The sequence below is a fragment of the Sordaria macrospora genome, chromosome 1, assembly GCF_033870435.1.
Source record: "Sordaria macrospora chromosome 1, complete sequence".
Classification (NCBI taxonomy): domain Eukaryota; kingdom Fungi; phylum Ascomycota; class Sordariomycetes; order Sordariales; family Sordariaceae; genus Sordaria; species Sordaria macrospora.
This window is the reverse complement of record NC_089371.1, coordinates 6,116,685-6,528,890: the sequence shown is the minus strand read 5'-3', so window position 1 is coordinate 6,528,890 and position 412,206 is coordinate 6,116,685. Positions and strand designations below refer to the sequence as shown.

General features: G+C 52.0%; 102 protein-coding genes and 1 non-coding gene across 103 annotated transcripts; 49 read left to right on the top strand and 54 right to left on the bottom strand.

Annotated features, from left to right (window-relative positions):
• Nucleotides 1-4,803: 4,803 nt before the first annotated feature.
• Nucleotides 4,804-8,382, bottom strand: SMAC4_01298 (uncharacterized protein). The gene is made up of 3 exons (XM_024655224.2): nt 7,559-8,382; nt 6,089-7,462; nt 4,804-6,034 (listed from the first exon to the last, which is right to left on the bottom strand). Exons 1-3 carry the CDS (start codon nt 7,816-7,818, stop codon nt 5,311-5,313), a joined length of 2,358 nt encoding a protein of 785 aa, XP_024511133.1. The 5' UTR covers nt 7,819-8,382; the 3' UTR covers nt 4,804-5,310.
• A 2,990-nt stretch (nt 8,383-11,372) lies between these two features.
• SMAC4_13108 lies at nt 11,373-11,459 on the bottom strand. Its single transcript is given in 2 exon segments — nt 11,373-11,407; nt 11,415-11,459. It is a non-coding gene; the product is annotated as a tRNA-Glu (tRNA).
• Nucleotides 11,460-18,979: 7,520 nt separating this feature from the next.
• On the bottom strand, nt 18,980-22,117 carry SMAC4_01299 (uncharacterized protein; the record flags this gene model as incomplete). Its single annotated transcript, XM_003352417.2, has 2 exons — nt 18,980-19,180; nt 19,241-22,117. 2 exons carry the CDS (start codon nt 22,115-22,117, stop codon nt 19,136-19,138), a joined length of 2,922 nt encoding a protein of 973 aa, XP_003352465.2. The 3' UTR covers nt 18,980-19,135.
• Nucleotides 22,118-25,622: 3,505 nt separating this feature from the next.
• On the bottom strand, nt 25,623-26,765 carry SMAC4_01300 (uncharacterized protein; the record flags this gene model as incomplete). The annotated part of the gene is made up of 1 exon (XM_003352418.2): nt 25,623-26,765. The coding sequence occupies one exon, from the start codon at nt 26,763-26,765 to the stop codon at nt 25,623-25,625; it is 1,143 nt and encodes a 380-aa protein (XP_003352466.2).
• Nucleotides 26,766-27,946: 1,181 nt separating this feature from the next.
• SMAC4_01301 (uncharacterized protein) lies at nt 27,947-29,115 on the bottom strand. The gene is made up of 2 exons (XM_003352419.2): nt 28,909-29,115; nt 27,947-28,854 (listed from the first exon to the last, which is right to left on the bottom strand). The coding sequence occupies exons 1-2, from the start codon at nt 28,971-28,973 to the stop codon at nt 28,149-28,151; spliced, it is 771 nt and encodes a 256-aa protein (XP_003352467.1). The 5' UTR covers nt 28,974-29,115; the 3' UTR covers nt 27,947-28,148.
• A 444-nt stretch (nt 29,116-29,559) lies between these two features.
• On the top strand, nt 29,560-30,890 carry SMAC4_01302 (40S ribosomal protein eS27). The gene is made up of 3 exons (XM_003352420.2): nt 29,560-29,678; nt 29,929-29,991; nt 30,072-30,890. The coding sequence occupies exons 1-3, from the start codon at nt 29,676-29,678 to the stop codon at nt 30,252-30,254; spliced, it is 249 nt and encodes an 82-aa protein (XP_003352468.1). The 5' UTR covers nt 29,560-29,675; the 3' UTR covers nt 30,255-30,890.
• Nucleotides 30,891-31,931: 1,041 nt separating this feature from the next.
• On the top strand, nt 31,932-33,437 carry SMAC4_01303 (uncharacterized protein). Its single transcript, XM_003352421.2, has one exon. The coding sequence runs from the start codon at nt 32,079-32,081 to the stop codon at nt 33,027-33,029; it is 951 nt and encodes a 316-aa protein (XP_003352469.1). The 5' UTR covers nt 31,932-32,078; the 3' UTR covers nt 33,030-33,437.
• Nucleotides 33,438-33,565: 128 nt separating this feature from the next.
• Nucleotides 33,566-35,533, bottom strand: SMAC4_01304 (uncharacterized protein; the record flags this gene model as incomplete). The annotated part of the gene is made up of 2 exons (XM_003352422.2): nt 35,008-35,533; nt 33,566-34,880 (listed from the first exon to the last, which is right to left on the bottom strand). Exons 1-2 carry the CDS (start codon nt 35,250-35,252, stop codon nt 33,566-33,568), a joined length of 1,560 nt encoding a protein of 519 aa, XP_003352470.1. The 5' UTR covers nt 35,253-35,533.
• Nucleotides 35,534-35,825: 292 nt separating this feature from the next.
• SMAC4_01305 (uncharacterized protein) lies at nt 35,826-42,047 on the bottom strand. Its single transcript, XM_003352423.2, has 3 exons — nt 40,485-42,047; nt 36,813-40,432; nt 35,826-36,740 (listed from the first exon to the last, which is right to left on the bottom strand). The coding sequence occupies exons 1-3, from the start codon at nt 41,073-41,075 to the stop codon at nt 36,527-36,529; spliced, it is 4,425 nt and encodes a 1,474-aa protein (XP_003352471.1). The 5' UTR covers nt 41,076-42,047; the 3' UTR covers nt 35,826-36,526.
• Nucleotides 42,048-44,594: 2,547 nt separating this feature from the next.
• Nucleotides 44,595-50,619, top strand: SMAC4_01306 (uncharacterized protein). Its single transcript, XM_066089565.1, has 4 exons — nt 44,595-45,617; nt 45,721-46,111; nt 46,171-46,453; nt 46,508-50,619. Exons 1-4 carry the CDS (start codon nt 45,294-45,296, stop codon nt 50,034-50,036), a joined length of 4,527 nt encoding a protein of 1,508 aa, XP_065945809.1. The 5' UTR covers nt 44,595-45,293; the 3' UTR covers nt 50,037-50,619.
• Nucleotides 50,620-50,727: 108 nt separating this feature from the next.
• On the bottom strand, nt 50,728-52,577 carry SMAC4_01307 (uncharacterized protein). Its single transcript, XM_003352425.2, has 3 exons — nt 52,250-52,577; nt 52,048-52,127; nt 50,728-51,889 (listed from the first exon to the last, which is right to left on the bottom strand). Exons 1-3 carry the CDS (start codon nt 52,391-52,393, stop codon nt 51,355-51,357), a joined length of 759 nt encoding a protein of 252 aa, XP_003352473.1. The 5' UTR covers nt 52,394-52,577; the 3' UTR covers nt 50,728-51,354.
• Nucleotides 52,578-52,952: 375 nt separating this feature from the next.
• Nucleotides 52,953-54,843, bottom strand: SMAC4_01308 (uncharacterized protein). Its single transcript, XM_003352426.2, has 3 exons — nt 54,151-54,843; nt 53,560-54,087; nt 52,953-53,500 (listed from the first exon to the last, which is right to left on the bottom strand). Exons 1-3 carry the CDS (start codon nt 54,628-54,630, stop codon nt 53,330-53,332), a joined length of 1,179 nt encoding a protein of 392 aa, XP_003352474.1. The 5' UTR covers nt 54,631-54,843; the 3' UTR covers nt 52,953-53,329.
• Nucleotides 54,844-54,942: 99 nt separating this feature from the next.
• On the top strand, nt 54,943-57,415 carry SMAC4_01309 (uncharacterized protein). The gene is made up of 4 exons (XM_003352427.2): nt 54,943-55,314; nt 55,387-56,353; nt 56,415-56,941; nt 57,023-57,415. Exons 1-4 carry the CDS (start codon nt 55,081-55,083, stop codon nt 57,266-57,268), a joined length of 1,974 nt encoding a protein of 657 aa, XP_003352475.2. The 5' UTR covers nt 54,943-55,080; the 3' UTR covers nt 57,269-57,415.
• Nucleotides 57,416-66,099: 8,684 nt separating this feature from the next.
• On the top strand, nt 66,100-68,765 carry SMAC4_01311 (uncharacterized protein). The gene is made up of 6 exons (XM_066089566.1): nt 66,100-66,515; nt 66,847-66,985; nt 67,103-67,207; nt 67,275-67,350; nt 67,428-67,547; nt 67,619-68,765. The coding sequence occupies exons 1-6, from the start codon at nt 66,500-66,502 to the stop codon at nt 68,324-68,326; spliced, it is 1,164 nt and encodes a 387-aa protein (XP_065945808.1). The 5' UTR covers nt 66,100-66,499; the 3' UTR covers nt 68,327-68,765.
• A 3,461-nt stretch (nt 68,766-72,226) lies between these two features.
• On the top strand, nt 72,227-76,219 carry SMAC4_01312 (uncharacterized protein). The gene is made up of 3 exons (XM_003352430.2): nt 72,227-74,606; nt 74,672-75,489; nt 75,549-76,219. The coding sequence occupies exons 1-3, from the start codon at nt 73,949-73,951 to the stop codon at nt 75,789-75,791; spliced, it is 1,719 nt and encodes a 572-aa protein (XP_003352478.1). The 5' UTR covers nt 72,227-73,948; the 3' UTR covers nt 75,792-76,219.
• Nucleotides 76,220-76,658: 439 nt separating this feature from the next.
• SMAC4_01313 (uncharacterized protein) lies at nt 76,659-79,153 on the bottom strand (the record flags this gene model as incomplete). The annotated part of the gene is made up of 1 exon (XM_003352431.2): nt 76,659-79,153. One exon carries the CDS (start codon nt 79,151-79,153, stop codon nt 77,171-77,173), a length of 1,983 nt encoding a protein of 660 aa, XP_003352479.1. The 3' UTR covers nt 76,659-77,170.
• Nucleotides 79,154-80,295: 1,142 nt separating this feature from the next.
• SMAC4_01314 (uncharacterized protein) lies at nt 80,296-84,425 on the top strand. The gene is made up of 3 exons (XM_003352432.3): nt 80,296-82,290; nt 82,364-82,831; nt 82,892-84,425. The coding sequence occupies exons 1-3, from the start codon at nt 81,400-81,402 to the stop codon at nt 84,065-84,067; spliced, it is 2,535 nt and encodes an 844-aa protein (XP_003352480.2). The 5' UTR covers nt 80,296-81,399; the 3' UTR covers nt 84,068-84,425.
• Nucleotides 84,426-84,598: 173 nt separating this feature from the next.
• Nucleotides 84,599-87,574, bottom strand: SMAC4_01315 (uncharacterized protein). Its single transcript, XM_066089567.1, has 3 exons — nt 86,246-87,574; nt 85,785-86,191; nt 84,599-85,700 (listed from the first exon to the last, which is right to left on the bottom strand). Exons 1-3 carry the CDS (start codon nt 86,539-86,541, stop codon nt 84,661-84,663), a joined length of 1,743 nt encoding a protein of 580 aa, XP_065945807.1. The 5' UTR covers nt 86,542-87,574; the 3' UTR covers nt 84,599-84,660.
• Nucleotides 87,575-88,806: 1,232 nt separating this feature from the next.
• On the bottom strand, nt 88,807-93,333 carry SMAC4_01316 (uncharacterized protein; the record flags this gene model as incomplete). Its single annotated transcript, XM_066089568.1, has 2 exons — nt 88,807-92,232; nt 92,312-93,333. 2 exons carry the CDS (start codon nt 93,331-93,333, stop codon nt 89,430-89,432), a joined length of 3,825 nt encoding a protein of 1,274 aa, XP_065945806.1. The 3' UTR covers nt 88,807-89,429.
• Nucleotides 93,334-96,251: 2,918 nt separating this feature from the next.
• On the bottom strand, nt 96,252-99,513 carry SMAC4_01317 (uncharacterized protein). Its single transcript, XM_003352435.2, has 2 exons — nt 97,289-99,513; nt 96,252-97,215 (listed from the first exon to the last, which is right to left on the bottom strand). Exons 1-2 carry the CDS (start codon nt 99,126-99,128, stop codon nt 96,668-96,670), a joined length of 2,388 nt encoding a protein of 795 aa, XP_003352483.1. The 5' UTR covers nt 99,129-99,513; the 3' UTR covers nt 96,252-96,667.
• A 150-nt stretch (nt 99,514-99,663) lies between these two features.
• Nucleotides 99,664-101,057, bottom strand: SMAC4_01318 (uncharacterized protein; the record flags this gene model as incomplete). The annotated part of the gene is made up of 1 exon (XM_003352436.2): nt 99,664-101,057. One exon carries the CDS (start codon nt 101,055-101,057, stop codon nt 99,942-99,944), a length of 1,116 nt encoding a protein of 371 aa, XP_003352484.2. The 3' UTR covers nt 99,664-99,941.
• Nucleotides 101,058-102,695: 1,638 nt separating this feature from the next.
• SMAC4_01319 (60S ribosomal protein eL14) lies at nt 102,696-103,505 on the top strand. The gene is made up of 2 exons (XM_003352437.2): nt 102,696-102,819; nt 102,908-103,505. Exons 1-2 carry the CDS (start codon nt 102,706-102,708, stop codon nt 103,220-103,222), a joined length of 429 nt encoding a protein of 142 aa, XP_003352485.2. The 5' UTR covers nt 102,696-102,705; the 3' UTR covers nt 103,223-103,505.
• A 917-nt stretch (nt 103,506-104,422) lies between these two features.
• On the top strand, nt 104,423-105,786 carry SMAC4_01320 (uncharacterized protein). The gene is made up of 4 exons (XM_003352438.2): nt 104,423-104,503; nt 104,684-104,931; nt 105,076-105,134; nt 105,210-105,786. Exons 2-4 carry the CDS (start codon nt 104,692-104,694, stop codon nt 105,511-105,513), a joined length of 603 nt encoding a protein of 200 aa, XP_003352486.1. The 5' UTR covers nt 104,423-104,503; nt 104,684-104,691; the 3' UTR covers nt 105,514-105,786.
• A 296-nt stretch (nt 105,787-106,082) lies between these two features.
• On the top strand, nt 106,083-107,238 carry SMAC4_01321 (uncharacterized protein). Its single transcript, XM_003352439.2, has 4 exons — nt 106,083-106,244; nt 106,413-106,808; nt 106,907-106,993; nt 107,062-107,238. The coding sequence occupies exons 1-4, from the start codon at nt 106,236-106,238 to the stop codon at nt 107,089-107,091; spliced, it is 522 nt and encodes a 173-aa protein (XP_003352487.1). The 5' UTR covers nt 106,083-106,235; the 3' UTR covers nt 107,092-107,238.
• A 90-nt stretch (nt 107,239-107,328) lies between these two features.
• SMAC4_01322 (uncharacterized protein) lies at nt 107,329-108,443 on the bottom strand (the record flags this gene model as incomplete). The annotated part of the gene is made up of 2 exons (XM_003352440.1): nt 107,329-107,943; nt 108,087-108,443. The coding sequence occupies 2 exons, from the start codon at nt 108,441-108,443 to the stop codon at nt 107,329-107,331; spliced, it is 972 nt and encodes a 323-aa protein (XP_003352488.1).
• A 2,248-nt stretch (nt 108,444-110,691) lies between these two features.
• SMAC4_01323 (uncharacterized protein) lies at nt 110,692-112,497 on the top strand. Its single transcript, XM_003352441.2, has 2 exons — nt 110,692-111,111; nt 111,195-112,497. Exons 1-2 carry the CDS (start codon nt 110,848-110,850, stop codon nt 111,273-111,275), a joined length of 345 nt encoding a protein of 114 aa, XP_003352489.1. The 5' UTR covers nt 110,692-110,847; the 3' UTR covers nt 111,276-112,497.
• A 3,639-nt stretch (nt 112,498-116,136) lies between these two features.
• On the top strand, nt 116,137-117,814 carry SMAC4_01324 (uncharacterized protein). The gene has a single exon (XM_003352442.3). The coding sequence runs from the start codon at nt 116,221-116,223 to the stop codon at nt 116,995-116,997; it is 777 nt and encodes a 258-aa protein (XP_003352490.2). The 5' UTR covers nt 116,137-116,220; the 3' UTR covers nt 116,998-117,814.
• A 783-nt stretch (nt 117,815-118,597) lies between these two features.
• Nucleotides 118,598-123,087, bottom strand: SMAC4_01325 (uncharacterized protein). Its single transcript, XM_066089569.1, has 7 exons — nt 122,014-123,087; nt 121,861-121,957; nt 121,544-121,797; nt 121,354-121,487; nt 121,168-121,296; nt 120,435-121,116; nt 118,598-120,377 (listed from the first exon to the last, which is right to left on the bottom strand). The coding sequence occupies exons 1-7, from the start codon at nt 122,387-122,389 to the stop codon at nt 119,050-119,052; spliced, it is 3,000 nt and encodes a 999-aa protein (XP_065945805.1). The 5' UTR covers nt 122,390-123,087; the 3' UTR covers nt 118,598-119,049.
• Nucleotides 123,088-124,235: 1,148 nt separating this feature from the next.
• Nucleotides 124,236-125,726, top strand: SMAC4_01326 (uncharacterized protein). Its single transcript, XM_003352444.2, has 2 exons — nt 124,236-124,608; nt 124,698-125,726. The coding sequence occupies exons 1-2, from the start codon at nt 124,448-124,450 to the stop codon at nt 125,626-125,628; spliced, it is 1,092 nt and encodes a 363-aa protein (XP_003352492.1). The 5' UTR covers nt 124,236-124,447; the 3' UTR covers nt 125,629-125,726.
• A 193-nt stretch (nt 125,727-125,919) lies between these two features.
• Nucleotides 125,920-127,650, top strand: SMAC4_01327 (uncharacterized protein; the record flags this gene model as incomplete). The annotated part of the gene is made up of 3 exons (XM_003352445.2): nt 125,920-126,625; nt 126,723-126,807; nt 126,889-127,650. The coding sequence occupies 3 exons, from the start codon at nt 125,920-125,922 to the stop codon at nt 127,121-127,123; spliced, it is 1,026 nt and encodes a 341-aa protein (XP_003352493.2). The 3' UTR covers nt 127,124-127,650.
• Nucleotides 127,651-131,931: 4,281 nt separating this feature from the next.
• SMAC4_12778 (uncharacterized protein) lies at nt 131,932-135,697 on the bottom strand. Its single transcript, XM_024655226.2, has 8 exons — nt 135,058-135,697; nt 134,121-134,319; nt 133,961-134,048; nt 133,738-133,886; nt 133,622-133,681; nt 133,415-133,558; nt 132,932-133,357; nt 131,932-132,855 (listed from the first exon to the last, which is right to left on the bottom strand). Exons 2-8 carry the CDS (start codon nt 134,201-134,203, stop codon nt 132,825-132,827), a joined length of 981 nt encoding a protein of 326 aa, XP_024511134.1. The 5' UTR covers nt 134,204-134,319; nt 135,058-135,697; the 3' UTR covers nt 131,932-132,824.
• A 9,046-nt stretch (nt 135,698-144,743) lies between these two features.
• SMAC4_01329 (uncharacterized protein) lies at nt 144,744-147,603 on the bottom strand. The gene is made up of 4 exons (XM_003352446.2): nt 147,235-147,603; nt 145,849-146,373; nt 145,481-145,795; nt 144,744-145,386 (listed from the first exon to the last, which is right to left on the bottom strand). Exons 1-4 carry the CDS (start codon nt 147,266-147,268, stop codon nt 144,860-144,862), a joined length of 1,401 nt encoding a protein of 466 aa, XP_003352494.1. The 5' UTR covers nt 147,269-147,603; the 3' UTR covers nt 144,744-144,859.
• A 677-nt stretch (nt 147,604-148,280) lies between these two features.
• SMAC4_01330 (uncharacterized protein) lies at nt 148,281-151,052 on the bottom strand. The gene is made up of 2 exons (XM_003352447.2): nt 148,850-151,052; nt 148,281-148,790 (listed from the first exon to the last, which is right to left on the bottom strand). The coding sequence occupies exons 1-2, from the start codon at nt 150,142-150,144 to the stop codon at nt 148,652-148,654; spliced, it is 1,434 nt and encodes a 477-aa protein (XP_003352495.2). The 5' UTR covers nt 150,145-151,052; the 3' UTR covers nt 148,281-148,651.
• A 54-nt stretch (nt 151,053-151,106) lies between these two features.
• On the top strand, nt 151,107-154,119 carry SMAC4_01331 (uncharacterized protein). Its single transcript, XM_003352448.2, has 2 exons — nt 151,107-152,303; nt 152,365-154,119. Exons 1-2 carry the CDS (start codon nt 151,286-151,288, stop codon nt 153,981-153,983), a joined length of 2,637 nt encoding a protein of 878 aa, XP_003352496.1. The 5' UTR covers nt 151,107-151,285; the 3' UTR covers nt 153,984-154,119.
• Nucleotides 154,120-156,325: 2,206 nt separating this feature from the next.
• Nucleotides 156,326-159,041, top strand: SMAC4_01332 (uncharacterized protein). The gene is made up of 2 exons (XM_003352449.2): nt 156,326-157,322; nt 157,406-159,041. Exons 1-2 carry the CDS (start codon nt 156,919-156,921, stop codon nt 158,235-158,237), a joined length of 1,236 nt encoding a protein of 411 aa, XP_003352497.1. The 5' UTR covers nt 156,326-156,918; the 3' UTR covers nt 158,238-159,041.
• A 396-nt stretch (nt 159,042-159,437) lies between these two features.
• SMAC4_01333 (uncharacterized protein) lies at nt 159,438-163,977 on the bottom strand. The gene is made up of 3 exons (XM_003352450.2): nt 163,403-163,977; nt 160,183-163,338; nt 159,438-160,079 (listed from the first exon to the last, which is right to left on the bottom strand). The coding sequence occupies exons 1-3, from the start codon at nt 163,473-163,475 to the stop codon at nt 159,766-159,768; spliced, it is 3,543 nt and encodes a 1,180-aa protein (XP_003352498.1). The 5' UTR covers nt 163,476-163,977; the 3' UTR covers nt 159,438-159,765.
• Nucleotides 163,978-164,228: 251 nt separating this feature from the next.
• On the top strand, nt 164,229-166,180 carry SMAC4_01334 (uncharacterized protein; the record flags this gene model as incomplete). Its single annotated transcript, XM_003352451.2, has 3 exons — nt 164,229-164,284; nt 164,370-164,738; nt 164,811-166,180. 3 exons carry the CDS (start codon nt 164,229-164,231, stop codon nt 166,135-166,137), a joined length of 1,752 nt encoding a protein of 583 aa, XP_003352499.1. The 3' UTR covers nt 166,138-166,180.
• A 1,272-nt stretch (nt 166,181-167,452) lies between these two features.
• Nucleotides 167,453-168,262, top strand: SMAC4_01335 (uncharacterized protein; the record flags this gene model as incomplete). The annotated part of the gene is made up of 1 exon (XM_003352452.1): nt 167,453-168,262. The coding sequence occupies one exon, from the start codon at nt 167,453-167,455 to the stop codon at nt 168,260-168,262; it is 810 nt and encodes a 269-aa protein (XP_003352500.1).
• A 1,714-nt stretch (nt 168,263-169,976) lies between these two features.
• On the top strand, nt 169,977-171,805 carry SMAC4_01336 (uncharacterized protein). Its single transcript, XM_003352453.2, has 2 exons — nt 169,977-170,243; nt 170,372-171,805. The coding sequence occupies exon 2, from the start codon at nt 170,458-170,460 to the stop codon at nt 171,766-171,768; it is 1,311 nt and encodes a 436-aa protein (XP_003352501.1). The 5' UTR covers nt 169,977-170,243; nt 170,372-170,457; the 3' UTR covers nt 171,769-171,805.
• Nucleotides 171,806-171,831: 26 nt separating this feature from the next.
• SMAC4_01337 (uncharacterized protein) lies at nt 171,832-174,862 on the bottom strand. The gene is made up of 2 exons (XM_003352454.2): nt 174,569-174,862; nt 171,832-174,504 (listed from the first exon to the last, which is right to left on the bottom strand). Exons 1-2 carry the CDS (start codon nt 174,721-174,723, stop codon nt 171,915-171,917), a joined length of 2,745 nt encoding a protein of 914 aa, XP_003352502.1. The 5' UTR covers nt 174,724-174,862; the 3' UTR covers nt 171,832-171,914.
• A 243-nt stretch (nt 174,863-175,105) lies between these two features.
• SMAC4_01338 (uncharacterized protein) lies at nt 175,106-177,263 on the top strand. Its single transcript, XM_003352455.2, has 2 exons — nt 175,106-176,592; nt 176,650-177,263. The coding sequence occupies exons 1-2, from the start codon at nt 175,506-175,508 to the stop codon at nt 176,841-176,843; spliced, it is 1,281 nt and encodes a 426-aa protein (XP_003352503.1). The 5' UTR covers nt 175,106-175,505; the 3' UTR covers nt 176,844-177,263.
• A 408-nt stretch (nt 177,264-177,671) lies between these two features.
• Nucleotides 177,672-190,159, top strand: SMAC4_01339 (uncharacterized protein; the record flags this gene model as incomplete). The annotated part of the gene is made up of 2 exons (XM_003352456.2): nt 177,672-187,167; nt 187,222-190,159. 2 exons carry the CDS (start codon nt 177,672-177,674, stop codon nt 189,972-189,974), a joined length of 12,249 nt encoding a protein of 4,082 aa, XP_003352504.2. The 3' UTR covers nt 189,975-190,159.
• Nucleotides 190,160-190,712: 553 nt separating this feature from the next.
• SMAC4_01340 (uncharacterized protein) lies at nt 190,713-192,360 on the top strand. Its single transcript, XM_003352457.2, has 3 exons — nt 190,713-190,816; nt 191,045-191,402; nt 191,491-192,360. Exons 1-3 carry the CDS (start codon nt 190,739-190,741, stop codon nt 192,186-192,188), a joined length of 1,134 nt encoding a protein of 377 aa, XP_003352505.1. The 5' UTR covers nt 190,713-190,738; the 3' UTR covers nt 192,189-192,360.
• Nucleotides 192,361-192,476: 116 nt separating this feature from the next.
• On the bottom strand, nt 192,477-194,160 carry SMAC4_01341 (uncharacterized protein; the record flags this gene model as incomplete). Its single annotated transcript, XM_024655228.1, has 2 exons — nt 192,477-193,981; nt 194,052-194,160. 2 exons carry the CDS (start codon nt 194,158-194,160, stop codon nt 192,477-192,479), a joined length of 1,614 nt encoding a protein of 537 aa, XP_024511135.1.
• A 2,391-nt stretch (nt 194,161-196,551) lies between these two features.
• SMAC4_12109 (uncharacterized protein) lies at nt 196,552-197,445 on the bottom strand (the record flags this gene model as incomplete). The annotated part of the gene is made up of 2 exons (XM_066091060.1): nt 196,552-196,717; nt 196,748-197,445. The coding sequence occupies 2 exons, from the start codon at nt 197,443-197,445 to the stop codon at nt 196,552-196,554; spliced, it is 864 nt and encodes a 287-aa protein (XP_065945804.1).
• Nucleotides 197,446-197,831: 386 nt separating this feature from the next.
• On the top strand, nt 197,832-199,194 carry SMAC4_01342 (uncharacterized protein). The gene is made up of 2 exons (XM_003352460.2): nt 197,832-198,167; nt 198,235-199,194. Exons 1-2 carry the CDS (start codon nt 198,119-198,121, stop codon nt 198,882-198,884), a joined length of 699 nt encoding a protein of 232 aa, XP_003352508.1. The 5' UTR covers nt 197,832-198,118; the 3' UTR covers nt 198,885-199,194.
• A 10-nt stretch (nt 199,195-199,204) lies between these two features.
• SMAC4_12907 (uncharacterized protein) lies at nt 199,205-200,164 on the bottom strand. The gene is made up of 3 exons (XM_066091149.1): nt 199,827-200,164; nt 199,708-199,767; nt 199,205-199,628 (listed from the first exon to the last, which is right to left on the bottom strand). The coding sequence occupies exons 1-3, from the start codon at nt 199,854-199,856 to the stop codon at nt 199,461-199,463; spliced, it is 258 nt and encodes an 85-aa protein (XP_065945803.1). The 5' UTR covers nt 199,857-200,164; the 3' UTR covers nt 199,205-199,460.
• Nucleotides 200,165-205,777: 5,613 nt separating this feature from the next.
• Nucleotides 205,778-206,488, top strand: SMAC4_01343 (uncharacterized protein; the record flags this gene model as incomplete). Its single annotated transcript, XM_003352461.2, has 1 exon — nt 205,778-206,488. One exon carries the CDS (start codon nt 205,778-205,780, stop codon nt 206,486-206,488), a length of 711 nt encoding a protein of 236 aa, XP_003352509.2.
• Nucleotides 206,489-206,660: 172 nt separating this feature from the next.
• SMAC4_01344 (uncharacterized protein) lies at nt 206,661-208,854 on the bottom strand. Its single transcript, XM_003352462.2, has one exon. It carries the CDS (start codon nt 208,809-208,811, stop codon nt 206,913-206,915), a length of 1,899 nt encoding a protein of 632 aa, XP_003352510.1. The 5' UTR covers nt 208,812-208,854; the 3' UTR covers nt 206,661-206,912.
• Nucleotides 208,855-209,008: 154 nt separating this feature from the next.
• Nucleotides 209,009-213,748, top strand: SMAC4_01345 (uncharacterized protein). Its single transcript, XM_066089570.1, has 3 exons — nt 209,009-211,635; nt 211,703-212,755; nt 212,855-213,748. Exons 1-3 carry the CDS (start codon nt 211,494-211,496, stop codon nt 212,962-212,964), a joined length of 1,305 nt encoding a protein of 434 aa, XP_065945802.1. The 5' UTR covers nt 209,009-211,493; the 3' UTR covers nt 212,965-213,748.
• A 274-nt stretch (nt 213,749-214,022) lies between these two features.
• Nucleotides 214,023-215,674, bottom strand: SMAC4_01346 (uncharacterized protein). The gene is made up of 6 exons (XM_003352464.2): nt 215,491-215,674; nt 215,319-215,349; nt 215,162-215,244; nt 214,980-215,095; nt 214,709-214,879; nt 214,023-214,623 (listed from the first exon to the last, which is right to left on the bottom strand). The coding sequence occupies exons 1-6, from the start codon at nt 215,548-215,550 to the stop codon at nt 214,581-214,583; spliced, it is 504 nt and encodes a 167-aa protein (XP_003352512.1). The 5' UTR covers nt 215,551-215,674; the 3' UTR covers nt 214,023-214,580.
• Nucleotides 215,675-217,240: 1,566 nt separating this feature from the next.
• On the top strand, nt 217,241-222,390 carry SMAC4_01347 (uncharacterized protein). Its single transcript, XM_003352465.2, has 3 exons — nt 217,241-220,689; nt 220,749-221,596; nt 221,668-222,390. Exons 1-3 carry the CDS (start codon nt 217,860-217,862, stop codon nt 221,755-221,757), a joined length of 3,768 nt encoding a protein of 1,255 aa, XP_003352513.2. The 5' UTR covers nt 217,241-217,859; the 3' UTR covers nt 221,758-222,390.
• A 1,790-nt stretch (nt 222,391-224,180) lies between these two features.
• Nucleotides 224,181-226,119, bottom strand: SMAC4_01348 (uncharacterized protein). Its single transcript, XM_003352466.2, has 3 exons — nt 225,790-226,119; nt 224,889-225,709; nt 224,181-224,812 (listed from the first exon to the last, which is right to left on the bottom strand). The coding sequence occupies exons 1-3, from the start codon at nt 225,929-225,931 to the stop codon at nt 224,378-224,380; spliced, it is 1,398 nt and encodes a 465-aa protein (XP_003352514.1). The 5' UTR covers nt 225,932-226,119; the 3' UTR covers nt 224,181-224,377.
• Nucleotides 226,120-226,361: 242 nt separating this feature from the next.
• Nucleotides 226,362-227,356, top strand: SMAC4_01349 (uncharacterized protein). The gene is made up of 3 exons (XM_003352467.2): nt 226,362-226,524; nt 226,706-226,933; nt 227,021-227,356. Exons 2-3 carry the CDS (start codon nt 226,744-226,746, stop codon nt 227,077-227,079), a joined length of 249 nt encoding a protein of 82 aa, XP_003352515.2. The 5' UTR covers nt 226,362-226,524; nt 226,706-226,743; the 3' UTR covers nt 227,080-227,356.
• Nucleotides 227,357-227,463: 107 nt separating this feature from the next.
• On the bottom strand, nt 227,464-236,436 carry SMAC4_01350 (uncharacterized protein). Its single transcript, XM_066089571.1, has 5 exons — nt 233,289-236,436; nt 232,819-233,225; nt 232,287-232,767; nt 227,894-232,233; nt 227,464-227,816 (listed from the first exon to the last, which is right to left on the bottom strand). The coding sequence occupies exons 1-5, from the start codon at nt 235,900-235,902 to the stop codon at nt 227,784-227,786; spliced, it is 7,875 nt and encodes a 2,624-aa protein (XP_065945801.1). The 5' UTR covers nt 235,903-236,436; the 3' UTR covers nt 227,464-227,783.
• A 3,109-nt stretch (nt 236,437-239,545) lies between these two features.
• Nucleotides 239,546-241,817, top strand: SMAC4_01351 (uncharacterized protein; the record flags this gene model as incomplete). Its single annotated transcript, XM_066089572.1, has 2 exons — nt 239,546-240,507; nt 240,579-241,817. The coding sequence occupies exons 1-2, from the start codon at nt 240,148-240,150 to the stop codon at nt 241,815-241,817; spliced, it is 1,599 nt and encodes a 532-aa protein (XP_065945800.1). The 5' UTR covers nt 239,546-240,147.
• Nucleotides 241,818-242,813: 996 nt separating this feature from the next.
• SMAC4_01352 (uncharacterized protein) lies at nt 242,814-245,996 on the top strand (the record flags this gene model as incomplete). Its single annotated transcript, XM_003352470.1, has 1 exon — nt 242,814-245,996. The coding sequence occupies one exon, from the start codon at nt 242,814-242,816 to the stop codon at nt 245,994-245,996; it is 3,183 nt and encodes a 1,060-aa protein (XP_003352518.1).
• Nucleotides 245,997-247,694: 1,698 nt separating this feature from the next.
• SMAC4_01353 (uncharacterized protein) lies at nt 247,695-252,615 on the top strand. Its single transcript, XM_066089573.1, has 2 exons — nt 247,695-248,531; nt 248,674-252,615. Exons 1-2 carry the CDS (start codon nt 248,317-248,319, stop codon nt 251,858-251,860), a joined length of 3,402 nt encoding a protein of 1,133 aa, XP_065945799.1. The 5' UTR covers nt 247,695-248,316; the 3' UTR covers nt 251,861-252,615.
• A 137-nt stretch (nt 252,616-252,752) lies between these two features.
• SMAC4_01354 (uncharacterized protein) lies at nt 252,753-254,485 on the bottom strand. The gene has a single exon (XM_066089574.1). The coding sequence runs from the start codon at nt 254,199-254,201 to the stop codon at nt 252,939-252,941; it is 1,263 nt and encodes a 420-aa protein (XP_065945798.1). The 5' UTR covers nt 254,202-254,485; the 3' UTR covers nt 252,753-252,938.
• A 1,223-nt stretch (nt 254,486-255,708) lies between these two features.
• SMAC4_01355 (uncharacterized protein) lies at nt 255,709-256,356 on the bottom strand (the record flags this gene model as incomplete). Its single annotated transcript, XM_003352473.1, has 1 exon — nt 255,709-256,356. One exon carries the CDS (start codon nt 256,354-256,356, stop codon nt 255,709-255,711), a length of 648 nt encoding a protein of 215 aa, XP_003352521.1.
• A 1,709-nt stretch (nt 256,357-258,065) lies between these two features.
• SMAC4_01356 (uncharacterized protein) lies at nt 258,066-260,165 on the top strand. The gene is made up of 3 exons (XM_003352474.2): nt 258,066-258,167; nt 258,251-259,608; nt 259,668-260,165. Exons 1-3 carry the CDS (start codon nt 258,125-258,127, stop codon nt 259,998-260,000), a joined length of 1,734 nt encoding a protein of 577 aa, XP_003352522.1. The 5' UTR covers nt 258,066-258,124; the 3' UTR covers nt 260,001-260,165.
• Nucleotides 260,166-260,484: 319 nt separating this feature from the next.
• Nucleotides 260,485-262,805, top strand: SMAC4_01357 (uncharacterized protein). The gene is made up of 2 exons (XM_003352475.2): nt 260,485-260,685; nt 260,747-262,805. The coding sequence occupies exons 1-2, from the start codon at nt 260,668-260,670 to the stop codon at nt 262,586-262,588; spliced, it is 1,860 nt and encodes a 619-aa protein (XP_003352523.1). The 5' UTR covers nt 260,485-260,667; the 3' UTR covers nt 262,589-262,805.
• A 528-nt stretch (nt 262,806-263,333) lies between these two features.
• SMAC4_01358 (uncharacterized protein) lies at nt 263,334-266,716 on the top strand (the record flags this gene model as incomplete). The annotated part of the gene is made up of 5 exons (XM_066089575.1): nt 263,334-263,420; nt 263,496-264,178; nt 264,330-264,717; nt 264,790-264,996; nt 265,057-266,716. The coding sequence occupies 5 exons, from the start codon at nt 263,334-263,336 to the stop codon at nt 265,414-265,416; spliced, it is 1,725 nt and encodes a 574-aa protein (XP_065945797.1). The 3' UTR covers nt 265,417-266,716.
• Nucleotides 266,717-267,030: 314 nt separating this feature from the next.
• Nucleotides 267,031-269,037, top strand: SMAC4_01359 (uncharacterized protein). Its single transcript, XM_003352477.2, has 2 exons — nt 267,031-267,403; nt 267,553-269,037. The coding sequence occupies exons 1-2, from the start codon at nt 267,098-267,100 to the stop codon at nt 268,945-268,947; spliced, it is 1,701 nt and encodes a 566-aa protein (XP_003352525.1). The 5' UTR covers nt 267,031-267,097; the 3' UTR covers nt 268,948-269,037.
• Nucleotides 269,038-269,088: 51 nt separating this feature from the next.
• On the bottom strand, nt 269,089-273,767 carry SMAC4_01360 (uncharacterized protein). Its single transcript, XM_066089576.1, has 2 exons — nt 272,794-273,767; nt 269,089-272,715 (listed from the first exon to the last, which is right to left on the bottom strand). The coding sequence occupies exons 1-2, from the start codon at nt 273,214-273,216 to the stop codon at nt 269,542-269,544; spliced, it is 3,597 nt and encodes a 1,198-aa protein (XP_065945796.1). The 5' UTR covers nt 273,217-273,767; the 3' UTR covers nt 269,089-269,541.
• A 357-nt stretch (nt 273,768-274,124) lies between these two features.
• Nucleotides 274,125-277,148, bottom strand: SMAC4_01361 (uncharacterized protein). Its single transcript, XM_066089577.1, has 3 exons — nt 275,786-277,148; nt 275,616-275,711; nt 274,125-275,557 (listed from the first exon to the last, which is right to left on the bottom strand). Exons 1-3 carry the CDS (start codon nt 276,069-276,071, stop codon nt 275,013-275,015), a joined length of 927 nt encoding a protein of 308 aa, XP_065945795.1. The 5' UTR covers nt 276,072-277,148; the 3' UTR covers nt 274,125-275,012.
• A 1,871-nt stretch (nt 277,149-279,019) lies between these two features.
• SMAC4_01362 (uncharacterized protein) lies at nt 279,020-281,738 on the bottom strand. The gene is made up of 2 exons (XM_003352480.2): nt 280,932-281,738; nt 279,020-280,869 (listed from the first exon to the last, which is right to left on the bottom strand). The coding sequence occupies exons 1-2, from the start codon at nt 281,093-281,095 to the stop codon at nt 279,372-279,374; spliced, it is 1,662 nt and encodes a 553-aa protein (XP_003352528.1). The 5' UTR covers nt 281,096-281,738; the 3' UTR covers nt 279,020-279,371.
• A 1,802-nt stretch (nt 281,739-283,540) lies between these two features.
• On the bottom strand, nt 283,541-286,504 carry SMAC4_01363 (uncharacterized protein). The gene is made up of 4 exons (XM_066089578.1): nt 285,678-286,504; nt 285,351-285,531; nt 284,703-284,760; nt 283,541-284,638 (listed from the first exon to the last, which is right to left on the bottom strand). Exons 3-4 carry the CDS (start codon nt 284,712-284,714, stop codon nt 283,565-283,567), a joined length of 1,086 nt encoding a protein of 361 aa, XP_065945794.1. The 5' UTR covers nt 284,715-284,760; nt 285,351-285,531; nt 285,678-286,504; the 3' UTR covers nt 283,541-283,564.
• Nucleotides 286,505-294,099: 7,595 nt separating this feature from the next.
• Nucleotides 294,100-298,365, top strand: SMAC4_01364 (uncharacterized protein). The gene is made up of 4 exons (XM_003352482.2): nt 294,100-295,578; nt 296,053-296,303; nt 296,418-296,850; nt 296,907-298,365. Exons 1-4 carry the CDS (start codon nt 295,551-295,553, stop codon nt 297,716-297,718), a joined length of 1,524 nt encoding a protein of 507 aa, XP_003352530.2. The 5' UTR covers nt 294,100-295,550; the 3' UTR covers nt 297,719-298,365.
• Nucleotides 298,366-298,764: 399 nt separating this feature from the next.
• Nucleotides 298,765-300,267, top strand: SMAC4_01365 (uncharacterized protein; the record flags this gene model as incomplete). The annotated part of the gene is made up of 1 exon (XM_066089579.1): nt 298,765-300,267. The coding sequence occupies one exon, from the start codon at nt 298,765-298,767 to the stop codon at nt 300,265-300,267; it is 1,503 nt and encodes a 500-aa protein (XP_065945793.1).
• Nucleotides 300,268-300,477: 210 nt separating this feature from the next.
• Nucleotides 300,478-302,334, bottom strand: SMAC4_01367 (uncharacterized protein). The gene has a single exon (XM_003352485.2). It carries the CDS (start codon nt 302,272-302,274, stop codon nt 300,580-300,582), a length of 1,695 nt encoding a protein of 564 aa, XP_003352533.1. The 5' UTR covers nt 302,275-302,334; the 3' UTR covers nt 300,478-300,579.
• Nucleotides 302,335-303,485: 1,151 nt separating this feature from the next.
• Nucleotides 303,486-307,775, top strand: SMAC4_01368 (uncharacterized protein). Its single transcript, XM_003352486.2, has 2 exons — nt 303,486-306,941; nt 307,009-307,775. Exons 1-2 carry the CDS (start codon nt 305,050-305,052, stop codon nt 307,286-307,288), a joined length of 2,172 nt encoding a protein of 723 aa, XP_003352534.1. The 5' UTR covers nt 303,486-305,049; the 3' UTR covers nt 307,289-307,775.
• A 348-nt stretch (nt 307,776-308,123) lies between these two features.
• SMAC4_01369 (uncharacterized protein) lies at nt 308,124-309,032 on the bottom strand (the record flags this gene model as incomplete). The annotated part of the gene is made up of 2 exons (XM_003352487.2): nt 308,752-309,032; nt 308,124-308,663 (listed from the first exon to the last, which is right to left on the bottom strand). The coding sequence occupies exons 1-2, from the start codon at nt 308,950-308,952 to the stop codon at nt 308,124-308,126; spliced, it is 741 nt and encodes a 246-aa protein (XP_003352535.1). The 5' UTR covers nt 308,953-309,032.
• Nucleotides 309,033-309,475: 443 nt separating this feature from the next.
• Nucleotides 309,476-311,685, top strand: SMAC4_01370 (uncharacterized protein). The gene is made up of 2 exons (XM_003352488.2): nt 309,476-309,770; nt 309,845-311,685. Exons 1-2 carry the CDS (start codon nt 309,641-309,643, stop codon nt 311,428-311,430), a joined length of 1,716 nt encoding a protein of 571 aa, XP_003352536.1. The 5' UTR covers nt 309,476-309,640; the 3' UTR covers nt 311,431-311,685.
• Nucleotides 311,686-312,587: 902 nt separating this feature from the next.
• On the bottom strand, nt 312,588-315,119 carry SMAC4_01371 (uncharacterized protein; the record flags this gene model as incomplete). The annotated part of the gene is made up of 2 exons (XM_003352489.1): nt 312,588-314,427; nt 314,509-315,119. The coding sequence occupies 2 exons, from the start codon at nt 315,117-315,119 to the stop codon at nt 312,588-312,590; spliced, it is 2,451 nt and encodes an 816-aa protein (XP_003352537.1).
• A 4,204-nt stretch (nt 315,120-319,323) lies between these two features.
• On the bottom strand, nt 319,324-322,422 carry SMAC4_01372 (uncharacterized protein; the record flags this gene model as incomplete). Its single annotated transcript, XM_003352490.2, has 1 exon — nt 319,324-322,422. The coding sequence occupies exon 1, from the start codon at nt 322,399-322,401 to the stop codon at nt 319,324-319,326; it is 3,078 nt and encodes a 1,025-aa protein (XP_003352538.1). The 5' UTR covers nt 322,402-322,422.
• Nucleotides 322,423-323,609: 1,187 nt separating this feature from the next.
• On the top strand, nt 323,610-326,044 carry SMAC4_01373 (uncharacterized protein; the record flags this gene model as incomplete). Its single annotated transcript, XM_066089580.1, has 3 exons — nt 323,610-323,645; nt 323,709-323,732; nt 323,801-326,044. The coding sequence occupies 3 exons, from the start codon at nt 323,610-323,612 to the stop codon at nt 326,042-326,044; spliced, it is 2,304 nt and encodes a 767-aa protein (XP_065945792.1).
• Nucleotides 326,045-326,418: 374 nt separating this feature from the next.
• SMAC4_01374 (uncharacterized protein) lies at nt 326,419-327,552 on the bottom strand (the record flags this gene model as incomplete). Its single annotated transcript, XM_066089581.1, has 2 exons — nt 326,419-327,360; nt 327,490-327,552. The coding sequence occupies 2 exons, from the start codon at nt 327,550-327,552 to the stop codon at nt 326,419-326,421; spliced, it is 1,005 nt and encodes a 334-aa protein (XP_065945791.1).
• A 903-nt stretch (nt 327,553-328,455) lies between these two features.
• On the bottom strand, nt 328,456-329,864 carry SMAC4_01375 (uncharacterized protein; the record flags this gene model as incomplete). Its single annotated transcript, XM_066089582.1, has 1 exon — nt 328,456-329,864. Exon 1 carries the CDS (start codon nt 329,821-329,823, stop codon nt 328,456-328,458), a length of 1,368 nt encoding a protein of 455 aa, XP_065945790.1. The 5' UTR covers nt 329,824-329,864.
• Nucleotides 329,865-330,404: 540 nt separating this feature from the next.
• Nucleotides 330,405-331,659, bottom strand: SMAC4_01376 (uncharacterized protein). The gene is made up of 3 exons (XM_003352494.3): nt 331,509-331,659; nt 331,040-331,387; nt 330,405-330,905 (listed from the first exon to the last, which is right to left on the bottom strand). Exons 1-3 carry the CDS (start codon nt 331,557-331,559, stop codon nt 330,705-330,707), a joined length of 600 nt encoding a protein of 199 aa, XP_003352542.2. The 5' UTR covers nt 331,560-331,659; the 3' UTR covers nt 330,405-330,704.
• A 645-nt stretch (nt 331,660-332,304) lies between these two features.
• SMAC4_01377 (uncharacterized protein) lies at nt 332,305-332,966 on the bottom strand (the record flags this gene model as incomplete). The annotated part of the gene is made up of 2 exons (XM_003352495.1): nt 332,305-332,322; nt 332,556-332,966. The coding sequence occupies 2 exons, from the start codon at nt 332,964-332,966 to the stop codon at nt 332,305-332,307; spliced, it is 429 nt and encodes a 142-aa protein (XP_003352543.1).
• Nucleotides 332,967-334,118: 1,152 nt separating this feature from the next.
• On the bottom strand, nt 334,119-335,953 carry SMAC4_01378 (uncharacterized protein; the record flags this gene model as incomplete). Its single annotated transcript, XM_024655231.2, has 1 exon — nt 334,119-335,953. One exon carries the CDS (start codon nt 335,951-335,953, stop codon nt 334,550-334,552), a length of 1,404 nt encoding a protein of 467 aa, XP_024511138.1. The 3' UTR covers nt 334,119-334,549.
• An 810-nt stretch (nt 335,954-336,763) lies between these two features.
• SMAC4_01379 (uncharacterized protein) lies at nt 336,764-339,145 on the bottom strand. Its single transcript, XM_024655232.2, has 5 exons — nt 338,857-339,145; nt 338,679-338,784; nt 337,679-338,594; nt 337,516-337,605; nt 336,764-337,380 (listed from the first exon to the last, which is right to left on the bottom strand). Exons 1-5 carry the CDS (start codon nt 338,891-338,893, stop codon nt 337,087-337,089), a joined length of 1,443 nt encoding a protein of 480 aa, XP_024511139.1. The 5' UTR covers nt 338,894-339,145; the 3' UTR covers nt 336,764-337,086.
• Nucleotides 339,146-344,294: 5,149 nt separating this feature from the next.
• Nucleotides 344,295-346,158, top strand: SMAC4_01380 (uncharacterized protein). Its single transcript, XM_003352498.2, has 4 exons — nt 344,295-344,633; nt 344,687-344,760; nt 344,820-345,197; nt 345,274-346,158. The coding sequence occupies exons 1-4, from the start codon at nt 344,417-344,419 to the stop codon at nt 345,907-345,909; spliced, it is 1,305 nt and encodes a 434-aa protein (XP_003352546.1). The 5' UTR covers nt 344,295-344,416; the 3' UTR covers nt 345,910-346,158.
• Nucleotides 346,159-347,241: 1,083 nt separating this feature from the next.
• On the bottom strand, nt 347,242-348,358 carry SMAC4_01381 (uncharacterized protein). Its single transcript, XM_003352499.2, has 2 exons — nt 348,159-348,358; nt 347,242-348,048 (listed from the first exon to the last, which is right to left on the bottom strand). The coding sequence occupies exons 1-2, from the start codon at nt 348,303-348,305 to the stop codon at nt 347,509-347,511; spliced, it is 687 nt and encodes a 228-aa protein (XP_003352547.1). The 5' UTR covers nt 348,306-348,358; the 3' UTR covers nt 347,242-347,508.
• Nucleotides 348,359-351,333: 2,975 nt separating this feature from the next.
• Nucleotides 351,334-352,892, top strand: SMAC4_01382 (uncharacterized protein). The gene is made up of 4 exons (XM_003352500.2): nt 351,334-351,679; nt 351,746-352,233; nt 352,290-352,351; nt 352,416-352,892. Exons 1-4 carry the CDS (start codon nt 351,416-351,418, stop codon nt 352,805-352,807), a joined length of 1,206 nt encoding a protein of 401 aa, XP_003352548.1. The 5' UTR covers nt 351,334-351,415; the 3' UTR covers nt 352,808-352,892.
• A 756-nt stretch (nt 352,893-353,648) lies between these two features.
• Nucleotides 353,649-354,845, bottom strand: SMAC4_01383 (uncharacterized protein; the record flags this gene model as incomplete). Its single annotated transcript, XM_003352501.1, has 1 exon — nt 353,649-354,845. The coding sequence occupies one exon, from the start codon at nt 354,843-354,845 to the stop codon at nt 353,649-353,651; it is 1,197 nt and encodes a 398-aa protein (XP_003352549.1).
• Nucleotides 354,846-355,583: 738 nt separating this feature from the next.
• Nucleotides 355,584-356,362, bottom strand: SMAC4_01384 (uncharacterized protein; the record flags this gene model as incomplete). The annotated part of the gene is made up of 3 exons (XM_003352502.2): nt 355,584-355,707; nt 355,864-356,044; nt 356,116-356,362. The coding sequence occupies 3 exons, from the start codon at nt 356,360-356,362 to the stop codon at nt 355,584-355,586; spliced, it is 552 nt and encodes a 183-aa protein (XP_003352550.2).
• A 751-nt stretch (nt 356,363-357,113) lies between these two features.
• Nucleotides 357,114-358,256, bottom strand: SMAC4_13107 (uncharacterized protein; the record flags this gene model as incomplete). The annotated part of the gene is made up of 1 exon (XM_066091265.1): nt 357,114-358,256. One exon carries the CDS (start codon nt 358,254-358,256, stop codon nt 357,114-357,116), a length of 1,143 nt encoding a protein of 380 aa, XP_065945789.1.
• Nucleotides 358,257-359,441: 1,185 nt separating this feature from the next.
• On the top strand, nt 359,442-359,831 carry SMAC4_01386 (60S ribosomal protein eL42; the record flags this gene model as incomplete). The annotated part of the gene is made up of 2 exons (XM_003352504.2): nt 359,442-359,696; nt 359,763-359,831. The coding sequence occupies exons 1-2, from the start codon at nt 359,481-359,483 to the stop codon at nt 359,829-359,831; spliced, it is 285 nt and encodes a 94-aa protein (XP_003352552.2). The 5' UTR covers nt 359,442-359,480.
• A 1,589-nt stretch (nt 359,832-361,420) lies between these two features.
• On the top strand, nt 361,421-364,030 carry SMAC4_01387 (uncharacterized protein; the record flags this gene model as incomplete). Its single annotated transcript, XM_003352505.2, has 2 exons — nt 361,421-363,584; nt 363,658-364,030. The coding sequence occupies exons 1-2, from the start codon at nt 363,010-363,012 to the stop codon at nt 364,028-364,030; spliced, it is 948 nt and encodes a 315-aa protein (XP_003352553.1). The 5' UTR covers nt 361,421-363,009.
• A 711-nt stretch (nt 364,031-364,741) lies between these two features.
• SMAC4_01388 (uncharacterized protein) lies at nt 364,742-365,577 on the top strand (the record flags this gene model as incomplete). Its single annotated transcript, XM_066089583.1, has 2 exons — nt 364,742-365,156; nt 365,345-365,577. The coding sequence occupies 2 exons, from the start codon at nt 364,742-364,744 to the stop codon at nt 365,575-365,577; spliced, it is 648 nt and encodes a 215-aa protein (XP_065945788.1).
• Nucleotides 365,578-366,201: 624 nt separating this feature from the next.
• On the top strand, nt 366,202-368,881 carry SMAC4_01389 (uncharacterized protein; the record flags this gene model as incomplete). The annotated part of the gene is made up of 3 exons (XM_003352507.1): nt 366,202-366,395; nt 366,473-367,516; nt 367,618-368,881. 3 exons carry the CDS (start codon nt 366,202-366,204, stop codon nt 368,879-368,881), a joined length of 2,502 nt encoding a protein of 833 aa, XP_003352555.1.
• A 267-nt stretch (nt 368,882-369,148) lies between these two features.
• SMAC4_01390 (uncharacterized protein) lies at nt 369,149-370,485 on the bottom strand (the record flags this gene model as incomplete). The annotated part of the gene is made up of 4 exons (XM_003352508.2): nt 370,149-370,485; nt 369,816-370,095; nt 369,456-369,735; nt 369,149-369,365 (listed from the first exon to the last, which is right to left on the bottom strand). The coding sequence occupies exons 1-4, from the start codon at nt 370,410-370,412 to the stop codon at nt 369,149-369,151; spliced, it is 1,041 nt and encodes a 346-aa protein (XP_003352556.1). The 5' UTR covers nt 370,413-370,485.
• Nucleotides 370,486-377,340: 6,855 nt separating this feature from the next.
• Nucleotides 377,341-380,090, bottom strand: SMAC4_01391 (uncharacterized protein). Its single transcript, XM_003352509.2, has 3 exons — nt 379,100-380,090; nt 378,336-379,044; nt 377,341-378,277 (listed from the first exon to the last, which is right to left on the bottom strand). The coding sequence occupies exons 1-3, from the start codon at nt 379,731-379,733 to the stop codon at nt 377,749-377,751; spliced, it is 1,872 nt and encodes a 623-aa protein (XP_003352557.1). The 5' UTR covers nt 379,734-380,090; the 3' UTR covers nt 377,341-377,748.
• Nucleotides 380,091-382,084: 1,994 nt separating this feature from the next.
• SMAC4_01392 (uncharacterized protein) lies at nt 382,085-386,945 on the bottom strand. Its single transcript, XM_066089584.1, has 2 exons — nt 383,021-386,945; nt 382,085-382,964 (listed from the first exon to the last, which is right to left on the bottom strand). The coding sequence occupies exons 1-2, from the start codon at nt 386,176-386,178 to the stop codon at nt 382,601-382,603; spliced, it is 3,522 nt and encodes a 1,173-aa protein (XP_065945787.1). The 5' UTR covers nt 386,179-386,945; the 3' UTR covers nt 382,085-382,600.
• A 2,100-nt stretch (nt 386,946-389,045) lies between these two features.
• Nucleotides 389,046-390,492, top strand: SMAC4_01393 (uncharacterized protein). Its single transcript, XM_003352511.2, has 2 exons — nt 389,046-389,262; nt 389,689-390,492. Exons 1-2 carry the CDS (start codon nt 389,116-389,118, stop codon nt 390,454-390,456), a joined length of 915 nt encoding a protein of 304 aa, XP_003352559.1. The 5' UTR covers nt 389,046-389,115; the 3' UTR covers nt 390,457-390,492.
• Nucleotides 390,493-390,944: 452 nt separating this feature from the next.
• SMAC4_01394 (uncharacterized protein) lies at nt 390,945-393,204 on the bottom strand. Its single transcript, XM_003352512.2, has 3 exons — nt 392,963-393,204; nt 391,382-392,888; nt 390,945-391,319 (listed from the first exon to the last, which is right to left on the bottom strand). Exons 1-3 carry the CDS (start codon nt 393,031-393,033, stop codon nt 391,167-391,169), a joined length of 1,731 nt encoding a protein of 576 aa, XP_003352560.1. The 5' UTR covers nt 393,034-393,204; the 3' UTR covers nt 390,945-391,166.
• A 1,439-nt stretch (nt 393,205-394,643) lies between these two features.
• On the top strand, nt 394,644-395,430 carry SMAC4_12779 (uncharacterized protein; the record flags this gene model as incomplete). Its single annotated transcript, XM_024655233.1, has 2 exons — nt 394,644-395,239; nt 395,325-395,430. 2 exons carry the CDS (start codon nt 394,644-394,646, stop codon nt 395,428-395,430), a joined length of 702 nt encoding a protein of 233 aa, XP_024511140.1.
• A 511-nt stretch (nt 395,431-395,941) lies between these two features.
• On the top strand, nt 395,942-398,045 carry SMAC4_01396 (uncharacterized protein). Its single transcript, XM_003352513.2, has 3 exons — nt 395,942-396,159; nt 396,225-396,266; nt 396,331-398,045. Exons 1-3 carry the CDS (start codon nt 396,101-396,103, stop codon nt 397,784-397,786), a joined length of 1,557 nt encoding a protein of 518 aa, XP_003352561.2. The 5' UTR covers nt 395,942-396,100; the 3' UTR covers nt 397,787-398,045.
• Nucleotides 398,046-398,293: 248 nt separating this feature from the next.
• SMAC4_01397 (uncharacterized protein) lies at nt 398,294-399,333 on the bottom strand. The gene is made up of 3 exons (XM_003352515.2): nt 399,076-399,333; nt 398,786-398,977; nt 398,294-398,670 (listed from the first exon to the last, which is right to left on the bottom strand). The coding sequence occupies exons 1-3, from the start codon at nt 399,239-399,241 to the stop codon at nt 398,561-398,563; spliced, it is 468 nt and encodes a 155-aa protein (XP_003352563.1). The 5' UTR covers nt 399,242-399,333; the 3' UTR covers nt 398,294-398,560.
• A 2,733-nt stretch (nt 399,334-402,066) lies between these two features.
• SMAC4_01398 (uncharacterized protein) lies at nt 402,067-402,964 on the top strand (the record flags this gene model as incomplete). The annotated part of the gene is made up of 2 exons (XM_003352516.2): nt 402,067-402,234; nt 402,409-402,964. Exon 2 carries the CDS (start codon nt 402,563-402,565, stop codon nt 402,962-402,964), a length of 402 nt encoding a protein of 133 aa, XP_003352564.1. The 5' UTR covers nt 402,067-402,234; nt 402,409-402,562.
• Nucleotides 402,965-403,188: 224 nt separating this feature from the next.
• SMAC4_01399 (uncharacterized protein) lies at nt 403,189-405,589 on the bottom strand. The gene is made up of 6 exons (XM_066089585.1): nt 405,375-405,589; nt 404,450-405,250; nt 404,158-404,204; nt 403,826-404,093; nt 403,573-403,748; nt 403,189-403,497 (listed from the first exon to the last, which is right to left on the bottom strand). Exons 1-6 carry the CDS (start codon nt 405,450-405,452, stop codon nt 403,332-403,334), a joined length of 1,536 nt encoding a protein of 511 aa, XP_065945786.1. The 5' UTR covers nt 405,453-405,589; the 3' UTR covers nt 403,189-403,331.
• Between the last annotated feature and the right edge of the window lie 6,617 nt (nt 405,590-412,206).

The window sequence follows — 412,206 nt, the reverse complement described above, 5'->3', positions numbered from 1 at the left end:
CCGAATCAATGTGGCACAGATCTCCAAGAATTACCTATGGCAAGAACTGGCCCCTTATTTTCTCTTTTTATTTCTCCAGTCCGTAAGACAGTCATAGATGTATGCCGCGAGGTGCTGTGGATGATCACTAATTGTGAATCAAATGCAGCTTGTATATTCGATTCTATATCACCCAAGCAAAAGAGGGGAGAGCATGTTCCTGAGCAGCAGGCTGTGAGATTCAAGTGGAAAGGCATGAACACCTTCCTTGGTAGAAGCTCGGGTAACAAATGGTTCTACCGCTCTGCAAGCCCTTGGAATTAAAGTCCTCGCCTCTTGAGTGAGGACAATGAGCGCAAGATGCATCGACGTTCGGTAGCAAGCGCACTATGCCCATGTGTCCGGGCGGCATGTGATATCGAGACATTAATCTTACCTAGGACTAGCCTGGTCGCCTTACAGTACCCCCCCAGTATCTGAGCGCTTCCGGACATTCATTCCCTCTGGGGTTTCAACAATGTCCGACGGAACTTCGGGTTTCTTGGCGTCCAGAGTAATGTAACGCTAGCTCAGCTAGTGATTCTGGAAACCAACGATACAAGTCTGTATCTTATCGTCACCCTGAACATACTTTTTTCTTCCTCATTAGTGACCGGATCATACTGCCTTAGTAGTCATTTGAGTCGAAAGTTATTGAACGTGATCGATGATTAGATAAGATAGCGAGGTGGTGACCTTATTCCAGCGCAGGCTCATCCAACGTCATCATGCTAGCGTTTGGAGTTCAGGGACTTTGGTTTGTATTCGTTACGAGGCGTTCCATTTCCAACCAAGAACCAACAATCCACTCATACTGCCACCACATCTTCACCAAACACCCGAAGCCGGTCGGCCGATCGGTTTCATCATTGATATTCGGTGCCTCAAGTAGGTGTCTTCGGTGTGGTGAAACAAGAAACCGGAATGTCTTATCGAACTTCACACTATTTTCCGGAAATAGTTGTCGCACCTTTGCCGCTCAGCAGCAGCCTCCAACCGGTTAACCTACTTGCACTCCCACCTTCCTTCTGCACAATGAAGAAGATCCCGAAAGTCCTGCGGGGAAGGATCATCTGTATGTACGTGTAATCAATCAGGATCAGATAACTGCAGCCACCACGAGGCATGCAGGCACGGGACAAGGCAACCGCTCGAGCCACTTACACAGTTCATGATCATACCGATATACCTAATCAGGCTGATGGCGCTTCAATATCCGCCGATCCTTCAGCCAGAACACCAAGAAATTAGACGAGAAACGACCATGAACTCCGGCTTACCCCGCTTGTCCAGAACTCGCTCAGCCGACGCTGAATGTTGCAGCAATAGGCAAAAGCTACAGCTAAGCTAAGATACATTGCACTTTCGGTCAGGATAACCATTTGAGCTTCAAGGAGGGGCCAGGGCTTTAGAGGAGGGGTAAAGGTGGTAAGGCTGTCTTTCTATGGGTATTTCAAGCTGTGTCGTCGTTTTCCTGCACTTCTGCCCTGAACAGAATGCGAATGACATGCAGTGCGTGCATTATTTGAGGTGGCAATGCATGCCGGAAGCTCATCTTGCAGTCCCGGAGTGGGGTTTGATGCTTCCGGAGCCGTAGCAACGGAGATGGGGTCCGGCCGGTCGGGTTTCCGTATTTGAGGACACCGGTAAACCGGAACGGGGTGGACTGGGGTCTAGAATACTGCTTCAGAGACAGATTGAGTGATCTTTTCTGGTCCCAAATGCAATAGTGAGGGGAAACGCACTGTTCGCAGGGTTGCAATAAGGCAACCAACGTTGCACTCGGTAAGGTAGCGGTTGGACCTGCGTGTTGCCTGGGGAGCCTGTGAGAATTTGGAAGAGCCAAGGCCTTTTGAGAAGACGACATTTATTCTCGAAATTCTCGAAGCGCAATATCCTGACTCGGATGAATCTACACAGTAATGCGTAGCCCGTGACATAAGCGACCTGCTGGTAAGCCACACTTTTTTCTTCATTGGATGCCTCCTGGCCTACAGAAACATCTCCGTTATGAGCCTCCAGGCAGCGACATTATCTGACACAGTTCAGACGACACCTCGTCCTGTACTACCTCATCAAGCGAAAGGTCTTGAAACTTAAAAAGTCTCAACCTCGACAAGGCAATGCGACATATTCGCAGCCTGAAGGTTTCAAAGTCATATGCCAGCCTTGTGAGCAGGCTTATGTGAGGCCTTCAAGGCAAACAAGAGGCCATCCTCACTACTCCCTGAGTTCCCATTATATCAGCGGCATAGAATATAGTTTTAGCATCTGACATATACATAGGCATCCTCAGCTTGAGGTAGCTTTGACACTTTTCTAACATGAATGCTACACACCGTTGGTATATACACTCCCGATTCGCCAAAATCTGCTCACCGAAAACCTGCTTGATGATAGGAGATCCAACCGCAAGATCGTCACACTGTGCCATGGTAATCCATAAAGGCGGAAAGGCGCGGCACACATATCTGTGCCTGTGATGCCTGCGACGCTGTAACTGTCGATCCGGCTGTTGATGCAACGGAACAGGAAGCACAGGCGGGGTGATGGGCAAACATATTATGACATTCCACCATTCCACCGTGACCTACCGTGGCACGACATATTGCCGGCAATGGCGAACAAGCGAAGCGCCGTGAGAACACAGATCCGGTGGACACTCTTGAGAGTTTTTGGGAACCACTCATAGAACCGAAAAGCGTAGGATGACCGAAAATAGTACCTTGCTCCAGATGCTGACTTGTTGAGCCGCAAAAAAAGACGCATGTTACACCGAGTAATACAGGCGATTGTATACATATGTACTTATTATGACAACGTCCTTCTGCATGGTCCCTTACAGAGAGCACATATCACATATGACACCGACAGTCGGCGGCCGCGGAGGACCGATGAATCGTATCGTCCCCAAAAGGCTTCATTCGAGAAGATTAATGCTCACATGATATTGAGCGGCCGCGGAAGACACCGAGACTGTCATCAGAGCGGACATAAGGACAGTCAGATATCATCTGTCGTGCAGTCAGCCTCAACGCCGACGGAAAGTTCCGTGTAAGTCAAATGAGTGGGAGACTTTACGACCTTTCGATAGTTTTGCTATAAAAGGATATATGTTTCCACCTCCTTACCTCCGAACTTTCGGTGTGGATATTCTTGTATTTGTCGGTGTCTGGTCTTTTCGACCCAGTGTCCACTCGCTCACTCACTCAGACACTCACTGACTATAACGTCACTGCGAAGTGCGAGCGGCGTGCAATCCACAAGCGAATATCGGCGACGGCTCTTCACACTCTCAACAGCCATCCGTTCAACGTCTATCGTCTGTGTTCCCACATTAGTGTCACACCAAGGTCAGAGCTTCGGGGGTGTACCACACCGTCTCATCATCACCGGACCGAACTGGAGCATCTTGCAAGAAATTATTTCAGTCAATGAATCGGAAGCGTCCCTCCTCACCCGCCGCTAGTGTCCTATGATTCCCAGTCTAACGTTGGATTCTCGCCAAATTGTTGCTCCAAAATTCCCCAAACGTTGAAATAAAGTTGGTCGTTGGCGATTCACAAGCGTCAGCAGCCCTGGCCTAGCAGGCTTCAGCCCCCTCCTTGGACACCTCTTGGAACTCCTTAGCGTGGTTGCCTTCTTTTCCCCTCGCGTATTGGACATTATGTAGCATCGGTCTTGGACAGTAAAATCGCGTGTTACTCGATGATGACATCTGAGAACAGGAATGATCAACTCGTATCACTTGGGGCCTAGATGGTGATCTTACATTCGTCGTGTCAGATTTGGAGGTTGTTGGCGAACATCGTTGTGGCTCAGGAGGTGAGTGTCGAGGGTGAGTCGTAAGCTTCTTTGAAACGTTTGTGCGATTTCTTGAAGATACTGAGCGTAAGGGTCCGACGAGGCGCAAAGCCGTGATGGCGAACGACCTGAGTTCCACGCCTTTCCCCCACTTTCATTGCCGGTCGATCGGTCTGTTCAGATTCCGAGTTTTTTCGGTATCGGAGTTGAGGCCTCATTGCTCTTTCCGTTGTATCGGTGCCGCATTGTTGAATGCTGTTGCCTAGAGTGGAGGTGACGTAGCAGGCACTACCCAACGACCGAAGGAAGGAGCGCGGCTGCGGCGCAGCTTCCCAAACTCAATAGTTGATACCGAACTCCTGGGATATCCACATGAGGTTTCTGATTTCTGGGTCGTCATTTCCACCCTGCCCTGGTGGTTGCCTTACCAATGGAAGTGGATGTTACCGAATGCAACGGCACAGCACAGACCAGGCGTTCATGATACTGTCCGTGGTGTTTACCTCCTGCATTTCTTTGATATTTTGAACGTCATGGTGGCTGCACCGGAAGCATCGGATTATATCCCTAGTTATCAATTTCCCGCGTAGCGAGGGATGGTGTCGTAAGGCAACCGACTAGGGTGCCTAGATTCGGAGATTGGCACCAAGTTCGCAACAAAGGAAATTGAACCTTTTTGAGCACTTCCTTGGCTTCTAGGGGTCCATTTCCAGGGGTCTGGATCGCACGTGGGGTGCAAATGAGAACAACGTCCGCTGTCACTCTGTGGCGCTTGGATACCAGATCCGGAGCAAAGTAAATGAACCCCTGAGCTGAGTTAGCTGTGTGCTGGCGTAATGAGTGAGCTGAAGCTCTTGATGTTAGTGTACTCTTGTGTGAATCCGCGGAGAATTTACACCAATGGAAATCAAACGTGTCTTTCTTCGCCATCTCGAGGTTTAGTTGTTCTGCCGTTGTCGCCTTGTCCAATGACATGAGCTGCCTCTCACATAGCCTTGATTATCAAACATCTACGCTTGTTCTGATGTTCACATTCTCTTGTCCCGATAACGCTTGTTACTTGCACGTTCGCCTATACATCGTCTTACTCAAGATTCTGATGGGATTCTTGACTAGTATTACTGAATGTTTAAGAATTACACTGATACACAGTTACACTCAAGGGCCAAAATAGCACCATGGACACACTTGTTTCGCTGGGTTTCACGTGGTAAAACCCAGGACCTAGACCGTACACACTTGAATACCTCGATCGCTGATGTACATGTGTGAGAAGGTTATCAAAATCCCGAAAGTCTATCTATTCGCTGAAAGAAATGTGAATGAAGCAGGTTGACAAAAGAAAGGAACCCCTGGCGGCTCACCTGACACCTGTCCCAGACTTCCTAACCTTCGCAACTTGAATGTGAACGTTGGCTTGACATGTACCGTATATATGAATGATTTGGGTGCACTTGTTGCCAGTTGTGCACCCACGCTCGCGGCTGATCAAGGGTTGGCGACAGCGTCAGGCAGTTCTCCGTAATCTCTGCCTCCTCTGTGAGACTCCAGCTCATACTGTGGGTGTACCCCGAACCGATGAGTCTTCATATCATATCGAAGCCATTTGCCCTGTCCCTTCATGGCAATTCTGTAGCCCAAGTACAGAACGCGTGTGATTCTTTCTTCGAAGAGAGAAGCCGATTCGAAATACTTTTCATCATCGATGATCTTGTCTTCTGAGAACCAGTCGCTGGGGAAGTAGCTCTCGGCCCACAGAAGGCCGCGCATGGCAAAGTCCTCGGGTAGAGGACGGGGGACCTCTTCGTTTTCCGGTCTGGGGAACTGGTCACTTTCAAACCGGCCAAATGCCGAATAATCCCGAAGCAAGGAGTTCAGCTGGTAGGACACCAGTTGCCAGGGGAACTCTGGCGCCAAATGGACCATGGCCTCTGGGAGAGAGATTAGATGGTAGACAAAGGCAAGAGTCGCATGAAGATATGGAACGATGTTAAGGTCGTCCTGTTGTCTAAAGACAACATCATGAGTCCGGTTGGCCAACCTCAGAGCTGTTACGAGCTGTAGGTCTACTTCCGATCCATCGGTTCCAGTCATAGTTTGGTCACGGGACTCATCACTGACGGTTGCCTTTGCTTTGATGGCTCGGAAAACTGGGTTTTTCTCATTACCCCAACCAATAATGGCACAGCAGTTTGCAATTGCAATGTGGTATCTGTTAGATGTTAGAAATGGAAACTGGGGAGAAAGAATCACCGACTTCACATACCCAGGCTCACGCCACTGATATCCTGAAACTTGAATGTGGTCATCCAGGGGCTTCAAGAAATTCCCCATATATTGCTCCAGCTTCTCCTGAGATTTACCACTAAACATCACACCGTGGGTCTGGACGAATGCCAGATCAATATGATGCAATCTTGAATGACGACTTGAATCAGGCCCCAAAACAGGATCGAAGAGCGTCATGATGCTGTCACGAGCTGAGCCAAAGGGGATTGCAACGCAAAGGGATTTGGCGTAGTAGTAGAGTTGCTGCACTGCGTTGGGTCGCGAAAGAATGGCGAGATGGTGATAGAGACGTCCGGTGGTGGGGGACTTGTCGGAAGCCTTCGAATACCAATCCCGACTAACCCCAGTCCAGATCTCCCGGTCACGAAGATTGCCCTCCTCGATGGCCATCCGGTAACGGCTGAGATCCCCGAGACACTCAATCCACGTCTCTTCAAATGCAGGCACAGTTTCGTATAGCAATGCCATCATAGAGTATGCCAGATAAATAAACGTAAGCATGTGCTCAAGACTCCCCGGAAGACGATGTCTCAACAGTTCAAGGAAGCTGTGAATCCCGTGTCTCCACATTCTGGCTGGCATGGCGTATTTGGCGGCCAATCGTCTCAGTGCTGGACTCGCAGACGGATGTTGTGAAGCAAGGAAAAAGTCGTGATGCTCGTGCAGCAAGGTCCGATGCAGGGCTATCAAAGCCTGCCATTGCTCATGATTGATGGGCTTGTTGGCCGGATCTGTTTCGGCATTCTGGGCGTTGTCGACCTCGATGCATTTGCTCTCGACCATAACAAGGCCCGCATAAATCCCTTTGACTTCGGTGACAAGTTGCTCCTGGGAAATAGCGCGTGTCTCGGGCTGTTTGAGGAAACCAAGCGACATATCTTCGGACTGAGCAGGGGTTCGACCAGAAGAGGGCGTGTTCTGGGACTGTTGGCTCTGACGGCGGGGCTTGGCCTGCGAAGCAGCTAAAGGTAACTTGTGGCTTGTGGCAACGTTCGACTTGTCGTATGGCTTGTCGTATGGCTGAGTGCGAGTTCGGGTTGTATCATTTTGGGGATCCCACAGCATTCCTTTTTGAGTTGGTCCTCGGTCAAACTCCGCACGGGCATCTTCCGTCATCCCACTTGCTCCTCCCTGACGGCCAGAAGTTTTGGAGCGCTTGGGGGGAGACTGGCTACGGGAGCTCTCTCTTTTGTTGCTGGGGGAAGGACTCTTTGTTCGGAAAGCACGGTCTGGCTGCGCCTGCGCCACATTGCCCGAATCTTGGCCGGCATTGCTTCCCCAATTTGACGGCTGGTTGGTATCTCCAGGGGCAGCCTTTCGGGATTTAGAACCAACGTCGATACCTGGGTTTCTGATGTGATGCACAAATAGATGTGAGTACAGGCCACTATGTTAGGGGAAGGTGAGGGCAGGTGAGGGCGAGGTGAGAGGAAAGTGACCAACCAACCTTTCACTTATACTTGTAGGCTGGGATGCCTTCCACTGGGCATTCAGCCAGTCCTCTTTTTCCTTATCTGATGTTTTGCTGTTGTAAAGTTGGCCATGAACAGTCTTGATGTGAGCCTCGAACTGAACGTGATCGGTGACTGATGGCAGATCTAGATTGCAAACACTACAGACGGTAGGCTTCTGTCTAGATCGTGCTTGTTTTCTTAGGTAGTTGACAAAGCCTTGCCCGATGTCGACTTGGGGCTTCTGAGAGGCCATGACGGGCAGGCTGATTGCGGGGGTGTGTTCGTGTGCGAGTGTGGGGTTGCGTGCCTCGTCAGACTGAGTGCGACCCGGTGAATGAGGCAAACCAGTGTCAGAGATGTGACCTTCGGGTGATGTTTGATACACCAGAAGTTCTCAAGATTCGTGCGTGTGCGCAACAAGGGTCTGAGATTAATGCGGAGTGATGTATCTCCCAACGATACTTCCTAAGGGGGTTCGAAGACTGCTAGGTGTGGTTGTGCGCGACTTTCGATGGGAAGTCGATCGCAGGCAGCTTGCCGGGAGTGTTGTCGTCCAAAAGAGTGGGGTGGCAATAAGTTGAGGGAGGTGTGTGTAAAAAGATATAGTCCCATAAAAAGATGATGTCGCGAGGTGAAGAATGTCTTTGGGTTCGTCGACAAACCTAGGCCGGGGCCAGCAACGTATTCACAGCCAAGTTTACCAGCGTGGCGTGGTACCAGCAGACATAGCAAGCGAGCGACCCGGGTGCAGCAAGTTGAGGCATAAATGTAAAGTAAACGAAGACGACCCAGGCGAGAGTAAAACAATTGTTCTTTATCGCAAAGTCGACAAGATTGATGCCGATGGGCTTTTCCTTATACACAGGCCACCCAGAGACACGGTCCGGTAGGTCGCGGGCTGCTGAGCAGGAGCCTGCCCTGGTACCCCAGCCCGGTACATACCGCTGCCAAGAACATGTGGCTTGAGCTTTGATGGTCGCCTTATCGGCGAACCACCTCGCCGGCGAACCACCTCGCGAACCAAGATGCGGCTCTGCGATCCGTGTTTCCCAGCCTAGGAAGATTTCCTTCCTCCCCAGCTGTGAACTACTTGCTCACCGAGATATTGCACTTTCATAAATATCGCATGAATGAGCCCGAGAGAATCATGCTCAATTGGGACGTCCTTACTATGTTCAAAAGAGGTGCGGTTTCCACTCCATTTTGTAGTTGCTGCCGTTTGCCCTCAGAGCCTCCTGTGGCCTGTGGCATGGCTGGCGGAACCTTCTGTCTCAATATTTGAGCCTTTGGAAACATGGATACTCAAGCTTCCATTTAAGTACCTATCTATTGTGTACCTAGGTAACTCAGGTTGCAAATGTGTTCTGGGCGTCATTCAGTTGGCTATGGTACCGATTTGGGTAAGGTTTGTTAGCTCATATCTTCCTTTCGGTTCCGCGATACTGCCGAGGAAGAACTGTAGACGATGTTTGGTAGCTACTTACCTGTCGCCCTATCACGAGAAGCAAGAGGTAGAATAGAGGTTGGGTTTTAGCTTGTCGTGGTAAGGCTTATCAGATATGCAACTCTGCACTCAGACAATGAAGAAACTGTTAGTGCACTAACACAAATTAGCGTACTATTTTCTTCAGGCTGGGCTTGATACTTGCCGCCTGAAACCTTCAGTTCAAATTACTATACCTTGAAGGCGCCGTCTCCAACAAACACTTGATCAAATCCACGCCAGCCTGACCTTATTTAATCTCCGTTGTCGATGCTTACAAATTAGGTTTAGTAATGATTTTATCTTCTGCTACTTAAAGCTTCCAATACGCTTCTTGGTAGAACTAGTGTTTGGGGAGGCCCTACGGGCCTTAGCTCTTCCGTAGAGGATGCAAGGTTAGTTTCTGGGTTGTACCGTTTCTAAAAAGGACTTAGAGAAGACCCTTCAATTTTTTATGAAGCGTGGAGGTGCAATTGGAGATGTAATTGGAAGTGTAAATGAAAGTACAAATGAAAGCGTAAATAAGATGTAAATAGTGTTCGGGGCGGCCGCTGTCCTTCCGTGAAAGGTAATTTTTTTTATTTTTTTTTGCACAATTGCTAACAGAATGAAAGTTAAGATGTTAGTACTAATAATTATCTACGTGGGCTTCGTAAGTAAAAACGTCCATATGATAAATGATTAGTTGGTAAGCGCGAGGCTTTATAAGTGTCACAAGTTGGCATTGGCTATACAGTATGCATTCTGAGTTCTGCTTTGCAAGCAGAGTATCGTCCTATCTTTTGTAAGTTTGGCCGTTTGGGCATATGCACCCTAGCCTGTCATAATAAGTGCCTTACTTGTGAAAGGCACTAACGTACTAACTACATACAACCTGCATATCTTGAGCTATAGATATATATATATATTATTTCATCATGCCAAATTACTTATATAGTCTACCTAATTGGTAAGCGGTGATGCTTCTTTTCTTAATCTAAAGAAAAAATTATATTGTTGAATGCTAGATGAAAACCGTCAGCTTCTCCACTTCTAACTATAACCCTAAATCTTGTAATGGCAGCCATGCAGTTGTGCCTCTCGACTGCTATCACAATTATATAAAACCACTTGAGCGACCGAATTGCCAGCTTCGGTTACTTATATCTTTTTGGAACATAGCTTAGTAATATAATGGTCCGCTAGCGCCATGACAAATCCGAACTTTCATCTCGTCTCACTATGAGAGCCTAAGAAGCTATGGTTATTTCAATATTTGACGTCCGTTCTTATTGTTATCTCCTTTTTTATTCTAGTGAACTTTATTACTTCTAATTGGCTAATATACTAAGACCTCACCTCCCCCTCTTCCCATTTTATGCTTCAGTTATCTTGAGTATGCGCTAGATAATTCTTCTTTTATCCTGTCTTCAAGATTTTGAGATAGAGGAGAAAGGATCTTACTATGATAAGGGCAGAGTTTTGGGCTTAGAACAGTAGTTCAATTCAGCTAATAAACTACTCTGGTCTCGAAAGTCTTATTGGATCCTTTGAAGCCTTTCTATCTAGGCTAGGCTTCAAAGCCTTCTTATACCATAGAGGTTCAGTGCGTACTAAGGTAAGTATCAAGCATTGTTGCTTGAGACCTTAGTGTATCTATATGGCGATCTTCATATATGCGGATCTTTCTGAGTGTCTTTAATTATTCTACTTCCTTCTTCTGGCGCCGATCCTCGTTCGGTCGCTTTGATTTTTACTTGGTAGCTGTGATCACTTCTGTGACGACTGGAGATTGCTTCGTCTTGCTTACTAGCATTATTGGCAGTTTAATAGTTGGCTCGCTAGCCTAAAAGCGTCAAGAGGGGCTTGGGTAAGCAATGCTGGTAGCTGAGAGTCTAGCTAAAGTGAGATTGAGCCTCGCGGCCTGCGGCCGCCGAGCCTTTATGAGGCTCATTCCAAGTGTTTGAGGCTCTGCTGAGCCTTGCGATCCTAACCCCTAGACTGGGAGCAATGTCCGTGTGACACTTACTAATAGTACTAAATTTCTTTGCTAATTGGCTGATCAGCTGCCTGTAAGGTGTTATAAGGCCAGAATTTTTAGTAAGAGAGATAGCAATTGGTTAATTAGATCTATTAAAGTTTTAATTTTAAGAACTCTTATTCGTTGGCTTAATAATACTATAACTAATATTATTAAGCTCAAGAAAGATATTTTCTACATGTGCCTAGTCACGTGTACCCATAGGTAAGCTAAGGACTAGAGTAAGCCCGACATCATCTTTAACGTCTCTTTTGACTAGGAAGGCAGGAGAGATTCCATCCGGTTTTTAAAAACCGGATGGAAGTAAGGGGAGCAGGATTCGAACCCACGACCTTTCAGATGACACCGAAGGTAAACCAAGCTCAGATCTTCCCAGCTGAGCTATCTCCCCTGTAGATATATAGAGAAGCAGGTGGGTAGAGCCACACACTGTGCGATCCAAGCTGTTGGGCGAGCCCGGGGCTATCGAATGAAGTGGAAAGATGATATCAAACCCCCTCGCTAACCAAGGCTTGGGCTGAACAGGTCATAGGTAGTGCAGTTCGACATGGTTCATCCAAGGGCGAGAACAGAAAACCTTATGTATCATCTTCGTCGATGTCTACTCAAGGGCCAAAACAAGCCATGATGATCGGCCTGGTCACTCTACGTAGTGCAGCCAGATACTGTACCCCATGCTGGCTAGAACCTGAGGTAACCTTAAGATGTTGGCGGTGAACCTTCCCTTTCAGCAAACAATTCAGTCGAGCTTCTACAACGGAACGTTTGGCAAAGCAAACATTCGGGCTGTAACATACACAAGCTCGAGACAAGGCAGTTGAAATTCGGGCATCCATGGGCACCGTTACGACTGCCCCACGATATTTTCACCCAACTGTCAAACACATCATAACCCAACACTACCTTAATGCCACGGCAGAGATTGCAGCGTACCTACCGTCTATCAGCGTTGTCTTTCAGCATTGTCTCCGTCACCGCCCTACAGACCGCCAATTTTCGGTCAAGTCAAGCATGCAGTCTTCGCTTTGCATCTTGACGGGCTCTTCGGGATGGGAACAACCCGTGGGCCCGGATCAGGGACGAAGCCGGCGTCATGTGAGGCCCGGGAGGAAGAAGGCAGATTGCGCCTTGTATTCTCGTCCTTTTGTGGTTGGCTTGGGCTTGTCACGCGCAGCCGCGTCCTGTTCAACGAATCCTGAAGCAGCTCTTGTCTCACGGAATGTTGACAAAGCCATCTTCTAGCCTCCTTAGAGGTCTTGCGACTTGCGAGGTCGGCTTGTTGGGTCACAAACGTCACAATAACCCTTCCGCAAGTCACCAAGGTCGCCATTGTCACAATCGTTCTAGGCTGCTGATTGCATATATACCCTTCTTTTTGTCAGGGTGACAAGGCTCACCGAAGCCTTACGCCGCTCTCTTGAAACGAAGAAAGGAGTGCCGTGCTGTGGCTCTTTTTTGTGCTTAGCTTCCCCTGTTTTCGAAGGCACCAGCCGCGGTGAACGCTCGTTCCGATTCAGCCGTACGCTTCATAATCGTGATTGGCAGCCTTTGTTTATTCAGGGGAATTTGAGCACCTGGAACAAGCGCCTCACGCCTGAATATCCCTTCCCAATCCTATCATTATTATTGAGACTCCGGTACATGTGACAGGATCTCAATCAGGAAATAAGTCCTAATGGCGTCTATCATTCCTGTTAATCACAAACACAAGGCAACGAAGCTGAGATGATCGGCTTGCTTATCGCAATCACTATCACAATCACGGACCCGAGGTGGTGGCCTCAAAGAACAAGACTTTGGGGGCTGTCTAAAAGAGGAATTTGGGAAGATCATTTTCCCATTCCGTCCGTTTGAGCAGCTCTTGCAGCAGCAAAACTGAGACATACCTTAACGGGTGTGCGACGTCGGGGGGGCTCGGGCTTTCCCGGATTTTGCAAGGGGTTTAACAGCAAAACGACCAAAAGGGTCATAACGGAAGAAAGCCGATTCGCGTCTTCAACACATGCGCAATTGGACGCTTTGAGAAAGCGATTATCCACTACGGTTGAATCTCACGATACCGTGGATACGTCATGTTACTCACCATATGGTGTATGTCTTGGCATTCTCAAAAGGGAAGTGTCATTCATGAGAGCCGCTGTGTTGGAGGCCGGACCCAGGACCCCTATGTCGAAGATGTATAAAATCATTGGGGGCGGGACTACGAATGAGGTGATGTCTCTAGTCGAATTTGGTACCAAACATCGTTCTTACTGGCATTGATATTTTTCCCAAATCGACCGACGCATCACGACTAACATGAGATTTTCACATATAATGTCACCACCCATGGTCTGACTGCGGCAAACTTCCCTAGAACTTGGAACCTATGATGCACTACAAGATAGAAAGCGGAGTTCATGAATGCAAAAAAATTGGTCTATGTGAGTCCGTGGAGTCATCCCCTGAACACGTTATCCTGATAGGAGGCTAACAAACGTCAACTTCAGACTGCTTCCAAGTGGCCGAAGGGCTATCTATCAGCAACTCAAAAGCCGCTGAAGATCCCGATGAGAATGCCGCTTCCAATGGATACATATTGCCTCAAGGCTGCGGTGGAGTCCTGCGACGTTCAAGAGCTCCTTTGTTGGGGTAGTAGGCTGGGTTTTCAGTGTCCTTGACTGCCCGACGGGGATTATCGTCCGGTGACCTCTTCTGGCAGCTTTGATGCTAATCGGTACCAGTCGTCTTGAGGCAAAACCGGTAGCCTGTATCTCACCGTTGTGAAGGCCCAAACGCATGAGGCTTTTCTCACCGAAGATTTGAACAGATAGGGCTTTACATACGTGGGTCGTAGACACACGGGTCTCCCTTGCTCACCAACCACCTTCACAACCCATGACACGCGACTCAAATGCCGAACCAGCATTCCAGTAATCGAAACGCCTCGTCGTCGACGTCCTTGAGCAAGTTTAGAGATAGTTGCCTTACATTAACTGTCTTGGTATGCCTGTCTCGGTTCGCAAGGCATCTAAGTACTAGCGCATCACCCACATTTGCTAATCCTGACTCAGTCCAGCTTCCTTCTTCGTCGCGTTGTTCAAATGTTACCATTCGTCCGCGGAATCTCTGACTCAATTCTCGTGCGCTAGATCGGGCAGGTAGCAAGCAGGAAGGGAGGTGTACCCATGATGGCGCCTGCCTACCTCTATTCACCGCCGTTTGCCCAATGGTGACAACCACGGTGGCGGAAAAAGAACTAAATGGAACCCACAAACTTGAAACCACGACGAAAAACTGAAGCCGGAAAACAAACTTGCAGAAACCATAACCATCCATGTAAGTCCTTTATCCGACAGGCGGCTCTTTACCAAACACGTTGTTCAAAGCCCAAGGCACAGGCAGATGCATCACCTGACCAATCACCAGATATCACGTTGTCAAGTACACTCAACCTTCTGCGCCACGTCTACTTTACCAGGATGTTTTCGAATCAGGTTGACAAAACAGAAGGTGGATGTTGTACTTGCTCGTTCGGTGCTTCCACAATTCTACAAGGCTGGTCGTTGACTTCCGAGTTGGCGACAATTGTTGGCATTGCATCGCGAGCTAAGGATGCCCATAATACTCCCAACAACAGTCCCTATAGGATTAGGTCTCTGTCAGCAACTCGGCCGTCGGGATGATACAGAGTTTGGCATCAAGGATCGACGAGACCTTAACGTGGCCAAGTTCCGGAGATGTCCATCAGCCCAATAAACTGAGAACCCCAGTGACCACTCGGTGAGGACACTCGGCTGTCAACAACTGACGATCATCGGACTGCCTCAATCACCGGCAGATCTGGGGCAAAGTGGTGTATCGAAGCTTTGGCAAGCTATAGGCGCGGGCGGGCTTCCGTCGAGGCGTCTTTGCCTCATGAGTGATAAGACTGACACCAACAAGGCGCGCTTCATTGGCTGTGGAGACAGGAAGCCGGTTACCAGAGCTGCCTTGGTTGTCCGAGGAGGTTCCCTGAGGACGAGTCATCAATGAGAGGGCGCTGTAGGCATCCAATACGCAGTGCTTGTGGTGCCCTCGATTTGTTACTCGAAGCCCTCTCGACTTTTCTTTGAGTGAAGCCAACATCACGAAATGCATGTTGCCTTTTGTTCTCCAACATCTTCGAATACCGTTGGACGGCAGGTCTCATTAGGACAGCCACAAGCCCGCACTATGGGAGCGGAACATCCGGACGTCCTGGTTTCCTTTTTCTCTACTCCCAATACCGAATCGTGGCAAGACATATGTGTTCCACAGTAGATAGCAGCTTGGGCAGGCAACATGGTGTCAGTGGAACACTGGCGGTGATATCAATAGGGGAGGCAATCTAGTTGAGGCGTCCATGTCTCGGCTCAAAGTGCCTGTCGAGCTGGGGAGGGACTTGATGACCAAGTCCTGTGCTTCGTTTTGGCCGCCTTCGAGGACTGAGAAGATTCAGCTGGCAACGTTAATGCCTTACGCCTGGCAGCTAGCACCTCGAATCCGGGGCATCTGAGCATCGCAAGCTGAGATATGAGCGCAATCAGCTAGGATTTGATGCTTCAGGTAGCCTAATAGATGACCTCAGCTCGCGTGTGTTAAGGTTGCATAAACCAGGTAGCGAATGCCTCGATAGCAGGCCAAAAGCATAACATTCGGATAGTAGGTATGTAAGCCAATCGGACTTGCCGAAAAGATTTTTCTTTATTGATGTATGAATGCAGGAACCAAAGCTTCGGGAGCCGGGGAATATCACAGTTCGTGAATAGAGCTTCAGACTGCACTGGCGCAGCTATGGAGGCGAAATGGGAATAGTGGCGTTGTCCCTCCCAGAGGTCTCCGGGTATAACCGCGTACAAAAGATGGTTCTGCACAGCCTCCAATGTCGCTAAATCTTGGTACTCGGCACTCGGTCCGGGTTCTTTTTTGTGTAACCATATACAGGAGAGTTAGTACCTAAACGAATCAACACCAAACCTCCTGAGCATTTTCGCCGCTCCCTTTGCAACGAACGATTTGAAGAAATAACTGTCCACCATACTTCCTCTTGAAGCATCGATCATGACTGACAATCCGATGAGCAGTGCATCTGACATGGACAATACGAACCGCCCATGATCTTAGCAGCTTCTGAAATGTGGCAGTGCCATGCTCTTGTCATCCTCTTTCAACCTGTCGGCTTCTATCCGCTCACAACCAAGATCACCTACCGCACACGCGGATGACGCGTTACGCAATGTTCACGCCGATGCTCGGCCAGATGGGAAAGTCCTAGGTGTTGAGTACTTGTGGCAACGCCGCAATCGCCACTACGAACTTGATGGTCCCGACGATGCCGAAAGCTTTTCCCCCATGGAGTGAACGTCGAAAAAAGATCGTATGAACGCGTACTGCGATACCCTCGCCTCATCTCCGTCACCACAAGTGTGGCCGCCTTGCCGGCGGTATGTCTAGAAGAGGGAGATTCAACCGACCAGTTGCTCGGTGAAGAAGGATGTGGTGGTTACCCAAGAGCCTGGAGCAATGGCTGAGGGCCTCGGTAGTAACGATGGAAGACAATATCCATGATGATTAGGGGCAGGGACTGACATGAACGACTGGTGGCTGTGGAACCTCGAAAGCCCAATCTGGACGGAGGGACCGGGTGGTGCCTCCATCACGGCATATTCAGCTCTGCCAGGATTTTCGGTTTCACCTGGCTCCTTGTACAGAGTCTGTCCGTTCCAGCATTGGACAATAGGAAGGCAGCCTAATGGGGCAGGAAGACCTTGATGCCTAGCCAGTTGATGAGGGCGTTGAAGGCTGTCGGAGATGACAAGGCTCGTCTTCCACTGATAGAGGCCGTAGAGGTGAGCAAGGCGACTCGGATGAGCAAGGAAGAGGCCAGCTACTCAAGAGAATGACTGGAAATCAGAGGCTGTGTGGGTATCGGGCTCGGTTGCTGTGGATGACCGGAGGAGGTGGGAGAGCGGTGTGCTATACTCACCAGACACTCCTATCACTCGGCATAGGTCATCTCGTGACACAGGGGCAGATGTGGAAAGGCGCCACCAAGAAAAAGGAGTCACATCTGCCTCCGCCCCTTTGAGACTGCCTGGCGCGTGTGTCGACCCTCATATGCTTGGTAGATCTGGATAGAGAGGTTGCAGAAGATTATCAGGCTTGGTCCGTCTTGAATGGGACAACAGAGGTGAGCAAGGCGGTCGGGCGGGTGAGCAGACGGACAGAATCGTTCATGAGGCCCTGAATTACAGGCGGCTAAGCCGCGTCGAGTTATTGGGGAGAAGTTATCATGGTGCGATGCGTGTGACAGAGAGCCGGGTGCTGTCTAATCACAAGCGCTGATGCCGCGCTCCGCGCTCTAGGCGGCCAGTAAGTTGACAAGGTTATTTGGATTGAAAGAGTGGCTGCCTTCGACAAAGTTCCTGCCTGAGGAATACACTTATCATTCTCTGTATTTGACGTGACAAATTCTGACAAGTGCGAAGGAGATAAGAGATAAAATGATAGCGCCTCGAATATGGTAACAGAGAAAACTTCATGTAGGAAAGAGTGGTCGAGCTTGATGGAGGTGACAAGATAGGAGCGAGCGGACTGCCATGAGCAGGTTTTGATGGCTGGGGTGATAAAAGCACAAGCTCATGAACGAGGAAAGAGCTGAGCGTAGAAGGTGATGAACTTGAAAGCGTACGATGTGATAGAACAAAGAAACCGTACCACAGCTTACCAAGGGAAGGGGTACCTTATATACACTATGGAAAAGCACATCCAGGATGGTTCCTTCCCAAGCAAATCATGACATAACGCAATCTAATCCAACTGAAGGAATCCATGGATCTCTTTTTGCGCACAGAATATGATTACATTTCAGTCACTGGAGCAGCCTGCCTGACCTGAGGATCTTTCCAATTTCTCCAGACCCTCGTTACGCACCATAGTCAATTCCTCAGAGATATATCGAAGAGATTGAAGATATCGAAGATTCCCGTCGGTTTTCTAAAAGATCCTGTCAACGCTGAGCGGCATATCATGATATCAATCAGCATGCTACCTGCCGCACCGCCCTTTTTGTCCTCTAAAACCATCGACACATCAGTCAGTGGAGAGGTTTACACAAAAAAATAAATAACCATCTCCAAAAGGAAAGAAAAAAAAAGGAAAAAAAAAGAAAAGAAAAAAAGAAGATGCCAACATATCCGAACAACCAATTATTTGTTCAACTTCAGGGTGCAGGTCAATAACCCGCTCGGCAGTCATACACACACCTGGATCCCGCCGTATTGTTGTCCCTACCTGTTTTTTGGCTACAACCCCGGCCGGGAACCGAACTTTCACCCATCCGGCACGGGGCCCAACTAACGAGCGGGAGATGCAGAAGCTGGCAAGCGGTGCAAGTACTGACTACGCCACCAGACCAGGATCGAACTGGTCGTGTTGGCCGTTTATTGAAAGGAACCTATGGGACGGGACCTTATATACCCCGCTAGCAGGAGTCACTCACTGTTTGGGGCGTGGGCAGCGGGAGGAATGAGTTGAGATGGAAGGTGCGTTTGCCGGTTGTTTGCCGGTTGGGAGGGTAAAGTGTGTAGGCTACGGGACGGGCCGTCCGTTCTTCTGAAGGATCTCGCTGTTTGTCGTCAACCACCCAACCCTCAACCTTCCAGGCCTGTCCCATGGCAGGGGCAGCTCGCAGCCCACAGGCCACAAGCCGGATTTGCAGGTCGATTCTCAATACAAACATTCAGAAGTCCAGACTGGCTGATGGGATCAGTTTCTACTAAAGGATATCGTCATCAACATACTGTGTCGGAGCACGTCGCAGAGGTCAACCGTAGTGACTGACAAGTCCGAGGGTATCTTTGGCCTGGGAGTCACTTTGCAGAGGAAGTAATATGCAAGCAAGTGTCTTGAACGTGATAGCATCCAAAAAGAAGTATGTGTTGATTTATTTTACGGTCATTAATACGTCCCTGTTCCATCACCATAAGGAATTCTTCTATACAGTCCAATGTACCACCCATTCTGATGGGAACCATCCACCAACCCGCATCTTCATAAATTTACAGTTCACATTGGAGCACCCCAGAGAGAGTTGATTTGCTTTCTCCGAACCTGCAAACACACACCTGTTAGTCCATGTTCACTTCAAGTCATCACATTTTGGTTACTCACCATCGGGCTCAACACCATCACACCAGCTGTAATCGCCAACACAGTTCCAATAAGGGTGACCTTATTGAAGCCCTTGCCGAGAATATCGAACAAGAAGCTCGGCGCCACTCTCGACCCAAACACATCGATGCCATAAGCAAGCACTAAGCTGGTGCTCTCCACGATCGCGGGCGCCGCAATGATCTTCTGCACGCCAATCACGTCCCTCTGATGGGTGTGGACGCTCTTGGGGTCAATCTCGATAGCGGGGTGATACTTGACCAAGCCCTCCTCCATCTCGGCGGGGGTAGGGTCACGGCCGACAGGGCGGCGGGGCTCGAGAACCATGCGTGGGATGCCGACGATGCCGTGGGTCTCGGGAAGGTAGGCCAGCACCTGGCGAGAGGTGATACCCTGCCTGGTTTGCGTGACCTCCAACGCGGAGATGGGGGCACTGAGAATGAAGGTCTGCGAGACGACCGAGGGCAGAGGGACGTCACCCGGGGCATCAATGGGCCCCAGAGAGGAGAAGTTCTCGGCATCACCGAGAACACCTCTATCATTGGGCTTATCGGTCTCATACAGGTCGGAGACGACGATCTGGTATCCCTTGAGAGATTGGGCGCCGTCTCTGACGCGGTACTGGCCAAAATAGGTGCAAGTGAACCAGTTCTCTGCCATGGCGCACTCGATGTGCTTCTTGGGGTCAACACCCTCATACTTGGATGACGACAGGATCTGTCCGGAGACAGTATCGAGGAGATAGATAACGAGAGAAGGAACCTTGGTGCTCTCATCGACCGCGGCAACGACAAGAGTGTTAGGGTTCAGGTACTTGTACTTGACAGTGCGATCGCCGAGGACGCGACCAATGGAGGCTACGGCGTCGTGAGCAGGTCTGGTAGCAATGCCGACAATTCTCTGCGACTTGGGCAACAAGAAAGTCCAAGAGACGGTTTGCTTTCCGTCGGCGATTGCGACGCCCTTCAGCTCTCCATCGGAGCCGCGGACAACAGCGATCTGGTTGGGAAGAATATCAGAGGTCAACCCCTGAAGCTCGCCGTCCAAGCCAACGGGAAAGAGACGCGGTCCAGTAGCGGTGTTGAGAAGAGCAGCGCTCTGGGTCGCAGGAGTTCCCTCCGGTCCCTTGCTAAACACCTCCATAGTGAACACCGAAGTACTCGGGAGAAGCTTGACGACCGTTTCATCATTGTTATTTCCAAGAATAGTGACAATGCCAGTCGAGTCATCCGCCTTGATTCCAGCAACATCCCACTTCTGGCCCTTGGGCAGGTCAAAGGCCCTCTTGGTAGCCAGCACCTTGCCATGGTTTCCGGCGTAAAGGACGTAGATCATACCGCGCCTCGTAGCCAAAACAGCGAGCTTGTGGAAGCCAAAGCTGTCACGGGCGAGCTTGCCATCGTGGGTAGAGACCTCGGTGCCGAGTACACTACTCATCAGGCGGGCAGGGATGTTGTTGAGGTAAGCAGGCAGATACTGGAGGTCTTCAATATGACGCTTGATGCGATGGATATAAGCCTCGAGAGGGTTGCTGTGAGCCTCCTGTTCCAGAGTCTTGGCGAGATTTTCGCTCTCGGGAATCTCAGCAAAAGTGGCCGCAACAGCTCCGGTCAAGCCTTCAGGACGGGACCAGGCGACGTCTCCGTTGCGGATAAGAATCCACTCGTCAGTATCAGTGACAGCGGCCGACCTAACGGCATAGCTGTCGGAGCCGAGCTTCTTAACAACCTCAGAGACTCCGTGAAGGGCAACCAGCCTGGTTTCGGGGGTCTTCAGAGGCCAGCGTCCAAGGACGGTGTCCGAGGCAGACGAGAAGATGATTAACTCCTCGTCAGTTATACGAGTGAAGTAGACATTCGCACCGTTAGAGCTGGTGGAGAAAGCGCCGGGTCCAGGAGTAAAAGGGAGCTGATAAGCCTTGGTGATGACACTCGTCCTAAGATCGACGTGGTACACTTCGGCGGTATGACCGGTCGGGGTCTTGCTGTGCACCAAGAAATGCGGCAGAGACTGGACAAGATGGGGAGCATGAATCTCGACGGAGACAGTGTCGGCCGGCAGGGGGAATTCCTGGCGCGTCTTCTGCCCAAGAACACTGACACGTAGCTTTCCGCGGACATCATCCGTCCACGCGATGATAGGGGCAGCCGAGTTGGCACCGACGAGAATGACATCGTCCTTGTCGTGAACATCGGCCTTGGTTCCAATTACCATCTCGTCCTCGCGCTTCCCGCTGAGGGCATCGAGAACAGTGACCTTGATGTTATAGGCGCCGGCAGATCCCCGAAGGCTGATGACGAAGACCTTCTCCACGTTGGTGCTGATCTGGAGGGGCACGTCACCGGAGCTCTCCTTGAACTCCCACACGACCCTCCCGTCGTTGCCGCTCAGCCTCCTGAGCACAGTCGACTCGCTCTCGTCGAACAAAGCCAAGATATCCTTCCTGTTGTTTTCCGCCATCTCCATGATCTCCAGGTCCTTGACCTCCCCCGCAAAGTCCATCCAGAACTTGTTCCTCCCATTCACGGCGTCCCAAGCGTGTACCGACTGGCCGTAGGCGCTAGCCAACCAGTTCTGGCCTTCGCCCGCGCGCAAGAAGCCGCCGCCATCCGTGACGGTGCCATTGAGCAGCTGTCGCCAAAGGACGGCACCGCTGCTGGGGTTGACGGCGCCGAGCACGCCAACGTCGCTTAGGGTGTAGAGCAGGCTCGCCTTGTCGTCTCGCCTCGGCTTGTGGAAGAAGGTAGTTTCGCGCTGGGGGAGGCCCAGAAGCTCGTGGTGGTAGTCGATGTGGCCGACCTCGTCCTGGAAGACAGCGCGTACCACTGATGGCAGCGCGACCAGGAGGAGCGCCGATAGCTGCGTCGGGAGGTGCATATCGGTGTGGGATGGGTAGGCACTGCTATGGCCCGCGGCCAAGAGTGTTGGGAATTGATAACTTTAGAGATGCAGTTACTGGAATGCGATCGACATTAGCAGTCGAGTAGCTTTGGAGTGTCGTGTCGAAAGCAATTGTTGGTAAAAAGTGGTTGGTAGAACTAGAAGCTCGGGTTGGGCAGCAGAAAACACCCAGTAAGAAGAGATGATGCGAGAGAAACAGTTGGATGGAGCTGGATCCTCTCAATGTTGGGAATGAATGAATGATGAATTTTTCGACTGCGTTGGGAAGATGTGACGTTGAAACAACTTTAGCTCTCCCCTGTAGGAGTTGTACACTACACCTGGAAGCGTCAAGCGGGGGTCCCCGAATCAACCCCCTGCCCGCTGTCCAGAGCTCCCCGCTGTTTACCTACCGGTGGAGTTGTCCGGATTCTTAGCAAGCATCTCCATATCAAACATTCACTTCCAGAAGGGGAAGTGTCGGATAATTGAAGGTGACACTACGATACCTTCGAATTTAGTAGAAGTATATATCTATAGTTGCCTATTAACGCTTTGCACTGGAAATGCCGCCCTGAAAGTATCATATGAACAGTCTGAGATCATCACAAGTTATGGCAGCAAACCAAAAAACAACTTGGTTATTAGCCACTGGCTAGAATGAGTTACTCCGTTGATGTTCGCCATATGCCCAACACCGTACAATAGGTCAGGAAACAAAACGCCGTAAATCATCGACCGCTCCTTCAGGTCTCCAAATGAATACATCAGAAACTCCCGTGTACGACGGGGGTTTTATCTAAAGGATCCAGAACGTGGGGTGTACATGCCCAGGAACATCCCCTTCGAACAAAAGGCACCCATGCCTCGTCTTCGCGCCCGCTGATATTCCTGGAGCTTATGGTCGCCCGTTTATTACCTTCCCCAGTCACTGTCCGTTCAACGCTCGTGTTCTGAATCTCGCGAAACTCGATCCACTCGGTTACAGGACAGAGGGTCTCCCGCTTGCAAACCGTGCAATGCTGACCACCCAGCTTACTGACCACGATGGCACGCTCCAGCGGATCAGCAAGATGCGAGGGGCACCCATCAGCCCTTATCATGTCTGGCAGTGACTCTGTGTCCTTGGAGCGTGCGGCAACTCGCATTGCTGTTGCGAGAAGCGAGGACGGGCCTTTGGGTCGGAAAGTCCGCTTTGACTCCCCCAGCAATTCAAGATGTTGCTTAACGATTGGTGGTATAGCCATCGATCCAAAGTCCTCTGTTTCAAGCTGCTTCGAGCTTTCCGTGAGACGCTGAGACATATCGGGGAAAATGAACTTGCTGAGAACGTGGCCGGCGCTGTTGGAGAACTGGACCGGTGTGCGGGCGCGTAGTGCCGTAGTGAAGAGTGTGAAGTATTCGCCCCGATCGCAGCCTTCTCGTAACAATCCGTAAATACCGGGATCCCTCCCCGTTGTGCGACATTCGTACTTGTGTTGTAGGTAGTCATCGTCCAAGAAGTGTTGCCGATGCTTTGGTTGGAAAAAGGGATTAGGGTGAATGTTCAAGGTGTGAAGTCCACTGGCACACCCCATTAGATTTATCAGCTCTCCTGGTAAGTGACGCAACCGATTGTTGGCGATGTTGAGGGTTGTGAGATTCTTCAACTTTGAGATGGCGGGCGGCAGTTCGGTCAGCCTGTTGTTTCGAAGGCTGAGCACGGTCAAGTGCTGAAAGTCGAGGAGAGCGCTGGGAAACCTCGCCAGCTGATTATTTCCCAAGAAAAGCTTAAGAACCGGGTCTCTGGGTACGAACGGAACATCCTTTTCCACGACTGGGATCGGAGTCAGGCCCGCAAGTGGTTCGAGAACGGAGTCCGAGATCGAGGCCAAGCCCATTTGGCTACCAGAAGTTAGCATGTCCTCCTCCATGATGGCTGTCCTCGAAAGGGTGGCGCGTTCAACCCGCTGGCTCACCTCAAGTCGACGTCTTCCCGGCCATCGTCCACACATGCCAATACAACGTTTTGTGCGCGTTGCTCTTCCGAACTAAGTGTCGGTATACGCTTGATGGCTGGGTATGAGAGAGCGAGTCGCGCAGCCAGTGGCGGTAGGTCGATATCGCCATCGGTGTCGGTTGCACCGTCTTGGCCAACCCAAACGCCGCTATCTGGTTGTCGCTTCAAGTGCCGCTTGTGTCGGGAATTTGACGATGGGCCGGGGTTTGCATCGTCGCCCATGCCAGAGTCGGAGGATGCCGGTACTTGGTCGAACCACGAGCCCACATATCGCCTCTTTCGCCGTCCTTGCAGGTAGTTATCCAGAGCTGGATCATCGTCGCTCGAGAAGTATGCAGGGTCACTAGAACTGCTCATACCAGGCGAGGGAGGAGGAGGGGCATAGCAGCCACGAGACCGTTTGCGTTCCCCTGGGATATATGTGGTAAAGGCGGGCAGTTCGTCCGGGACTGGCAAAGGCGGCAAGGTGGGTTCGGGTTCGTCCACCTCCATGACTGAATCCCTGCCGGTGGTATTATCGTGTGGTGGTGATAATATCAATAAAATGGATTGGCCGAAGAATGCGGATTGGATCGTCCAACAGAGACCGGTAGGTGGTGTAAGCACAAGGCGGGGGAGGGGGCAGCCCGAATCAAATGCCTGTTACCTTACCCAAGTCGGTATATGGTGAGACAAGGGAGAGGACGGAAGAGGAATGAGATTGGACAAGATGTGGTTGACAAGTGTCAGACAATTGAAAACGGAATTGAGAATGATTCTGCAACCCAAAAAGAAGGAAGACGGGAAATTGTAAGAGACTGTCTCAACTGTGATTCCGAGATTCCGGGTTGCTTCGCTGATTTGGAGAAAAAGCAGCTGCAGATAGAGGTCAATGAAGAAAGAAAAAGGGAAGAAAAGAAACGGTGGGTGATTGCTCCATGGTCTCCGAGCTGTACGTAATTACCTGTAAATAATACCCAAAAGTCCATGCGTGAGGTGCATGAGGTGCGTGAGCCCCGATCGAGGAAAGACTGATCCGGGAACCCTGGGCAGCTTTCTTGCAGAATAAGACGCGTCTGCTGCGCATTTAATTGCATTTGATACCCTCCACGCGCCTCGAACGATAAACATCAAGACGCGTTTGCAGACATCTGACGCGGAGCTTAAAGTCCTGCCCCACATAAACCCCACAAAGTTTGTAAGTGGAGCCCCACTGATGGCGTCACAAAATGATAAATACCGAAATGGGTCCTGCTTTTCGGATTTCGAGTCCTCGATACGGCTGGGTGGTGACGAATGATTTGTTTCCGTCACCCCGACCGTGTGTTCGGTTTGTGCTCCGATGTGTCGGGCTCCCTTCCAGCGCCACGGGTGCCTGTCCTGTCGGCTGCTCCCGCCCGCTAAACGTCTCTCGCCCTTTCACCCGAGAACCCTGCAAAGACGATGAACAGCTGTGAAATCGAGATGTTTCCGTGTATCGTACCTGTACTCCCAGTTCATCTTTCCCCGATCATCCCTCCCGTCTCAATCTTGGATATAGATAGGGCTGAGGGGAGGTTCTTTCTTGACACGCCGTTGCGGCATTGGTTTTCGTGCAGAATGGTAGATGTAGTCGGTCATGTGGGCAAGCTCTTCATCATCGGAGGAGTCGAATTCGTCCAGATATGCGTCCTCTTTGCTGCAAGCCGGCTGCTTTCGAGGCTCTGTGAGAGTTTCCGCCTGTTTGGACGACCCTTCTCCTGGTCCCGCCGTGTCAGACGCTTGCGACGAGATATCCGAGACCAGATCGATGACGGTTTGGGAAGAAAGAATGTCTGCGGCCGTTTCGACGAGCTTGGACTTTCCTTTCCATGTGCCAGGGGCAGGACCATTGAGATTTGGGGCGGTAGCGGCGCCGACGTTGTGAGCGGCAGGTGTAGGTGATGGTGATCTTTCGGGCGTTGTTTCTGGCGTAAATTGCCCATCTTCGGTCAGGTCTGCAGCCCCTCCTGGAGCTCGAGATGGTCCTGCGTCAAGTTCGGGACCCCGCGTTGCTGGATCTGCTGTGTTCGCAGGGCCTGGCTGTTCAGTCGCTTTCCCTTTCCCTTTGTCCAGCTTATTCCCATCTGGACGGTGGTCAGAGAAAAGTCCCCTGGGCTGTGTTCCAGGCATCGCCCCCGTATTCTCAAGCTGTTTGCCATTCAAGCCTTGTCGGTAGTCGCATGGCCGTTCCAATGCGTTTTTTCTGTCGCATTCCATCCATTGTTCCTTGAAGTTGAAGGGATTCTGGATCACCTTGAGGAGTTGGCCCATGGTACACTGAGGGCAGATGGGCTTCTTGGAGTGCGTTGGCGGAACTGTAAGCTTTGGGTCTGTCTTCAGGATCTTGTAATACGTGCATCCTTTGCTCTCTCTGTGGCTGCAGCTGAGTCGATACTTTCCGGCTATGTCCTTGTTGGGATGCTCCGGGTTGATCTGATTCCTCACGAGATGGCCGAAGCGGCATCCTGGACAGAAGCCATATTTGTACTTAGGAGTCTTTCCAGATCTCCCGGTAAGACTGTTGCCGGTACTGCTACTCTGTGACGCTTTTGGCTTTCCTGGAGTTTGCGGCACTGACTTGGTCACCCGGCCGCTAATAACCCCGGACTGCGATGAGCTTCCTGTCAGAAAATCAGCTTTTGTCATGATTTTGCCAGAAAATGTGGTGAGCATGCTGACCAGGGGGCATGGTTACAGATCTTCACGGAAGTCGACTGAAGTCCAAATGAATGGGCGTCTTGGTGTTGAGATTGATCTGAGGAAGTTTCAAGTCTGCGGGGGGGGGGGTAAGATAGCGAGTTGAAAGTTTATAACGAACAACCTTTCTGCCTCGTCTTCCCTGTGTGCCCGATGGCGCACCTTGATTCCAGCCTCAACTACCGACAGACCAATCCAAAGCTGCAAAAACTGATCGCATAGCGAATAACTTGATCACACGCATGAAGGCGCTTAAACGAACCAAAATTGGTGTTGAGTGTCACACGGATGATGTCTGGAGGAGCAGAATGAGTGTCAGCCCAAGGAGGAGCTGTTCTCCAAAACTCGATTACCGGTTGCTGGGTGAACGGGTTCGCAATTCACAAGGAGTGCAAGCACTGGGGAGCGAGGGGTCAACACTGACTCTGTGTCTTGGCATCAAAATCAGGGTCCCATCGATAGTCTCACCACCCACAAGGCAGCTGGTAGACAGACTTCCGGGGTAGAGGAAGGTAAGTAGTTCCTATTAAGGCTTACTCGGCTGTTTTATTTCGATCGACGCATGATTGCAAACTTCATGGCAGAAGGGCACGACGGCGTGGGTCTTGGGGATGGATGAGATCAGGAACGGGCATCTACGTGCCTCTCTTCAAGGCTTCCCTACACAGTATAGGTGCGGGACAGGGTTAGGGTGGCAGACCTTAGCGAAGAGGGAACTCTAGAGAGCTGGAAATTCGAAGCGTCCATCACCTTTGGACCGCACACTTGTCAAAGAGGAGTTGAGCCATGACCCTCGAAGTTCAGAAGGGGGAGGGAGCGCATATCTCCTATTTTGTCAACTTTCCCCAATCCCAAAGTGTACCCTTACACCATAGACACAATCTGATATCATTCCACATATGCTCGCTCGGTACCTTTGATGAACCTCCCTCTGGAGGTATGAAAAGGGGCAATGTAAAATCAGTCAAAATCAACTGTTAAGTCTCCTCAGGTCAGTGTCTGGAGTCATGTCTGATGAACTCCTGCTACAGAGTTGAAACCGGAGTATAAGGCCCGGCAACGCCTATTTTGAATAGTCATTAACAGCTTTGGGGACTTTGATATTGGAGCATCTGCTCCGATTAAAAAGTCTAGTGATTATTATGTCCGGTGAATCGTAAATGGTACGCAGCGCCGTGCGGCACAGGCGCACATCTGAAGTCCCTTAGTTCTTTTTCGTCGCCTTTCTCCGGGATCGAGCACACTGAGTTCGACCTCGGAATGGTATCATGACTCCTCGCTCGGGCTTCCGGGATGGCACGATCAGTCGTGGCGTATTATGACGTGCCCGGCTTAGTCCCAGTCGTCGTCGTCCTCTTCCTTGCGGTCAGAGGTGCTTCTGATGTTCTTGCTAAAGAGCTTCTCCTCCTCCGCCTCCTCGACTTCTCTCCTCCTCTTGGCAACCCGCATGTCATTGTCAGGGATCGCCCCAATATCGACGAGCATGTTATCGATGTCCAACATGTTGGTCTTGACGCCATGCATTGTCATGAGCGTCACGACCTGTTTGACGACATCCCCCTTGTTGTAGACCAAGATCGTAGGACAGTTGCGCTCGGGGTAGTTCTCGATGGCTTGCGACGCTCTCATTTCGCAGAACTTGATGTCACCATATTCCCGTGCCGCCTGACGCCACAGCTCTGACAGAACTCTTGACTCAACATTGGTGCCCAACGAGGATGTGAGGAGGACAAATACCGGTCCGTTCTGTGACGCATCGGTGACTTCGCGGGTATACTCGGGCTTCGACAAGGGGTAGACACTGCCGTGTACCGACTTCTTTTGGAGTGCACTGAGCTCCTTCATCCGTTGTTGGCGGTAGATCTCCAGGAACTCTTCGTCCTCCTCGTCTTCAAGCTCGTCGAGCTCGTCCAGGTCCTTGCCTTCAAGTCTGTTCTCGTGTGCGAGTCGGCGCGCCTCCTCGATCGCTTCCTGGATCATAGGCGTCGGGCTAGGGGGCTTTTCGGGAATAACGCCATGCTTGCGAAGGATGTCGTTCCTACAGAACTGTAAGCGCGCCTTGACCGCGAGGATTTGCCTCTCTGTCTCTCACCATTCTGTGTCGGCATTGGGGTCGTCGATAGGAACAGCGATGCGCTGGTCTCCCGGGGCGGCCATCTCGAACGTGCGTGGCGGTCAAGGGGTAGTGTCGGCTTGAAAGAGGGGGCGAATTTGCGGAGTGTTTGGAAGAAAGTCGATGATACTCCCGGAGCTTATGGAACGGGATGGGCCTGGGATCTAAGGGGTAGCCGTTAGGCAACTGTCGAATTATCGTCGCGAGTTCGGTAGTGTATTTGTAAGAAGACCAGTTGCCTGGAACGAAGTAGAAGTTGTTTTGCGATTGCGAAGTTACCCCCCGCCTCCGGAGCTGCCTGGCCTCGCTGGCATGTCCACCCCGCGGGCGGTCTGTTCCTCTGTGTTGACATCCCCATCTCATCACTGCCCCACCTTGTCCGCCAACCTGTCCCCGTCCAGTGGCTGCTCCCGGGGAATGTAGCGTCACAAGCGAGAGCCTTGTACACCCCACCGGGTGAGCCTTTGAATCACCCGGCGACGGTGGCAATCGCAAGTCCCACTTTTACAGCCAAGGTCTGTGCAAAAAGGCTTCTCATTGGCCGGCAAAGCGAGCCCTAACGCCTGCCAGCCTAGCCACGAATGGGTGGTCCTCACAGACCGAAAATTTGCCTGAACTTTTGTGTTTTGCTAGGTTCGACCTCCCCTCTTTTACAACCACCAACGAGCACAAATCTGCCGCCAATCCCACCAGATTTCATCATTCAACCGAAAGCTCGTTGTCTCGACATCGAATAATCAGTCAAGATGGTAAGACCCTGCCATTTTTGATTTTGCAGTTTTGGCGATGGAATCGGATTTTGGGCCTTTTCGACGACGGGGAAATGTGCATCGACGCTTGGACAGAGGAACGGGTGGAACAGCGGAGGAAATCGAAAAACACCGATCACGACGGACATCTGGGCGAAAAATGACGACGAGAAAAGGCTGGATTTGATGGAAATGGTGTTGTTTTGATGTTTCAACATGGGCTGTGATGCTGACAGTTTGATTTCTCAAGGTTCTCGCCGTTGATCTCCTCAACCCCAGCCCGGCTGCTGAGGCCCGCAAGCACAAGCTCAAGGTATGCCGAATCGAACCCCGACGATAACAAAACACCACGACCTACTACCCACGACATGAGATACTGACAACGCGTTGCAGACCCTTGTGCCTGCTCCCCGCTCCTTCTTCATGGATGTCAAGTGCCCCGGCTGCTTCACCATCACCACTGTCTTCTCCCACGCCCAGACTGTCGTCATCTGCCAGGGCTGCACCACTGTCCTCTGCCAGCCCACTGGTGGTAAGGCTCGCCTTACCGAGGGCTGCTCTTTCCGCCGCAAGTAGACGGATCGAGGGTCGGTTCTTTTCTTCAGCATAACGGCATGGTAATGGGGACATCTTGGTATCTGCAAGGCTTCTGCCAGTCGGGCGCATAGAAATATCATACTCGATCGTCAATCAATCTCGTTGCGGACAGAAAGATGGATTCACTCGAAGATTTACCTCGCGCGCAACAACAAAACTGGGAAGGCGTTTTGGGTTCCGGATATCTTGCATCATCTACGTCTTTCTCGATATTTGCGCGCGTTTCCTGCTATTGTCTTGATGTTCAGGCAGGTTAGCCTGCGTGGGTGGATAGCGGGAAGAGGCACATATTTCACGACTGCCCCGACTGACGTGCCATGGGCGGATGGCATTCGACAAGCCGCGATGCGGATTGCTTGGTTGTTTCCATACGTAGCGCGAAGGATGGGCTATAGGACTGCTCCGGTACGAATCTACGAGAATCCACGACAAGCGTCCTACATACCTTCTTCCGTTGGCGTGATGTATTGTGATATCCTGTTTGGGCTGGTATATTTCGTGCTATGTTCCCATGCTCTCTTTTGATGAAATATTGCGTCGTTGTATAGGGTCAAATAGCGGTCTGGAAAGTAGGTTCGGGATGCGTTTAAAGGCATCCTCACCAGATTGCTAGGCTAGTCAAATACGACAATACTCACAGCTTTGCTATGCATTCGAAATTGACGGTGAATCTTGCTTCTGTCACATGAGCCAGCCCGTCACAAATCGTCCATCCTGGCTCCCATACAAGACTTTTCTGGCTCGTCATTACATTGCTCTCGGCAACATGGCTTAGGACAAAGGTCTCAGCGGCTCAATGTAAGACCCGAGGCGTAAAGGCCAACTGTGTCCCATCTCACAATTTTCTAACAATGAGAGGAGGTCACCAATACAACATACTCTGTGGGGCATAGCATGATCACTCGCAAGAATGAACTGAACACATGTAGTATACACCATGCCCAATCATGCCCCGGACCTTTGAGGCGAGATAAAGTTTTGTCGTAACCAGCTGAGATAAATCCAAAGCAGACCAGAGAATCACCCAACAGTGACGCTTGGAATGCCGCTTCAGAGAGCTCAGAGTTCGGGATGCTAACGCATGCAGACAGTTGTCCGGCCCTTGCTCGTTGTGCCAGTTTGGGAATGGTATGTGGGTGAAGGCAACACAAGCTTGTTACTTATCGATCACACCTGTCTGGGAACACGCGACGGCGGTTCCAAAGATTTCAAATTGCCCCAGAAAAACTTCAAATACTAAAGAAAAGGAACATGAGCCTCCTACCATTCTCATTGTCATCATCACTTATTTGTGCACTTGCTGTTGGTGTTGAAGTCTGCCAAGTCAAAGTTGCCGAGTCTGGCCAATGGGGGTTGGAGCTTATTTATCTACGGCGGTTCATGAGTACAGTCCGGCAATGAGTGCTCGTCAAGGTCCTCAACTTGAACGTCAAACGCAAGAGGCCCGGGACCCACACCCCCTCATGCGACTGGATCGCTTCCGGCAACCTGACTTGTGAACAACTGAACCCGGAGCCCCAGCAACCCAATGATCAGTGAACTGGCTTGAGTGCTTGCATCTTCAGGGCTTTCCCCACATCCTTGTCACACCCCCTTCGAAACACTTCCCACGTCATCTCTTCTTGATCTTCCCACCCACGAGAAAGGAAACTCCCCCGACAACACAAACAATCATCTCTTCAATCCCATACACAACTCTGCAATCTGATTGCGAATTCAGTTTCGAATCACTCCCCAAGATCTAAACCTTGATATTCATTTAACGGCGTCAGGTCCACCATCCGACAAACCCAACCAATTCCAATGTCGAACTCCCGAACCAAGCGCCAGTTCGCCGGCGCAGCGAGCGACCCGGCGCAACGCTCCATCACCTCCTTTTTCAAGACCACGCCGACCAGCGATGACTCGCATTATGACTCTACCAGCAGCGGCGCCTCGGCTTTCTCCAAGACCGCTCCGCTAAACGGCCCAGTCCTCCCGTCCACCATCAAGTCAAGTCTTCTGAACGTCGGCATGCGCGTGCGCAAGTCCGTTCCGGAGGGCTACAAGACCGGCAAGATTGCCTCGGGCTTCCCGTCCTGGATGGACGAAAGCAGCAACAGCAACAACACATCTTCGGCCGGCGCAAGTGCATCATTTGCAGGAAACAACAATGGACATAACCGTCCGGTATCGGCCTTGCCTCCTTCTGCTCCCGTCACCGCCACCAGCGCCAGCGCCAGCGCCAACCGGGAACTCACCCCCTTTTGCGGTATCCACAAAACCGGCGGGTACGCCGTCCAAGAGGACAACAAAAGTGCTCTAAGCAGCCAGGATTCCAATACCAGCACCAGCACCATCAGCAACGCTACATCAATCCGCTTTGCGACGCAGGACAACCGCAAGCGCATCCACGAAGACGGAAGCAGCGAAGAAGGTGGTGCAGGACTTTTCGGCGAGGATATGGACTGGCGTCGTCGCGAGGAGTTCTCTCACGATGAACACAACCAAGAAGATGAAGAAAGCGTTGTAAGGGCCCCGCGCAGCTTGGAGCCTATGGCTTGGTGTGGAGGTGGAAGCAAAACGAATACTTTTGCGAACAATAGGGTGATGGCGGTGCCGAAGAGACGGGGGACTCAGACTACGATTAACTTTGGGGGGTATGTGCCCCAGTCATCTGGCGTTGCGCCGGTAGATGATTTCGAGGAGGCGCCGTTTTTGGATTATGGGTTGAGTCATCGTGGGGGAAGAAGTGGGGATATGGATATGGATTAGAGGAGCTTCCTTGTTGTGTTTGATTTCATGTTGGTGGGGTTGTTTCTCTTGCACCGCTTGGTTGTCCTCTATCTTCGGCCTGACTTTTACGCATCGGTGCATTGTTCGCATATTGTATGGCGTTTGGAGTTTTGTTACGGGGCACGAGGGCGGCAAGCATTCGTTTAGATGGGAGCAGGAGGATACGCATCGGTGGCTTTCTCTTACCTGTCGTTCATTGAGCATGCGTTGCGTCTTATCAATCATTGCGAGCATGAAGAGATCCGTTGTATACTTTATTTTGTATTCCTACAGATATCTGCTGAACCTTCGGAGGGTTAAGGAACGGTTGAGAACTATTGCATACCTATCATCCAGTGCTTGCTCATTGGGAAGCTGAAACAAAAGATGTTCGATCCGAGCTTATAACATGCGACTCGATAACCACTTTTGAGCCCATCGCCATGCATTCATGATCATCTGAGAAGCTGAAGATAGACCAAAAGCCGTCCATCGGACTGTGGGACTGTGGATGAGCCCGCAAAGATCTCCTACCTCTAAAGAGCGGGGAATGGATCCCTAAACTCGAGTAGATCTCTCTGACCGTAGAACTCACCGGCGACAGTCAGAATCATGTTCAGCGTCGCTCTCATGTTCAGTCGTTGTCTCGTCAACTCATCTTCCCGTCGCTGATCTTCAGCCGCATCATCGATCTGGGCAAGCAATCGTGCCTTTGCAACAGCCATGGCAGCCTCAGCGTCCTCTTTCGAGGGAGTAGAAGGGTTGGGGCCTCCCTCCTCATCATTGAGCACTTCTCCGTCATCAATGTCCATGTCAATCTCCCCCTCCTCCGCCTCTTCTTGCTCCTGGGGTTGTTGCTCAACCTTGGTTAAGCCACTGTCATCCTTAGTAATTGGGTTTGCAGCGTTCGACGAGTCCTCGGTAGTAGTCGGTTCAGACTTAGCCTTCTCAGCCGCTTGATCCCCCGTCTCGATACCGACCTCCTCATCCACTCGACCAACACCCTCATTATCCACATCCGGCTCCAGCTCAGCCAAGACCTCCTCTTCAACTTCATCCTCGGCCAGCTCCGCACCCTCCAAATCTCCCTCCACCTCCTCTTTCAACGCCGCCATCTGCACAATGCTCACCATCATCAACACCGCCCGCTTACCCAGCTCTCTCACCCACCCAATATCCGTATGGTCCATCTCCCCCCTGTCCGGCAATCTAGCCAACAGCGCCCAGATCCATCTACTAGTCCTCTCGCGCAGCTCGCACCCGCGCCGGATAAACTTCCCGCCCAGAATCACGCGCAAAAGCTTAAGCGCGCCGAAGCGGTCCATAGCCGCCACCTGGTGCGGGAGAGGGTCCGTGTAGCGGATCCGTTTAGTCCAGACCCTGAAAGTCCATGATTTGGGGCCGAAGGAGCCGACTTGGTAGCCATGGTCTTTGTCGAGCTGGGAGAGGAGAGAGGAGGGCGGGGTTTGGTGGAGCATGTTGCGCAGGGAAGAGAATTGGGACATGAGAGAGGCGAAGTAGGCTTCACGCGCGAGGTGACGGTTGCGGTCTGCGAGCGCAAGATTCCGTTCTGTGCTTGTTGAGTAGTCACTGTCGCTGTCGCTACTGTCGTCGTATCCATAGCCATAGGGAGCATCGTCGTCTTCGCGGACGGACCGCTCGAGGAGGTTGTCGGGTGCGGCTGTGTAGGCGCCGTCTTGGTAGTAGCCGCGGGAATCGCCGAGGCCGTCGTGGTAGATGCTTCGGTCTACATTGTTGTCGTTCGATGATTCGTTCGAGAGGTATGAGGGCGGGAGCTGCGGCCCGGCTTTGGGAGCTACCAGGAGGTGAGGGATACCGTTCGCTTCTTGTCTGTGTTACTTACCATCGTCAGTCTTCATGGTCTACAAAGTGGGAGAGATGAAAGATTGTTTAGCCAAATGGGTGTCTCTTTGCGGATGGGAGAGGAGGTAGGGCATGCAACAAGGGGAAAGCTTACCGAACAGAACGTAGATAGGCGAGGGCATCACCTTGATCCTCAAATTCCAGGTCCTCGTCGCTGAGCGCAGCAGGCTCGTCGAGGCCAGGGAAGGCGGTGCGTTGGCCATATGTGGCGTCGGTCTGTGGCTCCGTCGTTTTGGATTTGGCAGACGAGCGCTCTTTGCGCCGCTTGACTACTGGTTGCGACGCTGGCTCCTCGTTGTCGGAGTATGTGAGGGCATCGTGGTCTCGCTTGGGGCCCATGGTTGGTTGTCGGGCTGGTTGGATTGCGTGCAAGGTTCGGCTATGACTGTTGTAGGAGTTGGAATGGTTTCTTCGCCAATGGTGATTAGTACGCAAGCTCGGCCAAGGTGATCAAGCAGCTCTGTTGTGCTTGTTGTGCCAATTGAAGCCTGAGACAGAAATTCGTTACTCCAGGTTGCAAGTGGAAGTTTTGGTATTTTACGCGTCTGGCATAACGAACAGTGACGAGGGGAGCTCAGGTCTTATCCGTAACGAGTTAGGCTGCAGTTGAGCTCGCAAAGTATCCACTTTGCACCGCCCGTGTATGATGATTGATTACAGTGGCTTATGTAGCAACTTGGTGATGCCTGATGGATGTACCTAGCTTCTCTACTTCCCAAAAGCAGCGGTAAAATAATGTGTTATATACAGATGTAAAAGCAACACAATTGGGAAAGCATTAGAATGCATGAAGGGAATATGGAGAGTTCAGAGATTACATATGTTCAAGAGGTGGGCTTGTACTGTATGCCTGATCTTTCGAATCTACAATTTCTGAACAGGACTATCACTGATCAGAGCATCAGATAGCATTAGATTTCGAAAAGTTCTATCTCTACCATCCAATACCACAAAGTCACAATAGCAATGCCGAAAGTGCCGTAGCCGTTCGCTCCGTTGATGAAGAAGAAGAAGAAGAAGAAGAAGAAGAAGAAGAAAAACAACCCACTGATTAAATTTGGACCATATCAAAACCTTCATCACCCTCCATGCACTCCCGTCTCTACGACGATTTCGCGAAGTTGATCGTGGTGTACCAGCTACTCAGCGCCTTTTCACTCAATATAAGTATCTGCTGTTTCGCTTCCTGACTCGCATCACCGTTAGATCATTAAATATCGTCTATGCAACCTCATTAGAAACACTCCTTTACGCATTATCCTTGAACATAGCCCATAAACATAAACATGAAAATAACAGAACCAGATTCCATGCAGTTAAAGAGAAAAGCAACGACAAGAGGAGGACGAATCACTATGGGAACCGGTGCAAGCTTGAAAAGGTAAGTTCCTCTAACAGTGAATTGGGATGCTCAAAATAAACCAAGACGTGACGAAGTCGGGAAGAGCGTCATAAGTGATGATGATGATGGATGTACACAATCACAGACCATGGCATAAGAAAGTCAACGGGCAGATAGTAGCTTGCCAAAGGCCATAGGCGGTTCCATGGACCTGAGGATGTCATTCCTCTCATTCCTTTCGTAACTTGGAGGTTGCCATCCCTTTGGTCATTTAGAAGGGGCCAACCTTCTCGTTCCCACAAGCGAACAGGTTGACGTGATAGTCCCCGCGAGCAGCGCAACCCAAAACCATCCGATGAGGATGGAATGCAGTAGCAGAGATGGGTGTACCCTTATGCCCCTGGAGGAAGCTGGAGTAAGGCTCGATCCGAGTCAACTCATGGCCATCAAAGTCAAAGACCTTGACAAGGTGTGCCGAAGTTCCACTGTCAGGGGTTATTTGAGTTAGTTACTGCAACTGGTTCCGAGTATGATGACCACAAAAGGGTGAAACTTACACAGCAAAGACAGGCAAGTGTTCGTGCGTGCTTGCCGTCCTAAGTACGTCCTTGGTGGTCTGGAACGATTTGAGCGCCTGGTCCATGCGGATATCCCACAACCGGACCTTGCCATTCCGGCTGGCCGACAACAGCTCTCTCTGCCCACCGCGTTGCATGTGCACCGATCGCACCCATTGTCTCTTCTCATCCTTCCATTTCCGAACCATGGTCTCCTGTGGCTTCATACGAGTGTCAAAGACTCTGATCGCTCCGTCGCCAAATCCAGCAACAAAGATGTTGCCTGTCATCTGATCTGAAGTGAGGGAAGTCACACAAGAGCCGGATCGTGCCGGAATCTCATGAGTACACATTTCATGACCGGCATTCCAGATACGAATGACCCTCTCATCCCCGGCCACCAGCACCTGGCCCTTGACCTGTTGCCAGTCGAACACCATGCCCGAGTTGACGTTGGACGGAACCATATGCGTCAGAGCGCGCCAAGCCGATGCCAGCTCGATGTTCTCATTGGTATCGTAATTCCGGTAAATACGGATTACACCGTCTGATGATGCCGTCATCAACAGCGCTTGATCATCTTCGTTGATGAACTTCATATCTGAGATCTTGGATCCCTCTGGGTTGCCGTTGGAGAAGCGGCTCTTCCGAGTACCCTGCTTCCAGTCCCACACATTCACTGTGTTTCCGTCATCTGCAACGGCAACGTAGTTCTCAAACTGATGGAAGCTGAGCTTAGCCGGTTGCGAGCCATTGTTGATGACGCCAATTTGGTTATTCCACTTGTGGGTTCGCGCATGTGTCTTCTGAGGCTGGGTCTCCCTCAGAACAGCCTCGTTGCGTGAGCGGCGCCACAGGCGTTCATTGTACTCGTGACTCCCAGGCTCCTCAGCCTCCGATGCTTTCATCTGCGGCTCGCGGAAGTACTCTATTGACCAGTCCAAGAACGTGCTCACCAATGGCAAGTTGGGCAGATCTTTCATGCTGCGCTCCTTATAGCCAGTACACGACGGTTCGTTAGCAACGTGGTAGTTTGCTGGTGATGTAGCCTGATCATTTTGCTCAGGCGGCGCAGAATCCAGGCCTGGACCTTTTCGGCTGCTTCGAGATCCGCTTCTTTGTAACCCAGGGGACACCGGGGGCATCGAGGTTGAAGAAGGGTCCAAGGTCCCCATGAGGGGGCCAAACAAGTAACTTGCAGTCCTCTTGAGAAGGCCTGGCGAAGGTAATGGCTGTGCGATCGCAGCGTGGGTTCCGGCAGCGGCGCTTCTCTGGCTCATATCACCCCTCGACACCTTTCTAGAGCGCCGGAGGATCTCGTCCATGAGATTTTGCGTTTGCGTCGTAAGCGGTGACTGGAGCAATGCATTGTGAACATAGTCTACAATGACAGTGGCATCTCTCTGGGTCTCGGGATGTGGATCCACGCTCAAAATGTTGATGTGTTTCCAGCATGCAGCAAAGATTGAATCGTGCGCTACACCAAATGCTGTTGGCTTGATGCTGCCATCCCTCTCCCGATTTTCCCGACGAGCATAGTGCAACCCCATCCTGTGATCCTGGCCATCCTCTGGTGGCGGGGATGCAAGATAATCCTTCTCCTCGGATAGTTGCTCAAAGGCGGCAACCAGAAACTTGCTCTCGTAGCGCAGAACAAAATGTGAGAAGAAGACTAGAAGCTCTTTTCGGACAATCGGGCTGCCGTCTGTGGCCAATTCAAGCATCGTCCAGGCAACGCTCTCCTCGATCCTCGCAACTTCGTCCGTCAGGTCCGGGATGCCTAGGAACGTGGTCATAGCATGCGCCATAGCTGCCCGTACTTCAGGATTGGGGTCCCTACTAAGGTGGGAGAGCTTCGCCGTGGCGTTCTCCCGAATGCCCCTCCATTTGCCTTCAGGAAGGTCCTTCCAGAGCTGGCTGATGCAGAGGCATGACCATTGCTTCAGGAGTGGTCCTTCTGGACGTGCAATATGGTACAAGCAATAGGACATGATGTCGGTCGAGTTACACACAAGTTGTCCAGGCTTGTAGTCTTTGCACAGCATGGCCAAGATGAAAGCACACATGGCCTTGTGCTCATCCAAGAAGCCGACGCTGACCATAGATAAGGTATCTTGCGGCTTCATGATGGCCGCGAAGTAATTGTACCCACTATCCTTGATGAGGTCTTGCTGGCATGAGATGTCGACCGCAAGAACGCGGGTCCAGATGAACACCATGACCGGTTTAAGATCTTGCGCCGCCGACTGGAGGAGCTTCAAGACATACGGGAAGATGCCAATGCTCAGCGCCAGTTGCACTGCCCACGGACCCAAGTCCAAGAATCTGGCCAGAAGAACCAGTGCTCGTACTCGATGCTGCTGGCTTAGCAACACCTGCAGAACCACTGGAAGCTGGTCAGGTGGTTTCTGGGATAAGGCATCCCCTCGAGTCAGATAGATCTCAAATGCCGTAAGCTGCTCCGCAAAGAATGACGAGTTGATGTAGTCGTACTCTATCCCTTCACTCTCCTTTCTTTCCAGGTCCGGTAACTGGGCAAGAGCCAGATCGACGGCCAAGTCCCAACTCTCCCAAAGGGGATGTTGACGTGTATCTGGCAGCTCGGGGTACGACTGAGGGTGGCAATTGTACACAGGCATGATGCGCTGTGCGAGGAGGAAGTTTCGGAAAAGAGCAGCAACCATCAAATCTTGCCTAAAGAATTTGCGGAAGAGATGGCGTGGTAGCGTGGTCCATGCGATGGTGTCTGTGATGGCAGTAAAGATCCAGTTGAGCTCTCCGAGGGGCGTCCGGCGCTCTTGAAGCCGTCCTGGCAGCTTCTTGGCTCGCTCGGGAGATATTTTGGTTTTAAGAGGGTTCTGCAGACAGAAGAACCAGAGTGCCATCTCTATAGGGGTGGTCAAGCAACTAGTAAAGAGATCGGCAGGCAAGTCAGGGTTGGTTGGCAGATTCTCCTTGACACTGCAGGCTGCCAGGTGAATATAAGGACGGAAGCTGATCTTTTCGTGATTCGGGTCCCGTTGTACCGCCTCCTCTTCCTCTTGTTCGTGTTTTTCAACGAAGCGGTGGAAATTGCTGAGGATGTTGCCTGCCTCGGAGCAGTCCCACACAAATATCGTAGGTGCCTGCAACCATTGCTGAAGGTCATAGAGAGAGACGGGGATATACTGCGTATAGTTCTTGTTGAAAACCCAAATTTCCCCCGAAGCTGTTGGTTTGGGTACTCCATGTCCATTGTAATGGAAGAGAACACGCTCGTCCTTGGCACTTCTTCGGAGGGAGATACTGAACCGCTTGGTTTCTTCGATGGACGGGTCCAAATACTGCTTGTAGCGTGTCCGGATAGCGAGAGTCTCGTACTGAGATTGCAAAGCTTTGCCGATATTCTCGAGTGCCTTGGAAACAGGAGGCACCGTTGGATCTTGCCAAGCTTCAAGCCTGGCGCCCGGGGTGGTGCGAAGTTGATCTGGCGGTTCCACTCCTATATTCAGGCACACTGCTATCGCAGCAGAGACTGTTTTTAGGCGATCGCGCATACGCCAGTCTTGGATCTCGAAAGCGGGTGTCTTTGGCTTCCCCGTTGTCTCATGTCGCTTATCGGTATAGTACATGTACCAGCTCTGTGCACGGTTAGCGACATCCCAGCCAAGCCAGAGACACGGTTCAACGTACATTTGCAAGCTGAGAGATTACTTCCTCGGACTGGTAATGGTCCTCGAACCCATGCCTGGCACCCCAGTCATGGTATTCTTCATCCACCTGTTCGACGGGGCTTTCCCTCTCCAACCGCAGTCCGTGTTCGCTCTTGGATCGCAGTAATGGTGGCTTGGCCGGTCGGGCGACAGGTACATGATCGTCATCATCCGATTGCCCACCATGCAAGGTGGTTCCAGGAGATGTTTGGTTATTGTCGTCGGGGGCGCTTGAGGGGCGTCGAAACATGGGCGCTGGTGAAGAATCGGACATGCGTCTCTGTATGTTGAATCGAAGTGGCAGCTGGTTATGGGCAGCAGGATGAGAGGTCCCGTCTGTCACGACGCGCTGGTTGCCATCTTCTGGTCTCTGAGGATGGACTTGTGACATTGTTACTGAACTTTGGCGGGCCGGATTGTTCATTGTGTGGCGGGATGGAGATGAAGCAGTTGATGCTGACGAAGGGCCGGGCCTCGCGTAACGGCCAGAATCGGGAGTGGGAGCTGAGGGCTGTCTCTGGCCAAATTCTGCGGAACCGGGGTGGGAGGCGTGAAGAGAAACGGCAGTCATGGTACGCGGCTAGAAGAAAGCGTGGATCATGGTCCCCGGGGGGTAGAGTCGGGTTTTCGAGGCCGCGACGAGGCCGGGTACGGGTGTGTAGTAGAGGATGAGTCGAGAACAGAGCAGCGGTGTAACAGTCTGTAAAACAGCGAGCGCTTGGTGATTCGAAGGTGGTGTCGGCGGCCCAGGTTGATGGGCTTTAATAGGCGACACAACCAAAGCTGTATGTCCTGCAGAGGTGATGACGATCTGAAGGTAGGGACGGAAACGCAAAGGTCGGATGGCGCGTGGGGTAAGATGGAGTGTAGTTGACTTTTTGTCTGTAACGAGAATGCGTATCTGACTAAGGTAGCCAGTCGGTGGTGGTAGCCGGTGGTGGTAGTGGTGCTGTCGTGACCGTCGTTGGATGATGCCGGTCTCTATGCTGTAGGTTTGAGAGATGGGATTGGGTCAGTCTAGACTTCTCTCAGAGGCAGCTCCGCGCAGGTCATGGATTTGGTAGGTGAAATACGCTTCCACTTGTGTAACTTGGGCCTACCAATTGTCACTGCCAGCGAATTGCCTGTGTCTCCTCTGGTACCCAGGTGTTGCATATAGCAGTTGGTCAGACCCGGGAGGATACGAAACAAACACCTAACCGCCGTGTTGAACTGACAATGGACGTGATGATATCAGCAGAGGGAAACCGCTCCCGTCGTGTGTTGTCGTTGTGGTGGCCCTGGTGGGTGGTGGTGGGTTGATGCGGGCCGTGGAGACTTGGATGTGGAGGCGCTGTGGATGTACACTCGTCTTTTGGGACTGAAGCGCTTGGGTACGAGTCGGTTCTGCGGCCTGCCCCTCGAGAGGTGAAAACAGTGGAGGGTAGGCAGGCTGAATGGTGTCGGGCGTTTCTTTCCGCCCGACCCGTCACGGTGTCACCACAGAGAGGACGGGAAGGAAGCATTGAACGCACATGATGATGCGGTGCACATGGTGGTCTATGCTTTCAGCCTCACTTCCGTGGGTGGTAGCTGCACCGCAAAGTTACCATTCTTCGTGTGTGTCAGTTGGGACTTCCCGTTCACCATCAGATAATAAATGATATTGCCCCGGCCGAGTTGACGGTTCGGAACTCGTACTTGAGGATTGCTTCAAAACTTATCACAAAACCATGCGCCGCCTCCGTCTAGATACCATTGCTGTGGTTAGCTAACTAAATCTTTATATGCCGACTGCGCAGGACTGATTATCACCATTTGGTAGCTTTTGCGAACATATTCTCATATCTGTTGGCATATTTTCAACGCACGAACCACAAGTATGACATGAGATAACCTTTCAACAGTCCTCTCAACCCGAAATCGGTAAAGCTCACTCAACGGCAACCCACGCTGCCACGGTATTTGCTAGGATACCAGCAATCCCGAATGGGTCGGGTCGCCGGCAGACGCCAAAGCCATAGCGATGGTTCCTGTCTTCCTGCTCACCTGCCTTTTGTCTTTGGCGTAAACAACTCCGTCCGTATAGACCAACTTATGTTTTGCCCAAAGATGGTTGACCAGACGGGAGGGGCCGCAGTGGCATTTACATCTGAATATTACCTAGGTATTCAACGGAATCAACATTGATCTTATTGGCTGTAGGAAACCGTCCAAGTTGCATTGATCGTAACTTCATGCTTCCTTTCCACTTTCCATAAACGCCAATTTCAAGAAATATCGGGTGGAACCCCGGGCCATCGGGGATCACTGGAGAAGGGGTCTGTGCGCTCCGGCCCTTTGCCGCGGAGCTTCACGTGAAAATGTCCGGAACGGGAGCCGACCACCTTGAGGGCACCCGCTCCGACAAAGATGAAGCGAATTTCTGCCTTCTACATCTACCAGACTACCGCTAAAAAGCTCGCCTATCAATACGGTAATCTCCTTGGAGACACCTCACTGCACCCGTATATACCAGGTCCGGGTGCATGTCGATTTGTTCTCCGCATCGGCATCAACTCTTCCGGCCCCTGAAGCTTGGATTGGAGATGCTTACAGGAAGCGAGTGCGGGATGGTCTGTGCGCGGTAATAAGAAACATGAAACAACCAACGTTGGTCCCACGCTACCCTGCCTACCTGCTAGGTCTGAGATGTGACCCCAGAGGCTGAGGTCCAAGCATGGCTGCAAAGGACTCGAATGCTTCCATGTACGTTTGGTGTTGCTTCGAACACCATACATATCCGAGCTGGTGGCGGTGTCGAAGCGGGTTGCCGCGTTTGTGTTTCCGCTGCTTGGTAAACTTCCTTGTAGGCACTCAAGACCGGGCAAGAGAATATACAAGTTTTTGGCCGCATGGCTGTCGGAATTCGATCTCATCATCGGCTAGGAATACGATATGGTTCTGCATTGTTCCAACCGCCTAACACCATCTTCAAGTAGGGCGTGTGGTGATGCTAGAAAGCTCGTGAAAGATACAACGCCATTGGGCTTTGAAACATCGTAGTGCTTTTCGACGGCGGATGTCTGGACTTTTATTGGGTGTCCTTCCATTCCAAAAGCCCGGCTGAGGTGTGGTGAGAAAGTGTTCAACATGCTAAACTGACCAAGCTGGGGACGGGATTTGGAGGTTGCAACGTAACCCCGCAGATCTTTTCCCCGTGAGAGAGAGGAAAAGTATGACAGAATGTGGTAATGAAAGCGCCCATGTTGCCCTCATCTGACTATGCATGTTCAGCATAAGAGTTAGTATACTTTACCATGTCAAACTATTAGTGATGGAAGAATGTTGGAGATGAACAGAAGAATGAAAGTTGCAGATAGATACCTCTACATGCCTACCTCTTAGATATGTAATTACGCGTTTGCTACTTTAGGAGAAGGCCGAAATTGTTAAGGGTAGCAAAGTGGAAGTGAAAGTTGCTTGCATCAGTGGGACTCCAACAACAGTGTCCGGGAACCCCCCCTGAACCCCTTTGTTCTCTTTCTTCCATGAGATCTCCGCTTCTTCGCTGGAGGCTGCAGTTCCCATACTTTCCATTGGAAGCCTTTTGATGGACGCTTTGTGAAAGGGTGCTAGGGTACGGCATAGGGTCAGGTCAGATTCCCCATCTCAGAATCGATGTTCTGGCGGGATGGACGGCCGTTCACACGGGCTGCAGCATGCATCTTCCACTTGCTGCCGGGCTGCGCTAACATCTTGTCCTTCAGGTACGGATCATGTACATGCAGGTGTAATAGTGCTGTAAGTCGATGCAGCTCCGTCGCCTGGGTTGCTGTTTCCAAACATCACATCATGTTGGGTTAGTTTGTGCATCACTCTTGCAAGTGGAAGACATTGCCTCGCGTTCTTCTCGTTCTAAACTAAGTGGAAAAGTGTTCCTCTTGTTGGTTATCCATCCACATCTTGTTGGTGCTTGGCATTTTCTCCATTATCACGGTATTTCTTTTCATCATCTCAATCAATAACAGACGCCCTTCTCTCTTTTCGGGCGGCGCGTGCGTGCCCGCCGAATGCTGACAGGGACCCCCTCCCCCGGCCCCTAAAAGGGGAACCTGGAAGAGACTGGGACCCGACAAAGAAGCAAGGCTCTACTTTTGCTGCGTTTTACAGTACGTCGTAGTGCCATCTTTTTACAACTTTGCTAGCATTTGTTAATTGCCAACAACCTAGCAGGGCAATCCAGCAGTATTCAGGGCCCCCCATCATCCCCGTCATTCAATTCAGCAGAAATTCGATCGCTTGCTTCCCCCCGGCTCCACCTCCATTTACAGACGACAGGCCGACCGACCGATGCTTGCCCCCAGCCATCTCCAAACTCGACGAGCCTTCAACTCCCTCCCCGTCCGCGTCAGTGAGCTTTGTCACGGTTTACGGTTCACGGTTACGCTGGTCCGGTGTCTTTGGTGTTCCTGGTGTGCTTTCCTTCAGGTTCTCCCAGCACGAGCCTCCTAGTTAATCGGAAGCGTCTGCTACTACGCGCGCGCTCGACCTCCCGCTGCTCGCTGTCACGGTACGGTCACGGTCACGGTCACGGTCACGGTCACGGCCACAGGTACCACCTCCCTTCCGGACCCGAGAGTCGCCCACTTGCCCCGTGCGACCGCTGTGGGACGCCCAAAGCTCCCAAGTCACTACCAGACGAGTGTGTAAAGACGAACACCAATCTCGACGACTTCCCCCTTCGACCCATCTTTTCCGACGACCTGAAGCCCTCGGCGAAAGCAACTTGTCGCCGCTGCCCCCCAAGGGCAGCCCCAGAGACCAGAACATGGCGTTTCTTTTCAAGTCCAAAAAGAATCACGATAGAGGGCTAGGCAGCCGAGATGGTCCAGCATCGGGATCGGTATCGTCAACTCAGAGCGCGACAGCCCGCGTCAGGGACGAGAAGGGTTCCCGATCAACACCTACCGGCAGCTTGAACTCCCTCGACAATGACGGCAGCGTAGGCAGCCCAGAGCAACAGAACTATGGCCGCCCACGAGGCCAGACCCTGGAAGGGCAGCATCAACATCAACAACAGCAACAGCAACAACAAGCGCCCTCGCAGATGCAGTCCCGGGACCCGCAGCAACAGCCGCCTAGTGATCTTCCTGTAAGCCATGTTTACCAGTTCTACAGATCAAATTGTAGTCATATTGTTTTGCGCCAGGCTTGGTCTACATGCGATGAATCATCCTAACACTTTCAATCCATAGTTTCGCAATGGCGCAAACCCGAACCCGATGCCAATGGCAAACCCCAACGCTTCGCTTTACCCATGGTCGCAAAGGAGGTTAACGTATACGACGTCGCAACCGAGCCCCTTTCCCCGATATGGCGCCGCTGTCAATTCGGTATCGTCTAAAGAGGGCGATATCTATGTGATGGGCGGCTTGATCAACAGCTCGATGGTCAGAGGTGACCTATGGATGATTGAAGCTGGTGGGAGCATGGCCTGCTACCCCCTTGCGACGACGGCAGAGGGCCCAGGTCCAAGGGTTGGACACGCAAGTTTGCTAGTCGGAAACGCGTTCATTGTGTTCGGCGGAGACACCAAAATCGATGAGTCCGACGTCCTCGATGAGACGCTATACCTCCTAAATACCTGTAGGATCCCTATCGCTGGATATTTCCTCATCAAGAAAGTTTTCGCTAACCAGTTTTAGCCACGCGACAATGGTCAAGAGCTCTGCCGGCCGGTCCACGACCTGCGGGTAGATATGGACATACTCTTAATATTCTAGGATCCAAGATCTACGTCTTCGGTGGCCAGGTAGAAGGATACTTCATGAATGACTTGGCTGCTTTCGATTTGAACCAGTTACAGATGCCCAACAACCGCTGGGATATGCTGATAGCCACCACAGAGCCTGGAACTCCTCCACAGGGGAAGGCTCCTCCTGCTAGGACAAATCATTCCATGATCACTTTCAACGATAAGATGTACTTGTAAGTCTAACCCATCTGCCGGGTTACTGTTGGCAGATACTAACCAAATTCCAGGTTCGGAGGTACGAACGGTTTCCAATGGTTCAACGACGTTTGGTGCTACGACCCGACAACTAATGTCTGGACTATGCTCGACTGTATCGGATATATCCCCGTACCGCGCGAGGGTCATGCCGCTGCCATTGTTGACGATGTCATGTATATCTTTGGAGGCCGTACCGAGGAAGGAGCGGATCTCGGTGACTTGGCAGCTTTTCGGATCACCTCTCGCCGCTGGTATACGTTCCAGAACATGGGCCCTTCGCCCTCCCCTCGATCCGGTCATAGCATGACGGCAGTTGGCAAGACCATTGTGGTTGTGGGTGGAGAGCCAAGCTCTGCTACGGCAGCTGTTAATGACCTCGCCTTGGTTTACTGTCTAGACACGACAAAGATCCGATACCCAACTGATTCCGCAGGCAATCCTGGTGCTCCAAGGAACGCGGCAAGGCGGCCAAGTAACGCAACTCCTCCATCTTTGAACCAGAACTTCCCACCTCGAGACGGTTCTTCGGGTCCCCCTAATCAGAGACGATTAGTCGGACCACCTGGGGAGGCTGGCACCACTAACCCGCAGAACGGATTCAGAGGCCCCCCAAATCCGATGGACCAGGCGGGACCACGAGGTCCCACTCATGGGCCTCCTAATGGGTCTCCTCATGGGCCTCCTAATAAACCTATGAGATCCGGTCCTCCGATGGGTCCAGCCGGCCCTCCCCCTCAAGGCCAACCCCCAAGGCCAGGTGTGAACCCAGCAGTCGCCCGAGCAAGGAACGCCTCCGCAGACAGCAGGGCGGACTCCCATCAGGGCTCTCCTGCACAATCCCCGATTATTCAACAAGCCCCGGTTGTCACCCAAAGCGAGAGTTCAGGTTCTGTAGGAAGACAAACACCAACTCAAAACACACCACGCTCGGCATCATCTGCGTCAAGGCAGGCGGAGCCCCCTGCTGCTGAAACGCCCAAGTCCAAGCCTCTGAAGCAAGCCCGCACACAAGGATCGGTCGATAGCTCAACGGATGCAACCCTGAAGCAAGTGGCAACATCGGCTACTCGTCCGGCTTCTCCACCGGCTCCTACTACCAGGCTGAACAGCAATTCTGTCAACCGAAGGTCATCGCAGCGGAACTCGCAAACAGTGGTACTTTTGAAGGAGCTAGACGCAGCAAGGAATCGTAATGCCTGGTATGCTTCGGAGTTGGAGTTGGCACGTAAAGCCGGTTATGTGCCCACCGCCTCGATGAGCCCAGCACTAGATCAACGAGCGGCGGAGACATTTGACGACGAGGACAGGCCTTTGATTGAAGCTTTGCTTGCCATGCGCACTGAACTTGCCAACGTACAGAGCTCAGTAGACAAGCAGGCGGTTCTTGCTGCTAAGCAAATTGCCGAGGCCGAGCGGCAACGAGATGTTGCCATCCAGGAAGCGATTTATGCCAAGGCAAAACTTGCAGCGCAGGGAGGAAGCGCCAGGAGCACACCCCAGCTCGATACCGATAAGGATGGGAGCGACCGTGTGGGTGAGATGAGCAGGAAGCTTGCCCACGCCTTGAATGTCCAGAAAGAGCTACAGGACCAAGTAGATCGCCTAAAAATCGACCTTGATGCCGAGAAGAAGGCCAGAAAACTGGCCGATGATACGGCCAGTGCTGCTCAGAAGAGGATGGCGGACCTGGAGCACTATAAGCAGAGGAATTCCGGCGAGGTAGAGCAACTCAAGGCTGAATTGCATATGCTACAACGGCAGGCAAGAGAGGCTGAAGTCGCCGCCTCGGAATTTGAATCTACAGCGCAAATGCTCCGTCTTGAGAAGGATGAACTGGAAAACAAGTATAACGAGGCTGTCGGTAACTCTAAGCAAAGCGTCGAGACATTCCAGTCCCTGCGGGAAGCGGTAGCTGCAACAACTGAAATGAGAGAGACGCTGGAAAGGAAGCTTGATGAAGAGCGTGCACTCCGGGAGGACATTGAGGCAACATTGAACAAGCTCAAGGCTGAGCGTGAGGTCCAGGCTGCTGAATTAGCTAATGTTACTCAGCGCCTGAGAGACGCCGAAGAACGAGCCGAACGCCATGCCAATGAGGCGCGTGTCCACCGTCAAGCTGTACTCGCCGGCTTGGACAAGGTGTCGACAATGGAGAACCATAACCTCGCCAAGGGCGACATCGACCGCACATCTGCCCTTCAAGGCCAGCTAAGCGCCGCTAATGCCCTGGTGAGGAAGTACCAGCAGGAGGCTGATTCTGCCTCGGATAAACTTCGGGGTGCAGAGGAACGCATTGCTGGACTTGAGGCCTACCAAGAACAAGCCAGTCGTGAGGGCGTCTCGATCCGCAGGCAACTGCAGAGTTGCCTAAGAGAAACTCAATCTCTTCAGGCCGCCAACTCGGATCTCAAGCAGCAACTAGCCAAGCAACAACTGGAAACCAATGCCGTCCTGGTGCAACACAACACGCTCAAGGATATCCTCACTGAACGTGGTATTTCACCCACCAGCGTAAACCGCCATAGCCGACTCGGCAGCTCACGTGATGGTACCCCGGAGCACAAGGACATGCGTTTGCGCGAACTGGAACAACAGCTTTCCGCCGCACAAGCAACGCACGAGGAAACAAAGGCGGCAGCGGCTAAGCAAGCGCAGGAAGCGGAGACGACGTATCGTGACAAGCTTGCCCAGCTCGATAATGACTACCAGTCAGCCGTGCACTATGTCAAGGGTACCGAGAAGATGTTGAAGCAGCTTAAGGAGCAGTTGACACGCTATAAGACGGAGAACTCTCGGCTTAAGGAACAGGTTGTTGAGCTGGAAGACAAGGTCGGAGGCGAAAATGGTGACAGCGGCACGCCTGCTGATTGGGAGGCTGAGCGTGCATCGTTGCAAGGGCAAGTCAGCGAGCTTCAAGCTGAGCTACAGAGGACGGCATCTCAACTCGATCAACAGCTGAAGTCCCTTCGTGAAGAGCTTCAAGATGTCCGCCGGGAACGCGATTCAGCGGCTCACTCCAGCGAGGACGCCAGCCGTCGTCTTGAAGCGACCAAGAAGGACCTCGAGGAGTTACAGCACGAGAACGCCCTTTTGGAGCGCCGCGCCCGCGATGCGGAGCAGAAAGTCAGCACACTGCTTGATCAAGTAGAGATGAGCGTCGACAACTACCGCAGACGCAGCCGGCAAGTTCCGAACGAAACGATCGGGGCCGCGATGACGCCCATCGGTCCTCCGAATGGAATAGGACATGCCCGGCACGAGTCCAGCGAAGCCGAAAGTATATACGGGCCCGGTCCCGACGCCAGAGATAGCGTCGCGCTCGATCACCTGACCAGCGAACTCGAGACGTTACGGAGCCGTTGGGAAGCTAACAGCAAGAACTACCGACACAGCAACGCGTTCGACTTTGAAGGACTCGGCACTCCTACCTCAGCTCCTCCTAGGAAAGGCGACGGTACTCCCGGTCTAGGCGAAAGCATGGCGGATTGGAGGAAGAAAAACTTCGACGACAGTCACCTTGATGATGATGAGCATCCACCGGCCGGATCTGCCCGATGAGTGAGAAAAAGAAGAAAGACGAGAAAAGAAGCTTAGCAATATAGGAAAGGCTAAGCGTGTAATTTGAGTGCGAGTGCGGCGGCGATTGCACCACACCACACCACACCAGCAAGCAAGCAAGCAGGCAGGCAGGCAGGCAGGCAGGCAGGCAGTATATCAGCGAAATCTTTTTTTGAGGAACAACATATGCCATGAACGAAGACGTCCTTAATGTTTGATGGCTATTTTTTGTTAGAGGGAGATCAGATGTGTCTTAATTTTCGTACAATATTTCTTATTTCTTCGATAATTTGATGGAATATTTGATAGGGAATTTGATGGGGAATTGATGGAAGGAAATATCATTTGCTTGAAACGCCCGAACGGTCTCTAGGTACTGGTGCTTCTCGTTGTGCTTTGCTGACTAGCATCTGTGCGACTGAAACGCTTTTCTTCTTGACTACCCCTTGCCTTTCACTTTCTTGTGGGAATCACACCTTTTATGCTTGTAGTTTCGTTGGAAACCTTGATTTCGTCGATCTTTCGAGGAGTTGAAATGGCAAAATATCCAAGATTATTCTGATAATGCTTGTGCTTTACCTTGATAGTGTGGAGTAAAAGATCGTAGGAAAAGAAATTCGTAAGGACATATGTTCCTGTTAGGTACGCAGACTTAAGACTCACCCTCGGGCATTCCATTTCCATGGAACATAAAAATGTCCCTGCTCGCCATCCGGACACGAGAACCTAGAAAACAAATGGCAGTCCGACATCGTAGATAGAGCTGTATTCAATATTATAGCTGATTGTAGACCATGAAAACTGGTCGAAACACTGCGAAGGAGCATCATGACCTGGATCAAACCTCCATTTTCGAACCGTTTCACTGTAATAAGAAAGCATGGCCAGGCACAAACATACATTGACCCGCCGTAGATGCTTCCTACTTGTAACAGTGTCTGACCAATATCATGCCCATTGTGCTTCCCGACCATTCTTTCTTCAAGCTACCCATTCCGCAGAACATAATAGTGACAATCAAAGGACACTTCGTGGTACTACCCGATATACCGTATCAGATGAGAATCACGGTACAGCAAGTCTCCAGATGCCTTGCTTCGGCAAGAGCAGTTAACCTGATAATTCTGTTTTCATTACTGTGAACAGCCCCCTATTCCAAGCACCCATCCTTAACCTCGAAAGGCCGTCTTCCTTCCTCTTCTCCTTACCACCCCTCATTATGCCAATGCCATCATAACATAACCTCATGAACGATCATAACCTTCCACCTCCCCGCGTAATCCCCTTCTCCCCCCCTCCATCCTCTTCCTCTGAGTCCTTACTGCGCAGAAGCAAACAAACTCATATAAACCCCCCACGCAATGCCCGCAAGATTTCCCGCCAAACTCCTTGCCGCCACCGTTTTCAGAACCGCAAAATTAACAATACTCACAAACGGCCAAAACTTCCAGCTGGCCAGCACCAGGTCCACAAACTCCCTCTTGGACTCCTCCCACACCCAGTTCCAGTTAACCGAGTGGTACTGGATCGCGTTGCCCTTCGTGATTCCGTCGATCAAGAACCACAGACTCTGAGAGGGGTCAGTGCCGAAGGAGGAAGCGGCCCGGTGCTCCATGGCGGACTGCGTGCCGTGCATGAACATGCTGAAGAGCAGGGTGTTGACGGCGGCCCCCAGGGTCTGGTCGAGGAACCATTTCATGAAGGTGTTGAGTTTGTTGAGACGCGGTTCGACGAGCGTGCCGAGGGTGGCCGAGTCGTCGAGCGACTTTTCGTCGGAGCGGGAGGCCGAGTCGATGGCGGTGGGCGTGGGGGCGAGGTGGTGCGAGGGGAAAGTGCTTTCGAGGAGGCCTTGCCTGGGGGGAGTGTTAGGTTTCTGGTTGTGATGAACTAGAATAGTTGATACCTGATGAATGATGAGATATGGAGAGGTTTGTTGGAGGTTTGATCTCCGAAGGTAGTTGACCATTCTGACTCCCCCGGGCCGTCCACCATCAACGAACTCGGAACTTACCACAAGAAATTGGGAGGCGTGGAAATCACACCAAACAGGAAGAACTGGAACACAGGAACCCAGTCAATCACCAAAGGCGTCTGGTAAGACGGGAGTCAAAAGTTCATTGTCAGCATCGATATCTCCATATATGTAGCATTACGTCATTGCTTCCATGATGAATGCGAGTGTGAGCCGTGGAACAGGAGTTTTTCAAACATACACCATCTTTGTAGGCACTGATGGCCTGGGCGAGAACGTTTGATATTCCCGCAATGACTGACGCTTGTAGCGTGGCTTTGACGATAGGCGATAGCTCGTTATCATCTTTCTTTGCGGGAGCTGCTGCTGCTGCTTGCTTGGGCATTTTGAGATGATGGGGGAGGTTCCTGCTGTTGGAAGGGTTTAGTAGGTGAACCAACTTTGCAGAACAATTTGAGTCGAGGTATGGCGGAATGAAATATGAGTAAATTGTGAGGAGGTTGGAGGACTAGTTGTAAAATATATGTATGTGGCTTTTTTGGAGGAGATCGGAAACTAATAAAGTGTAGCCAAGGTGACGGTAAGTACTAGACGGGACGACTAGCATAGCATAGCGCCAGATGCCCCACCGGTTGGGCAACACAGCACAAAACCAGATTAGATAAAACGACAACGAACGAACTTACCCAACCGATGACGAGAAAGAATGCAGCTCGGCCAATGACTTCAAACATGAGGAAGATGAGATCGAGGAGCAGACCAAGATATTTGATCATTTTGCAAGAAATAACTGGAAAACAGCTTAAAGTATGTACATGTGTCCACAACTGCCTTAAAGAGTTCACCCATCACGTCGACTAGATGTTGGGGGATTGCTCGCCTATTAGTATGCGAACCAACAGCTGATGAACTCGGAGACGTCCTATCAAGCGAGATGTTGTGTTCAACTATAGCCATGCCCATTTAGGTAGGTAGGCCCAAGTGTTTGGTCCAATGTCACCCGCGTTTGATATTCGGGGTCGTCTTATCAACCTCCCCCTTTCCATTACATGAATGTGGTGACACCCCGGTTATATCCGGCATGGTACCTAACCTCGTTGGTATATAACCGGGACTTCTTTTGGACTATTCTACCGACCCTCATTAGACATCTTACTACGCGGACGCCGTCTCTCATCATCATACTAGCTGTGAATGGCTGAAGCTGCAGTGACCATGTTTACCATGCATCACTCGCTATACCGAGGCTTCTTCTCGTTCTCCAGCAATTATCTTTTGCAATATTTTGTCTATACACCCGTGAGTTCGCCGAGCGTCAACTTCATGGCCGGCTCAGAATCCACATGAAAAAGAGCTGCACGATGTAGGCGTAGAAGAAGAGGAACTGGAGCCTCTGCGATCTCTTTGCCCGACCCTCGGTGGGCATGGTTTGCATAGGACCCTGGGCGTTGTTGTTGTTCTCGGGCAGAAGGACGTATTTCAAGGAGCGCATCTAAGCAAGGCGGGTTAGTAAACGATCCCAGCCCAAAACCAAAGGGCAGGGCGACATACCAAGAAAAGCGCATTCGCGAAGAAAGTGTAAGCAAAGACGGTCCAGCCGATCATACCACCGGTTCCCTTGCCGCCATTGGCAATCTCGGCAATAGAGATGGTGACAATAACGCCAACAAACTTGTACCCAGAGTACGCGACGAGGTCCAAAAGCTGCGATTCGTTGGAGATGCTCAGGAGGTAACATCCCAGCTTCAAGCCCAGAATTTCAACAACAACCACCACTAGCGCAGTTGTCGCAACGTATCCGAACAGTTCCGGCTTGAACGCACCACCAAGACCGGCGATGAGGGTCTGGAGAAAGATGTAGGTGACCAGAGACATGACCGGGATATACATGTCGGGGCTGTTGATGTCGTCCCTGGGAGGCAGGTACCACCCTTCCTGGCCGCCGGGGCTGACTGTCTGCTTGCGGGACCAGGGCTTATGCCTCCAGGGAAACAGGACAAGGAATAGCTTGTTTATTACGTAGGAGTTGGTGACGTTGAAGTAGTGTTTAAGCGCCGAGACACTGACAAAGCGGTTGACCTGTAGCGCCTCGCGTTAGCATACGTCTCCCTCCCTGACAGCCAAAACCCGCGGTATCCTCACATTCTGCTCGAGGTATTCCTGTCCCTGCTTGAAAGCCGTCTGTCCGAACTGCGAGGCCAACTGCGCGGCCGGGTCGTTTATGAAGTTTCCGTACTGGCCGAACATGTTTCCTGACGGCGCCCGCCCTTGCTGTTGGTAAGGGCTTCCATCATAGCCCGATTGAGGTTGCGACGTGGGCGGCGGCGGTGATCGTAGTTGGGGCACGGTTGAGACGTGTTGCGGGACAGGGTGGTGTAAAGGGGGCGATTGCCCGTAGCCGGATCGCTGCATTCTGTCGGTTGATGTTGTGTATGAAGTGGAAGGGAAATGTTGCGTATTAGTCGCGGTCTTAGGACTCTTTCCGCGGGTTGATTGGTATGAAGTCCGTGATGCTAGGAGGTCGGTATGGCGCTGCTCGTCGGGTGTTGGCGTGGCTTTGCGAGGCAGCTCTATCGGGGAGATGCGATGTGGCTCGTTGAATCTGGAGATGCTGTCATCCATTACCAGACAGCAACACCCTCAGGCAGCTTAGAACCCCGTAGACCCCACTTGACTTCCCAAGCCGACGACAGCGCGACCCCTGGCCGGCCTTGGCACTCGACCGCCTGCCTTGCCAATGGCCTGATGACATCTTATCGGCGCCCTATCCACCAACAAGTCCAACAGCCCCACCTTGCTCCAGCGTGTTCCAGAAGCGCGGCGCCCTGTCCCACGCCGATGCAGTGGCGGGCCATTATGACAGTTTGGCTTCCACCTGCATAGGTTCGTTGAGTCTTGGTCTTGGACTGGACTCAAAGTGCTTCCGCCCCTTTCCAACTTTTTACTCTTTCCTCGGACTCTTCCTCTTTGACACAATTCGCACTCCTTCGAACGCCAATTGACACCAAGGAGTGCTACTTATACCCGTTATACCACCTTAGCAGTTCGAAACGGGGAATTTTTAGACGAACCATGTTGGACACCTTCGAGATCCTGACGACGTCAGGGGTGGTGCTATGGTCGAGGACATACGCCGCCGTCAGTCCTGCTGTGGTCAACAACTTCATTTCCGACGTGTTCATTGAGGAGAAGAGCGCCGTTGCCGGTACCAAGGATGGCGCTTCTGCGTCGGCCAACCCGCCCTACAAATATGACCAACACACACTGCGCTGGTCATTCGAGAAGGAACTGGGTATTATCTTTGTTGTATGCGCAACTCATTCACTTATGTGTTCTTTTCAACCCTTCATGGCCACTTGCTGACATCATGATGCGAAGGCGGTTTACAGATCACTCCTACACCTATCATGGATCGATAAGCTCGTTGACAACATCCGGACCATCTTCGTGAACCTCTACGGCGACCAGCTCAAGAAGCCGAACGTTACGCTTATCCAATGCGCCAAGTTCGATAACTACTTCGATCAACAACTGCAAGAACTCGAGAAGACGGGCAGTAAAACAGACTCGAAAGACCTTCTCGCATTCCACGATGAAACTTTGTCAGATGAAGGCGACATGCCCCCGCCGCTACCTGGCCTTGTGCGAGGCGGCCGTGTTCCGAGCAACATCAACACAAGCAAGCAGGGCGATTCGGACTTCGATACATCGCCGAACGCATCGCGGCCCACCACTCCTGCTGTAGCAAGCCATCTCTTGGTGGCAAAGCCAGGACCAGGGGCCAAGATGTCGAGAAGAGCGAGAAAGCTACAGAACACCAACTCTGCGCCTGCTTCTTCGGGGGATGAAGCGTCTGTCAAAAGGGCCAAGGCCAAGGCCGCCAAGAAGGGGAGAAAGTGGGATGCGGACGGTCTTGCTGACGAGGGGGATGATGTTCAACTTGATTTCTCTGCCTCCAAAGCCACAAGCGATAGTGAAGGTGAAGCAGGAAGGCGACCGGCCGTTGAGGAGGTGGATGCCTCAACATGGGGTTCAACCACGAGGGGCAAGTTTGTTCTCAGAGACCTGGGCGACGAGGTTCACTCAATTCTCGCGTCTGCGGAAGCCAAGAACTCCGCCTCCAAGAATGCTCCAGCTGGTCTGGTGGGAACCGGCCTCAGTGCGATTGGAGGTCTTTTCAGGAACGTGGTGGGCGGCAAGGTCCTGACAAAGGAGGACTTGGATAAGACCATGAAGGGCATGGAAGAGCATTTGTTGAAGAAGAATGTTGCGCGCGAGGCTGCTGTGCGCCTTTGCGAAGGAGTTGAGAAGGAGCTTATCGGTGTCAAGACAGGAAGCTTCGAGAGTAAGTTCGGTTTTTCATGCGCTCCAATTTGCGATTGCAGAGAGCTGACAACGTTTGCCAGGCATTAACACCAGGATACAAAAGGCTATGGAGGTCTCGCTGACCAAAATGCTTACGCCTACATCCTCGTTGGACCTTCTCCGCGAGATTGACTCCATCACATCACCACCAGCCACGTCCCTGCGCAAGGCGCGACCCTATGTCATGTCCATTGTTGGTGTCAACGGTGTCGGCAAATCGACCAACCTGTCGAAGATCTGCTTCTTCCTCTTGCAAAACAAGTACAAGGTGCTGATCGCGGCAGGCGACACATTCCGCTCGGGTGCCGTTGAGCAGTTGGCGGTGCATGTTCGCAACCTCAAGGAACTCACTCAAAGAGAAGGCGGCAAGGTTGAATTGTACCAAAAGGGATACGGCAAGGATGCCGCCGCAGTGGCCAAGGATGCCGTCACATTTGCTGCCCAGGAGGGCTTCGACGTGGTGTTGATTGACACAGCCGGTCGTAGGCATAACGACCAACGGCTAATGTCTTCGCTTGAGAAGTTTGCCAAGTTTGCGCAACCTGACAAGATTCTGATGGTTGGCGAGGTAAGAAGCATTCCCATGCTGCCCTATGGACTACTCTTCAACTTATCGTTTTTTGATGCTGACCCTATGGCTTCGCAACAGGCACTCGTCGGTACCGACTCCGTGGCTCAGGCTAAGAATTTCAATGCCTCGTTCGGAGCTGGCCGGTCTTTGGACGGTTTTATCATCTCCAAGTGCGACACAGTAGGAGACATGGTGGGCACAATTGTCAGCATCGTCCACGCCACGAACGTCCCTGTTCTGTTCGTTGGTGTTGGCCAGCATTATTCTGATCTCAGGAACTTTTCTGTCCAGTGGGCAGTAGAGAAGCTGCTGAGCAGCGCATAAACTACCTACGTACCTACGTAGCCGGCCGTTCGGGAGGACTGCATCAATTTGTATAGCAGATAATTCTTTGTCCATGATTCTTGGGATATCATAACGAATAAGCGCCTAATTATTAGACCACTAATCGAAGCAGTTGATCAAAAATATCATCACAATGTCGAGTTTCGACCTGCTGTCTTGAGAGATACGGTATACTGTGGAGAACTGTCAAGTGCTGCCCGTTGAACACCCCTGAACGAACCCCTTTTCATAATGGGCTTGGCATGTGCCTTTCTTAAAGGTCACTTGCACGTGATTGCCCGTTTAGCCCCGCCTCGCGTTTGTCCGAGAAGTCGCGTTTCTAGGCTTCGTCCACGTTACATGCGGCTGCACCTAACATCCCACCTTATCACATATCTCCGTTGCAGAACCCTAACTTCTGTTCTCTGACCATTCCATACGACCCACAGGGTCTTTCTTTTTCCCCATTGTACCTTGGTCCTGGTCCTAGGTTGTCGCCGCCCATCAATTTCCACCAAAGATGTCGATTGAACATGGCGTCCGGAGTCCATGGCAAAACAGTCAAGGGAGGCGCTCTTGAGGAGAGCGTCACTGAGGACGTCCAAACCCAGCCCGGCTCGGCACCGCCGCCGCCCACTCTAGCCGCGGAGCTTGTCGGAGGCCTCCCAAAGGAATCTCAACGTACGAAACCTGACGAGATCACCGAGATCAAGCGGTTGTGCACCATTATCGAGAAGGAAAAAGACAAGGCTGGTTCGGATCTGGAAAAGACACATGAAGAACGGCTTGCCTACAATCACATCCTCTTCTATGTCTGCGCTGGACCTGTCCTTGATGTTGTCAAAACCGACGACCCATTCGCGAATTTCGCCCGCTTGCAGCTCAAGGCTCAGAACACCATTAGTCTTCTCAAGCTTGCCGTCCAAGAGACCCCGGATGTGCTGAACCGGACTACCGATGGAAATGAGTTCTTGCTACGCGGCCAGGAACCGCTGTGGCTATGGTTCCTACCCAGGTTGCTTGCGCTTCTGGGTCGTGCTAAGGTACTTGGTATTACCTCTGCCGTTGAGGACTTCTTCCACTTTACTTTGCAAACCATTGCTGAACATGTGCCCCTCTGGGATCTTGGGCCACTCTTGCTTCAGTATTTTCAAGCAAGCTTGCGCGGTAAGCATTAGCGACGAGACCCATCTGATCAGGTAGACTAATCGCTAATGTCAATGTGTTGCGCCAGCCATACTTGAGCATTTCCAATCGAGCCAGGTTACCGACATATCCCCTACCCTCGACATTCAACTTCCGCCGGAGACGTTTCTTCGAGCCTTGGACCTCGCCGATGCAGATATTCCGTCCAAGTTCTCCTACACCATTCGGGATTCCGAACATGCTATCCGCCACGCCATCAGCCTTTTCCACATCCTCAAGACATCAATTCTGCCCGCGGGGGGTGCCGAGCCCCCACTGCTGTACCGCGAAAACATTGCTTGGATGATGGACGTGTTTCAGCCGCTCTTCTCTGTTTTGGTAGACTGGTCGACACAACTGAAGATAAGTCTAGCACCCTATGTTCAGACTGCTATAGACCTAGCCGAAGCCGCGGACGACACTCTACGCCCAAAAGCGATATCCGCCCTTGCGTTGCTATGCGGCGAGGTACTAGATAGATCGGAGCAATATCTTGGCGAAGACGAGTTTGGGCTGGCTATGAGGCAGACACTCTCTTTGGCTTTGCTCCATCTCGTCAAGGAAGCAGATAACCACAGGTCTTTGATTCAGTTGATCGAATCCCGAGTAGTCATCCCTGCCGTTAATTTCACTACAGCTAGCCTTCCTAACTCAGACCTATGGGTTGGTACCCCAGAAATATCCCCTTTTGGTTTGATTGGTGCTAACATTCATTCAGAGGTCAGCCATGTTCCTTCAGCAGGCAGTGTCTGCGGAGACTTCTTCTTCCCAGGTTCCTAAAGAACTCAATTCCAGTAAATTCGCTGACGACACCCTTCGTCACCAAGTCGAACAGTTGGGCTTCGATTCTGTTGTCGAGGACGCTGAACCAGCACCTAAACGAAGGAAAATTGTGGAGCACCAATCATTATCAGCCGACATCGTCGAAGAAATATGCCGTGTAGCTAACCTGCCAACCTCCGAAGACATTTCGTCTCTAGAAGATAGCCTAATGTGAGTTGGCCGAGTAGAAGGCAGGCCTTGCTTCTTTTCATACTAACAAGTATAGTGGTGCCTTCCCCAAGCTGACAACACTTCAACAATGTCGAGTTATTGAGCTCATTTCCTTTGTCCCGTGCGCTACCGATAATACGCTGGGACTCGAAGATTATGGTCCGGACTCATCGGGCTCCTCGTTGGCCTCTTTAAAATGTTCCCATTGCTCCATATTCGGATATTCAGCCTTTACGCAAGCATGTGACGATGCCGTTACAAAGAGAACTGCCTACAAGATCCTGGAGAAGCTTGTCAAGAGTCCCAGCTTCCGTGGTTCTAGGCGCCCTCGTGTGTACACGATGGTGCGTTTACAACGCATGTTGCGGCATACCGTCCTTCCTGAGTTCCGCGATCTAGAACTGTCGGTACTTGGACAGTGGTGTGTCCAATCACTACGCAGTTCTATACGAGAACTCCGTATCGCTGCTGGTCGAACACTTGCCGTTCTGTTAAATGAGGCGGATGGTACGGAATCTGACCGTGCTGTCGTCACATGCAACCAAGGCAATATCCTTGACATCCTTAAGTTAATAACCAACGAGGACGCTCTTCACTTGCACGAAACTTGCATTCTGGCTTGGGGCCAAGCGGGAAGAGTTGTATCTTCCGACCACCTTAACCTGATTCTGATCAAGCTCGTTGAGTATTTGGGATACAACAACTCGGTTGTCTCTGCTATGGCTGTTAACGAAATCCTCAACATCGCAACGTATCGTGGAATAACGCCCCTGCAGCTGTTTGCGCCATACTGGGAGAACATGGCGGTCCTGGTGGTCAAGGACTCGGTTTCGGCACCGCAGACCACGAGGTTGGTTGCAGAAATTTTGCAGCTCAGAGTCCGAGAACTTCTTTGCCTGTTACAAAAACACGCTCTCCCATGGCTGGTATTGGCAAGGAACATAGGTGTAATCACGAAAATCGCCAAAGCCCGGGGCGATGAATCAATATGGCAGCCTTGCATTGACAGTGCCAACTATCACCCGATCGTTGCTCTTCTCTTGATCCAGGATGTTCCGAACGTCGAAGAACATGCAATGGCACTGCTCAGCGCGATATCCCCCAAATTCGACAAGCCCGATCCTGATGAGGACCCCGATGAGAAACGGCCGGCGTCTGTACGCCGGCGATTCGCCGACATCTTGAGACCTGAACCAGCGAAAACATTGTTCGAGCTTTTTAAAGCTAGTGGCGGGGCTGATGAAAACAAGAAGGCACTGGTAAGTTTTGTGCACTGATATGTAAAAATCGACGGCTAACAAATAGGCAGATACGCAGAGGTTTAAGTATCTTGGCAGCTTTGAATTTACCTACAGAAGAGCAGGGATCCGAGCCATCACATATCCTTAAGCGCTTCTTAGAAAAGCATACACTCGGGCTGGTAGGGTCGATAAGTGAGCGCATAACAGATATCGATGCTCCTGTCCCAGAGAGACGACGATGCATCAAAGCAATGGAAGAAATGATCAGGGCTTGTCGATCATCTGTATCAACCGCTCGGTCACAGGTATGCTGCTCTGGATCAGTGAGCCCGGCCCTGCAACATGTATACTGACCGCGCTCTGCTCACAGATATCGGCATGTTTGCTTTCTGCACTTGGCTGCGACGAGCTTCGCTCTGATGCCTTTGCGTGCTGGTCGGTCATGCTTTTGCACATGGACGAGACGGATGTGCCAAACTTGCTTGACATCACGCTCTGGGTGATCACACATCACTGGACATGCTTCGACGAGAGTACCAAGCAACAGGCTCAGGTAGTCCTCAACGCCCTTTATCAGACAAATAGGGATGATCTCGTGGAGGCAACGGCCTCGATGACGACTTTCAATCACCTCCCTGACTTGGCTGAACACCGCAAGCGTCTGGATCTACTGCCAGGGTCAAAATTTACTCGTCAAGAGCTTTTCAGCACGTTTCGCAGACGACTGAGACACGAGCATCCAGGCGTTATTGAACAGGCTTTGACCGAGCTCCTCGAGTTATTGCGGCAACATCAAGCCTATATTCAAGCGTCCGCTCTCACTGAACAACCCAAATCGTTCATTCCGCAACTTACACGATCCGTTCTCGATTGTGCGGCCAAATACAATGGTTGGCAGCCTGGAATCATGCGCCTTTGCGCCGAGTGCATGGGTATCATTGGGTGCCTTGATTCGAACCGCATAGACAACAATCGAAAACAGAAGCGATTTGTCGTCAGTCACAACTTCTTAGATGTCAGAGAAACATCGGACTTTGTGTGTTTCATGCTGGAGAACGTTCTCGTCAAGGCTTTCCTTTCCACTACAGACACCAAGTTTCTGAGCTTCCTTTCTTATGCGATGCAGGAGCTCCTGGCCAGGACGGGCATGAATGTGGCCTACAAGACTGAGGGACAGGGCCAACAAAAGATATTATACGACAGATGGCGGAATTTCAAGGACATAACCAAGGAGATTTTGACGCCATTTTTGACATCCGAGTTTGTCGTTTCGTCTGGAATGAATATGCAGGAAACCAAATACCCGGTTTTCGACCCCCAGAAATCATATGAGAGCTGGCTGAAAACGTTTGTTCTCGATCTTCTTCGCAACCCACAGAATGCCAACAGTCGGATCCTCTTTCCGCCTCTCTGTCGACTTATTAAGGTCCAGGATCCTTCTGTCAGCGAGTTCCTGTTGCCTTATGTGGTGCTACACGCCGTGATAGAGGAAGAACACACTGCCAAGGAATTAGAAGAGAGCCAGATGCTCGAGGGGCAGAGTGGGTTGGGCGCCGCCGAGGCCCGCAACAACAAGTCAAAAGGCCCAGAATGGAGGGAAAAAGTAACGGCTGAGCTGAAGACCATTTTGGAGTATCAACCGCCGGAAACCGCCACATACTCCGAGAAAGAGGAAGTCAAACTTTGCTATGAGGTACGTACACGCTCTCCTGCCTGTTATTTACCGGTTACTGACCAAATTAGGCCGTGTTCCGGATCCTTGACTACTTCAAAAACTGGCTGCACATCAAAAAGTCTCAGTCAGTACCCCGGGACATAGATGCGAGGTGGTGTCCCTTGGTCGAGGGCGTGCTTTCTTCCCTTGATCCAGAACTTGTTGCTCGGCGAGCGATCGACTGTGGGCAATATGCTCGCGCTCTTTTGTTCCTGGAGCCACACATTGAAAGCCGCAGACACCAGGCCATAGGTGACGAAGCAACTCGTCTTATGCGATCGGTGCACGACATCTATACCCAGATCGATGATCCTGACGGACTGGATGGTATCTCTGCATGCATGAAAGACCTCGGGTTTAAGGAGCAGGCTCTCAGTCATCGCAAAGCGGGCCGATGGACTGCTGCACAGACCTGGTATGAGATACAGTTGGCTGAATCGCCAGATGATGTCAATCTTCAGCTCGACCTCTTGACCTGCCTGGAGGAATCAGGCCAGTATGGTGAGTGACCTCGGCTATCTTTTGAGCGGATGATACGGAGCTAACATTGCGTCCAGATAACCTTCTGAGTTTTGCTGAAGGAATCGAGAAGACACCGAGTAGCCTGGGCAAGGTAATGCCTTTCGTTCTCGAAGCGTCGTGGGCGACTGGCAGATGGCAGATCATGGAGAAGTATCTACGGTCGTACACTGAGGGCGACGTAACCGATATCTTCAACATCGGCATCGCTGATGCTTTGCTCTGTCTCAAGGAAGGAGAAGGAGAAAGATTCGAAGACCTTCTGCAAGCAATGCGGGACAAGGTGGCTGGCTCCATGACCTTTTCAGCGACATCGTCTTTCAAGACCTGCCATGGTGCGATGCTGAAGTGTCACGTCCTGGCAGATCTTGAGATGATTGCCAACGCGGAACCAGTCGAGGGTGAAGGTCATGACCCGCTTATGAAGGCACTGGAACGCCGCTTGGAGGTACTCGGCGCCTATGTTAGCGACAAGCAGTATGTGCTTGGGGTAAGGAGAGCAGCAATGGAGTTAATGAGGTATGTGTCCTTTCTTATTCCCGAACCTATCGAGCTCATTTCTAACCATTCATTAGGCCTAAATTCGGAGATAAAGAGATATCGTCGTCATGGCTTGCCACTGCTCGCTTGGCTAGAAAATCTGGTTCGACTCATCAGTCTTTCAACGCCGTGCTGCGTGCGCAGCAGCTTGGAGATAGCTCTGCAGTCTTGGAGTACGCAAAGCTCTTCTACAAGGACGGCCAGCATCGCAAGGCGATCCAGCTATTGCAGCGCGCCATCGACGATGATGTCTTTAACAACGATAGTGCAATGGTGATAGATACTCCGACATCTAGTAAGAGCCAAGAGTCCCATCGCAATCTACTGAAAGCCAAAGCCCATTTGCTTCTTGCCAAGTGGCTCGATTCCACCGGCCAAACTCATGCTGGTGCTTTACGCTCAAAGTTTCAAGAGGCGGCCAAAACCCACCCCCAATGGGAGAAGGGACACTACTATCTTGGGCGCCACTACAAGAAAGTTTTGGAGTCCGAAAAGGCGCTCAGCCCGGATGACCAAAGCGACGCATACTTGACCGGCGAAACCGCCAAGTTGGTCATAGAGAATTATCTGCGCTCACTCAACTTTGGGACGAAGTATGTTCACCAGACCTTGCCACGAATTCTGACCCTTTGGCTCGAACTCGGGACGCAAGTCGACGAATCGTCACTGGGCAGGGTGACGTTGTCCGCGGAGCTGCAAAACCGTCGGAGGGCCATCCTTCACGACCTTTTCAAGCATTTCAACAAGCATCTACCCAAGATGCCAGCTTACATATTCTATACGGCTTTGCCGCAAATCGTGGCTAGAATAGCCCATCCGAACAACGACGTGTTCAAGATTCTGGAGCAAATGATCATCAAGGTGGTGGAAGCACACCCTCGACAGGCTATCTGGAGTCTCTTCTCTTTTATGACGGGTCGTATGAACAGTGCTAGGCGACACAGAGGGCACAAAGTTCTGGACGACTTGAGAGCCATCGGGAGAGAAGTTGATAAGACAGGCTATGATCTGAAGCAGTTGCTCAAGATGAGTGAGAAACTTGCTGAGCAGCTCCTTTTAGCATGCAACAAGGGCGATTTCCAAAGCAACAGGACGGTGAAAGCAAGCATCACGAAGGATTTGAACTTCAACCACAAATGCACGCCGTGTCCGCTGGTGGTGCCGATAGAGGCGTGCCTCACCGCGACATTGCCGACCTTGACGGACAACATCAGGAAATACAAGGCATTTTCCGGGGACGTCATCACCATTGACGGGTTCCTTGATGATGTGCTGGTGCTGGGATCCCTAGCGAAGCCGCGCAAACTGACAGCTCGCGGATCCAACGGGCAACTCTATGGACTCTTGATCAAACCGAAGGATGATCTACGCACTGACCAGCGTCTTATGGAGTTCAATGGATTGATCAACCGGTCGTTGAAGCGCGATACCGAATCCAGCAAACGACAGCTCTACATCAGGACGTACGCCGTCACACCTTTGAACGAGGAGTGCGGTATCATCGAATGGGTGGACGGTCTGAAAACGCTCCGCGATATCCTCCTAGGCATCTACAAGACGCGGAACATCACACCCAACTACCAGCGCATCGCGGAGCTAATGAAGCAGGCGTGCACGTCCGAAGAAAACCTCCATCTCTGGTCCGAAGACGTGCTCGGCATGTTCCCCGACGTGCTACCGGAATGGTTCATCTCGCAATTCCCCGACCCATCAGCTTGGTTCGCCTCCCGGTTGCGGTACACGCGCTCCTGCGCCGTCATGTCCATGGTCGGTACGATCCTCGGTCTCGGCGACCGACACGGCGAGAACGTGTTGCTAGAGGAAGGAAACGGCGGCGTCTTCCACGTCGACTTTAACTGCCTGTTCGACAAGGGCCTGACATTCGCCCAGCCGGAAAAGGTGCCCTTCCGGCTGACGCACAACATGATTGCTGCCATGGGCATCTACCGCTACGAGGGCCCCTTCCGGAACTGCAGCGAGCTGACGCTGAAGGTGTTGAGGCAACAGGAGGAGACGCTAATGACGATCCTTGAGGCGTTCATCCATGACCCGACGCTGGATCTGCAGAAGCCCAAGAAGAGGACACATTATGTCGTCAAGCTAAATCCGACCAGCGTGGTGGAGAGTATCAAGCGCAAGGTTAGGGGATTGTTGCCGCATGAGAAGATACCCTTGGGTGTGGAGGGTCAGGTGGAGGAGCTCATTAAGCAGGCGACAGATCCGAAGAATCTGGCGGCTATGTACATTGGATGGTGTCCATTCTTGTAGTTTGATACTGTACGAGCGGATAGAGAATAGCAAATAGACAGCGTAGAGGTAGTTAAATTGTTTCCATTGTCAAGGAACGGAAAAGAGAGCACGGGAGTTCCATGTTGATATCTGAAGCTCTTTGGCTGATAGCGCTGTAAGGCGAGATGTAGTACTACGGCCCAGTGCTACAGTGCTGAATAGGCAAGCACGTTCGGCGAGTAGTACAACCTGAAATGGCAAGTGCCAACTCGCTCCTTCCTTTGTGTTTCTGGTTGCCCATCACTTGTGCCCTAATCTCAACTGGTTGTCAAAAATAACTGACAATAAAAATTTCAAAGCTTGACAGTTCCTCACCGCGAAATATTTTCAAGGGTTTCAACGAGCATCTTTTCCAGGTCGTCGTCGTTGGGGACGGTGTCATTTCTATCCTCTCTAGCAAACCAGCAGGGAGACAGTTAGCAACACCACCCCCTGTACGCGATAAACCCCATTCACCTCCCTTCCGCTCCGCGCCAGAACATCCACCCACCACCCATATCTGGGCCGTCTTGACAAGTCTTTTCTCGCGTCCATTCCAAAGCAAACGCGCCTTGATCCTTCGGAAAACGCCGTCAAATACGCCAATCCACCCTCACCATCTTCGAGTATCGTTCGCCCTGAAATTCTGTCTAGTCGCATTCCGAATTTGTGCGGAAAACTCGGCCATCTGACCTTCGTCTGTGCGCCCGTCTGTCATCTTGCCCTTTCGTCATCCAACTTTCCGAGCAGAGGACAACATACCTCTTCAAGATGCCTTACCGTATTGGTGAGTTCTTACTACCGGACATGATCACTGATGATCGTGTTCCTTCCAAGCTCTGCATCATGCCTTAACGGCTTTTTCACCTTGAAACTTTCCCAGTGAGGTTTTGGTTTTGCATGTCTAGATCGTTATCGGTATGACATCAACACCACTCCATCAAAAAGCCAAACACAAGCTCACAACTACGGCGAAACGGACAAGGCATCAAGGCACCCTCTCCCCCGACATAGTCCCTTTCTATAACCTTCCCCTCTTTCTTCACAAGCAGCCTCACTGCCTATCTCATTCTGCCGTCATACCTGGTCATATCACGAACGCTAACCCTCCCTCCCAGAGGTCTCCAAGACCAACCGGGCCGTTTGCAAGGACTCGGTCTGCAAAAAGGAGAAGGTCAAGATTACCAAGGGCGAGCTCCGTCTCGGAGTATGGGTTGAGCTCAATCCGGACCATGCCGGCTGGCAGTGGCGTCATTGGTAAGATGAGAACTGAACTGAACTGAACTGAACTGAACTGAACTGAACTGAACTGAACTGGGCCTCGATTCACCAGTGGGCTTGTGATGGCTGATGTGTGCTGCTTTAATTTCTTAGGGGCTGTGTTTCGGGCAGCCAGATCCAGAATATGCGCGAGATGCTCGATAAGGACAGCACTGGCAACTATGACTGGGATATGATTGACGGGTGGGAGGAGCTTGAGTAAGTCCTCATTTTTGCTTTACGCGGTTTGCTTTGATATCGATGAGCTGACAGTTTGCGCGTCAAGGGACTTCCCTGTGCTGAGGGAGAAAATCCAAAGAGTTATCACCCAGGGACACATTGACCCTGAGGACTTCAACGGCGTGAGTATATGCAGACACCAATTCCCACCACTTGATGGGGCGTGATTCGTTGGCTAACTGTACCTTTCTTCTTAAAGGACCCCGAGATGAACAAGCTCGGCCAGAGAGGCATCCACTCCAGAAAGCCGAAGGCTAAGGCGTCCGAGGAAGACAAGGAGGAGGACAAGGAGGAGGACAAGGAGGAGGACAAGGAGGAGGTATGTTCATCCACCGTTGCTATTGATTTTGTTATCTCCTGCTGACATGTGCGCACTTGCTTCCGCAACAGGACACCAAACCTGCTGCCAAGAAGCCCGCCGCTAAGCGGGGCCGCAAGAAGGCCGATTCCGATGAGGAGGATGAGGAGAAGCCCCCTGCGAAGAAGGCCAAGAAGGCCGGTGGCAAGGCCGCCGCTGTCAAGAAGGAGGAAAGTGATGCCGAGGAGCAGGAGGAGGAGGAGGAGAAGCCTGCTGTCAAGGCCAAGGCCAGAGGCAAGAAGGCCGCCGTAGTGAAGAAGGAGGAGAGCGACACCGAAGACATCGCGGCTGTTGCTGAGGAAGCCCCCGTAAAGGAGGAAAACGATGAAGAGGAGGAGACCAAGCCTGAGCCAGTCGCCAAGAAGAGGGCCACTAGAGCTAGACCTCCGCGCGCAGCTCGCAAGGCCGCTATCAAGGAGGAGACAAGCAGCGAGAAGGACGAAGACGAGGAAGAAGAGGAGAATGAGGAGGAAGCCCCCAAGAAGAAGGGTAAGGTTGCTGCCAAGGGCAAAGGCAAAAAGGCGAAGAAGGCTCCTTCGCCTGAGCCTGAGTCTGAGCCGGAGTATGCTCAGCAGACCGAGGAGGACAATGATGATGGCGAGGATGTCAAGGGGGAGTCTGATGCCGATGATGTGGCGGAGGAAAAGCAGGAAGAGGAGAAGCCTGCGCCTAAGAAGAGGGGGGGCCGCAAGGCTGCTGCTGAGAAGCCAGCTGCTAAGAAGCGTGGTAAGAAGGCGTGAGAGTGTTGAAGAGGGAGAAGCATTTAGTTGGTGCTTTGTCGTCGTTGGTGGAGAGCAGCAGCAAGCAGTCTAGTAACATTTAATGCTGTGGTTGGCGTAATGTGATGCGATGCGATGCTATGTGGTGCAGACAGAGCGGTACGGCGCGGTGCAAAGTGTCAGTGGTGGATTGCGTGAGGTTTCATATCAACGTCTTTCAAACATATAAGGAAGGGGTCATTGTCTAATCAGGTATATCAAAGTTTAGCGCAGTGAAAGGAGCAACTCTACTTGAAAAGCAGTTATATCCGTTCTTTTTAGAAATGTGTCGAGCATTCTCTCGAAAAAGCATTCTTCATGTATCAAGGAAAATCGATAGGGGGTTTGAACACAGGACGGTAGACTTATGTACCAGCTAGCCATCAGTTTCAGCTTTAACTAGATAGTTTAATAGATGTTTAGATAAATGAGTTACTTCAAAAGCTTTCCACGAAGCAAGCGCAGTGTTTCCCTCTACGCATCTTTGATACTAGTAATCAGATCCCTTTTGTCATCAAGACACCAAAACATCAAAACTTGACCAAAAAGGACTAACGAAAAACATAAGTTGCATGGCTGCGGCAAAGCACTTGACCTGACTTCATTGAAACCTGAAACAGCAGTTGGAGTTGGAGGGTGTCGTCGGTGTTGATAATGGTGGTGTGGTGTGGTGTGGTGTAGTGTAGACTAATTAGTAGCGTTTGTTTTGTTTGCGCTAGAACTAAACTGTTGACTGAATGAGATTGTTACATATGTTCAATTCAGACTTCGGAGCTGCCCCTTGCGTGATCCAACTTTGACAGAAGGCGATGTGCGCAATTGCGCGGTTCGTCTTCGAATACCTATTCTAGACAGTCTGACTGTTGACCGGTTGGGAATTGGTGGTTTTGGTTGTCTTGTGGTGATACTGTGCACTTACTTACATTATCTTGTGATGAAAAACAAGGTGGAAAAGTACGATAATGCTGTTCGATAGATTTTAATATATGGTGATTTTACCACGCGATCATGTCAAGATAGAGTCATTCTCCTACCTTCAGTTTTCATACTATGCACTTTCTATGTTGTTTTTTTGCCTTGAGGAAGACTGTTTAGCTTCAGATGCTGACTATGGCAGACATGCTTTTTCGGATGTGACAAAACCACCACCCATCCTGTGCAGGCTGGAAAGAGAAGGATAGTTGAAGGTAATATATCGTATAGTTCTTGTTGTTGGTAAGAAGTGAGAAGATATTCGTTCAGTCACTACACTACGCGGCGCGCATGTGAAGAACATGTTATGTGTGTATGTAGCGAACCGTATAGAACATGGAGGGAGGAGGGATATAGTCGGCTACCACTTCCATAGCAGTTCCGTTGTCCTTAGCTCGCTTGGCCGGCGCTCAGGGGGTTTTCTACAACATGCGTGGAAGAAATAGAAGAAAAAGAAGCGAAGCTTGTATATATGAGGAGGTTGGTATGTTATTTGCCTCCCTGATCAGATCGGAAAGGATCCGTTCTCGATACACTAGAAACTTGATATCTTGATATCTCGGGAGTCCCTTTCGGTCGAGATATCCCAATCTGGCTGTTACCAAGAGTAATATATGTGGGATTATGTACCGTGAATTCATCCGCGCGCAGAAGGAATGGGTGTAACGAGTGCAGGAACAATATCGAGATGCACAATTGGGTCAATGGCCCACGAACTTGCACCACCCGCATGTCTCCCGGTACTGGTCAACTGGTTAACGTTTTTGCCACTCTCAGGGGCTGTCATCTAAATATGGCAAGACGAGCAACAAGGACAGGAGGAATGGCATGGCATGGCTGGCACGCGTCGGTTATGCTCATCATGCTTGTCAATAATATGCCGGCACGCTTCATAGAAATCGTAGATCTTGTCGAGTTTGAATCGAGTTCCTGACCATCTTTGCTACCGGCCTGTTTGTGAAGTGTCTTCCACCCCTGATCTTCAACTATGAAGTAATGGGGCATATGGAGAATGACTTGTGTGGAAATCTTACCGTACTTTACACACAATACACAATTTTTTATTGATGCCCAACTCAGCCAAAGCGATGATCCGGCGGCTCTAGGAACGCAGGATGGCCGTTATGGTGCTTCGAAGCTCGAAACTATCGAGACACTGACAAGCCAGGCGGACAGATGCAAGCGGTTACCCTTATCGATAGTAGGAGGCTCTGAAAGCTATGCATCGGATTCTGCCTTGTGCTACAACGTTGATTACCTGACTGAACCTTTTTTGTATGAGGCTCTTGAAAGATGTCGTTAACGGCTTGTGTTTTGTGTTTGCGTAGTAGCCGGTAGGCAGTCAGGCTCAATCGGTGGGCTTGTGGTTCCAAAGCACCGCTTTTCATATGAAGTGATGTTTATGACTGGGAGATATTTTACGGCCAAGTGTAGTGTAACTGGCCCCGTGTTCCCAGGGAATCATCCTCGCACCACGCTGGCGGTCAAGTAAGACGTTGATTCTTTGTAAGGGAGAACACCTGTGATGGTGATATCTGGAGGTGTGAATGTGATACCTGAGAACCATCGGCTTTGGTTCGGATGACTGCATAGTTCTGGCTCTGGTTCTGGCCAGCCCTACAACACAGTACCGTATGCCCACTTGAACAACTCCATGCGTAATGCACATATTCCGCCCTTGGCCGAATGCCAGTCGGTCGATGGAATAGATGATGCTAAAGTTCTTGTCCCGAAAAGCAGGTCTTGGGATTTCTTGTGGTTTCTCGATGTCTCACTGGTCAGACTATTTTATCATTCAAAGCTTCAAGCTGCATGATTGCGTCACAGGGTCACCCACAAACCCCGCTGGCACCGCTGGGTGCTGGCGACGCTGCCGCCGGCTGTTGAGATTTTCCGCTTTCTTCAAACGCTGTCTGGACGTCAACCCGGATGTGCACAAGACGATACGGGTGACACCGACGGCACCGTTCTTCTTTGCTTCCGCATCCCGGGGATTTGGTTCGGCGAAGACGGGATGAAAGCACAAGCAAGGGGATGGGACGACCTCATCCGAGCGGGTTCATTCTGAGGTTTTGGTCCGATGTTGTGAGAATCCCGATGAAGTGGAGGAGCATCGGATGATTGGTAGATCATGGTTCGTGTGACTGGAAAAGTCAAGGGAGGCCCGTATAGAAATGTCGACGAATTACGAGGTGGTGAGCGGATGCGATGACGAAGATCACAAGCAAAAGAAGGTTTGACCTGTTTGATTTTCACGACTGTGAGTGGAAAACGATGGGGATGGTGGGGCAGGCTAAAACACACGGAGAGGGGACGGGAACGAACAAGGGAGGGGCAGTGGAGGGAGCATGCCGTCGTAGGGACAAGCGGAGGGGGCGAGAAGGAGGGGCAGCACCGGAAAGCCGTCGTCTCATGAGCTTCAGCCCGGCCAGTAGGAGACATTCATAGCCTGAAAAGAAGCCCAGGGCGACTATTTGCTGACTGGGTTTCTGAAATCCCGCGCTCTGCTCCGTTGACGGATTCTAGGGCATTCGGGGAAGAGACTCGAGACGCTGAGGTGGAATTCTGTTTTCCGACATGGCTGCTGTCCTTGTGACCTGATATTGGTTGTGTTCAGCATTTCCAACAGACAAATTGAAGCAGCCTCATGAGGAACCTCAACAGTCAACATAGAGAAGCTATCAACATATCGTGGAGTCGGTTGTCGACGGCCGCGGCCTGTCCGCGTGGGTTCAAACTTTCAGAGCCTGTCGCGCGGCACAGCCCTCCTGCAAGACGACGTAAAGACGGAACTTGTGGTGTTGGGCGTTGCGGCTGGGCATGCAGTTAAGCACTAAGAAGCAGCTAGTAAAGTGGCTGGTTATGATAGTTTACCCGCTGGCAGTGGAAACAATCGTCAACTTTTCACTTCTCGACCCTTGACACAGCCAAAGCCATTGTACAGTAAAGCGACGGCATGAGTCGCCAACTCCGGAACTCTAGCCTTGCATGCTTCCTTTTCATTTCTAATCTCAACAACATGAGTTCTCGGTAAGTGATGGTGGTGACTGCCGGGTGGCTTTGCTGGTGTTTGGGAAGATTCTAGACTTTGAGGTTGACGGGAGGGACCCAACGGCGTAAACTCATCGGCTATCGTGAGTTTCTGAGTAACGTAACCCGAGTGTAATCAAGTGCAATGTAATGTACCCCAAACCCGTCAGCTCAATCAACAGACTTCCATCTCACACTGGTAATTCATTTTGTCTACGCTTCGCTAACAAGAAGCCTAGACAAACATACGGAGCAGCATCACTTATTTCGTTGACCTACGTGGTTGAATTAAAGCTTGTTGCGATGAAACCTGATATTGACCCTGCTGTTGTTTCTAGGGGACCAGCCTCCTCAGATCTCATACCGCCTGGTACGTACCGTAATGACACCCCATTACACCATCTCGGGCCAGGGGTTGGTAAGTTTGGATGGAAGTTGGGATGGCGCCCACGGCAAGCGCTGACCAGACGACACTAGGGCGCAAGGATGCAGCCTGTATGGGATCGATGGAGACCGCACTTGCGCTTGAGCAGGCTCCAAGAAAAGGCACTAGAGGAAAAAGGAGCGTGCCCAGTACCTTCCCAGTTATGGTGGGATGATGACGTTGGTTTCGAGCCCAATTACACTCCCGGGCAATTGGCTGGAAGTCCAATGTCACTGGCAGATGCGAGCAAATGTCACCGAAAAATGTCATGGGCGGTTCCCAACCTCAACATGCTCAACCAGGGCATTCAGGATGGGAAAAAAGAGGCATCGACATGGCCAGAAACCGGCCACAAACCGGACCGGACCCTGAAACTTCGTCAGACCCAACATTGCTTTGGTAATGTACTATCACGTATCATGCTACGCCCGATGTTTGTTCCACTGGGGGAAGGAACGAGGGGAGTTGGAGCGTGTGCCAGTCACTCCTACCCGGTGTTGCTGCTGCGCAGTCCCAGAAGTGGGTTTCGGGAGCCTTCTTCTCCATGCCCCTCCCGTCACTGCCTCCTTCCTTAAATGTGTTTGTCTGCTTCTCGTCTCTCCCGTATTTCTGGTGTCTCCAGTTTTCCTCCTTCCAGTCGCAAGTTCACAATCACCAAGAGGGCCTCCTTCTGTAATTATCTCAGCAGGTCATCGGAGTCTTCTCGTAGGTTCCCATCAAACAACAACCGCCGAACTGTGGACATATCGGTCCTAACCGCAGCCCAACCACACGGATTCCAGGCCGACAGGGCAGTTATCCATCACATCATCAGCAGGCCCCCGGATAAGAGCTGAAGAAGGAACTTGGTAGCTTGCCAAGATCACGGTCACACGCCCAGTCTCTTCCACTCACCCACCCTGTCTGTCCACTTCCTAGTCTCAGACCAACCCCGCCCTCACTCCCACCCTCTCTGTCCACGAGTTCCTTCTCCCGGCTTCCCCTCTTAAACATCAGGCTCTGCCACACTCCGCAGCCTAGAAGAAGGCTGGCTTGAGAAATTTTCATAACACCCAGTCACCACCCCGCTGGCCTGAGATTCCAGACTTCACCTGGTCATCCATCCTCTCTCGGTCCTTCACCGGCTATTCATACCACCACTCAAGAACAACAACAACCAACATCATACACTAGCGACCATGGCCAGCAGAAGCCGGGTCGAGTTCGACGACTACTACAGGGAGTCACCCCGCCGCGCTTCTAGCCGCGCTCCTAGCCGTGCTCCCAGCCGTGGCCCTCCCGTCCGCTACGCTGATGAGGATATCGATATTCACATCCATGATGACCGCACTCCCGCCTTCCTGCGTGATGACAGGCGTTCCGAGGCAGGCCAGATGGTGCTGAGACAGAGGGAGGTTGAGACTGTTGAGCGTCCCAGGCGAAGGTCACCCAGCCCTGTGCACATGCACGAGCGCATCGTCCACAGAGCTAGGAGTATCAGCCCTGAGCCCCGGAGGCGCACTGAGCAGTCGGACATTCATATCCATACCCTCGACCGTGTCCGCGAGTCTAGCCGCCCTCCTGCTGACAGGATTCGCGCAAGCACCCGCATTGTCGAACGTCAGAGGAGCCCGTCTCCTCCCCGCATGGAGAGGCTTGAGATTCGGGAAACCCAGCGGGAACGCCAGCGCCCTCGCTCCCCTTCGCCTGACCGGAACATTCGTGAGCACATCCGCATTGTTGAGAGGGAGAAGGAGCGTGAGCCCAGCCCGCCGCCTCAGCCTCAGCAGCCTCAGGTCATCAAGGGACCTGTCATTGAGAGAGAAGTCATCACTCACTACCGCGATATCGACCATGGTATGTTACTTTCCTTCCAATCCATATTGCAGAATTCAAGCTTGCAGAGCACTAACACATACAAGGCATGATCTCCGTGCGCCCACCATCTCGCCCTGCCTCCCCAGTTCGCCGCAAGCAGCCCCAGCTTTCCGAAACCGAGATCGACATCTACACCTCTCGCAAGGACACCGAAATTGACATCCACAGGCACGCCTCCAAGAGCCGTGGCCGCTCTCAGGAGCGCCGCTCGCCCAGACATGCTTATGATGACGATCTCTTGATCCACGCCGATACCGGTCGCCTCCATGTTGACGTCGAGCGTCGCCGCAGCGTTTCTCGCAGCGGCCGTCGTGCTCATTCGGAGGCTCCTCCCCACATTGACTTTGACGATGAGGCTAGGTACATCACGTCCAAGATCGACTCGAGGGGCCAGATGGGCGAGGCGTACAACGGTATCACCAAGGACTGGACCATCATTGATGTTCCTCCCGGAACCGAGCGTGTGCGGTTGGATGGTGCCGGTGGTGCCTCTGCCGAGGTCACATGGCAGAAGTACAGCGGAGTTAGGCGCTCCCAGTTCATCCCCGAGCGTGATGAGAGGAGTGTCGTTTCCTCCGGTTCTGACCGTGACCATGACCGTGACCGTGAGCGCGACCGTGACGCCCGCGATAGCAGACTCAGTATTCAGATCTACAACGAGCGGGGCGGTGACGACCGTGAGAGGGTGACCGAGAAGGTCACCGATAGGCGCATCAGCATCCACGGCTCGCAGAACCCCCGTCGTAGCGAGATGTGGACTGAGATCACCAAGGATCTCGTCACTCGTGAAGCCATTGAGGAGCTTGGTTATGACTATGAGGAAACCGAATACTTCTTCTACATCATGCAGTACCTGCGCTATGTAAGTTGTCCTCCGGTCGAACTTTTATTTTGTGGGCCAGTCACTAACCCATCAAACAGGAGGATGTTCTTCGCTGCGTTCAGCTTTCCGACAAGATTCGCCAGGCTCGCAAGGATCGCATTCGCGAGATTCAGTGGGAGCGCGAGTACTCTCGCGATGACTACGATTTCCGTGATCACCACCACAACAACCACAGCCACAGCCGCCATCGCTCACGCGATGATCGCTGGGACGACGAGCGCGAGCGTATCGTCGAGCACGAGGTCATCTATGACAGCCGAGCCGGTGGCAGGTATCGCTAAATGCTCACCTCTCATGCGGATTACGACTCGACTATAGACCTGGCACGTTATGTACGGGAAGGTAATACCAAGCGCGTTGGATTAAATGGATCTTCTTCTGCCTATACACTTTCTTTTCCCTTGGTTTGGTTCTGGATGGTTGTTTTTGGTTAATCATGTTACCCCTCACGTCATGTCACGATGTATGTCATGTTTGGTTGTTATTTTGGATGGTTGATCTTATGACTTATGACGAAAAAGAAAACATTACGTACGAAAGATGATGAACAAGTCATGTATGCGATGAATGTCAATGAGTACCGCATTCAGAATGTTGGTTATATGTACGTTTCATAGGGGAAGGAGCTGGAGGAGGGTGTAGTGGTTGTGTCCTTAGACCAGCATAGCATATTTACGACGTTTATGACTAATCTGCGCCCATGTCTTTGTGGACTGTCGACAGCTTCCAACTTCTTTTTCAAATCTCATGTTATTTCTGATCGAACTAGCTCAGGCTTGTACGAGCTGTGGTTTAAGGCCTCGTACGTAGAGGATTATTTGTGACCTTGTCGATGTTCGTGATACAGTATGACAGGCTGTACTCCGAGAGTCCCTCAAGTAAACAAAGGGAATAAGGGGGTGACGAATTATCATCAAAATGTAGCCGTATCACCCTTGAGGTGTCAGTTGGCCGGAGGACAGCTTGCTAGGACCTGTAATAACATCTGGCATACCCAAAAAGTCTAATAATAAGATATGATAGAAAAGTCTAAGGATCACCAGGTAGAGATATGGGTAGATGGGAAGTGGTTCTTATAAACGATGACAGACGGGATGGCAGACGGGATGGAGGACTGAAGATCAGATGGAGATGCGTATTGTTCGCTTAGGAGACCAGCTCTTGATTTTGTTAAAGTAGCTCGCACTACACGTATGATATGTACGTCTGTACCGTAATGGTATCATCCGTACGACTTTCTACCTAATCTGATTCCACCCAGTCGAATGATGGGACCTTTATGTATCTATAACGGTCGGGTACGTTGTGAACCGATCCAGCTGTCCGACAGGTTCGGTCTCGCTTTCGTAGAACTAGCCCTCTTGTTCTTTCTCTAGTCTCAGTCTCAGTCTCGGTCTCTACCAAAGACACTTTCGAGAAACAAATACGCTCCCTCCTCGTCAAGGATTCGCTTCTACTCCCACTCCCACTCCCACTCCCACACCCGCTTCTGCTTTCACCTTTGCTCCTCGCTTGAATTCTCGCCCAACCACTTTTTCCACCACTTTTTCCACCACTCGCTGTACCACTTACGTAGCCAAGTCACATTGAAATTCAAAGTCCCACCGGGGGAGGAAGAGAAAGGTGGTAATGGTGATGTCTCATCTTGAGCTTGAGCTTTCTAAGCAGATAACACCGCCGCCGCCGCCGCCGCCGCCGACAACGACGATGGTCCATTTGCCAAGATGTGCTTGACTATTTCGTCTAAGCTGCCGTTGCTGTCGCCGTCCACATTACCGGCAGTCCACTTCCACTCTTTATGAATCCGCTTGCCATCTTTATCCATAAAGTCTCCCGTGACGCGCAGCTCTGGCTCTGTTGCTGCGTCATCACCGGGATTGTCATTGTGGGTGTGGCTTGAGACAAAAGCAAACCGGATGCCGAAGGTCTCGGTGTCGTCGTCGACGAGACCGAGGTCATCTTGGTGGATTATCCAGCTTGTTGTAGTTGCAGCAGTGGGAGGAGCGGCTGCTTCGCCGTTGTTGTTCTTGGGGTTGCGCATCTCCTGGGCAAGCGGGTAATAATACAAAGTCAAAGCGCGAGGCACCGCATTGCTAAGGTAGCGGACCAGCTCCTTGATGTTCTCATAGACCGAATCAGTCTGGTTAGGCGGGAACGAGCTGACGAGGTGGTTAGACTGCGGGTGAAGGAGGTAGATGGAGAATCTAGTGCCGAAGATGGGGGAGGGCTTGGCGAGGATGCGCAAGCGCGCGGCGGGCGTGATGGTTAGGTCGAATTGGACTTCGGACGGGTGGAGGAGGGTTTTCATGAGCGCCTCGGAGGGCGGAGCACCGGGGGAGGAGCCCTTGTTAATGTTTTCGGTCATGCTGAATGAGGATGGGATCCCTGCGGAGCGGAGGGCGGCGCAGAAGGCGGCTAGGAAGGTAGTACAGTCTTCCAGTGTCTTTTCGTGTCTGTAGTAGGTGATAATGGGGAGGAGAAGGTTATAGGGCGGTGGTGGGCCTCTGGCTGCGTTGGGCGCAGTCCGCTCGGAACGCTTGAGCTGGTTCTGTCTGTGAGCGTTGCCCAGGAGGAGGTGTAGGGTGATTGAGGCGGTCTCAGCGTCGATATCGCCAGGTAAAGGTGCCCTGGAGGGATCTTGGTCTTCCAAGCCCACCAGCTCGAACGAAATGGTCCGGTTAGGATCGAGGGCGCAAGTTACAGCCGACTGTTCTAGACGGACATGGTGACCGTGGAGTGTGCGACCTTCTCGGTTGATCTCGTGCCAGAGTTCTTGCGCAAAGATGGTATTCCGTGCCTCTTTAACACGATCGTCCAACGGAGCATCCTCGGGCAGAGGGCGAGGAAGAGCTGATCTTCCGATGACCTCCCCATTGTGCAAAAGTGTGACCTGGAGACGTTCGGATCTGGAACCCATTCTCCCGTATTCTAGACGGACAGAACCATCCTCGGCCCTTTTCAATGGCGCAACGCTATTGTTCTTGAACATGGGCGCAGCATTGGAAAAGCCGAACTTGACACCCATATCGTGCGGCTCTTGGGGTAGGCGGGCGGTTGACCAGCCTTTTTGGCTAACGGTCAAGACTTCCTGCCAGTATTTGGTCTCGGAGTTGATCTCTTGGCGAAGCCTGTTGGCAGCGGCAAGAGCAGTATCGGCTGCTTCGTTGAGCGCGACCAGTCGCTTGCCAATGGTGATCAGCTTGTTGTCGGCCACTCTGCTCTGGGTCAGAGGAGTAGGCGTGTCGAGCTGGGTGGCGCCGATGGATCCGATCGGTACTTGGCTTCGTAGCCATGGCGAAATCGAGACGGCGGCTTGCGTGGGGATTTCTTTTGAGAGAAGGAGCGAGATGAAGTCGAGAAAGTTGGAGGAGATCTGGATCGCCTGGCCGAGGTTCATGACGATGTTGTGGCGAGCAGCAATAATATCGGGTTTCTTGGTGTCATCGTCGGCCTCCTGCTCGGTAACCATTTCGACATCTTCGTGAGTCCCATTGCGCTCGGCAATGACGTTCCTGCGCACTTCCTCTTCGTTGAGAGCTCGAAAACCGCCGGGCTCTGCGTTGACGCGTCGAATAAAGTCTGCGATTGTCTGGGGCCCTCTACTGTTTGGCGGCCTTGGCCGTAGGTTGAGAGGGGAATCCATTGTCCAAAATAATGACTGCAAATATGCGGAATATGGGTGGCTTGTAGCAAAGTATCGTTGTTGTCGTCTTTGTTTGCGATTTCAAGAAGTCATGCAGCTTGGTCAAGGCGACAGAGCTTCGCGGTTGCTCAGTGCCAGTGGAAGCTGCCTGCCGAATGCACGGGCGGCGACGCACAGACCATAGTATCCGTGCCGTTCCCGTCGAATGCGGGCCGCCGGGTGACAGTCCAGTCGCGCCGGACGAAGAGATGAAAACGGAACCTTGTCCACCGCGTGGGTCTCTTCCGTCTTTCACGGTCCGGCTAAATCTACTGTATGGTTTGGTTAATCTACTGTATGCTCCAAGCCCAATGTTCGCCAACGTCTTTCAACGACTAAGCAAGAAAGAGTGTAGAAATTTGGCCTCTGCAGATTCGCAAAAGTCCTTCAGAAGGCCCAGAAGCTTAGGAGCGGAATCATAGGGTTTTTGGGTTTAGTTTTTGGCGAAAGACACTTGGACATAGCTGCTCCGATACCCTACGGTGGCCGCCGTCTTCAACTGCAGACTGAGGTCACTTGCTTCACTTCCTCTGAGGCGCATTCATTGCCCTATCCGGGATTGGGAAATTAACCTGGAGATGCTCGTTGGAAACGACCTATGCATTTTTTGAGGTGTGGTAACGGTGGTTGATGCCTTGAGATTTGGTGATGACTGATGTCGGTGGCACAAAGTCTCATGGCCCGTGTCACTTGGTGGTTTTGCTGGGACTTTCATGTGGGTACAGTGGATTTAATCAAAGCATACAGTAGATTTAGCCAGAGCGGTCTTTCTCGGACAGGTACCGGCCGGACGGGAAGGTGCGCCGAAATGATAGGGGATTAAAGAAAATTCAGTGACCCCCACAGCGAGCTTTTGGTTCCAGGTCCAGGCTCGCTCCATGCGCCATTTCAAACAGGGACCGGCACTTGTCATTACGTCCGGTAGTGCTGGGAGACACTGCACTGTGTTACCTCAATGTTTATCGATAGGCCCTTCTTTTTGTAAGGTTGGCCGAGCGGCACAAGTTCAGTCAACACTGAGGTTATTCCCATCATTTCACCACACGGGAGGCAAATCACATGTCGTTCACCAAGACGGTTACACCGCTCTCCAGAGAAGATGGGCAGTTTGACAGGAAGAATAACTTGTTTTTGTGAAAGATGGTGGACAGATTTTATACAGGTCGGCCCTATCAGATCGTATCAGAACCCTTGGCAGTCCATTCGATGCGGCTGGGAAGTGGTAATAAGGTTTGCCCTGACGAGCCCTGGCAACGGATCGTCTCTGCCCGTGGGCCGCGGCGGGCACGGCGGACTCCATCTTGACGTTGTCAATGGCCATGTCACCCCGCCAGTTATGTCATCCAATGACCCAATCGCTCTTGCTGGGGGCTGCAAAAACCCCTCACCTCCAAGACTTTCCCCAATCCGCCGAGCATTTCAGAAACCTGCACCACCACCGCCGAGCTTCACGTTCTGATACGATCCACATGTCAGAATCCTTCTGAGAAAACTTGGAGGTTTCTGTGAGCGAAGTGTGTCTGTTGTTTATGTGTTGTTACGACTCGGACGATTCGCCGGACCATGGAGCAGACTGAAGAGGACGGGAAGATGAGGTTTGCTACCACCTACAGTGAGGCCGCTGACAGAGGGATGAAAGTGTTGACAACCCCGCCATTGCCCGCCGCGCGCAGTGGGCGGTCCGATAAGATAAGAGCTCTTCCGTTTTCTTAGCACCCTGTTAGCGCAGATGCCCACCCCGTCATCCATGTCACTGCAGGCGCTATGCGTCAGTAGCCGATCAGCACACTTCCACTCGAGCTTCCACTTGGCGGCGTAACAACCCAGCAGCTGTATACCTGAGAGACCCTCGCTCTCTCCGGACTCGCAGTGCCGTACTTGTAGGTACACAGTAGGTACTTAGACAAGGAGTCGTACTTGGGTTTGCGCCGCTGTTAATGGCCAAGACTGAAAAGAATTCGTCTCCGATTTTCAAGTGGAAAGCTGACGTTGCCCTCTTTCGTGTCTCTTTCATCTCTTCCGTCTTCCTCTTGACGTTTTCCTGAACCTCCTACCTATCCATACCGCGAATCTTGAGCTTGTCGCGATCCAGACAGGCATCATTCGTTCTATCAACATCACCAGGACAGGGACTACCATATACTTTTAGTCTTTTTCTGTACAAGTCCCCTTGACTATCTCGGTGCTTCCAGGTTGGAGCCTGGAGCATGCCCATTTTTGATCGAACCTTCTTCTCTCGACCATTATCTATCCTCTATAACCCATTTCCGGCGCTCTTTGCCCTCTTCCTCCTCTCGGCCTCCTCGCTAGGCATCCGACTCCTACTGAGCTCGACCACTCCTCGAAAAGTACTACCAACGAAAATGTCGCCAGAATCCACCAAGATGGCGCCCAGAAAGAAGATCGCCATCATGACTTCGGGCGGCGACTCCCCCGGCATGAACGCCGTCGTACGCGCCTGTGTCCGCATGGCCATCCACATGGGCTGCGACGCCTACTGCGTCTACGAAGGCTACGAGGGTTTGGTTCGGGGCGGTGATCTCATAAAGAAGATGGACTGGTACGACGTGCGCGGTTGGCTCTCAGAAGGTGGTACCTTGATCGGTACCGCTCGCTGCATGGCTTTCTACGAGCGCGCTGGTCGTCTTACTGCCGCCAAGAACATGATCCTCAATGGCATCGATGCCCTCATCATCTGCGGAGGAGACGGCTCCCTTACCGGTGCCGACAGGTTCCGTGCTGAGTGGCCTTCGTTGCTGGACGAGCTGGTCTCTACTGGCGAGCTGACGGCCGAGCAAATTCACGCTTACAAGCACCTCAACATCGTTGGTATCGTCGGTTCCATCGACAACGATCTGTCTGGTACAGATGCCACCGTTGGCTGCTACTCGGCTTTGGCGAGAGTTTGCATGTGTGTCGATCTGATCGAGGCTACCGCTTCTTCCCATTCCCGTGCCTTCGTCGTTGAGGTCATGGGCAGACACTGCGGTTGGCTAGCTTTGATGGCAGGTGTCGCGACAGGCGCAGATTTTATTTTTATTCCTGAGAAACCTAGGGAGGACAACTGGAGAGAGGAGATGTGCAACGTTGTTCAGGAAGTACGTATTCGCATGTTTTGGTCCGGATTACTCTACCACTAAATGGCTATGGCTAACGAGTGGAAACGAACAGCATCGTAAGCTTGGAAAGCGCAAGACGATTGTCATTATCGCCGAGGGTGCCCTCGACAAGTTCGGAAACAAGATTTCATCCGAGCAAGTAAGAGACCTCCTCGCCGACAAGGATGGCCTCGCCCTCGATACCCGTATCACTACTCTCGGCCACGTTCAGCGCGGTGGTACCGCCGTCGCATATGACAGGATGCTTGCGACCCTCCAGGGTGTCGAGGCCGTCAAGGCTGTCCTGGAAGCCACCCCCGAGACCAAGACTTGCTTCATCGCCATTACCGAAAACAAGATTGTCAGGAAGCCCCTGATGGAAGCGGTGCTGGATACCAAGGAGGTCGCCAAGGCGATTGAAAGCCAGGATTTTGACGGAGCCATGGCTCTTCGTGATGCCGAGTTCTCGGAGCAGTACAAGTCGTTCATGATGACAACTGCAGGCCAGATTGATCACGAGACGATGCTGCCAGAAAAGGAGGTGAGTGATCATGATACTACTTGCGCATCATCTGGTTGACTTTGGCTAACCTCCATCCAGCGCATGAAAATTGGCTTTATCAACGTCGGGGCCCCCGCTGGTGGTATGAATGCCGCCGTCCGAGCTGGTGTGGCGTACTGCTTGTCTCGTGGCCACGAGCCCATTGCGATCCACAACGGCTTTGCAGGCTTTGCGCGCCATCATGGCGATTCCCCAGGCGCAGTGCGGCCCTTCGACTGGCTCGAGGTAGATGGCTGGGCCAGCAAGGGCGGTTCTGAGATCGGTACCAACCGTGAACTCCCGAGTGAGTCTGGTATGGAAACTATCGCCAACCTCATCGAGCAGTACCAGTTCGATGCCCTGTTCCTAATCGGCGGCTTCGAGGCTTTCCACGCCGTCGAGGAACTGCGCAAGGCCAGAGAGCAGTACCCATCTCTGTGCATTCCCATGACGCTGCTCCCAGCGACCATCTCCAACAATGTTCCCGGCACTGAGTATTCCCTCGGTTCCGACACCTGCCTTAACGAGCTTGTCGACTATTGCGACAAGATCAAGCAGTCTGCGTCTGCCACCCGCAGACGTGTCTTCGTCATTGAGACACAGGGTGGCCGTTCCGGTTATGTCGCGACCCTTGCCGGTCTCGGCGTTGGTGCCTCGGCTGTTTACCTTCCCGAGGAGGGGCTCAGCTTGGATATGCTCAGCGAAGATGTCCGTCATTTGAAGGAGGTGTTCGCTCAAGACAAGGGACAGAGCAGAGCCGGTCGCGTTATCTTGATCAACGAGAAGGCCTCCAAGGTCTACAACGCCAAGCTCATTGCCGATATTCTCCGCGACGAGGCCCATGGCCGTTTCGAAAGTCGTGAGGGTATCCCCGGTCACATGCAGCAGGGTGGTGTTCCCTCGCCCATGGACCGTTGCCGTGCTGTCCGCCTGGCCATCAAGTGCATTCAGCAGCTTGAGAAGTATGGACGCAACGTGCACAACCGCGTCAAGACCGATCCTATGAGCGCTAGCGTCATCGGTATCAAGGGAGCGAGTGTCGTCTTCACACCGATCCAGAAGTTGGCGGAGGAGGAGACCGACTGGCCCAACAGACGCCCCAAGGCTGCCTTCTGGCTTAGTATGAAGGAGATTGTTGACATCCTTGGAGGCCGTCCGCGACACACCTTGCCTGAGCCCGATCTTACGGGAGTCAAGGCTAAGGATGTGAAGCGTGGGCTTGAGCCGGCTCAGTAAATCTTTCCTCTATAACGGTTTTATGCCATACTTGCGATTAGATTGTTTATGCTCTGGGAGTTTTAGCAGTGCTGAATGTGATTTTGCACCAAACCGGACTGGCATGGATAAGGAGTCTTGTACCTAGATGGGGGGGACAATGCAAAAAGAGGTTATCGTTATGATGGTATGGGTAGATTATGAGAAGAACTGATATGACTTTGATACATGCTTTGGGCATAACAAAGGCAACACATTTTTGCTTGCCTATGTGAAGTCCGGTGATGCATGTACTACTATATATACTGAACAACTATAGTGGCATTAATAACAAAGTATAAACAGTTCTTTGAAGCCATGCCAATATTGGACTTTGATTTCAAAGGGGTATCCTCAAACGCCTTTTCCTTCTTCCTCATCGCTATAAAATAACCACGTGAAAAGGTCAAATAAGCTCGTCCGCATATTCATCGGTGTCAACTCAACAGCGTCATCCACAAGAGTAATTCAGACATGTCCACAACTCCGAGCTTAATAAGTAGCCATAAAATTGCACCCTCTTCAATTCGTTACTACATTGCTCCATTCATTCCCCATTAGATACCAATAACTAATTATACACTCTTCTCCTGCCCCTGATACGCCTGCTCGTGACCGAGATCCCCCAGTGCCTCCACCCTCGTCGTCGTGTGGTTGTTATCTGCCATCAACTCATGACTACAACTCTGATCCGGCAACTCGTACACCGCCCTCGGCGCATCCAACTCCATCGGCCGTTCCGTCGTGTCCAGCTGTTGCACATTCGTGTATCCTCCTCCGCCCTGGCCCCCAGGCCCCATCTTCTGATCCCATTCTTCTTGGACCCCGTAACCGCCAGCAGCAAGCGTGCCATAGGGTGAAAGCGGCGAGGTAGTAGCGGTGGGCGCCTCCGACCCCACGACTGTCGTTTGGCCATCTTCTTCGGCAAGGGCCGAATTCTTGTTCTTGTTTCTCCTAAAGAGGAAAATAGCGGCGATGATGGCACCCAAAGCAACGACGCCTAGACCGACGCCCACGCCAACGCCGATCTTGGCGCCGGAGGAGAGGCCGCCGGAGGAGGCAGAGTCCGCGGCAGCGCCGGGGTCAGGGCTCGTGGTCGTGCTGCCGGAACCGGAGCCAGAGGTGGCGGACGGGTTAGATGGAGAGCCGGTCGTGGTGCTGCCAGTACTCGGCTGCTTCGCGCTGTTCGGGTCCCATTCGGGAACAGTCCGCCACTGCTTCCAGTCGTTATCGTTGCCGTCCAGCGCCACCTCAGCCAGCTTGCCACCGACCATGTAATAGATGCGCACTTTGGCCGTGTGCGTGTCCTGGATGATGGCGCTGACGACGGTGAGTTCGGCATTGCTTTCGTCGGCTTGCGGCCAGTAGGTCGTTGACTGGTTTTCCCAGAGGCGCCAGACGTAGTTTTGCGAGGTGAGCCGGTAGAGAGACTTGTCGCTGCCGATGTAGTAGACGTAGCGCATCCAGGCGGTGTCGAGGCTGATGCCGATGGATTTGGGCTGGCCGGTCCAGAAGGGGAGGGTGTAGTTGAAGGGGGCGGAGTAGTCGATTTCGAAGGAGGACTCGGAGGCCGAGTTGGTGCTGAAGTTGCCTTTGAGGGGGTGTGGGGTGGTTGCTAGATGGGGGGTGAGGGAGGTTAGTATGATGGTGTTGCTCCCGGTTGGTACCTAGTAGGTGGACTCTTCTAGGAGACACTCACAGATATACCAACTCTTGTCCAGGCCCCATCTCGTAAGTTGAATGTTCTTGTCGTCCCGTGGTGTGACGACGGTGAAGTTGCCGCTATCTTTGCCGGCGGTTGCGGCGATCGCGTTGTTCGACGGAACGTCATGGTTGATGGTTCCCTCCCAAGACCATGTGAAAGTATTTGGATCATAGCGAAGCTCGTTGAGATGCATATCCTCATCGTGATAATAGAGTCGATAACCAAGTTTGTCGCCGCGATTAAACACAGTCATGCCAGAATTGGTGTGCGGCGTCGGCGCTCCATCGGCCACAACGGGCCAGAATTGTGTCTCCGCGTCCATGTAAAGACCGGTCGATGCATTACACTTGAAGATGGCGTTTCTGATACTGTTGGACTCATCCAGGTAGAATAATGATGACCTGAGCAGAAGTTAGCGACGTCAGTTGGAATCAGGTAGACAAGTAGGAACTCACCAGACATTTGTTTGGTCATACCAGCCAGTCCCGGTCAAAGGACTGCCAGTTTTGGGCGGGTTCTCGGTGAAATTGAGGTAGTTGCCGCCCGTGGCTGAATAGTAGATAGTATCCATTCCCATGCTGTTGCACCTGGTATATCTGTATTGGCCTGTAGTCTCGTTGAGGACGACAACCTGACTAGCGACCGTATTCCACCATGAAGCCATAGTAGCTCCAGAGGGTATGACTGAAGCCGCAACCAACAGGAGCGTCAACAGCGGCTTAGGTATCGACATGGCGCCGAAGAGAGCCATTGCGACTGAGGGGAGAGCCCAAGCAACGGTAGTCTTTGAGGGACTGAAGATGTATGCTCAGGAAAGTAACAGGGCCAGAGTTGAGAGCTTGAAAGGGGGAAAGGGGAACGGCGAAGCGGCTTTGGATAGACGGCAGCGCTCCGGGCAGCAGCCACAATGTCTAGCAACAAGAGCGGCGTCGTACAGGAGAATCCTTCCGCTCGATAAGAGAGAGGTTAAAAGAGGGTTAGGGGAAGGAAAAGGAAAAAGAAAAGAAAAGTGAGGGTGGGAGCGAGAGGAAGAAGTGTAATTTCAGCCCTAAAGATCTGGAACTTCAATTGGAGGTTGCCTGGGTCTCTTGAGTCTCATATGAGCGAGAGACTCGTCCTCCACTCCCGTTTCCAGTCCTAGTTTCAATCCAGAGAGAGCAGTCCAGCTCCTTAGTCAACTCTTTGCTCACCCACACCCTTTCTTCCTGATCCCCCATCTCTTGCGGCTTTTCATCATCCATCATCCCATGCCATCAATCTCCAGACTCCTCCTTTCGAGAGGAAACATCAACGGCGCTTGGCCTTCCTAGGGTTAACGCTGCGGACCAGCCTTATCACCCCCCTGCTTGTTCATATAGTTCTGACCCTCTCTCCCGCGCCTCCAGATTTGATGACCCCCTTGTTTGAAAGTCCCATTCCAGGAACACCAACGAGGGCAAATTCAGCATTTCGGGGAAGAGGAGACCGCGGTTGAGAACTCAAAGCGGCATGGACATGACACTTGTGTGACATTGCGCACCCATTCATTGCGCCAGTGAACGGCAGCGAGCAAGCGAGTGGCCACTGGGAGAGTCTGGCTGCTGCTGCTGTGGTGCAATGATGGGGGTCTGGGTCGCCCGTCAGATGCCAAGACATGGAAATGGGAACGCTGAGGAAAGGGCGAGAAGGGGGCCGACGACCGCATATGGGGACTCCTTTTTGATGATGGTTGCTCACTGCTGACAGGGGCGATTTCGTACTGCTGACCAGTCGTTACTCACCATTTGACAGATGTTTCACTCATCATATGTACTATTTTTCAAATTTCAAAATTTCAACTTCTTCTATCTGCAATGGTTGTTTTGCATCGAAGACCGATCCGACATTTGGACATCTGGATTCTGGGCATCTGCTGTGGCCTGTGGGCATCTTCCCCCTCCCTACCCCAGATCTCGTCCAGCCAACCATCTGCCCTTGCGAAAGGACTTCTTCCACTCCTGTTTATGTACATATCTGACAACTTACACACGGATCATTGTACGGCACGGGCGGCTGAACCTCAGCTTTACAGGGAAACGTTTCTAAACGAAAGAAGAAACGACAAATGTCGACGACCTCTGGATTGTGCATCGCTGGCTGAAAGAAAAGAGCTGAGTGAAGGCCTCCCGGAGCCAGCCCCGTCAACTGCAGGTAGCATCCTCAAAACTCTAAAAACCCAGGGCAGCAATCGTGTGGGTCGGACTTTTTGCTGAATGGCATAGCATACCGGGACCGGACCCCACCGCAAGCTTACTGACATCCATGTCTCTATGCGGTCGACTTGTCGTCGATGAAATTGCATCCTTTTTGGCCTCCCGCTCGTCTCAGCCCGTCTTCGGCCATCTTTTACCTATTTATTTGCGCCTCATGCAATCAACATGGCACTGTGAATTCGTGAGAGAGCTGACGAGACGGTTGACCTCGTCATCTCATGATTGCCAAGTTAGGGTTATTACCACTGCATAACTCATGTTAGTCACGATTATGCCAGGTGCCATATAAACTGTTGAACCTATGAACCTGCCGTGGAGTCGTCAGGTTGTGGGCGCTGAGTGAGCGACTTGCAGGAGATGCGCGACGATCAGTCATCCTGGACGCCTCTCACGCTTTTGCAAGATGAATGACGTCCAATCGACTGGCTGTGGGCGACCAAGAAGCGACGACTTTTCATGACTTGATCTTATTGTCAGTCCTCGATGAGTTGATCTAATATGCTGTGTTTCCGCTTTCATGCATTTTGCCCGCTTCTCCATCCCCAGCCGTTTGTTGCATGTGATTTTAGCCACGATAGTTTGGCGAGAAGGAGCTTAGGTAGAACTGGGTTCCGGGTGCTTGCGACTAGCGCGGTACCAAAAGTGTGTGCCTGCTTGGCATTTCACTGTCCCACTGAACTCCACGATCTGAAGGGGCTGAGATGTCCCTGGTGTCCGCGATAGCATCACATAGGCAACAGGAGAACCGAGGCGGATAATATCATGGTGCACACTCATCACTCTTGGGCCAGCATTTCACTACGTAAAACCGTCCTAATAAGATAACTATATTGCGTACAATGCATAGGCTCTTTCTAATATCGTTGGCAACGTTTCTGATGTAGGAAACAAAGAATCCTGTGGAAGTGAGAAGTCTCTCCTGGTACTCTGTTTCCTTCCTGACATAGTGGCAGGCATCATTGTGCCAGAAAAGGCTTCGATCAATTACATACAACATTCCGTTGCCGATTCCTTCCCATCTGTCAACGCCGTATCTCTACAACTCAAAGGCAATGCCCTCTGTCCAGTAACAAGATGTTTATGTTGCTTTATCAAAGTCAGAAAGGGGTATCCATCCGGCGGCTTGTTCCTTGATTCGAGCATGCTGAAAAGACGAAATGGTTGTTGTGAACTCCTCTGAATGCTCAAATACTTCCCGCGCAAAGACGCACTGATAGTAAACCTCATACAAAAGACCGATAACAAATCTGGCAATTTGTTGATCAAATGGTCTTCAACCCATGCAGTAACATGGCATCTTTCGGGCCGGGAATATTCTCCCGCGTCAAAGAACGGTATGTTCTCCCTTAACATTCGCCGATGGCGAAGATAACGGAGAGAATGGCGGTGGTGCTCCTCCTCCTTAACCTTACTGACCACGCAAGCCTCCACGGCGACCAGTGAAAAGGTAGTTGAGGTCTTCAATGGAAAGCCTTCCGAGCTGCTTGCTCTGGGTCTCGTCTAGCGCCGTCTCAACAATGTCTCTCTTCACGTTCTGCAACTCTGTGATGCGATCCTCAATGGTTTCTTCAACCAGAATCTTGTAGATGTGAACCTCGCTCTTTTGGCCGATGCGATGAGCTCTGTCGACGGCCTGGTCCTCAATGAATGGGTTCCAAAAGGGATCACAAACAATGACGCGCGAAGCAACAGTCAAGTTGAGACCTGCATTTCCAGCTTTGAGAGAGACGAGCAAAACCTTGACGTCAGGGTTTTCGACAAACTCCTGGATGGCGTTATCGCGTTGACTTCTGGGCATGTTACCTGTATAGCGATGGTACTTGATGTTGAGCTTGAACTTGAGGGAGCACTCGATAAGATCGAGATGAGACGTCCATTGGGAAAAGATGATGGTCTTCTCGTCGGTCTGCTGAAACTGTTCGACCAGTTCAGTCACTCGAGTTACCTTGGCCGAGTCTTGCCAATGATCCCAAATGTATTGGAGTAGGCGATCTCGCGCGTCCTTGTTTCTACTGGCGTTTGCTTCTTTGCGCAGTTGGTCAAAAACCGTCGGCTTCCAGTCCTCCTTCTCTTCCGGCTTAACCTCTGCAGGACGTTTCCCTTCGCGCTTTGCTTTGCGCTTCTTCTCCTCGCTGAGGCTGCCCAGTGACGCATCCGATGTATCTGATTCATTGCCGGAGCCACTGCCCTCATCGCTGGTCTCCGTCTTCTCCAGGGCCTCGGGCATATGAGCCGCCTGGAAAGAGGCGTAGTTGGTAACCTTGGTGTGGTCAGCGGGGCCACGGCACACCGGACATTTGGCGACAGAAGCTCCGTCCTGGCCGTTTCTGATTCCGCGGATAGCGGATTGGTCGGTCAAAGAGGAGAAGCAGTCCGTGCAAATATCATGACCGCAAGGAAGCAGGATGGTAGGATCTGGGACCGCATCGTAACATATCGGGCACTCGAACGCCTTGATTTGCTTGATCCTGTCAATGACGGCAGGCTCCAGGGTCCTCGCAAGCTCAATCATTGTAGCTTCAGCCAGATGATTCTCGGACTTAGCCTCGAAGTCGGTGAGATGCGGGTGACAACAGGCTTGCCTGAGTCGCAAGAGAAGGACAAGAATGTTGGAGTAATTCTTGCCGACCGTATTGTTTCTGACATATCTTCCGTAGATGACCTGAGACTTGTCTTGCAAGTTGGTGTAGAATTCTTTCTCTCCTTCGGAGAATTCGACGTGCTCAATGTGCTCGACCTTTGGAGGAAGGTTCAGAATAGGCTTTCCGTCTATCACTGTAGTCTTCATGCGCCTCAGCATTATGGCTTTTAACAAAGCCTGTAATTGCTTCATGGCCTTGCTCTTCTCAAAGTCGCGCCCTTTATGCCTGTGGTCCAAAGATCCGAAGGCTTCTTTGAATTTCCTTTCCTCACAAAAAGGCTTGATCTGGAGGAAACGCAACAGAGCGGAAAGTTCTGAAACACTGTTCATCATAGGCGTTCCAGTCAAACACCATCGATGATTAGCTTGAACCTGGCGGACAGCCTTCGATGACATTGTTTTGGCGTTCTTGACACATTGGGCTTCGTCCAGAATAACGCGGAAAAACTTGGTGTCAGGATGAAGCATTGGGCAATCCAGCCGGTATCGCTGCTCAGCTTGCTCGCCCAGCCCGTGCGGGTTCTCGGCTATCTTCTCGAGATAAGATTCGTGTTTCTTGAACTGAGCAGTCACGGTGCCGTACGTAGTCAGCACAACGTCGTACTTCTTGAGTTCCGTCCAAGGCTTCTTTTTGGAGCCGCCGTGATAAAGATAAACATTCATGCGGCGGTCAGCCTTCATCTTGTTTTGAATCTCTAGCTCCCATTGCTTGATCAAAGCCACAGGGCCAATGATCAGGTTGGTTGCCACTTCACCCTCTGGAGCTCTGCGGCTAGCCATGAGTGCCAACGTTGAAATCGTTTTCCCCAGACCCATATCATCGGCAAGAATTCCACCTCGGTTGTGACCTTTTTCCATATCAGTCATCCACTTGAGTGCCAACTGCTGATGTGGATAGAGAGGGTACTCTAGATCTGGTGGTGTCTCTCCGCGTTCCCCCGGTGGTATGTCCTCATCTGGCCGGATGTTGGATAGTAGCTTTTTGATGTCGTCCTCTTTCTTGAAGGGATCATCATCCAGAGCGAGCGCCCCAAGCAAGCCCACGTCTAATGGATTGTCGGTCATGACATTGGAATCGTAGGTAGCAGTCCGACTGATGACGTCGGTCAGTGTTCCGCTAGAGCCCGGGTTGTTTGGCGCATAGTAGCCTCCGTTGACCAATATGCCTGGCCGCGAGCTATCGACAGGCGCCAGGCCACCGGGTAAGCTAGGAAAGACCAGAGAACCGGTATCCGTAAAGGGTATATTGTTGGAAAAGCTTGGGAGTTGAGGTCGTGCTAGCCGAGGCGGGTGTGACGTGCTCGATGTGCTGGCGACACCAGAGTTGTAGAAAGGGCTATTCCACATATCACTCATGCCAGGCGTCAAGCCAGGCGTGTTGTAAACCTGAGGTGCAGGAGTAGGACCTCGAGGGCCTGGCAAGCTCGTGCGATGTGGTATGCCCGCTTGAGGGTTGCGGTACGATGTCTGATTACTCTGAAAGGGAGGAAACAGTGAGGTTGAATTCAAGGTTGCTGAGGATGTTGAAGATGGTTGCGCAAATCCTTGCCCAGGCACGGTATCATCATCACTATAGATAGCGGAAGTTAGTACTCTCTCGGTATAAGTTTACATACGCGCCAAAGACAACAATGAAGATCTGCACGTACCATGTGAGGTCTATGAACGGGCTGGAGTCGAAGCCATCGCCGACAAAATCGTCGAAACTGAAGTCGTCGTTGCCGAAGTAGTTGTCCTCGTTGCCTGCAAAAGGGCTCGCATTGAAGGGCTCTGAAAAGGTCGTAGCATGGTAAGTACCGCTTCCAGAAGCCGTACGCTTCGAACTACTTCCGGAATCCCTGAAAGCTTCATGGCCTAAGCTGGTACCGATTGAACGCTTCCGCTCCCGAGGAACAAACCCGCTGTATGAGTTTTGGAAGTCTGCGGAATTGTCGAGCCGGGATTCATGTGGCTGGGGTTGTTGTTGTTGTTGTTGTTGTTGTTGTTGTTGTTGTTGTTGTTGTTGTTGTTGTTGTTGTTGTTGTTGTTGTTGTTGTTGTTGGAAGGATAGCTGTCCATGCTCGTGTGAGCCTTGTTGGGTTTGTTGTTGCCCCTGTTGCTGGCGTTGTTGCAGTTGCCGCACCTGCTGGAGTTGTTGCTGTAGTTGCTGTTGCTGGCGTTGATGCTGCTGTTGCTGAGCGTACTGTTGCTGAGCGTACTGTTGCTGTTGCTGTTGCTGTTGTTGTTGAGTGTATTGTGGCTGTTGCTGTTGTTGAGGGTGTTGCCCCCTTTGTGCCTGTTGTCGATGTTGTTGACGAACTTGATTGCCCTGTTGACGTGCTCGTTGTTGAGCAGTGACAGTGCCGGCGGAGGATTGCAAGCCGTCCAACGAGCCCCAAAAGTCCGCGTCCATCGAGAGACCGAGAGAGGCTCTAACTCTGTCCATGTCCTTAACAATGTCGCAGATTTGGTCGTTGATCTCGATGAGATCGGCCTTCCTCTGGTCAGTCTCTGGCTCTTCTTCGAGCTGAGCCCGCAGTTCCAGCCGGACACTCAACTCGGTTTCCAAGTCCTCGAGGTCACTGACTTTAGCAGTGGCTTGAGGCTTGGGGTCCGATGAAGATGATCCAGTTCGCGTCTGCCACGAGGTGGATTGCGTCGAAGACGCTGTTGCTCGGCTGGGAGGTGTCATGGTTTAAGTAGTATGGCTCAAATGGCCACATGACGACGCTGTAGCGAAAGATGCTTAGAGGCTCGGTGAGTACGAGAGAGGGCGCGACGGCAGAAATTGGGCTGCAGGTAAAACAGGCAGGAATCAGCCACGATGACCAAGTTGTGTTGAATGCAAGGCAAGCGCAGCAGGGGGGGGGGAGTCGGTTACCGTTGGTTATTGCAATCAAGAGGAAGTAGCAGCCGAAGTATTTGTAGATTTGCGGAAGGTGCTAGAAAACAAATGTAATCATAGAGGTATTGCGTTCGACTCTGGGGACAGGTTGGAGCCTGTAGGTATTGGGACCTACGTATGCTCTTCAACTTGACCTGCACCGGAGTATCCTCCAAAGCCCGACAAAAGGAAACTGCACAATTCCTCCAAGACCGCAGTCAACACGCAATATCTCAAGAGACAGTGAATTTCCCTCAAATCCTCGAACCTGGAACGGTTTCGTTCTTCACGCGTCTCTGTGAGACGCTGAAGGCTCCGGTTTGCTCCAGTGGTTGACAATGTAGAGGTAGATCGCGGCCTGGTGGGCACTTGCAATGAGATGACGGCCGGCGAGCTGGCGTGAAGAAATGATACGTGGGGTGATAACGCAAGGACTTGGGGTAGGTGAATTGAAGAGCTGGCTGAAGAGCCTCAAGTGGGTTTATCTGGGTGACGGTGGCTGCCTGGCGCAATCAGGATGTCTAGACCGTGTGGCCATCCAGATGCCGTCGACCCAAATAAGGCTGCAGGCGCACCACGAGGTTTCTCGGGAGCTGGCCTCCAACTGACTTGAACCACGTAACAAGAGGAAGGTCCCTTTAGACCGTTGCGGTATCCCACGCTTCGTTTGAGCACGCCTTGTTTGCCTGTCAGAACGGCCGGATGATTCGGGATTGGACCACGCCAGCTTCAAGCAAAACTGAGCGAGGGCTGAATCCCGCTCGATTCTTAAAGTGTAGCTTCAAGCTGACAATATTGAAAGCTCAAGACGCGACAAAGCCGCGTGCGGAAAAAGTGAGATGGGAAACGAATGGCAAGAACCCCCTGAAGAAAACTTGTGTAATGCTCGTGTACGACGCTGACTCGAAATGTTGCGCCGATTGTGAGGAGTCAAGTTTTCAGACCCAAATGGAAGGAGGAGGAGGAGGCCGTGTTGTTCGGAGGAGGAAAAGCGTTTGGTTTGAATGGTTGGTGGTTACCTACCAGTCTGAAGCCACCAACAGAAGCGGAAAACGTTGATGGCCGCCAGCCAGATTGTTTCTTTCTTGATACCCCTTGAGAGAGAAAAAAAAAAAAAGCAATCACAAACGCCAACGAAAGTGCCGATTCCTTCGCTGCCGCAATCGATTTCAGTCCCGAGAGTCCCCCAAAACCCGGGCGCTGCGTCTTTCCGATTGTTGACTTCTAACATGCGCCACTTTTACGTAGTGTATTTGGTAACGCGTTCTGGTGTTTCCCTGTCAACCGCTGTTCATCCGAATTCAAGCGCTGTTCATGCCTCCACATTGCATCCCTTCAGCTTTCCCCACACTGACCCGATAGGTACTCTGTAAAGAGAAAACGATCAAGGATATTGTTGTTGTTGTTGTTATTTTTAACGTCTACTTCCGCCTCCCGTAGGGCATGAGACGTGCCGCACCGGTGAGTCTAGCATACAAAATTAAGAGCAGTGCCCTAATTGTCCACCAAAACCATTAATCCGAGGGCAAACCGAGGCCTATTGCCAATGTAAATCATGTGTTGCCCATAGCGTAAACGCGGCCCAACACTTGTAATCGAATCGCCCAGAACGATCAAGGATGTGTACAGTATGAAACCTGACAGCGATAGATTCTGAGTGCAAGAGCGGTGCGGGGGCGCCATACGTGTCCATGGATGGGTGAGGCTTGTCTGTTATGGAAGGATCTTTGAGGATTTTGTTCGGTATGCCTGTTCACCGAAACGAGGAGATCCCACTTGTACACATCGGGGCCATCCCGTACCCAGCACGTAGGCTTACTCCTCCCAATACTTGACCCGAGAGGCAAGTTGTGTGTGCTGAATAGGCGTTAGACTTTCGAGCTTAGAGACATTCATTTCTGCCGATGTTATCGCCGTTAACAGCTCGGTCACCGATTTGGGAATGTTCGCATTTTTACGGGTACTAATGCCATAACCTTGAGGTTACAGTCAAATCCCCAATTTTGGATGTAATTCGGACATATGGGGGACAGCCGAGGATTATGCACTAACTAGCATATATGCAGAACAAGGAGCCATACTTTAGGCGAGACAGGGATTTGAGACCACACCTTGGTATGCAATTAGAAGACATACTTTGGTGAATATGCAGTTCTAGAGGCTGTACTTTCAGGTGGTTCGACTGTATTGCTCCCACCATTATTATGTGTTACAGTGCAAGTGAGACTCCGCACAGTCACTTCATTGGACTCCGACTTCAGTTGTTTACTCAGCTCAAGCTCGCTGTTCTCATACCTCTCCTTGATAAAATTCTCGTCAGCTCTCGAAGCATCTGATTCCCTCCTGTTGCGGTGCCGTATGATAAAATAAGCGAGTTATAAAACACTGCTGTCAATGGGCCAAGGTGAGCATTTCACTGCAACGAGTGCTGCTTTTCTGCACGCATGGATACCCTTTTACCTTGAGAGCTTCGTACACTATCTATTGTCACAAGTTTCTGATTACGTGACCTTGCGTTAAACCGTGAACATCGGCAAATAACATGATAGGGAAGGAACACGGAAGCGAGAAAAGGATAATGAACAGTCCGGCACAGAAAAGCCCATGCTAGTGGTGCAGATGCATATGCGGACCTTGATTGTCTGGCACCGGCGCGCCATCGGCTCCCCACCGGCTCCCCCGTCGGCCTGGATGGTGACCACATCTGCCAGATAAGTGCTTCACATATTCATGATTTTTTTTTTTTCATTCCTAAATCTGTCGCTGGTCACCTCCAACGCCGAAACTAAGACACCTGCACACTCCCCCAGGATAATTGCGCTGTCAGGTCGTACAATCATTGCTTGAAATGGAGAGAATGTGACAATGTATTTATGATACGCCAATCGAGAGCTCCGTCCAGAGATGATTACATTAAATATTGCTGCTGCATGAGGGGCAAGTAAGAAAAAGAGCAACCACGTAGTGAGGGCAACTCTTAGGAGTCCAATATGACAGGTAGCCAAGCCAAGAGAAACCGACAATGGGAATAAAAAAGCAAAGGCCACCAAAACAGACGCGTGGTATTCAAGCATTCCGTGTGTTCCCAACAACGCCGTAAATGCATGTCGCAAACATTCTTAGGAGAATGCCATTGATCGAATCAAGGCGCCGACGAGCTGTTGTCGTCCGCCTTTTCGTCCGACTTGTCATTCTTGCCTGAGTTTGCTACCTTCCCCCACCACTTGCTCACTTTGCCGGTAAACCAGTCCCAAAAGTTTTGTTCTTTCGAGTCGGAGTTGCCATCAGATGGCTTGTTACCGTCCGTCCCATTGTCGCCTTCGGGCGGTTGGTCGGTAGGTTGCGGGTTCGGGTGGTTGGTGCTAGGCGTATTCAGGGAGGATGTGGATAAGAGGCTTTGGGCCGGAGTGACGGCCGAGGTAACGGCAGAGGTGACAGGATCGGTGGAAGCCGATTGTGCTGAAGCAGTGGTAGATACCGTGATAGTAATGGTCATAGCTGAGGTAGTAGTAGGGGTAGCGGATGAGGTTAATGTGTAGGATGTCACAGGGTCTACCGGACTCTCGATCCCGGCTCCAGGTTCATCACTATGGAGTCCTACCGGTCTCAGCGGAAGACGAAGTGTTCCGTTATTGGGCGCCGGGGAGATGCCGACGGAATCGCAGAGGATGTTGTAAACCTCGATATTTTCTGGAGCACCCGACAGTTAGTGGGTTTTGTTACACAAGCACATTCCACAACAGACCACAGAAAGTGCACTTACGGAAAACTTCCAGCCGGCTATTCGCCTTATGAGGGAACGCCGGACCGCGGGCAATAAATATCGCCCTCATCAAGGGATGCTCGTGATCATAACCGTGAAGACCACGCGGGTGGTACACGGCTCCCTGCGCCTGTGCCTCCTTCAGATTCATCTCCTTCATGTTGACCAAAGCCCAACCAGCTTTGGGTACGATCCAGAGCGGCGCGATTCGCTCATTGTTCGAGAAATGATACCTCTCCGGCATGTTGACATCGCGCAAATAAACTTCGAGGTTTGGATTAGTTCTGGTCCTTTCAACCAGGTCGGTGTAAATACCCTGAAGGTCATCGGGGTTCTTGGGTCTCAGTCCCACCAGCGGCCAGCCGTCTGTGTGCTCGATCTTGCTGAGGTCGACCAGGTCCTCAAGTTGGACAAGCCGGGATATATCAGTAGTTGCCATGCCGTGATCCGAGACCACAATAACGTTGACAATGTTGGTCAAATGCCGCTCCTCGAGCCCCTTAAAGATCTTGTCCATCATCCGATCCACCTTTCCAATTGTAGATCGAATCTCGGTGCTGTTCGGGCCATATTTGTGGCCGTCAAAGTCAACATTTGGCACATAGGCCGCGATGACTTGTGGCCGTTGATCATCTGGCATGTCCAAAAAGCCCAGGATTCGGTCGACTTTGTTTCCGAGCTTCTCCTTTCCATTATACCTGTCCATATACGTAGGCTCGATATCCAAAACATGGGCTTCGCTCCCTGGCCACATGTGGATGGCCGTCTTGAGTCCCTGTTTCTGAGCTGAGACCCAAAAGGGCTCTCCGCGCCACCACTTCGGATCCAAACTGCGCGCTGGATCCGTGTAGTAGAACTCTTCTTTGAGTGTAGGATCCCAGAAGGTGTTGCCGACAACTCCATGAGCTTCGGGATACAGGCCTGTTGCAAGCGTGTAATGGTTGGGAAAGGTGACGCTAGGGAAAGAGGGCAGCATGTACAGTGGCGACACGCCCTCTTTGATGAAAGAACTGAGTCTTGGTGTTAGTCCTTGATTGAGAAAATCAGCTCTGAATCCATCCAAACTGAAGATGATGGTAGTAGGCGCAAACATGGCAGTGCCATTGCTCACTAGGGGCCGACTTGAGATGGCATTTCCCCGCTTCGTTTTCAGTGACAGTTTCCAGGCTGTCAAAAACAGGATGGCAAAGGCGACGATTATCATGGCGTATATGAGTATCCATCGGCACCAATCACGCTTGCGTCTGGCCTTGGCATCCGCAAAATACAGCAGGCCTCTTCGGTCGACATCGTCGCTGTCTTCGCGATCGCTGCTGTCGCCCGTGGAACTTCCGTCTTTCATGCCCCCTTCCTCCATCTCGTACATCAATTCGCCATCCTCCCCGTGCTGTGCCTCGGCCAGCAACCTGTCCCTCTTGGCTTGTCTCCGTTGTCGCCGTTTATTTCGCTTCTCGGCCACCAGATCATCCGTTGACGCTCCCGGCGCGCTAGAGGAGCTTCTCGATCGTGACGGCGAAACATCGCTCATGCGACGCGCAAGCATTCGTAGGGGACCAGGGATTGGCAGGTTAGAGACAGTGCGCTCCAACTCTTGTTTCCGCCGCGTTTCGGTTACCATCTGTTCCAGCTCTTCCTCCTCCATTAATACGAGGCGGTCATGGGCTAGAAGCTCGCGGCTGTTGCGCGCACGGAGCTGGCGTTCGTCATCTTCACTGTCGGTGTCCTGTTCGCTCCGGATGGAGATAGCATCGGCATCGTAATCGGAAGGAGAGAGCAGCGATTGCGAGCGGTCTCGGCTAGCCGCAGCGGCTGCCGTCGTGTTCAGCGATCGAAGGGACATGTTCGCATTTCGACGCGGGTGCGCTGGTTCGCTTCAGGGACAATGGAGGTGTTGGGATTGAATCTCTTATCAGAGATGGAGTTCGGGTAGCATGGTCTAGCTGGCCGTTAGACTGTGGATGAAATGATGCGTCGAGGTTGTGCTGACATGCTGCTGGTTTTTTCTCGTTGAAGGAGATGCAGCAGGTTCCAGGATGGGGGAGAGGGGGGTTTTCCAAAAGGGAACTGGTCCCTTGTCCGCGAAAGCCTAGCGCAAAACGGAAAATGATGGTCCTCGGATAAACACACTCCATGGGGTGACTTGTCGTGGTCTCGTTTTGACCGCTCGGATCCCTGCCGCTCGTTCAGCCCCATGTAACGCAGCCCCACATCGTGCGGTACCTCAACGGCCAGATGGAATCTCGAAGATGCCCAGATCGCGGGCAGTTTCAACATCAATTCAATTTCACGTTAGGGTTTTAAACTTAGGTTCATTTGCACTCTTGAACCTTTTTTTTTTTCAATTTTGGTCATCGCAAGGGGAAGCGTCTCTTCAAATAGCCGAATCGTCGTTTCGATTAAGCTACAACAGGCTTGAACCAAGCTTGAAAATCTCACCTGAATGGACCCAATGTCTTGTCACCAGTTCACCGTATGTGTTCTATATTCAATCAGAGCGGGATCGTCCAAACGTTTCACTCGTCTAACATCTAGGTTATGCCAGGGCCTGTATCATCCGATCTCTGTCATCTCTAAACCATAGCTGATTGAAACCGAAGAAAAGTTGCGAAAGAACATAAGAGGGCCGAGCCACGGCGAAGCAGGCCAACTGACTTCAGCACCAGCAATAATAATAGTTGTCTTCCCACACCGTCTCCTTGCGTTTCCCGCCAGCCCACCGTAAAGATGGGATACTGTCATCAATCCTTTCGTCGAACACGACATCAATATCGTGGGGATGCACATCTCCCACGGCCTTGCAGCCCAGCGTCGTCTCCTCATCTGGGTTCCACAACAACACGGTCCCCAGACCCCACGTAGTCGCCTCGACCAGTGCGGCTTCCACAAGGACCCTGATGTCATTGATGCGCTGTTGCGGTGACGACTCCATCACTGTGACAACCTTTAGAACCTTCAGCTTCTTTGACTTCCAGTCGTGGTCCCAGTAGATCCAAGCCCGGCCGCTGCTAGTAATGGCTCCACGGTTCTCTGGCGACTTTCCGTTCAACAGCTTTCCAGCGACGAACTCAGCCCGCGCTATCTGCCACGACATCTGAGCGAAGCTGGGCATGAATGCGACATGACTTGCTCCGTCGGCCGGAATTTGACTGAAGCGAGCGCAGAGGTGACGCTTATCCACGTCACAAAGATTGCGCAGTTCCTCGATGCGCAAGTACCGTATGCTCTCGGGCTGCGTGTGTTGGAGGGCAGGTGTCTCGTTGCTACTAGTCGAGGTAGGCGGAATGTAGGTAAGAGTGACTTCCTCGCTGGGGAATACATGCCAGCCCAGGTTCGAATAGTACTGCCGGCCAATGTCGCTGTACAAGACGCTGAGATCGCTGTCACGATCCATAGCCTCTTGCACGTGGCGGAGCAGGGTTGCAGCCATGCCCTGGCGGCGGTAGTCTGGGTTGGTGTACACACTGGCAATGCCGTAGCCGTAGCCACCCCGCGAAACGCCGTTTTCTGAGATCAAGACCTCTTTCCTGGTGGTTTCGCAACTTGCGATGATCTGCCGTGGATATCCCTTCAGGTACAGCACCCAGTACTTGCAATTCCCATCCTTGGTAAGCTCCTGTTCCGAAAGGTGGATTTCCCGGGCAACGTAGGTTTCAATGGACACGGGTCGGGCCCAAGCAACGCCGTTGAGCTTCCATGCCAGCTCTCGCTGTTCTGGTGTCGCCTCGCAAAATTCGGTGTCGGCTGCTGTAATGGCCAGCGGCTGTGCCATGATGGTTGAACTGTCTGTGCAGCAATCTGCGCAAGTGGTGAATGTGGGTGGCGGAGAAAAAGCGTCAACGTAGGCTTAGCTTAAGCCTGTTTCGTACGTTGGAGTGGCTCAGATGAGGAGAGCAATGTCAGTTGAGAGATGAACGAAGTAGAGTCCGAGGTCTGGACGGTCAAGCTGTATAAAAGCAAGGTTGTTCGGGCCGACAGCTGCTTGAAACAAACATCTCGTACGTTCCCCACGTTGAGTTATCAAGGGTGGGGGTGATGATGCTTCCGCAGATCCCCAGAGCCGCGCTGTCAAAGTGACAGAACAGGCTTGTGTCCATGCTGCTTCACCAATCACCTTTCCCTCGTTTGTTTTGGAGAGCGTTCTGGCGGCTGGTCCGGTATTTTATCATTCGATACGTGAACAGCGAATTGGGAATGGGGGACTCATTCGCAGAAACGATGGCTGTGATGCCACCATGACTTCGTTGCGTGTTGCACATGGTTTTGAGAATTCATCGGCCGCGGAAACGGATCGTTGCGGCTGTTAGTGCAGTGGATCCATCAAAAGCTTATTGTCGACCTAACCAGCCACAATCCGACCTTCGGTCATCATCCGTGCCATTCACATGCGCAATTGTCATGTCATGGTGTTCAACTTCACTTGCTTCTTTAAGCATCTGCCAATGAAGGCATCATGTCCCCTAGCCATACACCTTTGATTTGGGAAGGAAATCAAGGCAAAGCACGGAAAGGTGGACTGGCAGCTTGGAATTTTGGCCAACGTTGGGCATGAAAGGTAGGCTTCTTGTGGATGAGCGTGGTCCAGAAGGGAACGAACTGAACAGCCGCTTCACCAAAAGGCCCGAAAGATATCTGAAAACGTATTGTGCGGTGGTGAGACTTACGATGTGACCACTTCATAACTGGAAGAATTCTAACTTGATATCAGGTTCCATGCTGGCTTTGGGCTTCCGTGATGTCAGCAGAGTCCACACCTGAACGGGACTCACGCCTGATGATGGACCGTTCTGTACTGCCTTAGTTCCAAGTCAAGAAGTGAATCTGGAACGAAAAGATGAAAGTGCTTGGTAAACACAAAGGAAGTAACCCTGATCGCCAGGGCATGTGTGTGCAGACGGGTCTATGAGAAATGTTGCCGATGGTGTCGCTGTGCACCTTGCTTTGCTTGTTGAACATCAAGGTTGCGTCGAGACCTTCGATTTAACGATGTTGATGACGGAAGGTGAGTGGTCGAGGCCGCGATAATTTCCACTGCAGTGGCTGACCGTTATCGATAAGGCCCACTTTGAAGCATTAGCCGGGATAACCCCGCGCTAGTCGTGGCTGACACCCATGCGCCAGGCACCTTGCGAGCTAAGCCACGGAGGCGGAATAATTTGTGGCCGCAACTTTTCGCCTAGCCCTGCCAATTACCGGAGCGCACACAAAAATTGGTCTGGATATCGATGCAAGGTGGATGACTTGGACTCTTTGACGGCCTCGTAACCAGCATCAAAGGTACGCATATCGAACCCCCTAAGCCTCTAGCATATCCCACGGCGTTTTTGGCTTCTCTCCTGAAATTTGCGACAATCCGCACTTTTCCCCCGATTCCCGATTTGTCGCTGACCCAGCAAACCCAACTCAGACCGACAAGAAAAATGGCGGATATCCAGATCGGTTCCAGCGCCTGGCGCCTCGTTGAGGTTGGCCGTGTCCTCAAGCTCGAGACCGGCAGCCTCGCGACCATCGTCGAGATCGTCGACCACAAGCGCGTATGTTTGAACCGAGCGTGGAAACCACCGATTTGAAATTCAAGACGCGAGGACAGGAAACTAAACGATCATTTTTCGCGATACACAGGTCCTTGTCGATGGCCCCTCGTCCGACCCCAAGCTCGCCGCCCCCCGTGGCGTCGTTTCCCTCGCCAGAACCCTTCTCACCCCCCTCGTCGTCGAGAAGCTTCCCCGTGGTGCCCGCACCGGTGCCGTCAAGAAGGCTTGGGAGGCCGCTGGCATCGATGCCAAGTGGAAGGAGAGCAACTGGGCCAAGAAGCAGCTCCAGCAGGAGCGCCGCAAGGCCCTCACCGACTTCGACCGCTTCAAGGTTATGCGCCTCAAGAAGCAGCGCCGCTTCGAGGAGCGCAAGGCTCTCGCCAAGATCAAGGCCTCTGCTTAAATGATTTGGGACGATTAGAGATGGGAGCGTTTGGTCGGCATGGTTCTTGGGTGGAGGGTTTTTCGAAACGGTCTGCATGAACAACATCAGCATCAGGGTTGCTGGGATACCTCTCTGCGTCGCTCTCGGAAGACCTCTTTTGTCACATCATCAGGGTGGCTCGCGGCGTCATAGGGAAAATGCGAATTAAGCCAAAAATGACCCCAAGGTCTATCCCCCAACAACCACCATTTCTCGGGTTTATCTGAGGTGCTGGAATCAATCAAAGCAAGCTGTGATGAACAAATCCGTGCTCCAGACAGGGAAGACCAGATCGTGACATTTGCTCCGGTGACTAGGGATCTGGTGTGAAGTAATGGCATTGGCTTGACTACGCGTCAACGCGGTTGGACGGCGACTCGTGGCAGCAGAAGCGGATGGCATGGATAGACAAGGGATATGGCAACTTCCATGGCCACGGTTTGGTTCCTCTTCGGCTGGGCTCTGGGGTGTGGCACGCTGTCCGCGTGTGAAGCGGTATGTTGACGTTCCGAGATCCTCATGAACATAGGCTGGAGAATACGATGAGAGTCAAGTATCATTGACGCCTGGTATCCCATGTCCGTTGCTACTTAAGGAGGAATCGTGGCATGAAACTGCCCACAACAGTTGGGCTGTACAAGAACATGCCGAACTGGCGTCCTTCGGCAATCCCGGTGAGAGTCGTGAAAGTGACTCGGCAGTTTGAGCAATCCAACTTGCACCACACTCTACCCTGTGAGTAGATCTTGAAGATGACCTCACTGGTGATAGCCCCTGCCAAGACAATATAGAGAAGGCAAGTTACGCTCGGTAGGTTCAGACAGGAATGCCCAAATTGGTGATTGTTCAACATGGCTCAACTTTGAAAGCAAAGCAATGCAGGACCAAGATCTCATAATTTGCCTATTTGACAGAACATGTAAGATCTCCATGTAAACAACTTGGACGCACAATGTCGTTCAAGATGTATGTGGACCGTTTTCATCAAGGCCCCTCACTATGCGCATATGTGGCTCCACAATCTTGTCGAGTCCAAATTGGCCTAACAAGACGGTTAGGGCTACCGAGGGGTATTGGCCAAAGGAGGCTTTTGGGTAAGCTGGGCAGTGGCTGCCGTGCCCGGTTGAGTGATCACACACCGGGGCCGGGGCGTGCACGCACTTTTGGTGAATTTTGGATCCCGAACTTTTTCTTTCCCACCACGCCTGCGACCCCTTCACAACCCCGCATATCAGACTTTAGCGGTATTTTCCCAACAATGTGAGTACGACGAGGAGATGCGCACTCGTGGTACCCGCCCTTTGCTCGGGGCCGTCGCCCAGGCACGATATTGCCATTTTTGCAGCTCCGAACGAGCGCAAAAGGGGACGCATTTGAGCGATGTTGTGTGTGCGCGGTTGTGTGCGGGGCTAAAGAGCTGACCAGTCAATCCGCCACTAGCTATCAAAATGGCCGATCCCAGAGTTGAGGAGCTCCCCGAGGAGGAGGTTAAGAAGACCCAGGTCGAGGATCTCGACAACTCCAGCGATGACGAGTCCGATATCGAGGCTGGCGACTCCAGCCTTCCCGCTGGCTCCCAGGCCGTGATCCACTCCCGCAACGAGAAGAAGGCTCGCCAGGCTATCGCGAAGCTGCACCTCCAGCCCGTCCCCGGCATCACCCGCGTCACTCTCCGCCGCCCCAAGAACGTGAGTTGGGAACATTGGAAGAGCGACTGCTGTCGGACCACTGCTGCCGTCGTGGGCAGCCCCGCGATTGGACAGCTTTGTTTCGAGGCGGAAGCTTGGAGCTCCCTTTTTGGTGGGGAACTACCGTAGCTAACAGACGACCAGATCCTCTTCGTCATCAACAACCCCGAGGTCTACAAGTCCCCCAACAGCAACACCTACATGTGAGCTTGCCCGTCAGCTACCGTCGCGGAGCTTCCTTGGTTACCTCGCCGTTCAGATACTAACACTCAGGACAGCGTCTTCGGTGAGGCCAAGATTGAGGACCTTAACGCCTCCGCCCAGGCCGCCGCTGCCCAGCAGCTCGCCAGCCAGTCCGCTGAGCACGACCACGCCGGCCACAGCCACGAGCACGAGGAGGAGGGCAAGGCCAAGGAGGAGGAGGAGGAGGATGATGGTGAGGAAGTCGATGCCGAGGGTATCGAGGACAAGGACATCGAGCTTGTCATGACCCAGGCCAACGTCTCCCGCAAGAAGGCCATCAAGGCTCTCAAAGAGAACGACAACGATATTGTCAACTCCATCATGGCGTTGAGCATCTAAGTTGTCGTTAGGAGCCGTTGAATGACCTCAAAATATACCGCTTGACCCACCAACCCGCCACCAATAGGTTCTCATTACATCTCTTGCCATTGACTCTTGCGCGTCTCGTTCTGGCCAGCCTAGCGAACCATTCGTTGAGTTTGCTATGTGTCCACAAGTTTAGGACAGCTTCTACACCTCTTTGACAACGGTGGATGTGAAAGGTGTTCTGGTCCATCATGCCGTGATATGAAGTTCTGCGGAAAGTTGAAACAGCTTCGTTTCGTGTTGTAGACCTCATGATCAAATGTGAAATTTGGTCCATGGGGTGGCCGAGAAATTGTCCGTGAGGAACGTCGTGAAGGGTTCCAGATGTGCTGTGCTTTGACTTGAGGCCTTCCGGTACCTCCCGTGTAGATCGACAAACCTTATAGAAGGCTGGGAAACAAGGGCTCCCAAGCGGAACTGCCATTTCTCTCATAAATATTGAAATTAACCACCGGCTGAACAGCCCTGGCTTCCATTTTCTCAAAAAAATGGTCAATATGATTGCATTGGCTCAGAACCTAAAATCGTAAAGAACATCTCGCCGTGACCCGATTGTCCCGCTGGTGGGGTCACGTGACAGGTTTGCGATCGCCCGGCGGGCGGCTCACAGGCCTGCTTCAACTTTGCCGAGTGCAAGCAACGACACTGGCAGCGATTGACCTCCACTCCCTGACCACCTCAGAACCACCGCAAAAATGGCCGCAGTAAGTGCAATCCGTTAGTGGGGAGACTCTGGCCGTGCGACCGTTTGCCATTCATGGGTGGCTCAATTTCGTCGCCGTCAATTGCGCCGTCCAAGCTCTGTCGGCTTGGGTCGTCATGATGCTGCGAAGTTGAACTCTGAGCTAATTTTGTCTGTCCTCTAAAAACAGCGGAACGCAGCTCTCAAGGTCGACTGGGCCAAGATCACCACCTCCCTCGGCCTCCGTGGCCAGACCGCGGCCAGCCTCCAGGCTTTCAAGAAGCGCAACGACGACGCCCGCCGCAAGCTCCAGCAGCTTTCCGAGCTCCCCACCACCATCGACTTCGCCGCCTACCGCAGCATCCTCAAGAACCAGGCCGTCGTCAACGAGATCGAGAAGCGCTTCACCTCTTTCAAGCCCGCCACCTATGACGTGAACCGCCAGCTCAAGGCCATCGAGGCCTTCGAGGTTGAGGCCATCAAGAACGCCGAGGCCACCAAGACCAAGGTCGACCTTGAGCTCCAGGATCTCGAGAAGACTCTCAAGAACATCGAGACTGCCCGTCCCTTCGACGAGCTTACTGTGGTATGTTCTGGGCGTCTAGATGGTGGACGAGGACTACAAGGGCGCATGGAGTGCTGGGACTGGGCCATGATGCTGATCATCGAATTTGCGAACTACAGGACGAGGTTGCCGCTGCCGAGCCTTCCATCGATGAGAAGACCTCCAAGCTCGTCTCCAAGGGCCGCTGGTCCGTTCCTGGCTACAAGGTATGTTTATGTCCCGAAACTGCGGCTTGGGTGGTAGTGGATGATGCACATACTGACCACAACAACAGGAGCGTTTCGGCGATCTCTCCGTGCTATAAATGGCGACTACGGCTCAGTCAACGCTTCCTTTCGTTTATGTACTCTAGCATTGTAGATAGCAGGAATGCGCCAAGGAATCACGGATTTAATCGCATCCTCTCGCTATCTCTCACACTACTGATCTGTGACAGCTGTTACAATACCTGACGAACTTTTCTAGCTCACTCACACTCACTTACATCCCGGGACCCAAGGACTAATCCCATCACCCCCTCCCCTTGTTCCCCTCTAGTCCATCAGCCAAGCAGCCACCCAAGCCCCCTAACCATCTCCTCCTCCACCTCCAACGCCCTCTCCAACTCCGGCGCCTTCAACCAAAACGTATGCGGCCACCCCCTCACCACATCGACCTTCACCTCGACCCCGGCCTCCTCCAACATTTTCGCATAGCAGAGCCCATCCGAGTACAGACTGTCGTTCGTGCACAGTTGGATCCACGTCCTCGGCAGTTCCTTCAACGTCTCCTCGTCCGCCTCGAGCGGCATCCTCTCCAGCCCGTCCCATGGCACCGCCCGCTTCATCTGGCCTAGCAGCGAGTTCCAGAAGGAAGGATCCCAGGCGCTGGTGTGCAGGTGTCGAAAACGCAATGGGACGTAAGGGTCTAGGCCGTTGAAGGCGTCGCTGGTTACGGGACAGCGGAGGAGGACGCCGTGGATTGTGCCGAGGGTGGTGGGGTTTTGTGAGAGGAGGGCGGCGAGTTGGCCGCCAGAGGAACTCCCTGCTAGGATGAGTTTGTTCTTTGTGCTGTTCGACCTGTGTTGGTTGAGGATGTAGTTGAGAACGGACAGACAGTGATAAGCTGTCTTGGGCAGAATGAGTGGGCATGAGACGGTAGGTGAGTGAGAAGACTTCTTTGATCAGGGGAGGATGAGCTTTGGTGTCATTGACTTCTTCTTTAATACCGGATGTGGCCTTTAAAATCCGAAGACTGGAGAGTTCCTCGTTGTCTGCTTCGCCTACATACAGTCCGCCACCGTGAATGTAAAGGACTGACATCCGGTTGCTTCTCCTCGGCTTGGGAACCCGCTGCGGCGCTTTCGCCCGCCGAGGAAGCAGTGGCATGCTGATAACGTATCACTGGAATTTGGTAACGGTTTGCTTCATCGCCGGATGGCGAGGCGAGTGTCGATGGGACGGTGAGCTCGGTCTTGGTGACGTTTAGGGAGAGATGGTGATCCCGAGCCCCGGGGGCCAACATCTTGGCGTTCAGTGAGCGGCATGCTGCTGCGTAGGCAGTTTGGTGCTCGGCTATGGGGAGCTCCTGGCGTGGGTTGTTGAGGCCGGACTGTTCTTCGAAGGCGAGCCATGCTGGGCCTAAGGGGGGAGCGGTGCGGAGGAAGAGGGATTCCATCTTGAGAGTCTGCGGTGTTAAAGGTTTGTGATTGAGTGTTGTTGACTACTGGTATGAAGGGTGTGTTAGTGTCTTTGAGCTTATAAGAGCGAGGAAAGGGACAAGTGAAGCTGGTTGTCCAGCTGGTCAGGTAGACACTACCTATTCTGATGTGCTCACATGGTAGGTTAGGTATCAAGGGATTGTGTTCCAACTGGATGCCATTTTATCCGATTTAACCGGAGGCTAGTCCTATTCGAAATAGGCATATTGCTGCGACTGCAAGTTCTCTTCTAGATCTGTAGGGTGTGAGTGTCTTCCGTTGACTACAAGTGTCCAAGGAGTATACCATGCGAAGCTGGCTTTGCCATATCACTCAAGAACTCCTGGTTGCTTGGATATAGCGCGTATATTCAGATACTTATCTCATTTCTGTCCCCACTATACCTCTAAAGCATTGACATACCATGGTCGGTGTTCCATTTTTCATAACTGGTCTATAGCTGGTTTTTCACACAATGTTATGTCTTCACAACACTTGCAGCCCGTAACGACGGAACGCCTTGATGGGTGATATCTTTACAAAATTTTGCGCGCCTGAACATCATGCTAATACATCTATGCTTGCATCAAGACGCCAATACTCGTGCTGTATTGATATTTCTTTTCTTCCGTCTAAAGTTTCCCTGACACCATTTGTTTTGTTGAGCAACCTCGTCACCACCATCATCTTGTGGAGTCCAACGTAGTTCGTCCCGCAGCATCAAAATGTGTGACATTTCCATAAGAGGACTCGCTTGTTTTGATTCTCTAGTGGTCTCACGCAAGCATCACTAATGTAAAAACGTGCTAGCGAAACGACATTGTTTCCGATATGGGTTTATAGTGATAGTGGAACTTCGTCGTCAAGCTTCACACTCTAAACTCTCATTCTACCACGTTTGATTGTGCAGCAGAACTGAACTGAACTTGACTGACAGACCACCGCCGTTCCTGCCATCGCCTCTGCCATCATTCTGGCCACCGTACCTTCCGCCACTACCCGCCCGGCACGCACCTTCCCAATGACAGAACATCGAATGATATGACCCCCTCCTTCCCGCCCCGCGCACCTTCCCAGAGTGGCCCAAGCAGCAGGCACCAGTGGCAGGCACCATATAAGGGTCGTTAGCTGACCCCTCTACCACAACGGGGCATCCTGTACCTATCTAGTAAGATCTATATAGTCTTCAGGCGCAGTGGTTATCGTTGATGAAAACTGCGCGACAGTTTTCGTAAAGTTTCGCAGCTGGCGGATTGTTTTTAGTTCGACAAGCATTCCACGGGCGACTTAGCTTTTTTTGCTTTTTTATTTGATAGAGAAGGTATCAAGCATACTGGAAATGATCGTTCTTTATTTTTCTTTGCTGTTTTGGAGTTTTAAAACGGGGTTGGTTGTTGCGATACGGGGGTGGGAGACGGGACATGGAAGGAGTGAAGGGGTGATGTGCACGATGTTTGCAGCGCCGACCGACTCAGACTACGATCTCGCTTTCTATCACACCTATTCCCATGGTACTTCCAGACCTTGAGATGGTTCAAGAAATTGTAATGTACCCTGCCACCGCCGACAAGATTAAACCTCCCACTCGCTGCATTTGGACACGCATGCACTATCCCAAATTTTTCGAAGCCGTGACTGACAGCGCTATCAAGCCTATGCACCTAACACTGTTTCTTTCCTTCTTCCTACCACTGATGTTTTTCCTGCCACTGGTGACACTCTTTAAAGGTTCTCGCTGCGCTCGATATTCCGCATCGTGGGAAACCTGTTGTGATATGACGGCTATCCATTTGCTTCCATCGCTCCATTGGCCCGTCCATAATACACCAAAGCATCCAACGCTTCTCATTGCCTATAGTAATTTATCTAAAGGACCGCCAGACTTTGTAACTTGAGTGTTTCTGATATATCTTTTGCTATTCTCTCCGAAAGCATGTAAGTTCGATTTCCTTTCTGACCTCAATGCATCTTGTTACCTTGGGAAACCGTGAAGTCTGAAATTTCAAGCCCAACGAGCCCGTGCAGGTGGTTCTACCTGTCAATTTCTGTCAAAAGCTTTGGAGATGAAGTCCTATCTACGCTCTCTTGCGACTGTCGTCGTCGATATCAGGGGACATAAGAGAAACCCTAACCCTCCAAGATGATCGCATCCGCACCCACGTTGCTTGGCATGTGGGCCCCACCTGAGCTTTTGCATGCTCCGGTTGTCGCATCCATCAATCCGTCAATGCTGCTTCGACTCCTGACATCGAATGCTTGTTGAATCGTGACGTTCCCCGGCAACCTTGTATCTCGACCTAGTCACCATCCACTGCGCGATCATATCATATACCGAATAGCTTCTTACCCGACCACGGATTTCCGCAAGGCATCTTCGACAAGATGACTTTCCAGAGCAACAAGTTCCCGTCGAAGGCGAACACCAACACCTTCGCCGCCAAGTACCGCGCAATGATGAAAAAACACCCCTTCCTTCTCTTCGGTCTTCCCTTCATGTCGGTCGTTGTTGCCGGATCCTTCATCCTTACCCCTGCCGCCGCTATCCGCTACGAGAAGTACGACCGGAAGGTCCGACAGGTGTCGCAACAAGAGCAATTGGGTTTGGGTCAGAACAGGCGCAAGGTGGACATTCGCGAGGAATATTACGTGAGTTGACAAAGAACATCTGATGGCCCAGGAAACGGGCAATGGCATATCTAATCATAGCTCTGCTGACACACGAGCTACAGAGACTGGCGGCGAAGGACCTCGACAACTGGGAACAGAAGCGTGTCGAACGCCTGAAGGGAGAGTCCGATGGTCTGCTTTGAAGACATTGTGCGCACAACTTGACAGGCAAAACTACAACAACTCCGGTCACCTCGAATGTCATGTCGGTATCAGGCAATAAAATGGGCATTTTGCGAACAACAGGGAGAAAAACGAACGTCTTTGAACTTCCGCACTCGGCAACGGTCGAGAAACATTCATCCATTGGCCGTAGCCCTTCCAAGGGCCTGGCGGTTGCGATTGGCTCAAACTGCGATCAGGTGTCGAGGCTGAGCCGTATATCGTTCGAGTCTATGGAAAGGGAGAAATATGACTGAGAGGCACGACATTTCCTATACGGGCTGACGGGTTCGGGTCCTAACCACCGAAGAGTCTCTGAATAGGACACGGCGGCGAACTGTTTCTGTTCCAGGAATTCCCAGTAAGGCCGAGGTAGCACACCTCAGCCTAGTGTCTCCGCCAATGGAGGAAGCAGGTACGCTATGGCATTTACGGCAGCACGGTTCAAGGGAGGCTTGAGGGAGGTCACCAGGTTGGCTACCGATAGCACGGATTTGTGGGAACGGGGAATTTGACTGGTTGGTTGCCGTGACGGGTACCTGAACTAGTAGCGGAACTTGCGGCGTTCTTGTCAGCCGCGTGACATGATGCCGGTGCACACACACATTACCTTACCCCGGTTGAGCCACCGACGGGTGACTCAGAAACAGAAAGGCTGCGACTAAGACACCGGCAGCAGATATCTGTGCGATTGGGCGTGGGTATATGTCCAAAAGGGGCGCAAAGGGAGGGAGGATATCCTTCAGCTGAAGGGATAGGACCAAATACTGACATTTTTTTGTTTGATGTTTGCTAAACTGCCGCATGGCGAATGGGACAGACCTTGCACTCCAAAAAAGGCACCTTGTGCGGCACGGTCGTTGCTCCTTTGAGAAAAGAATGTCGAAAATTGCTTTTCCCTGCAGATGGTAATCCTGCAAAAGCATGCCGACTACACTACGAAATGCACAACATCACATTTCCAGTTCTCGCATTCGGTCTCGTTTCAGAAGATGATCATACCGAAAAGAGGTTCAAGAATAAAGCAGGACCTGACACATGTCTGACGTGCGCAGGCCATACACACACTACAGTACTTCATCTCCTATGCATGGCCGTACTCGCCATATCGTCATGGGCGTCATTGATCATCAACACCTGAAGCTGGGACCTCGGGCGGTCTTATAAAACTTGGACAATTTGCCCGTATTCAAAGATCGAAAAGGAAGGATGGGGGATTCGCAACGCCCATTGGTTGCCGATCAGGTGGCTGAGGTTCACCTTTGACGTACATCAACGCCTTTTGACATTTTATCCCGTCTATCAAGTCGCCTCGGCGCGTACAGAGACGGATTTTGACAACCTAACAAGCCGGAAACATCTCGATCTGGAACATTACGGGAAATAAATGGAAAGAAGCTGAGACGCAGAGTGTCTGACGACAAGAAATGCCCAAATAGGCAAGTTCCGTCCGTTACCATCAACGATGTTTGATGCCCCCGCCGCCCCCGGCGTCCCGGCGTCCTGGAAGCCGTCATCCCTGTGGTAAGCCGACACAACGGAACCTTGTGAAAAACTCTTTGCGTCGCGCCCCGGGATTCGCGGCTGTGGACGGACTCTTCATTGAGGTAAAGTGGCAAGGGTCTGCCGATAACCGGTTACACCTTCTTTTGTGTCTCACCATCATAGAGAATTTTCGATACACGCTATACTGAACGCTTACGTAGAGGTGTACAAATGTATGTGCGGCGTGTGCCATCATCCCTTCAAGATAGTGGCTGCACTAACACCATTTATAGCAGTCCCGAAGCCCCCGCGCAGTGAGACGCCTTTTGTGCTAGATCTGTGCAGTGGTGTCACAGGTTTGACTCGCAGGAGCTCACTCACAGACTCTCCTCGGGAGGGCTTAGACATGCATTGACCATTTCCCCATCGGGCACTTCGGACGATGCATTGAAGGTTGTGGTGTTGTTGCGAGTGAGAAACAAGAGCACCCAGACCCTGAACGGAGTGATAAGGTTTACGCAGAGTAGGTACAAGCCTCTGGACCCCACCAATTACAAACAAGTGGAGATGCTCTCCCCACAGCTATGATAACATAGGGGATTTTCTGTATTGGGATGTGGGAGTTCGAGACTCCAAACACAACATGCAACAACCAACAGCTTTCGGAGATCAGCACTTGACAACATTTTGTAAAAGTGAGGAAAAAGACTCCGTCCGGGTCCCGGCTCAGGTCCATTCAGCTTGACTGGTTACCAAAGCGTCAAATAAACTCCGGATGGGATTGAGGACGGGGGGCGAGCGAGACTGCAGTGAGCATCGCATCATACATCGCCAAACGTCGCATTTAGGGAAAGGTCAAATCCCACGAAATCACGACACAGCTCGATGTTCGCAGGGAATCACGATAAGCTTTCCTCCGACTTGAAATAGATCGATTGAGTTGACCGATCATGATTTTGCCAGCTTTTACGCAGTAACAGGGCGATTGCGATTTTCGGGGACGCGCACTCTACAGCACGCACTCTTGTGTGAGATTGCGGGCTCCGTAGAGATCTGTAGATGGGGCTAAACCGAGGTTTAAAATGAGGGTTTTGATGGGGAGAGGCAGGGGTTTTGAAGCTGCTGGAGCTGGTACCTGAGCAAGCTGAAGCTGTGAATTGAGATCGATACTGCATGTCTCCGCGATTCTTGAACTTGCGGGTCTTTGAACGAGATCGTGCTAACCCGATCAGATAATTGTCTAGCGAGACTTTCTGTCCGTCCGGTCTCCTATCCTGCAAGACACATGATAGGAAGAAAACCTCCGGCCGATAAAGGATCTTGGGATTTTGGAACAACCCATGTTGGACCATGCTTTCGGGATCGGGAAGCTTGGGGGATGTTTGTTTGGTTGGTTTGCATCTCTGGGGGGACTGTTTTCTGCGATCGCGAAACGACCGTTTGACTGTGCGACACGCACATACAATCCTCCGGACCTCTGCACATCCGGCACGGCATCTTGAGGGTTTGCCGTCTTATAGTCCCCGAGATAGCAAATGGTAAGGACGCCCATACCATAGCCGGTCAATAATTCTCACCTGGATCGAGCTTCAGTGAGGCGTTCGCTAAACATTTACTCATACGCTAGGCTATATGTCCAAAAAGGTTAGTGCACATTTCTCTCAGTCATCAGGTCATACAATTCTCATCACACACGCACCAGTGACCACAACCCACCGGTGTGGATGATGGCGTGCAACAACACCCACCCCGAAGCTGCTCGGAATCACAGGAATCACAGGAATCACAGCCTTGCAAGTTTGTGGTGTACCTGTGTACCTGTGTGTCTCGCCTGTGTGTCCTTGGAATAAGGCTTGGCTTGAATCTTGTCCAATTTGCCTATCCGACCAATCAGAAGCTGCAGAGCAGATTTGAGTTTTTGTTTTCCCCATGTTCCCATGCTTTCCACGCTTTTTGCAATGCCGTGCAGGCCGAGCTTGGACGTTCCCGGTACAGTTTGTTGCCGTAAATGCCTGCTGCTTTCCTGCTACTCGGGTCCCGGATCATCGCCCAGCGGCGAACGGACTAAGCAACTTGGAATTTCGTGCAGATGGCGATGCGTTCGAGCTTGGAGATTGGCTGCCTGGCTTCCAACGATCGAAAATGAGGGTGTTGTTATGGAGCTTTTGTCCTGAGGTTGCCACCCCCTGCCCGTGTAAGCCGGAGAGATATGTTCTTTTGGACGTCTTGGGCCGTGGCTTGGTGGATATGAACTGGTGGGACATTTGTCATGATGGGCTTATGAAGAGAGAAAGGCTTGGAAGGGAGCCAAAAAGAGGGAACAGCTGATGGAAATGGAGAAAGAAAATTCTTTTAATGTCACCAACCTTGGTTGTAAGTCGCGAGGCTCAGGCCATGCCGAGTGCGCGAGATCCGATCTCGCCGATATACGGGAGAGTGTGTAAGTTGAAATGACATGGTATACCCGATACCGAGCGACGATGCCCTGCCAAGTGGAATTCTTCCCTTGTGAAGTTGCATCGTTCACTATCGACGGGCACAAGCATGCACCGTGCACAACAGCCTCTGATGCATCAGATGTTTACACTATTGCGATTCTCGAATATCACAGACACTGATAGTCGTTTCCAGGTAGCCGAATCTCTCCAGACCAACGTTCTTCCCAGTAGTCCTGTCATCCACTGAGCGGCCCGCAAGCGTAGCAGTTGATCTTTTGCGTCAGAAAGGTGAATATTTGAAACGAGCAGGGGGGCTCAATTGCACTGATCAGGGGACGCTATGACTGCATCAATGATGGCATTCGTGCAATGCCCGATCATGACGTATCCTGTCAACACATGCCTTTATTTTTCTTTTCCAGATCCGGCATTTGAAGGCCGCCAGCAAGGTATCAACTGGGTATCGTATCGCGGGGTGCACTGCTCGATTGGGACTTTTTTGATAAGAAGAAAAATTGATGCATGTTAGCACGGTACCCTACACCACTTTAACTTTGAAATACAGGCTCAGCTGAATGGAACATGCGGAAATGCAAGGTACAGACAGCACTTTGCCATGTCATGGGGCCCGCGATCTGCAAAGGCACGGTGGCACCCCTCACTCCCAAGGGAAAATCCCAAAAGCCCTGTTCCTGGTCGACCTGGTTGTGGCAAGGCAATCTTTCTACCTGGAGGTACACGACACTACACTAGCAAAGCAATCTGGAGTTTTGTTGCGTCCACGTCTCTGGATTATGCCCACTTTAAATCTCGGTGGATTCCCCCGCTTGCTGGCTTACACCACACTGCCACCTAAATAAAGCTCCCTCGCTCCCCCTCCCCTCGGTGTTCCCAACCGACTCGTCTAGTAGCTGGGGTCTAGCTCAGTCGCTTCACCACTACCGACATTGCAAATAACGACGAATTCGTCTCTCGCCATTTTGTCCTGAGTCCGCATCAGGCTATGCTCTGCATCCCTATAACCACCAGCCATCATAACAATCGCACACAAAACCGAAAGATGCTCCGAAGTTTCCGGAGCCATAAAGGCCTAAGGTCCGGCCACTCATCCAGCAAGGTTCAACACGCCAGACAACCAAGCGACGCTTCATCCATGGATTCCCGCTCCTCCACCACCAGCAGCAACGGGAGGAATCTCGATTTCGACCCCCTGAGGTGCCATCCTCCCGACCTCACCTTCACCCATCGGCCATCTCTGGGGAATATCAGCGAGGACGAGTTTGAAAGCCATCGACCAGTCCGGCCCTCACGCAGTCTGCCCGGGCCACCTCATCACAGTGAGCGTGCTCACTACACGACGACGCCACGTGTACATCACCAACCACCAACCACGCCAACAACCATCATCTACGACGGCTTCGACTTTGGCTTCGACCATAATAAGCCAACACCACCATCAGCTCCAGCACATCACCTTTCAGCAGGCGTGGCAACGCCATCCTCTCCCACGCCGAGCACCGACAGCTTCAGCAGCAGCTTCAGCAGCGCCAGCAGCGACTCGGTAGACTCGCATTACTGTGCCGGCCTAGCAGCGGCACCACAGCCTCGTCATCAGCGTCCTCGCCCCGAGGAGGTCTCAGCAGCAATGGCACGCCCACGAGGTCTGGTTGCCGCTGATGATTTCATCAAGAGAGGCGGTTGGAAGAGGAGGGGCGTCATCTTTGAGCTGGACGTGCCGATGGCTGATGAGGAAGAGTGCTTTGATCTTGATATGGATTGAAGATGGATAATCTCACTCTCACTCTCACTCGTCCTCACTATCCGACCAAATTCACCTCCTCTTTCTTGTAGACCAAGCTTGGGTGGTTTTTCACTTCATACTTCACTTCTCATCCATCCATCCCCCTTGCAACATGCTTGGGGATAGACTGCCATGTCTTAAAATTACAAACACTTTCGTCACTTGCGATTCAACCTGTACTTTTTTCAACAACCACAACATCAACCACAACAACACTCCTCTATCGTTAACAAAAACTCACTCTTTCCTTTGTCTCACACGCATTTAAACCTGGTCGCAGGTTCGGGCCCGGGGTTCGGTCGGTCGGTCGGTCACTGCATATTTGGGAACGGCGCTTTTAGGGGTCTCATTTGCATTTCATCTTTTTACCTTTTTTTTCTCCTTGATACCACTTTTTACAACTGTCTTAACACCGAATTTGCATCGCATCAAGGAGTAGCAAGCAAGCAAAGCATTTCTGTCACATTACACACACATTCCCCAAATTGGTGGTGACATTGGCGTTGGGGTTAGGGATTCGTCTTTTGATTATTATTATTTCTTTTTACCTTCTTTTCTTCCCTCCATTCGATTCTCTCCGGTCCCGCCGGTCAAGAATTTTTTTTCCCTTTTCGGAAGAGAAGGTCCGGATTTAGGGGAATTTGGAACTGGGAAATACCCACCCACACTGGGAAGGAAGGAAAGGAAGGAAAGGAAGGAACGAACGGGTGGGATCTCATCCAGTAGTCCATCGAAGGACATCATCATACATTCATCGTATGATCTGACATAAGTGATAAGGAAATTGAACCACCATTGTGTCAACAACACTCAAATTTGTGCCTTGTTGCTCGTCTATCCTGATATCATTGAATTGTTGTTTTGAATGTCTTGCATGTCAATCTCGTTAACACGAGGCTAGTCAAGGCTAATGAAGGCAGCGGGATCCCTGTCTGTAAGTTCGTCAGCACCAGGTATGGTAAGTTCCGGACAAAACTTCCCTTTCATGATTGCATCTGGTTCCTCATCCATCTGACGTGTGAATGGCCAAGGCAGTCAGTCGGAGTTTATGTGAACATTAACAAGCCGTACTATCATAGCAGAAAAAAGGCCAATAAACTAACCATAATATTGAAGTACGTTATAGCATTATGGCCAAGTTTCAACCAGCATGAAGCTACCTGCCTGCCTTACCTGCACTATATCAAGACTTCTTGTCATAGTCCGTTACGACATATAACAGCTATAGAAAGCTTTCTATATCATGTGTAGCACCAACCTTCACTCAAGTTGGGGGAAATTACAGTCCACCAAAACTCCTGTTCGTTCTATACAAACACCCCCCCCCCCCCCCCCCCCCCCCCCCCCCCCAAAAAAAAAACAAAAAAAAAAAACACCACGCTCGCTCAAAGGGGAGAAAACAAAATATCAAAAGCGTCGTCGGTTCCTGACCGACCGAAAAGCAAGATTAAGGTAAAGTTTTCATCGTCGTTCCAAGTCGCAGTGCATCCCGTAGCATCCAGATGAAGTCTTGTGTGGGTGGTGGCGTTGAATGGCAAGGTTACATTGAGCCGGGAATGAACAGGAATAGGCACGTTTTCTCGGCAGATAATTAAATTGTACCGTCGTATCTACCTGGTTACGTACGTAGGTATATCAAGATCGTTATATGCCTCAAAACGGCGCGGAAATCGACCTGGAAACGTCGCTCGCATTGCTACCTACTTGGTCGATGTCGAACCTTTATTTTTACTTAATGGCCAGTGTTTGCACTGATATGGCATGACAAGGTTTACCCAACGGTCGCTGTTCAAGGTATAGGAACCCACCCACGTCTGCAATACAGCATGAATACAAAACTTAACGAAGGAGATTGGACATGATAACAAACCAGATCGTTCAAATGATTTGTTGACATACCAGTCAACCAAACGATGGGAGCCTACTGAAGCTAACGAGAACAATAACCACCGCACCATTCACCCACTCACAGCATAGACTCTGTTTACTCAACACCACCACCACCACTTCTTCCACGTATCACTCACCATCTCAATAAGCGCCGGTCCTTCTTTCCCAACCACCCCCATCCACAACCTCCACCTCTTTCCTCCCCGTCCTAACCGGCGTCCCGGCCTCCAACTTCAACCCCGGCACCTTCGCCCCCTTCTTCCCCGTAGCCCAAACCACCACTCCCACCCAATTCTCACCATTATAATTCAATATCCCCTCAGGCACAGGGAAACTGGTCTGCGGACCAATATGACTTACGTACCGGCCGTATTGGAAACCGTTGACGTACAGCCAGGCTCTGTATTCTGTTCCTGACTCGAATGAGGTAGGGTTGTCGAGGACGAAGCTCAGTGGGATGTCATACTCAGAGGAGGGGAGGGAAAGGGGGAATGAGGTGGTGTAGAAGGCTACGCCTGGTTGGGAGATGCCTGTGAATGGGATAGAGCTGGACGAAGAAGCGGAGGCGGGAGGTGAAGGCAGGTGGTAACCTTGTCTCTCGACGTAGAGACCGCCTTCGTTTAGAGGACCGCGGGCTTTATCGCGGTATTGTTCGCCGCCTAGGTTGCCGGTGAGTTTCCAGGTGATGTCGGATTTGGGGACTGAAATGTTGGTGGAGGTGAAGAGGGAGTAGTCCAGGATGCCCCGCGGACGCTTCATGGTGTCGTCGCCGACTGTCCAATCCTCGTCCAGACCCATGTTGTCGACCAGCATGGTGAAAACGTAATTCTCGCCTGCAACGAGTGGAGACGGGAGGTTGTAAGTGTCGTTGTGCACCGAGGCCGCGCCGCTTCCGCGCCAGCTGCCTACGAAGGAGTTGTTGAGCCAGACCGAGGAGCCGAAGGCGCTGCCGCCGATAGTGGAGATGTAAAGCTTTGTTTCGGCACCGGTGGCGGTGAAGTGACCACGGAAGAGCAAGGCACCTGTGTGGAAGCCGTAGTCGGAGGCGTAGAGGGAGGCCGGGGTCTTGAGGGGCCCGACGTAGGTGTTATTGGTGGATTTCAAGTTGGCAGAGGGCCAGGCTGAGTCATCGTAGTCGGGTTGGATCTCGGGTAGGGAGTCGATGTAGGACCATTTGGCCTTGGAAAGGTCGGGGAGGAAAAGGGTTGGGACCTTGTAGCTGATCTTGACGATGTAGTTGCCTTCGGAGTCTATTCGATATTTGGTAGTCTCGCCGTTGATTTGTAGCTTGGAAACACCACGAGGCACACCAATGAGTTCGAGTGTGGTTGTGGTGTTGAAATCGGCTTGAAGTGACAGAGAAGCGCCATTGATGGAAGCGGATCTGATGAGATATCCACCATTAACAATCAAGGAGGATGATGTATCTGCGATTTGGGGTGCCCAGTAGTTGTAGGCAGAGTTACGATCTGGTTATCTGTCAGCAATGAGACACTTCGAAAGATCGGGGTTTAGGTGGAACCAACCAAGAAGGTAGATGTGCAGATTTCCTGCCTTGAAGATCCTCCTCTCTGAGTTCGTCTTCCACTGCACGGCGGTGAACGATTTCCTCGCATCCTTCTTGACCGTCTTCACCTGTACTGGTGGACCTGTCGACTTCCACTTGAATACGTCGGCAATTGCCAGCTCATGGGTTTCGCCTTCACCACCATACACGACCAATACCGTTCTATCGCTGAACTTCTGCCAAGTGAAGATCTCAGCTGTCGAGTAGATCAACTTGTGGTCGCCGACGGGATAATCCGTTACGTGAACTTTGCTGTCTCGCCTGCCTAGTGTGAGGGAACTACCAAGGATGGGAATGCTCAGGTTCCCAGCTGAGGTCGGCAGCGAGAGTGTGTATGGGGTTGAAGCAAGTGTCTGGTAATCAGTGTGTCGAACAACGTAGAACGAGCCTCCCTTGGGTGTATAGTTGACGAGGGAAGTCACAGTAATGTCTATGTTAGGGCTATACACGCCCGTCTTGTTGCTGATGTCGGGTGTAGCTGTGAGATATCCAGGTGAAACCTTGAGGAAGCTGGCTTCCAATTTCAACTCCGAATACTTCTCGCGAGAAACGGTACGGTCCTCGGCTATGGCAGCAGCATAGTCGTATGAGGTGTAGCCGCCCGGATGTCCCAAGTTACCCCAGTTGGTGCCTCCGAAGATCTGTAGGGGTTAGCCTTGGAACTTTGAGACGGTTCTTGGGGAGTGGCATACCATATAAAGGTTAAAGATGGTGACGCCAGAAGCAAACATGTTCTTGTAAAAGACACGGACTTGCTCATGATTAATGAGTTGCCCGCACTGGTCAAAGCCATATCCGCCCCATGGATCAAAACTGCCTCCCTGTTTAACGATTAGTCTTGTTTGTGTTGTCCTCTGAGACCATGTTGAAAAGCGTACCTGAAACTCCGGTACAGTGTACGGAGTAGAAGCACTAAAATTCAGGTGCTGGGTACGGTACTGCGTTATCAAACCACCCAGAGGCCATGTTGTGGGATTCTTGCAGTCGAAACCCAATGGATACCCATCGTGCCCTAAGCACATTGTAAGCTAAGCGTATGTCTTGAAATCTTGTCAAGATCCTACATACCGTAAATATCAACCTCTCCTTTTCCTGAGCAAGGAAGGTTGTGACCACCCTTCCATGAAGCATCGTTACTCATCATAGGGAGCACGATACCAGCATCTCGTGCCTGGTCAATCACATATTGCATGTAATCAGGGTCAGGGAATTTGATTCCTGCAGCTGCACCGGTATACTCGTTCTCGGGCTGGTAGAGGATAATGGGGCCACCGTTGGTAATCTGGTACTTGGCTATGAGCTTGTCGATGTTGGCGATATAGCTTTGATTTTGTCAGTTCAGGCCATGTAGGGAACGGGTTTGATTCTTGAAGCTCCCCACTCACTTATCGGTAGCACTCAGGAATTCTGGGTCTGCGGTCCTTAGGTGTCCCTTGATTCTCTGGAGCCAACCTGGGAAGCCGCCGCCGGACGCCTCGGCATCTGCAGCCTTGTTAACAGGCTGCGTTTGGGGTGTTTCCATGTGGGAAAGAACTTACTGATGTAGGGTCCAGGTCTTGCGATTAGGTAGATGTCCGCCTCTTTGGCCGCCTCAAAAAAGGTTGAATAGTCAAAGATGCCTTCACCGCGCAAGACTCCCGGTTCTCCTTCGAGTAATGCCCAGTCGAGATAGAAAGAGACAGTATTGAGACCGAGAGCCTTGACCTTCTGGAAGATGTCCAGCCATAGCGATGGAACAGGCAAACGGAAGGGATGGACCTCGCCGCTAAAGATCATGAGCCGCTCGCCATTGATGAAGAGTGACGAGTTATCGAAGGTGACGATATCCTGAAGAAGTGTCTGAGGCTTCAAGGTCTCGGCGTATCCTAGGCCTGCCGTTACGGACACGGCTGACAGGACGGAGAGCAACCTCATGGTGCAATCCTTTGTTGTAAGTTCACAAGGTAAGATTGACAAGTTGTAGGATGCAGCCACATGGAATGGGGACGCAGGAACCAGGCATTAGGAATTACCTTATATTTTTTATATGTTCAAACTCGGTCCATGGTGTCATACGTACCTCAGATATTCTCCCACGGACGACAGACGGGTACCTGCTAAGAGCAACTCGGTTATACCAGTTGGTGCAGCTGCTCCTTGTTGGCCGCCATCATCCAGCCCCTTCTGCGTTTTCCCGCGTCTGCTTTTGAGGGCATACCGCATACACTGTCCCGAGGTCACCACTGTCCAAGATGATCACCGGTCTCGCCATCGAGGATCCTGCCGCATTTGTGTCCTGGTCTTCTAGTCCCTTGGTTACGCCGTAGCCGAACGGCACCCATCCGTGGTGTTGTTGAGCAATTGCGACCCCGCGCCATGTTGTGCATATCGGATGCCGGCTCAATGCTGGATTTTATGGTTAAGCAGAGGCGGGAGATGCACGGTAGGCGCAGGAACGAGATAAGATCAGCGGCATTTCAGGTTCGCATGTTGGAGTTTCCAGGTTGGAGCGAACCAGATGGGACGGCAGCCGGTGCATGATTCGTGGGGCATTTGGCCGTATATCGGTGCATCTCTAATCGGCTGCAGATGAATTCATATGAGAAGACGTTGACCGGGAAGAAAAAGGCGGCCAATGCTACTGGAAGAAGTGTGGACGGAAGTCGGAGAAGGCTATATCGACCCACTTTATTATTCTGCAAGTCGGCGGGAACTTGACTGGTGAGGGGAAGACGGAACAAGCCGATGGCGGTTATGGTAGGAGCATAGGAGGTTCTTTCTTCTTTGATCCTCTGTTTCATGAAGATATCTCTGAGCAGCCACCTACATTCCTTCCATCTTCCATCAGCTACCATAGGGCAGGAACGACGCAGCAAGATTGGGGCATCATCTAAGGGGGTTAAAGGTGCTGTGGCTGCATATCTTTTTAGTGAACGCCGTATCACAAGAAAGAAGGGAGACTTGGCCACGTATTTCAGGTTCTCTCGTTTGGAATTTCAGTCTAAATAATTTATCGAAAATGGTGCTTTCTCACCAGGAGCCCTCACCATCAATTGAGAGAGTTTTGGTGCGGAGGAGAAGGTGACGGATGATATCGAATTGAAGAAATGTGGTGGAGACTACCCCACGGGGTTAAAACTTCAACCCGAAGAATGGACTCTTTCCCATTGGTGCGCATCGATGCATGTGGGGTTCTGCTCGGTCTGCTCTTTCCCGGTTCCCAGCTTCAATGTCAAAGGCGGGAAAAGTACCCCACATCCCGCCCATGACATCGCAAGCTTTACATGGAACGTTGCTCACGTCCATTGTCTCCAACACTTTTTCGGAGCAGCGGATGTTGGTTTAGATTTGGAGACATGGCCATCTGAGAAGATTGGTGAGCCCCCGCCTGTTTGGATCAGAGAAAGCTCTCTAATTCCTAGAGGTGAAATGTTGCGGCAGTCTTGAAGGCGAGGTGAACAAGTCCCGAAGTGCCTGTTTTCAAAGTGGAGACCTCGCAGCGGACACAGTCAGAACCCGACCTAAACTCGATACGGGGTCCAAGTGGATGTCTGTCGACTCCATCGCGACATTGAACAGCGACATCATTTGGGCGTTTATAACCATCACCAACCGCCACGGCTGGTTCAAAGCCTGGGCTGGGCTGGAACGACTTTGGTTCCTGGCGCTCAAATTTTATCTTCATCCACATGACCCTCGCCAGATCTACCAGATAAACGAAGCCTCGAATCGGAGCTCAGGATAACCCACCCTTCCACAGCACTTTTGTTTACGCGGGATGGAGGCAGGCCGGGAGAGCGGAGAGCGGGTAGGAGGCGGCCAGTACCTAGCTCCCTGTGCCTGATGTGCGTGCGTATAAAGAGGGAGTTGCGCCTCTCACCCCGCGCTACCCCACACTCTCTACTCTTCTCTCGAGCTTCACTTCAGTTGTGACACTTCTCGACACTCTTTGACAGCTTCAGACACATTCCCCTCGGGCTTATTCCAATCACAATGGCTTCCACCGCTTCCAAGGCCAACATTGGCGTTTTCACCAACCCTCAGCATGATCTGTGGATCAGCGAGGCCTCTCCTTCCCTCGAGAGTGTCCAGAAGGGCGAGGAGCTGAAGGAGGGCGAAGTCACTATCTACGTCAGGAGCACAGGAATTTGCGGGTAAGTACCTAACCAACCCCTACCAGTTGGTTATGTTGTTGAGAAATGAGGACGGCAGCTGACAAATTTGTGTCTCTTCATCATCACAGGTCCGACGTCCACTTCTGGAAGCATGGTTGCATCGGCCCCATGATCGTCGAATGCGACCACGTCCTGGGCCACGAGTCCGCGGGCGAGGTCATTGCTGTCCACCCCAGCGTCAAGAACATCAAGGTCGGCGACAGGGTTGCCATTGAGCCCCAAGTCATCTGCAACGCCTGCGAACCTTGCCTGACTGGCCGTTACAACGGATGCGAGCGCGTCGACTTCCTCTCTACACCCCCCGTGCCCGGCCTTCTCCGCCGCTACGTTAACCACCCTGCCGTGTGGTGCCACAAGATCGGTAACATGTCCTACGAGAACGGTGCCATGCTTGAGCCCCTTTCCGTGGCGCTGGCCGGTCTTCATAGAGCCAGTGTTCGTCTAGGCGACCCCGTTCTCATCTGCGGTGCCGGTCCCATCGGTCTGATCACCATGCTCTGCGCCAAGGCCGCCGGTGCCTGCCCTCTTGTCATCACCGACATTGACGAGGGTCGCTTGAAGTTCGCCAAGGAGATCTGCCCCGAGGTCATCACCCACAAGGTCGAGCGCCTTTCGGCTGAGGAGTCGGCCAAGAAGATCGTGGAGAGCTTTGGCGGGATCGAGCCTGCGGTGGCTCTAGAGTGCACTGGTGTCGAGAGCAGTATCGCGGCTGCTATCTGGGCCGTCAAGTTCGGCGGTAAGGTGTTCGTCATCGGCGTGGGCAAGAACGAGATCCAGATTCCCTTCATGCGCGCCAGTGTGCGCGAGGTCGACCTGCAGTTTCAGTACCGTTACTGCAACACTTGGCCCAGAGCCATCCGTCTGGTCGAGAATGGCCTCGTTGACCTCACCAGGCTGGTGACGCACCGTTTCCCGCTGGAGGATGCGCTCAAGGCGTTCGAGACGGCCTCGGATCCCAAGACGGGCGCCATCAAGGTGCAGATCCAGAGTCTAGAGTAAATGGGTTGCGGTGGTGTATCATGTGTAATAGAAGAAAAGTGTTCATGGGTTAGGCGTTTAGCGTTATTTGTCGAATTGATTTTTTTTCTGGATCGCAATTGAGTTTATATCTTGCATCGCGTCATGGTGATTTCGAATTGGAGATGTCAAAGTGAACGTTTTGATCCCCTTCTTCAATGCATGTCCTTTCTTGACAACAAGTTAAGATGGCATATGCGGATACTGCATTTTGCGTTATCGATAAGAGAAAGACGGGATGAATGGAAATCCACGGCGTTCTTCAATGAAGTCATGGCGCCTGGAACTAGGGCTCCCCTGTTTGCACACCATCTGCCCCTGGCAGACTCCCCGTGGCATAACCCTTACCCTAACCCGACAAACTGGGCGCCGTCTTGGCCTCAATGGCTTACCGAAACTTGCCTTGGCAGGTCTTCCGAGCTTCATCCAATTTTTCCCGACCCGCAATTCCCGCTCGCCCTTGGCTGTGTGCAGGTTTGCGCAATATCCCTCTACAACGAGCACGGAACCAAGCCGGACACCACCCGACCACACTCGGTGCGCCTCACTCTCTCCACTCCCCTGCACAGGCAAAGGCTTCACTTTCTCCTCCGACATCACCACATCCTTTCTCCGGCCCCTTCCTCCCCCGCATATCCGCCAGCGACCCCGACCGCCCGGCCCCCTCTTGCACCGACCAATTCGCCAGTCGTCTTCTTCATCCGATCCGCAAATATGTCATTCGCCCTTGTTTCCCGGCGCTCGGCCCTCACCTTTGGCCGCCGCGCGGTCCGCTTTGAGTCTACCACCTCCCAGAAGGCTACCGAGGCTGCTAAGCAGGCTGGTGCTAAGGCCTCCGAGATCTCGACCAAGGCTTCCGAGGGTCTCTCCCGCGTCAGCTCCGCCGCCGGCCCTGCTCTCGCCAAATACGCCAAGGGCCTCTCCAGCACCCTCGGCCGCGTCGGTGGCCGTACCGGCAAGCTCATTGCCTTCGTTGAGCGTACGGCCCCCTCCCGCATCCCCTTCCGCGTCACCCCGTCCGGGTGACACCGTCCAATGGCACTTCAATGGCTGACCTCCCTATCCCCCATCAACAGGCCAGACCCCCTTCGTCATCTACTACAGCAAGGTCGCTGCTGAGCTTGGCCGCATCGTCTTCAGGGGCCAGAGCATGACTCCTCCGTATGTTCCTTCCCGATGCTTCCTGTCTACCTATGCTTGGAAACCTTTAGGTTATTGACATGCCTCTTCTTCATCATATAGCTCCGTCTCCACCTTCCAGACCTACTTCCAGAACTTCGTGAAGTCCGTCCAGTCCGGCTCTTTCTTCTCCAAGGCCGGTGCTCCCCTCCAGAACGTCCGCAACATCTCTAGGACACAGGTCGCCGCTGCTGGTGTCCTCCTCGCTGAGTGCCTCGGTTTCTTCACCGTTGGCGAGATGATCGGCCGCCTCAAGCTCATCGGCTACCACGGCCACACCCACGCCGCCGCCCACTAAACGGACTCTCACCTTCCTCGATCATTAACTACCACCGCTTAATGAACGTCAACCCGAGAGACTAGAGTGTTGGGTCGAACCTCAGTCACCAATGGCCCACGCGCGCGAGAAATGGGAAAGAGGCCTTACTTGATATCCGACAGCAAAGGGTTGTGTGTGCAGGTGTGTGCGCGTGTGCGAAACGTGTGCGTGTGTACATGTGCGTGTGTGTCAGAAAGAGTGGTGAAAAAAGGGAATCCAGTTTTGGGGGGAACGGACGGGACAGAATACCGCGCGAAGAGAGAGAGAGACAAGAACGGGAAATGATTTCATGGAATAGAATCATAAGGCGTAACGGGGATCACTTGTTTTTTTCTTGCTCGTTTAGATTTTTGGCCCGACTTCTTTCTCTGCCGTTCTATCCCTCTCGCCGCCTCCTCCCCTTTTCTTCCTTGGTTCGGCTCTCTCTGGCTCTCACCGAACTCACCAAATACGTTTCAAAACTCACACAAGTGACTGCGCAGCAGCAAACGTTGGGTGTGTGAGCTGTGGACAACCGGGAACCGCCGTTGGAAACTGACCCCGGCAATGCAACAGATCTCCTACTCGAGTAGCGCAGAAGTTGCACCCTTTAGCTGACGGAGGTCGAGTTGCTAGAGCTCGTTCGCAAAGAAAAAGAGTGAGGCAGGGGAGCGACGGTCATCCCAAAATTGCAGGAAGATGCGAAGGTATCGCAACCCTCTCTTCCGGTCCGGTTTCGCTTATCTCGTCTCTTTGTCAGCCCATTTCTCCCCAGCTGGAATCCCTTTTATCACTTACCAATTCTATTTTCCCCTATTGTATATTTGTCCCAGGAGATTGGCTTGGTCCCCAGCCGGTTTGTTAAACTTCCTTTTTCCTTTTCACTTTCTGTCGATTGTATAACATATGCTTGCTTCCTAGACATTTTAGCTGCTATTACGCGAAAGAGAGAGTAGAGCCAAGACGGAGAGGCCACACAAAAGGAGGTTGAAATTGAGAAAGATGTTGAGATGAAACCATTTTTCTTAGACCTTACAGCCTACTTACTACACATGTGGCCAGCCTGTCTCATTCTCGTGATCTACCCAAAATGGGATGCTGTTTCTTTGCATTCGTCCATCCATTTAATCTCTTCGTTCACAAAGTTCGCTCGGTTCGGGACCCTCGTTTGGCCGACCCGGCCGGGTCTCTCGATGTGGCCGGCATTGGGGTTTTCCCCATGTTCGCGTATTCCCACGGTGATCTTGGTGACCATGGTCTCCGACCGACCCTACACCCCTGACCGCCTCTTTCAACTTTTGACTCTGTTGGCCTTAATTGTCGACCTCATCACATCACCCATCGCGACTCTGCCATGCAAGTGCTTTTCATCACGCCCGCTGCCTAACGCCACGACAACACTTCTTCCCAATTCTACCATGTCCCTCCATACTCCATGACTCCTTCACCCATTTCAAACCCGAAACTGTCGACGTGGCCAGGTGGCTTTTAGGTGTCTCACACGCACCCCTCCCTTCCTGGTGATTGTATGGTTGATGATGGCTGATGATGTTGGAAGGCTGGTCAGTCGGTCAGTCGGTCGATCCTTGTGCGGCCCGCGGTCACTGAGTGACGACTTTCGTCATGTTTCATCCCAGCCCGGAGAGCGTTTTACCAGCCCTCTAATGAACCTGATGACTTTCTCCAAAACCTTGTCCGTCGACGTGGCTGGCTCGTTTCCACCTCAAACCGAACCAGGCCGGGCTGCCTCCAGCCGCTCAGCCGACTGTCCGATCTGACTGTGGTTAATGTGTTGCTCGGGTGCCTGTCAGTTCCCACTGCTATTCGTTGTGTTCCAGGTTCTGTTTCCAGAGACTGGACGTGTTTTATGTCGACGTGGCTGGCTTATTTCCCACCCTTTCATCTCCATATATCCCTTCCTAATGGGCTTGGGCTTGGGCGGGTTTACTTACTTCCTTACACGAAACCGAAACTGGACCGGACTGGGCTAGGCTGGGCTGGGCTGGGCCGGGCTGGGCCGGGCTGGCTCCGGGGTCCTTCAGCCGACCGACCGCCCGGCTGTGATGGATTGATGTGTTGTCCGGTCGGTCCTTGTTTTCTGTCCCAGTTCTTTCTGGTTCCAGCCTAACCTCCCTCCACCCTTCATTTCATTCCCTGTTCTTTTCGACTGACCCGGTTCGCGTTCGGTTCGGTATGGTTCGGTATGGTTCGGTTCGGTTCGACCCGGTTTCGGCTCCGTTGTCCCCTCGATACTTCATGATTATCACTCCATTTTCCATATCCCCCTCCCCTCCCAGCTTGTTTGTTGTAAACGTGTCACGCTTCCTTTGGCCAGCAAAATTGTTTCAACTAGAAAGGGGCCGAAAAGGGCGAAGCGAAGAGGTGAAGAGAGGTAAGGTGCTTGCATTTGTATGCGCGCGGGCGAGGAAATCACATCGACGTGGACGGGAAATCTAAGGTACTGAGCGAAAGATGATGATGATGATGATGATGAGCTATCTGACTGAGGTCGGGCAGCAGGCAAAGGTGATGATGGTGATCTATGACGAGATGGAATGAGAGTTTTGTCTGTCATTCATTGATGATCATGGTTCTGAGTTACTTACCTTACCTTGGAGTTCTGTTAACTTGGCTCACATAAGACTGGTTAGAGAGATAGATGTACAGAGGCGTCGAAAGGGGCTTCTGTGAGGCCATCATGTTTATCTGCTGTTGGTTATGGCTGGAGAGGGTAGTGTCGTCAACAAGAGGACATTGGGTGAGTTGGAGATTTTTTTCAACTGAATGTAACGAGGCTTGCCTGTACTGCGAGCAACCTCTGTTGGGTTGTCAATGGATGCTGACTTTCAGCCAAGGCTGGATAGATGCGGCCCCCCGCGGCCGTGACAAATTCCACGGACCGACCGATACTCGGCCGGAGACCGGGGAACACTTGGAAGTGTTCGGCGATGTCTGAGCCTCTCTTGCCCGCCACGACACTATTACTTGCTTTGGTTACATTCCGAACTAAATTGGGGTGGCTGCCCATTACGGTCGTTCTTTTCCATCTCAGCCAGGCCAAGACCTAAGCAGAAAACCGAAACTGCATCTGGACTCCCTGCAGTAGTCTAAGTAGGTAGGGTGGATGGATAGGTGGTGACGACGGATGTGACGGACACTCAGCTAGTACCTACTTACAAGTAAACAAGGCCAGCCAAGGCGGTCAATGTCAAGCGGTCACCATGCCATACTCAGTGCATACACGTACTGTTATTACTGCTCCGTTTCATAACGAACACTCGTAAGTTTCTCTATCGGTTCTAGACTTCTTCTAGACAACCAATGTAGGCAGGTAGCATCAAGACAGTTTATTACACTTCAAACATCAACTGTATCAACAGCAAGCCAGCAAAGAAAAAGAGTAACTAACATCTGTAAGCATCCGCATTGACGTGTTGGAAGCGGCGGCAGTTAAGCCGTCACGGTGTGCTTGATCGCTCGGCCAAGTGCCTCTTGAGGTATGTCTGTCGGCGAACACATTTTTTTTTTTTTTCGCAAGGCCGCAAGCCGCAAGAGCCGCCAGAAGATTAGAACCTCGACAACACGACACACGTGTTCGTACTTCTTCGACGCCGTCGGTCTTGGCCAGGTTTATTTTCCCCCATGTTTATGTGTCCATGTTTGGCAATGCCGAAATCTGTGTAGAGAAGGATGGACAATAAAGAAGGGTAGCCACGCTTCTGACAAGGTTTCCGCTCCTAGTTCGTGGTGTTCTGCCTTGCTGACGGTTTTGTCAGTTGTTGTCCAGGGTTTCACATGCTAGTGTAAATGCGAACTATTGGCTTGGGACAGGCACAGCAGGGCTCCTTCTTGTGGCTTCCATTTGATCGTCCACCTCGCAGGCTTGTGGGAGTGGCTCCTGGTTCTAGAAGAGTGAAACTCACTTAACTAGTGCCCGCCTGGGGGTAGGGTAGGGGTTCGGGTCTGGTATGGAGCCCGGCTCGAGCCTGGATACCTTGCTAGCCCGGGGAGTTGTAGTGGAAGGAAGAACGAATCACCAATGAAATGACTTACAAGTCCATAGTCCGAGACTGATATCTCATATAGTCCCCCCTGGTTCCCATGATTCTAGGCAGAAGAAGTCCGAGGCTGTAAGGAGAGCTAGGTAGCCTTTGCCTATAATACTGGCTGCTGTTATGGTGAGGTCCGTTCGTCGGTTGCCCCAAAGAATGTTAGCCTTGCCGTCCGGAAACAGGAGAAGCCATATTCCGTCCGAATCCTGCAGATCTCTCTCTGGCCTGAAGGAGGAGGCTGCATGTTGATGGAAGCTTGTCTTGTTTAGGGAGTGATAGCGAGTGAGTGACGGATATAGATGGATGGTTCTGGGTGGAGTGACATAACAACGTAGAAGTACCGGTACAAGCAGGGTAATGCTCGAGTCCACAGTACATACCTACCGACATACATACTCGCCAAGTCCCATGATCGTTAAACTCAAGCGCGCAAAACAGACGCGGAAGAAGTTGAACTGGGCATGGTTGTTGCTTTATTGTAGTTGTAGTATAGTGTAGAACCCTGGTCATTCGGCAGCGCCGGTTAAGGGTCCCGGGTCCCGGAAATGGTTGTATTGCGTCGTCGTATTCTGCCCAGGCCGGCTGCGGGTTGGATGATGCCGGGTGGCCGGGTGGCCGGGTGGCCGGATTGGAGGTCGGGCTACTCACCGGGTAAGTATGTATGAATGAACGCAGTCAGTGCTCGGTTCCGGAAAGTGATTTCATGCCGGCCTCATTGGGGTTATCACAGTAGAAGATGAATCCGAAATTTATTGAGCTGGTTGGAATTTTGGTCAACCTTGTTCAGTTGTAACTTCACGTCGAGATCGCAGCCCCATGACCAGTCCCAGTCTCACCCTCTACTTAATGTTCTTTCCCTTTTGTACCCCTTTCATCTTGCGCACGGAATGGAAGTAGTGAGTGGAAGATGGAATGTATTGGCGGGGTCCAATCTCCGATGCGCCTTCCCAAGACACTCTCTCAAATGATACCCACTTGTAAAAATCCAACATCTAATAACAGAAGGTGCTACTCGGAATTCGACCCTTCCTTCCTCCAGGTAACTGAACTCTCAAAGTGCAACGCAAACACCCAAAGACAATTCAAGAAAGAGCAAACTGTCTTGCAAGGGAAAAAACAAACCCCGGCTCACAGCCCGTTGTGATGTCGTGAAACCCCACACAAGTTACTCCTGCGCATCGTTCGGGTATTGCAAGCGTTGCTCGAGTGATCCTTTAATCAGTCTGTTGGGTCATATGAAATTTATCCCTTAGTAAAGGCGAACAAGCTGGAACCAAGAGTCGATGGAGAATGAGGGTTATTGAACTTTTTGAGTGACCATTACAACCAATAAGTGGGGGTCACTGACAGGAGGGTCGTGGGGGTCAGTTAAAAATTGAGAAAGGGAATGAAACACTGGTGTATGATGAGAAAATAAGAACCCATATATACATTTTCGACTTCAGTTTGGATAATGTTAGAGGGATATCTGACACGTGCATGGGGTGAGAAAGGCCTAATGGCCAGGACCACAAAAGGAGAAACCCAACGATGACTTCCCTTAACGCCGTCGACACGAACTCCGCTGCTGTTGAAACCATTGTATGTACCGTTGCATGAAACGCAAAAACTCGATTATAGCCTGTCGGACGAAACCCGCCAAAGTGGCTTTATGCCGGTCTCCTCGCCGTGAAAGTGTGCCTATTCGAGTTAGCTAGTCTGAGCAACGCAATTGTGCCTCTGCCGAGCGGCAGCGTGCATTTGCGTCGGTACTCACAGTGTGCAATACGCATGTATTTTCCGCGACCGAATCTCCTCCTTCACCCGGCCGATCAGATCCTTTGCGTCGTCTGCGCTATACCCGAGCACCCGGGTGAAGGGACCCAAGGTGAGAGCCTCTAGCCCTTGGGTGAGACCAAGGTTGAACCATCGCCCAATCTCGCGGTCATGAGCATCCTCTGGCCATCCATTGATAGGAACCTTGATAACCTGCTCTTGAGGATCCTCCAGTCCAGCCTGTCTCATTCGCTGCTTGATGAGAAGGCTGTTCAATCTCATAGGACGCCCAACTGTATCCATCGCCCGCATGAGTTCTTGGGCCCATCGTAGGAAATAAGAATTCTGGGGTAGACTCATATCGTCACTGCGTGGGATCCAGTCGAATTCTACTTGCTCAACAAAGCCGTAATGGGGCTTCAGGTGCCTGTGAGCCGGTCAGAGAGTGGATACAGCTGTAAAAAAAAGTACTTGTAGGACTGACTTGTAAATCTGGTCATATACAAATGGCCAGTCGGAGATGCTACCATTGAGTGTGCGTAGGTGAATTAGGTCAAAGGTACCTCCGATCTTGGTTAACCATGGCTCTTCAATGTCCATTTTATCGAACTGGAGATGCTCCGGGATACTGAATAAGCGGAAAGTTAGCGCAGGTTTCACTAAGAAAATAAAATCCGGCGTTGTCACTTACTATTCTGGCTGGATAAGAGCAAGATCCACACCAACAACTCTACCATAGACTGGATATCGGCTACAAGACACTACAGGTTAGTGACCAGTGTATCATCATAGTAGCCATTTACTTACTCTTGCATATCAATTGCCCATATTCCAGTTCCACATCCCAAGTCGAGGATCCGCGGGCTTTCCTGATTTGGAAGGGGTGCGGAGAATAGTTGCCCATTGCGAGTGAGCAAAAATAAGTGATGAAACATGTCGAGTCTGTCTTTCTCCAACTGCATGTAATGTCAGCATTTTGTCAAGATCACGCGAATTGTCGACCCAGATGCTAAATACGGGGAAAACAAACCTCATCGATAGGGAACATGTATTGCCCTTTCTTGTAATCCCCATACAACCTTCCATTCTCCAAATACCCAGGGACTAAGCTGGACCCCCTACATGCGAAGCAGCGCGATTAGCTTTTCTGGAGATCAGGTATAAAGACGTTCGGAAAAGGAAGGTCTCACCCGGACACATGTTGGCCTTCCATTGCTCTGCTAGACGGGTAGTTGTCCTGGTTTGGAGATCCGAAGGTATGAGAGGCAGGCATGAATGGCAAGCGGAGCTACACGTTCTCTTATACGTAGCAGGGCAGGACGATCCGTCAGGAAGTGTTGTTCCTTTGAAGGAAAGAGGTCGTGAAGAGGTGTGGTGTTTGACTATCGGCTGCTGAGTGGTCAGACGACGAATACAAGTAGTTCGAGCTTAAGAGGGAACACGGACAGACAGGACAAGACAGGGTAGAGTAGATTAAGAAAGGAGCCTCGCAACTAAAACAAGGCTTTGTTCGCGACTTATAAGAAGTAATCCGGAAAGTGCTGAGGGTAGCACAACTAGAGGAGCGAGCGGGTCTGATGACAGGGCTGAGAGGGGACCGGGCCTATGTGGAGTTGACCTGTCTGATGGGATCATGAATGGCTGGGCAACAGACCGAAGTCCAAAGCTGAGCAGTTAAGTACTGCAATTGCCTTGTACCCTACCGGCCAATGGGCGGTATGTGACCGTAGGGTCGACAAGGTATGTCCCGAGTGAATGAGGGCAGGCTGGTCGCCGAGAACCACGGTCCAAACATACGGATCCTTGGGAACCCTTCAACCATGGGTAGGTAACATAGTCGCAGAAGAGCCACTTGGTCCATCTGAGGCTAGCGCTGCTGTGTGATGTATGGCAGGGCAAGGCAGGGAAAGGTAGGGTCGGGGATCCCAGGTCCCAGACCCGGGTAGGTGGACAGAGGGGGGGAAGGGCCTGCAGTGGTCTCGGATAAAGACGAGCAAAAATGGGTCAGGGGTTACAAAAACAAAACAATGGAGAGATTGGAAGGGCATGAGGAGACGGACACGTGCGAGGGAGAAGGAGACAACGGAAAGTGACTGGATCGGAAACGATAGAGTGAGAAACACTCACTTACTTGGCCTGGGGTGCTTATTAGTGAGATGAGAAGAGAGATGAAGCCGCCTGGAGTGTTGAGAGGGAGAGAGACTGAAAAATGAAGAGAAAGGAACGTGCTGGACAGCGGTTGGCGGCAGAGCAAAGATGACGACCGAGGTATGATGAGGTAGTTAAATGATGCAGGATAAGTCAATGGACAGGCTGAGTTTGGATGGCAATTTGAGATTTCCAGGTTGGATCGAAGCGGTACTGTTGTAGAGGAGAGGTGGTTTGGTTGAGGTGCTTTTGTCGCTTGATGCGCTGCCCTGCGTTCTGCGTTAGGGTACAGAATGGATGGTTGAGGTGTAATGCAATGTATATGTAGAGGTACGTGCGGGCCAAATTACACAGTACATGCGCGGTACCGTGGCAGGCCATACGTGACCGTACAGTAACTGTAACGGATGTACGCGCTCAATACATCAAGCACGCCGTTAGGGCCCAGGGCGTCTCTTGGATCTACCTCTATGGGGTTCGCCGGGCGTGCCAGGTAAAGTTCGTACCTGTAGGGAGCCAACGGCTCTTGGACCCAGGAAAAGAAATGAGCAAAACGCGGACAGGGGAAAAGAGGCGCCTTTGGGACCATTGTTGGCCGCGTCGTCGACTTCGATGTCGCAACGATCCTATGCAGATCTGAGACAGGGGGCTCTCGTTTTCTACCTTTCTAGCGCAAGCCAGCAGCGGCAGCGTAGCGTTGACGGGCGTCAGAATTTGTACTATCGTGTCGTGGTACGTAGCCACGAACGGTAGTCAGAATTCCAAAACCGAGCGGAGCTCCCGCGGAGGCGTGGACCTTTCTGCTTTTTTTTTTAAAAAAAGGGTGGGCCTAGAGGTATGGTTCGCAGCATTGCCGGGACCCTATGATGATCACCTCTTCCCCCTTGAACATGAACTTCGAAACTCAAGCTTCACAAAGGCAACCACGCCATGCCAAGGCCTCTTAGGCCGGCGTATGATGTAGCCAGCAGCGATGCTCGCCCTTGGTCGAAACAACGGACAGCAAAACGAAACAGCCAACAGCGCAATGTTTCCCGGATAGCTCTGCCGGTCGCCTACCTCCTGGCCCGGTGCGCCGCGGAGCAAACCGAGAAGAAAAGAGTCTTCGCTGCTCAGATGCCTTCCAAAGCACTCATTCACCTTGTTGGGCGATGACGAGTGTACATTCGGCACTGGCGTACAGTAGCTGAAGTGATGGTCGGTTGGGGCCGATGCGCTGGCACGCTTTCGGAGCTCTCTCCTGTCGGCAATACGGACGTCTCATAGGCCAGCGGGGCGGGGGATTGAAGGGACCAAGGTCGTTGGGAGACAGCATGGAGCATGATCGAGGATCTTGGTCGCCAACCCCAGATGCCTTGTAACGACGACGACGTCGACGACGGTACCGTGACGACCGCGCGAGCGAAAGGGAAAGCCTTGCGACGAGAAGTGCGGTTAGCTCTTGGAGGATGCCGGCTAGCCTCGCAGGCTATCACTTTGGTCGAGTGGTTGGGAATTGGGGGACGGGGGTTGTCTGTTGGTTGGTCGGTGGCCGCCCTGGTCGTGGCCTGGCGCCGGCGGGCTAGGACAATGGCCCGGCGAGAGTGTGTGTCCGTATTTTCGGGGGGTCAAGTGAGCGATGTGGGCGATGTGGGCGATGTGGGACGAGAGATGCCACCGTGATGCAGACGCTTGGGACAACGCTTGGGACGCTGCGAGACACCGGCTTGATCCTTTCCAGGAAGGGGAAGAAACCATGGATGGTGTGGGGTTGTGGATTATCTTCGTTAAATATGTTAAAAATCCTCGTCCTAGCACGTACCCGGCCGCACCCTTACCCTTTCTTCCACGACAGGCAGAATAGGGACGCACGATACAACGGTAATTGGATGTCATGATATCTTTGTTCCTATTAAAGTCCATGCTAATGCGATTCAGCACGCTGCAGGAGTGTGCAGTAGAGACAGACACTGGTGTACATCAGAGTGCATCAGAGTGCAGAAAACACTGGTCATCCCAGTGCAAACCTGCCTTAGAAACACGATACATATTTTCCATTGATTCGGCAGTAACACTTCTCATGGGACGACAACCACACATTAGGCTCAGGGGGCACGTGCGTGTGAGGTGGCATCCATTGGAGTGTTGGACAGTGCGTTAGGAAATTAGAAATGAGAAAGATGTAACTGAACTTGATGTCAGAAGGCACGCGTGCGCACCCACTGTTCAAGGTCGTCTTTGCTCCTCCCTTCTACGGTAGCCAGGTCGTTTCCACCTGCTCACCGAAGAAGGATCATGACAGAAACTGATACCGGCACCTTACATTATTTGAATACCTGGCGAGGTGGTCCCGGCACTCTGGGCTGGACGCCCTCATTTCCCGTCTGTCATGGAGCTTATTACCTAGGTAGCTGTCGTGGTATGATGCTCACTGATATATACCTTGCATGGGATGTCGTGTACGAGTGGTGCACTGGTAATGACGGGGTTTAAAGGATCCTGTGCCGGCAGGACTCGGGTAAGGTAATGTAGCGTATCAACGGTACATGTTTTGTTACCCACCCTATTCGTTAGCTCCCGCTCTACTCCTTGCCCCTGCTCCCGTCCACCCTCTCCTCAGGCCGGTTCAGGGGGAGCGGGGGTGCCTGCCCAGTGAGATTCAATGCCACAAGTGCCATTGCCCAAATGCATTGTCGTTCCGACTCCGAAGGCAGGAGCGCTCAAGCCAAAACAAATTCAAGCAGCAAGTGTGTTTCCTGATCCCTCCAATGTCGCGTCAGAGGCAGTTGCCCAGGGAAGGAGCCATGGGGTTTTCAGTACGGGCAGCCAGGCAATGACCGACGGGGGTCGAGTTTCATCAATCCCGCGGCCGTCGGTTGAGGTGAAGAATTGGTACTTGCCTCGCTTCTTCAATTTTTCCACTTTCCACCTCCCGTCACCCCATCTTCTTTTGAACCACGGTGCCGCTAGAGGTGCTGGCTACCTGTACGGTACTATCAATCATTTCGTTTTCCTCGGCCCTGGAAATTACACGACGCAGCAGAAGAAATCACGCTTTCATTTGGACCAACCAACATCGTCCAATTCCAGCAAATATAGCGTCCTGCACGACCAACAAAATCTCGCGCCCACAACAACTCCGCGAGCGACTCCAAACCTTACTGGCCTCTTATCCGCGTGTCGCGTGTCGCTGGAGATTATCGGGATCGCCAAGTATCATTAACGCCGTCCTATCCTATCGCGTCTCGCCGCAATTCAACAAGTAACCGTTCAGCTGGGTACCGGTAGCCTCCGGTGTCCGCATTTTCCCCTTTACAGCTCTGTAGCATAGAGGCTGTCTGAATTCCGACTCATCGCATCACTGGCATGGATCCATCCACCGCCTTGCTGACTGTGCCGGATCTCACAATCCTTCGAGTTCTACGAGCATTTCGAGCCCTTCAAGCCCCTCAAACCGCCGACCTCCAAAGGCCTCTGCTTAGTACACAGTTTTGGCGCTCCCGGTGGCTGGGGAAGTCCGACATCAGTGATCCATCTGCATCCCAATCACCATGGCCAGCAAGCTCCATCTTCAAAGACAACACAACATGCTTTGTCTTCCAAATCAGCAACCCCCAATCACATTTCACCCACCCGGTTTGGCAAGCCAACCGACATTGACCAACGCTAATGACTCGCAAAAAGAAATACGTCCGAAACGTCCTTGCGCCCCTAATAACCGCATGGAACTACACCACGGTGCAGCGAACCTTTGAGCAATATTACCCTGGGTGATGGGTGGTCGTGCCGCTTGCGGTGGTGTAAACCTTACAGATTCAGTACATGGGCCCTTGCAAGAAGCCAACTCAGGCAAGCCTGTTCCAAACTGTCGGGTCCGAGTATCACCCCCCGTGCGCACACACACGCCCCTCAGATTGAGCTGAACCTTTTCAGATAAGCATGGACAAGACGCCATACCCTGAAGAGCATACACATATCAGCCCCAGCCATTATGAGAACCAGTAAGCGGGTTTCTTGTCCAAAGAGGAAGGGGAATGCCGCCAACGTGCAGCGTTGCATCCTTCTTGCCTCGTTTTCCTGCCGTTCACAAAGGACTCTGAGCCAGCTCACACACCTGACCCTGTCCCGGGGACTCTGCAACTCGTGGTTCCATATTCGATCCCTACAAAGCGATTCCTACCAGGCAGGCTGGTGAAGAGCGGTCGCCTGGGCATTGTGTCACTGTCAAGTCCCATGATCAGCTAGTGACCCATCCCCTTGCACAACAGCGAAGCGACAGTCTTGGTATTGTTTCCTTGTCTTCTGCCTATTGGGGTTACGATTAGATGGGAAACATGTCCCTCGCGCGTAGGGGAGTTTCATCACTTTCGCTTCAGTCCGTTTGCCCACGGTTACTCCAAGCATGCTGAGACCTCCAGAGACATTCACACGGCGGACGACCATACTCCTGGGATTTGACATGTGAACTATCCGAATTCAAGCAAACACAAGGGCAAGACAACGGACTTTGACTAAGGGTACGTCCGGATGCTGGCTGATTCCAGCTCATGATGTTTGACGTGATGGGATTTGGTAAGACGGCTTGGGGTTCCTGGATCCCCGCATGCGAGGTCTCTCCCAGCAGCACACCTCTCTCTCCATGTCGGACTCTCATCTCATGTAGGCCATGGTCCATGGAAGGTACGGGTACAGATGGGCAGGGGACATGGAAGCGAGACAGAAGAAAGACAAGTACCGGCTACTTTGCTGCCTGTTCTTTGTTAGTGCTCGCTCACGGGCTCAACATGATACGATTGGCTAAACAGGTCCATCCGGATCCACATCGACCACACCAAGCGCAGCACCCCTGAGACTCCGACAGGTCTCAACTTGTGATTCGCTTCCAGCCTGTCGGGTCGCTGGGGTATTCCAAAGTGGAAGTTGGCAGTCGACTGGAGCGCTGGGGCGCACAATGGGCCCCGACAGGGCCAACAAAGATTCAAGACATCCTTGGTGGTTTCAGAAACAGGCATCGCGATGCTTGGGGTGCCCTTGTTCCAACGAGCTCAAGCCTGGGGAGGCCGTTGTCGTGTCCTTCTGTGCGGAGACCTATGATGATGACCATGAAAGAAGTAAGTACTGTGGTACTTGGGTATTGTCCAGGTACAAGGTTGAAAGGGCTCTGGACATGTTCCATCTGCCGGTGAGTTGCAATTTCTCCGCAAATTGTTCGTTTCGCCGACCTGTCTCGGCGAAGTGGAAGTTTGGACACCGATCTCGTCGGTCACAGATACCACCAGCCTTGCTAATACTTCCTCTCAAGTCTCCTTAGTATCATGGTGCAGGATCTTGGGAACCGACTAACCCGCAAGCGTACGGATACGGGCACAGCCCGCTTAACCATCGCGTCACCAGATTCAGCCTCGCTCACAGAAACGACTCCACCCTCAGACACCAGTGTTGGAGATAGGATCATACAGCAGCTAGATCGGCCTACTTGCTGTTGGGTTTGACCGCCTTTTCCCCAGTCCATAGTTACGACTTACGAGCTCCGGATGCGGGCGACTTGGTTCCAATGGCACCTTTTCGCAAATCCCACCAACCGCTGACTCGCAAAAACACTTTCGAATGTTCCTGGTGTGTACCTTATTCAGCGCCTCGACATGAGATTAGTGTTCCAGAAACAATGGGCTCTTTGCCCTTGCGGGCGTCGGCAGGACCTTTCCGAGAATTGATGGATCACTTGACTGTTTTGGTCAATGCCAAGGCGACGCCGACTAGACAGCTCTGGGTGTGTCAGAGTCCCTCGCAGCAGCCGAGGTCGTATCCACTTACCCTCTCTTAACTTTATGATCAACAGTCGTTGGGGACCAAATTACAATAATTTAACCCAGCTTGGTTCTTGCAGAGATGCCCGATTTGGACGGCTCGCGCTGTCTGGTTGGTCCAAGCTAGCCAGTACACCATCTCACAGGCTGGCAGCGGGTGGCTAAGTATCAGGACCAATGCTAGCTTCACGCGGCTGTACTCGCATGGAGAGACTGTTGATTTCCAAGTTTCTTTAGCCCGATCAACACCTTTCACAGCAATCAGTCACGACATATCTACCTCATACCATGGAGAAACAGGGAGTGTACAACCGGTAGCGCTGCGTGCATATGGAAACCGGGCAACGCCCTGGCGAACAACTCAGCGTTGTTGCATTGGTCCAGACCATAGCGGTATACACTACGGCATCAGGAAATTCCAGACTGATGAGCTGTGTTAAACGCTCAGACGTGGCTCTGTTAAGTTTCTTCTTTACTTCATCATCATGACTGACGCATGAATGACGGTATGTGGTTGATACTGGTGCATAGTTACCCTTCGTGGGACAACTGCAGGCTTAGAGCATGTTGTTGTTCAGTCCATGGCGAGTGCCGTTCTGTCGGGACATTGAGCCTTTCCGGAATGGAGCATCGGGTGCAACAGCCTACCGGCCGAGTCTACCTCCCAAGTGTTTTGTTGGAGACAAGTACCATCATGCGCAGTTCAGCGAGTGGCAAGCGAGACACAGGGGCAAAGGGGATAGGCTACCAGACTGCCGGGAACGTGGGCTGCGACAACGAGTAGGTAGAGGTACTTCTAGCTACCTCGGCCCTGCGTGACACAGATGAGTTGTCTGTAAATTTCAAGACGCCACTTTGGTCTTGGGCTTTCCTCCCGCTTGTTTCAGATACTCCACCGCCTACGAACCCCTTTACACTATTAAGCAAGGCTTAGTTACTACACAAAGAATGCTCGTCTTCACGATGGGTGTATTCGTCAAATACCTATATAATCAACTTCTGACCTCCCAGGCCACAAAGCGGGAATAGCTTTTTCATGGTTAGTGCAAGGTCATAACCGGTGTGAACTAGCCACGCTCATCACTCGTCACTTTTCCTTCTTCCTCGCCGTACAGAGTCCGAGATGGTTTGCATGCATGCTTTAGTATATATTGATAACACGTGTCGGACGAACTTGCTCTTCCAAAAAAAAATACCACGCCATCCAGTTGGAGATACCTGTTGCATGGTTTCTTTGCTGTTCTGTTGTTCAAAGCGCCGTCCAGAATCTGACTTGTCACTTAGATTTCCTTACTTTACCTCGGATTTCCGTGCCGTACGCAAGTTTACCTGTACCGAAAGAGACGAAAATGTTCTATGCTTACGAAGCGCGTTTCAGAATCGATATTCGGGCATCCAAGCGCGCAGCACACCAACGACGCATAACTTAACCACAAATAAAGAAAACAGGTTTGCGTCCCGAACTTGCGGATGGAGCAGTCATTGGGGTGTCCCAAATCAGCGAGTTGTCACCAATGGTTTGCTGCATGCATGAGAACAAAAGGGGACTTTTTATACCTGACATTGTTGACGACCCGTCGGAACAAGCCACACGGAAGAATGAACGGACCTCAGGGGTCCTATTATTCAAACTAGAAGGGTTTGAACTGTCCAATTGGATCTTCACCGGCCTCCTGGTCAATCCGGATAACTAACTCAACCGTTAAACACAGCCATCCGTCCACTTTCCGATTTCGAACACTGTCTCGCTTAATATGCAAGACACGTTTGCTTTGCTTTCAAATCTCGAGGCCTAAACTAGATCTCCATCTACCCTACAGTGCCTTCCCTGAACGTCAAAATTTTGAAAGTCTCCGTTTCGAACTTCCCTGCTTTCCTTCATTCTTTCTTTGGTTCTTTCTTTCATTGTTTCCTTTTTTCCCCGTCCCCCGTTCCCCATTTCCCGAATCCGACACTTAAGCGAGGCTGCCCAACCAACACAAAGTCAGGGAGTGCCGCGCCAACGCAATACAAAAGAGGCCACGGCGGTAATGGTAGCTCCAACCTCCACTTTGTTTTGATCACGATCTCAATCTCAATGGAACACTACTACAGATCCCTTCTGGGCTTACTTGATATCGCTTAGATGAATGGGACGCCAGGCAACCGTGACATTGTCCGAAAGAAATAAGCGGAAGTGACCATCACAATGAGATCTGTACCCGCCCCCCAAGTCCCGTCCACGTCACAAAAAAAAGGAACTGAAGGCACTTATGCTGGGTGCCGTTGGTGCCTTCTTTCTTTCTTTCCTTCCTTCCTCCCTCCCTTCCTTTCTTCCTTTCCTCTTTGAGCTTCCACTTAAAGAGACTATCCCCAAAAACGGACTGGCGGCGCAAGATACGCTCGATATGTTGTGTAACACGAGAATTGATTGGACCCTATTTGGAGGTCCGTGCTTGCCAGTTAAAGTGTAGATTTGCAGCTGAGTGGTCCCGGTCTCGCAGCGAAGGGAAGGACAGGGGCAGTACCCAGTCTAGCAGTCTAGAATCCAGACCCCGGCCGAGAACTGTATTACCACCGGGACGAGCAAGCTCGGTTCCGGACTGTCGGTGTCAGGGTTGGGGTCGAGCTGGGGTCGATCTAACGTGATAGCGATCGCCGGACCTTGGAGGTTTTGTCAGCAAGATTGATACTTTAGGTAACTACCGTAGGTAGGTAGGTAGGTAGGTAGGTAGGTAGGTAGGTAGGTAGGTAAGTAAGGTAGGTAAGGTACCCTAGCTGAGGTAGACACGAAGTTAAAGGAGGCTGATAGTTTTCGGTGATGACAATGGTCGTGATGCCCTCGGTTCGCTTGAATGTGACGGATTAACCGTACCCTACTATTCGAGGTAGGGTGGAAGTGTACCTACCTTAGTTGGTCCCAAAAACCCAACTACACGTACAACAACGGTCGACGGCAAGTGCCATACCTGCTACCGCCAGTCCCAGAAGTGTATGTAAACGAGGTGCATTGTAGTAGGTAGGGTACCCGACTCGTTTGCGTCGGACAACATCCACCGGGGCATCTACATACTTCCACATTCCACGGATCATCCGGGCTGGTTACATAGGCCATTCGGCAGGTCAACAAATAAGGACCTACCATCCGGTACGATGCATAGGTAGACTACCAGGCCTACAGGTTACATATATCATAGTATCTATCTAGGTCACAACAAAGGTTGTGGTAGAGGACAGTCAGTCACACAGGACAGTCACTCCTCGTTACCGATAGACGGGTTCTCCGTCTTACCTCCGATCTCAAAGGTTCAAAGGGTAACTGCGTAGTCTGTTTTGAGCTATGCGAGATTCGAGATTGGGCGCATACAATCTAATAATGGGTTGTTTGTTTGTTTGTTAGCTCGGTACTCTAGTATACTCAACAAGAGCTGTCCCAAATTGTCCTAACCCCACAAGGACAAAACGTAAGGGCTAAGGACGATTGGAAAGGTATTAGTGGAGTTCAAAATGGCATATGCAAGGTGAAAACGCGCGTTTCTTATAGGAAGAAAAGGATCAATATAGTGCTTTGGAAGGTTGACCAGAGGTCTCGAGCTAACGAACAACCTAGTATTGGACTGTAGAGGTGCCGACGTATGCGGCTAGGCGTAGGACAGGAAACTGTTTGCTAGATCTAAGCAGGGAGCCTATTCGGAGCACCAGGTTTGGTCAAGGTGTTGCGGCTTGGCGAGATGTTGTGAAGATGAGCAAAATTAATTAGGCAATGACACAACGGAACTGAGATACTTCGGGCCCGACTGTTATTGTGATTGGAACGAAGAGAATTGGAAGGGTATTTGACATAACCCCCTTCTGATTCATGTCTGTCCAGACGTGATATGTCTGACGCAATGTTGCACGGGGGATGATTCTTGAAATACAACTTCCATCCAACAAAGAACCCTTCAATTTAACGAAGCACAGCTCCTAAATCTAGGACTAACGCCAACAGACAGCCTCAATCGCCGTTCTCAACTCTACGGGAGCCTTCTACCATCACTCTCCTTCTTCTCCTTCTCCTCAAATTCTTCTACACCCCCCTCGCCACCCCTAACAGACACCTCAACCCCCTCACTCACCTCTACCTTCCCTCTGCCACTCGGGACACTATCATGGATATAAAGCCCCATAACCTTCAGCCCAGGATAGTTCCTCCTAGCATGCACCACCCACCACACCGCCGTGAGCGCCATCACCCCCACCAGAATCACACTATTGTAATTCATTGTTACTGTCGTAGTTGGGTAGACAAACGGGAAACAAAAGAGAATGTTGAAGAGGACGATGAAGAGTACTGCGATGATGTTGATTGGCATGCCAAATTTGCCCAAACTGAATGAGCCGGGGACGGAGGGGAGATACTGGCGTCGGGTGAGAACATTGGCGGCAAATGGGATTGCGTACGAAACTGTGGTTAGGATGATGAAGGAGCCGGTTAGGTTGAGGAAGGCAGTGGGGGAGCCGAGGGGGATGGCGCCTAGGGGGATGGCGCCTAGGGCTGTTGCTATTGTTTTTTTTTTTTTTTTGTGAGGGATTCGTTAGGTTCTGGCTCTGTTTTCGGTTGGAAGAAAGAGGAAAAAAAGAAGTAGAAGACTTACCGACAAACAGAGTACCAGGGACAGGACAACTGAGTTTCTCATTTACCCTGGAGAAAAGAGGGGATAAAGGGACCGCGTTATCTCGCGCCAAAGCCCAGTAAATGCGTGAGTTGGTCAGTACCGTGCTGACACAGCAGAGGAGTGACGAGCAGAAGATGATAAACAAGGAATCGAAGGTGGCGCCGTGGTTCGGAGTCCCGTCGGCGTGGGCGGTCGCTTGAGCGTAGATTTTGGCGAGCGGGTAGGTGTTGAAGCCTTGAAGGGCGTCGAGATCGGTGATGGCGTAGCAGAGGGCGATGGCGAAGCAGAATGCGCCTGAGGACAGAGTTAGCTGAGAGTAGATCATGACAAAGTGCGTCGGTTCTCACATAGAAATCCTAGACCAATCTGCAGGCCAATCGCCTTTGGAAGATCCTTTCTCGGATGCGGTAGCTCCTCAGCCATATGCGTGACAGCATCTGGCGTGCCCACGGTAAACGCCCCGTTCAGGACTCCCAGCAAAAACGCCAAACCGCCAGGCCAACCCGTGAGGTTATTCTCGGTGAAGGACCCCCAGACAAAATGATTGCTGGCATGTCGTCTAGGCATGGCTGAGATGACAATTATGGTGATGATACCGCCGACGATGACGAAGAACATGCCAATGTTCTGGGTGTGTGGAATTACTCGGTTGGCAAAGATTACAGCTGCCGTGCAAAGCCAGAGGACAAGCAGGTAGGCGATGTAGACCTGCCATGGCTCGTAGGTGTAGGTGGTCTGGTGGTAGACGGAGTACATGCTGATGCAGATGTTGGCCATGATCTGGATCAAGGCAGCTAGGTCAAACATCCATCCGTAGAAGTTGCTCCAGCCGGTAAAGAAGCCGAGGATCCGGCCATATTTGGGACCGCCAGCTGGTAGTTACATTAGTCTCCGACTTTGTAGCCTTTAAGCAGAGATGTCAAGATGCAGACGGGAGGAAGCTTACCGATAGTAGCCCAGTGGTAAACACCACCAGCAGTTGGCACAGCCGATGCAAGCTACATCATGAGAAACAAAAAGTCAGATACTCGTTCTAACACCCCTATTCACGCAGTCCACCAGTCAATGCTTTCTTGTACACGTACCTCAGCCAGTCCCGCCCCAATGAAGCTGTAGTAGAAAACAGCAAGGATAAGACCAAAGATAAGACCAGGCGGGCCACCATTGACTACCACACATCATCTAATTAGTTACCAGCCACTGGTGTCAATGGAACAGCTCTAGCAGGAGAGTGGCCGCTCAAATCTGGTACGTAGGAATGGACACCGAAATAGACGACCCGAGAGCTATTTAGGCGTTGTCGACAGTAATTGCAATGCCAGCCAAGCCCAAGAGACTGTATTGTCGTTCGAGCTGGTCTCGGTACCCGGAGGCATTGACGACAACTCCATTCTCGACTGCGGCGACGACATCGTCTCTGTCTTCAGGGCTTTTTCCTCCGGTCCGCGTACTGCATTTTTCGTCGACTGATGGTTGATGTGAACTATCCAGTTCTATTGGGGAAGATGTGCTCAGGCCAATGTGAAGGGTGGAAATAAAAACAGCTACCAGTGGAGTTTCTGAAATTCCGGTCTTGCTGTTTGAAACCTCGAGTCAAGGGAATGCACAAAGATATACGGTAAATGGCAGTTGCGAACTCATGTGACAAGTGAATTCATCATCGCTCCTTCCCCCCAAACGGGCAAAACAGTCCCTTCACTCTGCATCGGCCCTTCCAAAATCCGAGCACTTACTGTGGCTAATTGACACTTCACTTGCTATAATCATGATTGCGGTATCTATGCATAATACGATCTTGATATCAATCACATAATCGCTTCAACGACGCTCGGAGTTGCTCATCAGTCAGTAGATGTTATCTTTATCTTTTCCAGACGAGTGCAAAAGACGTAACGCCAATTCAAGCACTGACAATATCTGATAATGAACGGAATCTGATGCCCTGGACAACACGGTTACTTTCTGGGGGTTGTTATCTCGAGGCTGTTTGTTATTCATGGGCTGAAGATCTATCTGCTGCAGCGTCAGTGATAGAAACCATGTTGACTCGACGAATAAGGTCGGCCGAAGCATTGTCGTTGCGCGCTTTGTCCCGTTCAATACCCGTGTATCTGTCTGTAGTATCCGGGGAGAAACATGGCTGAAAAAATCAAGAGCAAGGGGTTGTTAGGACGAGGAACCTGAAGAGACCGTCTGATAACGATAAGTGTTTCGTTGGACGCCTCAGGTTGCCGATTTTGGTACTTTGCTGCTGAAGGAGTGGTAGGATACAACCCGAGCGTGGTGATAGCCGGGTTTGATAACGTGGGGGGTGGTCGACGATGAAACCTGGAGAGAGGTTGAGAAGTTGGGGCTCCGATTCTCGGCGAGGTGCTGCCGACTGACTGCGTGTAAGATGGACTCGGCATTTTCAGCCTTACGGGAGGAGCTACCTCTTCCGCTGCCCGGTCCTTGTATTTTGACGGTATATCAAGTCTTTCTCAGCATGTTGACATAATTCTTTGTCCTTCGTATGGTGTGTGGTTGCAGCAAGTCGCGGAAGCCATTGAAGTCCTCAGTGTGGAATTGCATGAATGAAAGACAGCACGGGATGAGGAGAATGCGGGGACTGCAGCATGCTGCACCTGAGAGGCGTCTGGTGTAGCATTGTGGCAATGGCTGATATCTCCAAGTGCTGATATGATGAGAGACAAGGGTTGCAATTGATTGGTATTCGGCGTACAGATAAGGTGTGCGGATGCGGCAGCCTCCCATACGGGTAATGCATAGCACGGTGACGTGCGTCTGACGAGTGCTCTGCGTCTGGCTTTAAAGGGGGAATATGAATCCGGATATTATGCCAGTGAGTTTTACACGAGGTTTCTGATACCCATTGTCATCCTCGGATTTGACATGATAAGACTTTGGGACTATGGTTTCCCGTAAGACGCCTCTTATGTCCATGAGAACGGGAAACAGATCGAGGGTTTCTCGACAACCTAGCCTTTGTTCAAACCTCGGGCTTTGAACCCATACCCAAGGGTGGTCGTACTCAAATGTGTTGCGTAGCCCGGTAAGAAAAAATCCATTTTCCCGCCATTAGGAGAAGAAACAGAGAAACAGTCGCATGCATGGTATAACCTTCCAAACTCAAAGACCAAAACTGAAGACTCATGCCTTAGCAGCATCCCCCTCGCGACCCCATCTCGCCGACTCATCGCCCTCGCTCCAGTCCTTTTCGACGTATCCAAGTTCTCGCTTAACCTTCTCGACTGTCGCCTTGTCTCCGGTGTTCTTGCCCGCGTTGTCACTAGAAAAAAAAAAAGTTAGTCGTATATCAAAAGCGACGGCTTGAAGAATGGTTCTTACCTGATCTTAACTGCTGGATTTCCCGCAGCCGAGCTTAGCTTGATGACAATATTCAGGGGCGTGGACTTCTTGCCGGTAGACTTGTGGACAAAGTCATTGGTAAAAAATGTACCAACACCAAAGGTAGGCTGGAAGCCGGCCTCTTCGGCGACCTGCTTGTACTCTAGGCACCTATCGATGTCGAGCGAGTCGGAAAAGACAATGACCTTCTTGTCCTTGATGCCTTCTTCATCATAGAACTTGCGCATGACTTTGACGAACTCCTTTGGATCACCCGAATCCTGGCGGACACCAGTAAAGACTTCGGCATAGGTCTTGTCGGTGTGGAGGTCCTTGATAATCTCCTTCGCTGCGGAGATAAAAGTATCGGCCATGCTCATCTTGCGATGCCTTGGCTGGGGAACTGGCTCGCCAGAGGACGACATGGGCTTGCTGAAGGCCCTAAGGAATTCAGGAGTTCCAAAGGTATCTGTGAGCGCGATACCGAGGACACCAGGGCCGTAGCATCCAACCCAGCGGGAAAGAGCTTCCTCTGTAGCGGACTTGTAGTCGCCAACGATGGCGGCGTTGCCCATAAACCACTCATGCGCAACGGTGCCAACGGGTGGGATATTGAAGCGCATAGCGAGGTGAACATTGCTAGTACCGGAGAGCTTGCCGGCCAGGCCCTTCTTCTCGGCTTCCCTGGCCGCCTTGGTGAGACCCCTAAACACCAAAGCCTGCGTGTGGTAGTCGCGGCGCCGGCGCGTTCCGAATTCCGAAAATACGCAACCGGCCTCGAGAAGGCGCATGCCCTTTTCGAACGCCTTCTCTTCCTGGCCCTCATACTCCCAGTCCTTGTCCATGAACTTGAAGTAGGCTTCGGAAGTGAGCGCTAGGAGCGGAATTTCGTAAAGAATAGTCTCGGCCCATGTGCCCTTGATATCATAGTGAATATCTCCGAGATCTAAGTCATCGACAGGGCGGAACTGAACGGTAACCTGCTCTCGCGGCCGAAGGCGGAACTCGGAGAGGTATTCGAGGTACTCTTCGGTTAGATATGGGCAGTGAGTCTTGAGGTACTGGAGCTCTTCGGGGGAAAGGCTAATATTTCCGAGCTTCATAACCTGTTCCTCGAGCCAGACGAAAGCTTCGCGCGACAATTTCTTCTCGGGCGTGCGGTTTGTGAACGAGTAGGTGACAGGAACGTCCCTGAAGTACTTAAGGACGGCGCATTGCATCGTCAACTTATACAAATCGGTGTCGAGGAACGAGATGACCCCCGCCGGGTGAGGCAAAGAGCTGTTGAAGTTCATGGCTGTGGTGGTTGATGTTGTAGAGCTCTGGGGGAGATGAGCGTGTGGGATCGGAAGCTTCCTGGATGAGCCGTAACCTGTAATTTGTCGGCGATGTATACGATATCCTTACTTCAACCAGGATGATGATGAGAGAAATCAAGAAGGAAAAGAAAAAGTTTAAGACACAAGAGGCTTGAGATGCTTCGGTAGTGAGTTGCTCTCAGAAGGCTGACGAATCGAAGTCCAGTAACGCCGTCAATAGTGGGCAGGAGTGGAGACGTCGGCCGTATCTTCTGTTAGTTCTGGGTCCCTTTTCCAATTCAACCTTCACACCTTTTGCGTGTAATTCTTAGCAATCTCACGTGGCCCGCCGTTGGTTCACCCTTCCATCACATGTAAGGGATGCCAGAGCTGTTGGTTGAGAAATCATTGCTAAAGGGCAGTCCTCTTTGTCAAACGGTAAGCAGCGAGTCTCCAGCTGGTTGTGTCCTTGTCGAGGGACGTGCGGGGCGAACGTCTCTGAAGATATTGGAGATCAGATGCGTCCGAAGTCTCCATACGCGGATAAGGCTCCTGAAATGGAAAATTACTTTAAGACGTCACCACATTGAAACCTTGGAGTAAACACCGGGAATTCTTCAGCTGGGGACAGAAGCATGCTAATAACCAACAATGAATGGCATCCGCATCGAAGGCAACTCCGACAGAGACGTCGTTCCTGCCTTCGATGATGACACAATCAAAGGAGAATGGTGGGGCAGTCTCGGCGGGGTGATTGGTGATTTCGGGCAGGCACATTCACTGCACGCTCTCGCTGACAGCAAGCAGCAATGATCCCCCGGGGCCAGGGGAGCCACCACGCGCACAGACCACACCTTAATGGTTCACCGACTTGCTTGGCGCAAAAGTTACAAACCGGCAGAAAAAAAAGTTCACTTCCAATTCAGATTACAGAAGATCCGAATCGCAGAGCGTGCAGGACCCCGCCAACAACTACCAAGAGGAAAGAAGAAGCCCAAACATCCAGCAGAGACCGGCTTCCTTTCGACGATACTTCGATTGGCCGCTCTGAGGCTCGACGCCCACCCACACACCCGCACCCGAACCCGGGCTCCTCCTTCACCTTCACCTAATAAAATACCCGACAACATCAGCAAACATGGATATTCACAGGTGTCGCTTCGTTCCCTATCCCGCTTCCGCCATCAACGCCGTCGCCTTCTCCCACGCCGCCCTTCCACCCGTCCCAGCCGGCAAGAAGAACCTTCAGAAGAACATCCAGGTGCGCCTTGCTGTTGGCCGCGCCAATGGCGACATCGAAATTTGGAACCCTCTCAACGGTTCCTGGCACCAGGAGCTGTTGATCCCCGGCGGCAATGACCGGAGCATCGACGGCCTGGTCTGGGTTACCGACCCCGACGAGGAAATGGCCGACGGCAAGATCATCCACGGAAAGTCACGTCTGTTCAGTGTCGGCTACACCAACACCATCACCGAATGGGACCTCGAAAAGGCCCGCGCGAAGAAGCACGCGAGCGGCCAGCACGGCGAGATCTGGTGCCTCGGTGTCCAGCCCCCTTCCTCCGACCTCCACGCCCCTAGAAAGCTCGTCGCCGGCACCGTTGACGGCAACCTCGTCATGTACTCGATCGAAGATGGCGACCTCAAGTTTCAGAAGAGCTTGATCAGGGCCCCCTCCAAGAAGGTCAAGATGGTCAGCATCTGCTTCCAGTCCAGAAATGTTGTCATTGTCGGCTGCTCCAACAGCACCATTTGCGCCTACGACATCCGAAACGGCTCGCTTCTCCAACAAATGACCCTCGGCTCCGACCACTCCTCCGCCTCCAAGAACATCATCGTCTGGTCCGTCAAGTGCCTACCGAACGGTGACATTGTCTCCGGCGACTCAACTGGTCAGGTGTGCATTTGGGACGGCAAGACTTATACTCAAGCCCAGAGGATACAAAGCCATACTCAGGACGTCTTGTGCCTGGCTGTCAGTGCTGATGGCAGGAAGATTGTATCTGGCGGTATGGATAGGCGGACGGCCCTGTACGAGCCGGTTGCTGGACAACCCGGTCGCTGGTCCAAGGCTTTCCACAGGAGGTATCACGGCCATGACGTCAAGACCATGGCCTCTTTCGAGGGCAAGGGCATGAGCGTTGTGGTTTCTGGAGGTTAGTCACATTGCTCACATTCTTCTCCTTTCTCGTTTTATGCTAACCTCTTGAATTACAGGTCCTGATGCCAGTCCCGTTGTTATGCCCCTTCGTGCGGCAGGCAAGGAGTTCCACCGCACTCTCCCCCATCTTCCTCAGACCGTCAATGTCAAGAGTGCATCAAAGGCCCGGTTCGTTGTCAGCTGGTGGGACAACGAGGTTCGCATCTGGCACCTCTCCAGCCCGTCGCGCGATCTCTTGAACGGTGCCGTCGCCACCACTGACCTGCGCAAGACACGGAAACTCATCGCCCAGATCTACGTCAAGGGCGACCACAACATTACTTCGGCCGCCATCAGCGAGGATGGTACCTTCCTTGTCGCGTCTACTGCCACTGACATCAAGGCCTTCCAGCTCGATATCACGGATTCGCAACAGCTCAAGATCAAAAAGGTCGAGGTTGCGAACGCTGGTCACGGAGCTATGAAGGTGGAAATTTCTCCCGACAGGCGTTGGTTGTCCTGGGTTGAGAGTGGCAGCAATGTCATGGCGGCGGCAATCACCGTGAACGAGGATGGATACACTGTTTCTGCTCCCTCCAAGCTGCGCCGCCTCCACCGGCAAATCCCGAAGAACATCCTTCTTGGTGGTCTTGGTACATACGACCGAAACGTCACACAAATGGCTTTCTCCCCTGATAGCAAGATGTTCAGCGTCGCTGATATTGCCGGATGGATCGATACCTGGGTATTACGCGTCCCAGGAGAGGAGACGAATGGCACGAATGAGGAGGCTGACGACGCTTCGTCGAGCGACTCATCAGATGATGAGGAAGAAGATCAGAAGGGTGCTACTAGTGAGCGCTGGGTACGCAATCCCAACGCAGCCCTCATCCCCAAGCTGGACTCGGCTCCCGTTGTCCTCTCCTTTTCCAAGACTCCCCGCCAGGAGGGTGAAGATTATACGCTCTTGGCCATCACAACACTAAAACAGGTTCTTGTATTCAACCCCCTTCGCGGTGCCCTCGCAGACTGGTCTCGCCGCAACACATATGCCAAGCTTCCAGAACAACTCCGTGTCACCAGAGATTTGGTCAAGGGTGTCGTATGGCAAGGCCCACGTGTCTGGATCTACGGCATTTCCTTCCTCTTCATGTTAGACCTGTCTCAGGATCTGGATAGCCAGGACGCCTCTGCTCTCTCCAAGCAAAAGGCTGGCCTGAAGCGCAAGAGAGATGGCAAAGAGAACGGCGCAGGCGGCAAGATGGACAGCCTGAACGCTATTGCCCCCCACAAGATCAGGGCGGCCGTTGCCGGACAGGACGGCGCGACAGAGTGGGTTGATGTCGAGATGGCGGAAGCCGATGACCAGAAGGGTGCTGCCAGCAGCGGTGTCGAGGATGAGGAGGATGATGACGACGAGGATATGGATGGCGGCGAGCTCCAGCGTCTGCGCGACGGCGAAAGCAGAGAAGAGCAAAAGAAGGATACACTGAAGCAGAAGGCCAAGTGGTGGCATACGTACCAGTACCGACCCATTCTAGGCATCGTGCCTCTCGACAGCGAAACCGTGGAGGAATACAACGGGGTGTCGGAGGGCCTTCCGATCCCGCCGCTTGAGGCCGCTCTTGTCGAGAGGCCGAGCTGGGACTGTGAAGTACCCCCAAGGTACTTCTCCAATGGTGAGCGGGAGAGGTAAAGGTTGTTAGCATGTGTATGGCATGAGGAGTCGCATATAATGGGGTCTTTTCGGCGAATAGGGCCGTAGAGGTTAGGATATACCGCAAATCGGAGTTACGCGTATGCAAAAGCAATTGAAGAGGTTATTTGTCAAGATGAGGCGTTCTACTTTTAAGATACCACGATGCTGGTGCTTATAAATGAGCCCTTTTGTGTTTGCCTACACCGAGTACTTGGACCGATGATAAAGCACCGCGCGTTATTTGGTGCCGACACTCGGAAGTTTATCATGGTCTGGGGTCGCACGGTCATTATCAATTTCACAGCAAACAAGAACAGTGGCCTTCACATGGCAAAGACTGCTTTGAAATCTTCGAATTGAGACAACGACAACAGGTTCCAGCCAAACACAGTATCCTGTTCCACGCCATGCACTAAAACCGGACTTGCTACTTGTCAATCGCTGCGAGATGAATGTGCGGTGAAAGCTGCGGGTGATCTCTGTTGGAGACTAATATTGCTGACCTCGCAATACCTATCCTTTGACAGTCTAAAAACACGGCTCTGATTACGAACCATTCGCTGCGTACGCTACCTGTTACCTCTACCATGGCAAATACTGCCCTCTGTGTACGGCCATCTCGAACCCAACAATCGCACCGTCGTTAAAAGTGGAGTAAGTGGTGAAGAACAAGTCAAGACACTGCAGCGGAGAAGGCCCGGGAACCGGAGCGCCGCGTAAGCACCATGGGGACGCGCCGTGCCCGTGCCTCCCCTAGGTGCGCAAGCTGCAGTGTACCAAGACCAGCAACTTCCTTTGCTCGAAAGAGCACTTGAAAAAGGGGAAGATAGTTCGGACGTATCATCCGAACAACGAAAAACCGCTGGTTCGGCGGTCGTGACATCTAGAACATCAATTCGCAAATGCCGCTTGACTCCGAGAAACGGTCACCAGCTGCGGCGAGCGAAAGGTATGGAAGGTAACGTTGTGGACGGAAAAGGGACTGGACGGACAGAGGCGATAAATGTGTGGCAGTGGGGATGCCCCCCCTGGGGCGGGCGCGAGTCGCAACTGGGCGATGAACTGTGGGTGGGTGAGGCTGAGCGTGAGCAAAAAAAGGACCAGCGTGACTGCCTGGATTGGATTGTAGCATCACGATCACCGTGGGCCCTCTTCGACGGTCTGTCTCTTTTTGCCTAATGTCTGAGACTGATTGACTATCTTTGGGGTCATCGATTGTGTGTTTGCAGTGCAGTAAAACCGCGACAACAACTAGCCAAGATACTATTGGAAAGATAACGTACGTATTCATATGTACACGTTCTCGACAGAGACAGATATCGTCGGCCGTCGGGTCGTGATCACCAAACTTTTGACGTTTAGCGGTGTTGAAGCTTCGTCATCCATCCATGAATGGCTAGCGCGACTCTAGGCTGTTCCAGAGACAATTCGTCGCCCAAGACTCACTTGTTAGAGCGGTACCTCGACACAGCTAAGATTAGCCACTGTGAACCACGGGTAACGCCAGCATGATACTATCTAATAGTACCTGCGGCCTGCCCTACGAGAGCATGCTCAAGTTTGTCGCCTGTTGGGCGGTCGCGGTCTCGCGGATGGTTTTCTAGAGGGGCCCCACTTACGGGAGGGCACCGACTAGAAAAGGCACGGTTCTGATTGGTCAATACGTCAGTATACGCGCGTTCTGACCTGGCTGCCCCCCGAACCTCTCATTCTTTCTCGACTTGAGTTGTGGTTGCCGTTTCATTGAACGGGCGACGAGTTTGTAGTAAGAAGGGCAGAGACACGTAAGACAGCTGAGGAGAGAATCTGTGAAAGTGCAACACAATGGAGAAGTAGCGACGACACCAGGGACCTTTTTTCCTACCATCCCATACTCCTTATATCCTCTTTTTATTTGCAGTGCTTCAGTCACTTCCATTCCATCGCGACAAGATATCATCCGGGCGGCATGCACTACTGCTGCTGAGAAGTACCTGGGAGAGGTATAGCCACAAGAGGCCCCGAATTGGTGTGTATGTGTGTGTGTGAAGAAGTGACGAACCTTTCCATTCTTTCGCCTCGGTAGCAAGCTGTACAGTCAGTCAGTAAGTCGTTCCGTAGAGGTGAGTAGGCTGAAACCCCCAGACCACTCCTGCACTCTGGTCCGGTTCATACCCGACGCATTCACTCCTTCTATCTGCGACTTCTTTCATCTGGCATTCATTTGGCGATCGCTGCATTTCCTCTGCGCCTTCCAAGCTGATAGTTGCAGCAGCATTAGACGACCGGCAGAAACCCGCAGGACTTACGAGGTGGATGCGCTAAGGTAGACGTCCGAAGCTTGTGAGTCTCAACTATATCTTCTCAAAGACTCCCTAGCCGAAGGATAACGCCCAATCCTTCTCGACACGACCGATTCTTCTCCCCTTTCACCTACCGATCAACACCACATCGCTTCGCCCTCGCTGGTCAAGATGGCGCTAATACGACCCCCCCTTCTCCTAGATAACGTTCTCGCCGTCGCCCGCTTACAACGCCAACCCTCGAATCTTCAAACGCATACCGACGAAGCGCGATACCACTTCAAGTCCTCAACGTGCGAAGCCCTTCATTGGGACCTTCAAACAGCATCACCTCTACTCGTTTGATCGCCGACATCGCATCAGCGGGTTTCACCAGGGGATTAACCGTAGAGCAACTATCCCCGCTGGTCCACCGACGACTGTATGTCAATTCGCCCCATAGTCAGCCTGGACGCCAAGATACGACGAAGCGAATGCTGACTATTGCGACAAACGCTTACTTCCTAGAGTATCGAATCGATCTCGATTGCCATTTATCGCGACGATTCACGAAGAGCAGCGAGACAGACGACCGGCGACACTACACGAACACAACGAATCACACAGACGACAAGGCTGGCCGAAGTAGCGACTGGGTATAATCAACGACCATGGCAGGAAACAATCCTGGAGGGGGGAGTTACCCATTAGACGACCATGTGAAGAGCGTGGCGCGCGATCTACAGCTCAGGTTTGCGCAGATGTCAAACCGGGATCAGAAATTTGACCTACAAGTCATACCCGATCTTCTATCACAACCAGTAGCCCCCGAGCCGCCCGCCAAAGACGACAAGGAGGCCCAGAACTTCGAAAAATACCTAATAGCAATGTCTCATATACCATTAAACTACGAGAATCCCGGCCTACTCGACGAAGCCTTGCAGCAGATCCCACTCGACAGGCTATCACAAGAAGCAGAAGAGGAGGTGGAACTTTTCCAAGCGAAAGCCGCAAGCCTGGGGAAAACAAGACCGGAATGGAGTCATCAGGAGTGTATGGTCAGGGCTCTGCTTAGGTGCGTTGCCGTCTTCTGTCTGGCTTTAATATCATGATGGATGTTTGTCTGTTTGGTGCACCAGCTAACTCGCGACTACACAGGTGGTTTCGCCGATCATTCTTCACCTTTGTGAATAATCCTCCATGTTCCGAATGTCTGTCACCTACGAATAAAATTCGCAATGTTGCGCCTACACCAGAAGAGAGAGCTCATAGTGCGACATGGGTCGAGTTATACCAATGCGTAACCTGCGGGGCATTTGAACGATTTCCGCGATATACGGAGGCGTGGCAACTACTACGAGTAAAGCGTGGAAGGGCTGGTGACTTCGCCAACGTCTTCACCATGCTTTGCCGAGCTCTTGACATCCGAGCTCGCTGGGTATGGTGCCAGGAAGACTACCTGTGGACGGAAATCTACTCGGAGCATCAACAACGATGGGTCCACGTCGACAGTTGCGAAGAGGCATGGGATATGCCCCACATGTACTACAAGAACTGGGGGAAGAAGATGTCCTACGTTATCGCCTTCTCTCGCGAGGGCGCGGTTGACGTTACCAGGCGGTATGTAGGGTCACCAGATGCCCTGCTCCCACGGAAACGCTGCTCAGAAGGCGTCCTCAAGTTCATCATGGAGGAGATCACAAATCTTCACCGACCAAGGTACGCCCCGGACGGAGAGACCCGCCTGCGGCTCTACCGTGAGGATGTAGCAGAGGACGTGCAGCTCCGATCCTTGTGGGCGGCTACCCTTGAACAGAGCCGGAGGTTGAAGGCTGCGGCGGCGGCGGCTGCTAGGGGCGGCCGCAGCAGCCCCGACAAGAACGGCGCCAACAGGATGGGCTCGCCAGCGACAGGTGACATTAAACGGCCCATTCCTGAGGATGCACCTGTTCCTGATGTCCCTTCACTCTGGCCGACGTATGGACCTTGACGACATAGCATTTAATGGGCCAACCATATCCTGAATAGATAGCTGTCATCATTATTTTTCACGTCGTTGAACACCCCCTCTACCCCCCGGGCTCTCACCAGAGGAAAGCAAGCATGCATGCAATGTCATCATCCTTTTTATTTTTGTCATATATTATATATATACCCTGTGTCACGTCATGTTTCACGAAAGATTTGAGACGCTTTTTTTTTTTTTTTTCCGTTGGAGAGAGAGAGGTATAAAGACTCCTTCACTTACTACCATACTGGGTGTTTTGGAAAAGTTGATGAGTCCCCTTTGCCTTGGGTGGGCTGGATGGAGTCGGGAGTTTCTGAGGACTTACCTGTGAGGTTTTGGAGGCTCATATGATGGATGAGTGCCTAATTGAATCCATTGACTACTTACCTACCTACTAGCCTCGGTGTGTCGTACTGTACCGGTATGGATGAGTTCCTTGTTGTCCTGCAGTGGCAATGTCCAGGTGCTTCTTATCGTTTCCTGCATTACATATGTATGTCTGACTTCATTCTGCTATCTCTACCCATCGACTGTGCATGCAGGCTTCGCTGCGCTGCAAGTCGGTAGACATACCTAGGCACGTTCGCCATTATTCCACTTGTACTTGCCGGATCCGGGGTCGCATAAGACAAGCAGGCTGGTAGTCAGGGAGGCGAAAAGATCTTATGAGAACATATCATGATATGAGCAAAAAGGTCCGGGTCTCATGTACCAAGAGAAACAAAGATACAATTACGAAGATGAATTACATTGATTTGTTGGATCTTGCAAGACAAAAGAAGGCAGCACCGTACGGCAAGACAAAGGTGATCTCGGAAGCCGAACGACCGACAAAGGGACCGGACGTTGTAACGGAAATGGGAACATAAGAGTGGGAATTGAAAGGACAAAGGATAAATGCCGTGTGGTTGGTGATCGGTACTTTTGGTGACGTTTGGAAGAGGAAGTGAAAGGGAGGGAATACAAGGAGAATCTTAAGTTTGTTAGCGAAGGGGTGGCTGGCCGCCTACTCGAAGCAACTGAGGGTGGGGTGGATTGTACTTGGGAAGCAGATAGAGGTACCTATCACGGAGCTTTCGGGGATCTAATCTTTCTTTTTCCATCCCCCAGTTGGATGTGGCATCTGTTTGTCAGCATTTTCGATTCATAATTTGAGTGTACGTTGTTCATGTCGATCTGTTATGGTGGTGATTTTGGGGAGTGTCGAAGGAGTGTTTGCATGGTTAAAAGGGCGCCTCGAGGCTCAGGTGTCACGATTCACACGTTTAACTCTCAAAAATTGTTGGACGCAGAGATAACTCGTGGATATCTGAGGCATGGAGGAAAAAAAAACTGCAGGATATATCGATGTAGGTACACATAAACCACCCAGGAAAAAAAACCCAGAGGACGAGAAACATTACTAAAAGCCAAGCCAAGCCTACCATAAGCCTATAAACGCCCCCCTCCATCTGCCTAACACCCAGATCAAAATATCCTAGTAACAAACCAAGGAACCTAACCTAAGTATCTAAGCACCCATCTCCATCTCCATCTCCTCCCTCCTACTCTTCTCCGCCACTTTTAAAATCTCCTTCACATCGTCCGCATCCAAAATGTATCCATCCTCCTGCGCAACTTGTCTGACCCGATCCGGGTTCCAACTAGGCACCACCACGCCCTTGGCGAGGTCATCCAACTTTGGCCTGACTCTCCTTTCGTCTTCCGGCATGCCGGCGACATCATCCGAGGAGCTTGAGAAGGGGTTGAGCAGCGTGCCGATGGCTTGGGACCAGGTGCGTTTTTTGCGTCTGGATGAGTCGGAGGGTGGGGGTAGGCCGAGGGCTGTTGGTTGGTTGGGTTTTGTTAGCATTGCGCGTAAAAGGGAAGAAAAGGGGAGAAGGAGAAGAAGAAAAGGGGATGAGAGGGAGACAAAAAAAAAACATACCCCTATAAGCACTCTCCGTCATACTCTCCTCCACCCTCCACGCCTGCCTAACCGTGTCTCCCACGGGATACACGGCCGGCCCGCGCTTATACTTGACCTTTTCATCTTCGCCAAACCTGCGCAGCTTCGGCCTCATGTACATTTCGGAAATCGGATCATCCGCCACCGGATCCCACACCATCCTGGGATCCACATATCCTTCCTTCCCTTCCTTAATCTTCTTCTCGGTCTCCTCAGATGTGTATCCCACGCCCAAAGGCCAGCGATCTAGTCGCCAGTACTGGAACGGTTTCTTTTGTGACGAAGAAGAAGAAGAAAGGCGAGGTGAAGCAAACTCCCACGACACGTCCCGTTTGCGAACAGTGCGTTGCATCACCTCCCCCGTTTCCGAGTCGCGTCCATAATACACCACCTCCCGTCCGGGCACAAGCATGGTCAGGTTGCAGATGCTCTCCTCTAGCATCTTCCGCCTGACCACAGCAAAGGCTTCAGCCTCCGTCATTCCCTTTCCTGTATAGTCGCGGGGGGACAACCGCTGAACAAGCTGCGGCAACGAAATCAGGCCCGTGTCCTTGCCAAACGCGTGCTGAATCTCCGTCTTCACTTCCGCTTCGAAAGTCGTCAGACTCTCCGTCAGGTACTCGGCGGGCACAGGCTGCGGTTTGAGGCTGCCTTGCTCGGCCCGTTCCTGGTTGAGCATGTAAATGGTGTATCCCAATCTGAACGCCAAGGCCATGAAGAAGTTCCAGACGGGCGACTGCGGGTCGAGCAGTTCCTGCGAGCGGTCGACACCGGGACACAAGATCTGCTGCCAGGTGGCGATATAGCCCAGCTTAAACCCCGGTTTCTCGCGGTGCGCGGTCGGACCGGGCCAGATGACTCGGTTCTCGGGGAAGTATTTGTTCAAAGGACGCATCACGACGCCGTAGCAAGATGGGTCGAGCTGGAACCGGACGTGCCCCGTGTCGGCCAGTCGGTCGAGCCAGGCCATGGCGTCGTAGGGGTGGAAGACGACTTTATCGACGGGCGCGCCTTCGCGGCCCGCGTTGATTTTGGAAAGGAGCTGCTCGACAGTGACTTGGGCGTCGGCGTCGACGAAGAGACTGTCCGGGTCCTGGTCATCCAGTAACTTTTGCACGCGTCGGGCAAAAATATGGAAGAGCATGTATTTCTCGGCAGGCTCGTTGGGGTAAAAGCTGTTGGGCTCGAAGTTGCCGTCATTGACGGCCTCCGAGGCAAGGAACTTGAGCCAGGGAATGTCTTCTTCCAGGTCAACGTAGCGCGGGGCCTTGCGCGGGTGCGTGGTGCTGATGATCTCGAGCTCGTCGCCGTGCAGACGCACTTCAGGGGGAACGTCGTGGTTGTGGAACTCGCCGGAGATGCCGCGCGCGATCATGGCTGTGACTTCGCCCAGCAGGAGACGGGGTGCGCGCTGTGAAGCGGCGGAGAGGAGTTGGTAGGTGATGTTGCACTGGCCGAGGATGTCCTGCTTTAGCTGAACGTCGGGGTCGACCATGCGCCAGACGAAGGGACCGCCTGTGACGACGTTCTGGGGGAGTGTCACCCAGCGACGATCTTGTCGGCGGAGAGCTTCAACGCGCTTCAAGGCCCTCTCGCGGATGTGCTTGAGGGACTCGAGATACTTGGGAAACTGGACGGTGAAAGGCATGGTATCGGCCTGCGCTTGGATCTTCTCATCTGGGATGCGGATTGGTACAAATTGCACGCCATCGGTGTGCTGGGTGATCTTGTGCAGAGCCGCAGCGTCGATAGGAAGCTGAAGCGTGCGTAGGGGGCTGGTCGTGTAATCCGGCACGCTAGTTTGGTAAGCGCGCAACATTTGTTGCAGACCGGCACGACGGGCTCCTCGCTCTCTGGCGAAGCTCCTCGGGTCGTTGGGGATGATGATGGTATTGTCAGCCAGGACCTTGGTGTTCGTGGTTGGATCGTGTCGAACCCAGCCGGCGTACTTGGAACCAGAGAACTTGAGGAATGCCTCACTTTCTACCACGGCAAGGTTGTCATCACCTTCTTCGTCCTGCCACAGCTCTCGCTGGTCATACTTGAATTCCTCAAACAGTTCATAGGTCTCTGGCTCGTCGATGAGCACAGTGTTCACAGGCTCGACAGATCGCGGGTGTATCGGTATAGGCATCAAGTCCCTTTTGTCAGGAACCGGATTTGTCGTGGGGATAGGCCAATTGTGGACATCACCGAGCCAGTTGAGGCGCGTTGACTTGAGACTCCCCTTGGGCGGAGGGTCGATGATCAACGGTGTCGGTTGAGAATTGTAATGGTCAAAGACCTCATGCACCCTGACCTTTTGCATAGCATCGGTCCACATCTGCTGGGTTGCTGGGCTGGCATTCGCGAGCTGACTCTGGGGGTCCTCCTCAGCAAGCCACCTAAGGTATCGGACCGTCTCACCAAACTTCTCGGCCCAGTTGAGATCACGATACATATCTTCCTCGCAAAGCAGGTTGTTGACGTGCTCAAGCCGGAGAGCCAGCGGAGGCTGTCGAAACCCTTCGTACTCGGAGTCAAGAGTCCAGTCTGGGCCAGTGCGGTCCACGACGGGCTCGGCCAGCTGTCCTCCTTCTATCGTTGCGGTAGTGCTGGGACCAAAAGTATTGGTAAACTGAAGCTTCTCCATCGCTTTCATCTGGTCGAGCATATCTCCAAACAAATTGTCCTGTCCGTCATCGGGACCTAGAACACCGGGCAGTGAGCGAAACGGTCCGGGCGGTACAATACTCATCGTTGTTCCTTCCTTTTGGTCGTCCAGTTTAAGCTTGTTGACTCCTCCCGATGGGACTTGCCCCGGATCGTCGATGATGTACGCAGCCTTCACTGTCTTCTCAGTCTCCTTGGGCCATGGGTAATAATTGTCAGGGATGGGATGAAAAGGGAGGACAACCGACTCTTCGGAACCCTGGAACCAGTAATCCCAAATTGTGTATTGAGAGGCCTCCTCCATAAACTCGACTCCGAGACCGAAGTCCAGGATTTGGGGATTGCAAAGATAAAGTTGCAACTGGTCGATCTTGTCGGCCTCCTTGCAGGCGGGGAAGACATGGCGCTCCAGGTACTTTTTGAAGGCAGGCGGACATTCAGCATAGTAGGTTGCATACTCGCGCAAGAAGCGAAGAAACTTTTCTAGTGATGAGAGTGATTCGTCAGCCTGGATCAATCTTGTGTGAAGTTGTATACGGAATCATACCATCCATGTCCTTTTTCACTTTCCCGGCACCTCTGAGTTTGGGGCGACCCCCACCCGCGCTGGGTCCTGACATCTTGGCGAGCGTAAATCGTGTTTCTCTATCTCTTATCCAGCTCTAACAATCCACATCTGCTTAAACGTCACGCGAAGTACAGTGGTATCCTTGCCTTGCGACTCGCGCAAGGTGTTGACAAATGTGAATTAGTATGCGGTGAACAGAGAAGGAAGGTAAGAAAATAGCGGTTGAAGTTGTGATGAAAGCTGACAAAAGTTGCGTGCAAGAGGAAGAAAGGTGATTGTCCGGGTGGGAGTGATGTTTTGAGTCTATTAGGCGGGACGGGAATGTGTTCGAGGGAAGCACTTGTGCTTCAAGGGACCAGTTGGCAGCAATTAGGCTCACTTGCCGTTTGCATACAAAGCGTCCGGATCGGGGAGTGGCAATAAAGAACAAAGCCGACTGCTTCTGTTGTTCAGCATGAATCGAGCAAAGCTGGTCCTCCCCGAGGGGTTTGTGCGCCTTTGTTCTCATCGCGAGACAAAGGACAATCCTATGAGCAGCAATTGGGTACAACAGCGGAAATGAGAGGTATCGTGTAGAACCTCAATGGACAGATGATCGGTCTTCAAAGGAAGAAAAGAAAGGGGTCAATAACGTTGTTGCCCAAGCTCAAGCTTGAGTAATGGTAAGTTCCCCAACAGTAAATCATTATTCTTGCGAGCTTGTTGTTATTGTCGCGGTGGTTGACTACCACTTTATCTTGAAGTTGACCGACATTAGACAAAATGGAATCCGCAGAAGAGAAACGGCGACAAGCCTTCAGAGAAGATGAACAACGCCTGCTTGAAGGACAACCGGTTTACCGGCTTCGGCCAAACGGGACTGTGAGGGAGCTTCGTCATAGGTATGGGAAACAGTGTCTCGACTCCTTTAATCATACTTCCAGGCTAACTTTCTTCGGCCTGGAAGACGCATACACGGACTTCAGCCAACTCCTCCTTCAACACCGGGGATCCAGACCCGGAGCATGAGCAGGTTGCAAAACCAAGGGGATACGAGCTTTCAAAATAATGCTGCTTCGGCCCATCCAACCGTTCCGGCAGCATCGGCTTCTCCGTATGGTGAATGGAGGCCGGATATCGCTTACGGAAGTGAGCTTTGGGTTGAAGGTGAGGGCTTGAGTCGCATTGAGCTTGCGGATAGACGGGTTGCGCGTGCTCGCTTGAGGGTTGAGCATTATGGAAACGCTCCAAACCCCATTTTCCAACAACAGCTGGATGAGGAGATCAGGAAGCGGGAGAAACTCGATGAGAAGGACGAGGAAAACACCAAGCCGATGTGAGTGATGGCAGTGATTCGCCGTGAAGGTATGGTTTCAAGGGACCAGCACTGACAGAACTGATTTCCTAGCTCCACCCTTGCTTCAACCCATATAGAAGCCATCAACAAGCGTCTGGAGCTTCTGCGCGAGGTGCTGGCAAAAAGTGAATCCGAAGCGCAGCGGGTGAATATACAAGCTGCCATTGCGGGTTATGAATCCGGGGCAATTGCGTATTCAAGGTCGTATACCCTCATCTGGGCTGGCCGCATCGTCGACACTTGTCCCGACTACGGCTCGTTCACGACGGACCGTGATGATCGGCTGGATAGGTATGTCGACGAGCATGGACAGGGATGGCTTTGGCACGAGCCACCTCTTGCAACACAAGGGAAATTGCGTGCCAAAAAAGGCACCAGTCTTGAGAACCCGCTCCTGGGACGACTGGACACATATGGTCAAGGCCATTATAACATCAAGATGTATTTCCGCGCGCGCAAGGAGAGGGTCATGCGTGGAGGTAACAAGCGCGCGAAGAAGGCGAAGGCTAAGTTGCGAAAGTTCAGCAACGCCCAACCTGACGAAGATGCCCAAGTGGTCGAGTTGTCTTTGCTCCTCGACTCGGGCGCCACGCTACCCTGTATCAAACCCCAAGACCTTGCCCTCCTTGGCATTGACCCGAAGACATACGCAGCACAAACAGCATCGGAACTTCACCTCGGTGAGGGTACGGTAAGGAGGGCCATATATGAGCTGGATGTTGGGTTCAGGTTCGGCGAGGAAGACTGGGCGTTCCATACGATGCCAGTAATCGTCTTGGAGGGCGAAAGTCGACTAAGCGGCATGCTCCCCTTCAATGTGTGCTACATGTCGAGCGCACCAGGCACATATCGAATGTGGCTTGGCCAGAAACGGCGTGACATCTTGGGAGCAGGCCGGCTACCGGGCCGCATGAAGGCCGGAGGAGTGCACGACGGCGAGGGCCGCAATCCGTTTTACGGAGCTCTTGGAACGCCAGCAAACCGCTTTTGGGCCACGGGAGGTATCGGCCTGAGAGACCGCGATATGTCATCTCGATTTCTCAAGGACCGCAGGGATGAGTATGATGCGGTGATCGAGGAGCCGCCCAAGTCGTTTAGGTTCGAGCATGACCTTGGGTATGGTGAGACTTGGATAGATATTGGATCCTCGTCTGGCGAAGAAGAGGAGGTGGCTGCCAAGGCGACGCCTGTGAGGAAGGGGAAAAAGGCAACGGGAGCAAAGTCTCAGGCGCGTCCAAATTGGCCCACAGATTCCGACCTCCAGGCAAGCATTGAGCGTATTCGACGGCTGAGGAAGGAAATTCAGGGTGCAACTGGTCAGCCTGTGCCAGCGGCGGGTAAGAGGAGGAAGAGGAACTCTGTAATGTTAAGCCTGTGAGATGAAAGCATGAGTCGATGAAATGTGTGGAATGTGACTTGGGGTAATAAATATAGGATATATGAGATGACGTGCGTCGTGATCCAACGCTTTGGTGTTTCGGTGTTTGGACTTTGAAAGTCAAGAGTTCTTTTATCCAATTGGTGAATTGGCTGGGCTCCACTCAGGTCATTGAGGTGCTCCCCCACTTTCCCCGTTCAGGTCCCACGCCGGCGGCGTCAGGGTCGTCTCCACTCTCAGGTCACTTGTTCTCCACTGTGGTAGGTCACTTTGGCGTGCTTCTCCAACTCTCTTTCTTGCCAATAACTTTCAAAGTCAGGTTGACGGAAATTGCCATTGGAGCCTTGGGCCCTCTTTTCCCAATCTGCCCAGCGGGAGATCCCAAGTTCCCTTGAGGTTATCTTGTAAAAGGTTATCTGGGTCATCTGGGTCATCTGGGCAATCTGAGGTTGTCCTGACCTCAGTCGCTGAAAACAAGGCTTTGAGACAACTCTCTTGAAGCAAAGAGACACCAAAGACAGCCCGAGGCATGCAAAGAGACTCTTTTGTCCACTTTGACGCAGGTAACGCAGATCTTGTGTTTCCCACGCTTCCACTTTCCTTTTGCCTTTCCCAGTGTCACCCTCCCAGCAACCCATTGGGCCAACCAAGGCCCGGAACCGTTGCCCATGAGCCCATGTGCCCCAGGATCACCAGGCTAACTGAACCCACTGGACCACCCAGGACCTGGCACTACCGACTTTGCAGCTGTGCAGCACGCTACAGGGGGTCTCGTTTGGACCCGTTTCTCTGGCTCCAGGTGTGTTGCAATCCGGACATCTCCATCTCTTCCTCTCTCTCTCATCTTTGTGTTGAAACTTCTCCCTCCATTTGTTTGTCTTGATTCCTCCTTACCATCCACTCGCTCATTACGACGACAAACATTTGCTCTACGCTATCGCCGGGTCGACAAACCTGCGTCCAGTCAAGCCTGCCCACCCCATACGAACTCTTGTCTTGTAAAGTGGAAGAAGAAGGGACATTGAGAAGCTTGGACCGCGTCGCTCTCTCTCTCTTTCCCCATCTCCTCTCCTCTTTAGAGCCAGATAGTACTCCAATTGGACGTCATTTCCCATTCCTTCGGGGGCAGCTAGCTACTCTTACTTACGCTCCTCTCCCCCGTCCTCTCTGTCGACATTGCTGCATCACTTGTTGTGTTTCTCTCCAAACACCCTTTCCTCTCTTGAATTCTGCTTTGCATCGCATTGTCCGTTACCACGCCGATACATCAAGCATCTGTCCGACACCGTCATCAAACCGTCTGACCATCCGCACCATGTCGTCCAAACCAGATCCGAGCGGAACAAACCAAGCTGCCTCCTCTAAAGGCTTCCAGCTACCCGCCCTTGACTTCAGCTTTGCATCTTTGACCGATGGCACCGATATCCCACCTCCCGAGCCGTCGCCAAAGATAAGGGACGAGGCGCCCAGAACACCAAACGGGGAGGATCTCAAGGCAAAAAGTACAAATGGATGTGGAAATGGGTCGCTGGCCCCGCCCAATGGAAAACCCAGTAGACCACACATATCCTTACCGACTTCGCCTACTTCGTCCACGTCCGGGACCACCAAGCTGTCAGGTGAAGGAGACCACCTCACATCACCCACGACGTCATCGAGTCGCAATGGAAGCATCCGCCGTATGCTCAGTCGACACAAGCTGAGAAGCCCCTACGTCAATGGCGAGGAGACAATTTCCGAAAATGGAGGAGCAGTGTCGTCGGCCCATCAGTTGCAACAGCAGCAGCAGCAGACGACAACAAGTCCTCGACCGCCGTCTAGCAACCGACCGCCGAGCAGCAACAACAATTTTGAAGTCAAGAAGTCGAGGCGGGTCAGTGGGTGGTTTGGCAAGTTGCTAGGAGGAGGCGACAAGAGCTCGACTACCAGGAATAGGCGTGCCAGTATGATGGCCCCCCTCACATCGCCATCTACCCCTGAACCGGTGCCGGTACGACCGCTTACGGAAAATAAGCCCAAGGGCCCGCCGCCTCCAAAGATTCCTGAGCTTAGCGAGCTGAAGTCCATGGATCATAAAGACGGCAGCGGTCTTCTTGGGGACGATTTGTTCAAAGACATAAAATGAGCGGCTCACAACTACGAAGGGGTTGAAGCGCAACAATGCAATGAACGGGGAAGATACGTTCGTGGGCGGAAGCAAATACCTGACTAGACTTTCTACGGAGGAAAAAACGGGCGGGAGGCCAGATAGACGTGGTGGTATCAACATGAGGGAGAGTGATGGCCAAAGGCGGATTGAGACGGGAGGATGTGGCAGAGGATCCAGAGATACCCAAACCCTTTGTCTTCTCTTTTTTTTTCCTTTTTTTTTTTTTTTTTTTTTCACTTCTTTCAACCGGGTCATTGTTCGGGGTTTCCAATCTTCACACATGCATGACGAAACATTTTCTTTCTCTTTGTTTTCAAATCAAAATCTGTTTCTTGAGTAGAGGGCAGGGGGGAGGCTGTCCCGATTTATGCAAGTCATAGCTCCCAAGAGTCAGTAGAGATGTCTTTCTTTCGCATCTGCATGCAGTTGTTTTACCGTGCTTTGAAGAGCATTTCGAGACGTCTCTGGGGTGCATTGAAGATTGTCGATAGATACGGGGGAAGTTGTTGTTTCCGTTCACAAAACATGATGGTAGTGTAGAAGTCTTCCTGGTGGCCACAGGGAGAGGACAATAGGAGAAGTCGCATATAGCAAGTGGTAGATACTCAAATGGTATTACAGAGTGTGATCGAACCGTTAATTCTTTGCATATCACCGTTACCTTTGCCGAATGTGCCTTGCCGGAATGTGCTAAACTACGGTTTTTTCCCCATCACTCAATGAAATCAAGAACAACGCGAGGTCATAGTCTCTTTCGGCCGACTCGGAGCACAGCTGTGCGAGGTAGTAGGTATTACCATAGTATCGCTACGCTCTGACCCCAGCACGACATTACATATTCCACTGTGAAGGAGATAAGTCGTTCCAGGCCTTGAACTCGGCCTATTCGGATCACTTGCTCTTTGAGATGGGTATACTAGGTCGATCTCAGCCTCCCCAATGCCAAGTCATTCTCAGCTTGAGCCAGTTACTCAAGCAGTACTCAGGTTCAGTTTCAGGTTCCGGGTACACGATCAGTCTAAGAAGCTGAAGTAAACCCACCACCAGTTCACTCCGGGGGGTCTCTCAGACTCTTTCAACGCCATTGTACCTACTCAAATCTACAATCCGTATCCCATTCGGGAAGGTGTCCCATCCAATAACAATGTAAGTTACCGCCCGAATCACACCCGTCTCCTTGCAGCTAAAGAGGCGTTCGTAGTACTTCGGGGCTCGATCCCTCTATCGCAATCGCAGATTGGGGGCAGTTGTACATAGGGTTAGGGATACCCTTGCGAACTTTCAAGATTCAGATTCGCCTGGTCAAAGCATGTGGGGAATGATTGAGATGGGTGGTGCAGTGGTCAAAGCTCCTTTACACTACCGAAAGGTAATGCCAAGACTAGACGTCATCGCCAATCCAATTCCACAAGAGGTCCCGTCGGCTCCATCAGACCGAGTGGAACTTTGTAATCGATAAGAGCTCACCAGTTGACGGCCGCGGGAGCTCCGCGATACGGGCGAGCTCGGGAGTTGATACGGGTTGATTGCGACTGCCGAAGCGACAGGATGGAAGCATACTCAGATGGACCGGATGGAATTGGCATGAAGGTTGATGCAGTGTGAACTGAGAGATTGTGAAGCTGGTGACCAATCATTGGTATGAACATAAGCTGAGCTGGATTTCAGCGAGATAGAGAGATATCTGTGACGCAATTATTCATTTCATCTCGAAGCTTACTCAGTGTCTCCAGTTGAAGCTGCTGCTTGCTCGCTGTGAACAGGCAGTCTCCATTTTCTCCATCATTGCGGCCGTCGATCATCTCCTCACTTCAGTTCCGTGGACACCACCGTCCCCGCACCTTTTTCTCAATTTCTACGTTGCCTCGACTCTTTCGCTTTCGGCTCTTCAATCTAGCCTCTGACAACAACCCAAAGACTCTTGATTGAAACTCAGCGTGTCGTGTCAACTTTGAAGGTAGGTAGGTTAAGCGATTGCTATTCCCAATTCCCAATTCCAATCCCAATTCCCCGAAATCCCAAACCGCCACAAAACAAAGCCCAAAGCCAAAGCCAAACAACTAATCTCGGCAAATTTCGAAACAGACGCGAGACCACGCAGACTACCAACTCGAACCTAGCTCCAACGAACAACAACAAAAACCCGAAAAAGCAAGACAATAAAAAGCGAAATGAAGACCACCCTCACCCCTGTCGCCAGGGCCTCCGCCGCCGCCGCCGGCCGAGGACTCTCCGGCTTCAGCGCCCGGAGCCTTCCCTCGACCCTCCTCCTCCGCACCTCCGCCCCGACCGCCTCAAGCCTCGTCTTCCGCCGGCACAAATCCGGTCCCTACGGGTACACCCAGGCCAAAGCGCTAGTCTTTTCGCGCTTCGGCGAGCCCGCCGACGTTTTGTCGGTACACCAACACTCCATCTCGCCCTCTTTGCCCGACGGCTCCGTCCTCGTCCGCGCCGTGGCGGTGCCCGTGAACCCCGCAGACGTGAACACCATCCAGGGCACCTACGGCGTCAAGCCCAAGTTTTCGCCCCTCCTGGGCACGGCCGAGCCGAGCGTGATTCCTGGCAACGAAGGCTGTTTCGAGGTTCTCAGTGTTGGCGGCAACGTGCAGGGACTGAAGAAGGGCGATTGGGTTATCCCTGCTACTACCGGGTTTGGCACGCTGAGGACGCATGCGCTGGTGGAAGATGCTGAGAAGAAGTTGTTTAAAGTGGGCGGGGAGAAGGGGAAGGAGGGGCTGACGCCGTTGCAGGTCGCTACTGTTAGTGTCAATCCCTGCTCCGGGTACAGGATGTTGAGGGATTATGTGGACTTGATCAAGTTGAGCGTGGATGGGTTTGCCAAGGGTACCGCGTCGGGCGGGGCGTGGTTTTTGCAGAACGGAGCGAACAGTGGTGTGGGCCGGGCGGCGATTCAGCTTGGTAAGCTCTGGGGACTGAGGAGTATTAATGTTGTTAGGGAGAGGGAGACGCCTGAGAAGACGGAGGAGTTGAAGAAGGAGCTGCAAGAGCTGGGCGCTACGGTGGTGGTCACCGAGACGGAGTTCTTGGACAGGAGCTTCACGCAGAGGCTGAAGGACGAGTGGACGAATGGTGGCAAGGACCCCTTAATGTTGGGACTGAATTGCGTCGGAGGCAAGAACGCGGCGCAGATTGTCAGGAGTTTGAGCCCCAAGGGTGTGATGGTCACGTATGGTGGCATGAGCAGGCAGAGCTTTCCCTTCCCGACCGGGCCGCAGATCTTCAAGCGGTTGAGGTTTGAAGGGTTCTGGTTGAGCGAGTGGGGCAAGGAGAACCCGGAGGAGAAGAAGAGGATGATTAACGAGATTTTGGAGATGATGCGCGAGGGCAAGTTCAAGGCGGCGCCGGCGCAGGAGGTTACGTGGAACTGGGATACCGAGGAGAAGGTGTTGAAGGATGCTGTGCAGGGCACCCTTGAGGGCTTCAGGAGTGGTAAGGGTGTCTTTGTCTTTGGTGAGACATAAGGAAGTGATGGGTGGTTGATGTGTGTATGATCACAGTATATAGTGATGAGTTTAGAGTTGATTGAACATACGAACGCTTCATGTTACTCCTTTATGCTTACCAAGTCTATGACTATGCAAAAACAAAACACACCTTTATACGTCCACTACGTCCGGAAAGCCTGCATCACCCCATGCAACCGATCAATCATGACCGGCACCAGCGCATTCAAGCTATCCTCCATGATCTTCTCCAAGTTCCTGATCGCCTCCTCCTCGCTCAGCTCCAAGTGGAACCGATCCCTAACCTTGAACACCGCCTTATCCGGCTCCAGCTTGATATCCGGGATATTCGCATCCACCATCAGACTAAACAAATTCAGGATCAAGTTGCTGTTCTTTCTAAGAGCACTGTAAGCCAAGAAGCAGTACTGCTTAAACTGGCGATAGTGCTCCGAGTTGACCCCGCCCATGCAGTCCACCATTTCTTTTGAAAGCTTCATCACGGGCGCAAACGGCTTCGGGTCGCGGCCGAGGATATACCCGAAATCGGCATGGAAGAAGTACCCGTCGGGCGACAAAAGCAGGTTGTCCAAATGTCTGTCGCCGACGCCCAGGATATATGTGATGACGCAGTAGCCCGCGCACGACTTGACAAAGGTGTCGAGCGTCTCCTTGCGCAAGCCCATGGGCCCGTTGCTGTCGGGGTTGTTCTGCTTGAGGTAGGCGAGCGCCGCGTTGTTGCCGTATTTGTTGAGAATGCCCTGGAATGACATGGAGGGCACGAACTGCGAGAGGCCGGCGCTGGTGCTGGTGGCGAGAATCTTGTAGGGCGAGAGCTTGAGGTCCAGATTTTCCTTCTGGAGGAGGTTGTCCATGAGCATGATGATTTGGATGACCAGCTGATCTTGCCGGAGATCGTCGCCGGTTTTGAAGATCAGGGGATATTTGGTCCCCGTGGTGGTTTTGAAGGCCACTTTGATGGGGTGGAGGGAGGATTTGAAGACGATGGTATCTTCCGGGATCACGCCGGTGATCATGACTGATGGGTCCAGTGGGAGCGGGAGCGGCGGGTCAATGGTTACCAGCTCGTTCTTGGAATCGGCCAAAAAGTGCTTGACGCGGTCGGTTCTCCTGGCAATGGACTCGTTCGCCTCCTTGACTTCTCCTGATACTTGTGAAAGGATGCGGATCCACTCGGCTTGTCGTTTGTATGTCTTTCTCTTCTCCTGGCCACCAGGCTGCTTATCGAGCTCGGACATGAAGTCGTAGGCAACCTTGGTGTAGATTTCCCTTGTGTCTTGTCCTTGCTCCGAGCTCCTGTCATCGATTTCTACCATGACATACCAATAGAAATAGTTGCCGAGCGTCAGACTTGACACGGCCCTCGTTATCAAGAACCTGGCCAGGGAACTATCTTGGGATACGTCTTGACGGGACTGTGGCGATATGTGCTCGTACTTTAGTGCCTGAACCAGCTGTAACAAATACAGAAGTAGCTCGTTGTCGTCTGCTTTGCGTAAGCGCTTTACTGCAAAGGCCCTCACTGCTGAGTTGCTAAAAGTTGGGCCGAGTAATTCCAGTGCGTCGTCCACATCAATATCGATCCACTTCTCGAGGACAACTACAGCCGACCTTGCCTCTGACAAGTCAAGCCAGTTGACTGACTTGACAAACTTGGTGAGCGCCTTTTTGTTTCTGGTCAAGTGGTATCGGAACTTCCAGATAAGGTCCTTCTCCTCGGGCGACAGACTGTGGGTCGGCGAATAGGACATGATCTGGTTGAGTTCATCTCTTACTTTGGCGTTTGGTTTCAAGTCCTTATCCAGAATGCCGTTCCTGTGCTGGCTGCGGACAAGTCTTCGGTGCTTACTTTCGGCCGGGTTGTCTCTGGCGCCAACTTCCGGATCGTAAACTCGGATCAAGCGGCCCGTGGAGGTTTCATCGTCGACGTCTATGCGGCTTATGCCCGGTCCAAGCTGAATGTCTGGTGTGGGCTTCATGATGAGACCAGACTGTGAGGACGACAGATGCTGGAGCGATGAGATGGGTGGAGGTGGATATTCATGATCTGCAAAGACAACGGGGAAATCAAATCTGGGCAGCTCAACAGTCAAGAGAAAGTCGGACGGCACTGGGATCGACTTGGACGTATCGGTATTGGTACTGGCGAGAGCTTCCTGTTGTCGCTGGATAGCCTTGAGCCTGAGGGACGATTTGGCCGAACCATATCCGCGCTTTTCGATACCTCTGAAGGCCAGTTGGTCCAGCCAGTCGACACGCGGAATCTCTCCCATCTCATGTTTCTTGAGAAGGTCCATCAAGCGGTCGTACTCTTCGGCATCGTTATCCACTACAGAAGAGGGAGTCCCCTTCTTGCTGGCGCCTATACCGGATCTCCTGGCTATGAAGGCAGGAGTTTCCGTGTCATCGTTGCCGTCTGCTTGTTTATTTCGGTACACAAAACACTGTTGGCGGCCCTTGTATAGCTGGTTGTCCTTGTCGAACAAGGGCAGGGTGGTGCCGCCAAAGGGAACGGCATGGCCGTGAGCACCTTCACCTCCGGTTGGGGAGAGGTCCCAGAGGGTGATGGCCAGACGGGCATTCTCGGGGAGAGTGGAATAGTCGATAGGCAGAGTAAGCCACTCGGTCCATTTGCGTTCATTCCGAAACCACTTGTAAGGTGTTTGGACCGGGACAGTCAGTGGCTTGGATCCGGCCCAGACCTGGACGGTGACATAGAGGTCCGAATGTGGACTATGCGAGTTTTCATTCAGCAGCCATCATTTCGCGTAACAAGGAACAGTTCAGTTGGGTGTACCTTTTGTTAGAGCCAACATGTCGCAAATCAGACCTTTCGAGTAGAGTGCTGAATGGGATAGGCGTCTCCTCCCCCTCCAGACTCATGATGCGAATCGAGACGGGATAGTCAAGCTGGTCGGAGCTCGCAAACGAAAAGGGCTCCATGATGGGCATGGTGTCAGGTATTTTGGGGAGGGACCGTCCCCGAAACTGAAAATGAAGCAATTATGGTATGTCTGAGGTGGTGTAGGAATGGAAGCCAGGCTCAAGTCCCTTGACGGCCTGGGAGATGATGAAACAGGAATTGATAAATGAGATGTTCCGCCGTTGTTCGAATGGATTACGTCCAAGAGTTGGAGGCAACTTCCGCCCACTGTGACCCCGCCGCCTATAGGGCTGGCATGTGCTTCCCGTCAGTGTAACCACCCCACTATGCAACCGCAGTTACAGCGGCCAACAAGGTTCCCCAGGGGCAGCAGCTCCCCACCCCGCGAGTTGGAGAAGATGGAGGTGATCCACCTTATTCTTCAGGAAACAGCGGGGTCCACTTCTGCTCTCCTCCCACTGTAATCGCGTCTTCTCTTTTGCAGACGCGTCTCTTTTTCTCCCGTCTCTCCAACCTTCACTCCCACTTCCACTCTCCAGTATTCGATTCGGTCTTCTTCATCCACCGCTTGCGTTTCCGTTTTTTGCTGGGAAAAGTCGCATTCGTGTACCGTCTATTTACAACAATAGTCGAGATACAGCCAGCACATCTCGTCCAATCCAATACATAGCGACTGACTGGGATCGCTAGCACGCATTACATTACCCTCTCACCCGACGACAAGCATTCCTCAAACGACCGAGACCAATTGGTCCTCAGCTGGATATCGGATAGCTCCCGGGATCTGTCAAGCTAATCGGTGCCTCCACGGCTTATCTCTACGTTCTGTACCTATCACGCAAACCACACCATGTCCGACGAGGATATCTACGATGCCTCTCCTCCAAGAGCCAGAAATCTGGAGGTGAGAAACAAGGGCAAACGGACGTCAGATAGCCATGAAGGCCCCTCGGCAACAAGGCGGCGTGTTAGGGACCCATCGCCGCCCAACCCCGACGCAAATGGCGATCTCGACGAGTATGATCCTGCCCAGTCAATGCAGGAACGGCGGGAGATCCAGAGGAAGCTGCGAGATATGCAGAGGGAAATGAGAGAGAACCCCGATCAGTTCAAAGGCGAAAAAGCAATCAGTTACTTCGAGCAGTCAGACAATCTTATGCGCCATGTCAAGCAGACCAACGAGGCCGCCATTGAAGCTCGCGGTCTAGTCATGGCCGCCGACTTGGTTGCGCGGAGGGCCCAGCGGGAAACAGCAGGCAACATCGGCGGCCTTGATGTCGATGAATTCGTTTCGAAGTGCATCACCTACATGCGTCATGGCCGCGGCTTTGAGGACGATAACGCCCCGGAACTTACCAGCACACAACGCCACAGGAGACGGCCTGCACGTGCCGCTGCCGACTCCGACGACGAAGATGACACAGGCGACGAAGGCGACATGCTAAACTGGACACACCTGGGCCGATATGCTGCCGTTCCTAGCGTACGCAGACCAGCTCTGCCTGGCTTCCTCTCAGGCCCTCTGTCCATCGAGAAGAAAACCCGAAGAATGACACAACGCAGCGCTACCTTCAAGATCAACAGCCTTGTTGAGGTGAGACCGCAGGAGTTGAGGGCCGAGGATCTGAAAAAATCCGACAAGAACGATCTTCCGTCTATTTGCAGGAACATTCTGGGACAACTCGAAAAGAAGCAGATTGAGGCGCAAGATGCCGTGGAGTCTCTCCTCAATAGCCATGAGGTTGACGATCCCGAGCAAGAGTTCCTCATTATGGAAAAGTACGCGCTGCATGAAACAGGAGGCATTGATCTTCTACGCTTTGTAATCAACCCCCGCTCCTTTGGCCAGACGGTCGAAAACATGTTCTACGTGAGCTTCCTGCTACGAGAAGGAGGCATCAAGCTGGAATTCGACTCATATGGTCGTCCATCTCTGTGTACGTTCATCTTGGACTGTTTCATCCCCAACCTTCACTAACACACCTTGACAATAGCCACCCAGTTCAATGCAGACGTGCAAGAAAAGGCCCAAGGAAGACACGGCACCACACGACATCAGGCCATCATGTCGATCGATATGCCCATCTGGCGAGACATCATCAATGCTTACAACATCAAAGAACCCATGATCGAGCACCGAGAGGAGGAAAGCCAGCAAGGTCCAGGGGCACAAGGATGGTATAGCTAAAAGAGGTTATCAGCTACGTCGGGCCTGTGGAGGTAGGAAAGGGTGTGCCAAGCCCTCCTGCGGTATGTTGCCCGCCCACGCCATTGTCCCTAAGCCGTGTCTTTGTCTACCTGTACCCAATAATAGTGATTAGTCGAGATGTTAAGGAGGACTGTAAGTAAGCGAGCACGGCGAGGAAGTGTGCCATACCATGTCAGCCGTTTGTGGCAACCTTATCAGTACAAGGCACAGCCAGAAGCAGCGGCGATTTGCACAGTATGTCTGGTATTTAGGCGAAGAAGCTTCAAATCTATGGAAAAACGAAGGCGTTGGATCAAGACAGTCACGGCAAGCTTCGAGGATCTAGCATTATGTGAGGGCCTCGAGGCTTGAATGGATTCATCAAGGCTTTGACAACCAATATAATGGAGCCCCAAATGGCTGCCTAACTCGACGAGGTGCGTGCCGTTTCTTTGTCGGTGCTTTCGCCCATGTTCGATTCTACGCAGCCGACAAAGCGGCAACTGACCCGTCGAGTCTTTGTCAATGCCGGATTTTTCGAATGTGGTTGAAATGCTTAACTCGCCCGCTTCCGACCAGCTTGAATGGCTTCCTTTGAGCATGCGTACGCCACCACAGCCGACTGCTGGGGGTGGGTGGCAGCGAGTCCTCTCTTTATGCCAGTAAACCTCTTGAGCCGAGGAAAACTCCCAGTTGATGTCTCTGATGTTATTGCTCATCTCTACATTTGCAACATCAAACATCAAGCAAAATTGCACCACCATCAAATTACACAAGGTTTGTTGCTGCACGACGTCCGCTAACAGTCAGGAGTGAGTTTGCGACAAGATGTCCTACCCATCAGGTGGGAATGGCGCCGGAGGTGGGCGATACAACACCCCGGGCCAGTTTGGCAACGATCCGGCCCGTTCTTCAACGCCGGGGGGGCTCAAGAGGAGAAAGGGACAAGATTCCCTACGTGTCGATATGAGCGAACCGGAAAGCCCCATAGCATCTCCAGTGTCAGGCCCGGCTACGACCCGATTTCCAGCCCTGGCTCCGGCTCCGGCTCCGGCTCTTGCTCCTCATCCAGCTGCTAAACGGTATTCATCTACCGGTCGTTATCGGAACATCCCTCCACCTCCGACCTCAAGTGCCATTTCACCTGCGATTTCAGTTGATAAGGAGAAAGTGTTGTTAGTGGAAGAGAGGAAGCGTGCTTGGCGCAAATCGATGGCGGACAGGAGAGCCTCCGACGACGCAGCCCAGGGCCAACCTAAGAATAACCCTCCTCCTCAAAGAAGTTACTGGGAGTCGGGCTCTGGTTGGGATAATGTCGTGGAAGAGGAGAACATTGGGGGTGATCCGGGTATGAGAGTGAAAGCCGGAGGCAATGGAGATTTCAAGGAGGACGAGACGCCGCTGGATGATGACTACGAGAGTGATTGGGAAATCGAGCAAGCCAACAACAACCCGGAACCCCGGAAGCCCCAGTTGATGTTCGAACGGTATGTCGGTGACGGTACCGGCGCCACGAGGGTCGTCAGAGAGATCAAAAAGGCGTACGAGTCAGACGAAGAAAAAGATGAAATCGAAAACACTGAGGACCTCGATGATGATGGCAAGCCTGTGCCTGTGCAAGGCAGAAACGAACTAGGACGCTACCGAGATTTGAACAATCCTTTCACGTTCAACCCCTTCACCAGCCAGGAAGGACATAGGGCGGAGAATCAAGCTTATCTTGAGGAGTATGACCGGTACCGAGACGAAAATAATGGGAAAGTGTACGACATGAAACTCACATACATGCCGTACGATGAGGGATTGATACGCGATATGCGGAACATAATCGCCCAGTTATTCATACACAAGGACCACGCCATAGCACTGTTGGATCAGAGGGTTGATAAGCTCGGTCTGTTGAGGGAGTACATCAAAGCATCAAAAGACGATACAATCATCAAGGCTTTCAGCACCCTGCTGGAATATTTCGACCAGGCAAGCAAAACAAAGATGCAGCTAATGATGGAGTTCCGATCCCTGATGATCAGGGTGGACGATGACAAGCACGAGAAGGAATCCTTGGAGAATCAACTTACTCAGACGGAACAAAAGTTGGAGGATCAAAAGAACTCAGAGGAAGACACGTACAATCAGCTTATGGACGAGAAGAAAGCGAGGGCAGAGGAAGCATATGAGCTTGGGCAACTCCGAAGCTTCAAGGAAGCTGCGGATAAACAACGACATGCAGCGGTGGCCCTGGTCCAAAACATAAGCGATACCAAGATCAAAGCACTGGAAGAAAGAGTCAGCAAGCTTGTACATCTGGAGGAGAAAACGGCCTCCGACAATGAGAACCTCCACAGAATGCAAGCAGCGCTCCAAGAGGCGGAGCAAGTTACAGTTAGCTTGGAGCGAGAAGCTACTCGAAACCAGGACAAAATCAAGCAGGCCGATACCATCACCAAATTCTACGCATCCTTACAGGCAAAGGTGAAGGAGGTCACGGACATCTGTCAAGCGTTGGGCATCGGCTTCAAACGCGGCGGCGACTTGGGCGAAACGATTTCTGCAGCTTTCACCGCAATGATGGATGCGTACGAAGGCGCTGTAGAAGAATCGAATGATGCTGTCAAGGCACAGAAAAAGGCTGAGAGAACGGTGGAAAGATACAAGAAGAAGCGTGGTGAATTGCCTGAGGATCCTTCAGCGTCGACCCTCGCCCTCGACCAGAAGTCCTTGAAAGATCAGCAAGACCGCTGGGAGGCTGAGAAGGTCGCCCTGAACCAGAAAATTGCGGATCTCACCAAGTCTCTCGAAGACATGAACAAGCTGGTCAAGGACGCGAAGTTTCTGGAGGTGGAGAGGGATTCTTTGGTCGATGAACGACAACAGCTGCAAGGGAAGAACAGGACCTTGAACGGAAAGGTCCTGGACCTCCAGGCAAAGTTGGCGAAGAAGATCAAGGAGCTCGAACCCTTGCGGCTGGAAAAGAGGTCTCTGGAAGACGAGTTGGCACGTGTGCGAGCCGACAAGGATGCACTACAGAAGGAGCTTGTTACGACGAAGGAACTGTTAAGAAAGACGGAAGCGGAACTCAACGACAGGGCTTCTCACCGCTCTGAGCCGACTCTCTCGCACCATGACCAGGAAGCTCTGCAAGCTGAAATCGACACCCTGAAGACTAAGTTGGTAAAAGTGGAGAGCGACCTGGCAAGGTCCCAGGAGGAGGAAACTCGTCTGCGCATGTCGAGGGATACTCTGAGGACCGTGAGGGAAACCCTTATGGACAAAGTGGAGAACCTTCAAAAGGATATATCCACGCTGACCCAACAGCTTGCCGATGCCAAAGCAGCGCCAAGTGTCGACGCGAAGATTCATGAGCTGCAAATGGATCTTGAGAGAGCCAAGCGAGAAAAGCGGCAGGTCGAGAGGGATCTGAGTGCTGCCAAACGTAAATCAACTTTATCAGGACTAGAAAAGACCGGAGAATACCTGACCCAAACGCTTGCGATCGAGAATGAGAAGAATGAGTGGTGGAAGGCGAAGAGAGACATGGAGGCAGAGATCAGCAGGCTCAAGAAGGAGCTTGACTTAGCCAAGAGGAATTCCGCTGCACCAACAATCGTCCAGAGCAAACCGGAACCCAACATCACCGAGAGCATCACCCGCGCCGAACAGCTCGTGAAGGAGCAAAAACCTCAAGTTCCGCTGACTGCACGCGATTTCGTCCAAGGATTGGTTGCCAAGTTGAAAGAGGCGCAGGGCCACAAGGACCTGGCTACCTTTGACGGTGTCGTTCGTGAATGCATCGGCCTTCTCAATGGTGTCCTGAAGAAGCCTGTCTATAATGAGAAGGACAAGGAGATGCTTCGGAACCTGCAGAACGACTTGAATGAAGCTCTGAGAAAGGGCAATGAGGACCGCGCACAAAACGTGCGGTTGCAGAGCATCATCGACAAGTACGAAGGCAAAAAGGCAAGCCTTGAGAAGGATGTGAAGGTCCAGAAAGAGGAAATCAAGAGGCTGGAGCAAGATATCAAGGAGAAGAAGACCTCGTTGACGAACAAGCAGCAAGAGAGAGACATGCTCAAGGAAAACTACGAAGAGCAAATCAACAACCTCAATGCTTATCACAAGAAAGCCGCTGATGAGCTGAAGATCAAACACCAAAATGAGCTGACGCAGCTCCTAAATGACAGCGACTTGAAGGAGACCAACCTCGAGCAGAAGCTAGACACGCTCAGACAACAGAATCAGAAAGAGAGGACCAAGCTTGAAGCCGAATATACCACCGCGAAGGTGAAGCTGCAAACGGAGGTTGAGATTCAGCAAACGTTGGTGGCGAAGAAGCGGAAGGAGCTTGCGGAGCTCAAGGACAAGCAAGAGCAGGAGATCAAACAGCTGACAACGAAAAAAGACATTGAGATCGCTACCGTCAGGCAAATCAAGGACGCCGAGATCAATCAGCTCAAGAACCACCATGTGCAAGAAACTCAGAATCTTGACAAGCAGCACAAATCGCGTGTCGAAGAGCTGGAAGAAGAGATATCCAAGATCAAAGAGCAATACAAGAATGACCTGGATTCACTCTCCCGCAACAGTACCAACAAGGACGCTGTCAAGGTGAAGCAGCACGAAAACGATCTCGCCAATCTCAAATCGAAGTACGAAAAGGAAAAGAAGCAGCTCGAGGCCCAACACAAAACCGAGCTCGACAACCTTACGAAGCGGTTCAACGAAAAGAATAAGATTGCTGACCAGTACCAGCAATGTGTCCAAGAGCTGTCGGCTGAGCTCGCAGACAAGAAGATGGCGCTAGCAGAGTCCAAAGAGCAACTTTCGGCAAGTCAAGCTCAACTTACAAAGCTCACAGCGGATCACGGGGTCAAGAGTGACGATTTGCAAGGGAAGCTGAAGTCAGAAATCGCCAGGGTCACAGCTGACTATGAAGGCAAGATCTCGGAGCTCAAGACCAAGCATCAAGGGGAATTTACCAGCCTCAAGGATAGTCACCAAAAGGAAATCAAGAAGATGACAGAGGAACACAAGAAGAAGATCGAGAACCTTGAGCACCGTATCAACGACATCAAGACTGAGCTGAAGCAAGATAGAGCGGAGTTCGATAAGAAGAAAGCTCAGCTCGAGGGCGAGGTTGCAACTCTCCAGGGGAAGGTCGATGACAAGTCTGCCAAACTCAGCGCGAAAGAGGCCGAATTCGACGAACTCAAGAAGCTGAACGAAGCCGAGCTCGCCAAATTGAAGAAGGATGTCGCCGACAATTCTGATTCGTTGCAGAACAAGATCGAAAAACTCAGCGATCTCAAAGGACAGCACAAAACCAAAGTGGCGGACTTCAACAGCCAGATCAGCGAAAAGATGGACCAGTTGCAGAAAGCACAGCATGAACTCAAGCAGTCAAAGGACAGCCTCACCAAGTCTACTGCAGATTACGACGCCAAGATTGCCCTGCTAGAGAAGAGCCTTAAGGAAAAGAAGGATGAGCTGAAGACGAAAGAGGGCACCGCAGCTAGCTCTACGGACCAGAACTCACGCCAGCTCAACAAGCTCAACGACAATGTTAGGGATAAGCAGAAGAAGCTGGATGAGCAACAGGCTGAACTCGACACTCTGAAGAAAAAGCATCAGGCCGAAACCACGGATCTCAACCAGACGATCAAAGACACAAAGGCCAAGCTGAAGCAGAAGGAAGTCGGCCTTGCCGACCTCAAGAAGAAGCACAAGGAACAGCTTGATGCGCTGGAGAAGACTATCGATGAGAAGAAGAAGACTTTGGCTCAAAAGGAAACCGAACTGGAAGACGTGAAGGTCCAGAACCGCCAGAACTTGCAGAATATCAACAGGGAAATCAGCGACAAGGCCACCGAGCTTCTGAAGAAAGATGGCGAGCTTAGGGGCCTCAGGCAGAAGTACGACGAAGCCCAAAAGACGGCCGGTGGAAGTAAGGAGAAGGACCTTGCCATCGCCCAGTACAAGCAAACCATTGCGACCAAGACGAGTGAACTGGACAAGGCAACGAAGGAGATCACGGCTCTTACCAAGGACGTCAATGATCGGAAAGCCCGAATCAAGGACCTTGAGACCAGCGTTTCTAACAAGCGAGCCGACCTGCAGAAGAAGGAGACGGAAACTTCCGATCTCAAACGCCGGCACGAAGACGAGATCAAGAGGCTCAACACTGACCTCAGCAATCAAAAGGCCAAGTTGGCAGCCAAGGAAGCCGAGGTCGCTGCTCTGAAGTCCGGAAACGCATCCAGGCTCAGCAGGGAGATACAAGAGAAGGTGAGCGAGCTGTCGCGGAAGAACCAATTGGTTGGGAACCTACAAGTGCAGCTTGATGATCTCCAGAAGAAGCAAAACGATCTGGTCAGAAAAGGAACCGATGCCACCAAGCTTCAAGCCGACGTCGACGCCCTCAACAAGAAGATCAACGAGAAGAGACAGAAGGTCACGGACCTCGAGGGCAGGGTCAACAAGCTTGAGAGCGACCTCGCGGAAGAGAAGGCGAGAGTGGCCAGGCGCGACAATCAGATAGACAGTCTCCAGGGCAAAGTTGATGCCGAGCAGGGCTCGAAAGAGATGCTGGAGAAAGACATCAAGGATCTCAAGGAGAAGCAGGAGAAGGATGTCGCAAATCTGACCAGCCAGATCGTCGCCAAGAACAAGGAGGTTATGAAATACGAGCGCGATCTCGATTCCCTCAAGGCGGACTACCAGAAGGAAACTGCCAATCTCAAGGATGACATCAAGAAGAAGGAGAAGGAGCTGGCGGAGATCCAGACGACCAACAAGCAACTCAATGCCGATATCAAGGAAAAGGAGGCCACACTGAAGACTTCCCAAAGCAGAGCCAATGATCTCAACTGGGAGGTCCAACAGAAGAAAGATCAGATCAAGGACCTTGAGATTCAGAACGCCAAGCTCCAGACTGACATCGACAACAAGAAAGCCGAGATTGAAAAAATCAAAGAGGAGAGGAAGAATCTCAACATCGAGGCGGACAAGAGCTTTGCCAGGGTTCAAGGTCTGGATGCCAAGCTCAAAGAGCTCAGCGGCAACTCGGAAGAGAAGGAGACCCAGATGAAGCAATACCAAGCCGACCTCGCGAAGAAGGCGGAGACCGAAGCCCGCCTCAAACAGCTCGAGCGTGACCTCGCCGCTAAATCGGAGTCACTGGCGGATTACGAGAAGAAGTACAAGCGGGCCAACATGGATGCCAACAACTACCGCGCCTCGTTGGCGCACACGCAAGAAGAAGTTGCGAAGCTGGAAAAGGATCTCAAATTGGCCAAGAGCGATGTGCAGTACTGGGAAGACCAGAAGTTCCAGAACCAAGAGGAGGCTGAGAAGGTGCAAGAACAGGTCGACAAGTTGAAGAAGGAGGTCGAGGACAAGAACAAGATCGTTGCCGACCACGAGAAGGAAATCCAGACACTCAAGGACACCGCCAAGCGGCTCTCTAGCGATCTCGTAGCTAAGAAGGCCGAGCTGGAGGACGCCAAGGACCAAGTCACTCAACTCACGCAGGACAACAAGGACCAATGGGTCGTGGTCGACAAGAAAGATGGTGAGATCAAGAAGTTGCAGGGCCAGGTTTCGGATCTGAATGCCCAGATGATGGGCAAGGGAGAGGAGCTGGTGAAGAAGGGCGAAGACATCAAGAAGCTCCGGGATGAGATCAAGAAATACCAGACGGAGATCGGTGAACATGAAAGTACTCTGGAAGGCACGATGGCCGAAATCGAAAGGCTGTCGGACGACAACAAGAAGCTTACTGACGAAACCAGCAGCTGCAAGGACAAGCTGAAGCAATCCCAATCCGAAGTTGATAGCCTCAACAAGGACATCAAAGACATGAACGGCACTAAGGACACGCTTGACAATGATGCCAAAGCTAAGGAGAGCATGTTAGCGAACAAGAACAAGGACATCCAATCCCTCAAGGAAAACATCAACAGGTTGAACCAGGAGATCAGCACCAAGGATGCCACCTTGGGCGACAAGGGAGAGGTAATCGATCAGCTCAAGGACGACATCAAGAAGCTTAACGGTGACATCAAGACGGCCAACAGCACCATCGACACGCTCAAGAAGGAGGTCAAGAACAAAGATGCCAGCCTGGCTCAAAAGACGAAGGACGTCGGCGCCAAAGACGCCGAGCTTGCCAAATTGAAGGCAGAAATTGCTTCCAAAGACGCTGCCCTGGCTAAAACGACGGATGAAGACAAGACCTTCGAAAAGAACGTCCAGACGCTTACCGACCAGGCCATGGGTTTGAATCAGGACGTCGCCGCCAAAAAAGCCCAGCTCGAAAAGGACAAGGCCACGATTTCGAAACTCAACAACGACATCTTTGCGCTCAGATCCGACTACACAAAGCTGAAGCAGGACCTCAATGCCAGGGACGAAAGTCTGAAATATAAGAAAACTCAAAACGAGGCCAAAGACGCTAGGCTCGCCAAACTGGAGGGCGAGCTCCAAGCCAAGGAGGCTGACCTGGCCAAGAAGACCGAGGAAGCCAACGCTCTGGAAAAGGACGTCAAGAAGCTGACTGACGAGGCCACGGAGTTGAAGAAAGATGTCACTACCAAGGATGCCCAACTCGCGCAGGACAAGACCAACGTCGACAAGCTTGAGAAGGACATCGCGAGTCTCAATGCCGATGTGACAAAGTTGAGGCAGGAGCTCACTGCCAAGGATACCAGTCTGAAGCAAAAGACGGGTGAAATTGGCAATAAAGACGTCGACCTTGCCGAATTGCGGGACAAGCTCCGTATTAAAGAGGCTGACCTGGCGAAGAAGACTGATGAAGTCAAGGGGTTGAAGCAAGATGTCACCAGCAGAGATACCCAACTCGCCCAAGACAAGGACGCGATCTCCAAGCTTGAGAAGGACCTTGCGAAGTTGAAGCAAGATCTCAGCACCAAGGAGGCTGGTCTGGCGCAGAAGACGGGCGAGATTGGTTCGAAGGACGCTGAGCTTGCTAAGCTGCGGGAGCAGATTCGTGCTAAAGAGGCTGACCTGGCAAAGAAGACTGAGGAGGTGAAGGGGTTAAATCAAGATGTTGCCACTAAAGATGGCCAGCTTGCGCAAGACAGAGCGAACATCGAGAAGTTGGAGAAGGATGTAAAGGGTCTCGCGGCCGACATCGCGAAGTTGAAGGAAGATGCGGCTGCCAAGGACAAGAGCTTGGTTCAAAAGACCGAGGCAGTCGAGCACCTCAAAGCAGATATCAGCGATCTCAACAGCGAGGTCGCAAAGCTGAAGAAGGAAGGTGTCGACAAGGATGCCGAAATCCAAGGCAAGGAGAAGGAACTCGCCACTCTTCGCAAGGAGATCCGCGAGCTTAACAACCAGGCCAAGCAGTCTGCCCAAGATTCCAAGAAGTCCGCCAAAGATCTCGCTAACAGAGATGCTCTTCTGAAAGAGAAGAACCAAATCTTTGGGCTCCAGCAAGAAATCCAGAAGCTCAAGGATACCGCCGAGGAGCTGGACCAGACTAGCAAGACTCGGGACAGTACGTTTTCCAAGAAGAACGAGGAAGTGGGTAAGCTCAGGGAGCAAATCAAACAGCTCGAAAATGAAGCCAGCGGCCTGCAGAAGGAGAAGGAGACGCTTGGTCAGACGATCAGTTCCAAAGACGGTTCTTTGAAGAAGAAGGAGGAGGAGATTTCTGGCCTTGAGAAAGAAATCAAGCAACTCCGGACTCAAGCTGACATTCTCACGAAGGAGAAGGACTTGGGACAAACCATTGGCGAGCGAGATGCTTCCTTAAAGCAAGCGAACAGGGATATCGACGAGCTCAATGGTAACATCAAGACACTTGAAGAGAAGGCAGCCGAACTCACGAAGCTGAACGCTGGAAAGGACCAAACTATCGGCGAAAGGGAGGCTTCCCTCAAGAAAGCAAACCAGGATATCGATAACCTCAAGGGAGGCGCCAAGAAGCTGGAGGGTCAGGCCGCTGCACTTGAAGAAGAAAATGCCAAGTTAGGCCAGACCATCGGCGCCCACGAGACTTCTCTGCTCGCCAAGGACCAGGAAATCAAAACTCTGACGGCAACTATCCAGCAACTTACGTCCGAAGCCAAGGAGCTCAACGCCAGTATCGAAAAGCTCACCAACGACATCAGCAGCCAGAACAAGACCCTTGCGCAAAGGGAGGCGAACATCCAGGCCCTTGAGAAGAACATCCAGGAACTGACTGCTGAAAAGACGCGACTCGAGAACAACGCCAAGGAGATGAGCCAAAATACCAGCGCCAAAGACGCCAACTTGATCGCAAAAAACAACGAGATCAAGAAGCTGAACGAGGAAATTAAGCGTCTCACGGCCGAATCCGCCAAGTTCAAGAACGAAGCCGCCGGTCTGAACCAAGACATCTCGTCTAAGGACGCTGATCTGGCCAAGAAGATGGAAGAGATCAACGATTTTCGAGCTGAAATGGCGAAGCTCAACGAGGCTCTCGACACCGGGGACATTTCGCTGAAGCAAAATGCCGACGAGATCAAAAAGCTCAAATCTGACGTCCAGCGGCTCACCGACGAAACTGTCAAGCTCAACAAGGACACCGTGAAGTTGAAGGAGGACAATAAGAGCTGGCAGGAGATGGTGGATCAACACCAGACGGAGATTAACAAGCTGAATGATAGTATCAGGAAAACAGAGGAGGAAATCAAGCGCAAGGAAAAGCTGTTGGCGACAAGACAGGGGGAGATTAATAGACTCAAGGCCGAGGTGGCGGGTCTGAAGAAGGATGTTGCCGAGAAGGACAAGCAGCTGAAGGATCGCGATGGCGAACTTAGCAATCTCAAGAAAAGTATCGCCGCCAAGGAAACTTCTCTGGAAAAGCTCGAGAAGGAGAAGACTGCTCTCGAGAAGAAAGTGGAGGATCTTGAAGGAGAAGTTCTTTGCCGGAGGAGATCATTGGACCTCCGCGAGGCTAAGATCCTAGATCTTACCAACTCCGAAAACGCAGCCAGAATCGAGCTGGAAAAGCAGAAATCCAGAAACAAGAGCCTCGAAGATATCAACATCGGCCTGCGAAACCGTGCCCTTAACGAGGGCGACTCGCTCGACCGGCTAGGCGTCAAGGTCACGGATCTGAATGCTCAGTTGTTCCAGAACGAGAACGAGCTGGCCAGCTTGCGCGAAGAGCGGGACGGTCTTCAGGCCGATATCCAAAACCTGACCAAGGCGCTCAGGGACGAAGGCGCCAACGTTGCACAGCGCAACGAGGATATCGAGCAGCTGAAGCAGGAACTCACCGCCAAACAATCCGCTCTCGACGCGAAACAGGCAGCCATCCAAGACCTCCAGTCCGCCATCGAAACCCTCGAGTCGGAACTCGATTCCTACAAATCCCAACTCGCAGAGCGCCAAAATGCCTACGACTCACTCACCCAGTCCAGCACCACCTCGCAAGAAGAACTCGCCCGCCGCGCCGCGGAAACACAGGCCCGCCTCATAGCCTGCGAAGCCGAGATCGCCTCGCTTCAGTCCGTCATCACCGACCTGAACGCGGACATCACCACGAAGAAGTCGCAAATCGCAGAAAACGAAGAGCGCATCGAAAACCTCCTCCGCGAAGCGGGGACTAACGAGGCGCAACTGGCGCGCATGAAGAACACCATTGCCGAGCTGCAAGAGGAGCAGGAGAACCACCAAAGGTTGTTGGAGGATTACAAGACCCGTCTGGCGGCAGCTGCAGCCGCGTCTTCTTCAGGTTCGGATATAGCATCAGATACGTCATACGATGATTGCGGCGAGCCGCTTGTCACCAAGCTGTCGGCGGATGGGAGCGAGAGGTTGGTGAGGGTGATTGATGATTTCATGGAGATGATTCCGATGCCTGTGGGGAGCAGCGTGAGCGCGTTGAGTCAGGAGCAGCTGGATCGGTTGTTGGGAGAAGCGAGGAGAGCGTTGCAGGAGGGAGAGACGAATGGAGGAGCAGACGATAAGGAGAGGGTGGTGGTTAGGCAGACGATGAAGAGGGAGTTGGCGGAGCAGAGGAGGAAGCAAGATAAGTTGGAACGGATGATTGATGGGTTGGAGAAGGAGTTTAATGGACGGGCTGCTTCCTCTTCCGGTAAAGGGTCGGCTGAGGATGCAGTTGCTGCGCAGAGGACTCATATGGAGTTGATGGATCGATTCAGGGAGTGGTTGGCTTGGAGCCGTGGAAGGACGAGGTTGCTTGAGAGGGATCTGGATCTGGATGAGACGCGCCAGAGACGGGTGGTGGAGAAGCAAGTGACCAAGACGCTGGTAAACTTGGAGGTTGCAAGGTTGCCGGAACGAAGAGGAGAGAAGTTGTGCTTCTGCGCTTTGATGAAGTTCTTTGCGCCGAGTGTTGTGAGGAAGATTACGAACCAAGGGCCGACGTGTCTGGATTGCCAGAGACCAAAGAAGGCGCAACAACTTGCCTCTTCTACAAAGACGTCTCAGCATCAGCCCGTCGTACTATCGTCGATGTACCACGGCCACAACCACCAACACTTCCCTGAAGTCCAGACAGCGCTCTGCTATATCATGACGGCGATGCTCTGGTTCGCCATGTTGGTCTGTATCCAACCCTACCACTTTGTTACCGTGGGCGTCTCCGGCATGCTCACTATCCTGCGGCTGCCGCAGTTTCTGTTCAGCTGGGCCAAGTATTATAGCCAAGTTGCCGTCAGACGGTATCGTCACCAGGATGAGTCCAGAACCAAGAGTAAGAAGATGCCAACGCCAACAACGGATATCTACGCCGGCTTACAAAGACCGGCGTTCGGCATCCCGTCCTGGCTCACGGCCTCATCGCTCGTCGGCTTCACCGTCACCCTCCTTTTTGTGGGCATGACGCTGACATACTACGCCATCTTGCAAGAGAGGCGAGTGTGGATAAATGCCAATGACTGGAGGGGACCGTACTTGCGCAGCTTGATCGGGAGAGAACCGTATCCGGGTTGGTCGCCTATGAAGGTTGATCATCGGTTCTGGTTTGAGCCACCGCTGGAGTTCCTGTTGGGATTGATGAATGATTATGTGGTACATCCTCTTTTGTTTGGGAGTGACTATGGGGGAAGCGCATGGAGGAATGGGACGGGGGTGTATGATGCCGATGGGACACCGTTGATGATTAGGAGAACATGAGGAGGATTTGGATGAATTCGGGATATACAGGTTAAGGTTTGCGGGATAGAAGATGTTTTGTTTCTCTGGCGCTAAAGGGGTATCTTTTACCGTATTTTCTGTTGTTTCTCTAGTGTACTTGTCTTTCTTTTTTTGTTATGTTTTGGATATCTTACCTAGGGGTTAATGGAGTTGATTAATGCTTTGGAAATCTGAATGGCTGTTACCGGCCTCACTGGTGTGCTCTCACATGAACTCCTGAAGATCGATAAAGGAGTCGTCGTAGAACTGAGACACTTCCACATGGAACAGTCCCTTGAAATGTAACCTCGCGGAGCGGAGATTGAGAACTAAGATTTCAGCCGATGAGGTTGTAGAAGTTATTCGGATGTCTCAGATGTTGTGGAAGATGCCGTGTAAAAACCTCAAGGACCGGAACACCGACCCGCGGAGGAAATTCCGCCCGCTGTAAGTTGCTCAGCTGCTTACTAATTCAGGGGCTCGTGAGGCCTGGAACAGCCAAAAGTCCCCGAACCGGTTATGGCTCCATCGTCAACGGCCCCGCATACCCAAACCAGCGCTAGAAAGTGGACTGCAGGTCCCCATGCGACCCCTCCGAAACGGGACCCCGGAGTGTTGCTTGGTCCCGTAGCCATGATGTCACCAATCAATCACCTCATCTCCTTTGGAGACGGACACTACGACAACCTCAGTGTACCTCCCTCACCACGGATCCCTTCTTGTTGTTTAGGACTCTATATACAGATTCCGTATAAGTAATCACGATGCCGAGGCTGCCGGGACGCGTCTGCGATCCGTCGTTGTTTTCCAAACACTTGTACACAGCCTCCTTGAGAACCGGTGTAAGTGATCTCAGATTGCCCGTTTTGGGTTTGTATGCCGACCAAGTTGAGAAATCCTGTCATATGATAAGAAACCAACCCTCCATCTTTGTGGTTGTAATAAATCATTCCAAATTCTCATGTGTCACTGACACAAGCTTTCCATCACGTTCACATCTTGTCATCTTCAGTCTGACTGTTGACAAACTATATAAACACAACATCACCAACTAATATAACATCAACCAGCAACCCTCCACCACCAGCATTATCTTCTTCAGCACCACCAACCCTTTTCGATATCCCTTCTCTCCGCGCGGCACCTTCAAAAGCCCACCATCTTCCAATACCAACAAAACGGCTTCGACAAAGCCCATCATCGCAACCGTCCTCTTCTCATTAGCCGCCGCCTCCGTAGGAGCCGTAGTCTACTTCCGCCCCGGGATAGGACGAGACATAGGACCAAACAACAACATGTCGCACAAACTGGTCCCCTCGAATCCGGACGAGGTGATGGTGATTCGGGATGTCACTCCCAACGTGGTCACTTTTTCTGTTCCGTTTCTTAGGTTCGGGAAGATCCCTATTGGAGGGAGGGGAACTTTGGGTAAGACATTCTTCTGTGTCCAAAACCGGAACCTGCAGATGGCTTATCAGAACATCTTCACTAATACAACCTCTCCCACCTCAAACAGTCAAACTCTCCAACGGCACCCTAGCAGTCTTCTCCCCCGTCTCCCTCACCCCCTCCGCCCTATCCAAGATCTCCACCCTCGGCACAGGTCAAGTATCCTACATCATCGCCACCGACATCGAGCACCACATCTTCGTGTCCGAATGGGCGCGCGCCTTTCCCAACGCCAAAATCATCGGCCCCGAAGGTCTTCCCGAAAAGCGGAGCAAAGTGACCAACGACGAGCGCATCGGTAACGAACCCTTTTCCGTGGTCTTCACCAAGGAGAACAAATCCTCCATCAGAATCGACGACGCCTTTGATCAGGATTTCGAGTACGAATACGTCGATGCCCATCCCAACAAGGAACTGGTGTTTTACTACAAGCCCGACAGGGTCCTGATCGAGGCTGATCTCATGTTCAACTTGCCGGCTGTGGAGCAGTACAGCAAGGTTCCGGAGGAACAGAAACCGCAGGGGGGTTTCCTGACGAGGTTTTTCATGGGCATGAATTCGACCGAGGGAGAGGCGAAGGGGATCAAGCGGTTTTTGTGGTATGCGATTAGTCGAGGCGACAGGACGGGTTTTAATGCGAGCGTGAGGAGGATTCGGGAGTGGGGGTTTGAGACGATTGTGCCCTGCCATGGGGAGACGATTGTGGGGAACGGGAAGGAGGTGTACGACAAGGTCTTTGAGTGGCATTTGGTAGGGCATAAATGAATGAGTGGAAGACAAAGAGGTTGGAAGGATACCCAAGTAGCCAGGTAGGTGATGGAGTTAATTGGATATTTCTTTTTATGTTTTTCATATCAGTTATCTGGGCGGTACTGTATGATAGGAGGTCGGGATTTATCTCTGTGCCTTATGGGAGGTTAATGATATGGATGTAATGCTGGATATGCAGGGGTATCAATCACTATGTAAACAAACCCAAATATACCTCAACACCATGCATACTGTGTATATGTGTGATCTTTGGCATACAAGCGTCATCGAGTTATATGTTCCCTAGAGCTCCTCGCCAACAACACCAGCCACAGCCTCCGCAACAGCCAACAGTCTCGCATCATCCCAATACTGCCCAATAAGCTGCAACCCAGCCATACCCGTCCCCTCCTTTTCTTCTTGAACCCTCATCGGCACACTAATAGCCGGCAACCCCGCCAAGCTCGCCGGCACAGTAAAAACATCATTCATATAAGCGTTGACGGGATCCTTCTCCTCCTCACTCAGCACTTCCTCCAGCTTCGGTGCTGTCATCGGCGCCGTTGGACACAGCAGGAAGTCCACCTCCGTAGGCCCCCACTTATCCTCCAGCCCGACCGTCTCCGGCAGCTCGCTGAGCTCAAAGCTCTCCGGTTTGTCCAGCAGAGGGTTAGGCAGCGCAAAAACGCGGTTAAAGTCCCGCCTCACCAGCCGCCGCACCTTTTGCGCTTTGAGGAAGTAATTGTCCATAGCGGCCGAGGAGAGCGTGTACGCGCCTAGAAGAATGCGGCGCTTGACTTCATCACCGAAACCGGCGGCGCGGGCGCGGGCGTAGAGGTTTCCTTGTGCTTCTTCCTGTCCTTCTGAAACAGCAGCATCACTTTCCGTAGGAGACGTAAACCGCGTACCGTACCGGATGCCGTCGTACTTGGCCAGGTTGGACGAAGCCTCGGCGGGCGCGATGACGTAGTAAGCTGACAGGGCGTGGCGGGTCGAGGGCAGGGAGACGGGAACGAGGCGGGCGCCGAGGGATTGCAGCTTGGCGGCGGCGGCGGACCAGGCGGCGCGGATCGAGGGCGAGAGTTCGGTGATGTTGTACTCTAGTGGCAAGCCGAACTTGAGATTCTTGAGCGGGTATGGGTGCTTGGAGAGAGGACCGCTATGGTAGCAGTCCCGTTGGCTGGCGCATCGTCTGCGCGCTCCCGGGGAAAGGCTCGTGGGGTCGAGTGGGTCGTGTTCGGCCCAGAGACCCTCGGCCTCTCCCGATCCGAGAATAAGCTCAGTGATGGGCCGCACTTCCTTGGCCAGTAATCCTACCGTGTCGAGCGAGTTGGCGTACGGAACCACGCCGTAGCGTGAGATCATTCCGTACGAGGGCTTAAATCCCACCACGCCCGTGTACGCGGCCGGTAACCGGACTGAGCCGCCCGTGTCGGTGCCAAGAGCAATGTCCGCTTCGCCGGTGACTACCGCTACGGCACTTCCACCTGAGCTGCCGCCTGCGGAGTGCTTGTTGACTGCTTGCTGTTCCCCCTCCTGCGCGACTGCTCCAAAGGCCGTATGTACCGAGTGGCTGCCCATGCCGAACTCATCGAGGTTGGTCTTGCCGACCAAGAGAGCGCCGCGCGATCGCAATTGGGTGACGATGGTGGCCTCGAAGGGGCTGCGGTAGTTGGCGAGGAAGTTGGAGCCGCATGTCGTCGTCAGAGGCGTTTCCTCTTCGGGGTTGGGAGAGACCGTGGCAATGTTGTCTTTTACGGCAAGACGGAATTGCCGCTGTTCGAGCACAGGTAGGTCATCTTGTTGCACTACAAACCAGAGCAGGTCCTTGTCAGCGGGTATATAAACATGCAAATACCATAGATGCTCGTTCGGTACCTCTGGAAATAAACTGATTCAGGAAGCGTCGCTGGATGGGCGACGTTTGCCTTGTCGAGCTCACATGGCGCAGACACAGGCCCCGCAGCCGCCCAATTCTAGCTGACATGTGGTTTCTTGGTCACGACCCAGCTCGATTTGGCGCTCAATTGGGTCGGTTGCGGTGTCGGATCACCATGTTTCTGCACTTTCACTGTGGTCGGGAATCGGGAGAGCTTCGGACGAGAGCTTCAAGAGCTCGAGAGGGGATTCCCGGGCATTATGTTGCTGTGATAAGGCTGATAAGGGTTAGGGTTACAGTGCGTCTGACGTCCACGAACTGCGTGTTAGTCGTCTCGGATTTCCCCATGGACTTGAGGATAACTATTCCTAGGCATGGCTACGTACTTTGTGAATCTCACAGAACATGAATATAATTTTCTTACGAGTCAGGAGCCTCAGTCATCCTCATTGGTAGATATTTTTAAATGGTCTGTTTTCACACAGACTTCGACATCCTGAGTTTGTCGGGAACCTTGAAGCGTGCCAGGAGAACTCTTTGTAGAAGCACGAAGTCTGAGTTTGTCATTATAACTATATAGGCTTTGGATACTCTCTAGAAAAGAGTATGATAGTCAGAGCACGTTGAAGTTGATGTTGAACCCACCCAGCAAGTGTTGTCCTTTGAAGTTGACTCCAGACCAAGCGCAGATTTTAAAGTAATGATAGGAAACAGAAGGAAGGAAACACCACTAAGTATCCGATCGAAGAACGAAAGCGCTGCAGGCAACCCCAGAGAGTAGTTTTTGCAATTCCTCCCAAGATGGCAAACATAAGACGGCTTCCATGCTTCTTGACCATGCTTTGGCCACCACCACAACCAGGCGAGACTTTCCTATCCTGATTTGTTAAGCCATTTGGAAACAGTGTTGCAGACCCATAGAGATTCGTGGGAAGTATAAACGGGACATGTTGCAAAGGAATGTTGGGTGACCTGGGGTCCAGCTCTCTGTGTCACATTCTCGCGACAGCTATCCTCCGTCAATTGTTGCTGATCCAAAGAGAGATCGTCGTTATCGCGTTGCATTTGCGGCACGGGAGAAGGAGTGTGGGAGGTGGGAAGTGCGGGTGTTTTGTATCGATGGCGTCAGTGTCTTCGGGTTGTGGGAGTATATGTCGTGGCTTTTCTTTCTTAAGACGCCGGGCGCTAAGGACCAGTAATGTGGCGAAGACGGCGGCAGCCAAACTTTTGCCAAAGCTGGTGCATTTCTAATGAAGAAATGTTATCAACAAACAGGACAATCTCGATGAATCACTCATACATAATGGAAGACCTACCTGGTACTACAGACGAGCGGCTGCCCACGATTTCCTGAGTCGTTGGGATTTCTAATGGAAGCAGATAGTCATCAGCAAATGTACAAAGTTAACAAGGTAAGGAGTCCCTCGTAGTCGGAGACCTACCGTGTAAAGTGTCGATAATCTCAGCATATAGTGTACAAAACTCCTCGTGAAAAGTTAGCAAATGGATTTCATTCGTAGAGGTACAAGAGAGAGAGATAACGCACGGCGAGGTTCGGTCTATGTTGTCGAGTTGTTCGGGCATTACCCCGAAATCGTTGCACATGGAGTGGGATTTCGTCATCGTGTCTTAGAGAAAGACCTACTCTGAGGATGGTGCAACAGAGGAAGAGAAGAGGGAAAATGGGAAAAGCGAGATAGATGGGATTAATCCCCAGGCAAAGATATTTCGTGAAACTCATGATTCTATCGGGTTGGCAGATGGAAACTGCCAGGAGTGATGATGAACACTAAAGTTTGCTGTTACGAGAACCGCAACAAGAGGGAGGGAACAAAAGATGGTCCTCGGTGATGATGGCGAGTTTGGTGAAGAGATGGAAAGAGAAATCCTTGTGAGGAAATGGCAAATGGCTTGTTTTTTACTCGTAGACAGCAAACGTCAAGTTGGGTATCCTGAATTGCCTTCCAAGTTTGGTGGTGCAGGATGCAGTACTATTAAATATATTTAGCATCGGACCTGAACCCAACATGCATATTTAAATATGCCCTTTGCCTCCGCCGCGTATCACGCAGTGGTTTTGGTGGCGATCGAGAGTTGAAGGAGCATATGTGCTGGTCCGCGGGTTCGAAACAGCCATGCTGATGCACCTAGGTGCAACGGCGGAAGATCGCCTTGAGCCTTGATCAATGACTCCGCCATGCAGCGATATTCCAAATCTGGATCTGAATATGGAAAATCGACAGGTGTTCCTCGAGGCACAAATAATAATGTCGAAGCCTGGAATGGCAGGTTATAGCCACAACTGTTTGTACCGCTCACATCTGACCTTGGACGTGATAGGGTCTAGAAATCCTCCTAGGAAGCCCTGCTTGGAAAGGGGTTTGCACCTTCTTCCCAAGTCTTGCATATGAAGCCCTCTCTGGGGCACAGGCCTGTACAAGTGGCAGACATTACGTCCCTACCTCCACATCAAGAGCTTTGCTGGCGAGTCTGCTGGCGTTACTCTGGTCCGACATCCATTCTCTCCTTGTCATTTCCGTCCTCCGGTGTTCTCGACCTCGATCTCGTCCTTGATCTTCTCCTCCTTACTGGTGATCGGGACCGGGAATAAGATCTCGACCTGGACCGTGACCTAGGTGTGCGCGATCTTGATCGTGTTCTTGACCTCGACCTGGATCTCGAACGTGTCCTTGACCTGATCTCTCCCTCGCTTTCGCTGTCGTTATTATTCTGCTCCTCCTCTGCCTTGCGCATTTCCTCGTCCTCCTCTTCCAATAGATCTTCAATGTTCCCCAACGGACTGACGCGCGGTTCAAGCATGTCTAGATCTTCCAGGATGTCCCTCTTCCGCATCTTCCACAGACTCGTAGCGCAAACGCGATCTTTCGTCAACAGGTCGTCAACAAAGACATCCATATACGTCAAACTGGTCCCGTTTCTGCCCTTCCTCCTCAGCTTCCGCCTGTCCTCCAGAAACGGCTCCAGCGTCTTGTACACGTCATGGTCCTTCCTCGTCAAGCGGATATAAAACAGTGCCAGTGCGCGCAGGTACTTGAACTTTTCGCCGCCAAATTGTAGATACTCGTTTAGGATGTCGTCGGAGGGCGCGAGCTGCAGCAGCTTGAAGGCGAGACAGAGGAATGGCGTGGGTTTTTGGACGGTGCCAGCGACGCCGCCGATGTAGTCGACGTGCTCGACGACGCGGTCCACAATGTCGGCTTCGTTGACACCGAAACACTGTTCCTTGTAAAAGTAGCTGTCGATGATGCGTTCGCGGACCGCCTTTTCCATTATAGTCGCGGGGTTGAGGCCGTTGGGCGCGAGCGGGCCCGAGGAGCCACGCTCGTCGAGGAAGCGGCGCTCATCGGCGCGATGGAATTCGGATTTGCTCATGTCCTTGTCGTGTAGAAATATGTAGTGGCCGCAGGGTGTGAAGGATTCGGTGGTTGTGGCTTTGTGGTGTTGGCGTTGTTTCTTGGGGACAGGAAGGGAACCAAAAGTTGTTGACAGTGGAATTCGAGGTCGAGGTCGAGGTTCGAATGATTGACAGCGCCAAGTCTCACAAGCAGACACGGCGGGCATTTGCGGCAGGCAATCTAACGCACCAAGCCGGCAATCATCGCACCCAACACTGCACTGCCGGCTATCGATAAGTAGGCGATAGGCGCCCAGGGTGCCCCTCCAAGTCTCCAACGACTGGCGGTGTTCAGCTGTTGTGACTGACACAGCGAGCTCAGATCTTCCAATGAAGCGACAAGCGACAGCCTCAAGCGCGGTGTGCGGCGTGTGAAAGGAGGGGCTGGGAGAGGTGACGGGGGAGGGACACGAAGATGGAGACTCAAACGGGAATGTGAAAATACAGTTCTTCAAAGGTAACCTGCATATGTACTTCTCTCTCATTCGGTGTTTTGTTGGTGATAAAATCCCACCGTTTGTTTACATGCGGACTTTGGCTTCAAACTGCATCTCAAGTCCTCACTCCAGCCTTCAGCAAACTGCAGCCCCCGTGCACTGTGGGCACGATAGACGCAGCAGCCACCTACCTAACAATACATAAATATCAACCATGCTGCTGACTTCGGCGCAAGTATCTCTCGCCTTCTCATCGGGCATCGGTATGCATCTCCCACCACCCGGCCTCCTTGTCCATATGAAATCCTCCGACTGATGTAGTAAAAATAGTATTTATCTTCACAGCAGCCCTCTTCCTAAGCGGATATGTAATCCAGCAACGGACATTGCGGGACCTTCGCCAGGCCATCAAACCAGCTCCCAGGCCATCCCCGAAAACATATTTACCCGATCAGTTCAAAAAGGTGAACAACAAGTTCCCTGATGATACTGTTGTCCCGGTACGAGACGATGGGATTGTCATTGAGATCAAACCCACTACGCCAGAGGAGGTCCACGAGACGTCGGAAACAGAGGAGGAGAACCAACAGAAGAAGCCAATACCGACACTGAAGGAACCAGCACCAGAGTCGATACCACAGAAGGCGAAAAATAAAAAGACATCATCAGAAAGAGCGCGGAAGTACAGAGAACAGCAGCAATTAAGGAAGCAGCAACAGAAAGAGCAGGAGAGATTGGTGGTTCAGCAGGGGCAGCAACAACAGGATTACAGCACGACACCAGATGAGGCGGAACAACAAGGGACAAACGAAGGCATCCCGATTGAAATCCCAGAAGGAATGCTCGAACACCCCGATCCGGATATGCGGGCCAAGAAAGCAGTCAGTCCGGCCGAGAGGCGAAGGCTGATCAAAGAAGAGATCCAGAAGCTGGCGCAGCCTGAGGAGAGGGGATACTATCAACGACGCCGACTGTGGTGAGACGCAAGGATGGGTCCACTTCAACGGTGACATAACACCACTTGATCAAGTCCAACCTCTTGCTGGCCATGAGGATGGAAGAATATTGATGTTGATGAAACGCTTCTGGTATGTGTATATCCAGTCAATGATCGTCTTGTCACCTCAATTTCGTGACACCATCAATGACACGACCATGTGGTCCATAACTTCCTAGTGGTTCTCTAAACAAAGGACAGAAATGGAGAGCGATTACTTTTTTCAACCAAAGAACGCCCCCCTTGTACCAAACGCCTCCCCCAACTGCTCAACTTGGGAGAACGGAGATCGTTCAGCCCCGCATCCGACGCATCGAGGAAAGCCTTGCCTTTTGTTGCCTGACATTCCTCCAGTCCAGTTCGAGCATGTTGATTACCCAGTCCTAACTCCTTGTCAATACACCAGCTTCCATCTCCATATCTCCTTCATACCGTCTTTCCAATTATTGTAGCATCGGAATCCTGTTCCTCTGTTGTCTGTTTGTTTCTTCCTGTTTCTTGACGACTCGTCCCGCAAACGTCGCTATGTTTCTTCGATCGTACCAAGCCCTCCACCCAGTCAGTGCCTTCTGCCTAATAACGACTGCTGAGAAGACCTGGCAGAACTGAGAGAGCTGCTCCTAGAATCGCCCCGGTTCTGAGCCATACGCGTCGACGAAGATCCTATATAGAGGTCCGTATGCTCGGGTAGGAGACCATGGCTGAGTGAAGCACCAGTCTTTTGCAACTGCGATGTGGGAGGGATCAGGTTAGCCCGACTATCCTCTTTGTCTGACCAAGTTTCTTTGTTCCGCGGAGCGACCTACCATGCACATCTTGCATCGTTCACCGAACCTCATCACCGCATTGGTGCAACGGATCGAACCCTGTGAGAACTCAATCAACATCTGGAGATGAATGCCGTGGTTGAATAGGATGAACTAACGTAATAGTTTGCGCAGTAACATCCGTCCATCTCGTCCTTTGGCAAATGTTCAAACGTTGTATGATTCTATCAGGTGGAAAAGCAACCGGGGGGGGGGGATCTGTAAATGTCGCTGTTTATGATGTGAAGCCAATAACTAATAACAGAGGCAGATGAAGGAGTAGAAAAGGAGGAGATTTTTGGTGGCGTTGACTGAAAAATGTCTATGATGCGGTTGAGGAAGAACAGTACAGGGAAAAGCAGGAATGAAGATGCTATAAGCGGAAGCTTGAGGACCAGAAAAGAAAAAGTGGGATTTAGGAAAGGGGGACCGAGCAGACTATTATACACGCTCCAGGAAGGCGAGGAGGAGGAGGAGGAGGAGGAGGAGGAGGAGGAGGAGGAGGAGATGATGATGAACTGGAAGCCAACAGGGTAAGAGCCAACAGCTAATACCAGCAGAGACCCAGCAGCCAGCAGTGCTTCCCGTTGTTTCCATACCGGATTTGCCAATCCACCGTTAGGTGATTGTGTGGTAATACCATACTGAGCAGTATGTGCATGGTCGACTTTGCATGTTAATGCACCTAGTGTCCGAGTCGAAAGGAGTAGCTCTTTCTCAAAGTTACGTGCCGCTCATCACGACATCGCCTCACATGGAAACGTACATTTGCTTGATAACAAGCATCGGAGATAGCAAATGGCGTTTCATCCTTCGAAAATCGAGCCGCCCTCCAGGAGATCTAGAACCCCACTGGCGCCCAATATGCCAGCCTACGCAACAGAAACAACCACCCGGGAAACAAAGGAAAGCACGGATGAGGAAAGGGAATGCACCTAGAAAACAAAGGGAGGGGTAAGGGCGGGACGACCAGGATGGGCAAAGTAGCAAGATGCTCTTTCCGCTGGGCGTATGTCGTCAAAGGTCGATAAAGAAACGGGAAGCAGGCCTCAGATGTCTCCTGCGCAGATGCCAATGTCCCATCAGCATGATTCGAAACTTTGCTTCATGTTTTCATCCCTTTCTCGGTTTCTTCCCCTTCCTAACCCGTCATCCTTGACGCAACCGCGTCGCCACATTCTCATTCTTCCGAGTTCTTCTCCAACTTATACCGACGGTTACCGTCAAAGGCACGCTTCTCGTTTCATCATTGTCATCGGCGCCGGCGATGACCAGGGGCCCGGAGTCAGCGGCAATGCTGCCCGAAACAACCGCTGAACCCAAAACAACAACAACCAACGATGCGCACCATTTGTTTCCCAGAAAGACCGAGTCAGCCATAGGGCAGTGCCGCATGCGATCCGTCTTACGATAAAAAGCCCAAACTGCCCTCTCCCTGCGAACCGTGGCATTGTTTCTCCTCTTATCCACCACGATGAGAAACCAACACTCAACCATTCAGGCAGCTGCAACACCAATGTTCACTCTCCTCAACCGCACAACGACTCACGTCCAGTCCATCGTCGATGTTCGCATCATCATCAACCCACATCGACGTCTCAAGCCTATACGATCAAGCGAGAGCCCTGTCGTGCTCCCCTAACTCAGCTTCAACCATCTTGCCTCTCGCGTCGAAGTCGGCAATTATCGCCATCCACATCGCCATCTAAACCATTAAGAACTTTCTCCATGCATGCCATTCACATATGCACATGTCTCATCCCCAAAACACCACTCGTCCATTGCTCTTGAAGTATCACAGCATTCTCCGCAGTCTCCGCCCTCCAGTCCTCCAGTCCCCGATCTCCTGCATCTCCAATCGTTCACGATCCCCCCCACAACCTCATCCGTCATCTCCACATATGCTTCCCTCATCTAACTGACCTCAACTTTCCATTTGCTTCAAACAACTGCTACTGTTACATCTGCATAATAAGATGGCGCCCCAAAGCTACCTTACCCGTATGCATGTCATTCAAATTGAAATGCTGTAATATGTGATAGGATAACCCAATCCATTTCCCAAAGCCGCCCCCATTCCCCATCTTGCCTCAGCTTTTGGTGTGTCTCTGCTCTGGCTGTCTGTGAATGGTTGACCATTAGCCTGGACTAGATGGCCCGAACGGGAGTTGGTGGCTAGGACTGCCCGTTTGTCGACAAAGGTTTGGCTTGAAGTCAGGGTCGAATAGTTATGATGTGAGAGACTGTCTCTCCTGAGATGGATCCGTCGTATCATGGAAGATTACCACGCATAGTGACGATACCAGAGACGATCTAGGCACTTGAGACGCTAAGTCTATCCATGGTAGGAAGACCGAAGAGGGTGTGTTTGTAGTGTCGAACAACGTACTGTCTCAGGCACCCTTTATTCTCCAATCTGTGACATTGTTGGCGAACATCACCATCTTGCCTTGCGCCATAGAGGTAGGTTCGTATATCTCCAAGCTGCCATTATCTACCTACCCATCTAGTCCACTATTTGTTCGTTGAACATCAAAAGAAATGCTGAATGTATAACATTTTGGGCCATTTCTGCGTCCGGAATCGCCAGTTAGGTCATCCTACACTAGGTATCTGAAGCATCGTATCATTTGCCCCCAAACGATCTAGGTATCTAGTATCATCCTCTTATCAACTGTCTATCAAGTGCCTATCAGCTGGACGACAACTAGGTGACTGGATAAGCATTTTTGCGGGCAGTCCGCCTCATTGAGACTCAGATATGATCCCCTCAGCTCGCAGCTTCCAGCTGCTCTACCATCCATTATCGATCATCGGTCATCGGTCATCGATCATCGGTCATCGATCATATCATCGGTTCGGTTATCGGTCCGGTGGAATCCGAGCCAGGTTAGCAGGTTAGCAGATTAGCAGGTAGCAAGGTAAACAAGTTATTAATAGATTCCATGACTACATGTTGAGTGGAGGATGGAGCAGCGGAAACTGGACTTGGGAGTTGGTTGGATCTGATACATACCGTACTGCACTGAATGAATCATGACAATGTGTGTGGGACCGGAACGGCAAGCCCGGACTCCCCGGGTTAGCCGGTCCGGAGATAACGGGAAGGGAAACTTACGGTACAGGGAGAAGGTGGATTGCGGCCTGGACCTAGATGGACTGTTAGACTACAGTATTACTTTCTGTGATTCATAGCGCTGGTGAACAGCTAGATATCAGAGATTCAGAGGGCTGGCCAAGTCTAGGTGTCTTCTCACCTATCAGAGGGCGAAAGTCTGCATAGTTTTAGCTTCAACGGACATTGTCCTTGTCACTTACGTCCGTCACTTAGTTACATAGCAACAAGCATCGCGAACGACATCGTAGCGACATTATGAAAAGTCAAAACCATTGATTTAATTGTTCCTTTCTCGGTTGAGACTATCTTGCGTTCCATCCGCAACCGCATATTTTCCTAGCGTATTCCTACTCGTCAGGACTAGAAACGCCTTAGTCTGACCCTGATTGCAAGCAATGGGTCGCCGGAGGCGTTTCCAGCCCAGACGAGTAGTGTAGAACATTTGTATACATGGATAGTTGTACAGCAAACTATCAGCGAGAGCTACACGCTCTGGTCGGAGACAGCAACCCAAACAGAATGGATGAGTAAAGTAAATGAATGAAGGGGAATGACAGATGACAATGAACACGCGAAAGACCCTCAGATTAGCTCTCTTAAGTTCTCACTGATAACACGAGCCAAATCTCCCTCTCAGTGATAGAAAGGTTTGTTGTAGACCTATAGCTCTGCTGCCTGCAAATTTGGCTTTTTGGAATTCGGTCATCACCGGGCTTCCGTGTTCATTGTCAAGTTGTCAAAGAAAACAGTGTTTTGGGAAGAAATAAGGGAAAGGTGTATGACTCTCCCTATCTCACTCCAAGGCCCCCAGGCAAGAGTAGTGAGCTCTGCCCGGAAACCCCCTCCGATTGAAAACTACATTTATCCGTCATCGGTGCTGCTCTAGACGCGAAAGAGGCGTCTGTCTCCCTACAAGCCTTCACGCCTGTAAACAGAGAGAAAGTGAGAGAAACAAAGTACCCCTTCTGCGTCGGCGCACCTCTGGTTTAGTTTTTCGTCATTGCGGGCTGTGGAAAGGAACCCAGGGAGTGAAGACAGCGAGGGAAACGGGGAGAGGGGAGTGGATGAGGGAAACAAAAGCCAGGGAGGACAAACTGCCCACGGCCATGGTGTGGCTGGAAACGTACCTCGCGCGAAGGAGAATATCCGTGCAGCAAGCACATCAGACCCCCTTCTGCCTCACCCCAGCAATTGGGCACGATCTCTTCCTGGATAAGGCGAGAGTGTCGTTGAGGATAACCCCGTGAGAGTGTCATTGAGGACAGCCCCATGACCCACCCAGGCATCGATCGTGCTTGCAACAGTAGGGCTCGGTACGTGGTGCGTTCAGCCAAGCTATCCAAGGTGTGGGATGACGGTCCCTCTAACACTTGTTCTTCATCCGGACGCCTGCGATCTGGATCTGCCGCTCTGGACCAAGGCCGATGCTTGCCTCGACAGCTGGCAGAACGGGTCTCACATGATGTCCATAACCTGGGAGCATACCTGTGAGCCGGTCTCCTTTCGGGTCAGGCGTGAATAGGTCTGCTCCAAGACAGGACATCCAGCCTTGCGGCAACCAAGCCCCGGTCCTTCCATGGAGTAAGGGGTTCTTAAACAACTTTCGGTTAAGAACCACCCCATGGGTAGGAGTCGGCGATTTATAAAGCTGGCTGTGAGACGTTCGTGCTGGGGAGACTGTTGAAGCGACAGCCGCACCGGGTCCAGGGCAGAGGACCAGATGTACACTTGTCCAGGTGGTGATGATTGTGAAATGATGTGGGTGGGAGGGGAGGGAAGAACGTAGAGTGTTGATGAAGTGGGAAAGCTGAGGGGATGCGAGATGGGAGGTGTTGTCGAGGTCTGCTCAGATATCCGTTCTTGTTGGGCTTTCATCTTCTGCCAGATGGTTCGTCAACTCTTCGAAGAGGGAAGATGCCCCTATCGGTGGAATCAAGACACCCTGGATTGTGATGGTTTTCTTCACTGCAAGACCTCGGGAGTAGCAGCAGGGTGCGACGAGGGTGACAGAGAGGTGGTGCCCTGGGTAAGTTTGCGATAACTGGAATGTGACTTGAGGAGGGGTAGTTAAGTTGCGAGTTCGAAGAGGGTCGCCAGGCGCTGGTGAAATGAATGTTGCGGGAAAATGAGAGGTGAAAGCATTGACGGAGAAAAGTATCCGCCAAATAAACGTTGGCTCGCCTCGCATTATCCCCAAATCGCGTGCTCAATCAGCAAGAGCGAGATGCATCCTCGGGCATCGCCGTATCGCCGCATCGCTGTATCGCCGCATCGCCGTATCGCCGCATCGCCAGACGTGGAAGGAGCTCCCCAACCGAGTGAGACTGTGAGAGCCATACCAAAGCCTCGTCGAGCTTGACCTCCAGGGCCGCGCAGATACTGCGGCAACAGCCCGAGGAGCATTCCACGTGCAGAGGGCGGTCACAGATAGTCGTTGTTTCGGAGGTGAGCTGGTCAAGTCGAGACCAAACTCCTGACCGCGGTTGTTGGATGAAGGAGGTTGAAATTCAAGACGCGTTCGAATTGCGGCGCCCTATGATCATCTGCGGTGGAGCTCGGGCCACAATCGCAGGAAACGCCACACCACCAAGCAAACGAGGCATCGATCGTAGCCTTGCAGCCTTCCTGTACCTGCACATCATCTTTGAATTTCCGACTAGCAACACTTCAAAGTTCACGGCTGGCCACAATCAGACCTCCCACTGCGCCTTTCAATTACCAGCCGATCCTACTTGTCTCGTTCGAAGAGCAAGTCTAGGTCACCAATCGCAATACCCTTCAACAGACAATCAACACCTAATCTCCCAACGCAACCCATAATCACCGTTCAAAATGGTACAGTTCTCAACAGACCTTCCACACCTTCAATCACCACCGTTTAAACCACACAAAGATCCCTGTACTAACAGTGCCCCTTAAATCCAGGCGCGTAACTCCGAAAAAGCCCAGTCGATGCTCTTCCGCTTCCGCGAAGCGCAAGCCGCAGACCTAGGCATCATCGACGCGGGCCGCACGCGCCGCCCGCGCTCCATCACCGAGCAAGACAGCATCCCCGCCTGCGAGAAGTGGCGAGGGCAAGTTCTAAAGGAGATCTCGCGCAAGGTGTCGCGGATCCAAGAGCCGGCGCTTTCCGACTTCCAGATCCGCGACCTGAACGATGAGATCAACAAGCTCATGCGCGAGAAGCACATGTGGGAGGTGCAGATCCGCAACCTGGGCGGCCCGAATTACATGCGGAGCGGCGGGAAGGTGTACGATGAAGCTGGAAGGGAGATACCTGGTGGAGGGAGGGGTTATAAGTATTTTGGACGGGCGAGGGAGTTGCCTGGTGTTAAGGAGCTGTTTGAGGCGGCGATGAGGGCGAAGCAGGATGATGAGAAGCCGTTGGAGACGAGAGATGATTTGAGGAAGCAGGTGGATGCGGCGTATTATGGGTATGCGCCGGGCGAGGAGGACGAGAAATTGTTGGCGTATGAGGCGGCGAGGGAAAGACAGGCGTTTGAGAACCTGGCGAAGGCGGCGGCGGGGTTGGAGCCGCCTCCGGGTTGGGAACCGTTGCCGGGTGATACAGGTGATGGACAGGGTTGGGAGCTGCCTACGATGGAGGAGGTCCAGCAGGAGCTTATTGATAGGAGGAGGAGGAGGCTGCTGGATCAGCTATAGCATCGCGAAGAAGACTGGGACAGCTTCCAGTTGGTGCTTGAGAAAAAAGGGACGGGAGTGTAAGTCTGTTGCACGGATATCCTGAAGGTTCGTTTTGTAGCATTTACACGGATATGGCTCGGCGTTTGGGGCGCAAATCAATGGGACACGTAATGCTTTGGGGAGATTCAATAACAAAGTTCAGCTTAAGTGCTGTGTTGATAATATTCGCGTCCCCTATATTACTCCTTATGCTATGTGCACTTGAACATCAGTACCTCGTTCATAATTCATATAACATGCCATAATCCAGTTTCATCATTAACAAATTGACGCCAAATTGACATATCCCGTGCCGTTATACCGAGCCCCAGTACCATATCGCTTTACCCAAAGTTCCCCATACCCGTAAGACTATGAACGTCACCGCTGCTGTAACTAACAATCAGCAGAGCGGCCAGTTCTCCTTGATCCAGCCGGCCATCAACTCCGTAAAAGTCCCATCGACATAACTCTTGACATCATCATTAGTGTAATCACCTCCAGAAATCTTCAGCGCAACCATGACCCATGGCTGGATGAAGTCAAAGAAAACGAGATCGACTTTTTCAGGCTTCTCATCATCCTCCTTGGGTGAAAACCCAACCTCAGCCTGGATACAATTAGGTACGACATAGAAGTTAATGGCAGAGTGGACAGCATCATCGCCATCATCGCCAATGTCATCCCTTGTCGTATACCCTTCGACCAGAACGGGCTCCTTCCTAGAGCCACCATCGCCTGACAGTGGCTTTTGTCCTTCAACGGCTGAGTCACCTGTGAAGGAAGGCATTGGCTTCTCGTGGATAATGTCCTCCGTAATGGCGAACTGCTCGGGAATGCCCATAAAGCGGGGATCCATAGGAGCTTGCTCCTCCATGACACTAGCCTCCTCCATGATCCTTCCGGCATTGTTGAGCAAGCCAATAACCTTACTGGCAACCTCGTAAGGGACGTCGGGGATGTAGTGCAGGACGCTGAGGAAGGGCGAGATGATGTATGTGGTATCTCTCGTGAACTTGCCCTTGAAGATGTCGAACCGGATAGCACCGGTGTTCATGATGACCAGACGAGGGACATCCTTCCGATCGTTATTGATGGCGATCTCAGGAAGAACCTCCTTCTCGAGCCACGTGTAGATGCTGTCCTCGGAAGGATAGGGCGCCCTCGTCATCCACAGGTCCTTCGGCGCACAACCGAACGTGTAATCCAGATCGAGATCCTTGCGGGCCTGGGCGATCATTTGCGACACGTTTCGTCCATGGTCGGTAGAGAACGTGGACTCGTCCAACCCGGTGTGGTAGTAGAGACCCAACAGGTTGTTGTCGATATACCTGCGGTGGAATGAGAGTCCCGCGACCTCAGCCGAGGGCGGTACGTCGATGGCAGCAGCAGCGACGACGTCCTTGGTTGTCCTCTTCAGATCACCGTCCACCGACATCCAGCCGATCGTCTCAAAGTAACGACCGCTGGCGATAGCAAACGACTTGGAGTCATACGCCGTCGCGTCACGCACGTGCACATGGCCGCCGAAGAACAGGATGGGCGTGAACCAATTCTGCTTACGAATGGCTGTGAAGATCTCCTTGAACTCGGGCATCTTCACGCCGACGTGGCCGATCACCACAAACACATCCGGGTTCTCTCTGATGGCGTCCTGGAACCACTGCTCCTTGATGGTCTCCCTCACAGGCTGCACCACCGTGTTATTGGCATTTCCGGTAAAGTCGAAAAGAAAACCCATGGCGACAATGGTCAGCTTCTGGTTCTTGGTCTGGAACTTGCGGTACCGCTGCGCCATGGGGATCTGCAGTCCCGTCTTAGGGTCGATGTAGTCCAGGTTGGACGCAATGTACTTCTCCTGGAAGTTCGGGACGGTCCGCAGGTGCTCTCCATCGGCAGTTGAGGCATGGTACAGCTCGTGGTTTCCTGTGCATATTATGTCGACGTCCTGCTCGCGGTATATGTCAAAGTAGTATTTCCCCTTAGGATTTGAGGCATCGTATAGTCCGTTGCCTTCGACGCGATCGCCTGTGTCGACGAGGAGCAGATCAACGCCCTGCTCGTCAGCTTCTTTTTGAAGATGCTCGGCAAATGATATGTAATCGCCCCAATCGGCCGAATATTGTGCTTCTTGCAGATGTCCGCCGTGCCAGCCGTGGGTATCTGTCGTGTGAAGGAAGTTGAGCTTGCCCCAGACGAGGTCTCGCATGGGCGCGGCGATGGGAGAAGCAGCTCCGGGCTGCGCTGCCCGTGCCAGTGTCGCGATGGCACTGGCGACGAGGACGGAGGCTTTTACAGCCATCACGAAGGGTTCCTGATGTGTACGTATGTCGGCTTGATGTTCAAATGTAAATGTACTATGCAGCTTTGCAATGTCGGTGTTGTCTTTCTGGTTATCATAGCGCCGAGGGTGCTGGCCGTCAGGGTACCCGCCGGCTCCGGCAGGCAACGCTTATCGACGTGCCTGCCGCGAATGTCGAGACTTCAGCTGTCAATGTGGCTTGGGTGCGTGACTGGGGCACGCTTATGCACAGCCACGTGAAGCTTCCCAACCACCCTGACCGATTCGGCAGGTGGGCACACGGTCTGAATAACACCACAACGACGGGACCAACAGCAGATCGAAATGGTGCAATCAGATAAAAACCTCGAGATAAAAGCGGCAATGTTCACGAGACGGGAGGTTCAAGAGGGTGCAGTCGCTTGGGGTGTCTGCTGACACAACTAGATACTGGCGTTACCTCAGCATCGTGGTTCGTGATTCAACTTTACAAATATTGTTGGTATGGAACTGGCCTCTTTATTCTCATGGAGGGCAGTCAAGCATATTCTCATTTTTCCTATACCGACTGTTGGTCAGCCGCCGAGAATTCTACAGCGAGCAAAACTCCATAGGCGGTGGTTTCTGTGGACCTGGTGAGTTTCATATACTCGGGGCTACTGTGTATGTACCCAACCTCAGCCAACCTCTCCAACTCCGCTTGACCGAAGCTTGATTCTTACCGCTGAAATGTTTTGGATTATGTGTGGACCTTGCTGGGTCCTTGACTGCGCGGCTGGATACTGCGAGAAGAAGCAAAGAATCGAGGCGAAATTCAGATGAGGGGCAATCATCACGATGCCAGCCTGAGAGTGTTTTCAGTTGTCTGCCCGGCTGTTTATCAACTCTTGTTGCGTCTTGTCAAAGGTGTGTACGCTACGCACGCCACAGGGTCGAAGAGGGTCTTACTTGGCTACCATGGGCGATCAACTGCAGGTACAAGACTTATAAATGGCCCGAAAACTGGGCCATGTGCCGTTTTCCGATACCAAGATCGAAGAAGGCGACCTTTTTTTCCAGTTTACAAGAAGAATCGTACCATTATAGAGTATGCCATGGAATAAGGCGGGTTTCAAGGGCATCGAGCAAGACGGCTGCAACAGCGGCTCTTCCCCTGGCCATGGCCCATGACGCACCCAGGCCCGGCTCCAACTTTACGACGGCGACCCCATACGATGATGAAGTTGAGGAGCTTCGGTACCTCGGTGGCATTCCATGGTGGATGCTATCCGTATCCGACCTCGTGGATGACGGGGTTCCGGGGTCAATATCGGCCGGCGCAGTCCGGGTTCGCCAATGCTATTGATGCAATGGCAGGATGCCTATCTTATCTCGATGTTTCAAAACAAGTTCCAACTTCCCGGATTCGAGCTCGGGGCCCAAGACATGCATTCCCAGACAAGCACACAGATATGAAGTCAAGTTGGTGTCGACCACGCATCATGTGTTTGCGGTTGTGTCTGCAGCCCAGCCGTCAGGTACGTGGCCCGGTATCTTGGTGCTGTGCATTTCCCCCCTCGTTCAACGCAGTCTTTCTGCTTTTTTGACGGACCAAAGTCAGGTCCCTCTCGCATGAAAGAAGTCAACGCAGGTGCGGCGCCAAGCTTCCAACCAAAACTCCGCAGCCCCCTCCATTTCCATTTTCCATATCGAAAGCCACAAACCTCAAGGCGTCGAGTCTCGTCCTTCTGAAGCCCATTGCTCCACCACCATTCCACCATCACCACGATCACCAACGCAGCCAGGGTTCACACCTTTCCACTTGTTGGCGTATCCAACGGCAGCGAGGTGCGCTAGAGCTGCCCTGCCTGCTTGTTGACCCTTCTTTCTTGCCTTTTCAGGCTGCCGATGAGGTGCTGCGTGCAGTGTGTGCCCCTCCAGTCCCTCCCCTGGTCAGATATCTTCTTTCTCTTCCCGTTTCCAGAACATGGTCCGAACCTAGCCCCGACGGTGAGTCTCGCTGGCCGCGCTGCCTCTTCTCCTCATTGGTTTCTCCCACAACGTTTCTCACGTGTCACCACAATCAACTTCTTGGCCCCTGAGGGAACCCCGTTCTGGCTCCTTCGGGACGGGTATTATTGGACATTGGGCCACTGTACGGAGCTGCTACAACACTGCCTCGCAGCCGCGAAGGGGGTCGATGGGACTGGGCCTTTGCTGGGCTGGGGTAGGTAGCTCCAGCAAGCTGCACAGGTCTACCAGGGTTGGTGGTGCTTGGACCCGACTTGGTTGCTGTCGACCCGAGCGAACGAGTACCTGTCTCCAAGACCTCCCCGCGTCTTGGTCTCGCGGCTGGGGAACCTTAAAAAGGTTATCTGTTGCTCTTCTGCCTCTTCGAGTCTCTTTCATCTGAATGTTTCATTGTTTCCTCTTCTCCCGTTCTCTGCGTCAAAGGCTTCGTTTTCCCCGCTCTGAACAACGTTGGAATTGCTACAGGAGATCAGGTAATTGTGTCGTCTAGCACATTGGAGTAACAAGCCTGTGCTGGTTACTGTTCACCTACTGCATCATCGTCACCGCGCTCAGCTGGCCTTACTGCCACGGCCCTCCTCCCATCGCTGGCAGTGACTTCCCAACCTTCTTTCCTTTCTACAATTTCCTCTCCTCTTTGTCTTAGTTACTTGTAGCTTGGGGTCGACAAGAGGATCGTAGGAAATAGCAATCATGGTTACCACCACTACTCAGGCGCCGTCTCGCCGCTTCCCTTCTATGATCGAGATGGCCTCTCAAGCACCTTCTCGTCATTTTCCTTCTATGATCGACATGGCCGAGACCGCCTCGATCCGCTCCGTCGCACCTTCTTACAGTAAGTTTAACAAAATAATTTCTGCTTTTCAAATAAAAACATGCACTGATAGTCGAACATAATTTAGTTTCTGAGGTGCCTTCCTACCATTCGGATCGTTATTCATATGCCGATCCATACAACCTACCGGATGAGCCTGCACCGCCTTATTCACCGCCAGCTGCAGGATGGGACATAGCCGGCCGGCTCGGTGTCCTCTCCTCCTTAGTTCCCGCAACCCTGCCCGATCCGCCGGAAGAGCCCCGCCGTGAACGCAACCGCCCCCGTCCCCGTGCAGCGGCTGCCACCGAAACTTCTACCGGAAGTACTTCCCGGGGTACCTCGAGAACCACCGGTAGAACTAGCGGAAGAACTACTTCCGACACCACTTCCGCAACCACCACTACCAGCACACGAAACCGAAACCGCCTCGGTAGTAACTCGGCCGCCAATGACAGCTCCAGTACCATTGCCAGGCTCGGAAACCACAGCAACACCAGCACACGAAACCGCAGCCGCCTCGGCACTAATACCGCCGCCAATGACAGCTCCAGCACTATTGCCAGGCTCGGAAACCACAGCACCAACACCCGGAGCAACAACCGGAGCGCCAACCTGAACCCGAGGACTAGCGCGGCCGCCAGCTCCACATCCCTGCCCACCACCGCCAACGCCGGTCCCCGTCCCGTCACCGGCGGCCGGACCCGGGCTCAGACCACCACGGAAACCACTCCCTCCCGATCCACCAGCTCTCCCTCCCCTCCTCCCCGCGTCGGACTTCCCCCGGTCCCCTCCGGCCCGGCGCCGCGAACCGACTTCCCAGTTCTCGGCGACTTGCGCATCCCGTCCCTCTCATCCATGTCCTCCAACCCCAACCTCCGGCAATACCAAAACGTTGCGCAACGGCGCGCCGCAGCCAACGCCTCGACCACCAACCTGGACGGCCTCCGACGTGCTCTCGACCGCATCGAAGAGGAGCGGAACAACAACAACCCGTCCAACAACGCGGCGCGCCCGCGCCCGCTCGAGGACCCCTATCTGGTGGGCGAGGAGGCGGCGGCCAAAGCACGGCGGGAACGATTGGCGAGGGAAAATGGCGATATCCTTGTTCAGGAGAACCATCGGTGGGATCTGTTTTTGAGTACGTTTGTCTTTTCGTCTTCTCATTCTCAATGACTTTTTTCCAGTCAGACATGTCTTTCGTTGTAGATGCTAACGGCTCTCAACTCAATCTGCACAGACCTCATGAGAGAACAAGAAGCACGCCAACCGGGCTGGCGCCGTTTTCGCAAAAACGTCGAGACGCGCACCAACAAGCTGCCTTTCCGACTCGGCATGCGGGCGCGATAGCGTCGGGCTGTGTGTCGGGTTTTGTGTCGCCGCCGCGGCGAGAGGCAGCAGCAGCAGCAGCAAGGCTGAAAAGCCACCTGCTATTATGATGAGACGAATCTCCTTTTTCTTTTCCCTGTCGTCTTTCTCATCCGGAGAGACATGACGCGCATCATTCAAAGGCGTTTTGCATTTGCGAATTTTTCCATTTCGATTTAGACCTTTGCTTTCCCTGTTTTGCCTTTCCTTCGGTTTTTGTCTTCCCTTTTCCTTTTCTGTTTTTTTTTCCCTGTTGAATCAGTCAAAAAGGAGGTATGGCATGGTTTATGGCACGAGAACCCCTCCAGGAGCTTAGTTGGGTTGCCATGATGGATTGCGGTGTTATCTTTGCTTCACTTCCCCATTTGCATGGGGGACGACGACTCCGAGTGTGGCATTGTCCCACGTTTTGCATCATGGCGTTTTGGTTTTCGCTGTGTTGTCCTTTTTCTTTTCTCTTTTTGGTGATGATTTGGAAAATTTCGGAGAAGTTTGGCGGCAACGGCCGGGTTTTTGAAATTGAACGAATGATATGAGCGATGTTGATTTTTCCGAGAGATCTTGCAGAAAGTTGGCATGGATGAGGATGAGAATCAGAATGAAGTAGGCCTGTCTAGGTTATCATTTTTTAAGTCTCAATGTCCAACATGCATAAGCATGACGTTAGGAAAGAAACAAGGCGTGAAGCTTTTATAAAAGTGTAGGTCGATGTTGTGATCATGCACCGACCGATCTTCATGTAAAACATCCCCAAAAGTGGTTTAGTCGAGGCAGTGTAAGTTGATCGCTTCTCCAAATTTTTCTGTCGAATTGTGAAGATATGACTTGATGGAGATCACGTGTGGTGGTATTACGAGTCATCGACTATGTATATCAATACGTAAGATAAAAGTGGTAAAAAGTACCTCTAAGTTTGGTACGCACGGTTGTTAAGATGATGACTATTATTTTACGATTGGTAACTCTGGTTCATTTAATCCGATAGCATTACGTCTTGTATCTTCATAACCTCTCCGTTGTCACTGGACTTAGTTTGAGGGCCGACGGACCAAAGGACCAAAGGAACTGACGAATGTGATAATATTGTCAAGTTGAGGAAGAAAAAGGCCGAACCACACGTGAGCGGAGGAGAAAGGGTCGGGTTCTTAGATGCGATGACAGTAACCAGATGAGATGAAAGACCAAAGACCAGGCAGATGATAACCCAAGCATCTAGAAAGGTGCTGGCATGTCGTGCCATCACATCGGCGATGTAGACGTCTTTTGCCTCTATTTCTCTACTTCTGCCCCCCAATAAGACTATAGCCCAAAAACAAAACAAACCAGTAGCAGCAGCAATTCCGTTTAAACGCCAGGCCAAAATGCTATACACTTTCAGGTTTGCGCCCCCCTCCCATGTACCCATTCATTCAGCTGTCATCCGTACCTCTTTCCTTTCTTTGAACAGAGCTCGTTATTTTCGTCGTTGGAGCGTATACTATCCTGTTCAGTTCCTTGCTCACATTGAGTTTGTGCAACACCAAGAGTAGATGCACTCTTTCTCTTTTTTCTGCCCGTGGATAAGGACTCCCAACTGATTTGATTCGGAGACAAGATATTTAGCCCTTGCTCTTGGTGTTGAGGATGAGGGCAACGATGAGGCTAAGTGATGAGGCTCGGTTAGCATAATGCTCGGAAAGGTTGAGTGCCATCAAAGACATCAGCTAGACTGGCTGGCTGCTCTTACCCATAAAGACCGAGAACTTCGCCGAAAATGAGGATCAAAACCATGCCAACAAAGATCCTCGACTGTAGCATGAACGATCGAACGCCCTTGTCGCCTACGATACCAATGCAATAGCCAGCGGCAAGACCAGTGAGGCCGACTGATAGACCACACGCAAGATGCATGAAGCCGCTGTGGTGGAAGCCGAAGTTAGCTAGACCATTTCCCAAGATGTATGACCTCCAAATTCCGTGTCTGTCAACTCTTAGACGCCGTCGATGCTGAAACGTACTTGAACAAGCTATAATGTTGACCGGATCCTGGCGGCCCAAGATCTTGTGCGATCAGGACAGCTACGACAAGGGCGTAAACGGCGATGATACCGGACATGACGACGGGGATCAGGCACTACCAAAAGAGCATGTTAGTCTTTGCAAGACAGCACTGTAGACACATTGCTGGGGAAGGACTAACCTTCATGATGAGGTCCGGCCGGAAGGTACCCACGCCGGCGATACCGATGCCAGACTTGGCTGTGCCATATGCGGCGCCCGCGCCTGTGAAGTTGTGAACGACATGGTCAGCCTTTGTAATATTGGGAAGACGTCAAGTTGGGAATCGAGAGCCTTACTGCCAAAGATCATGGCGGCTGCGATGCCGGCCTGGTAAGAGAAAACATTGTTAGTAAACATTGATGTTGTTGTCGAGTGATGTTGTTGCGTGGTTGTGTCCCATCCATCCCATCCCAGCTACACCTTGTTGGCCACCGGGAATGGGTCGGTTCGCGACTGGTGTTGACGTACCATGCCAATGAACGGCGCGAACTTGGGGGCAAGTTCCGAGTCGGCCATGATTTCGGCCATGGTGACGGCTTATAGACAAGACTGATTCCGTATGTTGGCGGCGATAGTAGCTTGAAAAAGCGAAAAGTTGGGGCCAGGCGCTGTGATGTCGAGCGGGATGTTCGTCAGTTGGAGACTCGAGACGCTGCTTGGTTCAATGGAGCCAGCCGACGCAACGACGCAGCGATGCAGCGGGAAGCTTGGACCACTGCCGCCTGCCCCAGATTGGCTTGGTGTTAAGGGCATTAGCGCTTGCAGTCACGTGCACGCTCAGGAACACCTTCAGTGCGTGCAGGCTTGGCTTTCCACTTGCATCAACCTCAACTTCCAAAACTCTTGAATCAACATCACAATGGGTGGTTGGAAATTTGAGCACTCACCAGTCTGCTGGAGTTGGTGCTGCTTTCGGCCCCCAATTAACTGGTTGACGATTAGGTTGGTGTATAGCTGAGGCTCTGGGGTATAACGCACATCGATATGCCATCATCCAACTTGTATCATTCGACAGGAACGCTTGAAGACAGACGCCAGATGCAACTTCAGTTCGCAGTGCCACAACAAGCTGAGCGGAAACGTTGAGATCCGGAGGCGCAAAATGCTACCCGTATGGTAACGGTGACGTCCTCACCTTTCCACTTGGTTGTGTAAGCTCAACCGTACTTGAACCAGTTAATATAAAGATATTGCGTGGTGTTCTGACTTTTCAGGTTACCCACTGGTTGTACAATCCCCAGCTTGACGAACACAGTGACAGCGGGATGGACTTAATCGGAGATAGGGCTCCCTCCAACTAACAATGACCTTTCAGACTCCCTCAGCCTTGCCCATGGAATCTCAATGGGATCTCTATCTATTGCCGTCCCACTTGTAGGTTGAGTTCTATTCACTGGAAGATGGAGCTTTGTCGCAGATTCAAAGACAGTCAAGGATGGACTCAAAGTTGTATGTAATAAGTTGAACCCCTTTTGAACCCCTAGTCGACGGGGGAATGGCCTCCCCGCAATTCAGGAACAACAACGTTCTTACAAGGTGGATCGCCTAACCACCGAGCAATAAGTGAATTCAGGTTGACGTTTTATCTACGATCAGGAGAGTAGAAAGACTCGCCGAGTTCCATCTTTTCATGCAACGTTGTATGTTACCAAGCTCTTCTCCGTGAACTTCTTTTCAAAGCCTCTCCAACCTGAAGTAGAAATTTGGACCGGGGTATTCAACACACATCTACACATCTACAGGGCTTCTCCCAATAACATCAGCCCCCATCCCGTATCACAACCGCCGGGAAGTGGAACAAAACGACCTCGGAGCGCACGCGGAAATACCTTGATGCACCCTCCAAACAATCCGACTGACCCGCCATCTGGCGGCACAAACCAACACGGACAGGACAGCTATCAACAACGGGATGTGATAGGACAGCCCTGGAGAGTTACCTTGGAGGTCAGCCTCTACACTACGCAGAAAGTGGAAGGCAATCTAGAACATTGTCTGCCGTATCCCGTATACTTTCCCAATGCTTCCCTCCCTCCTTCTCTGGACACGACGACAAGCTAGCCCCATCTTGGCATTCGATCTTCATCTTTTGTTGTATTGTGACGTTTGTTATTTCCGAGAAAAATACTCGTTCCAATTCTTGCGCATCTACATACTTAGTAGAGCTTTTATACATCTTCAAAAATATTCAAGTTGGCTGTGTTCAATACACTGGTCGGCCCAGCCCAGATGCAACCAAGACTAGATCAAGAAGCCCACGCCGGTTCCTGATGCTCCACTTTTGATTGCAAATGGCCCCCTGTGGCTCCGGGTCCTCAGCAGCAAGAAGCCCTGTCGGTCATTCGGTCGGGTCCCCATCAGCCATCCATCAGCCATCATCCACCGCACACCACTGCCCTGGCCGTAGTTCGACATTCCAGCCCCGTACCCGTACATTGGCGACCTTTGACCCTTCTTCCCCCCCGTCTCCGTCTCCGTCCAGTCCCCGACCCTGTCGACCGTATCTGCCTCTACTATTCCAATCGACAACAGAGAGGTTGACCAAGGTCGTGCTTTCTTGCTGCGCAGGTGGTCGGCTACACTTGAGGAGTAGATTGCAGATTGCCTGCACAGTCGTACCTTCCGTCTACCGAAACTTTAGTCAACAGCCAACCGACCTGCCCACTATTCTAGACCCTACCTTACCTGTACAGTAGCCCCCAGCTCCGCCGACGAACAAGCGCATTGAGACAGGAGCGAGCGAACATCTCGCATCAACCTCTCCAGTACCTGCATCGCATCAGTAGCATTATCCGACCCCGACACCAACGCCGGCCGTCCGCCCGCCCGACGCCGTCATGGCCGACTATCGTCAAGACCCCCGTTCCCGATCCAATCACCCGCAGTACGGCCATCCCACCAGCAGTCACGGTGACGGCTACGGACAACGAGATGCCGCCTTCTCCAACATCTTCGGCGCCGCCCCGCCCCCCGGCCGATCGCACACCATGACCTCCTCCGTCCCGCCCCCTATGATGAGCCACAGCGAAGGCCGAACCCATACCATGTCGTCCACGTCGGGAGGCTCCATGCAGAGACCGCCGCCACAACGCCCCCCACCGCCCGGCGGACCCGGAGGAGGCAGCGGATCAGGGGAAAGAGGAGGCTATGGTGACCCCCGAGCGCGCCTCGACACGAATGGGTATAGCCAGAGCCAGCGCTCCGTCTCGGCCGGACAGCAAGTTCCCTCTGCTCAGTACCTACAACAGCAACAAGCAGCGCGACGGCCCCCTCCTGGCGCCTACCCCCCTCAACATGCTCCGAGGGGTGACTCTGTGAGAGCCGATTCTCTCAGGGGTCCCGCGCCCCAAGGTTTCTACAACAATGCCTCGAGATCTCCCGCCCAGGGTTATTATAACCAGCCGGGGGGCAGGCCGGCGCCCGCCTTGAATTCCGACCCCTACCGATCGCAGTCGCTCGCCAGCGTTCCCCGACCGCAGATGTATCAGGGTGCAACTTCACAACAGTCGCCAGCCAACGCTTTCCGCCAGGCCCAGTACAACGGGAGCTCGGCTCGGACAACCGCACAGGGGCGCATTGTGCCCGAGAGGCATGAAGATCGTGCCATGTCCATGACCGGCTACCCCTCATACGACCGCGATGCCCACCAAACCCCTAGCGGAAGAGTTATACCCAACAGGAGGGCACCAGGATCTAGTCCCGACCATGGCCCTACGCCTTCGCTTACTGGCGGGTACCCAGCTGGTTTCCAAGCTTCCGGAAGCCAGTCGGGAAGAACTGTCAGCATCACATCCACCACAACCGTCGATGTGAACGGGCGAACCATGTCCATGGCGTCTACCATCGCCCCTTCGATAGCACCGACAGAACGGAACGAAGATGGAACCTTGGTACATCGGTATTCGGGCGGCGCATCGTCCATGACAGGTGACCGGTCCGTTACCGTTAAAATCAGGATGCCTCTGGTATATCCGGCTCTTCTGTCTCGCGTGGCCGAAACGTTCCGACGCAAGATCGTTGTAGGAGATAGGACGAAGAACGAACTGACCTACAAGAACGCTTTCAGCGGTGCCGAAGCCGTCGATGTGCTGTCATACATTATCAGGACGACCGATCGAAACTTGGCCCTCTTGCTCGGCAGAGCTTTGGACGCCCAAAAGTTCTTCCACGACGTTACATACGAACACCGGTTGAGAGACTCAACCTACGAAATGTACCAATTCAGGGAAACACTGACCGATGACGAGAAGCCAGCGGTCAATGGTGTTTTCGTCCTGCTGTCCGAATGTTACTCCCCAACATGCACACCCGACCAGCTCTGCTACTCCATCGCATGCCCTCGCCGTCTCGAGCAGATGTCCAAATTGAACCTTAAGGGTGGAGCCGGCCTCAAGCAAGAAGGAAAGGCTGCGGTTAACGATGACGATGTCGATCAGACCGACGAGCAGAAGTTGTGGATTAACAGCGTACCGAAGGAAATTGCCGACAGTATCGGGGACAAGGAGAAGAAGAGACAGGAGGTTATCAGTGAGATATGCTACACAGAAAGGGACTTCGTCAAGGATCTCGAGTATTTGCGGGATTTCTGGATTTACCCTCTCAAGGGCAAGATCAACGGTCACTCTCCGATTCCTCTGCAACGGCGGGAGCGCGTCGTACGGACCATCTTTACCAACATTATCGATCCTCCAAGCATTCACGGCGTCAGTTCGAGGTTCGCCAAGAGTCTTACCGAAAGGCAACAGAAGACTCCAGTCGTTCAAAATATTGGAGACATCTTCATGGAATTCGTCCCTCAGTTCGAACCATTCATCCTTTACGGTGCGAAGCAGTTGGAAGGCAAATTTGAATTCGAGAACGAACGGTCCATCAACAAGGACTTTGCAAGATTTGTGGACGAGGTTGAACGCCGCAGAGAGTCAAGAAAGCTGGAGCTGAATGGTTACCTCACCAAGCCAACCACACGTTTGGCGAGATATCCTCTACTCCTAGAAAACGTTCTCAAGTATACGGAAGATGGCAACTCGGATAAGGAGGATCTTCCCAAGGTTCTGGTTATGATCAGAGATCTGTTGAGCAGGGTTAACGCGGAGTCGGGCAAGGCTGAAAACCGCTTCAACCTGCGCCGTCTGCACGAGCAGCTCAAGTTCCGCCCCAATGACAAGATGGACCTCAAGCTCACGGATGAGGGTCGTGAGCTTGTATACAAGGCTCAGTTCAAGAAGTCGCCAACAGAAAATGCTGATCTCACGGCCTTCCTGTTTGATCACGCCGTTCTTCTTGTGAAGATTAAACAGGTTGGCAAGACAGAAGAAATCAAGGCGTACCGCAGACCTATACCCTTGGAGCTACTTTCTATCAAGGAAATGGAGGAAATCATTCCTTCAGGGGCTGTCAAGAGGACTTCGTCAAGCTTGCTGCCTGCTCTACGCACTACTACCGACGCTAAGAAGGGTGATGGGTGGCCGATCACGTTCCGACATCTTGGAAAGAACGGCTACGAACTAACGGTGTACGCATCGAATCAGGCAGGACGACAGAAATGGCTCGAGTTCATCGATACCGCCCAGCAGCAGCTTAGGGCCCGTGCGGATTTCTTGAACACTACGATAATATCGTATGGTTACTTCGCCGGTCCCAACAAGGTCAACTGCGCTACGCCATTCGGTAAGTATCTAGACACGGCCAAGTCAAGTAACAGAGTTCTCGTGCTAACAAAAATACAGATGGTGGAAGGAAGATTATCTATGGTACGGACCAGGGTATCTTTGTCTCCGATCGTAAGACCAAGGAAATACCACCGAAGCGCGTTATCGATGTGCAAAACGTCACCCAGGTCGATGTTCTGGAAGAGTACTCCCTGCTGTTGGTACTTTCTAACAAGTCGCTATACTCGTACCAACTGGATGCGCTTAACCCTAACGAGCCGATCTCATCCAAGCGTGGCAAGAAGATCCAAAGTCACTGCAACTTCTTCAAAACCGGCATTTGCCTCGGCCGCCATCTCGTGTGCGCTGTCAAGAGTTCGGCACTCTCAACTACGATCAAGGTGTACGAGCCGAACGATGCCATGTCCGGCGCCAAGAAGCAAAGAGGTCTCAGCAAGATGTTCAACGCCGGCCAGGACGAACTTCGGCCATTCAAGGAGTTCTACATCCCAACAGAATCATCATCGGTGCACTTCCTCAAGTCCAAGCTCTGCGTTGCATGCGCCCGTGGCTTCGAGGTTGTCAGTCTCGAGACCCTCGAGACGCAGTCCCTTCTCGACCAGGCCGACACGTCGCTCGACTTTGTCCAGAGGAAGGAAGCCGTCAAGCCCATCCATATCGAGCGTCTCAACGGAGAGTTCCTCCTCAATTACAGCGAGTTCTCGTTCTTCGTCAACCGCAACGGATGGAGGGCCCGTCCCGAATGGCGTCTGGATTGGGAGGGAACACCACAAGCCTTTGCGCTCAGCTATCCTTGGATATTGGCGTTTGAGCCCAACTTTATTGAGCTCAGGAACATTGATAACCTCGCGGTACATATTGTGCCGCACAAGAATATCAGGATGCTACACAGCAGTACACACGAGGTGAGTCTTCTTGATCTAGATGTAGTCAACCGCGATAACGGACAACGCATAGCTAACACTACTGTCAACAGATTTTGTTCGCATATGAAGATGAGCGTGGCGAGGATATCATTGAGGCCATCGATTTCTGGAAGAGTCAGAAGAAGTCGGCGGACATGTAGATGTAGTAGTCATTCTCCTCTGCCATCATTACCGGTTAACTATTTAAATGTAGGTATATGTGGGCTGGCAGCTTTAATATGTATCTCGCGCAAGCGGCGGTGGACATAAATGGGTGGGACCCGGACACAAGGAGACATGATACACAAACAACAACAATTTTATGGATATGGAAGAAGGGGCCAAGAAGAAGAAGAAGAAGAAGACGAAGAAGAAGAAAGGGCGGGGTGTTATTGTTGCTTTCATCATCATCTTTTTTTACCTACTATTTCTTGTTTATTCTTCTCTCTACTCGTTTTTTGGTCCCTGATACAGAAGAAGAAGCAGCCATTTACACATACTTTTTTGTTTGCAAGCAAAAAAACAAGGAAGAAAGGAAGAGATCGGGAGAACGGAGGACGGCAGGCACACACACACCACACACACATTTATCAAGGCCAAGGCTTCCTTCCTACTCATCTCATCTCATCTGTTTCCTCTCTCATCTCTCTCTCTCTCTCTCTCCAGAATTTTTAATACCCTCTTTCTTCTTCTCATCCAACCTAACAAAAAACAAAGAGTCGTCATGGTCATGGTGTTGTTGTTCCCTTGGTTCTCTTGAGAAAGGCAAAAGAGCAACTTGAATCCGTCCGTCCCTCCGTCTGCTACTTTCGCCTTTGTGCGTAAAACTCCACTCCACTTCCACTAAATCGGAGAGAGGGTGAATGAGAAGTGAATATTCCCACGTAGTATACCTACCTACCTACCCTCTTCCCAAGACTCACGAAACGAAACAAGAAGAAACGACAAAAGGACTTGTAAGTGGATTGTGAGAGAGAGATCATGGTGGAAAACGTGCCTGACATATACCCAGGACAGGTACAACTGATAATCGCAACAAAAGAACCAGATACATTAGCTTCGTTGACACTTAGGTCCGTCCCTGGAGGTATAGAAGCTCTAGACCATAACCCCACTATTCACACATACATGTACGCCCGAATATACATGCCTCTTGTGCCTGTAGACGCGAACCTATTACATATTATGTTCCTTTTCCGTTAGTTATTCATAACATCCAAGCACCCGAGTGGCTTCGTAGTACCTCTCTACCTCTCTACCTTTGAAACCTCGAAATCATCTTGGACCCGCGCCAGGTTGCCAGGAGTGGTGTCTGGCATTGAAGTCGCCAGCGAGGAGTGCCCTTGTCGTTGGTTGCCAATTTTGCAGTAGCTCGAGGGCCGACATATCGTTTGACCGGCGGTAAATGTTAACGAAAGTGACACCCTGAGTCTCTACCCATAGTAGATCTCTGGTATGGCCGAGAGTGAACCCTCCTGCTGCCATTCCCTTACGAACGTACGTGGCGACGCGTGGGTGAGTAGTAGTCTCCTTTGTCCATGTGCGGACAGGAGTGTAAAGAGCGTAGAGGGAGTGCCCGGGAATACCAAAGCGGCCCTCGTGGAACCACGCTCGTGGCTTTTGGATCATAATCACGTCCGCTCCAGCCTCACTAGCAGCTTGGAGGGCAATTTCGTGCGTGTCGCGTGCCTTGTATAATCCTCCTGTAAGCAAACTCAGCATTCTCTCCTCCTTCAGTCTTCCTTGGGTTTCTTTCCAGGATTGTCTTCCTAGCCTTTTTCTTCACAGTCTCTTCATAATTTTTTCTTTCTTTTTCACATAATCACTTAAATGGACTCTTTTGCTTACTCTTTGCAGGCTCTCTCTTTTCGGACTCTTTACGATCTCTTTAAAGGTGTCTTCACAATCTCTTTACGGACTCTCCAGAATCTTCGCGAGTCTCTTTAGACTCCCCTCTCCTTATATTCTCTTATTTACATTGGTCTTTCCTTTTCTCTGCCTGTATCATCTCCCCTTAGATATAGTCTCTTCATTGTGACCATAACTGATGGGATGGAGCTTGGGAGTAAATCTGACATGTATGGTAATCTAGTCTACCAGAAAAGCCTGGACCCTGTTCCGACCAAAACGCTATTCGATTCCCAGAGCCCGCCCCCTCGCCCCCGACTCTAACCCCCACTCCGTAGTTCCCGTCCGTCCCGTTGCTTTTTTTTTATCGTCCGGGCCGGAGTGTCCGGGGTTCCCAGCTTGCCGTTTTGGGTCTACGTGTTGTCGTCCTACATTCAATGCTCACTTCCACTCCCAGTTTCAGTTCAGTTCCGTCCAGTTCCGCTCTAATTCCTGAACTTCTTGGTGCTTTACCTTGCGACGTATTTGCTTCGGATCTAATTTGGTTAGCCAAATCCAACGCAGGCTGTTGAGAGTAGAATTATACCAAGAAACATACTACCTCTACGTAGAAGTGGCCTTGCAGAAAAAGTTTACTGCAGTATGGTCTAGAATACTTACTGCAGTAGCCCAAAATCGAAAGATTAACATGGAACTTCACGCAATTATTATGGGTTTTCCCCCAAGCTTCTGATGACCTAGCACTTTTCTGTCCGTTAATTTCTTCCACGGGTATATAGCTGTTAAATATCACACACAAGGTGTAAGCTAACTGAAGAAACCCCATTGATTTCCGTCTCTTTTCAAACAAGTCTCTATAACCGAGTCACCACATCCTTTTTCAGATTACCACTCACATAAGTAATCCACCCCAACCCCACACCTCTATTCTATCTACTGCGTCTTCTTAACAGTAACCTTCTTCCCCTTGGCAACAGCAGGGGCACTATACATCCAAAGCGCCACGAAGCCCAAAAAGCCGCTCACCGTGGCGCCGATACCGGCAATCCACGGCCACGCGCCGCTGATGACGTAGCTGCGTGGCCACTCGTCGTGGGCCATGTGGCGGACCGACACCGTGTTCTTCACCTCGATGTTGGTCAGGAAGGGCCGCTTGTAGTTGACCTTGAAGTTGAAGATGCCGTGCTGGTCCGGGATGGTGAAGACGGTGCCGTAGTGCATGGCGGCCAGGCGGTGCGACTCCTCCTTGAGGTTCAACCGGTGGAAGGGCGAGAGCATGGAGAACTCGAGCTGGACCTCGTCGGACTCGGGCACGTTGAAGCCGATCCAGTGGTCCCAGGCGTATTCGGCGAGGGAGATTGTGTAGGACTGTTGTGTTCACGGAGGAGCGGTTAGTTATTGTAACAAGAGGGAAGGGCTGAATAGAACAAAAGAGATAACATACCACATTGTTCTTCACCCGATACATCTCAGGGTTAGAATCATTCGGCGCTCCTTCCTCCTCCAAATGGTGCTCCACCCAGTTAACCTTGAGCACACCAATCTCCTGGAACGTCCAGCCGGAAACGCGCTTGGCAAACTCCCTGTTGAATGTCTGAACGACAGGCTTGCCGTCCAGCTTGGTCACGCTGGCGTCGAACCACTTGTCCTGAAACATCTCGGCCGAGCCGACCACCGTCACGCGCGCGTTGTTGCGCGCCTGCACCGTTGACACTAGCGAGAGCTGCTGGCCGGCCGCGAAGAGGTCATCAACGACTTCGGCCTGCTCCTTGGGGTTGTAGCTGTAAGCGGTGCGCGGGGCGCGCAGGATGGGGTTGAGAAGCTCGCCGTTGCCGAGGACAGCGCCAACGCCGCGCGGGAAGGCGATCAGCTTGCTTCCGGCATCCTCGCTGAAGAAGTCCTTGATGCCGGCGCGGACGGGCTTGGGCGCCGGGAGAAGGAGGACATCGTGCTTCTCGGCGGCGCTGGTGATGTCGTAATTGAAGTGATCAACGACGAGGCTGTTCCGGTCGGCGGGCAGGGTGATGTCGAGCTCGGAGAGGAGGGAGACGAGCGAGGTGGGTGTGGTCGTGTTGGCACTGAGAGCCAGCAGAATGTTGCCCTGGGCGTTGACGAAGTCGAGGAGGGTCTTGGGCGTCAGGTTGGGGCCGAGACCCTTGGTGTGGACGGGCAGGAAAAGGACGTGATCGTAGGTGCGCTCGCCTAGGTTGAAGAGGTTCAGGGAGTCGCTCTTTGGTGTTGCGTAAGTGATCTTGAATTCTCGTTCTGGGAGGGGATAGCTTGGTTAGCGCAAAGGATCCAACGCATCCGTCAATCCGTCTTCATAGTACTGGAGATTCACTGACCTGCTAGATCAGCGAAGAATTTGGAGTAGGTGGCCTTGTCGGCGACATCGTCCAGGACAACCAGCAACCTGTTGCCAGATGTGCTGATGGCAGCCACTACGCTCGCTAGCGCAAGCAACAAGAAGGATAATAGCGTCCTCATGATTCGTCCCTTGGTGTAGTTGGATCCTGGGAAGAAAAGAAGGACTCCAGGAACTCAGCACATGGGAATTGGTAAGGTAAGTAGTTGGTTGATTATCTTCCCCGTCAATGCTGTTCAGGTTGTCGTTCAGTCACCTAGTGGAAAGTTGTAGCTGTGGTGTTCAGTGCTTCCCCAATCGATAGCGCTGCAGCTTCCAGCATACGTAGCCGTTTGCCAAGACCTTCCCGACTGACCCTGGACAAGTCCCACTGGCACTGAGAAAGCTGAGAGCAACCCCCTGTTCGGTACAGTGGGTACCTCTACCTTAAGATTGTGGCTCGAGCTTCCTTCGAGCTTCTTGAGCGGGCGCGGACAAAGCGCCAAGAACAGTCGTGGGACACCCCGGCCAGCAAGAGTGGGCCGTCGTGGATTGCGCCGCAATTGAACTTCATGGAACCTCCCGGCGGGCGACGACGGCACACGCACGGCCTCCATCTCGAGTCGAATTCGCAGACAGCAGCTGCCGAGCGAAGCTCTCAACGACGCCCAACGCCGACGACGATAGTGACGAGAACAGGTTTCCCTCATTTGACAGGCCACAGTCAAAGCTAGAGGTATGCCAGCCCGCCAGCCTCAGCTTTCGTACCCCAATCGCATTCTCAGTTCCCATCGTCATCAGAAATCCATCAAGCCGAACTTACACCCACTCCTCCTCGAACTCCACCCCCGAATAATATCCACGAGTCAGTTGACTAACACGCTGCCTGGCCCCCGTGTGCCTTTCCGTCACCATAGAAACGAATTACCTACCCCGAAATAAAGAAATAAAAACAATGTCCGGCGCACTCCCTCACTTCTGGGCCCAGCCCTTCCGCTACATTCGCTGGTCGGCCCGCGAGAAGCCCGCCTACTTCTACTCGTGTGTGATCGCGGGTCTCGGTCCGGTCTTTTTGACGGTCGTCCCCCCCGTGCGCAAGTACTTTGGGGATGTCAACCCGGCGCCGATTCCTGTTACTTATCCTAGTACGTTTTCACGCTTCCTCTTTCCTCTTGTTCTTATACATTTCGGATTGGGGGGTGGAAATAGGCTGACAAGAACGATGTTTGCAGTTCCCACCGGACCTAGGAAGCAGTTGACGGGTTTCGGTGATGATACCGAGGAGGCATAGAGTGTGATCGTTAGTGGCTGGAGGGGGCGGGAAGAAAACATCAAGCAAGCGGATAGACAGGACGCTGTTGTTATGGACATAAAGGATTACAGAAACTTTAGACCACGCGAACCACAGAAGTCTGGACGAATATCAGAATACAGGATGATATCTATCAGAGACGAGACGAGAGATCGACTGGCTTCCTGTTCTTTGCCGTTAACTCTTCGCGTGGTTGCTGTTGTTGGGGAAATGGGACGAGCGGGAGTGTGTGTGCACATTGTAGGTTGTAGGATTAAGGTGAAGCAAGCCGCCTGGGACTTGAAGTTCTTTGGAACAGATGACGATGAGAGGACTTTGACCGTTTTACGACGTTTCTCCCAGTTGTAGACCGGGGGGGGGGGGGGGGGGGGGGCTATGTCCAAAACTTTAACGCTATAAATGCTCGTAATCAACAATGATGAGTTTTCCAAGTAGCTCAACGGCATTGCATGAGACTTCTATATAACCCTCCTAGCTTGCTCGCTTTTCCTGATAACAAAAAAGCCACCACCAACAAATGCAAGGACGCTGTTCCATATTTATGATACTTTTTCACCCATCAGACACACTATCCCACCTTCTCCTCTACCACCATCGAGCAGATATCTTCTAACAGCTTACCCAGTTCACACTTACTTCCCTGTCTTTCCAAACCCCGCTGTACACAGACAGCACCCTCACACTTATCGCTCCCTTTGAATCAAGTTCCACTCGTACTATAACCACAAACCACTCGTTAGCATATTTCATTCCCATGTCATGATCAAAAAAAGAGAAAGAGAAAAGAACTTACCACCCGCCCATCATCGTCCCCCGTGTAAACACACCCCGGCATCGGGCTAATACACGTAATCGCCGCCTCCACATTCTGTCCCGTCTCACTCTTGGTATTGACGTGATCCAGTCTCCGTACCAGCTCCAACACCCACTTATTGCTGCCCGGTTTCTGATAGTCGACCGTCTTCCGCCACACATTCACCCTCCCGCGCTTGTGGCCGGTAAACACCAGGTTCTCCTCGACCCACTCGTTGCCGCCGCCGCCGACGGTGCTGGTGGACGTGCCTTCGTAGAAGGCGCAGGAGTGGATGTAGTCGCTATTGGCCGAGTCTGGGTCGGAGGAACACACGTTTTGGTCGAGGATGAGTTCGCCATTGAGCGTGTAGAGCAGAACGTTCGGTCCGCTGCAGAGCATGATCTCGCCCGTCACGTCGTGGATGCGCGCGCACTCGACTGGTCTGGCTAGGGGTAGCTTGCGGATAAACTCGAGTCTGTTTAAATCCCAGAGGAAGGAGATGCCGTCCTGCGAGACTGTCACAAACGTGCTAAAGGCCTTGGACACGGCGATGGTGGTCACGGGCATCTTGTGGCCGAACAAGGAAGAACGGGGCACCAGCTCGACGGGCTTGCCGGGGCTGGACTGGACCGTGTACACGGACACGACGCAGTCCTCGCCGGCGGTGATGAGGGTCTTGGAATCGGCGAAGGTTAAGGTCGAGAGCTGCCCGATGTGTAGGTTCTCGAAGAGGCCGGCGGGCTTGCGGTCGTTGGTGAAGAAGAAGCGCACGCTGCCGTCGGCGTAGCCCCATTCGAGGAACTTGTCGTATTGTGGGGGCAAGTTCAGACGGAAGGGCGAGGCGCAGAGCAGGCGGTCGAGTTTGGGTGCGTAGATCAGGGACGATACGCGCTCGTGGCTGTCGAGAAGGGGATGTGGTTGCTTGGTCAGAGCGTGGACGGAGGTGTCCAGTCTCTTGATGGGACACCTGGCGTGCTCGCGCGCGGGATGTGGTTTAGTGAACACCTGATGAGGTGTCTGGCCAAAGTTGTGGATGATATTGGTCGCAATAAGACGCTCCTGGGGATCGGAGATGTTATCCAGGTCTTTGCCGCCTTTGTACGATAACGGGTGGAACACATTGCAGGCTTCCACTGCCGCATCTCCGCGCTGCTTGTATCCGAAGACAAGATCAATCCATTGGTGCAGTCTCTGACTGACATACGGGCTCTCGAGCGCTTCACGGTTCTTGGCAATGAAAATCTTGGGATCTCCCTTGGCCCACGGTGGCAGGATGACATTATCTACCTTACCGCCATCGCCCTGGCGAGTGCCAAAGTTATACCCATTGATGTTGGTCAAAAACTCGGGAAGGTAGAAGAACTCGGGAGTCAGCTCACGGACGTCGGTGCCGTTGTCTTTTGAAGCGGATTCCCAAGCACCTTGGATCGAGTAGAACAGCCTGTCAGCGTGGTCAAACGAGCCACCCTGCATCAGTATGAACGTCTGCACGAAAGGTGGCAGACGAATCAAGTACGACGAGACGATCATGGCCGACGAGTAATGGGTACCGTAATGGTAAGGTTGTTCATCCATCTCAGCCAAGCTTTGGTACTTGGCTATAAAAGTTTCCATACGGCTCTTCGTTTGGGCACCCATGGGCTTCGAGAGATCTCTGAACGTAGCCGGGTCATTAAGATCGAGTTCCTCGCTGGTATAGTCTGCCAGCACCCAGGGGAAGACGGGATACTGCGTGAGATCATTGAATGTTCTGCCAGCCATGGTGTTGACCAGCATCAGATAGTGAAAGTTGGAGATCTCACCCTTCTGCCACTTCCTCATCATAGGATTCCAAGCAGAAGAGTTGAAGATGCTTCCGAACTTCATCCCCAGAGTCTGCGGTGCCTCTTCACTAAACTTGAGACTCTCAAGTCGCCAGGCGTCCTCGGGCGTGGGTAGCAAGTTCGGCCCGTTGCTGTGAGGAGTCTTGTTCATCATCCGGTTGTAGATCTCGTCCCTCATGGCAGAGTTAAGAGCTGTAAACAGGTAACTCCTACCATCGGTAAAAAAAATCTCGATGGCCACATCGCGAAAAAGGAAGCGACGTTTTGAAACACTAAGAACATCCTGCCACCTCCAGCTGCGCGACTCCTGATCGGTACGGTTCTGGCCTTGCCTGCGGTTGTCATTGCTCTGGCCGGAAATCATGACCGAGAAAGGATCTCGGTCTTCCGCGGGTGCTTGCCAGACGTTGATGATTTCTCCATCGGGGCTCTGGAAGAGATTATCCATCAAGTACAGGGCCTCCTTGCCGATAATCAGGATACCCTCAGATGCATCTAAGCCGATGATGCGAGAGATATTGTAGACATTTTGCACCGTATCACCCTGCTGTAGTCGCCGCATGACCTTCCGGTTCTTGTCTTCAAAGGCATCATCTTGTTCGTTCGGATCATCCACAAGCTCGTAGTCATCCTCGGGTGAGACACTTTGTTGGTCAGAATCGCCTGGCGCGAGTTTCGGCGCTAGGTTCGTGTTGGAGTCACTTGCGGACTCAACTCCTGCGGTTCTGCTCTGCGTCTGGGCGACGGACGAAGGCGCACGGCTTCTCCGACCAGACGACGAGCTGTTACCCGCGGCTAAACTTGAAGCCGGAGCGCCGCTGCCAGCATTACCCCTCGGTTGATAATCCGGTTGTTGCGTGGCAGCATAATCGGGGAGCAGCCGAAGACGCATGCGATTTCGACCCTCTGTGCGATCAAGCTTCCACTTGATTTTCTGCTCCTTGGCAAACACCGCACCAGGCCGGTACAGCTCGCGCTCCATTTTCGCAAAGGATGAAGCCAGGAAAGCGTTATCATCCTGCTGATCCTGCTGGAGCCTCTGGTGTTTGAAGTGTTCGGTGAAGTAGATGCTCTTCATCCACGTGTTGTTGCTCATCTCATGCCGAAGCAAGATGCTATCGCGTTCCATGGCTTCGGTGTGCCATTGTCTGAGTTTGTCCTTGCGATTCCTCATCCGCGACCTAGCGCTGTCTGCTGTGCGCTGGTTCTCAGTACGCACATAATCCTCCCATGTCTTGGACATGCCGCCGAAGAACAAGATATCGAGGGATGAACGATGACTGTCCACCCACTCGAGGAAGGACTGATCATCCAGCTGGGTGAGTCTTCTGAAACCCCTGGCTAGTGGCTGTTGGTCAGGGCTCATAAACTGACGGAATAGCAGCGATGACTCCTCGGGCTTCTGGACGAGCATTATCCTCCACACCATCGCTGCCATGAGACGGATGGGCTCGCGGGTGTCGACCAGCTTGTTGTATAACTGATACCAGAGGAGTTTCATGAAGTCATCATCGAGGGTCAAACAGTTCAGTAGGACAGCTTGCCAGTAGAGGAGTTTCTCCATGATCGATGTGGCTTCCTGGTCAGTTGTCTGCGGGTCGTCCATGTCGGAGAGCTTCAACAAAACAAGCTTCAGGAATGTCGCTCTGATGGTATTGACCGCAGAACTGCAAAGCCGGACACTCTTCGTGTTTGAGACATCTGGCCGCTGTAGATACTCCAACAGCGTTCCAGTAAAGTCAAGCATAGTCTCGGCGCCGTTGATGAACCAGCCCTCAAAGATGGCCTCTGCCATATGCATGTTGAGACGTGACATGTTCTGCAAAACCCTAGGTTCCAGAAGGGCCTTCTGGTCCAACTGAACGGCGTTTCTCAGCTGAGTGATGGCATTGCGTAGGATGTAGGTCTCGAAGTACGCCTGATGCTCCTGGAAGCCTGGCGGAACCTTGAGGAAGAGGCCGAATCCTGTAAAGTCCTTACGCGACAATATCTGGTCGTTGAAGACGCTGATAATGAGTTCCAGAATGCCCTCCAGAACCACGTTACTAACTTGCTGTGTGGCAACCTTCTTTTTCGGTGACATGATGTGGTTGAGACGGGAAGGCGGAGGTGACATGGGTTGGTCTTGAGCAACGAGGATAAAAGACGAGGGCCTGCGCAAAGGTGTACCGCGAGGTTGCCCCGGTGAAGGGGTTGGCTGCTCAGCCACAGCGATATTGGTCGTTCGCACGATCGGAGTTGCTGATGATGATGACCCGGCCACTGGCCGAATGATCACATCCACTCCGTCGAAATTGAGCGAGGAGTCCTTAGATCCAAGTTCAGTTTCGGGAGAGACTGGATCGGCACTAACGACGATAGGATACAAAGCCGATAGCAGTAGCCGCACATAGTCTGATGCCAGCGTGAAATCGCGGAAGCTCTCAGATCGGCTATACATGTCTGCCATGAAACGCACAACTGTTTGCAAAATGCTCGCATGGTTAGTGACCCTCTCTTTATCAGGCATGGGTGCTCCTGGAAGTTTTCGTTAGTAAAAACGATCAAAAAAACAGTAGAATCAAACTTACTCCTAGATTCAAGTGCCTGGCCCAACTCCATAGATCTGGCTCTAGGCCTTGTATGAACCGCAGCTAGATTACCCCCAGACGTGGTAGCCCCGGGGTATTCGGTTGCCGGCGAGTCGGGATCATCCTGATACCTGAGAATATCCCTAAGACCATGTTGCAACATAGCAGTCATAACCGGGAGCACATCTGGGTATACCACTTTGCTGTCTCCAAAGATCTCCAAGAGGCTGAAGAAGTCAAACGACTTGTCAAAGTCGATCTTGGCGACATCGTATCCAAAAAGGATACTGAAGAGGATGGCCCAAAGAGTGGGAATGTCCCACCAATGTTTTAACCGATGTGCCATGATCCAAAAGCCACCGGTTTTAGAGGCGAACTTAGCTGTGTAACTGGTGGGCTGGGTGACAAGTAGACGAGCGAGGATCTTGCACCCATAGACGACGATTTCGGGATCGTTTTCGGCGAGCAGGTAGAGTAGCCACTGGCTCGTCGTCAGCACGAACTCCTTTTCTGAGCCCTTGATATTAATCACCTTGTTGGTCACCGTCTTGGCAAACCTGCTAATGTCCACCAAGTTGTTCTTCTCACAGAGGATCTTGGTGTACATCTCCAGCATCTTCACACCAAGCTGTTTTCGTGTAAGCATCCTAGACCCAGTGCTGGAAGACGGCTCGCTGTATTCCGGAGAAGGTCGCTTGGCGGAATAAGGGCCGGGGCCGGGGGTGGCTGAACGACTAGCTGAAGAAAGGGCTCTAGGTGTTCGCGGCAAAGAGTTTGCAGGAGTATGGAAGGTGTAAGTGATGAAAAGAGCAAGAGAGCGATAAACTTCAGCACTATAACTGCACCTGACCAGGGCCTCAAACGAGGTCAGGAAGTATGGTAAGATGTCTTCTGAAATGGTTTCCGTCTTCAGAGCGTCTAACAGCCGCTTGATGATACCTGTATCGAGAGTAGTGAGTTCCACAAGATCATTTCTCAAAGGGATACAAGGCCACAACGTACGCATGCGTAGAAGCCTACGACTATTGAATTGGTGGTGCTTGCTGTTCACCGCGAAAGTAACAAACTGCTTGTAGTATAGCTCCTGTATAATGGGTGCAGATTTGCGCCAGAAGTCGGGGTCGATCAAAAGGATGCGATATGCAAGAGGATTCACGATAAACGACTCAATGGGTTCAGCATGCTTGTAGCCAACAAAACTCAGCACAAGGCTTAGCAACTGAAAGGTGAGCCTGGTCTTGTCATCGGGGCTGAGTGAGAGCTTCCATGAAGGATTGTCAGAAGCAGAGGCACCATATCCCAGCTTGGCACGTAGTAGCATGCTCAGGATGGCATAGCCGTTGTCCCGTTCCATGGCTTCGCTGTTTCTCCAGCTGTGGGTGATGCAGTGCAGCATTATCTCAACGGCACGCACGAGGTCATCACCTGTGGTAGTCCGCTCGACAATCTTGAGAGCAACGGGTGTGAAGCCGGCCAAGCGCCAAAGGTTATCGTCGAAGTAGTAGGGAGTAGCAAGTATTGGGTCGCCGGTAAGAACTCCAGAACCATTGGCTCTTATTAACGCATCATTAATGCAGGACACGGCTCCGTTTATCGCAACAGGAGTCCCATTTTTGGTGGTTGAGTGCAACAAGTTGGTGACCGAGTGCCGAGAAAGAGACCGAAACAGCGTTGATTCCATGAACTTTCCATCGGCTCGGAACACAGCTCGGGGAAGTATACTCAACAGCACCTTGTGCTCCGGGACGATGGTTCCAGCCTTGTCCCTGATAGCTCTCAAGATGTCCGACACCTCATCTTTGCCAGGATGGAAGATTTCATTTCGCAAGCCCAAAGCAGCCGAAGCCTCATAAGTTTGGAAGCTACCAAGACAATCCTGGAAGTTACCTTGGTAACGAGGTCCCAGTCGGTAGTGTACAGCTAGGAGATCATCACTTAAGACATCCTCGAACAAGTGGGCAGAAGCGAGTGACCACTTTGAGTGTACAAGTCCCGGGCCGACTTGAGTTGCCAAGTCCCGAGGAGTGCCCAGGAAGGCTTGCACGGGGTTCGTTTTGTTGGCATTGGACGTGAAGGATGCAAAGCTGTCGGTACTGGCGTTGGAAATTGGAGGTGTGCTCGGGTACGAGGACCGTATCTGTTCGGCGAACTCTCCGTTTACAAAAAGACTCGCTTTGCTCGTCGTCAGAGCCTTAGGCTTCCGGTGAACGATGGCAATATGGTACCATTGGTTTGGCTTGAAGACAACCGACTTGAATCTGACACTAGGTCTTGAAGACGTTACTGACGTTTGAAGGATGAAGTTCTTAGTATCTTTCTCTAGGTACGCCAAGAGGAAACATGTTTGGGTAGAGTCGAAGACCCCGAAAAGCGTTGTATGAGACTTGGGATCAAATCTGTCAACACGAACCCAAGCTGTGAAAGTATATCCATGCGCTGATTGTGGCGGAAAGGTTCTACCAAGACTCGGTAGCTCGATAGAGGCGTGGCCATGGAGTGAGAGGTCGAACTGCACAAATGGAGGGCCATTGTGCTTTTCTGACATGTCCACGCAAAACTCGGACATGACAGCGTCCTGGCGGGAGAGCAAGAACTGGGCATCTGCAAGCTCGTCAATTCCAAGCGATATCAGCTTTCTGCAAAGCCCTGCAGTGTTTTTCTGTTCTGCCTCTGCAAGCAGGCGGTTCTCGGAAAAGAGGACGCGCAAAAGCCGGGACAGGATGCCAGTTCCATGGATGGCTGTCAAGTTGAAGAACGAGACGGAGGCGACGCATGATAAAGCTGTCAACGCAATCGTGGAGGCGTGGCTGGCCGCAGCACCCTCGGTTCTTGGAATGGACTCCCAGAATCCCACAATCGTGCGGATGATTTCGGGATTCTGAACAACAGTGGTCGGTCCAATGATGGCTTTCAATCTCTCCTGAATAACAATCCAGCGCTCATGATCTGTGGGTCGTCGTTCCACCTCCTGTTTTTGTTCCTGAACTTCATCTTGTTTACTCGATTCGGGCTCGGTTGGCGTCTGTTCCAGTGTCTTTCCTTCTTCGGCAACAGAGCGGCACAGCTCGTCGAGACGCTGATCGTCGAGGAAAAAGGAGAGCAACTTTCCAAACAGCTGGCAGTTTGTCCAAAGGTCCGAGTCGCCTCCTCCAACGCCAATGCTAGCAATTATCTGCTCCAAGGCCTCCCAACCTCCACCTTCAACCCTGTCCTGGAAATAACGTCTGTTGCCAGGGTGCCCTCGGAAGAGAGCCGAGATGGTGGCCAGGATGACGTGGAGCAGATCGAACAAGCCAACACGCTCGGCTTCGGTGCGCTTTTGTGGGTTGTAGAAGCCGGAAAACGATCGCAGAACATCGAGAAGGGTTTGGAAGCCGCGCAAGTAGCGGAAGTCGTCTTGTGGCGGGGAGGGAGGTCGCGCTGCTGCGATATGTTGGTGTATCCTTCGTATATGGTCTATCAGCTCGTCTATGTCGGGATATCCGTTGGCACCCGGCGCTCTCGTCGTATCTAGAAGACGGTCGAGGAGGCTCTTGAGGACTTCGGCCGCTTTCGAGGTCTGGACCGCCGAAGCCGAGGTCGACGACCGGTAGCGGCGTGACCGCACGGCGAGCATCGTGTATGTAGTCTATAGTACAGTCGTGGGTCGGCGACGAATGTGTATTTTGTATAACCATGTATCAAGTGCGGAATCAAGTCGACGTTGCGAGGTCCCCAGCACCCAGCGCGGGTTTAGGGGTATGTCCAGGACGGCCTTCATGGAATGGCAACGGAGCAATCTCGAAAATGGTCTGAGGAGAGCCCTCACAGCACCATCCTCAGCTCAATGCCTAATGTAGCCAGGATCCAAATCGAGGAAGCATCCACTGCGTGCCAAGTGACTGTAGGTAGCCAGTGGTCGTCGGTCTAGCCTCCGTAGGTGTGGTGTTTAAGTTAAAGATGGACGGCTGCAATGTCGTGTGGTTGTGTTGTCTGGCAAAGGCGGGGTGGTCGACTGGGGGCAACAAAAGCAGACAACGAACACAAGTTGAAAAAGCTGGTTGGAATACAGTATCAAAAGAAAGATAGGATTGCTGGTCTGTTACTTTTTTTTTCTCCGTGTTGTTTCTGCGATGCCTACCACGCGTCCCTATCTCAAGGTGCGGGTCGTTGTGCAAATAAGATTGAGAAGCTCCTCTTGTGTTCAGCCTCGAGCTAAGAAAGTGTTCAGGTTCCATTGCGGCTTCTCCTTCCAATGACAGCGGGCCCCCTGTGTTGTTGGTGCGGTTCAGCGGCCCAGTGGCATAATTCTAGTGGATAGCCTTCTGCTGGCAGGAGAGATCAGGCTGGAAGTGGAAGGGATGGAAGCGAGAGGGGTAAGCCCACCTGTGGCGGTGCCTGCCTAAAACGGACTTCAGGGGAACTTTTGGTCGCTGCTTCCACTTGCGTAACAAATTGACTGTCTTCAGGTCTGCCATTTCTTGCGAGATTTCGAGCTTCGCTTGTATGTTAACTTGAATCTAAGCAATTTGCCTTTGGTCATTATAGGTACCTTAATTTGTTCATTTAACAGCGCCAAGGTGGGCTCGATACGGGACCAAAGTCCGTCCATCCGGTTCAAGTTGATGGTGTTGGACTCTGGTATGGCATGTCAGGCTGTTCAACATACGGGAAACAGTTCATGAATAGGTACGCATCAGTCACTAGGGCTCTGTAAGTGACTCTTGTTGACTCTTCATTGTTGACATTCATTAGCCATTTCCAGTTCGTGGTAGGTGAAACTCGGGACTGGCTTCAATATCCGACGATGCCGATAACGTTGGACTGACTCGCACTAAAACGCCTTGATATTTCCCCTTTTAGCGAGATACCAATATCGCTGTCTCACAGACGATCCTGTAGCATCATAACTGCAAAAGATGATCAAAGACTTTGGGAAACAACCTGCTGCACAAGCTGGAAATCAAAAGTTTATCCTGACAATGTGGGTTTTTGAGGTTTATCTGTAGACAAACTTCTAAAACAGAGATCTACTATTATGAAGCCATGCGGAAGCTTAATGTATAAGTTGTTGGTCTTTCCAGTGTCTCAGGCTGCTTTGGTATAGGTTCCCACGTTGGTTTAACCACCTTGTGAACCTTTTTTGCGTTCAGCTTTTGTGATTGCCAGTTGCGAACAGAGAACTGGCTGGAGGTTCGTTATGTTCATTTTCTGTACAATGTCTGAGTTGGGATGACAGACTCGTACTTCCAACTAGACCCTCAAGACTCTAGCCTTTCTCTTTGGACGATTCCAACTTTGAAACAATGGGCTGCCGGTGGTTCTTTATCTCATTGGCAAGGCGTTCCAACAGCATGCACGTGAGTGTCGTTATTGACCGCTTGGTACCTCTATGGCGAATCGTCAGCGCACCCGAAAGCTAAAAGGGCTGACCGCTTTCTGGGGAGGATTCCCACAGTTGTTAGTGCACGCTCCGGCGTCTCAAGTCAACATTGACGGTTGTCATGCCATTTAACAGCCTGAAAAGCAAACAAAAATATCGAGTGTTTCACTCACTTCCACAAAGAGCGTACTGAAGAAACCAACTCTACCAAGAAACGGTTCTCCTGAAACGCTTCCAAACCATCCCAATGGCCTCAACGCTCAGCTCTTCCAAGGCAGTCGAGGCAGTCTGTTGCCTGAATGGCCATTACATCATCCCTTCTGGGATACTGATTGGTAGCTGATAACGGCCGAAACCGATAACGAACCCTGGTCTGATCCCAGAGCTCCACTTACGCGACACGCTGCTTGCTTCGACGTGTGCCTGCGTGTTAATGGGCCATTCATTGTCCACTCATCCAACGCACCACTCGCGTCCCTGAACTAACGCGACAAAGTGCCTGGATTTACGGGGCGGACCTCGCTGATAATCTCCAATCGCTCGTCTCATCATCTCACCGCTTCCGCTTTCGAGGGAACCGGAGGAGCACGCAAAATGCAACCGTAAAAGCGGTGATTCCAGGCCCCGGAGGGTTATTTGCTGGCAGATAGCGCTATGATGTAATCGTTGGCGAGTCCCCAGAACCATCAAGGTTCCGGCTTCAGCGGGCTAAGCTTCTCCGAGGCCGCAAGGGTCTCTTCATTCCCTTGGCCGTGGCAGCCGCCCGTGGAGCCTGACTCACTGACCACTCCAAACACAGCGAAACTCCAACAAGATGGCATTGTCCAAGAACTCGATTCTTCGTCGTTGTTCGTATTCTTTGCTGCAACTGGGTTGATGCATTGATAACCCATCAAAGACCTGAGCCACCCGAGCCAAACTCGCTCTCCTGGTGCAACACAGTGAGATATGACCGCTGTCACCTCCGGTGCTCAGCATCAACTGAGTCAGAAGGGCTGGTAGGGGCTGGTAACCAAGGGCCCGGGGGTGCTGTGTTGATTGTGTGGGGGACAAGGGGCCTCCTACAACCTGGCACGTGCCGCATGCCAGATGACCACTTTGACCTCCAGTTCCGGTGCGGAGATCCCCCGCCCCTGGCTTCGCACTTGGCATGCTGGCAAGCTGGATTGGATTCGCAAGGACAGTGTCGGATCGCTTACCAAAAGACAAATCATTGGGATCAGTCGGTGACCTGCTTTGCGAGCAGATACTGATGAAGCGAGGCGTCCTGAGCGAGAAGAGACACCTGAGAGGACGATAGATCAAGGTACCATATGCACAGTATCAATCCGCTCGACAGGCATGCCTATCAAGGTGGAAACAGTGTCTCACCTGTCATGGTGTACGGTTGCGGTTACTCACAGCCTCAGGCCCTCACAGCCTCAAGGTCCTGAAGCTCCGAAGCTCAATATAGCTTGGACAAATCAAACAACGAAATGACCCCGGCCTTCTCAAACCGATACGACAGGGCGTGACCACAGGTGTGGTTGGCGGTTGACGATCTGGGTGGCAGCCTTGCCGGGGAAGCGTCGCAGGCGTGTGGCAGGTTGGGATGGCCAGAATGGATGGCTCATGGTAAAGATGGATCATCGATATACATTGTCGATATCAAGATAGGTACTGTAGGGTACACATAGGATAAGCTTAGTGTAGCGCAGTAGTCCGTACAACAGGTGGGAACCCGCTCCGTTTGTTGTCACCTCATCCAGGCCCGTAGAGGTGTCATTCATAACAAGCAATCAACACACTCGACACTCGCCTACAAACCACTTACCATCCCTCATCCGGTACCGGGAAATGCGGCGACTTTTGCTTCGGTGCTGGCCATCGTTAGTCCTCTTCTCGAAGCGTTCGATTGTTGACGTGTCGAAACCAATGCAGGAGGTCTGAATCTCCTTGCATCTCTTGCTGGTTCTCGGTTCCGAGTCTCGACAGACGACAAGCTGATTGACCGGGGCAATGGACTTGGATTGAGTGATTGACTGATAAGCCGCGACGTGACCGCTCTTATCGGTCGGATGCAGGCCTGTTGCCCCCTTGTGGAGCAAGCGCGAACTCACACCATTGGTCGCTCCGCCTTTGGCTAGTCCAGTTCGGGTTAGGGATGGGCGTCCCCAGGGCTTGGGGGTGCCTGCGGGTTGAGTGACAGGAGCTTCCCTGAGGCAACAGCACCCACCAGCACCAGGCCGTGCACGCTTACGCATCCGTCCTGTTCTTTATCAGGACGTCCTTCCCGTGCTTCCTCGACTGAGCTTGCCTTCCCTTCTTCTTTCCTCTTCATCCGCCTGTCCACCCATCCCTTGTCCCATCATCATCATCACCAGCCAACGATCGAGGAGCTTCGTCGTTGTCGGTTTATTATTCTTTTCATTCACATCCAGTTTTCATCCTCTTTGAAGTCGTAGCCCAAACCGACTTCGCGCCGTTCCTTTCGTTGGTATCGGTCATCAATCACACAACATGAGAGGCCTTCTCGCTCTATCGCTAGCAGCCTGTGCTGCGGCGGCCCCAGCAGTCAACCATGAGTCGATTCATGGCGATGCTGCCCCCATTCTTTCGTCCTCCAACGCCGAGGTCGTTCCCAACTCCTACATCATCAAGTTCAAGAAGCACGTCACCGATGACAAGGTGTCGGACCACCACACATGGATCCAGAAGATCCACTCCTCCCGTATGGATCTGAAGAAGCGTAGCCAGATCCCCATGGTCGACGATGTCTTTCGCGGCCTCAAGCACACATACAAGATTGGCCAGGACTTTATGGGCTACTCTGGTCACTTTGACGAGGACACCATTGAGGCTGTTCGCATGCACCCTGATGTAAGTCACACAACGCCACCGCTATCCACACCGGCAGCCCTGAAACCTTACTGACGCGTTTTCCAAAACAGGTCGAGTACATCGAGCGTGATAGCGTTGTCCACACCATGAGCATCTCGGAAGATGTTGATGCCGAGGGCAAGTGCGACAGCGATATCGAGAAGTCCGCTCCTTGGGGCTTGGCTCGTATCTCCCACCGTGATACTTTGAGCTTCGCTACCTTCAACAAGTACCTCTATGCCGCTGAGGGTGGCGAGGGTGTCGATGCCTATGTTATCGACACCGGTACCAACACCGAGCACGTGGACTTCGAGGGCCGTGCCAAGTGGGGCAAGACCATCCCCAACGGCGATGCTGATGTCGATGGGAACGGTCACGGCACCCACTGCTCCGGCACCATCGCTGGCAAGAAGTACGGTGTTGCCAAGAAGGCCAACGTCTACGCCGTCAAGGTCCTCCGCTCTAACGGCTCTGGCACCATGGCTGATGTCGTTGCCGGTGTTGAGTGGGCTGCCAAGTCCCATATCGAGAACGTCAAGGCTGCCAAGGATGGCAAGCGCAAGGGCTTCAAGGGCTCCGTCGCCAACATGTCCCTTGGTGGTGGCAAGACCCAGGCTCTTGATGACACTGTCAACGCCGCTGTCTCCGTCGGCATTCACTTTGCCGTCGCTGCTGGCAACGATAACGCCGATGCTTGCAACTACTCTCCTGCTGCTGCTGCCAAGGCCGTCACCGTCGGTGCCAGCGCTATTGATGACAGCCGTGCCTACTTCTCCAACTATGGCAAGTGCACCGACATCTTCGCTCCCGGTCTCAGCATTCTCTCCACCTGGATCGGCAGCAAGTATGCCACCAACACCATCTCTGGCACTTCCATGGCCTCTCCCCACATTTGCGGCCTTCTCGCCTACTACCTTTCTCTTCAGCCTTCCAGCGATTCTGAGTACTCTCTCGCTGAGATCTCTCCCGAGAAGATGAAGGCCAACCTCCTCAAGATCGCCACCGTCGGTGCCCTCAGTGACATGCCCCGTGACACCCCCAACCTCCTCGCCTGGAACGGTGGTGGCTGCAGCAACTACTCTGCCATCGTCGAGGCTGGTAGCTACAAGGCCACCCCCAAGGCCAAGTCTGACAAGATCTCTTCCGTCTCTGAGCTTGAGAAGGCTATTGAGCACGACTACGAGGTCATCTCCGGCAAGGTCGTCAAGGGTGTCTCTTCCCTCTCCGACAAGGCTGAGAAGCTCTCGGAGAAGATCCACAACATGGTTGATGAGGAGCTCAAGGAGTTCCTCGAGGAGATCGCTCGTTAAAGGGATGAATACTTTTTAATAGCGTGTCATCAGTAGCGCAATGACTATGGCTGGGCTTTTCAGATGCCCTCTTTGGAACTAGGTTGGGACGGGCACTGTTCTGGGTTTTGGGATAGGTTTCGGATGGGCGTGGGACAGCCCCAGGAGTTTTCATGTACAGTATGCACAATATGGGTCACTGATGAGTTTGGGATGGCATGCATTTTCGTACGTAATCAGGTACTTATCTATCCATCATGAGAAACACAAGGTTATTTTGCCTTTGACACAATTACTCTCCCTAGTTTGTTATTTGTGCTTGTTCAAATACCCTTAAGATGCACCGGTTATGATGTTTTCGCGTATCTTGAGTTATTCTCGGTTCGGCTCTCGGAACCCCTGAGGCGATCCAAGGTACGTCCCCTCGTCCCCTAGAATTCTATCTTGGGCATCTCCGTGCACTCCACTGACATCCCAGATGTAGCTCATCTCGACTGGATCACCAACTTCGAGGTTCGCTCTCTCCAGAATTACGGTTGGTTGACGTGGCAGGCGCAAATCGATTCGCGCTTTCCACAGGCTCTAACCAGAGGTCATTGCGTGATAGCAGTAACGGCGATGCACCTTCCTCCAAGTTTATGGATTCTCTTCGAAGCGAGAACCGGTCCCGACCTCGGTCATCATGACTTCCCGAGTCGTTTTCTGGCGACTGCCCTTATCATGGCTGCACACAAAAGGGCGTCAATGGCGATTTCCTCACAAGATGTCGTTGGATTTTCCCTCATCTCTTTGGGATTTCACTCCCGTGCCAAGTTGCTCCATCAAAACTCTTGTGTGTCGCCGATCCAAAAGACCTCATTTCGCCTGAAATAGGGTTAGATGCACAGCTTTACGGCGGATCAATCACGAGGCTATCGCTTGTCAATTCGCAATCAACGAAGGATCTAATAATTACTCTTTCCCTTACCCTTTTTTACGTCCAAGAAAAAGGGCTGCTGCCCCCGTCAGTCAGATCCGATGCTACGTCGACAGAGCGTCAAGTCCAAGCCGGATCTCAGACGCCGCAAATCAACTTCGTCAGCAACCCACGGAGTCCATCTCGAACACCTCGATCCAGCCGTCGCTCAACGAGACGCCCAGGTTGCGGCCTGTCAGGCGTTTACTCGAGCTCAAGACCGGAGTGCCAAGGCAGACATGTCACTCTTTCCACCGACACCCGATAGCTCTCCACGTCGGACACAAGCAGCTCGGAGCGGTACTAAACCTGAAGCGAGCAATACTCCTCATCACGGACGGGAAAACAGCCAAGATCTTCACCGTAGACAGAGCGTGCGGTTTATGGGACCATGTTCTGTCAAAGGAGAGAGACGCCTTGGTCAAGGGGCTTACTCCCACACCAAACGAAACTCCATGGACGTTTCCCAAGCCACTGCGCAACTACAACCCAACGATCAAGATTCTAGCAGCGTTCACAGTTATAGCTTGGCCAACAACGTCAAAGAGCTTTCGATTATACACCAGTCACACCAACCCCCCAAGACTTCGCCTTCAGCTCCCGTCACCGGTCTTGCAGCCGACTATCTCCATGCTCTTGTCGCCAGCGAAGATTACTACACGCCAGAAGATAACATCGCCTCTGCTCCATCTTCATACCGTCGTATCAGAAGGTCCAGATCAATGTTCACCTCCGAAGATCCCGAGAGCAGAAAAAGTCAAGACGACGCCGTGTCGTTTGTTGATGGTAGAGTGCCCCCTTCCAGGTCAACGCTGGGTAACTCTAGCCACAAGGCGCTCTCCAGTGGCAAGGAGAATGATCCCATGACGGGGCTGCCACCACTGAGGACACCAAAGTCGATGAGCTTCTTGAGGACTCGGAGCACTCACTCCAGGTCTGACACACATAGGACCAGCATGGACCAAATGCATAGTCCCCTTGAAGCCCCCAGTGTGCTGGGAGATAGGTCCCATGCCAGCGAACGAGGTACACCACGCCTTGTATCCAAAGCTTCAACAATCTTCAGTTCAAAGAATCGAAGAGCCGAGCCCAAGTTGCGAAAGACGCTTCGAAGCGCCAGCTGTGGCGATGACTTGGCTGAAACAACCCAGAACCTGACGCTTCTAACCACACCATCGGGAAAAGACGATGGCTTTAAGCACAAGGCCAGGAAGGTCTCCAAATCCTTGAAAACAAAGCTGAAGAGTTTCTTCAATCTCACCAAATCCGAGGACTCGTGCACAATCCCGGTTCAGCACATCGACTCTCAGAGAACCCATGTCGTTGACGATGTTGGGTCAATGCACTCCACAGCATCGGATCAAGAGGTCGCGGAGAAGATCGAATGGGGCTCGATTCATCGAGTGCCTTCAAAGATCCCCTCCCTTCAGGTTGTCCCATCCAACCTCCATCACTCGAATAAGGGAAGCCTTGAGAGTCTCAGGAGTGAACGAGAACGCAATGTCTCGGATGATCAATCATTGACCACCTGGGTGCACTCGGGTCCTAGCACACTTACCAGTCAGCAACAAGAAGAATGGAGAGAATGGGAGCGGCAACGTCTTTCCATTATCAAGGAAGGCGGCCCGCACGCTCCCTCACCGTCGATTCGCAGACAAGCCCTCGGGGCTCACCTATTTCAACGCTTTGACGGCTCTACCACACAAACTAACCCGCCTGGTCCAGGCGTGGATAGCCAGCGAGTCTACTCTGCGTTGATGAAGCGGGTGCGCGATATGCACAATCAGACGTTCTCAACAGTGGAACAGCAACGCGAATTTGGGAGTGTGCCCCACGGATCTCTTCGTGAGAGATCTTCGCTTCGATCTCTGGGCAAAACACAACATCTTCACCTAGATACAGATCATATCGATACTCCAACCCGCGCTCCAAGAAAGAGCAGTTTGTCTGGATATCAAGAAGCTCAAGATCACCAAGAGGCAATGCGTTCTTCGTCTGCCACGACGTCACAGTCGGTTGAAACCGGATGGGGCGAAGCAAAAGGAGCTCGAGCCACATTCCAAGCTGGCAGGTCAAAGACCGCCCCTACTCCCGCAGTTAACTCACAGAAAGTACATCAAGATCCCTTCACAGAGCATGTCAGTCATCCACTTGAAGTTCAGGATTATCAGTCTGGAGGTCAACAGCCCCACGACAACCTGGGTCAGAACTCAGCCGCCTCAAACACACCCGGGTCACATCTGTTCCGGACAACAAGTCCGTTCCGCCGTAGTTTACGCGAGTCCATGGAGGCCGAATACAGTGCTATAGCACAGGCAATCCAGGAGTCGATCCATTATACCAGCTCCGATGACAACACGCAAGTCCGCTACTCTGGTCAGTTCGACCCTGCCTCAAAGGATAGGGCCGAGGTAACGGACAACAACGATTACACTGAGAGTGTGTATTCCACAGACGAAATTGGACCCGGTCTATCTAATGGGACAATGGATGATAGCTACAGTCTTCGCAACAGGAGATCTGTAGGCTCACCTCTGGCTTACCAGCCGGCGGACCATCGGATTGAGTCTTCCGCCAGCTCTGTTGACTGGAAGACGTGGCTATCAGCAAATGTTGGCAAGAATGAATCATCTCCCTCGACTCCAGTGGAAGTTGAGTACGCCATTCCTACGATGCCCAATAGCTTTCCCAATCGTCATGTGCGTGAGTCAACGCAGATCAACGAAGACTGCGAGGAGGAGGATGAGGTGTACTATCCTCCAACCCATCGACCGTCACTTCCGATTTCTCCCTTGGCGACAATCGAGCCCAACGTTGTGAAGTTATCGCCAGAACAACGCTCTATCAAGCGTACCACGCCACCTCTTTCCGGTAGAGCTATGCTCGAGAATGATAGCCCAGGCGCTCCTCCTATTCCCGCAAAGAGTGTTTTGAGATGCACCCCTTCGCCACTTAAGCGTTCTGGTGGCGATAGAGGTCACTACATGTCACCTTCGATCACGTCCAGTCCTGGTTTAAGTGCGGCAGTTCAACGTCAGTTTGGACCGGTGTCTACCAGGCAGAACGGCAATGCGCTTGATCGTCATAGACAAGTTGACTCCTCTGAAGATGAACATGTACGCCCAGAATTTGGAGCAGTGGCAGACAATAGGGGCATGGGAAAGTTCAAGATCTCGCAGATACTGGAGGGAGGATTTCGTCAGAGAGTAGCGAGCAGTGACAGCAGCGCGGCAGCCTTTCTTTAATGTTATTTTGGAGCAGGAGAGTTCAACTCTGGGCACAGCTAATATATGACTGACTAGTGTCAGGTCTCACTACTGAACTATATCATTTCTTTTGTATGGGTGTACAGCATGCTGCATTTGCTCTGCTAGGGGTCGACATGCACAAGGGAATTACTAGAGGACAGGTACGGTAATCGGAGTATGGGATAGGGAAAAGGGTCTAGGTAGAGAGGTGTAATCGGGTCGGTAGGGTAGATAGTCTTCCTGCTGCTCATTCAGCTTGACGACATTATGGTTATGGGAATTATCAAAAGATACGAAATGAACGAAACCAAATAGAGATATAAAAACAGCCGAAAGTCGAGGCATCCAAAAACAAAGTTACACCTTGCAATGGTGACAGCTTGTAAATCATTAACCACTCAGCTTACGCCCTATCTAGACACAGCGGTAGATCGCATATGGTACAAGCAGCCGAGTGTGATGGAGCGCAAATGTGTCAACTTAGTACACAGTCCCGAGTCCGGTACGAGGGAGGGACTGCTCGGTGAAGCTGAGGTTGAGGACGGTCTTAAGGATACAAACAACGATGAAGTCTTGTAAATCCCTTGGCGTTAATGAAGGCCACCACGAACGAACGAACGAACGAACGAACAGGCTAAACCATTAGAAGGCCCGAGAGAAAGCCAAATGATGGGAATGACGTCGGAAATCAATTGGTTGGTGTGTCGATCAACACACCCCCTCCTCTCGCTCCAAAACGCCTTCACGGAAGTTGTGCATCTGGTGGTATCACCTGATAACGGCCTTTGATGCATTGTTTGAACAGTACCTTGGTACACACAACACATACATACCTGGTCAAGGCATTATATTTGCGCAGACGGGAGAGGAAGGATGGCCCGGCACCCGCGGGTGGTCCGGTACGGAGGCCGGAGATTTGGGCCCTGCATGCGCTATGTTGTGCTTTTGGCGCTTGAATCTCCAAGACTTTAAGAGCGGCGGTGGGAGGGTGGATAGGTAGGTGGCTCAGGGTAGGTAGATGAAAACGTTCAATGAAGTGGGAGTGAGTGAAACACGTTTTCCCACTTTGACGGTGAGGTGAGGTGCCTGGGCGGGAAGGAAAGGGAAGAAATGGAAGCGTTGGTTCCGTTCATGGAAGTTGGCGTTGGAAATGGAGATAGATTGGAATGGAGCGCTTGGTGGGAACTGGGAACGGAACACAAGGGAATCGAGACGGGAACAGCCTGGTTGGTACAAGTTACAATGGACGGCCAAGAGAAAGCAGGTACCTCTACCTGAAACTGCCGCGTGCTGATTGCGGACACTTGCTTCAAACTTTCTTGTTCAATTTCAGATTTTGGAATCTTCAGTTTGATGCTTTTCGGAACTAAATGTCCATCGTCGACATCAAAACAGAAAAACACAAGTTCCGTCCCAAGCGGTCGGTTCGACATGATATGCAATGGAAGGTGGAAAAGGAGCATGGACGGGCGGGCGATGATGTACAATTACATGATCAGCGTGGATTGACATGCGCCTCGAGAGCAGCCAATAGCAGGACAGCATGTTAACCGCAATTCATCATCTCACTCTCTCCCAAGTCACAACCAGAACCAACGGACTCGGAACTTGAAAGAAGGAGACAAGTCCCGTCATCATTTCTGGAGAAACAGTCATTACGCAAGGCGCCTAAAACCTTTTTACTCAAAAACGACCCCTCCAACAATTTCTGGATCAAATCTTCGCTTTTCCGCATAGCCCCAGCGTGCGCAACACGACGGATACCCGTAGCTAATTATCGGTCTTGCATTGCTCTAGCAGGGGTCCCATATCGCGCTGACTTCAGGCCCCGGATCCGTTTTCAGGCTCGCTTCACAAGTACCTTTTTGCGCAAAATCCCGTGCTTGGGGTACCTGTTGGGGTGCTACAACAAGATTACCTGCGATTGCGCCGACCCAAACAAAGGTCACCTTCATTTCAATCTCCACGCCCCCGTCAGACTCTGGCAAGGCCCAGCAAAAACAAAAAAAACTCCGAGGCCCAGGCTCTTTGCCAACCACGACACCGTTGCCCTATCCTATCTCACCCTTTCTCTTCCGTCGTCCGTCCGTCTCCGACCCGTCATCAGCCCAAGTTGCAGGTTTCTCCATGTTGCAAGCAGAGGACCGAACGACTACGACCGCCCGACGACCCAGGCACCACGTTGCCTTGTGAGAAGAGCAGCGAACTGTCAGAAGCTGCCCAGCTGAGCCGAACATCCCGCCAGCCAGACAGACAATCTCTTCGACAACCGATACCCCTGAATCAAAAAAACAGAAACAACTTGACAATCAAAAAAATGAACGCCCTTCAGCAGAAATGTCGGCCCAAGCACCAGGTCCTGGTCCTCAAGTGCTACCCTCGAACCATCAAGGGCGCTGTCGATGTCAAGCCCAATTCGAGCGAGCTGAGCTACCTCCTGTTCTACTGCCAGTCGCGCCGCGCCAAAATCCAGAAAGTCGGCAGCTTCCTCGAGAAGAAGACTGCCAGTGACGTCTACCGCCAGAGGATAGGGTAAGCATACTTACCACTAAGCTTCATCATTGTATATGCAATGCAACAAACAAATCACCGACACCAACCCCACGTCTCGTTGCACAACTTCTTCTTCTGAAGGATACTAGACTAACGAGTGCATTGCATACACAACAAACAGTAACGTCCAGGTTACCCTCCAGATCCTCGCCGCCCTGATCGAAAAGTCTCCCAAGGACCTCCCCCTGTTCGCATCATGTGTCCTCAGCATCCTCGAACAGGTCCTCAAGTCGAGCGACATCACCATGGTCGAGTCCTCGATCCCGACCTTCCAGGCCTTTTGTGAGCACCATGACCCTACCTCGCTCGCCGCCGACCAGGCCTATTTCCGCCAATACGTTTCTGTGGTCCAGCAGTACGCCTCTCTCGCTTCGACCCGTCCCGCAGCTGGAAAGGCAGTGTATAGTAAGCCTATCGCTCTGCGATGGAGGAACGCCGGCTTGGAGGCCATTAGGAGTGTCGCCTCTTCCGACGCCCTGTCTTCCCTGGTTGCCCGCCAGTACGACATCATTGTCCCCATGATCCTGGAGAACCTGTGGACAGAAAACGAAGACTTCCTCGACATTCTGCTGCAGCGAGCCGACGGGGAAGACACGGTCGAGGATGCGCCGCTGTTGCGGAGGAGGACGAGCAATGCCGCGGCCCAGGCATCCGAAGCGAGCGGCGGTGAGCCGGGCCACCCCAACCCCATCGCCTTCCTGGGAACCGCGGTGGACGTCGACAAGCTGGCGGAAGAGGATATCGGCGTCTTGGCCATTCAGTGCTTGCGACAGGTCTTTGTTGCGCCCAGCCGATCGCAGACCCACAACCCTACCATTGCTCTGCTCCGGTTCATCGAAGAGCGAGTGGACCAGAACGAACAGGTCATCAAGAGGGATGCCCACGGGAAGGACAGTGGGTGGGCGATCAAGGTGTTTTTGATGGCGGCTCGATGGGCTCCGGTGGCGGACAGATTCACTATTCTCCTCACAGCCATTGAGGTGCTTGCGCAACGCCCCCTGACCGACGACAACCTGCGACACCACAACATCCAGGCCGCCATGATCAGCGCCCTTTTGCGCTCGGACGTCAACTTGATCGGCCTGAGCGTCATGGACGTTCTCATCAACCTCCTCGGCCGTATGCAAAGGCTTGTTCAGATGCCAGGGGACCCGGATAGTATGCGGGTGGAGCAGGAGGAGATTGGCAACAATGAGGGGGCTATTGGACAGCGCAGAGAGTTGCTGTTCAGATTGCAACAGTGTATCGGCGACTTGGCGACCCACGTCTACTACGCCGACCAGATCTCGGACATGATCCAAACGATTTTGCTTAAGCTACGTCCGTCCAAGTCGGCCACCCCCCCGAACTCTTCGCCAAACGGAGAGGCCACCGAGGACCAGCCCCTCGAGTCCCTTTTCGCTCTTACTGTCGCCAAGATCGCGGCGCTCAGAGCCATCAAGGCCATTCTTCGGGTTGCCAACCCCCGCACAAAGATGAGCGGCAACATTAACCTCACCAGAAACCGCGTTCCCATCCAGACCTGGGATGGTACCCAATGGCTTCTGCGGGATCCTGACGGCCTCGTGCGCAAGGCATACGTGGATGCCGTCGTGACATGGTTGGATCGGGAGACCACAGCAGCAGATTCTTTGGCAAGGGATGAATCTGCCAGGGCAACATTGAAGAACCGGGCTGTCCAGGAGGCTAACCTTGCTCGCCGGGTGGTCTCGAGCGCCTCTGCTCGGGTGGACAAGTCAGCAAAGGTGCCGCGCTCGCACTTCTTGCAGCTGCTTCACCTTGCTATCTACGACCATGCTTTGCAGTTTGTGGACTACGAGAATGATCTGGTACTGCTCCACGTGCTCTTGGCCAAGCTCGTGAGCCAGCTTGGTGTCAATGCTGCCAAGTTTGGTATTCCCATGATTTTCAGACTCCAAGAGGATATCCAAGAGGTTGAGACGCCCCTTGGAAAGGTCCGCATTGGCAGTCTGGTGCATGGCTATCTCTGGACATTGACAGAGAAGTTTGACTGCGAAGGGACTGCTCCGGGGAGGGCGATCCATGGCGAGATCATCAGGCGCCGTAGCAAGCACTTTTGGGTCGAGGGTATCAACATTCCCGCTCCTACCGTTGATCTCGTGGGCACACCAGGCCAAGCACGCCCGCCACCAAAGATGAACATCCAGGATCTCGAGTCTGAGGCGCTTCTGCCGTTTGATGAGCGCGCACTCCTGGTGGAATGTGTCTGCACAGGCTACCAGGAACTGGCAACCTCGCCTCCTACAAGCCCGACCGCTAGTCCCGGTCGGAACTTCACCCACCCCATCCTTGGATCGACGTTGAGCACGATTCCCAAGGCCGAGACCCAGCGGGAACTCCCACCACAGTTCCGTGATCTGATGCTCGGCGACTGGACAAGGGAACAAGTCCTCGCCAACGCGCAAGCAGGTAGCAGCAAGACTGCCTCGCTCAACGGCTCGCGATCCGGCACAACCGGTACTCACCGGAACACGGTCAACAACAACCACAACAACCGCCTCGGCGTAAACGGCGTGACCTCACCATACGCCAGCAACTCCAACCTCCGCCCTTCGTCTTCCCCAGCAGGTGCCAACGGCGTCCAAGTAGGCCGCACGCGCAAGACCAGCATCCGCAGCAACGCCGGCGGCTCACCCGCCCACTCCACGTACAGGGCTGGCAAGGCCCAGCAACCCGTCACGTCCGTGGAGCAGCTCAAGGCCGTGCTGTCCGGCCACCTCCAGCCCCCGCCCACCTCGCATGGCATCGGATTCCAGCATTCTGATGATAGCGACGATAGCCTCGTCAGCTACGACATGGCGCCCAGCGAACTGTCTTTCAACCCAGCTGCTGCTGGCGGGCAAGGGTCTCCCGATAACACCAGCCAGGTTGCTTCCAGCCCGCCGCGCCGCACGTCCCAGGATCGTCAAGGTCAGCAGCTGAAGTTCGGAGGACCTTTGGTACCGGGCGACGATGAAAAACCCACCACCGTCGCCGGTGGTGGCGACGACATCACCAACGGCAACGCCGCAGCTAACCTCGGCGTCCCCGTCTCGCGAACGACTTCCCGCACTCAACACCAAACTGCCACGCACACCTTTCCCAGGCCATCAACTTCCTCTAAGCGAAGCATCAAGAGCCGGGCGGGCTCTCGCGCGGGAGGTCCAATGTCCTCCTCGTGGCTGGGAGAGAAGCCTCCCGCTATGGACCTGGCAGCCTTGCTGAAGGGGATTGATAGTGCGTCGATTAATGGCGGCGATTTTAATAAGAACTTGGGAATGGGGGCTGTGGGGAAGCCTCCTTATTAAACTACCTGTGTGTGTTGCCAGGGGGGCAGCTGAGCGATTGATGGACGGATAGATGGATCGGGGAGGGGAGGGGAAGAAAAAAAATATATCTTTAGCGGGACGTGCGTGGTTTATTTTTTGTTTCTCTTTCTCTTTCTCTTTTTTTGAGACTCTTTTCATTATAGACTAACTTACTCTTCTTGGACTATTTAACTTGATTAATGGGGGTTCGAAATTTGGAGCAGAAGCAGGGGCAGGAGCAGGAGCAGGAGCAGGAAGGAGCACTAGAAAGGAATGGCAGATGGTAGGGTGGGTTAGCGAGGAGGATACTTAAGCTATGAAGGAAGGGGGAACGGTTTAAGCCAATGTTAGCGTTGTAAAAGGAATCTTTTATGTCTTGTCTTGTTTGTTTACATTACCTGGGGAAAGGGGCGCGCGGATTTGTATAACTCATTCGTATCTCTTTTTCTTTTTTTTCGTCACCACGTTACCTTTTACCCTTTTCTACTGACTAACTTTACATACGTGGACTGCTTTTCCTTTGTGCTGTATACAATACAGAAAGCAACTGTTTTTTCTTATGGAGCGGTTGGAAATAGACAAATGAAGACAAAAAAACCAAAAGGATATGTATAGAAAGAGACTCAGAGTACCTACCATGACGCCTTTCCGTTTTGTGGAATTTTGCCTTGCTGGATTGGATTGGATGTAGTACCCAAAACCCGAACGAATGATCCCTTCTAGATAGACAGACAGACAGACAAACAGACATTCAGAGCAGTTAGAAAGAAGGGGCAGAGCTTGCTTGGTTCATGTTGGATTTGACCCCCGGACAAGTATTTTAAATATAGCACAAGCAAGGTCCAGTATGGAAGCAAAATCGATAGTACAAACATAGGTATGTTTTACCAAGTTCCACACTTTTATATATACCAGAAATAATACCAATGTACAGCACAGCTAAACAAATAATAATACCTTTTAATACAATACTCAAGAAACCGCACGCAGCCAGCCTCCATCACCACAACCCCCAGCCTATACCTACTTGTATAACCTATCCATACAACCCAACCACGAACTCGCACCCAAAACTATACTATAGCTTCGCCTTGTTGGCACTAACATCCGTCGCCCCCTGCCCAGCACACAACAACACCGCGCTACCCAGCTGCCTCCTCAAATCGACCTTCTCGACATCATGCGTATCCTCGACCTCTCCCCACTGGTTTGTCTGCCAATCCACCTCCAAAGAAACCGCCGTCGCCGCCTCCTCGATTCCCCACCTCTTTTTGTTCAGCGCCTCCTCCTCAGGGGTCTGCACAACAGCGTTTCCGCCATCCCCGCTCCACTCCACCACCAGCCTCGCCGCCATCAAAAGACTCTTGCCCGCAAGCGCCGCCCTCTCCAGCGCCGCCAGCTCCCACGCGCTAAGACCCAACATCCACCCCTGCACCACCTCACGCGTGCCCGGCTCCTGCTGGCGCGGCATGATGCTTGTCTCGTCGAGCACAGGGACGATGGTCACGCCCGGCCAGACGCGGGTCGTCAAGAAGGAGACGACGGTGGAGTATGCTTCCTCTTGTAGTTCCCTGAGGGTATACCCGGCGTCGTTCCTTCCATCTTCCGGGTGCTGGGGCACAGGCGCCCAGCAAAGGAGGGAGTCGGTGTCGAGGTAGCGCAGCAAGACCTTGGCTATGCTATCGCGGATGGCAGTCTTTCCTTGCGCGTCTTCGTCGGCGATGTCGAGGGCGCGGCAGATTAGCGAGGTCAGGGGGATCATGTGTTGCTTTGTCGCTTGTTGGGCAGAGACGAGCTGGTCCCATTCGATTGCCAGAGCCGAGGCCAGGGAGGGTTTGGTTAAAGGTAGGCGGATGATGGATTTAGTGTCGGGACGGCGCAGCGCGCGCGAGTCGAGGTGGATCTCGTTCATGTCGTCTTTTGTTACCACCGTGACGGATTTCCAGAAACGGCGCTTGAGCCCGATGCCACCGGGCCCGGAGGAGGAACTGGCGGTTGGGGGAAGCGTGGCGGCGCGGAGCATGGCGGCTTGGCGCTTGCGGCGGGAGATGCGCGACCAAGGGTCGGCGGCGGTGCCTTCTTGGATTTCGGGGATGGCGCCGCCGTTGCGGGTTGGAGGGTCGGACTCTCTGGTGGAGGGGGCGAACTCGGCGGCGGGCTTGGGTGGCTCGGGGGGCGGGCCGGTGCCGTAGACGGGGACGACTTTGGCTTGCTCGGGTGGGCTAGAGTGGATTGCGCGGGCGCTGCGGTAGGATAGGACGGAAGGAGGGAGGAGGGAGGCGCGCTGGCGGAGGAGAGGGGCGGCCAGGCGCATCCGCATTGCGGCGGCGGCGGGCGTCATGATGGTTAAGAGGTTGCGGTCGACTTGTTTCGAGCTACCTGCGGGAGGAAGAGGGTGACTGAAGCTTTGGTCGAGGAAAAAGCAAAACCTAGCCGCTCGTCAGGAATCGGGTCGGGGAGGGGGTGGTTGAGCTGTGGTCGTTGCTGTGGCCGGAGCTTGTCGGCGTCGGTCGTCGGTGACTCGGTGGTGGTGGTGGATGCTGCGCGGGCGGAGAGAAGATCGTCCGAAAAAGAATAATTTGGAGCTCCCGAACGGGACGAGGCCGATCGCAGAGAATGGAACATTTTCGCCAAGACTCTGGCCCCAAAGTCAACACGGCCGGATCCCCGCTCCGTCCCGCACGTTTGTAAGCGCGCGGGTTCGCACTCCACTTTCCCTGCGGCGGTCCCCCACCGGAGCGGTGCACGGTGCAATGGTGCGGGGTCGGACGTCCCGGTGGGTCATGATCTCCGATAAGCACCAATGACATCACTGACCTTATCGGTGTTATCACTTATCACTATTCATAGTTCACACAGCAGCATTCAACTATTTTTGGGTGGTAACGACGGTGTGTTCCGAGAAAATAATACACTGAGGTTGTTAATAGAAAGGAAAGTAGCTAGAACACATTTAATCTACCTGGGACTCATAGATAGAGTCTAGTATCTCATTGTCAGCCGACATACTACGAGATGATTCTCGCCGGCAACGGCTACAAATGGTGCCTGGTCATTTTAACTGAGTCTTATAAATTCTCAAGTGTGAGTTCAAGCCTAATACCGGTATCTGTGTTGACTGTGTTGAGGGCAGTTGTACCCTCAATTGTTGGACTACTTGTCTTCAGAGCTTCCCGACCCAAATCACCGACACCGGGCCGCTTTCATACCATGCTCTTTCATCCTGTCTTTCAACACCTCCAAGTGGGATAAACGGTTAAGAAATTCGAGGAAGCAATCAACAGGCCAGACTAACAGGCTAAGCCTCCCAGCCCGATTCTCGAAAACGATACTATCTCAAAGGAGGTGCCCAATTCCGGTTGGGCTGTCGATAGCCCCTTTCCCTGTCTCCTCCTTCGCTCCCCTCCCCTCCCCTCGCCTTGTCCCTTGGAGCTAACGAAATGTGTCAGCCCAAAGACAACCGCGTGGTGACGGCACTAGGATAGGATAACCAGAAAACGATAAGCCGTCAAGAGGGCGGCGGTGCCGGTTTTGGAGTGTCGCAGAGAGCTTTCTTTCCATTGTATTTTAGACCGCTATTTGTCCGTAACAAATATCTCAGAACCTGGGTGAGTATCCCTTTCACGGCCTACCCAAGTTTTGGAACGATCAGTTAGTGACACGAAAATAATATACGTGATCCTGCAGACTCACAGCCATGAGGTGATAACTTGGCTTCCAAAGACGTCCCATATCACTGCATCATAAATCCACCAAGAAGCCACAAGCAATGTCATCGCGAGAACGAAGGCTCCTTTGGTCAGCTTGCAAATGGGCAGTGTCTCACACAAACAGCTTCTTCGGTTGGACTACATCTCCGGTTTGCCTGCTCGGACGGTCCTGCGAGTTGTAGAGCTTTGCGCGCTTTCGCTGACGTTGCTGACAGGAGTCAACAATCCGGTTTCTTCGTCTTGCGTGGATGTCTTCTGGGTCTTCCGGGTCTTGTGAGCTTCAAGACGAGCAGCCTTTTTGCCACGCTCGACTTCTGCTGTTTCAAGCTCCTCTGAACCACGCTTTTGAGTGGCTGGCCCGGCATCCTGCTGAAGAATAGGGGCCGAGACATATGGGAAAAAGAGCGTTGAAGGTGCCAATGCTTGCCCCACTAAAAATGGTGAGTGTGAAGAAGGTTCAATGTGGTTACTCTCCAGTCGTACTAGGAGCGAGTTGCTGAGGGAAGCCAGCGGAGATGATGACTGCATCATGATCGGACTGTGAGGGCATTCCATGTCCTCATCGTCGAACCATGACGGCGGCGGACTAAACGGTGACATGGGCGGTGATTGCTTCCGGATCGGGGTATGAGGACACTCCATATCTTCATCGTTGAACCACGACGGCGGCGGACTAAGCGGTGATATGGGTGGCGAGTCTGGTGATACTGCTTGTGATCCGGAGGGAACATGGCGGATAACTGCAGACTTCTGGCTCTGGTTAATCGGTGTGAATTTCGTCGCCATTTCGGGAGTTTCTGGGTGAAATTTTCTTGATTGGAAAGATGGGAGGGAAGAGAAGTTGTTGTTGCTGGCGTCGCTCTGTCTTTCTCTCTTCAAATTCTGGCCCATTTGGCAGGGAGCTTTCCTGTTGAGTGCTCGAATTCAAAGATTCTCCCGTGGGAAAAAAATACTTTTCTCCCTGAGGTTGCTTCCGACCCTCGGTCGAGTTTGCGGCGTGAAAGGGACGAGCAGGAAGTCGCAGGGAAATTATCGATGCGTTCGCTCCTTCCCACTCGGGTGGGCAATGGTAGAAGTCTCATCATTCGCAAGGAAGGAACATACTGCTGACATTGCCGTACTGCTGATATTGCTGAGAGGGAAAGTGCAACCTCCAAAGGGAATCAGCGCCATTGCCTTGAGAGTTGTAGCTTGATCTCTTATCACTCTCGCCGGTGCAATTGTCCGTCGCCACGAAATACAGATTTGCACATAAGACATGGGGTTTGGCCTCGCCCATATGACATAGTCGGTGATGAGTCCGATTAACACATCTGGAGTACCGCAACCTCAGTCTTGGTGACGAATATCACGTCTCTCGTCGTCCTAGACCTAGATACGCTGACATGTGTGCCTTTCCCCGGAATTGACGTTGCCAATCCACGGAAGGTGGTAAGTGACGGTTAACCGCGGGATGTGGTTATTATCTCTATAATCAAATGTAAGCTTACAATTCAAAGAGTGGGTTGCACAGCGTTTGGTGATGGACGGCAATGGTCCGAATGTGAACTTCCATCCCATCATCCACATATTACGATCCTAGCACAGCCGCGTAACGAAAGTCCCACAGACGAAACATGTGAGGCGGCTGTGAATGATGTTGATCGGCACGCCGAGAATTGGTATCTCGGGAGAGGAAGTGCTCAAACAATACGGAGGCTTTGCATTTCAAATCGAAATCTCGGCGCCTGGCCGACAGTGGAGTTGGGTTGTGACAAAAAATCCGGTTGATGCAGGAGGAAAGAGTTGAGATGAACTGGACCCGGACGCTTTTCCAAATAACCGAACTATGTGGACCACTAACAGCTCCGCATAATGGATGCCGTGCGGGGCAGTTAGAGATGCGGTGACTGTCACCCTTCTCTCAGCCTCTCGATTTGTCTTGCCAAAGCAGCGAAAACAGACATTGTGAAACTAGAAGGCAGGAATGCGTTGATGATATCGTGAGACGGGACCATTGCCGTTGTTGGTAGAATGGTGTAGTGCAAATAATACCGTAGCGACTTTAGTTCCATCTAAAGCATCTATATGGACGAAAGAGGAAGAGTGGGACTAGTTTCCCCAGATTGAAACTCTGATAGCCGAGGACTTGGGGAAATTGACGTGGGGAAGTGGGGATCCGGTACCTAGAGGCGGAAAGTTCAGTGCGGAGTTTGGTTAGCACTCTTCCGTCTGCATCAATGTGAATGGAGAAGCCCGGTCAATCGTGGACCATTGACATCCAGCCGCGGCCAAGACTCGGGGAGATGGCGGATAGGATTCGGTGGTAACAGGACTGGTGGAGGTGGAGGGCGACTGATGGATGGGGAATGGGCGCGGGGAGAAGACGCGATGGATTCCCTTTTTCCTTCCTTCTTTCTTTCTTTCTTTCTCTTTCCTTCCTTCTTTCTTTCTTTCTTTCTCTTTCCTTTCCCCAATCTCCCCTCTCTTCCTCCTTCAGTCTCTTCTCGCTTTCCCGAGTCGTCCTTCCCAAACAGACACCATCTCGTCGTAGTCTACTCACAATTATTTCAAAATGGTCTTCTATCCTCCTCCCTGGGCCCCCAAGCTCCCCTTCGGTACGTTCCAGCCCAGCCATTTCACTACCGGCTCTTTTTCGCCTCTAGACATGCTTTCCAACTAACAACATCAACAACAACAGACCCTCCTGACTCGGTCACCATTGGCGAATTTATGAAGAATGAAGTCTATGGCCGCCGTCCCATCGACAAGAGCAGGAACCCTTGGACATGTGGTCTTACCGGCAAGACGTATACCGCGAAGCAGGCCTTTGAAAGAACAGAGCTCCTCGCAAAGGCCCTCCACAAGATCATGGGATGGGAGCCCAACACTGATTTGCCCTGGGACAAGGTCATCTGCGCCTTCTCTTTCAACACCATCGACTACGTTTCTGTGCTCCACTCGGTCCACCGCTTGTCTGGCATCGCAACTCCCGCCAATGTCGCATACAACGCTAGTGAGCTCGAGCACCAGCTTCGCTCTTCGGGCGCAAAGTGCCTGTTCACATGTCTACCCGTCCTAGAGACCGCCCTGAAGGCCGCCAAGGCCGTGGGAATTCCCCAAGACAGGATCTTCCTCATGGAGCTCCCTCATCATGCCAAGAAGCTTCCATACAAGACCGTCGACGACCTCGTTGAGCTCGGCCGCTCTGTACCCGACCTCGAGCCGCTTCAATGGACCAAGGGTCAAGGCGCCCGCCAAGTCGCATTCCTCTGCTACTCGAGCGGCACCTCCGGTCTTCCCAAGGCCGTCATGATTTCCCACAGGAACGTGATTGCCAATACGATGCAATACTGCATCTTTGAAGATGTCGGTCGCAAAAAAAATGGTGTCGAGACACAAGTCGAGCTCGGGTTGCTACCCTTCAGCCATATCTACGGCCTTGTCGTAGTCGCTCACTCTGCCACATGGCGCGGCGACGAGCTCATCATTCTACCCAAGTTCGAATTCAATGACTTCCTTCAGGCCATTGAAAGGTTCAAGATCAACCACCTCCCTCTTGTACCCCCCATCGTCGTTCGTATGTTGAGCAGCAGGGATACTCTCAAGAAGTTCGACCTGAGCAGTGTCCGCCAAGTCTTCACGGGTGCCGCCCCTCTCGGAAAGGAGACGCAGGACGAGTTGCTCAAGCTGTTCCCCAAGTGGAAGGTTGGCCAGGGATATGGCTTGACGGAGACTTCAACTGTTGTCTGCACGACAAGTGAGCATGATATTGTGCAGGGCACATCGGGCTCTCTGGTCCCTGGAACGAAGGCCAAGGTGATCGACCAGGACGGGAGAGAGATCACAGAGTACGGAGTGCCCGGTGAACTTCTCGTCCAGTCGCCGTCAGTTACTCTTGGGTATCTCAACAACGAGCGTGCCACTAGCGAAGCGTATGTGTTTGACGAAGATGGAAGGTGGATGCGGACGGGAGACGAGGTCATTGTTACCAAGTCGCCAGCGGGATACGAACATATCACTATTGTTGACCGCCTGAAGGAGCTGATCAAGGTCAAGGTACGTACAATGGTCATGCCACTTCCGTTCTCGCAAGTACTGACATGCGATTCTTTCAGGGACACCAAGTTGCGCCCGCCGAGCTGGAGGCCCATCTCCTCGCCCACCCCGCCGTAGATGACTGCGCTGTCATCGCCGTGCCCGACAACCGTGACGGTGAAGTGCCAAAGGCCTTTGTTGTCACACCCGCATCCATGTCGTCTCGGCCTGATGCGGAGATCGCAGCTGAGATTATGAAGCATGTCCAGGAACATAAGGCCCACTACAAGTGGCTCAAGGGAGGTATCGAGTTCATTGATGCTATTCCCAAGAGCCCAAGTGGAAAGATCTTGAGACGCTTGTTGAGGGACAAGGATAGGGAGGCTAGACGTGCCCAGGGTGCTAAGCTTTGAGCAAGGAAGCAGTGGGCAACCGATTGATTTTATGAAGGCGTTCTTGAGGAGGCCATCTTGTTGGATACCGATATGAGGTGTTTGATGTCGGAAAGAGAATTTGTCGTTTTAAAAGATATCCAGGCAGTTAGCATTGCAGTGATGCCATCGAATACCAGAGTTGTGGACAAAATGACTGACCGGCCTCCTTCCTCTTCACGAATCCGCTTGCATCCAGGCTTATCGGATATCCACCTCTTACGAAGACCTTTAGGCCCTCTTAAATAACGGAATGTCAAAGCCTGGTTTCCATTAATAACGTTTTATAGAAGACTTTGGTCTCTTCCAGGTTTGATGGCCATTGTACGAGTTTTGTGTAGGTAGAGATGTTCGATGGGGTTGCAGCTGCCAATGCGCGCTCAGAAAGCCCCAGTCATGTCGTCATAGGCTGCGTGCGCTGTCCAGCAACAAGAAGATCCTACAAAAAAATGACCATGGTTTCTCAACGCACGGAACTGGGAAACTAACCCATATTAAACACTTCTCGTTCATCTAATAGTCCCTCTTCTAGTTCATCTACATCTCTTGGCTGCAAACGCGCTTTCGGAAGACGGCATTCACTCTTTAACCACCAAACATACACCAACTTGACTTCCTTCCTAGGACCCACATTTCACTTACACGCACAATGTCTTTAAGCCATCACGTCAGTTTGAGCCTGAACACTACCCTTTATCTCGAGTTATTGACTTACACATACTCGGTAGGTTGATCCCGAGGAGATTGTCCATCACCTCAGGGACATCAAGCTCCAAGAAAAGGGCAGCAGTAGCCAGAAGCAGAATCATCTCACACCTTACACCAGTTCCTACGCCAGCCAGGAAGACATTCCCAAGTACAAGATCCCCGAAGATGGCACACCAGGGGACACCGTCTACGCCATGCTCAGGGACGAGCTGGACCTAGACGGCAGGCCGAACCTCAACATGGCCAGCTTCGTCAACACCTACATTGAGGAGAACGCCCAGAAGCTCTTTGTCGAAAACCTGGGCAAGAACATGTCCGACAACGACGAGTATCCCGCCATGATCTCCTTCAGCGACCGCTGCGTCAGCATCCTCGCCCATCTCTGGGGAGTCCAAAAGGGCGAGAAAGCCATCGGCACCGCCACCGTCGGCTCCTCCGAGGCCGTCCACCTCGGCGGCTTGGCCATGAAGCGCCGTTGGCAGGAGAAGCGCTGGGCCGAGGGCAAGGATGCCTACAAGCCCAACATCATCATGGGCGCCAACGCGCAAGTTGCCCTGGAGAAGTTCGCCCGTTACTTCGACGTCGAGGCCCGCATCCTGCCCGTCTCGGCCAAGAGCAATTACTGCCTTGACCCGGAACTGGTGAAGGAGAACCTGGACGAGAACACCATCGGCGTCTTCATCATCTTGGGCAGCACTTACACCGGCCACTATGAGCCTGTAGAAGAGATTCACAAGATTCTCGACGACTTCGAGGCCAAAACGGGCATCGACATCCCCATCCACGTCGACGCCGCCTCAGGCGGCTTTGTCGCCCCTTTTACCTATGCGAAGACAGGCGGACAGAAATGGAACTTTGAGCTTCCCCGCGTCAAGTCCATCAACGTGTCGGGCCACAAGTACGGACTGGTCACCCCCGGCGTAGGCTGGATCGTCTGGAGAGACGAGTCCTTCCTGCCCAAGCATCTGATTTTTGAGCTGCATTACCTCGGCGGCACCGAGTACAGCTACACGCTCAACTTCTCGCGCCCTGGCGCGCAGGTGATCGTGCAGTACTACAACCTCATCCACCTGGGCTTCAAGGGCTACCGCGAAGTGGTGGAGAACTGTCTATCCAACGCACGTCTGCTCTCAAAGGCGCTGGAGGCGACGGGGTGGTACACCTGCGCTAGCGATATCCATCGGCCCCCGAAGAAGCAGGCTTCTGGGACTGCTGGGTTAAGTGGCGCTGATGATAGCAAGAAGAATGACCAGAGCTCTGGGAATGAAAACAATGACCAGAAGGCTGAGAAGGAAGAGTCCAAAACGCATGCTTCTGATTCAAAGGATGCTTCCAAAGATAAAGACCGCGAAGAAACCTCGGCTGACTACACCCCCGGCCTCCCCGTCGTCTCGTTCCGCTTCACCGACGAGTTCAAGAAGGAATACCCGCATGTCAAACAAGAGACCGTCTCCCTTTTGATGCGTGCCCGGCAGTGGATTATCCCCAACTACGCTTTGCCGCCCAACGAGGACCAGACGGAGATTTTGCGCGTGGTGATTCGCGAGTCGTTCTCGTTTGATCTGATCGATCGGTTGGTTACGGACTTGGTGTCGGTTACGGAGACGCTGATGGAGAATGACGAGGTGGATTTGAGTGTCTTGCAAGGGAATCAGGGTGGACGGAGGAAGCCCGTGACGAAGCAGGATAAGAAGAAGCAGAAGGAGGAGAAGGAGAAGGAGGAGAAGAAGGGAGAGGAGAAGGGAGAGAAAAAGGGAGAGGAGAAGGGAGAGAAAAAGGGAGAAGAGAAGGGGAAAGCTGAGGAGAAGAAGAAGGAAGAGAAGAAGAGGCTGGGAGGGGGTATTCATAGGAGTGTTTGTTAAGTTTGGGTTTGAGGTGAGCAGGACAAAGACGAGAGACTGGTTTTGTCATAATGGTAAGCTGTAATGGGTAGTTGTAAGCTCGAGCAGAATGTTAATATCACGATCGACCTCCAATTGAATACAGAAAAGTAACCAAAAAGATTACCATCACCCGATTCAAACGCACCACCTCTGCCTCCTCTTCCAGACCACTCTAAAAAAAAGATGCAAAAAAAATAACAACAACCGCTCGTCCAGATGGTACCAATGGTAATCCGTTCTAATTCCATTTTTAAATTCTTCTGTCGACTGGAGTGTTCCCATGTACCATATAGGTAGACCGGCTACTAGGTGTTGAACGGCGACACCTTTACGTGACTTCGCTGCACCGTTCCCGATCCGGACAGGTAATGGTGAGTAGCCGTTGAACACTCGAACAGTAGACCACTGCGCCATCTGACCAAGCGGTTGTTGGAAGGAGGGACCAACCGGGTGCCTTATATGCTTGGGTTTAAAGTGGAAGATGGGATGAAGGGGCGGGAGGGAAGGTACGGCGGGTGCGGCCGGCAGCTGGCCCAGCGCCAGTTGTCCCTGAGGAGGTGACGATGGACGGGACCTACAGATAGATGCTTCATACTTTGTTGCTAATTCCACCGTCTTTCACCACCGTCAGTTCGTCGCATTCCTAGCCCGAGCATATTTACGACCCCCTCTCACCCCAACCTACGCACATCTTCAACCGCCTAGAAACCTCAGAACATTCGCAATGTCACTTCTCAGGCCAGACCGTCCCCCACAACGTCCCAGATCACCCCTCATTCTCGCTCGCGAAGCGGCCGAGGGCAAATCCAGAGTGATGAGCATCGATGCCGAAGCCGCCCGCACCCGCCTCTCCTTCGACAGCATGGGCTTCGACTTCAAGCTCTAGTACGGCAACGACGGCAAGGTCCGACTCAACATCACACGACAGCAAGGAACCTCGCCTGACAGGCGCCTCAACGTACCCGTACCCTTACCAGGAACAAGAACCCCCGAGTCCTCCATTTCCGGGATTTCCACCCCTACGAACGCACCCGCCTCCCGCTCAGCCACTCCGACGCCCACGCAATCTCACCCGCAACAGCAACAGCAACCGCAGCCGCAACTCTCCTCAGGCCGAGGCACAAGACTAAACATCGTCATGTTAGCCGTCGGTTTCGCAGACGACGTGCGCCACTTCACCGCCGTGGCCGTCTGGCTGCGCGACAAATTCGGCCATCGCATCAGGGTTGCCACGCACCCGGACTACCAGGCGCAGGTTGAGGGTTGCAGGCTCGAGTACTTCAGTCTGGGCGGCCGATGTAAACAACACGGAGGACAATATGGAGGCGGATGCGGTGACTATGATGCGTTTGGGGCCCAGGAATGGATCAAATCCCGCGGGCCGGCTGAGAGGGAAAGGTGGAAGGAGTCGGTATATGCGATGCTGGAGGATTCATGGAGGGCGTGCGTTGCGCCGTTTACCAGTGATGGGAAACCGTTCATCGCGGATGCGATTGTGGCTTGCCACAAGGAGTTTGCGCATCTCCATTGCGCGGAGAAGTTGGGTGTTCCTGTTCATGTTCTTTCTCGGTAAGTTTAGAGTTTGGACATATAGATGGCTTCTGATGCTAATGTTGTGATATAGATGGCCCTGGAGCCCAACCCGCAGTTTTCCTCACCCTCTAGTATGTGTCAAGATCTGCGAAGCTAAACGGAGCTTGGCCAACCTGTTCACATACAGTATCATGGAGATTATGCTTTGGTGCGAAATAGGTGAGACGATCAACAAGTTCAGGACAGAGGTCCTGGAGCTTGACCCGATAGACTTCCTGACTGCGGTCGGCGTGCGACACCGGTTGAAGATATCCACTACTTACTTTAGATCCCGCACGCTGAGGGAAAACCCCGAGGACTGGGACCGTCACATATACTCCTTTGGCTCGTTCGAAGAGACAGCAGTTTCCGTCCATAGGCGGCTGCTTGAGGACTGTCAGCCCTGTTCACTGGTCAGCGGAGAGCTTGCGTCCTTGATGGCAAGAACCAAGTATACTCCAGTCCCCCTATCGCCCATCAGCGCAGTGGCCGTTGTCCTTGGAGGAGCCTCGGAGATTGAGGAGCTCCAACCGTGGGTTTCCCTTGAATATCTTGCCTTTTCCCTCCAGTAACCAGCTTCCCTACCTAGGTATCATTCCACAAGATAGAGACTTTCGAAGCCTCGGCCGGACCTCAATCCTGATACCGTTTCAGGAGTCCAGAGGAATATTGTCTTGGGTCATCTGAGCCAGATATCGCCCGTCGTCATCACTGAAATCCTGGCCAGGGATTTCTCCCGAATTCATGGGCATCCTTATAATAACATCTCGGGAGACATCAATGGCTGGCAAAGCGGAATAATTGCTGCAGGACGAGTAAGTTACACATGCCCACCAGAGTTCTTATGATAGTAGAGAGGCTCACCACATCACTAGAAACTCAGCCAAAACCTCTGGGTCGGTCTCTCCGGTGTTTTCACCAGACCCATCACAGGCGCTCGGGAGGACGGGACAGTCGGGTTCCTCAAAGGATTCGGCCAAGGTCTCGGCGAGCTGGTACTGAAGCCAACGACAGGTGCCCTCGAAGCCCCTGGCTTCATCTTTCTTGGTTTCTACCGAGAGCTGGAGAAGCTAGGCAAGGCGGATATCGAGGCTCAAATTGTCATGGGTCGCCTGGCGCAAGGAGAGGAGGAATATGTGAAACTGCGAAAGAGTGAGAGACATCGGATCGTGACGGCTTGGCGCGTGTGTGAAGCCATGGCAAAAGGGGCGGCGAAAGATGCTGCAAAGCGTTGAGCTGTGGCCTTCTCAGGGGTATAGCCTAGATAACATCACCACGTTCCCTTTGTTGTTGGTTTTCCCAACTTGTCATGTGCCATTCTCATGAAACATCATGATCTTGCCGGTCGCACCGATGACTGCCCGGACCAGGGGGCATCTCAATTTCGCAACTTCCCATCAACCGAATGGCAAACTCTCCAGTCCCGAGGGCTACGTAACTTTGCTATCACGCACCTTCTTTGCCGAGCCTAGCCATCCACCCATCTCTCATCATCCTACCATCCCAATCTTGATACGTACAAGTGTACATATGATTGCTATCACACACAAAAAAGCGCCGAGACTAACAGCCGGCTCCGTCTTCGGGGCCCCGTAGTTGCTCCGCCCTCGCCCAGGCCCGCCACGGAACTGGAACCACACACTGGAGCCGCTGGAGTTGCTGGAGTTGTTGGAGCTCACGGGGGCGGAGATTGAGATGGGAATGGAGTCAAGTATGGATATGCCCGTGCATCACTGCGGAGATGGGCCACCTCTTGGGGTAAAGCCTGGGGAATTCTGGGTGGACTCGGGTGGAATGGGTGGAAATTCCCCCTCTCTTGAATTGTGCTGATTGCAGGCAATGCCCCTCGAGATTACTGTGAGATGCTGGGGATAGAGGCCACAGGGCCTCCAAGCAAACGGAAAGCAAGGAATATGACTCGTATTGACAGGTTTGACAGCCTGCGGCTGCGGGCGAACATGCCAGATATGCGCGGGGAAAGAGCCACAGGCCCCAGAAGCTCCTCAGGACTCCGTCGGCGGCGTGGGCAACTGTGGGCAGAAAGGGGAACAACCTTGAGGTTTTGGCGGCGCAAACGTCATATGGAGAAAAAGATGAATGGCAAAAGGAGGGGCCCCGTGTTTTGGGGGTGGAGGACATTTGTTGGTTCCCTACATACATATATGTAATTAGAGTTTGGGGGTTCGGTAGGGAGCTGTGAGGGGAATACATAGCAAAAGCATGCGAGGAGAAAGTGGAAAGGGGGTTTGACTCGTGTTCTGTCTTTTGAAAAATGGGAGAAGCGTGAAAGCAAACAAAAACACCATGAGAACCTCGATGGATACCCACACTACATTTTACATATCAACGCCGAAAAAAGTCCAACGAGGCTCGTGATGATGAGGCTCAATCCCGTCGCCCTTTCAGCCGTCTTACATAACCCTCACTCCCTAGCCGATCTTTTCTCAATGGGCGGACGGTGAAAGGGGAAACGTCGCTGTGGTATTGAGATGCCTCTCTGGGCTTAGTGGCATCTTCTTTCCTCTGGCAAAACCGATCACAAGATGCAACACTGGCCTCTCTTCAGCCAGTCACCAACCAGCGCCCGACCGAATGTGGAGAGAACAGGTTCGGCAGACCGCGGTAAAACAAAGCTGGTCGACCAATTCAAGCTCTTCCGTCTGAGCGACGGCGGCCACGGTCGAACCGAGTTGGAGTGCTAGTCAACCCCGCGCCAAGTGTCCCCAGGCCGAGAAGGTACAGTACACAGCTGGTAGTTGGCTCGGCGTGTTAAGCCGAGCGAGGGGAGTGAAAAGAAACATAAAAACTCTCTTGGCTCTGCAAAGTGTGTTGTTGTTTTTTTGTTCCGGGCCACCTCACTCTCATCCTCCCTTTCTTCTTCTTTCTCCTTCATCTTCTTTAGATAAAAGCACCATAATGTCTGCTGTCAACCGCGGTCTCCGCCAGGCGTCCAAGCAAGTGCGCCTATCCCAGCGTGTTAGCAACCTCAGCTGCACCAGATCCTCCGCCGGTCTCCAGTCTGCCTTCAGACTCCAAAACTCTTCCTCCACTTCCACCTCTGCTCTCCCCAACACCCGCACCAGCAGCTTCTCTACCATGGCTTCCCTCCAGTCTGCCGCCCCCGGCGTCACGCCCATGCCCGCCCACCACAAGGGCTATGACCCCGAGATCACCGACATTGCCGACTATGTCCTCAACAAGAACATTGACTCTGACCTTGCTGTAAGTTTGTTGTCTCCTCTTCCGCCCCTTCCGGCAATTCGTCTCAAAAAGCCTCAATCTCAAAAGAGCCATGAGATGAAGCTGGCTATACATCGGACGAAATACCCCAAAATGCACAATACCAACATGCTAACCACCAATGTCTACAGTTCGACACTGCCAGATGGGTCTTCCTTGACACTCTCGGCTGCGGTCTTGAGGGCCTCCGCTTCAAGGAGTGCACCAAGCTCCTTGGTCCTACCGTCCCAGGCACCGTTGTCCCCAACGGCCCCAAGGTCCCCGGTACCCCCTACCAGCTCGACCCCATCAATGCCGCCTTCAACATTGGCGCCATGATCCGCTGGCTCGACTACAACGACTGCTGGCTCGCTGCCGAGTGGGGCCACCCCTCTGACAACCTTGGCGCCATCCTCGCCGTCGCCGACTGGATCACCCGCACCAACAAGGCCGGCGGCAACCTCGCCAACGGCAAGCAGTTCACCGTCCGCGATGTTCTCGAGGGCATGATCAAGGCCCACGAGATCCAGGGCTGCCTCGCTCTCCTCAACTCGTACAACAAGGTCGGTCTCGACCACGTCGTCCTCGTCAAGGTCGCCTCCACCGCCGTCGTCTCCAAGATGCTCGGCCTCAACGAGAAGCAGACCGCCGACGCCATCACCCAGGCCTGGGTTGACGGCCAGTCCCTCCGCACCTACCGCCACTCCCCCAACACCATGTCCCGCAAGTCGTGGGCTGCCGGTGACGCCTGCCAGCGCGCCGTCAACCTGGCCCTCAAGGTCCTCAAGGGCGAGCCCGGTGTCCCCACCGTCCTCTCCGCTCCCGTCTGGGGCTTCTACGACGTCCTCTTCAAGGGCAAGAAGTTCGAGTTCCAGCGCCCCTACGGCAGCTACGTCATGGAGAACGTTCTCTTCAAGGTCTCCTACCCTGCCGAGTTCCACTCGCAGACCGCCGTCGAGGCCTCTGAGAAGATCCACGCCCAGCTCAAGGCCATGGGCAAGACCGCCGCCGACATCAAGGAGGTGACCATCCGCACCCACGAGGCCTGCATCCGCATCATCGACAAGCAGTTCAAGCCCATGGACAACTTTGCCGACCGCGACCACTGCATCCAGTACATGTGCTCCGTCATGCTGACTTTCGGTCGCCTGACCGCCGGCGACTACACGGACGGTTCCGAGGCCGCCACCTCTGAGCTCGTCGAGTCCCTCCGCAAGAAGATCAAGTGCGTCGAGGACCCCCAGTTCACCGCTGACTACCACGACCCGGCCCTCCGTACCATCTCCAACGGTCTCACCGTCGAGCTCAACGACGGCACCTTCCTCGATGAGGTCGTTGTCGAGGCTCCCCTCGGCCACCGTCTCCGTCGCGAGGAGGCCAAGCCCCACATCCTCGCCAAGTACAAGCGTCACTTGGAGCCCCACTTCAGCGCCGACAAGGTCGAGAAGCTCGTCGCTCTTGGCCAGAACCCCAAGGAGCTCGAGGCCATGTCCGTTGATGAGTATGTTGACCTTTATGTCAACGAGAAGAGCGAGTTTGTCCAGTAAATGGCTTGCTTGTTTTGGACGGGGAAAGAGACAAGGAGAGAAGGATGAGAGAGAAAGTGAAGTGCATTATATAGAAGCGATCTTTGGTGTGCTTAAAATGGCGTGAAATGAATATACCATTTTTCTTTTTTTTGATTCATACAGTTTGGATTCAGTTGTTCCTTATGCTGGCTGGTGACAGTGATTGTAACGTTAATCCCTTGTAGGCACCCATTTGTCACTCAAAACATGGACACCATGACTGGTACCGATATAATAGTCACCTAAAACTAGTCTAGCAGCTGCTTAGGTAGACAAGAAAGACCTTAAGAATAGTGACCCCTAACCAGTTACGACAACCAAAAGGACACGCAATGAACCAAACTCCCAGAATCTGTGGATCTGATAGACTGAAAAGACTTGAAAAGACGAAATACGGCTACGCCCTTCAAATGACCTGGTCCGCAAATAAAGTGTACCTCTAAGATGCCCCTGCCTCAACAGTTGTGTTAAAACCCCCAAGATATTGATATGCTTCTCTTCTTCATCCCGACCTCATCCTCATCTGATACCGCCCCTCATCTCATGTTAAGCAACGCTCCTGCCCAACGATTCCTAACCGTCAAACTCGACGCCCACAACCTTAGCCGTTGTCACACCGGCACCATTTCCACCAGCACTTCCACTCCCTTCAGCTGCACCGTGTTGCAGTTGAGCCTCAGCAGTAGGATCGCTAGCCTCCGCATCCGCCCCAGTCAACAAATCCCTATCCGAACTCCTCACCCCCCCTCTACTTCTCTCCGACACGCTTGCGGCAGCTGAACCACCACCACCGCCACCGTTCCCGCCACCAAGCGACAAGCCCTCAACAGGCCCACCGTCATCCTCATCGTCATCTTCGTCATCACGGTTCGCCCCTGCCCGCTGCTGTCCACCGGCCTGCACCGCATTCTTCTCCAACTCCCTCTGCGCCTCCTCCATTCTCCTTCGCACTTCCGCCGCGACACGCATTCCGTCCGTGACGATATTGTCCAACACGCCTCTTAGACCGCGGCCGGCACCACCTGCACCACCACTACCGCCGCCTTGTTGGTTGTTTCCGCCCGCACCAACGCTACCGCCGAAGAAGCCGATGTTGGAAAAGGTGTTCCCTATAGCACCGCCGACGACGCCATAGGATGACGACGAACCGGTGTTGTTGCCCGAAGAGTTCCCGCCGCCGCTGGACATGTTGATGCCCTCGATGAGGTGGAACGAGCACGGGAAGGAGGACTCGAAGAATTGCTCGAGGAGCTCGTCGGCTAGGACGACCATGCGGAAGGTGGGAAGGGTGATGTGCAGCGGGTTGTTGGGATCGAGGGCGATGTTGGCCTTTTCCGATTGCTGACGCGAGACGCGGCGGCGATGGTCTTCGTCGTTGTTGTTGTTGGAGATGGAGGAGGGGGCCGTGGATGGGTCGAGGTGTAGCGACGAGGGCGGTTGCAGGCTCGATGTGGCGGTGTCGGGGCGCTTCGCTAGACGGGGGCTGGCGGTTGGGGAGTCCATGGCTAGGAGATCGTCGTCGTTCTCTTCGTCAAAGTCATCGTCATCGTCACCGATAGCAAAGGCGTCCGGGTCTGCCAGGCCAGCAGCGGCATCGTCATCATCAATGGCGATCAGGTTATCTTCCTGGCGAGACGCCGTCTGCTGTTGTGCCGGTTGCTGGCTGTTTTGGTTATTGGGATGATCTGGGTCTGCGTACTCAAAGCATCTTCTGATGAATGCGCTGACGCTCCCGAGGAATCTCTCGTTAATAGACTGATCAGGCACGTCATTTCCAGGGGTCACCATGCCCTCCGTCATCATCCCGTTAGGTGCTGTTGCGCGATCCAGCGCACCCTCCAATCCTCGACGTGACAGGAAGAGCAAAGCCTCGGACATGCGCAATATGCCTTCCCGGTCAACCTTGCCGTCCCCATCATCGTCATGCAGTTCAAAGAAGTAGTTAATCGTTCCCATGATATCCCGCTTTCCTTTGATGCGAGCCAGGCCAGTAACAACGTTTTGGAGGGTGAGCGCAGAACTGGAATCAAAGTCCCACTTCCTGAACAACCTCCGGAGGAACTCGTGGTCTGCTGGTTCAGGACCATTGCCCCAAGGAGACATAGAAGACTCGTTCTTCCGGAAGCTGTTGTAGAAACTTCCCCCGTTGCTAGAACCGGTGTCACGGCGAGACTGGGTAGGGGAGTCCGAAACAGCCCACTTGGCGATGCCCGCGAGAAACTCTCTGAAGGCATCGTAGTCCATCAGGCTCGTGCTCGGGCCCAACCCAACTCGCCCCTTTTCGACATTCCCCTCATCTACTGCTTGGCCGATTCTCGATATCCGGTTGCTCCTGGCTCTCCTTACCTCTTCCTGCTTGATAAGGAGATCCCGTTGCTGCCTCTCGTACAGCACACCGTAGAACCTATCGTATACCGCACCGAGCTCTTGGGTGCTAAGAAGCTTGCTCTCCGGCCCCAGGTTCCGGATGGCCGTCCGCTTGGCAAAGCTCTCAATGTTGTTCAGCACGGCGTCCTTGTTCTTGAGGCGGAGCTCCGTGATCGTGCTGTGTGTGATACCAGAGAACTCCTTGAATGCCACCACCATCAACTCCTGGAACCTAGTAACGGCTCTCAGCTTTGGGTTTTCCGACTTGGGGTGTGCCGATTCATCCAACCGAACAAAGTAGTTCTTCAATACCGAGATGAAGGCTCCGTCGTCAGTGGCATCCAGTAGTTCCTCGCCGTTGATTCTTAGAATCGCCAAGCCAACCTGGAACAAAACCTTGGGGCCTTCGACGAAGAAGACATCTAGGACTCTGAAGGCGAAGACTAAGGGCATAGAGTTGATGTATAGTGACAAGAACCACGGAAGAGAAACCACCGAAAGCTGCACATCATATTTCACCAAGTGTTCCCACAGGATGGGCATGGTCCTCTCCACCAGGGATTCGAACACCTTCTGATCCAGGAGAGTGCCGTACATGGTAGTGGAGTAGTACCCCGGAACCAGCCGGTCACAAAGCGTCGATAGGAGGAAGAATGCCTGAGCTTCCGACATGTAAATAAGCAGCGCGGCAACGACGATGTTCATGGCCTGGCAATAACCGACGTCGGCGTTGACCCAACTGTAAGCGGTAAGAACCCGGCGCAACCGGCCGATACCTTCCTCGCTCTGGAATCCCGGGTACTCCGGAAGACTTCGGTTGAGATCTTTTTCGATTTCGTCGATGGCCAGCGATTCTTTCCCCACGTGTTTGGCGAGCGTATCGGCATACAACGTCGGGTTCTCTAATCGCAGATAGACGGAACCTGATGTAAGCTCCCAGATTTCGCCCCTCAGCCGGTTTGGCAGGCCGACCCTGATGAGCTTGTGGAAAGTAGGTTGGCGGATCAAGGTCACGTTCCGGCCATTATCTCGAAGGTATTCGGCCCACAAGCGCATCTTTGCCCGATCTCGCAGCTTCTTGGGATCACCAGGGTATCGGAAGATCATGCCGAGCCCCGCGTCAGGCGGGTTGGCGTTCTTCTGTTCCTCAGGTCGGAGCAGGTATTCCGAGTAGCACTCTCCGATGACCTTCTTGAGCTTTCCAACGTGCCCCACGGCCGCACGGAGCCCCTTCTTGAGACCATCACAGAAGCGCTCGCATGCTACCCGTGTGCCGGCAAGTTGGATTGTTATCCGTTGTTCCCTCACTTCCTTCTTGTCCTTGTTCTCCTTGGGGGCATCCTGGCTGATTCCGTTCCATGTTGTTATCGCGAGAGCAAACTGTTATTATCCCATGGTCAGCACTGGTCCCGGCACCCTTGTTTGCTATCATCTTGAAGGGATGAATGGTTATCCTACCTGGAAGTTCTGACTGTGAAGGCGCTCTACCCTGCGGATAGAGCTTAGCGGGAAGGTGAACCCGTTGCCGCTGGGTCCTCCGCCATGAGTCTGACCGGTAAACGCCGAGGAGGTCGAGGTGCTAGCTGACTGTAGGAAGCTCGAAGGCGTGGTCGAGAAGCAGAGGTACTGTTCTGAAAGGTGCAATTTCCCGGCGTAGTGGAAGCCCCTATCTTGGTCCTTGCCGCCCTGTGTCACGTTCGAAGGAGGGATGGTGAGCTCGGCTGTGATCTCGTAGAGCGGGTGTTGGGAGTCGGGCAGCCGAAATTGGCTCTGGAAGAGGGAGGCCTTGGACGGGTTCTTGTCGGAATCGGTCAGGTTCAGGCCCTGGGTGGGATCGAGCAACTGCTGTGCCTTTTGCACAAAGCTCGATAGGTTCAACATTGCTGCTGTGGTTGTGTGAGCTCACGGCCCTGCCATCAAGAGGCCCCGAGGCAGCTGTGCGTGTTCGTGTAGGAGATGATGGTATCGAGCGGCGGGCAGCGGAACGATTGGCGGGCTGATGACGGTCGATCGGAAGCTCAGCTTGGCGGCATCGCCCGGCAACCACTTGTTGCTCTTGCAGTGTAAGTTCCGACCGGTAGATGTCGATGAGCAGCGAAGGGTAGTAGGATGTGTTTCCGTTTATATGGTTGAAGTTATGGCAACTGGAATGGGTTGTAGTGTAGAGTGGTGGCGGTGGTGGTCGTTGGGTGGCCTTCCAGTCGCTCCGTTCTCTATGGTATTTAGCCGAGCACTATATCGTAGTCGCCGGCAGTTTTGTGATGTTCGCCAGGACTTAGGTGTTCTGTAATAGATCAAGATAGGCCAGTCGGGTGAAGGTGTTGTTGGATGGGCAACGTGCTGCAGTGGTCTGTGTTCAGATGATGTTTGCGGCTCGGGCAAGTCGAGTGTGGGATGGAAGGCATGGAGATTGAAAGCGATGGAGGTTCCCGCCCTCGTCCGTTGCTTGGTGTAGGTATTTCCTTACCCCAGTGTGGGGACTTGTCTGCCCTGTGTTTCAATGATGCAGCTGCGTGACCCGTGCGGGCCAACCGCTTCGCAGCAGCGGCAGCGGTGGCAGCTTCCTAGCCTGGCCTTCTAGGTACCGACGCAGCACAGGGCACCCCCTACCTGAACCGGAGGTGCCTGACGTTAGCGCATTGCTGGAGATTCCCTTTTACTTAGGTTTCCACCCGTCCTCTTAACTTGCCTTCATCATAGCCGATGTATCCTGCTTTCTCACTTCCCGATGAGCGGCGAGATTAGACATGAAGTACTGTCCAATTCTCTATCAAATTCAAATCCTTAGACTCATTCAAACGTATTCCATCTTTTCCTATACTAACTATGTGTAACGTTCGTGACTCTTCCCTCTAGCAACGTCAAGTGTCTACCTAGAGCTCTAACACTCTCTAAGGTGCGCTAGGTAGGGGGGATATAAGATGATAAAAAAGCATAAAGCATCAAGTAACATATGACAGACCCGCGACGCCGTCCCAATACCTGTCCTGTAAGAACTCCGTTCCCATCTCTTTCCAGTTCGGTCGATTCTCAATCCTCGAGAACGACGAAGAGCAATAAAATGAAATGTAGACACCACATCAGTTTCAACCGTTATACCATAAGTCCCATCCCACCGATCATACCCGACTGTCCTCTACCCATTGGGCCTATAGCCCCTTTGAATCTCCTTCCCAGAAACCGCTCAAGATCCAGAACTTTGGCGCTTGTTCTGGAGACGAGCAAACGCTCTAACGACTCCAGGAGCAACCCCTCCGACGATCCGAGGCCCCTTCACTAAAAGTCCTCGAAGTACTTCTCATACTTCTCAAACATCTCGTCCGTGTACGCCTCGTTGTTGACGTCCTGCTCTGGATACACGTCGAAGCACGAGGCGTCGCCGGGGTGACTGAGGTGGGGGATGATGGGACCCTTGTGCCGTTTTTGCTCCACGGCCTCCCAGTCGACGCCCTTAAACCACGGGTGCGCCTTCACCCTTGCCGCGCCGCCGCTCATGTTGCCTAATCGCATAGTTCGGTCGACCGTGCAGAAAGACCGGATGATGTCCTTGGCTTCTTCGCTGATTTCGGGTGTGGCGGGGAATAGGACGGGCTTTTCTACGATTCTGATAAGGGGTTGGGTGTTAGTGACTGCGAGCGAGCGATGCCGTCTCGGCGGTGGTTTGAAAGGTTGCCAACTTACTGTCTGTAAATCTCTAGAGGGTTGTTGTGGTAGAAGGGCGGATAGCCCGTTAGGAACTCGTATATCAGAATCCCCAACGCCCACCAGTCTACCGCTGTCGTGTGGCCCTTGTTCTGGATGACCTCGGGCGCAAGGTACTCTGGAGTGCCACAAAGGGTGTAGGTCTCGACCGGGTGCTCATCGTCCTTGTACCCCAACCGCTTGGCAAAACCAAAGTCGACCAGCTTGATGTGCCCGTCCGCATCCAGCAGCAGGTTCTCAGGCTTCATATCCCGGTAAGCTATTCCGCCCTGCTTTTCGTGGAGGTACTCGAGCACGAGCACGATCTCGGCCGCGTAGAAGCGCGCCATCTCCTCGTCGAACCGTCGGTATTTTCGCAAATATGTGAACAGCTCGCCGCCGGGGATGTAGTCGAGCAAAAGGTAGAGGAAGTCGCGGTCGGCAAAGGAGGCTTGGAGACTGGTGATGAACGGGTGGCCCGTTACATCCTTGAGGATCTGTCGCTCGTGCCGCACATGGTCGATCTGTTTTAGTCTGATCACTGTAGCCATGTGTTATTATCCCGACTCCCGGTATTGCTTATTCAAAGCAAAACTAACCTTCGGTCTTTCTTAGAATCTTCAATGCGTAAACCTTTTGGCGGTCAATCTCGGTGCCATTGGCTGGTCGGACGAGTACCACACGGGCAAAGGTGCCTATGGACCGTTTAGAAGTGGTTAGCAATACGGTCCGTATGGCAGCGCATTGGATGAAAGTTTTTCAACCGTACCGGTTCCTAATGTCCTTATGCGATGAAAGTCGCTTAGCTGGGGCTTGCGCGTGGCCATCTCGAATCCACCGCCAGTATTATTATTCTGTTGCGTTTGTGATGGGTCATGTCGGCGTTGGTCGTTCTGGTAAGAGTTGTGCTGCGAAAGCATGCAGGGATGAAGTTGGGGTTGCGACTGCGCCTGCTGCTGCTGTTGGCGCTGCTGGGCGGCTGCAAGTATCCCCTTTGCCTGCAGTGGGTGTAGCCCACCGCCAAATGAGTGTGACGAGGCGACGGTGGCCGCCATGTTGGATCCAGACCAGTGAGTGATTCGGAAAGCGGCAGCTATGTTTCGGCTGTTGGATTCGTCCGAGAAGGGGAGATCGTGGGTATCGACAAGAGTCCCTATGATGGCTGTATTTTGAGGAGGACCGTGGAGGTGGAAATGTAGGTAAAGCGAGGGGTAAAGTAAAAAGTGCCGAGCGTGGCCAGGTTGTTGCTGTTCCGCTCGTGATGTTTCTCCCGAGATAGGTGATAGCAGTGTACTCGGTATCAAGCCGCCCAGATTATGCGAGTCTGACAGGGGCGGAAGAAGGGCCGAAGGGAAAAAGTCCAGAACCGCAACCGTTCAAGAGGGCGGATCAGACGAAGAAGTCGGGACGGGATATACAGATAAGTATGTGTAGTCGGCGAATAGCATCAGGGGTTAATGTTGTCGAGCGCGGTGTCTAGACGTATGTCTATGTGCGTGTCGAGATGGGTATTGCTGTGGGCCACACGCTAGTAATGTCGGGCAAAGTCAATGGCAAATCGTTGCAGTGCTGGGCTGGGGCGGGCGCAAAGTTAAAGAATTGGGGGACAGAGTGCAAGAACGGGAAAAGACGTTGCGGTATCGCGGGGTTTTTGACAAGATAAGTTGTTTCTCGGGTAGAAGTCGGGTCCCATCCGGCCCAGCGGCATGTCAGTGACGAAGAGCAATATAGAAAACGGAAGCTGGGAACTGGAGTCACTGACGGGAACAATCGCGGGACTATGGAAAGCAGGCATGAATTAGAGGCCCGTTGGCATGGGTATGAACGGTGTGAACAGACAACGCCCGCGAATCCATTACCACTTCATATCCCATCTCGACATCGAATGCCTACCTATCTAGGTACGTAGCGTACCTTACCTTACCTTACCGTACTTTTATCCAGGTCCAACCGTTCTCCCAGCGGATGAGGATAGAAGACGGGAGACTCCTCACTGTCTGCCAGGCACTCTGCGGTGATTCACGCGCTTCGTAGTGGGGGATGAGACCTAGGGGCGTGGACATTGCGGGCAGTGTGGGCATTGTGGTGGGAACGAGGACGGCGGGGATGACGTTGGTTTCTGCAAAGACCCCAGTTCCTGCGCGACATCTCGTGGACCTGGATTGCCCTGAATGGCGCCCTGAAGACGGTTTCTGGACAAGACGGACCGACCGGCGGCGAATCACAGCGAATCACGTCTTTTACAATTTCGAGACGGGACCCGGAACTTGACGAAGGCTGAATTTGTTAGGTAGAGCGCGGCCCGCGTTTTCCTTTTTTATTCCTGCCCTGTGAGGTGTTTTCTTTTCTTGTCACAAGAGGTTGCCAGACCGGGTGAGTTTTGAGTGACGAACACAGTGACTAACACGGAATAATATATTAACGGATACGACGATGCACGGTAAACTGAGCACTCGGAGACCAGTTAGGAAAACACAGACCTCGAAGTCTCTCTGCCTATCACCAACTTCCAGTTTCATGCTATTACATCGTGAAGGATCGGTTCTTCAGGGCAGTTTCAATCTACACTAGGAAAGAACCGGTTCGACGGTTGTAGATATTTCCGTAATTGTCAAGGGATACTCTCTGCCAGGACCCTCCCCCAGCGTCTAAAACAGCCGCACGACCCGGTTTTAATCGTAATTGCGGGGTTTCCTCAGGCAGTCCAGGGTCCAAAGAGGAGCCTACATTCTCTTGCACTGCGTCAGTGTACAGAAAGATACAGGGGATGTCGATGTCAATCTCGATATGTTTCTCTTGGAAGATGTCGTCGTCAAAAGATCTCCAAACAGATTCTGCTGTCTTATGTAAAATACTTGATAGCGTTGGACAGGGCTGAAAAGGACGAGACCAAAATCCAAGATATGGAGCAAGATCCAACGGCGCCTGACGAACGGGAACGTTAGAGTGGCGGCTGCCATGTTCCTGTTTGTGACCGTCGAAACGCCTGTGACCTGTACGTGTACCTTCCGTTCCCGTCCGTGCCTCCTTTAGATTTTCCGTCCGAAGGTCTCATACTTTCTGCCATGCTTCATGAGTGAGATGGAAGGGAAGCAGCACCGTTGTACCTGCCCCTGAAATCTCCTGTAATGGCTAAACGCTGGTCGTTCCCGTCATCGTGTGACACGCTGGTTGCCGCAGCTTTTCGTTGAGTGCGCCGAACGGATCTCCAGGGTCTTGTCTTCCGTCTCCTGGGCAGTTCCCCCAGAACGATAGTTGCGGAGCTTACCTAAAACACCATGACATGCATACGCGGTGACTTGCCAAAACGGGGAATTTCGTCGTATTTCACTAGAACAGACTGAACTAACTGAACATTCAGTCCGAGGTAAAAGCCGGTTTGGTATCGTGCGCGTGATAACCCCGTTGGCGGTGTTGGCAACAATAATAAGCCGTCAATCTCCAATACTATCCAAAAAAGACTGTGTCTTGATGTCTTCGGGGCTGTCCGCCAAGAGCCAAGAACTACTACTCAACACCACAATCGGAAGAACAGAAAGGAAAAAGATCGTGGAGTGTTGTGATTACATAGAAAAACTGCAGAAAAGGTATCCAGTCGGATTTCTTGGCATCTCGTGCTTCGATCGAGTTCATCGTGCTCGTCGGCGGCCTTTCCCAGTCGTGACAGTGTTCCAGAACCTCTCCAACAGCACCACAACCACAGCATTGACCAAGGGGTGAAGCAAAAAGTCAAAACTCCCCTTACCCACGGAGCCACGATATCCGATCATCTAGTGTGTCCGATGTGTGTGTGTGTGTGTGTGTGTGTGTGTGTGGCGCGGTCGTGTTGAACGAAAAAGGGCGATGTTGTCCACTCATGCGTGTGCATGTTTCTGATACGAGGGCGCTGACTCGTTTCGTGTTGCTCAGACCCTCGGTGCCTCGTTTTTCTTTCTTCTAGAAAATTTCCTGCTTCGGACATGTGGACATTGAGGCTACGCTCGGATGGAAATTCGAACGTCTTGAAAGAAATATTTGCTCCGTAAGCCTTCTTTCGATACAGATGATAATGATGCATATCGAGTAATATACCAAGATAAAAAGGGGCGCAGAAGCCTTGAAGCAAGGGGGTCTATCTTCTTTTGCAAGAATAACTGGCTACCTCTGTCCATACCCTGAAAAGCGTGTAGGTATATCCTTCTATACCAAAACCATTAGGATGACCATAACCAGCAAGACGTTCACAATTGCTCCGTGTCTATATCACCATATCCAATATGCAAGAATCTGCAAAACCCAGTGAACCGAACCGCCCATTTAGTCCCATCCATCCATCATCATAACCATCATCCTCAACCCTGCCGTCTTCTCCTCTACTACCAGTCCCGTAACAGCCACCAACTCCCAACACCCATAACCAACAACGTAGCCAACACCAGCGCTCCCTCCTTGGTACTCCAAAAGAACGCCGTCCACCCCACCATCACCTCCTTCCTCCTCGCCGCCGCCCTCCTCTCCCAAGCATACACGTTCACAGGTACTGGTATCGACACCCTGGGATCCTTTTTCCATTCTTCTTCTTCTTCCACCACCCTCACATCTTTTGGTGAAGATAAAGGTAACCTCATCTCCTCCTCCCCCAAAACCGGCACCTTAGCCCGGAAAAACACAGGTCTGTGATCCGAAGTCTCTATGACGGGTAGGGAGTCATATACCTCGACCTCGACCTCAACATCCTTGTTTCTGCGAACCCAACCAGGCACATCCAAGTACAAAACCCGATCACACCACCCCGGCCAGCGATGGCTCGCAAACCGCCACGGCACTTCGGGAATCCCATTGACCTTATCTCCCCTTTTGACTGCCGCCTCGTTGACTGCCTCCCCTCTGAGGGGGTGCACGTCGTATTTGTACGTCGGCCCGAAGGTGATGGGCGCTTCCGAAAGGCCGTGCATGGTTCGCCCGGCTTCACGCTCTTGGGTGAGTTGGTCCCGCGGAAGGAAGTTCGAAAAATGGTTGGCGGAGGAAGGGTCGAAGGAAGGGTATGTGGCGAGTGGGGGAGGGGTGGTGGTGTTGATGCGGTAGTTGAGGTCGCCGGCTAGGAAGAGGTGGGAGGATGGTTTGAAGATGGAGATGGATTGGAGGAGGGCGGAGGCGTTGTTGGATTTGGATTTGGAATCGGAGTTGCTTGAGCTTAGGAGAGGTTGGGCGTCCGAGTCGTCGTCGTTTCCGTACGCGAGATCGGCATCATCGTCGTTGGCGTCGGCTGAGCTGCTACCCCTAGGCATGACAGGCGCGACGTCCCCCGCTCCAGACCTATCCGGCGTCGCCCTCGCTTCCCGGCTCTCAGCTGGGAACTCGCCCTTGGGCAGAACCTCACGCGGGTTAGCAAACGTCAGACCGGACACGATGCTGTGCCAGTTGGCGTTGCGCTTCTTGAGGTTCCATTCCATGGCAGCCAGGTGCGTCGCCACAAAGGTGAGTTCTGTCGTCTTTGGTTCTCCCGTCGTCGTTATCGTCGTGTCCTTGCCATCGCTCCAAGTAATCCGCAACCCTACCGCGCCTTTGTTGCCCATGTCCGCGGCGCCAAATCCGCACTCTGCTTCTTTGATCTGCGTGATCTTGGAGGGGTCGCGGGCGAAGAGCAGGATGGCTGTCATCCCTACGTTTTTGGCCCGGACAAGGGTGTAGGGGTAATCACCTTGACTGAGGGCACCATTACTGCTTCCTCCCGCCCCGTAATCATCGTTGTCCGCCTGTTCAAGTAGCTGCTCAGCCGCGAGGTTGAGCGCATCTGCGTACCGAGCGTAGTACGGGTTGAGAAAGTAAGGGCCAAGGAAAGAGTATACCAAAGGGGCTACTTCTTGGACGGAGCTGGATGAAATTGTGAGCAACTGTCATAACATGAATGTAGGCAGAGATACTTGAGTACTCACAAAACGACCAAATCTGGTAACGCATTTCCATTTCCAGTCCCCTTCCCGGCAGCACCTCGTGCCGACAGCGCGGCCTTCAAGTGCGCCGCCCAGACCGCGACATTGATGAGGTTCTTTGCGCAGTTGAAAGTGAGGATGAAGAGGTCAATGGTTGAGGGCGTCATTGTTTTTACGCGATCGCGGTGGGTCGCGGAGAACGACGGCTGTTGCTTTCTGTTGGTGTTGGTGTTTCTTGTGACCGTGGCGTAATGCGGGTTGTTGGAGAAAAAGCGCCCCGAATATGCCAAGCACACGCAACGTCTGATGTACGTATATGTATATGTATATGTATATGTATATGTATATGTATGCTCGATCGATCGATATGCACCAGGTAAAGTCTAGAACCGAATCCTCCGGAGCACAACAAATGTCTCGTGAGTAAATTGTACGTTGCGTTTAAGTAATGTTCGCACGAAAACGTTAAACTTCTTTGTCATATATCGGCTGATCCAGAAAGTTGTTGAGCTATGTATCGTCAAGTGGGGTTCCGAGTGTGGCTTGGCTGGGACAAAATGTCTTGATTCCCTGCAGTATCGTTCGAGTGATCCAAGACGAGACGAAAGTTCAGTCAGATCCAACGATCCAATGGGCGGGACGAAATATAGTTCTAGGCGTAGGTTTTCCAAGTAAGGCCTCCGAGTTCTTGAGTCGAAGTGTTGTGGTTTCTTTTAGTCTTAAAATGTTACGCAATTGGATAGTTCCGGCGATAATGTAGCTAAGCAAAGCGCTTCAAGAGTCTTGAAGTGCTGGAAGGTTGAAGCAGGCTAGAATACTATATGAGTAACAATTGCATTCAGGGCAGCTACATCCAGAAGCTGCGAACCATTAGAACTGCTGTTTCTTCTTCACATCCCATCTTTTCTTTTTTTTTTCTCTTTTTCTTCTTCTCATGTTTCCGTCACCACGGTACACATGCCCTCATGCCATGGTAAGATCTCAAATGCTGTGATTGGGCCGGAGGTGTGACGTAGGTAGTACAGCCTCTTTCAGACACCGCTGTTTGGCTTTCTCGGGCCAATTCGGCCAGCCCGTACATGGATGCTGGTAATCAAGGCTGAGCAGTCTATGGCTTCACCAGCACAGCTTACGTACAGTTCATAACCCCATTTGGACAAAAAAGCATATTAGGTAACGGCAGAACAGGACGGTTATCTTCCTCATGGAAGGTATAAGCACATTTGACACAACGTCGGCGACAGTCCAAAAGGGTTAAGATATGAAACCTGTATTAGGAGAACTAGCTTGAATTCTACGTTGCCCGAGCTCTTCCCACATGGTGAATACCAGTCGTTTCCGTCTTGTCTCCATGATGACAGCCAGTTCCCAGGAGTATCCCAAGGTCAAAGCTCTCCCATGAAAGCATCGCGGCTAGATGATGCCCTTCTCCATATGCGTTGCTCGTGAAATTGTCGGTTTGGGTACGAGGTCGTGACCACATATCCGTCGTGCCGTAAGGGAGAGCCATGCCAGGAATCGTCAAACCGAGCTGAGAGGCTTATCTTTGTTTGCCCACCATAGAGCTTCCAGCCGATCTCATTTGGCAAGACCTCGCCGTGTCACTAGGTAGTAGCCGCGTCACGGAATCTCCATCGACTGGGCGGAACCTTTGGCACATGGATGCCGTAAACCAATAACCACCCCGTGACCTGAACTCTGCTACATGATACCAAGCTAATACCAACTGACCAACGAGTGATGTATATGACTTTCGCAAAAAGGTGTAACGCTTCGTCCCCTAATGCCTCCCCACAAGCGAGACCCGATGCGAGAGAAATGACACACCAAAAGGAAATCGTGCATAACAATAAATGAAAACAAAACAATGGGAAACGGGATGCCGACTGGGAAGATGCTTATTGTTATCTTGCAACGACATGACTCGAATGAGACTTGTGCCATGAATGACCCGTCTCGATCAAGCCGTATCTCGTGACCGTTGCTGCAATTTCGACGGCATTTTGAACCTCAACCCGTAGAAAAAGGCCAAGGTCTCCAACTTCAGCACCCCGGAAATCCGAGATACTGGGCATGCCGTTCGTAAGGTTCCCGGTCAAAGAGCAGCAAAGCAGATTCGATTGAGAATCGAACTGTGTTGCTGCCATAAACCGAAGAACCGTCCGAGCCATGAATAAGGGCAGTAACTGATAGAGATGTCGAAGAACGAAGAGAAGCAATCTGTCGCAAGTAATCCGTCTGGTTGGTCGAGGAGATGCATCGGTCGTTGGTGCTGGCCAGGTACAGCCATCCGCTTCCACTCCATCCATGCTCTCAGTGACATTGCTGACTGAGAGGTGGGTGCAGGAATCAAACCATTCGACTGATGCGCAATCTGCTACTCCAACAACCCGCCGAAAATATTGTTCCAAGTAGATACCATGTGCGAGCATCCGCGGTCTCATTCCATAGGACGGTACCTGCCGGCCACATGTCCGGAGCCAGCGCCTTGACCTTTAGCAGCCGAGCGCAGCCTATTATCGCAAACTGAACGTCAGCATTATGTCAGCATTCTACCTCCGGCCAGCGTTATTGAGTACACCAAACTCGAAGGAAATAAGATTCCTTACTAGGAATGTAGGGCTAGGCTGGCAAACTCACATCCTGTCGCTACCGCCGACGGCACGGTTGGTCTCAGGTGTCTCGCCGGTCATGGGCTTCCTGGATCCGCTCCTCAGAGCCTGCTGAGGGTCCTTACGAGCAGCAGCCTGGGCCGCCTCCTTGGAATCCGCGGGCTGGGGCTGGCTAGAGTTGCCAGCAGCCTGCTGGATAGCCTGGGCATTCTTCTGGTACTTGTAGACGGTCCAGTCGAAGACGTAGTCGTACTGGAAGCCCTCGCGGACGAACAGATCACGGAAGATCTTGCGCAGATAGCTGTAGTCCGGCTTGTCATCGAAGCGGAGCGAGCGGGTGTAGTTGAGGTAGATGGCAAACTCGTTGGGGAAGCCGCGGCAAAGAACTTCGGTGGGAGTGGTCATCTTCTTCTCCATGATGCGGTCGTACTTCTGCTTCTTGGTGGCAGCCTTAAGGCCCTGCCACGGGAGAGAGCCGCGGCAGAAATAGAGCATGACGTAGCCGAGAGACTCCATATCGTCACGGCGAGACTGCTCGACGCCAAGATGGGTGTTGATAGAGGCATAACGGGCAGTGCCAGTAAGGTTCTTGTTCTCTCTGTAAGGGATGTGGAAGTGAGTCTTGGGATCTCTGTACTTCTTGGCAAGGCCGAAGTCAATAACATTGACCTGGTTGCCACGCTTGCCGATGCCCATGAGGAAGTTGTCGGGCTTGATATCGCGGTGAATGAACGACTTGGCGTGGATGTACTCAATGCGGGAGATGAGCTGATCGGCAAGCAACAAGACAGTCTTCAGAGAAAACTTGCGGTTGCAGAAGTTGAAAAGATCCTCCAAACTGGGGCCAAGGAGATCAAGGACCATGGCGTTGTAATCACACTCGGTGCCGAACCAGCGGACGAAGGGGATGCCGACGCCACCGGCGAGAGACTTGTAAACGCGGGCCTCATACTCAAGCTGGGGATGCTTGGCCTTGACGCTCTCGAGCTTGATGGCAATCTCTTCACCGGAGATGATGTTGGTGCCGAGGTAAATATCACCGAAAGAGCCAGAGCCGATCTTGCGACCGATCCGGTACTTGTTACCGACACGAAGATCCTAACCTTTCAGTTAGCAAAATGGAACGCTTCGTGATGGTTGGGATTGACGGGGATGAGCATACCATGGTAGTCATTTTTGCGGTTGTTGAGGGAGAAGGACGGATCCCAGAAGATCAGAAACTGTACCCGGTGGAGAGCAGTTAGTATAAAGGTCATCAAGGCACGCATACGTAATGATGTCGAAAGTTGAGCTATCAAGAAATGACCGGTGTCGTCCCAGGTGTTTCTGCTGGAGTCCTTGCCCGGCCCGGTCACGGTAGGTTGTTCGACTGCACCGAGAGTTGGCCCCTTTGGCAATGATGACGGCAACATTTCCAGGGACCTCAGTAGACATTTCCACATCGTGCATCGCCCTGGAAGACAGTCACGTCGACACGGACACGTCCAACAATGGCCTTGGTGACGCCGACGTTGTTGATGGGGATTATGGTAATGCCCCTCCCGTCATCATGCCAAACAGTTTGTCGGAGCTATCGGCCAGCCTATCAAGTCGGTGTCGTTGGCCGATGGCGAAGGTGTGTGCATTCAGGTGAGTAGCGGGCAAAGGCGGCCAGCAAGGGCAGATTCGTTGGCGAGCGAGCCAACAATCAGCTCACCGATACATGGCGGCAGCTGAGTGGAACCACCACAATGCGTGTAGCAACCCTCCCTTCGTTCGTTGGGGACGACGACCCGTCTGACGGGAGATGATGATAGAATTTTTGACTCACTCTTCGGCGGGATGTGTTCTCCTTTTGTAGACGGTCGTTACAGACCGGATGCTGGGCTTAAGGGTCGGTCGGGACCAGGCTGGTAATGATTAATCGAGAGGGGCGTGCGTGCCGAAGAACAGGCTGCTTAGTGATGTTGGAGAGCGTGTCGGGGGGGGGGCGACTTGAAATGCAGCTCAATCTGTACGTGTATGTGTTAAAATGCAGTCGAGACGAAGCGTGCAGCAGACAGATGATGGACACGGGCTTGGTGTTGATGTATGGTGCAGCATATGATGCGGGACAAAAAAGAGAAATTGTTGTGGTGGTTGGGGTAGGTTCTCTTACCGTCGTCGTCGGCGCCGGGGATTTTTAGGTCGTCGGTGGTGAGACGGGGGGCGAGGGAAAGGGCGATGAAGAGGGAAACGAGACGGCGAGAAGGGAGGAGGAGGCAGTTTGGTGACTGGGACCGACTGGGACTTCTGGGCAGCCGACCGACCTGGGGGGACTAGGGACTGGCAGGATTTGAGACGCCAACGACAAGTGCCAGCCAGGCTCGCCAGGTCGACCAGGTCCAGCCAGCGCGCGCTCTTTTGGTCTGGTGCGGCGTTGGTCTTGGCGACACCCAGCTGGCGAACTGAAGTGAAGGAGCCATGATCCACCACCATCCACAGTGCCACAATGCGGGCCAAGCAATGAGCAGGCCACAGTGCAAGGCGAGTGAGATGGCGAAAAACGACTGGAACACCGTCGGACAGGCAAGGGCCAGGCGTCCCAAGCCTGCCAGGGCATTGGGCGGACGAGGGTGGAGTTGCCATATCGTTGCGTTGAGTAGCTTCTGGGCGCGCCCTTTTTTCTTTGGCAACGTCCAACTGAACTGTCATCCAAAGGTCTCATAATGCAGGCTTGCTTTTCAAACAAATAAAATCCGCTGATTTCAGTTCCCCAACGAGGCAGGAAGCCGGCATGGAACACGTTACGACGGCAGGATGGACTGCGGGCAGGCTGTGGGTTTGTCCGAGCAGGAAGCGGACACCAAGGCAAACGTGCTGCGGTAACAAGGTAACGAGGGAAGGCAGGCACACACCGGGCCTCCTCCCATTTTACGCCCTTTCCGAATTCGAACAAGAAGTGAAGCCTCAGCTTTTTGTTAGGCAGAAACTGGACGGGGCCCAATGGTTAATGCAGTGCCAAAGCGCCTGCCTGCCTGCTCTCACTGTGTTGAGAGTCTGGTGTTTGGCTTCCGAGAATTGAGCCATTCTGACTGGTAGCCCCTCACCTTTGTCAACCTCCAATACACCCAACTACACTTCAGCTTCATGTACAACCACGAATCCGTTATCACGGCAATTGCAAGTAAGGCCTCACAAATGCGACATATCCCATCCGATATCAGCCTCGGAGAGAACAACACTTTGATTAAGTCAGGTGCCCTCTGGCTACAGTACCTTACTCAGTACTCTGTGAGACCCGACGAAAAGGGGAACAATGTCCCGCTTTGCCCCGCCTCACAATTGCATCATTATGATGCTTAGAGACTAAACAAAAGACGAAATGCAGGAGCTTTCTCCCACCAGGTATCTCCCAAGAGATCAGACGAAGGGACCGAGACACAAGCAAGCCACACCGTTGAGCCATGAACCGTTCAGTCTACGCCAGGGTCCTATAATCGCAGTCGTTTGTTAATGCTAACACGTACCAGTGGAGTTTGGCAAACTGGAATATCAAAAGGCCAAAGCGACCAACACTGCCCTACCCGGTGGAACAAACCTCTCGGACTGGCGTCCCGACAGCTTGGAACATACCGAACAACAGCGCCCTTCCTATCTTCTCCTCTCGTAGCTTCCCGAGCTTCCTCACAAGGCCCCAAGCGTTCCATGCTAAACATGCAAAGAACCTACGTCAAATACTGGCAGCCAGAGGAGAGCCTATCAAAGCGGTAATGACAAGCCATATCATCGGTTGTTGACGGGCGCTTACGCAGTACGCAACCCAGAAGCCGTCCGCATGCTACGCGAGAACCTGCGGAGAAGCACCTACACCGAAACTGTCAATATAAAAATCTCGAAACCCGCTGTCGAAGATCACGGGTCTGGTGGCTCTAGTGGACCAAAAAGGGCGCACTGTGTCGTATATTTAGAGGAGGTTAGGCGCGGCTGAGAGGCCAAGCCCTCCATGTCAGCGTCTCACTACCCTCGTAAGTACTATCCTCGCTGTGACGACGAGCTATTGACTATCCGACATCATCTGCGAACCCGACAAGTTACGGAATACATCCGAGGCAAAATGGAGCCGGCCTTAGGACCGTTGGTGGTTCGCCTCCGCTTTGCTGCCCAAAACGCGACCCAAGGGGGAAGACAAGGGTGGCATTGACTTCGCGTGGCTCGATCTTTCAAAGCGGCAAACACATGCCATGATCCCTGCGCAAAGCAATGCCCAGATTATGAAAGTGTCAGCATCAAACGACATGCCATTGGGAGGGGCATTGACTTTCGACCTCTTTTTTTTGATCGAATACCCGGAATGAGCGCCGTTAATATAGGTTGAAAGGCGCTACACCGCCCTGACCGCCAACTGCAACGACAACCATCACTGACCCTTACCCATGCCTGCCATGCTATTCAAGGCGTTAAATCGGTACCGTAGTGTGCAGACGGATACGGAAACGGCAAGAGAAAAAGGACGAACATGCGCGCGATTATAAAGCACAAGGCTTGTGTACAGATTTAACAGACAAGGTGAGTGGTAACACCAGTTCAAATGTTTCAGGTAGATCGTCTGTTGTCCTGGTATGAAAAACCACTTCCCCCAACGGTTGTGTGTGTCGGGAGATGGCCCAGAACCTCCACAATCTCGGAGATCGCCAGTTCCAGGTTGCCCGGTTGCAGTTGACAGGACATACTTCCTCTCCAGGAGCATACCCGACACTCAACGGTACCGAAACCACAATGAAGTTGTTGCGAATCCATGACAGAGACTTTCAACTTCTTCCATGTCTCGGGTCGTGACCCATCATCAGTCTGTCACTCCTCATGATGGCCCAGCGAATTTGGTCAATATCCATATCGGGACACACCTCCCGCTAATGATTCACCATATAAGCACTTGGAACAAGCGTTACACACAGCCGCTTCAGATACTTTCAGACACACTCCACGGAAGATCTTCCGCTCCGTAGGTTGTTTCGCAAAATGTATGGATCTGTTAGAATTCCCTATCACCGACGGACAAAAAGCCGTTGCGTTGCGTCTCGACACTGCCGATCTTTCCCCATTCCAAGCTTCCTTGCTTTTGCACAGAACAAATGGAGAAGAGACAGATTCTTCATCCATCAGCTGACAGCTTTTTGATACAAACTGTCGTGGCACGCGACAAATGTGCGATTGGTTGAGAAAGCCATCTGGGAGCTAATCAGCATTGCCCAAACAGCAAGGCAGAATGGAAGCTAGTTATCCCTGGGATTGGCCAACTAAACGACCAATTGTGTCAAAGCTTGCTAACTGCAAGTGAGAAAACATCTCTTCCATGATGAACCCAAAAGACAACACATAAATTTATTTGGGTACGGGCAACAACGGTGTTGGTGAGCATGCTGGGACATGACTCCTACCCACCAATGACGCCAAGTAAGCAAGTCTATTATTTACCCGTTCCCAAACAAAAGGGTATATCCCATATACTGGGAAGCTAGCACCTCTGATACCTTGAGTTCTTGCTACCGAGAACAAAGCGAAGCATCACCGACGGAAGGAACGGATATCACAAAGAAGACATCCAGGCACCTTCAACTTGCCTGGCTATCCTCAAATCCGCCTGACCAGCGTAATATCTCGTCATCATACCAGTACCTGCCAGTATCACAGCAACACAGCAGGTTACCTTTTTGGGTACATACAAGAACAGACGGGGCAAAGTTGGGGAAGATGCCGTAATCGTCTTCCATCACTGTGTGCTAGAAGCTACCGTAGCTGGAAGCATTATCTCAAAATGTACCGATCATGCAGTACGTACCAGGCGTGCCTACCCTTGGCTTCCGATGGGCCTTCTCGGCCTGTAGACGAGTGTCTAGAAGTAGCTACCTTACCTACAAACCGTACATGGTACGTACCTCTACGTTCGGACATTTTTGACATTTAGTGCCTGCAACTTCAAGGGCAAGCGCCAAGACGGCAGGTGTACCGAACGTACCTGGATATTGACATGGAAGGGGTGTGCGGGACGGACAGAGTCAGGGATGATGATGAGTTCTTCTCCTGACGGATGGGAAGTACCCTGGACTTTACATGCCTTGAGGGGAGAGTGAAATAAAAAGGAAGAAATGGTACCTACCTAGTGACCACTATCAGCCGTGACGACGTGGCGAGACCTCCCGGATTCTTCGTACACGAGGACCTCTTCATCACCATGATTATCATTCATACACTTACATTCCATACCCCGAGAACTACCTGGATACCTCTAGTTGCTGTTCACACACCCAATACACTTCCATCATGATTGTACCGGTAAGCATGCAATCACAGTGTCTGACCATCATCATCTGTAGAGGCAAGCAAACCTCAATCGCTTGACAATGACTAAAAAGAAGGCTTACTTGATCTAGCTGCGCCTATATCAACTATTTAACTTGCTTGGTTCTCTCATGCAGATATGATATGCACGTCGTCTTGGACCGTTCTCTCGTTGTCGTGTTTTGTCAGGAATCAGCAGTGTCTGGTCTCACAAGAGTGATTAAACTACGTCCCTGAGATTGTTGAGGACATTTTTTTCTTCTTCTTTTTGCATATTTATTCCAAATACTTACTCACGAACTTCTGTGTTAGGCTTTGAAATACACCCCGCCAAGCAAAGTCGCCAAACTGTCTCAACTATCGGCCTCACGGTCAATAATGAATGCCATGATGGTCTTTCATGGAAGAGCACCTGCCTGCCCTGGACAAAACATGTTCAGCTTTCCTCTGTTTATGTCTGTTCCCCTGGGGGAAAGGTCATGGTACAAAATAGTAGAGGTAGTTGTAGTGCAAATGTGAGATGATTATCGAGTAGGTAGGTAGCGAACAGACACTCCGTTGCCCTTTCGGGAATGTCATCAGTGAAGGCCGCGTTCTTGATCCAGTTTGTGGGTGGGTTGGTGTGACCTTCTACCATAGGCAAGATGAGGCTAGAGGTATTGTATCAAATACCACGCAACTTCTTTGTTTCGTTTGATGTTATACTATTTGCTTTTGCTTTAACACGATGATTTTTTTTTATCTTGTCTCTCTCTGTGGTGATTTTGAGTTTTGAGTTCTTCAATATTTTGCTTCTGCAATCTCCAGTCTCGTCATGCCGTCAGTTTCACGTTGACGGCTTAAATGTCTTGACTCCGATTCATCCTGGGACTTATGGGAGACTCTGTCGAACCAAACGACATATTCACAGCTACCGACGGGAGTCTTCCAACGTTGATCTGCTGTTGAGTAGTTCTTGACCAGGCTCCTCCGGACACTATGCCTTCATTTGTGAGTGAGCCCCAAAGAAGTCATCGTTGTTTTAGCGACTATATGAACAAAGTATCGCAAGACACTCGTGAGTTTTTCTCTAGGTACTTCAATTTCTATAGACTCAAGAGATGGTTTTCTGTGCACACTCCGTCCAAAAAGCCCGACTACCTATGTCTGGCGGTGATACAAACAGTTGCAATTTTCCGTGAGTCTGCAGTGAAGTGTTTCCTTTGGTTGAGCTACCAAATGATGTCAGTTTACTACGTCTGGTAGTACTCTACTCGGGATAATGACGGCGTGTCGTACATGTAGAAGGTCCCAATGTTCAACTGCAACCACACTTCTACTAGGTTGATGGTAGCAACCGGAGCCCGAATGATTGTCCATTTGATCAGTCAGAGTAACAACCGGACTAGTTATATCGTCAACACATGTGCCTGAGTAAAAAGATACTTCTATGCATGGCTGACAGTCATTTCAAAGTGAAAGTTGGTAGACCTCCGTTGAATTATTCGCGAATCGTGGTGTTGGTGTAGTCAGAGAAAGCCGACATAGGGTCGAGGTCCGTCATCGAAAGCTGACAGTATCACACAAGACAGAAGCCTTCTCTGGTTTGTACACTCCCACTTTTTCTGTGCCCCAGTTGCTGTATTCCCCGAAAGCAAGGTACCTGCCTAGACAGGATAGATAGATACCCCTGTGGCCCCCAAAGCCTCTGCCCATTCCGAATTCCGCCAGCCAAGACTGGATATGATACGCAGTTTGGGAGACATCTGGAAAGATGAGGAGAAAGCCATAATGTTACTTATATCTGAGGGTGTTATCGTCGAAGCTTCTTTTGATATACGAAGACGGATGCTACCCGCCAATTTCTCTTCTTCGAGACTGGAAGGAGTGCGAGTGTGGAAAGGGGGGCTAGGAGGTCCCTTTGAGTCCATAATAATCGCCTGGAGGCTTTGTAGATGAACATGAACACTATTGGGAATGTAGAGAAGACGTCATACTTCAGGCTGCTACTGCTGCCATCTTGCATTTCTGCAAGTTTGAAGCAGAGAGAAGACGTTGAAAGTAGGTAAAGAAAAGCGGCGGCAAAGGCGCAACCTGTGAGGTACGTACCATGGCCGCATTCGCATGGCCTAGGTATGTAGCATTCGCCGTATGTACCTGACTGCCCGCTGTGCCTGGCGCCTTCTGTATGTACCCCACAAGAAAATAAGACCAGGAACAGAAACAAACCTCAAGGCACAATGACTGGGCGGGCCCCTTGTTGGAGTGTTGACCCCCCCCTTTTTTTTTTCCATTTCTTACCAGCCGCCAAGAGGGAGCAGGGGAGGGGAGGCAAAAGAAACCAAATTCGGCCAAAAAAGGGTCTGGCTCCTCTCTTTCTTCTCGGATGCGACCACTGAAATACGGGGTAGGATTTTTGGTGGTGCAGGGGTTCCATTTCAAGGGTCCAGGGGTTTTTTTTTTTTCGCAGCGACAGCGACGGCGACGGGACTACGAACTACGGTAAGTATCACCAGTTTTTGTGCCCTGTATAACCTCATTGTGAGCTCTACTTTTTTTTTTTTTTTTTTTTTTTGGATCTCGGGGACGGGCTAAAGTAAATACTCACTGCATTCCAGATTACGTTCTCATACAGGGAATTCGCGGACTTTGATGTACATAGGTGGTATGTCTGTATGTACAGTAGAAGCAAGTGAAAGTTGTGACTTCCGGCCACGGCTTGAACGGGCCTCCGCCTCTGGGACATATCGCCGTGAGGCTGATGATCTCTCTTCAACTAAAAGAAGTCAGGGAAACCCCATCAAAACCGGCGAATCACGTTACCGCGCGGTGAGAGCTTCACTGGACACGCCCAGAACAGCAAGACAGCTGCCCATCAAACATCGGCTGGTTTCCCCATTTCTTTTCACGTGGAGTCGAGCAATGCGGGGAGATGATATCCAAGGAGGAAGCCACTCAGCCAGCTGGTGATCTTCACAGAGCATCACCACCGTAGGAAGGTGTTCACTCCGAGTGGGTGATGCGCGCGTGTTGAAACAACCCAGTTCAGATGGAGTTGGATACTGGTATCGTTGGGCTCGAATGATGGCTGGAGGAGGACCTGAGCGAAGTAACACTTTGTAGGTAGTGTCAAGATGGGGATCCCCAGTTTGGAAACGCCCTAACCTTATCCACGTGAAGGGGCCTCGGGGGCCAACTGTTTTTTATTGCTCAAGGGGTTCTTTTCATTGCGACCGGCAGCGGTTGTGGGGCCGACCACTCAGAGCCTGAGTTGAGGTTTGGATTTGGGAGTTGGGGTTCATCCCGTCCTTCTTTCATCGCAAGGGCGGGCACTCACGGACTGAACAAGAGAAAGCTAAGAGTGAGCATGATAGTATTGGTGCTCGCAGGCGGACAAAGGTAGTCAGACAGATGCTTTTCGCTCGCCATCGGATCGGACGACTCGGGCGTCGTTACAACTAAGGAACAGAGCAGGAAACATGACAGAGATGCCTACAAAAGCCCGCCTTGCAGTTGGGCGCCGCCGCAGAGGACCTGCAAACTGCAGTGGCTTGATGCTCGATGGACGATGGCCCGTCGATGGAACCTTGATGGGGAAACCAGGGCGAGATGGATCATGCAGGCCAAGTGTGGAGATGACCCCAAAGGGGTTTAGTGGCCCTGGAGCACTCAGAGTGCCTGGCGAAAGAGCCACCGAGGCATGAAACTGAGAGACATTTTGGAGATGGGCTTCAGTTGGGAATTTAACTTCACAGCCTCATCATCTTCGTCGTCATTCAGAGACAGAGGTCGAGTTGTATAGAAATGCCTTTCCCCCCAAAGCTGTGCCCGCGTTGTTCTGTCTTCTTTTTCTATTCTCCGGCTGGTTCCTGCTCCCCAACTTCCCCGCGTTTTTCCCTTCTTTTTTTTTTCCCTCTCCATTTCGCAAAGAGAACCCAAGAACCCAGCAACAAACATCGTCACCACCGCACCGTCGTGGTCACCTGTCACTCTTTGCGCAAGTGGCCTGTGACTATCCGTTTCTCTTTATTGCCGTGATCCGTGTGTACCGCGCTGGCCACCGGGCCTCGACTCTTCGTTGTGCACCGCAGACAGACGGTTTCTACATTACACTGATTGTTTACTCTTTTGAAATCATCATTTCCATTCTGAACAAAACCCAGGCAAGATAAGATAGATTGAAAGGGCGAAGCGAGACCCTTTGGCAATTCGGCTGGGGATCGCACATTGCGCTCCTCTCACCCTTCCCCACCGCCTCCACCTATCAAGTAACAGCCGGCACGGGAACCCTGCGTCTGGCACACCCCCATTGCAATCTCCTTTTCGGATCATTCGCAGTGTGCTTTTGAAGACTGGAGACTGCAAGACTAGAGACTACGGGAGGAAATAGCTCGCCTCGCCGCCCACCTGCCCGCCTGCCCGCCGGAAGAACGCTGCCACTGCCACTACCACTGCCACTGCCACTGGAAAGCCAAAGTCAACAGAAAGCACAATCCCTTCTCTCCGGTCCTCCCTTTTTCCTCTCCTTCTGTTCGCACTCCCGACTGCTTGTCACTGGACATCCACACACCAAGGGTCAATATTCGCACTCTCTTGGTGCTTGATCGCGTCCACGCCCATATTGAACAACAACAACTACAGTACCCTCTTTACTACACTTTACCATTAACCCGCGACACCGATCGATCCTGGCCGGTCGACGAGAAAGAAGCATCTCAAGCTAATTCTTACTCCTATTTTCGCTCCCTCTCTCTCCATTTTCCATCCCAAGCACCGTCTCCCTCAGACGCCGGCTCCAGACCAGACACACAGCTCAGCCTCCAGCCCAGCGAGTCTCGCACTCCCATCGTCCGTCACCTTGCAGTTTGCAGTCCAGTTGGTGGTCAGTCGACCCGAGACCAAGTCCTCCGCTTTTCGCAACCACCCCTCAAAGAAGAAGCCAACCGCCCGCTCGTGTCACACCACCGGGACCGATTCGGAAGCCCAGGGACGTCGGAAAACAACAGGGAGAAAGATCGCCATTTCAGGTTGTTTGTGTCGCTACAAGTAGGCCACGGCCACTTTGGGAACAGAACGGGAAGCGCGATCTGGGAAGCAGTGCCTGCATATTTGTAGTGAAATTATCCTTCACGGGCATTTCACTCAAAGACCCCGTGCGATCGCAATTGGGTTCGAGTTCAACGTCTCGAGCGCCAATCAACCAAAAAACACAGACCGGCTGTGGCAGCGTTGCGTCGCGTGGCGAAACACAGCCCTTCAAGACTCAAATAGTCCAGTCGGAACCCGCGGCCGTTGGCTAATTCAAGGTTCCAAGGGACATTTGGGATCGACCTGTTGTTGGCTGTTACCTGCTCTTTTATATTTGGCCAGGGACAAACCGTCATCAACCACCACCTCCCCGGCAATTCGTCCATCCTGCAAAGCCAAGTGCGCAACCCGAGCTTCTTATCTGGTATGACGCGAGCCCACGGCACGGCAACCCAGAACCGCAAAACACTTTAAAGACCCGTATCACAGACCGCGCGTCCGCATCCCGCAGCACGCATCCGGAGCAGATACGGCACCATACGGCACCTGCTCACATAGCTCAGACAGACATACAACGAGCGTTGGCGGCCAACAAACCGGGCAACCCAAACAACCACTAGCATCAGCACCGGACGAACGAACCGTGCCCAGAGCACCACTGCATTCCAGCACACCCCGCCCAACACCACAAAGTTAGCCCATCATGGCGTTTTTCCAGTCGGAGCAGAATGGTGAGTGCCTGAACGGTTCCCTTTTATATCTTTCACAAAGCAAGGAACCCGGCCCTGGACGATCTGCTCCCCTTTCTGCCCCCTTCCCAAACACACGGCCCCCCATTTTGCATGGCTTTGTTTAGCGGCCTCCCCCTCAATTGCAGCAGAATAGAAACGGCCGATCCACCCATTGGCATGTTCTGAAGGTTGCCGCTTTTCCCACTTCCCAGTTTTTCGTCCATCTTTGTTCCATTGGGGGCTCCTGCCTGGTCTCTTGGCTGCCCTGGGCGCTACCTTATCAGTGCGCTCCGCCGTTGAGTCCGCTGTGTCATGTAGAGGAGATTGCTGTTTCATATCCCTATCACAGGCGTCACTCGCATGCATGGTGCCGCTGCTCCCAAATCCACCCTTTTTTTTTTTTTTTTTTTTTTTTGCTTTCCTTGATTGACGGCTCGCTGACGCTTTGGGGTTTTCCCCTGACCTGGGATTTAGATCAGCGGTCTACTGGCTTGTCGCTCAATTCAAACAATCCTTTCCGCAACCGTGACCGTGCCTCTCCCACCACTTCAGGACCTCTTATCTCCCCATTTGACGATCCCCCTCCGAGACCTACCTCGCGGAACCCTTTTCTCGACATCGGTGCTGCCAACAACACTCGTCCGATTTCACAAACCAACCGATCAGTTTCCGATACAATGTCTGGCTTTGGAAGGAAGCCGTCCGCCACGGCCGAGGACCTGTTTGTAGGTTGTCCCCGATCCTCCCACTTGCGGCTGTAACAAGTCACAAGCCCTTATTTGCTGGGTGTCATGGAGCCGGAGCAATGTCGTACCGATTGACTGACATTTATTTCGTAGGGCTCCCTCACCCTCGATGACAAGCCATCTGGCTCGAGGCCGCCCCCGCCGCCGGCAGCCCGCCGACCTGTGCCTCCCCCAGCAGGACGTGAGAATGCCAACCCCAGAGGACCTCCTCCCGCTCATCGCCCGTCTCGCTCTCAAGAGGAAGACCCTCGCTCCAGGAGGCCCCGTGGAAACGGAAATAGCGGCACACTCATCGACATCGACTCTCCCCCGCAGCAGCGAAGAACGGAGAGGCGTCCGCGCAGGAACTCGGATACGTCCGTGCTTGATTTGACCGAGGATGAGAAGGAGAAGAGGGCCCGTGATGCCAGGCGGCGTGAGCGCGAGCGCGAGCGTCGTCACCGTGAAAACAAGGAGAAGAAGCCTACCAACCGCAAACTCGACATTATTGACCAGCTTGATGCCACAAGCATTTATGGAACCGGAAGTGAGCTATCCCCAAATCCATGTCTGCTTTTCAGCGCTAACAGGCATCACCAACAGTGTTCCATCACGATGGCCCGTTCGATGCTCTCAACCCCCACCGGAACAAGAAGTCAAGTAGACCCGCTCCTATGGAAGCCTTCCCTGAAGGCTCGCTGAACAACAGTCTTGGTGGCGCTGGACCTTTGAACCCCCGACCCGATCATGCCACGTTCATGGGTCAACACGACCAGGAGGCCTATATCGATTGGCAAACCAAGGACAAGAATGTTCCATCCAAGAGTGAGCTGCCCGTTTTCGACCCTACCGCCCGCGGCAGCGCCGTGCACGGTGACGAGTCTCTGGGACTTGGCAGTTCGACTTTCTTGGAAGGCACACCGGCTGCGCGTACCGCGATCCAGCAACGCCAAGACGAGCTTGCTCAGGAGTTGACTACCAATGGTCTGGCACGCAAGAAGTCCCTTGCTCACCGGATTCGCAACATCAACAAGGGCACTTCCCGTGAGCGGGAGTTCCAGTCTCTTGGCAGACTCAACAGCACGGATTACAACTACGCGAGGTCTCCCCCAGGCGACGGCGGTAGAACTTCTAACAGCATGAATACCCCAAACTCGGAGCGCAACCCCTTCTTTTCGGAATACAGCCAGGGCAAGGGAGGAGAGGAGGGCTTTAGCGTGCGGAGGACCGACAACAACTGCCCTAGAGGGAACCTGGAGCGTCGGGCCACCACAGATGCGGCCATGAACCTCGAGGAAGCACAACAAAAGCCAACCGGTATTATCGGCCGCATGAAGAGTTTGAAGGGCGGACGGAGGACCCGTCCTGCCCCTCCTGGCGCTGATGCCGGTCCTGTGCCCTCGCAATACGCGTAGAAACGGGTATTGTCCTGGGGCGAGCGGCGTGAAGGTGAAACGAGCTAGCATCAGCACCTGAAGCCCAAGTTTGCCGAGTTGTTTTATGCCAAGATCTGACGCGAGGAATTGCTAAGCACGACGTATGGCTCCATACACGGCCGCCGGGATCGTTCGAGCAGGACCTCCGTTCTGGGCGCAAAGGGTTGTTTCTCGGTAGCAGATGGGGAGGAAAACGATCGCGGCGTGCAGGGAAACTCCTGTACAAAAAGAATTGCTAATCTTTTGCTTTTGGTGCGCAAATGATGGGAGGAGAGTAACAGGCGTGTGTGCTCGTCGGGACCGCCGCTCCTATTGGTGCTCTTACTATCTTCATTATCTCTCTCTGTCTGTTTAGTTTTTGTTAAACGTCAATGGGAGTCCGACGATTCCTCTTATCCGGGCGGCTATTTCTTCGCGGTCGTCTTTTTTGCATTGTTTCGTCCTGCAGCTGCTCAACGAGAATCAACGCACAGTACCATACCAAGTTTTACCTAGCACATAATCAAGGACATCACCTTTGGAATTGTATGGTTTAGTCTACTGAGTCGTCCTTCAACAAACATGGAATAGTGTTGTATGTATGTATTATTAGACAATTGAGAATACGAATGATGGATTGTGGTATATCTTTGAAAATTACAACCGGTGACTGACGGCGATACTTTGCCCTTGTGTCATCGTAATGTTTTGCTACCGTGTTGAAGTTTTCTCGTCCGAGATTCTTGCAGCAGCGCCACTCGCATATTGTCTCCAACTCGCACATCGATTCTTCGGACGAAACAAATTTGATTTTCAACAAACAGTGACTACGTCAACCAAACATCCAACCACATCAAAAATGTTCTCATGATAACAAACCCCCATTAAATTTTCACGGACACTCTAGACGATCACCTAGAAATCACCCCTCATCAGCCACGACATCACCACATATTTCTGCACCAAAGTGGAACTGAAGCCACCACCCTCAACCCCAGGTTCCGCCCCAACACCAAAACATTCAACCCGTCGGTCGCATCCTTCCCATGTTACAACCAATACCCGCCTCCACTCTCCTCCCCCAAGACCCCAGAATCTCACGACTTCGCGGTCATGATCGCAATGGTTTGTTATTCTCCACCGGGTGTCGCGAGCTCGACTCCCACGTTCTCCTTGGCGGCGGAGCAACAGGAGCAGCAGCAGCAGCAGGAGCAAGATTCGAAGGGGGTTTCGAGCCGGGTTGCGTGGTAGGAATAAGCAGCGAAGAAGAGACAATAGGGTTGGGGATTGGGTTGCAGGTTGTTGCTAGGATGTTGTTGTCGTCGTCTGATCCTGCTTCGATAAAATCAAAAGAGGGGAAGGCGAAGGCGATGATCATCACGACACTTTCCACGACGAGTTTGTTGCCGATGTTGAGGCTGGCGTTGGTTAGTGAGGCTAGGGTGCTGCTGCTTCAAGGGGATGGCAGTGGGAACGGACAGCAGCAACAGGTGGATAGGGCAACGATCAAAAGTTGTTTGGAACGGGTATTGGTGGCGAGGGTTTTTGATGCGGAGGGGTTAAGAGAGGTTTTGAGGGAGTTGGAGGAGAGTACCTCTACCTTTAAGCAAAATGCTCCTGCTCTTGGTACTTCTTCAACTGCTTCAGCTACGGTGGTGGATGATGGTCACGGGAAAGGGGAAGCAGGACGAGGGGGAGGAGGAGGAGGAGGAGGAGGAGGAGGAGGAAGGGCACAACAAGGAGAGAACTCAGACGACAACGCAAACGACCATCTACCATCCCTAATCCTAATAACCAACACCTCCCATCTCCTCAACACCCTCTTCCAAACCGCCCCCCGCAACAACAAGACCGGCAGCGACAGGTTCTCAGCACACAACTCGGCCGTTCAACTATCTGATCAAATCCGTGAGATCAGTCGGAAGGGACCGTTGGTCATGATGCTGAATTCGACTACCTCGCCTACTACTGCCACTTCCAATAATTCGAACTCGATATTTGATGATAACAGGGGGCAAGGGGAGAAACAGCAGCAGGAGTTGACGATTATGAGGTCGATATTCAATCCACCACCTCCGGCACCTATGGAGGGGGCGGTGGGGGTTATGGCTGGTTTGGTCGGACACCATCCTCTTCAACAAGGTGGTCCTTACTACCCTTCCGATAGCAGCAGCAGCAGAGGTCCGGGTAGCTATAGCCAAACTCAAGCTTCTACTACTGCTAATGCTGCCGCTGCCGCAGCATCAAGAAGAAATAAACCCTCCTACGGGATGGTCTTCTCCCAGATGCTTGATCTCCATCTATTGTGCACCAAAGTGCCTAGGGGAAGGAGTCGTCATGGAAGTGGCTACGGAGGTGGTTATGGAGGGTATGTATGGGCAGTGGAGGTTTTGTTGGACGAGCTTGGGATTTATGAAGGGTTGGAGGAGACTTTGGATGAGGAAGGAGGTGGGAAGAGAAAGGGGCTGACGAGGAGGAGCAGAGAGCAGAGATGGGGGGCTGTGGAGATTGAGAAGGGGAGTGGGAGGGTTGTTGATACTTTTAAGTAAGAGAAGGGGGGGGGGTTTGTTGCGAAGAGGGTTGGAACTATCAAGGGGGTGTTGAAAGGGTAGGTTCATGAAGAGGTGGTGGTTGAAAGGTTGATGATACTCGGGTGGTTATGGATCAAGGCAAGTTTAGATGTCGGTGAGTTTTATACATGGTGCGTTGGGTTAGATGTACATACAAACCCTTTCAACATTATTCCTGAAAAAAAGCGTTCACCTTACTTATACTTTGCCTCTTCATTATCGTTCAACTTCCATATTTTCCAAACAGCAGCTTATATCATACATGTACACGCTCCACTTATCATCCATCACCTATAAATCTCCATTGTGCGGGCGTTCAACCCCCTCTCCATGCAAATACGGCTCCAACCTAGCCACCAACTCCTCAACACTCATCTCCCCGACGTCCTCCTCTGTCATCTCACCATTTCCCCTGCGGGGCGGAATCAAAACGCTCGAAACAACATGAATGACCCCATCGGCCGCCGGCCCATCCAAAACACTCGGCCGATTAAATCCATTAACAACCATGGTCGTATACCCCCTCCAATTCTTGATATCGACACCCAGCCTCGCGTCCTCACTTAGGAGAGTAGGCAAGTCGTAGTGCGTCGGCGGGCAGCAGTTGTTGGAGGTATCACCATCTTGCTCCATACACTTGCCATCATCGCCAGAACCACCCTTGTAGTAAGCGTCCGAGTAGACGGTTTGGTCCGGAACAAAGTGATACTTAAGAATAGCCTTTAGATACTTCTTTCCGCGCTCGGTGTTGAAAAGGAAGGCATTGAGACGCGGACCGAGACGGGCGAAGGCGCGGTTGGTGGGGGCGAAGAGGGTACCTCCCTTGCCTTCCTTTTCGCCGCCTCCCATTATGATTAGAGGAACCTGTTGCTTCTTCTTCTTTTTCTTGTCATCTCTGTCCTTATCGTCATCGTCGTCGTCATCGTCGTCGTGACCCAACTCCTCACCAAGGCCAGTCTTCTCCAGTGCCAGAGAGAAAGTGCTAAATAGCGACGGCAAAAGCGAAACTCCCTTGAGAGCCGGGGGAGGAGGGACGAGGATCCCGTCGACGGCGTGGATTAGCCCGTTGGAGGCGTAGATGTTGGGCATGACGACGCGGTTGACAAAGTTGACGCGGACGCCGCCGTGGCCGAAGAAGAGGGGGGATGTGGACAGGCGCAGGCGTTGAGGACGGTGGTCGAGGAGGGGGGAGTGAAGTTCTGTGGGGAGGGTGTGGAGGGAGGGGAGGAGGTGGGGGAAGGATAAGATGTGGAAATTTTGTTCATCTTCTTGGGAGTAGGAGTCCTTGTCGTGGTCGTGGTCGTGGTCGTGGTCGTGGTGGTCGTGATCATGGTCGTGGTGGTCGTGATCATGGTCGTGGTGGTCGTGATCATGGTCGTGGTGGTCATGATCATGACGACGATGATCGTGAAAGATGGGTCGACGGTAGGGGAGGATGTGATGCTGGAGGACGTGGCGGACGACTTCCTCGGGAGGATGGTCGGGGTGATGGGGAAATCTTTCAAAGGCCTTGTCGGTAGGCACGAAGATGGTGTAGTTGTGCTTGTTGTTGCCGTCGGTGTTGTTGAGCAGCTTCTTAATGTCGTCGTGCTCGTCGACGATCTTGGCGAAACGCTCGCTGTATTTGGACTCTTTGATCAGTTCGTAGATGGACTTGCTGGTGTCTCCCGGGGGGTGGTGGGGGCCGTGATGGCCGTGGTGTCCGCCATGGTCACCGTCGTGGTCATGATCGTGGTCATGATCGTGGTCGTGATGCTTGTGATCCTTGTTGAGGGTATCCTCAAGTTCCTCGATGATGTGTTTCTCGATCAAAGAGGAGTAGATGGAGGGTGCGGAATCGTCCCAGGAGTCCTGAACTTTGGAGAGAACATTCTTTCCAAGATGGTCCTCGGCAATTGGTAGGAGTTGTTTCTCCTTGACACCCAGGAAAGGCACGTATAGTGCAGCGGCTCCAGCCGCAAAGAGAGGGAGGAGTGTCTGCTTCATGATCACCAAGTCCCTAGAATTTGAAGTTGGAGACTAAAGGTGATGATCTGAACGTCTAGTGAAGGGAGACATGAAGAGAAAGAGAACTTAAGAGCGAAGCTCTTCTCACATGAAGGACACCTGCTATTGTGACTTAGACGCACGTCGAATATTTGTAAGCATATGTTGGATGACGACAACGACTCAATGCATTGCTTCTTCTCCAACTGTTCCGACTGTCTGACTGTGCATTTGAACTGTCTACGGCTGTCATCCCATTGTCTCTCTCCAATGAGTGTATCAACCCGAGATCTGATGACAAGACGGCAGAAAGAGGGGTTAGAAGAAGTCTCATTGGTTCTCGGTCAAGATCTCGGGCCAGTCGGTGCTTTGTGTGAGCATGTTGGCGTCATCTTGTTAGATCTCTCTTGGGCACGGCTTTCATCCCATCGAAACAGTGTTTATAGGCTCATGAACCGTGCTTTCTTTAGTTGAGATATCATCAAAGTGAAGATGAAAACACGAGAGAAAAGAGATGAAGTCTGGCCTGCTGATGAAAGCCGCTTGACAACTGGACCAACAACAGAGCCTCCGGATCTGGTCCCGGGCAGTGCCGTCATGCATTGGTCATCCCCATCGCGGGAAGTCCGGGGAAGGTGGGATGTCCCCCGCAAAGAAGATGACGGCGCCGCGGCATCGCCACCGACATTAGCGGAGGCCCCATGTTGGCATCTTATCGAACGCTCTAATCTATTGGGCTGTGGTCTGTTCAACACCACGAAATTCCTTCAACTTTCTCCAACGAGAAGTCAAAGGGCATTGGTAGAAGAACGATTTCGGTTTATAGCAAAAAGGCAGAAGCTGTTTCACCTTGATTCCGTCCGAATTGTAACATGAGGGAGGTATCGGACCTCTCCGAGAAGCGAAGCCATCATCAACGCCCACAGGTGTGCCCGGCCACATTTTGCGGCCAGGAGGGCTGGGGCTCAGCCGCTTCCACGTCGGTCATTCCAGATGGTAATAATGAGCGTATGCAACCCAACAATTTACCCGTTGGATGAATGATATCGGAACCGAATGGATTGAAACCCGAAATCGAAATCCACCTTTCTCTTCGAAATCGGATATTGACGTCGCCCTTGTTGAACTTGGCAAGCCAGCATTGTTCAGAGGCATCTGGCATCTGCTGTTCGGCATGCTGTGCCATCCGCGTACAGCTCACTGTGGCATCGTGGCACCGCTCTCATTGGATCGGTTGAGCTGGCCACAGAAGTGCAGACCGCGAGGCGGTGGCGGGCTGTCGCTTTGTTACCACACCAAAAGCTCTTCCCTCACTCACTCACTCACTCATCACCTCAGTCTGACACCCCCTTAGAATCCTTAGGGCTGATGTGTTGATGGTTACCATTTTTCATCGTCCGTCAGCAACTTGGCGATAGAGACACCATCCCTCAACGTAGAGAGAGAGAGAGACATATCCAGCCCCTGAACTGAGATGAACTTGGACATTGGCGACCAGGAGTTCATGAACAGCATGGGTCCACTGGTACGACTGAACACCCCGTTTCCTCCGGCAGAAGAAGGAAACATGAGTTTGTGGGGTTCAGAGACAATCCCAGGGTCGGCCTGGTTGTGACTTATGAACGGAAGAGAGGAGATGGTGAATTGTGGAGGAGGAACTTTGGGAGACAAAAACAGAGGGAGCCGGGTGCCAACTGCCAAGGCCAGCCAGCCCAGCCATCCTCTTATGGTGTCTTCCTTGTGGTGACAGCTGTTGACGCCTGCTTTCTCGGGCCCTCTCACTTCTCCGCTCTCCAGCAATCACGAAAGTCCTAACACTGTTTCACCGAGTTGTAGCTATGAACTGTTAGTGTACTATCTAGTCCCCTTGTGTCTCGCCTACCCAGGCCGTTGAGAAGAGGAGCAAATGACCCTCCATGCTTCTCGAAGACTGGATCGCACCGGGGTCCAGCCTTCTTATCCCGCCCGGGTTCCTCGTCGTCCAAGATGGCGGTGGACAAATTGTTTCTTGCCCAGTGCCCGCCTCGACAGTTGTCGTTTCTCCCACCAGACCACCAAGAGGAGGAAAGAACTCAATCCAGAAGGAGTCTAGGCCTGATCATTCTCACCTGCTGAATGAGGCTGAACACCAAATAACAAACCGTCGCAATTTAATCGTAGGGCTCCAGCTTTAACCGATACCATAGTCTCTCTTCTTTTCCAGCTTTCCGTCCATTCTGTCATCTACCCGACACTATCTCATTAATCCGGTCGGTCAAGCATTGTCACAACCTGCAAAGACCACCACCACCAACCGCCACATCGCACCTCTTACCTTCAACCACACAGTTATTCAAAATCATCGATTCGACTTTACTCAGCCCACCAACAGATCATCAACTATCCAAGCTATTCCGTCATCAACTCTTGGGGAAAAAAAAAAAAGGAGAATCGCGCTTGGTGGTCCTGTCGGGTTGTCCGTGGAGCAGGAGCTAGCCCCAGAACTTCCCGTCCGCAGGTCCCTGAATTGCTTGGTTCAGGCACAGCCTCGCAAGGTGCAGTGCTGTGCTGTGGTGGATTTGCGACAAACCACCACCAGTTTCAACAACACATCCCGTTAACCTTGCAATTTGATCACGTCGACGACAACTCACTTACACTCGGGCGCCCTCACTTTTCGGACTGCGACCCATCGCATTGGATCCTGTCTTCTGGTTTACGAATTTGACGAGTCAGCCTTCCCAACAGCCCAAGTGTCATTGAGTACCATTTGACGGTTCTCAGGACAACGCCAACATGGCAGCGTCCCTGTCTGCGCGGGCCGTCCTCACCCCGCGCGGCAGCTCTCTCTCTGGAGGAGCCATCGCCGGGGCTGTGGTCGGCTCTTGCATTGGCTTTTTCCTGATTCTCCTATGTCTGTTTCCTTTTGTTGTCCGGGCAAGAAAACGCCGGACCGAAAAGAATGGTGATGATGCCGGCAATGCGGAAATGGGGCAGGGCCCCGGAGGCCCCATTTTCCACAACAGCCCCGGGGGCACACCCAAGCGGCTCTCCGGGGAAGGGGAAGGCTATGCTCCGGACACCCCGCCTGGCCTTGCATCATCGGCCACCTTCATCCCGGGTCAGTATCACCCCGGCGACGGCAACGACTCCGATCAGAAGGCGGCCTCCGATCATCAGTCACAACATACCCCGGCCCTCCCACGAGGCGTAGGTATACAACAGGGACTCCCGTCCGTCATATCGCCGCCCTTCCAACCACCATCACCAACCGCATCAGCCACAGTAAACCATCAAGGAGGGCAACCTGTTCCCGATTCGACAAGACCAAGGTTTGGATCTATAGCGACCACTGAAGCCGAGAGCAACCGCGACCTCAGCCTTGACGACTCCCACGGCTTAAGCCCACCCACTCACCAAGTACCTGCCGTTCCACCTGGAGGCATCACTGAAGAGCCGGAATCCTTTGAACGCCCTACTCAACGTTACTCCTTCCCTCATCTTCCCGAGTCCATCAGGAACTTTATCCACAGACGTCAGTCAGGTCATAGCCGGAGGGATAGCAGACGATCGACCCTTGGAGGTACCGCTGGAACACGGTCGCCTTCGCTCAACACTCCCAAAGACTACCAGGTTCCAACACATCAACCTGAACCTGTCCCCCCTGTCTTCGAGGTTGACACTGAGGCGCCCGGAGCTGCCTGGGAGTATTATCACGGTCATCCATATCTAGACAGTGCTGGCCAACCTTTCTCTGGCGACTCTTCTGCGCCTCCACCACCGCAGCCTACTACTCTGCCTACCGCTCAGCCCGTGTTCAGCCAAATAGATCCCCAAGACTTCACCCTCCTCCGTCAAGACACCCTCCTTGCCTCGTGGGAAATCCAGCAAGGCATCAACCGCACGGACAGTTTACCACCTACCACCATTGTCTCTGACATTCCAAGCTCTCGTGTGGATACGACTGTCGGGCCAACCGCCAGTCCTATGGAAATGATGAGGCCTACCAACCAAGCCGAGAGCGCCTGGGCTGTCAACCAGGAGATTATCAAGTTGGAGAACACCCCTCCTGCTCCTGCTATCAGCACTTTCTCCCCTCAAACTTTTCCGGGCGAGTTCGCCTATCCCCAGCAGATGCAAAGCCCCCAGGAACAGTACAGCCCGGAGCCTCAGTTTAGCGAGTATACGCATCTGCCAGAAATTCAGCAGAACGGGCAGGACTTTGATATTGACCAAATTGCCTTGTACCCCAACGACGGCTTCGGTCTCCAAGACATGTCTGACGTCTCTACTCCTCCGCCACTATCCGACTCCTCGATGCAGAACACGCCTAGCACGCGGCTCACATACTCGCCCTCGCCCAGGCCAGACTTTGACCAGAACACCAACTTTGTGCCACTCATGGTTCCCAACTCGCCAGCCAACTTCTCTACCGGGGGCTTCTCCTCAAACCAGGGCATGTCCCCCGGAGGATTGTCGGCTGTCGACTATTCCTCATCACAAGGAATGTCACCAGGAGGATTCAACGACTTTGGAAACCAAGTGATGGGTTACCCCCAAGGCCTATCCCCATCAACCATCCCTCAGTCCGGAATGTCCCCAGCAACACCAGCATCCAGCGGTGCATCACCCAGGGTGTTTGCATGCGACCAATGCCACCGTGAATTCGACCAAATCCACAAGCTAAAGTGAGTATCTCCCCTCCTTATCCTTCCTTACCTTGCCTACCTACACATATCACTAACACACCTGTAGCCACCACAAGCGTTACCACGAGCGACCACACGAGTGCACCCACCCCAACTGCACCATGCGGTTCGGCACCAAGACCCACCTGGACCGTCACATCAATGACAAGCACAAGAAGACTCGCCAGTTCCACTGCACGGTTCCGGAGTGCCCCTGGTCGAGACAGGGTGGCCGCTCATTCCCCAGGAAGGACAACTGGAGGAGGCACATGATCAACAAGCACCAAATCACGCCAGTTACCGAGCCAATCGAGTATAACGACGTGCCGATGAACGACGCTCAATGATACATGATCTATGGTGCTCTATTGGGAGGAAGCAGTGTACGATGAGGTTTTGCTTGGGTCGTGGCATGCTCTTGCTCTTGATGAGCGAGCTGGGTTTAATGCGCTTTTTGAACTGATACCAGATGAAAGACGCCAGGACAGCGTTTTGATTGGGACTTCAGGGGCCTTGATGGTCGTTTATGAACTTGTGGGAAAGAAGATCGGGGGATTGTGATACCCACCTTAGTCTGGCATTGTATGCCTTTCTTTTACCAGCATTTTTGGATGATGAACGGTTTAGATTTTTTTGTTTATTGTGGAAAGCGAGAAACGCCTTTTATAGTATATGATGCATCTGTATGGAGCGCGTGGCTTTAGCATTTTTTGTCTTTTCAATACATTACCAAAAGCCATTGAGATCATCTACGGTCCACATGACCATGGCCTTTTGTCCTCTCGCCTGAAGATCTCTGTGTCTTTTGAACTTCATTCTTCCTCGCTCGTGAATGCCTGATGGTGGGTGCAGCTCAGCGCTTCAACTGAACCCACGGCTCGTAGCCTGTGCATGTCTATGGCTCTTATGCGTTTCTCTCTCCCTCGGGGTATCAAACTTTTGCTGGAGGAGTATCTCTACACTCTAGTCGGCTTTCGCTTCTGGTTGGAAGAGACCTGAGTGAGTCAAGCCACACTCTCTCGCAAAGTCTTGGTTGACATCAGAGATTTCCTCCTCCTGCCTCCTTGCGAAGCTCCATCGCAGCGATGCTAGGCACTTAAACAACAGCCGCTGCTGGCTGGCTGGGCGGCCTTGCTGCCCTTCCTTGTCATCGTCGTAATCCTATCCCATCCCCCCAGATCCTCAACGCATCTCCCTAACCAGCTTCTTCACCAACTTCCTCTGCGCCTCCACCCCCAACCCCTTCTCATCCGTCTCTTTCAACGCCCTCCCCACCGCCACCGTCGTCTTCACACTCTCGCTCCCCACCCACACCTTCCCATTCCTCCCCACCGCCGTCTCAAACGCCAGTCCTTCCTCGCCCAGCGCCTCCAAAACCTCCACTTTCCCCTCCTCCCTACTCTTCGCCATCAACAACCGTCTGGCGAACCCAAGACTAACGTCAAACACCATCCCATCCTTTAGGGGACCAAGACCGTCCGCTTTGCCGGTGGACGAGTTGACGCATTCCAGTTCCGGGTCCATGTGGCGGTTGGCCAGAGACACGCGCGCGTAGACGAGTTCCCCCGAGGCAAACTGGGGACGGGTTTTCTTGGTCGCGGACTCGAAGGCTAGATGAGGTAAAGTCGCGTTGGGGGTGTAGGGCGAGAGGGAGACGTAGTAGAAGTCGGTGGCGGAACGGGCGATTTGACCGATTATGAGGTCGCCTTGGGAGGGGATGTACTTTTTTGGGGGGAAGTAAGAGTTAGTTAGAGGAAAGGGAAGAGAGGGAAAGGGAGTAAGGGAAAAAGAAGGGAAAATAAAAACGTACGCGACCGCCGTTATACTCTATCCACATGGATGTCTTGCGATGGTCGACTACTAGCTGACCGGCTACCGTGGGCACGATTTCGCTGGGAGGGATGTGTCGCAGGCCGGGACCGAGACGGAGGGGGTTCTTCTTGTGGGTGGGGATGAGGGAAGGGTCGATGGCCTCGCCCGGGAGGACGACGAGGGGGGATTCTGTTGACATTGTGTAATATGATTCTGTTGTTGTGTGTGGTCGGGTTGTGAAGTTGTTGTTTGGTTTGGGTTTTGGTTTGGAATTCGAGGTTCGTTCGTTTTGCGGAAAGCTTCCAGGTTGTATGTGAAAAAGGTACGGTACCTTGTCGCGGTTCAGTTCTGCATGTAAGTTTACCTGCCGGGGAAAGTAGCGACGGCGGCGAGGCCAGCACCAAGCCTTGAATGGTGGGGCAGCTGGGTGGGCTAGCTTGGGGAGTACGATGGAGGTACTTGGGGAGCTGTCTTGCCAGTCGACCTCGAACTTTGATTCTACAAATTGGAATAGCTTGACCGGAAATTGCAGTATTTCTCTGAAATATCGACTTCAAAATAACTCTTACTTGTAACAGCTTTGTCTCAATGCTGTCGTCGACGGCACATGTAAACAAACAGCGAGTACACCAATGGTGCCCACCACAAGTGACGATGTGGGGCCAACAAGCATCCCGTATCGATTAGCGTCCGCCTTCCAAAAATTTCTGAACCCCCACACGCTGGACGACATTACCGTCGCTTGTCTGGTTCCTGCCTTGTCGATAGCAGTATTTTGTTACTTTGCGCTCCATTCTCTTCCCTTCTTTCCTCCATCCTCCTAGCTGTTTGATACCGTCCCTTTCTTCCGCTTCAACCCACATCCTCACTCACACACCTCCGCAAACATGAGCGAATCCAAGGTCAGCGTTGCGCCCAGCGAGCGCACCGTCATCGGTATCACCTTTGGCAACTCCAACAGCTCCATCGCCTGCACTGTCGACGATAAGGCTGAGGTTATCGCCAACGAGGATGGCGGTACGTTGCGACACCTAGATACCTGATCACTTTTGTGACCTACTGTGACTAACATATCCTCCTCCCGCGTACAGACCGCCAGATCCCCACCATCCTGTCCTACGCCGACGGCGACGAGTACTACGGCCAGCAGGCCAAGGCCTTCCTCATCAGGAACCCCAAGAACACCGTCGCCTACTTCAAGGACTTCCTCGGCAAGGACTTCGCCGCCGTCGACCCTACCCACAACCACGCCTCTGCCCACCCCGAGGATGTCGAGGGCACCGTCTCCTTCACTGTCCAGGAGAAGGAGGAGGGTGAGGCTTCCAAGCTCTCCGTCTCCGAGGTCACCACCCGCTACCTTCGCCGCCTGATCGAGGCTGCCTCCGAGTACCTTGGCAAGAAGGTCACCTCCGCCGTCATGACCGTCCCCACCAACTTCGGCGACAAGCAGAAGGTCGCCCTCCTCGCTGCCGCCGCCGCCGCCAACCTCGAGGTTCTCCAGCTCATCAACGAGCCCGTTGCCGCTGCTCTCGCCTACGATGCCCGCGCCGAGGCCGAGGTCCAGGACAAGATCGTTGTCGTCGCCGACCTTGGTGGCACCCGCTCCGATGTTACCGTTGTCGCCAGCCGCAGCGGCATGTACACCATCCTCGCCACCGTCCACGACTACGATTTCCACGGCGCTGCCCTCGACAAGGTCCTCATTGACCACTTTGCCAAGGAGTTCATGAAGAAGCACCAGGTCGACCCCCGCGAGAACGCCCGCTCCCTCGCCAAGCTCAAGGCCGAGGCCGAGGGCACCAAGAAGGCCCTCAGCTTGAGTGCCAACGCCAGCTTCAGCATCGAGTCCCTCGCCAACGGCATCGACTTCACCAGCTCCATCAACCGCCTCCGCTACGAGACCATTGCCCGCTCCACCTTCGAGGGCTTCACCCGCCTTGTCGACTCCGCCGTCAAGAAGGCCGGTCTCGATGCTCTCGACATCGACGAGGTCATCCTTTCCGGCGGTACCTCCCACACTCCCCGCATCGCCGTCAACCTCGGCTATCTCTTCCCCCAGACCACCAAGATCCTCGCTCCCTCCACCACCCCCGCCGCCATCAACCCCTCCGAGCTCAACGCCCGCGGTGCCGCTCTCCAGGCCAGCTTGATCCAGGAGTACGAGGCCGAGGACATCGACCAGTCCACCCACGCTGCCGTCACCACCGTCCCCCACGTCAACAACGCCATCGGTGTCATCTCCCTCAACGAAGCCGGTGAGGAGGTCTTCGTCCCCGTCGTCGCCCCCGAGACCGCCGTCCCCGCCAGGAGGACAGTCCACGTTGCCGCCCCCAAGGACGGCGGCGATGTTCTCGTCAAGATTGTCGAGGGCAACACCCACATCAAGGTCACCAAGCCCGAGCCCAAGGTCAAGGACGAGTCCAAGAGCGCCAAGGTCGAGGATGCTGATGAGGATGGCGAGGACTCCGACTTCTCCGATGATGAGGACGAGGAGGAGGAGGAGAAGCGCGAGAAGGTATGGAAGATCGGCTCCACCCTCGCCGAGGCCGCCATCCGCGGTGTCAAGAAGGGCGGCAAGGTCGAGGTCACCATCCTCGTTGATGCTAACCTTTCCGTCACCGTAACGACGAGGGAGGTTGGCGCCAAGACTGGTGTCCGTGGTACTTTGAGCGCTTAAGTTATAATGCCGAGCGAGATTGGTTGATTTAGTTGTTATTTATACCTGTGTATGGAACGTACCTTCTTACTTAGCATTTGTGGGAAACACACAGCAGGATTTTTTTTGGTTGCAAAAAAGGACCCCACTACTAGACTACTGGTATTTACTGGGCAACTTTAAAATAGAGGCGAAATGATGAATTTGATGACCCTATTAGACATACATACAGGACAAGACAGGAGCAGAGCGAGCCAGAGAATCTCAAACCTTGAAGATATGAGATATGCGTGTCTTGTGAATGGAAGTGACTTGGAAAACTAATGCCGACGTTATTTAGACCTACCCCCCATACCCATCTTGTAGGGAGTTCAAGATGTTGCTCTAGCTCGATATCATCGTACGTGTAATTCAGTTCAAAGGTATACATGTGATAGTAAACGATCATGAATTGATTTCAATGTCTATTCCCCGTTACAGCTAGGTAAAATGCTAAGAAAACCTTGCAATGGGTATATCCTCCAACTAATTGTTCGCACTTTCTCTCTCTTTTCCACCTAGGTTAACCGAACGCTCTTCAATGGCTTTCTCCTCGGGCCCGAACCGCTCCCCCCCCCCCCCCCCCCCCCCCCATGATCCGTCCGTCCGTCCGTCTTTGCCCACTTTTCAACTTAACTCGTAGCCATACCCCCCAGGCGGGATCCCAGAAACCCCCTTCGAGTCCCCCAAGATACAGACAAAGAAAGAAAGAAGATATCGATCGGAGGAGGAAGCTCCGGTAAGAAGGGTGGAAAGGTAGAGAGAGGTATAAAAGTAAGGGAATCGTTAACTTCGTAACAAGGTAACAAGTAAAAAGCCAATTCTGTGAGGACGTATGGGAACAAAGTTGTTTGGTAAAAGGACAAGGAAAATGATATGTGCTGTGGACGACGCCTGACGCTCCGTGATGTTATGCAAAATACTGAATGCTGAATGCTACCGAGATGATGATATGATAGAGAAAGAGACATATGAAAAGCTGAAGACTGATGCTGATGATTTGTTGTTGTAGAACTGTTGGTAATGGTAATGATGATGGTCGTTATGTAAGTCGATGTGATAAATGATGTAACTTGTTGAACGTAGGGTATCAGATGATGTTTACTTTTGAATGTGGCAAGGAAGTAAAGTAATCAGCGTCAACGGACAGTACACGGCGAAACCGGTGACTCTTCCCTGGGAGCCACCGTGTGCATCTGCGTTCGCGACCTATATCGGGGCAACTCGGCGTCAAACCGCGATTGTGTCGGGGTAACCATCGGCGTCACCGTCTTGGGTGTTATCGGTAGTTCGATCTCGGTGGTCTTGATATTGTTGGTTAGTGGCCAGTCGGCGGGTCTCTCCTCCTCCTGCTTCGTCGCTTCAGATTCAGCTTCGGTTTGTTCGAGTTCGAATTCGATGATCTGTTGTTGGTCCTCCTCCTCCTCCTCCTCCTCCTCTGCCTGAGCAGTGGCGACTGTTGTCTCCTCTTCTTCGGTTTCATTTTCTGTCTCTGTCTCTACCTCTGCGCCCTCGCTTTCGACCACAACAGGCCATTGTGGTAGAGGCAGTGTTGCATACCGCATCCCGCTCTTCTTCTCCTGCTCGACCCTGAGAATCTCGCTGCTAACCAGCCACCTCTTCTGGAGCTTAGCCTTCCTCTCAGCAAAAGTGTGAGAAATCGCATCTGCCTCGTTGGCGAACTCGACAGCGAGGTCCTCGATTTCCTCCGATTTCTTATGCAGCAGCGCCTCCATCTCGTCCTCATGTCGGTCAAGAAGCTGCTCCATCTTCTTCCCCTGCTTCTCGCGCAGCACGTTGATCTGCGCCTGATGTCGCCTCTCCATGCCGTCGCGGATGCGGTACTGTTCGCTGAGCTGGTCGAGGTGTTTCTGCGTGACTTCTCTGGAAGGCATCTTTGCGTCCTCTTTCTCGTTTATGTGGTCCTGCTCCTCCTCGACGACCTGATGCGAAAGCTTCTTGCAGTACGCCTCCATGTACTTGAGCTGGATCCTGATGCTCCGTTCGGACGCGTCTAGCGTCGAGCGCAGTTCGATCTCGGCTTCGATCTGTCGGTCCTCGAGGTGCTGCTCCGTTTTCGCGTGGCGCTCTTTCATCTTGTCTATCAGCTCCGCGTACTTTTCCAAAAGCGCCTGCTTCTTCTCCGACTGTCGTGTCCGCATCTCTTTGCGCATCCTGGCTTCGTACGCCAAAAACCGCGACATTTCGTCGTCTTGCTGTTTCCTTAGCGCCTGAAAATCGGCGCTTTCCCTCGTCCTCCGCTCCGCTGCTTGTTGGGCTCGCTGTTCCGCCGCATCCGCCTCCTCCTGCTCCCTCTTTTTGAGTTCAAGCTCCGCCAGACGCGCCTCCTCCTCTATCCTGCGCCGCTCGAGCTCCTCCTCGCCGTTGCAGAAGTTGGGACACCCGACCACGGGGTCCCAGACCGCACCGCAGATGTAGCAGAACTGCGCCTTGCACCGACACGTCATGTGCGTGCACCCCTGCGTCAGCTCAACCAGGTTGCGACACTTGTAGCATCTCCGCCACCCGGACTTCTCGCCCATCTTGAGCACCGTCTCCAGCTCGATGTCCTCGGGACAGTCCTGCCCTAGCCGGTGCGCGCTGCGCTTGCAAGTGAGGCAGACGCGCATCTTGCACGTCTTGCACATGGTTTCGAACGGGTGCTTTGGGTCAAGCTTGGCTCGCGGCGGAATGAATTCCCCACAGGCTGGGTTCGGGCAGAAGATGCGCGATTCCCAGGGCGTGCTGTACTGCAGGACGGCCTTGAGGAAGGCTTGCTGCTCCTCGCGCGTGAGGATCGTCTTGATGATGGAGCTGGGGATGGGCTGGGTGCAGCACCGGGGAGGCATCTTGGACTCGTCGGTGGTGGATTGGTTGATCATGACTGCTAGACAGCTTTGGCAGTAGGTGTGGCCGCATGGTAGCGTTTGGAGGAGGTGGTTCTCTTGGACAAAGTCCTCACGACAACATATACATGTGCTATAATGTGGAGGACGTGGGTTAGATATCTTGTCCGAGGTGTTGATGCCTAGAATATCCGGGTGGGGCGAGATCACTTACACGACTGATAGCGCCGGGTGCGTCTTCCTCCTCTTCAACCTGCCCGTGAGACCGCGCCTGAGCTCCCTGACGCCCTTGAAATGCCCGAAGCCAAATATACTGTGCGATGGCCGCCTTGTGGGCGCTGCCGGGTTGGAGAACTTTGGCTGGTGGAGGGCGGGTTCCAGCTGGGTCAAGTACTTCTCATAGTGAGAAAAGTTGACAGTGTTGGACCTCTTCCTGCTCGTAGATTGTGTGAGAGTTGCCGGCATTGCCGCCGACGAGTTCGAGGCCATATCATTATCGGTGCCCGTGGCCGTGGCCGTTTCCGTGCCTATTGTGCTGTCCACCGAGCATGTCGTGTTGGAACGCTGATGAGCCCTAACGAGGGTGCTGCTTCGTGCTGATGTGGCGTTCAAGGTCTTGTCGGTGAGGTTCGAGACATCGATTCCCAGACTTGAAGCCTTTGCTGTTAAGCTCTGCTCGATCTCGGCCTCGGTAGCGGTGGCATCTTCGGTTGTTATCCCAAAAACCTCACGGAGGTACTCGGACCCGTCTAGTTCGGGTGGTGAGTTGGCGATGGCGCCGACCAGATCGGCTGGCGATAACGATAACGAGGTGAACCGAGCCATTCCGTCACAAGGTCACTTTAACTATTTTCCGTCCCTTCCGTCCCTGGATATCCGGGGTACCTAACAGCGAATGGTACCAAGACAGTCGAAAGGCATGTGGCGGCGGCGGCAGAAGAATGATGATGAAGACTGAAGTGGTAGGTAGGTATATGTATGTATGTACTTGTTCGGGGAATTCAACAATGGGTATCGGATGAGATATGTATTAAAGATGCGATCCGATCTATCAGATGAGGGATTCCCATGACGCAAAACTATGGGCGAGGGTGGGGTTCGTCCATCCGGAAAGTTTACACTAGGTTGTAGTGAACCAGATGTTGGATGTGTCGATCCAAAGGGCCGGATGTCCAGGGTTTTCTCCGGTTGCGCGCCGTCGTTAAGTAGGCTGACCTGATTACGCCAAGTCAACAGCGCTATCACTCCACTACCAATATGTGAGGTGTTCACTACTGTAAAAACAAGGGCTGGGAATGGTTGCCGAAAGATGGAGCCCGGAGTGGGTGACGGGATGTGTCAGTGAAGTGAGGTGAGGTGAGGTGAGGTGGTGAGATCTCAGCTAGCTTGTTGGGTTGGTGTCAAGAGATCAGACACTGCCGTGAGGAGTAAGCTCACCCAAAAAGTGATGAATGGTGGAGTGGTTCAGGGGACAGAGGGAGATGATGGAGGAGGGAGAGACTTGTGTGTGTTTGGTCGGCGGCAACGGAGGGCCAGAGACAGCAAAAGAGAGACAACAAGAGATTTGAGATGGAGGGATCACACGAAAAAGTCGCAAAAGAGATCGCCAGCTAAAGCAAGTGATGTGCAGTAGACCTGGCGAGGGTTGCAGTTTTGCGCCCAAATATATCTATACATAGTGTACTTACTGTACATTACCGTACACATCAAGGCCCGGCTTGCGTTCCGCACAATGTCTGTTAGCGCATCAAGGTCACTATCACTGTGCTAAGGGCTGTCTGTGAAAGAACTAAGTGTCTCTATCGCCAGTTGTTTTTGTTTTGATTCGAACCTGGATGAAAAGAAACACGAGGTCCCTGACCTGGGTAGTCCCTTGTTTGCTTGTGTTGGTTAAAGACAACACCTTTATACATTAACAGAAGGGATGTTTCACTTCGATGTTGTTGATGTTGGGGAACAACACGCTCGGGGCAGTGAACGCCGCTGGGGGTCACGGCGAGCGGGTGCTGGCCAAAAAAAGGACAAGGGTGTGTGATGCGCCTGTGTGAATCCCGAGGGCTGCCGGGTGGACTGCCCGGTGGGTGACTGGCAACTGGGTGGGGGCCCTGGGGTCCGGTTAGTACGAATTAGGCAACTAACAAAATCCAACCGGAATGCCTGAAAACAACATTGGATGGCACAACCAAACATCACGAAGGGGGCAGGGACGGGAACTTTGCAGGGACGGAACCTAACGAAGGATTGAAGTCTGCCTCTCCACGTTCGTATGCCAACCAACCGCTAAAAGAGCCTCAGCCTGTGGTGGCTTGCAAGTGGCCCAACGACAGGAGTCTTCTGACAAAAAGAAGAAACAAAATCGGGACTGAACAGAACGTCCATTGGTCCCTGATGTTGGAAGAAGTGGCCCGTTACGGTGCGTTAGACTTAAGCTTGCTGATTGATTGACCGGTTCCGAAAACAAAAACTTGATCAGCTGTTGCCCGCTCCTTGGAAGTGAAGAGGCATTGAGCCAGTCAATTGGAAAACAAGGGCTTTGAAGACTGGACTGGCTTTCCAAACAAGATAAGACAAGATGGCATCTTCAATCTCAAACTCTTCATGCAAAGTGTGAAGGTGGATGTTGAGGAGGAGGCTTTTCTTGGCTTGCCTACCCGCTTTCCCTGCCAAGGTCGGTCGCCATTGCAGTATCATCATCATCACCATCACTAGGTACCATTGTGATCGTGACCGTTGCCAATGTCTTGCCTTGTCTCCATTTTCCCTTCTCCATTCTCCGTAGCTCCAGGTACCACAGCGCTATCTACACTATCTCTTTCCGCACGCAGTCCGCACATCTCTCGGCCTTCAATCTTGCCGGGGTCGTTGGCGCCGTGACGGCCGGGGGTGGATATGGGGTCATGATAGTGCAGGTCCACCAAGTTCACTAACGAGTACCGCAGCCTGCAATTGAGATCGATATTTGAAGATCATCATCCTCCATCAACAGATCCCGTTGCACCATCGTTGACGGCTTGACGTCTGTCATCTTAAACATCCACCGCTCAGAGTTATCAAGGCCCTCACTCTCCATCACACGACAGCAAGAGCAGCGTGCACGACAGACGATGGTGTGGTTTCGACCTTCGACCGCGACTCGAATAGCGGCTTATCCCACTTTGGTGACACTGGTGTAGGTGGGCGTCCATGAAGGTAGGGTAAAACATAACCCCGAGTCTTTTTCGCATCTTCAACTTTACACTAGTCTAGGAGGTGAATATGAACCGTCGTTTTACAATTGCGATATCATCGCCGACCTCACTCAAACATCAACCGAAGACCTGAGCCCGGATCAGGAACCCGCTTGCACTAGTAACACGAAGTTAGCAACTCTCAACAAGCCCCCAAGCCCCCAAACCTCACCGTGTACCTCACCGTCGGGTTCTTCCACTTCACTTCTCCCTTGCTTGCTTCTATGTGCGTGTGTATAGCCTCAGAGTCAGAAGTGTACTGTACCAGCTGTAGCAGCCCGTTCGTATCGTCGTATCGTTAACTACCAACAACCCACCCAGCAAATGATTACTGACTCTGAGCCCCTTTTACCAACGAATTGGTAATACCACACAACTGGGAATTGTCTATTATTTTCCACCAACAAACACCCAAAACACAATCATCGATAAGGACATCCAGGCTTGATTTCTTGTTGTCGAAGATCGTCAACGCCAAACCAGTTAGCCAAACGAGCGGCTGCATCCGCCTTTCCGTCTTTCCGTCCTCCCTCATCGGTCGCCCGCCTTTCGGCTTTGCTTTTTACTGGGCTGATATCAACAATTTTGTCTCTGGTCTATCAGTGATATGGTCTGACTGTTGGGCACTAAAACCATGCCAGCGATACCTATCTCCAGAGACATCCACTGTAAACGCCGAAGGGCTGCAGCGGAATGATTGAATGGCCCTTGATGTTGTTGTCCACTGTCCAAACACTGCTTGAAAATCTTGGTTCCACCGAGCGAATGACGATCTTCCCGCTTTCCGCACCTCTTGGACAAGTTTGACAAGGCCTAAAGAAAAGCTAAGAGACTTTTTGAAATTGCCCTCGAATATCTCGGCATACAATGCATACAGATTTTGCATCGTGACATCTCGACCCGGTATTTGCTGATAGGTAGCTCAGGTAGGTACGTAGGTAGGATCCCGATAGGTCGCCGAACGTTCGGCAATCTTGAAGAATATAGGGATGTGCAAAGAACTAAAGACTAAGACTAACGAGTCACGACTTTTGTTGTGAATGAAGAACTGCGGGATTGACTTAGCGCTGCCGCGGTTATTCGTATGGTCTCAGCTACCTATCTTGTGTGACTTTCAGGTTCAATAACTTTTTTTCACCATCTAACTTCCATTCTGTACGAGAAAAAGTTCTCGGTTATGTATGATTTTCTTCAGAGGGTGGTGACCTTTGTGCTGTGCTGCTTGATGAAGGCGCAAGCTGTACGGACGGCCTCAAGCAGCCTAGCGTTCATCACCTCCATGCTTCCCAAGTCCCAACTCTATGGCATCGGAAGCTTCCGACGACATGGACTTGGGTTAGGCCTACATAGGCCTAGGCCCGCGTATGTATGTAGGTATATACCGTAAGTGTGTAATGTACCGCTCGGTAGATATAGGTAGATACCACTGTGAGAAAGCTCGTGGTCGACCCAACTTCTTTGGCCTAATTCCCCGAAAGCTTCGGTATCTGAACAGCCGAGACAGGGTTGCAAAATGGAAGCAGACTGTAGGGTATTCCAAATCTTTATCACTTTTTCAGTCTTCTTCCTTTTTCTGAGTAGTCTGCGACTGAGACATCATCTCGGTGAATTTCTACACGGCTTGCAGCCCGCCAAGTATCGATATCGACAACCGCGTTCATTAACAGGTATCTCATAATTTATGTAGTAGTCAGATCAGATCGACCGATCTCCTCATATCATATACGTAGTAGTATCATCTCATCTTCATCTTCGCCTTATTTCATCATCTCACTTTGTCTTTCACTCTTCACCCGTCTTCTTCACACCAGCTCCCACCTAGCCAGCCATCCCACGCTCTCTCCGGCATTTCTCACAATGCAAAGCCTTCCCTCCTTAGTCCCAAACTCCTTAAGGGTATCAAACGCCTTCTCGGCGGAGATGGCACCAACCGCCGTACCCTTGCCCTCGCTAAGGCTGTACGCCCCTGCCGTCACGAACCCGATCAGGTCCTCCTCGCCAGGGCACAGCGGATGGGCGCCGCCACCCATGGTGTCTGTCTGATTAGCTGCCGAGGAGGGCCTGGGGTAGGGCAACGGGTCCCCGGATAGGAGAGACTTGGCCATTAATTGTTTTCGGGTACCCTGATCGACGCCGCGAGGCATTTGTGGTGCTGCGTGTGCTGTGGTGGTGGATTTGGAAGACCTGCTGCTGCTTCTGCTTTTCTGCTGGCTGCTGGGGAGTTTCTGAAGCCATTGGTCACGAAGATCCGCTGGTAGAGAGCCTACGCCGGCTGCAACCGGATCGGTAGCGGGTACTTCCGCCTCTGACGACGGGACGGTCGTGGCTGGTGAAGGCTGTGATGGAAGACGATATATCCTGGCGCATACGTTGGCAACGCCTCTGGTCACGAATGTGATGTTGACTGATATGATCGACCGTGGGGGAGGTCTGCTGCCCGAATCCGCTGAGACACGGGCATTGAACTCCGTCTTCTTCATCTGCCCAACTGTAGCCAAAGACGGCAGAATATCTTTGTGGGGCTTCCCCGATTTGGACGCGGCTTCAGCCTCTTCCCGAGGATCTACGTCCATTGCATTTGGATCGACATCCAGGGTGGACTGGTCCCCAGAGGAGGAGCTCGGCGAAGGCTCCCTGGGCAAACCGAACAGATGCTCAAAATCGCACGCTAGGCCATCCCCAATCTCGCCCTTTCGTCCAGCGCCGAGATCCAGCGAGGCCCATTCGATGCGCTTACCCTTTGGACGCCGATCCCATGCCTTCTTGCGCTGCGCGCGCTGCTCCGTCTCCCAGACAACACCCGCGTTCGTCCCCAGGAAGTCCCCGGGAAACCAGGCGGTCCCTTGTTCAAAGGCAATCTGCCGCTGCTCGTTCAAACCTCCCAGCCGAGGGTTTCCTCCAGTCGACAGGGGATAATGGACGATGCTGTACCATATCGGTAAAATACATTTCCATGGTGCCAACAGTGTCCACGTTCCCTGCGCCTGACCACCAGCTGCCGGCCTCGAGGCCAACACGATGACCGGTATAGGAGGGTCCACTGCCGTGGCTTGAATTTCTTGCCCTGGGATGTTAGCGCCCTTTCGGCGATTGATAGACTTTTGTGGTGGTAGACTGGAAGCCTTGAAGCGGACATCGCGGTCGAAGAGACCATATGGCTTCACTTGTTCCTCGACAGGCCATTGTGTCAGAGTATCAAGAAGAGCAAGGTCGGAAACCTTGCTGGCGGTGTCCACGCGCTTGGGAGGATACGACAGTCGTGGGTCCTTGACTGAGAAGGCCAGTACTGCATCTTTAGGAAGAGAAGCGGGATTCGTTACTCCGACCAAAGAGGAGAAAACCTGTCCGTGACGCTCCTCGGTATAATATGGCTGGAGTACAGCGAGCAACGTCTCTGTGGAGCCGGGTCCGGTAAGTTCGATGCTACCGATTTCGAAACGCAAGTCCTCGACGTGAACTTGAGGCGTCTGTAGCTTCGCAACCCTAATCAGCTCGTCGAAGAGTTCGAGGAAACATGAGGGGTGTGTCCTGATCAAGACTTGTCGTTGTGTCTTCTTCTGCTCGGTAGTGTCTGACTCTGGCGCAGCGGCCTCGTTTGTCGAGTTAGGGTTCCACAGAATTGTAGCAGGCCCGACATCCCTTCTTGAGCTCCCTTGCTGTCTGCTCACAATACCGCTCCATGTTCTCGTACCAACTCTCCATTTCCTGCCACGATTGCCCCATAGACTCTCCTGGACCAGTCCAAGTGCCTTGAGAACCTGCTCAATGCCTCCAGCTGTTCCATACAGCCTGACTGTGCTCATGTAACTCGTATCCCAGAACATAGTTCCCTTTTGCCCAGAAGCTCGGTGGGTCGGTCGATAGCACTTTTGCGTCGGTGTCAAGGGGATGGAAAATCGCCATTGAGGCTTGGTCGGCTCGGTCATTGTCGCTCGTTTGGCATGCCATAGATGGGTAGGAAGCCAGGTCTTGTTGATCTGTCTCTTTTTGAACTTGGACTTTGGCTTCGGAGGCTCGTTCAGGGTATCACGCCGTATCTTGGGTCTCGGGGCTCTCGTCTGGATTGTAGTCTTTCCGGGCTCGTCCTTGTTCTCTCCTCCGGCTTCCTTTTCCAACGCTCTCTTCCTTTTCTTCGCGGCAAGCTTCTCCAGTCGCCTTGCGTTTTCGGCCCGTATCCTGGCGCGTGTTGTACGTGGTCGTCGTTTCCTCGCTTCGACGGTTGGTGTGTTGTCCTCGAGCATCTCTCGTTTCGCTCTGTCGCGCAGCCTCTTGGGGACTCTCTTGGCGTTGTGGCTCGCGGTTCGCCGTCTCATCTCGCGCGGGACCTGCTGGAAAACTCTGGTGGCATTGGCGCTCTTGCATTTTCGCATGCTCGTCTCGAGGGCGTTGATCTCGAATTCGCGGGCATTGAGGAACTTTTGGAGGTCGAGCTTTCCGTCGTCGAGTGCGGCGTCGGGGGGCTGGCTGCGAATGTTGCGGGCATCTTGGAACTTGACGCGCTTCTGTGGCCGGGCTGGTGGACGCGATTCTTTGCCTTGTTGATCCTGATTTTTGAAGCCCGTCGCTGCTGATGGTGCTCCCTTGCGCTTCTTGGAATCGGCCGCCGTGTTGCCAGAGGCAGCTTGTTTCTTAGTATTATCCATGGCGACTATGGTTTGGCGGGCATTGGCGTGTATGTGTATCCGGCGGATGGAGGTGGCCTTGTGGTGTTTGTACTTGTCGGAATTGGAATTGGAGTCTTGCTCAGTGACTGAATTTCTGAAGCTCTTATCGGGCTTATCAGTTGATCGGCTAGTGGGTCCCGTCCCAGCGGAGAGGAGATGTCCCCACTTGGGGTAATATCCAAATTCAGGTCCCGTCCCTTGACGATTCCACGGCATCCTTGACAGCGGTCTTGGCGGTTCCTTCAGTGGCTTGTGTTGTCTGTAACACGGAATTTCGCCCCCAATCCTCACGGCCCAGAAGCTCGGCATTCCCCAGTCTTGAACGTAGGTTGTTTCAACATCACCTATCCCCTCTTGATGATAGTTCTTGCGGAAAAAGGTCGTGGTGAGTGGATTTGGTGTTTTTCTAGATTCCTGGGTGACGGAGTAAGGCAGCCAGGCGAATGGATGCCATCATCCTCATCGCCCTCCCCTCGTTGGACATTAGTTCATTTTATTTAAGGGGTTGCCCGGACATCCATTCATATCCGTGGTGCCGCGTATAACAAACCCTATGTGCCCAGGAAGAACCGTTGGGCTAAGAAAGAGATTTTCCAGATTTGTCATGGAAGCATTACTAACTGGCTATCCAAAGTTCTCATCATCACCCATACACACATCATAGAAAGAAGTCTTTGCTGTCCCTCTTGTTTGTTTATCCCATGTTTTGGTTACTAAGGGGGTAATACGGAATACCTTACGTTACCACTGTGTTCGTCCGCGATACATGCCAAGAGGAAACCAACCCTGACACGCCTCTCAGCGGCACAGCTCCAGCTTTCCATCACTGAGAATTTTCCAGTGTTTCGTTGGCTCCGAATCCCGTTGCCGTTGTTGCGTTGGGATCTCGATATCACCAAACGGCTTAATCCGGGAACGGGAAAGCTCACGTTGCGTACGGCAGGGAACACTCCCCCTTGTGTCGGCCTCAACCACGGGAACCTGGATCGGTCCGTTACAGTTACAGTCCTGAGACCACGTACCCGTTCCGTACCTTACTATAGAGACGAACGACCCCAAGCAAGTACCTGCTGAATCCGTCGCATGTAACCATGGCAGCCCTCAGTAAGCATGACTAGCCTTTCCTCCCTCTTGGTCCCTTCCTTTTATCAGATTCGCACTTATCATATTATCCCTTCCACTTCATTCCATCCCATCCACCCTTCCCAGTTCCTTCCCCCTCGTCCCAATCCGGACACTCTCACTCACTATCTCCAACCCATCACTCCTTCACCCCAAAAGCCTGACTATGAACGCCCGTCCTGCCTTGCATGACGTTGCTGCATCTTGTCTACCGGCACTTTCGGCATTATGGAATGCATCTTTCCTCCAACACTCTGAACCTGCCTTGACATCATCTGTTGGTCGTGGTCCTTTAAGCTGATATGGTTCACATTCCTTTAGTCGGCAAGGGTAAAAAGGTTCGTATTCATCTGTCCCCTCTTGCTACCTACAGGAACACAGTACTAATACCTTTGTTCTAGCCCAAGTTCGAACTTCACCTCAAGGCATGTCGTCCTCACCGTGAACCTCACTTCAGGTCGTCGTCCTCGTCATCGTCTAACTCAAGCCCTAGGTCTATGACTTGAACAATGTACCACTTGTCTCGGGAGGTTCCCTGATAAAATGGCACTTCCCACACAGCATTCACTCAGAGCACCGCGGCAAGACGCAGAAATGCCCTATTGCTAACCACCGAGTTGAGTACAACTACTCAAAGATCATCCCGATCCGCATCGCTGTCGACCGCAACAACAATCTCACCGAGTGTCCGGTCGAGTTTGAGGTTCTGCAGCTGTTCAACACCAATGGCACAGTGAACGGAAACGGTCCAGCGCCCGTCCGGGAAGAGAAGACTACTCTAGGTGTCGTCCGCCTCAACCTGACCGAGTATGTCGAGGAGAGCGAATCCATCCTCCGGGATGGTCTCGGGACCGGAATCAGCCCTTTCCTCGGATCTCCGGGTGGTCCAGCAGCGACCGACTTCCGGCTCGGACACAGCCGTAACCGCAGCTCACTAAGCGCGGTTACACTAGCACCGGCGGATTGCAACAGCCCCAAGTATCTACGGCCCGATGCGGAGGAAAAGGAGCAGGAACGTCCCATGACGGCTATGACCACCAAGACCTTCGTCACGACAGCCACAATGACCCCGGCAGAGGACGTCCAAGATGGCGTGGTGCGCCGCTACCTGATGCAAGAAAGCAAGATCAATTCGACCCTCAAGATCAGCATCCTCATGATCCAAGTCGAAGGGGAGCGTAACTTCATCGCCCCGCCGCTCAAGACCGCTCCCGTTTTCGGCGGCATCGCCGGCCTCGTGGCGGGCGACGTGCTGGATCCCAACGCCGACGCCCACGCCGCGGCCCGCAACCACCACCAAGCCGCAGCCGACCTGGCGCTGGGCCAGTTACCCAGTCTCAGCCACAAGTCGCGGGACATGTTCGAGTTGCAGGACTGCTACCGTCGGGTGCTGGCTGCCAGCTGGGAGTCTCAGCCGGGCGAGTTGACAGCCGATCAATGCATCGAGGACATCTTCTCCGGAGGCGACGGGTTCCGAACGGACATGTCTTCGGCAGCGAACACCCCTTCGCCCATCTCGCGCGGTCGCGGGGGTTACAGCAACAACGCCAGCACATTCGGAGATGATGGATTACGTTTGGGACATAGGAAGAAGCGCAGTTTCGGAGGACGACACGAACACGGACACTTCCGCGCCTCCTCGGGCCAGTACTACCGCGACCAGCGCGACAAGCTCGCGGCCGCCATTTCCATAGGACTGGGTGGTGTGCCGGGGCCGGTGCCCACGACTCCCGGGCCGAACAAAACCTACCGTACTCCAAGCGCTGGTTCTTCCCGGTCCCGCCACCTCCGCCGCCGCGACGAGCCCACCAGCGGTTCGGCTTCCGGTGACGAAGACAGCGGTAGCAATGGTAACTCCAACAACAGAGATACCCTCCGCCCACAAACTGCCGCCCCATCATCATCAACGCAGACACAAGGAAGCATGGCCCGCATAAGACAGCACATGCGCCACCACAGCGGAACGAGTGATAAGAGCATTCGAACCGTGATGGCTGAACAGCAGCAACAAGACCAACAGGCCCCCGAAGCAACCGCTGCCGATAAAGCTCTAGATACCTGGTACAACATCAACAACTACGGTTTCACGCGCGACAGCACCGGGGCAGCAGGAGGAGGAGCCGACGACGCCAACAGCCTCAAGAACCTTTTGCACAGTCTAAACAATAAACCCAACAACCTCAACAGCAGCAGCAATGGCTACAATCGCCCGGCAACCTCCGCTTCTACCATGACTTCAACCCCAACAGCCACCGCAGCCAACAACAACGCAGTAAACACAATCAACACATCCCTCAACAACGGCCTCTCCCCCGCTTTTAGGGACCTAGGCAAGATGTTATCATCATCCACTGCTCCGCTCGTGCAAAACTCTTCCGCCGCTTCTGGCCCCGGCCCTGGCCACAGCCACTTGAACTCGCCGTTCCACCAAAACCAGCACCAGCAACAGCAACAACAACAACAAGACGCCGCCGCATCCATGGGAGTGGTGATTACAGATGGAGAGAATAATAGCTATGAGAGTAACATTGGGAGAATGGGCTTCGGTGGAGACAGAGGACGTGATAGAAGTGATAGCCTGGCTAGTCTGGCGACTTTGTCACTTGGTAGTGAGGCGGGGAGTGGAAGTGGGTATGGATATGGGGGAAGAGGATGGGGAAATAAAAAGGCGAGAGAGGTGGATGAGTTTGAAGTTAGGGATGATTTGGTTGCTTGGACTATTGCTGCTCGCAGCTAGGGGGTAGGTGGTCGGTGGTTAGGTAGGTTGTTAGGGGATGGGAGATGGAGGGTGGGCGGGATACCATAGATAGTTTTTGATTTGTATCTTCATTCTCTTCATACTTTTTTTCCTTTGTAGCGCGGAGTTTGTAATAATAGATGGTTTTGGCTTTTTCACCGATTAACTCTTGCGTCCTTGTACCTTTTGAGACCTCAAATGTTATTTTGTTATATCACTAGGAGAGTACCGAATCCTCTCTTTGTCTACGACACGACACACATATACAGGTAACCATGAGGAATGGAAGACGAAATGGAACGCCATGAGCAACTTGACCCTTCCACAGAAGCCATCTGATACCTCCGACCTTACGCCCCTCCACGCCTTTAGACTTAAAAGATGGAATTAACCAAATTAGCGCCCACGGTAGCACCCGCTCCGAAAACCGCCGCATTTCCAAACTTCTTTCCAATGCTCTTTCCATGTTTCTCAAACTTGCTCTCCTCCTTTTCACCTTGTGGGGCATTAGGATCATACACCTGTCCAGCAGGCGGTGGTCCAGGAGGGGGCGCTACATAACCCCCACCGTACGTCGGTTGTGGTTGTTCGTACCCTCCATAACCCGGACCACCCGCTCCGTAACCCCCAGCTCCTGGGTACCCTCCAGCAGCAGCGGACTTTTCATTTTGATAACCGCCCTGAGAGTCCCACGCATTCGTGCTCTGCACAGGCGCCGCTTCGACCTCCACGTAGCTCTTGGGAAAGATACCCTCCTGTCCCGTACGCACGCATCGACCCATCCACCAGTCGGCGTTCATGTACTCGTAGACGTGGATCTTGTCGCCTTTGTCGAAGCTGCAGTCGCGCGCGTCTGAGGCGTCGTATTTGTAGAGGGCTTTGCAGTGGGCGATTATGGGCTTTGATGCTGGTGCCGGTGTTGGTGGTTGGGAGCGGCCTGGTAGGGGCGGGGGAGGGGCACTGGAACTGCTGGTAGATTGGGCGTATGATGGGGGTGCCGGAGCACCAGGAGCTGGGGAGGGCGTGGGGTTGTTTCGGGAGAGGTTGGAGAAGGCGTTGGCGGCTTGGCTGACGGCTGGAGGAGGGTTTTGTTGGAAGCGAGCGGCGATGGAGCTCACGCCGCCGCCGCCCACGGGAACAGGAGGTTGAGGTTGGGCGGCGGCGGCGGCGGCGGCGGCGGGAACAGCACGCGGGGCGGCTGGGACGGGGGTGGAGGATGTACTGCCGGAGAGACTGGCTTCGGCGGGGAGGAGGGAGGTGATGCTGTCGAAGACTTCGTCGGTTACGATGCCCTTCTCGAGAAGCGATTCTAGTTCCTGTTTTGGGGAGGTGGGGTGTTAGTCAAACCGAAGGCAAGGAAGATACGGGTTGGGAAGGTTTCTACCCGCCCCTTGGGCGATGAATTAGGCACAAGAGAGAGAGGGAGATATGGGTGAAGGCCTTACATTCTTGATGAGACGCAGAGACCGGTTGGTCTCGATGATGCGCTGGCGGTCTACTGACACCATGGCTGTGGTTCAAGGTCTCTGGCGAGAGACGAGGATTCGGTGTTGTTTATTTGGTCGGTGTGAACGATGCTACTCTCCAGCAAACAATCGAACAGTTTCTTTTCCGTAGGTGAACAAGACAAATGGACAGGCAGGTCCGGAAATTGTACGATGGGGTCGGTTCAGTTCAGTTGTAATAAGTCAGATAAGGAAGATGGATGTGGATTGATAGTGGAATGGAGGTGGACGAGCATGAAAGCGGAAGGCGGGAAGATGTGATGGGCGGGAGGGAGTGGCGCAGACCGGTTGGACAACAGGGCACAGCTGACGCAGCAGGCGCGGGAAAGAGCACGGGGCAGTGCCTACTGCTTGGGGGCAACTCGGCACCACTAAAACCGCTCCCAGAACCCCGCCAATCCGCCAAGTTGTCCGCTGTGGAGGACTCGGCACGCAAGAGATGTCCGGCGATCGTCCACCACCGCAGATCCCAAGCTGCCTTCTCTCAAATATCATCAGACTCGATTTCGTGAGTAAAGTTTTGGCAAGGAGTTTGTAGTACATTAATCTGCGCTAGGTAGAGAGCTCTAGTCGTGAACCGGTCATTCCTGTCTTAAGGTAATCAACCTTCAGGTGTATACCAATCGTACAGTTTGCGCTTGTCGCGCTACACCCATTGACCCACCAGGGTTAGGGTCTTAGAAAAAGGGTGTCCCTCGTTGATGACGATGTTCATACCATCGACACTCCTTCACCAGATACGCTTCCAGATAGCATGAAGTACCCCGAGCCTCATCTGTATATTTTTGGGAATAAACTCAACAGTTCATTTCTTTCCTTCTTGTTTGTATCGTTGAGCAAGTGTCCAAGCAAATAATCTTCTCACAGAATCAGGCATTCTCCTCAAGGTCCTCATGATGGAGACATTCAAAGATGTCTTCCCATATCCCTCATCAACTCCCTCAAAGCCGGCACTGCCATCTTGAAGTTTGGCAGAATTTCCTCCAGGTTGGTGAACGCCGAACAATGGTCCTCTAGCTTCTTCAGAACCCTCGCGTCTGAGCGACCCCAGTCCTCGGGGCTTAGCTGTTTCGCCGTGTTGGCAATGATTGAACGCCAGCCGTTGGGGATGAAGGAGAGATGCTTGTCGATCAACTCGTTGGCTGATTTGGTTTTGCGGCTTGGTTGGAAGCGGGAAGGGATGGACTGCGAGGAGAAGTCCGTGTCGTTGTTGTTAGTGATACTTTGAATGGAGCTCGAGCGGTTGGAGCGGCGATGTGATGAACTTGACTTCGGCTTGTGCATAGGCTGAGAGTCCTCGCGAACGCGGAAGTTCGCGTCGAAGCTGGGGCGGGGACTGCGGCTGCGTGAAGTTTTTGCAGTTGCTGTGCCTTGAGATTGTCTTCCTGGACGGAGAGCAAACTGGGAGGAAGAGGCTCTCTTGGCGGAGGCTTCAACAGCTTCCGAAGTTGTTGATTCCGAATAATCGTCCTCGTCACTGTCGAGTCTCAGATGGGTAAAAGAATGACGACCCGAGCGTGAGTGAACTTTCCTAACGGGAATTGTAGGCTCGGATTCGGTGATGTATGCATTTTGACGACCAACCACATTCTGTTGTCCTCTGTTGGCCGGTTGAATGGTCAAATCTAAACCGCTGACCGTCGACGCTGGAGTTCCAGATTGTCCGAGTGCTTTGGGGCTGAGAGCATTTGCGCTCTTGTCGACCTGGGAACTGAAAGGTACCAGCGCGGACGATGTGTAGTTCTGGTCGTTCTCGTCCCGAAAGAATTGCCCCCTCATTCTCCACGGACTCGACTCAACCCAATCTTCAGTTGTCGGCTGAGTCTCCATTGGAAAATTCTTGTCAATCTCATGGACACGCCGCTTCTTCAGCTCCTCGATTTCACTCTGCATCTTGCCAATCACCCCCCACAGCTCCTCCCTCATCTTTACCTCAACCTGCTCTCTCTTCGTATTCTCTTCCCTGATTTTCGCCAGCTCTTCCTCAACCCGGTTTTTCTCCGCCTCAAAAGGCTCAATCCCATGTTTGTAGATATCATCAACTCGTTGTTCAAACTCGTTCCCCAGCTGAGTAAACCGGACATTGATCTCGTCAATCTCCTGCGCGACCTTAGCGCTCACCTCCTGCCTGATTTCACGCTCCACGCTGGCAGGGAACGGAACAGCTGATTGCGATGGGGTGAGCGCTGGAGTCGGGGGTTGGGAAGCATTATTTCTGGCCGCTGTATCTCGTGGTGAGGTAGACTCGCTGGAGTTGGCAAGGACCGGGAACATGTTCTGAAACCTAGTATGAAGCCCGAGGAGGTCTCGCGAAAAATCCTCGAGGTCGTGCCGCAGAAGCAACTCCGAGTTTTTGGCTTGGTTGGTGGCTGGTATTCGCGACATCTTGAATGAGTATGTGCGTGGCGGTTGTTGAGGTGAATATTGTCGCTGGAACTTGTTCTTTGAAGTGCCTCGTAGGGTTGATCCAAGCCTACTATCTTGACGATCAGCTTTTGAACTTTATAACGCGCGACTCGGCCTTCTTACCTCGATGAAGTCAACCGAGACTGACCTAACGATCAGGTGAGGGCCGCGGCACGAGTTCGAGATATGCAGTTGGGATAGAAAGAGGATGGGAGCTGGAACGAAGAAGCAATGTCAAGAAGGATAGATGGTCTTGAAAAAGTCGCCAGCAGTGTTGCTGTCAGAAGATGGAAGACCACTGATACGTATGAGGTAGAAGGGTTTGATGGAGGAAGGAATGAAGGGAGAAGGTGGGGTTGAGGATCAGAGGAACAAACAAGTTGACGCAAGTGGTTTTTGAAAAGAGAAGGCGCGACTGGCAGACGCGACCGAGAAAGGAACTGAGTACGAGGTGATGTCAAAGTGACAAACGTGGGATCATCTTATATTAACGGACGTTGCCCATAAAAAGCATAACGAGAGAAAAGAAAACAGGGGCGGCCTTCAACGGGGTCGGCCCAAGCCTATCTCGTAAGAAGTGAACAAGCAAAGACTAGGTACATACCACAGCTCCCAAACCCGAAGTCCAACAGCGTTTTCTGCACAGATTCTTGACCAAGGCTTCACCAATTTCTCACAGCATGATGACTTGAAAGGCCGGGATAAACTTCCTATCCCATCCCCCAGCAGCTAGCAGTATCACTTCATACCTAGCAATCATCATTCCTAACAATCACACTCCACAACCCCTTCATGTGAACGGCCCCCTTCACCAACGCACCTTTATTGTTGACCATATCCGGCGTCCCCGTGTTTTTTTGCGTCCCTGCATAAGAACACTTATCATCGATCTGTTCGGCCGCCCAAGCTATGTCGGCGTAGGAGTCGAGTTGGTTCTCGGCTTTTGGGTTCTATTTATACGTTACGTCAGTAAGCAACCCCCTACGTACGTACGTAAGTGAAAGAGAGGAGCGGAGGGGAGGGGGAGGGAAGTAAAGAAAAAAAAAAAGACGAAAAAAATAGGATAGGGGTATAGAACACTTACATCATTACACCAATAAATTGCCGCCTTCCAACTACAGCTGACGCGTCCACAATTGTCCGGCCCGATTCCGTTTGCGGGCTTGCCCTTTACTCCCCGAAGATGGTGGATGCCGTCCCAGACTTTCCTGCTTTCGGCGTATCCCCACCTGCTGTTGCCGTTGCCGGTGTTGTCGCAGTCGATATCGGTAATCATATGGCTGGTCTTCATGCGGGCTTCGAGAAGGGTGGTGCTGGTGCTGGTGCTGGTTACGTTGAGGTAATCGGGTACCTCTTTTGATGATGGGGACTTGGAGTTGGAGATGCTGTCAGTGTTGGTGGTGGGGAAGGCGAGGGTGGTGGCCGGGAGAGCCTAGGTGGGTTATTTTGTAAGTAAATGTAAACGTCAAGGTAAATGCCAGTGTAATGACTATGTGGTGAAGGGTTTATTGAGTTGAGTAGGTGGATTAGAAGGTGTTTCGTAGGGTACATACCTGGAAGATAGCCGAGATGGCTCCAGCGGAGAAGATGAACGACGAGAACATGGTAAGAAAATGAAGTGTACGAACACCTCTCTCTAAGTACGCAGTAGATTGGTAGGTATTAGCAAGAAAAATGGTGCCCGTGCCGGTGAAGATACCCAGGTTGTCGTCCTCGAGAATATAAAAAGCACCACAGGTAACGGCTCATCCTCTGTCCTTATATACACAAAGGACTCGCTCGGCTCGAGTCTTCCATACAACAAACAATCAATGTGGTAGCCGATAGTGACATATTCGAAGCGGGATACGGCGTGACGCTCAAGGATATCTGATATCTATACGTAAGAGGTTGATTTTGATAAAACTATTGCGCTGGAATTCCTGGGGTGCTTTGATGTAAACGCGGAACGCTTGTATCCCTGACGAGTAGTCGCTTTGAGAATCCTGCCGCGCCTTTGTAAACATTAGTGACGTGACTCCTTGTTTCCTGGTTGACGGCGGGCGGCAAGAATCCATGTCTGCGGCAAAAGGGAGAGGTGAAAGAGGAATTAGAATTAACGTTGTTTATACTGTCTTCGGAGTGAGCTCCCATGACTTGAGGGGAAAAAAAGAGGTTCCCTTGAACACAACAGAATGAAGCACTCACTGTTGGTAGTGCAATCGTTGTTTGACCTCTGCGCATATAGAACAGCGATAATAAGAACATAAAAAGGGTAAGAAAAGAGTGGACTTACAGCTTGTTATAGGATCATGTTGCTGGCACTAATACATATACCCTATTACCACACTACGTAGATTGCGGGCTGGGTCAGTCCCAGTTGAAGAGCTGGGATGGAATATTGGCGGTGGAAAAGAAGCATGAACTTGGAAGGTGCGAAACAGAGAATGGTAAAGCATGGCAGCAAATTTATTCTCCAAAAAAGACAATTTGATTTCATTCATCCACATTAACCCACTACTACGTGCCCGAGCAACCGGAAACTTGATCTCGTAGCCAAGAAGCATACGAGATAGTTCCATCGCTGAACCAAAAATTAACAAATAGCCAAGAACACTGACATCGCCATTGCACGGCCTATCGCAAGCCGAGTTATCAGTGTTCGGGACAGCAGCAGCCGGGAGCTGCAGGCCGCAGTTACAGTTATTGTCCCTCATGGCCGAGTACTTGTAGCCAAAAGCTCTGCAGGTGCGCGCGCAGTCAAGAGGAGTCTGCGTAGAGTCCCAATAGGAGCCGGGGTCCCATCCGGGGAAACTTCTCGAGGGGTCAAGACGTGAGAATCCATGTGGACCGAAGTGAAAGTCGCGGGTAATGTCTTCGAAGTTGCCGTAACAGCTGAGATAGACAAAGTTATCGGCACCACATTTGTCTATCGTAGTCTGGAAGCTTCCGAAGTAGGCCTGCCCATTGACAAGGCCCAAGAGGCCGGCTGCAGCTAAGGCAAGCCGGCCAGGGCTCGATTGCCAGCCCATGCTGACGGGGAGGTGACCTTACAAAGGATAGTGTAGCCCGGTGATGTTGTTCAAAGACACACAAAGGGAAAAGAAAACGAAAGGCGTTGGCTCATACGACCAACAGAAAAAGGGATCGGGAAAGAAGCATAAAAGAGCGACTGGGGAGAAGAGCAGAGGGAAGATGATGTGAAGACAGTCGACGGCCTAGGTCGGTATTTGAAGATGTTGAGAGCAGGAGCAAAACAATATGGTCCAAACACCTCTAGCCATAGTCACGTAGGCGCCCTTGACGCGTGGACTATCCAGAAGCAAGGAAAACATGGCAAACCCGTGGGCTGGAATGCTCGTGAAGGGCCAGAAAAAAGGAGTGAGATGAAATTCGAGACAGTCTTGGTGTTAACATTGCTTGCGGAGGGCGACTGGCCGTAGAGGATGCTCGGCTTCAGGGAGGTTGTCGGGACCTGTGGTGGTGTGCTGAGCACTCGCTGAGCACCTCCATGGCTGGTATTGATGGTTGAGCCTTCGTGTCTCCAAACTGTCCCTCGAAATTCTTCCCTGAATGCTCAACTAGCGTTCCCAAGGGGCAGACATCGATCGCCAGTAGATGTTGCCTCGAGGGTGAGGGCGTGACCTGCAAGGGATGGTGGTCTTGGATGGCAGGTGGTAGAGATGACAATCATGGAATGTCCACCAAGTCTTGTTGTTTGTAGATACATGTAGATATGGCTAATGATCAGAGGTTAGTATGTCTGTTTCTTGCGAAGTTGGCAACTTGCCCGTGATGCTGGAGCCCGGCGATGTAATGTTGACATTGCAAGGTTTGATTACGTTGCGCATATCGTCAAGCTAATGAATGGCAACTAAACTGGACCAATCTGAATGAACAAATAGTATTGAAAAGCAAGAGAGGTTTGAGGATCGAGTTGTCGTGGTGTTTTAGCCGGCTGTGTGGTTCATGACTGATGTCAGCATTCGTCGATGAATTGTTGAAGTGTGAGGGTTGGAACAGCAAATGGGTCCTATTCCTGCGGTGGTGATGACTGGTGCCTGCCGGAAGACGTGCTTGCTGCGTGAGCATATAGGGTTAGGGTCACCGCGGTCAATTTCAAAAGTGGGGATATCATGATGCATGCCCGTCGTTTGCTCCTCCCAATGCGCCTGCCATCACTCAATCAACATTGCGTTCCAAGGCTTCGACCACTTGGCTCCTCCCCGACTTTCCAGTTTTGTCTGGGAATGTAATCTCGTCATTTGTTTCATCAGGTAACCCCCGGGCATCTGCTGGAATCAAGCACCATGCAGACCTTTAAACAACATCGTCGCCTCCCACACACAGGAAGGATAGTGATGACGATCACGACGTTATTCTAGCACGCCAAAATCCTCAGCAAGAGATAATTTTGAGTTAGAGTACCTCTGTTATGCCATCGCTCTTTGTCTTATCTACAGCATCACTCTAAGAGCTATTAGGTCTGACACAAATGTTTACAGTCTCGATACAGATCTGCCGTTGCTTGTGTGTAACGTCCACTTCCGCTTCCTTAACAGCAGGAATCGCCCTTGCACCCGATCACCCTTGTGATCCGCAAAGTGAAAGAACATCACTTTGTTCCTTCCCATTCCAGAGTGGCATCCCCTTCCTCAATGCTCTCATATGGAATGTCGTTCACACTCTTCACGCTCTGCTCCTCACCAGCAGGATTAAGCCCCTTGGGACTCCCAGCCTTCGACCCAGAAGCACGAGCATCACCCTCAGGCTCAACATCGTCCCTACAATAGAACAGATCGTACTCATGACCCGGTTCACCCAATTTCCACCCGTCAGTCAAATACCTCGTGCCGCTTCCTTTCTTATTCATCATAGACACCTCAGGCACGACGATGCCGTCCGCCCCCCGTACCATGTCACCAATCCGCTGCACATCGTATGTCCTGACCAAATCCTGCTCCTTCGGATTGCTTGAATTGCGCAGTCGCACCACAGCAAAAATGGAGTATCCCTGCCTGATGGCTCTTCCTTGCTTATCATGGCGCGCCCACTCTGCCAGAGAGGTGGAAATGTCCATCTTGCGGCCGCCGACGGTGATGTGTCTGAGGTCCTCGAATCCCGGGTTCTGGTCGTGAGGACTGGCACTCCCTTCAGGCGAAGGAGAACGGCGAGTGTCCGCGGCAGGTACGTATTTGACCCGCAACACTTTGGGAAAATTCGGCTGGTAGAGCAACCACTGCCCGTCTGGACGCTGGCGGGGAAGAATCACGGACGTCAAAAAGGCGCCGAGACCACGAAACTGCTTGTGCTCCAACGCCCAGTCGAAGTGAACGAGGGAGTAGTGCGCGTTCATGTGGGTCGGGATTTTCTTGCGACCGGCCGTCCACGGCCCAGCTTCGGCGGGGGCGCAACCGACGATGGGGGAGTAGTAGAGAAAGGAGGGGTGGCTCCAGATGGCATCGTTAGCGAGGTCACTGGACATGATGTAGGAGAAGGAAATCGGTCCGTCGGCGTGCCGGTGATTCGGGAAGCTGGAGAGGAGTAGCTCGGCCATGTCGAACATCGTCTTGTCGTAGGCCGCCGATGATGGTACGTTCTCGTTCTTCCTATTCTTTCCCTTTGCCTTGAGGAGGCCGGGCGTGTCGATCCAGGATACTGCGAGGAGGGGAAATTGCTCCTCGTTCTGGTAGAGAAATTTGCGGAGGTCTGACTGCTCGCGATCCTCGTCTGTCTTGGCCTCTGAGTCCCAGTCCTCCTCTTCCTCGAGCAACTCGAAGCTGGGCTTGGTCGTCGCAGGAGCTGCCAGCACGTTGCCGTAGATCATGCGCATTACGATGATGGCGACGTTGAAACCGCTCATGTCCTTTTCGGGGTGCGACAGGGGCTCAAACCAGGCCTGGGTCGTGAGCGACTTCTTAATAGCTGTGATATCATCGGCCTGGTCGAGCCGGAAATCGATCCAGCTCAGGTCGTCGTGGGACTCGTCGACAATGGTACCGGGGGATGACACGGACATCGTGGTGGCTTAATGTTGTTGAATCATCAATGTTGACGCGTTAATGCTTGCCCTCTGTCTTACAAAGTCGCCTTGTCGTGGGATTGATTGTCGATGGAGGAAGAGAAGTGAGCAAACGCGACAGGAGGGAGGAAGGAGTGGGGTAGCAATATAAGGAGAGGACGACGGAAGTAGAGGGATTACAAGTGAATGTTCTTCAAGAAAGTGCGCACTCTCGCTCACATTGAAACGTTGCCGCCGGCTACGAAATCACGCTGGTATTCTTCTGATTCCGTACGAAAGAAAATGATTCGGAAACAAGTGACGTCCCATGACAAGAAGCAGCGTCCAGCAGACGAGTAAATAACAGAGGTGAAGAACTCGACAATCGCGTTGTTCAGATGTTGTGCCATGTCCTCCGTGTGCTTTAACCTCACTTGGTACCTTCCTGTTAACACGACGAATGCTGCCTCCGTGAAATTCAGTTTACACTTTCGTCCAATGTTTTGACCGAGCGGCAGTGGACGGGTGAAAGCCAGCAAGGACCCGTGAACTCAGCAAGCGAAGATGATCCAGGACAACAAAGGTGGTAAAATCGTGACGCGCGCTTCAGCTGCCTTTATTTGTGTAAGTGACCTGGGGAATTTTGAACAGCAACGTGATTTGCCATGATTTTTCATCGATATTACTTGTCTATCTTTCAGAAGTTTACCCATGCCCATTGCATAATAGCTCATGCAGTGGATTATAGTACCAATAAGAACTGAAGCTCCAAAAAGAAAAAGAAAGGAAGTAGAAAAGCAAAAAGCTCAGTCACCTCCCCGCTCCCGGATCGAACCCGGGATGCAGTCGCAACGACCTACGAAAATACCACGCATCTTCTGCCCCAGCACACTTACCACGTAAGCTACTTACTGGAGGTATTTGGAGGTCCTGAACTGCTGCCTTATATCGTCCCAAGGGAAGAGGTCCTGCCCTGTGGGTGCTGCTGTGGGGTGGGGACCTGGATAATGATGAGATGGGATGACAAAATGGGAAGGGGCAATGGGAAGAGTGATCATAATCGGAAGGAGTAGATTAGATTGAAACAAATAGCAGAGATGAAGACTGGTACTGTAATTTATGAAAAACACCAGGCATATCTCCATTATTGACTACACCGTAACTTCCGTCTTAGTTCTGGCATGCTGAATCCCATCCTCGACGCCAGTCTCGGTCGTACTTCCAGATCTCGTCCTTGACACAGGACCTGTCGCCCCCTTCCACGCTCGAAGCGCCAGTCCCTTGAGCCACTTGTAGATCACATCACCGTAGTCAAGCCATACGCGCCAAAATACCACGATGGTGATGGTCGCTGGCACCGTCGTGACGAAGTAGATCCACAACTCGTCCGAGACTTCCCAACTACCATTGTCGCCGTACGTAAAGAAGGTGGTGCTGAAAAGTGCCTGCCATAAAATCTGGTGTCAGGGGTTATCACAAAAATGAGGAAGGGACGATGGGTCCTCCAAAAAAGAAGAAGAAGGGGGGGGGGGGAACACTTTTCAACTGGAAATGAAAGGAAAGGACGAAGCAGGACGTACCGAGATGAAAGTGGCAGGCAGAAAGATCATGGTCAACAGCGCAATAGACTTCATGACGCTGTTATCCTGCCGTGCAATATTATTGTACGCCTGTGTTTGTTTGTTTCCATCTCGTCAGTATCGTTCTTTGCAAAATGAGTGGGTGACCAGCAAAAATACATACCAACCCAACCTCATTCTTCAACCTCTGCAAACTCGAATCACTCCTCAACTTCAAGCTCCTCACCAACGAAAGCTGAAATTGCGTATACTCCCTCGCCTGCGCTCTGTACGTCAGAGTCAGACCCCTCCTTTGAAGACCGCTTCCACCTGTGCGCTGCTGTCCAGGCCCATGCCCGTGTGCAGCAATAGTCTCATGAATCTCCCTCTGATACCTACCAAGTTCCTGAACCGTCTGCATCCCCGCCTCCAGCACCTCAGACGAGTGGTTTGCGTGCCGTGCGTGATCATGAATCTGCTCGAACAGATCGTGCCCATTGAGCCGCGACTTTTCGAGAAGCCGAATGGGATCACGCACGCGCCAGACGGAGATGTCGGAGTAGGTGATCATAACATCTAGGAGGTCGGCGTGGAGAGCGAAGGGGTCTGCTTGAGCTGCTGCTGCCTCCGAAAGATTCGGACTCTCTGTTTTCTTCAGCAGTGCGTCCCTGAGCCGGTCTGGGAAATCAGGTGGCGTGTCAACGCATAGAACTCGGCATTTTCCTGGGCTGTCCCAGCGGGTAAAGGCGCTCATCTCGAACCACTCGTATCCCTTTCTAGAATCTTCGGGGACGTATTCGGGCTCCTTGTCGTAGGGTTTGTACTTATCCTGGAAAGAGTCGATCTTTTGGACCATTTTGACGAGGTAGCGGAACCATGTTGTGCAGGTCGTCAATGCAGGTGTAGTAGAGGTGGTCTCTTCCGCTTGTTGCTCTCCAAAGGGATTTGTATGCTGCGGTTCTTCGAATACTGGCTTGCATCCAGCATAGCCGTTCAGTTCGAAGCAGGTTCTGCTGGCGACGAAGCGGGGGACATTGAAGGCGGCGAGAAGGGCTTCGCGCCCGCCGTCTATGGAAGGATAGTCATCTTTGTGCATGAATCTGAGGTATGTTAGTCAGAAATAAACAAATCATTGTCTAGTGTTTTCGCTTCATGGTCCGTACATGTACGGTAGTTGGACTCACAAGTAGCATTGATCTGGTAGGTCCCCATGTGCCGGGTGTACGAGGTTAATTAACGTCGAACAATCAACGCATCTTTCCTCAATCAACCAATTTGCTTCCTCAGCTGCTGAGTTCTATCATGTTGGCTAATTTGTTCAAGGTGGTTCATTCTCGTCAACAAACAGGCAAACAAACTCACAGGTGGAAAGTATCCTAACTCCGAGACGACCTTCCATTGTGTCGTCGTCAATCAATAATGTTATCGTATTTGTCAATCCTTTACTACACGAGCTTTCAATCGCGGTTACGGTTGCAACTGAATGAATCGAACGGCAAGTTCACACAAACATTGGTAGGTACGCTTGACCTTAGAAGACAACGAATATGGTAGGTACCTATCGTGAGGCTCCGCCCCCAGGACAGGATTGCGACTTTCTGTTGTTGAGTCGCAAAGCCTTACCTCTTAGTAGGTGCCTATTGCCTTCGCGACACGATAGCACTCAGCCTTTTGGCAGGAAAGAGCCCCGCGTTGGGCCTTCACTGGCTGGAGGCCGATCATACTCAGCCACGTGTCTAGGCTAAAAACCTAAAGCTGAAAGAATGCCACTCGCGCGTATCCAATGAATGGATGAGAGTGAGGGTTATCTGCATCTCCCACCGTATCAGCTGGGCGATGTCGTGCCAACTTACATGGGAGAAAAGTCATGAAATTGAAGAACAGCGAAAGAAGCATCTCGGTATCAAGTTTCTGCCCTTTGATGGTTAGCAGGGTTAGGGTTTACCGTCTCCTTTTTCTTTTTCTTTCAGCCCTCCATGTTACCAGTCTCACCAGTCAGTCAGTCAGTCAGTCAGCCTATGCAACTCGGTGCTATTCATGCAATCCGTAACCCGGTGATTACCGACCACTATCAACAGCTAGAGGTACCTACCCATAATCTTCAGTGTTATCTCTCCCGGCACTTACAAAACAGCAAAGTGAGCTTCCTTTTTGAGGCTCTGGGCATACTTTCAGAGTAACTTAATACCACTATAATAGAGCCGAATGCTGCCCCCTATTGTGGCGGGTCCTGGCTTACGATTCGAGCGCTTCGAGCGCGTCGAGACCTTTTTCGACCTTTGAAGCAACCTCCCTCTTTCTTTCTTTCACATACCACCTTGCCGTATCTCTCTCTCGCGCTAGTGTGTATACACAAAGCACAATCATGAACCGTTACTCTGCATTAGTGCAGCAGCGTTGAAAGAAAAGGTCCGGGAATATCTGCTACTGTATAGACAACTGTACAGTAGCGCTCGCATATAAAGCCGTTATATGTGACATGGTATATACCTTACTTACGGGGCATTGGCAACGCCCAACTATTGAAGCAGCCCCTGGGAAAGGGCATGTCACTCAAGCACTCGGCTCTTTGGGACTTCGAGAACCATGGTTGGAGGCATCGCTTGATGGCCGTGCGTTTCGATGCGAGTGCCAGACTTGGTAATCAGTCCCGCTATAATATGTATGTATGTATGTATGTATGTATGTATGGGCAAAGTGACGGTGTTGAGTTTGGGCGCATATGTAGAGGTAGGCGGGTCGTTTTCGTTTCTGCATTCTTGACTTCGCGTAGAGGTCGGTGAGAGGTGAAGTGGTGTAGGTAGACATCACGGGTGAGAAACAGTTGTAGTGAGTGATTGTAGTGGTGTGCTGGAACGGGTCGTCTAGCCAGCCCTATTGAGAGCTAGTAAGTATCTCGCGAAACTGGTCCCTGAACCCCTCCGCGTTTTGTCTATCTTTTCCCTTTTCTCATGGGTTCGCAAGGGCCGTCCGTTGTCTTGTCAATCTTGTCAACTTTCGTCTCCCCCACGGGAAACCCAGTCCATTGGAAGCTCCCAGCAGGTTCTTGGATGGTGATGTGCTATGTTGAGGCTCTAAACCCTCATAGTAGACTGGACTGGCAGGCCAGGTAGACCCTGTACTTCAAGGGCTGTTGTGAGAGACGACGGAGGTTTTTACAACACCACGTAAGCACTATAAAGCCCGGTGCTATTGCATGATACCACTCGCGAAGAGCGAAGTAGACTTTACTAGCACGCTGAAGCGACCCCGTCGGTTAGACAAGCGATATTGCTTTGCCGTCTGTGATGACAGAAAGAGCACAATAACTCCAGGTTCTCGGTTTTTGGCCATGTATCTGGTTACCTTAGCACCTTGCGCTACCTCTGGGCGGGTACTGCCTGCCACTACCACTGCGATTGCTGGGAGGTTCTCCCGTCCTCGTCGAAGAAGCCCAGGAACTCTGGTTCAGGGGATCGTTCGGGTGCCGAGATGGCGTTAAGCGATTGCGACCCCTGTATTTGTCTCTTAAATGATGGTTATGCCTCGGCGTAGGGCGCTTGAGGGTGTGCTATGCGACGCTGAGCGGAAACGAAGGTCGAACCTAGAATGGGTTAATTTGGGACGATACGACAGTACACTGTAGTGTATTTGATCTGGAAGACGGTAAGCTGTAGAGGTGGAGAAAGCTAGAGATCTGTGCACCACCTCAAGTATCCTCGTAAACCATCAGTGGAGAAATGCAAATCATGGTGGAAAGATCTTCAACGAGTCCAGATCTGACGAGAATTTGGTACTGGAATCGCGAATGGTAGGTTGTTGTAGGGCATAGGTATGACAGTGGTGGATAAACTTGCTGTGCATCGTAACGATAGGCGACTCCAAACTTGCAAAACGCCTCGCCTTGGTCTACCAGCAGCCGGTGTGATTTTGGTGATGTTGAAACAGCCAACACATCCTCTGAAGGAGAAGGAAGAGAGACCATCAAAAAACCCACCTGTCTCTCAGCTTCAGCGCGCGAGAAGGCGAGCAGACAGATACAGTGCCCGGCCTCTCCGTCACCAACACTGCAGGGTTGACCGGGCCGGAGCCCGTTGCGGATTTTGTACCGGTCTGGTGGAGTTCAGCTAGGGAAGTGCCTGACTTGAATCCTTTGGGATCTCCTGGTTTGAAGCGCAGTCAGGATTGGACGCACAAGCGCCGTGGTGGCTCTGGCGACTCCAAACAGTGTTTCCTTGCTCTCATTAATCCTTCAAACCTTCCCACTGTATCGAGTCGTCCAAGGTGAAGGTGTTCGGTGTATCAAGACACCCAACAGTCTAACCTTGGCACTGCCAAGAGACAAGAAATTCAGTGTGAAGGGTCGTTGGCGGTTATCCTTGTGACTTGTTATGCCTGGTGAAGAGGTCACCCTGTAACCCGTGGAGGGCGAGGATGTGCATAACACTGTACATACCTACTGTAGCTCAGCCCGGTGAGATGTTCGTCTGTGGAGGACGTGACGAAAGATGGAAATATTCAGAGCTGATCTCCCGCGGTGGAATGTTTTCATCTGCGATGCAGGGGGACTTTTGGTTTTTGGCCTGGAGAGGTTCCAGAGGGTCCCCTTCCCCCCCCCCCCCCAAGGGCACCCTTCCGCCCATGGTGCCCCTGACATGAGCTGACTTTTGAATCCCAAGTGGCAGCGCTAGGAGGCTACGACATTGGCTTCAACCCCATCGCGAGACTCAGCCCATCCGTATTTTGAATAAGTGGAAGCAGTACAGCCCAGGGTTGCAATGCCCCTGTATTCTCTGCCTGGAGGTCCTTCAGGGCTTGAAACCCGTTTTCTTGTAGGCGACAAAACAAGCAGGTTTCGTTGCCTGGGTGGCCTGAGCGTACCCTTTGCGCCGCTGGATGTGGCCGTGATATGCGAAAGCGACGACTGTCCAAGGGAGGAAAAGTGTGAAATATTCGGCGGGGAATGGCTCCTCGACACTAATGCGTGTGCTAGTGGAAAGATCACAGGCCAACCGTAATGGTTCTCGTCTGTCCAGGAAGAAAAGAAAAGGTGAAGCGGGAAGGAAGAGCTGTGAAACACAAAGCAAGCTGTCATTCCACGCACTGACTGCCCGTGAGTGTCATACTGTCAACCCCGATGTACTGCGTAGGTGGTGAACTTGAAGATAGGTGTTGGAGGGTTGAAGTTGCCAGCCACTTGCTGCCCGTCGTTCCCCCACCGTCCTTCCTTCTGTCGCCTTTGGTAACGAATGCACTGGCGCACCGGCCATGTCAAGCAAATCCGGGTTAGCGACAACTGCAGCGCACAGACAAACGTTCATCCGCTGTACTAACCCCACTTGTCCCTAGCCCCGGAAGCGCCTCCTCTTTAACCGTGTGCACGGACTCGCCTATCCCAACGTATCTTGGCATCTCTTATTCCTGACTGACACTCTTCCCACTTTCCCTTTCTTTGCACTTGGCAGATTCTTCATTCCATCTTTTCGTCGTCGGCGAGAAGCCATCGCCAATACCGGAGTCGGCCTGCATTGCATTAGCACTGTTCCTGCCAAGGATCGTCCGCGCCCTCTCTGCTCTCTCCTTTGGCATTGACATTGGCCATTCCTGTCCAGCAAGCGGATCTCTCATTTCCATCTTGATGGAACTCGTCCATCCTCCGACTCTTTCTCACTCGCAGAACCTGTAGAGAAGCTTCCGTCTCCGAGCTAAGCTGCTAACTGCTGCGGGATCGGTGTTAGTCAACACCAACCGGACGGGTATGGAAGCCGAACTTTCCAAAGAAACAAAGTGTCATCGCGTCGGACCGTGGTTTGCATCTCGCCTTCAGTTCTCATCGGTCATCACCTCGATTTCCATGTTCCAAGGTTCATCTCATCATTCTCCAACACCACCCATCCATCGCTTCCAGCCCGCATGTTGAGACGGACAACTCGTTCTACAGTTGCAAGTCTGATTCCACACATTTCCATACCGGTACTTTGGTCGCACAATGAGACATCTCATGGTTGGACCTGCAGTCTGCAGCTACCATGACACCCGAGGGTCGTTTTCTCAGGGCCTCTCCGTGTCCTGGCATTGGCCAACCAGGTGGGCCTCTTCCATGCTTGTGCATCCGACTAACGTAGCTCGACATGCATAAGAACAAGGGCGCTCGGATGAATTTCCACGGCTCCCTGTCGGCCAGGCGACGACGCCCTTCCCAAATGGGGTGAAGACCACCGAACTTCTGGTTGAGACTTCAGACCCTCCAGGCCAGCATCGAGATTGGAGAAATGCGAGCAATGCAACCCCTTCTGGTTAGAACGCGGTGGCGACTATAGCTGGAACCACTATCACTGCGAAATATCAATGATCTCGCACCCACCGACCCCCTCGTCGTTGTCATGGGTATGGTCCTGGACAGCAGGAAACCTCTTCCAATGTCTGAGCGCATCCACACATACGAAGCGACAGGAAGGAGGGGCAATGACCCTCAGAGAATGAGAGAATGAGAAAATCCGGGGAAGATGCCAAGCTACCCTTCCCAGGGCCAAACCAGGTTTAACAAGGTGAACCCGGCACTGATACTATACCCAGGGGCCAGGAACTGCAACTGAGATTGAAAGAGATGCTGCATCGACTACACAGTTCAGTGTTACATCTTATCCCATCCGGGACTAAACTCCCCCTCCCCAGAGTCTAGCCGTTTGGAAGGACAAGCCGGAAAGCGTCCGTGTTGCACCGCCGGTCTTGACTACAGTCCGGCCCCGGGTCTTGTTTCTTTCATATAACAGACACTTGACCCGCTCTTTACTTTTGCCATGGAATCCGTAGTTCCTTGAGTGCATATCCAACATTGCCGACACGGTTCTCGCGGCTCAAATTCGAGTCTCAACAGTAGCCCTTTTCGTGGGTATCAGCCCGTTCTTCAGGGTCTACACTGCCGTGTAGGCAAACCGCCACAATGTCAAGCTCGACCGCAGCAGATGAGGGAAAGGTATGGGAATCGCGTGCCCATGTGCCCATTACGGTCGTGACGGTGGTGCTGGGCTTGGCTTCGTTGGCCGTTGGCCTCCGAACCTATGCCCGTGCCGTGGTGATTCGCCAATTCGGCATGGACGACTATGCCGCCATCACTGCTCTTATTTTTGCCATGGGCAGCGGTATTATGGTGGCTTCAAGTATGTTTAAATGACACCCTCACAAGTCTCTCAAGGTACTAACGTGTTATTAGACACCATCTATGGTGCTGGTCACCATATGGGCGATCCTTCGATCGATTGGAGCCAGCTACCCAAGTATTTCAGGGTACGCCTTCAAACAGTCAGCTATGGCACTTGTTTGGTGTAAGCTAACTTTAAGAACAGACATTCTACATCTCCATTGTCCTTTACAACGCCTCCTTGACGGCGATCAAGCTCACCTTTTTGCTCCAATACTACCGAGTTTTGGGAACACGACAGATGCGCAAGGTTGTCGTCTATGCACTGGTCTTCGTTGCCATGTGGTCCATCTCGCAGCTGCTTATCGTCATCTTCACCTGCACTCCGATCGAGAAGTTTTGGCTTGCAGACTCGGTTCCAGGAAAATGCATGCCCAACTTGCCCTTCTGGTATATCAATGCCGCTGGCAACATTGTTACCGACGTCCTGATCTTCATCATCCCCCTACCGGCGCTGGGAAGTCTCAACCTTCGGAAGAACCAAAAGCTAGCGCTTATCGGCGTCTTCTGTCTTGGTTTCTTTGTGAGCATTCCCCCTCTTGGTAACCTGCCATCTGAACCCAATTGTCAGTTACTAACACCTTATTCCCCCTTTTCAGACCTGCGCCATCTCCATCATCCGCATTCAATATCTCAAGCTCAGTGACGACACCACCTGGGACAACGTCGACTCGTCCTGCTGGTCCGTTTCCGAACTCGCCTCCGGCATCGTCTGCTCGTGCCTGCCCACGCTCCGTCCTCTTCTCGCGCGCGTCATCCCTTCCATGGGCTCTCACAGCGCCCCCAGCCACGCCAAATATGTTCACCACTCATCCGGCCGCGACGTCACCGAGGGCAGCAGTATGGGTACCAAGCCTAAATCCGGCAAGTTCGGCGGCCGCAGCGTTGTATACCCAGAGGATGTGGAGCTTCAAACCAAGGCCGACAGCCAGGAGGAATTGGAGAAGCACGCGGCCGTGATCGCACACTCGGCAGTTCCGGTACAGCCTGGCCATCACCACGCAAGGACGGCAAGCAAGGACCAGTTCAACCGATCGCCATCGCAGAACCGTGGTCCCGGGGGACACCGCATAGAGGAAGGCGGTTACGTGCCGCCTAACCAGCTTGGTCTGCAACCGACGGTGCGGACAGAAGTCATGGTCGGGTCGCAACAGCAGCAGTCGAGGTGGACGAGACCGGTGGAAGGGACGATCTCTGTGAAGCATGATTTGGTGGTTACTCAGGACTATAACTAACCAAAACCACTAGTCCCTTTTTTCTGTCTGTCAAAGCCTTTCCTTTGTCAATATTTTGCGATTCTTTCCTCCTTGTTGGCAAGCGACTTATACCTAGCGAGCCTGTTTTTGTTCTACCTTGCGATGATACCTTGTTTTCTTATCACTTACACACTTTATGGCGGGCGGTTCGGTGTACTTATACAGGTATGACGGAGATGGATGTATGGTATACTTGACATGAGAACGACGACGGGGTGAAATGGTATACGATTTCTTATCAAAAGAATAACAAAAAGAAGAAGGTGGATGACATGACATTAATGATGAGCCTCACCGTGAAAACAATTTCGCCAATTGCTTACCTTTTTGCTTTTGCTTTTGATTTATGCCACAACCGTTGCGCGAACGGAAAGCAGATGTTCATCTGCAAGAAACGAAAGTACAAGCAATCGATCAAATCAATCAATTTCGCTAACGACTGGCATGCTGACAGGCAATTTACCACCAACCGAACCGGACGGGGCCACCCGCTGTGTGCCGTGTGCCGTGTACCGTGTCCCCGTCTCGGCTGCCGCGACGCCGAGGGACGCCCAGGATGTCGTTCGTTTGGGATAGGTGTTGTTGGAGGACGCACTGCTGAAATCTCACAGCCGGCCAGGAGGCTTCATTCACAGTGCAAACAGGTTTGCCACAATTCTACCATGACCGATGTCTCGATGCCGGCCGGACAACTTATAACAGAGCCAAACACATGCTTCGAACAGACCTGGCCAACCTGTTGTGGCGACCTAACTTAACTACCTACAAAACAAAAAAAAAGGCTTGAGACTGTGCGATAGTTAGTTGTGTTGACTGAGAAAACGACAGGATGAAGAGGTTGGAGAATCAAAACTAACCTCGCACTGTGCCACAAGCAAAGAGGCGGTTGGGACTCGGGAACTGGGAAGTCACTTTGATGCTGACGGCCACTGAACCTGAACCTGAACCTGAAACTTCCCGTCCTGTCACGCACGGTGGTAACTGCCACTGAAGGAGAAACATCAACTTTCAGTTTACAAAGTCAAAAAAAAAAAGTCTGAAACATGCTTGGTACATGTACTGTACTCACCGGTGAATCCGACTGACTGCTTTTGGTGTTCATCACAGGCTGGACTAATGGATTAACATGGACGTGGACGTCATGGCTTCTGTTATCTGAACTTGCAGGATATCTAGGTAGGTAGGTAGGTAGGTAGGTAGGTAGGTACTTTATTAGTTAGTGTTACATACCTTATACATTAATGACTCCTGATTGGGGATTTTCATAGGCGCAAAGATTTGACACATATCTCGGCAACAAGTGGAAGCGCAGGTAGGTACGTACCTCGCTGCAAGAACTTTTGAGTTTTACACAGATAAAGCTCTACATAATTCCTTCAATTCGATATACTTGGGTATAGTCAAGACACAGGAAATTCCCCAAAATCTCAAGCCCTTCTAGGTATACCATCCACTTTCCTCTCAGAGAAGTAACAGAACCTTCCCGCCGTGCAAACGGTACCAGTTCCAGTTCCAGTTGCTTCCTCAGAGAGAACCAACAGGCACATCCTCTTGGAAGCCAACCGCTTAAGAACTGCTTTAACCAGAGCCCTTGGCGAGAGCCTTAAGACGGTCCAAGCTGCCGTTGAACACGTCGGAATCACCACCATAGGTATAGGTATCCGCGTTCTGCCAAATAGTGTGAACCGACCAGCCGCCGGGCAGGGTGCCGATAGTGCTCGACCATCTGGCCAACACGAGCGGGTTCGTGGTCGCGAACGTCTTGGAGTTGCCGGTGCACTGGTTCCACCACGAGTAGTTGGTGTAGATCATGGGGTAGCGGCCCGTCTTGGTGTGGTAGCGGTCGGAGAAGGACTTGATCCAGCTGACCATGGCCGAGGTCGACAGGCCGAAGCAGGTGGCCTTGCCCGAGACAGACTCCAGGTCGATCATGCCCGGAAGAGTGATGCCGTCGTTGGACCAGCCGCCGCCGTGGGCGAGGAAGTAATCGGCCTGGGCGGCGCCGGTGGACGAGTCCGGGTGCGCAAAGTGGTAGCCGCCGCGGATGAGGCCGGCGGAGGTGGCGCCGGTGTAGTGGGAGGAGAACTTGGGGTCGGTGTATGTGGTTCCTTCGGTGGCCTGTAAGGGAAAGAGGGGGTTTGGGTTAGTACTCTACCTATGAATGGAGATGTGTGATGGAAGGGGGGGTTGAGGATGGGTTTGTTGGAGAGAGGAACAGAACAACTCACCTTGATAATGACGAAGCGGGCACCGGAAGAGTAAGCGCCGGCAAAGTTGACGCTGCTCTGGTAGTGGGAGATATCGAAACCCTGGACAGTAGCCTGGGCAGCGCCGATGAGGCCGGCGAGGGCTGTGAGGACGGAGAAGGACTTCATGATGCCGATTTCTTCTGGTGTCGTGAAGATGATGATGCTGAGAGAGTTGAAGACTGGAGAAGTCAGGACAGAGGAGATTGAGAAAGCGGGATCACCAGAGGCCTTTTTATATCTGAATTTTTTTCCCTGTCCAACCTGTCTCTCTGTGGTACGTCTCAAGGTGGAAACTGATGATCTAAACGGCCGGTGCCGACGAGTTCATCCTCCTCGAATCTTTTCTTTCTCCATGTCTTTCTTCCCCACGTTCAGCAAACACTTGGCTCGGGATTGGTTAGGACAGCGTGGACGGGCGGCAAGGAGCGAAGAAGATGGAGATCTTCAGGTTATTCCTCATGGTTGCAGGAAACAAAAGTTGTTTCCTTTCCTGAAGCGGAAGGAGAACAGGTCATCATCGCAGTGTCTATTCCGTCTTTAGTGGTGCCGACGATCTCTTTCTGTGTCTTCACTCATGTGCCGATGGTGGAACGCGTTGCATCATCGGGCGCTAGAGATGACCTGGGGATGGCGTATGTAACGCTGTCCTGGCTGTCTTTTTGCAAGACGCCGATGGCTGGCGAGAGATCTCCATGTTTTATTGCTGTGAAGAGTGTCCATGGACTGGACATTGTGGAGAGATCGGGAGCGTTTCTCCTTCCTCCTCCTTCCCTTGTCACCCCCACGTGTTGTTCCACAAGTCGCCCGCAGGTCAGCGGTGCATCGTTGAACCGTATGTTTGTGGGAAGAAGATGTCTTGATAACCTTTCTGACTGCCGCAAGAGCAACGAATTCTCACATCTTCACATCTGGCTATTGATGTTCGGGAAAGTGGGCGCTGTGGGCTGAAACAAAGAGGCCCAGCTGCCTATTCAGGAACTGATCTGCCGCTGCTACAGTAGTTGCTTTGGCTGCGGCAGGCAAGAAAGTCACCATTTGTATGATACCTCTACTGATGGCGATGGTTTCCTTTTTCGTTCATCATTTGAGAGAGGGAACATTTCTCAAAACCATATACGGGCATGGTGAGTGGATATCTGACGGCATTGAATCCTTCGGGTATCAGATCGTGAGGAAAGCTTGTCTATTGATGACAGATGGGTTGGCGTCTTGGGATCCGTCTTGGCTGCGTTCATTGAGCTCATTGCCATTCCTTCCGGCTTCGCTGTCGGATCAATTCCATTTTTGGGCGCCACCCATCTGCGGAAAAACCAGGAACGCCCTATGCAGTATTGAGAGGGGAACAAAACATCGTCAAACTATCGATTTCCTGTCAGCGATTGGGGGCGCGGAACAGCCCGCGTTATGCAAGGGCAAGTGTCACAACTTTCGTGTAAGTGCGGTGGTGGTGATTGGTGAAACTTCCCACGAGATTGCAGTACTGACAACGAGCCCATTCTAGGTCCTGCGTATCTTATCTGGCCTACCAGCCTACCTACTGTAGCCGAGGTAATCACTATGACATGACTTTTGAAGAGACAGTTCAAGAGGAGGCTTCGCACACTCTTCATCAATCATTGATATCCCCACGGATTTCTGAAGAGATTCTCCCCAACTTTTGCGCAGCTGGTTTCTCTTTGTGCCGTAAGTCCGCGTGGATCAGCGACGCCCAGCAGCTCCTCAGCTAACCGTGAGCTCATCCCACAGATATCTATCATGACAGGACTTATACAAGAGGCAAAGGATTTTCAGACCTGTTGACTCTCCAACTTGTCTGTACGAACGCCAAGTCGATATATGACATAGGTCAAGAGAGATGAGCAACCCAGTGCCAGCTTCTGAGGCTTTTGAGCCTTTTTGAGGGAGGCTTCACCATCATATGTTGGTCTTTGATGAAGGTGGATGGGATCATGGAGCATGGGAGGTTCCGTAGGGATTTTCAGCTTAGACCATCTCAAGACCCAATCCCAGTCCCTCGTTAGCGAGTCCCACGATAGCGCCGAAAATTTGGAACTCGCTGAAAGACGCTCTGCACCACGCTTTACTTCACCAGGCAAGTCATGCGTACCGGTGGCGGAAACCCCACTTCACCTTCCCTTAAAGAATCACACTAGAACGCACCCGGTCCGGGGAGGAAGGATTGTCAGGTCCGTCTCTGAAGGGCTTTGACAGAAGTCAAAACCGGTCAAAACCATGGTCTTGCCACCAACCAGGGGCAGAGCGTTCGTGTGGAGGTCGTGTTCGTTCTACTGTAGGCCAGCAGGGCTGATTAGTGATTACATAGGACACGATATCTGCTGGACATGGGATCCATGAAAGAGATCGCTTCAAGCGAAAGGGATGGGTTTTGGGAGATGAGCATCAAAGGGAACGGGAGGCAACGATTGCCCAAAGAAGCTATCTTGCACTTTTCTTGCAAAAGAAAAATCATCAACTTTGAGGTTTGTCAGCTTCGCACGTGGAGACTCCTTCCACGCCGCGCCATGTCTCACGCTCGCGTGTGCTGAAACCCGACAGACGCTTCTGCGCAGCTGCAGTGATTTCGGTTCGATAAATATTTGGTAAGAAGGAGTTTAGGGCAGTGAGAACTTCAAGCCCCAAAGTCTGTGCACCGCATACTTGGAACGGTGGCTGATTGGATGATGGCAGGCAGAAGTCAATATTGAAAAGACGAAAAATGAGAGCTGGGCCCTCGAGACCGGCCGAGAGCTCTTCTTGCTGTCTTTAAGAATTTTGGCGCTGATACCTACCCCGGAGAAGTGAGATGCCAAGAAGCTCAAGCGTCGCCAACAGAGGCACCCTGAGGTCTGACCGCGCGCAATATTCGTCAACCAAGATGTCTCCGACGAGATACTGTGCATGCAGAAGGGGCCCCGAGCAGGCGGAGATTGACCCTGATCCGGGGAAGGTTGCTACTTAACTGGGTCGGCGAGATTTAGCCAGGCCGTCTGTCGACTGCACTGGCACCAGCCAGCCGTCGACGATATATTGCACGGACCTCGCTTCAGACACCACCTCCCGTTTTGTTTTGGCGCTGAGGGTCCGAATATCATGGCCGGAACATATAGATAGCAGCATGGCCTGGCCGTAGATCATCGAGGTCCACTTTCTCCGGGATGGAGATATACTAAGCCTGGGGCTGGCGACATCATCCCGACTAAATAGAATCCTTCTCGCCAGCGAGCCCCCATAGCAAAATGGCTTCGAACACCGCAGCGCCGGCTTCGAATTCGACAGCCGTCACAAACGAAGGGCCGAAGCCCGACCAGTTCGCCCAGCCGCTTACATGGACACCAGAGGAGTTGGCGTTGATGCCTCACGACAATGCGGCAACTCGTCTCAACGTTGTGATCTGGTTGCTGATCGGCCTCTCGGGCGCCTTTCTTGGGCTTCGTGTATACTGCAAATTCTCTCGGCGCAAAGGGCTATGGTGGGACGATATCATGTTGATAGGAGCATGGGTAGGTTGCTTTCAGGCCCTAGTTGGTATCTTTAGCTGTTGATCATTAACATCGGACCTTTCACAGATCTGCCTTACCGTCGAATCCGGGTTGCTTACCGCGATGACCCGCCTCGGCTACGGTCTCCATTACTGGGACTTTGATGTGATCAACAACATGGCTCCCTTATTGCTGCTTGTCAACATCGCCGGCACCTTCTCGGCCACGGCAGCCATCTGGTCCAAGACAAGCTTCGCCATCACGCTGCTCCGACTCACTCATGGGTGGATGAAATGGTTCCTGTGGTTCATCATCATCACTATGAACATTGCCATGGGCCTGACGGCGCTGTTTCCCTGGGTCAGTTGCACACCCATCCGCAAGTCATGGGAAGTCTTCACCCCAGGAGAGTGCTGGAATCCTACCGTGACGGTTCAATACAACATTTTCTCGGCGTCCTACTCGGCATTGATGGACATTACGCTGGCCCTGCTTCCGTGGTCGGTGGTGTGGAAGCTCCAGATGAAGAAGAAGGAGAAATTCGGGTGTGCCTTTGCGATGAGCATGGGTGTCTTGTGAGTTTTATGGAAGCAGTGTTATGATGATCTGGAGCCTAATGTTCAATTGTTAGCGCGGGTATTACTGGCATCATCAAAACAACCAAGCTTCCGAGCATGTTGTCCTCCGACTTTGGTAAGTTTGCCTATCTATCCAGAATATCAGGGGGAATACAAAGCTGACAGGTGTCATGCTATAGCCGATGGTGTCGACCTCTTCATCTGGGGTAATGCCGAGAGTGCCATTACCATTATGGCTGCCAGTATCCCCATTCTCCGCGTGCTGGTTCGGGATGCCGCCATTTCGCGTCGCTACTACAAGTCTGAGGACAGCAAGGCCATCGAGCCCAAGATGTCGTCGTCTGGTGAAGGCAAACACTCAAGGTCCAAGACAGACTCCGAGAACAACTTGGTCGTGACGGTCGTGTCTGCCGGCCCCAACAAGGTTATGTCAGACGGGCGCGGGCCGGTGATGGGTGAGAAGGACGACTGGAGAGCGCCGCGGACGACTGGCCAGAATCAGATTGTGCGTACCGAGGACTTTTCGCTCGAGTATCACAATCGCAAGAGCCTGGCGAACGATTCGATCTAGGCGGAGTGCGAAGGGCGGGCAGAGAGGGGTGCTGCGATGTAGCCATGTAGCGACGTATTAGCGACGCCGATGTTGGTGGTTTTTAGGAGAAAGAGAAATCCACTCGTTAGATGTTGTTCCCTTTGTATCAAGCGTTTGTAGGATTGTAAGAAGTGCGTTATACCCCTAACTGGCCAAGCCCTGCTTCATAGGACAGTCATTACACATCATTGTTAGGGCATTATTTCCGCACATTGACAGCTCAAACATTGACGTCATTGGCTGAATTGTTGAGGACCCTGATGGCTACGTCTTATCGATAAGGACACTCAACCATATCTAGTTCGAAATCTGCTTGAACATCTCGAAAGGCACAACCACCTCGACGTTACCGATTATTCCTACCCTGTATATTAAGTTAGTAGTTTCTTTGGTTCTAATTACAGGCGATACTGCAGCCCCGCCACCGGCGCATGCACTGGCAGAACCTTCCCTAGTACTACATAAGGCAGCAGTTCAGGACCTTTCAATACCTCCAGTACTTGTAGCTTACGTGGTAAGTGTGCTGGGGCAGAAGATGCGTGGTATTTTCGTAGGTCGTTACGACTGCATTCCGGGTTCGACCCGGGAGCGGGGAGACGACTGAGCTTTTTGCCTTTTTTGCTTTTTCTTCTCTACATTAAGAATTGTATCTCTCAGTCAATTCATCCCCATTTGTACTTGCTCCATCCAGTCTCATCTGCTCTTTCTCGGCACTAGAGGTACCCCTGGACATTCCTATCATCCTTTCTATTGCCCCTTCTCATTCGTTCCTACGACGCCTTCTCCATATCCCTCAACCCGTTGCAACCACCCGACTCCATCACGGCGACAACCACCCCTCAACATCCCCCCTCAACTCCTCCAACGCCTCCCTAATCAACTCATGCCTCGAAACCCCCGCCGCCACCTCCTGCCAGTCCCCAGGATCCACGTGCTCCGTAGTTGCATTCCACACCTTCGTCAACATCTCCTCTCCCACCGGTTTTCTCCCCTTCACTTTGGTCCCTTTTCCCTTTCCGTCGTCCCCTTCCTCTTCTTCCACCATCCCCGGCAAAGCATCCTCATCCTCAAACCCGCACATCCACATAACCTGCCTCACCCAGGCCTCATTAACTGTCACCCCCTTCGTAACCACCACCTTCCTTTGTTTAGTGTTCACATTATACATCATAATAACACTATATTCCACCGGCCCCTTTGCTCGCTCATCTTTCCCATACCCATAGAAGTACTTATGATACGCCCCATCCCAATCCCGCTCTTTCCACGCTGGATCACCAGGCCGTCCAAAGTCCGACGGCAGCTGGATGAAACTCTGCACGGCAACCAGGATGACGGTCTTGTATCTGGTTAACAACCCCCCCTCCTGCCAAAACCGGGGATCGAAGTAGAGTAGGTTTCCGTAAAAGGAGATGCGGTTGTGGGCGCCGTGCAGAGCGGTCGCGAGCTGGTAGGGCTGGTTGCCGGCGCCTGATACTTTGCTGGAGCTAGTGGGCGCGGCGGGGTTGGAGGAGGGGTTGCGTTCGTGGTGTTTACCCGTGACAGATTTGATAGAGGGGCGGCATTTGTAGTATCGTCGGCGAGGTTGTTGATGTTGTTGAGGTTGTGGACGTTGGTCTGTTTGGCCCGGTTGGTGCGGTAGCTCCGTCGACTGGTGAGGTTGGTTAGGTGGTTGAGGTATCACTCCTGGCATTAGGACTGTGATGGATCCGAAGAAATCTTTGAGGACGGTGAGCAGCTTTGGGTTGATGGTGGTTAGGACGATGAGGGATGTAGAGGGGTCTTGCCATTGGTTATAGAACTTCCATTGGGACTTGGGGGTTTGGGAGACGGGACCTTCGTAGACGATGTCGGGGTGAGAAAAGGAAGGGAGGGCGTTGACGAGGGTTCGAGTGATGGAGGGGTTAAGGGGAGGGACGACGGTTTCGGTGTTGCGGAGTTGTTGAAGAGAACGTGGGTATGAATCGTGAATCCTTTTTGCTATGGGATTTGGGTGGGAGAAATTTGGAGCGGACATATTGGATTGGTTGAATGAGATGGCTATGGATTAAGGGAAAAATGAGGGAGATAATGTGAGAGAGGTCAAGGTTGAAAGAGAAAGCTGGAGTGAAGTTCTAGCAAGTTTATAGCAACGGATGTGTTGGGAATGATGGATATCCGTTCTTGTGGGTGAGAGCCCGTGAATCACCTCTCATCCACCATGATGATATGCCCGGTGGTGCAAAACCGCACAATACATACACCACGATCACCATGCTTAATAGGCCCATGTAGTCTTTGTTTCTCCTTCATCCTTGGACATCACTGTACGCTCAAGTGACTTGTCCGGAGCGATCTATGGTAGTAGCCAGTTTATAAGTGGAAATGAATCTCAGAGCAGAGTAAGAGATTATCCTGAGTATACGATAGGATATGTAGCACATAAACCGATCTTTGTAACACAGGGTGCTGCTATCTTTCATATTGATAGGAGGTTGAAAAATATGTATGTGTGATCCCCCGTGGGAGTGAGTAATTTGGACAAGAGCCCCAGCAAACGTCCAATAGTTCCAGCTCATAGTCAAGGTGTTGGGACTGAATGGCTCGATAGAATGGTTCATTTTGACCTTTTACACAAAACCCCTCAATCACTACACCACCACCATGGCCTACTCGGTTTCAACCGATAACACCTCAAATCATCTTCTTGTGCATCACCTTGGGAAGAGACTGACCAACAACGAACCACACCCCGTAACCACCACATGCCTCTGGCTCACCCAACCTTTTGCAACGTAGCACAAGCAATCCTCGTTGAGTTAGCATTATGGAAAACAATCCCTCTGTTCCCGATATAACCCAGATTGATGACATTGAGCGCAGAGTAAGGGTCGTTGAAGCTGCATTTTTTGCATAAACTGGTTAGCAATCACGCCTCATTGTTTACCAAAAACACCCCTGAGCAAGATTCCAAGACCGCCCCCCCCCCCCCCCCCCCCCCCCCCCCCCCCCAAAAAAAAAAAAAAAAAAAAAAAGATAAAAAGTGATTATCTCACCTCTTTAACACGCTAGGTCCCGTAACAGTCCCGTACTTCCCACTCAGATCACCAACCTCACAAGTCTGCGGCGCCGCGCTGTTGCAAGGCGGACTGTCGCCGCGCAGGTAGGAGTCGAGGTGGCCGGCTGTGTCGGCGCAGTTACCGTCGGAGGGGACGGCGCGGACGTGGACATGGTATTCTACCCACAGGTCAGGTTAGCAACTGGTTCTAAAAAGACAACTTGCGGAAGAGATAGAAGAAGTAACGTACTAAACGGCCCCTGATCAACCGGAAGCCCCGTAACATCAATAGTATAGTTGACACCAACGGTATTGGCAACGGCGGTCACGAAGCCCTTGACTGTGGGGGAGTCGAACTTTGCAACCCACACTTCGCCGATGACGGGATTATTACGGACTGGACGGGCGTCTCCTAGCTTGCCGGTCGTGTTGTTGCTTGCCTGGCCGACTGCGAGAGTGGCTGTGGCCAGGAGGCCGAGGAGAGAGGTGAGTTGCATTGTCGGGTCTGTTGAGGTTGACTAACGGCGTTGTCTAGGTTTGATGTTTGGGGTTTTGGGTTGGGGAAGAACTGGGGAGCAGCAGCTAGCCTTGCTTTATAGACATTCTTCAACAGAGGCCAGGGAAAAAAACTGCAGGAACCGACGAACAAAGACGCGTCTCAAGGCAATTTAAATTTGGGGGTCCGACACACATTACCATCGGACGTCCAGAGCACCTGCAAGATAGAATGGTGATGGTCCGGACATGATCCCGGGTGATCTGGATAAGTTCGTAGTCCGGCAGTGCCAAGCCACGGCTTGCTCCCGCTGCATCGCACTCAGCGGGACGGTTATGCTTGTCGAGGTACAGATTGGCGCGAATAAACGATATACACGATAGAAAGAAAAGCAAGGGTCCGTAATATCATATACATCAGTGGAATGCTCGGGATTGCGGTTCCGGTTCCGACCTTACTGAGGCGGATCTGAGTTGGTGAAAGCAACAGACGGAACAGAGAGACCATAGCAAAAATGGGGAGAAATCGGATAGAGATTCGCCAGTAAAAAGGTCCATGGGTATCGTACTAGAGTAGAAAGACGATGATATTTTGAAACCCTACAAAGGGTCATTGAAGGAAATAATATAACCCAACCGCCTCGAATAACACGCTGGCCCCGGAAATGTCTGTACAAAGCAAATACAACCCGCCTCTATGCACACCTGACAAAACAGCGTCTATTGCCTCATGGCTATAGTATACATCCTTGCTCAACGAGGTGTTGGAAGTTCACTGGCCGATGACCGGACGGGTAACTCAACGGCATTGCTAATATCAAAGGCCGTAGTAGTGTCGCTGGCACTGAAGTTGCTTATTTCCGTCTGTCTGTTCCTCTTAAGGACATCATCTTGGTGATCGAATAAGGACTTGCTGATATGATAAGGAAGGGGGCCAGCTGGTGGCGGTGAAGGCGGCATCGTATTCCACATTGAGCTTTGCATGCTCACATGTCGCATACGGTCCGAAGTCGAGACAGCTGTTGGTGACATGACTTGGGCTGGGACATTCGAGTGTAAAGGTTGCAAATCCGGAGCGTTCGGTACTGGTGATTCCGGGGTCAGAGCGATAGAACTGGGAGCATCTGAGTTTGGACCGCTCGGATGCTGAGGTTGCGAACGTCTCCGCCACCACAGAAACAAAGACGCTACAATCCCACATATGACCACTGTGATGCACACGGCGATTATCACAACGGCCGTCGTTGAGACTGTCGAGTTGGAAGAGCCAGAGACTGAAGATGGAGAAGCAGAGGTCTTCGTAGAGGCCATTGCAGAGGTCGCTGCGGATGTTCCGTTAGTCGTTTTGGTGCCAGTTGTGACAGCGGTGCCGGTTGTCGACTTATCGGTTGACTGGTAAACCATACGAACACCATAAGCATAGATGGCATCGGGGCTTTTGAGTGTCTCCGACGTTGTAACTGTCTTGCCGTTTGGTGATCTCGTAACATCGGTTGAATAACCTGCCGCTGGTGCCGTCCAGGCGCACATATAGTCCTTCAACGATGAGGCAAGCTTTGTAGGTTCTGCAACGCACGAAAGCCAGACAGTTGGTCCACGCTGTGGACAGCAGGTTACTGTCGTGATCGTAGAAACCCCCCCGTTGTCATGGCATGCAGACATGTAGCCGTTGGGGCAAACCAAACCAGGTGAGAAGAAAGCGGTCTCGGCCGAAGACCAGCCACTCGGAAGGCAGCTCGTTTGTTGATCGATGAGATAGACATCGGACGACGAAACCCCGAAGCACTCCCCCGGCGGGGAGAAGGTGGTTGTCAGTGGGACATGATTGAAAGATGTAACCACCAACCTGGCGGCAGGAGTAACCGCCGGTGTTGGCACAGATGTTGGAGGAGGCATGGCTGCTGGTGTCTCTCAAACGTTCATCGACTCGTCACGGCGCTCCCGTCTTGCTCTCTGCTGTTGGAGTGGAGAGTTTATGTGTGACTGGATGCTTGGCGTTGGAAGAGCCTCAACTCTCGATGGACACAACACTCGAAGAGAAACGGGGATGACATGGATTTGTAGACTCGAGGATGTTTGCAACTTACATATGCTTTCTTCCTGGGGCACATAACACAATTCAAAGCTTTTCTGACCATGGTCTTCTCGATCCGGATGTCGCACGAGGCGGTATTTCCCCCTGGTCGGTTTGTTGGAACGGGACCTCATAAAAAAGGGTACTGCCCCCGTCACGTTTAACCATGTTCTTTGATGGATATGGCCGTAAAGCAAGGGAAGTGAGGCATCGTGGCCAAAGAAGCCGAATAAAGAGCCAGACTAGGATGTTGCTGCAGTTCGGGACTTTTTAGCCATTCTACGATGGAAACAGCCCTGTATGAATTGCGAGCTGGAGGAACATGATCGAGGGATGAGCGTGACTTCAGCTCCGTGTAAATGAGTGTGTAGTGAACTTGTTTTCTTCTTCGGAATGACGGAAATGGTGATAGGTAGATGTTGCGGCGAGCGGTATGGTGAGTTCGACCTGAACAACCGTGTTGTGGTGATGAGATATCCGATACTGTGAGAACGGCATGTAAATATCATGACAATGCCAAAGACTTCTTCGATCTTGCCCTGACTGGGGTCGCAACTTGTCGCCCTTTGAATCCTAGCAACAAAGAGTAGAAAGAAGAATATGCGGTGGTGAGCTTATGGTTGTCAAACTGTGCAAGGATCACGACCATCGCGCGAGCTGTTTGTGTCAATTTGTGCCATCCCGTCCGGGGTGGTGAGGAATGAAGAGAGTTAAAGTTGGAAGCGGAATTGAGTTGCCATTCGTTAGTCGTTGATCGAGACCAGAAGTTCGAGGCAGGCGACGGCAGGCAGTCAAGCGGGCAGTCGAGCTTCGATCTCATTGGTTGGAGCTTGCAGGCGGATGAGTTCGATAAGATAAGCAGGTTTGCGAAAGGGCGGCGCGGAGCCACGGAGGGCGTTTTATCCGGGATAACGCACAGACCAGGCACACAGGGCACACGCAGCACCACCCAAATTTGTCAAGGTGGGCAAAAAATCCAAGCCGAAAGCTGGTCAGCGTACGATCTTCGACCTCACACATCAACGACCGACGTCCGAATCGCAAAAATGGTCAACGTACCCAAGACCCGCAAGACCTACTGCGCTGGCCGCTCTTGCGGCAAGCACACCCTTCACAAGGTCACCCAGTACAAGGCCGGCAAGGCTTCGGCTTTCGCTCAGGGAAAGCGCCGTTACGACCGCAAGCAGTCCGGTTACGGTGGTCAGACCAAGCCCGTCTTCCACAAGAAGGCGAAGACCACCAAGAAGGTCGTCCTCAGACTGGTACGGGAGCCCGAATAGGAATCGCGAGATATCGAGGGATAGAGGCTAAAAATGGTGAATCTACAGGAGTGCTCCGTCTGCAAGCAGAAGAAGCAGCTTCCCCTCAAGCGCTGCAAGCACTTCGAGCTCGGGTAAGTTTTTTTCCGTTCAATGATTGAAATGTTTGGGATCAAGAAGACACGGCGTTATCACCGGGATCGAGGAATATGCGACATATGCGCGACAAGAGCGACAATTTTCGCTGCCGAACTGCGAGACGATGGACTGTAATCATAACCCCGCCGGGCACGAGGTCGAGAACCGCACGATGGCGAACCACCGACACAGCTCGACGCGATGTCAACGACTCCATACCGCATTCAAAGCCACGTTACGCTTGGGAGATGTGTGAAGGATCGGTGCGCCAAACGGCCGCTGTTTTGTTGCTATCCATCAACAACAATTAGGACTGTCGCCACACCTGGTTTCTTCGCATATCATCAGGTTGGACCCGGAGGAGGAAGGAGCGACAGGAACAACAGAAGAAACATGCGACCGATGGAGGTTTCGGCCTAGGATCATCGACATGAGATACTGCTCTTCCTGGACCAATCACCAATCTGCGCCACCACGACACCATCTGGCGACATTCCACGATCGACGGTTGATGATGCTTTTGTCTTCTTGGCCCATAACTCGTTTTTTGTTGGATTGGTTCTAACGTGTTTGAAACTACAGTGGTGACAAGAAGACCAAGGGCGCTGCTCTCGTCTTCTAAACGCCTTCCCTGGGAAGAATGCGGTGGTAGCGAGGTTGAGAAACCGGCACTGGTTTTCTTGACTGGTCTTGCATGGGTTTGCCGTGTCGTGGCGTCGAAGTCAACGGACTGGCTTCGATGTTGGCACGGGAAAGTTGGTCTTTGAGGTACATGTACAATGGACACGGATGGTCGGGTGCGGGAAACGAACAATACCATCTTTGGGGCGTTTCGTCTGCGGTTTCTATCTACCAATGCTGCCACCATTTTCCTCGCAATTTCCTCTGCGCAGTTCCTCCACCTAGGGCATTTTTTTTTGGTCAAGGGGTGATGTGAGATGTGTCCCGACGTCACATCGGTCTCGACCAGTGTGCTGGAAGACGGAGTCTCGAGACATGCTGCTGGCCAAAGAGCTCATGGTCGTTATCCAACCAGCAAGCCAACCATGCGGACAAATACTCTGGTCTCGCAACTGGAGTCCACCAACAATCAAATAATAATATCAGCAAACCACCAACATCCCGAGTTCCATACCTGTCCCATGTGTTTCCTACCAGCGGCAGCGCGTATTCTCATGTTTGGCAGGTTTTGGGCGTTCCACTTCCAACTGCATGAACCATGATGACTACCACAGTACACAAGTCTTGCAAATATGGCCGACCCAGGCTATGTATCTAGACGCCTCATTATCACTCACGATGGGTGTACCTCGAAACGCATATGGCCTCGGCTATTTCCTCGACAAGCTGCTAGATACCTGCTTGTTGGTCGACAAGTCATAAGCTGACATCACTTGAATGACCTGAATCATGATGGCTTCCACTCGGATGAACCACATCTCCACCCCAGAGTGCGCCGATAACGATAACCTTAAAAGCGGCAACGCCCCACGTCCCTGTGGGGTTGGTGGGGAGTGAATGCAGATCGTGAATTCTCCATTCTTTCTTTCCGTTTCAATTTGTTCCCCGCTTCTCTTCTCCCCAACAGTGAACTTGTTTGCTTTCCCGTCCAGATCTCAACCGTCTCCTCCATTCCAATCCCGCCAACCAGTTGGTCCGTCACCATCACCACGAACATAACTGCATCATTGCAAATGCCAATCTGAGCAGCATTCGCATGTGCGTCATCTGCCAGGGACGGGCAGGGGAATACATGGCAGCCCATCGGCTCGTTCTTCGGTACCCTTTCGCGCCGTCATGAGCGCGCACGGGAAATCCCAATGTTGTTGGAGTTGGCGCGCTCACGTTCCATCGCCATCACGGACGGCTCGGCTGCTAGCAGCAGACGCCCTTTTTACCCGCCGACCTAACCCCGCGTCTTCGGCATTTGTGCTTTAGTTGGCAATCTACTCAGCCCGAGGCAGCAGACAGCCCTTGCTCCCCGTAACCCAGGACCACGAATGACTTTCAGTCTCATGGGCTGCGCAACAATTACTTTTCCACCCGAAGCCCAGTGGCCAACACCAGAAACACCGTCTCGGCATCATTTCGAAGGTTGCAACTCCTCGTTGGAAACTTACGCATGGCGCTTAACCCATGTACCCTTAGCGGCTCTCATCATATTCCACCATCGCTCACAAGTGGTGTTGCACATGTTCTCTTCTCACTCCTTTCTCTAGGTCCAACACCCTCTGACAGTACCATGTTTCCGCGTGGTTTGACGAAAAGTCAGATACTCATGAGCCCAAATCACCACCATCGATTGTTCTCAGTTTGTCAAGCCATCAACTACGTACACCAAGTGGTATGCCTGTTCGTTCAGTGACAGGCAAAGGGCGCTCCCGAAGGCCCAATCTCGGGATCTAAATGCAATGCAAAAGAGCCATGGTTGTCCATATTTCGTTAGCCACAGCTTTCTGGACCTTCAATATGGAGCTACAGACGGCGGCATGTTGTGATCCACCTCTGAAACCGTTCGCCTTGCCTCGCTCGCCACTGCCGCGGTCGCCAGAACACTGGCACTGAAGAACGTCTTGCCCTATATCGTACGGCCAAGAATATCCAGACTTCCTCCATTACCTCAAGTGTTGGTCACCGAGGTCAAGGACCTGGTGCTTGCAAATAGGGTACGGGCATACCAAAGGTTTGGTGGCGGGACAAACACCAACACATGCCCCTTTACTGTTGTTACACTGTGCACAACAGGATTATCTATGCAATGGCGGTTTCCCTTGTCTGCACAAGTAAAAAAATTATATCAGGACATAAAACATGGGCGGCTCATGAGAATCAAGGAAGTTGAGAAGGCGGCGACTAACCCTAACCCCACTCGTGTAATGCCTGCCCAAGGTTGGACCCCAGCGCTAGGAAGGCTGGACTAAAAAAGAACGGAGTAGCCATGCAAGTGGAACACTCCAAAATTTCTTTTGTGGGCCGTTTGTACTCTGCCTTTGCCTTATAGGATTTTTTTTCTTCGTTGGCCTCACAATCATATTCACTTCTTCACATCCAGACCCTCAGTGTCACTCTCACCACCACACACAGTTTCTCGTCTTTGATCCTTCTCACTCGCCTTTGCGGTACCTCAGTCAACGATTCATCGGCTCTTTCAACCATTACACAACACACAACCGCAATTATGGACAGACTCGCCCAGAACGACACGACCATGCAGAACTCTGACGCCCTTACCGAGGGTCGTCGCATCTACATGGGCAACCTTCTGTACTCCGTCAAGCCCGCTGATGTCGAGGCCTTCCTCCAGGATGCCGGCTTCACCCAGTACGAGAAGATTCACATTTCGGTTGATCCCCTTAGTGGACGGAACCCTGGCTACTGCTTCATTGAGTTCACCACTCGTGAGGAGGCCGAGCGTGCCCTTGACAGCCTGACCGGTGTTGACCTTTGCGGACGTTCCGTCAAGCTCGGCCCTTGCCACCCTAAGACTTCCTCCCAGCGTCGCGAGGGAGCCTCCGCCTCCCCTGCGCCCCGCTCTACTTTCGATCGTTGGGGTGACTGGAGAAGCGGAAGCAAGCCCGCCGCTACCGAGGAGCGTGAGCAGAGGTCGTATGGCACCCAGAGGCGCACTGGCAGTGATGCGAAGGAGGGTGTTGTCCAGAACAACAAGAGACTATATGTTGGTGGTCTTGGCGAGATGATCGACCAGGAGCAGAACGACGCTGAGATCCGTGAGATCTTCCTTGGATTTGAGATGTGAGTCAACACAAGAGCCCCCTTGTGGTTGGAAGCAGCCCAAATTCGTGTGCAGGTGTATTGACTGAGATAGCGTGACCATCGGCAAGCGTATCGCTCCTAACCCTCTTTCGAGGCCTCAGAACGGCAGCGGTAGCCACCACTACTGCTTCGTCGACTTTGCGTCCGAGGAGGAGGCTGAGCGTGCCATGACCGCAACCAACGGCAGGCCCATCTTGGGCGGCACCCTTCGTGTCTACCCTGCCAAGTCCAAGGCTCCTGTCCGCGAGTCTGAGGAGGGTTCCTCCTACAGGCCCCGCGGTGAGCGCACCGAGCGCACCGAGCGCGGTGAGCGTACTGAGAGGGCGGAGCGCCCCGCGAGGACCGACCGCAACCCTGAGCGTCAGAGGGAGATCCTTGGCGCCAGGAGCTGGAGGACCGGCCCCAGCGCCGTTGCTGCCGAGTGAACCACATCATGATCGGTTTATCAAGCGCTACTGTCCACGTCGGCACTGATGTGCCCTAGTTATACCCCTCCGTCAAATCGACCTTCAGGGAGTCTCATCCCGGTGATGGAGACAAACACTGAGGTCGGAAGCCGCCTCGCGTTCGGTGGCATTGTGAGCTGGATGATACATGGCCATGCAGTTGCTTGAACTGGCCCCAGACTCCCGCCATTCGATGCAGTACAAGGGGCTGAAAGGACGGATGCATGAGCGGTTCCATGCGAAATGCCGAGCAGCCAGTGCTGCAAGTCATTTGTCTTGGTCGACTGAGCTCAACCAGGGCCGATGACAGATGAAGGGAGGCACTAGAGAGGGAATGGATGGATGAAGCATACAAAAAGGGGGTCTCATGGTTGCGGGGGAAGCGAAAAACACCCAGCGGGAGCAGGGTACCGATGAATCATTCAGAAATTGCCTTCGGGTTGTACAACCACATCCTGTCCCCAATGTGCCTTCTTTCCCCTCTCCGTGACGCGGAGATGCTTACAGGCCTCCTGAACTTGACTCCTTCAAGCCTCTGCTTTTCTCAGACTCAATCACCTTCATATCGTAAACTCTTTCTGCCACGTCCCATACCATACCGCTAACCATATAGGCCCCACAAGCTCGATTTTATTGCTATCCCCGACAACATCTCTACATCTGCACGCGGCTTCCATCTATCCGGGTCCAATGTCCAACTCCAACGATCTCCTAAATATGTCCTTCAGCTCCGGGGACAACTTCATCTCATCCACCATCACCCCGCCTAGTCTCGTCACCCTCACCACCGCCGCCGGCGATATCCCCATCTCCATATTCTCCTACACGCCCTACCTCCGACAACGAGAATGCGTCAAAGATTGCATCTGGCATTCGGGCTCTACAGCAACAGACCTCATCATTGCCCTTGGATGCAGCGGGCCTTGGGTTAACGAATGCTATTGCAAGGGCAACGGCAACGAAAACGGCAACCGCAATTACGAGCACGCCACTACGGCTAGTTCCTTCCTCAGGAGCTGTGTGGCTGAGAGTTGCCGGACTCCATCGGCGGATGATCTGGTTACGAGTGGGTTCAGTGTTTACAATGAGTATTGTGCCAAAGCGGGTATGGCTATTCCTTCGATTCCTTGGGTGGTGACGAGTGTGGCCGCCGGGTCCGGGGAAAGGGCGGGACAACCGACGGGTGTATTCGGGGCTGGGTCTGGGTCTGGGTCTGGGTCTGGGTCGCTGGGTACGGGTACAGCTGAGTTCAACAGTTTCCCTGTTTTTCCACTGACACTACAACACTTGCAGGTTTATCCAGCGGTGCGAAAGTCGGGATAGCAGTCGGTTCTACCGCCGCTGTTTTGGCGCTGGTTATGTCCGCTGTCATTACATGGCGTCTTAAGGTCAAGGCTCGTATATCTCTTTCCAGACGCAAGGACGACAACGAAGTTAAAGGGTTGGACGCCGGAAGAACTGTATCTCCTCAGTTGCAAGTTATCCGGCATAAAGGACTCCCATCAGTAACCACTCGTTACAACTGAGTAGCCAGATCGGTTGAATTCCCGACGTTTGGACGAACTATACATTACGGCGGACATGTATGCCGCGTGCATCACCGACCCTAACAGCTCTACCGGATATCACACGGCCCCGGCCTGTCGATGGTGAAATACGCAGCGTCATTGGGCCGCATCTACGCCATACATCTCTCCGCGTGCCGTTCCGATCTGTGCGGACGGGATCGTCAAATCGTGCATGAGACTTCTCCGCAGTTGCAGTTTATATCCGGAGCTCTTTTGAAAGGGGCAGAGGGGGAGACACCCGCCCCAATAGGGTTTCAGCCGCTTAATTACAAAAAGTAACAAAAACCTTGGGGTAAGGCGACGACAAAGTGGTAGTGACGAAGGAAACAAGGTGACGAAATGAACATCACATCTCATTATACTCGAAAGTCAACGGGATGAAGATACCGTTGAGGGGTTGCGTGCGGTGTTGGGCACGGGAAGGACGTGATGGGTTTTAAGTTTTGTTCATAAGGTGAAAACGGATGGGTAAACAAGTATATGTAGAGCCCACCAGTTCACACTCCACGTAGCTGTCTGTAAACGAGTTCACTCATTCACACAGTCAAGCTCGTCGCCTACCCGGCTTCTTGTGTATGAACCATGAAGCCACTCGCTCGTTCTACCATCCCCTTGTTCGCCAGTGTCCTCACAGCCAACGCCTTCCAATTCCCCGATTGCATCAACGGCGTTCTAGCCAAAACCAAAGCATGCGATTCCACGGCCTCAGCACCCGACCGCGCAGCATCGTTGGTTGAACAGCTAACCATCGACGAGAAGCTCGTCAACCTCGTTGAGTACGATCCAGTCCCTAACCCCCATCCTCATCCTCACACCTTTACCTTCAACGCAGAACTAACCTTCACCCAAAAAGCCAAAGCAAAGGCGCCCCCCGTCTCGGTCTGCCCCCCTACGCCTGGTGGTCCGAAGGCCTACACGGCGTCGCCGGCTCCCCAGGCGTCGTCTTCAACACTTCAGGCTACCCCTTCTCCTACGCCACCTCCTTCGCCAACGTCATCACCCTAGGCGCCGCCCTCGATGACGACCTTGTGTACGAAGTCGGCACAGCCATCAGCACCGAAGCCCGCGCCTTTGCCAAATTTGGTTTCGGCGGATTAGATTACTGGACACCCAACATCAACCCGTACAAAGACCCACGATGGGGGCGCGGGGCGGAAACGCCCGGGGAGGATCCGCTGAGGATTAAGGGGTATGTGAAGGCGATGGTTGCCGGGCTGGAGGGCAATGGGACGGTGAGGAAAGTGATTGCGACTTGCAAACACTTTGCTGCGTACGATTTGGAGAGGTGGAGGGGTCTGACGAGGTATGACTTTGATGCGGTGGTCAGTCTGCAGGATCTGAGCGAGTATTATTTGCCGCCTTTTCAGCAGTGTGCGAGGGATTCGAGGGTGGGGAGTATTATGTGCAGGTATGTTTCGTTCTTCCTTCCTCCTTTCCCATCCTTCCCCCGTCTCGTCACCCGCCAGAGCGGGAACCAGGTCGATATTGTTGACAACTTCCGCAGTTACAACGCCCTCAACGGCACCCCCGCCTGCGCATCAACTTATCTCATGACCAACATCCTTCGTGACCACTGGAACTGGACCAACCACAACAATTACATCACCTCCGACTGCAACGCCATCCAGGATTTCCTGCCCGACAACCACAATTTCAGCCAAACCCCCGCCGAAGCCGCCGCTGCCGCTTACATCGCGGGGACCGACACGGTTTGCGAGGTATCGGGGTGGCCGCCCTACACCGACGTCGTGGGCGCTTACAACCAGTCTCTTCTCTCGGAGTCCGTGATTGACACTGCCCTGCGCCGACTATACGAAGGCTTGATCCGCGCCGGTTATCTCGACCACGGTCGTCCCGCCAGCAGCAGCCCCGATAAGGCCCCGTTCTCTTCACCAGAGTATGACGCCCTAGACTGGAAGGACGTCAACACCCTTCTTCCCAGGAACTAGCTCTCCGTTCAGCAACAGAGGGCATCGTCCTGCTCAAAAACACCGATAGCTTCCTGCCCCTGGACCTAACCGGGAAGACAGTGGCGCTAATAGGTCACTGGGCCAACGCCACTCGGACCATCCGTGGTCCGTATAGTGGTCTACCGCCCTTCTATCATAACCCTATGTACGCGGTGCGGCAGCTTAAACTCTCTTTTTACTACGCCAACGGGCCTGTGGTCAATTCGACCGATGCAGATACCTGGACCGCGGCTGCCATGCTAGCTGCGGAAAGCGCTGATGTGGTTTTATATTTCGGCGGGACAGACACGACTGTTGCTTCTGAGGATCTTGATCGAGAGTCAATCGCATGGCCGAAGACGCAATTGACACTCATCGAGAAGTTGGCTCAGGTTGGGAAGCCGATGGTGGTAATCCAGCTAGGCGATCAAGTGGATGACACCCCCTTGCTCAACAACAAGAACATCTCCTCGATCTTGTGGGTGGGTTACCCAGGCCAGTCGGGCGGGACGGCGGTGTTTGATGTTTTGACGGGCAAGAAGGCTTCCGCCGGAAGGCTGCCAGTGACGCAGTACCCGGCTGGGTACGTTGACGAGGTGCCGTTGACGGAGATGGGGTTGAGGCCTTTTAACCACTCCTCCAGTACCACCTCCTCTGATGTCAGCCAGTCCGGTGTTGAAGAGGGCAACGGCCTGACAATCCAAACCCGCTCAACACGCGGTAACAAAACCCTCTCCTCCCCCGGCCGGACCTACAAGTGGTACCCCCGCCCTGTCCTGCCCTTCGGTTACGGACTTCATTACACCCCTTTTAACATCTCCCTTTCGCTTTCTACCTCCTCCAACGCCTCCTCCACCACAGATAATACCTCAATCTCCATCCGCTCCCTCCTAACCTCCCAAACCTGCACAGCCATCCACCTCGACCTCTGCCCCTTCTCCCCCTTCTCAGTCTCCATAACCAACACCGGCTCCCATACATCCGACTACGTCGCCCTCCTCTTCTTGTCAGGTAAATTCGGACCTAAGCCGGACCCGCTCAAGACGCTGGTAGGATACAAGCGGGTGAAGGACATCAAGCCGGGGGAGACAAGGGTGGTTGGTGGTGAGGATATCCCGGTGAACTTGGCTGCTGTTGCTAGGGTTGATGGGAATGGAAATACGGTGTTGTATCCGGGGACTTATAAGTTTCGTTTGGATGTGGACTTGGAGGAGGAAGGGGATGATGGGCTGTTGGTGGGGAAGAGGGATGTGGTGGTTGAGTTAGTTGGGGAGGAGAAGGTTTTGGATGAGTTTCCGCAGCCTAAGTCATAGGGAGTGAGTATAAGAAGGATGGGAAATGGATGGGAAGGGATGAGGTGGGTTGGATAGGTCATCGAAAGGCTGGAAGACCAGCTGGTATATGGGCTTGTATATACGATGTTCAGGTACGGCTCAAGTATGTACATTGAATGTCATCATTTTCAGAAGGAATTGTGACTTATAGATGCACGAATCAACCAACAACTCTTTCATCCTCTCCTTGGGTATCCCTAGCTCTTCCTTCCACTCCTCCCTTACAACACACTTCCTAGCACCCCTTTACAAGCACTGAGAGTACCAGTCGTTGATCTTCTGGCAAGTGTACGGGCTAACGCAAGCACTGCAGCCAGTCCATCCAATACCTCCGCACTGGCCCCAGCGCTGGCTGGTGCACCCACCATTGCTAGCAGAGCTGGTGGTAGCGGGGGCAGTCGAAGTCTTGGTAGAGGTAGCAAGAGTGGTAGTAGAAGCAGCGGTGGTGGTAACAGCAGTAGTGCTAGGCGAGGTGTTGTTGCCAGTAATACCGAACCACTCGAGATCATCTTGAGCAAAGACGGGGATGCTGTGGCTGACGCCGGCGCCGTACATGCCAACGAGGTTGGGGCCGTAGACGTACTTGGTCCAGCCGGAAGCGGGGTTGTTGGCGATGGTCTGCTGGGGCTGGCCGTACGTGTAACCGAAGACGCCGGCCCACTGTTTCATGGTCTCGTTGAAGTTCTGCGGGTAGATGGTGGTGTCGGCGGAGCCGTGGTGGATGAGCATCTTGGGGCGCGCGCCCGTGTAGCCCGGGTACATGTTGTAGACAGTGTTGGCCCACTCCTGCTGGGTGTGGATGGACTGGCCCTGAGAGCAGGTCGAGTTCCAACCTTTTTTATTTGATAAAATATTTGATTAGTTCTTCGGTCCAAACTATAGTATTTCGACGGGGATATGATATTATACTTACCATTAACGGTTCCCGTGTAAAAGCACCCGGCAGCCACGCCCGCGTAGGCAGAGCCGGCGGCGAACATCTCCGGGTAGGTGGCTGCCATGACGTTGGTCATCATGGCACCGGAGCTGGTGCCGGTGACGAATACCTTGCTGGCGTCGGCACCGTACTGGTTGATGGTATAGGTGACCATGTTGGCGATGGAATTGCTGTTGCCTCCACCGTTGTGGGTGAGAGAGGCCGGCGACGAAACATCCCAGCAAGTGCCGCTGTAGGGAGACTCGGGGTAGATGACCTAAATCAAATGTTAATAGAAGCTCTTGTTTATGAGAAAGAATGATAACTGACAATGTAGCCATATGTCTCAGCCAACTGAGCATACTGAGTGCCCTGGTAGTAAGCCGAAGCAGTGCCGCTGCAGTAGTGGATGGCAACGATGATGGCGGGCTTGGTAGCAAGCTTGTTGGGGACATAGATGTACATTTTGACGCCAGAGGGGTTGGAGCCGAAGTTGGTGACCTGCTGGAGCGAGGCACGCTTGACCATCTCGGCGGCGCTCGCGAAGGAGGCGCCGAGGGCCAGAAGGCCGGAGGCGATGGACGAGAACTTCATTATGTCGTCGACGTCGATGAGTGATGATACAGCTGCAGGGAACAGGTGTTTTCCTCTTGTCGAGAACCTCTTGGACTTTGACGCCGAAGGGATGCGTACCCTCCCCTTTTATACGTCTACTCGCGAGCACCATGGTACCAAACTTGGCTGGCGGCCTGGACCGGAAAGGTCTGGTCCATGAGGTCCATGGTGGATGTTACCATCACCACCATCATCCACAACGGCATGGCCGACGGTTGGCTATCCAGAGCCAAGGTCAGGCAAGCGTCAAGCCGAAGTGGACTCGATTACGGACGGTCGAGTTCCGGATGAACCATGATGGGTGAGGTTGCATGAGCCGGTCGGCAGGGGTACTGCTGTTTTCGGGATGGCTTCCGGACAGTCGGTCCAATGGCTCCAAGGCCGCACACGAAGTCCGGGGTCCGGGGAGGGAAGTGGCTAAGGTCCTCCACAGTTGGAAACTGGGGAAGACGGAGGCATCCGTTCATGTCCACAGATTCCACTGCTTGGCCATTGTTCAAGCCCAGGGGAGCATCGCGGCGGGCCTGACTTGAAGCGCTTCCATCACTCAAACAAATAACCCGTGGGTTCACCTTGATCTGTGGCGAGCATAGTACTCATCGTGAGGATCCTTTTGTGGTGCGAAAGCGCTGCCCAGGCAATATCATGTTCATGTGAATTCTTGTCGGTGGTGATGATGTAGGAAGGTTACAACTGAATGAGTTCTCTCCTCGCTTATTAGAATTTTTGGACTGTGGCTCGGACACAAATATGCATTCGTTGTGTCATCTGATTCTGGACAACCCCACGAGCCTCAAGTGCATCTGAATTCTTGAAAATGTTCTCTGGAAAAATACCCATACTGCGAGGTCTCTCTTGAGTGCTTCGTTACTCGTTTTGTAAGGCTCTGGGGATTCAAGAAGAGAGTGTACGACCCAAGCTCGAACCCGGAACCAAGGAGCTGCCTAACAGACAATAGAAGCAACGATGTACAACTGCACAGCAGACATTAGGTTGCTTGCAACCTCACTGTAAAAGCGCACCAGTACCACGTACCCGGTTACCACTTTCTGGGCCACCGCACCACTGAATCACTGAAACAATTGCTCACCATATCACCCCGTCCACAACAGCAGCATCCACATCGACAAACAACCTAACCAATCCCCTCCCGTCAGAAAGCCAAGATATTTCCCTTTCAGGAAAGTCTTTCGTCCTCGTCCGGCCCATCTTCCCACCCCTTCAGCATTCATTCACAGCCTCATCAACCGAGGGCAATCAAGCTGAGGGCATTCATTCGCACAGACATCTTCAACATTGCCCTTCTTCCTTTCGCGCACGAATCCTGGATTTGGCGGAATGCGGGAATGCTTCTAGCGCGCGGTACTAGGGAGTAATGGAACCTTCTCCGCATCCGTTGCGGGCTTCATGGGCTTCGCGGGCTTCACGGGCTTCACGGGCTTCACGGGCTTCGCTTGTTGTATTTTGCCTAAATACTGGGGTTACACCCGCTGTGCAATTGCATCGCCAGCGCTAGCATGGATAGCTTGTGCTCTGGGGCTTGGAGCTTGAGCCAGAGGAAGCAGTCCTTCGTTTGGACGTACTTGGCGGTCAAGGGAAAAGTGAGACTTTTTGCCAACCCCCTCTCATAGAAGAGGGAGAAATTTTTAATGGAACAGCGAAATATTATAAGATAGTGCCAACTGGTCGCATGTCAAATTGCCTGTTAACGCTGCGCAAAACCCCTCATTTGCATTGTAATTTCGTACTTTTATTACAATACAGTATATCACTTTTTATTGTAAATATATAGAAAAGAGTTGTCATGGGGCTGGCGCCTAGGAGTGTTTGCCTGGCTTGAACTCTATAAAAGCTAGGCCTGCCCTCCGACTGGGTGCACTCCTGGGGTGCGCCGCACGAACCACATTTTCGACCTTGGCGTTTCTAGCACCTTCGATATACGCACCTCTCTTGTGTATTTAGCTGTAAGCTCCATGCTATACTGGCACAGACTTCTCTTTTCCTCTTTGTCAAATATTGTCACTTTCACTAAGGTCTACCTGTGTGTATACCTCGTAGAGCCCTTACAAGAGTAAGCAGTCAATAAATCCATAAATTATTAGACAAGTAATGGATTTACTATTTAATACTTATTGATTTTAATAAATATTTTGAGGAACTAGGAGAGGTGCCCGTTGGGTATAAAAATAACTGTATATATTTCGCTATTTACAATCGACTTAATACTTTTTGTAATATAAGTACGTGTCATGGGGCTAGTGCCCGCGGCTGAAATGCCTGAAAATCTTACCAAGCGAGTGCTCTACTCTCGCGGCAGGCAACATTAGCTTGTACGCGCGCACGTCTCTTCTTTAGAACAGCCGGCTAGACTGCCTAGAGGGTGTCCTTGTCACAGGTTGTCACACGGACATTGGCCACAGTCCAAGGGTTAGGGTTGCAAGGCAGAGCCTCAACACCTGAAATGAGCCTCGAGATGCCCGGTGACCCCAGGGCTACGACACTCACCTCGGCCGGACTCTCGGTCACGGGCACTACTGACTCGAGCCCCTTCCGACACTACCAGGCTAGCGAGTCAACTAGGGAAGTGCTGAAACACTGTTGAAACATCATGAGACAATCCCCAGACGTAACACAGCCAAACCAAGCAAGAAGCACGGCGCCCAGACGAATGACAGCGCCAGAAGGAAGATGGAGAATGGATGAACGCATTCAGATCAACATGTATGCAGACTGCCAGATAGAGGCCTTGAAGCCCCAGGCAACAAGGCTTGATACGTACCTCAAGTACGTACCGATTCCCTTTGGCATAAGAAGGCCTGAAAGCCCAGCCTTCTCCTGGAGGTTGGGAAGATCAACAAGGCCTTCGAGACCAAAGTAGTTTATCAGCGGAATTGAACTACTGTTCCAAGCCCAGAACACTGCCCTTGTCACACAGGTTGACATTGGCTATATAGTGTGCATTCCGAGTTCTGCCTTGCAAGCAGAACATCGTCCTATCTTTTGTAGGTTTGGCCGTCTGGGCATATGCACCCCAGCTTGTCATAGTCCTTTTCTCCCCTTCTCTCTTCATAGAACCTTATCAATTCTTTTGGCCAGCATCTGTGTTAACTATGCTGTACTTCTTACAGTACGAAGCTATTATTTATTAGAAATATCACTACTATTATAGAAGACTTTCGTATATTGATTAGCTATTATATAAAGTCTTTATACGAATTTAAAAGCAACTTATTATATTAGAGCGTTTGCTAGAGAAGCTACGCTTGTTAATTAGCGGTAAGGAAAACGCTATTATTACTTATATAATATTCTATTTTAGAGTAAATTCCTTGCTGTAAGGATTCTACAAGGTATACACGCAGGTAGGCCTTGGTGAAAGTGATCATATTTGACAAAGAGGAAAAGAGAAGTCTGTGCTAGTATGGCATGGAGCTTGTAGCTAAATACACAAGAGAAGTGCGGATATCAAAGATGCCAGAAACGCCAAGGTCAGAAATGTAGTTCGTGCGGCGTACCCCAGGAGTGCACCTAACCGGAGGATAGGCCTAGCTTATATAGGATTCAAGCCAGGCAGACACTCCTAGACGCCAGCCCCATGACAGTGTATATAAAGACCTCTTTTCTCTTTTAATTAGTCACTCCTTAAGCAAGCAAGCACAATTCAAGCAATGCAATACAATCTACTCTTATAGTGCAAAGTTCACTATAATAGTTGTTTCTCACAGTGCAGAGTCCACTGTACTCTTCTGTCTTGAGAGCAGAGTTCTCTCTAAGACCTCTTTTACAACATCCTTCTGTTGTCTTTGCAACTACGCTGCTTTCTTCAGCACTGCGGTTGTACTTCCTACCACTTCCGCTCCGCTCTGTGTCATAGGGCTGGCGCCTAGGATGTTTGCTTGGCTTGAACCCTATATAAGCCAGGCCTACCCTCCGGTTGGGTGCACTCCTGGGGTGCGCCGCACGATCTACATTTCTGACTTTGGCGTTTCTGGCACCTTTGATACCCGCACTTCTCTTATGTATTTAGCTGCAAGCTCCATGCTATACTTACATAGACTTTCTTTTTCCTCTTTATCGAATATTACTACTTTCACCAAGGCCTACCTGCGTGTATACCTTGTAGAACCCTTACATTCTGCTACAAGTGCATAGTTTACTGTAGCATCTCTATACTGGTGCTATTATTATAGGCCAGTTAGGGCATTACAGCAAACATAAATACTATGAGATTATAGAATTATATAATTGAAAAGTAGTCATATGATTGTTAAGTAAAAAATTCTAATAGTAAAAGTAAAGTATATTGGAACGTTTATTTTGAGAATTTGAAATAGGAGCAATTAAAACACGGTAAGTATATTCTTGGTTTCGAATAAAATATTTTTAATAAGTTTATAAAAGCAGAAGGTGGTTTCTTTTAGTATGATAGAAAGTGTATTTCATTATTATAAACTTTCTAGCAGGTAGTAGATAATTTGCTTAATAAAGCTTTTTTAAACAATTCGTGTAATTTTAATTTGAGTAATAAACTCTTCTTTCTTTTTTGTACTACTATTATGATTACTTTTACTACTTTGCAACTAAAAGTCCCCTCTTCCCCCCTTTGCCCCCCTCTTCTACTACTAGAAATGGTATTTTAAATAGCTGTAGTTATAAATATATAAGTTGCTACTTTTATCAACACACTTATTTTTTAATTTACTACCGATATTATTTATTGTTTTAATACGTAGATGATTACAATATCATTCGAAAATAAAAAAGATACTTATTAATAATAACAACAACGAAAATAATAATTTTATTAGAATAGTATGCAATAAGGAGAATAATAGGGTAGAGAAGGAGAGGGTGTTACGAGCTGATAATGACGGGCACGGGCCAACCAAGCCACCGGTACACAACAGCCACGCGTAAGCTAGGCAGTGTAACCAGAGGCAGGAAAAGAGCTCTGGGCAGGCAAGGGCTCTGGGGAGTCGAGCCGGGCTCACCAGTCGAGCCAGACTCACAAATCGAGCCAGCTTGTAAACCACACGCTATGGGGTTCACGTCTACGTAGACATCCGGAAACAGATATCTCGCAGAGGGCGAGCAGGTATAAAGGGACTACGGGAGAACTCAGATTGTCAGATAGTTCGACAGTAGCCAATAGATCATTATCACCGAGACCAGTATTACGAGCATACTTGTTGTGAACCCTTTGGCTTCACCGAACGACTCTGATAGTTACTACCTTCAGCTATCTCATTTAGGCAGATCAGACTGCCGTTCGTCACAGAGGGAGGAGGGGAAGAAGAATGAGAGAGAGAAGGACGAGGGGAAGAAGGACGAGGGGAAGAAGGACGAGGGGAAGAAGGACGAGGGGAAGAAGGACGAGGGGAAGAAGGACGAGGGGAAGAAGGACGAGGGGAAGAAGGACGAGGGGGAGAAGGACGAGGGGGAGAAGGACGAGGGGGAGAAGGAGAAGGGGGAGAAGGAGAAGAGGGAGAAGAAGGACAATTAGACGTTGCTATTACTTCTATATGTTAGTATGACAGGCTGGAGTGCATATGCCCAGACGGCCAAACCTACAAAAGATAGGACGATGTTCTGCTTGCAAGGCAGAACTTGGAATGCACACTATATAGCTAATGTCAACCTGTGACAGTTAGTTACCGCGTATTTAACTTTGTGACAGGGGCAGTGTTCTGGGTTTGGAATAGTAGTTCAATTCAGCTAATAAACTACTTTGGTCTCGAAGGCCTTGTTGATCTTTTCAACCTCTAGAGGAAGGCTGGGCTTCAAAGCCTTCTTATGCCAAAGGGAAACGGTGTCACAGGTTGGCATTGGCTATATAGTGTGCATTCCGAGTTCTGCCTTGCAAGCAAAACATCGTCCTATCTTTTGTGGGTTTGGCCGTCTAGGCATATGCACTCCAGCCTGTCATAAACGGTACGTATATAGTACGTACAGGTCCTTATCACCTGAGGCTACAAGGCACTTAGCAATCTGCATACATGTAAGTCTTTCTCGTATGACACCAGGAGTGTGGCATATGTCCGCGTGGCAAACTTGCTTATTATTCTTAAGCTCATTATTAGGCTATTGAAACTACTACTACCTATTATCTTAGTAACTACTTTATTTATATTATTTCGCCTAGTTTCTATTTTCGCACTCACTATATTACGGTTGATGTCACGGCGCTGGCGGACTACTTCATTACTAAGCTATGTTCCAAAAGGATTATGACAGGCTAGGGTGCATATGCCCAGACGGCCAAACCTACAAAAGATAAGACGATGTTCTGCTTGCAAGGCAGAACTCGGAATGCACACTATATAGCTAATGTCAACCTGTGACAAGGATACAAGTAACTGAAGCTGGCAATTCGGTCGCTCAAGTGGTCTTATATAGTTGTAACGACAGTCGAGAGGCACAACTGCAAGGCTGCCATCACAGTTGAGAGTTTTGAAAGAAATATTATATTAAAGTATTATGAAGTTCGTAAATCAAATCTTAAAATTATATATAGAAGTAAAGAAGGCAGCTATAAATATTCTAGGAAAAAAAGAAGAGATACTTGTATCCACATTTGTACTTGTATTTATACTAAAGAAGATATTAGAGAAAGTACTTGTAATAGATGGATAATACAATTCGTTAATTTATTTACTTTTTATTTAATTGAGTAGTATTTTAAACTGTATAGTTTGCATTATAGTAGTAAATATTGCTATGCAATATGGTGGTGCAAATGCGTATTGGGTCAGTTTGGTGGTAGAATATTATAGAGTCTATCCTATAATATTTCGCTATCCTATTATAAAATTTCCTCCTCTTTTATAAAAGGGGGTTGGCAAAAAGTCCCACTTTTCCCTTGACCGCCAAGTAGGTAAGGCTTCTGTCACAGGTTGGCATTGGCCAACCTGTGACAACTTCAAAGCATGAGCCATGAATAGCATCACCTGGTGTTTCGGTGCGCGCGTGCGGATGAATATGGGCGGCCTTCCAAAATCGATGGACGACTATTATGAGCAGACAAGTATCGGACTTTGCATCCTTGCATTATTATTAGGTGTACTACTAGGAGAAGGGGGTATCTATCGTTTTGTTCGTTTATCGTTCCTGTCCTGAAAGCCAATGATCAACCAGGTCAAAGGACGGTATTCACATGTTGAATCAAGGATATAATTGGGTCGTCATGTACTCCAGGCCGTATTACTCCTCCCATTTCACTTTTACTCCTCACGCCCCACGCCCCTTTTCAAAACTCCATCCCAACTTCAACTTCAACTTCAACTCCAACCTTCACCCTTTTCTTTCTCTCCCAAAACTACCTACCACCCGCCTTCTCCTCGTCCCCAGGGCTCTGAGTTCCCCTCCTCCCTGACTCAACCTTCGCATCCTCGTTCGCCTTCTTCATATTATCCAATCCCGTCTTATGCTCCTCATGCTCCTTGCTCAACGTCCTCGACCCGACAAACAGCGAGATGAACAGACCCAGCGCCGAAAAGGCCACGTACACGATGTACATGACCCTTAAAGCGTTGAAGTAGGCTTCGCGGGCGATCTGGCGCTGGTCAGGAGGTAAAGAGGCGAGACGGCCGACGTTCGACGCGGCGCTTCCTCCCGTCAGGAGACTGGCGGCTTGGTCACCGATTTGTTCGACCAGGCGATCGTGCTGCTTCTCCATGTGGTTTTGGAAGACAACGCCGCCGATGACGACGGAGATGGATGTCGAGAGCTGCCGGATGAAGCCGAATGTGCCGGTGGCTGCGGCGACGTCGCGCCCTGGGACCGTGGTTTGGAGAGCGATGAGGGGGGCTTGGAAGTTAGGACCGACTCCGACGCCGGCAACGATTCTGTTTTGACTGTCAGTTATTGTGATCAAGGTAAGAGGGACTTAAGGTGGCAACTCACTGGTAAAGGATGATCTTGGGCCAGTTGGGTCTCGCCTCCAAGTCGATGAAAAGACCAAAGCCCAACGTCATGACAGTCATGCCAAAGATGATCGGAGGCAGGTACTTGCCCGTCTTTTTGATATACACACCGGTAGCAGCCGACACGATCGACAGCGACATGGCAAACGCCAACACGTACACTCCCGACAACAACGGCGAGGCGCCCAGCACCGCCTGGAAGTAGAGCGGGAGGTAGTAACTACCTGAGATGAAGACGAAACCCTGGCAAGCGCAGACCAACAGCGATGCCACGCTCGCCCGGCGCCTGAAGAGCCGCATCGGGATGACGGGATACTCGGCCACCTTCCACTCGATCACGCCAAAGATACCGATCATGACAATGCCGAAGACGATCAAGCAGATAACGGTTGCGGACTTCCAGGGGTACGACACGCCACCGAATTCTAAGCCGAGGAGAATCATGAGCGTGCCGCCGACGATGCTCAACGAGCCGAACCAATCCACCGCCTTTAGGCCCTGCCGAATCGGCGTCCGTGGGTTATGAAGCTTGAGGACAAACGCCAGAATGGCCATGCCCACCCCGGAGATGGGCAGGTTGATGTAGAAACACCACCTCCAAGTGACTTTGCTCGTGAAAGTGCCTCCGAGAATGGGACCGATCGCGCTCGCCAGTGCCCAGACCATGCCCATGACGCCAAAGTAGATACCTGTATCACAATCGTCAGCTTCTTGCTTTCTCTCTACCAAATGGTTGCCACATACCTCGTTTCCGCATCGAAAACAAATCACTGATACAGATATTCACCAAAATAATGATCCCGCCACCCCCAATACCCTGAATCGCCCTCGCAGCCAATAACATGCCCATGTTCTTGCTCAGTGCGCAAATCAAGCTGCCAACCCAAAATACGCCCACCGTTATCAGCAGGATCGGCTTGCGTCCCCAGATATCGGAAATCTTGCCCCACATGGGCGCCGTCGCCGCGTTGGCCAAAAGATACGCCGACCCGATCCATGTGTAACCCGTCGTACTGTTGAACTCCTGGGAGATGGTCGGGATGGCGACCGTCACGATAGTCACGTCGAGAGCGGCCAGGAAGAGCGCACTGGCTAGGGCAGCGATGATGGCTGTTGTTTCGAGGTTGGTGCGGCCTTCTTCCGGGGCCGAAGGAGACCCGGTAGCCGTTGCTGGTGGATCGGTTGGTGGCGCGGTTGGATCGCCATTTTTGTTGGTCCTTTCTATTTCCTTTTCTTGCTCTTCTTTGACTTGGGAGTTGTTAAAGTTGTTCTGAACCGTGTTGTCGGAACTGCTGCCGTTTTCTGAGGCGGCTGCCGAGGTTTGTGTGAGTGTCGGTGTCCCCCGACTACTTGTGCCATGCGGCGCCACTGACGCCATGTCTCACTCCCGTTGGCTTGTCACTGGATGGATGGTGACTTTTGTGAGATTGCGCAACGGTTTATTCGGTTTGTAAGACCGGTAAGGTATTGGGCCGTTCAAGCACTCGAGATATGGACCTCTTTTCGTCAATTGCCAAGTAGGACAAAAGCTTCTTTTCACCACTTTGTCGTTTTGGTCTTCCTCAGTTGGACTATCCTAGGAATATTGTTTGCGCCGTTGTGTGAAAGAATTTCTTGTGCGACCGAGCAGGGAAGAGTGGGAAGCCGGGCGCAAACGTTCGGTCGGTGGAAGCTGAGAGTCGGAGGAGAGGTAGGTAAGAGAGATATCGTATGGCGAAAGCGTCCAGTAGTTCACTGTGACAATTGTGATTTGATGATTCCTGGATGAATATCTGAGGATTATTTGATAACAACAAGGAGTTCTATCGCGATACTAGTCGCAACAACCTGAATTAAAAATAAGGGTCTGAGTGCACGGGATGAAGAAATGATATCATGCAGAATGGAACCAAAGCTTCGGGTCCAAGTATCCGATCCCGTTGTCGCGTGTTAAGAGTCGTCCCAAATTGTCTTTGTTGAAGAGGAAAGAACAACAAACTGAAGAGAAAGGAAAGAGAAAACTTCAGAATAGTTGAAAGTTGTAGGAAAGAAGAAAAAAAACCATCAAAGCAAGCTGGCAAGCAAGCGAAGTATCATATTAGGGAAGGTGCGCGTTTGCTTCCATGCCTTGAGCTTGCCTCCCCTCCCCCAAGTCCCCTGGTTCGGCGTGTGGTCGGTGGTGGTCATTAGCTCCGACTTATACACTACACACAATGAGGGAGTGACTAACCCCACAAAAAACTTTCTACACTATCCATTTTGGGTTTCGATATCCATGACGGCACCGACGGCGGGTAACACGCACATACATCCATACTTTGTAGATAGGCTAGGTACCTAAATGGGCAAACAACGGACAGAAACAGTCACAGCAGCCTGTGAAGAAGAGAGAGATATGATGAGTAACTCGAAGCTAACCTCCCATATTGCCTCGTCGAAATACCGGCTGCATGGATAAAGCGTTTCTCCGTAGTCATCAAGGCTAATTTCTTTCTCTCTGTGTCAGACAAATAGGTAGTCAGACCGACGACAGTCATAACGTAACTTGAACTGTGCGAACTTCACCGATTCGAGCGGAGATTAGAGATGAGAAGCCCCATCGAAAAGTGTTATATCCGGATGGCAGCCGAAACAGACGGCAAGTGGAAAAAAAGAAAAAAGAAAAAAAAAGACAAGAGAAAAAGCATTGGTTGGTTAGTTGGTTGGTTGCCGGTTCGGTCGATGCCGACATTGGCGGCCACCCTTGCGAATCTTTGGGTTTGGGGCGTCCTGAAGGCTCTGGACCGCCCTTTGACCATTTTGCTTTGTAAGTGTGAAATGCGTGAGGGGGAAAAGTGCGGTGCTAAGTTCACTTTAGAAAGACTAACGATTACGTACCTATGTACGAGCCGAGCTCCGAGCGCTACGTTGAGTCGTTGACAAACACTAGGATAGAGCCCGAACCTATCGCATCATTTCTCTGACCAAGAACGTTGTAAACCGTAGGACGCCCTTCCCTTCCCTTTCTCGCCTTTTTGTTGATGCCTTGTCTCCTTGAGAAGAGAGGATCAAGTGTTGTCGTTGCCCGACGTCTTAATGTAGTGTATCGGTAAGGTGCATGTACGCAGCAAGCAGACAGCCCAGGCGGACGCACCCGAGAAATACTGCACGCACCTGCACGCGGCCAACTTGTTCCTGCAAACTCATCCATCTTTCTTTCATTAAAACTTCTTCGTTTCAAATTCCTCGTGGTGACGCGGAACCTGACACTCACTGGCACAGCGACGGGAAGCACCGCAGCGAAAACAAGAACCTTGTGCCCCACCTCCACGTGCCGGCCGCTACCAAGCGGGGAGGTGATGTGACTTGTGAGTGGCGGGGACCGCATCCGGCCCGGGAGAGTGGAGGAGTTCGGGAAGTGGGGGTGCCGGAGGTGTGGTCAATTCTCCATCCACCCATCCATCACTTCGCGGCATCACGCATCAGAACTTAACTTGATTTCCCAGAGTCTGGTCGCTGAAAGAAAGAGGGTATATATCGGGATGGATACTAAGGTTGACTGCCTTGGATGCCTTCAATCATTTTGCGTGTTCATTAACGGCTTGTGCGACAAATACTGGAATGAGCCTTACCATGTACAAGACGAAATGGAAAAAACCCCGCTCCAGTGACACGAAAACGGCGTCTGCGACATTACGCTGTTGACACAAAGAACAAACAGGGGACAATCACGACAGGAAAGACAAACAAACATCGTGAGTATGCCAACACTCGATAATGAACAAGAATTGAGTCTGTTTGCTATTAGAAAGACATCTTTCGAGAAAGAAAACCGTATGAACTAATAATGTACTTAAACGTTACAGTCTATCGAGTGGCACCGACCAACTACCAACTACCAATAGTCACTCAATATTCACCCATCCATCCATTCATCCATGTCGAGCAGCTTATGCCCAACCCGGCGGCCCATACCTCGGTATGACCTTCGCACTCAATTACCCGGAACTGCTAACTAGCAGTTTATCATCCCAAGTAAATACTAAACGTAGTACGAAAAAGACGAGTCCCGCTCTTAGGCCCACGACTCCTTTGCATCTTTTCTTTCGATGCATGACATGCGGTGGGCAGCACATAAGCTTTTCAATCCCATCTTCCCCTTCTAAACGTAGTTTATAGGTATAAAGTATGTGCATATATGTACAATGTAAAAGTCACCCGGGACATTTGAGTGCAAATGTCCAGGTTAAATCGTTCGGTCCATGGTCGTCATTACCGATTCATTCCTCAGCGACGCGAACGCTCAACGGCAGCAGCACTGGGGTTGGCGCTCATCATCGTGAGACCAGCAGCGGCAGCAGGTGCCGGCGTGCTGGTGCGGGTAGGAGGAGCAGAGCGGTTGTGGGCCATATGGGCCTTAACCAAGTGGCCAGCGGCAAGAGCACTGCAGAGAGACAACTCGCCGGCCAGGACGGCAGCGGCGACAACGCGAGCAAGACGCCTGGCGTTCTCACCAGGGTTGGTGGGATGAGGACCGCGGACGCCAAGCATGTCGAGCATAGCCGATTGGGGCTCGAGGATGGTGCCACCGCCAAGGGTACCGACTTCAATCGAAGGCATCGAGACGGAAATCTGGAGGTTTCCACGCAGGCTGGAAACATGTTAGTTATGCACTTGCCAAACAAAATAGGGGCACAGGTTACTCACTTTCTCATGAGGGTGATGCAGTTGGCACTTTCAACCACCTGGGCGGGATCCTGGCCAGTAGCAAGGAAGATAGCCGCGACAATGTTGGCCGCGTGGGCATTGAAGCCACCAACGGAGCCAGCCATAGCGGAACCGATCAAGTTCTTGTTGACGTTGAGCTCGACGAGGGTATCAACATCAGTCTTGAGCACGTTCTTGACCACGTCACCAGGGATGATGGCCTCAGCGACAACGCTCTTTCCGCGTCCGTCGATCCAGTTGATAGCGGCAGGCTTTTTATCCGTGCAGTAGTTGCCACTGACGGAGACAATGTTCATATCCTCGAAACCCTCGTTGTACATGACGCTAAGGGCGTGCTCGACACCCTTGGAAATCATGTTCATACCCATAGCATCACCAGTAGTAGTCTTGAAGCGGATGTAGAGGTTGGTACCGGCCATAGCAGTCTTCATGCTTTCCAGACGAGCGAAGCGAGACGTCGAGTTGAAAGCCTTCTTCATGGTAGACTGTCCCTTCTCGGAATCGAGCCAAAGCTTGGCAGCACCAGCTCTTTCGAGTGTCTCGAACTGAACGCAAGGGCCACGGGTCATACCATCAGCAGTCAAAACAGTAACAGCACCACCGCCAGAGTTGATGGCCTTGCAGCCTCTGCTGGTGGAAGCGACCAAGACACCTTCGGTGGTAGCCATAGGGACGAAGTAGCTCTGTCCGTCGATAACAAGGGGACCGGCGACACCAACAGGGAGAGGCATGTATCCGATAACGTTCTCGCAGCAAGCACCATGAACCTGGGCCCAGTTGTAGTTCTGGTAAGGAAGCTTGGAGTGGTCGAGAACGTTGGTCAACTCGGTAGTGGCCTTGGTGCGAGAGATGATCATACGGCGAACCTTGACGGCGCGAGTGAAATCCTTGAGGGTCTTCTCGAGAGCATAACCGGGGATCTTGCCCTTGAGCGAGAGGTGGACGATTTCCTCATCATTGAGCTCATGAGTACGCTTCTCGGCGAGCATCTTATCGAGCTCCTCCTTGGAACGGATAGTAGTAGCGCGTTGAGCGGCAAGGATAACAGCGCGGTTCTCCTTGGCCTGAGCATCATTTTCGTCATCAGTGCTGGACGGGGTGAGGGGAGCGACGGGGGTTGAGGGAGCGGTGGGCTTCATGTACTCTCCCAGGGGAAGGGTGGCAGACGCGGTATCGTTAAACTTCTGCGCCTCATCCAACTCCTTGGGGTTGATGGGGTGATCCGGAACGTTGGGGTCCTTGATGCCCCAGCGGGCAGCGTTGAAGAGATAGCCGTTGAGCGCAACGCTGAGAGCGAGAGCAACCACAATCCACTTGGACAGAATAGGGTCCTCCAAGCTCTTGAGAATGCTGCCGACCATGCGGCCACCATAGCCACCGAGGTTGGCATAATCGGCATCCTCAACACCGGCCGACTTCTGAGGGAGATCGTAATGGATAGAAGGATACTCAAGCTCGTAGCGGATAGGGGTAAGGACGGTCACAACAGTCTCCCTGCCGGCGGCGCGGGCGGCCTCGAGAATGATATCCAAGCCGTTGGACGCAACCTTAAAAGGGTCGACCGGAGGAGGCGTCACAACGCCACCAAGACCACGAGCCCACGAAGAGATGCTGGATATGGAGTTGGCGCTGCGGAAGGGAATGGTGCAGAGGTTAAGGGCGTTGATCAGAACAAAGCCGGTAACCATCATGACCTTGAACTTGGGGATATGAGTGCTCTTGAGCTGACGACCGAAGATGGTGGTTCCAGGCTGATCCTTGCCATCGGCGCGGGGCCAGTCATTGCTCTGGGCAACATTCTCAGCAACGCGACGGCTGACGCCATCCTCCTCCAAAGCCTTGCGCATCTGAACGTGACGCTTGATGCGGTTGATCTCGAGCTTGATGCAGAGAATGGCAGTGTAGAAGGAGAAGAGCAGGATGCAGTCGAAGAAGAGGATCCACGCGGCAAGGAAGCAGAACTGCTGCAGGCCACCCTGGACGCCAGAAGCAGCCCCCAAGACAAGAATACCGGCCTCAATGGCGTAGTCCTTGACAATGTCAAAGCCCTTCTCCTTGATGGCAAGCTGGATAGCAGACTGGATGTTGTGGGCCGAATCGGCCTTCTTGGCAGTCTTGCCAGACTTCTCGGTCGGCCGGCGGTGGTCAACAGCATGTGACAAAACGGCGCGAGTCAGAACAATGTTCTTCTCAAAACCAATGGTAACGACCAAGAAGGGGAGACCCTCCGAGAGCAGAACCATGGTAATGGGAACTCCGAGCTTGGTGGTAACATGGAGACCGAAGAGGAAGGCAAAAACGGACGAGAAGATAACGCTGGTGGCGAGCCAGAAGTTGGATCCCATGCGGCGCATTGAGAGGAACAGCGACACAAAAGTGAGGTGCATCGAGATGTAGCCCAGAGCCATGATGATGATATCCAGAGTCTCGGCGTTTCTGAGGAGATCAGTGAATTCAACCCAGGCGTTCTGAACCCACTTGACGATGCTGCTGCGAGTCTGGACACGGGCAGCCTTCATGATCCACATCTTCTTCTCGTAGCCGCGCTCGGTCTCGATGGTCTCCTGCGAGGAGACGGCATTCGGGATTTCCTGGGCGTTTGTCAAGAACTCGGAAGCTTGGCTGTACGGGAGGGAAAAGGCGAGCGCGCTGTCTTGGGAGTAGGTGAAGGAGATGGCGGTCGAGGGCAGAGGCGTAATCGAGAGGTTCGCGGGGATGGGAACGGCGTTCATCTGCGCGGCAGCGGAGCCAGACTCGGAGGAATCGGGGAAGACGAGGGTGAGGAGAGCGAGATGGTTGGCATTCGCAGGAATGGGCGCTTCGGCATCGTGATTTTGCCAGTTCCACTCCGTATCGGCACCGGCGCGAAGCATCCTACTGCCCGCCTGGAGCGACTCCCAGTCGGCCTTTCTGACGCTCCTGGTGACATCAAAGAGGCTGTTCTGCAGGAGGCCGATATAGGAGGAGCTGGCGAGCAGAGCGACGAGAACAATGGTGTGAATTGGGTTGCTCGAGGTGATCTTGGAGAGTTTCTGGAGCGGAGGGGTGACCTTCTTGTTTATCCACGAAGGTGCGGCGGCCTGGGTGGCCGGCTGCTCCCCTCGGAAGCGCGAGGGGAGAAGGCTCGAGGCGATCATGTTGGCAGATGTTTAGGGGGTGGGTTGAGATTGATCACCGAAATCCGACAGACATTGAGCAGGGTCGAGAGTGTAGTAGATATGGGATCTAGGACGAAGCCAGCGTCAGTAATCATCACCGAGACAAGACGACGCGCAAGAGGCGCAGATGGTTATAATAAGATCGAGTTGGCGGTCAGCAGCAGCGCGTGCCACAAGGAGCGAACTACGCCATCCGCAGGCTGCCGAATATCGAAAACAGCAACAGTCTTCTGCCTGGCATTATGGTGATGCGGCTGCTGAAGGAGGATTCCAGGGCGAATGGGTGAACTTACATCAGAGGTTGCGATCAATTGTCGCGGGTACAGAGACCGCTTGACAGAAACCGGTGCTGCGCCTGGAAAGTTGTCACGCGAAACCTTGCGTCGTGCGCACTGGCCCTACAACAGGAACACGGGGGAGTTGGAGAAATCGCTGGAGTATCTCGCTTCCCGCTTTTGGCTTGCAGAAAGTCCGATTATTGCAAAAGAATAATCAGAAGTGCCACAAGTCCCAGGGAACTGGAAACAAGGTGAAGTTCTGTTGGCGGCTGCAATGAAGCTGCTACCTTGGGAGGTACGGTTGATGTACCTTTGTTGGTGGTTGAATGTCCCAAAAGAATGGAGGGGGAGGGAAGGGACGGGAGGGAGGGGTGAAGAAGGATCGTGAGACAATGTTGAAAAAGTCTAGAGATCCTGACCGGTCGGCGGAACTGTGAGTGAGGTACTTCTCCGTCACTTGTTGCTTGCTCGACTCCACGAGATGAGGAGGCGGAGTGGGTGTTGTCCTCTTGGTATGGAAAATAAAAACCAAAAAAATTTGGGAAGGACCAGGGGACCTCTGGGTTGGACGAATGTCAGTAACACGGGCCACTCCCGCTTTTGTGTCTCCCCAAGACGCTCCAACCCGTCGCCTCTCGCGCTGCATGACGACCCCCTTTTTTCTCACGACGGAACATTTTACTACTTGACGGATCGCGAAGGACACATACAAAAGGACTTCACTATGCTCGATTTGGGTTACGCTGTGTACACCGATCCATATCTTTTGCTTAAACCACCAACGACATTTCAACACGCCGTCCTGGAGCAGCGGCCTTGGGCCCAAATGTTGGGGTAGAGGTTGCCTCACCGCCTTCACCTGCTGCATTTGTTCCATCGCTAGTGTCGTTCTGTTCTGGGACATGCCACTGCACCACTGGACAGCAGCAGCCCAAAGGCCTTTTTGTCTTTCTTCTTCTCTTGTTTTTCCTCCATCCGGCGCATGTCTACCGTACAAATGCTCGCGGTTGAATCATTCCAGATTTTACTGAGTCGGGCATCCATGTGAGCATACCAGCGTCACCCGCTTTGTGTTTTCCATTTTGCGCCGGCTGTATGCGATGCTCGATGCGATATAACCGTCCCGACTGGATCCCTTACTTTTTGATGGCTACGTAATGATTGTTACGCCTCCCCCCTTTTCCTATTGTTTTGTACCCCAACGAACACTTTTCCGGCTTCCAGAATTTTGAGTACGGCAACTTGGCCACAACGCAACCATTGGCTATTCGGCCAGGGCTTTTCTTCTCGTGAGCAGCGCCAACTGAACAAGTCTCATCACGAGCACCAAAACGTTGAAAGACGAAAAACCGGGGCATGGCGAATAGACACGATCTCCCAGACTCCCTCCCAACTTGGCGAGAGCTTTGTTTCAATTCCAGCCTCCTCCAGCCTCTCCAGGTTGTCCCCTGAAAATCATCACGTTGCAATAACCAGCCCCACCGAAACAGGCCGAATGGATTTCTGGGCGCAATTTATCCCCCACTGTCGTGACCGTTATCGTCCGTTATCGCCCGCCAAGGTCGCTTGGACGTGGCATTGCCAGAATGCTCTCAGCTTGGACGAGCTTGTTGACCCTGGAAGAATGCTGTCGACCCACTTATCGATACCGGATGTCGCTTATCTGATGATCTGATAATTTTTCACTGCCCCTCCATCTCCATCGCGACTCCATAACGTCGACGTATGCCCCTCCATGATCGGCCGTCGACATTCCTGAAGGCATCGTAAACTTGGACAAATGTTGAGCTCAATTCATGGGAATTTGGCCAATATTGCAGCTGGAAAACTTCACAGATGCTGGACTTGAAAGTTTCCCGGAATTCGGGGTTTCTCTGGCGTTGGGTATTTGGTACGATAGGTGAGTTGTCGCAATGACCATCCGTTCGCGAACCGGACTTGGGGAGCATCGAAGCTGGGTTCCGAAACGTGAAACCCCGCCAAAGTGCAGACGTGCGCACTGCGTTTGTACCCAATACTACCGGACACACGTAGTCCCATCAACGACTACACGGGAACATTCGAATGTGGAGTTCATACTCGGAATTCTGTCTCGCTCTTTGGGAAAGCTAATGCAGTTCTCACAGTACATAAAAGGCCCGCTCAACTTTCCCAATGTCGTTCTCAGATCATGTCGTACAAAGGCAGCAAGAAAGCATCCCACGTCGCTTTCAGTTGGACGACACAGCTGCCAGGAACAACCAGGCAGTGCATCAAATGGTGCAGTTCCAGCCCGGAGGAACGGAGGTGCGAAGGAGATGCGGACGCGGACTTGGGGTAGCAGACTGACATGATTCGGTGAACCCTAACCCTCACGCATTGACCGTTCTTGCCCGTTGTGTTCCTGCGGCAGGTCGAATTCTAGAATACGCACAGACGCCCGTACCTTGGCGGCATGCGCCGATTCCACGTTCCAGTTCCAACTTGTGTGGCGCCCAAAACCTTGTCAGCGCTTATTTATCCGTCTTATCTGAACTTTGGCACCTCTCGGCGCTCTCACTGATTGCTAACATCCTCCTTCAATGGATGACGGCCATCACCAACCGACTCTCTTCAAAGAAATCGAAAGTCGTCTTTTGACTAAACCAACCCGAACATCATGGGTTTCCTCGACTGGTTGTTGCCTCCAAGCATCTTCAATGTGTCCCAAACACGCCTGCTTGGTAAGGAGCAAGGTGCCCAGCTGGAGCCCAAATTCAGGCCAGCTCTCCTGGTGGTTGACATGCAAGAGGACTTTTGCCCACCGGTAAGCTTCTTTTGGACCTGCTTCCTGCATGTTTACGTACAGATTTCGCGGCATCGATTTCTTTTGACGTTTCCTAGTTGAAACTCATATCCCACATGTGCTCTTTCCCCTTGAACCTTCATATGAATCTTCCTTCGTCAGTATCTTTTCCACCCTGCTTCATCGCTTCACTCCAAAAACCAAGATATCGTGCAGTGGGGAAAACATGTCATTCGTGCTACCGTGTAAGCCTCATATGTTACCGGCAAACAGACCACTCACAGTCTTGCAATGGCTTCCGATGGCTTGCAAAAATTACAAGTCACATCTTCATCTCAAACTCATCTCACTCATCGCCGCCTACTCACTCACACCTCGTTTTGATCATCACCAACCAACCCTCGCCCTCAAAACTGATGCTCTACTAACAATCATGTTTGCTCACAGAACGGCTCCCTCGCCGTCGCCGGCGGCCGCTCCATAACCCCTTTAATCAACACCCTCCTCACCTCCCCTCTCTTCGTCCTCCGCGTCGCCACAAAGGACTGGCACCCACCGAACCACATCTCCTTCGCCTCCAACCACCAGCACCTTTCCTCCCCCGAGTCTCCTTCCCTCAACTCCTCATGCTGCCCTTCACCTCCCACCGATGCAACCCCCTTCATCTCAACAACCACAATCCACAACCCCCACAACCCCTCAGAATCCTACACCACCCGCCTCTGGCCCCCGCACTGCATCGCCGACACCCCGGGCGCCTCCCTCATCCCGGAGCTCGACGTTTCCAAAATCGACAAAATCCTCGAAAAGGGCACCGACCCGCGCGTGGAAATGTACAGCGCCTTTTACGACCCCTTTACTTGCCCCCGAGTCTCCGACAGCGGACTGGCAGAGATGCTGAGACAAGCAAAAGTCACGCATGCCTATGTCGTCGGGTTGGCGTCCGATTACTGCGTATGGAGCACGGCGATGGACGCGCACAAGGAAGGGTTCGAGACGGTGATAATAGAAGAGGCGACGAGGGCTGTTGATGAGGAGGGCTGGAGGGCATGTAAGAGCGCTTTGGCGGCGGAGGGGAAGGGGGTGAGGGTCGTGAGGTGGGAGGGGGAGGAGGTTGGGCGGTTGTTTCCTGAGGGTTTGGGGGAGATGAAGACGGCGTTGGGTGTTGATGATGTTGATAATGAAAAGGAGCCTGTGGAGGAGGAGAAGATTTGAGGATATGGGAGAGAGGGTTGGAATTGACGCGGGGGTTTGGACGGAGGTTGGTCCGAGGCTTTGGCTTTTTGTTGTTCTTCAGTTTTTGCATGCGCGTCAGGGCAGGTACTGAGGTACTGTACCTTATATGCAGCCCTGACTGTTTGGCCGTATGACGGGAGCATGACAGCACGCAGTGCACAGGCATCGCCATGGCAGACATGCTTTGGGATGGGTAATGCGCTGCTTGGGCGCTTGCCTTGCGTTGCTGTGTTACGTCCTGTACCTTTTTTATCTTCTTCTTCAGCGGACTAGAGTTGATTTTGTTTGGGCTTAGCGATGAGCGCTCTTAGCGATAGAGAGAATATTGATACCCTTCCAGGAAGAGGACGGGTATGCACCGTAATCAAATGCATAGTATCGCGATTGCTGAGGATGTGAAGAAAGTGAAAGAATTAGAAAGAACAGAGGACAAGCCAAGGACTGTGAATGTTGTAATCGCCCTCATATTTTCATAATCCAGATGTGATGTACAAGAAAGGGGGTAAAGATAGATGATGCTCATTTCTCATGCAATTCATTATGGGACGGTATAATCTCCCATTCAAAAGGAAGTCAATGTGTGTTCAAAAAACCCACGCCATTCCGACCTTCGTTCCCAAGCGCCAATGCTATGATCCTCGACCAAACCAATGCCCCCTTTTGATCCCTTTTCGCTCACTTTTTTGGATTTACCTGCCAACACGGATGACACCAGCAGCCATAAGCTTCTGGATCTTGGTCCTGACGGTGGGGTTCCTCATGTGCTCGGACAAAGCCGCAGGGTCGGACTGAGCTTGCTGGAGAATGGCCTGCATGACAGGGTCGGACATAATACCCATGATCTAGAAGCGAATATGTTAGTATGGGTTGCTACAGGCAAGGTTGGGATAGCGTTATTACATACCTCAGGATCACGCGCCAGACGCTCCCTGGTCTGCTCCTCAGTCTCGTTCTCGCGAGCCGCATACATGGAGTTGAAAGCCTTCTGCTGCTGCTGCTCAATCTCACGAGAGTTGGCGCCGTTGTGGTGCTCGTTGTCGACTTCGTGGGCTTCGGTGCAGGCGTCAACGGACTTGCTGTACTCACGCATGCCGAAGTAGATCTGAGCCTTGCGGATGTAGGCACGGATGAACTTGGGGTCCTTCTTGATGGCCATGTTGCAGTCCTCAAGGGCGCTGGGGAACTCGAGGAGCTTCATGAAAGCAGCAGCACGGTTGCTGTAGCCACGGGGATCCTCAGGGGCACGCTTGATCATCTCCGAGTAAGCAGCAACGGCGCCGGGCCAGTCCATCTCCTTGAACTTCTTGTTACCCTCCTCACGAGCCTCCTCGGCCTTGACGGGGTCGATGTAGGCCTGGCGGGCGGCCTCGATCTTGTTGCGTTCAGCGGTGCGCACCTTGTTGAGGACATCAGGGGTACGGTGCTCGCGCAGACTCTGGTTGTAGAAGTCAATCGCATTGGTGAGGTCACCCTGCTTCTCATAGGCAGAACCAATGCGGGCCAGGGACTTGGCAATGACCTTGAAGTCAGCATAGGTAGCGCGGCCCTCCTCAGCAGCCTTCTTGCAGGTTTCAATGCAAGCCTGGTAGTCGCCCTTCTCGAAGTAGGCGGCGCCGAGGTTGTTGAGGTAGACAATGTCCTTGTGCAAGTCCCAAGCGGCCTGGTAGTGCTTGATGGCCTCGTCGAAGTTGCGCTTCTTGTAGTTCTCGGTGCCAAGGGCCTTCTCCTTATCGGCCGCCTCCTTAGCCTTCTTCTTCTCCAACTCCTCCTCATCCACCTCCGGCTCAGGCTCAGGCTCAGGAGTCTTGGGCTTTGGTGGCTCCTCCTGCTTAGGGGCGGGAGCATCAGCCATCTTGACGTCTTCCTGGGCGGCGCCCTCCGGGGCCGAGTCCCTCAACTCCATATCTACACCCATCAGGACACCAAGGACCTGGATCATCCTAGGGTCGGAGAAGAGGTCTTGTGCGTTCGATGGGTTCTGCTTGATGGCCTGGAGCTTGGCCATGAAGGCGGGGTCAGAGAGGAAGGCAGCCGTCTTGGAGTTGCCGGCCAGCTTCTGGATAAGGTTGGGGTCGGCGAACATCTGTCCAATGCCGCCGCTGAGATCGCCGCCAGCCTCCTGAGACATGGCACGCTGAACAGCCTCGTAATCCTTCTTCATGCCAGCATTGTTAGGATCGATCTTGAGGCCCTGCTCGTAAGCATCGTTGGCGCCCAGCAGGTCACCCTTGCCGAAGAGCGCTGTGCCCTTGCGGCCCCAACCCTTGGGCCAGTCGGGCTTGATCTCAGTGGTCTTCTCGGCATCCTGCAGAGCATTGTCCCAGTCCTTCTTGGAGGCGTATGCGGCAGAACGGTTGCTGTAGAGGATGTGGTTGGTAGGGTCGAGGGCAATGGCTTGTGTGAACTTGTCACTATAAAAGGGACACCCAGTCAGCCATGGTCAGGGAACAGCGAAGATAGACATGGTGTCAGTGGCAGGGCTTACATGGCCTCGTCAAAGTTCTTCTCGGCAATGGCCTTGTTGCCAAGAGCCTTGAGCTCGTCTGCGGTCGACATTATGATGTGTGGTTACTTGTATTAGGGGTTGCTGAAGGTGGTATGGGTATCTCAAGAAAGAGGAAAAGGCGAATGGGAATGCAAACTCGTGCGTCACAGTAGTATCTTGCTTGTGGGTATCAAAAGAATTGGATGTCAGTACCCAGGAAAAAAAGAAATCAGGCTGAAGGATCACAAGATTTATTCACAGGGAGAAGGAGGGCGCGACCCGAATGGAATGGAACGGCAGCGGCCCAGGCGGTCTTCGTCGACTCTTGCAGCTGTGGAAAGGGAATGGAAAGCTCTGGACCTTCGATGTCTTTCGATGGAATGCTGGTTTCTGATTGGATGATATTGGCTGTTTCCGTGAACAGTGGAGGACAGCTCCCGCCCGCATCTTTCAGGGTTGGCAGGTGCCCCTCTTTTGAGGCTGCCTGCCCAGCGACCCCGCTGACAGTTCCCCGACCCCCGCTTCCCGTCCTGAATTATCGGCCCCGCATCTTTTCGTGGGCGAGGCCGATGCGGTCCTGCTTCCATCCCCGTAGCTCTGCCGACGTCACCGGGATATTACCATTCGAAACACGGTCTTCTCTGTTCAACTTCAATCTGGCATCATGTCGGGCCGGGCCTCACTTTCATCTCGCATCCCTTCAAGTCACTAGTTAAAGCTAAATCATCATCCCAGTTCGACAAACGGAGCGCGACATCTATGGTAGGTAACTCAAGACGCCTCTGCGGTGTGATTGTTCTTTACTCGACACTCTGCTCTCCTTGATTCGCCTCACATCAGGGAGCCGGTATCGCGGGATGCATCCAAATCACCAATTGTGCGGCCTAAATCCTGACGATCTAGGCAAACACCATTGCAGATGTCGTTGGCCGTCGTTGTCGGGAATGACGAGGACCTCTACCAGAGTACGGGCGACCACAAGACAGCACATAGTCTCGGGTCATCAATATTTGGTTTTGGAGAAAAGCGCTTCTTATGCTTCGCATCCGATGGACGACTTCTCAGTACCACACCTCCAGCTATTTTATTCTGGCTCTCTCCTTGTCTCTTCCCCGTGTGTCGGCACAGACAGAGGGGCCATGGCTCGACTGACACGTTCCTTACGTCAACTCCTTTCACAACCACAGCCGGCCATCTCTAAAATTCCGCCGTCCTCGCCTGAGGCCCCGCTCCGGCTAGAGATGGGTAGTAGCTCGTGTTTCTGAAGAGAGAAGACTGAAAGCTACGGGAAAAAGACAGAGTACCTTGGACCAAGCTCACGCGTTTCTAGTTCAGTTTGCGATGGATGTCACGACCAAAGGTCTCGGCCATGATATCCGTTTATCGTTGGGTAGCCCGCAGATGGCCGATATTTCATCTAGCTTCTACCCACGGGGCAGCCTTTGCGCACTGCCGAAAACTCGTATGGCATACAAGGAAGCCCAGGTTGTTGCTAACGCTTAATGGCCACGAGTATTTAAACATTTCTGTTCGTCGTCATTATAACACGGATTGCTTTGACCTGATGATGAACGAGCCTGTTAGGGCCATGGTCCTGTTGATGAAAACATTAGCATCTTCTCCCTTTCTCTACCAACTCTAGTCCTGGTTCCAGAGCTCATCACCAACTCAAACCACGACAATGCCTACCGTACCTGGAATGCCAACGGGCCCGGAGGATCCCAGCCATCCCGGCGAGAGTCCCCCTACGATATCCATTGTCATGTGTATAATCATCTCCATCCTCATCCTGATAGCCATATTCGTGGCTAGACGAAGCTCTCACAGGACCGAATCCCATGAAGACTCACACCGAAGACTGAAGAAAGGGTCCGGAGGAATTGGGGTCAACGCTCTCCGCTTGTTGCCACTCGTCAAGTACAACCCAGACGTGATGGGTCCGGATTTTCACCATGATGGAAACACAAGTCCAACGGGATTGAGTTTGCTGCGCGGCATGGACATGGCAGTCAGCGATACTGACGGGGGAGATAAACCATCTCGAAAGGCATGGCGCGACTTCTACCCCCAGATACGACACGCACTCTTGGGCAAGCATAGGGGGCCACAGCCTTGCCCAGAAGACGCCGACACCACATCTCTGATACAGACTTGTGTCATCTGTACCGATGACTTTATCCGTGGCACGAACGTGAGGAGGCTTCCTTGCGGACACTTCTTCCATCCGCCCTGTATCGATCCATGGCTTTTGAACTTTGGGGTAACATGCCCCCTATGGCAAGTGTTCCTCCTCTTCTTCCTTGAAGTCGTTTTGTCCCTGATCTGGGTTCAAGAAAGTCACAGTTTGCTGACTCCATCACAGTCGGACAAATCTCAAAATGTTGGCGAATGCAAACAACCAGAATGAAGGCTGTGTAGCTGAACCACCGCGAGCAATGTTAGCAGGAGCTGGACGGATAGAGGAATAGGGACTTACTGTACACCATTTTCTCGTCCACAGACTGTCTCAAAAAGCACGGGTAGTCTTGCAGTCATCGCCTGGGGTTCGTACCTCTAGCCTCTTTCAATTGATCTTTTAAGGACAAAGTGCACACTAGTGCTTTTGTGGGCGAAGACTAGACGGACAAAGTATCACGCAGCCAACAACAATCTAAAGTGGACTCGCAAGACGAATGGCTCAAGGTTCGTGAACTTGTCAAAAGGAAAGAAGACAAATGTCACTTGCGTTTGTCATTGCCTTTTGTGTTCACTGTAAGAAGTATCTTATCTGCCCGCTGCTCCTGCCATTGTCAGTACAGTACGACATCGGCCGCTGACGCCCCACTCGGATTGGCGATAAGGAAGGCACATGGGCGGCCCGCCCCCGCCCCCGCCTCTTGACCGAGAAAGGAACTGCGGTGCAGCATTTAAATAACCTGGAGATGAAGAACTTGTTGACGAAAGTCGAATATCCATCCTTCATAGTTTGTGCTTTTTTTTCCCCGAGTATCTTTTTGTTGCAGTGCAGCTTGAGAGTGTCGACGAGTTCACCCCGGTCTTGTCTCCACTATCCCGTCTCCCGGGCAACCTTATTTATACAACAACCCCTGAGCTGGTACCATTGTGATCACCACAGCAAGTTGTTGCGAGGAGAGGAAAATGACCACAGAACATCTATTGTGGATTGGGGGTGCTGAAAGGAAAGGGGGTGGAGAATTGTAGGCTATTTCACCTGAAATTTGGACAAGATCATTTGAGATCGTACCACTGACTTTCGACCCAGGATTCCCGTGGAGAACCCAGCAACAGGCGAGATCATTGCACAGTGAGCAGGACCTCCCATACATGAGATAATCGCTTTTGACCAACACAGTTTTCCTTTGATACAGCTGCCACTCCGCTTCACAAGAGGACGTCGTCTCCGCCGTCGAACTCGCCCACGCCACCTACAAGTCCGGGGTCTGGTCCCGTGCTCCCCGTCATGCTCGCGCAGAAGTCCTTGAACGAGCCGCCAGCCTCTTCGAAACCCAGATCACCGCTCTCATTGAGATTGAAGTAGAGCAAACAGGTCGAGCAGTCCGGGAGATGAACGCTCAAGTTCCCTCTCTCGTCAAGTGGTTCCGCTATTATGCCGCCTTGCTCCGTACCGAAGAACGCTCCGTGCTACCCACCGTCGGAAAACTACACAACTTCCTCGATCGACGACCGCTGGGCGTGGTCGTACAAATCACCCCTTTCAACCACCCTCTCTTGATTGCGGTCAAGAAGCTTGCTCCAGCCTTGGCGGCAGGTAACTCGGTGCTTCTGAAGCCGAGCGAATTGACGCCCATTACATCACTGATGCTTGGGAAGATCATGAAGGAGGCAGGTTTGCCGGACGGGGTCCTAAGCGTGCTTCCCGGGTACGGCGCTACTACTGGGAAGGCACTCGTTGAACATCCGCTTATAAAGAAGGTGGATGTCACGGGCGGGACCGCGGCGGGACGGGTGATTGGCGAGATTGTGGGAAGGAACTTGGCCAAGTATACGGCCGAGTTGGGCGGGAAAGCGCCGCTGGTTGTATTCAATGATGCTGACTTGAACGCAGCTGTCAACGGAATAGCCTTCGGGGCGTTCATTGCAAGTGGACAGACATGCGTGGCTGCTACGAGGATCATTGTTCACGAATCGATCTACGATGAAGTGCTTCGAAAACTAGAAATCAGAGCTGTCTCGATCGAACGACGGATGGGCTCGCCAAAGAATCCCGAGTGTATGATGGGTCCACTGATCTCGGAGCGGCAGTTGAAGAATGTTCAGGAGCTAGTGGATGACGCGTATATCGAGTACGAGCGAATTATACAAGAAGGCGGAAACAGACTGACGGGAAAAAGTGAACTCGATGGCACAGACTTTTCCAAGGGCTACTACTTCCCACCTACTATCATTGCCAGCACTAAAGCAACAGACAGGCGCATTCTTTCTTCAAGGATTTGGCGTGAGGAGGCATTTGGACCGGTTGTTGTGCTAGTCGGATTCAGCACGGAAGAGGAAGCCATTGAGCTCGCCAATGACAGCGAGTTTGGACTCGGTGCAGGGATATGGACTCGCGATTTGGCGCGGGCTTTTCGCGTGTCTGAGCAGATTGACGCAGGTATTGTCTGGGTCAACACTCACCATCGCAACGATCCTAGCAGTCCCTGGGGAGGAGCCAAGAGCTCGAGTGGCGTGGGAAGCGAGAACGGCATTGATGCATACCATGCGTATACTACTACCAAGAGCACAATCATCAACTATGCTTCAGCGGAGGAGATGGCGGTGGAAGACTGGTTCAAGGAGGGCGCGGGGAATGTGAGATATGGTTGAAAAGCTGTCTCATGACACTTCAGATTTCCTCGGGACTGCCTTCTTCTGTTTTTTTTTCAGAATACCAATCACGTACAGCCAAGTGCTGGTCAACTTCCACTCCTTGACAATCTTCTCAATTTCATCCCGATATCAATTGCAAGTGCCATGTCAGGGTTGTCGAGTGATCGTAAAATAAACCGGACACGTCACAGTTAAGGCAATAGACCTTGGGATATACCCATATAACGCATCCACACATTCTTCTTTTACCTTTGAGCCTAACCTTCAGGCATTTCCTGAAAGAATAAATCCCTAAGGGGCTCTGGCCGATGTGTTTTGAAGTGATTGTGATCCCTATAACAGTTTTCTGGCGGCCTTTCCTCACTAAAGTGAACCATACTGGACTGCCCATATTAGGTTACTTTGTACAAGCACTTCGGTTGTGAAAGTTTGAACAGCATTCTCAAGGGGAACCTTGCATCACTCACACAAGTAAACAAAACTCACATTCAGCAACGAGAAAATGGGTTTCAGACACCTGTCACTCCCATACGTTCCATCTGAATGAGATATGTGAAGCGACAGTCAAAATCATAACAACCAAAAAAAGTAAGAGGTCAAATTAATAGATACAAGAAGATGTCAATCCAAACAGACGTCAGTCATCCAATGATTACTCCCTTCCGTCGTAACTTCCTTTCCCCATTATGTGCCAATCCTTTCATACCATATCTGCATCCTGTTCCCGCCCCGTCATTCACACCTTCATCCTTCTCTCATATTCCTTCCAAATTAGTTGGGCCACGGGATATCCTGAGGATAGACATACGGGCGGCACTTATTCGCCGCGCAGAAGCCGTTGCAGCAGGAGCCGACGAATTGACCGTTTACGACGCAGTCCTCTGTTGTTTCACACACATGTTGTCAGCCGTTGATCAAGCACTCATCACTCCTTCATCACCGAGATTACGAAACCCGAAGTAAAGAAGCTTTGTGAAAAGCCGGGGGAAAACGTACGATAAACCTGCAAGCAATAGCCATGGCACCTAACCGCGTCAATCGGCTGCGGCGGTCCAACAGCGAACTGCTCCTTGGGAAAGGAGTCGCCGCTAAGCTGGTAGTTGTAAGCGACCTGCTGGTGCGTCTTGAAGTCGCACTGGATGACGGTGAAGTCGAGGGCGGTGATGATATTGACGTTTAGGCCGTTGTCTAGATCACAAAGATTTCTGGTCAGTCTCAAGAACTGTGTCTGGAGAATGAAAGTAATTCAGAGGTTGGGGAAATAGGTAGAGGTATGTGACACATACTGGTAGGATGCCAGTTCCCGTCGGCGGGAACGGTCAGGTTGTAGCCGGTAGCAGCGGCTTGGAAGTAGAAGTGGGCGACCTGAATACCGGTTCTGGGCTCGACCTCGGGAGCTGGGTGGGAGAAGGCGAGGCCGAGGAGGGCCGGGAGGAGGAAGACGGACTTCATTTTTGATGAGAGGTGGTTGTCGTGCAGACAATTTGATGTGGTATAATTAATTCAAGTCGTTCTTTGATCTTGATGATATTTGAGGTGAGGATGCTGGATCAAGGTCTTTTCTTCCAGGAAAGTGGGAGACCTTTATACTTTCATCTTCCTCTCGCTGTATGCCCATGTGATGATGTTCTTAAGGTCCTGATGTCCCAGAGATCTCACACCATGGAGCTCAACCGCCGTTACCAACATAAGCACATCGTGACAAACTGGTGATCGATCTGTCAACCAAGAATAGCAACCGCCTCAACCCCTCAAAATCTCACGAAGTGTACCTCGGTGTTTGTCATAGACTCTCGCACTCCTCACCTCAGACTGGCATTAAAATCGATAGTCACTGAACCTTCCAGGTTTCCAGAAACGAGGCGTCTCTCGACATTCTCGTATAAGCAGCCATGGCTTCTCAATCACAACGCGGTGTTGCGAGACCATAACCGGATTATAACATGGTGCCGAGTCTCTTGGAGCCTTTGACCGTCCCGTGATGCTCAAGTTGAAGCCTGGGCTAGGCTGCGCTGAGGAGGCGCACCTGTCAAATACGAGACATCTTTTTCTGGGCGCTCATCACGAGCCGTGGTGATTGGTTTGCTATTCCGCGCGTGGGGTGCTTCTATGTTTTTTTCGCTTCCAGCCGTTACTTCTTTGGGAGTTCCGAACGTGGTGTGGTAGGGACTGGGGTAGAGTCTCATCACACCACTACCGTAACGGTAAACTATTGGAATCCTATTTCAGCTTTCGATTATGCATATCTTGACTGCGGCGTATGTACGATGGGGAAAGAAACTCTGGGGTAGTAAGACGGGGGAACATTTCGATGATGACGGACAATGTTCGACTTTTACTTTTCGGCTTGCAAGCCACTGGCTCACCGAAGTCAGACAAACATTCGATCAGAGTGCATACCTCGGATATCTCGACTTGGCGCAATTGCAACCCGGCCCATTCAGGCACATCCAAGCACCTGACGAGAACCGCTGTAGAATATCGATCGTACGCTTTCTCACTGTTATTCGGAAGAGATCCGGTGTCGCTGGAGGAACGGGGTCCTAGACCGGAGCGTGTGTGGAGGCATCGGCAACGGCTGGCTGCAATGTCTCCAGGCTCTGGCAAGAAAGCGCGACAAGAATTGCCATGTTTAGGACGCTCGGTGGGAAGTAAACATGCTTTGAGATTATGTTACGTCGCCGGCGGATTTCAACACTTTGATTGAAGTGGAGGTGAATAATTAGAAGATAGGGTTGTGTTGAAAAAGGGTTATTGGAGTTCGGCAAGCCACTATGAGCCAAACCCAGGTGCCTGTCTGGATTTCCGGGGTGCAAGCCGGGTCGATCGGGAACGCATAGCTCGCACCTGGCATTGTTCTTCATCTACTTCATCCACTTGCGCTTCTTCAGATGGATGGCAATAGCACATGCCGACAAACGAATTGAACACAATGAATCATTTCACTCATGTGATCTGGTTGATAGAAACATGCCAAAGAGGAGATCATCTCGCGGCATCAGCAAATGGATGAACTAATCCTGGAGGACAATGGTAAGTCACGACTGTTGCAATGTTTGCACTTGCTCAGATAACCCAAGAAATGATCGTCTTGATCAAAGGGCAGGAACCAAAAGGCAGGAACGAGACAAAGGTGGGAAAGCACGCAGGCGAGTTTCGCGGACTAATCTCCAGAGTTTTCGCGTCGTTTCTTCCCAAACAGGAAAGAAACAACTCTTTACATTCATTCTGAGTTGGTTCCTGGACTCAAGACATTCTCTGAACTTGCGACCTTTCTTCTCAATAAACCTCAGTTGCAATCAGGCTACGAATTTGCGAACGATTGACTACTTCCTTTACCAACTCGCTCTCCGCTTGAACCCTCAAAAAAAACCAACCAGATTCCCCACTCTCATAATCGCAGATCCTGTTTTTATTGCTTACAAAATGAGCTATATACCCAGGCCAGCATCTTGTAGTCTCCTCGGCCCGAGTTTCCCTGTATTTTCTAGAAACACATCTCGGGATGAATGGGAAGTTCTAGATTCAGCTTTAACAGAAAGACGCAAAATTGGGCGTTGTCGAGATAGTGAGGTAACAGAAGCAAGAGTTGGCTAAAAGCTGGGGTGAGATGAAAACTGTTTGCGCACGACTCCGCAGGCACCTCTTGAGCCACCCAACTACATTGAAGATAAAATACCATAACACAATTATTAAAAGTAGTGGATAGGTGGACATGTGTTTTTCATTATTCTCTGACTCCCAAGTGGTCTCACTTCGTGTGCAATACGCTCAGAACCTAACCAGAAACTCGAGTGTCCACGGGCACTTTTTAGATCCTTTAAACCCAACCTCGAGACAGTTTGCAAAGGACAGAATTCTTGACGGACTCCATCGAACGTGTATCTGCTGCTTTAACAATTCTTATTATAGCTTTGTGACGGCCTTAGCTTGTCGAAGCGATACGTATTTGATTCTTCATATTCCTTTTGTGTTTACGACCCCTTCGGTACCTTGGCCTGGAGTTTGCAATCCGGATGCCATGTGATGTGGCACTCAGGCATACTGCGGTAGCGCTGGGGTCGAGTAGGTACGTACGGCAGTATGAGTGATGAGATGCAGCACTATCTCATTACCGATCCTATCAGCCTGCATGGAGATAGCAGAGTAACTGCAAGCATAATATCTGATGAAGAAGGAGCGGGGTCCACTCAAGCTGCCCGTGGGCTTCTCCCTCCTTCCAAGTCCTGTCCGCGCTTGTGATCTGACCACCCCGCCTCTCGCACTCTTCATCATCTCATACAAACACAGGACAACACTTGTTTTCGCCGTGTCCTAGATTTCAACTAATCTTGAGAAAAATCGAGGTACTACCGTCGCTCTCATCGCGAGCATAACCACTCCAAGCGTCCGCGCTGATCTATCGCTTTCAGCGTCTAATTGAGCCGCAACCTTGGATCGCGCCGGTAAGTACAACATGAGGTTAATGAAACAGCGTCACCCTACTTCTTTCGAGACCCTTGCAGACCACTGTTTATTCTTTCTTTCCTTCTCTCTCCGATGCTTCCAGGCAAGCGAGAGCCGGCGTCTCCCTCATTGCGCACTCCCGTAGAGGCAACAGCTGACTACCTAGTGTAAAGCTCAGTCATCTCCCCGAACCAACATCTCCTCAATCGACTTGATCACCCGAAAACACGTGTTTTGGGCTCCTTTCTCTTTCTTTGCTTTTGCTCTTCTGGTTCAACCTGCAATCCCAACCCGACCACTTGCCTAGTGGCAAACAACCTTTCAGCAATGAGCGACAGGTGGTGCAGCAATACCCCCAGGGATGTAGCCACATCGTTGATCCAGTTGGCAAGGCTGGCACGGATGATGCTGCATAATCTGGTGCAACTGGATGGAGACAGCCAGCAGAACCTCGAGACTTGGGACACCGCGCTCCGAGACCTTTTGAGCATGGAGGCTCTTGAAGTGCACCTCGACTCCGACATGCCTGAGCCGGACGAGAACAACTGGGGAATTTGGCAGATCTGGAACCTTGGCCGAGGTGTGGCCAAGTACGTTGTTTGCAAGACTCTCCAGAAACCCCATATTCGCGAGAGACTTCATAGGCACGGTTGGGACTACGACAATCAGAGCCCCAAGTACCACTACGATATCGCTCGGGAACTCTGGGGACATCTGGTTCCCGCCTAAGGCCTACCAGACGTCTTCGCCGCAGCCGCGCAGCCGTTCAACGAAGAGTTTTTGTCTGTACCCTGCGCCAAAATCAGGATGTTGCTGTGAGAAAGTTCCCATAGCAACGGGTAGTCGAACGCCAAACTGATCTACAGGATTTGTGACGGGGACAAGAACAGGGTGGCAGTGCAAGGGAGATATGGGAACCGGAGAAGTCGCGATGTTATGAGTTAGTCGCAATGGCCCGATGAAGTCAGTTAGTCATAATTCATCTAGTGAAACTAACTCCTCCTTTCCCCACATTCTATTAAGTGACTGGAAACTGACGTGACACCTCCACGAAACCCCATCGGTCATACTTGACCGCTGTAACCAAGTACCTCCCTTACCTCTTCTCTCTCGCAGGCTCAAAGTACACATCAAGGGGTATCCTTTCCCAGAGGCCGTACGACTTTTGCCGTTCGATCCAGTTCGCAGTAGTTGGCGACCCCCGCAAATCGAACTCGAAGAGAATGCGGGCGAGAATCCATCTCATTTCGGCATACGCGAGGCTATTTGGAGCGCGAACTACGGTTAGCATATGGCCATGGACACTTGATATCATAGAGAGGACAGGATGTTCTTACTTTCTGCCGATACAATTCCTAGGACCGACACTAAATGCCTGCAAAGAGTCGAGAATGTTGCCTTTCTCCCTAGCTGTCTCCTTGTCATCAAGAAAACGAGCGGGATTGAAGGCCCAGGGATCAACCCAGTTCTCCTTGCTGTGGTTCATGGACCATGACTGGACTTCGACGATTGTCTGCGTTTTTAAATCACTTTCAGTCTGTATTCGTCCGCGATGAAGACAGTGGTTTGGATCAAACAGGCGTTACTCACTCCTTCTGGGATATACTCTCCCAAAACCTTGGCTCCTCCGCGGGGTACAACCCTCGGCAAGTTCGATGTCACGGGAGGATACAAACGCAGGGTCTCGTTGAGCACTGCAAGCATGTAGGTGAGCTTGTTGACGGAGTTGATATCAATCTCGTCAACGGACTTGAACGCGGTGCGGACTTCCTGGGTCACTCTCTTGAGGACCTCTGGGTTCTGCGTGAGGAGGTAGGTTACGCCGCTGAGGGTAGTTGCTGTTGTTTCCGAGCCGGCGCTGTTGACACATGTTAGGGATCAGTGGGTTAAGTCAGACAATAGTAGAGTTCGGGACCACTGACAGCACAAGAATCCAGGCGTTTGCGGAAAGTTCATCAAAGCCGAGACCCTAATCGACAATTCAGGGTTAGCTTTATTCTGTTAGTTTGCAAAGGAAGGACCGATGAACTCCATGCTGACGGGTGGCTGTCGGTTGTGCCACCTTGGCACCGCCACGATGCACGTCATCAACACGGAAAGGGAAATCTTCCGAGGAGTAAGGCTGGCGGTCTTGCCGATTCCCCGTGGTTGACACACAAGCGAAAACCGACAAATGACAAAGCGAAAGGACAAAACAAAAACAAGAGCACTTACCAGTTTCTCCTGCCTCTGAATCAAGCCCCCGAACAGATCGTTCCTATCCGCATCCATCTTCAACCTCTCCTTCAGCATCAGATCAACGCTCTCCATACTCTTCCTGAATATCTCCGCGCCCGACATCTTCCAGATAACCTGAACAAGCCAGTGCAGTCCGATGTAGCTCAACGCCCCCATCGGCGCCACGCTCTTCAAGCTGCCCAAGATGAACTCCAGCCACGGATGCTTGCCATTTCCCTCCAGCGCACCAAACGGCATACCAAAGATCAAGTCACCCGTGATGTCAAAAGTCGTGCAGTTATACCAGTTCGTCGCATTCAGGGGCACCCTCCCTTCCTCGCCCTGCTCATGAAGCTTGTGAATCAACAAATCGATATACTTGCCAATCAACGGCCCTTGACCGCGCATGGACGCGTCCGAGAAGCTGTTGGCCAAACCCCGGCGGAGCTTGGCGTGTAACTCGCGGTCGGCACTGATGATGTGGTGGGCCTGCTCGTCGACGGGGTGGGCAAAGGTCAAGCTCTTCATCATCTCCTCGGTGCCGTTGCGGCTGCCGGCGATGTGGCCGTAGACATCCTTCCAGGCGCGGTGGTCGGTGAAGGACAGATGGTTGGGCGAGATGCGCACGACGGGCCCGTACTTGTCGTGCAGGGTCTGCGTGTGGAAGGCTTGGATTCCGAGGGTATGGCGGATGCCAAAGGGGATGTAGGAGGCGCGTTGGATGAGGGGACCGGGGTAGGAGGCTAGTGGGTGGAAGAAGACGTTGTAGATGGCGCTGCCGACAATATAGATGATGATCTGGATGGAGGTTTGGAGGTTAGTGGAGGCTCTTATTCATGAATAGGTAAGAAGGGCTGATGAACGGTGAGGAGGTTCATGTTGACTGGGCTGACTGATGAAGTAAAAGAGGTGATGGACTTACAGAAACTCCAACGGCACCGAGAAGCAGGTGCGGGCCTGACAACCCAGTGGCACCGGTGAGCTTGTCTATGACGGGCATTGTGTCCGGTTGTTGTCCTTGGCCTTGTTTTACGATTTGGACAAAGCTTTTCAGAGGATGAAAGAGGAAGAAGTAAGTGCAACCTTGCCTGTTGAGTTTTACTCAATACTCAAAGCCACTTAGAAAACTGAAATTGACCAGAGCACTTGACGATGGTGAGCCAACTTGCCCCGTCTTTATACGCAACGACTTGTGCGTCCGTCACTCACTCCGAACGTCAGTCTTTTGCCTCCCATCTCATACTCTGTCGTATTCAACCTAAACATGTAGACATGATACTCCATGTAGCACCTAGTCCTCCTCCTCCCTAGGGGTACCCATCCATCCCGAAGTTGATACTCCATGCAGGTAGCAGTCCTCGTTATCACCAGTTACACAACGTGAATTATGATTCTCCATGTGGTAAGTAATCCTCCTAGCATGTAGTATACCCATGAATATCCATCAGTTCCCCTCTTGAGATTTCCCCCCTTGATACCCCATCCAGTAACCATCCTCAACTTCATTATCCACCACGACTATCCACATATATCCCACACAGTTCACCACCAGGGCTTCATGATTATACTACAGTATCACCCTTGACGTCCTCTTGTTCACGAGGTTCTTTTTTTTTTCTTCCTCACCCACTTCTGCCCTGTTTCTATCTTGACGGCGGCCGACCGGTAGAATGTCCTGCATATCCCCATACTGTGTAGTAGCTGGTGCTACTCCACGCGGAGCGTCCCTAGCGTGGTGAACTGTATGTATGTCTCGGCAGAGGAGAAGCCCAGGGCAGTGACCATGGAAGACGACGCTGGTGGAGTGGGTATGGGTAGGGAAGGCAGTGAACGACTTGCAGAGCGGCAAATAATTTTCCTGATACATACCCTACCTGATAGGGGTATATTTTGAAAAGTCAACGGAGATTCCAAACTGTGTTCCACGCCGGTCTGACTCTCTCGGTGATACCTACACTAGGTAAGTACAGAAGTGTTGGAACATGAAGGATGAACCACCCACTACCCACTACCTATGCACTTCAACGGCTACTCTACCTATCTCTAGGTAGAGGTATCTAGCAGGTACCAATGCCCATTGCCCGTACGTCAAAGCCTTCCATCCTAACATGTGAAAAGATAAAGCGGTTTCATTCACTATTTGCAGTTACCTCTTTGTAAGCCTCCGTATCTGGTGGCATCGATGGCTTGCCAATGCGTTTTGCCAATGCAGTCCGTCAGTCGCTGACGACTTGACTCTTGCTCCAGCCCGCACGGGTCATGTTCCATGTTTGCCAAGGAGACAATACATGAGGAATATCGGATTGGATTGGTGATATTGTGTGAACCGTTCATGCGGCCTGGGTTGTGTTCTCTGAGGGATCCTTCATTGAGTCGTCCATGCGCGTTTACCCGCTTCGATGAAGATTCTGTCACCTTTCTTTTTTTCTTGGGGGGCAGATATGGCACACTCTGGGGCTGCACCGGCAGATGGGTGGATGCAGGATGATCTCTTGCTTTCGAGAATTGTCTCATTCAGAACTCGCTTGGCCGAACAGTCATACTCAAACGAGATCTCTTGCCCTCGTACTTGTACAGTGTACGGAGAAGAGTCATGGGATGGAAGGTGCCGCCGGGGATCTTCCATCAGCCCACGTACCTCTAACGTAAATACATTAACCGGTCTCAAGAAATTGTAGGGTCTTCTTCCGAGCTCGTTCATCTGATCCACCGTCCGGACTTCGGTGTAAACAAAGCACGTCACCTTCCTCAATTACTCTACGTTTCCTCTGCGTTTTTTGTGCTACGTACCACCCAGCCATGTTCTATTTTGACTCGGACCTTTTTCCTGCTTCTGCCGGCCTGTTGCGACTTTGCCAATTGCCTGACCTGACTGATAGTGGAATCCCGCGTTATAGTCCATTCAGAGTTGCCTTGCCCAGGCTTGCCCAGCCCGTTCAATATATAAATGAATGAATGAATTTTGCGACTACGTTCTACTAATACTCGATAATAAGTCGTGCCTGCGGCGGTGGCTAGGCATAGGTATATAGGTGCGGGGAAAAAGTTTTATAGGTTAGCTAGGCCGGAACCTAGTATGGCCGTGCGCTGGAAAACCCTAACTTCTTTCGTGTCTTTCTGAAATTACTCGGGCAATCTTTATTCTAGGCTTCTTATATCCAGTATTGCGCCAACTTCCGCATATAATAATAACTTATTGTCCGGGTTCGCGGTTTCCTCTTTTACTATTCTCATTTTTCAATATCTTCCTCTTTTCAAAATTTAAATATATATATAGCTTTCGTTTTTAAAAACTTGTACCTTTACTATATACATATAACGTAATTGGTGCCGAAAGATGCCAGTATATTCTATATTGCTTGTAGGTTGTAGTACGTAATTAATAAGTAAGCGAAAACTTGGCTTTTTTTGCGGGGCGCTCCGTAAATATAGTAGCAAAAGGGTTTTAGAAGGGAATTCAATTAATTATGGTAAAAGTGAAAATTCCCATACTTTATTCGCCTTTTAATCTACTTAGTTAAATGTTTATAAAGTGGACTGAAGTAGGAGTTGTATTTATACTACGGTTAGTCTATTAAATATATAAATTTATTAGTAGCTTGATATAAATATGAATTTGCCTTTCGAGAGAGTATTTACTTCCCTTTCCGTTTTAATTGTTTATTAGCTCCCGGAGCGAGCTAATTCTCAGATATTAGGAAGCGGAGAATACACATTTCGTTAGGTAAATGGTTATTTTATGAAAGTAATTATAATTTCGCGAATACGTTTAATTTAAATTATTCTTTTAATAGAAGATACTTTAATCTTTATATAAGAAAGTGAAGGTGTCACAGGTTGACATTGGCTATATAGTGTGCATTCCGAGTTTTGTCTTGCAAGCAGAACATCGTCCTATCTTTTGTAGATTTGGCCGTCTGGGCATATGCACCCTAGCCTGTTATAAAAGGGTAGGGAATATATATACAATTTAATTATACATTTTGCTATTTCTTTACCTATAATTTTGAAAAGCGTAATATTAGCGAATTAAAAAGAAACCTACTTTGGAAATGTACGCTATATTAGTATAATTTGTTTAGGCGCTTTCGGCGTTGCTATTTTCAATTCGTATAATATAGAAACAGTATTAGTAAATATTGAATTACTTTTTATTTTAGATTTAAAATTTCCAACAAAGAGTATTCTAAAACTGTATATTAATGCAAGTAAAAAGTAAGTAGCAAATAACTAATTAGTAGTTTTTAAAGAGAAGTCTTTTGAAATTTAAATGAGTTTAGCTGTTAGACCTATTATTATTATCACTTTAAATATATATTTTTAAGTTTTAAGAGTGAAAAATAGGTTAGCGTTGAAATATACTCTTAATCAATATATTTATTTAATGAGCGAATTAAACGGGAGTGAATATTAATAGTAATATAGGCGGTGTTGCATTAATTCTTTTTATATTTTTTTTCGTAGGGTGAAAAATAGAGCGCTTCTATTTTCATATACATGATTTTGAAACTGAAGCTTATAATATAGATATATTGATCGGCGGTTTCTTATATAATAACATATGGTATTTGTATAGTATTTTCACTTACTATAAAATATACAATATTATTTGCGTAAGTAAAAGTTAAACTTCACTACTTTTTTAGAAGGAAGGAAATAAAAAGAAACAAAAAGATGAGGGACTATAAGGAATTTCATAGTCAATTAATATTCGTATGGAAGTATTAGTTTGCTTACTTAAATATAAATTATCTATTTATATAAAAATCCGTAATAAAGATTGTAAATTGAAGAGGCTACTGTTAGTTATTAAGAACTTTGCTAAATTTATTTACCCAGGTAGATAAGAATGTAAAATTAATATTAGAAGTTGTAACAATGTTATACAGTCCACACCGGTTAGCTCCTTTAGCGTTATAAACGAAAGTTACTACTGAATCGATAGTTAAGTGGATTAATATTATACTTACTATACTTTTGGGGATGATGTTAATATTAAAAGTAATAATAATTATCCGCCATACGAAAAAGCGTTTGATACCTTTATTTACTATTGATAAAAATATAATAGATATTGAATTCTTATAATTATATAAAATCTTACATAGATTTGATAGTATAATTATACAAGTTTTCTTCAAAATTACTGGACATTTACTTAAGGAAAGTATAATTAGTATAATTGCGTATATATTGGAAAGGATCGTATCTTACGCCTCTTCAAAAGTATTCAATATAATATTATTTAACGTTAAAGTATTGGAATTATAATATGCGAATGTCTCTTTAATTTCTTTATCAGTTAATATTTTAAGAGCCTGTTATATAGTATTTTAAAGGAAAGCCGGGTTTTAATATTAATACAATGGAAGAGGAGTATTACTTGAGGAGCGGAAAGCTATATTAATTAAATATATAATAATATTTTCAAAGCTTATTACTTTTCAATTAGGAATAGTAAGAAGGGTAAAAATATTATTTAGGAAGTCCTCTCTTCAATAAAGAATATTACCGAATTTCTTTAGTATTTTAGCGTTATTAATTTTCTTCTGGTAAGAATCAGTGCGGGTTTCTTTATAAGTTTTATAATACATTACCAGGTTATTACTTTTCATTACAGTCAAGGTTTTGCTCTATTATAATCTACTTTCAAATTTCCTTCCGAATATAATTAAGTATTTTTTAATGATATTTTCGAAAATTTTTGTAAAGGATTACGTAAGATCTTCTAGCTCTTTATATATTTATAAAGTAGGAATGAACTTTGGGAAATATTTTGTTAGAGTACAAATATTTCTTTTATATAAATAAGGGGGAAGATATATTCTTTACGGTATAGGGTATTCTTATTAATTTGAACAGTCATAATGAATTCATAATAGTTTAAAGTTTATGTACTTACTTTTATATAGGATTGTCATAGGTTGACATTAGCTATATGGTGTGCATTCCAAGTTCTGCCTTACAAGCAGAACATCGTCATATCTTTTGTAAGTTTGGCTGTCTGAGTATATGCATCCTAGCCTGTCATAGGATTTACTAATATTAAAGACGAAGTTGATAATAAAATAATTATTCGCGTATTGATAGGTGGGTACGTCCAGCGTATTAAGGAAGTTAAAGCCTTAGGTTACCATAAATTTCTTGAATTCGTTGCTTCAGTTTCAATTACGGAATTAGGAGTTCCAAGAAAAATAATATATACTAGAATTATTGACTACTAATATATATTAGACTAGAAAAATTGGTAAATGTTCTTTTACTACTTTGATTCATTTGTTTTGGGGATATCAATAGGTTTATATAGTATTAGTACTATTAACCGTAATGATAGCAATATATATTTAGGAGGTAATGAAGACAAAGAAATTATATATTTCAATAATATATATAGCCATTCCAATTATTCAATTATTATAGCTAATTATGTAGTAACTAGGGTATTTGTGAATCCACTTTTTAAATAACAAAAAGTTCCTATATATAAATTATAAGAACCCAATTAATAATTATTTATCTCAAAATACTGTTAGAATTTACTAGGCATTCTTAAACATAAATAAGTATAATTCTAAGTTCTTTTATTACAAGAATAGAAGAGAGTTAGTACTTAATTATTTACCGGCTTACTTATCTTTGCAACAAAGGAGGGACAGTTAAAGTAATTATTAAATAGTTTAGAGGCAGCTATATGTAATTAGGAAGCGGCCTTTTAGGAAGTTGCCCTAAATATTCATAAATATAATTAACAACTTTATAGTATTGCGGCCGGCTAATAAAATTCTACTATAAGCGGAGGGTTAGTTGAAAGTAAAAGAGGCTCCCGTTTCTTTAGTTTGGATGTAGCGTTTAACAATTTTTCTTTATATTTCGATTTTTGCTTTAGCGGTTTTTGAATTAAGAGAAGGGCTCCAAATAAAAGAAAGAGGGCGGATAAATAATGACAATGAGATTTGGAGGTATAAGGCCGGAATTAATTAAGGGGGGAAAGGGTGTCCTTTAGCGTTATATTTCCGTTTTCGTCAATAAATATATTCTTTTAAACTAATACGTTTGCTCTATCGATTTTTTCAATTCCTACGTGGTGGTTTTATAAGCGGCCGTCCTAATTTAACGGGCGCCGGTCCGTTATTTAATAGTAAGTTTTTGAATATATCCATTTTTAATTTTACCAAAAAACAGTGCAATTAATATATTCTAGCTTTTCGAACCTGTAACAGCCGACGCGATATGGAACTACGTGCGATTCGAAACAACTATATAAGACCACTTGAGTATCGAATTTTCCAGCTTCGATTATTTGTATCCTTTTGTAAGGACATGGTCTGGTTAGTGTAGTGGTCTGCCACCGTCGTGATAGAACCGAAAGTAATTCAAGTATTAGAAAATTAACTTATAGGTATCTTTATGAAAAGCTTTTCGGGCACTACAATATTTATGAATTGTAGTGTAAATATATTTATTAGTATTATAAGAGCTATGATACCTTTTGTATATATAAATATAAAGGTTGTATTTTAGAAAGCGGGCCGGCTTTAATCTGAAAATGCGGAAGGATTTAAATTTTTTAAGGGAAATTATAATATAATCCCCAGCTGTTTTACCCTTAATAATTTTTTATATTTGCTTTGTAGCGGCTTATATTTCTAAGTAATAAATGGCACAATATTCTGAGTACTATTATTAACGAAAAACTTAATTTATATTCTAAGTAAATAATATCAAAGTATATTAATTCTTGGGTTATTTCAATC

Coding starts and splice junctions, on each gene's coding strand:
- SMAC4_01396 (XM_003352513.2), top strand. CDS start 396,101: ATGACCACAGAACATCTATTGTGGATTGGGGGTGCTGAAAGGAAAGGG. Junction 396,160..396,224: donor AGGAAAGGGGGTGGAGAATT/GTAGGCTATTTC, acceptor CTTTCGACCCAG/GATTCCCGTGGAGAACCCAG. Junction 396,267..396,330: donor ACAGGCGAGATCATTGCACA/GTGAGCAGGACC, acceptor CCTTTGATACAG/CTGCCACTCCGCTTCACAAG.
- SMAC4_01340 (XM_003352457.2), top strand. CDS start 190,739: ATGCCGAGGCTGCCGGGACGCGTCTGCGATCCGTCGTTGTTTTCCAAA. Junction 190,817..191,044: donor CAGCCTCCTTGAGAACCGGT/GTAAGTGATCTC, acceptor AACATCAACCAG/CAACCCTCCACCACCAGCAT. Junction 191,403..191,490: donor TGGAGGGAGGGGAACTTTGG/GTAAGACATTCT, acceptor CACCTCAAACAG/TCAAACTCTCCAACGGCACC.
- SMAC4_01332 (XM_003352449.2), top strand. CDS start 156,919: ATGGCAGGAAACAATCCTGGAGGGGGGAGTTACCCATTAGACGACCAT. Junction 157,323..157,405: donor ATGGTCAGGGCTCTGCTTAG/GTGCGTTGCCGT, acceptor GCGACTACACAG/GTGGTTTCGCCGATCATTCT.
- SMAC4_01309 (XM_003352427.2), top strand. CDS start 55,081: ATGTTGGACACCTTCGAGATCCTGACGACGTCAGGGGTGGTGCTATGG. Junction 56,354..56,414: donor CAAGACAGGAAGCTTCGAGA/GTAAGTTCGGTT, acceptor AACGTTTGCCAG/GCATTAACACCAGGATACAA. Junction 56,942..57,022: donor AGATTCTGATGGTTGGCGAG/GTAAGAAGCATT, acceptor GCTTCGCAACAG/GCACTCGTCGGTACCGACTC.
- SMAC4_01354 (XM_066089574.1), bottom strand. CDS start 254,201: ATGACGCCCGCCGCCGCCGCAATGCGGATGCGCCTGGCCGCCCCTCTC.
- SMAC4_01367 (XM_003352485.2), bottom strand. CDS start 302,274: ATGAAGCAGACACTCCTCCCTCTCTTTGCGGCTGGAGCCGCTGCACTA.
- SMAC4_01344 (XM_003352462.2), bottom strand. CDS start 208,811: ATGGCTGTAAAAGCCTCCGTCCTCGTCGCCAGTGCCATCGCGACACTG.
- SMAC4_01342 (XM_003352460.2), top strand. CDS start 198,119: ATGCTGCTGACTTCGGCGCAAGTATCTCTCGCCTTCTCATCGGGCATC. Junction 198,168..198,234: donor CGCCTTCTCATCGGGCATCG/GTATGCATCTCC, acceptor TAGTAAAAATAG/TATTTATCTTCACAGCAGCC.
- SMAC4_12778 (XM_024655226.2), bottom strand. CDS start 134,203: ATGCCTGCCTCTCATACCTTCGGATCTCCAAACCAGGACAACTACCCG. Junction 133,887..133,960: donor ACATGTTCCCTATCGATGAG/GTTTGTTTTCCC, acceptor CATTACATGCAG/TTGGAGAAAGACAGACTCGA. Junction 133,559..133,621: donor GCTCTTATCCAGCCAGAATA/GTAAGTGACAAC, acceptor CCGCTTATTCAG/TATCCCGGAGCATCTCCAGT.
- SMAC4_01348 (XM_003352466.2), bottom strand. CDS start 225,931: ATGAGGACGCTATTATCCTTCTTGTTGCTTGCGCTAGCGAGCGTAGTG. Junction 225,710..225,789: donor ATTCTTCGCTGATCTAGCAG/GTCAGTGAATCT, acceptor ATCCCCTCCCAG/AACGAGAATTCAAGATCACT. Junction 224,813..224,888: donor ATCGGGTGAAGAACAATGTG/GTATGTTATCTC, acceptor TGAACACAACAG/TCCTACACAATCTCCCTCGC.
- SMAC4_01379 (XM_024655232.2), bottom strand. CDS start 338,893: ATGGAAGGTCGTCTCGGAGTTAGGATACTTTCCACCT. Junction 338,785..338,856: donor AGTTAGGATACTTTCCACCT/GTGAGTTTGTTT, acceptor GATAGAACTCAG/CAGCTGAGGAAGCAAATTGG. Junction 337,606..337,678: donor TGAAGAATGAGGTTGGGTTG/GTATGTATTTTT, acceptor AAACAAACACAG/GCGTACAATAATATTGCACG.
- SMAC4_01306 (XM_066089565.1), top strand. CDS start 45,294: ATGGCGTTTCTTTTCAAGTCCAAAAAGAATCACGATAGAGGGCTAGGC. Junction 45,618..45,720: donor AGCCGCCTAGTGATCTTCCT/GTAAGCCATGTT, acceptor TTCAATCCATAG/TTTCGCAATGGCGCAAACCC. Junction 46,112..46,170: donor GCTATACCTCCTAAATACCT/GTAGGATCCCTA, acceptor AACCAGTTTTAG/CCACGCGACAATGGTCAAGA.
- SMAC4_01324 (XM_003352442.3), top strand. CDS start 116,221: ATGCTCTGCATCCCTATAACCACCAGCCATCATAACAATCGCACACAA.
- SMAC4_01325 (XM_066089569.1), bottom strand. CDS start 122,389: ATGAGGTTGCTCTCCGTCCTGTCAGCCGTGTCCGTAACGGCAGGCCTA. Junction 121,297..121,353: donor ACACTGTACCGGAGTTTCAG/GTACGCTTTTCA, acceptor ATCGTTAAACAG/GGAGGCAGTTTTGATCCATG. Junction 120,378..120,434: donor TCTGCACATCTACCTTCTTG/GTTGGTTCCACC, acceptor ACAGATAACCAG/ATCGTAACTCTGCCTACAAC.
- SMAC4_01382 (XM_003352500.2), top strand. CDS start 351,416: ATGGCTTCGAACACCGCAGCGCCGGCTTCGAATTCGACAGCCGTCACA. Junction 351,680..351,745: donor TCATGTTGATAGGAGCATGG/GTAGGTTGCTTT, acceptor GACCTTTCACAG/ATCTGCCTTACCGTCGAATC. Junction 352,352..352,415: donor CATGTTGTCCTCCGACTTTG/GTAAGTTTGCCT, acceptor GTCATGCTATAG/CCGATGGTGTCGACCTCTTC.
- SMAC4_01319 (XM_003352437.2), top strand. CDS start 102,706: ATGGCGGATATCCAGATCGGTTCCAGCGCCTGGCGCCTCGTTGAGGTT. Junction 102,820..102,907: donor AGATCGTCGACCACAAGCGC/GTATGTTTGAAC, acceptor CGCGATACACAG/GTCCTTGTCGATGGCCCCTC.
- SMAC4_01349 (XM_003352467.2), top strand. CDS start 226,744: ATGTCCGGCGCACTCCCTCACTTCTGGGCCCAGCCCTTCCGCTACATT. Junction 226,934..227,020: donor GATTCCTGTTACTTATCCTA/GTACGTTTTCAC, acceptor CGATGTTTGCAG/TTCCCACCGGACCTAGGAAG.
- SMAC4_01381 (XM_003352499.2), bottom strand. CDS start 348,305: ATGAAGTCCTTCTCCGTCCTCACAGCCCTCGCCGGCCTCATCGGCGCT. Junction 348,049..348,158: donor CCCGCTTCGTCATTATCAAG/GTGAGTTGTTCT, acceptor TTTCCCTTACAG/GCCACCGAAGGAACCACATA.
- SMAC4_01329 (XM_003352446.2), bottom strand. CDS start 147,268: ATGATTATAGCAAGTGAAGTGTCAATTAGCCACA. Junction 145,796..145,848: donor GATTGGTCTAGGATTTCTAT/GTGAGAACCGAC, acceptor CTCTGTCCTCAG/GCGCATTCTGCTTCGCCATC. Junction 145,387..145,480: donor CCCTGGTACTCTGTTTGTCG/GTAAGTCTTCTA, acceptor AAAAAACAATAG/CAACAGCCCTAGGCGCCATC.
- SMAC4_01356 (XM_003352474.2), top strand. CDS start 258,125: ATGGTCTTCTATCCTCCTCCCTGGGCCCCCAAGCTCCCCTTCG. Junction 258,168..258,250: donor GGCCCCCAAGCTCCCCTTCG/GTACGTTCCAGC, acceptor CAACAACAACAG/ACCCTCCTGACTCGGTCACC. Junction 259,609..259,667: donor AGGAGCTGATCAAGGTCAAG/GTACGTACAATG, acceptor CGATTCTTTCAG/GGACACCAAGTTGCGCCCGC.
- SMAC4_01353 (XM_066089573.1), top strand. CDS start 248,317: ATGAACGCCCTTCAGCAGAAATGTCGGCCCAAGCACCAGGTCCTGGTC. Junction 248,532..248,673: donor GTCTACCGCCAGAGGATAGG/GTAAGCATACTT, acceptor CACAACAAACAG/TAACGTCCAGGTTACCCTCC.
- SMAC4_01330 (XM_003352447.2), bottom strand. CDS start 150,144: ATGAACTTCAACAGCTCTTTGCCTCACCCGGCGGGGGTCATCTCGTTC. Junction 148,791..148,849: donor AATCCAGCAGTTAAGATCAG/GTAAGAACCATT, acceptor TTTTTTTTCTAG/TGACAACGCGGGCAAGAACA.
- SMAC4_01376 (XM_003352494.3), bottom strand. CDS start 331,559: ATGTTCTCGTCGTTCATCTTCTCCGCTGGAGCCATCTCGGCTATCTTC. Junction 331,388..331,508: donor CCATCTCGGCTATCTTCCAG/GTATGTACCCTA, acceptor TAACCCACCTAG/GCTCTCCCGGCCACCACCCT. Junction 330,906..331,039: donor CAATTTATTGGTGTAATGAT/GTAAGTGTTCTA, acceptor ACGTATAAATAG/AACCCAAAAGCCGAGAACCA.
- SMAC4_01380 (XM_003352498.2), top strand. CDS start 344,417: ATGTCAAGCTCGACCGCAGCAGATGAGGGAAAGGTATGGGAATCGCGT. Junction 344,634..344,686: donor CGGTATTATGGTGGCTTCAA/GTATGTTTAAAT, acceptor ACGTGTTATTAG/ACACCATCTATGGTGCTGGT. Junction 344,761..344,819: donor AGCTACCCAAGTATTTCAGG/GTACGCCTTCAA, acceptor CTTTAAGAACAG/ACATTCTACATCTCCATTGT.
- SMAC4_01368 (XM_003352486.2), top strand. CDS start 305,050: ATGGCAGCGTCCCTGTCTGCGCGGGCCGTCCTCACCCCGCGCGGCAGC. Junction 306,942..307,008: donor GACCAAATCCACAAGCTAAA/GTGAGTATCTCC, acceptor ACACACCTGTAG/CCACCACAAGCGTTACCACG.
- SMAC4_01347 (XM_003352465.2), top strand. CDS start 217,860: ATGGCCGACTATCGTCAAGACCCCCGTTCCCGATCCAATCACCCGCAG. Junction 220,690..220,748: donor CAACTGCGCTACGCCATTCG/GTAAGTATCTAG, acceptor ACAAAAATACAG/ATGGTGGAAGGAAGATTATC. Junction 221,597..221,667: donor TACACAGCAGTACACACGAG/GTGAGTCTTCTT, acceptor TACTGTCAACAG/ATTTTGTTCGCATATGAAGA.
- SMAC4_12907 (XM_066091149.1), bottom strand. CDS start 199,856: ATGGACGGATGTTACTGCGCAAACTATTAC. Junction 199,768..199,826: donor GTTACTGCGCAAACTATTAC/GTTAGTTCATCC, acceptor GAGTTCTCACAG/GGTTCGATCCGTTGCACCAA. Junction 199,629..199,707: donor AACGATGCAAGATGTGCATG/GTAGGTCGCTCC, acceptor CCCACATCGCAG/TTGCAAAAGACTGGTGCTTC.
- SMAC4_01360 (XM_066089576.1), bottom strand. CDS start 273,216: ATGTTGAACCTATCGAGCTTTGTGCAAAAGGCACAGCAGTTGCTCGAT. Junction 272,716..272,793: donor TTCACAGTCAGAACTTCCAG/GTAGGATAACCA, acceptor GGATAATAACAG/TTTGCTCTCGCGATAACAAC.
- SMAC4_01394 (XM_003352512.2), bottom strand. CDS start 393,033: ATGTCGACCGCAGACGAGCTCAAGGCTCTTGGCAACAAGGCCATTGCC. Junction 392,889..392,962: donor AAGAACTTTGACGAGGCCAT/GTAAGCCCTGCC, acceptor TCCCTTTTATAG/TGACAAGTTCACACAAGCCA. Junction 391,320..391,381: donor GTCTGGCGCGTGATCCTGAG/GTATGTAATAAC, acceptor ATTCGCTTCTAG/ATCATGGGTATTATGTCCGA.
- SMAC4_01338 (XM_003352455.2), top strand. CDS start 175,506: ATGTCCGACGAGGATATCTACGATGCCTCTCCTCCAAGAGCCAGAAAT. Junction 176,593..176,649: donor ATATGGTCGTCCATCTCTGT/GTACGTTCATCT, acceptor CCTTGACAATAG/CCACCCAGTTCAATGCAGAC.
- SMAC4_01326 (XM_003352444.2), top strand. CDS start 124,448: ATGGCTTCCACCGCTTCCAAGGCCAACATTGGCGTTTTCACCAACCCT. Junction 124,609..124,697: donor AGGAGCACAGGAATTTGCGG/GTAAGTACCTAA, acceptor TCATCATCACAG/GTCCGACGTCCACTTCTGGA.
- SMAC4_01307 (XM_003352425.2), bottom strand. CDS start 52,393: ATGCCCAAGCAAGCAGCAGCAGCAGCTCCCGCAAAGAAAGATGATAAC. Junction 52,128..52,249: donor TCAGTGCCTACAAAGATGGT/GTATGTTTGAAA, acceptor CCGTCTTACCAG/ACGCCTTTGGTGATTGACTG. Junction 51,890..52,047: donor ACGCCTCCCAATTTCTTGTG/GTAAGTTCCGAG, acceptor CACTCCCCCCAG/GCAAGGCCTCCTCGAAAGCA.
- SMAC4_01346 (XM_003352464.2), bottom strand. CDS start 215,550: ATGGCCGAAATCATGGCCGACTCGGAACTTGCCCCCAAGTTCGCGCCG. Junction 215,096..215,161: donor GGCCGGACCTCATCATGAAG/GTTAGTCCTTCC, acceptor CTCTTTTGGTAG/TGCCTGATCCCCGTCGTCAT. Junction 214,624..214,708: donor GAAGTTCTCGGTCTTTATGG/GTAAGAGCAGCC, acceptor CTCATCACTTAG/CCTCATCGTTGCCCTCATCC.
- SMAC4_01370 (XM_003352488.2), top strand. CDS start 309,641: ATGAGCGAATCCAAGGTCAGCGTTGCGCCCAGCGAGCGCACCGTCATC. Junction 309,771..309,844: donor TATCGCCAACGAGGATGGCG/GTACGTTGCGAC, acceptor TCCCGCGTACAG/ACCGCCAGATCCCCACCATC.
- SMAC4_01336 (XM_003352453.2), top strand. CDS start 170,458: ATGAAGACCACCCTCACCCCTGTCGCCAGGGCCTCCGCCGCCGCCGCC.
- SMAC4_01315 (XM_066089567.1), bottom strand. CDS start 86,541: ATGGCTCTCTTCGGCGCCATGTCGATACCTAAGCCGCTGTTGACGCTC. Junction 86,192..86,245: donor TATGACCAAACAAATGTCTG/GTGAGTTCCTAC, acceptor ACTTCTGCTCAG/GTCATCATTATTCTACCTGG. Junction 85,701..85,784: donor GGACAAGAGTTGGTATATCT/GTGAGTGTCTCC, acceptor CCCCCCATCTAG/CAACCACCCCACACCCCCTC.
- SMAC4_01303 (XM_003352421.2), top strand. CDS start 32,079: ATGTCGAACTCCCGAACCAAGCGCCAGTTCGCCGGCGCAGCGAGCGAC.
- SMAC4_01350 (XM_066089571.1), bottom strand. CDS start 235,902: ATGCTCGCCGTGCGGTCACGCCGCTACCGGTCGTCGACCTCGGCTTCG. Junction 233,226..233,288: donor TCGTAGGCTTCTACGCATGC/GTACGTTGTGGC, acceptor CTCTCGATACAG/GTATCATCAAGCGGCTGTTA. Junction 227,817..227,893: donor GGGACGATGATGGGCGGGTG/GTAAGTTCTTTT, acceptor TTGTGGTTATAG/TACGAGTGGAACTTGATTCA.
- SMAC4_01345 (XM_066089570.1), top strand. CDS start 211,494: ATGGTTACCACCACTACTCAGGCGCCGTCTCGCCGCTTCCCTTCTATG. Junction 211,636..211,702: donor CTCCGTCGCACCTTCTTACA/GTAAGTTTAACA, acceptor AACATAATTTAG/TTTCTGAGGTGCCTTCCTAC. Junction 212,756..212,854: donor TCGGTGGGATCTGTTTTTGA/GTACGTTTGTCT, acceptor CAATCTGCACAG/ACCTCATGAGAGAACAAGAA.
- SMAC4_01305 (XM_003352423.2), bottom strand. CDS start 41,075: ATGACTGCCGTTTCTCTTCACGCCTCCCACCCCGGTTCCGCAGAATTT. Junction 40,433..40,484: donor TAATCTCTCAGCTTGCAAAT/GTACGTTGAACC, acceptor AACCGTGCACAG/AGCTGGTACATGTACTATAC. Junction 36,741..36,812: donor CACTTGCCTGTCTTTGCTGT/GTAAGTTTCACC, acceptor AACCCCTGACAG/TGGAACTTCGGCACACCTTG.
- SMAC4_01301 (XM_003352419.2), bottom strand. CDS start 28,973: ATGGCCGCCCCGGGAGACCAGCGCATCGCTGTTCCTATCGACGACCCC. Junction 28,855..28,908: donor CCCAATGCCGACACAGAATG/GTGAGAGACAGA, acceptor ACAGTTCTGTAG/GAACGACATCCTTCGCAAGC.
- SMAC4_01321 (XM_003352439.2), top strand. Junction 106,809..106,906: donor CCTTCGACGAGCTTACTGTG/GTATGTTCTGGG, acceptor TGCGAACTACAG/GACGAGGTTGCCGCTGCCGA. Junction 106,994..107,061: donor GGTCCGTTCCTGGCTACAAG/GTATGTTTATGT, acceptor CCACAACAACAG/GAGCGTTTCGGCGATCTCTC.
- SMAC4_01397 (XM_003352515.2), bottom strand. CDS start 399,241: ATGAAGTCCGTCTTCCTCCTCCCGGCCCTCCTCGGCCTCGCCTTCTCC. Junction 398,978..399,075: donor CGGGAACTGGCATCCTACCA/GTATGTGTCACA, acceptor TTTGTGATCTAG/ACAACGGCCTAAACGTCAAT. Junction 398,671..398,785: donor CTATTGCTTGCAGGTTTATC/GTACGTTTTCCC, acceptor GTGAAACAACAG/AGGACTGCGTCGTAAACGGT.
- SMAC4_01317 (XM_003352435.2), bottom strand. CDS start 99,128: ATGTCCCTTCGATCGCTGAACACGACGGCAGCCGCTGCGGCTAGCCGA. Junction 97,216..97,288: donor TAGCCGGCTGGAAGTTTTCC/GTAAGTGCACTT, acceptor CGGGTGCTCCAG/AAAATATCGAGGTTTACAAC.
- SMAC4_01393 (XM_003352511.2), top strand. CDS start 389,116: ATGGGTTTCCTCGACTGGTTGTTGCCTCCAAGCATCTTCAATGTGTCC. Junction 389,263..389,688: donor AAGAGGACTTTTGCCCACCG/GTAAGCTTCTTT, acceptor GTTTGCTCACAG/AACGGCTCCCTCGCCGTCGC.
- SMAC4_01333 (XM_003352450.2), bottom strand. CDS start 163,475: ATGTCAGGACCCAGCGCGGGTGGGGGTCGCCCCAAACTCAGAGGTGCC. Junction 163,339..163,402: donor AGTGAAAAAGGACATGGATG/GTATGATTCCGT, acceptor TCTCATCACTAG/AAAAGTTTCTTCGCTTCTTG. Junction 160,080..160,182: donor GACGGAGAGTGCTTATAGGG/GTATGTTTTTTT, acceptor ACCAACCAACAG/CCCTCGGCCTACCCCCACCC.
- SMAC4_01320 (XM_003352438.2), top strand. CDS start 104,692: ATGGCCGATCCCAGAGTTGAGGAGCTCCCCGAGGAGGAGGTTAAGAAG. Junction 104,932..105,075: donor CTCTCCGCCGCCCCAAGAAC/GTGAGTTGGGAA, acceptor ACAGACGACCAG/ATCCTCTTCGTCATCAACAA. Junction 105,135..105,209: donor CCCAACAGCAACACCTACAT/GTGAGCTTGCCC, acceptor CACTCAGGACAG/CGTCTTCGGTGAGGCCAAGA.
- SMAC4_01359 (XM_003352477.2), top strand. CDS start 267,098: ATGTCTGCTGTCAACCGCGGTCTCCGCCAGGCGTCCAAGCAAGTGCGC. Junction 267,404..267,552: donor ACATTGACTCTGACCTTGCT/GTAAGTTTGTTG, acceptor CAATGTCTACAG/TTCGACACTGCCAGATGGGT.
- SMAC4_01312 (XM_003352430.2), top strand. CDS start 73,949: ATGGCCAGCAGAAGCCGGGTCGAGTTCGACGACTACTACAGGGAGTCA. Junction 74,607..74,671: donor CTACCGCGATATCGACCATG/GTATGTTACTTT, acceptor AACACATACAAG/GCATGATCTCCGTGCGCCCA. Junction 75,490..75,548: donor TCATGCAGTACCTGCGCTAT/GTAAGTTGTCCT, acceptor CCCATCAAACAG/GAGGATGTTCTTCGCTGCGT.
- SMAC4_01314 (XM_003352432.3), top strand. CDS start 81,400: ATGCCCATTTTTGATCGAACCTTCTTCTCTCGACCATTATCTATCCTC. Junction 82,291..82,363: donor TGTGCAACGTTGTTCAGGAA/GTACGTATTCGC, acceptor GGAAACGAACAG/CATCGTAAGCTTGGAAAGCG. Junction 82,832..82,891: donor CGATGCTGCCAGAAAAGGAG/GTGAGTGATCAT, acceptor ACCTCCATCCAG/CGCATGAAAATTGGCTTTAT.
- SMAC4_01399 (XM_066089585.1), bottom strand. CDS start 405,452: ATGCCCGTCATAGACAAGCTCACCGGTGCCACTGGGTTGTCAGGCCCG. Junction 404,205..404,449: donor TTCAGAGGCAGGAGAAACTG/GTAAGTGCTCTT, acceptor ATTGTCGATTAG/GGTCTCGGCTTTGATGAACT. Junction 404,094..404,157: donor AACGCCTGGATTCTTGTGCT/GTCAGTGGTCCC, acceptor ATGTGTCAACAG/CGCCGGCTCGGAAACAACAG.
- SMAC4_01361 (XM_066089577.1), bottom strand. CDS start 276,071: ATGGCGGCCACCGTCGCCTCGTCACACTCATTTGGCGGTGGGCTACAC. Junction 275,712..275,785: donor CATAAGGACATTAGGAACCG/GTACGGTTGAAA, acceptor AACGGTCCATAG/GCACCTTTGCCCGTGTGGTA. Junction 275,558..275,615: donor GATTCTAAGAAAGACCGAAG/GTTAGTTTTGCT, acceptor ACATGGCTACAG/TGATCAGACTAAAACAGATC.
- SMAC4_01364 (XM_003352482.2), top strand. CDS start 295,551: ATGGCGTTTTTCCAGTCGGAGCAGAATG. Junction 295,579..296,052: donor TTTCCAGTCGGAGCAGAATG/GTGAGTGCCTGA, acceptor CCTGGGATTTAG/ATCAGCGGTCTACTGGCTTG. Junction 296,304..296,417: donor CCACGGCCGAGGACCTGTTT/GTAGGTTGTCCC, acceptor TTTATTTCGTAG/GGCTCCCTCACCCTCGATGA.
- SMAC4_01362 (XM_003352480.2), bottom strand. CDS start 281,095: ATGACGCCCTCAACCATTGACCTCTTCATCCTCACTTTCAACTGCGCA. Junction 280,870..280,931: donor TTACCAGATTTGGTCGTTTT/GTGAGTACTCAA, acceptor AATTTCATCCAG/CTCCGTCCAAGAAGTAGCCC.
- SMAC4_01323 (XM_003352441.2), top strand. CDS start 110,848: ATGACTTTCCAGAGCAACAAGTTCCCGTCGAAGGCGAACACCAACACC. Junction 111,112..111,194: donor ACATTCGCGAGGAATATTAC/GTGAGTTGACAA, acceptor CACGAGCTACAG/AGACTGGCGGCGAAGGACCT.
- SMAC4_01302 (XM_003352420.2), top strand. Junction 29,992..30,071: donor CCCGCAAGCACAAGCTCAAG/GTATGCCGAATC, acceptor AACGCGTTGCAG/ACCCTTGTGCCTGCTCCCCG.
- SMAC4_01391 (XM_003352509.2), bottom strand. CDS start 379,733: ATGGCGTCAGTGGCGCCGCATGGCACAAGTAGTCGGGGGACACCGACA. Junction 379,045..379,099: donor GTTTTCGATGCGGAAACGAG/GTATGTGGCAAC, acceptor ATTGTGATACAG/GTATCTACTTTGGCGTCATG. Junction 378,278..378,335: donor CCCAAGATCATCCTTTACCA/GTGAGTTGCCAC, acceptor CAGTCAAAACAG/AATCGTTGCCGGCGTCGGAG.
- SMAC4_01331 (XM_003352448.2), top strand. CDS start 151,286: ATGGATATTCACAGGTGTCGCTTCGTTCCCTATCCCGCTTCCGCCATC. Junction 152,304..152,364: donor GAGCGTTGTGGTTTCTGGAG/GTTAGTCACATT, acceptor CTTGAATTACAG/GTCCTGATGCCAGTCCCGTT.
- SMAC4_01392 (XM_066089584.1), bottom strand. CDS start 386,178: ATGATCGCCTCGAGCCTTCTCCCCTCGCGCTTCCGAGGGGAGCAGCCG. Junction 382,965..383,020: donor TGCATCACCCTCATGAGAAA/GTGAGTAACCTG, acceptor ACATGTTTCCAG/CCTGCGTGGAAACCTCCAGA.
- SMAC4_01311 (XM_066089566.1), top strand. Junction 66,986..67,102: donor GGCTGGCAGTGGCGTCATTG/GTAAGATGAGAA, acceptor TTAATTTCTTAG/GGGCTGTGTTTCGGGCAGCC. Junction 67,208..67,274: donor GACGGGTGGGAGGAGCTTGA/GTAAGTCCTCAT, acceptor TTGCGCGTCAAG/GGACTTCCCTGTGCTGAGGG.
- SMAC4_01337 (XM_003352454.2), bottom strand. CDS start 174,723: ATGCCCATCATGGAGCCCTTTTCGTTTGCGAGCTCCGACCAGCTTGAC. Junction 174,505..174,568: donor CATGTTGGCTCTAACAAAAG/GTACACCCAACT, acceptor AAACTCGCATAG/TCCACATTCGGACCTCTATG.
- SMAC4_01298 (XM_024655224.2), bottom strand. CDS start 7,818: ATGGCCTCTCAGAAGCCCCAAGTCGACATCGGGCAAGGCTTTGTCAAC. Junction 7,463..7,558: donor CCTACAAGTATAAGTGAAAG/GTTGGTTGGTCA, acceptor GCATCACATCAG/AAACCCAGGTATCGACGTTG. Junction 6,035..6,088: donor TATCAGTGGCGTGAGCCTGG/GTATGTGAAGTC, acceptor AACATCTAACAG/ATACCACATTGCAATTGCAA.
- SMAC4_01308 (XM_003352426.2), bottom strand. CDS start 54,630: ATGGATGACAGCATCTCCAGATTCAACGAGCCACATCGCATCTCCCCG. Junction 54,088..54,150: donor AGGAATACCTCGAGCAGAAT/GTGAGGATACCG, acceptor GAGGCGCTACAG/GTCAACCGCTTTGTCAGTGT. Junction 53,501..53,559: donor TCGCGAATGCGCTTTTCTTG/GTATGTCGCCCT, acceptor CGCCTTGCTTAG/ATGCGCTCCTTGAAATACGT.